Source organism: Myxine glutinosa, chromosome 2 (genome assembly GCF_964187855.1).
Source record: "Myxine glutinosa chromosome 2, kmMyxGlut1.1, whole genome shotgun sequence".
In the NCBI taxonomy this organism is placed as follows: Eukaryota; Metazoa; Chordata; class Myxini; order Myxiniformes; family Myxinidae; genus Myxine; species Myxine glutinosa.
Genome location: NC_136262.1, coordinates 166484076 through 167022483, shown reverse-complemented (window position 1 = coordinate 167022483; position 538408 = coordinate 166484076). Strand labels below are relative to the sequence as shown.

General features: G+C 43.1%; 3 protein-coding genes across 4 annotated transcripts in view; 1 reads left to right on the top strand and 2 right to left on the bottom strand.

Annotated features, from left to right (window-relative positions):
- Positions 1–97819: 97819 nt before the first annotated feature.
- LOC137421090 (zinc metalloproteinase-disintegrin-like jararhagin) lies at positions 97820–397595 on the bottom strand. Its single transcript, XM_068106802.2, has 22 exons — positions 397526–397595; positions 187983–188077; positions 186688–186764; positions 177839–177917; positions 174893–174969; positions 171341–171545; positions 169100–169168; positions 162796–162867; positions 158360–158529; positions 158062–158143; positions 157583–157731; positions 143459–143636; positions 139468–139557; positions 137717–137912; positions 135173–135278; positions 134707–134878; positions 128697–128774; positions 118448–118544; positions 108842–108941; positions 105156–105252; positions 101135–101344; positions 97820–98369 (listed from the first exon to the last, which is right to left on the bottom strand). The coding sequence occupies exons 1-22, from the start codon at positions 397566–397568 to the stop codon at positions 98310–98312; spliced, it is 2502 nt and encodes an 833-aa protein (XP_067962903.2). The 5' UTR covers positions 397569–397595; the 3' UTR covers positions 97820–98309.
- Positions 397596–404745: 7150 nt separating this feature from the next.
- Positions 404746–469378, bottom strand: LOC137421092 (uncharacterized). 2 transcript variants are annotated; one of them, XM_068106803.2, is made up of 11 exons: positions 469218–469378; positions 456656–459367; positions 432990–434048; positions 432618–432734; positions 432212–432355; positions 428920–428996; positions 425225–425399; positions 423378–423483; positions 414664–415938; positions 411260–411415; positions 404746–407856 (listed from the first exon to the last, which is right to left on the bottom strand). In XM_068106803.2, exons 2-11 carry the CDS (start codon positions 459240–459242, stop codon positions 407673–407675), a joined length of 5880 nt encoding a protein of 1959 aa, XP_067962904.2. In that variant the 5' UTR covers positions 459243–459367; positions 469218–469378; the 3' UTR covers positions 404746–407672. The 2 variants fall into 2 exon arrangements, with proteins under 2 accessions (XP_067962904.2, XP_067962905.2); XM_068106804.2 differs by lacking the exon at positions 432618–432734.
- A 28710-nt stretch (positions 469379–498088) lies between these two features.
- The window catches only part of CNTFR (ciliary neurotrophic factor receptor), an 88097-nt gene continuing 47777 nt past the window's right edge, over positions 498089–538408 (top strand). Inside the window, exons 1-4 of the mRNA XM_068106805.2 lie at positions 498089–498345; positions 513937–514000; positions 524527–524766; positions 526652–526769. Coding sequence (XP_067962906.1) covers positions 498325–498345; positions 513937–514000; positions 524527–524766; positions 526652–526769 — 443 coding nt within the window. The 5' untranslated portion in view covers positions 498089–498324. The remainder of the gene's footprint in view (positions 498346–513936; positions 514001–524526; positions 524767–526651; positions 526770–538408) is intronic.

Genomic DNA, 538408 nt, shown 5'->3' with positions numbered 1-538408 from the left:
ATCCTCTCCCATGTTTGTGATACTCTCCCCTGTTTGTGATCCTCTCCCCTGTTTGTGATCCTCTTCCCTGTGTATAATAATAATAATAATAATAATTCATTTATTTTGTATAGCGCTTTTCCAGAAGCCCAAAGGCGCTTTGACAGAGTGGAAAACATAATGCATAACAATACATGAAAACAACAATTGCAAAAAGACAAGAATCAATAGGGAAATACCTAAAGCAAAAGGAGGGAGAAGGAGAAGAGACAGTCAGGGGTTAAACGCTGTGGGCCGAATGCTGAATGCAGTGCTGAACAGGTGGGTCTCCAGTGATGCCCCGAATGTGGTGAGTGAGGAGGAGCCTCCGACGGCGCGAGGCAGTGAGCTCCAGAGGGTGGGAGCAGCGACGGAGAAGGCCCTGTCCCCCCAGGATCCGAACCCGGTCCGGATGGAGGTCCTCTTCGGTGTGGGTGATCCTCTCCCCTGTTTGGATCCTCCCCCTCTGCCGTGTGTGTGATCCTCTCCCCTGTGTATGATTTTTTTCCCCCCCCGTTTGGGATCCTCTCCCTTTCTTCCCTGTGTGTGATCCTCTTCCCCGTGCAGTGTGGGTGATATAGGGGCATGGGGAGGGGACGTTTTGAGCTGTTGAAGTCAAGTCTTACTCTTTTAGGTGTAATTACACATTAAAAACTATTTCCCACATGCACATGCATTGACCTGTTATCAGGAGTAAATAAATAGTGTAGATTACAGCACATCATTTCTGGATGTGATGAATTGGCAGCAACCATTTTGGAAAACTAAACGTGCATCATCTAACTCAAGATGTCCAAATGTCATACACCTCTATGCCTGTGGGTTTTCCACAGGTGAACAACTAGTCCTGTTCTGCTTCATGAGCTCACTGTCTGCTGTATGTATACCTTCATACCTGGCTTTTATACTTCCTCCACTCAGGCAGTCAACACTGCTCTCTCTTTTCTCCCAGTGGAGTGCCCCGAGGCATTGTTTACAAATTCAGTCTTGTCTTCCTGTACATAAACGATTTGTATGATGCTATGTCTAAGCAACTCTTCCTTTTTGTAGATAGCTCAACTATCTATATAGTAGATAGCTCAAGGTGTTGAACAGTCTCCTATCCCACTGACATGCAGACAGTAGTTGCCACTGTTTGCTGATATGCAATTCATTAGATACTCGTTTGACAAATGGAACATGTTCGGCAAACCTGGAAAAATTGATCTCACCATTTCGTACCTGAAGGATGATCAAAATTAAGCCACGTATCTACTTCCTTAATCAGCCATTGGAAGAGGTTCAGTTTCTTGAACTTCTAGGAACTTGCCCCCTCATGGGCTGATCATGTAGGAAAACCTATCCCAATGTAGGTGCAGATGGCCATTCCTTGTTATTCTTCAAGTCGAGGCTCTTGGAAGAGCTAGAGTTAGTACACTGAATGGATCAGGACACAACAGCAGAGTTGAAGGCCAAAATACAGGGAGACTTGGACAAGGAATGGGGGACAGGGGAGGATGCATAGTGTAGACATGTACAGAGAAGGGAAAACTGGAAATTTGGAAGGAGGGACTGGAGTAGAGTGGGTGTAAGGGGTGGAGGGTTAACGAGGGTAGACAATATGGTTTTGTCTTTAAGACCTCCAGAGAAGAATGAGATTGAAGAGGATGTGGAAGTTGGTTTCACAGGTGAGAAAAAAGAAGAACAAATGAGTGGAGGTGAGCAGTGATCCTGGATTTAGGTAGTATCATCAGAAAGGGGTTCATGGTGGACCGCGTGTGTTCCCTGCAGAAACCTGGGGGAACAAAGCACGGAAAAAGCAGAGGGTGCAAGAACAGAAAGGAGGCGGTAGAAGAACGAGAGACCACTGGTCTTTTGCCTATGCACCAGAATTGGCTTTAATTTTAATGAAAAAATGATTTAGGTAATGCATCAGCTTTAATTATGAAGTTTGTCTGCTGATTAGTTAATTAATTATAACCTCCATCTCAAGCCCTGATAGTCTGGTATTCTTCTGTAATTACATGTAGCAGAATGTTTGAGGATGTGATTATAGCACTTCATTATTTCATGAATTATGTGCAAGTGTTTATTGCTCCTCTGTGTTTATTGCTCCTCTGCCAGAGGCATTATTTGGGGCTGTCCATCCGTCCGTGCGTGATGCTTTTGTTACCACGATAACTCGGATAACTTGTGAACCACTGAAGGGATCTATTATTTCTTTTAACCAAACTTGGTAAAAAGGTGTATTTTGATGCAGAGATGAACTGATTTGATTTTGGGGTCAAAGTTCAACGGTCATGTGACCTTTATGTGAAAGTAGCACATTTTTGTTACTGCGATAATTTGTGGACCGCCGAAGGGGTTTTGACCAAACCTGGCATAACTATGGACTGTAATACGAAGATGAACTGATTAAATTTTGGGTTCAAAAGGTCAAATGCCGAAGGTAAAGTACCCTTTAATTCAAAATCGATGTCACCAATAACTTATGAAACACGAGAGATGTCAACCATACTCGACACATTTATTGACTAATGCAAAGACTAAGCAATTCAATTTTATATTGAACAATTCAAAGATCATGTTCCCTTTGAAAATCATTCTGCAGACCATTACTCGAGTTAGAAGCATCTGATGTTCTCTCTTTTCTCTCATGCTCTCACTCAAGGGCCCTCACATTTTTCATGTGACCATTGAGATCAAACATAACAATGAATTGACATCCAACACGGGCAGAGAGAGGAACATCGTGTCAAATCCTACTTTCTATTTTTGTCCCGCACCCCTCCACCATGGTAGGTGACAGGGGACATTAAAATGACCTCCGTCTGACCGACTCATCATCCATCCATGTACTTTTGTGTACGCGATATTTCAAAAACAGTTGAACATTTAGCTTTCATATTGCAGATATATATTCCTCATGGCATTATTTCAACCTGATTAGAACACTGCGGTGATTGGCTGAATTATGTTACCATGGCAACCATCTCGGTAACGTAGTACGCGATATTTAACCCTTGGATGCAGTGATTAGGCCTCGGAGGCCCACAAGGTTGTTTTTTTTGTTGCAAAAACTATGCTGTACAAATTTTTTTGGGGAATAAGGCTCATTTTCACCGACTTTCATATTGTTACACAAAATTAGGTGACACAAGTATGAAAATTAAAAAACTTTACACTAATACATTCGTGGGGCCTCCGAGGCCCAATGGCTGCATTGATGTAGGATTTTTTTTTTTTTTTTTTTTTTGTATACTGAATCGAGGCTTGTGAAAGAGCTAACATTTATTTCACAAACAAATCAACCAGACAAACGAAATATACAAAAAGAGGAAGCGGAGGACAAGATGGGGAGAGGGGGGGAAGCACACAACCACAACATTTGAGAGCAGGGAGAAGTGTGGGAGGGAGAGGGCTTGGGGGCAGGAGGCGTGGGAAGGGGAGGGGGGGGGGGGGGAGAGGTATAAAACACAAGGGGACCGAAATTAGCGGGGGTAGAAAAGATCAAGGTTTTGGATGGGGAGGATAAGAGATGGTGGTGAACAGCTGTTTTAAAGACCTGGAGGGTGTAGTGGGATTGAAGAGAGTGAGGGAGTTTGTTCCAGAGGCGGGAGAAAAGAGGAGTGAAGGTGAGCAGAAAGTCTTGATTTTGGCAGTTTAACCATAAGAGGGTTGCAGGCAGATCTTGTGCAACCTGTAGGAATATTTGGGGGACAGAGCCCAGAGAGGGCTGGGGGGGCAAGGCCAGAGAGGAGTCGGTAGAAGACGGAAAGACCACCAACCTGCCTGCGGTGAGTGAGTGAAAGGCCCTTGGAGTTAGCTTCATCGCGGGAGATTCCAATGATTCTGAACGCTTTGGTTTCAACAGCGTGAAGACGGGCTAGGTGTGAGGCAGGAGCACCAGACCAGAGGGAAGAGCAGTATTCCATAGAGCTGCGGATGAAAGCCTTGTATGTGGTGAGGAGCTCAGGTGTGCCAAGGAAGGACCGCACGACGGAGGATGCCCAGTCGGCGACTGGCTTTGGAGGCCAGATTTGAAATGTGGTTTTCCCAGGAAAGATCATGGCAAATAGTGAGACCCAAAAGCTTGAGTGACAGAACTTCTTGGAGAGGATTATTCAGAAAGTGGATGGGAGGGTTTTCCAGTCGGTCTTTTCGGAGAGACGTCGTAAGAGTGTGAGATTTATCAGGATTGAAAGACATGTTCCATTTGTTTGCCCAGTCTGTGATTTTGTCCAGGTCTGCAGAGAGTGAGGAGGCTGCAGACTGCCGATCTGAGGGATGAGGAATGGAGCGACAGAGAGTAGAGTCGTCAGCAAAGAGATAGAGAGGATTTTCAAGAGAGTCAGAGAGATCATTGATGAAGACCAGAAAAAGCACAGGGCCCAGAACACTACCTTGGGGAACTCCAGCCTGAACAGGAAGAGGAGATGAGAGAAACCCATTCAGGGCCACACGTTGACTATGACCAGAGAGGAAGTCCGCCAGCCATGCGTGGAGATTTCCATGGATACCAAAGGAGGAGAGTTTGGTGAGCAGAGCAGGGTGCCAGACCGTATCGAAGGCACGTGAAATGTCAAGGGAGACAGCTCTAATTTCCTGTTTGGCGTTGAGGACCTCCATCCATTGTTGAGAAAGCAGAAGCAGCATGTCCAGAGTAGAGTGACCAGGTCTGAAACCAAATTGATTATCAGAGATCAAGCCATTGGAGAAGAGGAAAGATTTCATATCCGAAGCAATGATGGATTCCATGACTTTGCTGATAATTGGGAGAAGGCTGATTGGTCTGTGGTTGCTGGGATCTGTTTTTGCACCTTTTTTGTGCAAAGCGGTGATGTTGGCTGATTTCCAAGCAGATGGCAGATGACCTTGAGCAAAAGAGAGGGTGAAGAGAACAGAAAGAGAGAGTGAAAGAGCGGAAGAACATGATTTTCGGACCCGTGTGCTGATGCCGTCAGGACCAGTTGCAGAATCAGAGTCGAGGGTTGACAGAAACTTTTCCACCTTGTCAGGAGGAAAGGACACAGAGTCCAGGAGCAGCTGGGTACGACTGGGTACGGTGGGTACAGAGAGGGATGGGTTTGGGACACAAGATTTAGAGGCAAACACAGAGTTGAGGCATTCAGCTTTTTCACGTGCGGAGTCAGCCGTTAAGCCGTTTGAGGTGAGGGAGGGGATGGAGGGGGAACAAACACCAGAAACAGATTTGACCAGACACCACCAGGATTTGGAAGAAGGAGACAGATAAGAGAGTTCGGTCTTGAGAACGGTGAGATATTGTTTCCTGGCTCTCCTGAGGGTGGACACACACTTGTTTCGGGCTTTGTGAAAGGAAATGAGATTTCCTTCCGTTGGATTTGCTTTCCAGGAGACGAAAGCAAGTTGTTTCAGGGCAACAGCCTCACCACAAGATTCCGTGTACCATGGACGGGAGGAAGGGTATGACAACTGAAGACGAGATGGGATAAATCTGTGCATGAGAGAGAGCAATTTACTTTGAAAGAATTCCCAGGATGAGTTGATGTCAGAGGCGGTAGAGATGGGAGACCAGTCCAGATGATTGATGGCTGCTTGAAGACCGTGCCAGTTGGCCTGAGTGAAATGCCAGACTCGTCGACGCTGAGGAGGCTCTCTGAGAATGGTCAGAGTGATGTCCACTTTGACAAGCACATGATCAGATGAGCCGATTGGAGCAGAAGAAGAGCAGCAGACATTTTCAGGGAAGTTTGTCATAACCAAATCCAGAAGAGAAGATGCTCCGTTGACTGAGATCCGGGTCGGGAAATTGACAGATTGTGTCAGTCCCAGTGAGTCGCAGAAGTCCTTTGCTGAAGAGTCATGGCTGGTGAGAGAGGTACCCACACCCAGCCAACTGGCATGGTGACAATTGAAATCACCACATATGAGGAAGAGAGAGTTGGGATGGGTAGATAGAAGTTGGTCCATATTATCAGACAGCGAGATGTAGATGGAGTCATCGCTGTTTGGTGGACGGTACAACACACATATGAACAAAAGGTGGGAGCGAAGGGGAAGCCGTAGCCAAAGGTATTCCTGGGGGTGAGGTGGAGAGAGGGCAGTGGAGGGCGAGTGAGGAAGAGAGTTTTTTTTATAAAGATAGCAACCCCACCTCCAGGACGAGGCTCAGGTCTATCATACCGGAGGAGGGAGTAACCTGGGAGAGATACCAAGGCATCAGAGACATCATGAAGGAGGAAAGTTTCTGTTAAGCAGATCACATCTGGTTTGTCAGAAGCAACCTGTATGGAGAGATCAGTCAAGTTTGAGCGAAGGCCCCGGATGTTTGAGGTCCATACCGTTAATGAAGAGGAAGGGGGAGCATCGGGTCCAGAACAGGGGGGGGGGGGTAGGGTAAGATGTGGAAGAGGAGGAAGAGGTAGGGAGAGCTGTTGAAGGTGTGTCAGAGATTTCAGAATAGCTTGGAGAAAGGGAAGAATGGGGCGGACAAAAGGTTTGATGGAGATTGGGTGAGGCACAGTGAGGTGTTATTTGAGGAGGGGGAAGAGCGAGGCAGAAGGTTGGGGGAGATGAAGGTGAAAGTTGGAAGGGGGAAGAAGCAGGGAGGATTCTTTGAGGAGGAGGGGTGAGAGGGAGAGTCTCGGAGGGGAGGGGTGTGGGGTGAGTTTAGGAGGGAGGGGAGGGAAGGGGCAAGGGGGGAGATTTGAAAGGGATGGGTGGTGGGGAGGATTTGGAGGGGAGGGGTGAGATTGGATTTTGAAAAGTGTACGATTCATGGGAAACTAACATTTTTTGCAAAATGAGTTTGAGACCTTCGAGTCAAAAATACGTTTGAGGACACTGAAGGAGGGGTGGAGTTCTGGATCGTTTAGGGAATGTAGAAAGGAGGAACTGTAAGAGATGGTATTATATATATTTTTTGGAATGAATAGATTTGGTGAGCAAGACGAAAGCATCCTTTTGTAGGAAAAGAAGAAAAGGGTGTTATAATATATGAGAGAAAATAGTTCAGGGGAGAGATTATACATTTCTAACCACGTGATCGCGTGATCGTGAACGAAGAACGAACGAACAAATAAGAACAACAAATAAACGAATAAGACCTGGGAAGGAAATATTTTTTGGGGTTTTTTTTTTTTTGAGTAGAGATATTAAACAAGGAGGTATGGGGTGAACGACTGGGACGAAACAGAGAACGAAAATAATTGCAGCGCATTCGACGAATCGCTGAGAGAAAAACAAAACCACAAGGTCGGAGACGGTACGGTCGCCTAAGCCTACAAGTACTAGGCCGCAGAATACTCGATACGCATTAACCGACGATTGTGTATACATGTACGAAAAATTAGCACAGAAAATTTTCCAAAAGATACGCTATAGGTACATACACCGAAAGATAGATACAGTCTCGAGAAAAACACAATTGTGAAAGATCACTTAGCTTCGAAAGCGTGAGCGCATGGAACAGCTTCGAAAAGACGTGACCTCGCCGTGATCTCAAATTTTTGACAGTTGTGGACATGTACATTCTAAATAAAAGGATGAGTGAATCATATTTTTTGAGCAAATACTCCGCCATGAGCCTCAACATTTTAGAGAAAAAAAGTTGAAAAACCATGAACAGAAAAAAATTTTTTGCAAAAAAAACCAAAAACATTCATTATTTGTATTGAATTCTTCCAACTAATAGGATCAATGATTCACATTTTCTGAGCAAATTCACATCCATGAGCATCGACTTTGATTGAAAAAGGATATGAAAGAAAAAAAATCTATAAAAAATATTTTAAAAACTACACGAATACAAGTCCCAATGGCTGCGTTTATGTAGGATTTTTGACGCCTGCATCTCAGAGTTTAAAAAAACCTTTCAAGGTTTCGCTTTGATATTACACAGATCTATTCCTCATACCACCCAAAAGGTGGGGGGCCTAGAGTTTCAGCTCCTTGGTTTTTATTTTAGTTAATGAAGTCCATCACCTTGCTTCCCTAATAAACCAAACTAAATCATACTTAACTTATCACCAATACCTTTATGTAATATGGGATCATTTTAAACGACGTGCATCATCCATGGACGTCACACGAGAAGACATATTTCTAATTAGCTGAGATAACATCATGGAATTCAATTTGTTGATACCAAGATTTTTAAAAAATTCTCCTTTATTTTGGAGCTACTGTTACTTTAATCATGCAATTATTATTTTGTGATATAAAAGTGTATTTATTATAAACTAGCTGAATGCACCCGGCGTTGCCCGGGTTCTTTTTGAATGAATTCAATCTTCTGTACATAGGTCTTACTACTATAATTCAGCTTTTACCCACGGCTGTAGAAGATTGACTACTATAATTCAGCTCAGCTTTTAATTGCGAAATGGGCCCAGCCCTGCCGAGGCGGCCTCGACCGGCCTCGCCACCGAGCCTATAACCTTCCCGGGCACCCTCCCGACATTTTTTGTTTCAGAGGTTTCCTCCTATCTTTCACCGTTCAGGAGATTAGCGTGTGCAGACAAACAAACAAACAAAAACTTTCTTTTATATATATACGAGCCGAAAGCACCCGGCGTTGCCTGGGTTCTTTTTGAATGAATTTACTACTATAATTCAGCTTTTACTCACGGCTGTAGAAGATTGACTACTACTGTATAATTCAGCTCAGCTTTTAATTGCGAAATGGGCCCAGCCTGGCCGAGGTGAGCCACGACCGGCCTCGCCACCTAGCCTATAACCTTCCCGGGGCCCATCCCGACATTTTTTGTATTGGAGGTTTCTTCCTATCTTTCACCGTTCAAGAGATTAGCTTACGCAAACAAACAAACAAAATCTTTCATATATATATAGAAACGTATTGGAGTTTACATATACATATATATACAGTGAAACCTTGACTTACGAGTTTAATTCGTTCTGTGACCGAGCTCGTAACTCAATTTGCTCGTTTCTCAAATTAAATTTCCCCATTAAAATGAATTGAAATGCTATTAATTCGTTCCAGCCCGCCAAAAACCACACCAATTTTTTTTGAAATATATATATATAAATATCTCGCGCTTTATATTTCACCTATATGCAGCATACAAGTTGGCAGGATGGCCTGGACTGGAGTACGCACACTTGACTCTAAACTGTCCAGCCTGGGTTTGAATCCCGACCCAGCTATAACCTGTCATGTCGGTGTTTCACAGGCAGGGTGATTCATCAATGTGTGTACCGCTAAACTGGGCGCCCCGTTTGCGTCCCATTAGTTGTTGGATGTTAAGGATCTGTGTAGTGTTCTGGGCCCTGTGCTATTTCTGGTCTTCATCAATGACCTCATCGAAATGAGGATCTGTGTAGTGTTCTGGTAGTGTTCTGGGCCCTGTGCTATTTCTGGTCTTCATCAATGACCTCATCGAAATGACCTCATCAATGACCCATCGAAAACCTTGATATTTTCTACCCCCGGTAATTCACCCCAGAGTCCTTGCAGTGTTCATATGTTTTATTCCTCTCCCACCTCCCCCCAAGTCCTCCCGATGTCCCTGCTCTCAAATGTTGTGTTTGTGTCCTTCCCCCTCTCTCCCCATCTTGTCTGCCGCTCCCCTTGTTTTTTGTGTTTTGTGTGTCGGTTTGTCTTTTGGTGTGATTAATGTTAGCTCTTTCACGAGCCTCGATCTTGTATACAAAAAAAATAAAATAAAAATAATCTCACCCTGTCTTCCACAAAGAGAAGGCGAGCTATCGCCGGCACTCTGAACAAGTTGTGGCCTGGCATGCTCTTCTCCTCTGCCGTTATATACGTCCTCCTCGGCATCTTTTTCCAGAAGAGCCCTGTCTCGTCACAGTTGAAGATTTGCTGGGGGATGTATCCTTCGGCTTCTATCAGTTCGGCAAAAGTTATAATAAAATCTTCAGCTGCCTTCACATCCGAGCTTGCTGCCTCACCATGCCTGACGACGGAGTGAATGCCGGTCCTCTTCTTAAAATTATCAAACCATCCCCGACTGGCTTTGAATGACTCTTCCGATGCCTCGTCCGTTGATGTTCCCGCCGTCTGCTGCACCAAATCCCCGTAAATGTCTCGTGCCTTCTCACAGATGATGCTCTCGGTCACGGTATCTCCTGCGAGCTGCTTCTCCGTCAACCACACAAACAACAACTTCTCCATCTCTTCATGGACAGAGGTCCGGAGCTTTGAAATAATCTTAACGCCCTTGGCTGGCGTTATAGCCTTTATCGACTCCTCCTGCTTCAAAATCGTACATATCGTAGAAGTACTACGATCGTACTGCCTCGCCAAGTCGACAACACGCACACCTCGCTCATGTTTTTCGACGATTGCGTGTTTTATATCCAAGCACATCATCCTCTTCTTCTTCTCAGTACTGCCCTTAGCACTCAATTTCTTAGGACCCATGGTTAAAACTAAGAAATTTTCCTAAATAACCAAAATGCGAAAACAAAGCAGCAGCGATATACGGCAGAGATGCTTGCACGGCAAGATAACCACGTGACCTGAACGCTCGTTGGGCCACCTAGTGGCGGGTGGCGTAAACTCGTAACTCAGATCTCGGCTCGCATCTCAAAGCAAAAAACCGCCCGAGCGACGGCTCGGATCTCGGAAAACTCGTAAGTTGGTGCACTCGTAAGTCAAGGTTTCACTGCATATATATATATATACACACACACACTAGCCGAAAGCACCCGGTGTTGCCCGTGTTCTTTTTGAATGAATTTTCTCCTATAATTCAGCTCAGCTTTTAATTGCGAAATGGGCTCAGCCTGGCCGAGGTGGGCCACGACCGGCCTTGCCACCTAGCCTATAACCTTTCCGAGGCCCGTCCCGACATTTTTTGTATTGGAGGTTTCCTCCTATCTTTCACCGTTCAGGAGATTAGCGCGTGCAGACAAACAAACAAACAAACAAAAACTTTCTTTTTTATGTATAGATAAATAGATAAGTAATAGAATAGAATAATAATAATAATAATAATTCATTTATTTTGTATAGCGTTTTTCAAGAAGCCCAAAGGCGCTTTGACAGAGTGGAAAACATAATGCATAACAAAACATGAAAACAACAATTGCAAAAAGACAAGAATCAATAGGGAAATATTTAAAGCAAAAGGAGGGAGAAGGAGAAGAGATAGTCAGGGGTTAAATGCTGTGGGTTGAACGTTGAATGCAGTGTTGAACAGGTGGGTCTTTAGTGATGTTTTGAATGTGGTGAGTGAGGAGGAGTCTCTGATGGTGTGAGGTAGTGAGTTCCAGAGGGTGGGAGCAGCGATGGAGAAGGCCCTGTCCCCCCAGGATCTGAATTTGGTCCGGATGGAGGGGGTCAGGAGGTTGGTACCAGCAGAGCGGAGGTTGCGGGTGGGAGTGTGTCTGGAGAGGAGGTCAGCGAGGTAGGATGGGGCCAGGTTATGGAGGGCTTTGTGTGTCAAGAGGAGGATTTTGTACTGGATTCTCTGGGTGATGGGGAGCCAGTGAAGCTTGTAAAGGACGGGGGTGATGTGGTCACGGGTCCGGGAATGGGTGAGTAGACGGGCAGCGGAGTTCTGAACGTATTGGACTTTATTGGTGATTTTTGAGGGTGAACCATAGAGGAGGCTATTGCAGTAGTCCAGACGGGAGGTGATGAAGGCATGGATGAGGGTTTCTGCAGCCATGGAGGAGAGGGATGAGCGGAGACGGGTAATGTTTTTCAGGTGAAAGAACGCTGACTTTGTGATCTGTTTAGTGTATTTGTCGAAGGAGAGGGTTTGGTCAAAGATGACGCCAAGATTCCGGATGTGAGGGGAGGTGGATACTGGGAAACCGTCGATGTTGAGGGCAAAGTTATGGGTGGATTTTGTGAGCGTTTTTGGGCCAATGATGATTATTTCAGATTTATCACAGTTAAGCTTGAGGAAGTTGATTTGAAGCCAGGATTTTATTTCAGTGATGCAGTTTGTCAGGATAGAGTGGGTGTCGGTGGAGACGGACTTGGTGGAGATGAAAAGCTGGATGTCATCGGCGAAGCAGTGGAATTGGAGACCATGACGGTGGATTAAGTGACCGAGGGGGGACAGGTAAAGGATGAAGAGGAGGGGGGCAAGAACTGAACCTTGGGGGACACCTTGGGGGAGGGGAGCAGTGGGGGATTTGCAGTTATTGATGGAGATGAACTGGCGGCTGTCAGAGAGGTATGATTTGATCCAAGAGAGGGCAGTGCCGGTAACGTTAAAGGTGGATTCAAGTCGGGTGAGGAGGATGGTGTGATCGATGGTGTCAAACGCAGCGCTGAGGTCGAGGAGGACGAGAATGTTGAGGTTGCCAGCGTCAGAGGAGAGGAGGTCGTTGGTGATTTTGAGGAGAGCAGTTTCAGTACTGTGGTTGGAGCGGAATCCAGATTGGAATGTTTCATACAGGTTATTGGCAGAGAGGTGATGTTTGGATTGAGTGGCTACAGCGCGTTCCAAAACTTTTGACAGAAAGGGTAGGTTGGAGATGGGTCTGAAGTTGTTTAGGGTGTCAGGGTTTAGACCAGGTTTTTTTAGAATGGGGGTAACAGCAGCAATTTTGAGGGAAGGTGGGACGATGCCTGTAGACAGGGAGGAGTTTATTGTTGCAATGATAAGTGGAGAGAGAGCAGGGAGGGAGGCCTTGACAAAGCTGGAGGGGATGGGGTCAAGAGTGCAGGTGGCAGTTTTCTTTCCTATGAGGAGTTCAGAGAGGTCAGTAGGGGAGATTGGGGAGAACCGAGACAGGGGATGGCAGGACAAGGGGGGGGCAGGTGGTTGGAGGGGGAGCGGGTGCGGCGGTGGTCAAGCTGTTGTAGATGTTGTCAATTTTGCGTTGGAAGAAAGAGAGGAAGGAGATGCAGTTGTCTACTGTGAATGACTGGGTGGTGGTGTTCAGGGGGCGGAGGAGTTTGTTTATTGTCGAGAAGAGTGCTTTTGGGTTTCCAGAGCCAGAGTGGATAATTTGAGAGTAGTAGGCGGAGGGGGCGCGGGAGAGGGCATCTTTGTCGTGTTGTAGGTGGTCCTTGTAGGCTTGGGAGTGAATTGTGAGACCTGTTTTATTGCGGAAATATATTGCGGAAATAGAAGAAGAAGAAGATAGAAGATAAATGCAGCAACGTGTGTTACTTTCTCGAATTTTGACAATTTAAGTATTGGAATATATTTAGTCCCCCTTTTTCACAGTCTCTGCCTCTGTCCTCCCATATTTTAATTCCAAGGATTTGTTCCTGATGAACTTTGTATCGTCTGTCTGCAGCAGAAATGATAAAAGCCAAATGGACCTCAGCAAAGAAAGTTTAATTGCTAATCTGAATGCAACCAAAAGATTTCAACAGTTTAACCCCAAAACACAAAGACTTAGTCTGCAGAGGCATAAAAACTGCTCGGTAGGATACAGGTGAAACAAATAGAAACTGGAAGATTCTGTGACAGCCATTAAAGACCATTTGGTTTGAATTCCAAAATCTTAAAGTGGGGCTTGTTGTCAGATGAGAATTATTATATGCAAAATCGAAGATTTTTCAAGTGTATATTGGTCGGTTCCGTTTGTGGTTCTGTCTGTTTGTCTGTCTGTCTGTTTGTCTGTCCGTTTGTTTGTCACCGGCCTACAGGTCACAATTCTAAACCGATCGTCACGAAACTTCAAAGTTGTATAAGTCGTCCCAATTGAGAAGCCTATTGATTTTGAGGTCAAAGGTCATCTGGAGGTCAAATTTCTAAAATCGCCATTTTAAATCCGATTGACTTGAAAATTGAATAGCATTTGTATATCAAGTCACTAAAGTGGGAAATGAACTATTAGAGGTCAAAAGGTCAAAGGTCAACTTAAGGTCAAGTTTTAAAAACCATCAATTTTCATCTAAAAAGCCATCAATTCTCAACAAATTGACTTGAAAATTGAACAGCATTTGCATATCGAGTCACTAAATTGGGAAACATACTATTTTAGGTCAAAAGGTCAAAGGTCAACTCAAGGTCAAACTTCCAAAATCATCTTTTTTTATCTGGAAAAAACCCGTCATTTTTCATCCGATTGACTTGAAAATTGAACAGCATTTGCACATTGAGTCACTAAATAGGGAAACCAACTATTTTTGAGGTCAAAAGGTCAAAGGTCATCTTAAGGTCAAATTTTAAAAATCATCAATTTTCATCTAAAAAGCCATCAATTCTCAACCGATTGACTTGAAAATTGAACAGCATTTGCATATCGAGTCACTAAATTAGGAAACGTACTATTTTTAGGTCAAAAGGTCAAAGGTCAACTCAAGGTCAAACTTCCAAAATCATCATTTTTTTATCTGAAAAACCCCGTCAATTTTCATCCGATTGACTTGAAAATTGAACAGCATTTGCACATTGAGTCACTAAATAGGGAAACCAACTATTTGAGGTCAAAAGGTCAAAGGTCAACTCAAGGTCAACCTTCCAAAATCATTTTCAACTGAAAAATCGTCAATTTTCTCCCTATTGACCCGAGCTTTGATCAAGATTGTCAATTTTAATCTTGATGAAATGGACAATTTGCTGTATCAATGGAATTTTTTTTCTTGGGGAGGAGGGGGGGCGGATTTTGCAAGTATCGTGCTCCGCATGACATCTTCTTGTTTTCTTTGTTTGCAATATTGAGATAAGTCACAATCACAGGTGACAAAGCTTACCGATTGAAGGATTATGTAGATGGTAATGAAAATTTAACATGAGAAGGTTTTGAACATCCTTTTTCGTCTAGATTTGATAATGCAATGAAATACACACATCTGACACAAATAAGATAAATATTACAATTACTCAAGATAAGCAATTTCAAATTTTTAATTGTTTCCAATCAAATATGTAGCTCTTCAGTGTGACCTGAGCATGTTGGAATGCATGGGCAGGAGTCTATAGTCACAGTGAAGAAGCATCTGTTGGTAAGAAAATGAATCTAGTCTGAAGGATCCCATCCAGCATGATGAAAACATCTTGTAGGATGGATTTTCACTGCGAAAGAATAATTGCTTCAAAAACTAGAACGGCACTCGGACGGAGGTTGTGTTTTCACCTGTGACCAGGATATCTCAAAAGGTAGATGGACTCGAACAGGTTGGGTGTGTGACTGTGACAAGGACGAATCGATTCGATTTTGGTGAAGATTCTGATGTAGATCTGAGAATTTTTAAAGTGATTTTTCACCATTGAGAGAGATGAGGGCAAAAATGATATACAGCACGATATCTCAAAACGTTATGGATGGATTCGGACGAAATTTGGTGGACGAGTTGGGTAGGTGACAAGAACAAGGTGATTGCAATTTGAAGGTACAGTTGCAGATCCGGCCTATCAGTGGGCTACAAAACGTAGACCGTTCAGCCTGGTGGAGGTATATGCTCTACTGAGTGCCGTTCCAGTCTGTGAATGTATTCCCTCGTATATTTTGAGAACCAGAACACCCACTACCTCTGGGAACAGACTGGGGGTGGGGATAGTGGGAGAGGTGGAGCAAACATATTTTGTGTCATGGCTAGTGATGCCGCTTGTCTCCAACAGGGGTCAGTAAAGCACTTGCATTGTGCCACATGCACAAGCAAAACTCGGGGAGGTGGTGCTCATGACCTGACCCTGGATACCCCGAGCACATACGCAAAGTTTGGGGAGATTGGTCCAACCTGGTTTTCTTTCCATGATTTTTCAGACGTACATACCCACAAATAATTGCCTTACTTAATACAGTTCTGAGAAAAAGACGTTCAAAAGTTCAGGTGCCCATTTAAATCCCCTTCCATCTATATCTATCTATAATTCCAGTAATCTCTGTGTGTATGTCTGTGTGTATGTCTGTGTGTCTGTGACCGCTGTTTCTCGACAACCACGGGTCCGATATACTTTAAACTTGCCAGGTATATTGCTGGGGACCCGAGGATGTGCCTTTTCAAGGTTTCATATTAATCGGAGAAGTAGTTACCGAGCTATGGCGATTTCTTTACCAAACTCCGCAAGCCGTTCGCTTTGGACCAAACCATTTCATGTAAATAGAGGGGGGGGGATTGTCACCGTACTCGCAAGCCGTTCGCTTTGGACCAAACCATTTCATGTAAATAGAGGGGGGGGGATTGTCACCGTACTCGCAAGCCGTTCGCTTTGGACCAAACCATTTCATGTAAATAGAGGGGGGGGATTGTCACCGTACTCGCAAGCCGTTCGCTTTGGCTTTGCGAATGGACCAAACCATTTCATGTAAATAGAGGGGGGGGATATAATTTTAGATATATATATAGTACGGGCATGCCCTAGTCTATCTATAATTCCAGTAATCTCTGTGTGTATGTCTGTGTGTATGTCTGTGTGTCTGTGACCGCTGTTTCTCGACAACCACGAGTCCGATATACTTTAAACTTGCCAGGTATATTGCTGGGGACCTGAGGATGTGCCTTTTCAAGGTTTCATATTAATCGGAGAAGTAGTTACCGAGCTATGTCCAAAAAACGATTCCACCAATCAGAGAGCAGCGAGCTATCACGTGTGCCGAACGTGGCGAACAGACTCTGCCTCGGACGGCACATTTGAGAGCGTATTCATTTATTTCACGTTGGCAAACTATGTTGCCGCTATGTTGGCGTTAAACTATGTTTTAAAACTAATTAAAACTAATTTGCGATTCTTTCGCTTTCCTGCGCGTTTGTGCACGCTATGGCGATTTCTTTACCAAACTCCGCAAGCCGTTCGCTTTGAACCAAACCATTTCATGTAAATAGAGGGGGGGGATTGTCACCGTACTCGCAAGCCGTTCGCTTTGGACCAAACCATTTCATGTAAATAGAGGGGGGGGGGATTGTCACCGTACTCGCAAGCCGTTCGCTTTGGACCAAACCATTTCATGTAAATAGAGGGGGGGGATTGTCACCGTACTCGCAAGCCGTTCGCTTTGGCTTTGCGAATGGACCAAACCATTTCATGTAAATAGAGGGGGGGGATATAATTTTAGATATATATATAGTACGGGCATGCCCTAGTCTATCTATAATTCCAGTAATCTCTGTGTGTCTGTGTGTCTGTGTGTTTGTTTGTTTGTCTGTGACCGCTGTTTCTCGACAACCACGGGTCCGATATACTTGAAACTTGCCAGGTATATTGCTGGGGACCCGAGGATGTGCCTTTTCAAGGTTTCATATTAATCGGAGAAGTAGTTACCGAGCTATGTCAAAAAAACGATTCAACCAATCAGAGAGCAGCGAGCTATCACGTGTGCCGAACGTGGCGAACAGACTCTGCCTCGGACGGCACATTTGAGAGCGTATTCATTTATTTCACGTTGGCAAACTATGTTGCCGCTATGTTGGCGTTAAACTATGTTTTAAAACTAATTAAAACTAATTTGCGATTCTTTCGCTTTCCTGCGCGTTTGTGCACGCTATGGCGATTTCTTTACCAAACTCCGCAAGCCGTTCGCTTTGGACCAAACCATTTCATGTAAATAGAGGGGGGGGGATTGTCACCGTACTCGCAAGCCGTTCGCTTTGGACCAAACCATTTCATGTAAATAGAGGGGGGGGATTGTCACCGTACTCGCAAGCCGTTCGCTTTGGACCAAACCATTTCATGTAAATAGAGGGGGGGGATTGTCACCGTACTCGCAAGCCGTTCGCTTTGGCTTTGCGAAGGGACCAAACCATTTCATGTAAATAGAGGGGGGGGGATATAATTTTAGATATATATATAGTACGGGCATGCCCTAGTATATAAAACACAGTTTGTGTGTGTGTGTGTGTGTGTGTGTGTGTTGTTACCGATAGACTCCTAAATGGAGAGGCTCACGTGCTTGATATTTGGCATAGACATGGCCATTGAGCCTGGGAAGAACATGACCGACCTAAAAAAAAAAAATTCATAATATTTTTTTTACCATATTTTTACCTCAGCGCATTTCAGCGAGGAATATTATGCACGGAATCTGAGGCGGTGGCAGAGCAGCGCGCTGATTCGCTCAGAACGATCACGTGATGTTCCTTGCCGCCATAAACTCACAGTTACGCGTTCGCACGTAATTCAGAGCGAAAAGCGATTGCGTTTTTTCACATTTCAGCGAGGAACATTGCCATTCACACCACATAGGTTTTTTTTTCTTTAATCTTTAGATCCATATTTTTTTTCAGCGAGGAATATTATACACGGATTCTGAGGTGGTGGCAGAGCAGCGCGCTGATTCGCTCAGAGCGATCACGTGATGTTCCTTGCCGCCATAAACTCACAGCAAGTAGCATAGATTTTAGCATGATTAGCATTTAGCATGATTTAGCATAGATAGTAGCATGTTTCACATAGATTTTTTTTCCATCCCCACCGCCAGACCATTGAACATAAAACACAGTTTGTGTGTGTGTAATGTAATGTAATGTTACCTCCCCTCCCCCCTCCATCCTCCCCTTCCCCCTCCACCCTACCCCCTCCACCCTACCCCCTCCCCTTTCCACCTCCACTTCCCCTTCCCCCCTCCATCTTCCCCTTCCCCCTCCCTTCCCCCTCCACCCTACCCCTCCCTTCCCCCTACACCCTCCCCTTCCCCCCTTACCCTCCCCCTTCCACCCTTACCCTCCCCCTTCCACCCTTACCCTCCCTCTCCCTCCCCTCCCATCCCATCCCGTCCCCTCCCTCCCCTCCCCCTCCTCTCCCCTCCCCCTCTTCTCCCCTCCCCTCTTCTCCCCTCCCCTCCTCTCCTCCCCTCCCCCCCTCTCCGTTCCCTTCCCCTCCCCCTCCCCTCCCCCGCCCGGCAATGCCGGGTACTTCTGCTAGTTCTCAATAAAGATCATCACAAGGTGCGTTCAGATATGCTCTCCTAATTCATAATTTCCGAATGGATGAATATCAACTGAATAACGATTGTTCACGTTGATGGAACTTTGCCCGCTACATTCAACATGTGGCAGCGGCGTACGTCACATGGTGTACATGCAGCGTGTACTTGTACACTGGAAAATGCCACCTTCAAGCTTCTATGAGATGCGTCTGAATGCGCAAACTCCTGTGGACATCAATCATCAGCTGGTTGTAGTGTGTGGAGTCTAACGATGGATTTGAACTTTCGGAGTTGGGTGGGACAATCTAAAGTTGTTTCGTATGCAGCCTGTGGCTGCTGGTTGCATCATTTCTGGAAGCGTAGCTGTGCCGCTGATGCAGTGCCCCTGTTACCAGTCAGCTGTTAACTGATTTTGCTGACCTCTGAAGAACGGGAGGATGAGTCAACCGGCCTGGCGTTATTTAACGGCACGACAGGAGCTCAAACTCAAGACCCGAAGATCTCAGGCCAGCCACCTTACCGTGAAGCCACCAGGCTTGACAGTTTAAAGAGGGGTGTAAAAAAAGCAGTAAAACAGCATCATTCCTGATAACAGAAACCAAAAAGCTAGTGTAAGCATCGAACCCAACTGCGGAGAAATGCTGTGTGCAGGTAGCAGCCGAAAGGATGATGGTGGCCATTTTGGGATACTCGGGGCATTGTCACCCATCGTGTCCCAAAAAGGACAACTGCTACTGGTAGCAGCTCCCATCAAGTGTTGGTAAAAGTTTGTCAGCCATGCAGAAGAGATGTCTGCATAGTCAGGGATTTGCTTCCATCACGACAATGCACCGCCACATTGAGATACTCGGGTGCAAGAATGATCCACAATGAGCGCATTGAATTGACGCCACATCCACAATTTCCACGGGACCTTACGTCTGGTGACTTTTGGTCATTTCCACAGATGAAAGACAGACAGCCGTTGTGGTCGCAACTTCTCCTCCTGATCAAGGTTGGCATTGGCAATTTTTCAGTCTGCTCCGCCTACCTTTGAAGACACTTTTTCTACAGCCTATACATCATGGGTGTGCAGTTCCAAAAATGATTTTTTAAAGGGGACTTTCACATTTGAATAAAGATATTGGACTCAAGAAATTTTTAGCTCACCTGGAACAAAAATTGTTCAGGTAAGGTTTTAGCATCGTGTGGTGTCTGTCAGTGTGTCAGGCTGTATGGAAACACACAGAACTTCTCCGAAATTACACACACAATTTCGATGAATCTTGATCGCAACCTTCATCATCCGTGATGTACGAAAGTTTGTTCACTGGCATTAAAAAAAAATATCAGGGGTTTCCTCCCCCCCTCCCCCCCCCAAAAAAAATTTCCCCAATTCTAGCTCTTACACGAGCCTCGATCTTGTATACAAAAAAATAAAAATAGGTATTTACCTGTTTTTTTTTTTTTTACCTATTTACCTATTTAAAAAGAAAAAAAAATAGGTATTCTCTGTTACATATTTTGGGGGTCATCCACGCCGACCATTGGTTTCCTGGTTCTACCAGGTGAGTTCAGAAGCATTACCCCTATTTTTTCATTGCCATGAACATCAAAGGTGTTGGAGCACCAAGAGTAAAAATAAGTTGGTAGTTTGGATTGTATCCACATCCAGGGTACTTCACCAAATATGGCTCTGGATGTGGGATAGCCCACTTTTCAGGGGCTTGTGAAAAGGATGTAACAACTTACTCCTTCATCTATTGTACCTCTTAGTAGTCCCATATATGACCAAAGGGGAGGGGATGACCCCCAAAACAAAGCGCCTTTGGGCTACTTGAAAAGCGCTATACAAAATAAATGAATTATTATTATTATTATTATTATATATGTACGTAGCTAATGATGCCGTGGGGGAAGGGGGAGGGGGAGGAGGGAAGGGGAGAGGGACACGATTTGCGATATTCACCTGTACACGTGCCACAGTGCAAGTGTTTTACTGACCCCTGCTGCAGACAGGGGATTATTAGCCACTGCACAAAATTAATTTAATCCACTACCCATTCCCCCAAACCCACCCCCATATCTTTCCAGGCTGCTTCCCAAGGGAGCGAGTGTTTGCAGTGGAACAAATAATCTGGTTTCAAGCAAAGAAAAAAAATTCTTAATGATGACTGAATCAACATATATTCATTTTATACAGCATTTGGTCAGATAATGCCTCTTACAAGCAATGGCTCAATGATGCCAGTGTGTTTATCATGATGATGATGATGGACGTCAGATAAAAGTTCACAATATTGCACAACCGAGGAGAAACAGACTGACACCTGTAGCTCCAGCACATACAGTCACGTGAAAAAGTAAGTACACCCCATGTAAAGTTTTAACTTTTTCAACATATTTCAACATACAGCTATTTGATCTTCATTTCAACAATATTGATAGATAAAGGTGATATAATATAACAAATATCATGAAACATTTACATTTTGTAGTCCATTGTATAATTTAAATAAACATAAATGCAAATTTCGCATGTGGAAAAAGTAAGTACACCCATACATTTATCACTACTTCAAATACCTAAAATTAGAATCAGGTGCACCAGCTCAGGTGAAAATGATTAGAACATCGTTAGAGAGGATCTTGGAGGAACCTGTCTTATTTAAACCTCAGACATTTAGTTTGGTTTGCTCTTTGTTGTTGAAGTGTGTGGCGTCAACATGCCGAGATCAAAAGAGCTCTCTGAGGCCTTCAGAAAGAAGGTTATAGATGCCTACGAGTCTGGGAAGGGATTTAAAAAGATCTCCAAACAATTTGAAATCAATCATTCGACTGTCCGGAAGATCATCGACAAGTGGAGAAGATTCTAAACAACTGCCAAATTGTTCAGGCCAGGCCGCCCCAGCAAGTTCAGCCCGAGAGCAGGCCGCAAGCTGCTGAAAGAAGTCTCGAAGAACCCCAGAATGTCATCATGGGACCTGCAGGTAGCTCTTGCCACTGTTGATGTCAAAGTGCACGAGTCTACCATTAGAAAGAGGCTGCACAAATTTGATCTACATGGGAGGTGTGCCAGGAGGAAACCTTTGCTGTCCAGAAAGAACATCAGGGCAAGACTAAAGTTTGCCAATGAACACCAAGGCAAAGACCAGCACTTCTGGAACAATGTGCTCTGGACAGATGAGTCAAAGGTAGAGCTATTTGGCCACAGCACCAGAAGACATGTTTGGCGAAATCCAAAGACAGCATGTGACCACAAGAACCTGATACCAACTGTAAAGCATGGTGGTGGATATATTATGGTTTGGGGCAGCTTTGCTGCATCAGGGCCTGGGCAGCTCACCATCATATAATCCACTATGAATTCTTCATTGTACCAGAGGGTGCTTGAGGATAATGTGAGGCCATCTGTCGGAAAGTTGAAGCTCAACCGAAGGTGGACCTTGCAACATGACAATGACCCTAAACATACCAGTAAATCCACCAAGGAATGGCTGAAAAGAAAGAAATGGAGGGTTCTGGAATGGCCAAGTCAAAGCCCGGATCTAAATCCCATCGAGATGTTGTGGGGGGATTTGAAACGAGCTGTGCATGCAAGAAACCCCTCAAACATCGCACAGCTGAAAGAATTCTGCATGGAGGAGTGGGCAAAAATTTCTCCCAGTCGATGTCAGAGACTGGTGGACAGTTATAAGAAACGCCTACTGGAGGTTGTTTCTGCCAAAGGGGACAATACCACCTATTAGAGCCAAGAGTGTACTTACTTTTTCCACATGCGAAAATTGCATTTATGTTTATTTAAATTATACAATGGACTACAAAATGTAAATGTTTCATGGTATTTGTTACATTATATCACCTTTATCTATCAATATTGTTGAAATGAAGATCAAATAGCTGTATGTTGAAATATGTTGAAAAAGTCAAAACTTTACATGGGGTGTACTTACTTTTTCACGTGACTGTACCTGTATCTGTTGCTTCTGCAGTCGTCTTGTAATATTCTATATCCTGCACACAGCACATTGGGTCAGGCTATTGTAAGGTGAAGTTTGCACACTTACTTGCTCATTTTGTTTAAACATGCTTTGACTTATTGCGATAATACCAATGGTTTTGGAAGCTGGAGTAAGGTGGAGCAAGATGTAAGGATGTATATTTAAAAGTTACAATACAATTTCCTTACAGTCTGAAAGACACAGAACTACCGACTACAGCATCAGCTGCTGCAATGAACTGCAACATAAATACATAGGCCGCGGCAGCCTTTTTTGTTTTTGGCAATGCCAGCGGCACCTCCCTGCCCCCGCCTGCCCCCCAAACCCCCTTCCCCCCACCCCCAAGTCAGAAAGGTATCAATCCATGGAAGCATTTCTGATTTATTGGCTGGCATCTCATACAAGATGACTTTTTAAGGAAAGAAAATGGGGGGAAAAAAACAATAATTGTATAACAAAGGTATGTATATGTATTTCAACCCCAAGAACAAAGTACATGGTCAAACAAAGCTTCTCAAACTAATATACATGTACATTATCCCTGAGGCCAAAACTCCATACAAAAACATCCTAGCCTAGAGGGTCATGCTATAAATGTTTTCTGTTTGGGGACTACTGGCTACCAACAGTGCAGAGTCGAATCCCCCCTAAGAGTTTAGCAGGAAAGCCGTATTTGCAGAGTTAATAAGTGTATTAAATTTAATGTGGGAGAGGTGATGTTTAAATGTGCTACTAATTACAGGGAATAACAGATCAACAAGAGGGAAAAGTCGGAAACGACGGAGATTTTTTTAGTTGACTTTACCACTCCCCTGCTCTGCCCCCTTCTCCCCCAACTCCCTCCCGAGGAGCTGTCCGTATAACATGAAATAGAATTGTGAGGAGGCATATATCTGGGGAAAGGTATAAAACAATTTCTAGAGTGTTTAAAGTTCCTAAGAGCATAGTGAGCTCCATCATTCGGAAATGGAAAGAATATTGAACTACCCAGACTCTTCCTAGATCTGGCCGTCCGACGTCCGTCCAAACTGCGCAACCGGGCAAGAAGGACCTTGGTCAGAGAGGTGACAAAGAACCCAATGACCACTATGACAAAACTACAGAGTTCCTTAGCTGAGATGGGAGAACCTGCCAAAAGGTCTATGCAGCACTTCACAAATCTAAGCTTTTTGGGAGAGTGGCCACATGAAAGACTGACAGCATGAGGCAATATATCCTGTGGTCTGATGAGACGAAAATTGAACTCTTTGGCCTGAATGCATAGCACTAGTCTGGCAGAAGCCGAGCACAACTCATCCCCCATCTTACACCATTCCTACCATAAAGCATGGTGATGGCAGCATCATGCTATGGGGATGCTTTTCAGCAGCAGGGACTGGGAGACTTGTTAGGATTGAGGGAACAATGAATGGAGCCAAATACACGTTGAGGAGAACTTGAGGAGAACCTGCTTCAGAGTGCAAAAGACCTTAGACTGCGGCGAAGATTTACGTTCCGACAGGACAATGGCCCCAAGCATACAGCCAAAGGAACACTAGAATAGCTTCAGCACAAGAACATGAAAAGTCCTTTAGTGGCCCAGCCAAAGCACAGACGAAGCCCATTCAGAATCTGTGGAAAGACTTGTACATTGCTGTTCACCGATGCTCTGGCCCCATTCAACTTGACAGAGCTTGAACAAACCTGCAAGAAAGAATGGGAGAAACTCCGCAAATCCAGATGTGCAAAGCTGCTACAAATATACCCAAGAAGACTCAAAGCTGTAATCGCTGCCAAAGGCGCTTTTACGAGGTATTTACTCAGGAGATGGGATACTTGTGAAAATTAAATATTTCTATATTTCATTTTTAATTGTCTTGTAAAAAAAAATAAAAAAATAAAAAATAATAATAATAATAATCCACTCTGACATTATGGGGTATTATGTGTAGATAAGTGACAAAGAAAATCTCAATTTAATCCATTTTAAATTCAGGCTGTAACATAAAATGTGAATACTTTCTGACAGCATTATATGTCTGTACAGGTTGGGCCAAAAGTCACTGAAAGTTTTTTGTTTTTTTTTACAACTTTTTTTTTAGTAAATATATACATATTTTTTTTACAGATAAAGAAGACCAGGGAGATACATTATGAATAAATTTACCAATGACCAGCACGTGAAAATTGTTGAATTTTATTACTCCAGTGGGAAATATCTGGTTTCAAAGTGGGAAATTCAAACAATATCTCTCCGTTCTCAAGACCGAACTCTCTTATCTGTCTCCCTCTTCCAAATCCTGGTGGCGTCTGGTCAAATCTGTTTCTGGTGTTTGTTCCTGCTCCATCCCCTCCCTTACCTCAAACGGCTACACAGCTGACTCCGCACGTGAAAAAGCTGAATGCCTCAACTCTGTGTTTGCCTCTAAATCTTGTGTCCCAAACTCATCCCTCTCTGTACCCACCGTACCCAGTCGTACCCAGCTGCTCCTGGACTCCGTGTCCTTTCCTCCTGACAAGGTGGAAAAGTTTCTGTCAACCCTCAACTCTGATTCTGCAACTGGACCTGACGGCATCAGCCCACGGGTCCTAAAATCCTGTTCTTCTGCTCTTTCACTCCCTCTCTCTGTTCTCTTCACCCTCTCTTTTGCTCAAGGTCAACTGCCATCTGCTTGGAAATCAGCCAACATCACCGCTTTGCATAAAAAGGTGCAAAAACAGATCCTAGCAACTACAGACCAATCGGCCTTCTCCCAATTATCAGCAAAGTCATGGAATCCATCATTGCTTCGGATATGAAATCTCTCCTCTTCTCCAATGGCTTGATCTCTGATCGTCAATTTGGTTTCAGACCAGGTCACTCTACTCTGGACAAGCTGCTTCTGCTGTCTCAACAATGGATGGAGGTCCTCAATGCCAAACAGGAAATTAGAGCTGTCTCCCTCGACATATCATGTGCCTTCGATACGGTCTGGCACCCCGCTCTGCTCACCAAACTCTCCTCCTTTGGTATCCATGGAAATCTCCACGCATGGCTGGCAGACCTTCTCTCTAGTCGTAGTCAACGTGTGGCCCTGAATGGGTTTCTCTCATCTCCTCTTCCTGTTCAGGCTGGAGTTCCCCAAGGCAGTGTTCTGGGCCCTGTGCTTTTTCTGGTCTTCATCAATGATCTCTCTGACTCTCTTGAAAATCCTCTCTATCTCTTTGCTGATGACTCCACTCTCTGCCGCTCCATTCCTCATCCCTCAGATCGGCAGTCTGCAGCCTCCTCACTCTCTGCAGACCTGGAAAAAATCACTGGGCAAACAAGTGGAACATGTCTTTCAATCCTGACAAATCTCACACTCTTACGATGTCTCTCTGAAAAGACCGACTGGACAATCCTCCCATCTACTTTCTGAATAATCCTCTCCAAGAAGTTCTGTCACTCAAGCTTTTGGGTCTCACTATCTGCCATGATCTTTCGTGGGACAACCACATTTCCAAGTTGGCCTCCAAAGCCAGTCACCGACTGGGCATCCTCCGTCGTGCGAAGTCCTTCCTTGGCACACCTGAGCTCCTCACCACATACAAGGCTTTCATCCGCAGCTCAATGGAGTACTGCTCTCCCCTCTGGGCTGGTGCTCCTGCCTCACACCTGGCTCGCCTTCACGCTGTTGAAACCAAAGCATTTAGAATCATTGGAATCTCCCGCGATGACGCTATCTCCGAGGGCCTTTCACTTACTCACCGCAGGCAGGTTGGTGGTCTTTCCGTCTTCTACCGACTCCTCTCCGGCCTTGCTCCCCCAGCTCTCTCTGGGCTCTATCCCCCAAATATTCCTACAGGTCGCACAAGATCTGCCTGCAACCCTCTTATGGTTAAACTGCCAAAATCAAGACTCTCTGCTCACCTTCACTCCTTCATTCCTCTTTTCTCCTGCCTCTGGAACAAACTCCCTCACTCTCTTCAATCCCACTCCTCCCTCCAGGTCTTTAAAACGGCTGTTCACCACCATCTCTTATCTTCCCCAATCCAAAACCTTGATCTTTTCTACCCCCGCTAATTTCACCCCAAATCCACTTTTTGAGGTGCCGTCTTCTTTCCTGGAACTCCTTGGTGTCCTTGCGTTTTATACCTATCCTGCCCCCCCCCCCCCCCCAGGCCCTCTTCCTCCCACACATCTCCCGATGTCCCTGCTCTCAAATGTTGTGTTTGTGTGCTTCCTCCCCTTCTCTCCCCATCTTGTCGACCGCTCCCCTTTTTTATATACTTCGTTTGCTTGTTTGTTTGATTTGTTTGTTTGATAAATGTTAGCTCTTTCATGAGCCTCGACTCTGTATACAAAAAAAAAAAAATCATTAAGTCAAACTCAAATAAAATTTCGCGATCATTTTAATGTTCGAGAACAACGATCACAAAACACGATTCGGAACTTGTTGTTCGTTTTGAGACAAATGGGTCTGTTCATGACTCAGCCCGCAGTGGAAGACCAAAAACAAGTCGTACTCCAGAAAACATTGACCGTGTTAGGGAGAGTGTAAACGAAAACCCAGAAACATCAACTCGTAAACGTGCAACTCAGTTCGGAATGGCAAGATCATCATTGCGAAGGATAATGAAGAAAGATTTGTTGCTGTTTCCTTACAAGATTCAAATGGTGCATGAAATGTCACCTCAAGATCCATCAAATCGACTAACGTTTGTAACGAAATTACAGCAACTCGTAAGGGACGATCCTGACTTTTCCGAGGAAATTGCAGCGATTGATCAAGGAGTTTTTCCCTCTGTAATGGATCACGTTTCGGAAAGAACAAGACTTTGCAAAGAAGCCAATGGGGGCCATTTGCAGGACATTATGTTTCACAATTAATCTAAAAAAAAAATAATCCCATGAATTAAACTACCATTTGCAATTTATTTCATTAATTTTTATTTAAAAATAAAAAAAGTTTTATATATATATATATATATATATATATATATATATATATATATATATATATATATATATATATATATATATACATATATATATATATATATATATATAAAGAAAACCTTCAGTGACTTTTGGCCAACCCTATATGTATATGTATATGCATGTATGTATGTTTGTATATGTATATATGTATGAATTATTCAATGGATGATATCTAAAACCAGGTAACATTTGAGTAGCCCAAAAACATGCATCTATCTGTTTGAATCGTGTTAAGCGGTGTGTGTGTCGTTGGTTGTTATCTCCATATGCGGGTGTCAGAAGGTAGAACAGAGTCCTCCCAGGTCTTGAAGTATCCACCTCCATTTCAATAAGGGATCATTATTCATGGACTAGATTGTGAAGTTTGCTTATTCTCAATATTTTGTTCTGAGGGCTCTTTTGAGGATTGTCACCGAGCCTTGGACAGCTTCCAACTGCAGTTTGTTTGTCATTGGTGTAGGTCCCATTGGTGTAGTGTCCTTGCTCTTTGGAATTTATAATGATTCATTATCCATCACTGTTGATCTGACCTCTTCTTAGCCATTCCAAAGAGCCTTCTTTGTCTACTCCCAATCTGTCCAACTCTTTTTTTTTTAATACCTCCTGCTATTTTATCATTTTCCCATTTGTCGGTGTATATTTGTTGATATTTCATTTTATAGTTTTCTTTCTTCTTTTTTTGCCATTAGTGGGCCTGTACTCGTTTGGGTTTCTTGTGTGACATCTTCCATTCACACCTGTCTTTGAATTTTTTTGCTACGTGGATATCTTCTTTGGTTTGTTGTCATTGTTTGCTTACAAATTAGATTTGGGATTCTGTTGCACTTTTTACATATTCGGCCAATCCTACAGCCGTTCAGTGCATTTGCTTGAGCTCCATCAGGCATATACATCCTTCTCGTCTCGGCAGGTACATACATTGATTTTGTAAAACATATCGTGGATTGTGAGGAGTTTCCTTGTTTTGATTTCTGATTGTGGCCAGTTTTTTTATTTTATTCCACAGCTGTACTGGAATACTGGTATTGCGAGTTGCTTTATGGCTTTAATTTTTTTTCCTTGCAGATAGGTATGTTTTCAAGATCAGCCTCGTTCTATGCAGGTAATTCTTTGGTAATTGTTTTGTGCATTTGTTTGTGACATTGACATATTTGGTGGCCCTCTTCCTTCTGCTCTCAGGTATTTGTATGATACTTTGCTGTCTAGCTCCTGTATTGTTGTATTTGTGTGTGTCTGTGTCTGTGTCTGTGTGTGTGTGTGTGTGTGTGTGTGTGTGTGTGTGTGTGTGTGTGTGTGTGTGTGTGTGTGTGTCTACTTGCAGCTCCTTGCTCTGATTCCGATTTTTGCTCTGTTGAGCAATCAGGCATTCACGCAGTGCATTCAGAAATGGCTCTATGGCACCAGGCATACATGCAACTATGCGATGAATCATATCCTCCGGTACTCTGAGCTGCAACTTGCCAAACACCATTCTGGGTACATTTGATAAAAATATGTCAAATATTTCATGACCATTACCACAAAAGTAGAATTTCAGATGCAGGAACTGATAACCTTATGAAGCTTTTCAACACAGTTAAGAAAACTTGGTGTAATACAAACATGTTGCTACTCCTCCAGCGATTTGAGGTGTCTCCTATACAAGACTCGTGTTTCAACTCTGTAAAGTATGTTGGGAATTCTGACTTTGTTAAACTATGAGCTTAGCGTCTGATGTCATGATCTTTGATTGCCCATTAACCCAGGCAACCAAAAGTTGCACTTGCTCATTTCAAACGATGTTGGAATTCTTCATCAATATCAATTTTCTGTGAGAGATCGGTCCCAAAACCAAAAGTTTCACCATACATTTGAATTGCTAGATACTGTAGGCATATTTGTCATGAAAAAAAAATTCGTGTATTTTTTTTGTTAAAAGCAAAAACTCACTTGATTTTGTAAGAAGGTATCATAAGCTTTAAAAAAAATTAGGGTGGCATTTTTTCTGAACATTCTAACGGCCTGAAATCCAAGATGGCCGCCACCGTAGCAAAACGCCCTAAATTTGACGCTAAAATCAACTTAATGTGGTTTAAATATTTTTGTTGTCAGCATGAACTGCTTGGAACTTGTATATAGTAGAGGTGACTATAATAACAATAACTTCCACCTGACTACTAATCTTTTTATTTTGCACAATTTCAGACAGAGGCTGCCTTTTGTATTTCAACATGGCGGCCGGAAAATTGACGTTCGAATCCAGTCACCGGCAGCAGTTTGTTCGCTTTATAGTGTTAAGGTTCCACTTGTCCATTTTATGGTGCACTAACATATTCCTTTCTTCTTTTGCAGGCTGCAAGTACCCACAGCAACCATCGCCCAGGATAACATAGCTTAGAGACCTTAGATTAACCAAAATGGCAGAGTCTTCATCTAACAAGAAGTCAAAAACGGTGGATTTTGAACTATGCTTTATTTGCCAGTTGAGCAGCAAGCAAACAGATTATACAAACTATGTGCTTCGTCCTTCTTTGCCTTCAGTAGAGAAAGTAATTATAACAACTGATGTTCGATGTTCATATGGGGAAACAGAATTCTCTACATTAAAGAATCGCATAAAAGGTTTGTCAGCCCATGAACTGTTACAGAATGGTTTTTCATACCACAAGACATGTTATGAGGATCTCACACATAAAACATGCATTGAACGAGCCAAGACCCGATATGAGAAAGGACAAGCGACAGGCAGCGTCAGTTATATAAAACAGAAGACAAAAGGACGACCGAAAAAATCTGATGCTGCATCTACAAGTGCTTCCACATCACAGCGATCTACCAGAAGTCAGGCTTTCGACAAGGAGATGTGTGTCATTTGTCAGGAAGACAAAGCAGACAAATTGCACGACGTCTCAACTGAAAACATGGGAGCTCAGCTCAAAGCCATTGGTCAACAAACAGACAGAAAACTTTTGAAAGTTAGACTGAGCAATGTTGTAGGCTCATCTGATCTTCTTACAGCAGTTGCTGAGGACATGCAAAACGAGACATAGAAAAAGCTAACAGACCTCCAAAACAGCATGTTCATTTTGCACAGTTAGTGTCTGACCTGGAGATGCTCGACATGGTGGAAACTGAAATCAATGACCCATCTAACAGTTCAGCCTTGAATATGAACGACATTGAACAATCATATGTTGGTTTGCTAGAAGCCAATGGGTTCCCTTTACCCGACAATCCGCGATACAAACCATACTTAAAGCAACTGATTTTGGACAACATCGCTGATGTGCACTTCACCAGGCCTCCAGACAAAACCAAACCTGAGACAAGAATGGGAGACAAGATGGTCAAAATCAAAGAAGTGCGAGGACTGTTGCAACGGTTCATTGTTATTTCAAGAAGTCGACCAGAGCTGAATCTCAAGGAATGCATCGGAACTTATGAGTTTGGTGTGGTGCCTCGATCACTATTTGCTTCAGATGGATCCCTCCTGCTGGCATACGATAAGGCATCAATACTTCATCATCTTGAGAAGCTGGACAGTAACACACAACATGTTCAAGCTGACAGAAATGAGGCAATCCAAGCAATCCAAGTACCCTTGCAGGTGGCAGACACAGCAGTGGAACATACAAATGTTGACCCAACAGATGAATCGTCAGCACACCGAGTGATCATTATTGATGGGATGGCTGTGGTAAATTCAGTTATCAAAACGGAACAAATGAAAACATGCCAAGACTTTGCAGATGCCTTTCTCCAGATAATCTGTAACATGGCAGCACAATATGATGAGGTCAGATTGGTGTTCGACCGGTACATCAAAACATCGCTCAAGGAACAGATGAGGACAAAGAGGACCAAGGGAAAGTCAACATATTACCACGTGAAGGACAACACTTTAATCCAACATATTTCCCTGAAGGACTTCTTATCAGATATCCGCGCCAAAGGACAACTGACCGAGTATTTGGCTGACAAAGTTGTATGTCACAGCAAGAGCTCTAACAACAGACTGAAACAACTTATGGTGACCTCAGGAACACAAACCAAGGGCAATGTTGATATCCCAGACTCGCTCCTCACTCACAGCCAAGAAGAGGCAGACACTTTGCTTGTACTGCATGCTCTAACTGTTCTCAATGAAGCAGAACTTGTTGTCAGTTCCCCAGACACAGACGTCTTTTTGTTGCTTGTCTACATGTATCCAAACTTACCAACGTCTACAACCTTCCTTACGGGAAAGGGCAGGCTGAAGAGGAATATTTCTGTGCGGAGCATATACAACAACTTAGGACCAAAGAACACCTCACTTCTGCACTGTTAGGTTTTCATGCTCTGACAGGTTCCGATATGTCTGGTAGATTTGCTGGCAGAACCAAAGACTCGTGCTTCAAGGCATTTATGTCTTGTGATGATGAGATCCTGGATGCACTAGCAATGCTCGGGAATGATGACATTGATCTGCCGCTGATGTATGCTCTCAGTTGGAACGCTTTGTCTGTATTTTGTATCGATCCAAAATCTACACAAAAGTGAATGAGCTCCGTTGGTTCCTCTACTCAAATCGTGCAGCCGAAGGAGAAAACCTACCACCAACTTCTGGTTCACTGGACTTACACATTCGTTGGGCACATTACATATCCATGATTTGGAGAAAAGCTTGTGAAACTCACCCATGCCTCCCAGCACCAGCTGCATTTGGTTGGACATTTGATGCAGTTTCAAGTCACTTCTCTCCAGTTCGCTGTTTGAATCCACCAGCTCCTGAAGCAGTATTGCACCTCATAAAGTGCGGGTGCAAACGTGGATGTGAAGGAAGGTGCAGCTGTCGCAAGAACAACATCCCATGTACGAAAGTTTGTGGATGCTGGGTTTTCAGCTGCAACAACAAAACTGTCCAACCAGGGATAAATGAAGACTGTGAAGATTGAGGTGTTTCTTTCTATGACATTCACAAAATTATAATTCACTTGATATCCATTGTTAAAAATACTAATAGTAAGGGAAACATATGAAAATCTGTTAACTAAATTGTTACCAAAAACTTTCTTCACCAATATGTTTGTAAAGGTGTGTAATAACATGTGTTAAAATGTTGAAGGTCAACTCCCGTGGGAAACCCAGAAAAAAAGCTGTTGAATGCGGGTACCGAAAAATTATTTTGGAGAATTTTTATTTTTTTAAATCGGCCCTTAAGTAACTTATGAGGGGTCAAAGAAGGGTTTTTCATGATTCTGAGTTGATTGTTAACATTTATATTTCACCACAGACACTCCTTTGTGGAAAAATAATTTCTAAATATATCTCATTTTCTACTTTGCAGGACATGGAGTCTAGCAATATGGATGAAAACGTTACTCCACCTGTGCTCAATTGCTTCATCTGTGCACGCTCGGATACACCAGCTGAAAGGCTCATACAGGCAACTCCAAAGGGATACTCAACTTTATTGAAACAAGCAGAAACTGTCGAAAATGTTACTGTTGTGGAACGTATGAAGGAGGCTCAAAAGGAAGGAAAACTGAGGTACCACCAGAAGTGTAAAAATGATCTGTACAACAACTTTGTTGCAACCACCAAAAAGTCAGCTCAAGCATCAAAGGCAGAGAAAGAGTCATCAAAGTTGAAGAGAAGACGCACTACTTGTGAGTTCAGTTCATCAACTGGCTGCAGTTCTAGAAGATCACAGTCAGTTGACCTCCTGTATAAGGATGTATGCATTCTTTGCAACCAACCAGCCCAGCTCTACAAAAATAATCCAGCACAAGCTAGAAAGAAATACAGAGTGCCAGATAATTTGACTGCAGATACACTGAAGGCAAGCTTGCTGAAGACAGCACGGAGTCGCGGGGATGACTGGGGCACTGAAGTCACTGGACGCTTGGAAGGGATCAACGACTTGGTAGCAGAAGAAACACTGTACCATTTGCGATGCAAACTTATGTTTGCGAGAGGTGACAGTTTGTCCAAGACTGATGAGGAAGGAAAAAGGAAGAGAGGACAGAGGAGTATTGATGAGGAGCGAGAGGCAGTTTTTTATTGAATTCTGCGAATGGTTAGACTCAGAATTAGAGCATGGGGTAATGAACATGGACCAAGTCCATGAAAAGCTGCAGGAGTTTGATCAGTCACCAGAGAAGAGCCTTTCTTATTCAAAGCATTGGCTAAAGATAAAACTTCTAGAGAAATACGAAGACACCTTGTATTTCACAACACAGGAAAGAAGGGCAGATGTACTCTGTCTCAAAGATGGCACCGACAATATTCTGCGAGCGCATCATGCTAATCTTGACCATGGAGATGAGAAGACTCAGATCATAAAGACGGCACTCAAGTTCATATCCAATGATATTGCCTTGATTGATTTAGGTCCAAAGTCATACCCCACCACACACAGTATGACTGACATCGATAGTCAGCTGACACTTGTTCCTGCAAGCCTTCAGATGTTCTTGAGACCGATTGTCAAGACAGACGAAAGAGTTGCCGTTTGGGGGCAGAATTTTATTAAGGCCTGTCGACCTCGGTCTGGAGTATTGCCACACCAAATGGGGCTTGCCATACAACTTGATCATAGATTTGGGTCAAAATGGATGCTCAACAAGTTCCACCGGCTGGGATACACCGAGTCTTACACGGAGACACAAAACTACAAATACTGCTTCCTTAATAGTAGGAGTGGAGATGATGTTCCAGATACTTCTGGCACTCTTGACACCATTGTGGAGGAAACCGATGAACAGATCAATGATGAGGTTGCGGTTGATGCTGCGCTTGAGGATCAATCAGTGATGACAGCCAAAGTGCCAGCCAGTGAAAGTGAATTGTCAAGTAATGATCAGGTGGTCTTTATGGAGGTTGGGGAAACAAACAATGCAGTCACTCAGTTTGTTGGAGACAATATAGATTTAAACATTGTCTCTATTCACGGAAACACTCCCTTTCACTCAATGGGTTGGATCGAAGTCACCTCTCCGGCATCACCTTTGCCAGATCCACAGACAACAGCAGCTTTCCCCCGGGTGAAGTTGAAGGCACTCGACAAAGCTAAGATCCTGAGAGGAACTGAAGTAAAGATTATTCCATTTACGAACAGGAAACAGATAGGAACGAACGCGATCATGTTTCTCCCCCTCGCTGAGCTTTCCTCCTCCCTGGCTCATGATCAGCCACTCCTCACTCCAGGTGACACACTCTGGGCAGCAGGGTGGGTGATCAAAGCCAACGATCCTGAGTTCCCACACTCCAACTGGAATGGCTGGATGAAGAGAATCCATGCTAATGATGCAAAGCAGAGCACACAGATCGAGTTCCTCCCCAGTTATTGAAGGAGACCCTAATGACCTCAACACCATCTTCACCACTCTGAAAGAGTGCATACGGCGCGCTGGGGTCGCTATAGTGACCTTTGATCTTCCGATTTGGCTTATTTTTCCACAAAGGAGTGTCTGTGGTGAAATATAAATGTTAACAATCAACTCAGAATCATGAAAAACCCTTATTTGACCCCTCATAAGTTACTTAAGGGCCGATTTTAAAAAATAAAAATTCTCGAAAATAATTTTTCGGTACCCGAATTCAACAGCTTTTTTCTGGGTTTCCCACGTGAGTTGATCTTCAACATTTTAACACATGTTATTACACACCTTTACAAACATATTGGTGAAGAAATTTTTTGGTAACAATTTAGTTCACAGATTTGTGAAATATCTCATAAAATGCCCTTACTATAAATGAAAGCCAGGCATTTAATCAGTATGACTTTTTGCATCTTCCTGTTTGAACGATTTAAGAGATTGAACAGTAATTCAAGTATTTCATTTTATTTAGATCTGTTTGTTGGCTTGTTAATTATGTATTCTTTGTGAAAAATACATGTCTTTAAATAGATACTTTGTTTGTAATTACATGCGAAGGGAGAAGGTATAGTTTACATTGCGGGTGCGCGGTGGCCATTTTGGAATTTGGCATATAGATCATACATATAACATAAATTTGATGATTCCATTCGATTCCTGGTCTCAGAAAACATATATTTAGACACTTTATTTGTAATTGTATCACATGTACTCGCGAAGATATCGCATTATTAGTGTTCGGCGTCCATTTTGGACGCCATCTTGGATTTCATAGTCTTAGAATGTTCAGAAAAAATGCCACCCTAATTTTTTTTTAAGCTTATGATACCTTCTTACAAAATCAATTGAGATTTTGCTTTTAACAAAAAAAATACACGAAATTCCAAATATGCCTATACTAAGAGCTAGAGATGTCTCATTGGGAGCTTCTTCATGGAGGACCTTGGTCTTCCGAATTTTAAGCGCCAGGCCCATTTTCTCGTATGCTGCGGTAAAGACGTCGATGAGTGATCTTGCTTTTGGATCGGAGTCGGCTGAGATTAAACAACTTACAATCTGACATTTGGTAGTCCAAGATGATCATCTAACGACTTACAGAAGAACAATATTGTTGCGGTTTTGGAATAAAGGAAAATCCCCCTCGTAGGTGGTGTGGAAGTGTAACTCAGTGTAACTTATCTCTTGGCACTGGTAACTTATTAATTAACACTGGTAACGAAGCAGATACATTTTACCTGCAAACTCTGTGAAAGACGAGTTCGTAAATGAGTGTCAGGAATGTGCCCGAACATGATAATCTCTTGTCCACCTGGTCACAGCCCCTGGCTGGAGCACCCCCCTATCGTTTGGTAAATTGAACTCACAGCAGGAGGGGAGCGAGCTGATGCCAGGACTTGGTGCATGCATAACCTCGGGGCATTAGCGGAGAAAGGATTAACGTTCAGCGGACAGGGGATTAAGTCCAGTTTGTCCATATAAACGAGAGCAAACGTTGAGTCGAAAGGACTTGCCACCAGGAGCTCTGACCGACGGAACGGACGAGCACTCCTCATCATCAGACCCTCTGCCCGACGGGAGTGGCGGAGGAACATCGGCCGAACGAGAAGGACCATGCGAAAAGAGTTAACCTGGTCCATTGAATTAAGCTGATATTTGGTAATTGGAATAAAGTGAATAACCAGTTAATAAACCAGACCTTTTGTAAAACCTGTGTCCGGTCATTGGAGTCTTGAGTCTCCCGAATACTTCCCCTACAATTTGGAGGCACCGCTGACATCAATTGTACAAACAAGTCTTTAAAAGGTGAGTGTGGCTTGTTTTTGTCCAATATGATTTACGAACTTGGAAATAGTTTTGTACATACATGGGGGAGAAGGTGGTTCTGGGGGTTCCGTGCGCACCGATGCCGCGATAGGTGGCGTGACCCATCACGAATGGTACTTCGATAAACGACTGTAGCTATTATTCGTGTTTTCCTAAATGATTTCTGTAAATACGTATTTTTTGCGCTGTCTAAATAAAATGCACAAGGTCGGCGCTGGTCATTAAAGGCCTTACTGTGACCTGGGAGCAAACGGAGCATGCGTGCACCATGCGACCATTTGCTTCCAAGACGTGTAAGGCCGGTAAAGTAGTTTTTTTTTTTTTTTTGCACTTGTTCAAAGCACGCGACTTGCTCGGCGTGCGACAGGGAACCGGGAAATGGAATTATATTTATATATATATATTTTTACCTCATTCCAATTTATGGTATTGCGACAAAACGGCTTATATCTTTGGAACGACTCTTTTGTGGAAGAGCAATGGCAGACCACCCATTGTCACCACTTTCATGAGCTCAGAGAAATAAAACAGCTAGTGGAAATCGGCAGCAGAGTGGGAATCGGCAGACAATGGAACAGCTAGCGACGAGTGTTTGTGAGTAACAACCACCCTCTGGTCGAGGCTCATAGGAGGGGTGATGCTTACTGATTCGGCACGCTTACAATAGGTGTTAATGGTGGGATGTCAGAGGTTTTGGTGTGGTTTAATGTTCACACTGTTTTGGAAAATAATGCTCGATGCAACATGATCCTAAAAAGAACCCATCCCTACATCGAAGGATCAGGAAGGGAAGGAATGGAAAATTTGAAGTATTAAAGTTACGGAACTCAAAATGTCTGGGTTTGGATGTAGTCATTAAAGGATTGAGTCATTCATTGGTGTGATGATGGTCCTAATATTTTGATAAATGTTTGATAATGGTCCTGGTAATTTTAGTCCTAGGAATAATATTGCTAGTGGTTTGTCTGAAGGTTTTAATGGGATCGGATTTTTATCTATCTATAATTCCAGTAATCTCGGTGTGTGTGTCGGTCTGTCTGTATGCGACCGCTGTTTCTCGACAAACTACCGGTCCGATATACTTGAAACTTGCCAGGTATATTGCTGGGGACCCGAGGATGTGCCTTTTCAAGGTTTGAAATTAATCGGACAAGTGGGTCCCAAGGTATGGTCACCGTACTCGCAAGCCGTTCGCTTTGGCTTTGCGAATGGACCAAACCATTTCATGTAAATAGAAGGGGGGGTTCTGTGGTCGTTACTGCCACGTGGTTTCAAAGTTTTTTGTTGTTGTTGTTCGCACGCATGTTTTTTGCAAGCACGTACGGGCAAGCACGTACGTGCGGGCACGCCCTAGTATATATAAATTGAGGTAATATTGAGTTATGGAATTAATTGCTTTCAACAATGCAAAGGGTGACAAGATATGGGATTTTAATGGTATTTTAATGGGATATTGGTTTAGGAATGTTTAGAGGTCATTGCAATGTGATAATTACTTGTGATCATTTGTTGTTGCAACGTTTTGTGAACATTTAAATGTTGGGGTTTGCTGACGTTTCCACAACGTCGCCACAACGTTTCACTTTCGTTGTTGCAACGTTTTGCTCCAACGTTTTGTGAACATTTAAATGTTGGGTTTTGCTGACGTTTCCACAACGTCACCACAACGTTTCACTTTCGTTGTTGCAACGTTTTGCTCCAACGTTTTGTGAACATTTAAATGTTGGGTTTTGCTGACGTTTCCACAACGTCGCCACAACGTTTCACTTTCGTTGTTGCAACGTTTTGCTCCAACGTTTTGTGAACATTTAAATGTTGGGTTTTGCTGACGTTTCCACAACGTCGCTACAACGTTTCACTTTCGTTGTTGCAACGTTTTGCTCCAACGTTTTGGGAACATTCAAATGTTGGGTTGTGCTAACGTTTCCACAACGTCGCTACAACGTTTCACTTTCGTTGTTGCAACGTTTTGCTCCAACGTTTTGGGAACATTCAAATGTTGAGTTTTGCTAACGTTTCCACAACGTCGCTACAACGTTTCACTTTCGTTGTTGCAACGTTTTGCTCCAACGTTTTGGGGACACTCAAATGTTAAGTAAATCGGATAAGAATTCACGAGTTATTTAATTATGAGCGATTAATGAAGCACTTATTTAATTAATTACATTTCTTATTAAATTACAGTAATTACATTACAGTAATTACCTGAGGTAATTACAGTAATTACAGTTCCGGTAATTACAGTAATTACAGTAATCATTACAGTAATTGCAGTAATCTTATTACAGTAATTACATTACATTAACTCAGGCACCTTTTGAGTAAGGAAGCTGATATTTGGACATGACACTGACCAAGTGATGTGGCTGTCAAGGAAAATATTGATTTATTGATTAATCATTTAATAAATTAACTCGTTGATTTATAAATGACTTATTTAATTAAAAGTCCTCAGAGATACATCTTCGGATGAAATACTTACAGATTGGTTATGCTATGAGCCAATTGATTAAGGAAAATATTTTGTCATATTGGCCATATTGGCAATTTCGTGGCCATATTCGTGGCAACTCAGTTAGTGCCACTGCACCTTTAAAATGCATCCCTGCGTTCATTTTTCGATCGATTGAGTTGAAATTTTGAACAATCGGATCTGGACTGTCGTTATTAACGACTCTAGCACGCACTCGTCCAATCAGGATGGAGCGGTATGGTCCCCGGATCATCACTGCCCGCAGTTTTTAATTAATTTTACTTTTTCTCTTGGTCATATAATTTTGAAGACATGCATGTCATGATAGAGGAAATGTTTGTTCTGTTAAACGGAATAAATGTTGTTTATTTGTGTGGGTGTGTATTCTTGTGTATTTGGGATATATTTTCACGACTAATTCCAGTTATCGTCCTGCAAAATGTCTGCTCGTTCTTTTCCTTTGAGTCGTAAATTCCTGTTGAATTCTCATTAAAATGCGGAATTAAGTACGCTGTGTGATGATGGAGATCCTTGATGACGAATCAGGAATAGTGAATGAGCAAACAAATATCATGGATGGTACACCGGATAAGGAAAATGTAGATGAAACCCCTTTTGCTCAGGTGCTGTGCAGCGCTGCACAAAGATCCATATGAGCGGGGCCTGGGTGCTGTGTAATTAGTACACAAAGAACCAATTACTAGGGTGCTGAATAAACACAAAGATCCATTTTTGGAGCTGGTTCTCCCGGTGCTGTGATTTATTCAAAGAACCAAATTTTGTAAGAATTAAGATATGATTTGTCGACATTATAAATACTTTAATATATGTAACGATTTTGTAACGATCGTCCTGCAAAAGGTCTGCTCGTTCTTTTTCCTTTGAGTCGTAAAATCCTGTTGAATTCTCATTAAAATGCGGAATTAAGTACGCTGTCTGATGATGGAGATCCTTGATGCGAATCAGGAAAAGTGAATGAGCGGACAAAATTTGGGAGAGGTCTTACACACGGTTTTATCTATTATTCGTGTTTTTTTTTCTCTAGCGATCTGTACATAGATGATATGATTGGATATTCTTCACACTCAGGAAGAAGTTGGATGATATGATTGGATATTCTTCACACTCAGGAAGAAGTTGAATGATATGATTGGATATTCTTCACACTTATGGAAGAAGTTGAATGATATGATTGGATATTCTTCACACTCAGGAAGAAGTTGAATGATATGATTAGATATTCTTCACACTCAGGAAGAAGTTGAATGATATGATTGGATATTCTTCACACTCAGGAAGAAGTTGAATGATATGATTGGATATTCTTCACACTCAGGAAGAAGTTGAATGATATGATTGGATATTCTTCACACTCAGGAAGAGGTTGAATGATATGATTGGATATTCTTCACACTCAGGAAGAAGTTGAATGATATGATTGGATATTCTTCACACTTATGGAAGAAGTTGAATGATATGATTGGATATTCTTCACACTCAGGAAGAGGTTGAATGATATGATTGGATATTCTTCACACTCAGGAAGAGGTTGAATGATATGATTGGATATTCTTCACACTTATGGAAGAAGTTGAATGATATGATTGGATATTCTTCACACTCAGGAAGAAGTTGAATGATATGATTGGATATTCTTCACACTTATGGAAGAGGTTGAAGGATATGATTGGATATTCTTCACACTCAGGAAGAAGTTGAATGATATGATTGGATATTCTTCACACTTATGGAAGAAGTTGAATGATATGATTGGATATTCTTCACACTCAGGAAGAAGTTGAATGATATGATTGGATATTCTTCACACTTATGAAAGAAGTTGAATGATATGATTAGATATTCTTCACACTCAGGAAGAAGTTGAATGATATGATTGGATATTCTTCACACTCAGGAAGAAGTTGAATGATATGATTGGATATTCTTCACACTCAGGAAGAAGTTGAATGATATGATTGGATATTCTTCACACTTATGGAAGAAGTTGAATGATATGATTAGATATTCTTCACACTCAGGAAGAAGTTGAATGATATGATTGGATATTCTTCACACTCAGGAAGAAGTTGAATGATATGATTGGATATTCTTCACACTCAGGAAGAGGTTGAATGATATGATTGGATATTCTTCACACTCAGGAAGAAGTTGAATGATATGATTGGATATTCTTCACACTTATGGAAGAAGTTGAATGATATGATTGGATATTCTTCACACTCAGGAAGAGGTTGAATGATATGATTGGATATTCTTCACACTCAGGAAGAGGTTGAATGATATGATTGGATATTCTTCACACTTATGGAAGAAGTTGAATGATATGATTGGATATTCTTCACACTCAGGAAGAAGTTGAATGATATGATTGGATATTCTTCACACTTATGGAAGAGGTTGAAGGATATGATTGGATATTCTTCACACTCAGGAAGAAGTTGAATGATATGATTGGATATTCTTCACACTTATGGAAGAAGTTGAATGATATGATTGGATATTCTTCACACTCACGAAGAGGTTGAATGATATGATTGGATATTCTTCACACTTATGGAAGAAGTTGAATGATATGATTGGATATTCTTCACACTCAGGAACAAGTTGAATGATATGATTGGATATTCTTCACACTCAGGAAGAGGTTGAATGATATGATTGGATATTCTTCACACTCAGGAAGAAGTTGAATGATATGATTGGATATTCTTGACAATCATGGAAGAAGTTGAATGATATGATTGGATATTCTTGATTGATTGAATCTAATTGATTGAATTTAATTGAATAAATTTAACTGAATAAATTGAACTGAATAAATTGAATTGAATATATTGATTGTTTGATTGATGAAAATGCGGTCTCAAGAAAGAAGCTTTGATATCTTTGCGAGATATTATCAATGTGGAGACAACCTGGGAAAATTGAGCAAGGTGGTGAGTTTATATACAGATATATATGTGCGGTTACCATTGTGTGATTTCCCCGTCAACAGAGCGGACACCTGAGGATTCACCCATTTCATACTGACCCTCCGGCTCATCTGTAAATACTGATCTGTCAGATTGGATTGTGCAAAAGCCACAACTGAGGGAGACTCTCTGGAAATCACCGTGTGAACAGGTGGAGAGATCCTTCCTGGAGGTACGAGTGAAGCTTTAGAGGAACCTGGAACAAGCTACAACACATCCAACGCTACTTTGATAAAAGGCAGAATGGGAAATGGAGCCTGCAAGAATACACAAGGACAACCAGAGATTCCACAAAAAGGTACTTGTACACATCATATGTACGACCGTTATGGTGCCGAAGCTATAAGGCAGGTCGAGAATTGGTATTTGTGGACAAAGGGACATGATGAGGAGTTTCCAAGAGATGGTACATTTGAGCGAAGTCGATTGGAAAGATTGGAACAAAGATTGAAAGCCAGGAAGAGACAGAATCTAACGGTAGACTGGCTTGCATTCCATCTTTGGGATGGTGAATCCAGACAACGGGAACAGCAAGAACGGATAACGGATCTAGAACTTAAAATAAAAAGGATACAGGATACAGTGGAGGAGACAAATGCACAACTGCCCTCGAAATTAGGAATGAAAGTGACAGTTGTCCCATCTGATTTCCAGTTGTCTCCCCAAAAAGGACGGTACAGAGAATTTTTTAGTGTTTCAGGAGACAACGAGAGATTTCAGTGGCAACCCAGGGATGTAGAGATGCAGCCCAGCAATACAAATGCACAGGTGCACAGACCAGGAAACGACAGAAACCGGTGTTTCGAGTGTGGAAAGATGGGACATTGGAGAAGAAGATGTCCGTATGTCAACAGGAGGACAAGGTCATGGGGCAAACCAAGATCAAGGGTACCAGTGCGTACCGGTACCTCAGACAATGATTAGGCCTTCATTGCTGCAAATCCCAAATGATGATTGGCCTCAACAGATTCGATTACTGGACAAACATGAATAACTGTCGATGATTCTTGGGTCTGAAAAGTTTTCGGAGCAAGAATTATTCATTTTTTCTTTTGCTTGTAAGCAAATTAGTAATTAATTGATCACATGCCGAAATTGGATCTTTTATGTTGGGCACACAATTTTAAATTTACAAAGTTGGAACAATTGCTTTGCAAATTTTAAACCAAGGGACAAGGGTCACATGATGATCAGGTGGGAATTTCGGACTATTGTTTCGCATGATTGATAGGTCAGTGGTCGACTGACATATAAATGGGTGTGTAGTCAAATTTGGATAAATTATTGTGGGACCTGAAAGGGTAATTTCAATGTGACATCATAGGGGTTTTCTAAGAATAAACTTTTTGGTCCATTTGTGTATTAGCATTTCTAAAATTGAAGGACAAATTTTATGAAATTGAAATAAAATTGACACCCATCTTGATCTGTAAATAATAGTTCCAACGCAAACAAATACGCATAATGCATGTGTGTGTGTATTTTTGTGTGTCAATGTTAGTGTTTTTTATTGTTTTGTGTATCAATCTTACAAGATTGTTGACACCGACAGTGTGCCTGTCTGGAAATGGATAGTTTTATGTGGATAGGATTGAATATGCAGAGAATCCGTAAAATAAAATAGAAATATAATTTGATTATGAACATTATCTCTTTTGTCAAGGGAGATGGAATATAAAGATTTGATGTGCTGGGTTATGAGCAGCCATTAATTAATAGTAAAATTGTGAGTAATTTGGGGATTCCATTTTTGATAGAATTTATATGAGAATAACAGCTATTTATGGATATGAGCTTCATAAAAAGAAATGAGGGAGTACAAAATTAGCCAAATTTGGGAGAGGTCTTACACTGACTTCCCAGAATACTCTGCTCATGGATTTATATATATATATATATATATATAAACTTGAATTTTATCAGCATATAAATTGTGCTGCATGTACGGTTGTGTATTAGGCATAGATGATATGGGAAAATAGTAAAGAATATCTTGCTGGTTGGAACTATTGTGAGTTTTAAAACGGAATGCATTGTGAATCTTAAACCAAGGGGCAGACATGAACGCGCTGTTACGTTATTTATACTCAGAACGCGATGTCACGTGTACCTGCAACATATTTGTTAAACTCGCACACCTATATTGGCATACTGGTGTCAGTAGTACTCACTGGGTGCATAGAAATGGATGAGCAACAGTTAAGGGGGTTTAAAATAAAAACACTTACTTGGATATTTTCTACAAAAGTATGGGTTTCACTAAGTGGTAGCTGTACACATGGGATTCATCAAATTAAGTTTTGGAGTTCAAACAAAGTCACTGGTTAACAGATGGGAATGGATAGTAAATAAATTCTTCGATGCTGGGTAAATGAAGTGAGATATTACAAAGACTTATTAGAGCTATTGTTCTTCCTTGCAGCAGTGGGAGAAAATTTAGATCCAACATAATGAATCTATAAATGAATGTGATAGGGATAATATCCTCAATTTGTACTAATTATTTGATTGTGGGTAAAGGAATTAATTTATCATAGTGGATTGTTAACAAGCAGCCTGAAATGTCCTGAGAGTGTGCATCCATGTAATCAGAAATCCCAGATTTGTTTTTTACAAACAACATTTTGGTAGAGATCTTATGTGGACGAATACTTGCTTGGTAGATAAAAACGGTACTGCATGTTGGCAGCCACTTCGGTGGCCATTTAGGCCGAACAAATAGGAAAAAACTGTAATTGAATATGTAATTTACAGATGAGTATTTGGGAAGTAAAAAGGGAATTTATTGATTTGGGAGACATTTTTCGAAGGTTTATTAAAGTGTTGCAATATGACATTTGGCAAGGAAAATTATTGGATGGGAAAATTAGATCTGTTTATAAAATGAGTTTGTTGACCCATTGAAGTTAATTCTTTGAATTGTTGTTATAATTAGCATTTTGAGTTCAAATTGGAAATAGTTTGGTAGAGCTTTGGTTAAAACCTTTGGTTGCAGTGTTTTGGAACAAATTGATAAACCGTAGGAGGTTGATAAGAATAGAAACAAATATGGACCTAAAATAGAAAGATTGTTATGATGATATGAATAATACCGAGATTAAAAGAATGAATCAAGTGATGTTGCAAATGAATAGTGAATACAGTAGAATTAAGATAATGGCATAACGACAATGTTATGAGTTGTGTCAATTACAATATCAGTGAACTCATATCACCACGAGTGACACACTGTTAGGAAAAAAAGAGGGAAAAGAAAAAGTGGAGAGGAATTATGGTAATAATACATTATGTTTAATTTGTTGGTTTGGGAAAATTGTTGTTGGGAATTAGGTATTCCCGTTTGTGATTGTAATCATATACAATGCTATTCTTAGTTTAGTAATAAAATACATACCTGATTGAATATTATTTGTGTGACGCATATAAATGAATATAACTTTTGTGTTAAGGAAAAACAACAAATTGTTGAATGTGAAACTGTCGGAAGATATACATGATTATGCTGATTTCATGGTAAGATGTACCCTATCTGATTCAGTGTGTGCGGAAAGCAGATTCAGATGTGACTGAGCATAAGGATAAGATGAGATCACATTTTGGAGGGATTGCTAACGGAATTGGGAAGAAGTTCGAGAAAGAAAATTTGTGGCTAAAAAATGAAGTTAATCATGGCATACACCCTCTTTCTCAAAGAATGATGAAGACATTCTCCCGTGTAACTTGGAGATGAATGCTTACCTTCACCAAGGAAATTTATGTGACCATTTGCCTGGATCACACTGCAACATATGAAAGAAAGGCGATCACTTACTCTTGTTCGAAGGCTTCGAACATTCACCACATCAGAAGTTGCAGGATAATGACATTTTACCTGCAACCTCTGTGAAATGCGGGGACATATGTTATTACTTCACCAACGTCCGGGGAACCAGCATGGAGCTGCAAAAAACGGCTGTGCCCTTGTCACAACAGCTGTGCACGATTCTGCTGGTTGCTCCTGGTAAGGACCATGAATGACCTGAACACCATGGTCCCAACATCATTGTGGATGCATCCGGCATCCCTGTTCCACATCTTGCTGGCCAATCAACGTCACACCAATACTTGCTGCCCACTCACAATGAGGGAGGAGGCAAGTCGACTACAACTGGGTGAAGGCCTTGTTCAGGAATTACTATGGTTTACAGCAAAAAGTGGCAAGAATGCTACAAGGAGAGCAGGGTCAGTCTATGACTCCGCAATGTTACCACAACAGCGAAATCCTACACGAAGTAGTGCAGGAGCTATGAAGACATTAGGAGAAAATGTTTCATACCAGGATTCAAACACAAGTGAACCAGCCCTTCCTTTCAAACAAAGTCAACATTTGTGTGGAGGCAAACGTTTTTGCCAGATGGTGCAGATGCTTTACAAAACTTGAAAATGAAGTGAAATTGTTGTATCTTGGTGATGGTGAAGTGTTGTTTTGAAAATATATTTGTGATGCAAATGCAATAGATTGAACGATATGGAAGGAGTCAATGACCAACGAAATGTTTTGTGATTCTTGCAGGATGACGGTGTATGCCCAAGGGAATTTGATTACCAAAGTTATGATTATTTACTTATACTTGTAATGATGTTTACTTGTAGTGATTGATTGTTTACTTATATTGATGTTTAGATTAATGGTTAATATAAACAAAAACAAAAAGATGAGGGAATTGTGGAAGTGTAACTCAGTGTAACTTATCTCTTGGCACTGGTAACTTATTAATTAACACTGGTAACGAAGCAGATACATTTTACCTGCAAACTCTGTGAAAGACGAGTTCGTAAATGAGTGTCATGAATGTGCCCGAACATGATAATCTCTTGTCCACCTAGTCACAGCCCCTGGCTGGAGCACCCCCCTATCGTTTGGTAAATGGAACTCACAGCAGGAGGGGAGCGAGCTGATGCCAGGACTTGGTGCATGCATGACCTCGGGGCATTAGCGGAGAAAGGATTAACGTTCAGCGGACAGGGGATTAAGTCCAGTTTGTCCATATAAACGAGAGCAAACGTTGAGTCGAAAGGACTTGTCACCAGGAGCTCTGACCGACGGAACGGACGAGCACTCCTCATCATCAGACCCTCTGCCCGACGGGAGTGGCGGAGGAACATCGGCCGAACGAGAAGGACCATGCGAAAAGAGTTAACCTGGTCCATTGAATTAAGCTGATATTTGGTAATTGGAATAAAGTGAATAACCAGTTAATAAACCAGACCTTTTGTAAAACCTGTGTCCGGTCATTGGAGTCTTGAGTCTCCCGAATACTTCCCCTACAGTGGACCCACCACAACATGAAGCCTCGCGATAGTTCAGTTATTTCTTAGTGAACGTAAGCATAGTCCTTTCCTATGTTAGTTTTGCGTTGAGCAGGCCCGTGAGTATGGCGGTCATTTGGCACTAGCATGCCACGGGGCATGCATTTTGACGAGAAAAAGTCAAAACTTTACATGGGGTGTACTTACTTTTTCACGTGACTGTATATATACAGTTACTGCATATAAAGCAGAATAACAAGTTTTTAGGAATAAGGCACCAATGATATTGGGTCAAGTTGATTAGGATTGTCCGAATTGGGGAGGAACTTTTTAAAGTTTGTGGCACAGATGCTCACGTGCTATGGGGAGCAGCCTGTCACAGAGATAGGTTTTGAAGAGGAAGGGAGCAATTGTCCTAGTCCTTTTCTTCTAAGATGGTGGAAAGGCAAGCAACTTATTATCAACAGAGTCAAAAACACAACTAAATCCTTTTACAAGTTAAGGGACAGAAGAGGAGTACGTTTCTGAGAGTCTTGGTCGGTTATGACCAGGCTTTGGAGCATGGCGAGAGGCTTGATAAGTCAGTGTCAGACGAGCTTGACAGTAAGCTCCGGCATGTTCAAGTATGGTTACGTTTCCAACCATCGTGTTAATTTAGCCTTTGTTTTAAACTTGAAATGCAAGCAATCTGAGCCGTCAATAGCATCAAATCACTGGGTTATTGATGAGCAGTACAGGTTGATAATTATTAGTCTAATAGCAGGAAATGGTTGAACGGCAGCTTACAAATCCACAATTTGTGAAAGACGTGCAAGAGGATATTTGAAAGGACACAGGGGAATGAGCAAGGAATCGATTACAAACGCAGTCACCTGTTCAGCATCATCCAATTACAGAGTTGGCTCGAACATAGTTGTGCATTTGCACCATCTGTGGGCAGAAGTATTTCACCAGCTCTGCCCCCAATACTGCAACAGAAAAAAAGGTGAACTAATCACCCACAAGTCATAACAAGTCTGTTAAAAAATTCGCTCCCACCTTTTGTATGGACATTTATGATTAAATCTAATTTTACTAATTTATTTATTTTTTGCACTACATATTCAACAGAATTCGTACCGTCAAAAGTTTAAAAAAAAATCGAATAACGGTCTCAATGAAGACGAGTGTCACTGTGCATCAGGCGGAAGATGGATGCCGGGGGGGAGTGGGGGGGGGGGGGGGATTACACACTCAACATGTCTAATACACCAACTAACCAAACACAATCTATATCAACTATTCATAAAATGAATTGAACAAGTACTGCACTCAAATTGATAGAGGAAAATGGCACCTTTTCGTAGCTAATGATCACATTCCTCTTTGGGAAAGGAAAATGCATGTCGAGATGCATGTCCTCATAGGAAAATGGCACATTCCTCTTTGGTGAATCATAAGTGAAGTAAACATGAAAAGGAAATTTCAAATATTAACAAGAAGAACAAGCGTTACGCCGAGGTCCCCCGTCGGTGAAGTGATGTGAGTTGACAAAGTGGAAGACGCAAGGCGGCCATCTTGGATTTTGAGGTGGCGACCCCATTTTCAATATTGTTCTTCCTTATGCCTAGATACACCCACACACCAGATTAGAAGTTGGTACTTCGCTTATTTTTCAAGATATTTCGCTCACAAGGTTCAGACATATATATGGTGGCGGCCATCTTGGCGTTTGACGTGGCGACACAATTTTCAATGGCGTTCTTCCTTATGCCTAGTTTCACCCACACACCAAATTAGAATTTGGTCCTTCGCTTATGCACGCACGGACAGACAGACGCACGATTTCTTTTGGTCAGATTAGCCTTCCAGGAAGAGAGGAAGTTGTTTTAAGGCAACTGCCTCACCACAGGATCAAGAGTGGGAGGATGGGTTGGGTATAATAATTGAAGAAATGTGATGAATCTATTCATGAGAGACAGAGAGCTAGAGCAGGTTTCTGTGGAAGAATTCCCTGGCTGAGTTACCATCAGGGGCAGTAGATTTGGGAGACCATCCTGAAGAGAGATGGCTGCTTGCAGTCCCCGTCAATCTGCTCGAGTGAAATGCCAGACTCGCCGGCATTGAGGCAGCTCTCTGAGAATAGCCAGAGAGATATTGATTTTCACAAACATATGATCAGATGAACCAATTGGATCAGAGGCAGAACAGGAGACATTTGCAGGAATGTTAGTCATCACCAAGACCAGAAGGGAGGATTTGCCATTGTGAAAAATCCGGATTTGGAAAGTGCACAAATCGAGTCAGTCCCATGGAGTCACAGAAGTCCTTTGCTGAAGTGCCATCATAGATGGTGAGAGATGTGCCAACATTTAGCCAAGTTGCATGGTGACAATTTAAATCGCCACATTTGAGGAAAAGAGAGTTGGGATCAGTGGTGTCGTGCCACATTTTGAGGTACCGGAGGAGCTCTGCAAAAATGTTGGCCGTGACATCATAGCCAGATTAACTACCCTCACATTAACTTTTCACATGGCACTATTCCATTTGAGTCCTAAAAATGAGTGTATTTCATCAAACATTTTACCATGATAAACAAAAGCTTAACACTCAGACCCAGTTGATCTAACAATTCAGAGTTCCATTGAAAAATAAAAATAGTCAGATGAGTTAGTCTCTACTCTCTCAGGAAATATGTATGAAATAAAGAAATAAAGAGGAAATATGAAATAAAAGAAGTTTTTTTTAAATTTCATACCATGTGGTAAGGGTTGGCAAAATGGCCTAGAGGTTGTTATGGCCTGAAGCACACCAAGCCAAGCCTTCACTCACACTGTCTTTATTTATGGATTATCACACGAAAATCTCTTCCTACACATAAAACCAAGAAGGGAGAAAAGAGGGAAAAACCTGAATAGGCCGGTCCAAGAGTAGGCCGGTCCAAGAGTAGGCCGGTCCAAGAGTAGGCCGGTCCAAGAGTAGGCCGGTCCAAGAGTAGGCCGGTCCAAGAGTAGGCCGGTCCAAGAGTAGGCCGGTCCAAGAGTAGGCCGGTCCAAGAGTAGGCCGGTCCAAGAGTAGGCCGGTCCAAGAGTAGGCAGGTCCAAGAGTAGGCAGGTCCAAGAGTAGGCAGGTCCAAGAGTAGGCAGGTCCAAGAGTAGGCCGGTCCAAGAGTAGGCCGGTCCAAGGGTAGGCCGGTCCAAGGGTAGGCCGGTCCAAGAGTAGGCCGGTCCAAGAGTAGGCCGGTCCAAGAGTAGGCCGGTCCAAGAGTAGGCCGGTCCAAGAGTAGGCCGGTCCAAGAGTAGGCTGGTCCAACAGTAGGCCCCAGGGCAGGCCCAACAGTAGGCCCCAAGGTAGGCCCAACAGTAGGCCCCAGTGCAGGCCCAGCACGAGAGGGTAGGAGTAGACAAGTCCATGAGTAGGCCCCAAGGCAGGCCCCACGGCAAGAGTTCGATCAACGTCACCCTTTAGGTAGAGAGATTGCAGCTGGACACTCTACAATCACCGAAAAAGCACTCTGCCATAAGCCCTCCTCCAAAATGGCCACTCACTCCTCTGAATCACCTTCCTGGCCACTCCCCTGTCCCACAGCCAATCATAGGCTTTATACACATGGACCAAAACACTTGGTCTAACTCACAGGGGGGTGTGGGGGAAGGAAGAAGAAAAAGGTCACAAACCGTAACACCTCCACCCCTTAAAGAAGAAAACTTTACCCCAAGAAAAGTTTTCTTTTACAAAGGCAGGATAAACAGTGCAAGCATAAACTTAACCCAGTATAAACAGTGCAATAAACAAACAGCCATCTCTCCTTGTGACATTTACAGGCATCATAGTTCATATGCAGGGGCACGAGAAAAAAAAAATCTCTTAAGCTCGAGATAGAGCATCTGCAATGACATTATCTCAACCCGAAATATGTACAATTTTCAAGGGGTACGGCTGTACTAAAAGCCCCCATCGGTTCCCTATCAGGTGCTTGTCGAGCAACGCTGTCTAATTCACTGGAGTCAATATCTTGATGCTTTATATGACCTACCAACTGGCCGGTCGAGGTCAGCCTCATGCTCATAGTACCTTTTAAGCCTATTAACGTGGCACACTCGGCGGGGTTTCTATCTGTCATGGGTCCGCACCACGTAGTTCACCTAACTCAGCTTTTTTTCCACCAAGTAGGGACCGCTAAACTTCACCAATAGTGGTTCCCCAGGCAGAGGTAGTGAAACTAGCACTTTGTCTCCGGGCCTAAAATTACGAGACGTCGTATTCAGGTCAAAACGGGCCTTCATTACTTGCTGAGATACTTTCAAATGTTCCTTGACGACATTGCAGGCGGTGGTAAGTCTTTCCCAGAAAGTACCTACATAGTCCCGAAGGTTAGGGTTCTCCGTCTCTTCGAGGAATCTCTCTTTCACTACTGGGGAAACACAAACCCTATTGCCAGCCAAATCATTTCCCAATACGAAACTAATACCCTCTATGGGGAGAGTGGGGACTATTCCTACCATCACAGGTCCTGTGACAAATCAGACTTCAAGTTCACCCGATGTAAGGGGACTGGGACATCACGACCTGCAATGCCCTGGATTAAGGCACTCGCTTTCCCCGAACTACTCAAAGTCAATGGTAAAAGTTAGACAACATCAACGACTGGGCAGCCCCAGTATCCCTCAGAATAACTACGGACTTGACTTTCCCGTCCCAAGACACTTGGCCCTTTGACACAAAGGGTTTATAATGGTCCTGTACGGGGCTCGTAAGGTCCGCAGTATCCTCAGCCTTAACTGTAAGGGCATGATCCCTGGGGCTGTCCACTTTGGTTCGAACCAATGCAATAGGTCTAACGGAGTCTCCCTGCTTCTCCTCCCTTTGCAATTTCCAACAATTCGACTTCAGATGTCCCCTCTGTTTACAGTAATAACACATGGGGCCGGTCCCCGGCGAGATGCCTGACTCGACAACTCAAACTGTCTACCCAGAGATGGCCGCACCAATGGACCCCTATGGTCTGTCCACTTCCCCTCTGACCGCCTCACTAACCCCCTTCTTGGTATCCCAGGTAGTACCGTAATGAGGAAAACCAAGGCCTCTCTTATGGGTAAGTTCTTAATCATCTGCACCAACAGCAGCTTTTTTCAACTCACCAACCTTATGATCCGTAAGGTGTGTCCTCCTGTCCAATGGGATACTGTTCCTGAACTCTTCCATCAAGAAAACCTCCCTTAGATTACCATAGGTCCTATCCACTTGAAGAGAACGATACCACCAATCAAAACTCATTTCCTTCTCTCTCGCAAATTCAACAAATGTCTGCCCAGCCTGTCTTTTTAAGGTTCGGAACTTCTGCTGGTATGCTTCTGGAACTTGCTCATAGGCTGACAACACAGCCTTTTTAACAGCCTCATAATTCTCTGACTGATCCTCCGACAGAGCTGAATACACTTCCTGGGCTCTCCCTATGAACCGACTTTGTAGTAGCAGGGTCCAGTATTGTACGGGCCACTGAAGACGTTTTGCTATCTTTTCAAAAGACAGAAAAAACGTTTCCACCTCCTCCTCGTGAAACTTGGGAACAAGCCTAATGTTCCGAGCCACATCAAAGGAATGGGGGAGATCATTTTGACCCCCACCTGAATCGATGGAAACCGGTTGGGCCTGTCCCACCTGAATTTCTAATTTTCTTAACTCAAACTCTCGTTGCCGTTCTTCTTTTTCTCTTTCAAACTCTCTTTCCATTTCTGCCTTTTCTCTTTCAAACTCTCTTTGCCGTTCCTTGTCTTCTAACTTTCGTCTGAGCTGTCTTTCTTCTGATTCTATCTGGGCCAATTCCAAGGCGTCACTCCTCAATCTTACCCATGGTTCTAAACCCATGCGACTGACAATAGCCGAAACAATCTCCGCCTTTTCATGCTAGATGTCCCACTAACCCCAAGATGATCAGCTACAGCTCGTAACTCTACCTTAGGTAACAGTTCTACATCTTGCACTGACAGTCCCTTCTTCTCCAAAAATTCCTTTACTACAAAATCCATCTCCTCAGCCATGGTGTACGACTGCAGTAGAAGTACCAGCACCGTAAACAAAACTCAAATTATCTGCCAATGAGAAAACTCACAAATGCGGAAAAAAAAACCCAAGACAGGTATCGTATAATCCAGACCCCGGACGAGCCCCCAATTTGTTACGGCCTGAAGCACACCACGCCAAGCCTTCACTCACAGTCTTTATTTATGGATTATCACACGAAAATCTCTTCCTACACATCAAACCAAGAAGGGAGAAAAGAGGGAAAAACCCGAATAGGCCAGTCCAAGAGTAGGCAGGTCCAAGAGTAGGCAGGTCCAAGAGTAGGCAGGTCCAAGAGTAGGCAGGTCCAAGAGTAGGCAGGTCCAAGAGTAGGCAGGTCCAAGAGTAGGCAGGTCCAAGAGTAGGCATGTCCAAGAGTAGGCCGGTCCAAGAGTAGGCCGGTCCAAGAGTAGGCCGGTCCAAGAGTAGGCCCCAGGGCAGGCCCCATAGTAGGCCCCAAGGCAGGCCCAGTAGTAGGCCCCATGGCAGGCCCAGCAGTAGGCCCCAAGGTACGCCCAACAGTAGGCCCCAGGGCAGGCCCAAGTGCAGGCCCAGCACGAGAGGGTAGGAGTAGGCAAGTCCACAAGTAGGCCCCAAGGCAGGCCCCACGGCAAGAGTTCGATCAACGTCACCCTTTAGGTAGAGAGATTGCAGCTGGACACGCTACAACCCCCGAAAAAGCACTCTGCCATAAGCCCTCCTCCAAAATGGCCACTCACTCCTCTGAATCACCTTCCTGGCCACTCCCCTGCCCCACAGCCAATCATAGGCTTTATACACATGGACCAAACCACTCGGTCTAACTCACAGGAGGGTGTGGGGGAAGGAAGAAGAAAAAGGTCACAAACCGTAACAAGGTACTGTTACGTGGTCCCCTCAGTGCATACCAGGTCTCGGTGACCCCCGGACCGTGAGAGGACCTTCGCCAGCAAATAGTATTATATAGGCGCCTTCGCCACGCAATCCATAGGAATTTCACCCAGGCGACAACTGATGTGCAAGTATATATTTCCAATGGTAATGATACCAAACACTTTCAAAGACACAACCACGGAGATTTTCCCCGAGCAATCAACAATACACAACCAGGCACAATCAATATTACAACCATGTGAACTCATCTACACAAACTCTAAGATGGCCATCTTAATCTTATACATTCCTCACGTGAGCCCCACTCCTGACTCCCTCCGTGGTCAATGTCTCTCCTCTCCGCACACGGGCGGTTGAACGAGCCCCGGGCGGACGTGCTCTAAACGTGCCGTCTCGGACTGGGGCCGCGGCTGCAGCGCACCTCCTTGCCAAGCCACGGGGCAAACCCAGCGCGGCGTCCAACGTGCGCGAGGCCCCAAGTGCGACTCTTACGCGTCCTTGTAGATGGGCAAAAACCCGGCGCGGCTTCCGACGCGAGCGAGGCCCAACGTGCGGACCCGTACGCGTCTTTGTAGACGGGGCAAACTGTCCCGGACGCTTGGTTTCGTGCACGAACTCACAGTGACTGGACGTGTCCAAAGGTATTTACCGCCCAGGTAACTCCTCTCGCCAGACGTTTCGCAACGGCGCGTTTTCCGCGCAGCGTAAGGTCGATTCCACCTTCTCGTCGTCGCGGGGCGAGGAAGAAGAAGCACCGTCCTTTTCTCTCCTCGTGTCTTTTTTTCTTCCGTTTTCCGTCACTTCCGCTTCCGGCCACTTCCGTTTCCTGCCACTCTTTCAGAAGGGCTCCTGACCCTCCAACCACAACAACTACACAACAACTTAATATACTACACACGGAAGCAAACACCTGCATGGTAATTTACATACATTCACCTAAATATGTAACACTCCCCCCCTTCAAGAAAGAAAGTTTGAACCCAGCGAAAACTTTCTTTGCCGGCCAATTTGGAGAAACAAACCAGATAACTCAACCCCCCCACATTATCAGTTCCCCCCGGGCACAGTTATCACTTAAAAATAAAGCCAGTTAAGCCACTCGATAGCACTTTTCCGGGAGGCCAAGCCGAGTATTCACTACATGGATGCCTTTAGGAACGCGGAGTTCACGGTTAGTCCGTGCAGGAAAGTTCTCTACATGGGCGCCTTGAGGAACGTGGAGTTCACGGTTAGTCCGTGCAGGAAAGTTCTCTACATGGGCGCCTTGAGGAACGTGGAGTTCACGGTTAGTCCGTGCAGGAAAGTTCCCTACATGGACGCCTTTAGGAACGGCGTTCACGGTTAATTCGTGTAGGAATCTTGGCTCGGCGGCTCCGCCGCCTTCAGTGCTTCAACTTCTCATAACGTCCCTAATAATTAGGGTGGGACCACTGGTCCCTGTAGTCCCCTGAATACCGGTCTTCTTCTCGGCCACTACTTTGCCAATTCTTCCTTCGGGAGCGGCCGTAACTCAGGGAGCCTCCATAATAATATTGACTGCGGCCACCACCAAAACTACCGCCCAGTTGTCCTCTCCTGTAGACCTCTCGACGCCTACGAAATGCCTTCCCTACTGTTATGGTCCGACCCTCCAAATCCTTGCCATTCCAATTCTTCTCTGCCTCTCTGGCGTCTTTTGTGCTGGCAAACGTGACAAAGCCGAACCCTCTTGACTGTTGCGTTTCCCAGTCTCTTACCAACCGCACTTCCACCAGCGGCCCATATCTGTTGAAGACAGAGGTCAGAACTTCTTCCTCTGTTTTGAAGTTCAGTCCCCCTACAAATAACTTGGCACTTTTGTCACCATCCCGAGCTGGTGTGGTGTTATTTTCCCTGCTGGGCTCTTTATCAACCCTCAGGTTACCATAAACTTGACCCCCGGCCAAATCATTCACGAGAACCACAGATACACCCTCTACAGGAAACGTGGCTTGTAAACCGACGGTGACCGGTCCTGACACCAAATCGGACTCCAACTGGATGACCTGAAGGGGAGCACTAACACCGCCCCCGATCCCCTGTAAACGAACACTATCCCTCGTTGCCGTCTCCTCGGACCATGGCAAAATGCCTTCAAGCATTAAAGATTGATGGGCCCCTGTGTCTCTCAATATCCTAACCGGTCTCCGGTGAGTCGAGGCTCCATCCAGTGACACAAACCCCTCGGAAATAAATGGTTGGTAACCCTCTTGATGGCGATTTCTTACGCTAGCCATCGCATTCGGAGTTGTAATAGTCGGACTCCGCTCTGGGTTGTCCCTTTTCATGAGGTAACAACTGGACATCAAGTGTCCAGGTTTTTTGCAAAACGCGCAAGTAGGCCCGGAGGAAAAACTCGGGGTCTGCCTCGGGCCCCCCGAACTATAAGTTTGTCTTGGGCCCGCATCCCTCTGATTTCGAACCGGTGGGGTATCATAGTTGTCCCCATAATCATCTCGAGGCCGCCGCCATGTATGGTCGTTCTCCGCACCTGCTGTTCCCCACCTCCCCTGCGGAGATCTAGGCGAGGAGTTAGGTTCGTGGACCCCTATTCGGTGGGTTAAGGCATAATCATCTGCCATGGTGGCTGCGTCCCACAACTTTGGTACTTTCTTTTCCTGCAGGTACACTTTGATGTCCTCGTGGACACACTGCTGGAATTCCTCCACCAGGATCAAGTCCCGCAATGTTTCGAAGTCTTTCCCGACTCCTTTTGACTCACACCACCGATCAAACATGTTTTCTTTCACTCTGGCAAACTCCACATGGGTCTCACTCTCCCTCTTCCTGGCATTCCTGAATTTTTGCCTGTAAGCTTCCGGAACCAACTCATAGGCTTTGAGGATGTGCTTCTTCAGTACCTCATAATCTGCACATTGGTCCATTGGTAGCGCCGAATAAATTTCCTGAGCTTTCCCCACCAGCACACTTTGTACGAGTATGGTCCAGGCCTCCTCCGGCCAGTTTAATTGTCGAGCCACTTTCTCAAAGTGTGGAAAAAATTTCGCGACTTCTTTTTCACTGAACGGTGGAACCAGCCTCACATGTCTGCCCACATCCCAGGTTTTCTGGTTAGGTGTCGACCCCGTCAGCAAGGGTGGTGCCTCTCCCCGTTCTCTCATTAACTCCAGCTCCTTGAATTTGATTTCTTGCTGAAGCTGCATGTCACGTTCCTTTAATTCCCTTTCCGCTTTTCTCTCCTCTGCTTCGAGGTCCCTTGCAGCTCTCCTTTCCTCTGCTTGTTCCTTTTCTCTTCTTTCCTGGAGTTCTCTTTCCACTCTCCTTTCCTCTGCTTGTTTCTCTTCTCTCCTCTCCTCTGCTTTCCTTTCTTCTTCTGCTCTTTCCTTTTCTGCTTTCCTTTCTTCTTCTGCTCTTTCCTTTTCTGCTTTCCTTTCTTCTTCTTTTAACCTTTCCTGGAGTTCTCGTTCCACTCTCCTTTCCTCTGCTTGTTTCTCTTCTCTCCTCTCCTCTGCTTTCCTTTCTTCTTCTGCTCTTTCCTTTTCTGCTTTCCTTTCTTCTTCTGCTCTTTCCTTTTCTGCTTTCCTTTCTTCTTCTTTGATCCGTTCCTGGCTCCGTAATTGCAACTCCAGTTTCCGGAGCTCCACGTCTTCTGGTTCTTCGGGTAGCCACTCCCAGGCCAACTCGTCCCATGTTCCTAATCCCACCATAGATTGTATCACCGTGGCCTGCAACTCTGCCTTCCTCAAATTAGTTCGGACCTCCAAGTTAAAATGTTTGGCCAATTTCAAGAGATCCGACTTTAGCAACGCTCGGAACTGTGCCTCACTCGGGGTTACCCCAAAGTTCTGTGCCACAAACGCCATGGTGCCTATCGTTAACACCTGTTAACCTTCACCCCAAGACTTTCCCCAATTTCTCAAAAAAAAAATATTACCAATTAATAATTAATTAATAAATTTTAATTACCAAAAATATTATTATTTTATTATTTTATACACTTTTAGATCCCGGACGTAGACCCAATTGCGAAACCGCAAATCGTAATTTGGACGAGCCCCCCAATTCTGTTACGTGGTCCCCTCAGTGCATACCAGGTCTCGGTGACCCCCGGACCGTGAGAGGACCTTCGCCAGCAAATAGTATTATATAGGCGCCTTCGCCACGCAATCCATAGGAATTTCACCCAGGCGACAACTGATGTGCAAGTATATATTTCCAATGGTAATGATACCAAACACTTTCAAAGACACAACCACGGAGATTTTCCCCGAGCAATCAACAATACACAACCAGGCACAATCAATATTACAACCATGTGAACTCATCTACACAAACTCTAAGATGGCCATCTTAATCTTATACATTCCTCACGTGAGCCCCACTCCTGACTCCCTCCGTGGTCAATGTCTCTCCTCTCCGCACACGGGCGGTTGAACGAGCCCCGGGCGGACGTGCTCTAAACGTGCCGTCTCGGACTGGGGCCGCGGCTGCAGCGCACCTCCTTGCCAAGCCACGGGGCAAACCCAGCGCGGCGTCCAACGTGCGCGAGGCCCCAAGTGCGACTCTTACGCGTCCTTGTAGATGGGCAAAAACCCGGCGCGGCTTCCGACGCGAGCGAGGCCCAACGTGCGGACCCGTACGCGTCTTTGTAGACGGGGCAAACTGTCCCGGACGCTTGGTTTCGTGCACGAACTCACAGTGACTGGACGTGTCCAAAGGTATTTACCGCCCAGGTAACTCCTCTCGCCAGACGTTTCGCAACGGCGCGTTTTCCGCGCAGCGTAAGGTCGATTCCACCTTCTCGTCGTCGCGGGGCGAGGAAGAAGAAGCACCGTCCTTTTCTCTCCTCGTGTCTTTTTTTCTTCCGTTTTCCGTCACTTCCGCTTCCGGCCACTTCCGTTTCCTGCCACTCTTTCAGAAGGGCTCCTGACCCTCCAACCACAACAACTACACAACAACTTAATATACTACACACGGAAGCAAACACCTGCATGGTAATTTACATACATTCACCTAAATATGTAACAGTACACACACTCACATCCAAGTTGTTCAGCCTGGGTTTGAATCTCGGCCCAGCTATAAATTGTCATTCCTGAGTTTCACAGGCAGGATGATTCATAAATATATGCCGTACACTCGGATGGATGGACGCTAAACTGGGCATCTGCCGGCCTTAGTCTATGGATGTTAAAGATCCCACATTGTCCTTCGTGAAGAGTGGTGAGTTATTGCTGGCACCCTGAACAAATTCCAAGTTCCTACCTCAACCTGAGTCAAACGTCATGCTGGGCCACTCAGTTCGTGAAAGACTTGGTCCAAGCTTCCCCTGGTCTGGTCAACCTCACAATAAGGTGGGAATAATTGCGGCTGTTAAAGAAGAAAAGAAGAAGACAACAGGTATGATAGGTGAAATGGCGTCCTTGTCCTCCTCCTCCTCCTCCTCCTCTTCCTCCTCCTCTTCCCCTTCCCCTTCCTCTTCCCCCTCCACCTTCTCCACCTTCTCCTCGTGTGCATTTTACAAAGGCACATGTTTGGAATGATTAATGACTGGTGTTCCCACAAGCCTGCCGTCAGAAAGCGAGAGTCCAGATAATGGGTGTAGCACCCGAGGATGCTTCTCCTCATCTGGTGCATGATCTCAGGTCCCATTTTCTGCCAGTGTAGGATTGGAGCCACACCGAGCATGGGATCGCAGCACGTCTTTTCCGGGAGGGGCCTGTTGGCTCCAAATGGAATGATCCTTGCTTGCCTGAAAGGTTACCTGAAACCTCTCAACCCCTCTTTATTTTATAGTCGGCCAATCAGGATGGGGGGGGGGGGGTGGAGGGTGCTTATTTTTGTGATCGGCTGGGAGAGCCAGAAGATTAGAGCCTGAAGAAGAAGAGCTAGAAGATTTAAAAGCCAGAATAACATTCAAAAGAAGAACAAGGTCATAAAAAACAGAAAATTATTGAGCCAGAAGAGGCAGAAGAAGATTCATGTGCGGCATTCTCATCCTGATATTTTCCCATATTTTTTCCTTTTTTTTTTTTTTTCCCCCCCCACCCACCCACTTTTTCCAATGTGGGGTTAATTATTTTTAATCACTTCTGAAGGAATCTTCCCAACCCTTAATGAAGTTTTATTTCTCGTTATTTCAAGGATATTGTGGCGGGCACAAGGGACAATAATTCCACGCACCAGTGGGTGGCGCGAGCATCCAGGCGGGGAACTGAAATGCATGCCCCGCCTTTCGACCGATCGGCCATGCCCGGGGGCAAGGCGTGGCCTCGGGACATATATGCGGGCTCCAGGCTCGAGCCCGCCCAGTGCTGAAGTGCGAGCTCTGAATAAAGACTCTTGTTGTATCAACGCGTTGTGGCCTACCTCTCTGGAAATCGAGTCGTGTGTGCGCAGCACCACACTGGTGACCCCGATTGGTTCAGCCGTTGCTGACCCCCGAACGCACCATGGCTACCAACGCCGTCGCAATCAAACTCCCGGAGTTTTGGGAAGCGCAAGCCGACGTTTGGTTTGTGCAGGCCGAAGCTCAATTTCAGCTCCGGGGCATCATGGCGGACGAGACCCGGTACTACCACGTGGTCGCCGCCCTCGGGCCCGGCACTGCCGCCCGAGTCGTGTCCATCCTTCGGCGCCCGCCGGGTGACCACAAGTATGAGGCGCTCAAACGTCTCCTCCTCACCACGTTCGGGCTCACAGAGATCGAACGTGCCGACCGCCTCCTGGACCTTCCCGCCCTCGGCGACACACGACCATCCGTCCGGATGGATTTCATGCTGTCCCTGCTTGGAGACCAGCGCTCGGATTTCTTGTTTCGCGCACTTTTCCTCCGCCAGCTACCGATACAGGTGCGCCTCGCGCTGGCCGGTTCCAACATCACGGAACCCCGCGCCCTGGCCGGAGAGGCCGACAAGTTTTTCGCGGCCTGCGACACGCGTTCTGTTTACGGTGCTGCCGTAGTGGATCCCGGTGCAGGGCTACAGTGCCCCCGGGTTCCCTCGTGGCCGCTGCTGCGCCCCGCCCACTACCGCCACCACCACCGCCGCCGGCACGGCCGCCGCGGCCGCCACTGCCGCAAACCTGGTGCTACTACCATGCCAGGTTCGGCTGCAAGGCTAAAACGTGCCGCCCGCCGTGTTCTTTTGACGGGTCGGGAAACGACCGGGCCGGCGCTCACTGGCGGCCCTGAGCGTCAGCCATTCCGGCAGCCTCCTGTTCATCACGGACACCTTGTCCGGGTGCCGTTTTCTTTGCGACACGGGAGCGCAGGTAAGCGTCCTCCCTGCCTCCACGTCCGACAAGCAAGCTGCGGGCCGGGGCCCCGCTTTGCTTGCCGCCAATGGTACACCCATCCGCACATTCGGGAAGCGTTGCCTCTCACTGCGGTTCGGAGGGCAGCGCTTTCAATGGTCGTTCGTTACCGCCAGCGTGCCAATGGCCCTGCTCGGCGTGGACTTCCTATGTGCACATGGGCTGTTGTTCGACGTTAAGCACAGACGTCTCGTCCAGGCCGAAACCTTCAGCTCGCTCGCTTGTTCGCTGAGCGGCTCACCGAGCGGCTTGCCAAGCGGCTTGCTGAAAGGTTCCCTCCCGGCGAGGTTAGTCTACACGCTTCCGGCAGCGGACGAGTTTACCCGCCTCCTCACCAGTTTCCCGGCCCTCACGCGGCCCACCTTCTCAGCGGTGGCCGTCAAACACGGGGTGGAGCACCATATCCCCACGGTTGGGCCGCCGGTCTACGCCCGGGCACGCCGACTCGACCCCACAAAGCTCGCCGTGGCGAAAGCGGAGTTCGCCACGCTGGAACGGCTGGGGATCGTACGGCGCTCCAACAGCGCTTGGGCTTCTCCTCTGCACATTGTGCCGAAGCCCGGCGGAGGATGGCTGCCGTGCGGTGACTACCGCCGGCTCAATGATGCCACCACCCCCGACCGCTACCCGGTCCCACATATCCAGGACTTTTCCGCCCGGTTGGCAAACACGACCGTGTTCTCCATGGTGGACCTCATCCGGGGCTACCACCAGGTCCCCATCCAACCGGACGATGTCCCAAAGACAGTCGTCATCACCCCTTTTGGCCTCTTTGAGTTCCTGCGAATGCCTTTTGGGTTGAAGAATGCGGCCCAGGCATTCCAACGGCTCATGGACAGCATCTTGCGCGACTTACCTTTCATCTATGTCTACCTGGACGACATCCTAGTCACGAGCGCGTCCCGGAAGGAGCACCTGCTCCACCTCCGCACGCTTTTCAAACGCCTGGGCCAGCATGGCCTGATCATCAACCCCGCAAAGTGCCGTTTCGGCGTCGCCGCCATCGACTTCTTGGGGCACCGCATCACCAGGCACGGGGCCGTCCCTTTACCGGCCAAGGTGGAGGCGGTCAGGGATTTCCCACGCCCCCGCACGATCAAGGGGCTCCAGGAGTTCCTGGGCATGGTAAATTTTTACCACCGCTTCGTGCCCCACGTCGCCCAGCTCCTCCGCCCCCTGCACGAGGCCCTCTGGTGCAAGCCGGGCAAAGGTGACATCGCCTGGTCGGAGCCGATGGCCGCGGCGTTTGCGGGCGCAAAGCTGGCCCTGGCCAACGCCACCATGCTGGCGCACCCGGCGCCCAATGCACCGATCGCCCTCACCACCGACGCGTCGGACTACACGGTGGGCGCGGTGCACGAGCAGTGGGTGCGTGGTGCTTGGCAGCCGCTGGCGTTTTTTATCCGGCAGCTTCGCCCGCACGAACGCCGCTATAGCACCTTCGACCGCGAGCTGCTCGGGCTCCACCTGGCGGTCCGACACTTCTGCCATCTGCTCGAGGGTCGCCCGTACACGGCTTTCGTCGACCACAAGCCCCTTGTGTTCGCGATGGCCAAGGTTGCCGAGCCATGGTCGGCACGGCAGCAGTGTCACCTCTCTGCCGTGTCCGAGTACACGACGGACATCCGTCACGTCGCGGGTAAAGACAACCCAGTGGCGGATTGCCTTTCCCGGCCCGTCGTGTACGCGGTCCACCTCGGGATCGACTATGCCCGGATGGCGGAGGACCAGACCACCGACCCCGGCGTCCAGGCCTTGCGGACCGCCGTCATGGGCCTCCGCGTCACTGAGGTGCCGTTCGACGTCGCGGGTGCGGCCCTCTTGTGTGATGTCTCCCTCGGCCGGCCTCGCCCCATCGTGCCCACTGGCTGGCAGCGCCCGGTTTTCGACGCCATCCACGGCCTGTCCCACCTGGGCCACGAAGGCCTCCCAGAAGCTCGTCTCGGCAAAGTTCGTCTGGCATGGCCTCAGGAAGGACGTCCGCGACTGGGCCAGGACATGCCTTGCGTGCCAGCGCGTAAAGGTCCACCGCCACACCCAGGCCCCGTTGGCCCCGTTTACGGTGCCCGAGCGTCGGTTCGACCATGTCCACGTCGACTTGGTGGGACCTCTGCCCCCCTCACGGGGGTTCACCCACCTCCTCACCATGGTGGACCGCACCACAAGGTGGCCGGAGGCCGTGCCATTGGTGGCGACGTCTGCGGCTGATGTGGCGCAAGCCTTAATCGCCACTTGGGTTGCCCGGTTCGGTGCCCCCTCGGACATCACGTCCGACCGTGGCCCCCAGTTCACCTCGGAGCTCTGGGGCGTGGTGGTGCAAGGGCTCGGTGTCAAACTGCCCGGCACCACGGCCTAACACCCCCAGGCCGATGGCCTGTGCGAGCGCTTTCATCGCTCGATGAAGGCCACGCTCCGGGCCAGCCTCCGCTACAGCAGCTGGGCCGACAGGCTCCCTGGGTCCTGCTGGGCCTCAGGACGGCGCCCAAGGACAACCTGCGCACGTCCTCGGCGGAGCTGGTCTTCGGGCAACCACTGCGGGTACCGGGCGAATTTATCCCCGACTCCACGGCTCCTTGGTCCGCGGCGCAACAGAGCTCCGCCCTTCAGAAGACCGCCCGGAGGTTCGCCCCGGTGCCGACGGCACACCACGGTTGCCCATCCTCCCACGTCGCCCCGGAGCTTCGCACGGCGGAGTACGTCTTCGTCCGGCACGACGCCCACCGGGCACCGCTACGGCTCCCGTACGACGGGCCCTTCCGCGTGCTGGAGACCGGGGACAAATATTTCACCGTCGACATCGGCGGTGCCCCGGATCGTATCTCAGTGGACCGCCTCAAGCCGGCCCACCTCGATCTGGACCACCCCCCGCAAGCAGCTCTGCCTCCGCGTCGAGGCCGCCCTCCGGCGGTCAGACCCCCCAGCCCCCCAGCCCTGCACGCATCGCCAGGGGGCGTTTCGGCCGGGTCATCCGGCTTCCACGCAAGCTCACCCTTCAGGTGCGCGGGAATTCTGGGGGGGCGCATGTGGCAGGCACAAGGGACAATAATTCCGCGCACCAGTGGGTGGCGCGAGCATCCAGGCGGGGAACTGAAATGCATGCCCCGCCTTTCGACCGATCGGCCACGCCCGGGGGCAAGGCGTGGCCTCGGGACATATATGCGGGCTCTAAGCTCGAGCCCGCCCAGTGCTGAAGTGCGAACTCTGAATAAAGACTTGTTGTATCAACACGTTGTGGCCTACCTCTCTGGCAATCGAGTCGTGTGTGCGCAGCACCACAATATGATTAGAATTTATAACTACTAGGGCATGCCCGTACTATATCTATATCTAAAATTATATCCCCCCCCCTCTATTTACATGAAATGGTTTGGTCCAAAGCGAACGGCTTGCGAGTGGTGACAATCCCCCCCCTCTATTTACATGCAATGGTTTGGTCCAAAGTGAACGGCTTCCGGAGTTTGGTAAAGAAATCGCCATCGCGTGCACAAACGCGCAGGAAAGCGAATGAATCGCAAATTCGTTTTTATTAGTTGTAAAACATAGTTTAACGCCAACATAGTTTGCAAACGTGAAATAAATGAATACGCTCTCAAATGTGCCATCCGAGGCAGAGTGTGCCCGCCACGTTCGGCACACGCGATAGTTCGCTGCTCTCTGATTGGTTGAATCGTTTTTTGGACATAGCTCGGTAAGTAATTGTCCGATTAATATGAAAACTTGAAAAGGCACATCCTCGGGTCCCCAGCAATATACCTGGCAAGTTAAAAGTATATCGGACCCGTGGTTGTCGAGAAACAGCGGTCACAGACAAACGTACAAACGTACAGACAGAGATTACTGGAATTATAGATAGATAAGCCAATAAGAGCCCGGAATTACGATGAGTACTATTCTTAAAAAAGTGACTAGCAACCGTCCAACCAAACTTAGATTTGCAACTAATATCGTAATAGATACTGAACAACATAGTGTTACCTCCATCGCTGAAGTCCCGACGAACGCTTCGCTTTGGCCTAGACAGCGGCACCGAATCGATCCATTGAAACAACTCCTGGAGCTCACAGTCTCCCAATGGGGGCCAAAATGGCCTCTTCCAAGCTCGGTCCCTCAGGGCCTCCGTCGGAACTTTCCGCTGTTGTCTCGCCAACTTGTCCCAGCATACAAATCGCGCCGGAGATGCTGAGGCTTACGGTATGAAGATGATGTCTTTCCAGCCGTTGATGTAAATCCACCTGCTGTTGATGACCCCCGGGCGAGGGGGCGTGGCTCCAAATAACCCCGCCCTCCGTGTGTACTCACGAATTCTCCTCAGGTTTGCACCACGTCGTCTTCACCAATCTGACTAAGTAAACATGTTTAATATTCACACCGAATAATTCCTTTTTCCGATTACTCGACGTTCTTAGCATGGATTTTTTTTTGTCAGCACTGGGTTTATATATTTTACATCATACTCCCGGTTTACCGCTTCCACAACTTCATTTTATCTAAGATAGCTATCTTCTCAAATTTCACCTGCTTGTACAGACGTCATTTGACGCGCGTTTTTTCCTTTCACAATACCTCGGTACTCCGATCTGACTAAAAAACACGTCGGATGTGCCGTTCGCATCTTTCAAAGAATATTTGTCTGTAATGTCTAATGTCCTTGAGCTATTAATATATACTTTAGAAAATTGAATTCAGTATGTATTTTAAATATTTCTTTTTTAAATAAGGCCATCCTCGGCATATTTTGAGTCCCCGGGGTCTTTTGCATCCTCGGGGTCTTTTCGGTCGTCGGGGTCCTCTGGTTCTTCATGGTATTTAAGGATCTTCGGGGTATTTTGGGTTATTGGTGGTCTTAAAGGTTTTGGGGGGTCTTAAAGGTTTGGGTGGAGGGGAGGGGGTCTTAAAGGTTCTTCAAAGGTCCAGTGGATCTCAGCGGTCTAAAGTGTCGAAACGTACATTCCAATAGTACATAATTAATAGACAGGATGCCACTGACTTGAAACAGCACATAATTAATAGATATATTGAAAACTCATATGGCTGGAGAAGATAATATAGTAGAGTTCTTCTTCAAACAATAACAACTTCTGGCTGCCAGACCATAAGACCAATCGTTGAAATTTTCAACACGTGTTCCGCTTTACGACGACTACATTACTTTGAAGTTTCACATCGATCAATGAAGCAGGTCAAGAGATATAAAAAACATAAAGTATTTTCAGTTCAATCCAATATGACTGCCAAACCATGTGACATATGAATTATTCAAGGACACCATGGCATCCCCAAGGCATGGGCAACATATGTGTGAAGTTTCCATTCGATCTGTTCAGCCGTCCTGGAAGGGTGGCCTTTTAAAGGTTTATTCTTCAAAAAATCATAACCTCTAAACCATGTGACCTATGACATCATGGTCAGGGAACTTTTTGTTCATCATGGGTCTGCGATCATGCATGTAATGTTTCGCCTCAATCTGTTCAGCCGTTTCGGGGAAAAAGGGTTATTAGTGGTTTTTAAGGCTTTTGTGTTTAAAAAAATAATATGGCGGCCGAACCACGTGACCGATGACGTAATTATTGTTTTTTTCTCTACTAATTTATCCTGAGATGATGCTCAATAAATTTCTTCCTAATTGGATGAAGTTTTGTACTTGTCGAATTATGACGTCATAATGGAGGCACCTATGACATCATCATTAACACGTGTTATTCCCCATGGAGAATTCTTTACAATGAGCCATGTCACTATTTTTTCTACGCAGCGCTTTCGGAGATATAGAGGTACAAAGCTTTTTGGTTTTTCCAAGATGGCGCCCATACCACGTGACCAAACACGTCATAATTATCATTAACAAAATTCTACAGGAGGACACGCACCTATGGTGAAAATTTCCTGTCAATCGGACCAACGGTTGCAGAGAAAAGCATACTTATTCTGTACGGACAAACAAACAGACAGAGAGACAAATAAAAAATCACTCATAGAGCGACACTTGGCAAAACAGAACAGTGGAATGGCACTCAGTAGAGCATCCTTTTAACCTCAAAAATAGTTGGTGGTTGAATTCAGTTGGCTGATATAAAAATCCTACTCAAATTTCAAGTTAATCGGATGAAAATTGAGGATTTTAGAAATTTGAAATTGTTGTTGACCTTTGGCCGATGTTGACCTTTTGGCCTATGCTGATCTCAAAAATAGTTGGTGGTTGAATTCAGTTCACTGAAATGTAAATCCTATTCAAATTTCAAGTCAATTGGATGAAAATTGAGGATTTTAAATATTTGAAATTGTCGTTGACCTTTTGCCTCTGTTGCTCTTTTGGCCGAAGGTGATCTTAAAAATAGTTTGTGGTTGAATTCAGTTGGCTGAAATGAAAATCCTTTTCAAATTTCAAGTCAATCGGATGAAAATTAAGGATTTTAGAAATTTGAAATTGTTGTTGACCTTGGGCCTATGTTGACCTTTTAGCCTATGCTGATCTCAAAAATAGTTGGTGGTTGAATTCAGTTTGCTGATATGTAAATCCCATTCAAATTTCAAGTGAATCCGATGAAAATTGAGGATTTTATAAAGAATAAAAGGGGGGGTTGACCTTTGGCCTACGTTGACCTTTTGGCCTATGCTGATCTCAAAAATAGTTGGTGGTTGAATTCAGTTTGCCGATATGTAAATCCTCTTCAAATGTCAAGTCAATTGGATGAAAATTGAGGATTTTAGAAATTCAAAAATGTGGTTGACCTTTGGCCTATGTTGACCTTTTGGCCAAAGCTGATCTCAAAAATAGTGGGTGGTTGAATTCAGTTCACTGAAATGTAAATCCTATTCAAATTTCAAGTCAATCGGATGAAAATTGAGGATTTTAGAAATTTGAAATTGTTGTTGACCTTTGGCCGATGTTGACCTTTTGGCCTATGCCGATCTCAAAAATAGTTGGTGGTTGAATTCAGTTCACTGAAATGTAAATCCTATTCAAATTTCAAGTCAATCGGATGAAAATTTAGGATTTTAGATATTTGAAATTGTCGTTGACCTTTTGCCTCTGTTGCTCTTTTGGCCGAAGGTGATCTTAAAAATAGTCTGTGGTTGAATTCAGTTGGCTGAAATGAAAATCCTTTTCAAATTTCAAGTCAATCGGATGAAAATTAAGGATTTTAGAAATTTGAAATTGTTGTTGACCTTGGGCCTATGTTGACCTTTTAGCCTATGCTGATCTCAAAAATAGTTGGTGGTTGAATTCAGTTCACTGAAATGTAAATCCTATTCAAATTTCAAGTCAATCGGATGAAAATTGAGGATTTTAGATATTTGAAATTGTCGTTGACCTTTTGCCTCTGTTGCTCTTTTGGCCGAAGGTGATCTTAAAAATAGTCTGTGGTTGAATTCAGTTGGCTGAAATGAAAATCCTTTTCAAATTTCAAGTCAATCGGATGAAAATTAAGGATTTTAGAAATTTGAAATTGTTGTTGACCTTGGGCCTATGTTGACCTTTTAGCCTATGCTGATCTCAAAAATAGTTGGTGGTTGAAATCAGTTCACTGAAATGTAAATCCTATTCAAATTTCAAGTCAATCGGATGAAAATTGAGGATTTTAGATATTTGAAATTGTCGTTGACCTTTTGCCTCTGTTGCTCTTTTGGCCGAAGGTGATCTTAAAAATAGTCTGTGGTTGAATTCAGTTGGCTGAAATGAAAATCCTTTTCAAATTTCAAGTCAATCGGATGAAAATTAAGGATTTTAGAAATTTGAAATTGTTGTTGACCTTGGGCCTATGTTGACCTTTTAGCCTATGCTGATCTCCAAAATAGTTGGTGGTTGAATTCAGTTTGCTGATATGTAAATCCCATTCAAATTTCAAGTGAATCGGATGAAAATTGAGGATTTTAGAAAGAAAAAAAGGGGGGTTGACCTTTGGCCTACGTTGACCTTTTGGCCTATGCTGATCTCAAAAATAGTTGGTGGTTGAATTCAGTTTGCCGATATGTAAAATCCTCTTCAAATGTCAAGTCAATTGGATGAAAATTGAGGATTTTAGAAATTCAAAAAAGTGGTTGACCTTTGGCCTATGTTGACCTTTTGGCCAAATCTGATCTCAAAAATAGTGGGTGGTCGAATTCAGTCCACCGATATGTAAATCCTTTTCAAATATCAAGTCAATCGGATGAAAATTGAGGATTTTAGAAATTTGAAATTGTTGTTGACCTTTGGTCGATGTTGACCTTTTGGCCGATGCCGATCTCAAAAATAGTTGGTGGTTGAATTCAGTTCACTGAAATGTAAATCCTATTCAAAGTTCAAGTCAATCGGATGAAAATTGAGGATTTTAGTTATTTGAAATTGTTGTTGACCTTTGGCCTCTGTTGCTCTTTTGGCCGAAGGTGATCTTAAAAATAGTCTGTGGTTGAATTCAGTTGGCTGAAATGAAAATCCTTTTCAAATTGCAAGTCAATCGGATGAAAATTAAGGATTTTAGAAATTTGAAATTGTTGTTGACCTTTGGCCGATGTTGACCTTTTGGCCTATGCCGATCTCAAAAATAGTTAGTGGTTGAATTCACTTTGCTGATCTGTAAATCCCATTCAAATGTCAAGTTAATCGGATGAAAATTGAGGATTTTAGACATTTTTAAAATAGTGGTTAACCTTTGGCCTACGTTGACCTTTTGGCCTGCGCTGATCTCAAAAATAGTGGGTGGTTGTATTGAGTAAGCCGATATGTAAATCCTAATCAAATTTCAAGTCAATCGGATGAAAATTGAGGATTTTAGAAAATTTAAAAAAGTTGTTGACCTTTCCCGAACAGCTGAAGGGATTTAAATGAAAACTTGGTACAGGTATGTATAATAATGTAAACATGAACTGATGAAATTTTGGGGGGTCAAGAGGTAAAAGGTCAGAGGTCATGTCGGGTAAAAATGTGGTACTTGAGAACAGCTGAATGGATTTAAATCAAACTTGGGACAAGTATTATTATAATGATGTAATAATGTGGGCGGAGGCATATCGGTCGATGTCATGACATCGAAGAGTGTCGTTCTAGTCGTGTACTAAGTTGAGGCTCGTGTAAAAGCTAACACATATAACATGGAGATAGGGAAGCCAACAACATCAGGGAACAGGGACATTGAGAGATCTGTGGAAGGGAGAGGGTGGGGCGGGGTACACGGGATGAACAAGACGGACACTACAGTGGAGTTTAGGAAAGAAAACGGAATTTGAAGGAGGAACCCTTGAGACTGTGGAGACCACTTCGACCTTTGCAGACCCTTTAAGACCACCAATATCCTTAAGACCCTAAAGACTCCTAAATATCCCGAAGACCAAGAGGATGCAAGAGACCCCGATGGCCTAAAAGACCCAGAGGACCTAAAGTACCCCGAGAACCCAAGAGACTTAAAAGTCCCCAAAGACCCAGATGACCCAAAAGTCTCTGAGGACCCAAAAGTCCCTGAAGACCCAAAAGACACCCGAGTCCAGCAGGCTGGTATGCTACAAGGTGGTGAAGAGTAATGAACATTTCGTACCATGGACCAACGGGCCCACTAGTCTTGGTAAACGATACAGAACGACGCACCACACGTGACATGGTGCAAGGCATGCCATGCCCCCCGCTAGGCCTCAACGTCCATCTCTCCACCTCCCCATGACGTCACGAGCATACCTCGTCCTCATCATCAATCATCTCCTTACGCTTGCAGCGTCGTTTGCTCGAAAGCAAATTGTCCTTTGCAGGACTGATATCAAGAGCGTTCTCTGTTTTTGAAAATTGTGACATGGCCAGTGTTGATTAATTTATTTATTTATTTTATCGAGGTAATTAATTAATGTGAGTGTGGTTTTTATTTGGAGGAATATGGTTGACTGTTTATTTGAGGTTGCCGGTTTTTTTTTAAACAAGTATGTTTGTTGTTCACTCCGGTTTTTAGATCGTGGGCCGGAGAGGCAAAATGTGTCTGGTTTTTTACTTTTGCGACCCACCTCTGGTATCTAGCTGAAATTTTGCATATATTTAATTTTAAAATCACTTATGAAGAATTCATAATTCGTCAGTGCAAATTGTTGCACATTAATTAGTTATGCTAATTAACAAAAACTATAGCGTCATCTTGTGCCATTATTACAGACTTGGCATTTAATATGGAATATTTTTTTTGTGGGGGTGAACTTACTTTTCAAGATGACTTAGAACCAAAGGTTCATTGGAATTATGTTGAAATTATTCTAGATTTTGTTAATGTGACCTTTAAAAGAAACAAAAACCACATTTGACATTTTGAAGCAAATAAATTGATCCTTGAAAGTGATGTAAACTGATATCGAACTCAATTCACGGACAGTACTGTGTTAAACCTCTGTACATTTTCCAGAAGTATATCTTTATTTTGCACATTAGCCAAAAAAGTTTTCAACAAAAACAAAAGCTAAATTATGACTGGGATTACGAACAGTAAAATTACAGTTCAGTACTTCGTGTAACTCCCACGAGCATTCAGGAGAGCACGTACATGATGAGGCATGCTGTTCACGAGATTTGCCAAGGTTTGAACAGGAATCGCTTGCCATGCAGTGACAATAGTCTGCTGCAATTCATGCACAGAGGTCGGCTGCTGGTCCAAGTTGTCGATTTGACGCGTTAATTCTGCCCACAAGTTCTCTATCGGATTCATATCCGGGGACATGGCAGGCCACTCCATATGCTCTACACCATGGTCAGCAAGAAAGTGTTGGATCATGCAAGCACGATGAGGCCGTGCATTGTCATCTTGGAAGACAAAGTTTCCTCGAAAGGCTGCACGAGCAAATGGAAGCAATGTTTCTTCCAGTATGGCCCTGGACTTGAACTGGTTCAGGTTTCCATTCAGAACAACCAGGTCAGTTTTGCCCCCTGCATGAAAAGCAGCCCAAACGGTCACCCCACCACCTCCAGCTTGGACTCTTGGCACTATACAATCTTCGTTGTGGGCTTCATGCACTAGTCTGCGCACTCGGACGCGGCCATCTTGACGATAGACCAGAAATCTAGACTCGTCACTGAAGGTCACGTGATTCCAGTGTCCTGGCTGCCATTGACGGTGCTCTCTGGCCCACTGCAATCGGTGCTGGCTGTATTGTCTGGTCAGGCGTGGCTTTCTCGGGGGACGCCTGGCACGATAGCCTGCTTGAACCAGTCGTTGGTTGACTAGCCTTCTGGATACAGGCACATTTGTCAGTTGCTGCCACTCAGCCCTAAGCCGATTAGCTGACTTGGTACGGCCATTGCAGACTAACCGCTGCAGCTGGCGATCATCTCTCCTTGTGGTTCTGTGTGGACGTCCTGGCCTCGGTATTGGAGTAGGGACACCCCTCTGAGCATTTCGTTTCAGGATCTTTGACACCTGACCTTGAGTGATGCCATACTGCCGAGCAATAGCACGCTGTTTCATGCCAGAATTTCGTAAAGCCACCACTCCATGACAAACAGCATTGTCAAGTTGACGGACCATCTCCAGAGGAAGCGGCAATAACTTTTGTAGACGTGCAGCAGTTGTTTTCCACTAATACAGAACGCAACAACCCTTATATACCCAATTGTGAAGCCAATCGTCAAATGTACCTGTCCTTACATTTTGTCACACCACCTGTGATATAATCCTGTTATTGACTTCTTGCTGCGAAAGACAATCAGTGACATGGTTCTTTCAACAAAGACATCACCGAAGGGTAAAAGAAACTCACCAGATTGATATACTGAGTTCAGAAAGTAAACCCAAGTCAAGAAAAAAAAAATATTCCATATTAAATGCCAAGTCTGTATATACAGTCGTGGCCAGTCATATTGGCACCCTTGCACTTTTTTCAAATAATGCACGATTTCTTCCAGAAAATATGGTGGAAATAAAAAAATATTTGGTATCCACATTTGTATTTCTTTGGTTTGCAGTGGAACAAAACAAAAAAAGCTGAAAAAATTACGAAATCTTAGCTTATTCCACACATAAATCCTAAAATTGCCTGGAAAATATTATTGGCACCTTTTAGAAGTTGTTAGAAATAATTAGATGTCAAGCAGGTGATTCTCCTTTACTTTGGAATTGAACTCACCTGTAGTGAGTTGCAAGTGCTTGCAATATAAAAATCACTTATTCAACCAGTTTGAATGGAGAAAAGGAGTCATTCTGCTGTTTTGTGTCACTGTGTGTACCGCAATGAGCATGGAGGAAAGAAAGAAAACCAGATAATTGTCTGAGGAGGTCAGACTCAAGATTGTAGGCAAGCATGGACAATCTCAAGGCTACAAGTCCATCTCCAGAGACCTTAATGTTCCTGTGTCCACCGTACGCAATGTTATCAGGAAGTTTAAGGCCCATGGCACTGTTGCCGACCTCCCTGGACGTGGCTGCAAGAGAAAACTTGATCGAAGATTGCAATGAAGGATTGTTCGAATGGTGGAGAAAGCACCTCAATCAACTGCCAAACAGATTCAAGCTGATCTTCAGACACAAGGTACGACAGTTTCAACTCGCACCATCTGTTGCCAACTCATTGGAAGGGGGTTCTATGGTAGGAGACCCAGGTTGAGAGAGGGACATAAAAAAGCCCGAATGGAGTTTTCCAAAACACAACTGAACAAGCCAAAATCCTTCTGGGAGAATGTCCTGTGGACAGATGAGACCAAATTAGAGCTTTTTGGTAAAACACATCATCTCTATGTTTACAGAAAACAAAATGAAGCCTTCAAAGAAAAGAACACCTTCCCAACAGTCAAACATGGAGGAGGTTCAGTGATGTTTTGGGGTTGCTGTGCTGCCTCTGGCACTGGGTGCCCTGAATGTGTGCATGGCATCATGAACTCAGGAGATTACCAAGGAATTTTGGAGCGCAATGTTCAACCCAGTGTCAGAAGGCTGGGTGTCCGTCGAAGGTCATGGGTCTTGCAACAGGACAATGACCCCCAAAACACTTGAAAACGCACCCAGGAATGGTTCAAGACAAAATGCTGACTGTTCTGAAGTGGCCAGCAATGAGTCCAGATCTAAATCCCATTGAACACCTGTGGGGAGATCTGAAAACAGCAGTTGGGAGAAGGCACCCTTCAAATCTGGGAGAACTGGAGCAGTTTGCACAAGAAGAGTGGGCCAAACTGTCAGTAGAGAGGTGTAGTAGAAAGCTCATTCATGGCTATATAGTGGGGCAACTTAGCATAACAATTGTGCATTTTGTGAGGAAAGCACCAAATTTGGCACACTAGTAGACTATCCTATTATGAAAAGATTTGGATATTGGGCCATCTCAAATTGGATTTTTTTTCTTTTTTTTTTTCAAGCCATTTTCCAAACTAGCCGCTAGCAGTTACTATAATTTCACAAACCCTTAGTGTACCAGTCGTTCAAAGGATAATACTAACACTAACATTGGTCTGAACATTTATTAAAAGCTGAATTAAGAAATACATAACCTGTAGCCACCTCAAGTTTAAAGATAGCCGCCATTTTTCAAGATGGCCGCTAATTATTTGTTGTACCGGACGACTATCTCACTCATAGAAATTGATCGAGTTGTCTGATTTAAATGATTTTAGTGTCAATTTGCCAATGTTAGATTATTCTAAAACACAATATTTAAAAACTTGCATGCCACTAGAAAATCAAAGATGGCCGTTTTTTTTTCAGAATGGCCGCCACTCATGGCATCGAGTTATTCACATACTAGTGAACATCTGTTTACTGTTTGGTATGATATCGAAATTGTTCTGAATCAGTGACACAGTCTGCTCTGGTTTTCTCCTGGACCTGACAGTCTGGACCTTTATTAGTAAATAAACCTTCACTGTCAACCTGAATTCCTCTCCAGTAAAGCAGATATGTATCATAACAGTAACCGCTGGCGGCCATTTTGAAAAATGGCTGCCATAGCCATCAGGGGCTGAATCTGAGATGGCCCAATATCCAGATCTTTTCATAATACTAGTACCCGACTGCAAAGCCGCAATGAGCCGGCGAAGCCAAAGCCTCTTGCCACTATTTTACCCATCACGATGACATCAGTAGGTTAGGTAGTTGATAGTAGGTCGGTGTAGGTACCGTAACTGGTAAGACTTGGTAAAAGAGAAGAGCAGACAGTCCTCCCCAATACCTACATACAATAAATGTCACAAGAAGCTTAAGGAAGTAACTATACGATGTGCTAGCTCAAGGCCTATTTTAAGAAATTTTAACTGGGCTTAACATACGTTTTCACAGTATGTGTGTCGTTATGATAGTCTACTAGTGTGCCAAATTTGGTGCTTTCCTCACAAAATGCACAATTGTTATGCTATATTTAGCTTAGCTGCCGGACTAACACACCATGACGGGGTGCATGGATAATACGGGTCCGTGGGCCAAAGCAGTGATGGGGGAGATACAATGACGGGGTGCATGGATAATACAGTTCCGTGGGCCAAAGCAGTGGTGGGACATAATAGGGTGCATGGATAATACGGGTCTATGGGCCATAATAGTCGTGGGACATAATAGGGTGCATGGATGATACGGGTCTATGGGCCATAATAGTCGTGGGACATAATAGGGTGCATGGATGATACGAGTCACATGATACGCAAACTGCTCGGACGTATTCGATTAGCGTGGCTTGTGTGAGGTCCAGTCCCCGTTCTCGTGGCAGCGTGGGTACCAAAGGTACGTGTGGACCCTACCCGATACCCTTCCGCACACTCGCTACGGGAGTGGCGACTCGGCCTCGTGGACTCGAAGACCCGAGGGGGAAAAGGGAATAACCCCCCCCCCCCCTCTGTACGTCGACGGGCTTCGAGAGATCCGCAACAATATATATGTCTCCATACGAGGGGTGGAGCTATGCTAATTAGGTAGGGCTTAAGGATAATCCCCAGTGTGTAATTTCCCCTGTGATTTCCCCTACGTTTTATTTCATCAGAACAGCCGCCATTACAACAACGGCCATCGCACCGTCATGCCAACAGAGACCCGAACATTTGCCCATAGGCAAGTAAACCCCACCAAGCCTAACATCCACGAAGGACGGCTAGACTCCGCCTCCAAGGACTCTTAACGGAGAAACCACGCCACGAGCTTCGTGACTGGTTTAAGGGGCCATGGGATGATGTAATGGGACATCAGGATTGGATGGGGAGTGACATCAGCAAGGGGCAAAGGAGGGTGAGTCCCTCCCCCCTCACTCTCTCTTGGTCCTGGCTGCGTGGCGAACGGTCGCATTGTTGCTTGTTGGCTCTCTCTTGGTCCTGGCTGTGTGGCGAATGGTTGCATTGTTGGCTCTCTCTGGTACTGGCAGCGAATCGAGCGGTAACATTCTTGGCTCGTGTGGGACTGTGGAGAGGAGGAGGAAGCGGACTCACTCTCTCTCTCTCTCTCTCTCTCTCTCTCTCTCTCTCTCTCTCTCTCTCTCTCTCTCTCTCTCTCTCTCTCTCTCTCTCTCTCTCTCTTGTGTTGGCGTTGTAGAGGGGTCAATATATGGTTGAACCCCCAAAAAATTGATACAAAAGGTTTTTCAATGGATTCTGGTACCATTGGGCATGCTAAATAACATACTAAAAACCTAGTAACATCTGACTTCCGCAAAGGGGTCATTTTCAAGATGGCGTCCAAGATGGCCACGGGGAGCTTAAAATGGCCATATCTCAATTATTATTCAACCTAGAAAGGTGGTTTTGGTGTCTAACCCTAGGTTTTAGGGCCCAAGGAATCCAATTGAATCAATACAATTACCATCAGTTAATTATTTATTGACAAGTTCAAGATGGCATCCCAAGGTGACATCCTGATCCACTAAAATGGCTCTGTCGAATAGTAGTCAACCTAGAGAGATATTTTCAGTGTGTATACCTAGGTTTAAGGCACCCAGGAAATCATCAAAATTACTTAAATAAGCACAAAGTAATCAGGTAATCCAGTAAGCCAGGTTTACCAGCCCATTAGGCATTTGTTGTCTTATACAGTTAGTCGCTATTCATCGTCATCCTGCGACTCACCAGCCTATGAACCAAGTGTGTGTTTCAGATTGGAGATAAGAGTGTAATGTGTCTACACCACTGCCACCTGTGACTCCAGTCCACAGTACTCAGTGATCATTACAGACAAAGGTTTGTACAAAGCTTGAGAGGTTATGGCAAGGGACAGACTATTTTATATTGAGGAGGGGGGGCGGGGGGTGGACTGAAAAATCGGACAAACAATTTATTTTCATCTCAAAAGGAATAAGTATATTATTTGGTACATGTATGCATGAACAAAATCCATATTTTTTAGACATTTCCAAAGGAAATGTACACAACTTTTCCCAGCTATAGCCTGGGGGGGGGGGGGGGGGGACGGCACTCCATGTGTTCAGGGTAGTAGGACTGTGCCACCCATAAGGGTGGCTTTTTGACAATTTGAGTATATTCAAGGGTGTGGAAAATTCCATGTGTTGTATATTCAAATTTTGTCACAGTTAACTCTCAGTTAACTGTCAGTGGCCATCTTCAGGAAACAAAAAGAATTTGGAAGTCAGAGGTTTGTACTAATTTTGGGGGGTTAGGTGGTTCCTTTCCATATATTGACCATTCTAGAGGCTATTTGCATTTCGTTATGATTTTGTAAAGGCACTAATCATACGTGTATTAATTTCTTCTTTTTTTCTTCAAGGTACAAGATGAGTGCATCCTGCAGTGACCAGATCTGTCCCATTTGTCAAAGCAAATGGAAGATGGAGGTGATGTCGGCAAGATTCGCAAAAAGGGTGCTGATGGGATCAATGAAGCTAGTGTTCGGAGAGGTGACACCATTGCTGTGACTGCTGGCTGTAAAATGCATTTGAACTGTCGCAAAATGTACACAAACAGTATAGAAATTGATCTTCATTTAAAGAGGAAACAGAGTGGTGAATCCAGTACCACTAAAAGGAGTACTAGGGTTTCTGAAGGTCCGTTCAATAGCAAAACTGATTGCCTTTTCTGCGGCACTAGTGTTCAGGAAGGAAGTGCAGACTATAGTTATGTGAAAACTGATATCTTTGCAAAGAAAATATTGCTATGCTGTGATAACCGGCAAGATGAGTGGTCTTTCAAGGTCAAAGGTAGAATTGAATACTATCATGGGGATCTACACGCTGCAGACTGCGTGTATCATCAAGATTGTAGCAGCCATTTCAGGTGTGGCCGTCATATACCCCTGCAATTTCAGACAGATCCTGATCCAAAGCGGAGGAAATCTGGAAGGCCAAAAGATGAGGACCAAGAACAAGCCTTCTCAAAGATGTGTGCATACCTTGCAGCGAATGATGAAGAACAGCTGACTGTTTCTGACCTTAGGTGTAAAATGAAAGAGTATTTGTCTAAGGCCGATTCCCTCCCCTATGGTAATCAATACCTAAAAAGACAGCTGAAGGAACGGTATGGGAACTGCATATATATTGCAGAAGGAGAAGGTTTAGATGACATAGTGACAATGAGAGAGAAAACGTCACACATCCTCAGATCATACTTCAACAGCACAAACTAAGAAGGTGATGAAGAGTCGCAGAAGAGAGCAATACTTGAGACAGCTGCAAGGCTCATAAAAAGTGACATCAAGACAAATGTGCCACCCGTTAACGATCAGTACCCGACTACAGAGACACTCAAACTACAGCCCGCTCTTGATTACATTCCAGAATCACTCCGCATTGTATTAAAGGCCTTATTTGTTGGGAAAGACACATGGCGAAAAGTTGCTAGCATTGGCCATGCAATCATACAGGCAGTCCGACCACGAGCTGTCCTTGCCGCTTTGCAAATTGGCCTTTCAGTGCAAATGCACCACTTAAATCGGTCTAGGTTTCTTGTGGATACCTTGTGTCAGATGGGGTTCTGCTCATCCTATGGCGAAATTCAGAGGTTTGAAAAGAATGCTGCAAATTGTGCTGCACCAAACATGCTTGGTAAGGATATTGATGTGTGACGACGATGAATAGCGACTAACTGTATAAGACAACAAATGCCTAATGGGCTGGTAAACCTGGCTTACTGGATTACCTGATTACTTTGTGCTTATTTAAGTAATTTTGATGATTTCCTGGGTGCCTTAAATCTAGGTATACACACTGAAAAAATCTCTCTAGGTTGACTACTATTTGACAGAGCCATTTTAGTGGATCAGGATGTCACCTTGGGATGTCATCTTGGACTTGTCAATAAATAATTAACTGATGGTAATTTTATTGATTCAATTGGATTCCTTGGGCCCTAAAACCTAGTGTTAGACACCAAAACCACCTTTCTAGGTTGAATAATAATTGAGATATGGCCATTTTAAGCTCCCGGCAGCCATCTTGGACGCCATCTTGAAAATGACCCCTTTCCGGAAGTCAGATGTTACTAGATTTTTAGTATGTTATTTAGCATGCCCAATGGTAGCAGAATCCATTGAAAAACCTTTTGTATCAATTTTTTGGGGGTTAGGTGAGTTTTTTTCGTATATTGACCCCGCTATTGGGATCGAACGGGGGGCGTGTGGCTGCCTGCTGCACAGCTGGGTGTGCTGGCACGATTGACTGGCGCCATTGTTCGGGCGTTTCAATGCGCGGTCCTCTCAGCGACCGGTCCCAACGAAGTATTCGTCGAGACCAGAGCTGAGTGCCAAATCAAAGTGGGGATTTTCTTTTTATTTTATTTTATTTCTCCCTGTGTTGTGTGATGGTGTCTGAATGGAGGGTCCCTCACCTTAGCCCTATAGTTTATACCTAACATTCATTTTTATTGCCTCACGTTATTTTAATAAATTCATTATTTGTTGCATTTTACTTTTGTGTCGGGTCCGTTTACTTGTTTGTGGGTTCGAGTAATAAACCCCGTGGCGGTCATCCGATCAGGTAAGGCTTCGGGCCTTTCCCGCGCGCGCAAAAAGATAATCCCGCCAAGTTTCGAAATACACCTCAGAGTTAAAACAACGTTCGGCTATCTGTCCAAGGCTGGTCTTCATCGGCTACGGACTTGACAGCACTATTGGACCATGAGTGCGTCTATTAATTATATACCATTGGAACATGAGGTACATTTAAAAATGAGTATGTCCATGAAGTAGGAACAATTACAATGTGAGCACCTCAAAAATGCGTACAATTAGAATGCGAGTATCTCCATGAACGATGTATTATTAAGAACGTGAGTACATCTATAAAATACATACTATTAAAAAAAGGTCTGTCACGAAAATATGTTTGTATAAAAATATTGGTCAGGGAGTGACGTACATAGATGGTATGTACATCTATAAAATACATACTGTTGCGGATCTGCCACCGGCCTTCTCCCCTTACCAAGGGGGGATTAGTCCCCTCGTCTGTGACTGACCAGCGCGACCCGGGACCTTTGACGTCCCTTCCGGACAGCGCGAAATAGGGTATTAGGACCAATTCGCTAGTACCTAAATACTCGCGCTGCCCTGAAGTGAGGAGATAAGCCCCGCACGAATCACGTGCTGATGGAAGACGCCAAGCGGTTTTGTGTACACGTGATCCGCGCCTTTATAGATGGTGGAATCCGATTCAAGCAACCTTATTCGTACCACGCTTAGTCAATGATGGAAAACACGAAGGCGATCGAATTGGACAAAGAAGGAACAAGATTTATTGACACTATTCACAATGATGAGAAAGCAGAGACACAGGGCAATCCTTAAACAGTCTTATACTTAATACCCAAGACTACGGGCCCGTTTCACCCACACACACTCACACGGGGATTGCAGATGAAGGTCAGCACGTCCAGGGATGGATGGCACGTCCAAGGATGGTCAGCTCCCTCCGGTTCCCACCTCGTCCCGTGCAGATGGATCCTTGGTAAGGCAGGAGCTCGTAACGTGCCGTTTGGACGCAAAGGTTATTACGGCGTACGGTAGGGTGTGGGCTCTGGTGGTTAATCACTCGCAGGCTATTACCGCGTTTACTCGCGTGGCTGAAGTCGGCGCTATTCACCACCGGCACGTCTGACTGCAGCCGTGTACTCAACTTCCTCTCCTCTCCTCTGGCGCGTACGTTATATGCGAGGTACAGTTCAAAGCCTCAAAGCGAGTGATGCGAGTCAAGTTCTCCTCAATCAGTCCTCTCACCAAGCCCTCTCCCAACGAGTCCTTTTCCACCAGTCGTTCAAGTCCTCACGAGTCCTTATCGCGTCAATCGTGCCAGTCCAGTCGAGGGCTGTTCGCATGGACTTATATAGCCCTGCCCAGCGAACTCTCTGGAACTCACCAGATCTCTCTTACCACGCCTTCTCATGCCATGCCGCTCAAGCCCTGGTTGGTTGGTGACCCCTACCGTCATCGCCTGTCGCTCCACCCTCGACTCCGCCCAGACCTTCCGAGGCCTACCTCGTGTTACTTGACTAGCGGGCAGCCAAATGCGTAACAAACTGGATTGTACCCACAGAGGTGGAATTGGAGGGTGGACGCAAAATGAACGGGACCTAATCTCATGTCTTTACACAACGCAGATATTAATAGGGGAAATGGCCTATACTTACACATACTAAGACATAACTAATACTACAAGTGGGCCTACGTGTTGCTCATGGACTAACTATTGGGGGGCAACCTTTAACCTTTAATGAGTCCAATGTGCAAATCTCAAAACCGTAGCAATACGATTGCAAGGTGAATCTATACAATAACACCAAAAAGGTCTGTTCTTTGTATGAACATAAACCTATGTTGTCAATGCATCGTCTACACATGACAAAAACACCTCCACACAAAACCACACAAACTACACCACACAAAACAAGTCTCTGATGTCTGATTGCTATTTTGAGTTGCTTTGTATGTTTTGCTTTCTCAACAAGAAGCACAAGAATGACATTGCTATGGTTTTGAGATTTGTACATATGACATCATTAAAGGCTAAAGGTTTGCCCCCCATAGTTAGTGCACGAGCAACACGTATGCCCACTTAGAGTATTAGTTATGTCATAGTATGTGTGAGTATAGGCCATTTCCCCTAGTAATATCTGCGTTGTGTAAAGACATGAGTTAGGTCCTTTCATTTTGCGTCCACCCTCCACGGGCATAACTGATCCCGCGCTCCATTTGGCTGATCCCTCAATTTGTTACACTTTGGGCTACCCGCAGCAGTTTGTTACACTTTGGCTGCCAGCAGCATTCGCTGCCCTTTGTTCGTTCGTGAGTCAAGTGACACGAGGTAGGCCTGAGAAGAGGGAGGAGCACGGGGTTGGGGTGGGGCGGTGTCAAGGAGCGCGTCAGAGTCGATGATGGTAAGGGCCACCAGCCAACCAGGGCTCTGAGGGCATGGCGTGATAGGGCGTGGTGAGGCACGTCTGGCAAGTGCTAGAAGGTTCGCGGGGCGTACTATTATAAGCCCACGTGCAAAGCCCTCAAAAGGACTCGCAGAGGGAGAGGACTACGCAGGACTCACACAATTGACGCGATAAGGGCTTCTGAGGACTTATGAGAACTTGCACGAGAGAACTTCAAAGAGTGGTGAACAGGACTCAACTGAAGCAGCGCTCGCTTTGGGGACATTGCGCTATATCTCGTTATTACGTACGCGCCATAGAAAAGGTAGCCAGACGCGCCGGTGGTGAATATCGCCTACTCAGCCACGCGAGTGAATGCGGTAATAGCGTGAGTGATAACCGTTAATCGCCAGAGCCCAGACCCTACCGTTCGCCCCGTATTATCCCATGTGCGCCAACGACACGCGGAGAGCTCCTGCCGTCTCTACTATCCATCTTCGCGGTACGAGCTGAGGACCGGAGAGAGAGCTGCACGGAAGCCATCCCTGGACGCGCTGGTGACCATCAACCTGACCTTCATCAGCAAGCCCCGTGTGAGTGTCTGTGTGTGAGACAGGCCCGTTTGTCCTGGGTATTAAGTAAGACTGTCTAAGCTGCCCTGTGTCTCTGCATCCGATCCTTGTAAATACGTGCAATAGTGTAAATAAACCATTTGTTCTTCCTGTCTTTCCTGATTCGATCGTACCTGTGATTTCTCCATTGACTAAGTGTGGTACGAATAACATCGCTCTAATCGGGTTCCACTATCTATAACGGCGCGGAGCACGTGTACGCATAACCGCTCGGCGTCCTCCATCAGCACGTGATTCGTGCAGGGCTTATTTCCTTGCTTCCTGGGCAGCGCTGTTACTCAGGTAACAGCGACTTGGTCCTGATACCCTACTCAGTGCTGTCCGGAAGGGACGTCATAGGTTCCGGGTCCCGCCGGCCAGTCAAAGACAGGGGGACTAACCCATCCCCCCCCCCCCCCCCCCCCTTGGTAAGGGGAGAAGGCCGGCGGACAGATCCGCAACAATATAAATGAGGCGAGGTTGCTGTTTAATTCTCCAAATCAACAACTTGCTTTGTAAACTCTGCTCACATTTGACATAAGTGTGTCAGCCCCTAAGAAAATTCAAATAAATGGTGTTGAACCCTGTGGAAAAACTCACGGCACAACTATACAAAGTCGGGGCTCATTTAAGAGCATGGCGATATAGGGTAGAAGGAAATGCATTGATAGGAGGGTAGTGAAGGAATATGCAGATGCAGCAAGAGGATGAACATACCTGAGAGGGAGAGAAAGGACTGGGAAGAAAACAAAGCAAACGGCATGAAGGTTTCAAATGATGTTGAATGTTTCTTCTTCATCGCAAATTGTGTATCTCGGAATAACCTGGTGAGAGTCACCACTGTGGAAGTGTAAATTTATGAAGCAAGTAATTTCTATGAGCCACAAACCTCCATTCCTAGTCTGCAAGTGTCTTTTTGTGGTTTCCATGCAAAATTTGGGATCCCCTGCAGTTGGCAAGTTGTCTCCGGCACTGACCAGAATCATGGCTCGAGAAGAGTAAAAATTCTTAGTGGAGGCAATGGTGAACCACATATTGTCAGCAATGACTGATGGAACATTATTACAAATAGCGGAATATGTAATACAGATGGGATGTGTTTTTGGAAAATAATGTGATGTTGGATCGAGTATGTCTCATTGAATTATATAAGCAAATTGGAGAAAAGATGGTTTTCTTGGTAAATAATTAAATAATACAACTGATGCCACAATGTCTAACCAGGTAATTGCTGGATTATCGAGGCTTGCTTACCAATGCGCTCGGTGAGCAAGCTTTCATTGTGACTGTGAATAATCGACTCAGCACGAAGTCTAAACTAGATATTGTCTTGATAAGTGAATGTAAAGTACTTGGTGATTATTTTGCAGAGTCAAGCAATGGGGATGAAAGGATCGCTCTCCGCTGACCATTGTTAAAATGGGCCCAGCGCACGCTTTTTTCTTTCTTACTTGGAGTTTATTTAATAAATAGTTTTATGAAATTGCCAGCGTTCTCAGGAATATCTCTCAGCAAGAACGATAATTAAACACTGAATCAAAATAGCTTATTAGTATTCGATAAGGCTTAGTCTGAAATATAAAAAATCCTATAGAAAATCCATGGAGGCTCTCTCTCTGGCTCTCTGCTTCTCAGTAAAATATTTTGTGAGATTGCAGTAGGATTTGCCTTATGAGGGAAAAGATGAGTTTGCAGATTGAAAAAGGATGGGATTGCCATAGCTATTGAGTGACTTTTAATAGTGAAAGAACTTTTCTTATTTAATTGCATGCCTATTTTGAAGTTTTAACATGACTTATCAAAACCCATGTTACTAGTGTGTTAATTCGTAATATGGTATAATAACCCTTGCATCAAACAATAAATGAATTGCAGATAAAACCACAAAATGGTAAAAAATGTGCTTTGAAATAAAGTAAGTGGTCTTTGTTCTTGTCGTGTCGAAAATGAGTAAAAGATACATCCACTTCGCTGAGAATGACCTTCAGATGTTCTTGAAGTCTTCATATGGGATTAGAGAGATGGGGCTCCGAGGTGTTTTGCAGGAGACAATGGAAAAGCAGAAAACCGCATTAAAGAATTTGAAATGCAAACCTGCTGTCAGCGGGGAGCAACCTCATCCCCCGACACTTGCTCCCTCCCACCCAAACTTTGCCCAACCAATCCTATTGCTCTCCTCCCCTCTCTTCGCTCCTCCCCCCTCCACTTGCTCCCTCCCACCCAAACTTTGCCCAACCAATCCTACTGCTCTCCTCCCCTCTCTTCGCTCCTCCCCCCTCCACTTGCTCCTCCCGCTTGAAAATGTATAAAAAATCAGAACGGAAGACCAAATAGCCAGGATACTTCACTTGGCTGGTCGATTCTGTATGTTAACTGTATACTGTGCATGCTGGTGTTTGGTATGATGTTTCTTTGTGCATCCCTACTGTACCAGGATTTTTACTTTGGACTTTGATCTAGGATTTGTTGTAAATCTTCCTTGTGTGTTTTTGTGAATTGTACCATGCTCTCCTTGGTTTGATGAGGGTCATTGTTTTCTTGCTGTGTATTTCTTGAAGACAGAAAGTGTTGTCCTCCTCGGGAATTAAAATTTGTGACCCTCTTCTGACAAGTTTATGGACATTGAATTTTTTGGTTCATCTATTACATACTACTGTTGGAAAATATGCCTAACACTACCATATTACAACAACAACACAACATGCATTTTAAAGGCCATTTTCCCTGCTAGAGCGGGGGTTAGCCTTGCGGTCCCCATGACAATCTTCTCCATTTTGCCCTATTTTCTGCATCTCTCCTTGTTAACCCCCTTGCCCGCATTTCTTCTTCCACCATCTTTAGCCAAGTCTTTCTCGGTCTTCCCCGTCTTCTACTTCCTTCTACATTCATTTCCATCACTCTTCTCAACCAGTCACTTTCATCCTTCCTCAACTCATGACCAAACCATCTCAACCTGTTCCTCTTTACAGCATCAATCACAGGCTCTATTTCCATCATCTTTCGCAATTCATCATTTGTCTTCCTCTCTCTCAACGATACTCCGCACATCCGTCGAACCATTCGCATTTCCACCCTTTCCAACCTTCGTTGCTGCTCTGCGTTCATTACCCATGTCTCGCTCCCATAAATCATAACACTTCTCACACATGCAGCAGACACCTTTCCCTTCAGCTTCAATGACACTCCCCTCATCATCAGCATGCCACTCAATTCCCGAAACTTCTTCCATGCACATCTCACTCGAGCAACCGTTGCCGAGTCTGATCCACCTTCTCCATTCAGCATGTCTCCGAGGTAGCAAAATGTTTTCACACCTTCCAGCTTCACGCCGTCTCCAAGATCCAACTCAACATTTCCTCCATCTGCAGCTCCCTCTGTGCACACCTTACATTTGAATGTAGCTGCCACTGGTTAAGACCCTCTCAGACCACTACATTTTTGATGAACCCACTCAGCTTACATTGTACACTGAATGGAGTTCACTCCGACACCCTTCCTACACACAGCACAGGGCCACTTCTCAGTTCTTTCCACCTCACCACATGCTTTACCACTTGCCATCACCTTCGTCTTTCCGATATTCACCTTCAGACCTTTTGTCTCCATACATTCCTTCCACATGTTCATCTTTTCCTTCAGTCCATCCATACTTTCCGCAATCAACACCAGATCATCTGCATACAACAACTCCCACGGTAAACCATCCTTTACGTTCTGAGCCAGCACCTCCATCACAGCTACAAATAGTAGTGGACTTAGTACCGACCCCTGATGCACTCCCACCTTCACCTCAAACTCACCACTGTTCCCGTCCTTCGTCCTTACAGCTGTGCGCGCTCTTTTGTATATTGCCATCACTACTCTGATCAACCATTCCTCCACTCCTAACTTCCTCAATGCCCATGTCAATACTTTGCGTGGAACCCGATCGAATGCTTTCTCCAGATCAACAAACCCAAGAAACAACTTCTTCCTCTTCTCCATGTACTTCTCCTGCAACTGCCTCACAATGAAAAGTGCGTCTGTCGTTCCTCTTCCTGGCATGAATCCAAACTGCATTTCGTCGATCTTCACTTTCTTCCTTATCCTCCTCTCAAACACCCTTTCCAATACCTTCATTCCATGCTCCAATAACTTTATCGCTCGGTACGAGCCACACTCCAGAGGGTCACCTTTCCCCTTGTATAGAGGGACGAGGGTACTCAGTTCCCAATCCACTGGAATGTGGCCTTCTTTCACCACTAGATTACAGATCTCTGTCATTCTCTTCACACCCCAACTTCCTGCTGCCTTCAGCATATCTCCCACAACTCCCGTCGGCCCTCCCGCTTTTCTACCCTTCATTGCTTTTATCGCTTCCTCAACTTCCTTCTCAGTTATCTTCTCTGCCGGTCCTAGAACTGGGTTACTCTCTATGTTGCCATCCCATTCATTCTCTGTATTCAACAGCATTTCCATATATCTTTTCCATCTTCCTTTAATTCCATCTGGGTCGACAACGATTTGTCCCACCTCATCCTTCAAGCAACTCACCGCCATCACATCACACCTCTCTTTCGCTATCTGCTTTGCAATCCTGAATACTTCTTTCTGACCCTCTTCCGAATCCAAGCGTTCTCCGAACATTTTCCTACATGCCTCCTGCGCCTTTGCTACCTCTTTCTTTGCAGCCTTCCTGGCTGCCTTATAACTTTCATGCTCTGCTGTTTCTGCTCCCGTACCCTTCGCCTTCTGCCACTCCTTGAACTTCTTCCTCTTCTCGTCAATCCTCTTTCCAACTTCATCATCCCACCACCATGTTTCCGAGTGCCTCGGTGGTCCTTTTGTCCATCCACATACCTCACCAACGGCTCCCAACAGACTAGCTTTCATTGACATCCAACCACTTTCAAGCTCAACCACATCATCCTCGACCCTACTCAGCCTCTCTTTTAATGCCTCCCTTACTGTCACCACTTTCAACCTCCACACCTTCATTCTCGGTTGGTACTTCACCCGCCGAGCTCTCCTTGCACCTTTCACCCTTACGTCACAGACAACCAAGTGGTGCTGTGAAACAGCCTCCTCCCCCGGGATCACCTTTGTGTCCCGGAAGTGCCCCCTATCTCGCCTACGCACCATCAGGTAGTCAACGGTTGTCGTCGACCCACCTGACGTGTATGTAACAAGCTTATTATCCTCTTTCTGGAACTGAGTATTACAAATCAGCAAATCAGCTCCATCAGCAAACTACAAAATCCTTTCACCTTCTCCATTTCTCACACCATATCCGTAACCCCCATGAACTCCGTCAAAACCATCCATACTCCTTCCCACATGTCCATTTAGGTCTCCTCCTACCACAACAACTTCCTCATCTTTCACGTTTTCCATCAGCTTCTCTATCGCACACCAGAACTTGTCCTTCTCTTCATCGCTTCGACCAACCTGCGGAGCATATCCCGGGATGACGTTCACCAAGAGCTTTCGAATCATCATTTTCACCATCATCAACCTATCACTCACTCTAGTCACACTCACCACACTGTCTACAAACTCCTCAGAAAACAGGACACCAACACCATTCACGCCCTCCAGGCACCCTCGCCACACAAACTTGCATTTCTGTCCCTGCCTACCCTTCACCATTCTCACACCACTTCCCTTCCATCTCGTCTCTTGCACACAACATATGTCCACTCTTCTTCTGACCAATACTTCCACCACTTCTCCTGATCTCCCTGTCATTGTCCCTACATTCCATGTCCCAAAGCTCAGAAACCGATCTCCACTTCGGGCTGTACCCTGCCTACATGTAGTTGTAATTGTCATGGTTCTCTTTTTGAGGCAATGTTTTTATGGCCGGATGCCCTTCCTGACGCCTAACACTACCATAATGCGTTTAATAAAATTATACATTTTTAATAAGGTACAGTCATGATGAGTCAAATGCCCTAAGCCATACGAGCATGTGACATGTTGTATTTGAAAGATGAACGGTCGTGACAAGTCTGCACTCTGCACGCTCAAATAAATTTGATACTCATCAAACAGACACTCGATATCACGTGATGTCAGTCAGCAGGCGAACTCAGCCCCCATTTCTCCCTAACTTTTTTATTTTGACATAAATCAAATACATATCTATTTTAATCAAATAATTGGAAATCCGCCAATTTGCATAAGCTTGGCTCATTCCTTACATATAGTGCTACATTCAAATTTGTCTACACTATACAACCATCTTTTTGGATTTGGTACCATCTTAAAAAAGCATTTGGTACCATATTTAAAAACAATGGCCAAATGTTTCAGACTTACATTCGGCAAGTTAAGACGAAATGAATAAAAAGGTACAAGCATCCATATTCATTTATCTTGTAAATAATCAAACAACATACCAACAGAAAAATTGTTTATTGTCGACAAAGCATGAGAAGTACCACAAACAGTTCATCACAGCGTTTTGTTTGTTTAATTAAAAAAGTAAGATTTCACTGCATAGTAGGTGAGATTTCATTGGATATGGAAAGTAGTTTATTATGAAATGTAAATATAAGTTGCATTAAAATAAAATTCACAAAGCTAGCACAAAGCCAGCACAAAGCTCACACAAGGCCAGCACAAAGCCAGCACAAAGCCAGCACAAAGCCAGCACAAAGCCAGCACAAAGCCAGCACAAAGCCGGCACAAAGCCAGCACAAAGCCAGCACAAAGCCAGCACAAGGCCAGTACAAAGCCAGCACAAAGCCAGCACAAACCTAGCACAAAGCCAGCACAAAGCCAGCACAAAGCCAGCACAAGGCCAGCACAAAGCCAGCACAAAGCCAGCACAAACCTAGCACAAAGCCGGCACAAAGCCAGCACAAAGCCAGCACAAAGCCAGCACAAGGCCAGTACAAAGCCAGCACAAAGCCAGCACAAACCTAGCACAAAGCCAGCACAAAGCCAACACAAAGCCAACACAAAGCCAACACAAAGCCAACACAAAGCCAGCACAAACCTAGCACAAAGCCAGCACAAAGCCAACACAAAGCCAACACAAACCTAGCACAAAGCCAGCACAAACCTAGCACAAAGCCAACACAAAGCCAGCACAAACCTAGCACAAAGCCAGCACAAAGCCAGCACAAACCTAGCACAAAGCCAGCACAAAGCCGGCACAAAGCCAGCACAAAGCCAGCACAAAGCCAGCACAAAGCCAGCACAAAGCCAGCACAAAGCCAGCACAAACCTAGCACAAAGCCGGCACAAAGCCAGCACAAAGCCAGCACAAAGCCAGCACAAACCTAGCACAAAGCCGGCACAAAGCCAGCACAAAGCCAGCACAAAGCCAGCACAAAGCCAGCACAAACCTAGCACAAAGCCGGCACAAAGCCGGCACAAAGCCAGCACAAAGCCAGCACAAAGCCAGCACAAAGCCAGCACAAGGCCAGCACAAAGCCAGCACAAAGCCAGCACAAACCTAGCACAAAGCCAACACAAAGCCAACACAAAGCCGGCACAAAGCCAGCACAAAGCCGGCACAAAGCCAGCACAAAGCCAGCACAAAGCCAACACAAAGCCGGCACAAAGCCAGCACAAAGCCGGCACAAAGCCAGCACAAAGCCAGCACAAAGCCAGCACAAGGCCAGTACAAAGCCAGCACAAAGCCAGCACAAACCTAGCACAAAGCCAGCACAAAGCCAGCACAAAGCCAGCACAAGGCCAGCACAAAGCCAGCACAAAGCCAGCACAAACCTAGCACAAAGCCGGCACAAAGCCAGCACAAAGCCAGCACAAAGCCAGCACAAGGCCAGTACAAAGCCAGCACAAAGCCAGCACAAACCTAGCACAAAGCCAGCACAAAGCCAACACAAAGCCAACACAAAGCCAACACAAAGCCAGCACAAACCTAGCACAAAGCCAGCACAAAGCCAACACAAAGCCAACACAAAGCCAACACAAACCTAGCACAAAGCCAGCACAAACCTAGCACAAAGCCAACACAAAGCCAGCACAAACCTAGCACAAAGCCAGCACAAAGCCAGCACAAACCTAGCACAAAGCCGGCACAAAGCCGGCACAAAGCCAGCACAAAGCCAGCACAAAGCCAGCACAAAGCCAGCACAAAGCCAGCACAAACCTAGCACAAAGCCGGCACAAAGCCAGCACAAAGCCAGCACAAAGCCAGCACAAACCTAGCACAAAGCCGGCACAAAGCCAGCACAAAGCCAGCACAAAGCCAGCACAAAGCCAGCACAAACCTAGCACAAAGCCGGCACAAAGCCGGCACAAAGCCAGCACAAAGCCAGCACAAAGCCAGCACAAAGCCAGCACAAGGCCAGCACAAAGCCAGCACAAAGCCAGCACAAACCTAGCACAAAGCCAACACAAAGCCAACACAAAGCCAACACAAAGCCAGCACAAACCTAGCACAAAGCCAGCACAAAGCCAACACAAAGCCAACACAAAGCCAACACAAAGCCAGCACAAACCTAGCACAAAGCCAGCACAAACCTAGCACAAAGCCAACACAAAGCCAACACAAAGCCAGCACAAACCTAGCACAAAGCCAGCACAAAGCCAACACAAAGCCAACACAAAGCCAGCACAAACCTAGCACAAACCTAGCACAAAGCCAGCACAAAGCCAACACAAAGCCAACACAAAGCCAACACAAAGCCAACACAAAGCCAGCACAAACCTAGCACAAAGCCAGCACAAACCTAGCACAAAGCCAACACAAAGCCAACACAAAGCCAGCACAAACCTAGCACAAAGCCAACACAAAGCCAACACAAAGCCAGCACAAACCTAGCACAAAGCCAGCACAAAGCCAACACAAAGCCAACACAAAGCCAACACAAAGCCAGCACAAACCTAGCACAAAGCCAGCACAAACCTAGCACAAAGCCAACACAAAGCCAACAGAAAGCCAGCACAAACCTAGCACAAAGCCAACACAAAGCCAACACAAAGCCAGCACAAACTTAGCACAAAGCCAGCACAAAGCCAACACAAAGCCAACACAAAACCAGCACAAAGCCAACACAAAGCCAGCACAAAGCCAACACAAAGCCAGCACAAAGCCAGCACAAAGCCAGCACAAGGCCAGCACAAAGCCAGCACAAAGCCAGCACAAAGCCAGCACAAAGCCAACAACACAAAGCCAACACAAAGCCAGCACAAAGCCAGCACAAAGCCAACACAAAGCCAGCACAAAGCCAACACAAAGCCAACACAAAGCCAGCACAAAGCCAACACAAAGCCAGCACAAACCTAGCACAAAGCCAGCACAAAGCCAACACAAAGCCAACACAAAGCCAACACAAAGCCAGCACAAACCTAGCACAAAGCCAGCACAAAGCCAACACAAAGCCAACACAAAGCCAACACAAAGCCAGCACAAACCTAGCACAAAGCCAGCACAAACCTAGCACAAAGCCAGCACAAACCTAGCACAAAGCCAACACAAAGCCAGCACAAAGCCAGCACAAAGCCAGCACAAGGCCAGCACAAAGCCAACACAAAGCCAGCACAAAGCCAGCACAAAGCCGGCACAAAGCCAGCACAAAGCCAGCACAAAGCCAGCACAAAGCCAGCACAAGGCCAGCACAAAGCCAGCACAAAGCCAGCACAAACCTAGCACAAAGCCAGCACAAAGCCAGCACAAAGCCAACACAAAGCCAGCACAAGGCCAGCACAAAGCCAGCACAAAGCCAGCACAAAGCCAGCACAAGGTCAGCACAAAGCCGGCACAAAGCCAGCACAAAGCCAGCACAAACCTAGCACAAAGCCAACACAAAGCCAACACAAAGCCAACACAAAGCCAGCACAAACCTAGCACAAAGCCAACACAAAGCCAACACAAAGCCAACACAAAGCCAGCACAAACCTAGCACAAAGCCAACACAAAGCCAACACAAAGCCAACACAAAGCCAGCACAAAGCCAGCACAAGGCCAGCACAAAGCCAGCACAAAGCCGGCACAAAGCCAGCACAAAGCCAGCACAAACCTAGCACAAAGCCAACACAAAGCCAACACAAAGCCAACACAAAGCCAGCACAAACCTAGCACAAAGCCAACACAAAGCCAACACAAAGCCAACACAAAGCCAGCACAAACCTAGCACAAAGCCAACACAAAGCCAACAGAAAGCCAACACAAAGCCAGCACAAACCTAGCACAAAGCCAGCACAAAGCCAACACAAAGCCAACACAAAGCCAACACAAAGCCAGCACAAACCTAGCACAAAGCCAGCACAAACCTAGCACAAAGCCGGCACAAAGCCGGCACAAAGCCAGCACAAAGCCAGCACAAAGCCAGCACAAAGCCAGCACAAGGCCAGCACAAAGCCAGCACAAAGCCAGCACAAACCTAGCACAAAGCCAGCACAAACCTAGCACAAAGCCGGCACAAAGCCAGCACAAAGCCAGCACAAAGCCAGCACAAAGCCAGCACAAACCTAGCACAAAGCCAGCACAAAGCCAACACAAAGCCAACACAAAGCCAACACAAAGCCAGCACAAACCTAGCACAAAGCCAGCACAAAGCCAACACAAAGCCAACACAAAGCCAACACAAAGCCAGCACAAACCTAGCACAAAGCCAGCACAAAGCCAACACAACACAAAGCCAACACAAAGCCAGCACAAACCTAGCACAAAGCCAGCACAAACCTAGCACAAAGCCAACACAAAGCCAACACAAAGCCAGCACAAACCTAGCACAAAGCCAGCACAAAGCCAACACAAAGCCAACACAAAGCCAACACAAAACCAGCACAAAGCCAACACAAAGCCAGCACAAAGCCAACACAAAGCCAGCACAAAGCCAACACAAAGCCAGCACAAAGCCAGCACAAAGCCAACACAAAGCCAACACAAAGCCAGCACAAGGCCAGCACAAAGCCAGCACAAAGCCAGCACAAAGCCAGCACAAAGCCAACACAAAGCCAACACAAAGCCAACACAAAGCCAGCACAAAGCCAACACAAAGCCAGCACAAAGCCAACACAAAGCCAACACAAAGCCAACACAAAGCCAACACAAAGCCAGCACAAAGCCAACACAAAGCCAGCACAAAGCCAGCACAAAGCCAACACAAAGCCAACACAAAGCCAGCACAAAGCCAGCACAAAGCCAACACAAAGCCAACACAAAGCCAGCACAAAGCTAGCACAAAGCCAACACAAAGCCAACACAAAGCCAGCACAAATCTAGCACAAAGCCAGCACAAAGCCAACACAAACCTAGCACAAAGCCAGCACAAAGCCAACACAAAGCCAACACAAAGCCAGCACAAAGCCAACACAAAGCCAGCACAAAGCCAACACAAAGCCAGCACAAAGCCAACACAAAGCCAGCACAAAGCCAACACAAAGCCAGCACAAAGCCAGCACAAAGCCAACACAAAGCCAACACAAAGCCAGCACAAAGCCAACACAAAGCCAGCACAAAGCCAACACAAAGCCAGCACAAAGCCAGCACAAAGCCAACACAAAGCCAGCACAAAGCCAACACAAAGCCAACACAAAGCCAGCACAAAGCCAACACAAAGCCAGCACAAACCTAGCACAAAGCCAGCACAAAGCCAACACATAGCCAGCACAAAGCCAGCACAAAGCCAGCACAAAGCCAGCACAAAGCCAACACAAAGCCAACACAAAGCCAGCACAAAGCCAGCACAAAGCCAGCACAAAGCCAGCACAAAGCCAGCACAAAGCCAACACAAAGCCAGCACAAAGCCAGCACAAGGCCAGCACAAAGTCCACACAAAGCCAGCACAAGGTCAGCACAAAGTCAGCACAAAGCCAACACAAAGCCAACACAAAGCCAGCACAAAGCCAGCACAAAGCCAGCACAAAGCCAACACAAAGCCAGCACAAAGCCAGCACAAAGCCAGCACAAAGCCAGCACAAAGCCAGCACAAAGTCCACACAAAGCCAGCACAAGGTCAGCACAAAGTCAGCACAAAGCCAACACAAGGCCAGCACAAAGCTAGCACAAAGCCAACACAAAGCCAACACAAAGCCAGCACAAAGCCAACACAAAGCCAGCACAAAGCCAGCACAAAGCCAGCACAAAGCCAGCACAAAGCCAGCACAAAGCCGGCACAGAGCCAACACAAAGCCAGCACAAACCTAGCACAAAGCCAGCCCAAAGCCGGCACAGAGCCAACACAAAGCCAGCACAAAGCCAGGACAAACCTAGCACAAAGCCAGCCCAAAGCCGGCACAAAGCCAGCACAAAGCCGGCACAAAGCCAGCACAAGGCCAGCACAAAGCCAGCACAAAGCCAGCACAAAGCCAGCCCAAAGCCGGCACAAGGCCAGCACAAAGCCAGCACAAAGCCAGCACAAAGCCAGCACAAGGCCAGCACAAAGCCAGCACAAGGCCAGCACAAAGCCAGCACAAAGCCAACACAAAGCCAGCACAAGGTCAGCACAACGCTAGCAGTGTATTATCTTAAGGCAAGGCTTAAGGTATTATCTTAATTTTAGCTCTTTCACGAGCCTCGATTCAGTATACAAAAAAAAAAAGAAAAAAAAAAAGGCAACGATCAGGTTAACGGTTTGCCTCACAATGCAAAAGTTTTCTCTCACAATCTTGGAAAACCAAACAATGTCACGTTTTATGAAGATACTACAAAGGCCACTTTTAATGAAGTTCGAATAAGAACCTTTGCAGAATGCTTGTAACAGAAAAAAATATATATATATAAAAGTCACAGTAAAGGTAATTTTAAAAAGTTGATGAGTTTTTCAAAAATGAATTGAGTAACGGCATTAATAAATATATTAGAAACAAGGACAGTAAATAAGGTTTCCAATATTTAAGACATTGACAACTTCCTGCAAAGATAATCTTCTGCCACAAGTCAATTTTCAAGTTTGTTGTGAGTTGTAAAACAGGAAATAAAGAAATTGCCTTAAATTGCAACAGCTGCAATAGCAGAATTATTCAGAAATTTCAGCAGCAGTGCACTTCTTTTGCATCACAGACAAAATTCAAAACGTCAGAAGTATCTTTTTTGTACCCAACATCACACCTGTACACATTACTTGTCAATCGTACGATACACATTACTTGAACACCAACGCGTTCTTTAAACTTTCCGTACAATCATTTTATTATTGCAGTAATTTATTATTTTTATTCCATTCTCTTGATAGCACATCAATATGGCCAGCCAAAATAATAAATTATTCCCCCATGTGAGAGGGATTTAAATTGCCTTCACATTGCAAGAGCTAATTCTCCATAAATACAAATTGATGTCTTTCACCGACCGCTTCAGAGAAGTGCAATTCAATTGTTTTAAAAACAAAACACCATACTTGTAATGAAAATTGCATAAAATATCACTAATTATTCAACAACTTATAGTCTGTGTTATTAAAACTGCTGCCTATTAACCCTTACGCACTTGTAGCACAAGCTGTGTTTCTGGTACTCGTTCAGCTTTATGAACGAGCTGCACTATACTAATATGGCACTGAGATTATGTTCTTTGTTGCACATGTGATTAGTTGGCGAATCAGTGGTTTCACTTCCGTACCTCTGCTGTCTGTGGCTAAACCAGGCAGGGTAAGTTAACCTGATGGACCTTTTATATAGAGAATGTGGATTTAATGTTTCAGATTATGTATTTGAAGCCTGATGTTGGCTTAACAGTTAAGGTGGCTGGCTTGAGACCTCAGGGTCCTGAGTTTGAGGCCCTGTCATGCCGTTGAATTAACACCTAGTGGGTTGGCTCAGCCTGTCATCCCACTGAGGTCGGCAAAATGAGTACCCCCTTATTGGTAATGGGGGGCATTGAATCAGCGGCACAGCCACACCTCCCAGAAAATGATGCAGCCAGCAGCCACAGGATGCATACAAACCTCCACCACCAGATATGTATTTCATGACTTGTTGATCACATCACCAAAAGAGGACAGACTATGGAAACGGAAATGACATGAAAACACAAGGTACTTTCACAACTACTTTAAAAATAGAAACAAGCGTTACGCCTAGGTCCCCCGTCGGTGAAGTGATGCGAGTTGACAAAGTGGAAGACGCAAGGCGGCCATCTTGGATTTTGACGTGGTGACCCAATTTTCAATAGCGTTCTTCCTTATGCGTAGATACACCCACACACCAGATTAGAAGTTAGTAGTTCGTTTATTTTTGAAGATATTCCGCTCACAAAGTTCAGACATATATATGGTGGCGGCCATCTTGGATTTTGACGTGGCGACCCAATTTTCAATAGCGTTCTTCCTTATGCCTAGATACACCCACACACCAGATTAGACGTTGGTACTTCGCTTATTTTTAAAGATATTCCGCTCACAAGGTTCAGACATACATGGCATCAGACATACACGGCGGCGGCCATCTTGGATTTTGACGTGGGTTGCACCCACACACCAAATTAGAATGCGGTCCTTCGCTTACGCACGAACGCACGCACATACATACGGACGCAAAAACCAAAGTCCCCTTTTCGCTCCGTGGTGCGACGGGGGACAATAACCCAAGAACGGAGGCTCCACTGCTGCCTTTGAAGTGATATGTGCCATTAGGGTCACTCTTGCCTAAATAAGCGCAATCCCGTCTTATCATTAACCTCCGTACTCAGATTTGGCAGTTATTTACTTGACAAAAAACTATGCTCCTTCATGATACTCATTCAACATGATGCTACCATTTTCAATTAATCTCTGCTTTCACTTGCACGTTCGCTTGTCATTCCCTGATGCCTCGTTTGGTGGTTGGAGGCATGAGAGTCACACGAGTAGAAGTGTTCTGTAAGAAAAGGGCTACAAGTCAGTCGAGCACTCAATTAAAGGTCTGGATTCGGTGCACTTAGTTATCTGGCTATTGTCCTATGAGAATTAGATCCTTCAGTGAATGTACAGTGCAAGACAAGATCACATCCTAAAAATGTGAAGCATGCATTGCGTGAAGTACCAGAGCTTTTATTTAAATAAATAAATTACTTGCACAGTGTACAAGTTGGCATTGTAATGTGCACAGTAAAAAGTTTAGCTTTGTGCTCATCGATCGAACCATAAAAATATCCTCACAAAAATAAATGAAGCAATGAGTTTTGCAGCTTGTATTGTTTTTAATGCTCTGTGCAAATGTGTTTATATTCTGGTTGAAAAGGACACTCCATAACAAACATGTCAGTATAACCTAATGTTAAGTCGTTAGGCAAAAACATCGCTGTCTGAAATGACCGTGCAAATTAGCAACATAAATCAGTCTACAAATAATCATAGACAGGTTTACATTGCCAGAAATGGTTTGAATAACGTGTGTGACCACATTGATTTTTTTGTTTTTGTTTTTGTTTACTGAATCGAGGCTCGTGAAAGAGCTAACATTTACTTCACAAACAAATCAACCAGACAAACAAAATATATAAAAAGAGGGAGCGGAAGACAACATGGGGAGAGAAGGGGAAGCACACAAACACAACATTTGAGAGCAGTGAGATGTGTGGGCGGGAGAGGGCTTGGGGGGAGGAGGTGTGGGAAAGGGGGGGGGGGGGGTGGGAGAAGTATAAAACACAAGGACACCAAGGACTTCCAGGACAGAAGTTGGTATTTTAAAAAAGTGGAATTGGGGTGAAATTAGCGGGGGTAGAAAAGATCAAGGTTTTGGATGGGGGAAGATAAGAGATGGTGGTGAACAGCTGTTTTAAAGACCTGGAGGGTGGAGTGGGATTGAAGAGAGTGAGGGAGTTTGTTCCAGAGGCGGGAGAAAAGAGGAATGAAGGAGTGAAGGTGAGCAGAGAGTCTCGATTTTGGCAGTTTAACTATAAGAGGGTTGCAGGCAGATCTTGTGCGACCTGTAGGAATATTTGGGAGACAGAGCCCAGAGAGAGCTGGGGGGGGGGGGGGGGGGGAAGGCCAGAGAGAAGTCGGTAGAAGACGGAGAGACCACCAACCTGCCTGCGGTGAGTGGTGAGTGAGTGAGAGGCCCTTGGAGTTAGCTTCATCGCGGGAGATTCCAATGATTCTGAAGACCGTGCAAGACCGTGTCTGAAATGGTCTTGCATTCAAAAGAGGCTTGCACATACATGCTTGTCCATGCTTGATTCAATAGAGGCTTGCACATACATGCTTGTCCTTAATGTACCAGGATTCAATTTCATTGTTACCACCTCTGAATGCAGCCCAAGGAAATTGCTGCATCGTCAATCTCAAGAATTGAACTTATCTTTATCAAGTGCTGTCAGACCCCGACATTTGCAGGGGATATGTTCCTGGAAAATGCCACGAATATCGATTCCGCGAATGTTGGGGCATTGTTTCAATGGGAGAAGGGGGGATAGGTTCCAGGCGGTTTGTGATTCATAAGGGAAAAAAAAATTCCATGAAAAACTGCGAATACGCCCACGAAAAACAGCAAATACATGAAGCACAGGGCCGTGAATGTCGAAGCAAGTCAGAAAAACTACGAATATGTGCTATTATGTGCACAGCTCATGTGAAATGGTTTATGCTGGCTGGAAGTCGTTTTATGCTTAACGTGTGGAAGACGCTCTTCGAAGTGTCATGTGTGAAGCACAAGGCCACAAATCTAGAAGCGGATCGCATTTTATCAACCGCGAACATGCGGGGTCCGTGAATGTTGGGACTGCGAATGTCGAGGTGCGACAAGTACACAAATAATTATAGAGCAGGAACTAAAATGTACTTGTATCGCATACAATGGAAGCAAACACTAACACGATGATAAACAACTTTGTGTGACTACGTGTGAATGGTTTGAGGGGAAAAAAATGCATAGGGACACAACTTTTCGGAGTAATGTGTCGTTTTTTTGATGAGGCCCCCTTTCTTTGAAGTGGTCATGTTAACTCTATAAACAATGTTTTTTGGGATGCTATTTCTCCTGATGAAGTTCTTGAAAGGCTGTTTAACAGCCAGAAATTCACTGCATGGGTTGCCATTGGTTTCTGCAAGATGGGTTTCAGCACACCTCACACTTCCAACAGATCGATACAGTGGCTGCAACAGAAATTTAGTGATCAAATAAACTCTTGGAAGAACAGACGTTGAATGGGCGCCCCATTCTCCGGACCTCAACCCACCTGACATATTTTTGGGGTTACCTGAAGGATAGCGTGTACCAGAGGAGACAGACCTCAAGCTATCGACGACCTGAAAAATGCAATTACCGCCAACATCAAAGCTATTCCAGTTCAGAAATGCAGCCGAGTTATGGACAACTTCACCAGGAAGATCTGTTTGTGCCTGCTGCAGCAGGGCAGCCATTTAGAACATATTTTGTGAGCTGTCTTCTAAAATCACAAGTTTCATTTTTGTGTTACCCTCTTCTACATATTACAAACATTCTTATATATAGATTTCATATTGTTTCAATGGAAAATTCAAAAAGTATAGAAAGAACATTGGGTTGCGTTTTTTATGAAACACCCTGTACATGAAACAGGTCAAGTTGATATTTGGCAAGCTAGAAAGACAATGAGATACGAATACCAGCAGTTTTGCAGGTTATACGGCTAATTCATTCCCCACATTGAAATTGATCCTCACCTGTAATAGAGTGCCTGTTGGAGCAGTGTTGGCAAGGCGTGCCTGCAGTGCTGCAGCGACCAGCGCCACACGTTGAGACGAACATGGAGGAGGCACTGCAGGCCTCACTGGTACAACATAGAACTTTGGCTTTGGATGAGTTGGTGGGGGTGGTGCTGGCCTCTGAGGGCAGGGGATGGTGCGATTACCTGCTTGTCTTACTGATTTTAACTGAAAAGGAGGGGGAGGGAGAGGGACACAGAATTGTGTAGAAGCCAAAAATATTTTAATGGACAACACATGGTATAAGACTACAGAGAAAAGCATGTAACTTGTTATTCTGTGGTAGTGTTGTGCTCTTGTAGACAATTATCTTGATATATTTCTATCCTCTGTCTATCTATCTATGTATATACTGATCTGTCTATCTAACTATCTATATGATATATATATATATAATCGGGAGGTTAAATCAGACGCAGACGTAGCTTCAGGACGTCGATCTTTAATTTGACAAGCTTTCGACCAACAAAGGTCTTCTTCTTAGTCGTCCCCAAGTCCAACGGAACCCTCAAGATCTTGACCAAAAAGTTTAAAAAGGTACATTCCAATACAACAACAACAACAACAACAACAGGCATTTTAAGGCCATTTTCCCTGCAAGAGCGGGGGTTAGCCTTTTCAATAGGACATTCCAATAGGACGTCATTAATAGATATATATAAAACCAAAAACCACGGTCCGTCCATAAAGCCGTCCGTGAAGCGGTGAGGCGGTGAAGCCGTGTGCCGACATATCTATTAATGACGTCCTATTGGAATGTCCTATTGAAAAGGCTAACCCCCGCTCTTGCAGGGAAAATGGCCTTAAAATGCCTGTTGTTGTTGTTGTTGTTGTATTGGAATGTACCTTTTTTAACTTTTTGACCCTTCAGACTGCTGAGACCTCTTTGACCTTTGAAGATCCTTTAAGACCCTCAAGATCTCTAATACCCTTAAGAACCCCAAAACCCTTAAGACCTTTTAAGTCCCCTAAGATCATTCAAACCCCAAATACACTTTAAGACACCAAAGATCCATAAGACCTTTAAGTTCCCAAAGACCCTCAAGACCCAGAGGACACTGAAGTCCAAAAGACCCCAAAGACCTCTTCAGATACAAAATACCCTTTAGACCTGTAAGACCTTTCTGCCCCCAAAGACCCTTAAGATCCCTAAGACCCAAAAATATCCCAAAGATCCCATAGACCTGACCCCAAAGTCCTGAAGACCCTTAATACCCCTAAGACCCAGAAGGTCCTTTAGACCCCAAGATCCTTAAGAACCTCAAGAACCCTTTTACTTTTAAGACCCTTTCAATACTATAGATACCTTTAGATTCCTTCACCCTTTCAACCTTTAGACCCCAAGAACATTTAGACTTTTACACCCTTTAAATCCCTTTAGACCTCTTTGACCTTAACACCATTCAGACCCCTTACACCCTTCAGAAAAATTCGACAGCTTGGACCCTTGACCATTTCGAGTTTTAGACCACTTGGGCGTTTTTAAGATTAAAAATAAATAATATCAGCATCACGAGCCGATCCACGCTAGTCTATTAGCTATCTATTAAATATATAAATGCAGGTTGCCTGATTGTGTTTGAAAAATAAATGGGATTTAACAAGGAACATATTTAGCATGGTTCCAGCAGTTGACAAGATTACTTTTGAAGTGATGAAAACATTGATAAAAATTTCATTTGAGAATAGGAGAGGTCTCTTGAAATGTTTAAATCTCGTTTTTAAATATCATTCAACTTTTGCATATTCGTAAATTACAGTTTAGTTATCAGAAGGCATGGTTTGAAGAGGAAGAGAATCGCAAAGAAATACTAATGCGTAGACATTTTAATTTAAAAAAAATTTTTTGGTGTGTTTAACAGTATTGCAAAAAGAGCAGTGGAAAGGAGAGCAGAATACTCAAAATGAAAAAAATTAATATTGCATGGGTATCTAAATTCAGGTGAATATGAAAAGCAGAATGGTTGGATCAGGTATGTAGGAGAAAGTTTACTGTCATTTTGTATAGTATTCAGATTATGAGGTTATCAGTTGGTCGTTTAACTTTTTAAAGAATATATTTGCTTGTTTTTGAACAACCAAAACCCATTTGGTACTCCATCTCCTTTCTGGCTTTTCCCTAATCAGTTTTCTTTCTTTTTTTATCCCCACATTCTTTTTTTTAGTGTGATGCACATGTGCCTGAGTGTCTGTTTTGTGGGAAAGCATGAGAGTTATACAAACATGCCGAAGTATAACAGGATAAATTGTATTTTTCTGTCTTTGGTTTGGGAGTGTTTTCCTCCAAAAAAAATTTTTTTTTTTTATTTGGATTTGAAAAAATTGCTCTATTGTGCCAGAGCCTTTGTAGCTATGTGAAAGGTGATATAAAATGATCCCCGATGAGTGTGTGTGTGTTTGTGTGTGTTATACAGGGTGTTCCAAAAAGACCTGGACAACTTTGGTTGTTAATCTATTGAGTACCACAAATGATGCAACGATACCCTTTGTTTAATATGATACAGAAACTCAATAGTTTTCTTCATTTTCAGGTCTGATGGTTTAATGTAAAAGAAAATGGCAACTTCACAGGAGAAAGCTCAATCCGTCAAATGGTTCATCGAGGCGAGTTCATCAAGACACGCAAGTTCAGCGTAATTTCCATACAAGGTATGAAACGAATCCACCATCATGGACTAATATCAGAGAGTGGGAAAAGAGATTTAAGGAGACTGGAAGTTGTTAGAAACAGAAAAGTACCGATCGACCAAGCACAAGTGCAGCAGACGTTGAACGAGTGCGTGAAACATTTCAAAAAAGTCCCAGAAAATCAAACCGACATGCATCCAGAGAACTGGGACTACCAATCACCACTGTGCACAGTATTTGCATCCAGAGAACTGGGACTAACAACTACCACTGTACACGATTTTACATAAAAGAACTGAAGCGTTATGCCGATAAGGTGCAAATTCTGCAGGAACTCCAACCAAATGACAGACCCAAACGCAAGGTGTTTGCCCTTGGAAATGCTCAGTCACAGAGAGGATGACGAAGATTACCTGAAAAAGGCCATGTTCACAGATGAAGCTTGCTTTCATGTATCAGGGAAGGTCAACTGGCACAATGTGAGGATCTGGGGCTCTGGAAACTCACACGTGGTTATTGAACACATACGTGACAGTCCAAAGGTCAATGTGTGATGTGGCCTTCTCCATGACCGCTCGGTGAGTCTGCTTTTTCTTTGTGAAGATTTATAAGACCTCAACAATTTCCATGAACATGTTGGAAGGATTTGCCTTCCCACAGATTGAAGGCATGCAACCCGATATCGTTTTTCAACAGGACGGCGCTCCCCCTCATTGGGCCTTAGTCTTTCGAGCTGGCCTGAATGAAAATTTTCCAGGTCGCTGGTTTGGCCAAGACGGACCAACCGCCTGACGCCCACAATCACCAGACATAACCCCACTTAATTTCTTTCTGTGGGGGTTTGTGAACGATGTTGTCTACAACACCAAGGTGGCAAACCTGCAGGATCTTCGTTCTCGGATCACATCTGCATGCACACCGGTGGACGCAAACATGCTGATCTGAACATGGCAATAACTCGTATACCTGAATTAGGCGACAAGCGAAGCTCACATTGAAGTGTTTTGATGGTTATTGATGGTTTTGATGGAGTTCCTGTGTCATATAAACCAAAGGGTATCATTGTATCATTTGTGGATCGAAATATATTAACAACCAAAGTTGTCCGGGTCTTTTTGGAACACCCTGCCATGTATTTTCCTTAGTGGGTATAGGGAAGTTTTTTAGGCACACACATAAAAATAGAAAAAAAGAACAAGTTGATTTCTTTAAAATGCCAACAGGAACATCATCGGGCAATGCCCGGTACTCCTCCTGGTATTAGATAACTCTTGAACTGTCCTCTTCACTTTCCTTGCCTATCCTGCCTCTCTTTCATCTATTGCCCTCCATGTTGTCTTTGTGACCTTACCTCTATGGCTTCTGCAGGCTTGTGGTGCTTCGTACTTGATTCAGATAATAGTGGACCCACATGTCCAATAACACCACACACTTCCTTTGTACTTGCACTGTACATACATCAGTAACAACAGAATGACGAGAGATCATGAGATGAGATATACCATATGTTTTACAGAGCGCACATGATGTTGATGCAGTTTCTTGGCAAGGGTTATGTTGAAAGGTTTGCCGTTGTCTTCCCAGCAGTCAATCAAGGTATGAATTTGGAACCATATGCTATTCACTTCAAACAGTATGTTCTCATGAGTACAAGCACTCAGCATGTTCTCCAACTAGTATAAACTCATAGCATTACACCACGTTTGGAGTGTAAGCATATAGCGTGCATGCACAGTATTGAATTGATGCGGATAGTAATAGACAAAGTACATGTGACATTCCCATGTAGCCTGTTATATGGTACCTCTTACCTCAGAAGACTCACAAGTAGTCCGTGGGCAGAGAGGCTCATAAGGCTTTAATGATTGAGTTACGTCATCCACATTGGGGATTTCCTCATTCTTGGCAGGTGTATTAATTATTTTCCCTTTTCTAATTTTAGTAATATTCCCATCCAGATATACAGGGTGAGTCAAAAGAAGCGCCCGATTTCTGTTTATTTGTGTGTGTATATATATATATATATATTTCTGTCAGTTGATTGTTTGTTTGCCATTTGTATTACAGTGTACAAGAAGGTATAAATAAATGAATGACATGTTTATCTAACCATTTATTCGGGGGAAAATTATTACGGAAGTGTACCAAGCTGTTTTACTTGCAATTTTCAAAGTGCCCTCCCTCGTGATCGATGCACAATTGCAGCTGAGCAGGCACAGAGTGGCACACACGCTTGCAGAGTTCGATATCAATTTCCTCAAACTTTGCAGTGATTTGAGCCTTCAATTCCTGAATGGTACGAGGCTTTTCACGATAAACAAGGTCTTTCAATTGCCCAAATCGGAAAACAGAAATCGGGCGCGGGCGCTACTTTTGATTGCAAGCAAAACAGCTTGGTACACTTCCGTAATAATTTTCCCCCGAATAAATGGTTAGATAAACATGTCGTTCATTTATTTCTACCTTCTTGTACACTGTAATACAAATGGCAAACAAACAATCAACTGACAGAAATATATATATATATATATATATATATATATATATATATATATATATATATATATATATATATATATATATATATATATATATATATATATATATATATATACATATATATATATATATATATATATATATATATATATATATATATATATATATATAAACAGAAATCGGGCACTACTTTTGACTCACCCTGCACATTTAATAATGGTAATTACTTGGTATTCATTATCCATTTGTTGAATCATAACCAGGAGTATTTTTTTGGAGAGCAATGAGACCTGTAACCACCTTTCCACATTACATTAAAAGTAAAAACGAAAGTACTTGCAGGAATTTGGATGACTGCAATAAAAGGAACCTCCTCCCCCCCCCTCCCCCCCTCCCAACCCCTTCCCCTACCCGACCCGAGTGGGCTGCCGGGAATCTCTATAGATTGTACGGGAACAACCCCTGGGTGCTCCTTGATCCAGAATCAAAAAATCTAAGACTGAGTGATCCTGTGGGCCATCGAATAGGCTGTATCGGCTTTCAGAGCAACCAGTTGGTGAGTAAGGGACGAGTAGGGATCCGAAGTTTCAGGTGATGACCCACACTCCCCACCTCCCTTCCCACCCCCGCTCTCTCCTCCTCTGGGAGCCTCCATGATCCAAAATGATCTAGCGAGTAGAAGGGCTGTTTCGGGTTTCAGAGCAATTGGTTGGTAAATAAAAGATGAGTAGGGTTCCAAAGTTTGAGGGTTAACCCCTACTGGGAGCCCCTATGATCCAGAATTAAAAGATTAATAAAACATTAAAAATATTGTCACCCGTCCAGGCCAATTAACACCGACGCTGGACAGATGGACCAAACTGGCTTTAACTCCCCTCAGACTGCGTCAATTATGTCACCTTTACGCGCTGCGGTTGTGAGGAGAAAGACGAAAACCTTAGTTCTTGTATATCCAATGGGTTTCTTCCCAAACACAAACGAAACAGTGAAGATTGACCCAGCAGAGGAATATGACGGTGGGTTGGGAGGGAAGGAAGGGAATGCAATCAATAAATAATTATATACAATGAACTAAACATCTATGGCACCACACACTGGATTCAAGCACATACAGGAGTGGGGGTGGGAGGTGGGGGAGGTTATGAGGTGGAAAAGAAAACCCGAGTGAGGCCTTAGCTGCTGGTGGACGAGCAGGTCCACAGGCAGGATAGACGAATAGGCAATGAGGCAGGCAACGAAATGGGTGAACAGACACGACAAAACGGGGAGCTGACGAGAAGCAGGCAAACGGGCCGGGAACAGGGAGAAGACAGGATGATGAACCAGTGCCAGGCAGGCACGAACAGGCCAGCCAACCACCAAGTCAGTTTTCCTCAGTCAAGCAAAACCTCCACATCCTCTTGCGCCAAACCCAACTCTCTTCTGAGGACCCAAAATTCCACCCTCTCGGAGACAACAAAAACTCTGCCCAACGCCACCCCTCTCTCAATACACCTCCTTCTTGCTCTTTCCAATAATGCCATTCCTCCAAACTCCTCCCACCTTTCTCAGGCCTCATACAGGTCCCTTCTCGGTGGGGGGGGGGGGGGGTTGGTGGGGGGTGATTTCAGGAGGTTTTACACACGTTTCCTTCACTTTAAACCATAGCAATGTAATACAATGCACCACCCTCCATATGATGCACGCTTAAACGGACAATCCTTAAGCTACATGTCTCTGCTTATTACATTGAGATTGGCTATCTACTCACACAAGGACCATACTACTCTATACACTTATACGTATCTGTCCTATAGCAATGTCTAAACCCTTCACCCCAACCCCCACAAATGTAACAATATGTGTGAACATCAATAAAAAATGAATTGCAGTCTCTCCTACTCTGCTCCTACTCCTCCAATATGGTAGTGGTGGAAGACAATGTGGTAGGAGGCACATCCTGCTGCAAAACGAATGTGGGGTAAACCATGCTGATTGGCTCACAGCCTGTGCGTACAGCATAAACAATGGTGGTGGGTGCGTTTACTCAGAGCGCTGCATGTTATGGATTTATTTATTTATTTTAAGTAAAAATTTTCTCCAGCCCAAAGAGCTCTATAACAAATCAGCATTTTATGTGGCAGCGTTGAGGTGTGCAGTCATCCTGGATTTTGGAAATTTAACCATCATAGGATTACAAGAAGACCATGTGTATCCTGGAGTCATTGGGGAGGGTCACAGGACTGGGAGATCATAGAGCGAGCTCGATCAGAGTAGATCCAGAAAAAAGCGGAGAGGCCACCAACCTGTCTGCGATGTGAGAGCAGCATCAATTGTGCTTTGGCCTCATCATGGGAGATTCCAATAATTTTGAGAGACTTAGATTGCACAGAATCCATTGCTTATAACTCTGAAAGATATGTGTGCTTTAATAAAAGTAATTTCCAAAGTTCTGTGAAGGTGTGAGGGTAGGGGGCATAAATAATAATAATAATAATGCATTTATTTTATATAGCGCTTTTCAGGAAGCCCAAAGACGCTTAAGGCAGAAGAACGTACATTTGAGATAGGGTGCCAATTCGCCGTCGCCAGTAGTGGAAGCAGATCACAGCGAGTAGAACTATCAATAAGGCTCCACATATGGCTCCGATGAACAGAGCTGCAGGTGTACAGACACAAAACGAATGATTAAAAAAACACACACACACACACACACACACACACACACACACACGTGCATGTATGTATGTATGTATATGTATAATTTATATATATATATATATATATATATATATATATATATATATATATATATATATATTACCAATAAAAGGCAGTGTGTATGTGTGTGTATGTGTGGCCTCACAGGCCTCCATAACTCCAAAGCCATGAAACCGAGCAGCCCCAAACTTTGCATGCATAGCCTACTAAGGGAACTCCAAGGTATTACATGAATGAAAACTGGATGTTTGGGTGTCTTTGTAAAAATCATCGATGCCATCAGGCTTACCTTTGGTCAGCCTGCATTCAGGTTGCTCTGTTTGGGGTCTTAGTTTAACAGGCTTACCTATGGCCAGTCTGCATTCGGTGTCCTTGGGGTTTTATTTCCATCATTTTATCTGCTCATCTCAAGTATGTATTGCCTCAGAACAGGTGAGTTTTTGTACAATAAAGCTTCATATCTACGAATGGTAATATAGCTGATCTTCATACCTACGAATCGCTGTATTCCTGCATACATCGCAATGCTTATAAACGCCAGTGTTTATGCCTTCCTTTAATTCCCGCAAAGATCGAGAATCATCTCTTTACCTGAACTGAATTTCAAAATTTTAACTCCGGAATTGACCTCAGCAGCCGTTCCGACTATTAAAAAGTGTTTATTTGACAAAATCAGACATTGTGGGACACTCCAGGAATCTCAACAGTATTGTGGGATTGTTTAGGCTGCTTGGCGAGCGCTCTACAAGCAGCTTTGTAATGGAACACCCTGCGAGATGGAATATCCCTGCTCCCTCTTCAGATTGAGTCTATTTCACTTATTAACATCCTTTAAAAAGTAAATAGTACATATATCAACTAACGAATGTCTCCATGTCTCTCGGTCCCTGCTCTCAAATGTTGTGTTTGTGTCCTTCCCCCTCTCTCCCCATCTTGTCTACCGCTCCCGATGTTATATGTTTTTGTGTCGGTTTGTCTTTCTGTGTGATTAATGTTCGCTCTTTCACGAGCCTCGATCTTGTATTTAAAAAAACAACAAAAAAAACAAAAACGAAGGCAGCCTCTTCCCCACCCCTCCTCCCAGCGGTTCTTCGCCTTTGTTGTGCTATTTTATTTTCTCCTTTGTTGTGAGATCTGCTTTCATTATATGGCCCGTCACTTCTACATGAATATACACATATAAATATGACGTCCCTCAACCTCGTGTTGGAATTCCAGCACGTTGGTTCGAGCTGTGAATTTCAAACTCAACAAGAAACTTTTTATTCAAACTCAGAAAACATTAAGGAGAAACAATTGCTTCTGTCTTTTTATTCTTCTTCAAACTTGGCCCCGATGTGCCTGTGTTGGAGTGACGTGCGGTGGTTCGGTGCCTCATCTGCCAAAAATGTTGTGCTATTTTATTTTCCCCTTTTTTGTGCGATCTGCTTTCATTATATGACCCGTCACTTTCACCTCAATACATACATAACAAGTACAAAAAGTTTTAATTAAAACAAAAGCCGCGTCGATGTTACACAATGCCTAGATGCAGCTGTGCCTATAACGTCGATGTTATAGGCACAGGACATTCCTATTGATTCGATTACTTGATGTTATTTTTGTGCAAAGTGAAAATATATCTCGGCAATTTCCCGTGTGTGGCGACGAATTTTTAATATATCTCGGCATTTTCCTGTCTGTTATTTCAGGCGGTGTATGACTGACCATGCCGCGATTTAAAAAAATATATATCTCGGCAATTTCCCGTATGTGGCGACACGTGAACGAAGCTATGCTCCTCTCTCCACATTATTGTGACGACGTATAAATTAAATATTTCATCGTGACGATTGTCATCAAATGGACGAATTTTTAATATATCTCGGCATTTTCCCGTCTGTTATTTCGGGCGGTGTATGACTGACCATGCCGCGATTAAAAAAATAAATATCTCAATGGACTTGAAGTTACAGGCCTTTGAGAATTCATTTCGTTCTATAAAGGGCAACTTTCATCGGATTTTCTTCAAGTTTTTTTTCAACCGAGTCTAAAACTATGTTAGCGACTGTGAAAAATGAAATGATATATCGAATTTGATTTGAAATAAAACTGTGTGAGAGAGGAAGACACCACGGGCCTACAAAACAGGCCTCAAAGCTATGCGAGTTAATAAAATGGTGGATATTTGTTTATATGAAGCCTCTCCCACAATGGGTGGAGCTATGGTTCCCAGAATGGGTGGAGCTTTGAGGTTTTGTCTTCTCTGCAAGAACAAGAAGAAGAAGAAGAAGAAGAAGAAGAACAGCAGAGGGCACTCTATGACCAGCGTCTTGCGACGCGGCTAAAAATGAACGTTCATCGACCTTGTGTTGGAGTTCTGCCATGTTGGTTTGAGATTTCAAATGGATCAACTGACATTTTGAGCTTCGTTTGACTTGATGATGTACAGTGCATTCAGAAAGTATTACAACACGCTGTTTTTCTTCCTATTTAAAAGGCTCCTTTCAATTTCAATTTCCAATTTCCTCTTCAACTCATTCCATTTCAAAAAAATATTCATTCTCTTATAATTATTTCTCACTACATGCTCTAAATTCTCATTTATTCCACCCCTCCTCCATCGTTCTTAAACAGATCACGAATTTGAAAATCACAATAAACCCAATTTGTCATAAATATTCATCTTTCATTAATCATCCACTATATAAACACCCCCCTTGCCCCTCCCCTCCAAATCTCCCCCTTGCCCCTCCCCTCCAAATCTCCCCCCTTGCCCCTCCCCTCCAAATCTCCCCCCTTGCCCCTCCCCTCCAAATCTCCCCCCTTGCCCCTCCCCTCCAAATCTCCCCCCTTGCCCCTCCACTCCTAAACTCCCCCCTTGCCCCTCCCCTCCTAAACTCCCCCCTTGCCCCTCCCCTCCTAAACTCCCCCCTTGCCCCTCCCCTCCAAATCTCCCCCCTTGCCCCTCCCCTCCTAAACTCCCCCTTGCCCCTCCCATTCGAAACTCCCCCCCCCCCCCAACCCCTCCCATTCAAATCTCCCTCCCAACCATCCCTCCCAAATGCTCCCTCCTCCCACCTCCTTCTTAAAGCTGCCTCCTCCCCACTTCGTCTCCCTTCTATCTCATACCTCCACCTCCCTCAACCTTCTACTTTCCTGTGACCCCCCCCCCCCCCCTCAAACAACTCCTCACCGTGCCTCATCCCATCACTATCAAACCTTTCATCCTCCTCATCCTTCCCTTTCTTGTAACTCTTCTGTAATCTCTGACGCACTATCAACTGCTCTCCCTACCCCCCCCCCTCATCCTTCATCTGACCCTACCCCTCCCGTCCCCTGTCCTGCACCTGATGCTCCCCCTCTCTCCTCATTAACGGTATGGACCTCAAACATCCGGGCCCTTCGCTCAATTCTGATTGATCTCTCCATTCAGGTTGCTTCTGACAATCCAGACTTGATCTGCTCAACAGAAACTTTCCTCCTTCAAGACGTCTCTGATTCCTTAATATCTCTTCCTGGTTACTCCCTCCTCCGGTATGATAGACCTGAGCCTCGTCCTGGTGGTGGGGTGGCTATCTTTATCAAAAACTCTCTTCCTCATTCTCCTTGCACTGCCCTCTCTCCACCCCACCCCCAGGAGTACCTCTGGCTACAGCTTCCTCTCCGCTCCCACCTTTTGTTCATATGTGTTCGGTACCATCCTCCAAACAGTGATGACTCCGTTTACATTTCGCTGTCGGACAACATGGACCAACTTCTATCAACTCATCCAAACACTCTTTTCCTCATATGTGGCGACTTCAACTGTCATCATGCCAGCTGGCTGGGTGTGGGTTCCTCTGTCACCAGCCATGGCACCTCAGCAAAGGACTTCCGCGACTCATTAGGACTGACACAATCTGTCAATTTCCCGACCCGAATCGCAGTCAATGGAGTATCTTCTCTTCTGGACTTGGTTATGACAAACTTCCCTGCAAAGGTCTGCTGCTCTTCTTCTGCTCCAATCGGTTCTTCTGATCATGTGCTTGTTAAAGTGGACATCTCTCTGGCCATTCTCAGAGAGCCTCCTCAGCGGCGACGAGTCTGGCATTTCACTCAGGCTGACTGGCACGGGCTGCAAGCAGCCATCAATCATCTGGATTGGTCTTCCATCTCCACTGCCTCTGACATCAATTCTTCCTGGGAATTCTTCCAAAGTAAACTGCCCTCTCTCATGCACAGATTTATCCCATCTCGTCTTCAGTTGTCTTACCCTTCTTCCCGTCGATAGTACACTGAATCTTGTGGTGAGGCAGTTACCCTGAAACAACTTGCCTTTGCCTCTTGGAAGGCAAATCCAACTGTAGGCAATCTCAGTTCCTTCCACCAAGCTCGGAACAAGTGTGTGTCTACCCTCAGGAGTGCCAGGAAGCACCATCTCTTCAGAATCAAGATTGAACTCTCAAACCTGTCTCCTTCCTCCAAATCCTGGTGGCGTCTCGTCAAATCCGTTTCTGGTGTTTATTCCCCCTCCATCCCCTCCCTTACCTCAAATGTCCACACAGTTGACACCGCAGGTGACAAAGCCGAATGCCTCAACTCTGTGTTTGCCTCCAAATCTTGTGTCCCAAACCCATCTCTCTGTTCCCACCTTTCCCAGTCGAACCCAAATGCTCCTGGACTCTGTGTCCTTCTCTCCTGACAAGGTGGAGAAGTTTTTGTCAAACCTCCACTCTGATTCTGCAACTGGACCAGATGGCATCAGCCCACGGGTCCTAAAATCCTGCTCTGCCGCTCTATGTCACCATCTCTCTGTTCTTTTCACCCTCTCTTTTGCTCAAGGTCATCTGCCAGCATCTTGGAAATCAGCAAACATTAACGCTTTACACAAAAAGGTGCAAAAACAGATCCTTGCAACTACAGACCAATCAGCCTGCTTCCAATTATCAGCAAAGTCATGGAATCCATCATTGCTTCGGATATCAAATCCTTCCTCTTCTCCAATGGCTTGATCTCTGATCATCAATTTGGATTCAGACCAGGTCATTCTACTCTGGACCAGGTCATCCTACTCTGGATATGTTGCTTCTGCTGTCTCAACAATGGATGGAGGTCCTCAATGCCAAACAGGAAATCAGAGCTGTCTCACTTGACATATCACGTGCCTTCGATACGGTCTGGCACCCAGCTCTGCTCACCAAACTCTCCTCCTATGGTATCCATGGAAATCTCCACTCATGGCTTGCGGACCTCCTCTCTGGTCGTAGGCAACGAGTAGCCCTGAATGGATTTCTCTCATCTCCCCTTCTTGTTCTGGCTGGAGTTCCCCAAGGTAGTGTTCTGGGCCCTGTGCTATTTCTGGTCTTCATCAATGATCTCTTCCACTCTCTGGAAAATCCTCTCTATCTCTTTGCTGATGACTCCACTATCTGCCGCTCCATTCCTCATCCCTCAGATCGGCAGTCTGCAGCCTCCTCGCTCTCTGCAGACCTGGACAAAATCACAGACTGGTCAAACAAGTGGAACATGTCTTTCAATCCTGACAAATCTCACACTCTCACTATGTCTCTCCGAAAAGATCGACTGGAAAACCCTCCCATCTACTTTCTCAACAATCCTCTCCAAGAAGTTCTGTCGCTGAAGCTTTTGGGTCTCACTATCTGCCATTATCTTTCTTGGGAAAACCATATTTCCAAGCTGGCCTCCAAAGGCAGTCGCCGACTGGGCATCCTCCGTCGTGTGAAGTCCTTCCTTGGCACACCTGAGCTCCTGACCACATACAAGGCTTTCATCTGCAGCTTAATGGAATACTGTTCTCCCCTCTGGGCCGGTGCTCCTGCCTCACGCCAAGCTCGGCTTCATGCTGTTGAAACCAAAGCTTTCAGAATCATTGGAATCTCCTGCGATGAAGCTAACTCCGAGGGCCTTTCACTCACTCACCGCAGGCAGGTTGGTGGTCTTTCTGTCTTCTACCGACTCCTCTCCGGCCTTGCTCCCCCAACTCTCTCTGTGCTCTGTCCCCCCCCCCCCCCCCCGAATATTCCTTCAGGTCGCACAAGATCTGCCTGCAACCCTCTTATGGTTAAACTGCCAAAATCTAGGCTCTCTGCTCACCTTCACCCTTTCATTCCCCTTTTCTCCCACCTCTGGAACAAACTCCCCCACTCCCTTCAATCCCACTCCTCCCTCCAGGTCTTTAAAACAGCTGTTCACCACCATCTCTTATCTTCCCCCATCCAAAACCTTGATCTTTTCTACCCCCGCTAAAGCCCCAGTCCCAATGTTCCTGGACTGGTCTCCCCAGCCTCCTCACGATTCGGCGATTTTTTAAGCGAACCACAAGGAAACAGCACGAAATTGTTACAACAATTTAGGCCACGAATAATTTCAAAAAATGCCACCGGGATTGCCAGATCTGGTTGAGGAACGAATCAACAAGACAATATTTGCGAATCAACTTGATTTGTAACGAATGTAGTAGAATAATTTCGACGCAGAAAGAACTAGAACGAGGCAGTGCGACGTGTGAGCCGAAGTAACACGAAGTAGGCGAAGACGTACAACGACGTGTTACGAAACACAACGGAACAGGTAGACGGAGAACGGAAGCGCAACCAACGAGAACGAACTGGAACGTGTCAGAACGATGCAGTACGAATTGTTCGGAGGCTATAAATACCACGCATTTCTGTGGCGCTTCGCCAGTCCTCGAGAACATTTCCTTCCACGTTGGACCAGGTGGGCGACACCATGGTTGTTCTGAACATTCTGCAACTGGATCTGCAACAAATATGTAGGTAGAGTGAATGATACTGCATGAAAGACCCAGCTGTCAATGATACAAAAGTACTGGGCTAGCATGATGTTATATATTATTTTTTAAAATTTCATGTAACTAATAACCTGCAGGAGGTCGTGTGCTAGTTGTAGTCTCTGAAGAGGGGTGAGGATGACAACCCACAGGAGGCACAGTGACTTTAAGAACCACATAGTGATGAGTCACAGTGATGTGAGCGACTCTGGAAACTGACTTCGAGGAGAATCGGGCCCTTCTTATATACCCCTCGTACCCAAAATCGTGCTGGGGCTACTTGCATCGTTATATATACCGTTCTACATCGTCATGGTCGTTCTGTATTCTTTCTTCATCTCATACAGCCGTTGTAACTCCTTGTGCCTCGTTGCTTTGTCGCATAGCTGTTCGTTCTTAATCTTCTCTGCTTTCTGCGATTACCAACGACCGTCGTTCTTCCTCATTGCGCATCGAGTCAGGTCGTCCTACCACCGTTCTGTGTCTTCTCTCCTCGCGGCAGAAATTGAACCAGAACCACAACGGAAAGCGGCGATCTTAACAACGAAGCGGTGAGAGTCATAAAGAATTGCAAAGTAGAGGAAGGATTACACGCGAATACACAACGACAATGGGCGAATGTGATTAAATCATTGCGGCGCAACGACCGTTTTGAGCATTTCAAAACTGTCGTAGCGCATCCGCGAATCGAGACGATCTGCCCGATGCGCAAGGAAAGTTTAACAGAACAAGAACGAACTAAAAAGAATCAGAATGTCCAAAGCGATTTTCTCCACGAATGCCAGATCGTTGTGGTTCGCTAAAAAAAATCGCCACAGTAGGACTGGGGCTTAATTCACCCCAGATACACTTTTTCTGAAATTCCAACTTCTTTCCTGGAAGTCCTTGCAGTGTCCATATGTTTTATACCTCTCCCACCTCCCCCCAAGCCCTCTCACTCCCACAGTTCTCTCGATGTCCCTGCTCTAAAATGTTGCGTTTGTGTCCTTCCGCCTCTCTCCCCATCTTGTCTACCGCTCCCCTTATTTTTTGTGTTTTATGTGTCGGTTTGACTTTTTGTGTGATTAATGTCAGCTCTTTCACGAGTCTCGATCTTGTATATAAAAAAAAATAGAAAAAAAGTATTCAGACCCCTTCACATTTTCACATTTTGTTATGTTGCAGCCTTATGCTGAAATCGTTTAAATTCATTTTCCCCTCATCAATCTACACTCAATACCCCATAATGACAAAGAGAAAACAGGATTTTAGAAAGTTTTGCAAATTTATTAAAAAGAAAAAACTGAAATATCACATCGAAATAAGTATTCAGACCCTTTGCTATGACACTTGAAATTTAGCTCAGGTGCCTCCCATTTCTCTTGATCATCTTTGAGATGTTTCTGCACCTTGATTAGAGTCCACCTGTGGTAAATTCAATTGAGTGGACATGATTTGAAAAGGCACACACCTGTCTATATAAGGTCTCACAGCTGACAATGCATGTCAGCGCAAAAACCAAGCCATGAGGTTGAAGGAACTGCTTGCAGAGCTCAGAGACAGGATTGTGTCGAGGCACAGATCTGGGGAAGCCTAAAAAATTTTTTCTGCTGCATTGAAGGTTCCCAAGAGCACAGTGGCCTCCATAATTCTTAAATGGAAGAAGTTTGGAACAACCAGGACTCTTCCGAGAGCTGGGGCCGCCCGGCCAACCTGAGCAATCGGTCAAGAAGGGCCTTGGTAAGAGACGTGACCAAGAACCCGATGGTCACTCTGGCTGAGCTTCAGAGATCCTGTGTGGAGATGGAAGAAACTTCCAGAAGGACAACCATCACTGCAACACTCCACCGATCTGGGCTTTATGGCAGAGTGGCCAGACGGAAGCCAAACAGTTCAATCTTGGTTTCATCAGACCACAGAATCTTGTTTTTCACAGTCTGAGAGTCCTTTAGGTGCGTTTTTGCAAACTTCAAGTGGGCTTTCATGTGTCTTTCACTGAGGAGAGGCTTCCGTCTGGCCACTCTGCCATAAAGCCCTTTCCAAATCATGTCCACTCAATTGAAGTTACCACAGGTGGACTCTAATCAAGGTGCAGAAACATCTCAAAGATGATCAAGAGAAATGGGATCATCTTCATATATATAATGTCTGTACGGGGTAAACGTCGTAACCATAGCATGTATAATGCTGAATTATATCTTATTTAAGAGCTCTTGGGTCCAAATATTGCATGTGGAGGTCTAAAAATAGTAATATTCACCATTACGACCATAGTACCTGCTAAAAGATTAAGTAGCATTTGAATGTTAAATATAATATAATAGATATCATATTTCATATCATGTCTGCCATACAATGAACATATGTTTGCGATGTGAATTGCTGCTATCCACTGTTAAGGTTTTAATCGAACAAATGAACAACCCCTCCTCCAACCCCTCCGAAATTCCCCCATACCAAAAAAAAGTTATTGCTTATTTCTTCATTACAACTCAAAAGAGTTTGAATTAAATGTCCTGTTAGTTTGCTTTCTCATTGTAGTCTTCATGGTGCTTGAATGGTACTTCGCTGATGAGGTAGTGATCAGTTTGTCTCCTGATCCAGCAGCAAATCAGAATTGGCATCGAGCTTATAAATAATGATCAATGGTTGTAATTTTGAGTTTACTTTTGCCTGCATACTCACTAACTCACACAGGTAGTCGCTATTCTGCATCCCAGGTGTACGTCGGTCACAGTATGGCGGTGCCCATCCTCTGTGGCAGTGGCAGTGGTGCTTGTTATTGCAGATCTGGAAATCATGAAAGATGTTCAGTCAATCAGATTGCACAAAAAAAAAATCCTGTCTACAGGAAGGCAGGATGAAAGATACCATATTGGAATCCTGTATCTAACAGTTTCAACATGTGTATTTCTATATGCAGTCACGTGAAAAAGGAAGAACACCCCATGTAAAGTTTTGCCTTTTTCAACATATTTCAACATACAGCTATTTGATCTTCATTTCAACAATATCGATAGATAAAGGTGATATAATATAACAAATATCATGAAACATTTACATCTTGTAGTCCATTGTATAATTTAAATAAACATAAATGCAAATTTCACATGTGGAAAAAGTAAGTACACCCCTACATTTATCACTACTTCAAATACCTAAAATTAGAATCAGGTGCACCAGCTCAGGTGCAAATGATTAGAACATCGTTAGAGAGGATCTTGGAGGAACCTGTCTTATTTAAACCTCAGACATTTAGTTTGGTTTGCTCTTTGTTGTTGAAGTGTGCAGCGTCACCATGCCGAGATCAAAAGAGCTCTATGAGGCCTTGAGAAAGAAGGTTATAGTTACCTACGAGTCTAGGAATGCATTTAAAAAGATCTCCAAACAATATGAAATCAATCATTCGACTGTCCGGAAGATCATCTACAAGTGCAGAAGATTCCAAACAACTGCCAACTTGTTCAGGCCAGGCCGCCCCAGCAAGTTCAGCCCGAAAGCAGACCGCAAGATGCTGAAAGAAGTCTCTAAGAACCCCAGAATGTCATCACGGGACCTACAGGTAGCTCTTGCCACTGTTGACGTCAAAGTGCACAAGTCTACCATTAGAAAGAGGCTGCACAAATTTGATTTACATGGGAGGTGTACCAGGAGGAAACCTTTTCTGTCCAGAAAGAACATCAGGGCAAGACTAAAGTTTGCCAATGAACCAATGCCAATCAATGCCAATCAGGGCAAAGACCAGCACTTCTGGAACAATATGCTCTGGACAGATGAGTCAAAGGTAGAGCTATTTGGCCACAGTACCAGAAGACATGTTTGGCAAAAACAAAAGACAGCATTTGACCACAAGAACCTGATACCAACTGTAAAGCATGGTGGTGGAAATATTATGGTTTGGGGCAGCTTTGCTGCATCAGGGCCTGGGCAGCTCACGATCATAGAATCCACTGTGAATTCTTCGTTGTACCAGAGGGTGCTTGAGGATAATGTGAGGCCATCTGTCGGAAAGTTGAAGCTCAACCGATGGTGGACCTTGCAACATGACAATGACCTGAAACATACAAAGTAAATCCACCAAGGAATGGCTGAAAAGAAAGAAATGGTGGGTTCTGGAATGGCCAAGTCAAAGCCTGGATCGAAATCCCATCGAGATGTTGTGGGAGGATTTGAAACGAGCTGTGCATGCAAGAAACCCCTCAAACATCGCACAGCTGAAAGAATTCTGCATGGAGGAGTGGGCAAAAATTTCTCCCAGTCAATGCCAGAGACTGGTAGACAGTAAAAAGAAACGCCTACTTGAGGTTGTTTCTGCCAAAGGGGGCAATACCACTTATGAGAGCCAAGGGTGTACTTACTTTTTCCACATGCGAAATTTGCATTCATGTTTATTTAAATTATACAATGGACTACAAAATGTAAATGTTTCATGATATTTGTTGTATTATATCACCTTTATCTATCAATATTGTTGAAATGAAGATCAAATAGCTGTATGTTGAAATATGTTGAAAAAGTCAAAACTTTACATGGGGTGTACTTACTTTTTCACGTGACTGTACATACACACAGGGTGTCCTATAAGTCTGGAACCATCCCATACGTCTGGAACCATCCCATACATCTGGAACCATAAGGCAAAATGATGAAAACGTCTTGTATTGTTTCTAACAACTTCTAAAAAGTGCCAATAATATTAAACGGGGCCATTTTCGGATTTTTGTGCGGGATAAGCGAAGATTTAGTAATTTTTTCAGCTTCTTTCGTTTTGTTCCAATGCAAACCAAAGAAATACATGTGTGGATATCAAAAGATTTTTTTATTTCAACAATTTTCTGGATGAAATTATGCATTATTTGAAAAAAGTGCAAGTGTGCCAATATTTTTGGCCATGACTGTACATACGGAAGGGGTAGGTTCAGACTGGAAGTTTGGGACGATTACACCTCACAACCATGTAATTAATATGAAAATACGCATTGCGTAGAGTGAGAGCTTCGTCGACAATGGTCAGTCGATCGACTACGCAGCCCTCGCAAACATCTGCAGGCCTCGGCGAGGTTGTTTGATCTTGGGCTTAGAATTATAAATGAAGTAGGTGTAGCTGGCGGAAAACTGAAGTCTGTGTAGATGGCGGAAAACTGAAATCGGTGTACCTGGCTTAAATGAAGTCGGTGGAACTGGCGGAAAAAAGAAGTCAGTGTAGCTGGCGTAAATGATGAGCGGTTTCGAATTCAAAATCCGTTCTGTGCAGTATTGTGTTGTAATTTATTGATTTTAATCACCAGGTGAAAATAATTAATCGGTCGCGCCAGACCAAAGCAAGATCACGTGAGCATAATGGCGGATCATGGAAGGGACAAGATGGCGGATCATGGAAGGGACAAGATGGCAGATCATGGAAGGGACAAGATGGCGGATCACGGAAGGGACAAGATGGCGGATCATGGAAGGGACATTTGAAATGACAACATGAAATTTTGTTCCCAAGGGAATGGGGAATGACAGTGAAATTTTGAATGGATTTACATATACATGCAATTGCCATAGAGGTTCGCTTACGAAGCTCTCTAAAAACACCTCACCACCACGAAATTAAAAACACCTCACCACCACGTAATTAAAAACACCTCACCACCACGTAATTAAAAATACCTCACCACCACGAAATTAAAAACACCTCACCACCACATAATTAAAAAAGCTCACCACCACATAAATAAAAACACCTCACCACCACATAATTAAAAACACCTCACCACCACATAATTAAAAACACCTCACCACCACATAATTAAAAACACCTCACCACCACATAATTTGAAATACCTCACAACCACGTAATTCAAAACACCTCACCACTACGTGATTCAAAACACCTCTCAGCCAAATTGTTAAAAACACATCACAACCACGGAAGCAATAGTTTGAGGGGAGTAGTTCAGTGACAACACAGACACTGCACAGATATGTAGATATATAGATATATGACTGTACCTGAGTTGCTGTTTTGTCTTGGTTTACATCAACCATAATACAAACAATTATTTTGCACATATGTAATCGTAATATATGCGATATTACATTTTATAAACAATTGAAGTTGAAGATTTCAGTTGAAATTTATATATATATATACTAGCAGAAGTACCCGGCATTGCCGGGCGGGGGCGGGGAGGGGGAAGGGGAGGGGAGGGGTATGGGGGGGAGGGGAGGAGAGGGGGGGGGAGGGGAGAAGAGGGGGGGGAGGGGAGAAGAGGGGGGAGGGGGAGGGGAAGGGGAGGGGGAGGGGGAGGGGGGAGGAGATGGGGGGAGGGGAGGGGGAGGGATGGGAGGGGGAGAGGGGTGGGAGGGGGGAGGGGGAGGGTGTGGGGGGGAGGAGGGGGAGGGGTAGGGGGGAGGGGGAGGGGGAGGGGGAGGGGGAGGGGGAGGTGGGAGGGGGAGGGGAGGGGAGGGGGAGGGGGAGAGGGAGGGGGAGGGGAAGGAGGAGGGGGAAAAGGGAGGGGGAGGGGGAAAGGGAGGGGGAGGGGGAAAAGGGAGGGGGAGGGGAGAAGGGGAGGGGGTAGGGTGGAGGGGGAAGGGAGGGGGAGGGGAGGACGGAGGGGGGAGGGGGAAGGGGGAGGGAAAGGGAGGGCCAGTCAATAATGACGTTGCAGTTCTCATGGTCGGAGAGCAGCACAACAATCGCGACATCGTCCTGCATCTTCCCAACAGCACGAAGCGGATTTTGGAGACTCACCGATCCTGTGACGCCCTCCAGTACCGGCGTTGCCGGGTGGGGGAAGGGAGACCCGTACATTCCCAACCCGTACATTCGCCCTCTCGACTCAAGCTCACTCGGACAAAAGCCTCGCACAAATTACACCATGAAGACCCAATGGCCATGTCTATGCCACAAATCAAGTACGTGAGCGAGTCGGGCGCACTGAATTGAAAATATATAGAATGCTCATACTCCGTGAAAAGTGAAGCCGCCATGTCGCCATCTTGGTTAGCACGACTCGACCAACTCGCTTCGCGGATCTCGTTTGTTTTGAACGTGTGAATTACGTGCGAACGCGTAACTGTGAGTTTATGGCAGCAAGGAACATCACGTGATCGCTCTGAGCGAATCAGCGCGCTGCTCTGCCACCTGCTCAGATTCCGTGTATAATATTCCTCGCTGAAATGCGCTGAGGTAAATATGAATAAAAAATATGGATCTCATAAAGATGAAAGAAAAAAAAACTTATGTGGTGTGAATGGCAATGTTCCTCGCTGAAATGTGAAAAAACGCAATCGCTTTTCGCTCTGAAATACGTGCGAACGCGTAACTGAGTTTATGGCGGCAAGGAACATCACGTGATCGCTCTGAGCGAATCAGCGCACTGCTCTGCCACCGCCCCAGATTCCGTGCATAATATTCCTCGCTGAAATGCACTGAGGTAAAAATATGGTAAAAAAAATGTTATGAAATAATTTTTTTTATGTCGGCCATGTTCTTCCCAGGCTCAATGGCCATGTCTATGCCAAATATAAAGCACGTGAGCCTCTCTGTTTAGGAGTCTATCGGTAACATTACACACACACACACACACACACACACAAACTGTGTTTTTATATATATATATATATATATATATATATATATATATATATATATATATATGTATATATATATATATATGTATATACATATATATATGTATATACATATATATATATATATATATATATATATATATATATATATATATATATATTGTTGCAGTGTTTTGAAGCCCGTTCCCTTACAAAGGGGAGATTAAGCCCCTTTTTCCCTCTGGGTCTTCAAAACCGCGAGACCGAGTCGCCACTTCCGGGCAGACATGGAAAAGGGTTTCGGGACAATTTCACACGTACCTTGAATACTCACGCCGCAGCGGAAGCGGGGATCGAGTCTCGCACGGAACACGCGTAATTGCGTACGCCCGAGCGGATGGCGTACCATGTAACTCGTGCTGTTATCTTCCTATAGAACCCAATCAGAGCGATCTAATTCATGCCATGCAAGACCAATGATGGAAGGGACAAAACGGTCGAATCAGAAGGAATAACAGATTTATTTACACTATTGACAGGGATTTGGTAGAAGAAAAGGGACATGGCCGAACTTAATCAGTCTTACTTATTTCCCCAGACACGGGCCCGATCACTCACATGGGGAAATGGAAGAAGAATGTTCGCGCGCCGAACGTGCCTGCTTCGGTTGCTCCACGAACAGCTCACCCGGTCGTGGCCCTCTGGCTGTCACAGCACGTGTCCCGGCGAAGGCAGGCAGGCGGGAAAAACCTCGCGGCGCGTATATCGGCAAAGGCAGGCAGAAAGAAATACGCGCGTCTGTGGCCCGGCACGGGTCGTCTTTTACAGCGCGATTAATACTGCGCAGAGCACGGGGAGCAGGGCAAGTTCATGTGCAACGGGGTTATGTTCAACTCAACTGAACTGCCGTATTCTCACAACTCTGATCTCGTAACTGGTCTGACTTGCCCTGCGCTCATCTCATAACCGAGAACTGAGGTGGGGGCTCTGGGCACAGGGTTATCACGCCCCGCCCAAGCCCGACTCGAATGTTCCAAACCCCGCCTTTTGCCGCAGTGGTAAGTCACTCCCCTCGAGCCATGTTCGGCGGCTCGCGCTTACCGTTGGCTCCTCCTCCGCCTTCCTTCGGCCTCAGTCGACTTGTTCAGGCCTGCCTCGTGGTATTTGGTGCCAACACCAAAAGCATCGAAGCATCGTAAGGGCACCTAATTCTCATTATCCTACTCAACGCAAAACTAACACAGGAAAGGACTACACTTACATTTACTAAGAAATAACTGAGCTTGAAACGAGGCTACGTGTTGTAGTGTAACTAACTAGGAGGGGAAATTAACCTTTATTATAAAACCACAAAACCGCAACAATATATATATTGCTTCGGTTTTGAGATTGACACATATTGGTCATTAAAGGTTAAAGGGTTGCCCCCCATAGTTAGTCCACAAGCAACACGTAGGCCACCTTGTAGTATTAGTTATGTCAAAGTATGTGTGAGTCTAGGCCATTTCCCCGAGTAATATCTGCGTTGTGGAAAGACATGAGTTTAGGTCCCCTTCATTTTGCGTCCACCCTCCAAGTTCCACCTCTATGGGCATAATTGATCCCGCGCACCATTTGGCTGACCCCCTCAGTTTGTTACGCTTTGGCTACCCACAGCATTTATTACGCTTTGGCTGCCGGCAGCGTTTGCTGCCCTTTGCTCACTCATGAGTCGAGTAACACGAAGTAGGCCTAACAGGGAGGAGCACGGGGTCGGGGTGGGGCGGCGTCAAGGCAGCGCGTCAGAGGCGATGACGGTAAGGGCCACCAGCCAACCAGGAATCGAACGGCATGGCGTGACAGGGCATGGTAAGGCGCATCTGGTAAGTGCGACAAGGTTCGCGGGGCGTGCCTATAAAAGTCTTTGCACAAAGCCCTTAAAGAGGACTTATGAGAAGACTTGCCAGGACTGACTCGCAGAGGACGGCAGGACTGATTTGCACGAGAGGACTCGCAAGGGGAGAGCGCACGCGAGAGGACTTTGAAGAACTTGATTCGCATCGCTCGCGTTGGAGGCATTGCACTATATCGAGTATAACGTACGCGCCAGAGGAAAGGCAGCCAGACGCGCCGGTGGCGAATATCGCCTCCTCAGCCACGCGAGTAAATGCAGCAATAGCCGCCAGTGATAACCACCAACCGCCAGAGCCCAGACCCTACCGTTCGCCCCGTATTAACTCTTGTGCGCCAAACGACACGCGGAGAGCTCCTGCCCCTCTACTTACCATCTGCACGGGACGAGCCGGAGGCCGGAGGGAGCTGCACGAGAGCCATCCCTGGACGTGGTGAACATCATCCTGCAGCTGCAAGCCCTGTGTGAGTGTGTCTGTGTGTGAGACGGGCCCGTTTGTCCTGGGGATTAAGTTAAGACTGTTTTTAAGGATGCACTGTGTCCTCTCTTTTCTGGAATCCCTGTGTAGTGTAAATAAATCTTGTTATTCCTTTCTTCCCAATTCGATCGCCTTTGTGATTTCTCCATTGGCTAAGCATGGTACGAACGAGATCGCTAGAACCGGGGTCACCATATAAATGCCATGGATCGCGTGTACGCACCGCTCAGCGTCTCAGCACGCGTGATTCGTGCAGGGCTTATTTCCTCGTTTCAAGGCAGCGCGAGTAATTAGGTAATAGTGATTCTAGCCCTACGACCCTATTTCGCGCTGTCCGGGAAGGACATCATAGGTCCCGGGTCCCGTCGGCCAGTCAAAGACAACGGGACTAATCCCCCCTTGGTAAGGGGAGAAGGCCGGCGGCGAGATCCGCAACAATATATATATATATATATCAGTCACTATGCGACCTTCATATCATCAGTGGAGAACCGCCAGCCAGGTGTCCCATACAGCTGCTGCTGCACCTTGCTGGGAGCGATAAGCCCCGCCTGCCACGCGGTAACGTTATCTCTGGTATCCACTCATCATATGGAGTCGACCTGGTTGCGGTTGGGAGTTACTAATAATGGTATCTGTAATCTGGTTCTCCAACCTAATGAGCGGACAACATGACGTCATCGCCATGCACGTCCGCCTTGCCTGCAAAGTTCCAGAGGAACCATCTAGCAGTGCGTCATTACGGATTATAAATACAGATACTGTCACAAGTGCATGCAAAACTCACAGTTACCGACCTGGTTTCGCCCTTGTTGGGGCTTCATCAGGGCAACGCAGTGAGGCTTTCCATACACTTGTAACTCTGTGACCCTTTCGGTTTTTATATCAGTCACTATGCGACCTTCATATCATCAGTGGAGAACCGCCAGCAAGGTGTCCCATACAGCTGCTGCTGCACCTTGCTGGGAGCGATAAGCCCCGCCTGCCACGCGGTAACGTTATCTCTGGTATCCACTCATCATATGGAGTCGACCTGGTTGCGGTTGGGAGTTACTAATAATGGTATCTGTAATCTGGTTCTCCAACCTAATGAGCGGACAACATGACGTCATCGCCATGCACGTCCGCCTTGTATTCAGGCGGACATGCAGGCAAGGCGGACGTGCATGGCGATGACGTCATGTTGTCCGCTCATTAGGTTGGAGAACCAGATTACAGATACCATTATATATATATATATATATATATATATATATATATATATATATATATATATAAAGAAAAACCTGCTGCCCTCTGCAAGAAAGCTCAAATTGGGACTGAACTTCACCTTTCAGCATGAAAACGACCCAAAGCACACAGCCAACACTACACTGGAGTGGCTAAGGAACAAGAAGATAAATGTCCTTAAGTAGCCCAGCCTGGTGTTGGCTTCGCGGTTAGGGTGCCGGCTTGGGATCCTAGGATCCTGGGTTCGAATCCCGGTCGATCGCTAAATTAACGCCAGGGGGGTTGACTCAGCCTGTCATCCTTCCGATGTCGGCAAATTGAGTACCAGCTTGCTGGGATGAATGATCCCGGTGTGTACCCCGGTTTAGAATATGTACACCGTATCCCCGCGCATCGTAAGAGGCGATTAAGGGTTGGCGCCAGGAAGGGCATCCGGCCATAAAAACATTGCCTCAAACAGGGAACCATGATTGTCATGGGGCCCGCAAGGCTAACCCCTGCTCTAGCGGGGAAAATGGCCTTAAAACGATCATTCATTCATATCGTACCCCAGTCAGAGCCCCGACCTAAATCCAATCGAAAATCTGTGGCATAACTTGAAGATTGCTGTCCATCAACGCTCCCCACACAACTTGACTGAGCTTGAACAGTTTTGTGCAGAACAATGGCCAAATATTGCCCAATCAAGGTGTGCAAAGTTGGTAGAAACCTATCCCAACAGACTCACAGCTGTAATTGCTGTCAAAGGTGCTTCCACCAAGTATTAACTCGGGGAGTGGACACTTAACTTATCCACCCAAGATATTCTAGTTTTGTATTTTAAATTAATTTTCTGAAATTTGTAGAATTTGTTTTTCATTTGGAAGTTGTAGGTTACGATGTGTACACAAGATATGCGGAAAGATATGTGACCATGAGCAGGCCTGTTGTGATTGAAGTGATACCAAGGAAATACTAGAATGCGGCTGTTGCATGCCTTTATACATATCTGGATGTGGGTCCACTGGGGGACTGCTTTGTGACTCCTCGGTCAGAGTCAAACCAATCAGACTGCCTGTCTTTGTCCATTATTATCTTAGTCACCTCAACACGTATCACTTCAAATTCACAATCCCATGAGATATGGAGAAAACATATGTGCCAATAAATGAACCGAAACCAATTATCTTCTTCCTGATGAATATACATGCACACCGTGAAATGTATATAATGACCGAGGACAAATTTATGTTGTCATGGGTTTGAGTTCTGCTTGAGTGAATGCCACATAGTTATTTGGGTGGTGTATAAATTAACAGACCGCTGCCTCGATTGCTGGGGCCGATCTTCACTTGGCCCGTGAAACATATCAGCTCAAAATCCTTTTAAATGTCATTTTGGTAGTTTTACAATGAAGAGAAAACTTATAGGGAGTGCCCGATTGTGAATATGACAGCTCTGAGATGTCGTTGGCTTTGCATAGCAATAATCACCAACATGGTGGTCGTAGAATAGAAATTGTGGGTGGAGTCAGGCAGACTGACCAAACCAATGGATGGAACAGACAGACACACACACATAGACGAGCAAGAGTATTATCATTAAGATGATGAGACTCAACTGGAGAATACACTCGACATTTTTACGCATTACTTCGTTGACAGATTTTCAACCGAAGAATAAATTGATGGTATGTGAGGTCATGAAACAAATGTTCTGCATTTTTTATATTTTTTGCATCATAGCTATTGGTATGGGTATGGCATACCTTGGATTTTCACTGACATGTGATCACCAGTCTTACCCCATTCCCATGGCACTTGGTTGAACAGTCCCGAGTCTGCAGAAATGATGCGTTCTTACAGCGTTTGTCGTAGCAGAGCTGTGAATCACACAGAATGCAGACATTACAACAGACGTCCATACTGTAGCATGACAGCTATATTTTGGATGCTGATAGCTCGTAATCCTACTCTATTAAACAAGGCAATTCTCTATATTATGTATGTATATTAGGGTGGTCCAAAAAACATCGATCTCTCCGATTTTGATGCTCTACTGGATTATTGTTAGAAATGGTCTAAAACATTCACCCACCAAATATTTTCGCTCAATTCCATCTAGAAACTCATACACACTTCAATTGAAATATGGCGTTTTTCACCAAATTTGGCTAAATGAGAACAATCCAATAGCAACCTAGGTGTTAAAAGTACATGCACTATTGTACTGAGCCATTTTGTGGTTCATGACTTTTTGCATGCGCTTGCGCCTGTGAGTGTGAAATCATCATGGTCGAAACATGTTTGACAATGCTTGAAACATGTTTGAAACATGTTCATACATGTCTGACTCATGTTTCGACCATGAGGACTTCACAGGGGTATGTACCATCAATGACATTATTTAGGAAAAAAATATTTCTAAAGTCTTTGTAAGTCATTAAAATTGACCAAAATGACAAATTTATATGTTGAGTGTGTATGAGTATATAGATGACTCAGATGCAAAATATTTTTTGGGTGAATGATTTAGACCATTTCTAACATAATCCAATAGAGCATCAAAATCCAGATAAAAAAGTGATTTTTTGGCATTTTTAGACCACCCTAATGTGTGTGTATATATGTGCATCTGAATAAATGTATGTATATCTGAAAATCATAGAAAAAACAGGGCTGACCCGATCTCCACCAAATTTTACATACAAGTTGGTAGTACGCAAGGTCAGGTCATGGGTAAATAAAAAATCCCTCCCCTTGTGAGGGGGTGGGGGGGATAACAATAATGAGTAACAATAGCTTGGAGAGGAACAGAAAAGAAAATAATCATCACATGTAGAAGAGATATTGTATGTGATGCAACATGCCTATGAAAGACTGAGGTGAGGAGGACGAGAGAACTGATGCAGGGAGATTATGCCATAATTGGCAGAATATGGGGGGAAGGGAGGGGCAAATGAATGCAGATAAGCAGGTAAGGGTTTCCTTACCAACGTATGTAACCTAGGGTGGCTTTGGGAGAGCAGAGGTGAGAGAGCACCACAAGTGAGACCGGATGTAAGCTTCTATAAAATAGAGAGCCCACCAACTTGCTGCCAGGCGTGATTAGCTAGGTGCAGCTGATGAATGCCTTAGCTCTAAGGAGAATGAATACACAGGCAGCAACTAGCTTTTGATGCTAGCTTGGTGATATGATCCTCCCTTGAAAGATTATCGCAGAGAATGAGGCCAAATAGTTCCAAGGACTACATCTCTTCCATTATCTGTCCAGAGAAGCATATTGGATCATGTGATTTCCGATCCTTAAGGGGAGACACTGTGAGAGCATGTGACTTGCTAGTTTTGAACATCATGCTCCAAGTTTCTGACGAGTTATTTAACCTGTTCAGCTCTGACAAAAGGGATTCGACAGAGGCCAGCCTTTTAAAGGGTGATACATCATTCTACATGGAGTGGAGTTATTGTCAAAATTTGTTTTCAAAAGAATCAGACAAATATTTTATACACATCATAACAATGTAGGTCCAGTTATGCTACCTTGTGGAACCCTCGTCCAACGGGAGAGGTCATAGAAAAGGACACCATCAACGGCCATTCACTTTCTGTTCGCACAATAATTCGGACAATCACTTGAGAAGGGGGATCCAAATACTAAAATAAGACAACTTACAAATTGAGGCTGGCTTCCTGACAGTATTAAAGTCCAGAGAGATGGCTCTAACCTCTTGTTTTTGATTCAGGGTATCCATCCAGTAATGTGTCAGAGGGCAGTTGAATGGCCAGTTCAGAAGTGCAACTGGTGGCCATAGATTAGCTAGTTGATGAGGAAATAGTGCGTAAAGTCGGCTTCAATGACAGACTCCATTACTTTGCTTATTATGGGGCGAAGGCTAATAGGTCTCCTGTTGAGAGAGTCAGTTTTGAAAACATTATATGGAAGGAAGTGATGTTTGCACTTTACAGGATGGAGAAAGTTTCCTCTCCAAGAAGGACCGATGAAAGAGATAGATTCTCTCAACTATTGGAAGCTCCTTTGACTGTTCTTATGTAACGGTTCAAGCAAAAAACTACCCATATTTTTCAGCCTACAAGTTGATGTGAAGTACAAGTCGAGTTGTCCAATTTCCTCATTTTTCTTTCCTTCATTACCTCCGCCACCGAAAGTGGATGAAGGTTATGTTTTCACCCGTTTGTATGTTATGATGAAAATTGAAAATTTTCATCATATGTCGGTATGTCTCGTTCGTTTGTTTGTTTGTGAGTACGATAACTCGCGAACGATTTCAGCTATCTTCATCAAACTTTACCAGAGGATTTCCAAGGAAAAAGTGAGGCTGTCAATGTTATTTGACGATATACAGTCACGTGAAAAAGAGAGCACACACACCCCATGTAAAGTTTTGCCTTTTTCAACATATTTCAACATACAGCTATTTGATCTTCATTTCAACAATATTGATAGATAAAGGTGATATAATATAACAAATATCATCAAACATTTACATTTTGTAGACCATTGTATAATTTAAATAAACATAAATGCAAATTTCGCATGTGGAAAAACTAAGTACACCCCGACATTTATCACGACTTCAAATACCTAAAATTAGAATCAGGTGCACCAGCTCAGGTGCAAATGATTAGAACATCGTTAGAGAGGATCTTGGAGGAACCTGTCTTATTTAAACCTCAGACATTTCGTTTGGTTTGCTCTTTGGTGTTGAAGTGTGCAGCGTCACCATGCCTAGATCAAAAGAGCTCTCTGAGGCCTTCAGAAAGAAGGTGATAGATGCCTACGAGTCTGGGAAGGGATTTTAAAAGATCTCCAAACAATTTGAAATCAATCATTCGACTGTCCAGAAGATCATCTACAAGTGGAGAAGATTCCAAACAACTGCCAACTTGTTCAGGCCAGGCCACCCCAGCAAGTTCAGCCCAAGAGCAGACTGCAAGATGCTGATAGAAGTCTCAAAGAACCCCAGAATGTCATCACGGGACCAACAGGTAGCTCTTGCCACTGTTGATGTCAAAGTGCACGAGTCTACCATAAGAAAGAGGCTGCACAAATTTGATCTACATGGGAGGTGTGCCAGGAGGAAAGCTTTGCTGTCCAGAAAGAACATCAGAGCGAGACTAAAGTTTGCCAATGAACTCCTCGGCAAAGACCAGCACTTCTGGAACAATGTGCTCTGGACAGATGAGTCAAAGGTAGAGCTATTTGGCCACAGTACCAGAAGACATGTTTGGCGAAAACCAAAGACAGCATTTGACCAAAAGAAACTGATACCAACTGTAAAGCATGGTGGTGGAAATATTATGGTTTGGGGCAGCTTTGCTGCATCAGGGCCTGGGCAGCTCACCCTCATAGAATCCACTATGAATTATTCATTGTACCAAAGGGTGCTTGAGGATAATGTGAGGCCATCTGTCGGTAAGTTGAAGCTCAACCGAAGGTGGACCTTGCAACATGACAATGACCCTAAACATACCAGTAAATCCACCAAGGAATGGCTGAAAAGAAAGAAATGGAGGGTTCTGGAATGGCTATGTCAAAGCCCGGATCTAAATCCCATCGAGATGTTGTGGGGGGATTGGAAACGAGCTGTGCATGAAAGAAACCCTCAAACATCGCACAGCTGAAAGAATTCTGCATGGAGGAGTGGGCAAAAATTTCTCCCAGTCGATGTCAGAGACTGGTAGACAGTTATAAGAAACGCCCACTTGAGGTTGTTTCTGCCAAAGGAGGCAATATCACCGATTGGAGCCATGGGTGTACTTACTTTTTCCATATGTGAAATTTGCATTTATGTTTATTTAAATTATACAATGGACTACAAAATGTAAATGTTTCATGATATTTGTTATATTATATCACCTTTATCTATCAATATTGTTGAAATGAAGATCAAATAGCTGTATGTTGAAATATGTTGAAAAAGTCAAAACTTTACATGTGGTGTACTTACTTTTTCACGTGACTGTATGCCAAAGGTGAAGGTGCCAGTGACGTCTGACCTTTTTCCCCACAGCGGAGTGAAAGAGACAATGCTAAGCCCCGCCCACTGATTGACTATTCCTGACTATCATCCCTGAACCTGAGCCACCATGGGAAAAATATCGTCAAAATGACCATGTTCAAAGGTCAAAAGTTATCTCGCTATTGCCTGACACCTTGTCTGTTTGTTATTTGCAAAATCGAAGATTTTTCAAGAATATGGGTCGGTCGACTTTGTTATTCTATCTGTTTGTCTGTCTATCAATCGCCAGCAGGTCATAATTCTAAACCGATCGTCATGAAACTTTACAAATTTGCAGAGGTAGTCACAACTGAGAAGTTTGATTTTGAGGTCAAAGGTCATCTTGAGGTCAAATTTTTAAAATCGTCATTTTTCGTCTGATTGACTTGAAAATTCCGATGAAATTCCAATGTCGTTTTTTTTCTTTTGTTTTTTTTGTATACAAGATCGAGGCTCGTGTAAGAGCTAATATTGATCACAAAAAGACAAACTGACACATCAAACATATGATAAAGGGAGCGGACAAGATGGGGAGAGAGAGGGAAGCACACAAGTTCAACATTTGAGGGCAGGGACATCAGGAGATCTGTGGGAGGAAGAGAGCTTGGGGGGGAGGAGGCATGGGAAGGGGGTGGAGGGGGGGGAGTGGGAGAGGTAAAAACACATGGACACTGCTAGGACTTCCAGGAAAGAAGTCGGTATTTCAAAAAAGTGGATCTGGGGTAGAAAAGATCAAGGTTTTGGATGGGGGAAGATAAGAGATGGTGGTGAACAGCTGTTTTAAAGACCTGGAGGGAGGAGTGGGATTGAAGAGTGAGGGAGTTTGTTCCAGAGGCGGGGGAAAAGAGGAATGATAGAGTGAAGGTGAATAGAGAGTCTTGATTTTGGCAGTTTAACCATAATAGGGTTGCTGGCAGATCTTGTGCGACCTGTAGGAATATTTGGGGGACAGAGCACAGAGAGAGCTGGGGGAGCAAGGCCGGAGAGGAGTCGGTAGAAGACAGAAAGACCACCAACCTGCCTGCGGTGAGTGAGTGAAAGGCCCTCGGAGTTAGCTTCATCGCAGGAGATTCCAATGATTCTGAAAGCTTTGGTTTCAACAGCGTGACGCCGAGCTAGGTGTGAGGCAGGAGCACCAGCCCAGAGGGGAGAACAGTATTCCATTGAGCTGCGGATGAAAGCCTTGTATGTGGTGAGGAGCTCAGGTGTGCCAAGGAAGGACTTCGCACGACGGAGAATGCCTACTGGGCGACTGGCTTTGGAGGCCAGATTTGAAATGTGGTTTTCCCAGGAGAGATCATGGCAGATAGCAAGACCCAAAAGCTTGAGTGACAGAACTTCTTGGAGAGGATTGTTGAGAAAGTAGATGGGAGGGTTCTTCAGTCGGTCTTTTTGGAGAGACATAGTAAGAGTGTGAAATTTGTCAGGATTGAAAGGCATGTTCCACTTGTTTGACCAGTCTGTGATTTTGTCCAAGTCTGCAGAGAGTGAGGAGGCTGCAGACTGCCGATATGAGGGATGAGGAATGGAGCGGCAGAGAGTGGAGTCATCAGCAAAGAGAAAGAGAGGATTTTCCAGAGAGTCGGAGAGATCATTGATGAAGACCAGAAAAAGCACAGGGTCCAGAACACTGCCTTGGGGAACTCTAGCCTGAACAGGAAGGGGAGATGAGAGAAAACCATTCAGGGCCACACGTTGACTACGACCAGAGAGGAAGTCCGCAAGCCGATGAAAACACTCAGTTCTTTATTGTTATTGCGGGTCTATGCCAAACCCCTCAACTCTTTTCACCAACCTTCCCCTCTGCACATTTTGTGCCTGGCAGAGTCAAGCCCAGGTCTGTATGCTCATCATGTCTACTACCAGCCGCTTTGCAGGTCACATCACCAAACGTGAGTGTGAAGGTCTGGCCAGTTATTGGGTGCTGGCTGCCACCAACGCAATGAGCCTGGCCACAAAGAACATCCCTGTAAAGAATCAATCATGCAAAAAAAAAAAAAAAATCAACTGGCAAACATGTACTCCTGGTTATAATTATTAATTTAATGTATTTTTATCCTGGTTTAGCTCCGATTAATCCACACAAATAAACCAACTTTATTGCTGTGTCTTTCACATAATCTAATTTAGCTTTAGTGGAGGCATACCAAGTTTAGCTGTCCCATTATTAATCTCAATCCCTTATTTCACCAGAAGAAAATACTACCCCCATGTTATCCCCCCACCCCCCCCCCCCCCCTTGATTTGCAAGAGACCCTCACTCTTTGGTGCATGGCACGTATTCCCCTGCCACGGTGCCACAATTTCCGTATTTGTCTCCACGCAGGTTGCCGTATTCGTAGCACATAGATGGAGCACGAGTCGCCCCTGTGTTCATTCACAAGAAAGATCATATGCAATATGCAGCAATAAATATAGATCATCAAGACTCATTTTTCTGAGGAATGACCTTTGTAATATAATAATAAGCATCCAAATGCCAGTGAAGCTGGCTGTTCTTTAGCCATATAATTATAAAAAGCAGAGCTATGATTTTCTAACCTGTGTTTGTTGGTGTGTTTGATTGACACCTATGGCTATGCATTCCTGAACTATTGGACGGAATGAGTTGAAAACTGGTAATTTTACTGTCATATGCACAGGGAAGTTTTAGGTGGTAATAAAAACTTTATAGTGCCAGGGGATCAGGGTGGGGGTGAGGGGAGCATTCCAATTCTCTCCATGTAAATATGTATGGTATAGCACTGGTGTCTGGTTAGCGGTTAGGGTGCTGGCTTGGGATCCTACGATTCCTTGGTTCGAATCCCGGTCGATCGCTGAATTAACGCCAGGGGGGTTGACTCAGCCTGTCATCCTTCCGAGGTCGGCAAATTGAGTACCAGCTTGCTGGGATGAATGATCACGGTGTGTACCCCGGTTTAGAATAGGTACACCGTATCCCTGTGCATTGCAAGAGCGTGACCAAGGGTTGGCGTCAGGAAGGGCATCCGGCCATAAAAACATTACCTCAAACAGGGAACCATGATTGTCATGGGGCCCGCAAGGCTAACCCCCGCTCTAGCGGGGAAAATGGCCTTAAAACGATCATCTATAAAATAATAGCGTAAGGACTCGACTTTGTTATCCCTTTTACGCCGCACCCAGTGACCCGATGCCCACGGCCACTAATGGATTTACGATCTACGAACAGATCTACGATCTGATAAACAAAACTCTTTGTTTATCACGTACAGACATACTCCAAAAATCTGAATTAGCCGACGTTGGGGCCCAAAAGCATCCGATTAACTGCCGATACGACACCATCTTACGACGCCATCGTATTGGCGTCTGCTGGGCGAAGGCGAAGCAAGCCGTCCGCTGATTGGACAGGCGAAGGCGAAAGCAAGCCGTCCACCGAGTGGACAATCCAGAGCATGCATTTGTGCCGGTGTCGGCGATCGTTGTTCATATACGCACTCTTCATTCTCATCTTTCTTCCTAACTCTTACTCGGACAAGCAAATCCCCTATGCCATCCATAATGGTACACTCTATCCATACACCACATCCTCCCTTCCGTGGATGTTCCACGGGTTTCGGCTAGTTTATATATATTCATATATAGCACTGTTCCCGGTGGGATGGGTTATTACAAGTCTTTCTAAAATATGCCAATTCCAAGAGAATTATCCCCTCTGTACTGCTTTGGGGATTATCCTGTCCATAGGCCTATGTGAATGAACCCACATTTCACTAGTGGTATTGAACCAAAATTGCCGCACGTTTCAACAGGCAACTCACAATGACAAGGCTGGAGAACTGTGGAAGGTCTTATTTGTAAAAGATTACCATTTTGTGCACTTGCTGTGAACTGGGTGATGCACAATACAACTCGGTATCAACAACACATGTTACACAAAATGACCTTATATAAAACCACCTTTAGAGGCCATTTTTCCCCGCAAGCGGGGGTTGGCCTTTTTCGGGAACCGTGGTTGTTGTTGTTTTTCGGTCCCCTTTTTGAAGCAATGTTTTACGGCCGGATGCCCTTCCTGACGCCAACCCTTTTTGCCGCCTTTAACGACAAACAGGGAATTACCAGTGAACTGGTACTCAATTTCATCCAGTGTGTTTCATCCATCCAATTTCATCCATCCAATTTCATCCAATTTCATCTTATATAATGATGAAAATATAATATAAAAATAATTACACATCAGGCAACGAAGATATCTCCACAATACATTATTGTGGCCCACGATGCAAAATGTGCAATGGTCACACCAAAGTAGCAATTTGTAGGGTTTTATGTTGTAACGCATTGTGACGTTTACAAATTCCGACAGGTTAATTCATTGTGACTGCTGAAATGCTGTGCTGCCTGTGGTCTGATATCATGGTCAAATATCTTGTCAAATTATTCAATTGGGTGTGGATATTAAGTGCAAGTTAAGTAAACGGAGTAAATGTTGCATTTTGAAAGGAAATTCGTCGACTTTACGTTGGTGTGCATATTCAAACAAAGGAATATGAATGAAACAACATAATTGCACATTCTCAAAGTTTTGTAGATATTTTTGTGGATTAGCGAAGGTAGGAGATTATATAATCCCCTTGATGTATTTTGCTGCTGAAAAAAAGTTTAATAAACTGAAATAAATATTATTTTTTGAAAATACATTACATTTTATTAGTTTTGATTATTTGAAACTCAATTTAGCTTAAAAAAATAATTTGGTAACAAAGCAGACACAATGTGACCGAGGAGGAAATAAAAATTAGACCAAAAAGGTAGGTTTCTAAAAAGCTAATAGTCTGGCATACCTTGTCCCCAAAGGCTGACACAGTGGTAATGAAGGTCAGGACAGGTACCATGGAAACAGAAAGCTTGGCCATCATGACAGGGCTGCCCATCAATGACATGCAGATCTTCAGGGCACGTGGGTAAACGGCCATCGCAATCCTCGGGAAGGTCGCAATCATGAAAAGCTGCTCGACACTGTATGCCTGCTCGACGAACCTACACAGGCATTATCACACAAAGCAGGCCTCACAGAGAGGCATTCACCAGGGAGAATGGGCTTGAAAGAAGTGAGAATCCTATTAGTGGGGCAACTTAGCATAACAATTGTGCATTTTGTGAGGAAAGCACCAAATTTGGCACACTAGTAGACTATCATATTATGAAAAGATCTGGATATTGGGCCATCTCAGATTCAGAGATTTGATTTTTGCAAGATTTCGATTCGATTGGGATCGAAGAGAACACCTTCTTCGTCTTCTGTACAGTGAAGTTGCCAGCCCTGAATTCTCTGGCTACATCTGGGTGCTTCATTGGGAGTGCAACCATGTCCCTCAGGTGAACAGGGACCCACCTGGCATAGTGTGTGTGGCCTAAGGCATGGAACCATGGGACCAGTTCCGTCAGGGCATCAAGGTACGTCGTGAATGAAGCCTGCCGCAGAGAACGCACGTAGACCAGTACCAACATCTCTAGTTCCAGCACAGTTGCCCAGTACTGAAAGTTGGGAATGTCTTCTCCTCTCTGGTGACACCGGTCTTCGAACTCAGGCAGGTCTTCTGCATCATCAGCACATGTCATACAGTGGCGTTCATACGCACGGTGTTGCAGGATGTGCAGTGCCGCTGCAGTGATTTGACGAGCTCTTCTTGTGCGGGTGACGTGGGCAGCTCGTAGGAAGGAGTCGGCCGTCCCTGGCGTTGCAATCTCAGCTTGCAAATCTGCAAAATCTGCAAATCTTGCAAAAATCAAATCTCTGAATCTGAGATGTCCCAATATCCAGATCTTTTCATAATATGATAGTCTACTAGTGTGCCAAATTTGGTGCTTTCCTCACAAAATGCACAATTGTTATGCTATATTTAGCTTAGCTGCCGGACTATATGGTACATGGGTGACTGAGATACTCACATTGAGCTGCAGCCAAAAGTTCTATGAATGAGATACTCACAGTCCAAGAAATGCGAAAAGAAAACAAAGGATGAGACGTAAAATGACTACTGTTATGGATCTGGTCTCGTGGATAAATGAGGACAGATTAGAAGTTATTTCCGAGTGAATGTTAGAATAAGAGTATTGTAATGGCTGTAATTAAAGAGGTAGTGTTAAAAAAGCTCTCGTCATCTCTGCCTGAGTGTTCCTGTCTAAAGCCCCTCTTCCACCCCTCTCGTCCCTCCCTCGGTGTGGAAAGTCCCCGGCGCTCCCTGCCAATCATCACGAGTCAGCAAGTCTCGCTTGATGTCTGCATTACCCAAACTACATGCGCTGCATGGGTCCTGGCCTACCCTGTGATAACTAATAAAAAGCAGGGACACAGCACTGGTGTCAGAGTGCTTTGGCTGGTTGTGATCGTGTCTGCTGGATGCATGCGCTGTTGCTGGTCTTGGCAGTATTGTATTTCATGCACAGAACATATTGAACACCCCCTTGTAAGATGAAGGTCAATGATACTCCCGACCCGACAGGCAAGCATTAATTTAACTGGATATTTATGATTCTTGTGTCTGGTTGTATAAAGGTTAATAGCACAGGCATGAAGGGCAACAAGACCTACCTTACATTGGTGACAGCAGGCTCCCTGCGCGCACTGAGCTTTAGGCTTCAGCCGGCACGTCGTGGCATCACAGCATAGGTTACTGCACTCCTACATAAGCCATACAAGGCGCCGGGTGCAGTAGCAATAATGAAGTTAGTCTTGCATCAAACTTGTTTTCACATCACCAAATTAATTTTTCATTGCAAACTGAAAAGTGAACAACAAACTATCCCCAGAAAGAATGCTGTGTAGTAAAGTAACATGCACACACACTCACATAAAACTTGAAAAGATAAATTCCTGAGAAGACAAGTGTCACGAACTACGCTACTCTGTTTAAGGAAGAATCGATAAGATAAAGCATTTGCATATTTATTTTCATGTGTTGTGTCAGATCGATTTCAACTGAATATCAATCAGACTTAACTACAGCCCCTGGCTGTGCCTTTTGCTCCAAATAATACGAGGTCGGCCATTTAGCTTGCCTCATGCTTTCTGCATCGTATCCATACCTAGATTTGTGCTTTACTTAATGTTTTGGAAATTGGAGTGGGACTAGCAGCCATTTGTGAATGGAAAAGGACGGAAGGCAAGCTACATGAGCGATATGACTAAACTAGTAAAAAGCACGTCAAATATGATGGGTTAGAACAGTTTATTCAACGATGCGATGCAGCCTCGTGAGTGTGCCAAAGTCTGAAGCCTCGGCCTAGTGTCAGGTGTGCTTATATTAATTATCTTTATTTATTAGTACATCCGATGGAGCCTGGTGTTGGCTTAGCGGTTAGGGTGCTGGCTTGGGATCCTAGGATCCTGGGTTCAAATCCCGGTCGATCGCTGAATTAACGCCAGGGGGCGCACTCACTCAGCCCGTCAGCCCGTCATTAACGCACTCAGCCCGTCATCCTTCTGAGGTTGGCAAATTGAGTACCAGTTCGCTTTGTAATTCCCTGTGTGTCGCAAGAGGCGACTAACAGGGTTGGTGGCAGGAGGGGCATCCGGTAAAACATTGCTTCAAAAAGGGGACCACGGTGCCTGAAAAAAGGCCAACCCTGCTCTGTGGGGAAAAATGGCCTCTAAAGATGGTTCCTTTTCCGTTCCTATGGATGTAAATGACACACAAGTTTTACTCTGCACGCATTGCGCATCACATGCAGCGAATTTCACCTCCCTGCACCTTGTATTTAATGTTATTTTAAAAAACCGCTTCTGTACGCTTCGAGCCCTCGGGGCTCGGTTTTGCAAGCCACCGTCGACAATTCCAATTGAAGAAACATAATTACTCTTTTATGAAAAATGTTTTTACAGTTTGTTTTGTCCTCAATAATAGTCCATAGTGAACACACATTCATGTTAAAAGACAGGCCTTTAAAACCTACCCTTTCGAAGGGGGACAGACATCTGTACAAACACACCAACTGACGTGTTTTATATGATAGATGGCAACATAACGACTTTCGTTTGTGCAAAAGAGCATATGAAAGAGGTTCTTCTAGTTTGCTTTCCACATCAGTTTCCCATTTATTGCCCAGATGCCATGGTGCCATATTCTGTGGGTAATGCATCGTTGCCAACATTGAGAGAAGAAAAAGCGATAGGATGGAAAGGATCCCATGGTGCGAGGTAATGAAGCAATCGAGAGGGGAAGGATCTTGGAGGGGGATGACACAACTCCCATGACAGGGAAATTTTGTAATTTTAACATTAAATTTGTACATTATGAGATACTCTGTGCAAAATAAAAACAGAATATTCATGTTTTCCTGATTAGTTAAAGTTGTCATTTTGCATGTAACTCCTCAATATGTTTTGGACTTTACTTTTTTATATACATAGTCGAGGCTCATGGAAGAGCTCGGACAATGAATGGATCAGGATTTAAAAGACAAAAACAGGATGCAAAACACATGCATGGAGTGGACAAGATGGATTCAGAAGGAAACTCCAAGGACAGAAAACTGCAAAATTGGAAGGAGGGATTTAGGTTGGGGGAAACAGGGTTAATGAGGGTAGAAAATACCATGGTCTAGGATTGGGGTTTGATCTGACAAGGTGGTGAACAGCTATCTTGAAAACCTGGAGAGAAGAATGAAATTGAAGAGAGTGTGAAAGTTGGTTTCACAGGTGGGAAAAAGAGGAATAAATGAGTGGAGGTGAGCTGTGATCCTAGATTTAGGTAGTTTCACCAGAAGGGGTTGATGGTGGACCTTGAGTGCCCTGCAAAAACCTGGGGAACGTGGAGGGGCCAAAGCACGGAAAGAGCAGAAGGTGCAAGACCATAAAGAGGCGGTAGAAGACAGAGAGACCACCGACCTGTCTGCGATGGCGAAATGAGAAGACCATAGACTCAGCTCCATCACAGGAGATTCCAATGATCTTGAAGGCCTTGGTTTCCACAGCATCAAGCTCAGCAGGATGTGAGGCAGTGGAGCCAGCATAGAGGGGAGGCACTCCATCAAGCTGTGGATGAAGGCCATGCAGGTGGATAGGGTGTGCCAAGGAAAGTCTTTCTATGACGGAGGATGTCTCGTCAGGGACTAACTTTGGAGGCCAACTTTGAAATATGGTTTAACCAAGAAATGTCATGGCTGATAGTAAGGCCCATGAGTTTGAATGATTGAACTTCGGCCTCAAGAGGATTGTAAAGATAGTACATAGGAGGGTTAGCCAGACGGTCCTCTTGGAAAGGTCATGAGAGTGAGATTTTTCAGGATTGAAAAACATATTCAAAGTGTCTGAGCAGCTTGTGATTTTTTTCAAGGTCTGATGAGAGGGAAGAGGCTGCAGCCTGCCTGTCTGAAGGATGATGGATGTCATGGCAGAGGTGGAGTCATCAGCAAATAGATGAGGATTTTCGAGAGAGTCAAAGAGATCATTAATGAAGATCAGCAAAATGACACTGCCTTGGGGCACTCCAGCTTTGACAGGAAGAGGAAATAAAAGGATTCCGTTGAGTGCCACACGTTGGCTACTGGAGTAGAGGAGGTCAGTTAGCCATGTGTGGAGTTGGCCTTGGATGCCATAGGCCATAGGCATATGGTTTGAAAAGTAAGGCAGGATGCCAGACTGTATCAAAAGCATGAGATATGTCCAGAGAGACAGCCCTGCACTCATCTCTGACATTGAGGGCCTCCATCCATTGTTAGGTGAGTAGAAGCAGCATGTCCAACATGAAGTCACCTGGTCTGAAACCAATTTGACGATCTGAGATGAGGTTGTTGGAGAAAATGAAGGATTTCATATCAACTGCGATGATGGATTCCATGACCTCGCTGATTGTAAGCTGATAGGTCTGTATAGAGTATAGGGGATCAGTTTTTGCACCTTTTACATAGTGCAGTGATGTTGGCAGATTTCCAAGCAGATGGAAGAGGACCTAGTGCAAATCACATGGTGAAAAGGGCGGAGAGAGGATGTGCAAGAGCAGTAGAGCAGGTTTTTAGGACACGTGAGCTTATGCTGTCTGGTCCAGTTGCAGAATCAATGTCGAGGGTTGAAGAAACTTCTCTACGTTCGCAGGTGCAAAATACATAGAGTGCAGGAGCAGTTGGGTACGACAGGAAAGGTGGGGAGAGGGTGGTGGTAATTGTGGCTATGGGGTGTGTCAGTGCGGTGTTTGGATGTGGTGTGAAGTGGAGGGGTATGCTGGGTTCAATAGTTCTCACGCCACTGTCTGCCCTGAGACCCTTGCGCTAGCTCTCTCGTCCAACTCACTCCCTCCCTCTTCTCCTCCCTCCCTCTTCGCTTCCTCTCCCACCCACCCCACTCACTACCTCTTTCCCTCTTGTCTTATTGTGTCACACTCTCCTCAATACATTAAAGACTGCTTTTCACAAAAATCACTCATTTCTCCACAAAAATCACTTAGACCATTATGAATTGCTTATTTGCCAAGAAAATCTGCTGTGTTTGATGAAGAACTGTTACATTTGCTTATGGAGATCAATCAAGTGTCCTTGGTTATGAGAAAGGAAACCTAAGAAGGGACCGTATGCAGTGTGACACGTACCTGTGGACTTCCACAATCACAATCTTCACCACGCTCCAGGAATGAATTTCCACAAACCGGCTCTCCATAGAACGATTCAGGATGAGGTCGATTAAGCAAGCATCTTCCACCTCCTGCCTCCAGGAAGACTTCAAGGTCTTGCTTGCTGCAGGTACTAAAACCTTTAGGGAAACCATGTCTATCCAAAAATGTGGGGGGGGGGGGGGGGTGAGGGGGGGGGGGGGAATCATTAGTGTTGCACAAGTGCAAGATTAATCATGGATAGAGTGAAAAGGTGGATCAAAGGATTTGCATTGTCACCAAACTTAAGTACATGATAATTAAGAAACTTTCCAACTCTTTACAACAAGAGATGTAAAGTTTACAAAACTAAAAAACACAGGGAAAGTGTAAAACAGGGAAAGTTTTGCAAAACTTTACAACTGTATTCTTTACAAAAAGACTTTACAAAACTTTACAACAGTATTCCTTACATCCTACCCTACGATATTAAACTTGGCGGAAGCACATGTTAAAAATACCACGATAGAATAAAACAAAAAAGGAAGCCTTTTATTCTTGTGCTGGCTGAAAGAGCTCGAAAATGGGAAGTTATACAAGGAACAGCTTGAGTTGTAATTGTATGCACTTGACGTTTAAAGAAAAGAAAAGAGAAAAATTAGTTCAACAACTATTGAATTATTCAAAGCATTTGATTGGAAGCCCGGTTCTAAATGTTGCACTATCTGCACTTTACACGCGTAAAGATGCAATCTCTTGGTGTAAAACGTCGTTTTTAAGATTATTTTTCCGTTAAGTTTTGATTAATTTGAAGCAAGTTTTACTAAATAATTCTTTCTCTCTGAGGAGCGTTTCTGTATTTCAGAGGGAAGACAGACAGATAGCATTAGCCGACTACCGGTATATATACCCAGCAGAGACCCACGGAAAATCCACACAACGTAAAATGTGACTTCAAGTCCTCAACTCCCGGCCCCCGCCCCACCCTCACAAACCTCAAGTCCTCAACTCCCGGCCCCTGCCCCACCCTCACAAACCTCAAGTCCTCAACCTTCCCCACCCCCAACCACAATTCAACACCCCACCCCCACCACAACCCCAACTCATAAAACTCCCCCCAACGACAACTCACCACCCTCCTTCCCCCCACCACCTACCTCAACCCCTTCCCAAACCACAACTCCTCAACCCATTTAGGTGGTAGGTGCGAGGGAGAACCAGCACATCACATAGCCGGCTTAGACATTCCACCGAAGCATGGTTGCGCCCACCTCAGTGACTTGCTTTATACGAATCGTTAAATGTAAGTAATAACGGGGGGGTTTTTTTACACATTGTTGCGAGATTCCTGGAGTTTCTCAGACAAAGACTGGTTTTCCATTGGTTTTCCTTATAATGACCGATTTTCTAGTGTGGTCCTTGGTCGAGTTTTTGAAGACAAAATAGTAGGAAACAGGCAGCTGAAGGTATGCATGTCTGTGAGTATGCGGTGTGTGAGTCCCACGCCTGAGCTGCTCGAACGCGTGAATCCGCAGCCATGGCATGGATTACATTGGTGGAGGTTACACAGCCGGTTTTCAAACCGTGTGCTTTGGCATATGGGGAGCAGCCGTGCAATCAAAACCCCACACCTCATGCATACTGGCACGGGTGTGGGGGAGGATCAACATGCGAGCAGGTCGAGCAGTATGGTGAGCATGAGTGAGGCACCTGTGAGCGAAGCATGTGGCATGGATGGAAAGGATGGAGGAAGGTCAACTGGGGAGCCACTGGCAGTGACAGAGGGTGTGGCGTTGGAGGCAGAGCGGTCCCCCCGGGAATTATTGAGCATAGCTCCCATAGCATAGATTAGTGAGGTCCCATAGGCTCAGGGTGGGCCCAGCAAGCACGAGGGGTGAGCAGGGGATGCCACATGATGGAGCATGCATGCGAGCAGTCCCTTGGAGATTAGACAAGGTCGTTTCTGTATTTCCTATATATATTTATATATAGTAGTACAAGTCCTATATATAGTACAAGTCCTATATATATATATATATAGCAGGATATCTCAAAAAGTTATGCACGGATTCAGACGAAACTTGGTGGAGAGATTGGGTTTGTGACTGAAGAATTGATTCGATTTTGGTGAAGATCCGAATCCGGATATGAGAATGCTAAAATTTTTAAAGTGATTTTATTCACCATTGAATGATCGGGCCAAAAACGACATACATGTAGCATGATATTTCAAAAATTGAAGACAAAATTTATGACATTATGACAAAAAATATGACAAAATTTGGTGGATTTGATGTTTCGATGACAAAAACAAACCGATTAGAATTTTGGGTCAGGTTCGAATCCAGATTCGGCCTATCAGTTGGATACAAAATCAAAATGTAACCTGTTCACCTCTTTACCGAGTACCGTTCTAGTTACCCTCTCCGGAGGAATGACATCCGGAGGAGAGGGTATTGCATTGAGTCAGTTTGTTTGTCTGTTTGTCCGCACAGAATAAATATGATTTTCTCTGCAACCGTTGGTCCGATTGACAGGAGATTTTCACCATAGGCGCAACTCCACCTGTATAATTTTCGTGACTGTGTGTGTGTGTGTGTGTGTGTGTGTGTGTGTGTATATATATATATATATATATATATATATATATATATATATATATATATATATATATATATATATATATATATATATATATATATATATATATAGTTGCGTGACTCCCCCTTGGCTAATACCAGGGAAATCACGGATAGCAAATCGAGCGTTAATTCGAGGCGTTCGGTTCAATAACGGATTTTATATCGACATGCGGGCGGAAAAAAGAAGAAGATGAAGAAGCTGGAAGCTTTTACCTGCCGCGATATCGACGGCAGTCTTCAAAGCCTGCAAAAAGTAACTCAAACGAAAACCGGATTTAAAATGTACAAATATGCCGGCTTTATTAAATGGAATGCAGGTAATGCAAAATATAGCGCACGATAATAAATAATGTCCTAAATTAGGACATCCCCACACCAGACTTAAACACAGATGCAGGGAGAATATATGAACATAAAAGTGCCGTGTGTGTGTGTGTGTGTGTCTGGGCTTAGCTCAACCAGCAGAGGTGGATGGCGTTCTCCTCGGGAGTGGCGCCATCCCAGGCTGTTGGCGGGAACGTCCGCATGTCCTTGGCGCGCGCGCACGCTATCCAGGCCCCACCGTCCGTCGTGAGCGGCATGCGTGCAGCTAGTCTACCAGCTGCTTCAATGAGACCTCGCTCTTCGCTCGTCAAAGGAACACCGCCATCAAGAGTCGAGGGCAGAGGTGAACGAGAGGGGCAAGAGGTCGAGGTAGAGGAATCAAGAGGTCGGGGTAGAGGAATCACGAGGGCAGTCGGGAACGAGGTCCGTCCACGAAGGGATCCAAAATGAGAGAGAAAATGCCGGCCAGCTGTGGTTTTTACGTCCTGTGTCCTTGACATCATCGGTCATCCCTTCCAATGCCCGCAGGCCACGCAGCCCAGGTTCAGCTTTCCACCAATGGCCACGTCCCCTCGCTCTCATACCATCAGTTGGTGGCCAATCAGTCCGTCACTTCCTTCTAGCAATCAGCAGATCGCTCCTTGCTCCGCCCCTGGCCAATCACAAGTCCTTCCTTACTCTGGCCTTTCATTGGTCAACTCCCGCCTAATAGCGAGTCCTTCTGGCCGTGGCTCTCGGCCTGCCTGAGCAATGTTTTATCGCCATGTTGGCGCAATGCGTGGGCGCTTCCTGCCTGCACTTCCGGTGAGTTTTATTGTGGGGGGAATTTAATTAGTATGTGTTGTGCTAATGGGCCTGCCGAGTGTCTATTGGTGTAGTGCCATAAGGGACGAAGGATAAATCAATATGTCTCACACACAGGGGAATTAGCATAATCCCTACGATAATTAGCACAAGGCCGTCCTCGTATGACCACGGATATACACTTACACGAACAAAGCGCCAAAACAAAATTATTACATCAAGGTTCCCCATCACGATAATCGGAGCACACTACCTATACAGATCTACCTGACTCTATATATCACTCCATCCCACCGACATAACATATATATATATATATATATATATATATATATATATATATATATATATATATATATATATATATATATATATGTTAGCTTATATATATATATATATATATATATATATTTACATACATATATATATATATATATATATATATATATATGCTAGCTTATATATATATATACATATATATATATATATATATATATATATATATATATATATATATATATATATATATGTATATATATACATATATATATATATATATATATATATATATATATATATATATAGTATATATATATATGTATATATATATATAAGCTAGCATATATATATATATATATGTATGTAAATATATATATATATATATATATATATATATATATATATATATATATATATATATTGCTGCGGTTTTGAGATTGGCACATTGAAATCATTAAAGGTTAAAGGGTTGCCCCCCCATAGTTAGTCACACAAACAACATAAAGGCCCATTTGTAGTATAGTTATGTCTTAGTAAGGTATAAGAATAGGCCATTTCCCCTCTTAGTGCCTGCGTTGTGTAAAGACAGGAAAATAGGCTTTACTTGCCACCGATTTCCCAGCCACCCTAGCCTCGATCCAGTTTGTTAAGCATTAGCTGCCCACTAGTCGAGTAACACGAGGTAGGCCTAAAAAGGGTGGGGGTGGCGTTGAGATCGGAGCGGCAGAGGCGATGACGGTAAAAGCCACCAGACAATCAGGGCTCTAGCGGCATGGCGTGAGAGGGCGTGGTGAGGCACGTCTGGTGAGTTCGAGAAGGTTCGCGGGGCGTGCCTATGTAACGCGCTGCACAAACCCCTCGAAGGGACTCGCACGCCAGGACTTGCAGAGGAGAGAGAGAGATAAAAGGACTTGAGGGGGTTTGCTCGTTGTGAAAGGACTCGCACGCCAGGACTCGCAGAGGAGAGAGGAAGGATTCGGACTCGCAAGATAAGCGCGTTGTTTGGAGAACTTCCGGAGGATACGCGCATTGTTTAAGGACTTGCGCAGAGAGAGAGAAGAAGAGGCGTTGAACTGTACCAAGTACGCGGGCGCAGCCAGGTGTGCCGGTAACACATATTGCGTTTTTCACCCACGCGAGTAAGCGCGGCCATAGCCGCAAGTGAATAACCGCCAGCCACGTCGAAGTCCGCTCCCTACCAATTCGCCCCATGATAACTCCCTCCGTTCAGACGACACGCGGAGAGCTCCTGCCTTCTCCTCATTCCATCTACAAAGGACGTGCCGGGGACCGGAGAGAGAGCTGCACGGAAGCCATCCCTGGACGCGCTGGTGAACATCAACCTGCTCATCAGCAAGCGCCGTGTGAGTGTGTGTGTGTGTGAGATGGGCCCGTTTGTCCTGGGTATTAAGTAAGACTGTATAAGGCTGCTCTGTGTCCCCTTTTTCTTGAACCATTGTATAGTGTAAATAAATTCTGTTCTTCCTTCCAATTCGATCGTCTTTGTGATTTCGCCATTGACTAAGCGTGGTATGAATAAGAACCGCTTCAATCGGGGTCTAGTAAGTGATAACGGCGCGGATCGCGTGTACGCAACCGCTCAGCGTATCAACACACGTGGTTCGTGCGGGGCTTATCTCCTCGCTTCAGGGCAGCGCGAGTATTTAGGTAATAGCGAATTTGGTCCTAATACCCTATTTCGCGCTGTCCGGAAGGGACGTCATTGGTCCCGGTTCGCGCCAGGTCAGTCAAAGACAAGGGGACTAATCCCCCCTTGATAAGGGGAGAAGGCCGGCGACAGATCCGCAACAATATATATACAGTCATGTGAAAAAGTAAGTACACCCCATGTAAAGTTTTGACTTTTTCAACATATTTCAACATACAGCTATTTGATCTTCATTTCAACAATATTGATAGATAAAGGTAATATAATATAACAAATATCATGAAACATTTACATTGTGTAGTCCATTGTATAATTTAAATAAACATAAATGCAAATTTTGCATGTGGAAAAAGTAAATACACCCCTACATTTATCACCACTTCAAATACCTAAAATTTGAATCAGGTGCACCAGCTCAGGCGCAAATGATTAGAACATCGTTGGAGAGGATCTTGGAGGAACCTATCTTATTTAAACCTCAGACATTTAGTTTGGTTTGCTCTTTGTTGTTGAAGTGTGCGGCGTCACCATGCCGAGATCAAAAGAGCCCTCTGAGGCCTTCAGAAAGAAGGTTATAGATGCCTACGAGTCTGGGAAGGGATTTAAAAAGATCTCCAAACAATTTGAAATCCATCATTCGACTGTCCGGAAGATCGTCTACAAGCGGAGAAGATTCCAAACAACTGCCACCTTGTTCAGGCCAGGCCGCCCCAGCAAGTTCAGCCCAAGAGCAGACCGCAAGATGCTGAAAGAAGTCTCTAAGAACCCCAGAATGTCATCAAGGGACCTACAGGTAGCTCTTGCCACTGTTGATGTCAAAGTGCACGAGTCTACCATTAGAAAGAGGCTGCAAATATTTGCTCTAAATGGGAGGTGTGCCAGGAGGAAACCTTTGCTGTCCAGAAAGAACATTAGGGCAAGACTAAAGTTTGCCAATGAACACCGAGGCAAAGACCAGCACTTCTGGAACAATGTGCTCTGGACAGATGAGTCAAAGGTATAGCTATTTGGCTACAGTACCAGAAGACATGTTTGGCGAAAACCAAAGACAGCATTTGACCACAAGAACCTGATACCAACTGTAAAGCATGGTGGTGGAAATATTATGGTTTGGGGCAGCTTTGCTGCATCAGGGCCTGGGCAGCTCACCATCATAAAATCCACTGTGAATTCTTCATTGTACCAGAGGGTGCTTGAGGATAATGTGAGGCCATCTGTCGGAAAGTTGAACCTCAACCGAAGGTGGACCTTGCAACATGACAATGACCCTAAACATACCAGTAAATCCACCAAGGAATGGCTGAAAAGAAAGAAATGGAGGGTTCTGGAATGGCCAAGTCAAAGTCAAGTCACTGATCTAAATCCCATCGAGATGTTGTGGGGGTTTTGAAATGTGCTGTGCATGCAAGAAACCCCTCAAACTTCTCACAGCTGAAAGAATTCTGCATGGAGGAGTGGGCAAAAATTTCTCCCAGTCGATGTCAGAGACTGGTAGACAGTTATAAGAAACGCCTAATTGAGGTTGTTTCTGCCAAAGGGGGCAATACCACCTATTAGAGCCAAGGGTGTACTTACTTTTTCCACATGCGAAATTTGCATTTATGTTTATATGAATTATACAATGGACGACAAAATGTAAATGTTTCATGATATTTGTTGTATTATATCACCTTTATCTATCAATATTGTTGAAATGAAGATCAAATAGCTGTATGTTGAAATATGTTGAAAAGGTCAAAACTTTACATGGGGTGTACTTACTTTTTCACGTGACTGTATATATATATACACGCGTCGTTACTGAGGAACGGGCTTATTTTAACTGAGGATAATGATGGTACCTGAGTTGCTGTGTTGTCATGATTTACACCAATCATAATACAAACAATTTTTTTTTGCACAAATGTGTTTGTTGTGTTTGTGATACTAGGGCATTGCCCGTACTATATCTATATCTAAAATTATATCCCCCCCCCTCTATTTACATGAAATGGTTTGGTCCAAAGCGAACGGCTTCCGTAAAATTATATCCCCCCCCTCTATTTACATGCAATGGTTTGGTCCAAAGCGAACGGCTTCCGGAGTTTGGTAAAGAAATCGCCATCGCGTGCACAAACGCGCAGGAAAGCGAATGAATCGCAAATTCGGTTTTATTAGTTTTAAAACATAGTTTAACGCCAACATAGTTTGCAAACGTGAAATAAATGAATACGCTCTCAAATGTGCCATCCGAGGCAGAGTGTGTCCTCCACGTTCGGCACACGCGATCGTTCGCTGCTCTCTGATTGGTTGAATCGTTTTTTGGACATAGCTCGGTAAGTAATTGTCCGATTAATATGAAACCTTGAAAAGGCACATCCTCGGGTCCCCAGCAATATACCTGGCAAGTTTCAAGTATATCGGACCGGTAGTTGTCGAGAAACAGCGGTCACAGACAAACAAACAAACGTACAAACGTACAGACGTACAGAGATTACTGGAATTATAGATAGATTACATTTTTATAGGCAATTTAGGTTGAATTTTTTTTTTTTCAGCAAAGAACCCCTCAGCACATACATAGGGGAGGGGTAGGCGCAGACTGAAAGTTTGGGATGATTACACCTCACCACCACATAATTTAAAACACCTCACCACCAAATAATTTAAAACACCTCGCCACCATGTAATTTAAAACACCTCACCACCAAGTAATTTCAAACATCGCACCCCCACGTAATTTAAAACACCTCACCCCAACCAAATTCAAAACACCTCACCACCACATAATCCAAAACACCTCACTCCCATGTAATTCAAAACACCTTACCATCATGTAATTCAAAACACCTCACAACCACATAATTTAAAACACCTCAGCACCACGTAATTCAAAACACCTCACCACCAAGTAATTCAAAACACCTCACCACCACATAATTTAAAACACCTCACCACCAAGTAATTCAAAACACCTCACCACCACGTAATTCTAAATACCTCATCACCAGCGAATTCAAACCACCTCACCACCACATAATTAAAAACACCTCACCACCAAGTAATTCAAAATACCTCACCACCACATAATTTAAAACACCTCACCACCAAGTAATTCAAAACACCTCATCACCAGCGAATTCAAAACACCTCACCACCACATAATTAAAAACACCTCACCACCAAGTAATTCAAAACACCTCACCACCACGTAATTCGAAATACCTCACCACCACGTGATTTAAAAACACCTCACTACCATGTCATTTAAAAACACCTCACCACCACATAATTCAAAATACCTCACCACCACGTGATTCAAAACCACCACCACGTTATTAAAAACACTTCACAACCACGGAAACAAAAGTTTGAGGGAGTAGTTCAGTGACAACACAGACACTGCCCAGATGTGTAGATATATAGATAAATGACTGTACCTGAGTTACTGTTTTGTCATGGTTTACACCAATCATAATTCAAACAATTATTTTGCACAAATGTATTTGTAATATACGTGATATTACCTTTTATAAACAATTGAAGTTGAAAATTTAAGTTGAAAAAAAAAATTCCCCCCCCCAAAAAAAAAATGGGAATTTTTTCAAAATAAATACCCTTCGGACATACCAACGGGAGAGGTATGGGCGTACCAGAAGTTTGGTACGATTTCACAAAAGTTTGAGGCAGTAGTTCAGTGACAAGACAAGACAAGACAACACAACACAGGACAGACACTGCACAGATATATATACAGACTTGGCATTTAATATGGAATATTTTTTTTGTGGGGGTGAACTTACTTTTCAAGATGTCTTAGAACCAAAAGTTCATTGGAATTATGTTGAAATTATTCTAGATTTTGTTAATGTAACCTTTAAAAGAAACAAAAACCACATTTGACATTTCGAAACAAATAAATTGATCCTTGAAAGTGATGGAAACTGATATCGAACTCAATTCATGGACAGTACTGTGTTAAACTTCTGTACGTTTTCCAGAAGTATCTCTTTATTTTGCACATTAGCCAAAAAAAATTTTGACAAAAACAAAAGTTAAATTACGACTGGGATTACGGACAGTAAAATTACAGTTCAGTACTTCGTGTAACCCCCACGAGCATTCAGGAGAGCATGTACACGTTGAGGCATGCTGTTCACGAGATTTTCCAAGGTCTGGACAGGAATCTCTTGCCATGCAGTGACAATAGCCTGCTGCAATTCATGCACAGAGGTCGGCTGCTGGTCCAAGTGGTCCATTTGACGCGTTAATTCTGCCCACAAGTTCTCTATCGGATTCATATCCGGGGACATGGCAGGCCACTCCATATGCTCTACACCACGGTCAGCAAGAAAGTGTTGGATCATGTGAGCACGACGAGGCCGTGCATTGTCATCTTGGAAGACAAAGTTTCCTTGAAAGGCTGCACGAGCAAATGGAAGCAATGTTTCTTCCAGAATGGCCCTGTACTTGAACTGGTTCAGGTTTCCATTCAGAACAACCAGGTCAGTTTTGCCCCCTGCATGAAAAGCAGCCCAAACGGTCACCCCACCACCTCCAGCTTGGACTCTTGGCACTAAACAATCTTTGTTGTAGGCTTCATGCACTTGTTTGCACACTCGGACGTGGCCATCTTGACGATAGACCAGAAATCTAGACTCGTCACTGAATATCACGTGATTCCAGTGCCCTGGCTGCCATTGACGGTGCTCTCGAGCCCACTGCATTAGGCGCTGGCAGTGTTGTCTGGTCAGGCGTGGCTTTCTCAGGGGACGCCTGGCACGATAGCCTGCTTGAACCAGTCGTTGGTTGACTAGCCTTCTGGATACAGGCACATTTGTCAGTTGCTGCCACTCAGCCCTAAGCCGATTAGCTGACTTGGTACGGCCATTGCGGACTAACCGGTGCAGCTGGCGATCATCCCTCCTTGTGGTTCTGCGGGGACGTCCTGGCCTCGGTATTGGAGTAGGGACACCCCTCTGAGCATTTTGTTTCAGGATCTTTGACACCTGACCTTGAGTGATGCCATACTGCCGAGCAATAGCACGCTGTTTCATGCCGTAATTTCGTAAAGCCACCACTCCATGACAAACAGCATTGTCGAGTTGACGGACCATCTCCAGAGGAAGCGGCAATAACTTTTGGAGACGTGCAGCAGTTGCTTTCTACTAATACAGAACGCAACAACCCTTATATACCCGACTGTGAAGCCAATCATCAAATGCACCTGTCCGTACATTTTGCCACGCCACCTGTGATATAATCCTGTTGTTGACTTCTTGCTGCGACAGACAATCAGTGACATGGTTCTTTTAACAAATAAATCACCAAAGTGTAAAAGAAACTCTCCAGATTGATATACTGAGTTAAGAAAGTAAACCCAAGTCAAGAAAAAATATATATTCCATATTAAATGCCAAGTCTGTATATATATATATATATATATATATATTTTTTTTTTTTTCAAAATACACCTGGTCACAAGTGTGCCACACTGACCGGGACCTCAGTGGAGGTCCTCAGCATCATCCCGTTTTGGCCCTTCAACCTCGATATAGTCAGCTAAGGGGGGCCAGCAAGGGCACATATGCCTCCACATGCAGCAGCTACACCTGGATGCGTACATACCTCCACCCCCAGCCATTGAGAACACAGACTCCAATAACAAAACCGCCTCCACTCCCAGAATCCACAGCCCCTCATCCACTCACTCACACACCAAAAACCCCCCCCAAAAACCGACCACCTACCCTTACAAAAACCACTCAAACAAAAACACATTCATGCAGAACCACACCCACTCCTGCAACACACACACACAAACACACACACACACACACACACACACACACACACACACCCTCCATTTCTCTTCCACGCTCAGTCACTACCCCTTTCGGCTGAAATGAACCACCACCCACAACCTCAACTGACACCGTTCGACGTGCCTCCATAAACTTCCTCAAAATACAAAGTGAGCATTTCAAGGCAACCTGGGCCACTCTGTCACACATCCTCCTTCTTTCTGTCTCATACACCAAGCTGAGCAAGACATGCAGAAAAGGAATTGCCATTATATCCTCTATGCCCCACCTCAAATGACTGACAAGAAACTCGCCAACCCTTCTCCCGACACACTACCTCCAGCTCACTGTACTTTCCTCTCTTCCTCTCGTGCACCTCCTCTATGTTCTCTTTGCAAGGTGCCTCCTCCTCCACCCTTCCCACATCATTCAACTCCACTGCATACTATCTTCCCAAACTCTACACAGGGGCCTCTGTCAATGATGGAACCACCTCCCCTCCCAGTTCAAACCTGTTTGACAATATATATATGACAAGGATGGATATCCGTTCATCTGTTCCCTGTTACACTGATTGGCTGTGTGAGGCTCGATGCATTGTGATTGGCTCCTGGCAAGATTATCGTGTAGGTTTATTTAAAGCTAATATTCGAAATTTGATTCAATATTTTTGCAATCAGAACTCATGGCTTACATAATTATGTCAAAATCTAGAGTGAAATCGGAAAAGAATTCGGAATTTTTAAAACCTCATATATAATTTAATAATATGCTCCAGAACGTGAGGTAATGGTGCTGCAAACCGCCAAACAGAAGTGTTCTATTCACAATTGCCGTGAGTTCCCTATAACTTTTCTCATCAGTGTGAAAAAGACCAATAGTGACTATTGACAGCATCATCAAATGTCGAAAGGTTGCAGCCCATCTGCATCACAGGCGTTCTGATGCACACCGTTTGTGTAGGCCTCAGGCTTTAAGCCTACCGGTTTATAGGATAATTCCTTTTTGGCCCAGTGGAATTGGAATCAATCCAAGCTATATAAATGCGATGTATTATATATGCACATAAGCAACAGCAATGCTTTGCTGTTCATTACATAACCCAAGTTGTTATTTGTTCAAGGCATCGAGCAATCAAACCAGCGTATTGTGCCCATGCACCACCCGTGGTAACCTTCCTCCTGATTGAGCAGCACTTATTTGAAAGGAAGGCATGAAGAAATAAATCCCGCCTAACGTTTTGACCCGTTCATGTTTAAAATCCTATTCGACCCATTCCCGTTTCCCATTCTCTTATTGCAAATAATAATTAATCAGACGTAATCCATAACTTTGTGTATAATCCTTTGTGTTGTGTTGAGTTTTGTGCACCCATCATGATTGTATCGTATAGGCTTATTAAAAGCTGATATATTTGATTTTTATTTTGCACCGTATTTTGATTTTATTTTATTACTGGCCAAGGACACCAGTAGCGATCTTTTTGCATTCGGATTCTACTTTTTGTGTCAACTTCTGACACTCCCGTGAACATCATTGTCTGTTCTGTGTTCTTGCTCTTCTATGAACCTGGATGAAACACAATTCTGATCGGCTAATTGGAATATATATATATATATCCTATCATTTCACCATTGCAGACATGTAGGTGGTCTCTCTGTCTTCTGCAGTCTCCTTTCTGGTTTTGCATGCCTCCCCCCACCCCCAGGTTTCTGCAGGGCACACACAGTCTGTCATCTCACCCCTTCTGGTGAAACTACCTAAATCCAGGATCATTGTTGAAATCCACTCGTTTGTTCCTCTTTTTTCCTGCTAACTTCCATCTTGAATGTCATTCTTCCCTTCAGGTCTTCAAGATAGCTTTTCACCATCTCAGATCGTCCCCAATCCAAAACCATGATCTTTTCCACCCTCATTAACCCCCCTCCTCTCCCACCACCACTATACCTCCTCCCTCCAAATTTAGTTTCCCCTCCTTCGAGTTTCCTTCTGTATCCATCTTGTCCACCCCATGCATCATCTCATGCCCCACATTTCTCCCCACACACATTTTGTCCAAGTCTCCCTCTATCTTGGCTTTCAACCCTGCCATTGGTGTTTCCCCCCCTCTCTACTGTTCCTTTTGCATGCATCTCCACTGTTCCTTTTGCATCCTGTTACTTCCTGACCCATTCAGTGTACTAGCTCTTCCATGAGCCTAGACTGTATCGTATATACAAAATAATAAAAATATAAAATAAAATTTAAATAGATATAGTTTGCCTTATTTTAAGACAAATCCAACCTCCGCCACCCAATGTTGCACCACCATATTGCGGTTGGTGGTATAAGTAGCTCAGAGCTTTGGCTCTAAGTGAAACCAAGAGTGCAACACAATTAACCTTTTTTTAAAGTCCATGAAATAATTTAAATTGATAGATTCACTTTTGACTTCGCATCACTGGTGATAGTACTTTTGCTGGTGTTACATAAATCAAAGACATGAGCATAACTGATGTTAATGCTAATGTGTTTCATTTATGTACAAGTTCCACCATGAGTCTTAAATCGGTGAAACCAACCTTTTCAAATTGGTCTAAATTCTGCACCTATCCTACCACCACCCCATGAATATTAGTCTTACTCAATCCGAGGAGTCAGCACACATCCACCTTCCTTCTCCAAAGTGTCACAGAAGCATCCACGATCTTCTGAGTCATGGCTTAAACCTAGGTTGTGGCCCATCTCATGTGCCATAGTTGAAGCAAGCCCCAAAGGACTAACACTATGATCCTGAAAAAAGACAATGAGTGAAGGGGAAAAGCAAAAAATAAAACAAGATAAAATAGGGGCAAGAGAACAAGGACTTCCATTTTTCATGGGAAAGTAGCTCTTTCCATATGTTTTTCTGAACACCACTTTTAACCTACTCTGTATCATCTCCACCACTTCGACTTCTCTCCCCTCCACCAAAAAGATAATTAGAAGATTTAAAAAATAAGGTTTAGACAAGTTTGTGGTGTAATTAAACGAGAATTACTTGGTCTTTGGCCATCAATTACGAATGCGCTAAAAACATAATTCAGAGCACCTCCATCTAGGATCACCTCTCCTGTTTCTCACCTGGCTCACACCTGCACTGTTGGTCCCACACATCCCTGCTACAGGTGCCAAGCCCACAGTTGCACCAGAAAATTTCACAGACCTTTGTTAGAAAAACAGAGAAGACAGCCATTTGTAATCAGAATACATGTGATGTAAAGCAAGGTCATCCACTATAGCTACGATCCTACAGTAAATCACTGTGAACTCTGCACGTCCTGTTTCCTAAGTTATTGGAAATACTTCCCAGCCTGGTCTTTTATCTTTGGAAACTTTTTCAAAGTGTAGCTGCCAGTCGATGTACGGCTGCATCTCTCACGTGACAAGCTGTGCATTGTCATGGACTTTCCGCTGATGCAAGTCTTGGCTGCGCCAGTCGATGAATGCCCGAAGTGTGGCGTTCACATCATCGGTCACGTTGATCTTGTCTGCGTCGCTCCATATTTCCAGTCCAACCAATGCCAAACGAATATTCAGTGATCGGTATAACTGAAAGACCATCAAACGGCTTCCATCAGCATCCAAGCAACATTCTCAAAAAGCGGATGATTTTTGACTTTAGCCAAGTATAACATGTCATAAATTAAGACATATAAATGCCGTCTTGCTCTCGTCTAAATGCATACGTCATGCTCTCGAGTTAGTCTCTCGTGCTGGTTGCAGTGGATCATTTTAATAAATGTGAAGCTGTAGCCATAGCAACTGTAAAACATAATATGAAACATTCATATTACTTTGCGGCTAATAAGCACCGTAATCAATAAGTCGATCTCTCTATATCTATAAGTACAGTTGTAGATAGGAAGTCTTTACCTGTGATTCATAACTAAGTGTGCTTTGTGAATTTCAAGACAAAATGGGCTGACTTTTAGTGAGCTGGGCTCATGAAGAGTTTAGGAAGGAGAAAGAAAGAAAGGAGCTCTGTTCACTCTCTGTAGATTTGGAATTGATTATGCTGGTCTGATAATTGGAACATATGTCTGTTGCCCATTCCAACTCACAATATTTTTTACCCCTTTTCACCCTATCTAACAAAACACAACCCTCATCCATGTAGGATTCTATATTTCATCCCCTCCACACTTTCCTCTGTTGCCGTTTGCGCATGGCCTTGCTTATTGGATCCAACTATTGCCCAACTATCAACTTGTTTGCTTCTTTGCTCTCTGTCACCACACCTTTGTGCGTCTAACTTTTTTTATATAAGGAAAGAAGTGTGGCAGGGCGAGGGGGGGGGGGGAGAGGGGTCTAAATTTGGTGCGCAATTCCGAAATTGACTTTAACGTTGACCAAATAGGGGTGCGGGGGGCGACTAAATTTGGTGCGCAATTCAGAAAGTGACTTTAGCGTTGAGCAAATGGGGTGGGGGAGAGAGAGGTCTAAATTTGGTGTGCAATTCCAAAAGTAACTTTAGCATTGAGTAAGTGGGGATATTGGAGGGGGAAACTAAATTTGGTGTGCAATTCCAAAAGTAACTTTAGCATTGAGCAAGTGGGGATATTGGAGGGGGGAACTAAGTTTGGTGTGCAATTCCGAAAGTGACTTTCGCGTTGAGCAAATGGAGATATTGGAGGGGGCAACTAAATTTGGTGTGCAATTCCAAAAGTAACTTTAGCATTGAGCAAGTGGGGATATTGGAGGGGGGAACTAAATTTGGTGTGTAATTCCAAAAGTAACTTTAGCATTGAGCAAGTGGGGATATTGGAGGGGGGAACTAAATTTGGTGTGTAATTCCAAAAGTAACTTTAGCATTGAGCAAGTGGGGATGTTGGAGAGGGGAACTAAATTTGGTGGGCAATTCCGAAAGTGACTTTAGCATTGAGCAAGTGGGGATATTGGAGGGGAGAACTAAGTTTGGTGTGCAATTCCAAAAGTAACTTTAGCGTTGAGCAAGTGGGGATATTGGAGGGGGCAACTAAATTTGGTGTGCAATTCCAAAAGTAACTTTAGCATTGAGCAAGTGGGGATATTGGAGGGGGGAACTAAATTTGGTGTGTAATTCCAAAAGTAACTTTAGCATTGAGCAAGTGGGGATATTGGAGGGGGGAACTAAATTTGGTGTGTAATTCCAAAAGTAACTTTAGCATTGAGCAAGTGGGGATGTTGGAGAGGGGAACTAAATTTGGTGGGCAATTCCGAAAGTGACTTTAGCATTGAGCAAGTGGGGATATTGGAGGGGGGAACTAAGTTTGGTGTGCAATTCCGAAAGTGACTTTAGCGTTGAGCAAGTGGGGATATTGGAGGGGCGAACTAAATTTGGTGTGCAATTCCAAAAGTAACTTTAGCATTGAGCAAGTGGGGATATTGGAGGGGGGAACTAAGTTTGGTGTGCAATTCCGAAAGTGACTTTCGCGTTGAGCAAATGGAGATATTGGAGGGGGAAACTAAATTTGGTGTGCAATTCCAAAAGTGACTTTAGCATTGAGCAAGTGGGGATAGTGGAGGGGGGAACTAAGTTTGGTGTGCAATTCCGAAAGTGACTTTCGCGTTGAGCAAATGGAGATATTGGAGGGGGAAACTAAATTTGGTGTGCAATTCCGAAAGTGACTTTCGCGTTGAGCAAATGGAGATATTGGAGGGGGAAACTAAATTTGGTGTGTAATTCCAAAAGTAACTTTAGCATTGAGCAAGTGGGGATATTGGAGGGGGGAACTAAATTTGGTGTGTAATTCCAAAAGTAACTTTAGCATTGAGCAAGTGGGGATGTTGGAGAGGGGAACTAAATTTGGTGGGCAATTCCGAAAGTGACTTTAGCATTGAGCAAGTGGGGATATTGGAGGGGGGAACTAAGTTTGGTGTGCAATTCCAAAAGTGACTTTAGCGTTGAGCAAGTGGGGATATTGGAGGGGCGAACTAAATTTGGTGTGCAATTCCAAAAGTAACTTTAGCATTGAGCAAGTGGGGATATTGGAGGGGGGAACTAAGTTTGGTGTGCAATTCCGAAAGTGACTTTCGCGTTGAGCAAATGGAGATATTGGAGGGGGAAACTAAATTTGGTGTGCAATTCCAAAAGTGACTTTAGCATTGAGCAAGTGGGGATAGTGGAGGGGGGAACTAAGTTTGGTGTGCAATTCCGAAAGTGACTTTCGCGTTGAGCAAATGGAGATATTGGAGGGGGAAACTAAATTTGGTGTGCAATTCCGAAAGTGACTTTCGCGTTGAGCAAATGGAGATATTGGAGGGGGAAACTAAATTTGGTGTGTAATTCCAAAAGTAACTTTAGCATTGAGCAAGTGGGGATATTGGAGGGGGGAACTAAATTTGGTGTGTAATTCCAAAAGTAACTTTAGCATTGAGCAAGTGGGGATGTTGGAGAGGGGAACTAAATTTGGTGGGCAATTCCGAAAGTGACTTTAGCATTGAGCAAGTGGGGATATTGGAGGGGGGAACTAAGTTTGGTGTGCAATTCCGAAAGTGACTTTAGCGTTGAGCAAGTGGGGATATTGGAGGGGCGAACTAAATTTGGTGTGCAATTCCAAAAGTAACTTTAGCATTGAGCAAGTGGGGATAGTGGAGGGGGGAACTAAGTTTGGTGTGCAATTCCGAAAGTGACTTTCGCGTTGAGCAAATGGAGATATTGGAGGGGGAAACTAAATTTGGTGTGCAATTCCAAAAGTAACTTTAGCATTGAGCAAGTGGGGATATTGGAGGGGGGAACTAAATTTGGTGTGTAATTCCAAAAGTAACTTTAGCATTGAGCAAGTGGGGATGTTGGAGAGGGGAACTAAATTTGGTGGGCAATTCCGAAAGTGACTTTAGCATTGAGCAAGTGGGGATATTGGAGGGGGGAACTAAGTTTGGTGTGCAATTCCGAAAGTGACTTTAGCGTTGAGCAAGTGGGGATATTGGAGGGGCGAACTAAATTTGGTGTGCAATTCCAAAAGTAACTTTAGCATTGAGCAAGTGGGGATAGTGGAGGGGGGAACTAAGTTTGGTGTGCAATTCCGAAAGTGACTTTCGCGTTGAGCAAATGGAGATATTGGAGGGGGAAACTAAATTTGGTGTGCAATTCCAAAAGTAACTTTAGCATTGAGCAAGTGGGGATAGTGGAGGGGGGAACTAAGTTTGGTGTGCAATTCCGAAAGTGACTTTCGCGTTGAGCAAATGGAGATATTGGAGGGGGAAACTAAATTTGGTGTGCAATTCCGAAAGTAACTTTAGCATTGAGCAAATGGGTGAGGGGGGTGGTGGGTGGATCTAAATTTGGTGCACAATTCCAAAATTGACTTCAACGTTGAGCAAATGGGGGTGGGGGAACTAAATTTGGTGTGCAATTCCGAAAGTGACTTATGATAGATAGGAGATCAGACCATGAACAACAGCATGGGTAAAGGGGAGGATTGTTAGCATTGTAGCAAGGCAGGGGTCTTTCACTCTAGAATGTGGTTAATGTGTCAAATGGTCTCCCTGCAAAGGTAGTGGCAGCACAAAAAGTAGATATAATTCTGCTTCAATTTGATAGATACCTAGAAGCATTGGGGATGGAGGGGTAAATGGATATTGGCTGGACTGGTAGGTAACTTAGGTGTAGATGGATAATTGTGAGGGGAGGGAGTAGGAGCTGTGAGGGCTGTGAAATTTATTTTTGTTTGGTTTCAGGACCACAAGATAAATTATACTAGATTTTTGCATTAATTGCTAAAAGAAGAAGTGTGTGTGTGTGATATTTCAAAATGTTTGTCAATGCAATTTGTATCGACTGCAGTGTGGAGGAAGGGAAGTGTCAAAATAAGTTATTTTCCTTGACCGACGAACCTTATCCACATGGTTGGCTACTTCCAGCATCCGTATCCTGATCTTGTCACAATTTCTGCCAAATCGTCGGTACTGAGGCATACAGAACCATTGAACAATAAATATACAACAGTTCACATGAAATGAGTAAAAATACAGTGAGGTTTGAATCCAAAGCATAATTTATGGCTCATTATTAGGCGAGTACCTATGAGGTGATGATCCACAAGCTGCACATAAATGTAGTATTTCTCAGATAAACAAGCAGCGAGTATGGCAGAGAATGGGTTGAACTCCGAACTCCAACTTGAGGGTTTTTACCATTTTCCCTTATTTAACCAGTGGGAAGACCTAAACTTCATACATTGGCTTACCTGTCCAAAACTAATCTAATCAACTAATCTAATCAACAAAACTAATCTAATCAACTAATAATCAATCAACATAAAATCAACTAATCCAAAACAGGTAAGCCAATGTATGAAGTTTAGGTCTTCCCACTGGTTAAATACAGGAAAATGGTAAAAACCCTCAAGTTGGAGTTCGGATTACTTTTCTTGAAACATAACAAAACATGAAAAGAAAGTTTCCTTGTACAGTTAAGTTCAAATATAAAATGTGCTTTTAAAACTATAGAACATATATAGAATAATGTAACTCAGTTAAGAAAATTTTTGGTTTGTGCAAGTGTTCATATTCATTACGACATCAAACAAAAATAAATACAAGATGGAAAATCTAAATGGCGTAGCCGAGCTTGTTTGATACTTTAGTTGAAGAGGATAGTATGACCTGGGTGGGGATGCCAGTTAGCAAATAATATCAATATTTAAAAATGACGTCAGGCATGGACAGCCGGTTCATGAATGACTTGGCCAAAAAACGGCGAATGGCAAACGATGAACCAATAAATTCCACATTCCTGTGCCACCTTCAGTCGAATGTCTTTTTGCAGAAACAACAAACTGCATTGATGGCAGGTTCGTGAAGGACTTGCACAAAAAACGTACCCAGTCTGAATGTTGTTATATCCAGTCAATGGCGAAACTGAAAATGGGGAATCCGCGAATGTCACGGATGGAAACACTTACGTCATTTCCTCATTCTGCTTTAAACTCAATGTCTACGTTTTAATTTCAAACATCATCATTCATCATTCCAATCACAAATTAATATTATCGTATTAATATATCAAAATAATATGACCCGACTGCAAAGCCGCAATGAGCCGGCGAAGCCAAAGCCTCTTGTCACTATTTTACCCATCACTATGGCACCAGTAGGTTAGGTAGTTGGTAGTAGGTAGGTGTAGTAGGTACCGTACCTAGTAAGACTTGGTAAAAGAGAAGAGCAGACAGTCCTCCCCAATACCTACATCTATCTATAATTCCAGTAATCTCTGTGTGAATGTCTGTGTGTCTGTGTGTTTGTCTGTGACCGCTGTTTCTCGACAACCACGGGTCCGATATACTTTAAACTTGCCAGGTATATTGCTGGGGACCCGAGGATGTGCCTTTTCAAGGTTTCATATTAATCGGACAAGTAGTTACCGAGCTATGGCGATTTATTTACCAAACTCCGCAAGCCGTTCGCTTTGGACCAAACCATTTCATGTAAATAGAGGGGGGGGATTGTCACCGTACTCGCAAGCCGTTCGCTTTGGACCAAACCATTTCATGTAAATAGAGGGGGGGGATTGTCACCGTACTCGCAAGCCGTTCGCTTTGGACCAAACCATTTCATGTAAATAGAGGGCGGGGGGATTGTCACCGTACTCGCAAGCCGTTCGCTTTGGCTTTGCGAATGGACCAAACCATTTCATGTAAATAGAGGGGGGGGATATAATTTTAGATATATATATAGTACGGGCATGCCCTAGTCTATCTATAATTCCAGTAATCTCTGTGTGTATGTCTGTGTGTATGTCTGTGTGTCTGTGACCGCTGTTTCTCGACAACCACGGGTCCGATATACTTTAAACTTGCCAGGTATATTGCTGGGGACCTGAGGATGTGCCTTTTCAAGGTTTCATATTAATCGGAGAAGTAGTTACCGAGCTATGTCCAAAAAACGATTCAACCAATCAGAGAGCAGCGAGCTATCACGTGTGCCGAACGTGCCGAACAGACTCTGCCTCGGACGGCACATTTGAGAGCGTATTCATTTATTTCACGTTGCCAAACTATGTTGCCGCTATGTTGGCGTTAAACTATGTTTTAAAACTAATTAAAACTAATTTGCGATTCTTTCGCTTTCCTGCGCGTTTGTGCACGCTATGGCGATTTCTTTACCAAACTCCGCAAGCCGTTCGCTTTGGACCAAACCATTTCATGTAAATAGAGGGGGGGGGGGGATTGTCACCGTACTCGCAAGCCGTTCGCTTTGGACCAAACCATTTCATGTAAATAGAGGGGGGGGATTGTCACCGTACTCGCAAGCCGTTCGCTTTGGACCAAACCATTTCATGTAAATAGAGGGGGGGGATTGTCACCGTACTCGCAAGCCGTTCGCTTTGGCTTTGCGAATGGACCAAACCATTTCATGTAAATAGAGGGGGGGGATATAATTTTAGATATATATATAGTACGGGCATGCATGCGGGCATGCGGGCATATATAGTACGGGCTGTGTGTCTGTGACCGCTGTTTCTCGACAACCACGGGTCCGATATACTTGAAACTTGCCAGGTATATTGCTGGGGACCCGAGGATGTGCCTTTTCAAGGTTTCATATTAATCGGAGAAGTAGTTACCGAGCTATGGCGATTTAGCCGTTCGCCGTTCGCTTTGGCTTTGCGAATGGACCAAACCATTTCATGTAAATAGAGGGGGGGTTCTGTGGTCGTTGCGAATGGACCAAACCATTCATGTAAATAGAGGGGGGGGTTCTGTGGTCGTTACTGCCACGTGGTTTCAAAGTTTTTTTTTGTTGTTGTTGTTTGCACGCATGTTTTTTTGCACCCACGTACGGGCACGCCCTAGGATGTTTACACACACACACCCCTACACAAATTTTTTTTTTTTTTTTTTTTTGGCAAGGAACGGGCACCCACGTACGGGCACGTCCTAGTACAATAAATGTCACAAGAAGCTTAAGGAAGTAACTATATGATGTGCTAGCTCAGGGCCTATTTTAAGAAATTTTATAAGCTTTTTTGAAATATTTTTTCAAATGCTCGAATCTCATTGGTTCCGGTGTTTGGTGAAGATTTTTGTTGAAGATAACCAGGGCCCGTGCGGGCCCAGGGAACGAGGCTGGTCTTAAAGTATTTTAATTACAAATTAGAGGTGCTTAAGATTGTGAATCAAACAAAGACGGGTTAAACAAACTCCTATTGAACTTTTTTGCAATTTTTTATGCATACTTCCGCATCCGCAAGATGGCGGCCTCCATGGAGCGATTTGGTGCGTCAAAGCTTCGAAATTCTCAAAGGATCCAGCAAAATCTGGCTTTTCAACATAATATGTACGCGTTCATTCACAACACCGGCTTCGCCGGCTATAATGTTAAATCACGATTGTATTAAGATTATCAAACCAGCGAACCGTTATCATCTGTTCACTTCCGGGTTCGGGAGCAAAGTCCGTGTCGATCGGATTTCAAAATCATAATTGTATTGAGGAATTTCTGAAGCCTCCTACTTACCTAATGACACCCGCTGGGTCCCCAAAGCATTCCACAGAAGGTTATTATATTTCCTTTTAGTAAAACATGCACTGCACGAGAATGGTTACTAAACGCGTCCACCTGTCACGTGACCAGATCCTCAGCTCTGATTGGTGTAGGTTTCTGAGGACATACGGGCAGACAAACGCTGTTCTACACGGTATTGCCCCATGGGATACACCCTAAAAATAGCTCTAGTATGGGCCCTGACAACATCCTAGCTATTATGCTTTTTAAATACCTGTGATCAATAGCTAGCTGCTTCTCTGGCCAAGCCTTTTCATTACAGCTACAAAATTGCATTTTCACCACCATATTCAAAACTACCCAGGCAGGACCTGTGAACAAAATTTATATGATAAAATCCAGCCAATTATCACCCAATAATTAACAACGTCATCGAATGTAGTCAGCAATGCCATCTGTAAACATGTGTGGATTGAGGAGAAGGAGGTGGAGAAACAACAAACTGCTCATGGTTGTTGAGTAGAGATTGCACAAAAATTCCTCTGCCCTATATCCAGTTACAATCAAAACCTACATTTGGATAATTAAAAGGTACATGACAATGTTTGTCAGCAGACAAAAGTCCTTGGTACTGGTACTTGTGAGACTATCATAGCCAGCTCGACAGGGTTTTGATGGAGTCTGTCTGCATTAAACAAAGGAGGTGAAGAAGAAGAAAAGAACCACCTTTAGAGGCCAGGTGAATCAGAGGTTAATTTTTTTCACAGAATGTGGCAATAAGAAAAACCAGGAAGAGGTAAGGAAAGATCCTCAGATCAAGCTGGTGGCCGAGGCATTGTAGGAAAATGAGTCATCGGCATTGCAGCCTCTTGCACATTCTGCAGGGCTGTACAAGGCCATGACTAGAACTACGTCTACTGTAGGATGACCTTGAAATGCAACGTTTCCTTCCCAACAAGTGAAGCACTGAGTTGTATGGCTTGGCATGAAAGGACTGGCACATGTACTCTGAGATGAGAAAAATTCACCACCGGGTGGTGGTCGATCAACTTGGAATGTGTGACATGCCTGCTGAGAAAAATTAAAAAAGAAGTAATGATGGAGAAATAAATATTAACAACTAAAAAAAAAAAATCTGGCTTCTGCGAAAGCACCAGGAAATGCATTTAGGAGAAAGTTCTGCTCAGCAGCTGAGTCAACAGTTCATACCACAGAGTACAAAACCACGCCACCTCATTCAATATGGAATGACTTAATCCAGACACTTTGCAGATGGTGCTTTAATGCATATCGGTAACCCAACACCAAAAACCACTGTTGAATTGTACAATGATCTGAGCTTCTAATTCTAGAAGGTTCTAAAAGTTAATTATAGTGGGTTCTAAAGGGTAATTGTAAAGGGTAATTCTAGAGGGTAATTCTAAGGGCTTCTAAAGGGTAATCTTAGAAGGTTCTAAAGGGTAATTCTAAACAGTGTAAAGGGTAATTCTAAAGGGTGTAAAGGGTAATTCTCAAGGGTTTTAAAGTGCAATTCTAAAAGGTGATTGTAAATGCTAATTCTAAATGGTTCTAAAGGGTAATTCTAAAGGGTTTTAAAGGGTAATTCTAAAGGGTTTTAAAGGGTAATTCTAAAGGGTTTTAAAGTGTAATTCTAAAAGGTAATTCTAAAGGGTAATTATAAAGGGTAATTATAAAGGGTTATAAAGGGTTCTAAAGGATCATTCTAAATGGTAATTCTAGAGTGTTCTAAAGGGCAATTATAAAGGGTTCTAAATCGTAATTATAGAGGGGTCTTAATGGTAATTCTAAAGGGTTCCAAATGGTAATTCTACAGGGTTCTAAAGGGTAATTCTGAAGGGTTCTAAATGGTAATTCTAAAAGGCAATTCTAAAGGATAATTCTGGAGGGTTCAAAAGGGTTTCGTTCGTTTCTAGCCTTTGCCTATTTCATACTAAAAATGCCAAAATGAACCGCTTCCTTCAGATATGGGTGCGATTTTAACGGCGTAGCCCATAGGGCAAAGCCGTCAAGAACAGTGTTTGTCTGTATGTCCCCTCAAACGTATACCAATCAGAGCTGAGGATCTGGTCACATGACATGGTGATGTCATTACGGCGTACAGCCGCTGACTCTCCACAACAACAACATGCATTTTAAGGCCATTTTCCCTGCTAGAGCGGGGGTTTGAAGGATTGAAGTGGTGTATGGTTCATGAATCAATGATGAGCGATGTACGGAACGAACAACCGCGGAAGTAAAAAATTCGCCTCAGTTTTTTGATAGCACGTTATTAACCCAATCCTTGTGGGGTATATAGATTACAGTAGATCTTCCCTCAGTTCTATAAGTAAAACCTACCTCACGGATGTCTGCATTCCTCCAAATTTCTTTGTTTAATGTTATAAACAGCATTGGTGAATGTTTAAAAAGCTAATCATATGTGTTTGTGGTTTATAATATTTTACTAGCCCGGCTACGCCACCGTTAGACTTTCGGTCTTGTTTAATACAATAACTGAAAAAATACTTGTTGTCACAGGTAATGTTTATTTAATGGAAATTTTAAAAATTATTCACAGCCATATTTACGAATAAAAGCTCAGCATGATCAAATGTTTTTAGTTGATCCTGAACATTTGCTCCAAGCTACATTCAAGGCTATATGTATTCCAATCCAAGTTAGTCCAACACACCTCTGAGTTGTCCACAACCAGCACCATTTCCACATACTTGGTTTGTGTCAGGGCAAGGTGAGAGTCTTTCTGTTGGATTGTAGGAATAAATCAGAAAGTGATATTGAATGTTTAAAACACTGCTTACCAGCAAACTGATATCGAGATGTTGGGGTACAATTTTATATTTTTTACATCCCTTTCAAAACAAATTTTGTTCAATCATGATCACTTTCGTGAAGTAACATTCCAGATAGCCGACAGAACAATAACTGATTTGCATATCCAATTAAAGGGATTCGATGGAGTAGCCTGAGAAAAATTAATTTTATGGCTGATATACTCATAATTTAACATCTGCAATAATTAGTTACATGACAGATCAAAAAATAATTGAAGACACAAGTAACCACCTTTAGAGGCCATTTTTCCCCGCAAGCGGGGGTTGGCCTTTTTCGGGAACCGTGGTTGTTGTTGTTTTTCGGTCCCCTTTTTGAAGCAATGTTTTACGGCCGGATGCCCTTCCTGATGCCAACCCTTTTTGCCGCCTTTAACGACAAGCAGGGAATTACCAGTGAACTGGTACTCAATTAGCCGACCTCGGAAGGTTATGTTACAGGCTGAGTCAACCCCCCTGGCGTTAATTCAGCGATCGACCGGGATTCGAACCCAGGATCCTAGTATCCTAAGCCAGCACCCTAGCCGCTAGCCCAACACCAGTGAAGACACAAGTGACGGAGATAATCTTGCAGAGGAAAACACAAAAGCAAGAGGAAAAATTCATAGGTGAATTCAAGGTTAACCTGCATTTTTAGTTCTCAAAATTTAAAGTCAAGTGAATGAAACATACGCTCTTTTTCAAGTTTGTACCTTTCACTACATGTACACATTCGTTCCATATGTGGTGGTACAGTATCCTAATGCAAGAAACAACAAATATATTGTTCGGTTTATGTAGAGGGGCTTATAACTAGATTGAAATGTTGGACACAATGTATGTTTGTTTAGCTTCAGAATTTAAATTCTGCATTAAAGTGTGTCTCAGGTAAAGTCTTTCATGTTTCCCCTCAAGAGGATGTTGGTTGTCTGATTTAAAGAGAGCTTTAATGTTTTGGTTTTATTTGTATACATAGTTGAGGCTCATGGAAGACAAACGCTGACACTCTCGTGGAACACTGAACGGACCAGGACGAAGCACACAAAAATAGGACGCAAAAGGAACAGGAGAGAGAGGACACCAACAGCAGGGTTGAAGACCAAGATAGAGGGAGACTTGAACAAACAATATGGTGTGGGGAGGAATTGAAGGCAGGAGAGGATGCACGGGGTGGATAAGATGGATAGAGAAGGAAACTGCAAGGAGGGAAAACTGGAAATTTGGAATGAGGAGAGATTAGGTGGGTTTAATGAGGGTCTAAAAGATCATGGTTTTGGATTGGGGACAATCTGAGATGGGGGTGAACAGCTGTCTTGTGGACAGGGAAAGAATAATGAGATTGAAGAGGATGTGGAAGTTGGTTCCACAGGCAGGGAAAAAGAGGAATGAATGAGTGAAGGTGAGCAGTGATCCTGGATTTAGGTAGTTTCACCAGAAGGGGGATGATGGAGCCCTGCAGAAACCTGGGTGTGCAGAGTGGAAGACAAAGCATGGAAACAGCAGAGGGTGTAAGACCAGACAGGAGGCGGCATTAGACAAAGAGACCATCGACTTGTCTGTGATGGCGAACTGATAGCCCTATTGACTCTGATTCATCTATGTTAACTGCTTACAAACAAAGACAACAACTTTCTCATATATATATATATATATATACACACACACACACACACACACACACACACAGGTGTAGTGATGGTTTGTGGCGCTCAGGGCGAAGGTCAAAAATATCGCCCCCTGCAGGCACTGGCAGTCAGAAATTCCAATTGACATAGTCAGACTATGGACTATGTTAACTGCTTACTGACCAAATGAGAGTTTTGCGCTTCCTTCATATAATTTTTAGATTTAAATGAATGATTTGCACAATTCCAATACCCATGCAAAACTCTGCTTGCTTACGTGGTTACAACACTTGGTTACGTGTGAGCATCCTCGTCACCCATTGCTGATTCACATACATTTTTAAACCATGATTGACATATCACCGAAATGTGCAGCTCATCTCCTATAACGCAAATTCATTACATATTTATACAACTTGTGATTTGTACCCTAACTTCCTGAAATTCAAATCAGATGCACAGGTGTTGTTCAGAACCTACCGGGTTGTGAAGAAAAAAGGTTATTTCGTTGTATGCAGGTTTATTGCCTTGAGTAACCTCCAATTCAGGAATATTGCAGTTAGTAGGCAGTGCCCGACGGTTCATTTGCCTCGGACTGGTCCAGCGATGCAAGACATGGCGGCCTCTGTCAATGCCATCAAGTGGTTCGAGAACAAACGTCTCGTTGCCCAAAAATAGCAAACCACTGCAGAAGAAATTGCAGAGTAAAACAAGCACCTTATAAAAGGTATGGTGTCACATCATAATATTATGATTGAAATGCTAATCTAAAAATGCCGTTTGTGAAAATCTGTCACCCTTCCTTGAGAACGGTGGTGACTCAGAAGACAAGAACGGAATACATCATGGAACCAATTTGCTGTTTTAATCCAACTTGCTAGGTTTTTGCATTTGAATGCTAGTTTGTTTCTCTCCGTAACTTACATAGTGTCACAGTTATGAGCTCCTGGGGAGAACAAAGTGCATCCACATAGATTAAAGCTCATGTGGATATAGATATGCATTGCAAATATTAGTTAGCTTTAGTACATGGTCTTTCCTTTCTACATCCTGGATTCAAACAATTTCACGGCCAAAACCACGCACACATCATGCCATTGGTGTCATTCCGTCTCACTTTAGCAGAGAATCATAGCTTCTCACTTCAGCATGACGGGCTCACCATCCCACTCAAAGGACATCACTAGGGCTTCCCTTCAACAGGAAGCCATCAATCACCAGATTGCCAGGTACGCACCAAATTCTCGCCTCTCCCCCTTCCTGAAAAACCCACTGCAGAGACCCCGTCCCACCAATCGGGCACCGTTACCAGATAGAAGATTGAGACCCGGCCATTCACTGGCGGTGAGGGTCAGTCCGCCCCCTCGTGGGATCTACACCAATAAGGGTCCCAGAGCCATGAGGAAGGGGAGCATGGGGGTGAAAATAAGTACAGAGAAGGAATTGGCAGTATTCACTTCGGGACTTGAGTTGGCACTTCAACTTCACCTTGGAGCTTGAGCTTTGTCCAGCCTTGACTCTGCTCTTTGGGCTGTTTTCTTTCCCTCGCAAAACCCCTACAATCACACTCATCTTACCTTTTCTCTCGCTCCTTTCCTTTATTTTTCCAGTTCCCTCACTTCACTGTGCTCGCTCTTGATGCACTCTTCATTTATTTTCACAACTTTCTTGCTCTTCACTCACATATCCGCACCAAGTCCTGCACACTTTCACCTCAGCCTGGTTATTCATCTCGCTACACAGCCACGTCGGAGCTGTCCACCTCACCTCACTGGCAGCCATTTGCTTCGCATATGTGGCAGAGGGCCCAGTGACAGAGCGATCGGACGTGGGTCAAAGGTACTTTGGACAGATGAGCCAGTTTTAGTTATTTGGATCTAATTTTGGATTTGGATTTAATATTTCGATCAGTTTCAGTTATTTGGATTTGGATCTAATCCTAACAACTGAAACTTTGACATGGTTAGAAAAGATCATCCAAAACCATGATATTTTCTAGCCATGTTAAACCATCCCCCAAATTTCCATTTCTCCCAATGTGAGAGTTTGCTTCTGTATTCATCTTGTCCACCACCCCTGCATCCTCCCCACCCCTCATTCTTACCCGCATCCCTTGTTTGTCTGTCTCTGTCTATTTTGTTCCTCGGCCCTGCTTTTGGTGTTTCCCTCCTTTTCTGCTCTTCCTTTTGTTTTGTTGCCTCCTGATCCGTTCTGTGTTCTGGCTCATCTACGAGCCTCGACTCCGTATACAAAAGAAAATTAATCGAAGACAGTATGTGAGAATACAAAACCTGAAACCTGTAAAGAGCCTTGCTTGAGGCCCATAATCAAGCGTGGATGAGGATCGATCAAGGTATGGGGTGCATATCCTCAAGTGCTGTTGGAAAATCGCTGGAAATTGATGGTAGATTGACTGCAGCAAGGTGCAAACAAACTTTAATTTATGTTATGTTATCCCCTGTGGTGCAATATATTTATTGGTCTAAACTTCATCTTACAGCAAGATAACGATCCAAAACACTGAGCTGGAATAATTAAAACTTATTTACAAAGGAAAGATAAATCTGGAATCCTTCAAAGCATTGAATGGCCCCCTCAAATCCTAGATCTCAATATGATTGAAGCTGTATGGGAGGATTCGGACATACAAAAAGTAAAAATAATCCAAACAACTTAGATGATCTTTGGGACCATCTTGGAAGAAGTGTGGAACACCATTCCATAATAGTTCACAACAAAATTATTTAATGTTATTTAGCTCAGGGATTATGTTAATTAATTCCTTGTATGTTGTTCCCTCTGTAATTTATCCATATGTCCCTTATGGCACCGCATTGGACACAAGTTAAAATTGCCCATTAACTTCACTAATTAATAATAAAACCACCGGAAGCCAGGCATGAACAATACTGCTGGCGCCGCAGCCACTACATCACCGCAAGGACAGGCAGGCTGAAGGCCACAACCTGGAGAGCTGTGATTGGTCGGGGCATTGAGTGACAGAGAGGATTGAAAAGATGGGACTGGCTGATTGGTGAAGAGGACGGATGACATCAGAGTGGCGCAGACAAAAGATTAGCGCGGCAGACATTTTCTCTCTTGGGTCCAGACTTTGGTGGAGACAGTTGTGCACCGACGATTCTCTCCCTTTCTTCACGTTCTGGACCTCGGTGCGGGCGACAGTGGGCCGAGACCTTGCTGGGGATTGTGAGGCTGATTTGCGAAACAAGAGCTGGGAACAAGGAGCTGCGCGACAACTCCTGTTCGCTTCGCGCTTGACGAGGCCAGGAGTGAGAGGACGCTCGCAGTGCGCGAACGAGCGGACTGCGGCCTTCTTCCTGCCAAGAACGGAGCCAGGTGCGGACTGCGCGTTCAGGGCCAACGATTCTTGACGAGACCCTCCACCAGTGATCAGAGCTTCGTGCACGAAATAACAACACAAAGTTTTTTTTATATATCGTTATCTTTCCCTGTGTCCGTGTTTGGGTCTGTTGCAGGAGCGCACCATATAAGAAATTTAGTTTCGCCATGTTTTATTTTGTACTGGCATTTCTTTGAATAAACCGGTTATTTTTGTACATTTTAAATCCGTTTTCGTTTGAGTTTTTTTTTTGCAGGTTTGAGGACTGCCGGTGGGATCCATGCAGGTAAGTGCTCTTCAGCATCAGCATCCTCCTCCTCCCCTCCCCCCCCCCCCCCCACCTCCCGCATGTATTAACTCCGCCACATTTTGAACCGAGTGCCTCGAAGTAAAGCTCGTTTGGCTATCCGTGCTACCCTAAGGTGATCACCAAGGGTAGTCACACGATAGTATTTTCCCTTTCAGCACATCAATGGCCCATTTTCAATTGTGACCTTATCTCATCCACATTGTATTTACATGTAACAGATAATTATTTACTGATCTGCATTTCATTTAATACAAGTTACACTTTTTGTTTTTATAATAACTGTTCTTGCAATTTAATAAAGTGCTATTATAATAATCTATCTATAAGAAAGGGAGTGGAGTATGTAGCTCATAATACTCACCTGAGACCAGAACATGTGGTGATAGAAGCAGTTGAGTTGGAAAACCCTTTAATATAACCATGATAGTAACAGTGATGCTGAAAGACAATAACAACACTTTAGCAACAGCACATGCATATATGTGTATGTATGTATATATATATATATATATATATATATATATATATATATATATATATATATATATATATATATATATATATATATATATATATATATATATATATATATACACACATCATTGTAGTGTATTTGTGCTTTGACTCAATATATTTGACAACCAATATAACTCAATTATCAAATAAAATCTTTCACCAGATCATCTTTCAGACCTAATGTTTCTATTTTCCATTTCCCTTCAATTAGCAGAAACAGTAAGCGTATTACTCTTGGCTGCAAGCAAATTACACTTCTATGCTAGTATTTTTAAAAGGGCTTGTTATTACCAAATAAGCATTTTTAGTTTGGGTCCTCAGAAATATGAAACCTTATAGCAACCAATATAGCTTGTTTTTCTTATCATATGAAGCTTCCTCTGCAGGTTGAAGTGGAGAAAAAGAAACAAAAAGCAGGGGATACTTGCTGCCAGTTTCCTTAATGTTACCGCAGGCAGATAAGTCAGACAGATTATAATATCAGAGAGTACGATATCATCCCTCTTTGTCGGGATGGCGCTGAAAAAAAATGTCGGTCCCATCTGCTACATACAAAACTAAAGTTTGAGTATCCTCTCTTAAAATTCGTTTAGGCTACATCTGCGAACCTACCTGGTATGTTCAACGGATTGTCTAGGTAGCGATCACTTTTCAGTACTCCAGACAATGGAAAAAGGAAAAAAAAAAGCAAATAAACGACATCGTTCAAACCTGGGAATTCATCTTGTCGTTCATAATAATAATAATAATAATAATAATAATAATAATAATAATAATAATAATAATAATCTTATTCAGACGGTATATTTCCAAGCTGCATCCATCAATAGCAATGATTCTGGTACCATCCGACAGAGTTTTACTTCGTGCAACATCCTTTGGTATCATAATTTTAATAACTTCAAAGGATTCCACGAAAAGTACAGAAAACTACATTCCCTTGTAAAAGAATAGGAAGGGATCCGACGGGTGGGCGGGATTAGTTTACCTTTCACCAAGCCCAGGTCTGCTTGGACCATATGGCAGGGATTATAATATGTTCATTTTATTATTGCCAAATGGTACGGATATTTATTATTGTTGTTAATATTATTAGTATTAATAAATGCTTTGTTACAATGTTAACATTGTTTTTCTTATTTATTTTGTAATAGGAATACCATCCCATGGAAGGACCTATTAAACTGCTCCATACACTTTGGAGCGTGGCGCGTGTTTAGAAACATCGGAATTTTTCTGGAGTATTTGTCGTTAATTAGCCCAATCATCTAAGGAGATCATATCTAAATTCTCAATTTGAACAGCTTCCGGGGCTCTGCTGCTGAGCCCGCTGGGGAAGCTTCGAGCTCTTTCATATGGCCCCCCAATAGGAATTTCTGACTATGTCAGTGCATGCAGGGGGCAATATTTTTGACCTTCGCCCCGAGCGCCACAAACCATCAATACGCCACTATGTGTGTGTATATATATATATATATATATATATTTATATATATATATATGGCTCACAATTGCTGAGTGCTTGGAACAAGAACATTCATTTGGACCGTTAAGGAACATGTACTGTATTGCAAAGGAATTCTCCCTCTTGTTATTTTTTGTTATTGCTATTGCTTTGTGGCTCAATGGTGAAGGCAGTGGGTTTGGGGTCTTGAGTTCAACCCCCAGCTGTGCCAAAATAACTCAGCCTGTTCATCCTTCTGAGGTTGGCAAACTGAGTACAAGCTTGCTGTAAGTGAGCCAGTCAAGTATCCAGTATGAGCCAGTATGAAACTGCCTTGACACTTGGTGGCCATGTGCACCTGAAGGTGCGAGAAGGATCATCACCCATTTTTATTGGCATCACTCTTCAAATTTGCTTTAGTTTATTTATCTACTCCTCTGTCACTTCTTGTTGTTGTTTTTTAAAATATTATTTCCACTTTTCTCCCAATCCCATTAACCTGGACTCTTAACTCCTGAACCCTGACCGTCCCTGTCAAAATTGTGTAAACTAGGACGTGCCCGTACGTGGGTGCCCGTACGTGCGTGCAAAAAAACATGCGTGCAAACAACAACAACAAAAAAAAACTTTGAAACCACGTGGCAGTAACGACCACAGAACCCCCCCCTCTATTTACATGAAATGGTTTGGTCCATTCGCAACGACCACAGAACCCCCCCCCCCCCCCCCTCTATTTACATGAAATGGTTTGGTCCATTCGCAAAGCCAAAGCGAACGGCGAACGGCTAAATCGCCATAGCTCGGTAACTACTTGTCCGATTAATATGAAACCTTGAAAAGGCACATCCTCGGGTCCCCAGCAATATACCTGGCAAGTTTCAAGTATATCGGACCCGTGGTTGTCGAGAAACAGCGGTCACAGACACACAGACACACATACACACAGAGATTACTGGAATTATAGATAGATTAGCTCCCTGATCCATGATCCTCGAAGACACATCCATCTCTAATTCAATTCGTCAATTCACTGCTATCCCTTCTCTTTTTCTCCAAAGAAAGGTTAACACCCAAAATGTCAGCTTCTACTTGCTTCCCCCGGTGGTTAGCATACCTCACTCAACTTCCTGTTAATTTCATCAATTGTTATACCTGTTCTACCTGTCTGCGGATGTAGATCAATATTGGCTTTCACCAGCAAGACGAGTCCTTCATTCTGGTATTTCAAAAAGATTGCATAACGTTTGGCTCAAAGAGCAAAAGAATACCTTCCAGTGGAAAATGTTTTTGAGAAAAAGAACAGAAAATAATCTTATCTTCCCGCACAACCAAGGGAAGGATACTGACCATAGGGCCTGGATGATAGGCCTCACGAGTACCATCTTTCAGGTAATATGATTCTTCGTACATCTCTCCGAAGAGTCCCCTATATTGGAATATAGTAAAGCAAGCATTACAGCTAAAATAAACATTTGTATATAACCCACTTATTGTATCGACATGACCAAGTGAGTATATACTTGCAACAACATTGTAGTTCAATGAATAAGGCAACATCCGCAAGCAAGTTTTATCCTTACATAACTTTTAATCACAATTTATTATTAAAGATTGTTTCTGACTGTAAGCGACCATATATTTATTGCATACACATTGAGGCAGGAATTCGGAGAAGGAAGAGATTGATGATGGGAGACAGAAAGAAGTGTAGAGAAGTGGGAAGATGGTGAGGGAAACCACACGGATATTAGCACGCACGAGGGAGGGAGTGGGGTAAGTTGGACGGAACAGGGGTAAGTGGACGGAAGGTAATTGGAGGAGGTATGGTCTGTTTTTGTACCCTTCTTGTGGATGGAGGTGATGTTTACTGACTTCTATGCAGAGTGGAGGTGGCCAAAGGAGAAAGGCAGACTGTATAGAACAGATAGAGGGGAAGCAAGAGTGACAGAGCAGGATTTCAGAACGTGGGCACTGATGCCATCAGGGCTTGTCTCCGAAGCAGGGTCAAGCCCCAGTGGGAAAGAAAGACACACAGTCCAGTAAATAATGGGTATGTTGGAGTTATATGGGGACAGAATGGGATGCGTTGAGCACACAACACTGCGAGGCAAAGAGAGAGTTTAGACATTTTGCTTTATCTCAGGCAGAGTCTGCAGTGTTGCTGTTGGAGGTAAGTGATGTGATGGAGGGGGAACCCACACCAGAGGCAGACACGACTAGGTGCCACCATCATTTTGAGCAAGGAGAGTTGAAGGCCTTGAGATTTCTCAGGTGATGTTTTCTGGTTTGCCTCAGGTTGGATGCACACTTCTTGCGAGCCTTATGACAATGAAATAATAAAGTTACCCTCAGTCGGGTTAACTTCCCATGCTGGTAAAGCTAGCTACTTGACTGCAACTGCCTCCCCACAGGATTCAGTGTACCAGAGTCTCGACTCTTGACAATGGATAGGGTAGCCGCAGAAGGGACGTGATATACCAGTACAGTATTCCCAGGGGGAATCAATGTCACGTGCTATGGAAATGGTAGCCCAATCCTTTTATGAGAGCACAATGAAGTTCCTTACAATTGGCATGTGACAACAACAACAACAACATGCATTTTAAAAGGCCATTTTCCCTGCTAGAGCGGGGGTTAGCCTTGCGGTCCCCATGACAATCTTCTCCATTTTGCCCTATTTTCTGCATCTCTCCTTGTTAACCCCCTTGCCCGCATTTCTTCTTCCACCATCTTTAGCCAAGTCTTTCTCGGTCTTCCCCGTCTTCTCCTTCCTTCTACATTCATTTCCATCACTCTTCTCAACCAGTCACTTTCATCCTTCCTCAACACATGACCAAACCATCTCAACCTGTTCCTCTTCACAGCATCAATCACAGGCTCTATTCCCATCATCTTTCGCAATTCATCATTTGTCTTCCTCTCTCTCAACGATACTCCGCACATCCGTCGAACCATTCGCATTTCCACCCTTTCCAACCTTCGTTGCTGCTCTACGTTCATTACCCATGTCTCGCTCCCATAAATCATAACACTTCTCACACATGCAGCATACACCTTTCCCTTCAGCTTCAACGACACTCCCCTCATCATCAGAACGCCACTCAATTCCCGAAACTTCTTCCATGCACATCTCACTCGAGCAACCGTTGCCGAGTCTGATCCACCTTCTCCATTCAGCATGTCTCCGAGGTAGCAAAATGTTTTCACACCTTCCAGCTTCACGCCGTCTCCAAGATCGAACTCAACATTTCCTCCATCTGCAGCTCCCTCTGTGCAAACCTTACATTTGAATGTAGCTCCCACACTGGTTAATGACCCTGTCAGACCACTACATTTTTGATGAACCCACTCAGCGCACATTGTACACTGAATGGAGTTCACTCCAATACCCTTCCTACACACAGCACAGGGCCACTTCCCAGTTCTTTCCACCTCACCACATGCTTTACCACTTGCCATCACCTTCGTCTTTCCGATATTCACCTTCAGACCTTTTGTCTCCATACATTCCTTCCACGTGTTCATCTTTTCCTTCAGTCCATCCATACTTTCCGCAATCAACACCAGATCATCTGCATACAACTCCCACGGTAAACCCTCCTTTACGTTCTGAGCCAGCACCTCCATCACAGCTACAAATAGTAGTGGACTTAGTACCGACCCCTGATTCACTCCCACCTTCACCTCAAACTCACCACTGTTCCCGTCCTTCGTCCTCACAGCTGTGCGTGCTCTTTTGTACATTGCCATCACTACTCTGATCAACCATTCCTCCACTCCTAACTTCCTCAATGCCCATGTCAATACTTTGCGTGGAACCCGATCATGTGAGAACAGCCATATTCTGTTATTGAGGTTGCTCCCTTACAACAGCAAGAGAAGGGCTGAAAATACACAGGGGCAGCAGGTGAATTCATACTCAGAAGCTCCAAAAAGCCCTCAAAATCTAAGTCGGGGGCGGAGGCGCAAATTTTCCAAATATTAAGAGATACTGCAAGTCGCCCCCGTAGATATCAGCCTCTTCCCATTCCCTTCTCTCCACAAATTATCACTTGTAATCTACTTGTGGGCACGGCCATGTTGTTTATCTACCATGCTTGGTGTAAACAATAAATTGTTGTCCAAGCACACGTCCACTTTGCTGTTTTGCCCTGGAAAAAGGCTATCTTGCTACGGTCTCTCACTGCATCGTCCCGGAATGCAGTGTGCTGGTTGTGGGTTACGATATGGTATCTCGCATATCAGATTACAGCATGGCACATGCTGGAATTGGTATAACTAGGGCATGCCCGTACTATATATATATCTAAAATTATATCCCCCCCCCTCTATTTACATGAAATGGTTTGGTCCATTCGCAAAGCCAAAGCGAACGGCTTGCGAGTACGGTGACAATCCCCCCCCCCCTCTATTTACATGAAATGGTTTGGTCCAAAGCGAACGGCTTGCGAGTACGGTGACAATCCCCCCCCTCTATTTACATGAAATGGTTTGGTCCAAAGCGAACGGCTTGCGGAGTTTGGTAAAGAAATCGCCATAGCTCGGTAACTACTTGTCCGATTAATATGAAACCTTGAAAAGGCACATCCTCGGGTCCCCAGCAATATACCTGGCAAGTTTAAAGTATATCGGACCCGTGGTTGTCGAGAAACAGCGGTCACAGACACACAGACAAACACACAGACAAACACACACACACACAGAGATTACTGGAATTATAGATAGACTAGGGCATGCCCGTACTATATATATATCTAAAATTATATCCCCCCCCCCTCTATTTACATGAAATGGTTTGGTCCATTCGCAAAGCCAAAGCGAACGGCTTGCGAGTACGGTGACAATCCCCCCCCTCTATTTACATGAAATGGTTTGGTCCAAAGCGAACGGCTTGCGGAATTTGGTAAAGAAATCGCCATAGCTCGGTAACTACTTCTCCGATTAATATGAAACCTTGAAAAGGCACATCCTCGGGTCCCCAGCAATATACCTGGCAAGTTTCAAGTATATCGGACCCGTGGTTGTCGAGAAACAGCGGTCACAGACAAACAAACAAACACACAGACACACAGACACACAGAGATTACTGGAATTATAGATAGACTAGGGCATGCCCGTACGTGGGTGCCCGTTCCTTGCCAAAAAAAAAAAAAAACGCTACCCGTACGCTCTACCCCGCCCGTACGCCCGTACGCCCGTAAACAAAAAAAACAACGCTCTTCGCTTCCGCCCTTCGCTCTGACTGAATTGGGAGAAATAATGCGCATAAGAAATCGAGAAATTATTATTTTCTCCGGAAGAAATCGAATTACGAACCGTAATGGCGCACGCGCTCGGCTCGGCTCGTTCTGTGATTGGCTGCCGGAAGTGAAGTCTTCACTGTCCGGAAGGTCGCAAATCGCAGTTACGATGAATCGCAAATTAGTTTTAATTAGTTTTAAAACATAGTTTAACGCCAACATAGTTTGCCAACGTGAAATAAATGAATACGCTCTCAAATGTGCCGTCCGAGGCAGAGTCTGTTCGCCACGTTCGGCACACGTGATAGCTCGCTGCTCTCTGATTGGTTGAATCGTTTTTTGGACATAGCTCGGTAACTACTTGTCCGATTAATTTCAAACCTTGAAAAGGCACATCCTCGGGTCCCCAGCAATATACCTGGCAAGTTTAAAGTATATCGGACCCGTGGTTGTCGAGAAACAGCGGTCACAGACAAACAAACACACACACAGACACACAGACACACACACACACACACACACACACACACAGAGATTGCTGGAATTATAGATAGACTAGGGCATGCCCGTACTATATATATATCTAAAATTATATCCCCCCCCCCCTCTATTTACATGAAATGGTTTGGTCCAAAGCGAACGGCTTGCGAGTACGGTGACAATCCCCCCCCTCTATTTACATGAAATGGTTTGGTCCAAAGCGAACGGCTTGCGAGTACGGTGACAATCCCCCCCCCCCCCCTCTATTTACATGAAATGGTTTGGTCCAAAGCGAACGGCTTGCGAGTTCGGTGACAATCCCCCCCCCCCTCTATTTACATGCAATGGTTTGGTCCAAAGCGAACGGCTTGCAGAGTTTGGTAAAGAAATCGCCATAGCTCGGTAACTACTTGTCCGATTAATATGAAACCTTGAAAAGGCACATCCTCGGGTCCCCAGCAATATACCTGGCAAGTTTCAAGTATATCGGACCGGTAGTTGTCGAGAAACAGCGGTCGCATACACACACACACACACACACAGAGATTACTGGAATTATAGGTAGATGATGCTGCACTTTGTGATTCGACGAAACGAGCTTAACTCACCGACACGACAGAAACTTCAAAAGCCCTTTGAGCGCATCTTCTGAAACAAAGATCAATACATCTACCGTTGCTAACAAGAGGAAGAAGAAGCCTGTTTCCATTGAAAGCATCGTAAATGTGTGCAAGCAGGGTTGGATTGGGAAACAACAAACCTTACTAATAATTTTACACTCGAACCAAACAAAGCCAATGGACATCTAACGCAACAAATACAGCAAAGGCCAATACAGGCGAATGTGTTTGGCTCACCAGGAAACAAGATGGCAGCCATATCATTTTGTCTCGGCAATATGGTGGGTGGAATCAATCAAAAGATGTGGGTGTGGTCCAGCAGTTGTCCATCCAATGGGTGCACATTTCAAAAATCGACCCACAACAATAACCCAAACAGCAACAACAATTCGAAGCTCTTGTAGATCTGCGACATGTCGCAGGTAAAATGGTGAAAAATGACCCCATCAACAAAAAGTACAGTGCATTCAGAAAGTATTCAGACCCCTTCACTTTTTTCACATTTTGTTATGTTGCAGCCTTATGCTGAAATCATTTAAATTCATTTTTCCCTCATCAATCTGCAATCAATACCCCATAATGACAAAGAGAAAACAGGATTTTAGAAAGTTTTGCAAATTTATTAAAAATAAAAAACTGAAATATCACATTGACATAAGTATTCAGACCCTTTGCTATGACACTTGAAATTTAGCTGTGCTTTCACGTGTTTTTCACTGAGAAGAGGCTTCCGTCTGGCCACTCTGCCATAAAGCCCAGATCGGTGGAGTGTTGCAGTGATGGTTGTCCTTCTGGAAGTTTCTCCCATCTCCACACAGGATCTCTGGAGCTCAGCCAGAGTGACCATCGGGTTCTTGGTCACCTCTCTTACCACGGCCCTTCTCTCCCGATTGCTCAGTTTGTTCGGGCGACCCCAGCTGTAGTAAGAGTCCCGGTTGTTCCAAACTTCTTCCATTTAAGAATTATGGAGGCCACTGTGCTCTTGGGAAACTTCAATGCAGCAGAAATGTTTTTCTAGGCTTCCCCAGATCTGTGCCTCGACACAATCCTGTCTCTGAGCTCTGCAGGCAGTTCCTTCGACCTCATGGCTTGGTTTTTGCTCTGATATGCATTGTCAGCTGTGAGACCTTATATAGACAGGTGTGTGCCTTTCCAAATCATGTCCAATCAATTGAATTTACCACAGGTGGACTCCAATCAAGGTGCAGAAACATCTCAAAGATGATCAAGAGAAATGGGAGGCACCTGAGCTAAATTTCAAGTGTCATAGCAAAGGGTCTGAATACTTATGTAAATGTGATATTTCAGTTTTTTCTTTTTAATAAATTTGCAAAACTTTCTAAAATCCTGTTTTCTCTTTGTCATTATGGGGTATTGAGTGGAGATTGATGAGGGAAAAATGCATTTCAACGATTTCAGCATAAGGCTGCAACATAACAAAATGTGAAAAAAGTGAAGGGGTCTGAATACTTTCTGAATGCACTGTAGCCATCGAAAGAAAAGTAGCCATTGAAAGGAGGTGGCGGGAGCGAGGTCAATAGGGCGAGGAAGGGGGAAGAGTGAGGAAAGTGGGGGAGAGTGAGGAAAGTGGGGGAGAGTGAGGAAGAGGGGGTAAGCAAGCAAGGAAGGGGGGAAGGGAGAGCGAGGAAGCTGTCCATGAGAGCAAGAGTGGAGACGTGTGTGTGTGTGTGTGTGCGTGTGCGTGTGTGTGTGTGTGTTTCACCGTTTTTCTCAGAGATGACTGAACGGATCTTCATAAAACTTTCAGAGGTTCATCAAGTAGTATCGGGAGTGTTTTACGGAAAAACAACATTTTGAAAAAAAATGTGTTTTGAATGTTGTTTTGAAAATTTTGAAGGAAAAGTTGAATTTTGGGGGATGTTTCCTTTATTTGCTCTATCATGTGTGTGGGTAATTGGGAGTGGAGACCAGGGGAGGTGTTCTTTTTTGTCATTTTTCTGTCAAAGAGTACCATGATAAACTCTCAGCTGTAAATTGAGACATTGAAGAAACTGAAAAGATTCATCCAGAGAGCCTGTTCCACAAGCAGGACATGTCTGAGGTACTGCTTCAGTATGAGAACACTCATACAGAGGTACTGCTTTTTTGCCAGGTGACACACCAGTCTGCACACCACTGAAGTAATCGCTTTGTTTTGGATGGAGCAGGGGGTGCAAGACCAGGTGAAAGATTGAGAGGTCACAGACTTGTCTGTAGTGGGAGAATTGTTGGCTCCATGACTCAAACTTTCAATTGATGCTGATTAACGCTTAAAGCTTTGGTAATATATTTGTATGTATGTTACTAACAGGGGTCGGTACCAAGTCCACTACTATTTGAAGCTGTGATGGACGTGCTGGCTCAGAACGATAAAGGAGGGTTTACCGTGGGAGTTGTTGTATGCAGATGATCTGGTGTTGATTGAGGAAAGTATGGATGGACTGAAGGAAAAGATGAACAAGTGGAAGGAATGTATGGAGACAAAAGGTCTGAAGGTGAATATCGGAAAGACGAAGGTGATGGCAAGTGGTAAAGCATGTGGTGAGGTGGAAAGAACTGGGAAGTGGCCCTGTGCTGTGTGTAGGAAGGGTGTCGGAGTGAACTCCATTCAGTGTACAATGTGCGCTGAGTGGGTTCATCAAAAATGTAGTGGTCTGAGAGGGTCATTAACCAGTGTGGCAGCTACATTCAAATGTAAGGTGTGCACAGAGGGAGCTGCAGATGGAGGAAATGTTGAGTTGGATCTTGGAGACGGCGTGAAGCTGGAAGGTGTGAAAACATTTTGCTACCTCGGAGATATGCTGAATGGAGAAGGTGGATCAGACTCGGCAACGGTTGCTAGAGTGAGATGTGCATGGAAGAAGTTTCGGGAACTGAGTGGCGTGCTGACGAGGAGGGGAGTGTCGTTGAAGCTGAAGGGAAAGGTGTATGCTGCATGTGTGAGAAGTGTTATGATTTATGGGAGTGAGACATGGGTAATGAACGTAGAGCAGCAACGAAGGCTGGAAAGGGTGCAAATGCGAATGCTTCAGTGGATGTGCGGAGTATCGTTGAGAGAGAGGAAGACAAATGATGAATTGCGAAAGATGATGGGAATAGAGCCTGTGATTGATGCTGTGAAGAGGAACAGGTTGAGATGGTTTGGTCATGTGTTGAGGAAGGATGAAAGTGAATGGTTGAGAAGAGTGATGGAAATGAATGTAGGGGGAAGTGGAGGACGTGGAAGACCGAGAAAGACCTGGCTAAAGATGGTGGAAGAAGAAATGCGGGCAAGGGGGTTAACAAGGAGAGATGCCGAAAATAGGGCAAAATGGAGAAGATTGTCATGCGGACCGCAAGGCTAACCCCCGCTCTAGCAGGGAAAATAGCCTTAGAATGCATGTTTTTGTTGTTTGTTGTTACTAACATAGGTAATCCCAAAATTATTGAAATAGCTAATCCCCAAAAAGGCTGTATTGGTGGATGGAGCTTCTGTTTTCAGCCCTGTTTGTCTGCTTGTTTGTCTGTGAGCAGGATACCTCAAAGAGTTATGGACGAATTTGGACGAACCTTGGTGGACAGCTTGGGTATGTTACAAGGACCAATTGATTCGATTTTGGTGAAGATTCGGTTCTGAATCCCGATACGAGAGTTTTTTAAAATTCACAAGTCAATCTTCAGCATTGAGAGATGCGGCCAAAACCGATACATAGTACGATATGCCAAAAAGTTATGGATGGATTAGGACGAAACTTGGTGGATGAGATGGGTAGGTGACAATAACAAGCTGATTAGATTTTGTTTAAGGTACGGATGCAAATCCAGCCCATCAGTAGGCTATTACCTGTTTTTGTACCTGTTTTTGTAATAGTAGTACCTGTTTTTGTGTAGGCTTAGCACTGCATGGTGTTTCCCAAGTTTAATCATATAATCCAGAAAGCTTGGAAAAGCTGTCTGCAAAACACAAACAAAAGGAAATGCAAAAAGTCATGTTAAAAAAGTCATTCTCAAATGGCCGTCGCTACATCAGTGATATGTCTGCAAATTTTGCCATTATAATTATTAGATGCAGATATCAGCTCTAAAATGAAGCGCTCAGGTCATTGAACATCAAAGTTGATAAATTGTGCATTTCAGATGAATCTGGGATCCTATTTCTCACAAGTTTCTGCTCTGGTTCAGAATACCTGAAACCTCTGTCCGTACTTAACCATAACTAAATCCACAATGGAAAGAAAACTCACCATTATTATGACAATGTTCACAGACATCAGACATAGGGAAGTACGTTTTGCAGAAGTACAAGGATTTTTGGGGAAAATATAGAGATAGAGGTAAAGCATTTCTTTTGTGACAATATTTGATATCTTCACAACTTTGGTAGGACTATTTTGTTTAGCTCACCTGGAACGAAGTTCGGGGGAGCGTATGCGATGGCGCGTTAGTCCGTCCATTGCGACCAAATTTATGTTGGGAATTTGGGATTGCGACCAAATTTGGCACAAATTATACTTGTTGTGTTGTGACTAAAGTTTGTTCACGGCATTCAAAAAAAATCGGGGTCTAAGGGGGTTTACCGGGGTCAAAGTGGATCCAGGTTTGACCCCCCAAAAATAGGTATTTGCTTTCTTTTCTGAAATTACACACACGATTTCGATGAAACTTGATCACAACCTTCATCCCCCATGATGTACCAAAATTGGCTCACGGCATTAAAAAAAACTTCCCCTTTGGGGGTCCACGGGAGGTTTCCCCCCAAAATAGGTATTTGCTTTCTTCTCAGAAACTACACACGCAATTTTAATGAAACGTTACCACAACCTTCATCACCCGTGAGGTACCAATGTTTGTTCAAGGCATTATAAAAATTGGGGTCTGAGGAGGTATATGGGGTTGGTGGAGGGCAGGGCAGGGTATTTTTAACCCCCAAAATAAGTATTTTTTTGTTTGTTTGTTTAAAGTCTTATGATTATGTTAATATGATTCTACATGCTGCCCTGTCTAGAAGGCTGCCCTGTCATGCTGCCCATTGAAATTGGTTTAAAATACCTTTAGTCAGTGCAGTATACTGTTTATACTACCAGGTGAGCACCAGGGGTATTGCCCCTATGTTTTTTTTTATTTCAAGTGATGAAAGCCAAATATTTTTCACATTAATCACAGACCGCTTACATTTTCAAACAAATCTTGGTTCCCCTCATTTCCCAGCTTCCTTGGTTTGAATGGAAGACCTTTCACATTAATGCCTTGCAATCCATTTGCAACACCTGCAAGACAGGAAGAAAAATGAATTAACCAAGCGAATGCAATGATAATCACATAACTCATGCATGACGGTATCTATTGACAATGACCTTCATTTATTGATCAGAACTGGGAATACAAATACAAAGGTTCCCTTACCGTTTAAATTTGGAGTAAGGTGAAAGATTTACATTGGGTTGCAGAGTTGTCTCAGAGTTGTGCTACCAGAGATTCCGCACCAACGCCAAGTAATCTGGCTCAGTGGTGTCACACTTATTGGGTACATTCGATCCATAGTCCAATCAAACATTAATACCCCAAAAATGCATCAAACACCAAAACTGGAAATCATACTAAAAAATGAACAGAATGTAAGAAATTTGTTAAGATGCATCTTTAAAAAGGTCCACATAATCAAAAATTAAAAAACTCTTTTTTGATGTGATAATAATGATTCATAAGTAATAAACAAAGAACTGAATGTGCTTTTTGATTCTAATTATTTTTTGAGCCAACCAAGCCAAAAAATAAGCCAACCTGGCTGGTAATGCCCCTAAAAATTCCAGAAAACCTACTTGGTCATGGCGTCATCTGTGATGTCATCACTGTAATGATTGTCTCAGCACGCAATGAATAATGGCCGCACAACACGCTACAGACTCGTCCGAAAGTGAATTTGACGAATAATTTTCTGGCCAAGAATCCCCAGATTACGACAATAGTCAAATTCATGATGTGGAACAACCGCTGGGGCAACAATATGTTCCCCCAGTCGATTTGCAGCAAGCAAAAATATGTTTTCCCTATTTTTTGGCTATTTTATTCTATTTTTTGATATTTCAGTGCTATTTTAAAACAATTTTTCTCCAAAAAATAGCATAAAATAGGTTATTCTTTCCCCCTTTTTTATACTATTTCGTGGATTTGATGGTTGCAGTGCTATTTTTTAAACTAGTTTTTCTATGCTTTGTTTTTTTCTCACAATTGGTGGCTAATTTTTTACTAATTTCCTAGTGGCTGGATGCCGAGAGCGGACGTGGAGTTCGGGAGTTTGTGCAGGAGAGAAAGTTAGAGCGCATGATGCAAGCGAGCGCAATAATTGCCATTGCAGCATCGTAGGTTAATTACCGTGAATCGTCCGCACCTTCCCGTCGGTGTCCTCGGCCATGAGTCTTCGTGAGATCATAGAGAACTTTTACTGGCACAGTACGAGCGGTTGGGTCGAAGCGAGTTGGGGTTGCTGGATGCCAAGAGTGGACGTGGGGTTCGGGAGTTTCTGCAGTCTGTGCATGGAGGTTCACGTACGGGTGCAAGCCTGAAATGACCCTATAATTACTGATTTCCAGACATTTACATCATTATTCAGCATTACCAAATTTTAAAGTTAAACGGATATTCCAAAGGAGTTGGAATTATACCTCCTGATTTGTACTTGTTTGCATTGTATTCTTACTCTATTATTTTGTCTTCATTGCCAAAGTGTATGCAGTGTAAAGGCTACACTGACATGTATTCATGTTACTAGAATGGACCGAATTTGTTAATACTTAGAACAAAAGACAATACAATATGGCATACAAAAGCAAATCACTTTGTTTCGCGATGCGTAACTAAACTCTGTAATGCCCTGGGAGCAGAATAACTATGAGAAAAGCTATGAAAATCAGGATAAAGTCTGTAATGCCCTGGGAGCAGAATAACTATGAGAATCAGGATAAAGTCTGTAATGCCCTGGGAGCAGAGTAACTATGAGATTCAGGATAAACAAAGCAAAAATCAGCATAAAAAGCATGATGATTTATCCTTATCTATATTTTCTCTCTCTCTCATGTAACTTTTGGTTGCCCATGTGACCTATAATTGAGTTCAAACACATTACAATCGGTTCACATTTATTGCAGGTGGAGGCATCTATGGACAGACACATGACATCACGTCAAATTATTATTTCTCATTATCTGCACAACCAAAGTTGGACGGAGATTTCGTCTGTCTGTTTATAAACAAGATATCTCAAAGAGTTGTGGACAGATTCAACGAAATTTGGCAAAGAGGTTGGGTATGTGAAAAAGACGAAATGTTTCGATTTTGTTGAAGATCTGAATATGGATTTGGATATGAGAATTTTTATTTTTTAAAAGTGATTCTTCACCATTGGGAGATGGGCCCAAAAACGATATATAGCAGGATATCTCAAAAAGTTGTGGATGGATTTGGGCAAAATTTGGTGGAGACCTTGGGTATGCGACAGGGACGAAGTTATTCGGTTTTTGTGAAGATTTGAATACAGCTCCGAGAATTATGTGTGATTCTTCAGCATTGAGAGATGGAGCCAAAAACGATATGTAGCAGGATATTTCGAAATGTTGTGGTCGAGTTATGGTAAAACTTGGTCGACGAGTTGGTTGGATGACGAGAACAAGGCGATTAGATTTTGGTTCAGGTCCGAATGGAATGTCCATTCGGACCGGAATTCGGAAAATTGATCGTTCAGGTCCAACGCATGTCACAAAGGCCGGTTAGCTCAGTTGGTTAGAGCATGGTCACGTGGTGCTAATAACGCCAAGGTTGCAGCTTCGATCCCCGTACGGGCCAAGAAGACCCAAAAACCCCGAAGACCGAAAAGATGGAAAACACCCAGAAGACCGAAAAGACCCCGAATAACCAAAATACCCCGTAGACCCTTAAAGACCCAAGCAAATTAAAAAAACCCAGAGCCCCTTAAAGACCCTGAGGACCCAGTGGACCGCAAATTACACAGAAGACACAAAATACTCTGAAAACCCTTAAATACCCCAGAGATCCAGATCAAGGTTCCAAAATACTCGAATTCCTCAAAAAACCTAGAGGACCCAAAAGACTCAAATGACCCAAAAGACACCGATGAACCAGAAGACCCAAAAGCCACAAAAGACGATGAAGACACTGAAGACCCAAATGACCCAAGATCTGCCAACAATCCTCTTATGGTGTAACTGCCAAAATCAAGACTCTCGGCTCACCTTCACTCCTTCATTCCTCTTTACTCACACCTCTGGAACAAACTCCCTCACTCTCTTCAATCCCACTCCTCCCTCCAGGTCTTTAAAACAGCTGTTCACCACCATCTGTTATCTTCCCCCATCCAAAACCTTGATCTTTTCTACCCCCGTTAAAACGCCTCAAATCCGCCTCTTTCAATCTCCGACTTCATTCCTGAAATTCCGAGAAGTTCATTTGCTTTATACCGTGTACCCCTCCCTCTTCCCCCAGCCCTCCTCCTCCCACAGATCTATCGATGTCCCTGTTCTCTTCTGCTGTGCTTGTGTGTTTCCCTCTCTCCCCATCTTGTCTCCCGCTCCCTTCATTGCATGTTTTATGTGTCTGTGCATGTTTTCATATCCAATGTGTTATCTCTCACACAAGCCTCGATTCTGTATACAAAAAAAAGAAAGGGTTTCACAAACCAGCTGGGCAGACCTGAGTTTTCTTTTTACGGCGTAGCCCATCGAGCCATCTAGAAGAGTGTTTGTCCGTATGTATGTGTGTATGTATGTATGTATGTGTATATGTATGTCCCCTCAAACATACACCAATCAGAGCTGAGAATCTGGTCACATGACAGGGTGATGTGATTTCGTCTGATGTCATTACGGCGGTACGGCGGCTGACTCTCCACACACCGCCATTTTGATTTATATGCCATTCATGCCGAACATATTGTCGAACCTGTCATACATCACAATTGCCATGCACTACTTTACGTTTTTCATTCAGTGTGAAACACAAACAAACAGATTGTTAAAATAACCATGAACTATCGAAAGCATCGACGTTACGTCTCTTCCAACTATACGGTACATATAGGCCTTAGGCGTTATGACTCACCATCCGCTTCGGACAAATTAAGCCCAGGTATCTTAATACAGTGGTATCGTTTTCGTAGTAATAATAATATTATGGTAAATATAACCATAACACTTTAATCCCAATGTCGTGAATGGAAAGTTGATGGATTGAAGCGGTGTAAAAGCGGAAGTAAGGAATTCACCTCGGTTTTTAAAAAATAATATAATTTTCGTAATAATAACGTAACGTTATTATTTAATCAATCAATCATGGTTTTATTATCAATTCGTCACAGCCAAGGCTGAATTGTGAGCGATTTACAACATAACATAAAATACGAGATCATGAAATAAATAAGTCAATAATTTGCAATCACGATAAACATACAAATAATTAAAATGAATAAAAAATTTTCTACACCACAACTCCATATTCAGGCATTAATAACATGAAAAATAAGCATCGTTTAAGGTACACACATTATTGTGAAATACATCCATTGTCATAAAATACACACGTATAAAATACACACTATTAAAGTAGCTGCAATAATAAGTACCACGTTCCAAGATAAAAAATTTCCTTGAAATATAAAACTAGGAAAAGAAAAGGTAAATCTGTTATGAATCTCACTTGGAGAATATGTGTTAAGAGATTAATCTTACTGAGAACACATTCATGGTATTTAAAAGTCTAACTATATAAGGCATGGCACTCTTTCTGTAACGTTCAGTCCTGCACCTAATTTCTATAAGCTTATTGCTGTGACGTAATTGTCTAAGTGACGATTGTTTGTTTGGTAACCAGTCTGGGAATCTACTATACAAAGAAGATGCAAAGTTACTACAAAGTTGTTCACGAAGTTCGTGCAGTAAATTCAGCTGGCAGGTACTCAAAGCATTGTAGTAGGAATCATAATCGCCAGCAAAAATAATTCTCAATGCTCTTCTTTGTATCGATTCAATCAATGCATGCTGTTGTGTCAAAGAGGAATGCCATATGGGACAGCAATATTCTAACATAGGTCTGATGTAAGAAATGTACACAGTGATAAAATCTTCTATCGGAATATGGAACTTCCTCAAAGATCGAAGCGTATACAACTTTCTCGACGCTTTCAAAACGATGAGGTTTACATGATCTGCCCACTTGAGATCATTGCTGACAACAACTCCCAACAGCTTGACCTGCTGACTTTCCTCCAGTCTAACGTTGTTAAGTTGGATTAGCAGTGGTGGCAGCTGGCGGTGAATAAACGACACTCGCATTATCTGGCACTTAACTGGGTCGAGCTTCATCTTGGAATCTGTACACCACTGTTCAAATTCTGAAAGGGCTGTTGATAGGGTAGATGGAGAGTCCATTTGACGCGACTCTGCCAAAGTTAAGTCATCCACATATTGCATCATTGATGAGGGCCAAGAAGATGAGTGGGCCCAATCGCATTCCTTGTGGGACTCCACCAGTTGTTGAGAGGCATAGAAAGTTCTCCCTTATAACGAACTTGCTGGATGCGGTTTGCGAGGAAGCTGCAGACCCACTGAATTAAGGAAGGTCTTGCTCCCATCACGTATAGTTTATTGATGGCTATGGTGTGATCCACTGAATCAAAAGCCTTCGAAAAGGCAGTCAAAACAATAGTCGAAATTTAACCAGGTCTGTCAGCTCTACCATACAGGAAATCCATCAGTTGTACGAGGTAGTGAGTGGAGGACATACCTGCACGGTTCCCAAACTGTTGAGGGTCGATGTTAGCAGAAATGTCGGACATGAGCCATCGATACACGAATAGCTCCGCAAGTTTCGCGAAATGATCAGTTAATGCGATCTGTCTCAGCTTGTCCAGTGTCGGTGATGATTGTTTAGGTAGAGGAACAACTATTGATTTCTTCCATTGACTGGGAACAACACCTTGTTTATATGAGGCATTGATAATGTCACAGAGAGGGATGCTTAGTTCCAAGGCGAACTCTCATATAAGTCTAGGAGAGATGCCATCTGGCCCACAACCCTTCCCCACTTTGGTCTTTAATAGTTCTTTATAGACCATTGTAGGTTGCACCATGGGAACACTATTTGGTGGAAAAGGAAAAAAAGCTGGAATATTGTCCTTGTGTAATGGGGATGTACTCCTCATAATTGAAACAAAGTAAGAATTAATGGCGTTTGAAATTGCTAAGGAGTCGCTGCTCGGAATGCCTGGCAAGTTGATAAATCAGCTCCTGTTTTGTGTTGGACGTCATGAGTTTAATGTAACGATACCATGAGCTTGGGTTGTCACGCTTCAATCGTTGAACTCGGTTACTATCAGAAGTCTTGCTTTGCTTCATTGATTTTCCGTTGAACCTTATTTCGGAGGTTTTTCCAGCTGGGGGATCCTCTATGGAATGCTGCTTGACGTTTATGAATCAGCACTTTCACTTCCGATGGTATCCATGGTTTATCTGCCACATGGAGTCTAATGATCTTAGACGGGAAGTGAATGTTAATTTCAGAATTCAACTCCATATAGAATTGTGTGCACTTGTCTTCAACGTCACATTTGCTAACTAGAACGGGCACTCGGTAGAGCGCATACCTTCGCCGCAGCTACTGTTCTGTACTTGGTAAAAATACGATTTTGACCTTTTCGTGACCTTGACCTTGACCTTTGACCCGATTGCTCCCAAAATCTAATCAAATGTGTCCCGTATAATAACCAATCATCCCACCAAATTTCATGCAATTCGGTTGAATACTTTTTGAGTTATGCGAATAACATACACACACACACACAGACATACAAATAAATACACAGCGATCAAAACATAACCTTCCGCTTTTGCGAAGGTAATAACATCTGTCCAGTCATGATGCGTTATCCATTCACCGAAAGCACGGATGTCTGATTTACGCATTGGGCGGATTACTTTGCGCTTCGTATCATTATTGGAAGAGAAATGTTGTTTCGGGTACCACATTACCCCGCCGTGATCGCTTTGCCCGATTGGAGCAGCAAGTTGAACAGAGATGTAGAGGTTTTTCATATTTGTCACAATTTTGTCCAGTATTACATTATTTCTTGTCGACTGGTCTACAACCTGCTCAAGATTGTGGCCGATAAGAAGTGCAGTCAGATCGAGGTGATTGACATCTCCCATTATTATAATACCGGCACCTGGATGGCGAGAGAGGATGTCATCAACTGCGAACGTAAGGTATTGAACAAACGAGATGGCGTTGTTGTTGTTTGGAGGCGAGTAGACAGAGGCAACAAATATGGAGGATACCACTCTTGGTAGTCTGTTCGGACGTAATTGAGCCCAAACAATCTCATGTTCTTCCGGCACTGCAATGTCAATAGAGGAAGCATTCATGATAGATTTGACATATAGGGCAACGCCACCTCCGCGACGATTATTTCTATTCTTTGTCAACAACGAGTCATTTGGTATGCTATGTACGTTTTCTGGAACAATGTCCTTAAACCAGGTCTCACTGACAGCCACTATGTCCAGATCGTAATCTTGTACAATGCAGCAAAATTCGTCAAACTTGTTGTTCGGTGACGTAGCATTCACCATGTACACCGACGGCAGCATGACTTGAGTTGGACGAGATATCAACCTTATATTGCGATAACATCTCCTTCTTTGTGGTTGTTGTATTGTTTCACAATTTGGTAAAGAGATCCTCACCTGTATTGGGCGAGAATTACGTTTTCTCCCACCCCGTTTTCCCCGCTTCCTCCGTCGCTTTCGTTTTCTATTATTCCAGGAAGAAGCTGAAATGGTGATACTTTTATACTGCCTCTGGTGAACAGGACATGACTTACGGAGCAAGAGTAAATATTCAATGTGAAGACATTGTCAAATTGCACAAAGTCACGTGTAATGGAGTAAAGCACACACGGCCCGTGGTGGTGAACCAAACGTTGCACAAAGTCACCTGTAATGGAGTGAACCACTCACGGCCCGTGGTAGTGAACGAAGTGTTGCCCAAAGTCATGTGTAGTTGAGTGAACCACTCACGGCCCGTGGTCGTGAACGGTCCTTAAGATTGCGGAAGTAGCACCAGCGCATCCAACTACTCGTCGAAGTTGAACTTGAAGGGCTCTATTATTAGAGTAAATCTAATCGTAACACCAATCCCTCTGTAGTGACTGCAACGTTACTGGAGGTTAAATATTGTTACGGTTTTTAGAAGCTTCACTAGTAAATTTTAGTAAATGCATCCCTTATAAATGTCCCTCTGTAAATATTCCCATCAATTGGGTTGTTAAAGATCACACCCTAGTTAGTCCATGAACAACACGTAGCGAACCACAGGACCTCTCCGTAGTTATCTCATTATTATGTGTTTCAGTTAAGGATCTGTTCCCAATAGTTGAATCTGCGTTGCATTAATCAAATAAGATAGGTCCCTTTCATTTTCCCCAAATCGCCTCACCCACGCTTCAAAGTGACAGTCAGGCAGCGTTCGCTGCCCCTTGGTTTGGCTCATTTGATTGCCCCAAGCCACCATTGGCCATGCGGTCAAGCCGAGAAAGAAGGGGGCGTAGCCACCAGAACGAGGTGGGGCACGTCTACTCGTCATCTCGGAGGTGGTGTCGGAGGGGGAGGTGGAATGTCGGAGCCTGGTGAGCCAACCGGTAGGCGTGTTATCAGAGCCGACGGCTTGATTTCCAACACAGCAATAAAAGCGGCTGCAAGGGACTGCTTGGCCAGTTGAGTGAGAGGGTTCCGAAGAAGGAGAGAGGAAAAAAGGTACGAGCTGTGTGAGAAGGTGCAACCTGAATAAGAGAGTCGGTGAGAAGGCACGAGAGAGACGAAGCTGTGCGGAGCTGCTTCGGAAAGCCCCTACCGTGTGAAACCGAGTACGTGGAGCTGCCGTTGGCTGTTCGCTGCCAGCCCGGAGCGTGGACCTGGAGCGGACCTCCTTGCTGTGCCTGCCCCCCCAAACCTTCCAGCCCTGCTGTCCCACACGGACCCTTCTCCTTCTTCCAGTGATTCCTGCCTGCTATTCCCTTGTCGTGTAAGTCTGTTGTCTGTCCTGTTTATTGTCTGGGGTATAATATAAGACTGTTTTAAGGCTTGCCCTGTGTCTTCTTCTTCTTCACTGTATATTGCTTTCGTTCCTCCTCTTCTTTGGTTTTGGATATAATTAATAAATTCCACCTGTTCCTTCTTATTCTTTGGTTTCATTCTCCCCCGATCGCTTTAGTCCTTTCTTTTGATTGAATACCTGTGGCACGATTTGGCCAACGCTTTATAATCAGGTTTAGTCTCTTGATAACGCCCCGAGTCGTAGCTCGCTTCGCTCGGCGCAATCCAATCAGGCTGTGGCCCAGGTGGGAGTATTTCCTTGCTTATGGCCGGTGGTAGTACTTAGGTATAAAGACAAATTGGGCTTACAACCCTACTTACCATCGACCGGAGGTGACATCATACCCCCAGGACCGGTCGGACGGCCAGCTTAACAGGACAAGGGGATTAACCCCCCCCCCTCTTGCTAACGGGAGTGCCGTCCCCTGGATCCGTAACAATATATATTAAAGTAGCGGAAGTTTTGTGTCCGGCCGTCATGTTACGTCATTACGTATATGATGTCATTACGGCGTAAACACCCACTCACTTCAAGAGCGGCAGGAAAGGTCATTTCTCTTTGGGGTAAATAGATTACAGTCGATCTATGGTCTGGTCTCAAGAACATTGGGTGTGTGTTCATTTACCAAGGTTCTTGTGGAGAGATCGCCAAGTGGTTTAAACATTTGAGCAAGCACCACATTCAAAACCCTTAAGGAACGGCTGGCTTTGCAAGCGCTAGCTAGCTGCTTGGTAAATGAGCACACCTACAACCCTTGTGGGATATATAGATTACAGTAGATCTTCGCTCAGTTCTGTAAGTAAAACTTACCTCACGGATGTCTGGATTCCTCCAAATTTCATTGTTTAATGCTATAAACAGCATTAGCGACTGTTTAAAAAGCTAATAATATGTGTTTGTGGTTTATAATATCTTACAAGCGTGGCTACGCCGCTGTTAGACTTTCGGTCTTGTTTTTAATATAATCTTTACAGGAGTAAGGCTCATGGAAGAGCGAGGAAGAACTGACAATGGGACAAAATCACAGGAATGAATGAACAGCAAAGAGGAGATGGAGGAGGGGAGGAAGCACTGGAGTAGCAAGTAAAATGGTCGAGTTAGGAAAGGCTAATGGGGTAATAAAAATGGGTCAGAATTGGTGATTACAGGAGATGGTGGTGAGGGTGAGAGTACGGTGAGCAGGGCGAGCAATACCAGAGAATAGAAGGTGGAAAACAGAGGGACCATGGCTACCAACCTGCTTGCTTGTACTTCGGCCTAATCAAGGGAGACTCCAATAGTATTGCGAGCTTCATAGTTAGGTCGAGAATCGAGCCCATACTCGACAACTCGACAAAGTTAAATGTATGACCCCCTGCACCATCCCTTCAGATAAATGTGACTGTCGGTCATATTTAGCCTGGATGCTGCCAAGGCCCAATCATTGATGCAGAAAACATCTGTCCGTGGGCAATCTGCCACAATCTGCCAAGAAAGCGGAGCAGGCACAAACTCCTTCACGCTTGGGTCATTCTTCCCCTCTGCCCCGGGTGCTGACGTAGCATGGGGTGTTAAGGCCCAATGATGGACGCTGCAGGGTCCGTCCATGGACAAAGGTGCTGTTCACCTATTGTGTAACACACAAATGTCGGAGCAACTGACTTACAATACCCAACTGCCTTTGCGAATTAATCCTTTGTCTACTTGTGTCAACGCAGGCATTGTGATTTTGTTGCAGATGACAAGTACTTGTTAAAAAAAAATCGCTAGATAATGCAGGAATACATTCAATAACACAGGTTAACAAAGCTGGTTAAAGCATAAACAAAGCAAAGGTCATTAACTACCCCAAGGATCCAGGGCATGCAGCACGAAGCTACAGCCCGAGGAGAAGACCCTTACGGGAAGCCAAATGCATCTGCTACCCAGGACAAAAGTTAACAGAAAGGAGGTGAACAACACCAGCACTTTAAACGATTAGGTAGGTAAGAAATGCCCGATTGTTGGGGACACACGTGGCTCATGGGGGAAATCACATGGCTGTTCTATGGCAGTGATGGAGTGCCTTCTCGAAAGTTCCCCAATGATGATGAAGAAAGTTCCTCGTCAAGCATGTTACAAGATTGCACCAGAATAAAAAATAAATAAATAACAGGAACAGTAAAAACTTTTGGTTCAACAAGCAAGGTGTAATCAAGATGTCATGTAAAATAAGCCAGGATGAGGAAGCACAAAAATAAAGAACATTATCAAATCTACTGAAGTGCGGTGCTATGCGCACGACTTATTTGCCAAGAAGATAAGCAACAACGCGGGTAACCAAAAAGAGTCTTTATTCCAAAGCTCAACTATAGCACTGAAGTGCTCGGGGCTGCGCGCCCCGTGTATATCCCGAGGCCACGCCTACCCCTCGGGCGTGGGCCGACACCCTCTTGGTGCGCGGAATGATGTCACCGCGCCAGCGAGCCATCGTGTCTGCCACACGCGCCCCCCCCCCCCCCCAGAATTCCCGCGCACCTGAAGGGTCAGTTTGCGGGGCAAACGGATGACCCGGCCGAAGCGCCCTCTGGCGGCTGGCGGCGTCTGGGATGCCGGGATGTCATCTGGGATGCCCCCGGCGGCACTTGGGATGGGTGCAGGACCCGGGGGGGGGGGGCGTGCCGGCGGGGCTGAGAGGTGCCAGAGGTCCGCCCGCCGGGGGGCGGCCCCGACGCGGGGGCCAAGCCACTGGCGGGGGGTGGTCCACGTCAAGGTGGGCCGGCTTGAGGCGGTCCACGGAAACGCGGTCAGGAGTACCGCCGATGTCGAGGGTGAAGTGGCGCCCGGACAAGGTGTCCGTGACAAAAAGGAGGCTGCCGGAAAGGCCGACACTCAAAGCCGCTACCGAGCACCGGCCCGGGCGTTTCCCGACTTGCCAAACGAGCACGGCGGGCAACAATTATTCCTAGCCTTGTGGCCAAACCTGGCGTGGGAACGGCACCAGGTTTGCGGCGGAGGCGGAGGCCGTGGCTTTCGCGGTGGTGGTGGGCGGGGCGTGGCGGCGGCCACGAGGTGTGCATCGGCATCAGCTTCGGGATCCACGAGGTGTGCAGCAGCATCAGCCTCGGGATCCGCGACGGCCGCACCGACTCTCGCCCGCGTGTCACAAGCCGCGAAAAACTTGTCGGCCTGGACGGCCAGAGCGCGGGGTTCCTTTATTTTGGAACTGGCCAACGCGAGACGTACCTGTGCCGGTAGCTGGCGTAGAAAGAGCGCCCGGAATAAAAAATCCGGGGCTTTGTCACCCAGCAACGACAGCATGTAATCCATCCGCACCGATGGTCGTGTGTCGCCGAGTTCGGGAGTGTCTAGGAGGCGGTCGGCCCGTTCGCACTCCGTGAGGCCGAACGTGGCGATGAGGAGACGCTTGAGCGCCTCATACCTGTGGTCGGCCGGTGGGTTCCGCAGGACGGACATGACTCCGGCGGCTGTGCCGGGCCCGAGGGCGGCGATGACGTGGTAATAACGCGTCTCATCCGCCGTTACGCCTCGAAGTTGGAACTGTGCCTCGGCCTGCACGAACCATACCTCGGCCTGAGCTTCCCAAAACTCAGGGAGCTTCACCGCGACCGCGTTGTTTGACATTGGCGCGTTCTGTTGGTCAGCGGCGGCTGAACCAGCGTCGAGGTCACCAGTGAAGTGCGGTGCTATGCGCACGACTTGTTTGCCAAGAAGATAAGCAACAACACGGGTAACCAAAAAGAGTCTTTATTCCAAAGCTCAACTATAGCACTGAAGTGCTCAGGGCTGCGCACCCCGTGTATATCCCGAGGCCACGCCTACCCCTCGGGCGTGGCCGACACCCTCTTGGTGCACGGAATGATGTCACCGCGCCAGCGAGCCATCGTGTCTGCCACACTAGACTAATTATACAAATAAACTTTACTGAAAACTTACTTTACATTAAAGAGAAAAATGTGACTATGTTTTTTTTTTTAGCAACAATGTGAATGTATTAGTGTGTGTGTGTGTGTGTGTGTGTGTGTGTGTGTGTGTGTGTGTGTGTGTGTGTGTAGGTGTGTGTGTGTGTGTGTGTGTGTGTGTCGGTGTGTGTGTTTGCGTCGCCTCGGCCTAGTGTCATTGTGCTTATATCTTCTTTATTTATGAGCCTCGGCCTAGTGTCATTGTGCTTATATCTTCTTTATTTATGAGCCTCGGCCTAGTGTCATTGTGCTTATATTGTGGTGCGGGAGCACACACGTTGAACGAAGGTAGGCCACAATGCTTTGGTTATTATCGAGCTCTTTATTCATTGCTCACTCATCCGCACTAACGTGCGCACGGCAGCGAGCCTGCGTATATATCTCCAGGCCACGCCCTACTTGGGGCGTGGCCGCCACCCGCTGGTGCGCGGAATTATGTCTCTGCGCCAGCGAGCCATCGTGTCCGCCACACGCGCCCCCCCAGAATTCCCGCGCACCTGAAGGGTCAGCTTGCGGGGCAACCGGATGACCCGGCCGAAGCGCCCACGGGCGGATGGCGGCGTCTGGGATGCCGGGATGCCATCGGGGATGCCTCCGGCGGCATCTGGGATGGGTGCAGGACAGGGGGGTGGCGTGACAGCGGGGTTGGGCGGAGCCGGGGGTCCGCCCGCCAGGGGGCGGCCCCGACGTGGGGGCAGAGCCGCTGGCGGGGGGTGGTCCAAGTCGAGGTGGGCCGGCTTGAGGCGGTCCACGGAGACGCGGTCCGGAGCACCGCCGATGTCCAGGGTGAAATGCTTTGCCCCGGTCTCCAGCACGCGGAAGGGCCCGTCGTACGGGGGCCGGAGCGGTGTCCGGTGGGCGTCGTGGCGGACGAACACGTACTCCGCCGTGCGAAACTCTGGGGCGACGTGCGTTGGCGGGCAACCGTGGTGCGCCGTCGGCACCGGGGCGAACCTCCGGGCAGTCTCCTGCAGGGCGGAGCGCTGCTGCGCTGCGGACCATGGTGCTGTGGAGTCGGGGAGGAACTCGCCCGGCACCCGCAGCGGTTGTCCGAAGACCAGCTCCGCCGCGGATGCGCGCAGGTCATCCTTGGGCACCGTCCTGAGGCCAAGCAGGACCCAGGGGAGCCTTTTTTTTTTTTTTTTTTTTTTTGTATACAAGATCGAGGCTCGTGAAAGAGCGAACATTAATCACACAGAAAGACAAACCGACACATAAAACATATAACATCGGGAGCGGTAGACAAGATGGGGAGAGAGGGGGAAGGACACAAACACAACATTTGAGAGCAGGGACCGAGAGACATGGAGACATCGAGAGATCTGAGAGAGGGCGAGGGCTTTGGGGGGGGGGGGGCATGGGAAGGGGGCGGTGGGAGAGGTATAAAACATATGGACACTGCCAGGACTTCCAGGAAAGAAGTTGGAATTTCAAACAAGGTGGATCTGGGGTGAATTAGCGGGGGTAGAAAAGATCAAGGTTTTGGATGGGGGAAGATAAGAGATGGTGGTGAACAGCTGTTTTAAAGACCTGGAGGGAGGAGTGGGATTGAAGGGAGTGAGGGAGTTTGTTCCAGAGGCGGGAGAAAAGAGGCATGAAAGAGTGAAGGTGAGCAGAGAGCCGAGATTTCGGCAGTTTAACCATCAGAGGGTTGCTGGCAGATCTTGTGCGACCTGTAGGAATATTTGGGGGACAGAGCACAGAGAGAGCTGGGGGTGCAAGGCCGGAGAGGAGTCGGTAGAAGACAGAAAGACCACCTACCTGCCTGCGGTGAGTGAGTGAAAGGCCCTCAGAGATAGCTTCATCGCGGGAGATTCCAATAATTCTGAAAGCTTTGGTTTCAACAGCGTGAAGCCGAGCTAGGTGTGAGGCAGGAGCACCGGCCCATAGGGGAGAACAGTATTCCATTGAGCTGCGGATGAAAGCCTTGTATGTGGTGAGGAGCTCAGGTGTGCCGAGGAAGGACTTCGCACGACGGAGGATGCCCAGTCGGCGACTGGCTTTGGAGGCCAGCTTGGAAATGTGGTTTTCCCAAGAAAGATCATGGCAGATAGTGAGACCCAAAATCTTGAGCGACAGAACTTCTTGGAGAGGATTGTTGAGAAAGTAGATGGGAGGGTTGTCCAGTCGATCTTTTCGGAGAGAGAGACATAGTAAGAGTGTGAGATTTGTCAGGATTGAAAGACATGTTCCACTTGTTTGACCAGTCTGTGATTTTGTCCAGGTCTTCAGAGAGTGAGGAGGCAGCAGACTGCCGATCTGAGGGAAGAGGAATGGAGCGGCAGAGAGTGGAGTCATCAGCAAAGAGATAGAGAGGATTTTCGAGAGAGTCAGAGAGATCATTGATGAAGACCAGAAAAAGCACGGGGCCCAGAACACTGCCTTGGGGAACTCCAGCCTGAACAGGAAGAGGAGATGAGAGAAACCCATTCAGGGCCACACGTTGACGACGACTAGAGAGGAAGTCCGCCAGCCATGCGTGGAGATTTCCATGGATACCAAAGGAGGAGAGTTTGGTGAGCAGAGCGGGGTGCCAGACCGTGTCGAAGGCACGTGATATGTCGAGGGAGACAGCTCTAATTTCCTGTTTGGCATTGAGGACCTCCATCCATTGTTGAGACAGCAGAAGCAGCATGTCCAGAGTAGAGTGACCTGGTCTGAAACCAAATTGATGATCAGAGATCAAGCCTTTGGAGAAGAGGAAAGATTTCATATCCGAAGCAATGATGGATTCCATGACTTTGCTGATAATTGGGAGAAGGCTGATTGGTCTGTAGTTGCTAGGATCTGTTTTTGCACCTTTTTTGTGCAAAGCGGTGATGTTGGCTGATTTCCAAGCAGATGGCAGTTGACCTTGAGCAAAAGAGTGGGTGAAGAGAACAGAGAGAGGGTGACATAGAGCAGCAGAGCAGGATTTTAGGACCCGTGGGCTGATGCCGTCGGGTCCAGTTGCAGAATCAGAGTCGAGGGTTGACAGAAACTTTTCCACCTTGTCAGGAGGAAAGGACACCGAGTCCAGGAGCAGCAGGGTACGACTGGGTATGGTGGGTACAGAGAGGGATGGGTTTGGGACACAAGATTTAGAGGCAAACACAGAGTTGAGGCATTCAGCTTTTTCACGTGCGGAGTCAGCTGTGTAGCCATTTGAGGTAAGGGAGGGGATGGAGGGGGAACAAACACCAGAAACGGATTTGACCAGACGCCACCAGGATTTGGAAGAGGGAGACAGATAAGAGAGTTCGGTCTTGAGAACGGAGAGATATTGTTTCCTGGCTCTCCTGAGGGTGGACACACACTTGTTTCGGGCTTTGTGAAAGGAAATGAGATTTCCTTCCGTTGGATTTGCTTTCCAGGAGACGAAGGCAAGTTGTTTCTGGGCAACAGCCTCACCACAAGATTCCGTGTACCATGGACGGGAGGAAGGGTATGACAACTGAAGACGAGATGGGATAAATCTGTGCATGAGAGAGAGCAATTTACTTTGGAAGAATTCCCAGGATGAGTTGATGTCAGAGGTGGTAGAGATGGGAGACCAGTCCAGATGATTGATGGCTGCTTGAAGACCGTGCCAGTTGGCCTGAGTGAAATGCCAGACTCGTCGACGCTGAGCTGAGCTGTCGACCCAGCCGCCGTCGCGGACGCTGGCCCGGAGCGTGGCCTTCATGGCGCGATGGAAACGCTCGCACAGGCCATTGGCCTGTGGGTGGTAGGCCGTGGTGCGATGCAGCTGGACGCCGAGCCCCCGCGCCACCACCCCCCAGAGCTCCGAGGTGAACTGGGGGCCGCGGTCGGACGAGATGTCTGAGGGGGCGCCTAAATGGGCAACCCAAGTGGCGATGAACGCCTGCGCGACGTCCGCCGCCGTCGTTGCTGCCAAAGGCACGGCCTCCGGCCACTGGGTGGTGCGGTCCACCATGGTGAGGACGTGGGTGAAACCCCGCTAGGGGGGCAGAGGTCCCACCAAGTCCACGTGAACGTGGTCGAACCGACGTTCGGGCACCGTAAACGGGGCCAGCGGGGCCCGGTTGTGGCGGTGGACCTTCGCGCGCTGGCACGCGAGGCACGTCCTGGCCCAATCGCGGACGGCCTTCCGGAGGCCATGCCAGACGAACTTGTCGGCGACCAGCTTTTGGGAGGCCTTCGTGCCCGGGTGGGACAGGCCGTGGATGGCGTAAAAAACCCGGCGCTGCCAGCCAGCGGGCACGATGGGGCGAGGCCGGCCGAGGGAGACGTCGCACAAGAGGGCCGCGCCCGCACCGTCGAACGGTACCTCGGCGACGCGGAGGCCCGTGACGGCGGTCTGAAAAGCCTGGACGGCGGGGTCGGCGGACTGGTCCGCTGCCATCCGGGCATAGTCGATCCCGAGGTGGACCGCATGGGCGAGGGCCCGGGAAAGGCAATCCGCCACTGGGTTGTCCTTCCCCGCGACATGCCGGATGTCCGTCGTGTACTCGGACACGGCCGAGAGGTGACGCTGCTGCCGGGCCGACCACAGCTCAGCGACCTTGGCCATCGCGAAAACCAGGGGCATATGGTCGACGAAGGCCGCGAACGGGCGGCCCTCGAGCAGATGGCGGAAGTGCCGGACCGCCAGGTGGAGCCCGAGCAGCTCGCGGTCGAAAGTACTGTACCGCCGTTCGTGCAGGCGGAGCTGCCGGCTAAAGAACGCCATCGGCTGCCAAGCCCCCTTCACCCATTGCTCGTGCACAGCGCCCACCGCGTAGACCGACGAGTCGGTGGTGAGGGCGATCGGTGCATCGGGCGCCGGGTGCGCGAGCGTGGTGGCGTTAGCCAAGGCGAGCTTCGCGCCCACGAACGCCGCGTCCATCGGCTCAGTCCAGGCAACGTCGCCTTTGCCCAGCTTCCCCCGGAGGGCCTCGTGCAGGGGGCGCAGGAGCTGGGCGATGCGGAGCAGGAAACGGTGGTAGAAGTTCACCATGCCCAGGAACTCCTGGAGCCCCTTGATGGTGCGGGGGCGTGGAAAACCCCTGACCACCTCCACCTTGGCCGGCAACGGGATGGCTGGTGACGCGGTGCCCCAAAAATTCGATCTCGGTGACGCCGAACCGGCACTTGGCGGGGTTGACGATCAGGCCATGCCGGTCCAGGCGTTCGAAGAGCGTGCGGAGATGGCGGAGGTGCTCCTCACGGGACGCGCTTGCGACGAGGATGTCATCCAGGTAGACGTAAACGAAATCCAAGTCGCGCAAGACGCTGTCCATCAGCCGCTGGAACGCCTGGGCCGCATTCTTCAACCCGAAGGGCATCCGCAGAAACTCGAAGAGGCCGAATGGTGTAATGACGGCCGTCTTCGGTATGTCCTCCGGCCTGACGGGGACCTGGTGGTATCCGCGGATGAGGTCCACCTTGGAAAAGAGGGACATGTTCGCCAACCGGGCGGAAAAGTCTTGGATGTGAGGGACCGGGTAGCGGTCGGGGGTGGTAGCATCGTTGAGGCGGCGGTAGTTGCCGCACGGCCGCCACCCGCCGCCGGGCTTGGGCACGATGTGCAGCGGTGATGCCCACGCGCTGTTGGAGCGCCGGACGATGCCCAGTCGCTCCAGCGTGGCGAACTCCCCCTGCGCCACGGCGAGCTTCGCCGGGTCGAGGCGGCTCGCCCGGGCGTAGACCGGTGGCCCGACGGTGGGGATGTGATGCTCCACCCCATGCTTGGCGGCCACCGCCAAGAAAGTGGGCCACGTGAGGGCCGGGAAACTGGCGAGGAGGCGGGTGACCTCGTCCGCTGCCGGAAGCGTGCAGACCAACCTTGCCAGAACCGAACCGCTCAGCAAGCCGCTTGGCGAGCCGCTCGGTGAGCCGCCCAGGGAGCAGCTCAACGAACTGCTCAGCGTGCAAGCGAGCGAGCTGAAGGTTTCGGCCTGGACAAGGCGTCTGTGCCTCACGTCCACCAGCAGCCCATGCGCACAGAGGAAGTCCGCTCCGAGTAGGCCCATGGGGACACTAGCGGTAACGAACGACCTCTGAAAGCGCTGCCCCCCGAACCGCAGCGAGAGGCAATGCTTCCCAAATGTGCGGATGGGCATGCCGTTGGCGGCAAGCAAAGCGGGGCCCCGGCCCACAGCTTGCCGGTCGGACGCGGAAGCAGGGAGGATGCTCATCTGCGCTCCAATGTCGCACAGGAAGCGACGACCTGAGGAGGTGTCCGTTATGAACAACAGGCTGCCAGTATGGCCGACGCTCATGGCAGGAAGCGAGCGCCGGCCTGGTCATTTCCCGACCTGCCAAAAGTCCAAGGCGGGTGACAGGATCTGGCCTTGTGGCCGAACCTGGCATGGAAATGGCACCAGGTCTGGCCCGGTGGTGGTCGCCGCGCCGGTTGCGACGACAGTGGTGGGCGGGGCATGGCGGCGGCCACGCACGGATCCGCCAAACCTACGCCGCGCTCGGAAGGAACCGAACGCCATGCCACGCGGCGATCCGCCAAACCTACGCCGTGCTCGGAAGGATCCGAACCACACGTGCCGTGCGCGGCGCCGGGACCCATGACGGCCGTGCAATATGCCGGCCGCGCGTCGTGGGCTGCGAAGTACTTGTCCGCCTCCCTGGCCAGGGCCCGCGGTTCCGTAATGGTCGACCCGGCCAACGCGAGCCGTACCTGTACAGGCAGCACGTGGAGGAAGAGAGCATGGACAAGGAAATCCGTGCGGCCGTCGCCGAGCAGGGATAGCATGTAATCCATGCGGGCGGACGGGCATGTGTCGCCGAGGGCGGGAAGGTCCAAAAGACGGTCGGCACGGTCGGCCTCTGGGAGGCCAAACGTATCGAGGAGCAGCTGCTTGAGCGCCGCGTACTTGCCCTCATCCGGCGGGTGCTGGAGGAAGGACACGACGCGCGCGGCCGTGCCGGAGCCAAGGGCAGCGACCACGTAGAAGTACCTCGTGTCATCCGCCGTGACGCCCCGGAGCTGGAATTGGGCCTCGGCTTGAAGAAACCAGGTGTCGGCCTGCGCTTCCCAGAACTCTGGTAGCTTGATCGCGTTGATGGCCATTGCATGTTCGGGGGTTCAACTACGGTTGAACCAGTCGGAGGTCACCAATGTGGTGCGGGAGCACACACGTTGAACAAAGGTAGGCCACAACGCTTTGGTTATTATCGAGCTCTTTATTCATTGCTCACTCATCCGCACTAACGTGCGCGCGGCAGCGAGCCTGCATATATATCTCCAGGCCACGCCCTACCTGGGGCGTGGCCGCCACCCGCTGGTGCGCGGAATTATGTCTCTGCACCAGCGAGCCATCGTGTCCGCCACAATATCTTCTTTATTTATGAGCCTCGGCCTAGTGTCATTGTGCTTATATCTTCTTTATTTATGAGCCTCGGCCTAGTGTCATTGTGCTTATATCTTCTTTATTTATGAGCCTCGGCCTCGTGTCATTGTGCTTACATCTTCTTTATTTATGAGACATCATATGGATGTAAATGGACACTAGTTTTACTCTACGCACGTTGCACATCCCGTGCAGCGAATTTCACCTCCCTACACCTTGTATTTATTGTTATTGAAAAAAAAACACTTCTGTAACTTACACCGCCTTCAGGCTCAGTTTGCAAGCCACCATCTACAATTGCAATATAAGAGATGTAATAACTCTTCTTTTGGGCCCACTTGGTCTTTTGGGTCCTCCTGGTCTTATGGGTCCTCAGAGTCCTCGAGGTTGTTGGGGTACATTGGGTCCTCAAGGTATTTTGAGTCTTCAGGGTCCTCAGGGTTTTTTGCGTCCTCTGGGTCTTTTGGTCCCTCGCGTATTTTGAGTACTTGGTGAGTTTTGGGTATTTTAGGTCTTCAGGGATCTTTTGGGTCTTTTAGGTCTTTAGGGTATTTTAGGTCTTCAGGGACTTCTGGGTCTTTTGAGTCCTCAGGGTCTTTTGGGTCCTCGAGGTCGTTTTGGTCCTCTGGATCTTTTGGATCTTCGGGATATTTAAGAGTCTTCGGGGTATTTTGGGTATTTTGAGAATTTAAGAGCTTTGTGGTATTTTTGGTATTCAGGGTATTCAGGGTATTTTGAGTATTTGTGGTTCTTTAGATATTTAGGGTCTTCGGTGCCTTTTGGGTATTTAAGCGGGTTCGGGGTCTTTAAGGATCTTCAGGGTCTTTTGAGTTTTTGGGGTCATTTGGGTATTTGGGGTCTTTTGGGTCTTCAGACTCCAAACCTCAAAAGAACCTGAAGAAGATTAAATACCCCGAAGGCCCAAAAGGCCCATAGGCCTCAAAATACCCTGAGGATCTCTAAAGATTCTGAAGACCCTTAAAGACCCCGAAGACCCAAAAGACCCTTAAAAACCCAAAAAACCCTTAAAAACCCAAAATACCCCAAAGATCCTGAAGACCCAAATGATCCCAGAGGACCCAATCGACCCTTAAAGACCCTAAGACTAAAAGACCTTGAAGACCCTTAAGACCATGAATACTCTTAAGACCGCAAAGACCCTTTGGACCCTAAGATCCTTATGACCCCTTTTATGCTTAAGACCATTTCAATACTTTTGACACCTTTAGATCCCTTCACCCTTTTGATATTTTATACCCTTTAGACCCCGAGAACCTTTAGACCTTCACCACAAGTCCCTTTCGAACCCATCGACCTTAACACCATTTTGACCGCTTCCACCCTTCAGACAGATTAGACAGCTTGAACCGTTGACCATTTAAATTTTTTGACCACTTGGACCTTTTTAGATTGCAAATAAATGACAAATAAATAATATCACCAATATTACAAATACATTTGTGCAAAATAAATGTTTGTATTACGATTGGTGGAAATAATGACAACACAGCAACTCAGGAACAGTCATTATCCTTAGTTAAAACCCGTTGCTCTGTCCTGATGTATGGTGAGGCGCGCGTCGTGAAACAATCCACACTAATATAGTGTGTTTGTATCTACATATATATATATATATATATATATATATATATATATATATATATATATATATATATACATACATATATATATAGTTACGGATCTCGGATGTCAGCGCTCCCCTTATCAAGGGGGGGTTAATCCCCTTGTCTTGTTATCTGGCCGACCTGAGTCCTGGGGGTTATAACTTATAACGTTCCTTCCGGTCGGTGGTAAGTAGGGTTGTTGTCGAGTCTTAGTCCAATAATTACCTAAGTACTACCACCGGCCGTAAAGCAAGGAGATAACTCCTGCTCGAACCACGGATATGATGGAAAATGCCGAGCGGATAGCAATCCACGATCCGAGCCGTTAACAGTGACTAGACCCGATTATAGCGGTTCCGATCGTGCCACATTTGCCCAATGGAAGAAAAGACGGATGCGATCGGATAAGAGGAAACCAAGAAAGAACAAGGCAATTTATTACAAATATACAGAAAGCAGAGGAAACAAAAGAATGTACAGGATAAGAAGAGGAAGAAGCAGAACACAGGGCAGTCTTATGGCAGTCTTAACTTAATACCCAGGACAAACATACACACTCACACGGGGATTGTAGATGGTAGGGTGGAACAGGTAGAGGGTCCGGCGATGGGGTCCAGGCTCCGGTCCAGCGGGCGAAACCCGGCAGGCAGCTCCGCGTATAGTTGAACGCGCCGGGAAAATTATATAGTGGGGGGAAGCTGGTGTCCTATCGCGTATGTAATATGTGCACCCTCGTGCCAAACGCTCCCTCTCCAAAGTCCTCTTAATCAGCACGCCGTATATCTCATGAGTCCTTCTCAATGCGTTCTCTCCCAGAAGTCCTTTGTACTGCACGCTGCCGCTGGGAGTCCTCTTTCAATAGCGCTCTCCCAATTAGTTCTCTCCGACAAGCGCGCCTCCGACAAGTCCCGCGAAAGGGCTTTGCGCTTGCTTATATATCTCCACCAGCAAAACGCTCCGCGAGCCCAAAACCACGCCTGTCGGCGATGTCACTTCAGCCCTGGTTGGCTGGTGAGGGCTTACCGGCTCCGCCTTTGACGGCTGGATGACGTGGCCACACCCTCTTCCTGGCGTTCCGCCCCCTTTCTCGGGCCTCACCGTGTGGCTTATGGCGGCATTTGGACGGAAAACGAGCCCGTTTGGATGAGCCCGCGGTGCCAGCGGACTGGGGCCTATTTATGGCGCAAATGAGGGCCTTTATGGTCAAGACGGGTGAAGACGTGAAAATGGAGGGGGACAAATCAAGAAGGGAAATGAAAGAAATGGGGGACAAATCAAGAAGGGAAATGAAAGAAATGGGGGACAAGTCCACCCGGGAAATGAAAGGTTTAGAAAACAAACTGGACACCCAGAGGGACGAAGCCAGGTGCGAAATGGAAAAGATGAGGGCAGCGTCGAAGAAAGAAATAAAAAAAATGGGGGAGGCCATTGGGCGCAAGTTGAACGAGGAAGTAGCGGTGGTACGCGACAAGGTGACACGGTGTGGAGGACGTGTGGGGAGCGAGGTAGAGCGAAGGACAGCCAAGTTGACTGGGGCTATGGGAATCGTGACGCGTGGTGTAGAGGAGCCGACGATCGTCAAATTGAGAAATAAAATTTCGGGGGCGCCGAGGAAGGTCGAGTTGGAAGACGAAATTTTGGGGGCGCCGACGATCGTCGAGTTAGAGGAGACAACCTGGGTAGAAAAAGAAATAATTGGGGCTGAAGAGACAAGAGAAACAGAAAATAAATCACGGAGGGAGGTTATGGAGCCTGAACAAAGTCTGTATTTGCACCATGATGCCAGGCTTGCTAACCCAATAAAAGGTTTGCAGGTGCTGGCGCGGAAGGAGAGCCCTGAGGTGAGTAGAGAAAATGGCGCGAATGTGTTTGGCGCGAACGGGTGTTCGGCACACTTGGGAGAAAGGCAAGACCCGGGCGTTCACGATGGGTCCATTGTGCGGTGTACGAGTGAGGGTGGCACGATTTGCGAAGGGCCCATTATGCGGTATGAGAGGGCGTGCGTGGAGTGCGAGTGTGTTACGGAATGTGAGCACGAGTGTGCACCGGAGTGCGCGAGGGCCGAGTTTGCACCGGAGTGTGCGAGGGCCGAGTGTGTGAGAGACGAGTGTGCACCGGAGTGTACGAGTACGAAGTGTGAGGGAGAATGCATACCGGAGAGTGTGTGGGTAGAGTGTGTGATGGCCGAGTGTGCACCAGAGTGTGCGAGGGACGAGTGCGTGGAAGAAAGGTGTGCACCGGAGTGTGCACTGACAGAGTGTGTGGAAGGTGCATGTGCGCCAGGGTGGTGTGTGCCGGAGTGTGTGACACCAGAGTGTGTGGAAGGTGCATGTGCGCCAGGGTGGTGTGCGCCGGAGTGTACGACACCGGAGTGTGTGGAAGTTGCGAGTGTGCCTGGGTGGTGTGCACCAGAGTGTGCAATAACAGAGTGTGAGGGAGAATGCACACCGGACTGTGTGTGGGAAGAGTGTGTAATGGAGTGTGTGGAAGGCACGTGGGTGCCTGGGTGTGCGAATGTGGAGTGGGTCGCGAGGTGTGAGGACGCGGCTCAAGCATCGACACCGACTGGGGGGAGGGTGGGTAGAGCTTAGCGGGACGAGCAGCGTACGTGAGCCCCCGGTGAGTTGTGTGCTGCAGGGACCGGAGGGGATCGGTGCAGCGGCGGTCTCACATGGACCGGCGTGCAAGATTCGTGCCTCCGGCCCCCACACTGTATGGTTGGTGCCGTGCCGTGGCGGCAAAGGCGATAGGCGAGGTTCAAAGGGAGGTAGGAGTTTTCGGAGCCACGCACTTTGTCGGGTGCGGTGCTCCGACCGTGGCCGGTCGCGCGCAGGGATGGAGCCCTGAACCTGGGCCCATCAATCCCTCCCCCCTTGGATTGAAAATGCCGGATGGACACCCCATGCAGGCGACCAACCACCCTAATGGATCGCCTTGGCCTTAGAGGCCGAGGCAGGACCCAGTACCTCCAATAACGGGGGCTCATAGTTCAGAGGACTGGGGGGAGTAGTGTTGGGGAGTAGTGTCCCCCACGTGGGGGAATGGTAGTGTCACCATTCCTCACATGGGGGGGCCCATGAGCATTAGTTTAGGGGGATGGCAATGTTAGGCCCATGGGGGGGGGGGGGCAGCAATGGTTGCCTCCATGGGGCACAGAAGCTAGCCGAGGGAGGGCTAGGATAATTGTTAGGGATTTTGAAGACCTTAGGGACACAAGATTTAAGTAGGACACCTGAACTATAGAGGGGACGTAGAGAGTTTAGATGGATGTTAATAAAGGGTGTGCGTTGTTTAAAGGGACGACGGGGAAGCACGAGTTTTAGGGGAAATCAGTTAGGTTGATGATGCTGTGTGTTTGAGGAATTGTGAGTGAGACAAATGGAATTGTGTAATGGTGTGTGAAAGTAGTGGTGTGAGAAATAAGTGGTGTGCGAGATAAGTGGTGTGGAATGCTTGGTGTGGAAGTAAAAGGTGTGGAATGCATGGTGCGAAGGATTGAATGGGGGGAGAGTGGAACCCATTCACGAAAGCCTGGGGGGTAGTGTAAAGCCAGGTAGAGGGCATAGGTAAATTACATGGATAATGCTTTGATTATTTACCTATTGATTTTTGTCTTTTTGCACTTGTTTTTTTGTACTGTCAAAGCGTCTTTGGGCTTCTTGAAAAGCGCTATATAAAATAAATGTATTATTATTATTATTATTATTATTATTATAATGACACCTGTGGTGCGGACAGTGGAAAGTTGTGTTTTGTAGGGTGCAGGAGACTGTGGAATGGCTGGGCGTGTGGCTGAATTGGTGCGTATGGTTATTGAGGCACTCCGCCACTGGTAGTTTGTCGGCCAGTTGAGGCCGCAGGTAGGCTCTGGGAGCCGGTTAGGGTAGTTGTTGAGTGGGGCCCGAGGATCCCAGGAGAGGACCCGGGTTGCCCGATGCCAAGGTGGGCACAGAGGGGGTAAGAGCCAGGGAGGGCCTTCCCCAGTTAGGTAGTCGCGGGACCAGGTAAGCTCGGGTGGCGGCTTCAGTGGCGGAGGTGCGCAGGTAGTTAGACCTGCTGGTAGGGCCACACGACCCAGCCCCGAAATTGTGCGAGCGCACAGTATGAAAATTTGTGGGAGTGAGACGCAAATTCGGAGGGCAACACAGAGTGGGCAATGGGAATTCGGGTTCTTAGAACCACATAGTTTAAAGAGGCCGATTGGCAGGGTACGACCCCGGGCAGTTTAAATGAGTAAATGTTAGTGGAGTAGTTAGGAAGAGAAATCCCTTCGCACCATCCACAGCCATTCACCAAGGAGGACGAGCTCCACACCGAGGCTCTGTGAACTGTTTGAGTGGTAAGACGCATCACAACATAAGAGTGACATTGTGGTTGTTCCATCCCTCCCTTCTTGGGAGGGATTGGGAGACAGATTTGGTATAGAGGGGGATATGGGAGACAAGACGTAGAGACGGATTGAAAATACAAGGGGGGCTAGGGTAGTGTAGCCAACGGTGGAGGGTACGGACGGCTATGGACGAGTTTGGTCTGCTCACTCAACCGCATCCCTCGCACCGCACCAGGCATGGTGGTGCCTGGTCACCTTGTTTTTCTATGTGCCACTGCGTCTTTTCCGCTTGCTTGTTATCTTGCCAAAACGAAGTTTTTGCAAGATGTATCAGTCAGCTTGTTACTTGCCGGAAAAATTTTTCCGGCAAGTATGTTGATCTGTTCGTTTGTTACTTGCCGGAAAAAAATTTCCGGCAAGTATGTTGATCTGTTCGTTACTTGCCGGAAAAATTTTCCGGCAAGTATGTTGATCTGTTCGTTTGTTACTTTCCGGAAAATTTTTTCCGGCAAGTATGTTGATCTGTTCGTTTGTCTGTTTGTCTGTCTGTTTGTCTGTTTGTCTGTCTGTCTGTCTGTTTGCAGCACTGCGTCTACACCGTTGCACGTAGAATCGCCAAACTTTGCACACTTATTGGTCTTGCCCTGGAATAGACTGTGCCCAATTGATGACGTCATCGATGACGTGGTTCGGCCGCCATCTTGGAAAAACCGAAAAACTTTGCACCTCTATATCTCCGAAAGTACTGAACAGAAAAAATTGAGACATGGCTCATTGTAAAGAACTCTCCATGGGGAATAAAATATGTTAATGATGACGTCATATGTCACGTGGTCGGCCGCCATCTTGGAAAAACGGCAAAACTTTGCACCACGAAATCTCCAAAAGTGCTGAACAGAAAAAATTGAGACATGGCTCATTGTAAAGAACTCTCCATGGGGAATAAAATATGTTAATGATGATGTCATATGTCACGTGGTCGGCCGCCATCTTGGAAAAACGGCAAAACTTTGCACCACTATATCTCCAAAAGTGCTGAACAGAAAAAATTGAGACATGGCTCATTGTAAAGAACTCTCCATGGGGAATAAAATATGTTAATGATGATATCATCGGTCACGTGGTTCGGCCGCCATATTTGTTCTAAATGGCCGATAAAAAGTACATTCCGGCAAGTCCTCGGTCTCTGACCGATTTTTCATCTGTCTGTTTGTCTGTTTGTCTGTTTGTCTGTCTGTCTGTCTGTTTGCAGCACTGCGTCTACACCGTTGCACGTAGAATCGCCAAACTTTGCACACATATTGGTCTTGCCCTGGAATAGACTGTGCCCAATTGATGACGTCATCGGTGACGTGGTTCGGCCGCCATCTTGGAAAAACCGAAAAACTTTGCACCTCTATATCTCCGAAAGTACTGAACAGAAAAAATTGAGACATGGCTCGTTGTAAAGAACTCTCCATGGGGAATAAAATACGTAAATGATGACGTCATATGTCACGTGGTCGGCCGCCATCTTGGAAAAACGGCAAAAATTTTCACCACTATATCTCCAAAAGTGCTGAACAGAAAAAATTGAGACATGGCTCATTGTAAAGAACTCTCCATGGGGAATAAAATATGTTAATGATGACGTCATCAGTCACGTGGTCGGCCGCCATCTTGGAAAAACCGAAAAACTCTGCACCTTCACATCTCCAAAAGTCCTGAACAGAAAAAATTGAGGTATGGCTCATTGTAAAGAACTCTCCATGGTGAATAAAATATGTTAATGATGACGTCATCGGTCACGTGGTTCGGCCGCCATATTTGTCCTAAATGGCCGATAAAAAAGTACATTCCGGCAAGTCCCCGGTCTCTGACCGATTTTTCATTACTTGCCGGAAAAATTTTTCCGGCAAGTATGTTGATCTGTTCGTTTGTCTGTCTGTTTGTCTGTTTGTCTGTCTGTCTGTCTGTTTGCAGCACTGCGTCTACACCGTTGCACGTAGAATCGCCAAACTTTGCACACATATTGGTCTTGCCCTGGAATAGACTGTGCCCAATTGATGACGTCATCGGTCACGTGGTTCGGCCGCCATCTTGGAGAAACCGAAAAAAATTGTACCTCTATACCTCCGAAAGTACACAACAGAAAAAATTGAGACATGGCTCATTGTAAAGAACTCTCCATGGGGAATAAAATATGTTAATGATGATGTCATCGGTCACGTGGTTCGGCCGCCATCTTGGAAAAACGGCAAAAATTTGCACCACGGTATCTCCGAAAGTACTCAACAGAAAAAATTGAGACATGGCTCGTTGTAAAGAACTCTCCATGGGGCATAAAATCTGTTAATGATGACGTCATCGGACACGTGGTTCGGCCGCCATCTTGGAAAAACCGAAAAACTTTGCACCTCTATACCTCCGAAAGTACACAACAGAAAAAATTGAGACATGGCTCATTGTAAAGAACTCTCGATGGGGAATAAAATATGTTAATGATCACGTCATCGGTCACGTGATTCGGCCGCCATCTTGGAAAAACCGAATAAACTAGCACCTCCATATCTCCGAAAGTGCTGAATAGAAAAAATTGAGACATGGCTCATTGTAAAGAACTCTCCATGGGGAATAAAATATGTTAATGATGACGTCATTGGTCACGTGGTTCGGTCGCCATCTTGGAAAAACCGAAAAACTTTGCACCTCCACATCTCCAAAAGTCCTGAATAAAACAAATTGAGACATGGCTCATTGTAAAGAACTCTCCATGGGGAATAAAATATGTTAATGATGACCTCATCGGTCACGTGGTTCGGCCGCCATATTTGTCCTAAATGGCCGATAAAAAAGTACATTCCGGCAAGTCCTCGGTCTCTGACCGATTTTTCATTACTTGCCGGAAAAAATTTTCCGGCAAGTATGTTGATCTGTTCGTTTGTCTGTCTGTTTGTCTGTCTGTCTGTCTGTCTGTCTGTCTGTCTGTCTGTTTGCAGCACTGCGTCTACACCGTTGCACGTAGAATCGCCAAACTTTGCACACATATTGGTCTTGCCCTGGAATAGACTGTGCCCAATTGATGACGTCATCGGTGACGTGGTTCGGCCGCCATCTTGGAAAAACCGAAAAACTTTGCACCTCTATATCTCCGAAAGTACTGAACAGAAAAAATTGAGACATGGCTCATTGTAAAGAACTCTCCATGGGGAATAAAATATGTTAATGATGACGTCATATGTCACGTGGTCGGCCGCCATCTTGGAAAAACGGCAAAAATTTTCACCACTATAACTCCAAAAGTGCTGAACAGAAAAAATTGAGACATGGCTCATTGTAAAGAACTCTCCATGGGGAATAAAATATGTTAATGATGACGTCATCAGTCACGTGGTCGGCCGCCATCTTGGAAAAACCGAAAAACTCTGCACCTCCACATCTCCAAAAGTCCTGAACAGAAAAAATTGAGGTATGGCTCATTGTAAAGAACTCTCCATGGGGAATAAAATATGTTAATGATGACGTCATGTATCACATAGTTCGGCCGCCATATTTGTTCTAAATGGCCGATAAAAAAGTACATTCCGGCAAGTCCTCGGTCTCTGACCGATTTTTCATTACTTGCCGGAAAAGATTCCGGCAAGTATGTTGATCTGTTCGTTTGTTTGTCTGTCTGTTTGTCTGTCTGTCTGTCTGTTTGCAGCACTGCGTCTACACCGTTGCACGTAGAATCGCCAAACTTTGCACACATATTGGTCTTGCCCTGGAATAGACTGTGCCCAATTGATGACGTCATCGGTGACGTGGTTCGGCCGCCATCTTGGAAAAACCGAAAAACTTTGCACCTCTATATCTCCGAAAGTACTGAACAGAAAAAATTGAGACATGGCTCATTGTAAAGAACTCTCCATGGGGAATAAAATATGTAAATGATGACGTAATCAGTCACGTGGTTCGGTCGCCATCTTGGAAAAACGGCAAAACGTTGCGCCACTATATCTCCAAAAGTGCTGAACAGAAAAAATTGAGACATGGCTCATTGTAAAGAACTCTCCATGGGGAATAAAATATGTTAATGATGACGTCATCAGTCACGTGGTCGGCCGCCATCTTGGAAAAACCGAAAAACTCTGCACCTCCACATCTCCAAAAGTCCTGAACAGAAAAAATTGAGACATGGCTCATTGTAAAGAACTCTCCATGGGGAATAAAATGTGTTAATGATGACGTCATCGGTCACGTGGTTCGGCCGCCATATTTGTCCTAAATGGCCGATAAAAAAGTACATTCCGGCAAGTCCTCGGTCTCTGACCGATTTTTCATTACTTGCCGGAAAAATTTTCCGGCAAGTATGTTGATCTGTTCGTTTGTTACTTGCCGGAAAAATTTTCCGGCAAGTATGTTGATCTGTTCGTTTGTTTGTCTGTTTGTCTGTTTGTCTGTTTGTTACTTGCCGGAAAAGATTCCGGCAAGTATGTTGATCTGTTCGTTTGTCTGTCTGTCTGTCTGTTTGTCTGTCTGTCTGTTTGCAGCACTGCATCTACACCGTTGCATGGAGAATCGCCAAACTTTGCACACGTATTCGTCTTGCCCTGGAATAGACTGTGCCCAATTTATGACGTAATCGGTCGCGTGGTTCGGCCGCCATCTTGGAAAAACGGCAAAAAGTTGCACCACGATATCTCCGAAAGTACTCAACAGAAAAAATTGAGACATCGCTCATTGTAAAGAACTCTCCATGGGGCATAAAATCTGTTAATGATGACGTCATCGGACACGTAGTTCGGCCGCCATCTTGGAAAAACCGAAAAAATTTGCACCTCTTTCCCTCCGAAAGTACACAACAGAAAAAATTGAGACATGGCTCATTGTAAAGAACTCTCGATGGGGAATAAAATATGTTAATGATGACGTCATCGGTCACGTGGTTCGGCCGCCATCTTGGAAACACCGAAAAAACTAGCACCTCCATTTCTCCGAAAGTGCTGAATAGAAAAAATTGAGACATGGCTCATTGTAAAGAACTCTCCATGCGGAATAAAATATGTGAATGATGACGTCATCAGTCACGTGGTCGGCCGCCATCTTGGAAAAACCAAAAAACGTAGCACCTCCATATCTCCAAAAGTGCTGAATAGAAAAAATTGAGACATGGCTCATTGTAAAGAACTCTCCATGCAGAATAAAATATGTTAATGATGACGTCATCAGTCACGTGGTTCGGCCGCCATCTTGGAAAAACCGAAAAATTTTGCACCTCTATATCTCCGAAAGTGCTGAATAGAAAAAATTGATACACGGCTCATTATAAACAACACTCCATGGAGAATAAAATTTGTTAATGATGACGTCATAGGTAACGTGGTTCGGCCGCCATTTTGGAAAAACCGAAAAACGTAGCACCTCCATATCTCCGAAAGTCCTGAATAGAAAAATTTGAGACATGGCCCATTGTAAAGAACTCTCCATGGGGAATAAAATTTGTTAATGATGACGTCATAGGTCACGTGGTTCGGCCGCCATCGTGGAAAAACCGAAAAACTTTGCACCTCTATATCTCCGAAAGTACTGAACAGAAAAAATTGAGACATGACTCATTGTAAAGAACTCTCCATGGGGAATAAAATTTGTTAATGATGACGTCATATGTCACGTGGTCGACCGCCATCTTGGAAAAACCGAAAAATGTTGCACCACTATATCTCCAAAAGTGCTTAACAGAAAAATTGAGACATGGTTCATTGTAAAGAACTCTCCATGGGGAATAAAATATGTTAATGATGATGCCATTGGTCACGTGGTTCGGCAGCCATCTTGGAAAAACGGGAAAACTTTGCACCACTATATCTCCAAAAGTGCAGAATGGAAAAAATTGAGAGATGGCTCATTGTAAAGAACTCTCTATGGGGAATAAAATATGTTAATGATGACGTCATCTATCACGTAGTTCGGCCGCCATATTTGTTCTAAATGGCCAATAAAAAAGTACATTCCGGCAAGTCCTCGGTCTCTGACCGATTTTTCATTACTTGCCGGAAAAAATTTTCCGGCAAGTATGTTGATCTGTTCGTTTGTCTGTTTGTCTGTCTGTCTGTCTGTCTGTTTGCAGCACTGCGTCTACACCGTTGCACGTAGAATCGCCAAACTTTGCACACATATTGGTCTTGCCCTGGAATAGACTGTGCCCAATTGATGACGTCATCGGTGACGTGGTTCGGCCGCCATCTTGGAAAAACCGAAAAACTTTGCACCTCTATATCTCCGAAAGTACTGAACAGAAAAAATTGAGACATGGCTCATTGTAAAGAACTCTCCATGGGGAATAAAATATGTAAATGATGACGTCATCAGTCACGTGGTTCGGTCGCCATCTTGGAAAAACGGCAAAACGTTGCGCCACTATATCTCCAAAAGTGCTGAACAGAAAAAATTGAGACATGGCTCATTGTAAAGAACTCTCCATGGGGAAAACAATATGTTAATGATGACGTCATATGTCACGTGGTCGGCCGCCATCTTGGAAAAACGGCAAAACTTTGCACCACTATATCTCCAAAAGTGCAGAACAGAAAAAATTGAGACATGGCTCATTGTAAAGAACTCTCCATGGGGAATAAAATATGTTAATGATGACGTCATCAGTCACGTGGTCGGCCGCCATCTTGGAAAAACGGCAAAACTTTGTACCACGAAAGCTCCAAAAGTGCTGAACAGAAAAAATTGAGACATGGCTCATTGTAAAGAACTCTCCATGGGGAATAAAATATGTTAATGATGATGTCATATGTCACGTGGTTCGGCCGCCATCTTGGAAAAACCGAAAAACCTCACACCTCCATATCTCCGAAAGTGCTGAATAGAAAAAATTGAGAAATGGCTCATTGTAAAGAACTCTCCATGTGGAATAAAATATGTTAATGATGACGTCATCTGTCACGTGGTTCGCCCGCCATCTTGGAAAAACCGAAAAACTTTGCAATTCCACATCTCCAAAAGTCCTGAATAGAGAAAATTGAGACATGGCTCATTGTAAACAACTCTCCATGGGGAATAAACTATGTTAATGATGACATCATCGGTCACGTGGTTCGGCCGCCGTATTTGTCCTAAATGGCCAATAAAAAAGTACATTCCGGCAAGTCCTCGGTCTCTGACCGATTTTTCATCTGTCTGTTTGTCTGTCTGTTTGTCTGTTTGCAGCACTACGTCTACACCGTTGCACGTAGAATCGCCAAACTTTGCACACGTATTTGTCTTGCCCTCTAATATATTGTGCCCAATTGATGACGTCATCGGTGACGTGGTTCGGCCGCCATCTTGGAAAAACCGAAAAACGTTGCACCTCCATATCTCCGAAAGTGCTCAACAGAAAAAATTGAGACATGGCTCATTGTAAAGAACTCTCCATGGGGAATAAAATATATAAATGATGACGTCATCAGTCACGTGGTTCGGTCGCCATCTTGGAAAAACGGCAAAACGTTGCGCCACTATAACTCCAAAAGTGCTGAACAGAAAAAATTGAGACATGGCTCATTGTGAAGAACTCTCCATGGGGAATAAAATATGTTAATGATGACGTCATATGTCACGTGGTCGGCCGCCATCTTGGAAAAACGGCAAAACTTTGCACCACTATAACTCCAAAAGTGCTGAACAGAAAAAATTGAGACATGGCTCATTGTAAAGAACTCTCCATGGGGAATAAAATATGTTAATGATGATGTCATCGGTCACGTGGTTCGGCCGCCATCTTGGAAAAACCGAAAAACTCTGCACCTCCACATCTCCAAAAGTCCTGAATAGAAAAAATTGAGGCATGGCTCATTGTAAAGAACTCTCCATGGGGAATAAAATATGTTAATGATGACGTCATCGGTCACGTGGTTCGGCCGCCATATTTGTCCTAAATGGCCGATAAAAAAGTACATTCCGGCAAGTCCTCGGTCTCTGACCGATTTTTCATTTGTCTGTCTGTCTGTCTGTCTGTTTGTCTGTTTGCAGCACTACGTCTACACCGTTGCACGTAGAATCGCCAAACTTGGCACACATATTGGTCTTGGCCTCTAATATACTGTGCCCAAATGATGACGTCATCGTTGACGTGGTTCGGCCGCCATCTTGGAAAAACCGAAAAACTTTACACCTCCATATCTCCGAAAGTGCTGAACAGAAAAAATTGAGACATGGCTCATTGTAAATAACTCTCCATGGGGAATAAAATATGTTACTGATGAAGTCATCAGTCACGTGGTTCGGCCGCCATCTTGGAAAAACCGAAAAACTTTGCACCTCCATATCTCCGAAAGTGCTGAACAGAAAAAATTGAGACATGGCTCATTGTAAAGAACTCTCCATGGGGAATAAAATATGTTAATGATGACGTCATCAGTCACGTGGTCGGCCGCCATCTTGGAAAAACGGCAAAACTTTGCACCACGATATCTCCAAAAGTGCTGAACAGAAAAAATTGAGACATGGCTCATTGTAAAGAACTCTCCATGGCGAATAAAATATGTTAATGATGACGTCATATGTCACGTGGTCGGCCGCCATCTTGGAAAAACCGAAAAACTTTGCACCTCCATATCTCCGGAAGTGCTGAACAGAAAAAATTGAGACATGGCTCATTGGTAAGAACTCTCCATGGGGAATAAAATATGTTAATGATGACGTCATATGTCACGTGGTCGGTCGCCATCTTGGAAAAACCGAAAAACTTTGCACCTCCATATCTCCGAAAGTGCTGAATAGAAAAAATTGAGACATGGCTCATTGTAAAGAACTCTCCATGGGGAATAAAATATGTTAATGATGATATCATCGGTCACGTGGTTCGGCCGCCATATTTGTTCTAAATGGCCGATAAAAAGTACATTCCGGCAAGTCCTCGGTCTCTGACCGATTTTTCATCTGTCTGTCTGTCTGTCTGTTTGTCTGTTTGTCTGTCTGTCTGTTTGCAGCACTGCGTCTACACCGTTGCACGTAGAATCGCCAAACTTTGCACACATATTGGTCTTGCCCTGGAATAGACTGTGCCCAATTGATGACGTCATCGGTGACGTGGTTCGGCCGCCATCTTGGAAAAACCGAAAAATTTTGCACCTCTATATCTCTGAAAGTACTGAACAGAAAAAATTGAGACATGGCTCATTGTAAAGAACTCTCCATGGGGAATAAAATATGTTAATGATGACGTCATATGTCACGTGGTCGGCCGCCATCTTGGAAAAACGGCAAAACTTTGCACCACTATATCTCCAAAAGTGCTGAACAGAAAAAATTGAGACATGGCTCATTGTAAAGAACTCTCCATGGGGAATAAAATATGTTAATGATGACGTCATATGTCACGTGGTCGGCCGCCATCTTGGAAAAACGGCAAAACTATGCACCACTATATCTCCAAAAGTGCTGAACAGAAAAAATTGAGACATGGCTCATTGTAAAGAACTCTCCATGGGGAATAAAATATGTTAATGATGACGTCATCAGTCACGTGGTCGGCCGCCATCTTGGGAAAACGGCAAAACTTTGCACCACGAAATCTCCAAAAGTGCTGAACAGAAAAAATTGAGACATGGCTCATTGTAAAGAACTCTCCATGGGGAATAAAATATGTTAATAATGACGTCATCGGTCACGTGGGTTAGCCGCCATCTTGGAAAAACCTAGCACCTCCATATCTCCGAAAGTGCTGAATAGAAAAAATTGAGACATGACTCATTGTAAAGAACTCTCCATGGGGAATAATATATGTTGATGACGTCATCGGTCACATGGTTCGGCCGCCATATTTGTCCTAAATGGCCGATAAAAAAGTACATTCCGGCAAGTCCTCGGTCTCTGACCGATTTTTTGTCTGTTTGTCTGTCTGTTTGTCTGTTTGTCTGTCTGTCTGTTTGCAGCACTGCGTCTAGACCGTTGCACGGAGAATCGCCAAACTTTGCACACATATTCGTCTTGGCCTGGAATAGACTGTGCCCAATTGATGACGTCATCGGTGACGTGGTTCGGCCGCCATCTTGGAAAAACCGAAAAACTTTGCACCTCCATATCTCCGGAAGTGCTGAATAGAAAAAATTGAGACATGGCTCATTGGAAAGAACTCTCCATGGGGAATAAAACATGTTAATGATGATGTCATCAGTCACGTGGTTCGGCCGCCATCTTGGAAAAAACGAAAAACTTTGCACCTCCATATCTCTGAAAGTGCTGAATAGAAAAAATTGAGACATGGCTCATTGTAAAGAACTCCATGGGGAATAAAATATGTTAATGATGACGTCATATGTCACGTGGTCGGCCACCATCTTGGAAAATCCGAAAAACGTTGCACCTCTATCTCCAAAAGTGCTGAACAGAAAAAATTGAGACATGGCTCATTGTAAAGAACTCTCCGTGGGGAATAAAATATGTTAATGATGTCATCGGTCAGGTGTTTCAGCCGCCATATTTGTCCTAAATGGCCGATAAAAAAGTACATTCCGGCAAGTCCTCGGTCTCTGACCGATTTTTCATTTGTCTGTCTGTCTGTCTGTCTGTCTGTTTGTCTGTCTGTTTGCAGCACTGCGTCTACACCGTTGCACGGAGAATCGCCAAACTTTGCACACATATTGGTCTTGCCCTGGAATAGACTGTGCCCAATTGATGACGTCATCGGTGACGTGGTTCGGCCGCCATCTTGGAAAAACCGAAAAACTTTGCACTTCTATATCTCCGAAAGTACTGAACAGAAAAAATTGAGACATGGCTCATTGTAAAGAACTCTCCATGGGGAATAAAATATGTTAATGATGACATCATCAGTCACGTGGTCGGCCGCCATCTTGGAAAAACGGCAAAACTTTGCACCACGAAATCTCCAAAAGTGCTGAACAGAAAAAATTGAGACATGGCTCATTGTAAAGAACTCTCCATGGGGAATAGAAGATGTTAATGATGACGTCATCAGTCACGTGGTCGGCCGCCATCTTGGAAAAACGGCAAAACTTTGCACCTCCATATCTCTGAAAGTACTGAATAGAAAAAATTGAGACATGGCTCATTGTAAAGAACTCTCCATGGGGAATAAAATATGTGAATGATGACGTCATCAGTCACGTGGTCGGCCGCCATCTTGGAAAAACGGCAAAACTTTGCACCACGATATCTCCAAAAGTGCTGAACAGAAAAAATTGAGACATGGCTCATTGTAAAGAACTCTCCATGGGGAATAGAATATGTTAATGATGACGTCATATGTCATGTGGTCGGCCGCCATCTTGGAAAAACGGCAAAACTTTGCACCACTATATCTCCAAAAGTGCTGAACAGAAAAAATTGAAACATGGCTCATTGTAAAGAACTCTCCATGGGGAATAAAATATGTTAATGATGACGTCATATGTCACGTGGTTCGGCCGCCATCTTGGAAAAACCGAAAAATTTTGCACCTCCATATCTCTGAAAGTGCTGAATATAAAAAATTGAGACATGGCTCATTGTAAAGAACTCTCCATGGGGAATAAAATATGTAAATGATGACGTCATAGGTCACGTGGTTGGGCCGCCATCTTGGAAAAACCGAAAAACCTAGTACCTCCATATCTGCGGAAGTGCTGAACAGAAAAAATTGAGACATGGCTCATTGTAAAGAACTCTCCATGGGGAATAAAATGTGTTAATGATGACGTCATATGTCACGTGGTCGGCCGCCATCTTGGAAAAACGGCAAAACTTTGCACCACTATATCTCCAAAAGTGCGAAACAGAAAAAATTGAGACATGGCTCATTGGAAAGAACTCTCCATGGGGAATAAAATATGTTAATGATGACATCATATGTCACGTGGTTCGGCCGCCATCTTGGAACAACCGAAAAATTTTGCACCTCCATATCTCTGAAAGTGCTGAATAGAAAAAATTGAGACATGGCTCATTGTAAAGAACTCTCCATGGGGAATAAAATATGTTAATGATGACATCATAGGTCACGTGGTTCGGCCGCCATCTTGGAAAAACCGAAAAACGTAGCACCTCCATATCTCCAAAAGTGCTGAATAGAAAAAGTTGAGACATGGCTCTTTGTAAAGAACTCTCCATGGGGAATAATATATGTATGTTAATGATGACGTCATCGGTCACGTGGTTCGGCCGCCATATTTGTCCAAAATGGCCGACAAAAAAGTACATTCCGGCAAGTCCTCGGTCTCTGACCGATTTTTCATCTGTCTGTCTGTCTGTCTGTTTGCAGCACTGCGTCTACACCGTTGCACGGAGAATCGCCAAACTTTGCACACATATTGGTCTTGCCCTGGAATAGACTGTGCCCAATTGATGACGTCATCGGTGACGTGGTTCGGCCGCCATCTTGGAAAAACCGAAAAACTTTGCACCTCTATATCTCCGAAAGTACTGAACAGAAAAAATTGAGACATGGCTCATTGTAAAGAACTCTCCATGGGGAATAAAATATGTAAATGATGACGTCATCAGTCACGTGGTTCGGGCGCCATCTTGGAAAAACGGCAAAACGTTGCGCCACTATATCTCCAAAAGTGCTGAACAGAAAAAATTGAGACATGGCTCATTGTAAAGAACTCTCCATGGGGAATAAAATATGTTAATGATGACGTCATATGTCACGTGGTCGGCCGCCATCTTGGAAAAACGGCAAAAATTTGCAACACTATATCTCCAAAAGTGCTGAACAGAAAAATTGAGACATGGCTCATTGTAAAGAACTCTCCATGGGGAATAAAATATGTTGATGACGTCATCAGTCACGTGGTCGGCCGCCATCTTGGAAAAACCGAAAAATTAGCACCTCCATATCTCCAAAAGTGCTGAACAGAAAAAATTGAGACATGGCTCATTGTAAAGACCTCTCCATGGGGAATAAAATATGTTAATGATGATGCCATCGGTCACGTGGTTCGGCCGCCATCTTGGAAAAACGGCAAAAACTTTGCACCACTATATCTCCAAAAGTGCAGAATGGAAAAAATTGAGACATGGCTCATTGTAAAGACCTCTCCATGGGGAATAAAATTTGTTAATGATGACATCATATGTCACGTGGTTCGGCCGCCATCTTGGAAAAACCGAAACCTCCACATCTCCGAAAGTGCTGAATAGAAAAAATTGAGACATGGCTCATTGAAAAGAACTCTCCATGGGGAATAAAATATGTTAATGATGACGTCATTGGTCACGTGGTTCGGCCGCCATATTTGTCCTAAATGGCCAATAAAAAAGTACATTCCGGCAAGTCCTCGGTCTCTGACCGATTTTTCATCTGTTTGTCTGTTTGTCTGTCTGTTTGCAGCACTGCGTCTACACCGTTGAACGGAGAATCGCCAAACTTTGCACACATATTCGTCTTGCCCTGGAATAGACTGTGCCCAATTTATGACGTCATCGGTCACGTGTTTCGGCCGCCATCTTGGAAAAACCGAAAAACTTTGCACCTCCATATCTCTGGAAGTGCTGAATAGAAAAAATTGAGACATGGGTCATTGTAAAGAACTCTCCATGGGGAATAAAATATGTTAATGATGACGTCATATGTCACGTGGTCGGCCGCCATCTTGGAAAAACGGCAAAACTTTGCTCCACTATATCTCCAAAAGTACTGAACAGAAAAAATTGAGACATGGCTCATTGTAAAGAACTCTCCATGGGGACTAAAACATGTTAATGATGACGTCATCGTTCACGTGGTGCGGCCGCCATCTTGGGAAAACGGAAAAAAAATTCACCTCCATATCTCCGAAAGTGCTGAATAGAAAAAATTGAGACATGGCTCATTGGAAAGAACTCTCCAGGGGGAATAAAATATGTTAATGATGACGTCATCAGTCACGTGGTTCTGCCGCCATCTTGGAAAATCCGAAAAACTTTGCACCTCCATATCTCCGAAGGTGCTGAATAGAAAAAATTGAGACATGGCTCATTGGAAAGAACTCTCCATGGGGAATAAAATATGTTAATGATGACGTCATCGGTCACGTGGTTCGGCCACCATCTTGGAAAATCCGAAAAACGTTACACCTCTATCTCCAAAAGTGCTGAACAGAAAAAATTGAGACATGGCTCATTGTAAAGAACTCTCCGTGGGGAATAAAATATGTTAATGATGACGTCATATGTCACGTGGTTCGGCCGCCATCTTGGAAAAAAATTGCACCTCCATATCTCTGAAAGTGCTGAACAGAAAAAATTGAGACATGGCTCATTGAAAAGAACTCTCCATGGGGAATAAAACATGTTAATGATGACGTCATAGGTCACGTGGTTCGGCCGCCATCTTGGAAAAACGGCAAAACTTTGCACCACTATATCTCTGAATGTACTGAACAGAAAAAATTGAGACATGGCTCATTGTAAAGAACTCTCCATGGGGAATAAAATATGTTAATGATGATGTCATTGGTCACGTGGTTCGGCCGCCATATTTGTCCTAAATGGCCGATAAAAAAGTACATTCCGGCAAGTCCTCGGTCTCTGACCGATTTTTCATTACTTGCCGGAAAAAATTTTCCGGCAAGTATGTTGATCTGTTCGTTTGTCTGTCTGTTTGTCTGTTTGTCTGTTTGTCTGTCTGTTTGCAGCACTGCGTCTACACCGTTGCACGGAGAATCGCCAAACTTTGCACACATATTCGTCTTGCCCTGGAATAGACTGTGCCCAATTGATGACGTCATCGGTGACGTGGTTCGGCCGCCATCTTGGAAAAACCGAAAAATTTTGCACCTCGATATCTCAAAGTGCTGAACAGAAAAAATTGAGACATGGCTCATTGTAAAGAACTCTCCATGGGGAATAGAATATGTTAATGATGACGTCATCAGTCACGTGGTTCGGTCGCCATCTTGGAAAAACGGCAAAACGTTGCGCCACTATATCTCCAAAAGTGCTGAACAGAAAAAATTGAGACATGGCTCATTGTAAAGAACTCTCCATGGGGAATAAAATATGTTAATGATGACGTCATATGTCACGTGGTCGGCCGCCATCTTGGAAAAACGGCAAAACTTTGCACCACTATATCTCCAAAAGTGCTGAACAGAAAAAATTGAGACATGGCTCATTGTAAAGAACTCTCCATGGGGAATAAAATATGTTAATGATGACGTCATCAGTCGCGTGGTCGGCCGCCATCTTGGAAAAACCGAAAAACCTAGCACCTCCATATCTCCGAAAGTGCTGAATAGAAAAAATTGAGACATGGCTCATTGTCAAGAACTCTCCATGTGGAATAAAATATGTTAATGATGACGTCATCGGTCACGTGGTGCGGCCGCCATCTTGGAAAAACGGGAAAAAAAATCACCTCCATATCTCCGAAAGTGCTGAATAGAAAAAATTGAGACATGGCTCATTGGAAAGAACTCTCCAGGGGGAATAAAATATGTTAATGATGACGTCATCGGTCACGTGGTTCGGCCGCCATCTTGGAAAATCCGAAAAACGTTGCACCTCTATCTCCAAAAGTGCTGAACAGAAAAAATTGAGACATGGCTCATTGTAAAGAACTCTCCATGGGGAATAAAATATGTTAATGATGATGTCATCAGTCACGTGGTCGGTCGCCATCTTGGAAAAACGGCAAAACTTTGCACCACTATATCTCCAAAAGTGCTGAACAGAAAAAATTGAGACATGGCTCATTGTAAAGAACTCTCCATGGGGAATAAAATATGTTAATAATGACGTCATATGTCACGTGGTCGGCCGCCATCTTGGAAAAACGGCAAAAATTTGCACCACTATATCTCCAAAAGTGCTGAACAGAAAAAATTGAGACATGGCTCATTGTAAAGAACTCTCCATGGCGAATAAAATGTGTTAATGATGACGTCATCAGTCACGTGGTTCGGCCGCCATCTTGGAAAAACGGCAAAACGTTGCGCCACTATATCTCCAAAAGTGCTGAACAGAAAAAATTGAGACATGGCTCATTGTAAAGAACTCCCGATGGGGAATAAAATATGTTAATGATGATGTCATCAGTCACGTGGTCGGCCGCCATCTTGGAAAAACGGCAAAACTTTGCACCACTATATCTCCAAAAGTGCTGAACAGAAAAAATTAAGACATGCCGCATTGTAAAGAACTCCCCATGGGGAATAAAATATGTTAATGATGACGTCATCTATCACGTGGTTCGGCCGCCATATTTGTTCTAAATGGCCGATAAAAAAGTACATTCCGGCAAGTCCTCGGTCTCTGACCGATTTTTCATTTGTCTGTCTGTCTGTCTGTCTGTCTGTCTGTTTGCAGCACTGCGTCTACACCGTTGCACGGAGAATCGCCAAACTTTGCACACATATTGGTCTTGCCCTGGAATAGACTGTGCCCAATTGATGACGTCATCGGTGACGTGGTTCGGCCGCCATCTTGGAAAAACCGAAAAACTTTGCACCTCTATATCTCCGAAAGTACTGAACAGAAAAAATTGAGACATGGCTCATTGTAAAGAACTCTCCATGGGGAATAAAATATGTAAATGATGACGTCATCAGTCACGTGGTTCGGGCGCCATCTTGGAAAAACGGCAAAACGTTGCGCCACTATATCTCCAAAAGTGCTGAACAGAAAAAATTGAGACATGGCTCATTGTAAAGAACTCTCCATGGGGAATAAAATATGTTAATGATGACGTCATATGTCACGTGGTCGGCCGCCATCTTGGAAAAACAGCAAAAATTTGCACCACTATATCTCCAAAAGTGCTGAACAGAAAAATTGAGACATGGCTCATTGTAAAGAACTCTCCATGGGGAATAAAATATGTTGATGACGTCATCAGTCACGTGGTCGGCCGCCATCTTGGAAAAACCGAAAAATTAGCACCTCCATATCTCCGAAAGTGCTGAATAGAAAAAATTGAGACATGGCTCATTGTAAAGAACTCTCCATGGGGAATAAAATATGTTAATGATGATGTCATCGGTCACGTGGTTCGGCCGCCATCTTGGAAAAACCGAAAAACTCTGCACCTCCACATCTCCAAAAGTCCTGAATAGAAAAAATTGAGGTATGGCTCATTGTAAAGAACTCTCCATGGGGAATAAAATATGTTAATGATGACGTCATCAGTCACGTGGTTCGGCCGCCATCTTGTAAAAACCGAAAATTTTTGCACCTCCATATCTCCAAAAGCACTTAATAGAAAAAATTGAGACATGGCTCATTGTAAAGAACTCTCCATGGGGAATAAAATATGTTAATGATGACGTCATATGTCACGTGGTCGGCCGCCATCTTGGAAAAACGGCAAAACTTTGCACCACTATATCTCCGAAAGTGCTGAACAGAAAAAATTGAGACATGGCTCATTGTAAAGAACTCTCCATGGGGAATAAAATATGTTAATGATGATGTCATCAGTCACGTGGTTCGGCCGCCATCTTGGAAAAACAGAAAAATTTTGCACCTCCATATCTCCGGAAGTGCTGAATAGAACAAATTGAGACATGGCTCATTGTAAAGAACTCTCCACGGGGAATAAAATATGTTAATGATGACATCATCGGTCACGTGGTTCGGCCGCCATATTTGTCCTAAATGGCCGATAATAAAGTAAATTCCGGCAAGTCCTCGGTCTCTGACCGATTTTTCATCTGTTTGTCTGTCTGTTTGTCTGTTTGTCTGTCTGTCTGTTTGCAGCACTGCGTCTACACCGTTGCACGGAGAATCGCCAAACTTTGCACACATATTGGTCTTGCCCTGGAATAGACTGTGCCCAATTGATGACGTCATCGGTGACGTGGTTCGGCCGCCATCTTGGAAAAACGGCAAAACTTTGCACCGCTATATCTCCAAAAGTGCTGAACAGAAAAAATTGAGACATGGCTCATTGTAAAGAACTCTCCATGGGTAATAAAATTTGTTAATGATGATGTCATATGTCACGTGGTTCGGCCGCCATCTTGGAAAAACCGAAAAATTTTGCACCTCCATATCTCTGAATGTGCTGAATAGAAAAAATTGGGACATGGCTCATTGTAAAGAACTCTCCATGGGGAATAAAATATGTTAATGATGATGCCATCGGTCACGTGGTTCGGCCGCCATCTTGGAAAAACGGCAAAAACTTTGCACCACTATATCTCCAAAAGTGCAGAATGGAAAAAATTGAGACATGGCTCATTGTCAAGAACTCTCCATGCAGAATAAAATATGTTAATGATGACGTCATCGGTCAGGTGGTTCGGCCGCCATATTTGTTCTAAATGGCCGATAAAAAAGTACATTCCGGCAAGTCCTAGGTCTCTGACCGATTTTTCATATGTTTGTTTGTTTGTTTGTTTTTATCTTGCCAAAACGAAGTTTTTGCAAGATGTATTAGTCAGCTTGTATGTTTGTTTTTTTGTTTGTTTTTTTGTTTTTTTGTTTTTTTGTTTGTGGTTAATCATTTTTTTTCACGTTTAGATCACTCTGTAGACCACAGTTATTATTGGAAACTCCTGTAACTTCGCATATCAGAGTCCTATAGAGATACCCTTCAGCACACAAAATTTTGAAGGTCAAGGTCAAAGGTCAAGGTCACTTTGTGGTCAATCATGGAGGTCGACGAAACCCTTATTTTTTGAGTAACTTTGATCGGATCGTCTCCAAACTTCATGGGAATCTAGTACATGGTCCGGCGCTCAGCTGATTAGTTTTTGGTGGCGATCGGCCTTGACCTTCATGGTTAGCGCTGGAGGTCGAAAATTATTGACCCCAAGGTCAAATTACGAAACCCTTATTTTTTGAGTAACTTTGATCTTATGATCTCCAAACTTGGTGGGTATATAGGGTGTGGTATGGCGCTCAGTTGATTAATTTTTGGTGTCGATCGGCCTTGACCTTCAAGGTCATTTTGAAGGTCATTCAATTTTGACCAAAAGGTAAAATTTTCAAGTTTCAGTTACCATATCGAGTCATTGGAAACTCCTGTAACTTCGCATATCAGAGTCCTATAGAGATACCCTTCAGCACACAAAATTTTGAAGGTCAAGGTCAAAGGTCAAGGTCACTTTGTGGTCAATCATGGTGGTCGACGAAACACTAATTTTTTGAGTAACTTTGATCGGATCGTCTCCAAACTTCATGGGAATCTAGTATATGGTCCGGCGCTCAGCTGATTAGTTTTTGGTGGCGATCGGCCTTGACCTTCATGGTTAGCGCTGGAGGTCGAAAATTATTGACCCCAAGGTCAAATTTTGAAATCGTAGGTACCATATCGAGTAATACCTCATATGAATGCCCTTGATGAGTGCTTCCCAGATCTGTAAACAGTTTGACGCTATGACGTCATTTGATGACGTCATGACGAAAAAACGGAATTTTCACATTTTGGCAAGATACGGTTCACCCTGTGGGTGACATATGTTTATTATCTTGCCAAAACGAAGTTTTTGCAAGATGTATTAGTCAGCTTGTATGTTTGTTATCTTGCCAAAACGAAGTTTTTGCAAGATGTATTAGTCAGCTTGTATGTTTGTTTTTATCTTGCCAAAACGAAGTTTTTGCAAGATGTATTAGTCAGCTTGTATGTTTGTTTTTTTGTTTGTTTTTTTGTTTTTTTGTTTTTTTGTTTGTGGTTAATCATTTTTTTTCACGTTTAGATCACTCTGTAGACCACAGTTATTATTGGAAACTCCTGTAACTTCGCATATCAGAGTCCTATAGAGATACCCTTCAGCACACAAAATTTTGAAGGTCAAGGTCAAAGGTCAAGGTCACTTTGTGGTCAATCATGGAGGTCGACGAAACCCTTATTTTTTGAGTAACTTTGATCGGATCGTCTCCAAACTTCATGGGAATCTAGTATATGGTCCGGCGCTCAGCTGATTAGTTTTTGGTGGCGATCGGCCTTGACCTTCATGGTTAGCGCTGGAGGTCGAAAATTATTGACCCCAAGGTCAAATTACGAAACCCTTATTTTTTGAGTAACTTTGATCTTATGATCTCCAAACTTGGTGGGTATATAGGGTGTGGTATGGCGCTCAGTTGATTAATTTTTGGTGTCGATCGGCCTTGACCTTCAAGGTCATTTTGAAGGTCATTCAATTTTGACCAAAAGGTAAAATTTTCAAGTTTCAGTTACCATATCGAGTCATTGGAAACTCCTGTAACTTCGCATATCAGAGTCCTATAGAGATACCCTTCAGCACACAAAATTTTGAAGGTCAAGGTCAAAGGTCAAGGTCACTTTGTGGTCAATCATGGTGGTCGACGAAACACTAATTTTTTGAGTAACTTTGATCGGATCGTCTCCAAACTTCATGGGAATCTAGTATATGGTCCGGCGCTCAGCTGATTAGTTTTTGGTGGCGATCGGCCTTGACCTTCATGGTTAGCGCTGGAGGTCGAAAATTATTGACCCCAAGGTCAAATTTTGAAATCGTAGGTACCATATCGAGTAATACCTCATATGAATGCCCTTGATGAGTGCTTCCCAGATCTGTAAACAGTTTGACGCTATGACGTCATTTGATGACGTCATGACGAAAAAACGGAATTTTCACATTTTGGCAAGATACGGTTCACCCTGTGGGTGACATATGTTTATTATCTTGCCAAAACGAAGTTTTTGCAAGATGTATTAGTCAGCTTGTATGTTTGTTATCTTGCCAAAACGAAGTTTTTGCAAGATGTATTAGTCAGCTTGTATGTTTGTTTTTATCTTGCCAAAACGAAGTTTTTGCAAGATGTATTAGTCAGCTTGTATGTTTGTTTTTTTGTTTGTTTTTTTGTTTTTTTGTTTTTTTGTTTGTGGTTAATCATTTTTTTTCACGTTTAGATCACTCTGTAGACCACAGTTATTATTGGAAACTCCTGTAACTTCGCATATCAGAGTCCTATAGAGATACCCTTCAGCACACAAAATTTTGAAGGTCAAGGTCAAAGGTCAAGGTCACTTTGTGGTCAATCATGGAGGTCGACGAAACCCTTATTTTTTGAGTAACTTTGATCGGATCGTCTCCAAACTTCATGGGAATCTAGTATATGGTCCGGCGCTCAGCTGATTAGTTTTTGGTGGCGATCGGCCTTGACCTTCATGGTTAGCGCTGGAGGTCGAAAATTATTGACCCCAAGGTCAAATGTTGAAACCCTTATTTTTTGAGTAACTTTGATCGGATCGTCTCCAAACTTCATGGGAATCTAGTATATGGTCCGGCGCTCAGCTGATTAGTTTTTGGTGGCGATCGGCCTTGACCTTCATGGTTAGCGCTGGAGGTCGAAAATTATTGACCCCAAGGTCAAATGTTGAAATCGTAGGTACCATATCTTCGCATATCTTCGCATGTAACTTCGCATATCAGAGTCCTATAGAGATACCCTTCAGCACACAAAATTTTGAAGGTCAAGGTCAAAGGTCAAGGTCACTTTGTGGTCAATCATGGAGGTCGACGAAACCCTTATTTTTTGAGTAACTTTGATCGGATCGTCTCCAAACTTCATGGGAATCTAGTATATGGTCCGGCGCTCAGCTGATTAGTTTTTGGTGGCGATCGGCCTTGACCTTCATGGTTAGCGCTGGAGGTCGAAAATTATTGACCCCAAGGTCAAATGTTGAAATCCTTATTTTTTGAGTAACTTTGATCGGATCGTCTCCAAACTTCATGGGAATCTAGTATATGGTCCGGCGCTCAGCTGATTAGTTTTTGGTGGCGATCGGCCTTGACCTTCATGGTTAGCGCTGGAGGTCGAAAATTATTGACCCCAAGGTCAAATTTTGAAATCGTAGGTACCATATCGAGTAATACCTCATATGAATGCCCTTGATGAGTGCTTCCCAGATCTGTAAACAGTTTGACGCTATGACGTCATTTGATGACGTCATGACGAAAAAACGGAATTTTCATGAAAAAATTATTTCCTGTTCTCATCAAAATCTTTCAATATTTCATGTGCGTTGGTCATGAAGACATACTATTCACCATACGAAATTATTAAGGTCAAGGTCAAATGGCAAGATACGGTTCACCCTGTGGGTGACATATGTTCATTTTGTTTGTTTTTTTGTTTTTTTGTTTGTGGTTAATCATTTTTTTTCACGTTTAGATCACTCTGTAGACCACAGTTATTATTGGAAACTCCTGTAACTTCGCATATCAGAGTCCTATAGAGATACCCTTCAGCACACAAAATTTTGAAGGTCAAGGTCAAAGGTCAAGGTCACTTTGCGGTCAATCATGGAGGTCAACGAAACCCTTATTTTTTGAGTAACTTTGATCAGATCGTCTCCAAACTTCATGGGAATCTAGTATATGGTCCGGCGCTCAGCTGATTAGTTTTTGGTGGCGATCGGCCTTGACCTTCATGGTTAGCGCTGGAGGTCGAAAATTATTGACCCCAAGGTCAAATTACGAAACCCTTATTTTTTGAGTAACTTTGATCTTATGATCTCCAAACTTGGTGGGTATATAGGGTGTGGTATGGCGCTCAGTTGATTAGTTTTTGGTGTCGATCGGCCTTGACCTTCAAGGTCATTTTGAAGGTCATTCAATTTCATTTTTTTTCACGTTTAGATCACTCTGTAGACCACAGTTATTATTGGAAACTCCTGTAACTTCGCATATCAGAGTCCTATAGAGATACCCTTCAGCACACAAAATTTTGAAGGTCAAGGTCAAAGGTCAAGGTCACTTTGTGGTCAATCATGGAGGTCGACGAAACCCTTATTTTTTGAGTAACTTTGATCAGATCGTCTCCAAACTTCATGGGAATCTAGTATATGGTCCGGCGCTCAGCTGATTAGTTTTTGGTGGCGATCGGCCTTGACCTTCATGGTTAGCGCTGGAGGTCGAAAATTATTGACCCCAAGGTCAAATTACGAAACCCTTATTTTTTGAGTAACTTTGATCTTATGATCTCCAAACTTGGTGGCTATATAGGGTGTGGTATGGCGCTCAGTTGATTAGTTTTTGGTGTCGATCGGCCTTGACCTTCAAGGTCATTTTGAAGGTCATTCAATTTTGACCAAAAGGTAAAATTTTCAAGTTTCAGTTACCATATCGAGTAGTACCTCAAATTGAAGCCCTTGTTGAGTGCTTTCCAAACATATAACTAGTTTGACAATGTGACGTCATTTGACGGCGTTATGACGAAAAAACTGCACTTTTCATGTATATTGTATTGCTTTAGTTCGCATTGTTTAGGTCACTCTGTAGAGCACAGTTCCCTTTGGAAACTCTTGTAAGTTCGCATATCAGAGTCTTTTAGAGATACCCTTTAGCACACAAAATTATGAAGGTCAAGGTCAAAGGTCAACGTCACTTTGGCAAGATACGGTTCACCCTATGGGTGATGTTTTATTTTTTTGTTTTTTTGTTTTTTTGTTTGTGGTTAATCATTTTTTTTCCACGTTTAGATCACTCTGTAGACCACAGTTATTATTGGAAACTCCTGTAACTTCGCATATCAGAGTCCTATAGAGATACCCTTCAGCACACAAAATTTTGAAGGTCAAGGTCAAAGGTCAAGGTCACTTTGTGGTCAATCATGGAGGTCGACGAAACCCTTATTTTTTGAGTAACTTTGATCGGATCGTCTCCAAACTTCATGGGAATCTAGTATATGGTCCGGCGCTCAGCTGATTAGTTTTTGGTGGCGATCGGCCTTGACCTTCATGGTTAGCGCTGGAGGTCGAAAATTATTGACCCCAAGGTCAAATGTTGAAACCCTTATTTTTTGAGTAACTTTGATCGGATCGTCTCCAAACTTCATGGGAATCTAATATATGGTCCGGCGCTCAGCTGATTAGTTTTTGGTGGCGATCGGCCTTGACCTTCATGGTTAGCGCTGGAGGTCGAAAATTATTGACCCCAAGGTCAAATGTTGAAATCGTAGGTACCATATCTTCGCATATCTTCGCATGTAACTTCGCATATCAGAGTCCTATAGAGATACCCTTCAGCACACAAAATTTTGAAGGTCAAGGTCAAAGGTCAAGGTCACTTTGTGGTCAATCATGGAGGTCGACGAAACCCTTATTTTTTGAGTAACTTTGATCGGATCGTCTCCAAACTTCATGGGAATCTAGTATATGGTCCGGCGCTCAGCTGATTAGTTTTTGGTGGCGATCGGCCTTGACCTTCATGGTTAGCGCTGGAGGTCGAAAATTATTGACCCCAAGGTCAAATGTTGAAATCGTAGGTACCATATCGAGTAATACCTCATATGAATGCCCTTGATGAGTGCTTCCCAGATCTGTAAATAGTTTGACGCTATGACGTCATTTGATGACGTCATGACGAAAAAACGGAATTTTCATGAAACAATTATTTCCTCAGTTCTCATCAAAATCTTTCAATATCTCGTGGGCAGACATTCCTCAAAGAGTCGCTTCTAGTGGATAGCAGTTCTGTTCACCTCAGTGTGACCTGAAGCAAGTCACTCATGTTCACATTTTGGCAAGATACGGTTCACCCTGTGGGTGACATATGTTTTTATTTGTTTTTTTGTTTGTGGTTAATCTTTTTTTTTCACGTTTAGATCACTCTGTAGACCACAGTTATTATTGGAAACTCCTGTAACTTCGCATATCAGAGTCCTATAGAGATACCCTTCAGCACACAAAATTTTGAAGGTCAAGGTCAAAGGTCAAGGTCACTTTGTGGTCAATCATGGAGGTCGACGAAACCCTTATTTTTTGAGTAACTTTGATCGGATCGTCTCCAAACTTCATGGGAATCTAGTATATGGTCCGGCGCTCAGCTGATTAGTTTTTGGTGGCGATCGGCCTTGACCTTCATGGTTAGCGCTGGAGGTCGAAAATTATTGACCCCAAGGTCAAATGTTGAAACCCTTATTTTTTGAGTAACTTTGATCGGATCGTCTCCAAACTTCATGGGAATCTAATATATGGTCCGGCGCTCAGCTGATTAGTTTTTGGTGGCGATCGGCCTTGACCTTCATGGTTAGCGCTGGAGGTCGAAAATTATTGACCCCAAGGTCAAATGTTGAAATCGTAGGTACCATATCTTCGCATATCTTCGCATGTAACTTCGCATATCAGAGTCCTATAGAGATACCCTTCAGCACACAAAATTTTGAAGGTCAAGGTCAAAGGTCAAGGTCACTTTGTGGTCAATCATGGAGGTCGACGAAACCCTTATTTTTTGAGTAACTTTGATCGGATCGTCTCCAAACTTCATGGGAATCTAGTATATGGTCCGGCGCTCAGCTGATTAGTTTTTGGTGGCGATCGGCCTTGACCTTCATGGTTAGCGCTGGAGGTCGAAAATTATTGACCCCAAGGTCAAATGTTGAAATCGTAGGTACCATATCGAGTAATACCTCATATGAATGCCCTTGATGAGTGCTTCCCAGATCTGTAAACAGTTTGACGCTATGACGTCATTTGATGACGTCATGACGAAAAAACGGAATTTTCATGAAACAATTATTTCCTCAGTTCTCATCAAAATCTTTCAATATCTCGTGGGCAGACATTCCTCAAAGAGTCGCTTCTAGTGGATAGCAGTTCTGTTCACCTCAGTGTGACCTGAAGCAAGTCACTCATGTTCACATTTTGGCAAGATACGGTTCACCCTGTGGGTGACATATGTTTTTATTTGTTTTTTTGTTTGTGGTTAATCTTTTTTTTTCACGTTTAGATCACTCTGTAGACCACAGTTATTATTGGAAACTCCTGTAACTTCGCATATCAGAGTCCTATAGAGATACCCTTCAGCACACAAAATTTTGAAGGTCAAGGTCAAAGGTCAAGGTCACTTTGTGGTCAATCATGGAGGTCGACGAAACCCTTATTTTTTGAGTAACTTTGATCGGATCGTCTCCAAACTTCATGGGAATCTAGTATATGGTCCGGCGCTCAGCTGATTAGTTTTTGGTGGCGATCGGCCTTGACCTTCATGGTTAGCGCTGGAGGTCGAAAATTATTGACCCCAAGGTCAAATGTTGAAACCCTTATTTTTTGAGTAACTTTGATCGGATCGTCTCCAAACTTCATGGGAATCTAATATATGGTCCGGCGCTCAGCTGATTAGTTTTTGGTGGCGATCGGCCTTGACCTTCATGGTTAGCGCTGGAGGTCGAAAATTATTGACCCCAAGGTCAAATGTTGAAATCGTAGGTACCATATCTTCGCATATCTTCGCATGTAACTTCGCATATCAGAGTCCTATAGAGATACCCTTCAGCACACAAAATGTTGAAGGTCAAGGTCAAAGGTCAAGGTCACTTTGTGGTCAATCATGGAGGTCGACGAAACCCTTATTTTTTGAGTAACTTTGATCGGATCGTCTCCAAACTTCATGGGAATCTAGTATATGGTCCGGCGCTCAGCTGATTAGTTTTTGGTGGCGATCGGCCTTGACCTTCATGGTTAGCGCTGGAGGTCGAAAATTATTGACCCCAAGGTCAAATGTTGAAATCCTTATTTTTTGAGTAACTTTGATCGGATCGTCTCCAAACTTCATGGGAATCTAGTATATGGTCCGGCGCTCAGCTGATTATTTTTTGGTGGCGATCGGCCTTGACCTTCATGGTTAGCGCTGGAGGTCGAAAATTATTGACCCCAAGGTCAAATTTTGAAATCGTAGGTACCATATCGAGTAATACCTCATATGAATGCCCTTGATGAGTGCTTCCCAGATATGTAAACAGTTTGACGCTATGACGTCATTTGATGACGTCATGACGAAAAAACGGAATTTTCATGAAAAAATTATTTCCTCAGTTCTCATCAAAATCTTTCAATATTTCATGTGCGTTGGTCATGAAGACATACTATTCACCATACGAAATTATTAAGGTCAAGGTCAAAGGTCAAGGTCACTTTGCGGTCGCTTTAGACATTATATAAATGACGTCATTTGGTGACGTTATAAGGCAAACACGTATTTTTCAAGGTCACTCTCTAGAACGATTATAATCTAGAACGATTATAATGATAATTATCATCGGAATATCTCCTGGGCAGACATTCCTCAAAGAGTCGCTTCTAGTGGATAGCAGTTCTGTTCACCTCAGTGTGACCTGAAGCAAGTCACTCATGTTCACATTTTGGCAAGATACGGTTCACCCTGTGGGTGACATATGTTCATTGTTATCTTGCCAAAACGAAGTTTTTGCTAGATGTATCAGTCAGCTTGTATGTTTGTTTGTTTGTTTGTTTTTTTGTTTGTGGTTAATCATTTTTTTTTCACGTTTAGATCACTCTGTAGACCACAGTTATTATTGGAAACTCCTGTAACTTCGCATATCAGAGTCCTATAGAGATACCCTTCAGCACACAAAATTTTGAAGGTCAAGGTCAAAGGTCAAGGTCACTTTGCGGTCAATCATGGAGGTCAACGAAACCCTTATTTTTTGAGTAACTTTGATCGGATCGTCTCCAAACTTCATGGGAATCTAGTATATGGTCCGGCGCTCAGCTGATTAGTTTTTGGTGGCGATCGGCCTTGACCTTCATGGTTAGCGCTGGAGGTCGAAAATTATTGACCCCAAGGTCAAATTTTGAAATCGTAGGTACCATATCGAGTAATACCTCATATGAATGCCCTTGATGAGTGCTTCCCAGATCTGTAAACAGTTTGACGCTATGACGTCATTTGATGACGTCATGACGAAAAAACGGAATTTTCATGAAAAAATTATTTCCTCAGTTCTCATCAAAATCTTTCAATATTTCATGTGCGTTGGTCATGTAGACATACTATTCACCATACGAAATTATTAAGGTCAAGGTCAAATGGCAAGATACGGTTCACCCTGTGGGTGACATATGTTCATTTTTATCTTGCCAAAACGAAGTTTTTGCAAGATGTATTAGTCAGCTTGTATGTTTGTTTTTTTGTTTGTTTTTTTGTTTTTTTGTTTTTTTGTTTGTGGTTAATCATTTTTTTTCACGTTTAGATCACTCTGTAGACCACAGTTATTATTGGAAACTCCTGTAACTTCGCATATCAGAGTCCTATAGAGATACCCTTCAGCACACAAAATTTTGAAGGTCAAGGTCAAAGGTCAAGGTCACTTTGTGGTCAATCATGGAGGTCGACGAAACCCTTATTTTTTGAGTAACTTTGATCGGATCGTCTCCAAACTTCATGGGAATCTAGTATATGGTCCGGCGCTCAGCTGATTAGTTTTTGGTGGCGATCGGCCTTGACCTTCATGGTTAGCGCTGGAGGTCGAAAATTATTGACCCCAAGGTCAAATGTTGAAACCCTTATTTTTTGAGTAACTTTGATCGGATCGTCTCCAAACTTCATGGGAATCTAGTATATGGTCCGGCGCTCAGCTGATTAGTTTTTGGTGGCGATCGGCCTTGACCTTCATGGTTAGCGCTGGAGGTCGAAAATTATTGACCCCAAGGTCAAATGTTGAAATCGTAGGTACCATATCTTCGCATATCTTCGCATGTAACTTCGCATATCAGAGTCCTATAGAGATACCCTTCAGCACACAAAATTTTGAAGGTCAAGGTCAAAGGTCAAGGTCACTTTGTGGTCAATCATGGAGGTCGACGAAACCCTTATTTTTTGAGTAACTTTGATCGGATCGTCTCCAAACTTCATGGGAATCTAGTATATGGTCCGGCGCTCAGCTGATTAGTTTTTGGTGGCGATCGGCCTTGACCTTCATGGTTAGCGCTGGAGGTCGAAAATTATTGACCCCAAGGTCAAATGTTGAAATCCTTATTTTTTGAATAACTTTGATCGGATCGTCTCCAAACTTCATGGGAATCTAGTATATGGTCCGGCGCTCAGCTGATTAGTTTTTGGTGGCGATCGGCCTTGACCTTCATGGTTAGCGCTGGAGGTCGAAAATTATTGACCCCAAGGTCAAATTTTGAAATCGTAGGTACCATATCGAGTAATACCTCATATGAATGCCCTTGATGAGTGCTTCCCAGATCTGTAAACAGTTTGACGCTATGACGTCATTTGATGACGTCATGACGAAAAAACGGAATTTTCATGAAAAAATTATTTCCTCAGTTCTCATCAAAATCTTTCAATATTTCATGTGCGTTGGTCATGAAGACATACTATTCACCATACGAAATTATTAAGGTCAAGGTCAAATGGCAAGATACGGTTCACCCTGTGGGTGACATATGTTCATTTTGTTTTTTTGTTTGTGGTTAATCATTTTTTTTCACGTTTAGATCACTCTGTAGACCACAGTTATTATTGGAAACTCCTGTAACTTCGCATATCAGAGTCCTATAGAGATACCCTTCAGCACACAAAATTTTGAAGGTCAAGGTCAAAGGTCAAGGTCACTTTGTGGTCAATCATGGAGGTCGACGAAACCCTTATTTTTTGAGTAACTTTGATCGGATCGTCTCCAAACTTCATGGGAATCTAGTATATGGTCCGGCGCTCAGCTGATTAGTTTTTGGTGGCGATCGGCCTTGACCTTCATGGTTAGCACTGGAGGTCGAAAATTATTGACCCCAAGGTCAAATGTTGAAACCCTTATTTTTTGAGTAACTTTGATCGGATCGTCTCCAAACTTCATGGGAATCTAGTATATGGTCCGGCGCTCAGCTGATTAGTTTTTGGTGGCGATCGGCCTTGACCTTCATGGTTAGCGCTGGAGGTCGAAAATTATTGACCCCAAGGTCAAATGTTGAAATCGTAGGTACCATATCTTCGCATATGTTCGCATGTAACTTCGCATATCAGAGTCCTATAGAGATACCCTTCAGCACACAAAATTTTGAAGGTCAAGGTCAAAGGTCAAGGTCACTTTGTGGTCAATCATGGAGGTCGACGAAACCCTTATTTTTTGAGTAACTTTGATCGGATCGTCTCCAAACTTCATGGGAATCTAGTATATGGTCCGGCGCTCAGCTGATTAGTTTTTGGTGGCGATCGGCCTTGACCTTCATGGTTAGCGCTGGAGGTCGAAAATTATTGACCCCAAGGTCAAATTACGAAACCCTTATTTTTTGAGTAACTTTGATCTTATGATCTCCAAACTTGGTGGGTATATAGGGTGTGGTATGGCGCTCAGTTGATTAGTTTTTGGTGTCGATCGGCCTTGACCTTCAAGGTCATTTTGAAGGTCATTCAATTTCATTTTTTTTCACGTTTAGATCACTCTGTAGACCACAGTTATTATTGGAAACTCCTGTAACTTCGCATATCAGAGTCCTATAGAGATACCCTTCAGCACACAAAATTTTGAAGGTCAAGGTCAAAGGTCAAGGTCACTTTGCGGTCAATCATGGAGGTCAACGAAACCCTTATTTTTTGAGTAACTTTGATCGGATCGTCTCCAAACTTCATGGGAATCTAGTATATGGTCCGGCGCTCAGCTGATTAGTTTTTGGTGGCGATCGGCCTTGACCTTCATGGTTAGCGCTGGAGGTCGAAAATTATTGACCCCAAGGTCAAATTACGAAACCCTTATTTTTTGAGTAACTTTGATCTTATGATCTCCAAACTTGGTGGGTATATAGGGTGTGGTATGGCGCTCAGTTGATTAGTTTTTGGTGTCGATCGGCCTTGACCTTCAAGGTCATTTTGAAGGTCATTCAATTTTGACCAAAAGGTAAAATTTTCAAGTTTCAGTTACCATATCGAGTAATACCTCATATGAATGCCCTTGATGAGTGCTTCCCAGATCTGTAAACAGTTTGACGCTATGACGTCATTTGATGACGTCATGACGAAAAAACGGAATTTTCATGAAAAAATTATTTCCTCAGTTCTCATCAAAATCTTTCAATATTTCATGTGCGTTGGTCATGAAGACATACTATTTCACCATACGAAATTATTAAGGTCAAGGTCAAAGGTCAAGGTCACTTTACGGTCAATCATGGAGGTCAACGAAACCCTGGCAAGATACGGTTCACCCTGTGGGTGAGTTTTATTTTGTTTTTTTGTTTGTGGTTAATCATTTTTTTTTCACGTTTAGATCACTCTGTAGACCACAGTTATTATTGGAAACTCCTGTAACTTCGCATATCAGAGTCCTATAGAGATACCCTTCAGCACACAAAATTTTGAAGGTCAAGGTCAAAGGTCAAGGTCACTTTGCGGTCAATCATGGAGGTCAACGAAACCCTTATTTTTTGAGTAACTTTGATCGGATCGTCTCCAAACTTCATGGGAATCTAGTATATGGTCCGGCGCTCAGCTGATTAGTTTTTGGTGGCGATCGGCCTTGACCTTCATGGTTAGCACTGGAGGTCGAAAATTATTGACCCCAAGGTCAAATTACGAAACCCTTATTTTTTGAGTAACTTTGATCTTATGATCTCCAAACTTGGTGGGTATATAGGGTGTGGTATGGCGCTCAGTTGATTAGTTTTTGGTGTCGATCGGCCTTGACCTTCAAGGTCATTTTGAAGGTCATTCAATTTTGACCAAAAGGTAAAATTTTCAAGTTTCAGTTACCATATCGAGTAGTACCTCAAATTGAAGCCCTTGTTGAGTGCTTTCCAAACATATAACTAGTTTGACAATGTGACGTCATTTGACGGCGTTATGACGAAAAAACTGCACTTTTCATGTATATTGTATTGCTTTAGTTCGCATTGTTTAGGTCACTCTGTAGAGCACAGTTCCCTTTGGAAACTCTTGTAAGTTCGCATATCAGAGTCTTTTAGAGATACCCTTTAGCACACAAAATTATGAAGGTCAAGGTCAAAGGTCAAGGTCACTTTGCGGCCAATCATGGAGGTGTTCACCTCAGTGTGACCTGAAGCAAGTCACTCATGTTCACATTTTGGCAAGATACGGTTCACCCTGTGGGTGATTTTTTATTTTGTTTTTTTGTTTGTGGTTAATCATTTTTTTTTCACGTTTAGATCACTCTGTAGACCACAGTTATTATTGGAAACTCCTGTAACTTCGCATATCAGAGTCCTATAGAGATACCCTTCAGCACACAAAATTTTGAAGGTCAAGGTCAAAGGTCAAGGTCACTTTGCGGTCAATCATGGAGGTCAACGAAACCCTTATTTTTTGAGTAACTTTGATCGGATCGTCTCCAAACTTCATGGGAATCTAGTATATGGTCCGGCGCTCAGCTGATTAGTTTTTGGTGGCGATCGGCCTTGACCTTCATGGTTAGCGCTGGAGGTCGAAAATTATTGACCCCAAGGTCAAATTACGAAACCCTTATTTTTTGAGTAACTTTGATCTTATGATCTCCAAACTTGGTGGGTATATAGGGTGTGTTATGGCGCTCAGTTGATTAGTTTTTGGTGTCGATCGGCCTTGACCTTCAAGGTAATTTTGAAGGTCATTCAATTTTGACCAAAAGGTAAAATTTTCAAGTTTCAGTTACCATATCGAGTAGTACCTCAAATTGAAGCCCTTGTTGAGTGCTTTCCAAACATATAACTAGTTTGACAATGTGACGTCATTTGACGGCGTTATGACGAAAAAACTGCACTTTTCATGTATATTGTATTGCTTTAGTTCGCATTGTTTAGGTCACTCTGTAGAGCACAGTTCCCTTTGGAAACTCTTGTAAGTTCGCATATCAGAGTCTTTTAGAGATACCCTTTAGCACACAAAATTATGAAGGTCAAGGTCAAAGGTCAAGGTCACTTTGCGGCCAATCATGGAGGTCGACGAAACACTAATTTTTTGAGTAACTTTGATCGGATCGTCTCCAAACTTCATGGGAATCTAGTATATGGTCCGGCGCTCAGCTGATTAGTTTTTGGTGGCGATCGGCCTTGACCTTCATGGTTAGCGCTGGAGGTCGAAAATTATTGACCCCAAGGTCAAATTTTGAAATCGTAGGTACCATATCGAGTAATACCTCATATGAATGCCCTTGATGAGTGCTTCCCAGATCTGTAAACAGTTTGACGCTATGACGTCATTTGATGACGTCATGACGAAAAAACGGAATTTTCATGAAAAAATTATTTCCTCAGTTCTCATCAAAATCTTTCAATATTTCATGTGCGTTGGTCATGAAGACATACTATTCACCATACGAAATTATTAAGGTCAAGGTCAAATGGCAAGATACGGTTCACCCTGTGGGTGACATATGTTCTTTTTTTGTTTTTTTATCTTGCCAAAACGAAGTTTTTGCAAGATGTATTAGTCAGCTTGTATGTTTGTTATCTTGCCAAAACGAAGTTTTTGCAAGATGTATTAGTCAGCTTGTATGTTTGTTTTTTTGTTTGTTTTTTTGTTTTTTTGTTTGTGGTTAATCATTTTTTTTCACGTTTAGATCACTCTGTAGACCACAGTTATTATTGGAAACTCCTGTAACTTCGCAAATCAGAGTCCTATAGAGATACCCTTCAGCACACAAAATTTTGAAGGTCAAGGTCAAAGGTCAAGGTCACTTTGTGGTCAATCATGGAGGTCGACGAAACCCTTATTTTTTGAGTAACTTTGATCGGATCGTCTCCAAACTTCATGGGAATCTAGTATATGGTCCGGCGCTCAGATGATTAGTTTTTGGTGGCGATCGGCCTTGACCTTCATGGTTAGCGCTGGAGGTCGAAAATTATTGACCCCAAGGTCAAATGTTGAAACCCTTATTTTTTGAGTAACTTTGATCGGATCGTCTCCAAACTTCATGGGAATCTAGTATATGGTCCGGCGCTCAGCTGATTAGTTTTTGGTGGCGATCGGCCTTGACCTTCATGGTTAGCGCTGGAGGTCGAAAATTATTGACCCCAAGGTCAAATGTTGAAATCGTAGGTACCATATCTTCGCATATCTTCGCATGTAACTTCGCATATCAGAGTCCTATAGAGATACCCTTCAGCACACAAAATTTTGAAGGTCAAGGTCAAAGGTCAAGGTCACTTTGTGGTCAATCATGGAGGTCGACGAAACCCTTATTTTTTGAGTAACTTTGATCGGATCGTCTCCAAACTTCATGGGAATCTAGTATATGGTCCGGCGCTCAGCTGATTAGTTTTTGGTGGCGATCGGCCTTGACCTTCATGGTTAGCGCTGGAGGTCGAAAATTATTGACCCCAAGGTCAAATGTTGAAATCCTTATTTTTTGAGTAACTTTGATCGGATCGTCTCCAAACTTCATGGGAATCTAGTATATGGTCCGGCGCTCAGCTGATTATTTTTTGGTGGCGATCGGCCTTGACCTTCATGGTTAGCGCTGGAGGTCGAAAATTATTGACCCCAAGGTCAAATTTTGAAATCGTAGGTACCATATCGAGTAATACCTCATATGAATGCCCTTGATGAGTGCTTCCCAGATCTGTAAACAGTTTGACGCTATGACGTCATTTGATGACGTCATGACGAAAAAACGGAATTTTCATGAAAAAATTATTTCCTCAGTTCTCATCAAAATCTTTCAATATTTCATGTGCGTTGGTCATGAAGACATACTATTCCCCATACGAAATTATTAAGGTCAAGGTCAAAGGTCAAGGTCACTTTGCGCTTCTAGTGGATAGCAGTTCTGTTCACCTCACTGTGACCTGAAGCAAGTCACTCATGTTCACATTTTGGCAAGATACGGTTCACCCTGTGGGTGACATATGTTCATTTTTTATCTTGCCAAAACGAAGTTTTTGCTAGATGTATCAGTCAGCTTGTATGTTTGTTTGTTATCTTGCCAAAACGAAGTTTTTGCAAGATGTATTAGTCAGCTTGTATGTTTGTTTTTTTGTTTGTTTTTTTTTTTGTTTTTTTGTTTGTGGTTAATCATTTTTTTTCCACGTTTAGATCACTCTGTAGACCACAGTTATTATTGGAAACTCCTGTAACTTCGCATATCAGAGTCCTATAGAGATACCCTTCAGCACCCAAAATTTTGAAGGTCAAGGTCAAAGGTCAAGGTCACTTTGTGGTCAATCATGGAGGTCGACGAAACCCTTATTTTTTGAGTAACTTTGATCGGATCGTCTCCAAACTTCATGGGAATCTAGTATATGGTCCGGCGCTCAGCTGATTAGTTTTTGGTGGCGATCGGCCTTGACCTTCATGGTTAGCGCTGGAGGTCGAAAATTATTGACCCCAAGGTCAAATGTTGAAATCGTTATTTTTTGAGTAACTTTGATCGGATCGTCTCCAAACTTCATGGGAATCTAGTATATGGTCCGGCGCTCAGCTGATTAGTTTTTTGTGGCGATCGGCCTTGACCTTCATGGTTAGCGCTGGAGGTCGACCTTGACCTTTGACCTTGACCTTCAGATCACTCTGTAGACCACAGTTATTATTGGAAACTCCTGTAACTTCGCATATCAGAGTCCTATAGAGATACCCTTCAGCACACAAAATTTTGAAGGTCAAGGTCAAAGGTCAAGGTCACTTTGTGGTCAATCATGGAGGTCGACGAAACCCTTATTTTTTGAGTAACTTTGATCGGATCGTCTCCAAACTTCATGGGAATCTAGTATATGGTCCGGCGCTCAGCTGATTAGTTTTTGGTGGCGATCGGCCTTGACCTTCATGGTTAGCGCTGGAGGTCGAAAATTATTGACCCCAAGGTCAAATGTTGAAATCGTTATTTTTTGAGTAACTTTGATCGGATCGTCTCCAAACTTCATGGGAATCTAGTATATGGTCCGGCGCTCAGCTGATTAGTTTTTGGTGGCGATCGGCCTTGACCTTCATGGTTAGCGCTGGAGGTCGAAAATTATTGACCCCAAGGTCAAATTTTGAAATCGTAGGTACCATATCGAGTAATACCTCATATGAATGCCCTTGATGAGTGCTTCCCAGATCTGTAAACAGTTTGACGCTATGACGTCATTTGATGACGTCATGACGAAAAAACGGAATTTTCATGAAAAAATTATTTCCTCAGTTCTCATCAAAATCTTTCAATATCTCGTGGGCAGACATTCCTCAAAGAGTCGCTTCTAGTGGATAGCAGTTCTGTTCACCTCAGTGTGACCTGAAGCAAGTCACTCATGTTCACATTTTGGCAAGATACGGTTCACCCTGTGGGTGACATAGGTTTATTTGTTTGTTTTTTTGTTTGTGGTTAATCATTTTTTTTTCACGTTTAGATCACTCTGTAGACCACAGTTATTATTGGAAACTCCTGTAACTTCGCATATCAGAGTCCTATAGAGATACCCTTCAGCACACAAAATTTTGAAGGTCAAGGTCAAAGGTCAAGGTCACTTTGCGGTCAATCATGGAGGTCAACGGAACCCTTATTTTTTGAGTAACTTTGATCGGATCGTCTCCAAACTTCATGGGAATCTAGTATATGGTCCGGCGCTCAGCTGATTAGTTTTTGGTGGCGATCGGCCTTGACCTTCAAGGTCATTTTGAAGGTCATTCAATTGGGTCAATCATGGAGGTCAACGAAACCCTTATTTTTTGAGTAACTTTGATCTTATGATCTCCAAACTTGGTGGGTATATAGGGTGTGGTATGGCGCTCAGCTGATTAGTTTTTGGTGTCGATCGGCCTTGACCTTCAAGGTCATTTTGAAGGTCATTCAATTTTGACCAAAAGGTAAAATCTTCAAGTTTCAGTTACCATATTTACCACAGTTATTATTGGAAACTCCTGTAACTTCGCCTATCAGAGTCCTATAGAGATACCCTTCAGCACACAAAATTTTGAAGGTCAAGGTCAAAGGTCAAGGTCACTTTGCGGTCAATCATGGAGGTCAACGAAACCCTTATTTTTTGAGTAACTTTGATCTTATGATCTCCAAACTTGGTGGGTATATAGGGTGTGGTATGGCGCTCAGCTGATTAGTTTTTGGTGTCGATCGGCCTTGACCTTCAAGGTCATTTTGAAGGTCATTCAATTGGGTCAATCATGGAGGTCAACGAAACCCTTATTTTTTGAGTAACTTTGATCTTATGATCTCCAAACTTGGTGGGTATATAGGGTGTGGTATGGCGCTCAGCTGATTAGTTTTTGGTGTCGATCGGCCTTGACCTTCAAGGTCATTTTGAAGGTCATTCAATTTTGACCAAAAGGTAAAATTTTCAAGTTTCAGTTACCATATCGAGTAGTACCTCAAATTGAAGCCCTTGTTGAGTGCTTTCCAAACATATAACTAGTTTGACAATGTGACGTCATTTGACGGCGTTATGACGAAAAAACTGCACTTTTCATGTATATTGTATTGCTTTAGTTCGCATTGTTTAGGTCACTCTGTAGAGCACAGTTCCCTTTGGAAACTCTTGTAAGTTCGCATATCAGAGTCTTTTAGAGATACCCTTTAGCACAAAAAATTATGAAGGTCAAGGTCAAAGGTCAAGGTCACTTTGCGGCCAATCATGGAGGTGTTCACCTCAGTGTGACCTGAAGCAAGTCACTCATGTTCACATTTTGGCAAGATACGGTTCACCCTGTGGGTGATTTTTTATTTTGTTTTTTTGTTTGTGGTTAATCATTTTTTTTTCACGTTTAGATCACTCTGTAGACCACAGTTATTATTGGAAACTCCTGTAACTTCGCATATCAGAGTCCTATAGAGATACCCTTCAGCACACAAAATTTTGAAGGTCAAGGTCAAAGGTCAAGGTCACTTTGCGGTCAATCATGGAGATCAACGAAACCCTTATTTTTTGAGTAACTTTGATCGGATCGTCTCCAAACTTCATGGGAATCTAGTATATGGTCCGGCGCTCAGCTGATTAGTTTTTGGTGGCGATCGGCCTTGACCTTCATGGTTAGCGCTGGAGGTCGAAAATTATTGACCCCAAGGTCAAATTACGAAACCCTTATTTTTTGAGTAACTTTGATCTTATGATCTCCAAACTTGGTGGGTATATAGGGTGTGGTATGGCGCTCAGTTGATTAGTTTTTGGTGTCGATCGGCCTTGACCTTCAAGGTCAATTTGAAGGTCATTCAATTTTGACCAAAAGGTAAAATTTTCAAGTTTCAGTTACCATATCGAGTAGTACCTCAAATTGAAGCCCTTGTTGAGTGCTTTCCAAACATATAACTAGTTTGACAATGTGACGTCATTTGACGGCGTTATGACGAAAAAACTGCACTTTTCATGTATATTGTATTGCTTTAGTTCGCATTGTTTAGGTCACTCTGTAGAGCACAGTTCCCTTTGGAAACTCTTGTAAGTTCGCATATCAGAGTCTTTTAGAGATACCCTTTAGCACACAAAATTATGAAGGTCAAGGTCAAAGGTCAAGGTCACTTTGCGGCCAATCATGGAGGTCGACGAAACACTAATTTTTTGAGTAACTTTGATCGGATCGTCTCCAAACTTCATGGGAATCTAGTATATGGTCCGGCGCTCAGCTGATTTGTTTTTGGTGGCGATCGGCCTTGACCTTCATGGTTAGCGCTGGAGGTCGAAAATTATTGACCCCAAGGTCAAATTTTGAAATCGTAGGTACCATATCGAGTAATACCTCATATGAATGCCCTTGATGAGTGCTTCCCAGATCTGTAAACAGTTTGACGCTATGACGTCATTTGATGACGTCATGACGAAAAAACGGAATTTTCATGAAAAAATTATTTCCTCAGTTCTCATCAAAATCTTTCAATATTTCATGTGCGTTGGTCATGAAGACATACTATTCACCATACGAAATTATTAAGGTCAAGGTCAAATGGCAAGATACGGTTCACCCTGTGGGTGACATATGTTCTTTTTTTGTTTTTTTATCTTGCCAAAACGAAGTTTTTGCAAGATGTATTAGTCAGCTTGTATGTTTGTTATCTTGCCAAAACGAAGTTTTTGCAAGATGTATTAGTCAGCTTGTATGTTTGTTTTTTTGTTTGTTATCTTGCCAAAACGAAGTTTTTGCAAGATGTATTAGTCAGCTTGTATGTTTGTTTTTTTGTTTGTTTTTTTTTTTGTTTTTTTGTTTGTGGTTAATCATTTTTTTTCCACGTTTAGATCACTCTGTAGACCACAGTTATTATTGGAAACTCCTGTAACTTCGCATATCAGAGTCCTATAGAGATACCCTTCAGCACCCAAAATTTTGAAGGTCAAGGTCAAAGGTCAAGGTCACTTTGTGGTCAATCATGGAGGTCGATGAAACCCTTATTTTTTGAGTAACTTTGATCGGATCGTCTCCAAACTTCATGGGAATCTAGTATATGGTCCGGCGCTCAGCTGATTAGTTTTTGGTGGCGATCGGCCTTGACCTTCATGGTTAGCGCTGGAGGTCGAAAATTATTGACCCCAAGGTCAAATGTTGAAATCGTTATTTTTTGAGTAACTTTGATCGGATCGTCTCCAAACTTCATGGGAATCTAGTATATGGTCCGGCGCTCAGCTGATTAGTTTTTTGTGGCGATCGGCCTTGACCTTCATGGTTAGCGCTGGAGGTCGACCTTGACCTTTGACCTTGACCTTCAGATCACTCTGTAGACCACAGTTATTATTGGAAACTCCTGTAACTTCGCATATCAGAGTCCTATAGAGATACCCTTCAGCACACAAAATTTTGAAGGTCAAGGTCAAAGGTCAAGGTCACTTTGTGGTCAATCATGGAGGTCGACGAAACCCTTATTTTTTGAGTAACTTTGATCGGATCGTCTCCAAACTTCATGGGAATCTAGTATATGGTCCGGCGCTCAGCTGATTAGTTTTTGGTGGCGATCGGCCTTGACCTTCATGGTTAGCGCTGGAGGTCGAAAATTATTGACCCCAAGGTCAAATGTTGAAATCGTTATTTTTTGAGTAACTTTGATCGGATCGTCTCCAAACTTCATGGGAATCTAGTATATGGTCCGGCGCTCAGCTGATTAGTTTTTGGTGGCGATCGGCCTTGACCTTCATGGTTAGCGCTGGAGGTCGAAAATTATTGACCCCAAGGTCAAATTTTGAAATCGTAGGTACCATATCGAGTAATACCTCATATGAATGCCCTTGATGAGTGCTTCCCAGATCTGTAAACAGTTTGACGCTATGACGTCATTTGATGACGTCATGACGAAAAAACGGAATTTTCATGAAAAAATTATTTCCTCAGTTCTCATCAAAATCTTTCAATATCTCGTGGGCAGACATTCCTCAAAGAGTCGCTTCTAGTGGATAGCAGTTCTGTTCACCTCAGTGTGACCTGAAGCAAGTCACTCATGTTCACATTTTGGCAAGATATGGTTCACCCTGTGGGTGACATAGGTTTATTTTTTTGTTTTTTTGTTTGTGGTTAATCATTTTTTTTCACGTTTAGATCACTCTGTAGACCACAGTTATTATTGGAAACTCCTGTAACTTCGCAAATCAGAGTCCTATAGAGATACCCTTCAGCACACAAAATGTTGAAGGTCAAGGTCAAAGGTCAAGGTCACTTTGTGGTCAATCATGGAGGTCGACGAAACCCTTATTTTTTGAGTAACTTTGATCGGATCGTCTCCAAACTTCATGGGAATCTAGTATATGGTCCGGCGCTCAGATGATTAGTTTTTGGTGGCGATCGGCCTTGACCTTCATGGTTAGCGCTGGAGGTCGAAAATTATTGACCCCAAGGTCAAATGTTGAAACCCTTATTTTTTGAGTAACTTTGATCGGATCGTCTCCAAACTTCATGGGAATCTAGTATATGGTCCGGCGCTCAGCTGATTAGTTTTTGGTGGCGATCGGCCTTGACCTTCATGGTTAGCGCTGGAGGTCGAAAATTATTGACCCCAAGGTCAAATGTTGAAATCGTAGGTACCATATCTTCGCATATCTTCGCATGTAACTTCGCATATCAAAGTCCTATAGAGATACCCTTCAGCACACAAAATTTTGAAGGTCAAGGTCAAAGGTCAAGGTCACTTTGTGGTCAATCATGGAGGTCGACGAAACCCTTATTTTTTGAGTAACTTTGATCGGATCGTCTCCAAACTTCATGGGAATCTAGTATATGGTCCGGCGCTCAGCTGATTAGTTTTTGGTGGCGATCGGCCTTGACCTTCATGGTTAGCGCTGGAGGTCGAAAATTATTGACCCCAAGGTCAAATGTTGAAATCCTTATTTTTTGAGTAACTTTGATCGGATCGTCTCCAAACTTCATGGGAATCTAGTATATGGTCCGGCGCTCAGCTGATTATTTTTTGGTGGCGATCGGCCTTGACCTTCATGGTTAGCGCTGGAGGTCGAAAATTATTGACCCCAAGGTCAAATTTTGAAATCGTAGGTACCATATCGAGTAATACCTCATATGAATGCCCTTGATGAGTGCTTCCCAGATCTGTAAACAGTTTGACGCTATGACGTCATTTGATGACGTCATGACGAAAAAACGGAATTTTCATGAAAAAATTATTTCCTCAGTTCTCATCAAAATCTTTCAATATTTCATGTGCGTTGGTCATGAAGACATACTATTCCCCATACGAAATTATTACGGTCAAGGTCAAAGGTCAAGGTCACTTTGCGCTTCTAGTGGATAGCAGTTCTGTTCACCTCACTGTGACCTGAAGCAAGTCACTCATGTTCACATTTTGGCAAGATACGGTTCACCCTGTGGGTGACATATGTTCATTTTTTATCTTGCCAAAACGAAGTTTTTGCTAGATGTATCAGTCAGCTTGTATGTTTGTTTGTTTGTTTGTTTTTTTGTTTGTGGTTAATCTTTTTTTTTTCACGTTTAGATCACTCTGTAGACCACAGTTATTATTGGAAACTCCTGTAACTTCGCATATCAGAGTCCTATAGAGATACCCTTCAGCACACAAAATTTTGAAGGTCAAGGTCAAAGGTCAAGGTCACTTTGCGGTCAATCATGGAGGTCAACGAAACCCTTATTTTTTGAGTAACTTTGATCGGATCGTCTCCAAACTTCATGGGAATCTAGTATATGGTCCGGCGCTCAGCTGATTAGTTTTTGGTGGCGATCGGCCTTGACCTTCAAGGTCATTTTGAAGGTCATTCAATTGGGTCAATCATGGAGGTCAACGAAACCCTTATTTTTTGAGTAACTTTGAACTTATGATCTCCAAACTTGGTGGGTATATAGGGTGTGGTATGGCGCTCAGCTGATTAGTTTTTGGTGTCGATCGGCCTTGACCTTCAAGGTCATTTTGAAGGTCATTCAATTTTGACCAAAAGGTAAAATCTTCAAGTTTCAGTTACCATATTTACCACAGTTATTATTGGAAACTCCTGTAACTTCGCCTATCAGAGTCCTATAGAGATACCCTTCAGCACACAAAATTTTGAAGGTCAAGGTCAAAGGTCAAGGTCACTTTGCGGTCAATCATGGAGGTCAACGAAACCCTTATTTTTTGAGTAACTTTGATCTTATGATCTCCAAACTTGGTGGGTATATAGGGTGTGGTATGGCGCTCAGCTGATTAGTTTTTGGTGTCGATCGGCCTTGACCTTCAAGGTCATTTTGAAGGTCATTCAATTGGGTCAATCATGGAGGTCAACGAAACCCTTATTTTTTGAGTAACTTTGATCTTATGATCTCCAAACTTGGTGGGTATATAGGGTGTGGTATGGCGCTCAGCTGATTAGTTTTTGGTGTCGATCGGCCTTGACCTTCAAGGTCATTTTGAAGGTCATTCAATTTTGACCAAAAGGTAAAATTTTCAAGTTTCAGTTACCATATCGAGTAGTACCTCAAATTGAAGCCCTTGTTGAGTGCTTTCCAAACATATAACTAGTTTGACAATGTGACGTCATTTGACGGCGTTATGACGAAAAAACTGCACTTTTCATGTATATTGTATTGCTTTAGTTCGCATTGTTTAGGTCACTCTGTAGAGCACAGTTCCCTTTGGAAACTCTTGTAAGTTCGCATATCAGAGTCTTTTAGAGATACCCTTTAGCACACAAAATTATGAAGGTCAAGGTCAAAGGTCAAGGTCACTTGGCAAGATACGGTTCACCCTGTGGGTGACATATGTTTATTTGTTTGTTTTTTTGTTTTTTTGTTTGTGGTTAATCATTTTTTTTCACGTTTAGATCACTCTGTAGACCACAGTTATTATTGGAAACTCCTGTAACTTCGCATATCAGAGTCCTATAGAGATACCCTTCAGCACACAAAATTTTGAAGGTCAAGGTCAAAGGTCAAGGTCACTTTGCGGTCAATCATGGAGGTCAACGAAACCCTTATTTTTTGAGTAACTTTGATCGGATCGTCTCCAAACTTCATGGGAATCTAGTATATGGTCCGGCGCTCAGCTGATTAGTTTTTGGTGGCGATCGGCCTTGACCTTCATGGTTAGCGCTGGAGGTCGAAAATTATTGACCCCAAGGTCAAATTACGAAACCCTTATTTTTTGAGTAACTTTGATCTTATGATCTCCAAACTTGGTGGGTATATAGGGTGTGGTATGGCGCTCAGTTGATTAGTTTTTGGTGTCGATCGGCCTTGACCTTCAAGGTCATTTTGAAGGTCATTCAATTTCATTTTTTTTCACGTTTAGATCACTCTGTAGACCACAGTTATTATTGGAAACTCCTGTAACTTCGCATATCAGAGTCCTATAGAGATACCCTTCAGCACACAAAATTTTGAAGGTCAAGGTCAAAGGTCAAGGTCACTTTGTGGTCAATCATGGAGGTCGACGAAACCCTTATTTTTTGAGTAACTTTGATCGGATCGTCTCCAACCTTCATGGGAATCTAGTATATGGTCCGGCGCTCAGCTGATTAGTTTTTGGTGGCGATCGGCCTTGACCTTCATGGTTAGCGCTGGAGGTCGAAAATTATTGACCCCAAGGTCAAATTACGAAACCCTTATTTTTTGAGTAACTTTGATCTTATGATCTCCAAACTTGGTGGGTATATAGGGTGTGGTATGGCGCTCAGTTGATTAGTTTTTGGTGTCGATCGGCCTTGACCTTCAAGGTCATTTTGAAGGTCATTCAATTTTGACCAAAAGGTAAAATTTTCAAGTTTCAGTTATCATATCGAGTAGTACCTCAAATTGAAGCCCTTGTTGAGTGCTTTCCAAATACATAACTAGTTTGACAATGTGACGTCATTTGACGGCGTTATGACGAAAAAACTGCACTTTTCATGTATATTGTATTGCTTTAGTTCGCATTGTTTAGGTCACTCTGTAGAGCACAGTTCCCTTTGGAAACTCTTGTAAGTTCGCATATAAGAGTCTTTTAGAGATACCCTTTAGCACACAAAATTATGAAGGTCAAGGTCAAAGGTCAAGGTCACTTTGGCAAGATACGGTTCACCCTGTGGGTGATGTTTTATTTTTTTGTTTTTTTGTTTTTTTGTTTGTGGTTAATCATTTTTTTTTCACGTTTAGATCACTCTGCAGACCACAGTTATTATTGGAAACTCCTGTAACTTCGCATATCAGAGTCCTATAGAGATACCCTTCAGCACACAAAATTTTGAAGGTCAAGGTCAAAGGTCAAGGTCACTTTGCGGTCAATCATGGAGGTCAACGAAACCCTTATTTTTTGAGTAACTTTGATCGGATCGTCTCCAAACTTCATGGGAATCTAGTATATGGTCCGGCGCTCAGCTGATTAGTTTTTGGTGGCGATCGGCCTTGACCTTCATGGTTAGCGCTGGAGGTCGAAAATTATTGACCCCAAGGTCAAATTTTGAAATCGTAGGTACCATATCGAGTAATACCTCATATGAATGCCCTTGATGAGTGCTTCCCAGATCTGTAAACAGTTTGACGCTATGACGTCATTTGATGACGTCATGACGAAAAAACGGAATTTTCATGAAAAAATTATTTCCTCAGTTCTCATCAAAATCTTTCAATATTTCATGTGCGTTGGTCATGAAGACATACTATTCACCATACGAAATTATTAAGGTCAAGGTCAAAGGTCAAGGTCACTTTGCGGTCAATCATGGAGGTCAACGAAACCCTTATTTTTTGAGTCTTCTGTTCACCTCAGTGTGACCTGAAGCAAGTCACTCATGTTCACATTTTGGCAAGATACGGTTCACCCTGTGGGTGACATATGTTCATTTTTTTATCTTGCCAAAACGAAGTTTTTGCAAGATGTATTAGTCAGCTTGTATGTTTGTTTTTTTGTTTTTTTTTTGTTTTTTTGTTTTTTTGTTTGTGGTTAATCATTTTTTTTCACGTTTAGATCACTCTGTAGACCACAGTTATTATTGGAAACTCCTGTAACTTCGCATATCAGAGTCCTATAGAGATACCCTTCAGCACACAAAATTTTGAAGGTAAAGGTCAAAGGTCAAGGTCACTTTGTGGTCAATCATGGAGGTCGACGAAACCCTTATTTTTTGAGTAACTTTGATCGGATCGTCTCCAAACTTCATGGGAATCTAGTATATGGTCCGGCGCTCAGCTGATTAGTTTTTGGTGGCGATCGGCCTTGACCTTCATGGTTAGCGCTGGAGGTCGAAAATTATTGACCCCAAGGTCAAATTACGAAACCCTTATTTTTTGAGTAACTTTGATCTTATGATCTCCAAACTTGGTGGGTATATAGGGTGTGGTATGGCGCTCAGTTGATTATTTTTTGGTGTCGATCGGCCTTGACCTTCAAGGTCATTTTGAAGGTCATTCAATTTTGACCAAAAGGTAAAATTTTCAAGTTTCAGTTACCATATCGAGTCATTGGAAACTCCTGTAACTTCGCATATCAGAGTCCTATAGAGATACCCTTCAGCACACAAAATTTTGAAGGTCAAGGTCAAAGGTCAAGGTCACTTTGTGGTCAATCATGGAGGTCGACGAAACACTAATTTTTTGAGTAACTTTGATCGGATCGTCTCCAAACTTCATGGGAATCTAGTATATGGTCCGGCGCTCAGCTGATTAGTTTTTGGTGGCGATCGGCCTTGACCTTCATGGTTAGCGCTGGAGGTCGAAAATTATTGACCCCAAGGTCAAATTACGAAACCCTTATTTTTTGAGTAACTTTGATCTTATGATCTCCAAACTTGGTGGGTATATAGGGTGTGGTATGGCGCTCAGTTGATTAGTTTTTGGTGTCGATCGGCCTTGACCTTCAAGGTCATTTTGAAGGTCATTCAATTTTGACCAAAAGGTAAAATTTTCAAGTTTCAGTTACCATATCGAGTAGTACCTCAAATTGAAGCCCTTGTTGAGTGCTTTCCAAACATATAACTAGTTTGACAATGTGACGTCATTTGACGGCGTTATGACGAAAAAACTGCACTTTTCATGTATATTGTATTGCTTTAGTTCGCATTGTTTAGGTCACTCTGTAGAGCACAGTTCCCTTCTGGAAACTCTTGTAAGTTCGCATATCAGTCTTTTAGAGATACCCTTTAGCACACAAAATTTTGAAGGTCAAGGTCACTTTGCGGTCAATTTGTCAAGGCAAGATACGGTTCACCCTGTGGGTGAGTTTTATTATCTTGCCAAAACGAAGTTTTTGCTAGATGTATCAGTCAGCTTGTATGTTTGTTTGTTTGTTTGTTTTTTTGTTTGTGGTTAATCATTTTTTTTTCACGTTTAGATCACTCTGTAGACCACAGTTATTATTGGAAACTCCTGTAACTTCGCATATCAGAGTCCTATAGAGATACCCTTCAGCACACAAAATTTTGAAGGTCAAGGTCAAAGGTCAAGGTCACTTTGCGGTCAATCATGGAGGTCAACGAAACCCTTATTTTTTGAGTAACTTTGATCGGATCGTCTCCAAACTTCATGGGAATCTAGTATATGGTCCGGCGCTCAGCTGATTAGTTTTTGGTGGCGATCGGCCTTGACCTTCAAGGTCATTTTGAAGGTCATTCAATTGGGTCAATCATGGAGGTCAATGAAACCCTTATTTGTTGAGTAACTTTGATCTTATGATCTCCAAACTTGGTGGTTATATAGGGTGTGGTATGGCGCTCAGCTGATTAGTTTTTGGTGTCGATCGGCCTTGACCTTCAAGGTCATTTTGAAGGTCATTCAATTTTGACCAAAAGGTAAAATTTTCAAGTTTCAGTTACCATATTTACCACAGTTATTATTGGAAACTCCTGTAACTTCGCATATCAGAGTCCTATAGAGATACCCTTCAGCACACAAAATTTTGAAGGTCAAGGTCAAAGGTCAAGGTCACTTTGCGGTCAATCATGGAGGTCAACGAAACCCTTATTTTTTGAGTAACTTTGATCTTATGATCTCCAAACTTGGTGGGTATATAGTGTGTGGTATGGCGCTCAGCTGATTAGTTTTTGGTGTCGATCGGCCTTGACCTTCAAGGTCATTTTGAAGGTCATTCAATTGGGTCAATCATGGAGGTCAACGAAACCCTTATTTTTTGAGTAACTTTGATCTTATGATCTCCAAACTTGGTGGGTATATAGGGTGTGGTATGGCGCTCAGCTGATTAGTTTTTGGTGTCGATCGGCCTTGACCTTCAAGGTCATTTTGAAGGTCATTCAATTTTGACCAAAAGGTAAAATTTTCAAGTTTCAGTTACCATATCGAGTAGTACCTCAAATTGAAGCCCTTGTTGAGTGCTTTCCAAACATATAACTAGTTTGACAATGTGACGTCATTTGACGGCGTTATGACGAAAAAACTGCACTTTTCATGTATATTGTATTGCTTTAGTTCGCATTGTTTCGGTCACTCTGTAGAGCACAGTTCCCTTTGGAAACTCTTGTAAGTTCGCATATCAGAGTCTTTTAGAGATACCCTTTAGCACACAAAATTATGAAGGTCAAGGTCAAAGGTCAAGGTCACTTGGCAAGATACGGTTCACCCTGTGGGTGACATATGTTTATTTTGTTTGTTTTTTTGTTTTTTTGTTTGTGGTTAATCATTTTTTTTCACGTTTAGATCACTCTGTAGACCACAGTTATTATTGGAAACTCCTGTAACTTCGCATATCAGAGTCCTATAGAGATACCCTTCAGCACACAAAATTTTGAAGGTCAAGGTCAAAGGTCAAGGTCACTTTGCGGTCAATCATGGAGGTCAACGAAACCCTTATTTTTTGAGTAACTTTGATCGGATCGTCTCCAAACTTCATGGGAATCTAGTATATGGTCCGGCGCTCAGCTGATTAGTTTTTGGTGGCGATCGGCCTTGACCTTCATGGTTAGCGCTGGAGGTCGAAAATTATTGACCCCAAGGTCAAATTACGAAACCCTTATTTTTTGAGTAACTTTGATCTTATGATCTCCAAACTTGGTGGGTATATAGGGTGTGGTATGGCGCTCAGTTGATTAGTTTTTGGTGTCGATCGGCCTTGACCTTCAAGGTCATTTTGAAGGTCATTCAATTTCATTTTTTTTCACGTTTAGATCACTCTGTAGACCACAGTTATTATTGGAAACTCCTGTAACTTCGCATATCAGAGTCCTATAGAGATACCCTTCAGCACACAAAATTTTGAAGGTCAAGGTCAAAGGTCAAGGTCACTTTGTGGTCAATCATGGAGGTCGACGAAACCCTTATTTTTTGAGTAACTTTGATCGGATCGTCTCCAAACTTCATGGGAATCTAGTATATGGTCCGGCGCTCAGCTGATTAGTTTTTGGTGGCGATCGGCCTTGACCTTCATGGTTAGCGCTGGAGGTCGAAAATTATTGACCCCAAGGTCAAATTACGAAACCCTTATTTTTTGAGTAACTTTGATCTTATGATCTCCAAACTTGGTGGGTATATAGGGTGTGGTATGGCGCTCAGTTGATTAGTTTTTGGTGTCGATCGGCCTTGACCTTCAAGGTCATTTTGAAGGTCATTCAATTTTGACCAAAAGGTAAAATTTTCAAGTTTCAGTTACCATGTCGAGTAGTACCTCAAATTGAAGCCCTTGTTGAGTGCTTTCCAAACATATAACTAGTTTGACAATGTGACGTCATTTGACGGCGTTATGACGAAAAAACTGCACTTTTCATGTATATTGTATTGCTTTAGTTCGCATTGTTTAGGTCACTCTGTAGAGCACAGTTCCCTTTGGAAACTCTTGTAAGTTCGCATATCAGAGTCTTTTAGAGATACCCTTTAGCACACAAAATTATGAAGGTCAAGGTCAAAGGTCAAGGTCACTTTGGCAAGATACGGTTCACCCTATCTCGCGAGAATCTCGCGAGATCTTGGAGACGGCGGCAGGGATTTTCGAAGCTCCACACGGTCTCCACGTTTTTCGAAGTTAAGTCTGTTCACAATTGTATTTTGTCGAAACTGTATTTATCTTTCGGTGTGTGAAGATATTGTGTGCAACTTTGGTTGTTTCTCGGTGTTTATCTTTCATAAATTGATCGTCTGTTTGCCGTGTCGCGAGCAAGGCCTTGTACAGTGTGCACTGTACAACCTTGAGGCTTTGTTTTTCTCTCAGTGGTCCGTCGTTTGTGATCCAATAACTTTCGTTCTCTGTATTCCCAGTCTTTTCACCCATAGCCTACTTCCTTGTGTAAATCTCAACTCAAAAAAAAAAAAAAAAAAAACATTTCCTTCTCTGTTCTCATTCGTTTATTCATTCTTATTCGTTCGTTCGTTCTTCGACCACGTGTTTCTCCCCCATTTCCCCAGATAGTTTTCACTCATTAACCTTCAATGTTTACACTTTCCCCTCAAGTTATGTATTCCGTCATATTTTATAACACCTTTTTCTTCTTCTTCTTTAAAAGGCTGCTTTCGACTTGCTCACCAAATCAATTCATCCCAAAAAAAATATCCATCTCCTATAGTGCCTTTGTTCTACATTCCCTAAACTCTCCTGCACTCCATCCTCCATCCAGCGTCCTTAAACGTATTTTTAACTCGAAGGTCACAAGAAACTCATTTTGCAATAAATGTTCGTTTCCCATAAATCGTACACTTTCAAAAATCCAATCTCACCCCTCCCCTCCAAATCTTCCCCATAACCCCTCCCCTCCAAATCTTCCCCATCACCCCTCCCCTCCAAATCTTCCCCATCACCCATCCCTTTCAAATCTCCCCCCTTGCCCCCTCCCTCCTAAACTACCCCCTCACCCCTCCCCGCCAAGACGCCCCCTCGCCCCTCCCCTCCTAGAATCCTGCCTCACCCCTCCCCTCCAAATCTCCCCCATATCCCATCCCTTTCAAATCCCTCCCCTTGTCCCTTCCCTCCCAAACTCCCCCCTCACCCCTCCCCTTCAAATCTCCCCACCCTCATTGCTTCTCAATTTCCCCCCGCTCACTCCCCCTCCTCAAAGCGTCCTCCCCGCTTCTTCCCCCTTCAAACTCTCACCTCCATCTCCCCCAACCTTCTGCCTCGCTCTTCCCCCTCCTCAAATAACACCTCATTGTGGCTCACCCAATCACCATCAAACCTTTTGTCCGCCCCATCCTTCCCTTTCTCCGAGCTATTCTGAAATCTCTGACACACCTTCAACAGCTCTCCCTACCTCTTCCACCTCTTCCACATCTTACCCTACCCCTCCTCCCCCCTGTTCTGTATCTGATGCTCCCCCTTCCTCTTCATTAACGGTATGGACCTCAAACATCCGGGGCCTTCGTTCAAACTTAACCGATCTCTCCATACAGGTTGCTTCTGTCAAACCAGACGTGATCTGCTTAACAGAAACTTTCCTCCTTTATGATGTCTCTGATTCCATAGTATCTCTCCCGGGCTACTCCCTCCTCCGGTATGATAGACCTGAGCCTCGTCCTGGAGGCGGGGTTGCTATCTTTATCAAAAACTCTCTTCCTCACTCGCCCTGCACTGCACTCTCTCCACCTCACCCCCAGGAATACCTCTGGCTACGGCTTCCCCTTCGCTCCCACCTCTTGTTCATATGTGTGTTGTACCGTCCACCAAACAGTGATGACTCCATCTACATCTCGCTGTCTGATGATATGGACCAACTTCTATCTACTCATCCCAACTCTCTCTTCCTCATATGTGGTGATTTCAACTGTCATCATGCCAGTTGGCTGGGTGTGGGTACCTCTCTCACCAGCCATGGCTCCTCAGCAAAGGACTTCTGCGACTCACTGGGACTGACACAATCTGTCAATTTCCCGACCCGGATCTCAGTCAACGGAACATCTTCTCTTCTGGACTTGGTTATGACTAACTTCCCTGAAAATGTCTGCTGCTCTTCTTCTGCTCCGATCGGAACATCTGATCATGTCCTTGTTAAAGTGGACATCTCTCTGACCATCCTCAGGGAGCCTGCTCAGCGTCGACGAGTCTGGCATTTCACTCAGGCCAACTGGCACGGTCTTCAAGCAGCCATCAATCATCTGGACTGGTCTCCCATCTCTACCACCTCTGACATCAACTCATCCTGGGAATTCTTCCAAAGTAAATTGCTCTCTCTCATGCACAGATTTATCCCATCTCGTCTTCAGTTGTCATACCCTTCCTCCCGTCCATGGTACACGGAATCTTGTGGTGAGGCTGTTGCCCAGAAACAACTTGCCTTCGTCTCCTGGAAAGCAAATCCAACGGAAGGAAATCTCATTTCCTTTCACAAAGCCCGAAACAAGTGTGTGTCCACCCTCAGGAGAGCCAGGAAACAATATCTCTCCGTTCTCAAGACCGAACTCTCTTATCTGTCTCCCTCTTCCAAATCCTGGTGGCGTCTGGTCAAATCCGTTTCTGGTGTTTGTTCCCCCTCCATCCCCTCCCTTACCTCAAACGGCTACACAGCTGACTCCGCACGTGAAAAAGCTGAATGCCTCAACTCTGTGTTTGCCTCTAAATCTTGTGTCCCAAACCCATCCCTCTCTGTACCCACCATACCCAGTCGTACCCTGCTGCTCCTGGACTCCGTGTCCTTTCCTCCTGACAAGGTGGAAAAGTTTCTGTCAACCCTCGACTCTGATTCTGCAACTGGACCCGACGGCATCAGCCCACGGGTCCTAAAATCCTGCTCTGCTGCTCTATCTCGCCCTCTCTCTGTTCTCTTCACCCTCTCTTTTGCTCAAGGTCAACTGCCATCTGCTTGGAAATCAGCCAACATCACCGCTTTGCACAAAAAAGGTGCAAAAACAGATCCTAGCAACTACAGACCAATCAGCCTTCTCCCAATTATCAGCAAAGTCATGGAATCCATCATTGCTTCTGATATGAAATCTTTCCTCTTCTCCAATGGCTTGATCTCTGATCATCAATTTGGTTTCAGACCAGGTCACTCTACTCTGGACATGCTGCTTCTGCTGTCTCAACAATGGATGGAGGTCCTCAATGCCAAACAGGAAATTAGAGCTGTCTCCCTCGACATATCACGTGCCTTCGACACGGTCTGGCACCCCGCTCTGCTCACCAAACTCTCCTCCTTTGGTATCCATGGAAATCTCCACGCATGGCTGGCGGACTTCCTCTCTAGTCGTCGTCAACGTGTGGCCCTGAATGGGTTTCTCTCATCTCCTCTTCCTGTTCAGGCTGGAGTTCCCCAAGGCAGTGTTCTGGGTCCCGTGCTTTTTCTGGTCTTCATCAATGATCTCTCTGACTCTCTCGAAAATCCTCTCTATCTCTTTGCTGATGACTCCACTCTCTGCCGCTCCATTCCTCTTCCCTCAGATCGGCAGTCTGCTGCCTCCTCACTCTCTGAAGACCTGGACAAAATCACAGACTGGTCAAACAAGTGGAACATGTCTTTCAATCCTGACAAATCTCACACTCTTACTATGTCTCTCCGAAAAGATCGACTGGACAACCCTCCCATCTACTTTCTCAACAATCCTCTCCAAGAAGTTCTGTCGCTCAAGATTTTGGGTCTCACTATCTGCCATGATCTTTCTTGGGAAAACCACATTTCCAAGCTGGCCTCCAAAGCCAGTCGCCGACTGGGCATCCTCCGTCGTGCGAAGTCCTTCCTCGGCACACCTGAGCTCCTCACCACATACAAGGCTTTCATCCGCAGCTCAATGGAATACTGTTCTCCCCTATGGGCCGGTGCTCCTGCCTCACACCTAGCTCGGCTTCACGCTGTTGAAACCAAAGCTTTCAGAATTATTGGAATCTCCCGCGATGAAGCTATCTCTGAGGGCCTTTCACTCACTCACCGCAGGCAGGTAGGTGGTCTTTCTGTCTTCTACCGACTCCTCTCCGGCCTTGCACCCCCAGCTCTCTCTGTGCTCTGTCCCCCAAATATTCCTACAGGTCGCACAAGATCTGCCAGCAACCCTCTGATGGTTAAACTGCCGAAATCTCGGCTCTCCGCTCACCTTCACTCTTTCATTCCTCTTTTCTCCCGCCTCTGGAACAAACTCCCTCACTCCCTTCAATCCCACTCCTCCCTCCAGGTCTTTAAAACAGCTGTTCACCACCATCTCTTATCTTCCCCCATCCAAAACCTTGATCTTTTCTACCCCCGCTAATTCACCCCAGATCCACCTTGTTTGAAATTCCAACTTCTTTCCTGGAAGTCCTGGCAGTGTCCATATGTTTTATACCCCTCCCACTGCCCCCTTCCCACGCCCCCCCCCCCCAAAGCCCTCGCCCTCTCTCAGATCTCTCGATGTCTCCATGTCTCTCGGTCCCTGCTCTCAAATGTTGTGTTTGTGTCCTTCCCCCTCTCTCCCCATCTTGTCTACCGCTCCCTATGTTATATGTTTTATGTGTCGGTTTGTCTTTCTGTGTGATTAATGTTCGCTCTTTCACGAGCCTCGATATTGTATACAAAAAAAAAAAAAAAAAACAAAAAAAAAAAAAAAAAACCCTGTGGGTGATGTTTTATTATCTTGCCAAAACGAAGTTTTTGCAAGATGTATTAGTCAGCTTGTATGTTTGTTTTTTTGTTTGTTTTTTTGTTTGTTTTTTTGTTTTTTTGTTTGTGGTTAATCATTTTTTTTCCACGTTTAGATCACTCTGTAGACCACAGTTATTATTGGAAACTCCTGTAACTTCGCATATCAGAGTCCTATAGAGATACCCTTCAGCACACAAAATTTTGAAGGTCAAGGTCAAAGGTCAAGGTCACTTTGTGGTCAATCATGGAGGTCGACGAAACCCTTATTTTTTGAGTAACTTTGATCGGATCGTCTCCAAACTTCATGGGAATCTAGTATATGGTCCGGCGCTCAGCTGATTAGTTTTTGGTGGCGATCGGCCTTGACCTTCATGGTTAGCGCTGGAGGTCGAAAATTATTGACCCCAAGGTCAAATGTTGAAACCCTTATTTTTTGAGTAACTTTGATCGAATCGTCTCCAAACTTCATGGGAATCTAGTATATGGTCCGGCGCTCAGCTGATTAGTTTTTGGTGGCGATCGACCTTGACCTTCATGGTTAGCGCTGGAGGTCGAAAATTATTGACCCCAAGGTCAAATGTTGAAATCGTAGGTACCATATCTTCGCATATCTTCGCATGTAACTTCGCATATCAGAGTCCTATAGAGATACCCTTCAGCACACAAAATTTTGAAGGTCAAGGTCAAAGGTCAAGGTCACTTTGTGGTCAATCATTGAGGTCGACGAAACCCTTATTTTTTGAGTAACTTTCATCGGATCGTCTCCAAACTTCATGGGAATCTAGTATATGGTCCGGCGCTCAGCTGATTAGTTTTTGGTGGCGATCGGCCTTGACCTTCATGGTTAGCGCTGGAGGTCGAAAATTATTGACCCCAAGGTCAAATTACGAAACCCTTATTTTTTGAGTAACTTTGATCTTATGATCTCCAAACTTGGTGGGTATATAGGGTGTGGTATGGCGCTCAGTTGATTAGTTTTTGGTGTCGATCGGCCTTGACCTTCAAGGTCATTTTGAAGGTCATTCAATTTTGACCAAAAGGTAAAATTTTCAAGTTTCAGTTACCATATCGAGTAATACCTCATATGAATGCCCTTGATGAGTGCTTCCCAGATCTGTAAACAGTTTGACGCTATGACGTCATTTGATGACGTCATGACGAAAAAACGGAATTTTCATGAAAAAATTATTTCCTCAGTTCTCATCAAAATCTTTCAATATTTCATGTGCGTTGGTCATGAAGACATACTATTCACCATACGAAATTATTAAGGTCAAGGTCAAAGGTCAAGGTCACTTTGCGGTCAATCATGGAGGTCAACGAAACCCTGGCAAGATACGGTTCACCCTGTGGGTGATGTTTTTTTTTTTGTTTTTATCTTGCCAAAACGAAGTTTTTGCAAGATGTATTAGTCAGCTTGTATGTTTGTTTTTTTGTTTGTTTTTTTGTTTTTTTGTTTTTTTGTTTGTGGTTAATCATTTTTTTTCACGTTTAGATCACTCTGCAGACCACAGTTATTATTGGAAACTCCTGTAACTTCGCATATCAGAGTCCTATAGAGATACCCTTCAGCACACAAAATTTTGAAGGTCAAGGTCAAAGGTCAAGGTCACTTTGTGGTCAATCATGGAGGTCGACAAAACCCTTATTTTTTGAGTAACTTTGATCGGATCGTCTCCAAACTTCATGGGAATCTAGTATATGGTCCGGCGCTCAGCTGATTAGTTTTTGGTGGCGATCGGCCTTGACCTTCATGGTTAGCGCTGGAGGTCGAAAATTATTGACCCCAAGGTCAAATGTTGAAACCCTTATTTTTTGAGTAACTTTGATCGGATCGTCTCCAAACTTCATGGGAATCTAGTATATGGTCCGGCGCTCAGCTGATTAGTTTTTGGTGGCGATCGGCCTTGACCTTCATGGTTAGCGCTGGAGGTCGAAAATTATTGACCCCAAGGTCAAATGTTGAAATCGTAGGTACCATATCTTCGCATATCTTCGCATGTAACTTCGCATATCAGAGTCCTATAGAGATACCCTTCAGCACACAAAATTTTGAAGGTCAAGGTCAAAGGTCAAGGTCACTTTGTGGTCAATCATGGAGGTCGACGAAACCCTTATTTTTTGAGTAACTTTGATCGGATCGTCTCCAAACTTCATGGGAATCTAGTATATGGTCCGGCGCTCAGCTGATTAGTTTTTGGTGGCGATCGGCCTTGACCTTCATGGTTAGCGCTGGAGGTCGAAAATTATTGACCCCAAGGTCAAATGTTGAAATTCTTATTTTTTGAGTAACTTTGATCGGATCGTCTCCAAACTTCATGGGAATCTAGTATATGGTCCGGCGCTCAGCTGATTAGTTTTTGGTGGCGATCGGCCTTGACCTTCATGGTTAGCGCTGGAGGTCGAAAATTATTGACCCCAAGGTCAAATTTTGAAATCGTAGGTACCATATCGAGTAATACCTCATATGAATGCCCTTGATGAGTGCTTCCCAGATCTGTAAACAGTTTGACGCTATGACGTCATTTGATGACGTCATGACGAAAAAACGGAATTTTCATGAAAAAATTATTTCCTCAGTTCTCATCAAAATCTTTCAATATTTCATGTGCGTTGGTCATGAAGACATACTATTCACCATACGAAATTATTAAGGTCAAGGTCAAATGGCAAGATACGGTTCACCCTGTGGGTGACATATGTTCATTTTGTTTTTTTGTTTGTGGTTAATCATTTTTTTTCACGTTTAGATCACTCTGTAGACCACAGTTATTATTGGAAACTCCTGTAACTTCGCATATCAGAGTCCTATAGAGATACCCTTCAGCACACAAAATTTTGAAGGTCAAGGTCAAAGGTCAAGGTCACTTTGTGGTCAATCATGGAGGTCGACGAAACCCTTATTTTTTGAGTAACTTTGATCGGATCGTCTCCAAACTTCATGGGAATCTAGTATATGGTCCGGCGCTCAGCTGATTAGTTTTTGGTGGCGATCGGCCTTGACCTTCATGGTTAGCACTGGAGGTCGAAAATTATTGACCCCAAGGTCAAATGTTGAAACCCTTATTTTTTGAGTAACTTTGATCGGATCGTCTCCAAACTTCATGGGAATCTAGTATATGGTCCGGCGCTCAGCTGATTAGTTTTTGGTGGCGATCGGCCTTGACCTTCATGGTTAGCGCTGGAGGTCGAAAATTATTGACCCCAAGGTCAAATGTTGAAATCGTAGGTACCATATCTTCGCATATGTTCGCATGTAACTTCGCATATCAGAGTCCTATAGAGATACCCTTCAGCACACAAAATTTTGAAGGTCAAGGTCAAAGGTCAAGGTCACTTTGTGGTCAATCATGGAGGTCGACGAAACCCTTATTTTTTGAGTAACTTTGATCGGATCGTCTCCAAACTTCATGGGAATCTAGTATATGGTCCGGCGCTCAGCTGATTAGTTTTTGGTGGCGATCGGCCTTGACCTTCATGGTTAGCGCTGGAGGTCGAAAATTATTGACCCCAAGGTCAAATTACGAAACCCTTATTTTTTGAGTAACTTTGATCTTATGATCTCCAAACTTGGTGGGTATATAGGGTGTGGTATGGCGCTCAGTTGATTAGTTTTTGGTGTCGATCGGCCTTGACCTTCAAGGTCATTTTGAAGGTCATTCAATTTCATTTTTTTTCACGTTTAGATCACTCTGTAGACCACAGTTATTATTGGAAACTCCTGTAACTTCGCATATCAGAGTCCTATAGAGATACCCTTCAGCACACAAAATTTTGAAGGTCAAGGTCAAAGGTCAAGGTCACTTTGCGGTCAATCATGGAGGTCAACAAAACCCTTATTTTTTGAGTAACTTTGATCGGATCGTCTCCAAACTTCATGGGAATCTAGTATATGGTCCGGCGCTCAGCTGATTAGTTTTTGGTGGCGATCGGCCTTGACCTTCATGGTTAGCGCTGGAGGTCGAAAATTATTGACCCCAAGGTCAAATTACGAAACCCTTATTTTTTGAGTAACTTTGATCTTATGATCTCCAAACTTGGTGGGTATATAGGGTGTGGTATGGCGCTCAGTTGATTAGTTTTTGGTGTCGATCGGCCTTGACCTTCAAGGTCATTTTGAAGGTCATTCAATTTTGACCAAAAGGTAAAATTTTCAAGTTTCAGTTACCATATCGAGTAATACCTCATATGAATGCCCTTGATGAGTGCTTCCCAGATCTGTAAACAGTTTGACGCTATGACGTCATTTGATGACGTCATGACGAAAAAACGGAATTTTCATGAAAAAATTATTTCCTCAGTTCTCATCAAAATCTTTCAATATTTCATGTGCGTTGGTCATGAAGACATACTATTCACCATACGAAATTATTAAGGTCAAGGTCAAAGGTCAAGGTCACTTTACGGTCAATCATGGAGGTCAACGAAACCCTGGCAAGATACGGTTCACCCTGTGGGTGAGTTTTATTATCTTGCCAAAACGAAGTTTTTGCAAGATGTATTAGTCAGCTTGTATGTTTGTTTTTTTGTTTGTTATCTTGCCAAAACGAAGTTTTTGCAAGATGTATTAGTCAGCTTGTATGTTTGTTTTTTTGTTTGTTATCTTGCCAAAACGAAGTTTTTATCTTGCCAAAACGAAGTTTTTGCTAGATGTATCAGTCAGCTTGTATGTTTGTTTGTTTGTTTGTTTTTTTGTTTGTGGTTAATCATTTTTTTTTCACGTTTAGATCACTCTGTAGACCACAGTTATTATTGGAAACTCCTGTAACTTCGCATATCAGAGTCCTATAGAGATACCCTTCAGCACACAAAATTTTGAAGGTCAAGGTCAAAGGTCAAGGTCACTTTGTGGTCAATCATGGAGGTCGACGAAACCCTTATTTTTTGAGTAACTTTGATCGGATCGTCTCCAAACTTCATGGGAATCTAGTATATGGTCCGGCGCTCAGCTGATTAGTTTTTGGTGGCGATCGGCCTTGACCTTCATGGTTAGCGCTGGAGGTCGAAAATTATTGACCCCAAGGTCAAATGTTGAAACCCTTATTTTTTGAGTAACTTTGATCGAATCGTCTCCAAACTTCATGGGAATCTAGTATATGGTCCGGCGCTCAGCTGATTAGTTTTTGGTGGCGATCGACCTTGACCTTCATGGTTAGCGCTGGAGGTCGAAAATTATTGACCCCAAGGTCAAATGTTGAAATCGTAGGTACCATATCTTCGCATATCTTCGCATGTAACTTCGCATATCAGAGTCCTATAGAGATACCCTTCAGCACACAAAATTTTGAAGGTCAAGGTCAAAGGTCAAGGTCACTTTGTGGTCAATCATTGAGGTCGACGAAACCCTTATTTTTTGAGTAACTTTCATCGGATCGTCTCCAAACTTCATGGGAATCTAGTATATGGTCCGGCGCTCAGCTGATTAGTTTTTGGTGGCGATCGGCCTTGACCTTCATGGTTAGCGCTGGAGGTCGAAAATTATTGACCCCAAGGTCAAATTACGAAACCCTTATTTTTTGAGTAACTTTGATCTTATGATCTCCAAACTTGGTGGGTATATAGGGTGTGGTATGGCGCTCAGTTGATTAGTTTTTGGTGTCGATCGGCCTTGACCTTCAAGGTCATTTTGAAGGTCATTCAATTTTGACCAAAAGGTAAAATTTTCAAGTTTCAGTTACCATATCGAGTAATACCTCATATGAATGCCCTTGATGAGTGCTTCCCAGATCTGTAAACAGTTTGACGCTATGACGTCATTTGATGACGTCATGACGAAAAAACGGAATTTTCATGAAAAAATTATTTCCTCAGTTCTCATCAAAATCTTTCAATATTTCATGTGCGTTGGTCATGAAGAGATACTATTCACCATACGAAATTATTAAGGTCAAGGTCAAAGGTCAAGGTCACTTTGCGGTCAATCATGGAGGTCAACGAAACCCTGGCAAGATACGGTTCACCCTGTGGGTGATGTTTTATTTTTTTGTTTTTATCTTGCCAAAACGAAGTTTTTGCAAGATGTATTAGTCAGCTTGTATGTTTGTTTTTTTGTTTGTTTTTTTGTTTTTTTGTTTTTTTGTTTGTGGTTAATCATTTTTTTTCACGTTTAGATCACTCTGTAGACCACAGTTATTATTGGAAACTCCTGTAACTTCGCATATCAGAGTCCTATAGAGATACCCTTCAGCACACAAAATTTTGAAGGTCAAGGTCAAAGGTCAAGGTCACTTTGTGGTCAATCATGGAGGTCGACGAAACCCTTATTTTTTGAGTAACTTTGATCGGATCGTCTCCAAACTTCATGGGAATCTAGTATATGTTCCGGCGCTCAGCTGATTAGTTTTTGGTGGCGATCGGCCCTAACCTTCATGGTTAGCACTGGAGGTCGAAAATTATTGACCCCAAGGTCAAATGTTGAAACCCTTATTTTTTGAGTAACTTTGATCGGATCGTCTCCAACCTTCATGGGAATCTAGTATATGGTTCGGCGCTCAGCTGATAAGTTTTTGGTGGCGATCGGCCTTGACCTTCATGGTTAGCGCTGGAGGTCGAAAATTATTGACCCCAAGGTCAAATGTTGAAATCGTAGGTACCATATCTTCGCATATGTTCGCATGTAACTTCGCATATCAGAGTCCTATAGAGATACCCTTCAGCACACAAAATTTTGAAGGTCAAGGTCAAAGGTCAAGGTCACTTTGTGGTCAATCATGGAGGTCGACGAAACCCTTATTTTTTGAGTAACTTTGATCGGATCGTCTCCAAACTTCATGGGAATCTAGTATATGGTCCGGCGCTCAGCTGATTAGTTTTTGGTGGCGATCGGCCTTGACCTTCATGGTTAGCGCTGGAGGTCGAAAATTATTGACCCCAAGGTCAAATTACGAAACCCTTATTTTTTGAGTAACTTTGATCTTATGATCTCCAAACTTGGTGGGTATATAGTGTGTGGTATGGCGCTCAGTTGATTAGTTTTTGGTGTCGATCGGCCTTGACCTTCAAGGTCATTTTGAAGGTCATTCAATTTCATTTTTTTTCACGTTTAGATCACTCTGTAGACCACAGTTATTATTGGAAACTCCTGTAACTTCGCATATCAGAGTCCTATAGAGATACCCTTCAGCACACAAAATTTTGAAGGTCAAGGTCAAAGGTCAAGGTCACTTTGCGGTCAATCATGGAGGTCAACGAAACCCTTATTTTTTGAGTAACTTTGATCGGATCGTCTCCAAACTTCATGGGAATCTAGTATATGGTCCGGCGCTCAGCTGATTAGTTTTTGGTGGCGATCGGCCTTGACCTTCATGGTTAGCGCTGGAGGTCGAAAATTATTGACCCCAAGGTCAAATTACGAAACCCTTATTTTTTGAGTAACTTTGATCTTATGATCTCCAAACTTGGTGGGTATATAGGGTGTGGTATGGCGCTCAGTTGATTAGTTTTTGGTGTCGATCGGCCTTGACCTTCAAGGTCATTTTGAAGGTCATTCAATTTTGACCAAAAGGTAAAATTTTCAAGTTTCAGTTACCATATCGAGTAGTACCTCATATGAATGCCCTTGATGAGTGCTTCCCAGATCTGTAAACAGTTTGACGCTATGACGTCATTTGATGACGTCATGACGAAAAAACGGAATTTTCATGAAAAAATTATTTCCTCAGTTCTCATCAAAATCTTTCAATATTTCATGTGCGTTGGTCATGAAGACATACTATTCACCATACGAAATTATTAAGGTCAAGGTCAAAGGTCAAGGTCACTTTACGGTCAATCATGGAGGTCAACGAAACCCTGGCAAGATACGGTTCACCCTGTGGGTGAGTTTTATTATCTTGCCAAAACGAAGTTTTTGCAAGATGTATTAGTCAGCTTGTATGTTTGTTTTTTATCTTGCCAAAACGAAGTTTTTGCAAGATGTATTAGTCAGCTTGTATGTTTGTTTTTTTGTTTGTTTTTTGTTTTGTTTTTTTGTTTGTGGTTAATCATTTTTTTTCCACGTTTAGATCACTCTGTAGACCACAGTTATTATTGGAAACTCCTGTAACTTCGCATATCAGAGTCCTATAGAGATACCCTTCAGCACCCAAAATTTTGAAGGTCAAGGTCAAAGGTCAAGGTCACTTTGTGGTCAATCATGGAGGTCGACGAAACCCTTATTTTTTGAGTAACTTTGATCGGATCGTCTCCAAACTTCATGGGAATCTAGTATATGGTCCGGCGCTCAGCTGATTAGTTTTTGGTGGCGATCGGCCTTGACCTTCATGGTTAGCGCTGGAGGTCGAAAATTATTGACCCCAAGGTCAAATGTTGAAATCGTTATTTTTTGAGTAACTTTGATCGGATCGTCTCCAAACTTCATGGGAATCTAGTATGTGGTCCGGCGCTCAGCTGATTAGTTTTTTGTGGCGATCGGCCTTGACCTTCATGGTTAGCGCTGGAGGTCGACCTTGACCTTTGACCTTGACCTTCAGATCACTCTGTAGACCACAGTTATTATTGGAAACTCCTGTAACTTCGCATATCAGAGTCCTATAGAGATACCCTTCAGCACACAAAATTTTGAAGGTCAAGGTCAAAGGTCAAGGTCACTTTGTGGTCAATCATGGAGGTCGACGAAACCCTTATTTTTTGAGTAACTTTGATCGGATCGTCTCCAAACTTCATGGGAATCTAGTATATGGTCCGGCGCTCAGCTGATTAGTTTTTGGTGGCGATCGGCCTTGACCTTCATGGTTAGCGCTGGAGGTCGAAAATTATTGACCCCAAGGTCAAATGTTGAAATCGTTATTTTTTGAGTAACTTTGATCGGATCGTCTCCAAACTTCATGGGAATCTAGTATATGGTCCGGCGCTCAGCTGATTAGTTTTTGGTGGCGATCGGCCTTGACCTTCATGGTTAGCGCTGGAGGTCGAAAATTATTGACCCCAAGGTCAAATGTTGAAATCGTAGGTACCATATCTTCGCATATGTTCGCATGTAACTTCGCATATCAGAGTCCTATAGAGATACCCTTCAGCACACAAAATTTTGAAGGTCAAGGTCAAAGGTCAAGGTCACTTTGTGGTCAATCATGGAGGTCGACGAAACCCTTATTTTTTGAGTAACTTTGATCGGATCGTCTCCAAACTTCATGGGAATCTAGTATATGGTCCGGCGCTCAGCTGATTAGTTTTTGGTGGCGATCGGTCTTGACCTTCATGGTTAGCGCTGGAGGTCGAAAATTATTGACCCCAAGGTCAAATTACGAAACCCTTATTTTTTGAGTAACTTTGATCTTATGATCTCCAAACTTGGTGGGTATATAGTGTGTGGTATGGCGCTCAGTTGATTAGTTTTTGGTGTCGATCGGCCTTGACCTTCAAGGTCATTTTGAAGGTCATTCAATTTCATTTTTTTTCACGTTTAGATCACTCTGTAGACCACAGTTATTATTGGAAACTCCTGTAACTTCGCATATCAGAGTCCTATAGAGATACCCTTCAGCACACAAAATTTTGAAGGTCAAGGTCAAAGGTCAAGGTCACTTTGCGGTCAATCATGGAGGTCAACGAAACCCTTATTTTTTGAGTAACTTTGATCGGATCGTCTCCAAACTTCATGGGAATCTAGTATATGGTCCGGCGCTCAGCTGATTAGTTTTTGGTGGCGATCGGCCTTGACCTTCATGGTTAGCGCTGGAGGTCGAAAATTATTGACCCCAAGGTCAAATTACGAAACCCTTATTTTTTGAGTAACTTTGATCTTATGATCTCCAAACTTGGTGGGTATATAGGGTGTGGTATGGCGCTCAGTTGATTAGTTTTTGGTGTCGATCGGCCTTGACCTTCAAGGTCATTTTGAAGGTCATTCAATTTTGACCAAAAGGTAAAATTTTCAAGTTTCAGTTACCATATCGAGTAGTACCTCATATGAATGCCCTTGATGAGTGCTTCCCAGATCTGTAAACAGTTTGACGCTATGACGTCATTTGATGACGTCATGACGAAAAAACGGAATTTTCATGAAAAAATTATTTCCTCAGTTCTCATCAAAATCTTTCAATATTTCATGTGCGTTGGTCATGAAGACATACTATTCACCATACGAAATTATTAAGGTCAAGGTCAAAGGTCAAGGTCACTTTACGGTCAATCATGGAGGTCAACGAAACCCTGGCAAGATACGGTTCACCCTGTGGGTGAGTTTTATTATCTTGCCAAAACGAAGTTTTTGCAAGATGTATTAGTCAGCTTGTATGTTTGTTTTTTATCTTGCCAAAACGAAGTTTTTGCAAGATGTATTAGTCAGCTTGTATGTTTGTTTTTTTGTTTGTTTTTTGTTTTGTTTTTTTGTTTGTGGTTAATCATTTTTTTTCCACGTTTAGATCACTCTGTAGACCACAGTTATTATTGGAAACTCCTGTAACTTCGCATATCAGAGTCCTATAGAGATACCCTTCAGCACCCAAAATTTTGAAGGTCAAGGTCAAAGGTCAAGGTCACTTTGTGGTCAATCATGGAGGTCGACGAAACCCTTATTTTTTGAGTAACTTTGATCGGATCGTCTCCAAACTTCATGGGAATCTAGTATATGGTCCGGCGCTCAGCTGATTAGTTTTTGGTGGCGATCGGCCTTGACCTTCATGGTTAGCGCTGGAGGTCGAAAATTATTGACCCCAAGGTCAAATGTTGAAATCGTTATTTTTTGAGTAACTTTGATCGGATCGTCTCCAAACTTCATGGGAATCTAGTATGTGGTCCGGCGCTCAGCTGATTAGTTTTTTGTGGCGATCGGCCTTGACCTTCATGGTTAGCGCTGGAGGTCGACCTTGACCTTTGACCTTGACCTTCAGATCACTCTGTAGACCACAGTTATTATTGGAAACTCCTGTAACTTCGCATATCAGAGTCCTATAGAGATACCCTTCAGCACACAAAATTTTGAAGGTCAAGGTCAAAGGTCAAGGTCACTTTGTGGTCAATCATGGAGGTCGACGAAACCCTTATTTTTTGAGTAACTTTGATCGGATCGTCTCCAAACTTCATGGGAATCTAGTATATGGTCCGGCGCTCAGCTGATTAGTTTTTGGTGGCGATCGGCCTTGACCTTCATGGTTAGCGCTGGAGGTCGAAAATTATTGACCCCAAGGTCAAATGTTGAAATCGTTATTTTTTGAGTAACTTTGATCGGATCGTCTCCAAACTTCATGGGAATCTAGTATATGGTCCGGCGCTCAGCTGATTAGTTTTTGGTGGCGATCGGCCTTGACCTTCATGGTTAGCGCTGGAGGTCGAAAATTATTGACCCCAAGGTCAAATTTTGAAATCGTAGGTACCATATCGAGTAATACCTCATATGAATGCCCTTGATGAGTGCTTCCCAGATCTGTAAACAGTTTGACGCTATGACGTCATTTGATGACGTCATGACGAAAAAACGGAATTTTCATGAAAAAATTATTTCCTCAGTTCTCATCAAAATCTTTCAATATCTCGTGGGCAGACATTCCTCAAAGAGTCGCTTCTAGTGGATAGCAGTTCTGTTCACCTCAGTGTGACCTGAAGCAAGTCACTCATGTTCACATTTTGGCAAGATACGGTTCACCCTGTGGGTGACATAGGTTTATTTTTTGTTTGTTATCTTGCCAAAACGAAGTTTTTGCAAGATGTATTAGTCAGCTTGTATGTTTGTTTTTTTGTTTGTTATCTTGCCAAAACGAAGTTTTTATCTTGCCAAAACGAAGTTTTTGCTAGATGTATCAGTCAGCTTGTATGTTTGTTTGTTTGTTTGTTTTTTTGTTTGTGGTTAATCATTTTTTTTTCACGTTTAGATCACTCTGTAGACCACAGTTATTATTGGAAACTCCTGTAACTTCGCATATCAGAGTCCTATAGAGATACCCTTCAGCACACAAAATTTTGAAGGTCAAGGTCAAAGGTCAAGGTCACTTTGCGGTCAATCATGGAGGTCAACGAAACCCTTATTTTTTGAGTAACTTTGATCGGATCGTCTCCAAACTTCATGGGAATCTAGTATATGGTCCGGCGCTCAGCTGATTAGTTTTTGGTGGCGATCGGCCTTGACCTTCAAGGTCATTTTGAAGGTCATTCAATTGGGTCAATCATGGAGGTCAACGAAACCCTTATTTTTTGAGTAACTTTGATCTTATGATCTCCAAACTTGGTGGGTATATAGGGTGTGGTATGGCGCTCAGCTGATTAGTTTTTGGTGTCGATCGGCCTTGACCTTCAAGGTCATTTTGAAGGTCATTCAATTTTGACCAAAAGGTAAAATTTTCAAGTTTCAGTTACCATATTTACCACAGTTATTATTGGAAACTCCTGTAACTTCGCATATCAGAGTCCTATAGAGATACCCTTCAGCACACAAAATTTTGAAGGTCAAGGTCAAAGGTCAAGGTCACTTTGCGGTCAATCATGGAGGTCAACGAAACCCTTATTTTTTGAGTAACTTTGATCTTATGATCTCCAAACTTGGTGGGTATATAGGGTGTGGTATGGCGCTCAGCTGATTAGTTTTTGGTGTCGATCGGCCTTGACCTTCAAGGTCATTTTGAAGGTCATTCAATTGGGTCAATCATGGAGGTCAACGAAACCCTTATTTTTTGAGTAACTTTGATCTTATGATCTCCAAACTTGGTGGGTATATAGGGTGTGGTATGGCGCTCAGCTGATTAGTTTTTGGTGTCGATCGGCCTTGACCTTCAAGGTCATTTTGAAGGTCATTCAATTTTGACCAAAAGGTAAAATTTTCAAGTTTCAGTTACCATATCGAGTAGTACCTCAAATTGAAGCCCTTGTTGAGTGCTTTCCAAACATATAACTAGTTTGACAATGTGACGTCATTTGACGGCGTTATGACGAAAAAACTGCACTTTTCATGTATATTGTATTGCTTTAGTTCGCATTGTTTAGGTCACTCTGTAGAGCACAGTTCCCTTTGGAAACTCTTGTAAGTTCGCATATCAGAGTCTTTTAGAGATACCCTTTAGCACACAAAATTATGAAGGTCAAGGTCAAAGGTCAAGGTCACTTGGCAAGATACGGTTCACCCTGTGGGTGACATATGTTTGTTTTGTTTGTTATCTTGCCAAAACGAAGTTTTTGCAAGATGTATTAGTCAGCTTGTATGTTTGTTTTTTTGTTTGTTTTTTTTTTTGTTTTTTTGTTTGTGGTTAATCATTTTTTTTCCACGTTTAGATCACTCTGTAGACCACAGTTATTATTGGAAACTCCTGTAACTTCGCATATCAGAGTCCTATAGAGATACCCTTCAGCACCCAAAATTTTGAAGGTCAAGGTCAAAGGTCAAGGTCACTTTGTGGTCAATCATGGAGGTCGACGAAACCCTTATTTTTTGAGTAACTTTGATCGGATCGTCTCCAAACTTCATGGGAATCTAGTATATGGTCCGGCGCTCAGCTGATTAGTTTTTGGTGGCGATCGGCCTTGACCTTCATGGTTAGCGCTGGAGGTCGAAAATTATTGACCCCAAGGTCAAATGTTGAAATCGTTATTTTTTGAGTAACTTTGATCGGATCGTCTCCAAACTTCATGGGAATCTAGTATATGGTCCGGCGCTCAGCTGATTAGTTTTTTGTGGCGATCGGCCTTGACCTTCATGGTTAGCGCTGGAGGTCGACCTTGACCTTTGACCTTGACCTTCAGATCACTCTGTAGACCACAGTTATTATTGGAAACTCCTGTAACTTCGCATATCAGAGTCCTATAGAGATACCCTTCAGCACACAAAATTTTGAAGGTCAAGGTCAAAGGTCAAGGTCACTTTGTGGTCAATCATGGAGGTCGACGAAACCCTTATTTTTTGAGTAACTTTGATCGGATCGTCTCCAAACTTCATGGGAATCTAGTATATGGTCCGGCGCTCAGCTGATTAGTTTTTGGTGGCGATCGGCCTTGACCTTCATGGTTAGCGCTGGAGGTCGAAAATTATTGACCCCAAGGTCAAATGTTGAAATCGTTATTTTTTGAGTAACTTTGATCGGATCGTCTCCAAACTTCATGGGAATCTAGTATATGGTCCGGCGCTCAGCTGATTAGTTTTTGGTGGCGATCGGCCTTGACCTTCATGGTTAGCGCTGGAGGTCGAAAATTATTGACCCCAAGGTCAAATTTTGAAATCGTAGGTACCATATCGAGTAATACCTCATATGAATGCCCTTGATGAGTGCTTCCCAGATCTGTAAACAGTTTGACGCTATGACGTCATTTGATGACGTCATGACGAAAAAACGGAATTTTCATGAAAAAATTATTTCCTCAGTTCTCATCAAAATCTTTCAATATCTCGTGGGCAGACATTCCTCAAAGAGTCGCTTCTAGTGGATAGCAGTTCTGTTCACCTCAGTGTGACCTGAAGCAAGTCACTCATGTTCACATTTTGGCAAGATACGGTTCACCCTGTGGGTGACATAGGTTTATTATCTTGCCAAAACGAAGTTTTTGCAAGATGTATTAGTCAGCTTGTATGTTTGTTTTTTTGTTTGTTTGTTTTTTTGTTTTTTTGTTTGTGGTTAATCATTTTTTTTCCACGTTTAGATCACTCTGTAGACCACAGTTATTATTGGAAACTCCTGTAACTTCGCATATCAGAGTCCTATAGAGATACCCTTCAGCACACAAAATTTTGAAGGTCAAGGTCAAAGGTCAAGGTCACTTTGTGGTCAATCATGGAGGTCGACGAAACCCTTATTTTTTGAGTAACTTTGATCGGATCGTCTCCAAACTTGGTGGGTATCTAGTATATGGTCCCGCGCTCAGCTGATTAGTTTTTGGTGGCGATCGGCCTTGACCTTCCAAGGTCAAAGGTCAAGGTCACTTTGCGGTCAATCATGGAGGTCAACGAAACCCTTATTTTTTGAGTAACTTTGATCGGATCGTCTCCAAACTTGGTGGGTATCTAGTATATGGTCCGGCGCTCAGCTGATTAGTTTTTGGTGGCGATCGGCCATGACCTTCATTTTGTTTTTTTGTTTGTGGTTAATCATTTTTTTTTCACGTTTAGATCACTCTGTAGACCACAGTTATTATTGGAAACTCCTGTAACTTCGCATATCAGAGTCCTATAGAGATACCCTTCAGCACACAAAATTTTGAAGGTCAAGGTCAAAGGTCAAGGTCACTTTGCGGTCAATCATGGAGGTCAACGAAACCCTTATTTTTTGAGTAACTTTGATCTTATGATCTCCAAACTTGGTGGGTATATAGGGTGTGGTATGGCGCTCAGCTGATTAGTTTTTGGTGTCGATCGGCCTTGACCTTCAAGGTCATTTTGAAGGTCATTCAATTTTGACCAAAAGGTAAAATTTTCAAGTTTCAGTTACCATATTTACCACAGTTATTATTGGAAACTCCTGTAACTTCGCATATCAGAGTCCTATAGAGATACCCTTCAGCACACAAAATTTTGAAGGTCAAGGTCAAAGGTCAAGGTCACTTTGCGGTCAATCATGGAGGTCAACGAAACCCTTATTTTTTGAGTAACTTTGATCTTATGATCTCCAAACTTGGTGGGTATATAGGGTGTGGTATGGCGCTCAGCTGATTAGTTTTTGGTGTCGATCGGCCTTGACCTTCAAGGTCATTTTGAAGGTCATTAAATTTTGACCAAAAGGTAAAATTTTCAAGTTTCAGTTACCATATTTACCACAGTTATTATTGGAAACTCCTGTAACTTCGCATATCAGAGTCCTATAGAGATACCCTTCAGCACACAAAATTTTGAAGGTCAAGGTCAAAGGTCAAGGTCACTTTGCGGTCAATCATGGAGGTCAACGAAACCCTTATTTTTTGAGTAACTTTGATCTTATGATCTCCAAACTTGGTGGGTATATAGGGTGTGGTATGGCGCTCAGCTGATTAGTTTTTGGTGTCGATCGGCCTTGACCTTCAAGGTCATTTTGAAGGTCATTCAATTGGGTCAATCATGGAGGTCAACGAAACCCTTATTTTTTGAGTAACTTTGATCTTATGATCTCCAAACTTGGTGGGTATATAGGGTGTGGTATGGCGCTCAGCTGATTAGTTTTTGGTGTCGATCGGCCTTGACCTTCAAGGTCATTTTGAAGGTCATTCAATTTTGACCAAAAGGTAAAATTTTCAAGTTTCAGTTACCATATCGAGTAGTACCTCAAATTGAAGCCCTTGTTGAGTGCTTTCCAAACATATAACTAGTTTGACAATGTGACGTCATTTGACGGCGTTATGACGAAAAAACTGCACTTTTCATGTATATTGTATTGCTTTAGTTCGCATTGTTTAGGTCACTCTGTAGAGCACAGTTCCCTTTGGAAACTCTTGTAAGTTCGCATATCAGAGTCTTTTAGAGATACCCTTTAGCACACAAAATTATGAAGGTCAAGGTCAAAGGTCAAGGTCACTTGGCAAGATACGGTTCACCCTGTGGGTGACATATGTTTGTTTTGTTTGTTATCTTGCCAAAACGAAGTTTTTGCAAGATGTATTAGTCAGCTTGTATGTTTGTTTTTTTGTTTGTTATCTTGCCAAAACGAAGTTTTTGCAAGATGTATTAGTCAGCTTGTATGTTTGTTTTTTTGTTTGTTTTTTTTTTTGTTTTTTTGTTTGTGGTTAATCATTTTTTTTCCACGTTTAGATCACTCTGTAGACCACAGTTATTATTGGAAACTCCTGTAACTTCGCATATCAGAGTCCTATAGAGATACCCTTCAGCACCCAAAATTTTGAAGGTCAAGGTCAAAGGTCAAGGTCACTTTGTGGTCAATCATGGAGGTCGACGAAACCCTTATTTTTTGAGTAACTTTGATCGGATCGTCTCCAAACTTCATGGGAATCTAGTATATGGTCCGGCGCTCAGCTGATTAGTTTTTGGTGGCGATCGGCCTTGACCTTCATGGTTAGCGCTGGAGGTCGAAAATTATTGACCCCAAGGTCAAATGTTGAAATCGTTATTTTTTGAGTAACTTTGATCGGATCGTCTCCAAACTTCATGGGAATCTAGTATATGGTCCGGCGCTCAGCTGATTAGTTTTTTGTGGCGATCGGCCTTGACCTTCATGGTTAGCGCTGGAGGTCGACCTTGACCTTTGACCTTGACCTTCAGATCACTCTGTAGACCACAGTTATTATTGGAAACTCCTGTAACTTCGCATATCAGAGTCCTATAGAGATACCCTTCAGCACACAAAATTTTGAAGGTCAAGGTCAAAGGTCAAGGTCACTTTGTGGTCAATCATGGAGGTCGACGAAACCCTTATTTTTTGAGTAACTTTGATCGGATCGTCTCCAAACTTCATGGGAATCTAGTATATGGTCCGGCGCTCAGCTGATTAGTTTTTGGTGGCGATCGGCCTTGACCTTCAAGGTCATTTTGAAGGTCATTCAATTGGGTCAATCATGGAGGTCAACGAAACCCTTATTTTTTGAGTAACTTTGATCTTATGATCTCCAAACTTGGTGGGTATATAGGGTGTGGTATGGCGCTCAGCTGATTAGTTTTTGGTGTCGATCGGCCTTGACCTTCAAGGTCATTTTGAAGGTCATTCAATTTTGACCAAAAGGTAAAATTTTCAAGTTTCAGTTACCATATTTACCACAGTTATTATTGGAAACTCCTGTAACTTCGCATATCAGAGTCCTATAGAGATACCCTTCAGCACACAAAATTTTGAAGGTCAAGGTCAAAGGTCAAGGTCACTTTGTGGTCAATCATGGAGGTCGACGAAACCCTTATTTTTTGAGTAACTTTGATCGGATCGTCTCCAAACTTCATGGGAATCTAGTATATGGTCCGGCGCTCAGCTGATTAGTTTTTGGTGGCGATCGGCCTTGACCTTCATGGTTAGCGCTGGAGGTCGAAAATTATTGACCCCAAGGTCAAATTACGAAACCCTTATTTTTTGAGTAACTTTGATCTTATGATCTCCAAACTTGGTGGGTATATAGGGTGTGGTATGGCGCTCAGTTGATTAGTTTTTGGTGTCGATCGGCCTTGACCTTCAAGGTCATTTTGAAGGTCATTCAATTTCATTTTTTTTCACGTTTAGATCACTCTGTAGACCACAGTTATTATTGGAAACTCCTGTAACTTCGCATATCAGAGTCCTATAGAGATACCCTTCAGCACACAAAATTTTGAAGGTCAAGGTCAAAGGTCAAGGTCACTTTGCGGTCAATCATGGAGGTCAACGAAACCCTTATTTTTTGAGTAACTTTGATCGGATCGTCTCCAAACTTCATGGGAATCTAGTATATGGTCCGGCGCTCAGCTGATTAGTTTTTGGTGGCGATCGGCCTTGACCTTCATGGTTAGCGCTGGAGGTCGAAAATTATTGACCCCAAGGTCAAATTACGAAACCCTTATTTTTTGAGTAACTTTGATCTTATGATCTCCAAACTTGGTGGGTATATAGGGTGTGGTATGGCGCTCAGTTGATTAGTTTTTGGTGTCGATCGGCCTTGACCTTCAAGGTCATTTTGAAGGTCATTCAATTTTGACCAAAAGGTAAAATTTTCAAGTTTCAGTTACCATATCGAGTAATACCTCATATGAATGCCCTTGATGAGTGCTTCCCAGATCTGTAAACAGTTTGACGCTATGACGTCATTTGATGACGTCATGACGAAAAAACGGAATTTTCATGAAAAAATTATTTCCTCAGTTCTCATCAAAATCTTTCAATATTTCATGTGCGTTGGTCATGAAGACATACTATTCACCATACGAAATTATTAAGGTCAAGGTCAAAGGTCAAGGTCACTTTACGGTCAATCATGGAGGTCAACGAAACCCTGGCAAGATACGGTTCACCCTGTGGGTGAGTTTTATTTTTTTGTTTTTTTGTTTGTGGTTAATCATTTTTTTTCACGTTTAGATCACTCTGTAGACCACAGTTATTATTGGAAACTCCTGTAACTTCGCAAATCAGAGTCCTATAGAGATACCCTTCAGCACACAAAATGTTGAAGGTCAAGGTCAAAGGTCAAGGTCACTTTGTGGTCAATCATGGAGGTCGACGAAACCCTTATTTTTTGAGTAACTTTGATCGGATCGTCTCCAAACTTCATGGGAATCTAGTATATGGTCCGGCGCTCAGATGATTAGTTTTTGGTGGCGATCGGCCTTGACCTTCATGGTTAGCGCTGGAGGTCGAAAATTATTGACCCCAAGGTCAAATGTTGAAACCCTTATTTTTTGAGTAACTTTGATCGGATCGTCTCCAAACTTCATGGGAATCTAGTATATGGTCCGGCGCTCAGCTGATTAGTTTTTGGTGGCGATCGGCCTTGACCTTCATGGTTAGCGCTGGAGGTCGAAAATTATTGACCCCAAGGTCAAATGTTGAAATCGTAGGTACCATATCTTCGCATATCTTCGCATGTAACTTCGCATATCAAAGTCCTATAGAGATACCCTTCAGCACACAAAATTTTGAAGGTCAAGGTCAAAGGTCAAGGTCACTTTGTGGTCAATCATGGAGGTCGACGAAACCCTTATTTTTTGAGTAACTTTGATCGGATCGTCTCCAAACTTCATGGGAATCTAGTATATGGTCCGGCGCTCAGCTGATTAGTTTTTGGTGGCGATCGGCCTTGACCTTCATGGTTAGCGCTGGAGGTCGAAAATTATTGACCCCAAGGTCAAATGTTGAAATCCTTATTTTTTGAGTAACTTTGATCGGATCGTCTCCAAACTTCATGGGAATCTAGTATATGGTCCGGCGCTCAGCTGATTATTTTTTGGTGGCGATCGGCCTTGACCTTCATGGTTAGCGCTGGAGGTCGAAAATTATTGACCCCAAGGTCAAATTTTGAAATCGTAGGTACCATATCGAGTAATACCTCATATGAATGCCCTTGATGAGTGCTTCCCAGATCTGTAAACAGTTTGACGCTATGACGTCATTTGATGACGTCATGACGAAAAAACGGAATTTTCATGAAAAAATTATTTCCTCAGTTCTCATCAAAATCTTTCAATATTTCATGTGCGTTGGTCATGAAGACATACTATTCCCCATACGAAATTATTAAGGTCAAGGTCAAAGGTCAAGGTCACTTTGCGCTTCTAGTGGATAGCAGTTCTGTTCACCTCACTGTGACCTGAAGCAAGTCACTCATGTTCACATTTTGGCAAGATACGGTTCACCCTGTGGGTGACATATGTTCATTTTTTATCTTGCCAAAACGAAGTTTTTGCTAGATGTATCAGTCAGCTTGTATGTTTGTTTGTTTGTTTGTTTTTTTGTTTGTGGTTAATCTTTTTTTTTTCACGTTTAGATCACTCTGTAGACCACAGTTATTATTGGAAACTCCTGTAACTTCGCATATCAGAGTCCTATAGAGATACCCTTCAGCACACAAAATTTTGAAGGTCAAGGTCAAAGGTCAAGGTCACTTTGCGGTCAATCATGGAGGTCAACGAAACCCTTATTTTTTGAGTAACTTTGATCGGATCGTCTCCAAACTTCATGGGAATCTAGTATATGGTCCGGCGCTCAGCTGATTAGTTTTTGGTGGCGATCGGCCTTGACCTTCAAGGTCATTTTGAAGGTCATTCAATTGGGTCAATCATGGAGGTCAACGAAACCCTTATTTTTTGAGTAACTTTGATCTTATGATCTCCAAACTTGGTGGGTATATAGGGTGTGGTATGGCGCTCAGCTGATTAGTTTTTGGTGTCGATCGGCCTTGACCTTCAAGGTCATTTTGAAGGTCATTCAATTTTGACCAAAAGGTAAAATCTTCAAGTTTCAGTTACCATATTTACCACAGTTATTATTGGAAACTCCTGTAACTTCGCCTATCAGAGTCCTATAGAGATACCCTTCAGCACACAAAATTTTGAAGGTCAAGGTCAAAGGTCAAGGTCACTTTGCGGTCAATCATGGAGGTCAACGAAACCCTTATTTTTTGAGTAACTTTGATCTTATGATCTCCAAACTTGGTGGGTATATAGGGTGTGGTATGGCGCTCAGCTGATTAGTTTTTGGTGTCGATCGGCCTTGACCTTCAAGGTCATTTTGAAGGTCATTCAATTGGGTCAATCATGGAGGTCAACGAAACCCTTATTTTTTGAGTAACTTTGATCTTATGATCTCCAAACTTGGTGGGTATATAGGGTGTGGTATGGCGCTCAGCTGATTAGTTTTTGGTGTCGATCGGCCTTGACCTTCAAGGTCATTTTGAAGGTCATTCAATTTTGACCAAAAGGTAAAATTTTCAAGTTTCAGTTACCATATCGAGTAGTACCTCAAATTGAAGCCCTTGTTGAGTGCTTTCCAAACATATAACTAGTTTGACAATGTGACGTCATTTGACGGCGTTATGACGAAAAAACTGCACTTTTCATGTATATTGTATTGCTTTAGTTCGCATTGTTTAGGTCACTCTGTAGAGCACAGTTCCCTTTGGAAACTCTTGTAAGTTCGCATATCAGAGTCTTTTAGAGATACCCTTTAGCACACAAAATTATGAAGGTCAAGGTCAAAGGTCAAGGTCACTTGGCAAGATACGGTTCACCCTGTGGGTGACATATGTTTATTATCTTGCCAAAACGAAGTTTTTGCAAGATGTATTAGTCAGCTTGTATGTTTGTTTTTTTTTTTGTTTTTTTTTTTGTTTTTTTGTTTGTGGTTAATCATTTTTTTTCCACGTTTAGATCACTCTGTAGACCACAGTTATTATTGGAAACTCCTGTAACTTCGCATATCAGAGTCCTATAGAGATACCCTTCAGCACCCAAAATTTTGAAGGTCAAGGTCAAAGGTCAAGGTCACTTTGTGGTCAATCATGGAGGTCGACGAAACCCTTATTTTTTGAGTATTGTTAGTCGAATCAGCTCGAAACTTTACAATATTGTAGTATATGGTCTAGTGCACAGCTGATCAGTTTTTGGTGGCGAACGGCCTTGACGTTCATGGTTAGCGCTGAGGTCGAAAATTATTGACCCCAAGGTCAAATTTTGAAATCGTAGGTACCATATCGAGTAATACCTCATATGAATGCCCTTGATGAGTGCTTCCCAGATCTGTAAACAGTTTGACGCTATGACGTCATTTGATGACGTCATGACGAAAAAACGGAATTTTCATGAAAAAATTATTTCCTCAGTTCTCATCAAAATCTTTCAATATTTCATGTGCGTTGGTCATGAAGACATACTATTCACCATACGAAATTATTAAGGTCAAGGTCAAATGGCAAGATACGGTTCACCCTGTGGGTGACATATGTTCTTTTTTTGTTTTTTTATCTTGCCAAAACGAAGTTTTTGCAAGATGTATTAGTCAGCTTGTATGTTTGTTATCTTGCCAAAACGAAGTTTTTGCAAGATGTATTAGTCAGCTTGTATGTTTGTTTTTTTTTTTATTGGAAACTCCTGTAACTTCGCATATCAGAGTCCTATAGAGATACCCTTCAGCACACAAAATTTTGAAGGTCAAGGTCAAAGGTCAAGGTCACTTTGTGGTCAATCATGGAGGTCGACGAAACCCTTATTTTTTGAGTAACTTTGATCGGATCGTCTCCAAACTTCATGGGAATCTAGTATATGGTCCGGCGCTCAGCTGATTAGTTTTTGGTGGCGATCGGCCTTGACCTTCATGGTTAGCGCTGGAGGTCGAAAATTATTGACCCCAAGGTCAAATGTTGAAATCGTTATTTTTTGAGTAACTTTGATCGGATCGTCTCCAAACTTCATGGGAATCTAATATATGGTCCGGCGCTCAGCTGATTAGTTTTTGGTGGCGATCGGCCTTGACCTTCATGGTTAGCGCTGGAGGTCGAAAATTATTGACCCCAAGGTCAAATTTTGAAATCGTAGGTACCATATCGAGTAATACCTCATATGAATGCCCTTGATGAGTGCTTCCCAGATCTGTAAACAGTTTGACGCTATGACGTCATTTGATGACGTCATGACGAAAAAACGGAATTTTCATGAAAAAATTATTTCCTCAGTTCTCATCAAAATCTTTCAATATCTCGTGGGCAGACATTCCTCAAAGAGTCGCTTCTAGTGGATAGCAGTTCTGTTCACCTCAGTGTGACCTGAAGCAAGTCACTCATGTTCACATTTTGGCAAGATACGGTTCACCCTGTGGGTGACATAGGTTTATTTTTTTGTTTTTTTGTTTGTGGTTAATCATTTTTTTTCACGTTTAGATCACTCTGTAGACCACAGTTATTATTGGAAACTCCTGTAACTTCGCATATCAGAGTCCTATAGAGATACCCTTCAGCACACAAAATTTTGAAGGTCAAGGTCAAAGGTCAAGGTCACTTTGTGGTCAATCATGGAGGTCGACGAAACCCTTATTTTTTGAGTAACTTTGATCGGATCGTCTCCAAACTTCATGGGAATCTAGTATATGGTCCGGCGCTCAGCTGATTAGTTTTTGGTGGCGATCGGCCTTGACCTTCATGGTTAGCGCTGGAGGTCGAAAATTATTGACCCCAAGGTCAAATTACAAAACCCTTATTTTTTGAGTAACTTTGATCTTATGATCTCCAAACTTGGTGGGTATATAGGGTGTGGTATGGCGCTCAGTTGATTAGTTTTTGGTGTCGATCGGCCTTGACCTTCAAGGTCATTTTGAAGGTCATTCAATTTCATTTTTTTTCACGTTTAGATCACTCTGTAGACCACAGTTATTATTGGAAACTCCTGTAACTTCGCATATCAGAGTCCTATAGAGATACCCTTCAGCACACAAAATTTTGAAGGTCAAGGTCAAAGGTCAAGGTCACTTTGCGGTCAATCATGGAGGTCAACGAAACCCTTATTTTTTGAGTAACTTTGATCGGATCGTCTCCAAACTTCATGGGAATCTAGTATATGGTCCGGCGCTCAGCTGATTAGTTTTTGGTGGCGATCGGCCTTGACCTTCATGGTTAGCGCTGGAGGTCGAAAATTATTGACCCCAAGGTCAAATTACGAAACCCTTATTTTTTGAGTAACTTTGATCTTATGATCTCCAAACTTGGTGGGTATATAGGGTGTGGTATGGCGCTCAGTTGATTAGTTTTTGGTGTCGATCGGCCTTGACCTTCAAGGTCATTTTGAAGGTCATTCAATTTTGACCAAAAGGTAAAATTTTCAAGTTTCAGTTACCATATCGAGTAATACCTCATATGAATGCCCTTGATGAGTGCTTCCCAGATCTGTAAACAGTTTGACGCTATGACGTCATTTGATGACGTCATGACGAAAAAACGGAATTTTCATGAAAAAATTATTTCCTCAGTTCTCATCAAAATCTTTCAATATTTCATGTGCGTTGGTCATGAAGACATACTATTCACCATACGAAATTATTAAGGTCAAGGTCAAAGGTCAAGGTCACTTTACGGTCAATCATGGAGGTCAACGAAACCCTGGCAAGATACGGTTCACCCTGTGGGTGAGTTTTATTATCTTGCCAAAACGAAGTTTTTGCAAGATGTATTAGTCAGCTTGTATGTTTGTTTTTTTGTTTGTTATCTTGCCAAAACGAAGTTTTTGCAAGATGTATTAGTCAGCTTGTATGTTTGTTTTTTTGTTTGTTATCTTGCCAAAACGAAGTTTTTATCTTGCCAAAACGAAGTTTTTGCTAGATGTATCAGTCAGCTTGTATGTTTGTTTGTTTGTTTGTTTTTTTGTTTGTGGTTAATCATTTTTTTTTCACGTTTAGATCACTCTGTAGACCACAGTTATTATTGGAAACTCCTGTAACTTCGCATATCAGAGTCCTATAGAGATACCCTTCAGCACACAAAATTTTGAAGGTCAAGGTCAAAGGTCAAGGTCACTTTGCGGTCAATCATGGAGGTCAACGAAACCCTTATTTTTTGAGTAACTTTGATCGGATCGTCTCCAAACTTCATGGGAATCTAGTATATGGTCCGGCGCTCAGCTGATTAGTTTTTGGTGGCGATCGGCCTTGACCTTCAAGGTCATTTTGAAGGTCATTCAATTGGGTCAATCATGGAGGTCAACGAAACCCTTATTTTTTGAGTAACTTTGATCTTATGATCTCCAAACTTGGTGGGTATATAGGGTGTGGTATGGCGCTCAGCTGATTAGTTTTTGGTGTCGATCGGCCTTGACCTTCAAGGTCATTTTGAAGGTCATTCAATTTTGACCAAAAGGTAAAATTTTCAAGTTTCAGTTACCATATTTACCACAGTTATTATTGGAAACTCCTGTAACTTCGCATATCAGAGTCCTATAGAGATACCCTTCAGCACACAAAATTTTGAAGGTCAAGGTCAAAGGTCAAGGTCACTTTGTGGTCAATCATGGAGGTCGACGAAACCCTTATTTTTTGAGTAACTTTGATCGGATCGTCTCCAAACTTCATGGGAATCTAGTATATGGTCCGGCGCTCAGCTGATTAGTTTTTGGTGGCGATCGGCCTTGACCTTCATGGTTAGCGCTGGAGGTCGAAAATTATTGACCCCAAGGTCAAATTACAAAACCCTTATTTTTTGAGTAACTTTGATCTTATGATCTCCAAACTTGGTGGGTATATAGGGTGTGGTATGGCGCTCAGTTGATTAGTTTTTGGTGTCGATCGGCCTTGACCTTCAAGGTCATTTTGAAGGTCATTCAATTTCATTTTTTTTCACGTTTAGATCACTCTGTAGACCACAGTTATTATTGGAAACTCCTGTAACTTCGCATATCAGAGTCCTATAGAGATACCCTTCAGCACACAAAATTTTGAAGGTCAAGGTCAAAGGTCAAGGTCACTTTGCGGTCAATCATGGAGGTCAACGAAACCCTTATTTTTTGAGTAACTTTGATCGGATCGTCTCCAAACTTCATGGGAATCTAGTATATGGTCCGGCGCTCAGCTGATTAGTTTTTGGTGGCGATCGGCCTTGACCTTCATGGTTAGCGCTGGAGGTCGAAAATTATTGACCCCAAGGTCAAATTACGAAACCCTTATTTTTTGAGTAACTTTGATCTTATGATCTCCAAACTTGGTGGGTATATAGGGTGTGGTATGGCGCTCAGTTGATTAGTTTTTGGTGTCGATCGGCCTTGACCTTCAAGGTCATTTTGAAGGTCATTCAATTTTGACCAAAAGGTAAAATTTTCAAGTTTCAGTTACCATATCGAGTAATACCTCATATGAATGCCCTTGATGAGTGCTTCCCAGATCTGTAAACAGTTTGACGCTATGACGTCATTTGATGACGTCATGACGAAAAAACGGAATTTTCATGAAAAAATTATTTCCTCAGTTCTCATCAAAATCTTTCAATATTTCATGTGCGTTGGTCATGAAGACATACTATTCACCATACGAAATTATTAAGGTCAAGGTCAAAGGTCAAGGTCACTTTACGGTCAATCATGGAGGTCAACGAAACCCTGGCAAGATACGGTTCACCCTGTGGGTGAGTTTTATTATCTTGCCAAAACGAAGTTTTTGCAAGATGTATTAGTCAGCTTGTATGTTTGTTTTTTTGTTTGTTATCTTGCCAAAACGAAGTTTTTGCAAGATGTATTAGTCAGCTTGTATGTTTGTTTTTTTGTTTGTTATCTTGCCAAAACGAAGTTTTTATCTTGCCAAAACGAAGTTTTTGCTAGATGTATCAGTCAGCTTGTATGTTTGTTTGTTTGTTATCTTGCCAAAACGAAGTTTTTGCAAGATGTATTAGTCAGCTTGTATGTTTGTTTTTTTGTTTGTTTTTTTTTTTGTTTTTTTGTTTGTGGTTAATCATTTTTTTTCCACGTTTAGATCACTCTGTAGACCACAGTTATTATTGGAAACTCCTGTAACTTCGCATATCAGAGTCCTATAGAGATACCCTTCAGCACCCAAAATTTTGAAGGTCAAGGTCAAAGGTCAAGGTCACTTTGTGGTCAATCATGGAGGTCGACGAAACCCTTATTTTTTGAGTAACTTTGATCGGATCGTCTCCAAACTTCATGGGAATCTAGTATATGGTCCGGCGCTCAGCTGATTAGTTTTTGGTGGCGATCGGCCTTGACCTTCATGGTTAGCGCTGGAGGTCGAAAATTATTGACCCCAAGGTCAAATGTTGAAATCGTTATTTTTTGAGTAACTTTGATCGGATCGTCTCCAAACTTCATGGGAATCTAGTATATGGTCCGGCGCTCAGCTGATTAGTTTTTTGTGGCGATCGGCCTTGACCTTCATGGTTAGCGCTGGAGGTCGACCTTGACCTTTGACCTTGACCTTCAGATCACTCTGTAGACCACAGTTATTATTGGAAACTCCTGTAACTTCGCATATCAGAGTCCTATAGAGATACCCTTCAGCACACAAAATTTTGAAGGTCAAGGTCAAAGGTCAAGGTCACTTTGTGGTCAATCATGGAGGTCGACGAAACCCTTATTTTTTGAGTAACTTTGATCGGATCGTCTCCAAACTTCATGGGAATCTAGTATATGGTCCGGCGCTCAGCTGATTAGTTTTTGGTGGCGATCGGCCTTGACCTTCATGGTTAGCGCTGGAGGTCGAAAATTATTGACCCCAAGGTCAAATGTTGAAATCGTTATTTTTTGAGTAACTTTGATCGGATCGTCTCCAAACTTCATGGGAATCTAGTATATGGTCCGGCGCTCAGCTGATTAGTTTTTGGTGGCGATCGGCCTTGACCTTCATGGTTAGCGCTGGAGGTCGAAAATTATTGACCCCAAGGTCAAATTTTGAAATCGTAGGTACCATATCGAGTAATACCTCATATGAATGCCCTTGATGAGTGCTTCCCAGATCTGTAAACAGTTTGACGCTATGACGTCATTTGATGACGTCATGACGAAAAAACGGAATTTTCATGAAAAAATTATTTCCTCAGTTCTCATCAAAATCTTTCAATATCTCGTGGGCAGACATTCCTCAAAGAGTCGCTTCTAGTGGATAGCAGTTCTGTTCACCTCAGTGTGACCTGAAGCAAGTCACTCATGTTCACATTTTGGCAAGATACGGTTCACCCTGTGGGTGACATAGGTTTATTTGTTTGTTTTCTTGGTTGTCCGGACGATATCTCAGCCATCCTTTGAGCTAGGAAGCTGAAATTTCGGCACAGTAGTGAGCAAGTCCTTTGTCAAATACGGTATTTTTTGTTTTTTGAATAATCAATTAATTGAGGAGTTATTTAATTATTAGCGTTTAATTAAGTACTTATTTAATTAATTAAATTTCATTTCTCTTCTGACCATTATTAACTCAGGCACCTTTTGAGTTAGGAAGCTGATATTTGGACATGCCAATGACCAGGTGATTTGGCTGCAAAGGATATTTTTGATTTATTAATTAATCAATTAATCGATTAATTATTTAATTATTCGATTAATGACAAAAAAATTTTTTTTTTTTAAGTTACAGATTCTGATGAAATAGTGGTAGTTTATGTGTTCTCTGACCAAATTGATTAATAATTTAATTTTTTTATGATTATTATTTATTTATTTTCATTATTAATCATTTATTTATTTTCTTTCTCATTTGGCCAATATCTCAGGCACCTTTTGAGCTGGGAAGCTAATATTTGGACATGAGTGACCAAGTGATGTGGCTATCAAGGATATTTTTGATTTATTGATTAATCATTTCATCTATTAATTATTTATTGATTAATCGATTAATTATTTATTGAGTAATCAATTAATTATTTAATTTTTTATAAATGACTTATTTAATTAAATTTCTAAAAGATACATCTTCGGATGAAGCACTAGTGGTTTAGTTATGCGATTAGCCAATTGATTATGAAAATATTTTGTGATAATCTTTTATTGATTTTAATTATACAATTAATCAATCAATTAGTGTACACCCCTCCCTCCCAATGCAGCCTTAATGAGCTGCACTGCGGTATTGCCGGGCGCCAGAGGCGCCCCGGCAATGCCGCGCTGCAGCATATTTAATTATTTGGCATGGGGCGGTGTACTTTGAATGTATTTGTACTTGTTTGTTTTTTTGTTTGTTATCTTGCCAAAACGAAGTTTTTGCAAGATGTATTAGTCAGCTTGTATGTTTGTTTTTTTGTTTGTTATCTTGCCAAAACGAAGTTTTTATCTTGCCAAAACGAAGTTTTTGCTAGATGTATCAGTCAGCTTGTATGTTTGTTTGTTTGTTTGTTTTTTTGTTTGTGGTTAATCATTTTTTTTTCACGTTTAGATCACTCTGTAGACCACAGTTATTATTGGAAACTCCTGTAACTTCGCATATCAGAGTCCTATAGAGATACCCTTCAGCACACAAAATTTTGAAGGTCAAGGTCAAAGGTCAAGGTCACTTTGTGGTCAATCATGGAGGTCGACGAAACCCTTATTTTTTGAGTAACTTTGATCGGATCGTCTCCAAACTTCATGGGAATCTAGTATATGGTCCGGCGCTCAGCTGATTAGTTTTTGGTGGCGATCGGCCTTGACCTTCATGGTTAGCGCTGGAGGTCGAAAATTATTGACCCCAAGGTCAAATGTTGAAACCCTTATTTTTTGAGTAACTTTGATCGAATCGTCTCCAAACTTCATGGGAATCTAGTATATGGTCCGGCGCTCAGCTGATTAGTTTTTGGTGGCGATCGACCTTGACCTTCATGGTTAGCGCTGGAGGTCGAAAATTATTGACCCCAAGGTCAAATGTTGAAATCGTAGGTACCATATCTTCGCATATCTTCGCATGTAACTTCGCATATCAGAGTCCTATAGAGATACCCTTCAGCACACAAAATTTTGAAGGTCAAGGTCAAAGGTCAAGGTCACTTTGTGGTCAATCATTGAGGTCGACGAAACCCTTATTTTTTGAGTAACTTTCATCGGATCGTCTCCAAACTTCATGGGAATCTAGTATATGGTCCGGCGCTCAGCTGATTAGTTTTTGGTGGCGATCGGCCTTGACCTTCATGGTTAGCGCTGGAGGTCGAAAATTATTGACCCCAAGGTCAAATTACGAAACCCTTATTTTTTGAGTAACTTTGATCTTATGATCTCCAAACTTGGTGGGTATATAGGGTGTGGTATGGCGCTCAGTTGATTAGTTTTTGGTGTCGATCGGCCTTGACCTTCAAGGTCATTTTGAAGGTCATTCAATTTTGACCAAAAGGTAAAATTTTCAAGTTTCAGTTACCATATCGAGTAATACCTCATATGAATGCCCTTGATGAGTGCTTCCCAGATCTGTAAACAGTTTGACGCTATGACGTCATTTGATGACGTCATGACGAAAAAACGGAATTTTCATGAAAAAATTATTTCCTCAGTTCTCATCAAAATCTTTCAATATTTCATGTGCGTTGGTCATGAAGACATACTATTCACCATACGAAATTATTAAGGTCAAGGTCAAAGGTCAAGGTCACTTTGCGGTCAATCATGGAGGTCAACGAAACCCTGGCAAGATACGGTTCACCCTGTGGGTGATGTTTTATTTTTTTGTTTTTATCTTGCCAAAACGAAGTTTTTGCAAGATGTATTAGTCAGCTTGTATGTTTGTTTTTTTGTTTGTTTTTTTGTTTTTTTGTTTTTTTGTTTGTGGTTAATCATTTTTTTTCACGTTTAGATCACTCTGTAGACCACAGTTATTATTGGAAACTCCTGTAACTTCGCATATCAGAGTCCTATAGAGATACCCTTCAGCACACAAAATTTTGAAGGTCAAGGTCAAAGGTCAAGGTCACTTTGTGGTCAATCATGGAGGTCGACGAAACCCTTATTTTTTGAGTAACTTTGATCGGATCGTCTCCAAACTTCATGGGAATCTAGTATATGGTCCGGCGCTCAGCTGATTAGTTTTTGGTGGCGATCGGCCTTGACCTTCATGGTTAGCGCTGGAGGTCGAAAATTATTGACCCCAAGGTCAAATGTTGAAACCCTTATTTTTTGAGTAACTTTGATCGGATCGTCTCCAAACTTCATGGGAATCTAGTATATGGTCCGGCGCTCAGCTGATTAGTTTTTGGTGGCGATCGGCCTTGACCTTCATGGTTAGCGCTGGAGGTCGAAAATTATTGACCCCAAGGTCAAATGTTGAAATCGTAGGTACCATATCTTCGCATATCTTCGCATGTAACTTCGCATATCAGAGTCCTATAGAGATACCCTTCAGCACACAAAATTTTGAAGGTCAAGGTCAAAGGTCAAGGTCACTTTGTGGTCAATCATGGAGGTCGACGAAACCCTTATTTTTTGAGTAACTTTGATCGGATCGTCTCCAAACTTCATGGGAATCTAGTATATGGTCCGGCGCTCAGCTGATTAGTTTTTGGTGGCGATCGGCCTTGACCTTCATGGTTAGCGCTGGAGGTCGAAAATTATTGACCCCAAGGTCAAATGTTGAAATCCTTATTTTTTGAGTAACTTTGATCGGATCGTCTCCAAACTTCATGGGAATCTAGTATATGGTCCGGCGCTCAGCTGATTAGTTTTTGGTGGCGATCGGCCTTGACCTTCATGGTTAGCGCTGGAGGTCGAAAATTATTGACCCCAAGGTCAAATTTTGAAATCGTAGGTACCATATCGAGTAATACCTCATATGAATGCCCTTGATGAGTGCTTCCCAGATCTGTAAACAGTTTGACGCTATGACGTCATTTGATGACGTCATGACGAAAAAACGGAATTTTCATGAAAAAATTATTTCCTCAGTTCTCATCAAAATCTTTCAATATTTCATGTGCGTTGGTCATGAAGACATACTATTCACCATACGAAATTATTAAGGTCAAGGTCAAATGGCAAGATACGGTTCACCCTGTGGGTGACATATGTTCATTTTGTTTTTTTGTTTGTGGTTAATCATTTTTTTTCACGTTTAGATCACTCTGTAGACCACAGTTATTATTGGAAACTCCTGTAACTTCGCATATCAGAGTCCTATAGAGATACCCTTCAGCACACAAAATTTTGAAGGTCAAGGTCAAAGGTCAAGGTCACTTTGTGGTCAATCATGGAGGTCGACGAAACCCTTATTTTTTGAGTAACTTTGATCGGATCGTCTCCAAACTTCATGGGAATCTAGTATATGGTCCGGCGCTCAGCTGATTAGTTTTTGGTGGCGATCGGCCTTGACCTTCATGGTTAGCACTGGAGGTCGAAAATTATTGACCCCAAGGTCAAATGTTGAAACCCTTATTTTTTGAGTAACTTTGATCGGATCGTCTCCAAACTTCATGGGAATCTAGTATATGGTCCGGCGCTCAGCTGATTAGTTTTTGGTGGCGATCGGCCTTGACCTTCATGGTTAGCGCTGGAGGTCGAAAATTATTGACCCCAAGGTCAAATGTTGAAATCGTAGGTACCATATCTTCGCATATGTTCGCATGTAACTTCGCATATCAGAGTCCTATAGAGATACCCTTCAGCACACAAAATTTTGAAGGTCAAGGTCAAAGGTCAAGGTCACTTTGTGGTCAATCATGGAGGTCGATGAAACCCTTATTTTTTGAGTAACTTTGATCGGATCGTCTCCAAACTTCATGGGAATCTAGTATATGGTCCGGCGCTCAGCTGATTAGTTTTTGGTGGCGATCGGCCTTGACCTTCATGGTTAGCGCTGGAGGTCGAAAATTATTGACCCCAAGGTCAAATTACGAAACCCTTATTTTTTGAGTAACTTTGATCTTATGATCTCCAAACTTGGTGGGTATATAGGGTGTGGTATGGCGCTCAGTTGATTAGTTTTTGGTGTCGATCGGCCTTGACCTTCAAGGTCATTTTGAAGGTCATTCAATTTCATTTTTTTTCACGTTTAGATCACTCTGTAGACCACAGTTATTATTGGAAACTCCTGTAACTTCGCATATCAGAGTCCTATAGAGATACCCTTCAGCACACAAAATTTTGAAGGTCAAGGTCAAAGGTCAAGGTCACTTTGCGGTCAATCATGGAGGTCAACGAAACCCTTATTTTTTGAGTAACTTTGATCGGATCGTCTCCAAACTTCATGGGAATCTAGTATATGGTCCGGCGCTCAGCTGATTAGTTTTTGGTGGCGATCGGCCTTGACCTTCATGGTTAGCGCTGGAGGTCGAAAATTATTGACCCCAAGGTCAAATTACGAAACCCTTATTTTTTGAGTAACTTTGATCTTATGATCTCCAAACTTGGTGGGTATATAGGGTGTGGTATGGCGCTCAGTTGATTAGTTTTTGGTGTCGATCGGCCTTGACCTTCAAGGTCATTTTGAAGGTCATTCAATTTCATTTTTTTTCACGTTTAGATCACTCTGTAGACCACAGTTATTATTGGAAACTCCTGTAACTTCGCATATCAGAGTCCTATAGAGATACCCTTCAGCACACAAAATTTTGAAGGTCAAGGTCAAAGGTCAAGGTCACTTTGCGGTCAATCATGGAGGTCAACGAAACCCTTATTTTTTGAGTAACTTTGATCGGATCGTCTCCAAACTTCATGGGAATCTAGTATATGGTCCGGCGCTCAGCTGATTAGTTTTTGGTGGCGATCGGCCTTGACCTTCATGGTTAGCGCTGGAGGTCGAAAATTATTGACCCCAAGGTCAAATTACGAAACCCTTATTTTTTGAGTAACTTTGATCTTATGATCTCCAAACTTGGTGGGTATATAGGGTGTGGTATGGCGCTCAGTTGATTAGTTTTTGGTGTCGATCGGCCTTGACCTTCAAGGTCATTTTGAAGGTCATTCAATTTTGACCAAAAGGTAAAATTTTCAAGTTTCAGTTACCATATCGAGTAATACCTCATATGAATGCCCTTGATGAGTGCTTCCCAGATCTGTAAACAGTTTGACGCTATGACGTCATTTGATGACGTCATGACGAAAAAACGGAATTTTCATGAAAAAATTATTTCCTCAGTTCTCATCAAAATCTTTCAATATTTCATGTGCGTTGGTCATGAAGACATACTATTTCACCATACGAAATTATTAAGGTCAAGGTCAAAGGTCAAGGTCACTTTACGGTCAATCATGGAGGTCAACGAAACCCTGGCAAGATACGGTTCACCCTGTGGGTGAGTTTTATTATCTTGCCAAAACGAAGTTTTTGCAAGATGTATTAGTCAGCTTGTATGTTTGTTTTTTTGTTTGTTATCTTGCCAAAACGAAGTTTTTGCAAGATGTATTAGTCAGCTTGTATGTTTGTTTTTTTGTTTGTTATCTTGCCAAAACGAAGTTTTTATCTTGCCAAAACGAAGTTTTTGCTAGATGTATCAGTCAGCTTGTATGTTTGTTTGTTTGTTTGTTTTTTTGTTTGTGGTTAATCATTTTTTTTTCACGTTTAGATCACTCTGTAGACCACAGTTATTATTGGAAACTCCTGTAACTTCGCATATCAGAGTCCTATAGAGATACCCTTCAGCACACAAAATTTTGAAGGTCAAGGTCAAAGGTCAAGGTCACTTTGTGGTCAATCATGGAGGTCGACGAAACCCTTATTTTTTGAGTAACTTTGATCGGATCGTCTCCAAACTTCATGGGAATCTAGTATATGGTCCGGCGCTCAGCTGATTAGTTTTTGGTGGCGATCGGCCTTGACCTTCATGGTTAGCGCTGGAGGTCGAAAATTATTGACCCCAAGGTCAAATGTTGAAACCCTTATTTTTTGAGTAACTTTGATCGAATCGTCTCCAAACTTCATGGGAATCTAGTATATGGTCCGGCGCTCAGCTGATTAGTTTTTGGTGGCGATCGACCTTGACCTTCATGGTTAGCGCTGGAGGTCGAAAATTATTGACCCCAAGGTCAAATGTTGAAATCGTAGGTACCATATCTTCGCATATCTTCGCATGTAACTTCGCATATCAGAGTCCTATAGAGATACCCTTCAGCACACAAAATTTTGAAGGTCAAGGTCAAAGGTCAAGGTCACTTTGTGGTCAATCATTGAGGTCGATGAAACCCTTATTTTTTGAGTAACTTTCATCGGATCGTCTCCAAACTTCATGGGAATCTAGTATATGGTCCGGCGCTCAGCTGATTAGTTTTTGGTGGCGATCGGCCTTGACCTTCATGGTTAGCGCTGGAGGTCGAAAATTATTGACCCCAAGGTCAAATTACGAAACCCTTATTTTTTGAGTAACTTTGATCTTATGATCTCCAAACTTGGTGGGTATATAGGGTGTGGTATGGCGCTCAGTTGATTAGTTTTTGGTGTCGATCGGCCTTGACCTTCAAGGTCATTTTGAAGGTCATTCAATTTTGACCAAAAGGTAAAATTTTCAAGTTTCAGTTACCATATCGAGTAATACCTCATATGAATGCCCTTGATGAGTGCTTCCCAGATCTGTAAACAGTTTGACGCTATGACGTCATTTGATGACGTCATGACGAAAAAACGGAATTTTCATGAAAAAATTATTTCCTCAGTTCTCATCAAAATCTTTCAATATTTCATGTGCGTTGGTCATGAAGACATACTATTCACCATACGAAATTATTAAGGTCAAGGTCAAAGGTCAAGGTCACTTTGCGGTCAATCATGGAGGTCAACGAAACCCTGGCAAGATACGGTTCACCCTGTGGGTGATGTTTTATTTTTTTGTTTTTATCTTGCCAAAACGAAGTTTTTGCAAGATGTATTAGTCAGCTTGTATGTTTGTTTTTTTGTTTGTTTTTTTGTTTTTTTGTTTTTTTGTTTGTGGTTAATCATTTTTTTTCACGTTTAGATCACTCTGTAGACCACAGTTATTATTGGAAACTCCTGTAACTTCGCATATCAGAGTCCTATAGAGATACCCTTCAGCACACAAAATTTTGAAGGTCAAGGTCAAAGGTCAAGGTCACTTTGTGGTCAATCATGGAGGTCGACGAAACCCTTATTTTTTGAGTAACTTTGATCGGATCGTCTCCAAACTTCATGGGAATCTAGTATATGGTCCGGCGCTCAGCTGATTAGTTTTTGGTGGCGATCGGCCTTGACCTTCATGGTTAGCGCTGGAGGTCGAAAATTATTGACCCCAAGGTCAAATGTTGAAACCCTTATTTTTTGAGTAACTTTGATCGGATCGTCTCCAAACTTCATGGGAATCTAGTATATGGTCCGGCGCTCAGCTGATTAGTTTTTGGTGGCGATCGGCCTTGACCTTCATGGTTAGCGCTGGAGGTCGAAAATTATTGACCCCAAGGTCAAATGTTGAAATCGTAGGTACCATATCTTCGCATATCTTCGCATGTAACTTCGCATATCAGAGTCCTATAGAGATACCCTTCAGCACACAAAATTTTGAAGGTCAAGGTCAAAGGTCAAGGTCACTTTGTGGTCAATCATGGAGGTCGACGAAACCCTTATTTTTTGAGTAACTTTGATCGGATCGTCTCCAAACTTCATGGGAATCTAGTATATGGTCCGGCGCTCAGCTGATTAGTTTTTGGTGGCGATCGGCCTTGACCTTCATGGTTAGCGCTGGAGGTCGAAAATTATTGACCCCAAGGTCAAATGTTGAAATCCTTATTTTTTGAGTAACTTTGATCGGATCGTCTCCAAACTTCATGGGAATCTAGTATATGGTCCGGCGCTCAGCTGATTAGTTTTTGGTGGCGATCGGCCTTGACCTTCATGGTTAGCGCTGGAGGTCGAAAATTATTGACCCCAAGGTCAAATTTTGAAATCGTAGGTACCATATCGAGTAATACCTCATATGAATGCCCTTGATGAGTGCTTCCCAGATCTGTAAACAGTTTGACGCTATGACGTCATTTGATGACGTCATGACGAAAAAACGGAATTTTCATGAAAAAATTATTTCCTCAGTTCTCATCAAAATCTTTCAATATTTCATGTGCGTTGGTCATGAAGACATACTATTCACCATACGAAATTATTAAGGTCAAGGTCAAATGGCAAGATACGGTTCACCCTGTGGGTGACATATGTTCATTTTGTTTTTTTGTTTGTGGTTAATCATTTTTTTTCACGTTTAGATCACTCTGTAGACCACAGTTATTATTGGAAACTCCTGTAACTTCGCATATCAGAGTCCTATAGAGATACCCTTCAGCACACAAAATTTTGAAGGTCAAGGTCAAAGGTCAAGGTCACTTTGTGGTCAATCATGGAGGTCGACGAAACCCTTATTTTTTGAGTAACTTTGATCGGATCGTCTCCAAACTTCATGGGAATCTAGTATATGGTCCGGCGCTCAGCTGATTAGTTTTTGGTGGCGATCGGCCTTGACCTTCATGGTTAGCACTGGAGGTCGAAAATTATTGACCCCAAGGTCAAATGTTGAAACCCTTATTTTTTGAGTAACTTTGATCGGATCGTCTCCAAACTTCATGGGAATCTAGTATATGGTCCGGCGCTCAGCTGATTAGTTTTTGGTGGCGATCGGCCTTGACCTTCATGGTTAGCGCTGGAGGTCGAAAATTATTGACCCCAAGGTCAAATGTTGAAATCGTAGGTACCATATCTTCGCATATGTTCGCATGTAACTTCGCATATCAGAGTCCTATAGAGATACCCTTCAGCACACAAAATTTTGAAGGTCAAGGTCAAAGGTCAAGGTCACTTTGTGGTCAATCATGGAGGTCGACGAAACCCTTATTTTTTGAGTAACTTTGATCGGATCGTCTCCAAACTTCATGGGAATCTAGTATATGGTCCGGCGCTCAGCTGATTAGTTTTTGGTGGCGATCGGCCTTGACCTTCATGGTTAGCACTGGAGGTCGAAAATTATTGACCCCAAGGTCAAATTACGAAACCCTTATTTTTTGAGTAACTTTGATCTTATGATCTCCAAACTTGGTGGGTATATAGGGTGTGGTATGGCGCTCAGTTGATTAGTTTTTGGTGTCGATCGGCCTTGACCTTCAAGGTCATTTTGAAGGTCATTCAATTTCATTTTTTTTCACGTTTAGATCACTCTGTAGACCACAGTTATTATTGGAAACTCCTGTAACTTCGCATATCAGAGTCCTATAGAGATACCCTTCAGCACACAAAATTTTGAAGGTCAAGGTCAAAGGTCAAGGTCACTTTGCGGTCAATCATGGAGGTCAACGAAACCCTTATTTTTTTAGTAACTTTGATCGGATCGTCTCCAAACTTCATGGGAATCTAGTATATGGTCCGGCGCTCAGCTGATTAGTTTTTGGTGGCGATCGGCCTTGACCTTCATGGTTAGCGCTGGAGGTCGAAAATTATTGACCCCAAGGTCAAATTACGAAACCCTTATTTTTTGAGTAACTTTGATCTTATGATCTCCAAACTTGGTGGGTATATAGGGTGTGGTATGGCGCTCAGTTGATTAGTTTTTGGTGTCGATCGGCCTTGACCTTCAAGGTCATTTTGAAGGTCATTCAATTTTGACCAAAAGGTAAAATTTTCAAGTTTCAGTTACCATATCGAGTAATACCTCATATGAATGCCCTTGATGAGTGCTTCCCAGATCTGTAAACAGTTTGACGCTATGACGTCATTTGATGACGTCATGACGAAAAAACGGAATTTTCATGAAAAAATTATTTCCTCAGTTCTCATCAAAATCTTTCAATATTTCATGTGCGTTGGTCATGAAGACATACTATTCACCATACGAAATTATTAAGGTCAAGGTCAAATGGCAAGATACGGTTCACCCTGTGGGTGACATATGTTCTTTTTTTGTTTTTTTATCTTGCCAAAACGAAGTTTTTGCAAGATGTATTAGTCAGCTTGTATGTTTGTTATCTTGCCAAAACGAAGTTTTTGCAAGATGTATTAGTCAGCTTGTATGTTTTTTTTTTTTTTATTGGAAACTCCTGTAACTTCGCATATCAGAGTCCTATAGAGATACCCTTCAGCACACAAAATTTTGAAGGTCAAGGTCAAAGGTCAAGGTCACTTTGTGGTCAATCATGGAGGTCGACGAAACCCTTATTTTTTGAGTAACTTTGATCGGATCGTCTCCAAACTTCATGGGAATCTAGTATATGGTCCGGCGCTCAGCTGATTAGTTTTTGGTGGCGATCGGCCTTGACCTTCATGGTTAGCGCTGGAGGTCGAAAATTATTGACCCCAAGGTCAAATGTTGAAATCGTTATTTTTTGAGTAACTTTGATCGGATCGTCTCCAAACTTCATGGGAATCTAATATATGGTCCGGCGCTCAGCTGATTAGTTTTTGGTGGCGATCGGCCTTGACCTTCATGGTTAGCGCTGGAGGTCGAAAATTATTGACCCCAAGGTCAAATTTTGAAATCGTAGGTACCATATCGAGTAATACCTCATATGAATGCCCTTGATGAGTGCTTCCCAGATCTGTAAACAGTTTGACGCTATGACGTCATTTGATGACGTCATGACGAAAAAACGGAATTTTCATGAAAAAATTATTTCCTCAGTTCTCATCAAAATCTTTCAATATCTCGTGGGCAGACATTCCTCAAAGAGTCGCTTCTAGTGGATAGCAGTTCTGTTCACCTCAGTGTGACCTGAAGCAAGTCACTCATGTTCACATTTTGGCAAGATACGGTTCACCCTGTGGGTGACATAGGTTTATTTTTTTGTTTTTTTGTTTGTGGTTAATCATTTTTTTTCACGTTTAGATCACTCTGTAGACCACAGTTATTATTGGAAACTCCTGTAACTTCGCATATCAGAGTCCTATAGAGATACCCTTCAGCACACAAAATTTTGAAGGTCAAGGTCAAAGGTCAAGGTCACTTTGTGGTCAATCATGGAGGTCGACGAAACCCTTATTTTTTGAGTAACTTTGATCGGATCGTCTCCAAACTTCATGGGAATCTAGTATATGGTCCGGCGCTCAGCTGATTAGTTTTTGGTGGCGATCGGCCTTGACCTTCATGGTTAGCGCTGGAGGTCGAAAATTATTGACCCCAAGGTCAAATTACAAAACCCTTATTTTTTGAGTAACTTTGATCTTATGATCTCCAAACTTGGTGGGTATATAGGGTGTGGTATGGCGCTCAGTTGATTAGTTTTTGGTGTCGATCGGCCTTGACCTTCAAGGTCATTTTGAAGGTCATTCAATTTCATTTTTTTTCACGTTTAGATCACTCTGTAGACCACAGTTATTATTGGAAACTCCTGTAACTTCGCATATCAGAGTCCTATAGAGATACCCTTCAGCACACAAAATTTTGAAGGTCAAGGTCAAAGGTCAAGGTCACTTTGCGGTCAATCATGGAGGTCAACGAAACCCTTATTTTTTGAGTAACTTTGATCGGATCGTCTCCAAACTTCATGGGAATCTAGTATATGGTCCGGCGCTCAGCTGATTAGTTTTTGGTGGCGATCGGCCTTGACCTTCATGGTTAGCGCTGGAGGTCGAAAATTATTGACCCCAAGGTCAAATTACGAAACCCTTATTTTTTGAGTAACTTTGATCTTATGATCTCCAAACTTGGTGGGTATATAGGGTGTGGTATGGCGCTCAGTTGATTAGTTTTTGGTGTCGATCGGCCTTGACCTTCAAGGTCATTTTGAAGGTCATTCAATTTTGACCAAAAGGTAAAATTTTCAAGTTTCAGTTACCATATCGAGTAATACCTCATATGAATGCCCTTGATGAGTGCTTCCCAGATCTGTAAACAGTTTGACGCTATGACGTCATTTGATGACGTCATGACGAAAAAACGGAATTTTCATGAAAAAATTATTTCCTCAGTTCTCATCAAAATCTTTCAATATTTCATGTGCGTTGGTCATGAAGACATACTATTCACCATACGAAATTATTAAGGTCAAGGTCAAAGGTCAAGGTCACTTTACGGTCAATCATGGAGGTCAACGAAACCCTGGCAAGATACGGTTCACCCTGTGGGTGAGTTTTATTTTTTTGTTTTTTTGTTTGTGGTTAATCATTTTTTTTCACGTTTAGATCACTCTGTAGACCACAGTTATTATTGGAAACTCCTGTAACTTCGCAAATCAGAGTCCTATAGAGATACCCTTCAGCACACAAAATGTTGAAGGTCAAGGTCAAAGGTCAAGGTCACTTTGTGGTCAATCATGGAGGTCGACGAAACCCTTATTTTTTGAGTAACTTTGATCGGATCGTCTCCAAACTTCATGGGAATCTAGTATATGGTCCGGCGCTCAGATGATTAGTTTTTGGCGGCGATCGGCCTTGACCTTCATGGTTAGCGCTGGAGGTCGAAAATTATTGACCCCAAGGTCAAATGTTGAAACCCTTATTTTTTGAGTAACTTTGATCGGATCGTCTCCAAACTTCATGGGAATCTAGTATATGGTCCGGCGCTCAGCTGATTAGTTTTTGGTGGCGATCGGCCTTGACCTTCATGGTTAGCGCTGGAGGTCGAAAATTATTGACCCCAAGGTCAAATGTTGAAATCGTAGGTACCATATCTTCGCATATCTTCGCATGTAACTTCGCATATCAAAGTCCTATAGAGATACCCTTCAGCACACAAAATTTTGAAGGTCAAGGTCAAAGGTCAAGGTCACTTTGTGGTCAATCATGGAGGTCGACGAAACCCTTATTTTTTGAGTAACTTTGATCGGATCGTCTCCAAACTTCATGGGAATCTAGTATATGGTCCGGCGCTCAGCTGATTAGTTTTTGGTGGCGATCGGCCTTGACCTTCATGGTTAGCGCTGGAGGTCGAAAATTATTGACCCCAAGGTCAAATGTTGAAATCCTTATTTTTTGAGTAACTTTGATCGGATCGTCTCCAAACTTCATGGGAATCTAGTATATGGTCCGGCGCTCAGCTGATTATTTTTTGGTGGCGATCGGCCTTGACCTTCATGGTTAGCGCTGGAGGTCGAAAATTATTGACCCCAAGGTCAAATTTTGAAATCGTAGGTACCATATCGAGTAATACCTCATATGAATGCCCTTGATGAGTGCTTCCCAGATCTGTAAACAGTTTGACGCTATGACGTCATTTGATGACGTCATGACGAAAAAACGGAATTTTCATGAAAAAATTATTTCCTCAGTTCTCATCAAAATCTTTCAATATTTCATGTGCGTTGGTCATGAAGACATACTATTCCCCATACGAAATTATTAAGGTCAAGGTCAAAGGTCAAGGTCACTTTGCGCTTCTAGTGGATAGCAGTTCTGTTCACCTCACTGTGACCTGAAGCAAGTCACTCATATTCACATTTTGGCAAGATACGGTTCACCCTGTGGGTGACATATGTTCATTTTTTATCTTGCCAAAACGAAGTTTTTGCTAGATGTATCAGTCAGCTTGTATGTTTGTTTGTTTGTTTGTTTTTTTGTTTGTGGTTAATCTTTTTTTTTTCACGTTTAGATCACTCTGTAGACCACAGTTATTATTGGAAACTCCTGTAACTTCGCATATCAGAGTCCTATAGAGATACCCTTCAGCACACAAAATTTTGAAGGTCAAGGTCAAAGGTCAAGGTCACTTTGCGGTCAATCATGGAGGTCAACGAAACCCTTATTTTTTGAGTAACTTTGATCGGATCGTCTCCAAACTTCATGGGAATCTAGTATATGGTCCGGCGCTCAGCTGATTAGTTTTTGGTGGCGATCGGCCTTGACCTTCAAGGTCATTTTGAAGGTCATTCAATTGGGTCAATCATGGAGGTCAACGAAACCCTTATTTTTTGAGTAACTTTGATCTTATGATCTCCAAACTTGGTGGGTATATAGGGTGTGGTATGGCGCTCAGCTGATTAGTTTTTGGTGTCGATCGGCCTTGACCTTCAAGGTCATTTTGAAGGTCATTCAATTTTGACCAAAAGGTAAAATCTTCAAGTTTCAGTTACCATATTTACCACAGTTATTATTGGAAACTCCTGTAACTTCGCCTATCAGAGTCCTATAGAGATACCCTTCAGCACACAAAATTTTGAAGGTCAAGGTCAAAGGTCAAGGTCACTTTGCGGTCAATCATGGAGGTCAACGAAACCCTTATTTTTTGAGTAACTTTGATCTTATGATCTCCAAACTTGGTGGGTATATAGGGTGTGGTATGGCGCTCAGCTGATTAGTTTTTGGTGTCGATCGGCCTTGACCTTCAAGGTCATTTTGAAGGTCATTCAATTGGGTCAATCATGGAGGTCAACGAAACCCTTATTTTTTGAGTAACTTTGATCTTATGATCTCCAAACTTGGTGGGTATATAGGGTGTGGTATGGCGCTCAGCTGATTAGTTTTTGGTGTCGATCGGCCTTGACCTTCAAGGTCATTTTGAAGGTCATTCAATTTTGACCAAAAGGTAAAATTTTCAAGTTTCAGTTACCATATCGAGTAGTACCTCAAATTGAAGCCCTTGTTGAGTGCTTTCCAAACATATAACTAGTTTGACAATGTGACGTCATTTGACGGCGTTATGACGAAAAAACTGCACTTTTCATGTATATTGTATTGCTTTAGTTCGCATTGTTTAGGTCACTCTGTAGAGCACAGTTCCCTTTGGAAACTCTTGTAAGTTCGCATATCAGAGTCTTTTAGAGATACCCTTTAGCACACAAAATTATGAAGGTCAAGGTCAAAGGTCAAGGTCACTTGGCAAGATACGGTTCACCCTGTGGGTGACATATGTTTATTATCTTGCCAAAACGAAGTTTTTGCAAGATGTATTAGTCAGCTTGTATGTTTGTTTTTTTGTTTGTTTTTTTTTTTGTTTTTTTGTTTGTGGTTAATCATTTTTTTTCCACGTTTAGATCACTCTGTAGACCACAGTTATTATTGGAAACTCCTGTAACTTCGCATATCAGAGTCCTATAGAGATACCCTTCAGCACCCAAAATTTTGAAGGTCAAGGTCAAAGGTCAAGGTCACTTTGTGGTCAATCATGGAGGTCGACGAAACCCTTATTTTTTGAGTATTGTTAGTCGAATCAGCTCGAAACTTTACAATATTGTAGTATATGGTCTAGTGCACAGCTGATCAGTTTTTGGTGGCGAACGGCCTTGACGTTCATGGTTAGCGCTGAGGTCGAAAATTATTGACCCCAAGGTCAAATTTTGAAATCGTAGGTACCATATCGAGTAATACCTCATATGAATGCCCTTGATGAGTGCTTCCCAGATCTGTAAACAGTTTGACGCTATGACGTCATTTGATGACGTCATGACGAAAAAACGGAATTTTCATGAAAAAATTATTTCCTCAGTTCTCATCAAAATCTTTCAATATTTCATGTGCGTTGGTCATGAAGACATACTATTCACCATACGAAATTATTAAGGTCAAGGTCAAATGGCAAGATACGGTTCACCCTGTGGGTGACATATGTTCTTTTTTTGTTTTTTTATCTTGCCAAAACGAAGTTTTTGCAAGATGTATTAGTCAGCTTGTATGTTTGTTATCTTGCCAAAACGAAGTTTTTGCAAGATGTATTAGTCAGCTTGTATGTTTGTTTTTTTTTTTATTGGAAACTCCTGTAACTTCGCATATCAGAGTCCTATAGAGATACCCTTCAGCACACAAAATTTTGAAGGTCAAGGTCAAAGGTCAAGGTCACTTTGTGGTCAATCATGGAGGTCGACGAAACCCTTATTTTTTGAGTAACTTTGATCGGATCGTCTCCAAACTTCATGGGAATCTAGTATATGGTCCGGCGCTCAGCTGATTAGTTTTTGGTGGCGATCGGCCTTGACCTTCATGGTTAGCGCTGGAGGTCGAAAATTATTGACCCCAAGGTCAAATGTTGAAATCGTTATTTTTTGAGTAACTTTGATCGGATCGTCTCCAAACTTCATGGGAATCTAATATATGGTCCGGCGCTCAGCTGATTAGTTTTTGGTGGCGATCGGCCTTGACCTTCATGGTTAGCGCTGGAGGTCGAAAATTATTGACCCCAAGGTCAAATTTTGAAATCGTAGGTACCATATCGAGTAATACCTCATATGAATGCCCTTGATGAGTGCTTCCCAGATCTGTAAACAGTTTGACGCTATGACGTCATTTGATGACGTCATGACGAAAAAACGGAATTTTCATGAAAAAATTATTTCCTCAGTTCTCATCAAAATCTTTCAATATCTCGTGGGCAGACATTCCTCAAAGAGTCGCTTCTAGTGGATAGCAGTTCTGTTCACCTCAGTGTGACCTGAAGCAAGTCACTCATGTTCACATTTTGGCAAGATACGGTTCACCCTGTGGGTGACATAGGTTTATTTTTTTGTTTTTTTGTTTGTGGTTAATCATTTTTTTTCACGTTTAGATCACTCTGTAGACCACAGTTATTATTGGAAACTCCTGTAACTTCGCATATCAGAGTCCTATAGAGATACCCTTCAGCACACAAAATTTTGAAGGTCAAGGTCAAAGGTCAAGGTCACTTTGTGGTCAATCATGGAGGTCGACGAAACCCTTATTTTTTGAGTAACTTTGATCGGATCGTCTCCAAACTTCATGGGAATCTAGTATATGGTCCGGCGCTCAGCTGATTAGTTTTTGGTGGCGATCGGCCTTGACCTTCATGGTTAGCGCTGGAGGTCGAAAATTATTGACCCCAAGGTCAAATTACAAAACCCTTATTTTTTGAGTAACTTTGATCTTATGATCTCCAAACTTGGTGGGTATATAGGGTGTGGTATGGCGCTCAGTTGATTAGTTTTTGGTGTCGATCGGCCTTGACCTTCAAGGTCATTTTGAAGGTCATTCAATTTCATTTTTTTTCACGTTTAGATCACTCTGTAGACCACAGTTATTATTGGAAACTCCTGTAACTTCGCATATCAGAGTCCTATAGAGATACCCTTCAGCACACAAAATTTTGAAGGTCAAGGTCAAAGGTCAAGGTCACTTTGCGGTCAATCATGGAGGTCAACGAAACCCTTATTTTTTGAGTAACTTTGATCGGATCGTCTCCAAACTTCATGGGAATCTAGTATATGGTCCGGCGCTCAGCTGATTAGTTTTTGGTGGCGATCGGCCTTGACCTTCATGGTTAGCGCTGGAGGTCGAAAATTATTGACCCCAAGGTCAAATTACGAAACCCTTATTTTTTGAGTAACTTTGATCTTATGATCTCCAAACTTGGTGGGTATATAGGGTGTGGTATGGCGCTCAGTTGATTAGTTTTTGGTGTCGATCGGCCTTGACCTTCAAGGTCATTTTGAAGGTCATTCAATTTTGACCAAAAGGTAAAATTTTCAAGTTTCAGTTACCATATCGAGTAATACCTCATATGAATGCCCTTGATGAGTGCTTCCCAGATCTGTAAACAGTTTGACGCTATGACGTCATTTGATGACGTCATGACGAAAAAACGGAATTTTCATGAAAAAATTATTTCCTCAGTTCTCATCAAAATCTTTCAATATTTCATGTGCGTTGGTCATGAAGACATACTATTCACCATACGAAATTATTAAGGTCAAGGTCAAAGGTCAAGGTCACTTTACGGTCAATCATGGAGGTCAACGAAACCCTGGCAAGATACGGTTCACCCTGTGGGTGAGTTTTATTATCTTGCCAAAACGAAGTTTTTGCAAGATGTATTAGTCAGCTTGTATGTTTGTTTTTTTGTTTGTTATCTTGCCAAAACGAAGTTTTTGCAAGATGTATTAGTCAGCTTGTATGTTTGTTTTTTTGTTTGTTATCTTGCCAAAACGAAGTTTTTATCTTGCCAAAACGAAGTTTTTGCTAGATGTATCAGTCAGCTTGTATGTTTGTTTGTTTGTTTGTTTTTTTGTTTGTGGTTAATCATTTTTTTTTCACGTTTAGATCACTCTGTAGACCACAGTTATTATTGGAAACTCCTGTAACTTCGCATATCAGAGTCCTATAGAGATACCCTTCAGCACACAAAATTTTGAAGGTCAAGGTCAAAGGTCAAGGTCACTTTGCGGTCAATCATGGAGGTCAACGAAACCCTTATTTTTTGAGTAACTTTGATCGGATCGTCTCCAAACTTCATGGGAATCTAGTATATGGTCCGGCGCTCAGCTGATTAGTTTTTGGTGGCGATCGGCCTTGACCTTCAAGGTCATTTTGAAGGTCATTCAATTGGGTCAATCATGGAGGTCAACGAAACCCTTATTTTTTGAGTAACTTTGATCTTATGATCTCCAAACTTGGTGGGTATATAGGGTGTGGTATGGCGCTCAGCTGATTAGTTTTTGGTGTCGATCGGCCTTGACCTTCAAGGTCATTTTGAAGGTCATTCAATTTTGACCAAAAGGTAAAATTTTCAAGTTTCAGTTACCATATTTACCACAGTTATTATTGGAAACTCCTGTAACTTCGCATATCAGAGTCCTATAGAGATACCCTTCAGCACACAAAATTTTGAAGGTCAAGGTCAAAGGTCAAGGTCACTTTGTGGTCAATCATGGAGGTCGACGAAACCCTTATTTTTTGAGTAACTTTGATCGGATCGTCTCCAAACTTCATGGGAATCTAGTATATGGTCCGGCGCTCAGCTGATTAGTTTTTGGTGGCGATCGGCCTTGACCTTCATGGTTAGCGCTGGAGGTCGAAAATTATTGACCCCAAGGTCAAATTACAAAACCCTTATTTTTTGAGTAACTTTGATCTTATGATCTCCAAACTTGGTGGGTATATAGGGTGTGGTATGGCGCTCAGTTGATTAGTTTTTGGTGTCGATCGGCCTTGACCTTCAAGGTCATTTTGAAGGTCATTCAATTTCATTTTTTTTCACGTTTAGATCACTCTGTAGACCACAGTTATTATTGGAAACTCCTGTAACTTCGCATATCAGAGTCCTATAGAGATACCCTTCAGCACACAAAATTTTGAAGGTCAAGGTCAAAGGTCAAGGTCACTTTGCGGTCAATCATGGAGGTCAACGAAACCCTTATTTTTTGAGTAACTTTGATCGGATCGTCTCCAAACTTCATGGGAATCTAGTATATGGTCCGGCGCTCAGCTGATTAGTTTTTGGTGGCGATCGGCCTTGACCTTCATGGTTAGCGCTGGAGGTCGAAAATTATTGACCCCAAGGTCAAATTACGAAACCCTTATTTTTTGAGTAACTTTGATCTTATGATCTCCAAACTTGGTGGGTATATAGGGTGTGGTATGGCGCTCAGTTGATTAGTTTTTGGTGTCGATCGGCCTTGACCTTCAAGGTCATTTTGAAGGTCATTCAATTTTGACCAAAAGGTAAAATTTTCAAGTTTCAGTTACCATATCGAGTAATACCTCATATGAATGCCCTTGATGAGTGCTTCCCAGATCTGTAAACAGTTTGACGCTATGACGTCATTTGATGACGTCATGACGAAAAAACGGAATTTTCATGAAAAAATTATTTCCTCAGTTCTCATCAAAATCTTTCAATATTTCATGTGCGTTGGTCATGAAGACATACTATTCACCATACGAAATTATTAAGGTCAAGGTCAAAGGTCAAGGTCACTTTACGGTCAATCATGGAGGTCAACGAAACCCTGGCAAGATACGGTTCACCCTGTGGGTGAGTTTTATTATCTTGCCAAAACGAAGTTTTTGCAAGATGTATTAGTCAGCTTGTATGTTTGTTTTTTTGTTTGTTATCTTGCCAAAACGAAGTTTTTGCAAGATGTATTAGTCAGCTTGTATGTTTGTTTTTTTGTTTGTTATCTTGCCAAAACGAAGTTTTTATCTTGCCAAAACGAAGTTTTTGCTAGATGTATCAGTCAGCTTGTATGTTTGTTTGTTTGTTATCTTGCCAAAACGAAGTTTTTGCAAGATGTATTAGTCAGCTTGTATGTTTGTTTTTTTGTTTGTTTTTTTTTTTGTTTTTTTGTTTGTGGTTAATCATTTTTTTTCCACGTTTAGATCACTCTGTAGACCACAGTTATTATTGGAAACTCCTGTAACTTCGCATATCAGAGTCCTATAGAGATACCCTTCAGCACCCAAAATTTTGAAGGTCAAGGTCAAAGGTCAAGGTCACTTTGTGGTCAATCATGGAGGTCGACGAAACCCTTATTTTTTGAGTAACTTTGATCGGATCGTCTCCAAACTTCATGGGAATCTAGTATATGGTCCGGCGCTCAGCTGATTAGTTTTTGGTGGCGATCGGCCTTGACCTTCATGGTTAGCGCTGGAGGTCGAAAATTATTGACCCCAAGGTCAAATGTTGAAATCGTTATTTTTTGAGTAACTTTGATCGGATCGTCTCCAAACTTCATGGGAATCTAGTATATGGTCCGGCGCTCAGCTGATTAGTTTTTTGTGGCGATCGGCCTTGACCTTCAAGGTTAGCGCTGGAGGTCGACCTTGACCTTTGACCTTGACCTTCAGATCACTCTGTAGACCACAGTTATTATTGGAAACTCCTGTAACTTCGCATATCAGAGTCCTATAGAGATACCCTTCAGCACACAAAATTTTGAAGGTCAAGGTCAAAGGTCAAGGTCACTTTGTGGTCAATCATGGAGGTCGACGAAACCCTTATTTTTTGAGTAACTTTGATCGGATCGTCTCCAAACTTCATGGGAATCTAGTATATGGTCCGGCGCTCAGCTGATTAGTTTTTGGTGGCGATCGGCCTTGACCTTCATGGTTAGCGCTGGAGGTCGAAAATTATTGACCCCAAGGTCAAATGTTGAAATCGTTATTTTTTGAGTAACTTTGATCGGATCGTCTCCAAACTTCATGGGAATCTAGTATATGGTCCGGCGCTCAGCTGATTAGTTTTTGGTGGCGATCGGCCTTGACCTTCATGGTTAGCGCTGGAGGTCGAAAATTATTGACCCCAAGGTCAAATTTTGAAATCGTAGGTACCATATCGAGTAATACCTCATATGAATGCCCTTGATGAGTGCTTCCCAGATCTGTAAACAGTTTGACGCTATGACGTCATTTGATGACGTCATGACGAAAAAACGGAATTTTCATGAAAAAATTATTTCCTCAGTTCTCATCAAAATCTTTCAATATCTCGTGGGCAGACATTCCTCAAAGAGTCGCTTCTAGTGGATAGCAGTTCTGTTCACCTCAGTGTGACCTGAAGCAAGTCACTCATGTTCACATTTTGGCAAGATACGGTTCACCCTGTGGGTGACATAGGTTTATTTGTTTGTTTTCTTGGTTGTCCGGACGATATCTCAGCCATCCTTTGAGCTAGGAAGCTGAAATTTCGGCACAGTAGTGAGCAAGTCCTTTGTCAAATACGGTATTTTTTGTTTTTTGAATAATCAATTAATTGAGGAGTTATTTAATTATTAGCGTTTAATTAAGTACTTATTTAATTAATTAAATTTCATTTCTCTTCTGACCATTATTAACTCAGGCACCTTTTGAGTTAGGAAGCTGATATTTGGACATGCCAATGACCAGGTGATTTGGCTGCAAAGGATATTTTTGATTTATTAATTAATCAATTAATCGATTAATTATTTAATTATTCGATTAATGACAAAAAAATTTTTTTTTTTTAAGTTACAGATTCTGATGAAATAGTGGTAGTTTATGTGTTCTCTGACCAAATTGATTAATAATTTAATTTTTTTATGATTATTATTTATTTATTTTCATTATTAATCATTTATTTATTTTCTTTCTCATTTGGCCAATATCTCAGGCACCTTTTGAGCTGGGAAGCTAATATTTGGACATGAGTGACCAAGTGATGTGGCTATCAAGGATATTTTTGATTTATTGATTAATCATTTCATCTATTAATTATTTATTGATTAATCGATTAATTATTTATTGAGTAATCAATTAATTATTTAATTTTTTATAAATGACTTATTTAATTAAATTTCTAAAAGATACATCTTCGGATGAAGCACTAGTGGTTTAGTTATGCGATTAGCCAATTGATTATGAAAATATTTTGTGATAATCTTTTATTGATTTTAATTATACAATTAATCAATCAATTAGTGTACACCCCTCCCTCCCAATGCAGCCTTAATGAGCTGCACTGCGGTATTGCCGGGCGCCAGAGGCGCCCCGGCAATGCCGCGCTGCAGCATATTTAATTATTTGGCATGGGGCGGTGTACTTTGAATGTATTTGTACTTGTTTGTTTTTTTGTTTGTTATCTTGCCAAAACGAAGTTTTTGCAAGATGTATTAGTCAGCTTGTATGTTTGTTTTTTTGTTTGTTATCTTGCCAAAACGAAGTTTTTATCTTGCCAAAACGAAGTTTTTGCTAGATGTATCAGTCAGCTTGTATGTTTGTTTGTTTGTTTGTTTTTTTGTTTGTGGTTAATCATTTTTTTTTCACGTTTAGATCACTCTGTAGACCACAGTTATTATTGGAAACTCCTGTAACTTCGCATATCAGAGTCCTATAGAGATACCCTTCAGCACACAAAATTTTGAAGGTCAAGGTCAAAGGTCAAGGTCACTTTGTGGTCAATCATGGAGGTCGACGAAACCCTTATTTTTTGAGTAACTTTGATCGGATCGTCTCCAAACTTCATGGGAATCTAGTATATGGTCCGGCGCTCAGCTGATTAGTTTTTGGTGGCGATCGGCCTTGACCTTCATGGTTAGCGCTGGAGGTCGAAAATTATTGACCCCAAGGTCAAATGTTGAAACCCTTATTTTTTGAGTAACTTTGATCGAATCGTCTCCAAACTTCATGGGAATCTAGTATATGGTCCGGCGCTCAGCTGATTAGTTTTTGGTGGCGATCGACCTTGACCTTCATGGTTAGCGCTGGAGGTCGAAAATTATTGACCCCAAGGTCAAATGTTGAAATCGTAGGTACCATATCTTCGCATATCTTCGCATGTAACTTCGCATATCAGAGTCCTATAGAGATACCCTTCAGCACACAAAATTTTGAAGGTCAAGGTCAAAGGTCAAGGTCACTTTGTGGTCAATCATTGAGGTCGACGAAACCCTTATTTTTTGAGTAACTTTCATCGGATCGTCTCCAAACTTCATGGGAATCTAGTATATGGTCCGGCGCTCAGCTGATTAGTTTTTGGTGGCGATCGGCCTTGACCTTCATGGTTAGCGCTGGAGGTCGAAAATTATTGACCCCAAGGTCAAATTACGAAACCCTTATTTTTTGAGTAACTTTGATCTTATGATCTCCAAACTTGGTGGGTATATAGGGTGTGGTATGGCGCTCAGTTGATTAGTTTTTGGTGTCGATCGGCCTTGACCTTCAAGGTCATTTTGAAGGTCATTCAATTTTGACCAAAAGGTAAAATTTTCAAGTTTCAGTTACCATATCGAGTAATACCTCATATGAATGCCCTTGATGAGTGCTTCCCAGATCTGTAAACAGTTTGACGCTATGACGTCATTTGATGACGTCATGACGAAAAAACGGAATTTTCATGAAAAAATTATTTCCTCAGTTCTCATCAAAATCTTTCAATATTTCATGTGCGTTGGTCATGAAGACATACTATTCACCATACGAAATTATTAAGGTCAAGGTCAAAGGTCAAGGTCACTTTGCGGTCAATCATGGAGGTCAACGAAACCCTGGCAAGATACGGTTCACCCTGTGGGTGATGTTTTATTTTTTTGTTTTTATCTTGCCAAAACGAAGTTTTTGCAAGATGTATTAGTCAGCTTGTATGTTTGTTTTTTTGTTTGTTTTTTTGTTTTTTTGTTTTTTTGTTTGTGGTTAATCATTTTTTTTCACGTTTAGATCACTCTGTAGACCACAGTTATTATTGGAAACTCCTGTAACTTCGCATATCAGAGTCCTATAGAGATACCCTTCAGCACACAAAATTTTGAAGGTCAAGGTCAAAGGTCAAGGTCACTTTGTGGTCAATCATGGAGGTCGACGAAACCCTTATTTTTTGAGTAACTTTGATCGGATCGTCTCCAAACTTCATGGGAATCTAGTATATGGTCCGGCGCTCAGCTGATTAGTTTTTGGTGGCGATCGGCCTTGACCTTCATGGTTAGCGCTGGAGGTCGAAAATTATTGACCCCAAGGTCAAATGTTGAAACCCTTATTTTTTGAGTAACTTTGATCGGATCGTCTCCAAACTTCATGGGAATCTAGTATATGGTCCGGCGCTCAGCTGATTAGTTTTTGGTGGCGATCGGCCTTGACCTTCATGGTTAGCGCTGGAGGTCGAAAATTATTGACCCCAAGGTCAAATGTTGAAATCGTAGGTACCATATCTTCGCATATCTTCGCATGTAACTTCGCATATCAGAGTCCTATAGAGATACCCTTCAGCACACAAAATTTTGAAGGTCAAGGTCAAAGGTCAAGGTCACTTTGTGGTCAATCATGGAGGTCGACGAAACCCTTATTTTTTGAGTAACTTTGATCGGATCGTCTCCAAACTTCATGGGAATCTAGTATATGGTCCGGCGCTCAGCTGATTAGTTTTTGGTGGCGATCGGCCTTGACCTTCATGGTTAGCGCTGGAGGTCGAAAATTATTGACCCCAAGGTCAAATGTTGAAATCCTTATTTTTTGAGTAACTTTGATCGGATCGTCTCCAAACTTCATGGGAATCTAGTATATGGTCCGGCGCTCAGCTGATTAGTTTTTGGTGGCGATCGGCCTTGACCTTCATGGTTAGCGCTGGAGGTCGAAAATTATTGACCCCAAGGTCAAATTTTGAAATCGTAGGTACCATATCGAGTAATACCTCATATGAATGCCCTTGATGAGTGCTTCCCAGATCTGTAAACAGTTTGACGCTATGACGTCATTTGATGACGTCATGACGAAAAAACGGAATTTTCATGAAAAAATTATTTCCTCAGTTCTCATCAAAATCTTTCAATATTTCATGTGCGTTGGTCATGAAGACATACTATTCACCATACGAAATTATTAAGGTCAAGGTCAAATGGCAAGATACGGTTCACCCTGTGGGTGACATATGTTCATTTTGTTTTTTTGTTTGTGGTTAATCATTTTTTTTCACGTTTAGATCACTCTGTAGACCACAGTTATTATTGGAAACTCCTGTAACTTCGCATATCAGAGTCCTATAGAGATACCCTTCAGCACACAAAATTTTGAAGGTCAAGGTCAAAGGTCAAGGTCACTTTGTGGTCAATCATGGAGGTCGACGAAACCCTTATTTTTTGAGTAACTTTGATCGGATCGTCTCCAAACTTCATGGGAATCTAGTATATGGTCCGGCGCTCAGCTGATTAGTTTTTGGTGGCGATCGGCCTTGACCTTCATGGTTAGCACTGGAGGTCGAAAATTATTGACCCCAAGGTCAAATGTTGAAACCCTTATTTTTTGAGTAACTTTGATCGGATCGTCTCCAACCTTCATGGGAATCTAGTATATGGTCCGGCGCTCAGCTGATTAGTTTTTGGTGGCGATCGGCCTTGACCTTCATGGTTAGCGCTGGAGGTCGAAAATTATTGACCCCAAGGTCAAATGTTGAAATCGTAGGTACCATATCTTCGCATATGTTCGCATGTAACTTCGCATATCAGAGTCCTATAGAGATACCCTTCAGCACACAAAATTTTGAAGGTCAAGGTCAAAGGTCAAGGTCACTTTGTGGTCAATCATGGAGGTCGACGAAACCCTTATTTTTTGAGTAACTTTGATCGGATCGTCTCCAAACTTCATGGGAATCTAGTATATGGTCCGGCGCTCAGCTGATTAGTTTTTGGTGGCGATCGGCCTTGACCTTCATGGTTAGCGCTGGAGGTCGAAAATTATTGACCCCAAGGTCAAATTACGAAACCCTTATTTTTTGAGTAACTTTGATCTTATGATCTCCAAACTTGGTGGGTATATAGGGTGTGGTATGGCGCTCAGTTGATTAGTTTTTGGTGTCGATCGGCCTTGACCTTCAAGGTCATTTTGAAGGTCATTCAATTTCATTTTTTTTCACGTTTAGATCACTCTGTAGACCACAGTTATTATTGGAAACTCCTGTAACTTCGCATATCAGAGTCCTATAGAGATACCCTTCAGCACACAAAATTTTGAAGGTCAAGGTCAAAGGTCAAGGTCACTTTGCGGTCAATCATGGAGGTCAACGAAACCCTTATTTTTTGAGTAACTTTGATCGGATCGTCTCCAAACTTCATGGGAATCTAGTATATGGTCCGGCGCTCAGCTGATTAGTTTTTGGTGGCGATCGGCCTTGACCTTCATGGTTAGCGCTGGAGGTCGAAAATTATTGACCCCAAGGTCAAATTACGAAACCCTTATTTTTTGAGTAACTTTGATCTTATGATCTCCAAACTTGGTGGGTATATAGGGTGTGGTATGGCGCTCAGTTGATTAGTTTTTGGTGTCGATCGGCCTTGACCTTCAAGGTCATTTTGAAGGTCATTCAATTTCATTTTTTTTCACGTTTAGATCACTCTGTAGACCACAGTTATTATTGGAAACTCCTGTAACTTCGCATATCAGAGTCCTATAGAGATACCCTTCAGCACACAAAATTTTGAAGGTCAAGGTCAAAGGTCAAGGTCACTTTGCGGTCAATCATGGAGGTCAACGAAACCCTTATTTTTTGAGTAACTTTGATCGGATCGTCTCCAAACTTCATGGGAATCTAGTATATGGTCCGGCGCTCAGCTGATTAGTTTTTGGTGGCGATCGGCCTTGACCTTCATGGTTAGCGCTGGAGGTCGAAAATTATTGACCCCAAGGTCAAATTACGAAACCCTTATTTTTTGAGTAACTTTGATCTTATGATCTCCAAACTTGGTGGGTATATAGGGTGTGGTATGGCGCTCAGTTGATTAGTTTTTGGTGTCGATCGGCCTTGACCTTCAAGGTCATTTTGAAGGTCATTCAATTTTGACCAAAAGGTAAAATTTTCAAGTTTCAGTTACCATATCGAGTAATACCTCATATGAATGCCCTTGATGAGTGCTTCCCAGATCTGTAAACAGTTTGACGCTATGACGTCATTTGATGACGTCATGACGAAAAAACGGAATTTTCATGAAAAAATTATTTCCTCAGTTCTCATCAAAATCTTTCAATATTTCATGTGCGTTGGTCATGAAGACATACTATTTCACCATACGAAATTATTAAGGTCAAGGTCAAAGGTCAAGGTCACTTTACGGTCAATCATGGAGGTCAACGAAACCCTGGCAAGATACGGTTCACCCTGTGGGTGAGTTTTATTATCTTGCCAAAACGAAGTTTTTGCAAGATGTATTAGTCAGCTTGTATGTTTGTTTTTTTGTTTGTTATCTTGCCAAAACGAAGTTTTTGCAAGATGTATTAGTCAGCTTGTATGTTTGTTTTTTTGTTTGTTATCTTGCCAAAACGAAGTTTTTATCTTGCCAAAACGAAGTTTTTGCTAGATGTATCAGTCAGCTTGTATGTTTGTTTGTTTGTTTGTTTTTTTGTTTGTGGTTAATCATTTTTTTTTCACGTTTAGATCACTCTGTAGACCACAGTTATTATTGGAAACTCCTGTAACTTCGCATATCAGAGTCCTATAGAGATACCCTTCAGCACACAAAATTTTGAAGGTCAAGGTCAAAGGTCAAGGTCACTTTGTGGTCAATCATGGAGGTCGACGAAACCCTTATTTTTTGAGTAACTTTGATCGGATCGTCTCCAAACTTCATGGGAATCTAGTATATGGTCCGGCGCTCAGCTGATTAGTTTTTGGTGGCGATCGGCCTTGACCTTCATGGTTAGCGCTGGAGGTCGAAAATTATTGACCCCAAGGTCAAATGTTGAAACCCTTATTTTTTGAGTAACTTTGATCGAATCGTCTCCAAACTTCATGGGAATCTAGTATATGGTCCGGCGCTCAGCTGATTAGTTTTTGGTGGCGATCGACCTTGACCTTCATGGTTAGCGCTGGAGGTCGAAAATTATTGACCCCAAGGTCAAATGTTGAAATCGTAGGTACCATATCTTCGCATATCTTCGCATGTAACTTCGCATATCAGAGTCCTATAGAGATACCCTTCAGCACACAAAATTTTGAAGGTCAAGGTCAAAGGTCAAGGTCACTTTGTGGTCAATCATTGAGGTCGATGAAACCCTTATTTTTTGAGTAACTTTCATCGGATCGTCTCCAAACTTCATGGGAATCTAGTATATGGTCCGGCGCTCAGCTGATTAGTTTTTGGTGGCGATCGGCCTTGACCTTCATGGTTAGCGCTGGAGGTCGAAAATTATTGACCCCAAGGTCAAATTACGAAACCCTTATTTTTTGAGTAACTTTGATCTTATGATCTCCAAACTTGGTGGGTATATAGGGTGTGGTATGGCGCTCAGTTGATTAGTTTTTGGTGTCGATCGGCCTTGACCTTCAAGGTCATTTTGAAGGTCATTCAATTTTGACCAAAAGGTAAAATTTTCAAGTTTCAGTTACCATATCGAGTAATACCTCATATGAATGCCCTTGATGAGTGCTTCCCAGATCTGTAAACAGTTTGACGCTATGACGTCATTTGATGACGTCATGACGAAAAAACGGAATTTTCATGAAAAAATTATTTCCTCAGTTCTCATCAAAATCTTTCAATATTTCATGTGCGTTGGTCATGAAGACATACTATTCACCATACGAAATTATTAAGGTCAAGGTCAAAGGTCAAGGTCACTTTGCGGTCAATCATGGAGGTCAACGAAACCCTGGCAAGATACGGTTCACCCTGTGGGTGATGTTTTATTTTTTTGTTTTTATCTTGCCAAAACGAAGTTTTTGCAAGATGTATTAGTCAGCTTGTATGTTTGTTTTTTTGTTTGTTTTTTTGTTTTTTTGTTTTTTTGTTTGTGGTTAATCATTTTTTTTCACGTTTAGATCACTCTGTAGACCACAGTTATTATTGGAAACTCCTGTAACTTCGCATATCAGAGTCCTATAGAGATACCCTTCAGCACACAAAATTTTGAAGGTCAAGGTCAAAGGTCAAGGTCACTTTGTGGTCAATCATGGAGGTCGACGAAACCCTTATTTTTTGAGTAACTTTGATCGGATCGTCTCCAAACTTCATGGGAATCTAGTATATGGTCCGGCGCTCAGCTGATTAGTTTTTGGTGGCGATCGGCCTTGACCTTCATGGTTAGCGCTGGAGGTCGAAAATTATTGACCCCAAGGTCAAATGTTGAAACCCTTATTTTTTGAGTAACTTTGATCGGATCGTCTCCAAACTTCATGGGAATCTAGTATATGGTCCGGCGCTCAGCTGATTAGTTTTTGGTGGCGATCGGCCTTGACCTTCATGGTTAGCGCTGGAGGTCGAAAATTATTGACCCCAAGGTCAAATGTTGAAATCGTAGGTACCATATCTTCGCATATCTTCGCATGTAACTTCGCATATCAGAGTCCTATAGAGATACCCTTCAGCACACAAAATTTTGAAGGTCAAGGTCAAAGGTCAAGGTCACTTTGTGGTCAATCATGGAGGTCGACGAAACCCTTATTTTTTGAGTAACTTTGATCGGATCGTCTCCAAACTTCATGGGAATCTAGTATATGGTCCGGCGCTCAGCTGATTAGTTTTTGGTGGCGATCGGCCTTGACCTTCATGGTTAGCGCTGGAGGTCGAAAATTATTGACCCCAAGGTCAAATGTTGAAATCCTTATTTTTTGAGTAACTTTGATCGGATCGTCTCCAAACTTCATGGGAATCTAGTATATGGTCCGGCGCTCAGCTGATTAGTTTTTGGTGGCGATCGGCCTTGACCTTCATGGTTAGCGCTGGAGGTCGAAAATTATTGACCCCAAGGTCAAATTTTGAAATCGTAGGTACCATATCGAGTAATACCTCATATGAATGCCCTTGATGAGTGCTTCCCAGATCTGTAAACAGTTTGACGCTATGACGTCATTTGATGACGTCATGACGAAAAAACGGAATTTTCATGAAAAAATTATTTCCTCAGTTCTCATCAAAATCTTTCAATATTTCATGTGCGTTGGTCATGAAGACATACTATTCACCATACGAAATTATTAAGGTCAAGGTCAAATGGCAAGATACGGTTCACCCTGTGGGTGACATATGTTCATTTTGTTTTTTTGTTTGTGGTTAATCATTTTTTTTCACGTTTAGATCACTCTGTAGACCACAGTTATTATTGGAAACTCCTGTAACTTCGCATATCAGAGTCCTATAGAGATACCCTTCAGCACACAAAATTTTGAAGGTCAAGGTCAAAGGTCAAGGTCACTTTGTGGTCAATCATGGAGGTCGACGAAACCCTTATTTTTTGAGTAACTTTGATCGGATCGTCTCCAAACTTCATGGGAATCTAGTATATGGTCCGGCGCTCAGCTGATTAGTTTTTGGTGGCGATCGGCCTTGACCTTCATGGTTAGCACTGGAGGTCGAAAATTATTGACCCCAAGGTCAAATGTTGAAACCCTTATTTTTTGAGTAACTTTGATCGGATCGTCTCCAAACTTCATGGGAATCTAGTATATGGTCCGGCGCTCAGCTGATTAGTTTTTGGTGGCGATCGGCCTTGACCTTCATGGTTAGCGCTGGAGGTCGAAAATTATTGACCCCAAGGTCAAATGTTGAAATCGTAGGTACCATATCTTCGCATATGTTCGCATGTAACTTCGCATATCAGAGTCCTATAGAGATACCCTTCAGCACACAAAATTTTGAAGGTCAAGGTCAAAGGTCAAGGTCACTTTGTGGTCAATCATGGAGGTCGACGAAACCCTTATTTTTTGAGTAACTTTGATCGGATCGTCTCCAAACTTCATGGGAATCTAGTATATGGTCCGGCGCTCAGCTGATTAGTTTTTGGTGGCGATCGGCCTTGACCTTCATGGTTAGCGCTGGAGGTCGAAAATTATTGACCCCAAGGTCAAATTACGAAACCCTTATTTTTTGAGTAACTTTGATCTTATGATCTCCAAACTTGGTGGGTATATAGGGTGTGGTATGGCGCTCAGTTGATTAGTTTTTGGTGTCGATCGGCCTTGACCTTCAAGGTCATTTTGAAGGTCATTCAATTTCATTTTTTTTCACGTTTAGATCACTCTGTAGACCACAGTTATTATTGGAAACTCCTGTAACTTCGCATATCAGAGTCCTATAGAGATACCCTTCAGCACACAAAATTTTGAAGGTCAAGGTCAAAGGTCAAGGTCACTTTGCGGTCAATCATGGAGGTCAACGAAACCCTTATTTTTTTAGTAACTTTGATCGGATCGTCTCCAAACTTCATGGGAATCTAGTATATGGTCCGGCGCTCAGCTGATTAGTTTTTGGTGGCGATCGGCCTTGACCTTCATGGTTAGCGCTGGAGGTCGAAAATTATTGACCCCAAGGTCAAATTACGAAACCCTTATTTTTTGAGTAACTTTGATCTTATGATCTCCAAACTTGGTGGGTATATAGGGTGTGGTATGGCGCTCAGTTGATTAGTTTTTGGTGTCGATCGGCCTTGACCTTCAAGGTCATTTTGAAGGTCATTCAATTTTGACCAAAAGGTAAAATTTTCAAGTTTCAGTTACCATATCGAGTAATACCTCATATGAATGCCCTTGATGAGTGCTTCCCAGATCTGTAAACAGTTTGACGCTATGACGTCATTTGATGACGTCATGACGAAAAAACGGAATTTTCATGAAAAAATTATTTCCTCAGTTCTCATCAAAATCTTTCAATATTTCATGTGCGTTGGTCATGAAGACATACTATTCACCATACGAAATTATTAAGGTCAAGGTCAAAGGTCAAGGTCACTTTACGGTCAATCATGGAGGTCAACGAAACCCTGGCAAGATACGGTTCACCCTGTGGGTGAGTTTTATTATCTTGCCAAAACGAAGTTTTTGCAAGATGTATTAGTCAGCTTGTATGTTGTACACCGCTCCTTTCCTATGCCATCTCCAGGCATTGCAAATCGTCATTGCCGGGCACCAAAGGGGGCTCGGCAGTGACGCACGCTGAAAGAGAGTACTCAGTTTTCACTCTGGTTTCTTGTTTGTTTTCTTGTTTGTTTTCTTGCTTGTTATCTTGCCAAAACGAAGTTTTTGCAAGATGTATTAGTCAGCTTGTATGTTTGTTTTTTTTTTTGTTTTTTTTTTTGTTTTTTTGTTTGTGGTTAATCATTTTTTTTCCACGTTTAGATCACTCTGTAGACCACAGTTATTATTGGAAACTCCTGTAACTTCGCATATCAGAGTCCTATAGAGATACCCTTCAGCACCCAAAATTTTGAAGGTCAAGGTCAAAGGTCAAGGTCACTTTGTGGTCAATCATGGAGGTCGACGAAACCCTTATTTTTTGAGTAACTTTGATCGGATCGTCTCCAAACTTCATGGGAATCTAGTATATGGTCCGGCGCTCAGCTGATTAGTTTTTGGTGGCGATCGGCCTTGACCTTCATGGTTAGCGCTGGAGGTCGAAAATTATTGACCCCAAGGTCAAATGTTGAAATCGTTATTTTTTGAGTAACTTTGATCGGATCGTCTCCAAACTTCATGGGAATCTAGTATATGGTCCGGCGCTCAGCTGATTAGTTTTTTGTGGCGATCGGCCTTGACCTTCATGGTTAGCGCTGGAGGTCGACCTTGACCTTTGACCTTGACCTTCAGATCACTCTGTAGACCACAGTTATTATTGGAAACTCCTGTAACTTCGCATATCAGAGTCCTATAGAGATACCCTTCAGCACACAAAATTTTGAAGGTCAAGGTCAAAGGTCAAGGTCACTTTGTGGTCAATCATGGAGGTCGACGAAACCCTTATTTTTTGAGTAACTTTGATCGGATCGTCTCCAAACTTCATGGGAATCTAGTATATGGTCCGGCGCTCAGCTGATTAGTTTTTGGTGGCGATCGGCCTTGACCTTCATGGTTAGCGCTGGAGGTCGAAAATTATTGACCCCAAGGTCAAATGTTGAAATCGTTATTTTTTGAGTAACTTTGATCGGATCGTCTCCAAACTTCATGGGAATCTAGTATATGGTCCGGCGCTCAGCTGATTAGTTTTTGGTGGCGATCGGCCTTGACCTTCATGGTTAGCGCTGGAGGTCGAAAATTATTGACCCCAAGGTCAAATTTTGAAATCGTAGGTACCATATCGAGTAATACCTCATATGAATGCCCTTGATGAGTGCTTCCCAGATCTGTAAACAGTTTGACGCTATGACGTCATTTGATGACGTCATGACGAAAAAACGGAATTTTCATGAAAAAATTATTTCCTCAGTTCTCATCAAAATCTTTCAATATCTCGTGGGCAGACATTCCTCAAAGAGTCGCTTCTAGTGGATAGCAGTTCTGTTCACCTCAGTGTGACCTGAAGCAAGTCACTCATGTTCACATTTTGGCAAGATACGGTTCACCCTGTGGGTGACATAGGTTTATTTTGTTTGTTTTTTTGTTTTTTTGTTTGTGGTTAATCATTTTTTTTCACGTTTAGATCACTCTGTAGACCACAGTTATTATTGGAAACTCCTGTAACTTCGCATATCAGAGTCCTATAGAGATACCCTTCAGCACACAAAATTTTGAAGGTCAAGGTCAAAGGTCAAGGTCACTTTGTGGTCAATCATGGAGGTCGACGAAACCCTTATTTTTTGAGTAACTTTGATCGGATCGTCTCCAAACTTCATGGGAATCTAGTATATGGTCCGGCGCTCAGCTGATTAGTTTTTGGTGGCGATCGGCCTTGACCTTCATGGTTAGCGCTGGAGGTCGAAAATTATTGACCCCAAGGTCAAATGTTGAAACCCTTATTTTTTGAGTAACTTTGATCGGATCGTCTCCAAACTTCATGGGAATCTAGTATATGGTCCGGCGCTCAGCTGATTAGTTTTGGTGGCGATCGGCCTTGACCTTCATGGTTAGCGCTGGAGGTCGAAAATTATTGACCCCAAGGTCAAATGTTGAAATCGTAGGTACCATATCTTCGCATATCTTCGCATGTAACTTCGCATATCAGAGTCCTATAGAGATACCCTTCAGCACACAAAATTTTGAAGGTCAAGGTCAAAGGTCAAGGTCACTTTGTGGTCAATCATGGAGGTCGACGAAACCCTTATTTTTTGAGTAACTTTGATCGGATCGTCTCCAAACTTCATGGGAATCTAGTATATGGTCCGGCGCTCAGCTGATTAGTTTTTGGTGGCGATCGGCCTTGACCTTCATGGTTAGCGCTGGAGGTCGAAAATTATTGACCCCAAGGTCAAATGTTGAAATCCTTATTTTTTGAGTAACTTTGATCGGATCGTCTCCAAACTTCATGGGAATCTAGTATATGGTCCGGCGCTCAGCTGATTATTTTTTGGTGGCGATCGGCCTTGACCTTCATGGTTAGCGCTGGAGGTCGAAAATTATTGACCCCAACGTCAAATTTTGAAATCGTAGGTACCATATCGAGTAATACCTCATATGAATGCCCTTGATGAGTGCTTCCCAGATCTGTAAACAGTTTGACGCTATGACGTCATTTGATGACGTCATGACGAAAAAACGGAATTTTCATGAAAAAATTATTTCCTCAGTTCTCATCAAAATCTTTCAATATTTCATGTGCGTTGGTCATGAAGACATACTATTCACCATACGAAATTATTAAGGTCAAGGTCAAATGGCAAGATACGGTTCACCCTGTGGGTGACATATGTTCATTTTTTTGTTTTTTTGTTTGTGGTTAATCATTTTTTTTTCACGTTTAGATCACTCTGTAGACCACAGTTATTATTGGAAACTCCTGTAACTTCGCATATCAGAGTCCTATAGAGATACCCTTCAGCACACAAAATTTTGAAGGTCAAGGTCAAAGGTCAAGGTCACTTTGTGGTCAATCATGGAGGTCGACGAAACCCTTATTTTTTGAGTAACTTTGATCGGATCGTCTCCAAACTTCATGGGAATCTAGTATATGGTCCGGCGCTCAGCTGATTAGTTTTTGGTGGCGATCGGCCTTGACCTTCATGGTTAGCGCTGGAGGTCGAAAATTATTGACCCCAAGGTCAAATTTTGAAATCGTAGGTACCATATCGAGTAATACCTCATATGAATGCCCTTGATGAGTGCTTCCCAGATCTGTAAACAGTTTGACGCTATGACGTCATTTGATGACGTCATGACGAAAAAACGGAATTTTCATGAAAAAATTATTTCCTCAGTTCTCATCAAAATCTTTCAATATTTCATGTGCGTTGGTCATGAAGACATACTATTCACCATACGAAATTATTAAGGTCAAGGTCAAAGGTCAAGGTCACTTTGCGGTCGCTTTAGACATTATATAAATGACGTCATTTGGTGACGTTATAAGGCAAACACGTATTTTTCAAGGTCACTCTCTAGAACGATTATCATCGGAATATCTCGTGGGCAGACATTCCTCAAAGAGTCGCTTCTAGTGGATAGCAGTTCTGTTCACCTCAGTGTGACCTGAAGCAAGTCACTCATGTTCACATTTTGGCAAGATACGGTTCACCCTGTGGGTGACATATGTTCATTTTTATCTTGCCAAAACGAAGTTTTTGCAAGATGTATTAGTCAGCTTGTATGTTTGTTTTTATCTTGCCAAAACGAAGTTTTTGCTAGATGTATTAGTCAGCTTGTATGTTTGTTTTTTTGTTTGTTTTTTTTTTTGTTTTTTTGTTTGTGGTTAATCATTTTTTTTCCACGTTTAGATCACTCTGTAGACCACAGTTATTATTGGAAACTCCTGTAACTTCGCATATCAGAGTCCTATAGAGATACCCTTCAGCACCCAAAATTTTGAAGGTCAAGGTCAAAGGTCAAGGTCACTTTGTGGTCAATCATGGAGGTCGACGAAACCCTTATTTTTTGAGTAACTTTGATCGGATCGTCTCCAAACTTCATGGGAATCTAGTATATGGTCCGGCGCTCAGCTGATTAGTTTTTGGTGGCGATCGGCCTTGACCTTCATGGTTAGCGCTGGAGGTCGAAAATTATTGACCCCAAGGTCAAATGTTGAAATCGTTATTTTTTGAGTAACTTTGATCGGATCGTCTCCAAACTTCATGGGAATCTAGTATATGGTCCGGCGCTCAGCTGATTAGTTTTTTGTGGCGATCGGCCTTGACCTTCATGGTTAGCGCTGGAGGTCGACCTTGACCTTTGACCTTGACCTTCAGATCACTCTGTAGACCACAGTTATTATTGGAAACTCCTGTAACTTCGCATATCAGAGTCCTATAGAGATACCCTTCAGCACACAAAATTTTGAAGGTCAAGGTCAAAGGTCAAGGTCACTTTGTGGTCAATCATGGAGGTCGACGAAACCCTTATTTTTTGAGTAACTTTGATCGGATCGTCTCCAAACTTCATGGGAATCTAGTATATGGTCCGGCGCTCAGCTGATTAGTTTTTGGTGGCGATCGGCCTTGACCTTCATGGTTAGCGCTGGAGGTCGAAAATTATTGACCCCAAGGTCAAATGTTGAAATCGTTATTTTTTGAGTAACTTTGATCGGATCGTCTCCAAACTTCATGGGAATCTAGTATATGGTCCGGCGCTCAGCTGATTAGTTTTTGGTGGCGATCGGCCTTGACCTTCATGGTTAGCGCTGGAGGTCGAAAATTATTGACCCCAAGGTCAAATTTTGAAATCGTAGGTACCATATCGAGTAATACCTCATATGAATGCCCTTGATGAGTGCTTCCCAGATCTGTAAACAGTTTGACGCTATGACGTCATTTGATGACGTCATGACGAAAAAACGGAATTTTCATGAAAAAATTATTTCCTCAGTTCTCATCAAAATCTTTCAATATCTCGTGGGCAGACATTCCTCAAAGAGTCGCTTCTAGTGGATAGCAGTTCTGTTCACCTCAGTGTGACCTGAAGCAAGTCACTCATGTTCACTTTTTTTTTTTGTTTGTGGTTAATCATTTTTTTTTCACGTTTAGATCACTCTGTAGACCACAGTTATTATTGAAAACTCCTGTAACTTCGCATATCAGAGTCCTATAGAGATACCCTTCAGCACACAAAATTTTGAAGGTCAAGGTCAAAGGTCAAGGTCACTTTGCGGTCAATCATGGAGGTCAACGAAACCCTTATTTTTTGAGTAACTTTGATCGGATCGTCTCCAAACTTCATGGGAATCTAGTATATGGTCCGGCGCTCAGCTGATTAGTTTTTGGTGGCGATCGGCCTTGACCTTCAAGGTCATTTTGAAGGTCATTCAATTGGGTCAATCATGGAGGTCAACGAAACCCTTATTTTTTGAGTAACTTTGATCTTATGATCTCCAAACTTGGTGGGTATATAGGGTGTGGTATGGCGCTCAGCTGATTAGTTTTTGGTGTCGATCAGCCTTGACCTTCAAGGTCATTTTGAAGGTCATTCAATTTTGACCAAAAGGTAAAATTTTCAAGTTTCAGTTACCATATTTACCACAGTTATTATTGGAAACTCCTGTAACTTCGCATATCAGAGTCCTATAGAGATACCCTTCAGTACACAAAATTTTGAAGGTCAAGGTCAAAGGTCAAGGTCACTTTGCGGTCAATCATGGAGGTCAACGAAACCCTTATTTTTTGAGTAACTTTGATCTTATGACCTCCAAACTTGGTGGGTATATAGGGTGTGGTATGGCGCTCAGCTGATTAGTTTTTGGTGTCGATCGGCCTTGACCTTCAAGGTCATTTTGAAGGTCATTCAATTGGGTCAATCATGGAGGTCAACGAAACCCTTATTTTTTGAGTAACTTTGATCTTATGATCTCCAAACTTGGTGGGTATATAGGGTGTGGTATGGCGCTCAGCTGATTAGTTTTTGGTGTCGATCGGCCTTGACCTTCAAGGTCATTTTGAAGGTCATTCAATTTTGACCAAAAGGTAAAATTTTCAAGTTTCAGTTACCATATCGAGTAGTACCTCAAATTGAAGCCCTTGTTGAGTGCTTTCCAAACATATAACTAGTTTGACAATGTGACGTCATTTGACGGCGTTATGACGAAAAAACTGCACTTTTCATGTATATTGTATTGCTTTAGTTCGCATTGTTTAGGTCACTCTGTAGAGCACAGTTCCCTTTGGAAACTCTTGTAAGTTCGCATATCAGAGTCTTTTAGAGATACCCTTTAGCACACAAAATTATGAAGGTCAAGGTCAAAGGTCAAGGTCACTTGGCAAGATACGGTTCACCCTGTGGGTGACATATGTTTATTTTGTTTGTTTTTTTGTTTTTTTGTTTTTTTGTTTGTGGTTAATCATTTTTTTTCCACGTTTAGATCACTCTGTAGACCACAGTTATTATTGGAAACTCCTGTAACTTCGCATATCAGAGTCCTATAGAGATACCCTTCAGCACACAAAATTTTGAAGGTCAAGGTCAAAGGTCAAGGTCACTTTGTGGTCAATCATGGAGGTCGACGAAACCCTTATTTTTTGAGTAACTTTGATCGGATCGTCTCCAAACTTCATGGGAATCTAGTATATGGTCCGGCGCTCAGCTGATTAGTTTTTGGTGGCGATCGGCCTTGACCTTCATGGTTAGCGCTGGAGGTCGAATATTATTGACCCCAAGGTCAAATGTTGAAACCCTTATTTTTTGAGTAACTTTGATCGGATCGTCTCCAAACTTCATGGGAATCTAGCATATGGTCCGGCGCTCAGCTGATTAGTTTTTGGTGGCGATCGGCCTTGACCTTCATGGTTAGCGCTGGAGGTCGAAAATTATTGACCCCAAGGTCAAATGTTGAAATCGTAGGTACCATATCTTCGCATATTTTCGCATGTAACTTCGCATATCAGAGTCCTATAGAGATACCCTTCAGCACACAAAATTTTGAAGGTCAAGGTCAAAGGTCAAGGTCACTTTGTGGTCAATCATGGAGGTCGACGAAACCCTTATTTTTTTAGTAACTTTGATCGGATCGTCTCCAAACTTCATGGGAATCTAATATATGGTCCGGCGCTCAGCTGATTAGTTTTTGGTGGCGATCGGCCTTGACCTTCATGGTTAGCGCTGGAGGTCGAAAATTATTGACCCCAAGGTCAAATGTTGAAATCCTTATTTTTTGAGTAACTTTGATCGGATCGTCTCCAACCTTCATGGGAATCTAGTATATGGTCCGGCGCTCAGCTGATTAGTTTTTGGTGGCGATCGGCCTTGACCTTCATGGTTAGCGCTGGAGGTCGAAAATTATTGACCCCAAGGTCAAATGTTGAAATCGTAGGTACCATATCTTCGCATATGTTCGCATGTAACTTCGCATATCAGAGTCCTATAGAGATACCCTTCAGCACACAAAATTTTGAAGGTCAAGGTCAAAGGTCAAGGTCACTTTGTGGTCAATCATGGAGGTCGACGAAACCCTTATTTTTTGAGTAACTTTGATCGGATCGTCTCCAAACTTCATGGGAATCTAGTATATGGTCCGGCGCTCAGCTGATTAGTTTTTGGTGGCGATCGGCCTTGACCTTCATGGTTAGCGCTGGAGGTCGAAAATTATTGACCCCAAGGTTAAATTACGAAACCCTTATTTTTTGAGTAACTTTGATCTTATGATCTCCAAACTTGGTGGGTATATAGGGTGTGGTATGGCGCTCAGTTGATTTGTTTTTGGTGTCGATCGGCCTTGACCTTCAAGGTCATTTTGAAGGTCATTCAATTTTGACCAAAAGGTAAAATTTTCAAGTTTCAGTTACCATATCGAGTAGTACCTCAAATTCAAGCCCTTGTTGAGTGCTTTCCAAACATATAATTGGCAAGATACGGTTCACCCTGTGGGTGATGTTTTTGTTTGTTATCTTGCCAAAACGAAGTTTTTGCAAGATGTATTAGTCAGCTTGTATGTTTGTTTTTTTGTTTGTTATCTTGCCAAAACGAAGTTTTTATCTTGCCAAAACGAAGTTTTTGCTAGATGTATCAGTCAGCTTGTATGTTTGTTTGTTTGTTTGTTTTTTTGTTTGTGGTTAATCATTTTTTTTTCACGTTTAGATCACTCTGTAGACCACAGTTATTATTGGAAACTCCTGTAACTTCGCATATCAGAGTCCTATAGAGATACCCTTCAGCACACAAAATTTTGAAGGTCAAGGTCAAAGGTCAAGGTCACTTTGTGGTCAATCATGGAGGTCGACGAAACCCTTATTTTTTGAGTAACTTTGATCGGATCGTCTCCAAACTTCATGGGAATCTAGTATATGGTCCGGCGCTCAGCTGATTAGTTTTTGGTGGCGATCGGCCTTGACCTTCATGGTTAGCGCTGGAGGTCGAAAATTATTGACCCCAAGGTCAAATGTTGAAACCCTTATTTTTTGAGTAACTTTGATCGAATCGTCTCCAAACTTCATGGGAATCTAGTATATGGTCCGGCGCTCAGCTGATTAGTTTTTGGTGGCGATCGACCTTGACCTTCATGGTTAGCGCTGGAGGTCGAAAATTATTGACCCCAAGGTCAAATGTTGAAATCGTAGGTACCATATCTTCGCATATCTTCGCATGTAACTTCGCATATCAGAGTCCTATAGAGATACCCTTCAGCACACAAAATTTTGAAGGTCAAGGTCAAAGGTCAAGGTCACTTTGTGGTCAATCATTGAGGTCGACGAAACCCTTATTTTTTGAGTAACTTTCATCGGATCGTCTCCAAACTTCAAGGGAATCTAGTATATGGTCCGGCGCTCAGCTGATTAGTTTTTGGTGGCGATCGGCCTTGACCTTCATGGTTAGCGCTGGAGGTCGAAAATTATTGACCCCAAGGTCAAATTACGAAACCCTTATTTTTTGAGTAACTTTGATCTTATGATCTCCAAACTTGGTGGGTATATAGGGTGTGGTATGGCGCTCAGTTGATTAGTTTTTGGTGTCGATCGGCCTTGACCTTCAAGGTCATTTTGAAGGTCATTCAATTTTGACCAAAAGGTAAAATTTTCAAGTTTCAGTTACCATATCGAGTAATACCTCATATGAATGCCCTTGATGAGTGCTTCCCAGATCTGTAAACAGTTTGACGCTATGACGTCATTTGATGACGTCATGACGAAAAAACGGAATTTTCATGAAAAAATTATTTCCTCAGTTCTCATCAAAATCTTTCAATATTTCATGTGCGTTGGTCATGAAGACATACTATTCACCATACGAAATTATTAAGGTCAAGGTCAAAGGTCAAGGTCACTTTGCGGTCAATCATGGAGGTCAACGAAACCCTGGCAAGATACGGTTCACCCTGTGGGTGATGTTTTATTTTTTTGTTTTTATCTTGCCAAAACGAAGTTTTTGCAAGATGTATTAGTCAGCTTGTATGTTTGTTTTTTTGTTTGTTTTTTTGTTTTTTTGTTTTTTTGTTTGTGGTTAATCATTTTTTTTCACGTTTAGATCACTCTGTAGACCACAGTTATTATTGGAAACTCCTGTAACTTCGCATATCAGAGTCCTATAGAGATACCCTTCAGCACACAAAATTTTGAAGGTCAAGGTCAAAGGTCAAGGTCACTTTGTGGTCAATCATGGAGGTCGACGAAACCCTTATTTTTTGAGTAACTTTGATCGGATCGTCTCCAAACTTCATGGGAATCTAGTATATGGTCCGGCGCTCAGCTGATTAGTTTTTGGTGGCGATCGGCCTTGACCTTCATGGTTAGCGCTGGAGGTCGAAAATTATTGACCCCAAGGTCAAATTTTGAAATCGTAGGTACCATATCGAGTAATACCTCATATGAATGCCCTTGATGAGTGCTTCCCAGATCTGTAAACAGTTTGACGCTATGACGTCATTTGATGACGTCATGACGAAAAAACGGAATTTTCATGAAAAAATTATTTCCTCAGTTCTCATCAAAATCTTTCAATATTTCATGTGCGTTGGTCATGAAGACATACTATTCACCATACGAAATTATTAAGGTCAAGGTCAAAGGTCAAGGTCACTTTACGGTCAATCATGGAGGTCAACGAAACCCTGGCAAGATACGGTTCACCCTGTGGGTGAGTTTTATTATCTTGCCAAAACGAAGTTTTTGCAAGATGTATTAGTCAGCTTGTATGTTTGTTTTTTTGTTTGTTATCTTGCCAAAACGAAGTTTTTGCAAGATGTATTAGTCAGCTTGTATGTTTGTTTTTTTGTTTGTTATCTTGCCAAAACGAAGTTTTTATCTTGCCAAAACGAAGTTTTTGCTAGATGTATCAGTCAGCTTGTATGTTTGTTTGTTTGTTTGTTTTTTTGTTTGTGGTTAATCATTTTTTTTTCACGTTTAGATCACTCTGTAGACCACAGTTATTATTGGAAACTCCTGTAACTTCGCATATCAGAGTCCTATAGAGATACCCTTCAGCACACAAAATTTTGAAGGTCAAGGTCAAAGGTCAAGGTCACTTTGCGGTCAATCATGGAGGTCAACGAAACCCTTATTTTTTGAGTAACTTTGATCGGATCGTCTCCAAACTTCATGGGAATCTAGTATATGGTCCGGCGCTCAGCTGATTAGTTTTTGGTGGCGATCGGCCTTGACCTTCAAGGTCATTTTGAAGGTCATTCAATTGGGTCAATCATGGAGGTCAACGAAACCCTTATTTTTTGAGTAACTTTGATCTTATGATCTCCAAACTTGGTGGGTATATAGGGTGTGGTATGGCGCTCAGCGGATTAGTTTTTGGTGTCGATCGGCCTTGACCTTCAAGGTCATTTTGAAGGTCATTCAATTTTGACCAAAAGGTAAAATTTTCAAGTTTCAGTTACCATATTTACCACAGTTATTATTGGAAACTCCTGTAACTTCGCATATCAGAGTCCTATAGAGATACCCTTCAGCACACAAAATTTTGAAGGTCAAGGTCAAAAGTCAAGGTCACTTTGTGGTCAATCATGGAGGTCGACGAAACCCTTATTTTTTGAGTAACTTTAATCGGATCGTCTCCAAACTTCATGGGAATCTAGTATATGGTCCGGCGCTCAGCTGATTAGTTTTTGGTGGCGATCGGCCTTGACCTTCATGGTTAGCGCTGGAGGTCGAAAATTATTGACCCCAAGGTCAAATTACGAAACCCTTATTTTTTGAGTAACTTTGATCTTATGATCTCCAAACTTGGTGGGTATATAGGGTGTGGTATGGCGCTCAGTTGATTAGTTTTTGGTGTCGATCGGCCTTGACCTTCAAGGTCATTTTGAAGGTCATTCAATTTCATTTTTTTTCACGTTTAGATCACTCTGTAGACCACAGTTATTATTGGAAACTCCTGTAACTTCGCATATCAGAGTCCTATAGAGATACCCTTCAGCACACAAAATTTTGAAGGTCAAGGTCAAAGGTCAAGGTCACTTTGCGGTCAATCATGGAGGTCAACGAAACCCTTATTTTTTGAGTAACTTTGATCGGATCGTCTCCAAACTTCATGGGAATCTAGTATATGGTCCGGCGCTCAGCTGATTAGTTTTTGGTGGCGATCGGCCTTGACCTTCATGGTTAGCGCTGGAGGTCGAAAATTATTGACCCCAAGGTCAAATTACGAAACCCTTATTTTTTGAGTAACTTTGATCTTATGATCTCCAAACTTGGTGGGTATATAGGGTGTGGTATGGCGCTCAGTTGATTAGTTTTTGGTGTCGATCGGCCTTGACCTTCAAGGTCATTTTGAAGGTCATTCAATTTTGACCAAAAGGTAAAATTTTCAAGTTTCAGTTACCATATCGAGTAATACCTCATATGAATGCCCTTGATGAGTGCTTCCCAGATCTGTAAACAGTTTGACGCTATGACGTCATTTGATGACGTCATGACGAAAAAACGGAATTTTCATGAAAAAATTATTTCCTCAGTTCTCATCAAAATCTTTCAATATTTCATGTGCGTTGGTCATGAAGACATACTATTCACCATACGAAATTATTAAGGTCAAGGTCAAAGGTCAAGGTCACTTTACGGTCAATCATGGAGGTCAACGAAACCCTGGCAAGATACGGTTCACCCTGTGGGTGAGTTTTATTATCTTGCCAAAACGAAGTTTTTGCAAGATGTATTAGTCAGCTTGTATGTTTGTTTTTTTGTTTGTTATCTTGCCAAAACGAAGTTTTTGCAAGATGTATTAGTCAGCTTGTATGTTTGTTTTTTTGTTTGTTATCTTGCCAAAACGAAGTTTTTATCTTGCCAAAACGAAGTTTTTGCTAGATGTATCAGTCAGCTTGTATGTTTGTTTGTTATCTTGCCAAAACGAAGTTTTTCCAAGATGTATTAGTCAGCTTGTATGTTTGTTTTTTTGTTTGTTTTTTTTTTTGTTTTTTTGTTTGTGGTTAATCATTTTTTTTCCACGTTTAGATCACTCTGTAGACCACAGTTATTATTGGAAACTCCTGTAACTTCGCATATCAGAGTCCTATAGAGATACCCTTCAGCACCCAAAATTTTGAAGGTCAAGGTCAAAGGTCAAGGTCACTTTGTGGTCAATCATGGAGGTCGACGAAACCCTTATTTTTTGAGTAACTTTGATCGGATCGTCTCCAAACTTCATGGGAATCTAGTATATGGTCCGGCGCTCAGCTGATTAGTTTTTGGTGGCGATCGGCCTTGACCTTCATGGTTAGCGCTGGAGGTCGAAAATTATTGACCCCAAGGTCAAATGTTGAAATCGTTATTTTTTGAGTAACTTTGATCGGATCGTCTCCAAACTTCATGGGAATCTAGTATATGGTCCGGCGCTCAGCTGATTAGTTTTTTGTGGCGATCGGCCTTGACCTTCATGGTTAGCGCTGGAGGTCGACCTTGACCTTTGACCTTGACCTTCAGATCACTCTGTAGACCACAGTTATTATTGGAAACTCCTGTAACTTCGCATATCAGAGTCCTATAGAGATACCCTTCAGCACACAAAATTTTGAAGGTCAAGGTCAAAGGTCAAGGTCACTTTGTGGTCAATCATGGAGGTCGACGAAACCCTTATTTTTTGAGTAACTTTGATCGGATCGTCTCCAAACTTCATGGGAATCTAGTATATGGTCCGGCGCTCAGCTGATTAGTTTTTGGTGGCGATCGGCCTTGACCTTCATGGTTAGCGCTGGAGGTCGAAAATTATTGACCCCAAGGTCAAATGTTGAAATCGTTATTTTTTGAGTAACTTTGATCGGATCGTCTCCAAACTTCATGGGAATCTAGTATATGGTCCGGCGCTCAGCTGATTAGTTTTTTGTGGCGATCGGCCTTGACCTTCATGGTTAGCGCTGGAGGTCGACCTTGACCTTTGACCTTGACCTTCAGATCACTCTGTAGACCACAGTTATTATTGGAAACTCCTGTAACTTCGCATATCAGAGTCCTATAGAGATACCCTTCAGCACACAAAATTTTGAAGGTCAAGGTCAAAGGTCAAGGTCACTTTGTGGTCAATCATGGAGGTCGACGAAACCCTTATTTTTTGAGTAACTTTGATCGGATCGTCTCCAAACTTCATGGGAATCTAGTATATGGTCCGGCGCTCAGCTGATTAGTTTTTGGTGGCGATCGGCCTTGACCTTCATGGTTAGCGCTGGAGGTCGAAAATTATTGACCCCAAGGTCAAATGTTGAAACCCTTATTTTTTGAGTAACTTTGATCGAATCGTCTCCAAACTTCATGGGAATCTAGTATATGGTCCGGCGCTCAGCTGATTAGTTTTTGGTGGCGATCGACCTTGACCTTCATGGTTAGCGCTGGAGGTCGAAAATTATTGACCCCAAGGTCAAATGTTGAAATCGTAGGTACCATATCTTCGCATATCTTCGCATGTAACTTCGCATATCAGAGTCCTATAGAGATACCCTTCAGCACACAAAATTTTGAAGGTCAAGGTCAAAGGTCAAGGTCACTTTGTGGTCAATCATTGAGGTCGACGAAACCCTTATTTTTTGAGTAACTTTCATCGGATCGTCTCCAAACTTCATGGGAATCTAGTATATGGTCCGGCGCTCAGCTGATTAGTTTTTGGTGGCGATCGGCCTTGACCTTCATGGTTAGCGCTGGAGGTCGAAAATTATTGACCCCAAGGTCAAATTACGAAACCCTTATTTTTTGAGTAACTTTGATCTTATGATCTCCAAACTTGGTGGGTATATAGGGTGTGGTATGGCGCTCAGTTGATTAGTTTTTGGTGTCGATCGGCCTTGACCTTCAAGGTCATTTTGAAGGTCATTCAATTTTGACCAAAAGGTAAAATTTTCAAGTTTCAGTTACCATATCGAGTAATACCTCATATGAATGCCCTTGATGAGTGCTTCCCAGATCTGTAAACAGTTTGACGCTATGACGTCATTTGATGACGTCATGACGAAAAAACGGAATTTTCATGAAAAAATTATTTCCTCAGTTCTCATCAAAATCTTTCAATATTTCATGTGCGTTGGTCATGAAGACATACTATTCACCATACGAAATTATTAAGGTCAAGGTCAAAGGTCAAGGTCACTTTGCGGTCAATCATGGAGGTCAACGAAACCCTGGCAAGATACGGTTCACCCTGTGGGTGATGTTTTATTTTTTTGTTTTTATCTTGCCAAAACGAAGTTTTTGCAAGATGTATTAGTCAGCTTGTATGTTTGTTTTTTTGTTTGTTTTTTTGTTTTTTTGTTTTTTTGTTTGTGGTTAATCATTTTTTTTCACGTTTAGATCACTCTGTAGACCACAGTTATTATTGGAAACTCCTGTAACTTCGCATATCAGAGTCCTATAGAGATACCCTTCAGCACACAAAATTTTGAAGGTCAAGGTCAAAGGTCAAGGTCACTTTGTGGTCAATCATGGAGGTCGACGAAACCCTTATTTTTTGAGTAACTTTGATCGGATCGTCTCCAAACTTCATGGGAATCTAGTATATGGTCCGGCGCTCAGCTGATTAGTTTTTGGTGGCGATCGGCCTTGACCTTCATGGTTAGCGCTGGAGGTCGAAAATTATTGACCCCAAGGTCAAATGTTGAAACCCTTATTTTTTGAGTAACTTTGATCGGATCGTCTCCAAACTTCATGGGAATCTAGTATATGGTCCGGCGCTCAGCTGATTAGTTTTTGGTGGCGATCGGCCTTGACCTTCATGGTTAGCGCTGGAGGTCGAAAATTATTGACCCCAAGGTCAAATGTTGAAATCGTAGGTACCATATCTTCGCATATCTTCGCATGTAACTTCGCATATCAGAGTCCTATAGAGATACCCTTCAGCACACAAAATTTTGAAGGTCAAGGTCAAAGGTCAAGGTCACTTTGTGGTCAATCATGGAGGTCGACGAAACCCTTATTTTTTGAGTAACTTTGATCGGATCGTCTCCAAACTTCATGGGAATCTAGTATATGGTCCGGCGCTCAGCTGATTAGTTTTTGGTGGCGATCGGCCTTGACCTTCATGGTTAGCGCTGGAGGTCGAAAATTATTGACCCCAAGGTCAAATGTTGAAATCCTTATTTTTTGAGTAACTTTGATCGGATCGTCTCCAAACTTCATGGGAATCTAGTATATGGTCCGGCGCTCAGCTGATTAGTTTTTGGTGGCGATCGGCCTTGACCTTCATGGTTAGCGCTGGAGGTCGAAAATTATTGACCCCAAGGTCAAATTTTGAAATCGTAGGTACCATATCGAGTAATACCTCATATGAATGCCCTTGATGAGTGCTTCCCAGATCTGTAAACAGTTTGACGCTATGACGTCATTTGATGACGTCATGACGAAAAAACGGAATTTTCATGAAAAAATTATTTCCTCAGTTCTCATCAAAATCTTTCAATATTTCATGTGCGTTGGTCATGAAGACATACTATTCACCATACGAAATTATTAAGGTCAAGGTCAAATGGCAAGATACGGTTCACCCTGTGGGTGACATATGTTCATTTTGTTTTTTTGTTTGTGGTTAATCATTTTTTTTCACGTTTAGATCACTCTGTAGACCACAGTTATTATTGGAAACTCCTGTAACTTCGCATATCAGAGTCCTATAGAGATACCCTTCAGCACACAAAATTTTGAAGGTCAAGGTCAAAGGTCAAGGTCACTTTGTGGTCAATCATGGAGGTCGACGAAACCCTTATTTTTTGAGTAACTTTGATCGGATCGTCTCCAAACTTCATGGGAATCTAGTATATGGTCCGGCGCTCAGCTGATTAGTTTTTGGTGGCGATCGGCCTTGACCTTCATGGTTAGCACTGGAGGTCGAAAATTATTGACCCCAAGGTCAAATGTTGAAACCCTTATTTTTTGAGTAACTTTGATCGGATCGTCTCCAAACTTCATGGGAATCTAGTATATGGTCCGGCGCTCAGCTGATTAGTTTTTGGTGGCGATCGGCCTTGACCTTCATGGTTAGCGCTGGAGGTCGAAAATTATTGACCCCAAGGTCAAATGTTGAAATCGTAGGTACCATATCTTCGCATATGTTCGCATGTAACTTCGCATATCAGAGTCCTATAGAGATACCCTTCAGCACACAAAATTTTGAAGGTCAAGGTCAAAGGTCAAGGTCACTTTGTGGTCAATCATGGAGGTCGACGAAACCCTTATTTTTTGAGTAACTTTGATCGGATCGTCTCCAAACTTCATGGGAATCTAGTATATGGTCCGGCGCTCAGCTGATTAGTTTTTGGTGGCGATCGGCCTTGACCTTCATGGTTAGCGCTGGAGGTCGAATATTATTGACCCCAAGGTCAAATTACGAAACCCTTATTTTTTGAGTAACTTTGATCTTATGATCTCCAAACTTGGTGGGTATATAGGGTGTGGTATGGCGCTCAGTTGATTAGTTTTTGGTGTCGATCGGCCTTGACCTTCAAGGTCATTTTGAAGGTCATTCAATTTCATTTTTTTTCACGTTTAGATCACTCTGTAGACCACAGTTATTATTGGAAACTCCTGTAACTTCGCATATCAGAGTCCTATAGAGATACCCTTCAGCACACAAAATTTTGAAGGTCAAGGTCAAAGGTCAAGGTCACTTTGCGGTCAATCATGGAGGTCAACGAAACCCTTATTTTTTGAGTAACTTTGATCGGATCGTCTCCAAACTTCATGGGAATCTAGTATATGGTCCGGCGCTCAGCTGATTAGTTTTTGGTGGCGATCGGCCTTGACCTTCATGGTTAGCGCTGGAGGTCGAAAATTATTGACCCCAAGGTCAAATTACGAAACCCTTATTTTTTGAGTAACTTTGATCTTATGATCTCCAAACTTGGTGGGTATATAGGGTGTGGTATGGCGCTCAGTTGATTAGTTTTTGGTGTCGATCGGCCTTGACCTTCAAGGTCATTTTGAAGGTCATTCAATTTCATTTTTTTTCACGTTTAGATCACTCTGTAGACCACAGTTATTATTGGAAACTCCTGTAACTTCGCATATCAGAGTCCTATAGAGATACCCTTCAGCACACAAAATTTTGAAGGTCAAGGTCAAAGGTCAAGGTCACTTTGCGGTCAATCATGGAGGTCAACGAAACCCTTATTTTTTGAGTAACTTTGATCGGATCGTCTCCAAACTTCATGGGAATCTAGTATATGGTCCGGCGCTCAGCTGATTAGTTTTTGGTGGCGATCGGCCTTGACCTTCATGGTTAGCGCTGGAGGTCGAAAATTATTGACCCCAAGGTCAAATTACGAAACCCTTATTTTTTGAGTAACTTTGATCTTATGATCTCCAAACTTGGTGGGTATATAGGGTGTGGTATGGCGCTCAGTTGATTAGTTTTTGGTGTCGATCGGCCTTGACCTTCAAGGTCATTTTGAAGGTCATTCAATTTTGACCAAAAGGTAAAATTTTCAAGTTTCAGTTACCATATCGAGTAATACCTCATATGAATGCCCTTGATGAGTGCTTCCCAGATCTGTAAACAGTTTGACGCTATGACGTCATTTGATGACGTCATGACGAAAAAACGGAATTTTCATGAAAAAATTATTTCCTCAGTTCTCATCAAAATCTTTCAATATTTCATGTGCGTTGGTCATGAAGACATACTATTTCACCATACGAAATTATTAAGGTCAAGGTCAAAGGTCAAGGTCACTTTACGGTCAATCATGGAGGTCAACGAAACCCTGGCAAGATACGGTTCACCCTGTGGGTGAGTTTTATTATCTTGCCAAAACGAAGTTTTTGCAAGATGTATTAGTCAGCTTGTATGTTTGTTTTTTTGTTTGTTATCTTGCCAAAACGAAGTTTTTGCAAGATGTATCAGTCAGCTTGTATGTTTGTTTGTTTGTTTGTTTTTTTGTTTGTGGTTAATCATTTTTTTTTCACGTTTAGATCACTCTGTAGACCACAGTTATTATTGGAAACTCCTGTAACTTCGCATATCAGAGTCCTATAGAGATACCCTTCAGCACACAAAATTTTGAAGGTCAAGGTCAAAGGTCAAGGTCACTTTGTGGTCAATCATGGAGGTCGACGAAACCCTTATTTTTTGAGTAACTTTGATCGGATCGTCTCCAAACTTCATGGGAATCTAGTATATGGTCCGGCGCTCAGCTGATTAGTTTTTGGTGGCGATCGGCCTTGACCTTCATGGTTAGCGCTGGAGGTCGAAAATTATTGACCCCAAGGTCAAATGTTGAAACCCTTATTTTTTGAGTAACTTTGATCGAATCGTCTCCAAACTTCATGGGAATCTAGTATATGGTCCGGCGTTCAGCTGATTAGTTTTTGGTGGCGATCGACCTTGACCTTCATGGTTAGCGCTGGAGGTCGAAAATTATTGACCCCAAGGTAAAATGTTGAAATCGTAGGTACCATATCTTCGCATATCTTCGCATGTAACTTCGCATATCAGAGTCCTATAGAGATACCCTTCAGCACACAAAATTTTGAAGGTCAAGGTCAAAGGTCAAGGTCACTTTGTGGTCAATCATTGAGGTCGATGAAACCCTTATTTTTTGAGTAACTTTCATCGGATCGTCTCCAAACTTCATGGGAATCTAGTATATGGTCCGGCGCTCAGCTGATTAGTTTTTGGTGGCGATCGGCCTTGACCTTCATGGTTAGCGCTGGAGGTCGAAAATTATTGACCCCAAGGTCAAATTACGAAACCCTTATTTTTTGAGTAACTTTGATCTTATGATCTCCAAACTTGGTGGGTATATAGGGTGTGGTATGGCGCTCAGTTGATTAGTTTTTGGTGTCGATCGGCCTTGACCTTCAAGGTCATTTTGAAGGTCATTCAATTTTGACCAAAAGGTAAAATTTTCAAGTTTCAGTTACCATATCGAGTAATACCTCATATGAATGCCCTTGATGAGTGCTTCCCAGATCTGTAAACAGTTTGACGCTATGACGTCATTTGATGACGTCATGACGAAAAAACGGAATTTTCATGAAAAAATTATTTCCTCAGTTCTCATCAAAATCTTTCAATATTTCATGTGCGTTGGTCATGAAGACATACTATTCACCATACGAAATTATTAAGGTCAAGGTCAAAGGTCAAGGTCACTTTGCGGTCAATCATGGAGGTCAACGAAACCCTGGCAAGATACGGTTCACCCTGTGGGTGATGTTTTATTTTTTTGTTTTTATCTTGCCAAAACGAAGTTTTTGCAAGATGTATTAGTCAGCTTGTATGTTTGTTTTTATCTTGCCAAAACGAAGTTTTTGCAAGATGTATTAGTCAGCTTGTATGTTTGTTTTTTTGTTTGTTTTTTTTTTTGTTTTTTTGTTTGTGGTTAATCATTTTTTTTCCACGTTTAGATCACTCTGTAGACCACAGTTATTATTGGAAACTCCTGTAACTTCGCATATCAGAGTCCTATAGAGATACCCTTCAGCACACAAAATTTTGAAGGTCAAGGTCAAAGGTCAAGGTCACTTTGTGGTCAATCATGGAGGTCGACGAAACCCTTATTTTTTGAGTAACTTTGATCGGATCGTCTCCAAACTTCATGGGAATCTAGTATATGGTCCGGCGCTCAGCTGATTAGTTTTTGGTGGCGATCGGCCTTGACCTTCATGGTTAGCGCTGGAGGTCGAAAATTATTGACCCCAAGGTCAAATGTTGAAACCCTTATCTTTTGAGTAACTTTGATCGGATCGTCTCCAAACTTCATGGGAATCTAGTATATGGTCCGGCGCTCAGCTGATTAGTTTTTGGTGGCGATCGGCCTTGACCTTCATGGTTAGCGCTGGAGGTCGAAAATTATTGACCCCAAGGTCAAATGTTGAAATCGTAGGTACCATATCTTCGCATATCTTCGCATGTAACTTCGCATATCAGAGTCCTATAGAGATACCCTTCAGCACACAAAATTTTGAAGGTCAAGGTCAAAGGTCAAGGTCACTTTGTGGTCAATCATGGAGGTCGACGAAACCCTTATTTTTTGAGTAACTTTGATCGGATCGTCTCCAAACTTCATGGGAATCTAGTATATGGTCCGGCGCTCAGCTGATTAGTTTTTGGTGGCGATCGGCCTTGACCTTCATGGTTAGCGCTGGAGGTCGAAAATTATTGACCCCAAGGTCAAATGTTGAAATCCTTATTTTTTGAGTAACTTTGATCGGATCGTCTCCAAACTTCATGGGAATCTAATATATGGTCCGGCGCTCAGCTGATTAGTTTTTGGTGGCGATCGGCCTTGACCTTCATGGTTAGCGCTGGAGGTCGAAAATTATTGACCCCAAGGTCAAATTTTGAAATCGTAGGTACCATATCGAGTAATACCTCATATGAATGCCCTTGATGAGTGCTTCCCAGATCTGTAAACAGTTTGACGCTATGACGTCATTTGATGACGTCATGACGAAAAAACGGAATTTTCATGAAAAAATTATTTCCTCAGTTCTCATCAAAATCTTTCAATATTTCATGTGCGTTGGTCATGAAGACATACTATTCACGATACGAAATTATTAAGGTCAAGGTCAAAGGTCAAGGTCACTTTGCGGTCAATCATGGAGGTCAACGAAACCCTGGCAAGATATGGTTCACCCTGTGGGTGACATATGTTTATTTTGTTTGTTTTTTTGTTTTTTTGTTTTTTTGTTTGTGGTTAATCATTTTTTTTCACGTTTAGATCACTCTGTAGACCACAGTTATTATTGGAAACTCCTGTAACTTCGCATATCAGAGTCCTATAGAGATACCCTTCAGCACACAAAATTTTGAAGGTCAAGGTCAAAGGTCAAGGTCACTTTGTGGTCAATCATGGAGGTCGACGAAACCCTTATTTTTTGAGTAACTTTGATCGGATCGTCTCCAAACTTCATGGGAATCTAGTATATGGTCCGGCGCTCAGCTGATTAGTTTTTGGTGGCGATCGGCCTTGACCTTCATGGTTAGCGCTGGAGGTCGAAAATTATTGACCCCAAGGTCAAATGTTGAAACCCTTATTTTTTGAGTAACTTTGATCGGATCGTCTCCAAACTTCATGGGAATCTAGTATATGGTCCGGCGCTCAGCTGATTAGTTTTTGGTGGCGATCGGCCTTGACCTTCATGGTTAGCGCTGGAGGTCGAAAATTATTGACCCCAAGGTCAAATGTTGAAATCGTAGGTACCATATCTTCGCATATCTTCGCATGTAACTTCGCATATCAGAGTCCTATAGAGATACCCTTCAGCACACAAAATTTTGAAGGTCAAGGTCAAAGGTCAAGGTCACTTTGTGGTCAATCATGGAGGTCGACGAAACCCTTATTTTTTGAGTAACTTTGATCGGATCGTCTCCAAACTTCATGGGAATCTAGTATATGGTCCGGCGCTCAGCTGATTAGTTTTTGGTGGCGATCGGCCTTGACCTTCATGGTTAGCGCTGGAGGTCGAAAATTATTGACCCCAAGGTCAAATGTTGAAATCCTTATTTTTTGAGTAACTTTGATCGGATCGTCTCCAAACTTCATGGGAATCTAGTATATGGTCCGGCGCTCAGCTGATTAGTTTTTGGTGGCGATCGGCCTTGACCTTCATGGTTAGCGCTGGAGGTCGAAAATTATTGACCCCAAGGTCAAATTTTGAAATCGTAGGTACCATATCGAGTAATACCTCATATGAATGCCCTTGATGAGTGCTTCCCAGATCTGTAAACAGTTTGACGCTATGACGTCATTTGATGACGTCATGACGAAAAAACGGAATTTTCATGAAAAAATTATTTCCTCAGTTCTCATCAAAATCTTTCAATATTTCATGTGCGTTGGTCATGAAGACATACTATTCACCATACGAAATTATTAAGGTCAAGGTCAAATGGCAAGATACGGTTCACCCTGTGGGTGACATATGTTCATTTTGTTTTTTTGTTTGTGGTTAATCATTTTTTTTCACGTTTAGATCACTCTGTAGACCACAGTTATTATTGGAAACTCCTGTAACTTCGCATATCAGAGTCCTATAGAGATACCCTTCAGCACACAAAATTTTGAAGGTCAAGGTCAAAGGTCAAGGTCACTTTGTGGTCAATCATGGAGGTCGACGAAACCCTTATTTTTTGAGTAACTTTGATCGGATCGTCTCCAAACTTCATGGGAATCTAGTATATGGTCCGGCGCTCAGCTGATTAGTTTTTGGTGGCGATCGGCCTTGACCTTCATGGTTAGCACTGGAGGTCGAAAATTATTGACCCCAAGGTCAAATGTTGAAACCCTTATTTTTTGAGTAACTTTGATCGGATCGTCTCCAAACTTCATGGGAATCTAGTATATGGTCCGGCGCTCAGCTGATTAGTTTTTGGTGGCGATCGGCCTTGACCTTCATGGTTAGCGCTGGAGGTCGAAAATTATTGACCCCAAGGTCAAATGTTGAAATCGTAGGTACCATATCTTCGCATATGTTCGCATGTAACTTCGCATATCAGAGTCCTATAGAGATACCCTTCAGCACACAAAATTTTGAAGGTCAAGGTCAAAGGTCAAGGTCACTTTGTGGTCAATCATGGAGGTCGACGAAACCCTTATTTTTTGAGTAACTTTGATCGGATCGTCTCCAAACTTCATGGGAATCTAGTATATGGTCCGGCGCTCAGCTGATTAGTTTTTGGTGGCGATCGGCCTTGACCTTCATGGTTAGCGCTGGAGGTCGAAAATTATTGACCCCAAGGTCAAATTACGAAACCCTTATTTTTTGAGTAACTTTGATCTTATGATCTCCAAACTTGGTGGGTATATAGGGTGTGGTATGGCGCTCAGTTGATTAGTTTTTGGTGTCGATCGGCCTTGACCTTCAAGGTCATTTTGAAGGTCATTCAATTTCATTTTTTTTCACGTTTAGATCACTCTGTAGACCACACTTATTATTGGAAACTCCTGTAACTTCGCATATCAGAGTCCTATAGAGATACCCTTCAGCACACAAAATTTTGAAGGTCAAGGTCAAAGGTCAAGGTCACTTTGCGGTCAATCATGGAGGTCAACGAAACCCTTATTTTTTGAGTAACTTTGATCGGATCGTCTCCAAACTTCATGGGAATCTAGTATATGGTCCGGCGCTCAGCTGATTAGTTTTTGGTGGCGATCGGCCTTGACCTTCATGGTTAGCGCTGGAGGTCGAAAATTATTGACCCCAAGGTCAAATTACGAAACCCTTATTTTTTGAGTAACTTTGATCTTATGATCTCCAAACTTGGTGGGTATATAGGGTGTGGTATGGCGCTCAGTTGATTAGTTTTTGGTGTCGATCGGCCTTGACCTTCAAGGTCATTTTGAAGGTCATTCAATTTTGACCAAAAGGTAAAATTTTCAAGTTTCAGTTACCATATCGAGTAATACCTCATATGAATGCCCTTGATGAGTGCTTCCCAGATCTGTAAACAGTTTGACGCTATGACGTCATTTGATGACGTCATGACGAAAAAACGGAATTTTCATGAAAAAATTATTTCCTCAGTTCTCATCAAAATCTTTCAATATTTCATGTGCGTTGGTCATGAAGACATACTATTCACCATACGAAATTATTAAGGTCAAGGTCAAAGGTCAAGGTCACTTTACGGTCAATCATGGAGGTCAACGAAACCCTGGCAAGATACGGTTCACCCTGTGGGTGAGTTTTATTATCTTGCCAAAACGAAGTTTTTGCAAGATGTATTAGTCAGCTTGTATGTTTGTTTTTTTGTTTGTTATCTTGCCAAAACGAAGTTTTTGCAAGATGTATTAGTCAGCTTGTATGTTTGTTTTTTTGTTTGTTATCTTGCCAAAACGAAGTTTTTATCTTGCCAAAACGAAGTTTTTGCTAGATGTATCAGTCAGCTTGTATGTTTGTTTGTTTGTTTGTTTTTTTGTTTGTGGTTAATCATTTTTTTTTCACGTTTAGATCACTCTGTAGACCACAGTTATTATTGGAAACTCCTGTAACTTCGCATATCAGAGTCCTATAGAGATACCCTTCAGCACACAAAATTTTGAAGGTCAAGGTCAAAGGTCAAGGTCACTTTGCGGTCAATCATGGAGGTCAACGAAACCCTTATTTTTTGAGTAACTTTGATCGGATCGTCTCCAAACTTCATGGGAATCTAGTATATGGTCCGGCGCTCAGCTGATTAGTTTTTGGTGGCGATCGGCCTTGACCTTCAAGGTCATTTTGAAGGTCATTCAATTGGGTCAATCATGGAGGTCAACGAAACCCTTATTTTTTGAGTAACTTTGATCTTATGATCTCCAAACTTGGTGGGTATATAGGGTGTGGTATGGCGCTCAGCTGATTAGTTTTTGGTGTCGATCGGCCTTGACCTTCAAGGTCATTTTGAAGGTCATTCAATTTTGACCAAAAGGTAAAATTTTCAAGTTTCAGTTACCATATTTACCACAGTTATTATTGGAAACTCCTGTAACTTCGCATATCAGAGTCCTATAGAGATACCCTTCAGCACACAAAATTTTGAAGGTCAAGGTCAAAGGTCAAGGTCACTTTGCGGTCAATCATGGAGGTCAACGAAACCCTTATTTTTTGAGTAACTTTGATCTTATGATCTCCAAACTTGGTGGGTATATAGGGTGTGGTATGGCGCTCAGCTGATTAGTTTTTGGTGTCGATCGGCCTTGACCTTCAAGGTCATTTTGAAGGTCATTCAATTGGGTCAATCATGGAGGTCAATGAAACCCTTATTTTTTGAGTAACTTTGATCTTATGATCTCCAAACTTGGTGGGTATATAGGGTGTGGTATGGCGCTCAGCTGATTAGTTTTTGGTGTCGATCGGCCTTGACCTTCAAGGTCATTTTGAAGGTCATTCAATTTTGACCAAAAGGTAAAATTTTCAAGTTTCAGTTACCATATCGAGTAGTACCTCAAATTGAAGCCCTTGTTGAGTGCTTTCCAAACATATAACTAGTTTGACAATGTGACGTCATTTGACGGCGTTATGACGAAAAAACTGCACTTTTCATGTATATTGTATTGCTTTAGTTCGCATTGTTTAGGTCACTCTGTAGAGCACAGTTCCCTTTGGAAACTCTTGTAAGTTCGCATATCAGAGTCTTTTAGAGATACCCTTTAGCACACAAAATTATGAAGGTCAAGGTCAAAGGTCAAGGTCACTTGGCAAGATACGGTTCACCCTGTGGGTGACATATGTTTGTTTTGTTTGTTATCTTGCCAAAACGAAGTTTTTGCAAGATGTATTAGTCAGCTTGTATGTTTGTTTTTTTGTTTGTTTTTTTGTTTGTTTTTTTGTTTTTTTGTTTGTGGTTAATCATTTTTAGATCACTCTGTAGACCACAGTTATTATTGGAAACTCCTGTAACTTCGCATATCAGAGTCCTATAGAGATACCCTTCAGCACACAAAATTTTGAAGGTCAAGGTCAAAGGTCAAGGTCACTTTGTGGTCAATCATGGAGTTCGACGAAACCCTTATTTTTTGAGTAACTTTGATCGGATCGTCTCCAAACTTCATGGGAATCTAGTATATGGTCCGGCGCTCAGCTGATTAGTTTTTGGTGGCGATCGGCCTTGACCTTCATGGTTAGCGCTGGAGGTCGAAAATTATTGACCCCAAGGTCAAATGTTGAAACCCTTATTTTTTGAGTAACTTTGATCGGATCGTCTCCAAACTTCATGGGAATCTAGTATATGGTCCGGCGCTCAGCTGATTAGTTTTTGGTGGCGATCGTCCTTGACCTTCATGGTTAGCGCTGGAGGTCGAAAATTATTGACCCCAAGGTCAAATGTTGAAATCGTAGGTACCATATCTTCGCATATCTTCGCATGTAACTTCGCATATCAGAGTCCTATAGAGATACCCTTCAGCACACAAAATTTTGAAGGTCAAGGTCAAAGGTCAAGGTCACTTTGTGGTCAATCATGGAGGTCGACGAAACCCTTATTTTTTGAGTAACTTTGATCGGATCGTCTCCAAACTTCATGGGAATCTAGTATATGGTCCGGCGCTCAGCTGATTAGTTTTTGGTGGCGATCGGCCTTGACCTTCATGGTTAGCGCTGGAGGTCGAAAATTATTGACCCCAAGGTCAAATGTTGAAATCCTTATTTTTTGAGTAACTTTGATCGGATCGTCTCCAAACTTCATGGGAATCTAGTATATGGTCCGGCGCTCAGCTGATTAGTTTTTGGTGGCGATCGGCCTTGACCTTCATGGTTAGCGCTGGAGGTCGAAAATTATTGACCCCAAGGTCAAATTTTGAAATCGTAGGTACCATATCGAGTAATACCTCATATGAATGCCCTTGATGAGTGCTTCCCAGATCTGTAAACAGTTTGACGCTATGACGTCATTTGATGACGTCATGACGAAAAAACGGAATTTTCATGAAAAAATTATTTCCTCAGTTCTCATCAAAATCTTTCAATATTTCATGTGCGTTGGTCATGAAGACATACTATTCACCATACGAAATTATTAAGGTCAAGGTCAAAGGTCAAGGTCACTTTGCGGTCAATCATGGAGGTCAACGAAACCCTGGCAAGATACGGTTCACCCTGTGGGTGATGTTTTATTATCTTGCCAAAACGAAGTTTTTGCAAGATGTATTAGTCAGCTTGTATGTTTGTTTGTTTTTTTGTTTTTTTGTTTTTTTGTTTGTGGTTAATCATTTTTAGATCACTCTGTAGACCACAGTTATTATTGGAAACTCCTGTAACTTCGCATATCAGAGTCCTATAGAGATACCCTTCAGCACACAAAATTTTGAAGGTCAAGGTCAAAGGTCAAGGTCACTTTGTGGTCAATCATGGAGTTCGACGAAACCCTTATTTTTTGAGTAACTTTGATCGGATCGTCTCCAAACTTCATGGGAATCTAGTATATGGTCCGGCGCTCAGCTGATTAGTTTTTGGTGGCGATCGGCCTTGACCTTCATGGTTAGCGCTGGAGGTCGAAAATTATTGACCCCAAGGTCAAATGTTGAAACCCTTATTTTTTGAGTAACTTTGATCGGATCGTCTCCAAACTTCATGGGAATCTAGTATATGGTCCGGCGCTCAGCTGATTAGTTTTTGGTGGCGATCGGCCTTGACCTTCATGGTTAGCGCTGGAGGTCGAAAATTATTGACCCCAAGGTCAAATTTTGAAATCGTAGGTACCATATCTTCGCATATCTTCGCATGTACCTTCGCATATCAGAGTCCTATAGAGATACCCTTCAGCACACAAAATTTTGAAGGTCAAGGTCAAAGGTCAAGGTCACTTTGTGGTCAATCATGGAGGTCGACGAAACCCTTATTTTTTGAGTAACTTTGATCGGATCGTCTCCAAACTTCATGGGAATCTAGTATATGGTCCGGCGCTCAGCTGATTAGTTTTTGGTGGCGATCGGCCTTGACCTTCATGGTTAGCGCTGGAGGTCGAAAATTATTGACCCCAAGGTCAAATGTTGAAATCCTTATTTTTTGAGTAACTTTGATCGGATCGTCTCCAAACTTCATGGGAATCTAGTATATGGTCCGGCGCTCAGCTGATTAGTTTTTGGTGGCGATCGGCCTTGACCTTCATGGTTAGCGCTGGAGGTCGAAAATTATTGACCCCAAGGTCAAATTTTGAAATCGTAGGTACCATATCGAGTAATACCTCATATGAATGCCCTTGATGAGTGCTTCCCAGATCTGTAAACAGTTTGACGCTATGACGTCATTTGATGACGTCATGACGAAAAAACGGAATTTTCATGAAAAAATTATTTCCTCAGTTCTCATCAAAATCTTTCAATATTTCATGTGCGTTGGTCATGAAGACATACTATTCACCATACGAAATTATTAAGGTCAAGGTCAAAGGTCAAGGTCACTTTGCGGTCAATCATGGAGGTCAACGAAACCCTGGCAAGATACGGTTCACCCTGTGGGTGATGTTTTATTTTTTTGTTTTTTTGTTTGTGGTTAATCATTTTTTTTCACGTTTAGATCACTCTGTAGACCACAGTTATCATTGGAAACTCCTGTAACTTCGCATATCAGAGTCCTATAGAGATACCCTTCAGCACACAAAATTTTGAAGGTCAAGGTCAAAGGTCAAGGTCACTTTGTGGTCAATCATGGAGGTCGACGAAACCCTTATTTTTTGAGTAACTTTGATCGGATCGTCTCCAAACTTCATGGGAATCTAGTATATGGTCCGGCGCTCAGCTGATTAGTTTTTGGTGGCGATCGGCCTTGACCTTCATGGTTAGCGCTGGAGGTCGAAAATTATTGACCCCAAGGTCAAATTACGAAACCCTTATTTTTTGAGTAACTTTGATCTTATGATCTCCAAACTTGGTGGGTATATAGGGTGTGGTATGGCGCTCAGTTGATTAGTTTTTGGTGTCGATCGCCCTTGACCTTCAAGGTCATTTTGAAGGTCATTCAATTTCATTTTTTTTCACGTTTAGATCACTCTGTAGACCACAGTTATTATTGGAAACTCCTGTAACTTCGCATATCAGAGTCCTATAGAGATACCCTTCAGCACACAAAATTTTGAAGGTCAAGGTCAAAGGTCAAGGTCACTTTGCGGTCAATCATGGAGGTCAACGAAACCCTTATTTTTTGAGTAACTTTGATCGGATCGTCTCCAAACTTCATGGGAATCTAGTATATGGTCCGGCGCTCAGCTGATTAGTTTTTGGTGGCGATCGGCCTTGACCTTCATGGTTAGCGCTGGAGGTCGAAAATTATTGACCCCAAGGTCAAATTACGAAACCCTTATTTTTTGAGTAACTTTGATCTTATGATCTCCAAACTTGGTGGGTATATAGGGTGTGGTATGGCGCTCAGCTGATTCGTTTTTGGTGTCGATCGGCCTTGACCTTCAAGGTCATTTTGAAGGTCATTCAATTGGGTCAATCATGGAGGTCAACGAAACCCTTATTTTTTGAGTAACTTTGATCTTATGATCTCCAAACTTGGTGGGTATATAGGGTGTGGTATGGCGCTCAGCTGATTAGTTTTTGGTGTCGATCGGCCTTGACCTTCAAGGTCATTTTGAAGGTCATTCAATTTTGACCAAAAGGTAAAATTTTCAAGTTTCAGTTACCATATCGAGTAGTACCTCAAATTGAAGCCCTTGTTGAGTGCTTTCCAAACATATAACTAGTTTGACAATGTGACGTCATTTGACGGCGTTATGACGAAAAAACTGCACTTTTCATGTATATTGTATTGCTTTAGTTCGCATTGTTTAGGTCACTCTGTAGAGCACAGTTCCCTTTGGAAACTCTTGTAAGTTCGCATATCAGAGTCTTTTAGAGATACCCTTTAGCACACAAAATTATGAAGGTCAAGGTCAAAGGTCAAGGTCACTTGGCAAGATACGGTTCACCCTGTGGGTGACATATGTTTGTTTTGTTTGTTATCTTGCCAAAACGAAGTTTTTGCAAGATGTATTAGTCAGCTTGTATGTTTGTTTTTTTGTTTGTTTTTTTGTTTGTTTTTTTGTTTTTTTGTTTGTGGTTAATCATTTTTAGATCACTCTGTAGACCACAGTTATTATTGGAAACTCCTGTAACTTCGCATATCAGAGTCCTATAGAGATACCCTTCAGCACACAAAATTTTGAAGGTCAAGGTCAAAGGTCAAGGTCACTTTGTGGTCAATCATGGAGTTCGACGAAACCCTTATTTTTTGAGTAACTTTGATCGGATCGTCTCCAAACTTCATGGGAATCTAGTATATGGTCCGGCGCTCAGCTGATTAGTTTTTGGTGGCGATCGGCCTTGACCTTCATGGTTAGCGCTGGAGGTCGAAAATTATTGACCCCAAGGTCAAATGTTGAAACCCTTATTTTTTGAGTAACTTTGATCGGATCGTCTCCAAACTTCATGGGAATCTAGTATATGGTCCGGCGCTCAGCTGATTAGTTTTTGGTGGCGATCGGCCTTGACCTTCATGGTTAGCGCTGGAGGTCGAAAATTATTGACCCCAAGGTCAAATTTTGAAATCGTAGGTACCATATCTTCGCATATCTTCGCATGTACCTTCGCATATCAGAGTCCTATAGAGATACCCTTCAGCACACAAAATTTTGAAGGTCAAGGTCAAAGGTCAAGGTCACTTTGTGGTCAATCATGGAGGTCGACGAAACCCTTATTTTTTGAGTAACTTTGATCGGATCGTCTCCAAACTTCATGGGAATCTAGTATATGGTCCGGCGCTCAGCTGATTAGTTTTTGGTGGCGATCGGCCTTGACCTTCATGGTTAGCGCTGGAGGTCGAAAATTATTGACCCCAAGGTCAAATGTTGAAATCCTTATTTTTTGAGTAACTTTGATCGGATCGTCTCCAAACTTCATGGGAATCTAGTATATGGTCCGGCGCTCAGCTGATTAGTTTTTGGTGGCGATCGGCCTTGACCTTCATGGTTAGCGCTGGAGGTCGAAAATTATTGACCCCAAGGTCAAATTTTGAAATCGTAGGTACCATATCGAGTAATACCTCATATGAATGCCCTTGATGAGTGCTTCCCAGATCTGTAAACAGTTTGACGCTATGACGTCATTTGATGACGTCATGACGAAAAAACGGAATTTTCATGAAAAAATTATTTCCTCAGTTCTCATCAAAATCTTTCAATATTTCATGTGCGTTGGTCATGAAGACATACTATTCACCATACGAAATTATTAAGGTCAAGGTCAAAGGTCAAGGTCACTTTGCGGTCAATCATGGAGGTCAACGAAACCCTGGCAAGATACGGTTCACCCTGTGGGTGATGTTTTATTTTTTTGTTTTTTTGTTTGTGGTTAATCATTTTTTTTCACGTTTAGATCACTCTGTAGACCACAGTTATCATTGGAAACTCCTGTAACTTCGCATATCAGAGTCCTATAGAGATACCCTTCAGCACACAAAATTTTGAAGGTCAAGGTCAAAGGTCAAGGTCACTTTGTGGTCAATCATGGAGGTCGACGAAACCCTTATTTTTTGAGTAACTTTGATCGGATCGTCTCCAAACTTCATGGGAATCTAGTATATGGTCCGGCGCTCAGCTGATTAGTTTTTGGTGGCGATCGGCCTTGACCTTCATGGTTAGCGCTGGAGGTCGAAAATTATTGACCCCAAGGTCAAATTACGAAACCCTTATTTTTTGAGTAACTTTGATCTTATGATCTCCAAACTTGGTGGGTATATAGGGTGTGGTATGGCGCTCAGTTGATTAGTTTTTGGTGTCGATCGCCCTTGACCTTCAAGGTCATTTTGAAGGTCATTCAATTTCATTTTTTTTCACGTTTAGATCACTCTGTAGACCACAGTTATTATTGGAAACTCCTGTAACTTCGCATATCAGAGTCCTATAGAGATACCCTTCAGCACACAAAATTTTGAAGGTCAAGGTCAAAGGTCAAGGTCACTTTGCGGTCAATCATGGAGGTCAACGAAACCCTTATTTTTTGAGTAACTTTGATCGGATCGTCTCCAAACTTCATGGGAATCTAGTATATGGTCCGGCGCTCAGCTGATTAGTTTTTGGTGGCGATCGGCCTTGACCTTCATGGTTAGCGCTGGAGGTCGAAAATTATTGACCCCAAGGTCAAATTACGAAACCCTTATTTTTTGAGTAACTTTGATCTTATGATCTCCAAACTTGGTGGGTATATAGGGTGTGGTATGGCGCTCAGCTGATTAGTTTTTGGTGTCGATCGGCCTTGACCTTCAAGGTCATTTTGAAGGTCATTCAATTGGGTCAATCATGGAGGTCAACGAAACCCTTATTTTTTGAGTAACTTTGATCTTATGATCTCCAAACTTGGTGGGTATATAGGGTGTGGTATGGCGCTCAGCTGATTAGTTTTTGGTGTCGATCGGCCTTGACCTTCAAGGTCATTTTGAAGGTCATTCAATTTTGACCAAAAGGTAAAATTTTCAAGTTTCAGTTACCATATCGAGTAGTACCTCAAATTGAAGCCCTTGTTGAGTGCTTTCCAAACATATAACTAGTTTGACAATGTGACGTCATTTGACGGCGTTATGACGAAAAAACTGCACTTTTCATGTATATTGTATTGCTTTAGTTCGCATTGTTTAGGTCACTCTGTAGAGCACAGTTCCCTTTGGAAACTCTTGTAAGTTCGCATATCAGAGTCTTTTAGAGATACCCTTTAGCACACAAAATTATGAAGGTCAAGGTCAAAGGTCAAGGTCACTTGGCAAGATACGGTTCACCCTGTGGGTGACATATGTTTGTTTTGTTTGTTATCTTGCCAAAACGAAGTTTTTGCAAGATGTATTAGTCAGCTTGTATGTTTGTTTTTTTGTTTGTTTTTTTGTTTGTTTTTTTGTTTTTTTGTTTGTGGTTAATCATTTTTAGATCACTCTGTAGACCACAGTTATTATTGGAAACTCCTGTAACTTCGCATATCAGAGTCCTATAGAGATACCCTTCAGCACACAAAATTTTGAAGGTCAAGGTCAAAGGTCAAGGTCACTTTGTGGTCAATCATGGAGTTCGACGAAACCCTTATTTTTTGAGTAACTTTGATCGGATCGTCTCCAAACTTCATGGGAATCTAGTATATGGTCCGGCGCTCAGCTGATTAGTTTTTGGTGGCGATCGGCCTTGACCTTCATGGTTAGCGCTGGAGGTCGAAAATTATTGACCCCAAGGTCAAATGTTGAAACCCTTATTTTTTGAGTAACTTTGATCGGATCGTCTCCAAACTTCATGGGAATCTAGTATATGGTCCGGCGCTCAGCTGATTAGTTTTTGGTGGCGATCGGCCTTGACCTTCATGGTTAGCGCTGGAGGTCGAAAATTATTGACCCCAAGGTCAAATTTTGAAATCGTAGGTACCATATCTTCGCATATCTTCGCATGTACCTTCGCATATCAGAGTCCTATAGAGATACCCTTCAGCACACAAAATTTTGAAGGTCAAGGTCAAAGGTCAAGGTCACTTTGTGGTCAATCATGGAGGTCGACGAAACCCTTATTTTTTGAGTAACTTTGATCGGATCGTCTCCAAACTTCATGGGAATCTAGTATATGGTCCGGCGCTCAGCTGATTAGTTTTTGGTGGCGATCGGCCTTGACCTTCATGGTTAGCGCTGGAGGTCGAAAATTATTGACCCCAAGGTCAAATGTTGAAATCCTTATTTTTTGAGTAACTTTGATCGGATCGTCTCCAAACTTCATGGGAATCTAGTATATGGTCCGGCGCTCAGCTGATTAGTTTTTGGTGGCGATCGGCCTTGACCTTCATGGTTAGCGCTGGAGGTCGAAAATTATTGACCCCAAGGTCAAATTTTGAAATCGTAGGTACCATATCGAGTAATACCTCATATGAATGCCCTTGATGAGTGCTTCCCAGATCTGTAAACAGTTTGACGCTATGACGTCATTTGATGACGTCATGACGAAAAAACGGAATTTTCATGAAAAAATTATTTCCTCAGTTCTCATCAAAATCTTTCAATATTTCATGTGCGTTGGTCATGAAGACATACTATTCACCATACGAAATTATTAAGGTCAAGGTCAAAGGTCAAGGTCACTTTGCGGTCAATCATGGAGGTCAACGAAACCCTGGCAAGATACGGTTCACCCTGTGGGTGATGTTTTATTTTTTTGTTTTTTTGTTTGTGGTTAATCATTTTTTTTCACGTTTAGATCACTCTGTAGACCACAGTTATTATTGGAAACTCCTGTAACTTCGCATATCAGAGTCCTATAGAGATACCCTTCAGCACACAAAATTTTGAAGGTCAAGGTCAAAGGTCAAGGTCACTTTGTGGTCAATCATGGAGGTCGACGAAACCCTTATTTTTTGAGTAACTTTGATCGGATCGTCTCCAAACTTCATGGGAATCTAGTATATGGTCCGGCGCTCAGCTGATTAGTTTTTGGTGGCGATCGGCCTTGACCTTCATGGTTAGCGCTGGAGGTCGAAAATTATTGACCCCAAGGTCAAATTACGAAACCCTTATTTTTTGAGTAACTTTGATCTTATGATCTCCAAACTTGGTGGGTATATAGGGTGTGGTATGGCGCTCAGTTGATTAGTTTTTGGTGTCGATCGGCCTTGACCTTCAAGGTCATTTTGAAGGTCATTCAATTTCATTTTTTTTCACGTTTAGATCACTCTGTAGACCACAGTTATTATTGGAAACTCCTGTAACTTCGCATATCAGAGTCCTATAGAGATACCCTTCAGCACACAAAATTTTGAAGGTCAAGGTCAAAGGTCAAGGTCACTTTGCGGTCAATCATGGAGGTCAACGAAACCCTTATTTTTTGAGTAACTTTGATCGGATCGTCTCCAAACTTCATGGGAATCTAGTATATGGTCCGGCGCTCAGCTGATTAGTTTTTGGTGGCGATCGGCCTTGACCTTCATGGTTAGCGCTGGAGGTCGAAAATTATTGACCCCAAGGTCAAATTACGAAACCCTTATTTTTTGAGTAACTTTGATCTTATGATCTCCAAACTTGGTGGGTATATAGGGTGTGGTATGGCGCTCAGTTGATTAGTTTTTGGTGTCGATCGGCCTTGACCTTCAAGGTCATTTTGAAGGTCATTCAATTTTGACCAAAAGGTAAAATTTTCAAGTTTCAGTTACCATATCGAGTAATACCTCATATGAATGCCCTTGATGAGTGCTTCCCAGATCTGTAAACAGTTTGACGCTATGACGTCATTTGATGACGTCATGACGAAAAAACGGAATTTTCATGAAAAAATTATTTCCTCAGTTCTCATCAAAATCTTTCAATATTTCATGTGCGTTGGTCATGAAGACATACTATTCACCATACGAAATTATTAAGGTCAAGGTCAAAGGTCAAGGTCACTTTACGGTCAATCATGGAGGTCAACGAAACCCTGGCAAGATACGGTTCACCCTGTGGGTGAGTTTTATTATCTTGCCAAAACGAAGTTTTTGCAAGATGTATTAGTCAGCTTGTATGTTTGTTTTTTTGTTTGTTATCTTGCCAAAACGAAGTTTTTGCAAGATGTATTAGTCAGCTTGTATGTTTGTTTTTTTGTTTGTTATCTTGCCAAAACGAAGTTTTTATCTTGCCAAAACGAAGTTTTTGCTAGATGTATCAGTCAGCTTGTATGTTTGTTTGTTTGTTTGTTTTTTTGTTTGTGGTTAATCATTTTTTTTTCACGTTTAGATCACTCTGTAGACCACAGTTATTATTGGAAACTCCTGTAACTTCGCATATCAGAGTCCTATAGAGATACCCTTCAGCACACAAAATTTTGAAGGTCAAGGTCAAAGGTCAAGGTCACTTTGCGGTCAATCATGGAGGTCGACGAAACCCTTATTTTTTGAGTAACTTTGATCGGATCGTCTCCAAACTTCATGGGAATCTAGTATATGGTCCGGCGCTCAGCTGATTAGTTTTTGGTGGCGATCGGCCTTGACCTTCAAGGTCATTTTGAAGGTCATTCAATTGGGTCAATCATGGAGGTCAACGAAACCCTTATTTTTTGAGTAACTTTGATCTTATGATCTCCAAACTTGGTGGGTATATAGGGTGTGGTATGGCGCTCAGCTGATTAGTTTTTGGTGTCGATCGGCCTTGACCTTCAAGGTCATTTTGAAGGTCATTCAATTTTGACCAAAAGGTAAAATTTTCAAGTTTCAGTTACCATATTTACCACAGTTATTATTGGAAACTCCTGTAACTTCGCATATCAGAGTCCTATAGAGATACCCTTCAGCACACAAAATTTTGAAGGTCAAGGTCAAAGGTCAAGGTCACTTTGTGGTCAATCATGGAGGTCGACGAAACCCTTATTTTTTGAGTAACTTTGATCGGATCGTCTCCAAACTTCATGGGAATCTAGTATATGGTCCGGCGCTCAGCTGATTAGTTTTTGGTGGCGATCGGCCTTGACCTTCATGGTTAGCGCTGGAGGTCGAAAATTATTGACCCCAAGGTCAAATTACGAAACCCTTATTTTTTGAGTAACTTTGATCTTATGATCTCCAAACTTGGTGGGTATATAGGGTGTGGTATGGCGCTCAGTTGATTAGTTTTTGGTGTCGATCGGCCTTGACCTTCAAAGTCATTTTGAAGGTCATTCAATTTCATTTTTTTCCACGTTTAGATCACTCTGTAGACCACAGTTATTATTGGAAACTCCTGTAACTTCGCATATCAGAGTCCTATAGAGATACCCTTCAGCACACAAAATTTTGAAGGTCAAGGTCAAAGGTCAAGGTCACTTTGCGGTCAATCATGGAGGTCAACGAAACCCTTATTTTTTGAGTAACTTTGATCGGATCGTCTCCAAACTTCATGGGAATCTAGTATATGGTCCGGCGCTCAGCTGATTAGTTTTTGGTGGCGATCGGCCTTGACCTTCATGGTTAGCGCTGGAGGTCGAAAATTATTGACCCCAAGGTCAAATTACGAAACCCTTATTTTTTGAGTAACTTTGATCTTATGATCTCCAAACTTGGTGGGTATATAGGGTGTGGTATGGCGCTCAGTTGATTAGTTTTTGGTGTCGATCGGCCTTGACCTTCAAGGTCATTTTGAAGGTCATTCAATTTTGACCAAAAGGTAAAATTTTCAAGTTTCAGTTACCATATCGAGTAATACCTCATATGAATGCCCTTGATGAGTGCTTCCCAGATCTGTAAACAGTTTGACGCTATGACGTCATTTGATGACGTCATGACGAAAAAACGGAATTTTCATGAAAAAATTATTTCCTCAGTTCTCATCAAAATCTTTCAATATTTCATGTGCGTTGGTCATGAAGACATACTATTCACCATACGAAATTATTAAGGTCAAGGTCAAAGGTCAAGGTCACTTTACGGTCAATCATGGAGGTCAACGAAACCCTGGCAAGATACGGTTCACCCTGTGGGTGAGTTTTATTATCTTGCCAAAACGAAGTTTTTGCAAGATGTATTAGTCAGCTTGTATGTTTGTTTTTTATCTTGCCAAAACGAAGTTTTTGCAAGATGTATTAGTCAGCTTGTATGTTTGTTTTTTTGTTTGTTTCTTATCTTGCCAAAACGAAGTTTTTGCAAGATGTATTAGTCAGCTTGTATGTTTGTTTTTTTGTTTGTTTTTTTTTTTGTTTTTTTGTTTGTGGTTAATCATTTTTTTTCCACGTTTAGATCACTCTGTAGACCACAGTTATTATTGGAAACTCCTGTAACTTCGCATATCAGAGTCCTATAGAGATACCCTTCAGCACCCAAAATTTTGAAGGTCAAGGTCAAAGGTCAAGGTCACTTTGTGGTCAATCATGGAGGTCGACGAAACCCTTATTTTTTGAGTAACTTTGATCGGATCGTCTCCAAACTTCATGGGAATCTAGTATATGGTCCGGCGCTCAGCTGATTAGTTTTTGGTGGCGATCGGCCTTGACCTTCATGGTTAGCGCTGGAGGTCGAAAATTATTGACCCCAAGGTCAAATGTTGAAATCGTTATTTTTTGAGTAACTTTGATCGGATCGTCTCCAAACTTCATGGGAATCTAGTATATGGTCCGGCGCTCAGCTGATTAGTTTTTTGTGGCGATCGGCCTTGACCTTCATGGTTAGCGCTGGAGGTCGACCTTGACCTTTGACCTTGACCTTCAGATCACTCTGTAGACCACAGTTATTATTGGAAACTCCTGTAACTTCGCATATCAGAGTCCTATAGAGATACCCTTCAGCACACAAAATTTTGAAGGTCAAGGTCAAAGGTCAAGGTCACTTTGTGGTCAATCATGGAGGTCGACGAAACCCTTATTTTTTGAGTAACTTTGATCGGATCGTCTCCAAACTTCATGGGAATCTAGTATATGGTCCGGCGCTCAGCTGATTAGTTTTTGGTGGCGATCGGCCTTGACCTTCATGGTTAGCGCTGGAGGTCGAAAATTATTGACCCCAAGGTCAAATGTTGAAATCGTTATTTTTTGAGTAACTTTGATCGGATCGTCTCCAAACTTCATGGGAATCTAGTATATGGTCCGGCGCTCAGCTGATTAGTTTTTGGTGGCGATCGGCCTTGACCTTCATGGTTAGCGCTGGAGGTCGAAAATTATTGACCCCAAGGTCAAATTTTGAAATCGTAGGTACCATATCGAGTAATACCTCATATGAATGCCCTTGATGAGTGCTTCCCAGATCTGTAAACAGTTTGACGCTATGACGTCATTTGATGACGTCATGACGAAAAAACGGAATTTTCATGAAAAAATTATTTCCTCAGTTCTCATCAAAATCTTTCAATATCTCGTGGGCAGACATTCCTCAAAGAGTCACTTCTAGTGGATAGCAGTTCTGTTCACCTCAGTGTGACCTGAAGCAAGTCACTCATGTTCACATTTTGGCAAGATACGGTTCACCCTGTGGGTGACATAGGTTTATTTTTTTGTTTTTTTGTTTGTGGTTAATCATTTTTTTTCCACGTTTAGATCACTCTGTAGACCACAGTTATTATTGGAAACTCCTGTAACTTCGCATATCAGAGTCCTATAGAGATACCCTTCAGCACCCAAAATTTTGAAGGTCAAGGTCAAAGGTCAAGGTCACTTTGTGGTCAATCATGGAGGTCGACGAAACCCTTATTTTTTGAGTATTGTTAGTCGAATCAGCTCGAAACTTTACAATATTGTAGTATATGGTCTAGTGCACAGCTGATCAGTTTTTGGTGGCGAACGGCCTTGACGTTCATGGTTAGCGCTGAGGTCGAAAATTATTGACCCCAAGGTCAAATTTTGAAATCGTAGGTACCATATCAAGTAATACCTCATATGAATGCCCTTGATGAGTGCTTCCCAGATCTGTAAACAGTTTGACGCTATGACGTCATTTGATGACGTCATGACGAAAAAACGGAATTTTCATGAAAAAATTATTTCCTCAGTTCTCATCAAAATCTTTCAATATTTCATGTGCGTTGGTCATGAAGACATACTATTCACCATACGAAATTATTAAGGTCAAGGTCAAATGGCAAGATACGGTTCACCCTGTGGGTGACATATGTTCTTTTTTTGTTTTTTTATCTTGCCAAAACGAAGTTTTTGCAAGATGTATTAGTCAGCTTGTATGTTTGTTATCTTGCCAAAACGAAGTTTTTGCAAGATGTATTAGTCAGCTTGTATGTTTGTTTTTTTTTTTATTGGAAACTCCTGTAACTTCGCATATCAGAGTCCTATAGAGATACCCTTCAGCACACAAAATTTTGAAGGTCAAGGTCAAAGGTCAAGGTCACTTTGTGGTCAATCATGGAGGTCGACGAAACCCTTATTTTTTGAGTAACTTTGATCGGATCGTCTCCAAACTTCATGGGAATCTAGTATATGGTCCGGCGCTCAGCTGATTAGTTTTTGGTGGCGATCGGCCTTGACCTTCATGGTTAGCGCTGGAGGTCGAAAATTATTGACCCCAAGGTCAAATGTTGAAATCGTTATTTTTTGAGTAACTTTGATCGGATCGTCTCCAAACTTCATGGGAATCTAGTATATGGTCCGGCGCTCAGCTGATTAGTTTTTGGTGGCGATCGGCCTTGACCTTCATGGTTAGCGCTGGAGGTCGAAAATTATTGACCCCAAGGTCAAATTTTGAAATCGTAGGTACCATATCGAGTAATACCTCATATGAATGCCCTTGATGAGTGCTTCCCAGATCTGTAAACAGTTTGACGCTATGACGTCATTTGATGACGTCATGACGAAAAAACGGAATTTTCATGAAAAAATTATTTCCTCAGTTCTCATCAAAATCTTTCAATATCTCGTGGGCAGACATTCCTCAAAGAGTCGCTTCTAGTGGATAGCAGTTCTGTTCACCTCAGTGTGACCTGAAGCAAGTCACTCATGTTCACATTTTGGCAAGATACGGTTCACCCTGTGGGTGACATAGGTTTATTTGTTTGTTTTCTTGGTTGTCCGGACGATATCTCAGCCATCCTTTGAGCTAGGAAGCTGAAATTTCGGCACAGTAGTGAGCAAGTCCTTTGTCAAATACGGTATTTTTTGTTTTTTGAATAATCAATTAATTGAGGAGTTATTTAATTATTAGCGTTTAATTAAGTACTTATTTAATTAATTAAATTTCATTTCTCTTCTGACCATTATTAACTCAGGCACCTTTTGAGTTAGGAAGCTGATATTTGGACATGCCAATGACCAGGTGATTTGGCTGCAAAGGATATTTTTGATTTATTAATTAATCAATTAATCGATTAATTATTTAATTATTCGATTAATGACAAAAAAATTTTTTTTTTTAAAGTTACAGATTCTGATGAAATAGTGGTAGTTTATGTGTTCTCTGACCAAATTGATTAATAATTTAATTTTTTTATGATTATTATTTATTTATTTTCATTATTAATCATTTATTTATTTTCTTTCTCATTTGGCCAATATCTCAGGCACCTTTTGAGCTGGGAAGCTAATATTTGGACATGAGTGACCAAGTGATGTGGCTATCAAGGATATTTTTGATTTATTGATTAATCATTTCATCTATTAATTATTTATTGATTAATCGATTAATTATTTATTGAGTAATCAATTAATTATTTAATTTTTTATAAATGACTTATTTAATTAAATTTCTAAAAGATACATCTTCGGATGAAGCACTAGTGGTTTAGTTATGCGATTAGCCAATTGATTATGAAAATATTTTGTGATAATCTTTTATTGATTTTAATTATACAATTAATCAATCAATTAGTGTACACCCCTCCCTCCCAATGCAGCCTTAATGAGCTGCACTGCGGTATTGCCGGGCGCCAGAGGCGCCCCGGCAATGCCGCGCTGCAGCATATTTAATTATTTGGCATGGGGCGGTGTACTTTGAATGTATTTGTACTTGTTTGTTTTTTTGTTTGTTATCTTGCCAAAACGAAGTTTTTGCAAGATGTATTAGTCAGCTTGTATGTTTGTTTTTTTGTTTGTTATCTTGCCAAAACGAAGTTTTTATCTTGCCAAAACGAAGTTTTTGCTAGATGTATCAGTCAGCTTGTATGTTTGTTTGTTTGTTTGTTTTTTTGTTTGTGGTTAATCATTTTTTTTTCACGTTTAGATCACTCTGTAGACCACAGTTATTATTGGAAACTCCTGTAACTTCGCATATCAGAGTCCTATAGAGATACCCTTCAGCACACAAAATTTTGAAGGTCAAGGTCAAAGGTCAAGGTCACTTTGTGGTCAATCATGGAGGTCGACGAAACCCTTATTTTTTGAGTAACTTTGATCGGATCGTCTCCAAACTTCATGGGAATCTAGTATATGGTCCGGCGCTCAGCTGATTAGTTTTTGGTGGCGATCGGCCTTGACCTTCATGGTTAGCGCTGGAGGTCGAAAATTATTGACCCCAAGGTCAAATGTTGAAACCCTTATTTTTTGAGTAACTTTGATCGAATCGTCTCCAAACTTCATGGGAATCTAGTATATGGTCCGGCGCTCAGCTGATTAGTTTTTGGTGGCGATCGACCTTGACCTTCATGGTTAGCGCTGGAGGTCGAAAATTATTGACCCCAAGGTCAAATGTTGAAATCGTAGGTACCATATCTTCGCATATCTTCGCATGTAACTTCGCATATCAGAGTCCTATAGAGATACCCTTCAGCACACAAAATTTTGAAGGTCAAGGTCAAAGGTCAAGGTCACTTTGTGGTCAATCATTGAGGTCGACGAAACCCTTATTTTTTGAGTAACTTTCATCGGATCGTCTCCAAACTTCATGGGAATCTAGTATATGGTCCGGCGCTCAGCTGATTAGTTTTTGGTGGCGATCGGCCTTGACCTTCATGGTTAGCGCTGGAGGTCGAAAATTATTGACCCCAAGGTCAAATTACGAAACCCTTATTTTTTGAGTAACTTTGATCTTATGATCTCCAAACTTGGTGGGTATATAGGGTGTGGTATGGCGCTCAGTTGATTAGTTTTTGGTGTCGATCGGCCTTGACCTTCAAGGTCATTTTGAAGGTCATTCAATTTTGACCAAAAGGTAAAATTTTCAAGTTTCAGTTACCATATCGAGTAATACCTCATATGAATGCCCTTGATGAGTGCTTCCCAGATCTGTAAACAGTTTGACGCTATGACGTCATTTGATGACGTCATGACGAAAAAACGGAATTTTCATGAAAAAATTATTTCCTCAGTTCTCATCAAAATCTTTCAATATTTCATGTGCGTTGGTCATGAAGACATACTATTCACCATACGAAATTATTAAGGTCAAGGTCAAAGGTCAAGGTCACTTTGCGGTCAATCATGGAGGTCAACGAAACCCTGGCAAGATACGGTTCACCCTGTGGGTGATGTTTTATTTTTTTGTTTTTATCTTGCCAAAACGAAGTTTTTGCAAGATGTATTAGTCAGCTTGTATGTTTGTTTTTTATCTTGCCAAAACGAAGTTTTTGCAAGATGTATTAGTCAGCTTGTATGTTTGTTTTTTTGTTTGTTTGTTTTTTTGTTTTTTTGTTTGTGGTTAATCATTTTTTTTCCACGTTTAGATCACTCTGTAGACCACAGTTATTATTGGAAACTCCTGTAACTTCGCATATCAGAGTCCTATAGAGATACCCTTCAGCACACAAAATTCTGAAGGTCAAGGTCAAAGGTCAAGGTCACTTTGTGGTCAATCATGGAGGTCGACGAAACCCTTATTTTTTGAGTAACTTTGATCGGATCGTCTCCAAACTTGGTGGGTATCTAGTATATGGTCCCGCGCTCAGCTGATTAGTTTTTGGTGGCGATCGCCTTGACCTTCCAAGGTCAAAGGTCAAGGTCACTTTGCGGTCAATCATGGAGGTCAACGAAACCCTTATTTTTTGAGTAACTTTGATCGGATCGTCTCCAAACTTGGTGGGTATCTAGTATATGGTCCGGCGCTCAGCTGATTAGTTTTTGGTGGCGATCGGCCATGACCTTCATTTTGTTTTTTTGTTTGTGGTTAATCATTTTTTTTTCACGTTTAGATCACTCTGTAGACCACAGTTATTATTGGAAACTCCTGTAACTTCGCATATCAGAGTCCTATAGAGATACCCTTCAGCACACAAAATTTTGAAGGTCAAGGTCAAAGGTCAAGGTCACTTTGCGGTCAATCATGGAGGTCAACGAAACCCTTATTTTTTGAGTAACTTTGATCTTATGATCTCCAAACTTGGTGGGTATATAGGGTGTGGTATGGCGCTCAGCTGATTAGTTTTTGGTGTCGATCGGCCTTGACCTTCAAGGTCATTTTGAAGGTCATTCAATTTTGACCAAAAGGTAAAATTTTCAAGTTTCAGTTACCATATTTACCACAGTTATTATTGGAAACTCCTGTAACTTCGCATATCAGAGTCCTATAGAGATACCCTTCAGCACACAAAATTTTGAAGGTCAAGGTCAAAGGTCAAGGTCACTTTGCGGTCAATCATGGAGGTCAACGAAACCCTTATTTTTTGAGTAACTTTGATCTTATGATCTCCAAACTTGGTGGGTATATAGGGTGTGGTATGGCGCTCAGCTGATTAGTTTTTGGTGTCGATCGGCCTTGACCTTCAAGGTCATTTTGAAGGTCATTCAATTTTGACCAAAAGGTAAAATTTTCAAGTTTCAGTTACTATATTTACCACAGTTATTATTGGAAACTCCTGTAACTTCGCATATCAGAGTCCTATAGAGATACCCTTCAGCACACAAAATTTTGAAGGTCAAGGTCAAAGGTCAAGGTCACTTTGCGGTCAATCATCGAGGTCAACGAAACCCTTATTTTTTGAGTAACTTTGATCTTATGATCTCCAAACTTGGTGGGTATATAGGGTGTGGTATGGCGCTCAGCTGATTAGTTTTTGGTGTCGATCGGCCTTGACCTTCAAGGTCATTTTGAAGGTCATTCAATTGGGTCAATCATGGAGGTCAACGAAACCCTTATTTTTTGAGTAACTTTGATCTTATGATCTCCAAACTTGGTGGGTATATAGGGTGTGGTATGGCGCTCAGCTGATTAGTTTTTGGTGTCGATCGGCCTTGACCTTCAAGGTCATTTTGAAGGTCATTCAATTTTGACCAAAAGGTAAAATTTTCAAGTTTCAGTTACCATATCGAGTAGTACCTCAAATTGAAGCCCTTGTTGAGTGCTTTCCAAACATATAACTAGTTTGACAATGTGACGTCATTTGACGGCGTTATGACGAAAAAACTGCACTTTTCATGTATATTGTATTGCTTTAGTTCGCATTGTTTAGGTCACTCTGTAGAGCACAGTTCCCTTTGGAAACTCTTGTAAGTTCGCATATCAGAGTCTTTTAGAGATACCCTTTAGCACACAAAATTATGAAGGTCAAGGTCAAAGGTCAAGGTCACTTGGCAAGATACGGTTCACCCTGTGGGTGACATATGTTTGTTTTGTTTGTTATCTTGCCAAAACGAAGTTTTTGCAAGATGTATTAGTCAGCTTGTATGTTTGTTTTTTTGTTTGTTATCTTGCCAAAACGAAGTTTTTGCAAGATGTATTAGTCAGCTTGTATGTTTGTTTTTTTGTTTGTTTTTTTTTTTGTTTTTTTGTTTGTGGTTAATCATTTTTTTTCCACGTTTAGATCACTCTGTAGACCACAGTTATTATTGGAAACTCCTGTAACTTCGCATATCAGAGTCCTATAGAGATACCCTTCAGCACCCAAAATTTTGAAGGTCAAGGTCAAAGGTCAAGGTCACTTTGTGGTCAATCATGGAGGTCGACGAAACCCTTATTTTTTGAGTAACTTTGATCGGATCGTCTCCAAACTTCATGGGAATCTAGTATATGGTCCGGCGCTCAGCTGATTAGTTTTTGGTGGCGATCGGCCTTGACCTTCATGGTTAGCGCTGGAGGTCGAAAATTATTGACCCCAAGGTCAAATGTTGAAATCGTTATTTTTTGAGTAACTTTGATCGGATCGTCTCCAAACTTCATGGGAATCTAGTATATGGTCCGGCGCTCAGCTGATTAGTTTTTTGTGGCGATCGGCCTTGACCTTCATGGTTAGCGCTGGAGGTCGACCTTGACCTTTGACCTTGACCTTCAGATCACTCTGTAGACCACAGTTATTATTGGAAACTCCTGTAACTTCGCATATCAGAGTCCTATAGAGATACCCTTCAGCACACAAAATTTTGAAGGTCAAGGTCAAAGGTCAAGGTCACTTTGTGGTCAATCATGGAGGTCGACGAAACCCTTATTTTTTGAGTAACTTTGATCGGATCGTCTCCAAACTTCATGGGAATCTAGTATATGGTCCGGCGCTCAGCTGATTAGTTTTTGGTGGCGATCGGCCTTGACCTTCAAGGTCATTTTGAAGGTCATTCAATTGGGTCAATCATGGAGGTCAACGAAACCCTTATTTTTTGAGTAACTTTGATCTTATGATCTCCAAACTTGGTGGGTATATAGGGTGTGGTATGGCGCTCAGCTGATTAGTTTTTGGTGTCGATCGGCCTTGACCTTCAAGGTCATTTTGAAGGTCATTCAATTTTGACCAAAAGGTAAAATTTTCAAGTTTCAGTTACCATATTTACCACAGTTATTATTGGAAACTCCTGTAACTTCGCATATCAGAGTCCTATAGAGATACCCTTCAGCACACAAAATTTTGAAGGTCAAGGTCAAAGGTCAAGGTCACTTTGTGGTCAATCATGGAGGGCGACGAAACCCTTATTTTTTGAGTAACTTTGATCGGATCGTCTCCAAACTTCATGGGAATCTAGTATATGGTCCGGCGCTCAGCTGATTAGTTTTTGGTGGCGATCGGCCTTGACCTTCATGGTTAGCGCTGGAGGTCGAAAATTATTGACCCCAAGGTCAAATTACGAAACCCTTATTTTTTGAGTAACTTTGATCTTATGATCTCCAAACTTGGTGGGTATATAGGGTGTGGTATGGCGCTCAGTTGATTAGTTTTTGGTGTCGATCGGCCTTGACCTTCAAGGTCATTTTGAAGGTCATTCAATTTCATTTTTTTTCACGTTTAGATCACTCTGTAGACCACAGTTATTATTGGAAACTCCTGTAACTTCGCATATCAGAGTCCTATAGAGATACCCTTCAGCACACAAAATTTTGAAGGTCAAGGTCAAAGGTCAAGGTCACTTTGCGGTCAATCATGGAGGTCAACGAAACCCTTATTTTTTGAGTAACTTTGATCGGATCGTCTCCAAACTTCATGGGAATCTAGTATATGGTCCGGCGCTCAGCTGATTAGTTTTTGGTGGCGATCGGCCTTGACCTTCATGGTTAGCGCTGGAGGTCGAAAATTATTGACCCCAAGGTCAAATTACGAAACCCTTATTTTTTGAGTAACTTTGATCTTATGATCTCCAAACTTGGTGGGTATATAGGGTGTGGTATGGCGCTCAGTTGATTAGTTTTTGGTGTCGATCGGCCTTGACCTTCAAGGTCATTTTGAAGGTCATTCAATTTTGACCAAAAGGTAAAATTTTCAAGTTTCAGTTACCATATCGAGTAATACCTCATATGAATGCCCTTGATGAGTGCTTCCCAGATCTGTAAACAGTTTGACGCTATGACGTCATTTGATGACGTCATGACGAAAAAACGGAATTTTCATGAAAAAATTATTTCCTCAGTTCTCATCAAAATCTTTCAATATTTCATGTGCGTTGGTCATGAAGACATACTATTCACCATACGAAATTATTAAGGTCAAGGTCAAAGGTCAAGGTCACTTTACGGTCAATCATGGAGGTCAACGAAACCCTGGCAAGATATGGTTCACCCTGTGGGTGAGTTTTATTATCTTGCCAAAACGAAGTTTTTGCAAGATGTATTAGTCAGCTTGTATGTTTGTTTTTTATCTTGCCAAAACGAAGTTTTTGCAAGATGTATTAGTCAGCTTGTATGTTTGTTTTTTTGTTTGTTTTTTTTTTTTTTTTTTTGTTTGTGGTTAATCATTTTTTTTCCACGTTTAGATCACTCTGTAGACCACAGTTATTATTGGAAACTCCTGTAACTTCGCATATCAGAGTCCTATAGAGATACCCTTCAGCACCCAAAATTTTGAAGGTCAAGGTCAAAGGTCAAGGTCACTTTGTGGTCAATCATGGAGGTCGACGAAACCCTTATTTTTTGAGTATTGTTAGTCGAATCAGCTCGAAACTTTACAATATTGTAGTATATGGTCTAGTGCACAGCTGATCAGTTTTTGGTGGCGAACGGCCTTGACGTTCATGGTTAGCGCTGAGGTCGAAAATTATTGACCCCAAGGTCAAATTTTGAAATCGTAGGTACCATATCGAGTAATACCTCATATGAATGCCCTTGATGAGTGCTTCCCAGATCTGTAAACAGTTTGACGCTATGACGTCATTTGATGACGTCATGACGAAAAAACGGAATTTTCATGAAAAAATTATTTCCTCAGTTCTCATCAAAATCTTTCAATATTTCATGTGCGTTGGTCATGAAGACATACTATTCACCATACGAAATTATTAAGGTCAAGGTCAAATGGCAAGATACGGTTCACCCTGTGGGTGACATATGTTCTTTTTTTGTTTTTTTATCTTGCCAAAACGAAGTTTTTGCAAGATGTATTAGTCAGCTTGTATGTTTGTTATCTTGCCAAAACGAAGTTTTTGCAAGATGTATTAGTCAGCTTGTATGTTTGTTTTTTTTTTATTGGAAACTCCTGTAACTTCGCATATCAGAGTCCTATAGAGATACCCTTCAGCACACAAAATTTTGAAGGTCAAGGTCAAAGGTCAAGGTCACTTTGTGGTCAATCATGGAGGTCGACGAAACCCTTATTTTTTGAGTAACTTTGATCGGATCGTCTCCAAACTTCATGGGAATCTAGTATATGGTCCGGCGCTCAGCTGATTAGTTTTTGGTGGCGATCGGCCTTGACCTTCATGGTTAGCGCTGGAGGTCGAAAATTATTGACCCCAAGGTCAAATGTTGAAATCGTTATTTTTTGAGTAACTTTGATCGGATCGTCTCCAAACTTCATGGGAATCTAGTATATGGTCCGGCGCTCAGCTGATTAGTTTTTGGTGGCGATCGGCCTTGACCTTCATGGTTAGCGCTGGAGGTCGAAAATTATTGACCCCAAGGTCAAATTTTGAAATCGTAGGTACCATATCGAGTAATACCTCATATGAATGCCCTTGATGAGTGCTTCCCAGATCTGTAAACAGTTTGACGCTATGACGTCATTTGATGACGTCATGACGAAAAAACGGAATTTTCATGAAAAAATTATTTCCTCAGTTCTCATCAAAATCTTTCAATATCTCGTGGGCAGACATTCCTCAAAGAGTCGCTTCTAGTGGATAGCAGTTCTGTTCACCTCAGTGTGACCTGAAGCAAGTCACTCATGTTCACATTTTGGCAAGATACGGTTCACCCTGTGGGTGACATAGGTTTATTTGTTTGTTTTCTTGGTTGTCCGGACGATATCTCAGCCATCCTTTGAGCTAGGAAGCTGAAATTTCGGCACAGTAGTGAGCAAGTCCTCTGTCAAATACGGTATTTTTTGTTTTTTGAATAATCAATTAATTGAGGAGTTATTTAATTATTAGCGTTTAATTAAGTACTTATTTAATTAATTAAATTTCATTTCTCTTCTGACCATTATTAACTCAGGCACCTTTTGAGTTAGGAAGCTGATATTTGGACATGCCAATGACCAGGTGATTTGGCTGCAAAGGATATTTTTGATTTATTAATTAATCAATTAATCGATTAATTATTTAATTATTCGATTAATGACAAAAATTTTTTTTTTTTTAAAGTTACAGATTCTGATGAAATAGTGGTAGTTTATGTGTTCTCTGACCAAATTGATTAATAATTTAATTTTTTTATGATTATTATTTATTTATTTTCATTATTAATCATTTATTTATTTTCTTTCTCATTTGGCCAATATCTCAGGCACCTTTTGAGCTGGGAAGCTAATATTTGGACATGAGTGACCAAGTGATGTGGCTATCAAGGATATTTTTGATTTATTGATTAATCATTTCATCTATTAATTATTTATTGATTAATCGATTAATTATTTATTGAGTAATCAATTAATTATTTAATTTTTTATAAATGACTTATTTAATTAAATTTCTAAAAGATACATCTTCGGATGAAGCACTAGTGGTTTAGTTATGCGATTAGCCAATTGATTATGAAAATATTTTGTGATAATCTTTTATTGATTTTAATTATACAATTAATCAATCAATTAGTGTACACCCCTCCCTCCCAATGCAGCCTTAATGAGCTGCACTGCGGTATTGCCGGGCGCCAGAGGCGCCCCGGCAATGCCGCGCTGCAGCATATTTAATTATTTGGCATGGGGCGGTGTACTTTGAATGTATTTGTACTTGTTTGTTTTTTTGTTTGTTATCTTGCCAAAACGAAGTTTTTGCAAGATGTATTAGTCAGCTTGTATGTTTGTTTTTTTGTTTGTTATCTTGCCAAAACGAAGTTTTTATCTTGCCAAAACGAAGTTTTTGCTAGATGTATCAGTCAGCTTGTATGTTTGTTTGTTTGTTTGTTTTTTTGTTTGTGGTTAATCATTTTTTTTTCACGTTTAGATCACTCTGTAGACCACAGTTATTATTGGAAACTCCTGTAACTTCGCATATCAGAGTCCTATAGAGATACCCTTCAGCACACAAAATTTTGAAGGTCAAGGTCAAAGGTCAAGGTCACTTTGTGGTCAATCATGGAGGTCGACGAAACCCTTATTTTTTGAGTAACTTTGATCGGATCGTCTCCAAACTTCATGGGAATCTAGTATATGGTCCGGCGCTCAGCTGATTAGTTTTTGGTGGCGATCGGCCTTGACCTTCATGGTTAGCGCTGGAGGTCGAAAATTATTGACCCCAAGGTCAAATGTTGAAACCCTTATTTTTTGAGTAACTTTGATCGAATCGTCTCCAAACTTCATGGGAATCTAGTATATGGTCCGGCGCTCAGCTGATTAGTTTTTGGTGGCGATCGACCTTGACCTTCATGGTTAGCGCTGGAGGTCGAAAATTATTGACCCCAAGGTCAAATGTTGAAATCGTAGGTACCATATCTTCGCATATCTTCGCATGTAACTTCGCATATCAGAGTCCTATAGAGATACCCTTCAGCACACAAAATTTTGAAGGTCAAGGTCAAAGGTCAAGGTCACTTTGTGGTCAATCATTGAGGTCGACGAAACCCTTATTTTTTGAGTAACTTTCATCGGATCGTCTCCAAACTTCATGGGAATCTAGTATATGGTCCGGCGCTCAGCTCATTAGTTTTTGGTGGCGATCGGCCTTGACCTTCATGGTTAGCGCTGGAGGTCGAAAATTATTGACCCCAAGGTCAAATTACGAAACCCTTATTTTTTGAGTAACTTTGATCTTATGATCTCCAAACTTGGTGGGTATATAGGGTGTGGTATGGCGCTCAGTTGATTAGTTTTTGGTGTCGGTCGGCCTTGACCTTCAAGGTCATTTTGAAGGTCATTCAATTTTGACCAAAAGGTAAAATTTTCAAGTTTCAGTTACCATATCGAGTAATACCTCATATGAATGCCCTTGATGAGTGCTTCCCAGATCTGTAAACAGTTTGACGCTATGACGTCATTTGATGACGTCATGACGAAAAAACGGAATTTTCATGAAAAAATTATTTCCTCAGTTCTCATCAAAATCTTTCAATATTTCATGTGCGTTGGTCATGAAGACATACTATTCACCATACGAAATTATTAAGGTCAAGGTCAAAGGTCAAGGTCACTTTGCGGTCAATCATGGAGGTCAACGAAACCCTGGCAAGATACGGTTCACCCTGTGGGTGATGTTTTATTTTTTTGTTTTTATCTTGCCAAAACGAAGTTTTTGCCAGATGTATTAGTCAGCTTGTATGTTTGTTTTTTTGTTTGTTTTTTTGTTTTTTTGTTTTTTTGTTTGTGGTTAATCATTTTTTTTCACGTTTAGATCACTCTGTAGACCACAGTTATTATTGGAAACTCCTGTAACTTCGCATATCAGAGTCCTATAGAGATACCCTTCAGCACACAAAATTTTGAAGGTCAAGGTCAAAGGTCAAGGTCACTTTGTGGTCAATCATGGAGGTCGACGAAACCCTTATTTTTTGAGTAACTTTGATCGGATCGTCTCCAAACTTCATGGGAATCTAGTATATGGTCCGGCGCTCAGCTGATTAGTTTTTGGTGGCGATCGGCCTTGACCTTCATGGTTAGCGCTGGAGGTCGAAAATTATTGACCCCAAGGTCAAATTTTGAAATCGTAGGTACCATATCGAGTAATACCTCATATGAATGCCCTTGATGAGTGCTTCCCAGATCTGTAAACAGTTTGACGCTATGACGTCATTTGATGACGTCATGACGAAAAAACGGAATTTTCATGAAAAAATTATTTCCTCAGTTCTCATCAAAATCTTTCAATATTTCATGTGCGTTGGTCATGAAGACATACTATTCACCATACGAAATTATTAAGGTCAAGGTCAAAGGTCAAGGTCACTTTACGGTCAATCATGGAGGTCAACGAAACCCTGGCAAGATACGGTTCACCCTGTGGGTGAGTTTTATTATTTGTTTTTTTGTTTGTGGTTAATCATTTTTTTTCACGTTTAGATCACTCTGTAGACCACAGTTATTATTGGAAACTCCTGTAACTTCGCATATCAGAGTCCTATAGAGATACCCTTCAGCACACAAAATTTTGAAGGTCAAGGTCAAAGGTCAAGGTCACTTTGTGGTCAATCATGGAGGTCGACGAAACCCTTATTTTTTGAGTAACTTTGATCGGATCGTCTCCAAACTTCATGGGAATCTAGTATATGGTCCGGCGCTCAGCTGATTAGTTTTTGGTGGCGATCGGCCTTGACCTTCATGGTTAGCGCTGGAGGTCGAAAATTATTGACCCCAAGGTCAAATGTTGAAACCCTTATTTTTTGAGTAACTTTGATCGGATCGTCTCCAAACTTCATGGGAATCTAGTATATGGTCCGGCGCTCAGCTGATTAGTTTTTGGTGGCGATCGGCCTTGACCTTCATGGTTAGCGCTGGAGGTCGAAAATTATTGACCCCAAGGTCAAATGTTGAAATCGTAGGTACCATATCTTCGCATATCTTCGCATGTAACTTCGCATATCAGAGTCCTATAGAGATACCCTTCAGCACACAAAATTTTGAAGGTCAAGGTCAAAGGTCAAGGTCACTTTGTGGTCAATCATGGAGGTCGACGAAACCCTTATTTTTTGAGTAACTTTGATCGGATCGTCTCCAAACTTCATGGGAATCTAGTATATGGTCCGGCGCTCAGCTGATTAGTTTTTGGTGGCGATCGGCCTTGACCTTCATGGTTAGCGCTGGAGGTCGAAAATTATTGACCCCAAGGTCAAATGTTGAAATCCTTATTTTTTGAGTAACTTTGATCGGATCGTCTCCAAACTTCATGGGAATCTAGTATATGGTCCGGCGCTCAGCTGATTAGTTTTTGGTGGCGATCGGCCTTGACCTTCATGGTTAGCGCTGGAGGTCGAAAATTATTGACCCCAAGGTCAAATTTTGAAATCGTAGGTACCATATCGAGTAATACCTCATATGAATGCCCTTGATGAGTGCTTCCCAGATCTGTAAACAGTTTGACGCTATGACGTCATTTGATGACGTCATGACGAAAAAACGGAATTTTCATGAAAAAATTATTTCCTCAGTTCTCATCAAAATCTTTCAATATTTCATGTGCGTTGGTCATGAAGACATACTATTCACCATACGAAATTATTAAGGTCAAGGTCAAATGGCAAGATACGGTTCACCCTGTGGGTGACATATGTTCATTTTGTTTTTTTGTTTGTGGTTAATCATTTTTTTTCACGTTTAGATCACTCTGTAGACCACAGTTATTATTGGAAACTCCTGTAACTTCGCATATCAGAGTCCTATAGAGATACCCTTCAGCACACAAAATTTTGAAGGTCAAGGTCAAAGGTCAAGGTCACTTTGTGGTCAATCATGGAGGTCGACGAAACCCTTATTTTTTGAGTAACTTTGATCGGATCGTCTCCAAACTTCATGGGAATCTAGTATATGGTCCGGCGCTCAGCTGATTAGTTTTTGGTGGCGATCGGCCTTGACCTTCATGGTTAGCACTGGAGGTCGAAAATTATTGACCCCAAGGTCAAATGTTGAAACCCTTATTTTTTGAGTAACTTTGATCGGATCGTCTCCAACCTTCATGGGAATCTAGTATATGGTCCGGCGCTCAGCTGATTAGTTTTTGGTGGCGATCGGCCTTGACCTTCATGGTTAGCGCTGGAGGTCGAAAATTATTGACCCCAAGGTCAAATGTTGAAATCGTAGGTACCATATCTTCGCATATGTTCGCATGTAACTTCGCATATCAGAGTCCTATAGAGATACCCTTCAGCACACAAAATTTTGAAGGTCAAGGTCAAAGGTCAAGGTCACTTTGTGGTCAATCATGGAGGTCGACGAAACCCTTATTTTTTGAGTAACTTTGATCGGATCGTCTCCAAACTTCATGGGAATCTAGTATATGGTCCGGCGCTCAGCTGATTAGTTTTTGGTGGCGATCGGCCTTGACCTTCATGGTTAGCGCTGGAGGTCGAAAATTATTGACCCCAAGGTCAAATTACGAAACCCTTATTTTTTGAGTAACTTTGATCTTATGATCTCCAAACTTGGTGGGTATATAGGGTGTGGTATGGCGCTCAGTTGATTAGTTTTTGGTGTCGATCGGCCTTGACCTTCAAGGTCATTTTGAAGGTCATTCAATTTCATTTTTTTTCACGTTTAGATCACTCTGTAGACCACAGTTATTATTGGAAACTCCTGTAACTTCGCATATCAGAGTCCTATAGAGATACCCTTCAGCACACAAAATTTTGAAGGTCAAGGTCAAAGGTCAAGGTCACTTTGCGGTCAATCATGGAGGTCAACGAAACCCTTATTTTTTGAGTAACTTTGATCGGATCGTCTCCAAACTTCATGGGAATCTAGTATATGGTCCGGCGCTCAGCTGATTAGTTTTTGGTGGCGATCGGCCTTGACCTTCATGGTTAGCGCTGGAGGTCGAAAATTATTGACCCCAAGGTCAAATTACGAAACCCTTATTTTTTGAGTAACTTTGATCTTATGATCTCCAAACTTGGTGGGTATATAGGGTGTGGTATGGCGCTCAGTTGATTAGTTTTTGGTGTCGATCGGCCTTGACCTTCAAGGTCATTTTGAAGGTCATTCAATTTTGACCAAAAGGTAAAATTTTCAAGTTTCAGTTACCATATCGAGTAATACCTCATATGAATGCCCTTGATGAGTGCTTCCCAGATCTGTAAACAGTTTGACGCTATGACGTCATTTGATGACGTCATGACGAAAAAACGGAATTTTCATGAAAAAATTATTTCCTCAGTTCTCATCAAAATCTTTCAATATTTCATGTGCGTTGGTCATGAAGACATACTATTCACCATACGAAATTATTAAGGTCAAGGTCAAAGGTCAAGGTCACTTTACGGTCAATCATGGAGGTCAACGAAACCCTGGCAAGATACGGTTCACCCTGTGGGTGAGTTTTATTATCTTGCCAAAACGAAGTTTTTGCAAGATGTATTAGTCAGCTTGTATGTTTGTTTTTTTGTTTGTTATCTTGCCAAAACGAAGTTTTTGCAAGATGTATTAGTCAGCTTGTATGTTTGTTTTTTTGTTTGTTATCTTGCCAAAACGAAGTTTTTATCTTGCCAAAACGAAGTTTTTGCTAGATGTATCAGTCAGCTTGTATGTTTGTTTGTTTGTTTGTTTTTTTGTTTGTGGTTAATCATTTTTTTTTCACGTTTAGATCACTCTGTAGACCACAGTTATTATTGGAAACTCCTGTAACTTCGCATATCAGAGTCCTATAGAGATACCCTTCAGCACACAAAATTTTGAAGGTCAAGGTCAAAGGTCAAGGTCACTTTGCGGTCAATCATGGAGGTCAACGAAACCCTTATTTTTTGAGTAACTTTGATCGGATCGTCTCCAAACTTCATGGGAATCTAGTATATGGTCCGGCGCTCAGCTGATTAGTTTTTGGTGGCGATCGGCCTTGACCTTCAAGGTCATTTTGAAGGTCATTCAATTGGGTCAATCATGGAGGTCAACGAAACCCTTATTTTTTGAGTAACTTTGATCTTATGATCTCCAAACTTGGTGGGTATATAGGGTGTGGTATGGCGCTCAGCTGATTAGTTTTTGGTGTCGATCGGCCTTGACCTTCAAGGTCATTTTGAAGGTCATTCAATTTTGACCAAAAGGTAAAATTTTCAAGTTTCAGTTACCATATTTACCACAGTTATTATTGGAAACTCCTGTAACTTCGCATATCAGAGTCCTATAGAGATACCCTTCAGCACACAAAATTTTGAAGGTCAAGGTCAAAGGTCAAGGTCACTTTGCGGTCAATCATGGAGGTCAACGAAACCCTTATTTTTTGAGTAACTTTGATCTTATGATCTCCAAACTTGGTGGGTATATAGGGTGTGGTATGGCGCTCAGCTGATTAGTTTTTGGTGTCGATCGGCCTTGACCTTCAAGGTCATTTTGAAGGTCATTCAATTGGGTCAATCATGGAGGTCAACGAAACCCTTATTTTTTGAGTAACTTTGATCTTATGATCTCCAAACTTGGTGGGTATATAGGGTGTGGTATGGCGCTCAGCTGATTAGTTTTTGGTGTCGATCGGCCTTGACCTTCAAGGTCATTTTGAAGGTCATTCAATTTTGACCAAAAGGTAAAATTTTCAAATTTCAGTTACCATATCGAGTAGTACCTCAAATTGAAGCCCTTGTTGAGTGCTTTCCAAACATATAACTAGTTTGACAATGTGACGTCATTTGACGGCGTTATGACGAAAAAACTGCACTTTTCATGTATATTGTATTGCTTTAGTTCGCATTGTTTAGGTCACTCTGTAGAGCACAGTTCCCTTTGGAAACTCTTGTAAGTTCGCATATCAGAGTCTTTTAGAGATACCCTTTAGCACACAAAATTATGAAGGTCAAGGTCAAAGGTCAAGGTCACTTGGCAAGATACGGTTCACCCTGTGGGTGACATATGTTTGTTTTGTTTGTTTTTATCTTGCCAAAACGAAGTTTTTGCTAGATGTATTAGTCAGCTTGTATGTTTGTTTTTTTGTTTGTTTTTTTTTTTGTTTTTTTGTTTGTGGTTAATCATTTTTTTTCCACGTTTAGATCACTCTGTAGACCACAGTTATTATTGGAAACTCCTGTAACTTCGCAAATCAGAGTCCTATAGAGATACCCTTCAGCACCCAAAATTTTGAAGGTCAAGGTCAAAGGTCAAGGTCACTTTGTGGTCAATCATGGAGGTCGACGAAACCCTTATTTTTTGAGTAACTTTGATCGGATCGTCTCCAAACTTCATGGGAATCTAGTATATGGTCCGGCGCTCAGCTGATTAGTTTTTGGTGGCGATCGGCCTTGACCTTCATGGTTAGCGCTGGAGGTCGAAAATTATTGACCCCAAGGTCAAATGTTGAAATCGTTATTTTTTGAGTAACTTTGATCGGATCGTCTCCAAACTTCATGGGAATCTAGTATATGGTCCGGCGCTCAGCTGATTAGTTTTTTGTGGCGATCGGCCTTGACCTTCATGGTTAGCGCTGGAGGTCGACCTTGACCTTTGACCTTGACCTTCAGATCACTCTGTAGACCACAGTTATTATTGGAAACTCCTGTAACTTCGCATATCAGAGTCCTATAGAGATACCCTTCAGCACACAAAATTTTGAAGGTCAAGGTCAAAGGTCAAGGTCACTTTGTGGTCAATCATGGAGGTCGACGAAACCCTTATTTTTTGAGTAACTTTGATCGGATCGTCTCCAAACTTCATGGGAATCTAGTATATGGTCCGGCGCTCAGCTGATTAGTTTTTGGTGGCGATCGGCCTTGACCTTCATGGTTAGCGCTGGAGGTCGAAAATTATTGACCCCAAGGTCAAATGTTGAAATCGTTATTTTTTGAGTAACTTTGATCGGATCGTCTCCAAACTTCATGGGAATCTAGTATATGGTCCGGCGCTCAGCTGATTAGTTTTTGGTGGCGATCGGCCTTGACCTTCATGGTTAGCGCTGGAGGTCGAAAATTATTGACCCCAAGGTCAAATTTTGAAATCGTAGGTACCATATCGAGTAATACCTCATATGAATGCCCTTGATGAGTGCTTCCCAGATCTGTAAACAGTTTGACGCTATGACGTCATTTGATGACGTCATGACGAAAAAACGGAATTTTCATGAAAAAATTATTTCCTCAGTTCTCATCAAAATCTTTCAATATCTCGTGGGCAGACATTCCTCAAAGAGTCGCTTCTAGTGGATAGCAGTTCTGTTCACCTCAGTGTGACCTGAAGCAAGTCACTCATGTTCACATTTTTTTTTTTTTGTGGTTAATCATTTTTTTTTCACGTTTAGATCACTCTGTAGACCACAGTTATTATTGAAAACTCCTGTAACTTCGCATATCAGAGTCCTATAGAGATACCCTTCAGCACACAAAATTTTGAAGGTCAAGGTCAAAGGTCAAGGTCACTTTGCGGTCAATCATGGAGGTCAACGAAACCCTTATTTTTTGAGTAACTTTGATCGGATCGTCTCCAAACTTCATGGGAATCTAGTATATGGTCCGGCGCTCAGCTGATTAGTTTTTGGTGGCGATCGGCCTTGACCTTCAAGGTCATTTTGAAGGTCATTCAATTGGGTCAATCATGGAGGTCAACGAAACCCTTATTTTTTGAGTAACTTTGATCTTATGATCTCCAAACTTGGTGGGTATATAGGGTGTGGTATGGCGCTCAGCTGATTAGTTTTTGGTGTCGATCGGCCTTGACCTTCAAGGTCATTTTGAAGGTCATTCAATTTTGACCAAAAGGTAAAATTTTCAAGTTTCAGTTACCATATTTACCACAGTTATTATTGGAAACTCCTGTAACTTCGCATATCAGAGTCCTATAGAGATACCCTTCAGTACACAAAATTTTGAAGGTCAAGGTCAAAGGTCAAGGTCACTTTGCGGTCAATCATGGAGGTCAACGAAACCCTTATTTTTTGAGTAACTTTGATCTTATGACCTCCAAACTTGGTGGGTATATAGGGTGTGGTATGGCGCTCAGCTGATTAGTTTTTGGTGTCGATCGGCCTTGACCTTCAAGGTCATTTTGAAGGTCATTCAATTGGGTCAATCATGGAGGTCAACGAAACCCTTATTTTTTGAGTAACTTTGATCTTATGATCTCCAAACTTGGTGGGTATATAGGGTGTGGTATGGCGCTCAGCTGATTAGTTTTTGGTGTCGATCGGCCTTGACCTTCAAGGTCATTTTGAAGGTCATTCAATTTTGACCAAAAGGTAAAATTTTCAAGTTTCAGTTACCATATCGAGTAGTACCTCAAATTGAAGCCCTTGTTGAGTGCTTTCCAAACATATAACTAGTTTGACAATGTGACGTCATTTGACGGCGTTATGACGAAAAAACTGCACTTTTCATGTATATTGTATTGCTTTAGTTCGCATTGTTTAGGTCACTCTGTAGAGCACAGTTCCCTTTGGAAACTCTTGTAAGTTCGCATATCAGAGTCTTTTAGAGATACCCTTTAGCACACAAAATTATGAAGGTCAAGGTCAAAGGTCAAGGTCACTTGGCAAGATACGGTTCACCCTGTGGGTGACATATGTTTATTATCTTGCCAAAACGAAGTTTTTGCAAGATGTATTAGTCAGCTTGTATGTTTGTTTGTTTTTATCTTGCCAAAACGAAGTTTTTGCAAGATGTATTAGTCAGCTTGTATGTTTGTTTGTTTTTTTGTTTTTTTGTTTTTTTGTTTGTGGTTAATCATTTTTAGATCACTCTGTAGACCACAGTTATTATTGGAAACTCCTGTAACTTCGCCTATCAGAGTCCTATAGAGATACCCTTCAGCACACAAAATTTTGAAGGTCAAGGTCAAAGGTCAAGGTCACTTTGTGGTCAATCATGGAGGTCGACGAAACCCTTATTTTTTGAGTAACTTTGATCGGATCGTCTCCAAACTTCATGGGAATCTAGTATATGGTCCGGCGCTCAGCTGATTAGTTTTTGGTGGCGATCGGCCTTGACCTTCATGGTTAGCGCTGGAGGTCGAAAATTATTGACCCCAAAGTCAAATGTTGAAACCCTTATTTTTTGAGTAACTTTGATCGGATCGTCTCCAAACTTCATGGGAATCTAGTATATGGTCCGGCGCTCAGCTGATTAGTTTTTGGTGGCGATCGGCCTTGACCTTCATGGTTAGCGCTGGAGGTCGAAAATTATTGACCCCAAGGTCAAATGTTGAAATCGTAGGTACCATATCTTCGCATATCTTCGCATGTAACTTCGCATATCAGAGTCCTATAGAGATACCCTTCAGCACACAAAATTTTGAAGGTCAAGGTCAAAGGTCAAGGTCACTTTGTGGTCAATCATGGAGGTCGACGAAACCCTTATTTTTTGAGTAACTTTGATCGGATCGTCTCCAAACTTCATGGGAATCTAGTTTATGGTCCGGCGCTCAGCTGATTAGTTTTTGGTGGCGATCGGCCTTGACCTTCATGGTTAGCGCTGGAGGTCGAAAATTATTGACCCCAAGGTCAAATGTTGAAATCCTTATTTTTTGAGTAACTTTGATCGGATCGTCTCCAAACTTCATGGGAATCTAGTATATGGTCCGGCGCTCAGCTGATTAGTTTTTGGTGGCGATCGGCCTTGACCTTCATGGTTAGCGCTGGAGGTCGAAAATTATTGACCCCAAGGTCAAATTTTGAAATCGTAGGTACCATATCGAGTAATACCTCATATGAATGCCCTTGATGAGTGCTTCCCAGATCTGTAAACAGTTTGACGCTATGACGTCATTTGATGACGTCATGACGAAAAAACGGAATTTTCATGAAAAAATTATTTCCTCAGTTCTCATCAAAATCTTTCAATATTTCATGTGCGTTGGTCATGAAGACATACTATTCACCATACGAAATTATTAAGGTCAAGGTCAAAGGTCAAGGTCACTTTGCGGTCAATCATGGAGGTCAACGAAACCCTGGCAAGATACGGTTCACCCTGTGGGTGACATATGTTTATTTTGTTTGTTTTTTTGTTTTTTTGTTTGTGGTTAATCATTTTTTTTCCACGTTTAGATCACTCTGTAGACCACAGTTATTATTGGAAACTCCTGTAACTTCGCATATCAGAGTCCTATAGAGATACCCTTCAGCACACAAAATTTTGAAGGTCAAGGTCAAAGGTCAAGGTCACTTTGTGGTCAATCATGGAGGTCGACGAAACCCTTATTTTTTGAGTAACTTTGATCGGATCGTCTCCAAACTTCATGGGAATCTAGTATATGGTCCGGCGCTCAGCTGATTAGTTTTTGGTGGCGATCGGCCTTGACCTTCATGGTTAGCGCTGGAGGTCGAAAATTATTGACCCCAAGGTCAAATGTTGAAACCCTTATTTTTTGAGTAACTTTGATCGGATCGTCTCCAAACTTCATGGGAATCTAGTATATGGTCCGGCGCTCAGCTGATTAGTTTTTGGTGGCGATCGGCCTTGACCTTCATGGTTAGCGCTGGAGGTCGAAAATTATTGACCCCAAGGTCAAATGTTGAAATCGTAGGTACCATATCTTCGCATATCTTCGCATGTAACTTCGCATATCAGAGTCCTATAGAGATACCCTTCAGCACACAAAATTTTGAAGGTCAAGGTCAAAGGTCAAGGTCACTTTGTGGTCAATCATGGAGGTCGACGAAACCCTTATTTTTTGAGTAACTTTGATCGGATCGTCTCCAAACTTCATGGGAATCTAGTATATGGTCCGGCGCTCAGCTGAATAGTTTTTGGTGGCGATCGGCCTTGACCTTCATGGTTAGCGCTGGAGGTCGAAAATTATTGACCCCAAGGTCAAATGTTGAAATCCTTATTTTTTGAGTAACTTTGATCGGATCGTCTCCAAACTTCATGGGAATCTAGTATATGGTCCGGCGCTCAGCTGATTAGTTTTTGGTGGCGATCGGCCTTGACCTTCATGGTTAGCGCTGGAGGTCGAAAATTATTGACCCCAAGGTCAAATTTTGAAATCGTAGGTACCATATCGAGTAATACCTCATATGAATGCCCTTGATGAGTGCTTCCCAGATCTGTAAACAGTTTGACGCTATGACGTCATTTGATGACGTCATGACGAAAAAACGGAATTTTCATGAAAAAATTATTTCCTCAGTTCTCATCAAAATCTTTCAATATTTCATGTGCGTTGGTCATGAAGACATACTATTCACCATACGAAATTATTAAGGTCAAGGTCAAAGGTCAAGGTCACTTTGCGGTCAATCATGGAGGTCAACGAAACCCTGGCAAGATACGGTTCACCCTGTGGGTGATGTTTTATTTTGTTTTTTTGTTTGTGGTTAATCATTTTTTTTCACGTTTAGATCACTCTGTAGACCACAGTTATTATTGGAAACTCCTGTAACTTCGCATATCAGAGTCCTATAGAGATACCCTTCAGCACACAAAATTTTGAAGGTCAAGGTCAAAGGTCAAGGTCACTTTGTGGTCAATCATGGAGGTCGACGAAACCCTTATTTTTTGAGTAACTTTGATCGGATCGTCTCCAAACTTCATGGGAATCTAGTATATGGTCCGGCGCTCAGCTGATTAGTTTTTGGTGGCGATCGGCCTTGACCTTCATGGTTAGCGCTGGAGGTCGAAAATTATTGACCCCAAGGTCAAATGTTGAAATCCTTATTTTTTGAGTAACTTTGATCGGATCGTCTCCAAACTTCATGGGAATCTAGTATATGGTCCGGCGCTCAGCTGATTATTTTTTGGTGGCGATCGGCCTTGACCTTCATGGTTAGCGCTGGAGGTCGAAAATTATTGACCCCAAGGTCAAATTTTGAAATCGTAGGTACCATATCGAGTAATACCTCATATGAATGCCCTTGATGAGTGCTTCCCAGATCTGTAAACAGTTTGACGCTATGACGTCATTTGATGACGTCATGACGAAAAAACGGAATTTTCATGAAAAAATTATTTCCTCAGTTCTCATCAAAATCTTTCAATATTTCATGTGCGTTGGTCATGAAGACATACTATTCACCATACGAAATTATTAAGGTCAAGGTCAAAGGTCAAGGTCACTTTGCGGTCGCTTTAGACATTATATAAATGACGTCATTTGGTGACGTTATAAGGCAAACACGTATTTTTCAAGGTCACTCTCTAGAACGATTATCATCGGAATATCTCGTGGGCAGACATTCCTCAAAGAGTCGCTTCTAGTGGATAGCAGTTCTGTTCACCTCAGTGTGACCTGAAGCAAGTCACTCATGTTCACATTTTGGCAAGATACGGTTCACCCTGTGGGTGACATATGTTCATTGTTTTTTTGTTTGTGGTTAATCTTTTTTTTTTCACGTTTAGATCACTCTGTAGACCACAGTTATTATTGGAAACTCCTGTAACTTCGCATATCAGAGTCCTATAGAGATACCCTTCAGCACACAAAATTTTGAAGGTCAAGGTCAAAGGTCAAGGTCACTTTGCGGTCAATCATGGAGGTCAACGAAACCCTTATTTTTTGAGTAACTTTGATCTTATGATCTCCAAACTTGGTGGGTATATAGGGTGTGGTATGGCGCTCAGCTGATTAGTTTTTGGTGTCGATCGGCCTTGACCTTCAAGGTCATTTTGAAGGTCATTCAATTTTGACCAAAAGGTAAAATTTTCAAGTTTCAGTTACCATATCGAGTAGTACCTCAAATTGAAGCCCTTGTTGAGTGCTTTCCAAACATATAACTAGTTTGACAATGTGACGTCATTTGACGGCGTTATGACGAAAAAACTGCACTTTTCATGTATATTGTATTGCTTTAGTTCGCATTGTTTAGGTCACTCTGTAGACCACAGTTATTATTGGAAACTCCTGTAACTTCGCATATCAGAGTCCTATAGAGATACCCTTCAGCACACAAAAGTTTGAAGGTCAAGGTCAAAGGTCAAGGTCACTTTGCGGTCAATCATGGAGGTCAATGAAACCCTTATTTTTTGAGTAACTTTGATCTTATGATCTCCAAACTTGGTGGGTATATAGGGTGTGGTATGGCGCTCAGCTGATTAGTTTTTGGTGTCGATCGGCCTTGACCTTCAAGGTCATTTTGAAGGTCATTCAATTTTGACCAAAAGGTAAAATTTTCAAGTTTCAGTTACCATATCGAGTAGTACCTCAAATTGAAGCCCTTGTTGAGTGCTTTCCAAACATATAACTAGTTTGACAATGTGACGTCATTTGACGGCGTTATGACGAAAAAACTGCACTTTTCATGTATATTGTATTGCTTTAGTTCGCATTGTTTCGGTCACTCTGTAGACCACAGTTATTATTGGAAACTCCTGTAACTTCGCATATCAGAGTCCTATAGAGATACCCTTCAGCACACAAAAGTTTGAAGGTCAAGGTCAAAGGTCAAGGTCACTTTGCGGTCAATCATGGAGGTCAATGAAACCCTTATTTTTTGAGTAACTTTGATCTTATGATCTCCAAACTTGGTGGGTATATAGGGTGTGGTATGGCGCTCAGCTGATTAGTTTTTGGTGTCGATCGGCCTTGACCTTCAAGGTCATTTTGAAGGTCATTCAATTTTGACCAAAAGGTAAAATTTTCAAGTTTCAGTTACCATATCGAGTAGTACCTCAAATTGAAGCCCTTGTTGAGTGCTTTCCAAACATATAACTAGTTTGACAATGTGACGTCATTTGACGGCGTTATGACGAAAAAACTGCACTTTTCATGTATATTGTATTGCTTTAGTTCGCATTGTTTAGGTCACTCTGTAGAGCACAGTTCCCCTTGGAAACTCTTGTAAGTTCGCATATCAGAGTCTTTTAGAGATACCCTTTAGCACACAAAAGTATGAAGGTCAAGGTCAAAGGTCAAGGTCACTTTGCGGCCAATCATGGAGGTCGACGAAACACTAATATTTTGAGTAACTTTGATCGGATCGTCTCCAAACTTCATGGGAATCTAGTATATGGTCCGGCGCTCAGCTGATTAGTTTTTGGTGGCGATCGGCCTTGACCTTCATGGTTAGCGCTGGAGGTCGAAAATTATTGACCCCAAGGTCAAATTTTGAAATCGTAGGTACCATATCGAGTAATACCTCATATGAATGCCCTTGATGAGTGCTTCCCAGATCTGTAAACAGTTTGACGCTATGACGTCATTTGATGACGTCATGACGAAAAAACGGAATTTTCATGAAAAAATTATTTCCTCAGTTCTCATCAAAATCTTTCAATATTTCATGTGCGTTGGTCATGAAGACATACTATTCACCATACGAAATTATTAAGGTCAAGGTCAAATGGCAAGATACGGTTCACCCTGTGGGTGACATATGTTCATTGTGCTTTGTCTCTCCTCCCCGCCCCAGGACCATTTTGGAAGCCGAACTGTGCAGCACTTTGCTGCCATGTCCTTTTGCTGCACCTTTGTTCCACCTGTGCATCTGAACTGTGCAGCACTTTGCTGCCAAACCACTTTTGCGGTACACTTGCTTCATCAGTGCAGACGACCTGTGCAGCACTTTGCTGCCAAACACCTCTTGCTGCACCTTGTCACACTTAAGGACCACAAGCCTTGTGGCCTTGCACCTCTGCTGTGCAGCATCTTGCTGCAAAATCATCTTGCACCTTCGGACCACTTGTTGAGTGGCATTGATGCCATGCAGTTGGACCACGTGAGAATGGCCCTGCTGGCCAATGAAAAGCAAATAAAAGCATTTTTATTATTGTGTGCTAGGGATAAGGAAGTTCTGCAAGTTTAGATGGCCCTGATGCTTCAAATGGCCTGTATGCCGGTCAGGGTCAGCCTGTTTGTTAGCCGCACACGGAAGAAGCAAGATGCAAGCAGCAAGTGCCATTTATGAGTGTTTTGTTGTGTTTCTCTTCCCTCCATTCTTCTCTTCCTAAAGTACAGGTCCTGGGTCATAGAATTGTAAATATACGTGCATGTAAATATAAGAATGTGCCCACCGGCTGTGTGTTTAGTTTGAAAATTCAGGAAATACTCAGGTAGTTGTGGGTGTGAAACTGTTAGATAGCTGCTCAACGCAATAGGAGGGACATATCTAGTGTTAAAACTGTCGCACACATGGGTCAGAGTACATGCTAGGGGAACCACACCTATGTGTCACATTTAAATGTAATGTTAATTTTGCATGCCAGGCTCGACCGGTCGTTCCATTGGTGGGTTCGCCTCGGGCCGAGTCTGGTGAGAGAGGGGTGTAGTGTTGCGGTTATGAGAATAAAGGATAACCCCGCTCATAGGTAGACGCACCACAACATGTAGCCTCGCTGTAGTATAGTTATTTCTTAGTAAATGTAAGGCAGTCTCCTTTCCTGTGTTAGTTTTGCGTTGAGTAGGCCAGTGAGCTTAGGTGTTCTTTTGCACTGGAATGCCACGTGCTCGGCCTGAACAAGTCGGCAAGGCCGAAGGGAGGAGCTGCAGGAGGGAGTGGCCCGTAAGCAACGAGCCGCCAATCAGAGCTCGAGCAGAGTGGCTAACCACGGCAATGGGAGGCGGAGCATGGAACATTCGGGTAGGGCCAGGGTGGAGCCATAAAACCCTACTCCGAGCCCCCCCGCCTCAGTCGAGGTGAGAGTTCAGCCCATGAGTCAGTCGCCCAGCCCATGAGTCGAATCGAGGCATTGAGTTGAGTTGAGTTGAACCGCAGCAGAACAAGTGGATTGAACCGTTGCAATAGTCTCGTTGTACACAAACTTCCCCTGTGCCCTGTAACCTGCGCTCTGCTGTCTGTATTAAATCGCGCTTGTGAAGATGACCCGTTCCGGGCCACAGACGCGCGATCCCCTCCTGCCTGCATTTCCCTGCGCATGTGCCGTGACCACCAGAGGGCCACGCCGGGCGAGCTGTCCGGGAGCGACCGACGGCAAGGCGCGTTTGGCGCGCGAACTTTCTTCCTTCATTTCCCCGTGTGAGTGAGTGGGCCCTGTGTCTGGGCCCTGATACGTGTGGCGTCGACCTGATACCCTTTTTCACGCTCGCTGCGGAAGTGGCGATTCAGCCTCGTGGACATGAAGACCCAAGGGGAAAAGGGGGTTTAATCCCCCCTTTATAACGTGGACAGGCTTCGGGAGATCCGCAACAATATATTAGTGCTGTGTCGATATCAGAACCGGCAATCGGAACAAGCCAATATCGGCTATTTTTTGGTAATCTGTACGGGCAGATTACAATTAGTGTACAGTGCCGATGATCGATTAAAGTTGTACTGTACTCAATACAACCCAAAACCTTGAGTAGCTTTCACCCTTGTTTTGAGCGAATTTCAAGAAACAAATTGAGAAAACAATGTTGCACCTATTGCTTTAGAAACAGCTGCGAGTACAAAGAAAACCGCGACGATTAGTACCATGTGAAACACGATCCTACTGTACCGTACTATGCGAAACACGATCCAACTGTACTATGCGAAACACGATCCGACTGTACCATGTGAAACACGATGCTACTGTACCATGCGAAACACGATGATACTGCACCATGTGAAACACGATGATACTGTACCATGTGAAGCACGATGATACTGTACCATGTGAAACACGATGCTACTGTACCATGCAAAACACGATGATACTGTAGGCCTACCATGCGAAACACGATCCTACTGTACCATGCGAAACACTATCATACTGTACCATGCGAAACACGATCCTACTGTACCATGTGAAGCACGATTCTACTGTACCATGCGAAACACGATCCTACTGTACCATGCGAAGCACGATCCTACTGTACCATGTGAAGCACGATGCTACTGTACCACGCGAAACACAATGCTAACTGTACCATGTGAAGCATGATGCTACTGTACCATGTGAAACACGATCCTACTGTACCTTGCGAAACACGATCCTACTGTACCATGCTAAACAGGATGCCACTGTACCATGTGAAGCATGATCCTACTGTACCACGTGAAGTACGATGCTACTGTACCATGCGAAACACGATGCTACTGTACCATGTGAAGCATGATGCTACTGTACTATGCAAAACACGATCATACTGTACCTTGCGGAACACGATCCTACTGTGCCATGCGAAACAGGATGCCACTGTACCATGTGAAGCATGATCATACTGTACCATGTGAAACACAATGCTACTGTACCATGTGAAGCACGATCCTACTGTACCATGCGAAGCACGATCCTACTGTACCATGTGAAACACGATCCTACCGTACTATGTGAAACACGATGCTACTGCACCATGTGAAGCACAATCCTACTGTACCATGTGAAGCACGATGATACTGTACCATACGAAACACGATGTTACTGTACCATGTGAAGCATGATCCTACTGTACCATGCGAACCACGATCCTACTATACCATGCGAAATGTGCTGTCGCTTCCTGACTTCCTGGCAGAGTTCGGCTTGACGTCATACGTTCCAGGCAGACATAAAAGTGTCCGATAAACTATTTTTTTCGCGCTTCAAAGGTGGACTCACAGTATTGTGGCTTCCCGAGGATAATGAGGCACATTTTACATGCAGTTTGTAAAATTACTGCTTCATTCGTTAGACCGTATGCTGTGACGTGCTATCGCGCAATCTCAAGTGATTTCGCCTCTTTATAGCCTCCAGTTCCCGCTTGGTTCCGCTCTACGTATTTTTATGCCTCTGCCCCTGAAGGTGGCCAGAGGCATGACGTTTTCGGGTTGTTCGTCCGTCCTTCCCTACAGGCTAAACCTCGTTTTTCTCAGCAACCACATGTTCAATTGAGACAAAACTTTCAGAGTGACATCCATGCAGAATATTTTTATGATAATTGTGATGTCATAGGTCACGTGGTATGGCAGCCATCTTGGATTAATCTCAAATAATTAAATTATTTCTCGGAAACCGCTGAATGGAAAAAATTGAAACGTGTGACATTGTCAAGTACTCCCAATAGGGAACACAAGCATGACCATGATGCCATCATAGGGAAAGTGGTATACCAGGCCAAAAATGTTTTAATCAAATTCCTTATCCTAAACATTTGAAATTGCATACACATGATCGAAGACCCATTTGTATTGAAATATTAAATTTATGACATCAAAGGTCACATGATTTGGCAGCCATATTGGATTTAATCTAAAACGTTTAAAAAAACATCTTCTCCCAAACCACCAAATCAATTGGCTCAAAACGTTACGTGTGTCATTGACTAGGCATGGCGATTAAAATATGATCACGAAAACATCATTGATCACATTGTGTGGCAGCCATATTCGATTGAAGGAAAATATTAAATAATTATATCTCTGAAACCGCTTACCCTATCAATGCGAAATTTTACGAATATCATCTAACACCAGTGTTGCATATAGTTTGAAAATGATGATGTCGTAGGTCACTTGGTTTGGCAGCCATCTTGGATAGAAAAATGAACCTTATCCAATCAACACGAAACTTCACAAACGTGATCCCCGACCCATACATATGCAGAGTATACATTTTTAAAAGTCATATGTCACGTGGTGTGGCAGCTTATATATATATATATATATATATATCTATATATATATATCTATATATATATATATATATATATATATATATATATATATATATATATATATATATATATACATATATATATATATATATATATATATATATAATTTTATATATATACATATATATGTATGTATATATATATATATATATATATATATATATATATGATATGTATTTATCTATAAATGTATATGTATGGGTATATACGTGTACACTGTACAGCCACATCAACTAATGTCAAATTATTTTGTCAAATGATCTGGCTACAAGTTCAAATACAGCACCAAAACTGGCTTAAAGTATGTTCTTGTCTGGCTCACCAAAACCTCCAAGGTCCTCCAGCATGATGGTAACAAAACTAAGCACCCAACATCAAGCGCAATTTGTTTCAAACGGACAATCTCGCCGGGTGAAGTTACCGGCAGATAGTAAATTACCAGTCATCACGATGATGAAGCATGCGACCAGTACGGTGACCATAATGGACTGCTAGAAGGGTCGTCTTCAGCTTGCGATCCACCATCACTGAAGTGCAGAGCTGATCCCTTGAGTGGGGATTAGAAAGACAAAGGCGGAAAGCGAGAGAAGGGCGAGAAGAAATGGAGAGCCAAAAAAGTGGGTGGGGAGGGAGGAGAAAAGAAATCCAGATGGAGATGGGAAGAGAACGAAGCACAACACGTTGCCCAGTTTGAGCGTTTCCGCTTTGCTTGAGAAACCGGTCGCAATGCTTTTGCAGCTGGTCATTGTGAATAGGAAAACAGAGCGAGTCTTTGACTCCCCCTGGTGCTTTAATGTCTAAAGTACATTGTCTTGCTAGCCTGAGTGGACAGCTCATCTTTAAAAATGTCTCCTCTTTAAGATGTCTCATCTGGATTTGATTCCTGGCACCATTACAAAGTATCATGCTGATGCCTCACAGACAAGTTACTGTGTAAATGACGTCATCTTAAGAAGGGATCACATTCAGCCTTTTTCTCTTTTCTGGCATTCAATTGGGGACAGTAAAAATAGAACCATAATGCAAACCAGCTTCCGGGTGCAGTGCAAACATGAATTGTCTCGGCAACAATAAGGGAAGAGTAGAGCAGATTAGTTCTGCTGCACTTATTGAATAACTCCATGAACTGGAAGTAGATGCAGAACACTTTCTTGAAACATTCTTGATTGTAGATTGTAAAAATGTTTTTTTAACTTCGTACGTCTGTATAAATTAAAATTATGCCAATGTTTATGCCAGTTTTGCCTGAGTAAGAAGAGGAAGATTGATACAACTCTTGCAAGTGTCCCATACATGGCCCTACTTTTACACTGCCTCCATGAAATGCTACTTCCCTTCTCCTAACTCTCCCTTCTCCTATTTAGTGATCTCAATTTACTTCCTTCCTCAAAGATAGAAGAGCTGTTTGGTCGATTGGTTCAGAACTTTTTTCCTCTTCAACTGACTCGTGTGGTTTTGATTCCCATTGATGTTTACTTTTCCGAGGTGTGGTGAGGAGGCCAAACACCCCTCAATATTAGTTTGTGGGGGCGATCATATTGTAATGGACTTAAATAGTCTGGTTCACAGCTTTCATTTTCTCCTTTTTGACAGGCTTGCACATGAAGCAGGGCCAGAAATCGCCAGGACATCTGGAACACCTACATCTCCTCTTCATTTGTTTGCAGGACTTCGGCGTCAATCCCGCAAAGTGCGTATTCGGCGTTCCAGAATTGAATTTCCTCGGCCACTTGCAATTCAAGCACTTCCGCTCACGTTCACTCTTTCATTCCTCTTTTCTCCCGCCTCTGGAAAAACTCCCTCACTCTCTTCAATCCCACTCCTCCCTCCAGGTCTTCAAAACAGCTGTTCACCACCATCTCTTATCTTCCCCCATCCAAAATCTTGATCTTTTTTTCACCTCCGTTAATCCACCCCAAACCCACCTCCTTCAAATTCCCCGTTTTCTTTTTCTGAAAGCCCCTGTAGTGTCCATCTTGTTTTTCCCGTGTATCCCACTCCAGCCCTCTCCCTTCCACAGATCTCCCGATGTTCCTGTTCCCTACTGCTGTTGTGCTTCCTCCTCTCTCCCCTTCTTGTGTCCCACTCCCTTTGTTACATGTTATTTGTGTTTGTTAGCTCTTATAAGCCTCGACTTAGTGTACAAAAAAATAAATAAATAATAAAACACTGCAGCCGCTGAACGAGTTGGCCGAACCAAGCTGTCAGGGTTAGGGCTGGTACCTAAGCTAAGAACCAAGCTGTTAAGGTTAGGATTAAGCACCTAAGCTAAGCAAGCACTAAACACTCACAACTAACTTAACCAAAGCACTTGCAACTGCTAAGCATCCTGAAGTATTCCGATGCACGGAGACAACCTTGTCAGCCTTCCACACCATCTAAAACGCACTGGCCAAGGCCTCACTCCTGATTCATCCAAAGCCAGAGGTGCAAACATGCCTGATGGCAGACACGGTCATGGTGTGTGCGGCCCTTCACCAGTCCATCGATCCTAGCTGGCATCCATTGGCCTTTTTCTCTCAAATGTTGAAACCACCAGAGCACAATTTCAGCGCCTTCGACAACGTACTACGTCTGGTCACGCATCAATGCTGACTACGCCGTTGGGCCAAGCAATGTCTTCAATGCTAGTGGTCCAAGATCCACTGTCAAATCGCCGCATCACTTGAGAGCTTTTCAACACCAGACAGGCGTTTCCACAGGGTCCATGTGGATCTTGCCGGTCCCCAACCAACAACTAAAGGGCACCGCTATTTACTGACCTGCATTGACCTCTTCACCCATTGGCCAGAGGCTACACCGACAGCTGACATCACCGTGCCTACCATCGCCAAAGCTTTTGTCCACACCTGGATCACACATTTTGGTGTTCCAACAACCTTCACTGCGGGTCCTGTTAGCCAGTTTGAATCGGCTCTATTTCGCGAATTGATTAGACTCCTGCGTACAGAACGTGTGCGAACCACCACTTACCATCCAGCAGCAAATGGTATGGTGTTTCCACCACTAACTCAAGTCTTACCTGAAAGTGCATGACACCTCCAAGCGCTGGATGGACGTCATATCTATCGATGGTCCTGCTCAGGACGCATGCAGGACCATTCCCAAAGTGGATGTAATAAGGTGGCGTGACGAGTGTTTCTAGGTTACAGAACTGGAAATAAACATAACCTTTTCCCAACTTCAAAGTACGACTTGGGTTTGACCAGGATAACGGAGTGGACATTCCGGACATAAATATTTTTTTCAGTTGTCTGAGTAATCTCACCGAGAACCACCTTTGGAGGCCATTTTTCCCCGCAGAGCAGGGGTTGGCCTTTTTCGGGCACCGTGGTCCCATTTTTGAAGCAATGTTTTATGGCAGGATGCCCTTCCTGCCTCCAACCCTGTTAGTCGCCTCTTGCAACACACAGGGAATTACCATTGAGCTGGTGCTCAATTTGCCGACCTCGGAAGGATGACAGGCTGAGTCAACCCCCCTGGTGTTAATTCAGCGATCGACCGGGATTCGAACCCAGGATCATAGGATCCCAAGCCGAACCCTAACCGCGAAGCCAACACCAGGCTAATCCCAACAAAGACTCGAACAATTTTTCGCAGCCATGACAAAGGCAGGCTATACGTCTCTGGCACCAAACACCTTACAGCAGATACCAAAACCAGCTTGGTGAGGAAACCTAACCGGAGCTTGGTCTGAAGTAGAAAATTATCGGAGCTATCAGCTCGGTAAATAACTAAATAAGCCTGGACATTATTTACCGTTATTTGTGCCCCTATGGTGAAAATGGGGCACATTTGTTGGCGTAGCCTGGTGTTGGCGTAGCGGTTTAATTCACTAAAATCGAATCGATTCGTCCTTGTGATGCCCCAAACCTGTTCATCAAGTTGTGTCCGAATCCGTCCGTAACTTTTTGAGATATCGTGCTATATATCGTTTTAGCCCAATCACTCAATGGAGAAGAATCTCTAAAAAAAATTCTCCGATCCAGATCCGCATCTGGATCTTCACCAAAATCGAATCATTTCGTCCTTGTCACATACCCAAACTCCAAGAAATTTCGTCCAAATTTTTGAGATATCCTGTTCACAAACAGACAAAAAGGAAGACGTCATGCAGAGCACGACACTTGCAAAATCCACCCTCCCCCCAAAAAGGTTGCAATTGATCCAGCAAATTTTCCATTTCATCAAGATTAAAATTGACAATCTTGATCAAAGCTCGGGTCAATAGGATGAAAAGTGACGATTTTTCAGATGAATAATGATTTTAGTAGTTTTACCTGGAGTTGACCTTTGACATTTTGACCTTAAAAATAGTTGGTTTCCCAATTCAGTGAGGTGCTATGCAAATGCTGTTCAACTTTCAAGTCAATTGGATGGAAAAAGGCGATTTTAGAAATTCGACCTCCAGATTATCTTTGACCTCAAAATCAATACAACAAACAACAGGCATTTTAAGGCCATTTTCCCTGCAAGAGCGGGGGTTAGCCTTGCAGTCCCCATGACAATCTTCTCCATTTTGCCCTATTTTCTGCATCTCCCCTTGTTAACCCCCTTGCCCGCATTTCTTCTTCGACCATCTTTAGCCAAGTCTTTCTCAGTCTTCCCCGTCCTCCACTTCCTTCTACATTCATTTCCATCACTCTTCTCAACCAGTCACTTTCATCCTTCCTCAACACATGACCAAACCATCTCAACCTGTTTCTCTTCACAGCATCCATCACAGGCTCTATTCCCATCATCTTTCGAAATTCATCATTTGTCTTCCTCTCTCTCAACGATACTCCACACATCCACCAAACCATTCGCATTTCCACCCTTTCCAGCCTTCGTTGCTGCTCTACGTTCATTACCCATGTCTCGCTCCCATAAATCATAACACTTCTCACACATGCAGCATACACCTTTCCCTTCAGCTTCAACGACACTCCCCTCCTCGTCAACATGCCACTCAGTTCCCGAAACTTCTTCCATGCACATCTCACTCCAGCAACCGTTGCCGAGTCGGATCCACCTTCTCCATTCAGCATGTCTCCTAGGTAACAAAATGTTTTCACACCTTCCAGCTTCACGCTGTCTCCAAGATCCAACTCAACATTTCCTCCATCTGCAGCTCCCTCTGTGCACACCTTACACTTGAATGTAGCTGCCACACTGGCTAATGACCCTCTCAAATCACTTCATTTTTGATGAACCCACTCAGTGCACATTGTACATTGAATGGAATTCACTCCGACACCCTCCCTGCACACAGCACATGGCCACTTCCCAGTTCTTTGCACCTCACCACATGCTTTACCACTTGCCATCACCTTCGTTTTTCCGATATTCACCTTCAGACCTTTTGTCTCCATACATTCCTTCCACTTGTTCATCTTCTTCAGTCCATCCATACGTTCTGCAATCAACACCAGATCATCCGCATACAACAACTTCCACGGTAAACCCTCCTTTACGTTCCGAGCCAGCACCTCCATCACAGCTACAAATAGTAGTGGACTTAGTACCGACCCCTGATGCACTCCCACCTTCACCTCAAAGTCACCACTGTTCCCGTCCTTCATCCTTACAGCTGTGCGCGCTCTTTTGTACATTGCCATCACTACTCTGATCAACTATTCCTCCACTCCTAACTTCCTCAATGCCCATGTCACTACTTCACGTGGAATCCTATCTAATGCTTTCTCCAGATCAACAAACCCAAGAAACAACTTCTTCCTCTTCTCCATGTACTTCTCCTGCAACTGACTCACAATAAAAAGCACGTCTGTCGTTCCTCTTCCTGGCATAAATCCAAACTGCATTTCGACAATCATTACCTCAAAATAGCTCAAAATTACCTCAAAATCAATAGGCTTCTCAATTGTGACGACCTCTACAACTTGGTGAAGTTTCATGACGATCGGTTTAGAATTGTGACCTGTTGTTGACTGACAAACAAAGAACAAGAAGACGTCATGCAGAGCACGATACTTGCAAAATCCGCCCCCCACCCAAGAAAAAAATTCCATTGATACAGCAAATTGTCCATTTCATCAAGATTAAAATTGGCAATCTTGATCAAAGCTCGGGTCAATAGGAAGAAAAGTGACGATTTTTCAGATGAAAAATGATGATTTTGGTAGGTTGACCTTGAGTTGACCTTTGACGTTTTGACCTCAAAAATAGTTCGTTTCCCTATTTAGTGACTCAATGTGCAAATGCTGTTCAATTTTCAAGTCAATTGGATGAAAATTGAAGATTTTTGAAACTTGGCCTATGTTGACCTTTTGGCCCATGTTGACCTCAAAAATAGTTGGTGGTTGAATTCAGTGACCATATATGCAAATCCTCTTAGAATTTCAAGTCAATCGGATGAAAATTTATGATTTTAGAAATTTGGTTGTTGACTTTTTGACCTATGTTGACCTATGTTGACCTTTTGGCCTATGTTCACCTAAAATATAATTTGGTGGTTAAATTCAGTGACCAGGTATGCAAGTCCTCTTCAGATTTCAAGTCAATTGGATGAAAATTGAGGATTTTAGAAATATAGCCGATGTTGACCTTTTGGCCGAAGTTGACCTCAAAAATACTTGGTGGTTGAATTCAGTGACCAGTTATGCAAGTCCTCTTCAAATTTCAAGTCAATCGGATGAAAATTGAGGATTTTAGAAATTTGGCCTATGTTGACCTTTTGGCCTATATTGACCTCAAAAATACTTGGTGGTTGAATTCAGTGACCAGTTATGCAAGTCCTCTTCAAATTTCAAGTCAAATGGATGAAAATTGAGGATTTTAGAAATTTGGCCTATGTTGACCTTTTGGCCTATATTGACCTCAAAAATACTTGGTGGTTGAATTCAGTGACCAGTTATGCAAGTCCTCTTCAAATTTCAAGTCAATCGGATGAAAATTGAGGATTTTAGAAATATAGCCTATGTTGACCTTTTGGCCTATGTTGACCTCAAAAATACTTGGTGGTTGAATTCAGTGACCAGATATGCAAGTCCTCTTCAAATTTCAAGTCAATCGGATGAAAATTGAGGATTTTAGAAATTCGGCAAAGTTGGTGACCTTTGGCCTAGGTTGACCTTTTGACCCCAAAAACAATAGGCTTCTTGCTTCTGACCAACTCTACCATTTGGTGAAGTTTCGTGAAGATCGGTTGAAAATTGTGACCTGTAGGCCAGTGACAAACAAACAGACAGACAAACAAAAAGACAGACAAACAGACAGACAGACAAACAGACAGAACCACAAATGCAACCGACCAATATACTTGAAAAATCTTCGATTTTGCAAGTAACAAACAAAAGAAACAGACAGGGGTGAAAACATAACCTCTCTCTACCTTTGGTGGCAGAGGTAAAAATGAAAACCACAAAGTTGATCGTGTAAATCGATTTTTTAAACACCAAATCCCCTTGTAGGGTCATTTTGCAATTACGATCAAGAAATATATATAAAAAAACAATCTACTTTGTTGCTCAGTTCTTCGACGTTTTTTTTTTTTTTTTTTTTTTTTTTTTTTGTATACTGAATCGAGGCTCGTGTAAGTTCAATATATGAAGAAGAATACAAATCTGCAGCAATCGTAGCATTTCTTGCGATGCTACATGAAAAACCGAAATGTATTCTACAATTCAAAGCACCAAATAAAAAGCTATAAAGACAGGGTATTTCGGTATGATTTATTTGCATATCATATTTCCAAATGTATACTGGAAAAGAATGCCAGTTTCAAATAACTTTTCATTATGATTTATTCAATTGTTCGGTGGATATCATTTACCATGTTATGGTACTATTCCCAATACTCTGCGACATTCACACAAATTCCAAGGGTTTATCGTAACATTGTCACTTGAGCGTGTCAGCGAATTGCATTTAGTCATTAAATATATGAACATCGTCGAGATAAATACTGAAAAGCAAGTCATATTTACACTTTGCAAACATATACAAACAATAGCGTTTTCAATTAAACTTTTTCCTTCTGAAATAAAAGTGTAGAGGAAGGAAGTTAAGCATGCATACGATTATGGATTTAGCAACATGTATAAAAAGACTCTTAGTCATATCGCATGCAACTTGCAGTAATGGACACCTGCGATTCAAGGTAGTGCATCAAAATTGTTCGCATGATTGTTCATATGGTTTTATTGTATTGCCAAAGGAAAGTGAAATCTGTAGATGTTTACCCGAGCGAAATATCAATGACCAAGTGCTCTTTTGAAAACGGGACGACAAAGTATGCTTTGCAGCAAAATTCTCATTTTCGAGCAATTATTATATTCAAATGTTGATGGCTTCAAAAGCTATCGGGAGAAACCAATCAGTCTAAATGTTCTCCTATCGTTTTGTAAGTGAGACAGTTTGCTTTGTAGGTGATGTCAGGTACTCGGTGGCCAAAAGCAGATTTAGAGGCATCAATAGGCCGGGACTATTAGAGAGTTTCACATGTTTAAAAAGACTTGGAAAATGAACCTCAGTGAATGTGGCGACCTCGAGGAATCCCAAATTCACTTTTGTTTCTCTTTCCACTTGTGAAATGTTTAAGTTTGGCAGAGTTCGAATTTTCTTTAATTTTTATATCGATGGATAAAACCGATGTTTTAATTTTGAGCATTTCTTTGAGATTTTTATCAATTTGAGTTTTCAAAATTAAGTACGTGCGAAGCAGAGTAAATAACTAGCTTGAACCACAGGCTACATTCATTGGAATTGCCTCAAAACATAATGCACATATGAGATCAAGCGGAAAAATTAACCACTACTTCTTTTATTTCGTTCTTCCCAAGCAGGCTTCCGTCGAAGCCTGTATTGCATTTATTTGACTTTCTTCTAATTTTAAATATACGTTACAATTTAAATATCCAGAAATATGATTTGCATGAACAGTGATTTCTGTCTTACAAACTTTGCTGCGCAAAATGTCCTCATCTTCCTTGGTAGTCTTTTTTGCCATTTGAAATTCAAGGTTAGGGTATTCCTCCGACATTTGTGCCTCCGGTGATGAAGTCACTGGAGGAATTGTCCTTTTTTTTGACCCATTATTGAAATTAGACAAAAAATAAATCCCCACTGGTATTAGTACAGCACCGTTTAACCATTAGTGAAACATGTAACTATGTATGATCTTTCTCATGTTTAACCCACGCACACTGTGCTAAATGCTCCGCTCTGGAGCCGGCCCTTTTCCCAGAGATGTAAACACCTCCTTCAACTCATTGCATTTTTATACCTTAATGGAACTCCAAGAAGTTTTTAGCCATCATTGGTTAAACCACAAACATTTGTGTTTAACGTTTGTTAAACGGTTAAACGGTTAAACGTTTGTGTTTAACCACAAACAAATCCATCTCCCCTTTCAATACATTTTGCCTACCAACGATGGACATAGTTTTTCATCACTCTGGGAGTGTGATCTGAAATCGACGTTTATCGAATCCTGCCAAGTCTAGTTATGTTCCCGTTATTCAGGAGGACGTGGGTGATCGACGTATCATCCTTTGCTTTTGAAAAATGTGACATCATTTCATCCATAAAATATCCACTGGAAATTATAGCAAAATATCAGATATTACGTTTGAAGGGGTGAACAAAAAAACTTATACAAATGAGATAGTTATAGTAACACCAGGACCTAATCCTAACCCTAACAACTCACGATAGTCCAAGACAGGTGAGTCGTTTACATTTTGTTGTTGAAAAACTGCAAACTAGGCTTTTTTTTCAATGCACTTGTAAAATGTACGCCTAGTGTGGGATAGCCAATGATGTGTGGGATAGCCAATGATGTGTGGGATAGCCAGAGTGAGCAACCGTAGGAATTGAACTCCAGTGAGCCAATACAGAAAAACACTAGTCTTCAACTATTTGACCAAAGAGCCAAATTTTTTCAAAAGGCAAGGCTACATATTTAGTCGGCTCTTCTTCTTCTCACTATTTATTGATGTAAATAAAATGACAGTCTGTGTCTCATCCCTTTTAACATGTCTTCCTCACTGCTTTGCAAATCGTCACTAAACTTCATCTTACAATTCTGCTGACACCATATAAATTCACTTCCAGCTCCTTATATTCCATTCGATCCAGTCTGAAGTCGACTTTTCTGAAAGAGTTCACCATGCTTGAAAACTTCACGGCATTCCAACGGGTAGCGTCAAATTCATAGAACGTATTATTTTGTCCGTGAAGGAAAAGAAAAGAATGGCCTGGACAATAGAAATACTGGCCTTCCTTCCAGTGAATATAAACAGAATGTAATGATGTGACGTATTTGTACAATTAAAAAATGTTTTCAGTTTGTTTTGTACATGTTGCTCATTTTGCGAATTTGTACATTTTTCTCATAAAAAAAAAACTCCCCAATCCATGGGTCATTATTTTACTCAATTATAAGAATTCGGAAAGAGCAGAGCATTATGGGTAGGAGAAACAAGCTAAAGTATAAAATAGCATTTCATCCTAACCACAAAAATGAAGTTAAATGCATTGCATTGCACCCGCATAACGTGTAGCTACCTGTACAACACCTGCATTTTGGCATAATGATGCATTGGTAGTTTCTCCTTAAATACTCACTCATCTGTACTGTTTGGTTAATAATCAGCATCATCAAAATGTGTAATATAGGCGACAGGAACCAATCCACTTTTTCCTTCAAAAGTGCACATGATCCAGTTGGAGTCGATGTTGGATATGACTTTCAGAATGGCTCCCTTAGGAAAGCACAGATGATCTGGATCAGTGGTGGGCTGATCGCAAACCGCCTTCACTTCACCACTGCACAACCAGGTGACATTTTGAAAAAGAATCTTAAAACAAATCCACCCAAAAACATCAAACTAAGCACATTCATCTTACTTCCAATATATCTAGCCATGGAATGTTTACATGTGTCATCACTATTTATACTACTACTACTACTACTACTACTACTACTACTACTACTACTACTACTACTACTACTACTACTACTTTAACAATCCAGATTTTTTCCATCTTGTGTGATTTATCTGGGAATTTTTTTAACCAACGCTTTCATGAACTGGCTGGCCAGGTCCGACGTTCGACTGAAGGTTATTTGGACAGAAATTGGTAATTTATTCAGGGCTTGATTTATTGTAATTAATTGCTTAATTAAAATCAATTATCAATTAATTGTAATTAATTGCATTTAATTTAATTGTATTTATTGTAATCTATTCAGAATTAGCCTGTCGTTAGTTACTATTAATTAATAATTAATTAATAACAATAATTTATTTATTAAACATTTAATTTATTTATAATATATTATTTATTAAACACAATTAATTTATTTATTATTAAACAGTATTAATTAATTAATTCGTATTAGAAATAGCCTGTCGGCCTTCCGAGGTCAGCAAATCGAGTACCAATTCACTGGTAATCCCTTGTGTGTCACAAGAGGCGACTAACAGGGTTGGCGGCAGGAAGAGCATCAAAAGTAAAACATTGCTTCAAAAAGGGGACCAAGGTGCCCGAAAAAAAGGCCAACCCCTGCTCTTTGGAGGAAAATGGCCTCTAAAGGCGGTTCTTTAACCTATCCAGAAGCTTGCCTATTCTTTACGAAGGACAGTGAAGGATAGTTAACATCCATCAAAGACTGCCAGCAGATGGGACTCTTCACGTCCTTCCAAGGGACAGTGCAAACATTGATGCGTCGTCCTGCAGGCGAAACATCAACAATTTAGAGATGGGTCAAAAATTGATCCCAGGCTAGACAGCCTAACAGCAAGTGTGCATACCTCTAAGGCCTAAGCTATCTTGCCACACTATTTATAGGAAAGTGCAATACATGTGAAACATCAACAAATCAGTGTGCACTGTCTGCAATACACATCAACATTCACGCATTACACATATAGCAACTATTTCAGCAACAATTTAAAATTGCATTTCAACATCCTATAACTGTATACGCCGGCTTAGGGTTGTGCAATTGCAAAAGGTTTTTATGCTGCCTAAACAAGTGAAATAAACAGCTGAGAAGTCACTGAGACATTCAATGCCACAACGATAAAGCAACAACATCTCATTTGCAATTGACAGGGTATATTAACTTGGTCGTCAAATGAAACCGAATTATTTCCTGCTTTGTTAACAAGTTCTTTATTCTCATTACCTCCGCCACCTAAGGTGGGAGGAGGTCACGTTTTCACCCCTGTCTGTTTGTTTGTGATCAGGACGGATTTGAACAGAAGTTCTGGACGGATTTGGGTGAAACTTGCTGGATAGGCTGGGTACTGGACAATGAAGAAACGATTAGATTTTGGTGAAGATCCGAATTCGTGAATTTTGTAATTTTTGAAGTGAATCTTAACCATTGAGAGATGGGGACAAAAACGATAAATAGCAAGAAATTTCAAAAAGTCGTGGACGAGTTCTGACCAAACTAGGTGGATGAGTTGTTTAGGTGACAAGAACAAGAGTCCAGATCCGGCCCATCAGTGGGATACAAAAGGCAAAGTATCCAGCCTGGCGGAGGTGTTTTATACCGAGTGTCGTTCTCGTTATTCTCATGCATTCATTCACATTTGGTTTCTTTATTTTCAGGATCTTTCACACTATGTATCATTTTTACCATGTTTCACAAGCGTATAAGCAAGTGTAGCACATTTATAATCCATCGGAGGGATTTGAGGTAGTGGTGGAGAAGGAAACATCCATTTTTAATAGGATGAATATGAGGAAATGAAGAAGAATTTTTCACTGAATAAAATGCAACAAACCTCATGATGTAGACAATATTCCTTGGGAAAAGTGTATGAATTACTCATTCTGTTAAAAAGATGTAATGGCACAACTAACACATCCATGCATTTGTTTTGATAAGAAACACTTCCTGTTACTTTGTTCATGATGAAGTTACATTTTCACACATTCTCAGTGTATGAGAAGTAAGCCAGCAGATCAGACTAGAACCTCCACCTAGGTTTACAGATTACGATTGTTTTTAATTTGCTTGTTCACAACAGGTCGTACTGTTCATTATAATTAATTGAAGCACAGCCATGAAAAAAATGCTAGCAATCAAAAAGGGGGATGGAACACTCACACATGACCAGAGCCATCCCTCGAGTGCGAACATTGAAAACAAGGGTTTGTGACCAGATATTGTACTCAGAAAGAAAAAGGAAAGGATGGAAAAGGAAAGGCCTCATTCAACTTTCGATATCCGCTTTTGGAGATTGCAATATATATATATATATTTTGAAATACCAACTTCTTTCCTGGAAGTCCTTGCAGTGTCCATGTGTTTTATACTTCTCCCATCCACCCCTCAGCCTGGTGTTGGCTTAGCGGTTAGGGTGCCGGCTTGGGATCCTAGGATCCTGGGTTCAAATCCTGGTCGATCGCTGAATTAACGCCAGGGGGGTTGACTCAGCCTGTCATCCTTCTGAGGTCGGCAAATTGAGTACCAGCTTGCTGGGATGAATGATCATGGTGTGTACCCCGATTTAGAATATGTGCACCGTATCCCTACGCATCGTAAGAGCATGACCAAGGGTTGGCGCCAGGAAGGGCCGGATGCCCTTTTATGGCCGGATGCCCTTCCTGACGCCAACATACCAAGGGTTGGCGTCAGGAAGGGCATCCGGCCATAAAAACATTGCCTCAAACAGGGAACCATGATTGTCATGGGGCCCGCAAGGCTAACCCCTGCTCTAGTGGGGAAAATGGCCTTAAAACGATCATTCATTCATTCACCCACCTCCGCCCCCCCCCCCCCACCCACTTCCCACGCCTCCTCCCCTCAAGCCCTCTCCCTCCCACAGATCTTCCGATGTCCCTGCTCACAAATGTTGTACTTGTGTGCTTCCCCCTCTCTCCCCATCTTGTCTACCGCTCCCCTTATTATATGTTTTATGCGCCCATTTGTTTTTTTGTGATTAACGTTAGCTCTTTCACGAGCCTCGATCTTGTATACAAAAAATCAATAAATAAATAAAGAAATTAATTGGCAGTATTAATTTATTTATTTATTTACTCTTTTTTTTGTTTTGTTACAGTTTATACTTCTTTTGAGCCGCAGCTGGAGTAAGCATCAGGTCACATTAACAAAATATTCAACATACGGTACAGCATCGGGTTAACGCATTGGCCAATTCAACTCTTAGTGCATCAAATGTTAACTTTCAACACGATTTTGAATGCATACCATGGTAACTTAGAATCTGGAAGGCTTTCCTGTGATTTCTCTTCTTCTCGTGCTTCAACATTGTTGTTGATATTTGGGGTGGACCCAAATGTCCACAGACGTTCACGCGCCAGGCCTATCTTAGTGATACTCAAGCCCAACCACCTGGAAGGGGCCCTGTGAAAATGGATATGGCATTGATCAATATCGCAAAGCTTCTCACTTAATATGAAATATTCTTATTCAATATACTGTTATACACAATTGTAAGATGATTAAGGTTCATTTACATAAGTAGCAAATAACCTATCCGTCAATTCCCACACTTTAACGATGTATATGGCATATTTTATTATCGTCATGCTTTTTGAAAAACAAGTGGGGATATTGTAATCGGCTCCATCGTCTGTCTGTCCGTCCGTCACGCTATCTCCTAAACAGCTGGGGAGAAATTCACCAAACTTGGTCGTTATGATCACCACATGGCATGAAGGTTTGAGAGCAATATAATTTTTGGCCCCGCTCCCTGGGGTGGGGTCAAAAGGTCAAAGCAAAAAAAATGCAATTATGGGTACCTTTTTAAACATTTATATGAAAACAATTTTTGTATGTAGATGCAAACATTGGGGGACGCATTCAATATGTAACAATTTTTTTTCATCCGATTAACTTGAAATTTGAAGAGTATTAGCACATCTGGTCAACAATTTTAACCAAAAATTCCTTTTGAGTTCAACATATGCCAAAAGGTCAAAATAGGCCAAATTTCCAAAATTGTCAATTAATTATAATCCGATTGACGTGAAATTTGAAGAGTATTTGCATATTTGGTCTTTGGATTGAACTGCCAATGATTTTTAAGGTCAAATTTTTTGTAGGGATTTCGCAAGTATCGTGCCCTGCATGACATCTTTCTTGTTTGTTTGTTTGTCCTCACAAAACGTGAGTATCCATTAAGACCATGAAGACCCGAAGGACCATGAAGACACACAAAGGCCCTAAGACCCCTGAAATTCTGAGGACCTCTAAGACCCTGTATTTCAAAACACTTTATTAAAACACTTTAGAGCCTTTAGAACCCGATGCTTATTTGAGACCCCAATTACCTCCTTGACCCTTTATAACCCTAAGACCATTTCAGACCCCATAAAATCCCAAGGTACCCTTTAGAACCCTAACACCCTATAAGACCGTAAAACCCTCTAAGACACAACAGTCCCAGAGGTGTGTGTGTGTGTGTATGTGTGTGTGTGTGTCTTCCATAACCCCAAAACCATGAAATGTAGCGTCCCAAAACTTTGCATGCATACTAAGGAAACTGCACCAATGAAAACTGCTTGTTTGGGTAAATTTAAACACCCCTATTGAAGATAATTAACTCATCTCATTATGAAAAAACAAAAAACGAACTTGTCCTTGGTCAGCCCGCTTTCCCCCACAGTGGATTTAATCCGCCATTTTGCTTCGGCCTCTTGCCTTGGAATATGCTCACAGGCCTCTGGTGTACATTTGAAGATGGAACAACGCTTCTTCTAAAATTAAATGAAGGTACCGTTTTGAGGAAATGAAGGTACCGTTTTGAGGAAACAAAGGCACATTTTGATTAGGACCCGTGCAGAGGAAACGAGGTAATGCATGGTTTGTTCGCAGAGATCGTGGCAGCGGTCTAATATACACCGCCCAATGAAGGTACATTCTCATAATTCAAAGGAATATTCGCACGACTTTTCAAGACTTATAAACATTCTGACTTCTTTCGGCCATATCGACGATTTTGTCTCTTGGGGGAAGGGGGGGGGGGGAGATGGTCATGCTAAACACTGCCCAGAGAGTTGTATGGGGGTGGAGGTGGGAGGGGGTTTGGGAGGGGGTAAGCGTGAGGGGAGGAGTAGGGAAGGAGGGGTGTTTTCCTTCAATCATCAAAAAATTTCCAGTGTTCGTGTTCATCTGTCAAAAAGGCCATGCCAGTGTTTGTGCCTTTATTTAACTAGTACGTACACCCACTCCCTACGGGAGTGGCAGGAAGGCTCATTCTTCTCTGGGGTATATAGATTACAGTAGATCTAGGGCTGCATCTCAAGAACATTAGGGGTGTGGTAATTTACCAAGTTTCTTGTCGAGCACTCTAAGTGGTTTAAGCATTCGAGCAAGTACTCCATTCGAAACATTTGATAAGGAACAGCTGGCTTGACAAGTGCTAGCTGGCTGCTTAGTCACTAAACATACCCCGGGTTTCCTCCTTTTCAGTTTTGGATTAAACAGCATTAGCGACTGTTTAAAAAGGTAATCATACGTGTTTGTGGTTTATAATATTTTTACTTCTGGTAGGGTGCTACCACAAAAACGGCGCGATAAAATGTTTATACATGTTAACATGGTGTTTGTTCAAGGAAGAAAAACCCCTTGGGGAGGGGGATATTATTCGTGTTAATATAGTTTTGTAATAACATTAATATTTTGCTATTATATTCAGTGTTGTTGTTACTTTTGTTATTAGAAGCGACCTTGGAAAAAATGCCACGATAAAGCTACCTTAACACAGATATACACCTCAACAAACAACCCCCTTGGTGGAGCAAACCCCCTTGGGGTGGAGGTGAAGTTAAATGGCTACAACTTCCATCGTGCGACCTTTAGTCTCCCTGTCAAGTTTGGTTGAGATTGGATAAGTAACGACGGATTGTATTGCGGTCAAGAATCGTCAGACATACAGGCAGACAGACAGACACCAAATTGCGTATTTTAGTATGATTTCTGCACATGTTTTTACAACTTAAATGCGTTAAGCTCTAGAATCTCTTAACCTGAGCCAAGCTGGGTGAGGTGGAAGTCCGGAGGGAGGGGTTGGGGTGGGAGGATGTGGGAGGAGAGAAGGGGCGAGGTGTGAGTCTGGAGGGAAAGGGTGGGATGTGAGGAGGGACCTGGCGTTGCCCAACAACTCCAGATACCTTTGCTAGTAGAGAATATAATGAGAAGGAAACCACCACCATCGGGAAAAACAGTGACATTGGTCAGAAACTACATAATACAGGACTCACATCAATTCCATGTTTCACTGGTACAAGACTGCTGCATCACTTAAACGAGGAGGGATAAAAAACCTGCCAGTGGTTTGAGGACTAATATACATGTGGAATACCTTTTAATTACCGACCGCAGTGTAACTACTCTAAAAATAAAATTGAAGATGAGCACCTGAAATTTTCCAAGATTTCTCAACTTTATGTTGATCATTACATGTCTCTTCTTAACACAATAAATTGCATCAAATTATCAGGAAATCTAGCTGCCTTGGTAAATGTGTCTCAATTTTCCAAGATCTTTGTAAATTTCCCAAGCAGTGGTAACACTGACCGGAAGTTATTTTCCACTCTTTCCTGAAATGTTTACTCCTGTTCGAAGCATGAAACCGAGTAGTGACTTACATTGTATTCAGCTGAGGATGCACTCGTTCAGGTTGTAGAGATGTCCCTTTTACAGCCTTTGGGCCAGCGCCGAACAAGTGCTTCAGCCATAGACCTTTATCTTCAACATTCAAAACATCAATACCATCGGCACCAGAGCTGTGAAACTCTGAGACTGGTGGGCTGTCTACCAGGTTGCTAACATGTGCAACATTTCCGCAGTCCACTGACGTTACATTTTGAAGTTGATCATCACAAGGTGATTTTGAACCCTGCACGTTTCTGCTCAGTTCCTCGCTTTTGTTATTGTTCTGTGACTGTTCTGTGACGTTCCGCTCTGCTTTATAGTTGTTTGTAACTTCATTGCTTTGCCATTTTGTCTCTACTGTCTTGTATACCTTCCTGTAAAGATCAAGATATTTGCTCCAAACTGCTTGTAATGGTTCATTTCCCTGACTGGCTGATGTCAGGTACATCTGCGAACTCTCCTTTAACTGTTCCCACCAGTCAACATCTCGGCCTGGTGTTTCTGGCATGTAGATTGTGTTTGTGTTGCAGAGAATTTTATCACTCTGAACACTAATGTGAGACGACAGAGAATTTGTTCCATTATCAAAGGAACCATCATTTTCTATGCTTCTGCCATCACATGGACAAGTCTTAGCATTTCCAATGATTGAAAGTTCCTTGTGTTTTACTGCTTTATCAAAAGCAGGGTTAATGTGTTTTCTTTCACCTAGCACTGCTTTACCATCATTGCTTTCATCATATTCCACATTTTTTACACCACAAGGAAGTTGATTTTCATCCTCTTCCTTGGAGTGATTTCCGACTCCATCCTTAAGCCTGCTGTGATTTGAAATAGTTCTCAAATTATTTGCAGGATCATTTTCAGAAGCACTGACTTTCTGCTTCTTTTCAACATTCTGATCTTCCATCTGATGAGCAATGTCACCAATGTTGGTGGGAGGAAGGCTACTTTCGCTGCTGCTGTTGGTACCCCAGTTGAGCATGAGTTGTAGTGTTGAGTGTAAGGAACGTTGGAGCCCAAATTGGCTGTGCAGGCGCTCCCGTTGAGCGATCTGCTCTTGTCGACGTTGCTTTGTGCAAAACTCGAAGACCAGGTCAAGTTTGAAAGGCAGCAGCACAAGCGGTTGCAGCAGCAATAGGATCTCCTCAAAAAGCGGCACACAAGGTGGGTGGGACCTGTCCAACAAGCTTCCTGTCTGGTAGTAAGCATTCACCACACCTTCCTGTTCATGCAGGTGGCTCAACCACGTGTCCAAACAGCACAAGCTGTAGAAAGTTAAGGGCAATTCAAAATGAGATCAAAAATGCCAAAAAAAACAACACAACATCCATGGAAAAGTAGATACTCATCATTAGTGTTTCTCTTTTACATCAGTGGTGAGCAAAGATTCAAAATGCAATTGGCAGGGAACTAAATATTGGGAGATGATAAAACAGCAAAGCTTTCCCAGATTAAATAATGAAAATAATAGTTTTATGTTTTATCTAAAGCTTTTACACAAATAAAAGACAAGGTAATTTGGAGGGAGCCAAAAAGATGGAGAGTTGGTCCAAGGGAGTTCCAAAAAGTTATCGTCGTAAAATAATCTAATGTCGCTGATAATGACGCAATACATATGTCCTTAACAAGTTATAATATAATTATAATGCTTGATAATTAGTTCCACATATTTTTAAAATACTACTTTAAAACTTGTGATGATGGTCATTTGATTTGGAGAATACTAGGGCATGCCCGTTCTTTATCTATATCTAAAATTATATCCCCCCCCCTCTATTTACATGAAATGGTTTGGTCCAAAGCGGACGGCTTGCGAGTACGGTGACAATCCCCCCCCTCTATTTACATGAAATGGTTTGGTCCAAAGCGAACGGCTTCGGAGTTTGGTAAAGAAATCGCCATAGCGTGCCCAAACGCGCAGGAAAGCGAAAGAATCGCAAATTTAAGGAAATGCCCGTACTTCCGTAAGGAAGAGAAAAGAAATGAAAAGGAAAAACATTCCAAACCGCGAGGGAAAACAACACGGCACGTCGACACAACAACGTGTCCTGTGATTGGCCGTACGTCGCTGCCAGTAGCTGCCCCCCAAAAAAAGCTTTCACCGTCCGGCGACTGAATTTAAGGGGAAAAATAAAACGCTCTTCGCTTAAAACAACGCCCTTCGCTCTGACTGAATTGGGACAATGTTTTTATGTTTTTAATTGAATTACTATCCGTAATGGCGCACGCTCTCACGGGAGCTCCGGAAGGTCGTATATCGCAGTTACGATGAATCGCAAATTAGTTTTTATTAGTTTTAAAACATAGTTTAACGCCAACATAGCGCCAACATAGTTTGCAAACGTGAAATAAATGAATACGCTCTCAAATGTGCCGTCCGAGGCAGAGTCTGTTCGCAACGTTCGGCACACGTGATAGCTCGCTGCTCTCTGATTGGTTGAATCGTTTTTTGGACATAGCTCGGTAACTGCTTGTCCGATTAATTTCAAACCTTGAAAAGGCACATCCTCGGGTCCCCAGCAATATACCTGGCAAGTTTCAAGTATATCGGACCGGTAGTTGTCGAGAAACAGCGGTCACAGACAAACATACATACAAACATACAAACATACAAACATACAAACATACAAACATACAAACATACACACAGAGATTGCTGGAATTATAGATAGATTAAGCAGTTTACCTCACTTTGACCCGGAAAGCCAACAATGAAACCAAGCAGCTGATCTAAGCCTACACACCTCCCAAAAGCATTTCAAGATATGGAAATGAGGTCTTCTTCCTCAGAACAATGCATCTGATTACATCTCCAAAGTTGGAAAGGGTTCTTGACTAGATGCAGATTTGCACTTATGGAAATTTTATTTTAACTCGAAACACCCACTCGTCGTCTCCCAATGAAAGTCGTCTCCTCCCCGTCCCACGTCCCCCCTCTGAGAAGGTAGAGGATTTTTTTGTGCCCATGACCTAACCCTGGGTATGAGCAACACATATGAAAAATTTGGTGGACATCGGGCCAGCCCCGTTCTTAGCTTACCTGGAACAAAAATTGTTCAGGGGAGGTATTAACGCCGTGCGGTCGGTGTCTGGCAGTCAGGCAGTCAGGCAGTCAGTGAGCCTGTATGTAAACACTCGGATCTTCTTCTCCGAAACTACACACACGATTTTGATGAAACGTGACTACGACCTTCAGCACCCGTGATTTACCAAAGTTTGTTCATAGCATTAAATAGATCAGAATCTAGCAAATAATGAAAAAACATTATTTTAAGAAAAGAGAGCCAACACTGTGGGGAAAACATAAAGGGACAAGAGTAAAGATACTTCAGAGAAGAATGTAAATGCAACAGCTCATTAAAACTAGAGAGTTCATCGAAGACCTTGCTCTGTACAGTCTTGAGAAAATGGCATGGGCGGGATCTGGAGCAGCAAATTTGATTGGGCGAGATGACTAAAATGACGTAATATTTTGTCCAAGTACCATTAAACGGAAGGATTTATAAAGTGCTAAAAAGACGATTTGTGTTCTACAGTGTTCAATTATATAATTCAATTGAAATAAAATAAAGATTTTAAAGGTTGTAGAAAATTTTTTTGGGAGGTTTACCGCCGTTGATGCACCATTTTTTACAACACATTATTTTACATGTTACATTAGTTATTCATGCCTGTTGTTTGTGTCCTTTATGACGTGACTAAAACAGTTAGTTTCCGGGTTGGAATGATTATCAATTTTGTTTGACTGTGAGACAGAAAAACAGAGTCAAAAAAATCTCACTCCTCTGCGCATGCACAATCGGGATGAGATTCCGAAAAAAATCGCACTCCTCTGCGCATGCTCAATCGGGACAAGATTCGGAAAAATCTCACTCCTCTGCGCATGCTCAATCGGGACAAGATTCGGGAAAAAATCGCACTCCTCTGCGCATGCGCAATCGGGACAAGATTCGGAAAAAAATCTCACTCCTCTGCGCATGCTCAATCGGGACAAGATTCGGAAAAAAATCTCACTCCTCTGCGCATGCACAATCGGGATGAGATTCGGAAAAAATCTCACTCCTCTGCGCATGCACAATCGGGACGAGATTCCGAAAAAAATCGCACTCCTCTGCGCATGCTCAATCGGGACAAGATTCGGAAAAAATCTCACTCCTCTGCGCATGCACAATCGAGACGAGATTCCGAAAAAAATCGCACTCCTCTGCGCATGCTCAATCGGGACAAGATTCGGAAAAAATCTCACTCCTCTGCGCATGCACAATCGGGACAAGATTCGGAAAAAATCTCACTCCTCTGCGCATGCACAATCGGGATGAGATTCGGAAAAAATCTCACTCCTCTGCGCATGCACAATCGGGACGAGATTCCGAAAAAAATCGCACTCCTCTGCGCATGCTCAATCGGGACAAGATTCGGAAAAAATCTCACTCCTCTGCGCATGCACAATCGGGACAAGATTCGGAAAAAATCTCACTCCTCTGCGCATGCACAATCGGGATGAGATTCGGAAAAAATCGCACTCCTCTGCGCATGCTCAATCGGGACAAGATTCGGAAAAAATCTCACTCCTCTGCGCATGCACAATCGGGACAAGATTCGGAAAAAATCTCACTCCTCTGCGCATGCACAATCGGGATGAGATTCGGAAAAAAATCTCACTCCTCTGCACATGCGCAATCGGGACAAGATTCGGAAAAAATCGCACTCCTCTGCGCATGCACAATCGGGACAAGATTCGGAAAAAATCTCACTCCTCTGCGCATGCACAATCGGGATGAGATTCCCGAAAAAAATCGCACTCCTCTGCACATGCTCAATCGGGACAAGATTCGGAAAAAAATCTCACTCCTCTGCGCATGCTCAATCGGGACAAGATTCGGAAAAAATCTCACTCCTCTGCACATGCTCAATTGGGACAAGATTCGGAAAAAATCTCACTCCTCTGCACATGCGCAATCGGGACAAGATTCGGAAAAAAATCGCACTCCTCTGCGCATGCTCAATCGGGACAAGATTCGGAAAAAATCTCACTCCTCTGCACATGCGCAATCGGGACAAGATTCGGAAAAAAAGTCGCACTCCTCTGCGCATGCTCAATCGGGACAAGATTCGGAAAAAAATCTCACTCCTCTGCGCATGCACAATCGGGACGAGATTCCGAAAAAAATCGCACTCCTCTGTGCATGCTCAATCAGGACAAGATTCGGAAAAAATCTCACTCCTCTGCGCATGCTCAATCGGGACAAGATTCGGAAAAAATCTCACTCCTCTGCGCATGCACAATCGGGACAAGATTCGGAAAAAATCTCACTCCTCTGCGCATGCACAATCGGGATGAGATTCCCGAAAAAAATCGCACTCCTCTGCGCATGCTCAATCGGGACAAGATTCGGAAAAAATCTCACTCCTCTGCACATGCTCAATTGGGACAAGATTCGGAAAAAAATCGCACTCCTCTGCGCATGCTCAATCGGGACAAGATTCGGAAAAAATCTCACTCCTCTGCACATGCGCAATCGGGACAAGATTCGGAAAAAAAGTCGCACTCCTCTGCGCATGCTCAATCGGAACAAGATTCGGAAAAAATCTCATTCCTCTGCACATGCGCAATCGGGACAAGACTCGGAAAAAAAAATCTCACTACTCTGCGCATGCTCAATCGGGACAAGATTCGGAAAAAATCTCACTCCTCTGCACATGCGCAATCGGGACGAGATTCGAAAAAAAATCTCACTCGTCTGTGCATGCTCAATCGGGATGAGATTCCGAAAAAAATCTCACTCCTCTGCGCATGCTCAATCGGGACAATATTCGGAAAAAATCTCACTCCCCTGCACATGCGCAATCGGGACAAGATTCGGAAAAAATCTCACTCCTCTGCGCATGCACAATCGGGACGAGATTCCGAAAAAAATCGCACTCCTCTGCACATGCGCAATCGGGACAACATTCGGAAAAAATCGCACTCCTCTGCGCATGCTCAATCGGGACAAGATTCGGAAAAAATCTCACTCCTCTGCGCATGCACAATCGGGACAAGATTCGGAAAAAATCTCACTCCTCTGCGCATGCACAATCGGGATGAGATTCCCGAAAAAAATCGCACTCCTCTGCGTATGCTCAATCGGGACAAGATTCGGAAAAAAATCTCACTCCTCTGCGCATGCTCAATCGGGACAAGATTCGGAAAAAATCTCACTCCTCTGCACATGCTCAATTGGGACAAGATTCGGAAAAAATCTCACTCCTCTGCACATGCGCAATCGGGACAAGATTCGGAAAAAAATCGCACTCCTCTGCGCATGCTCAATCGGGACAAGATTCGGAAAAAATCTCACTCCTCTGCACATGCGCAATCGGGACAAGATTCGGAAAAAAAGTCGCACTCCTCTGCGCATGCTCAATCGGGACAAGATTCGGAAAAAATCTCATTCCTCTGCACATGCGCAATCGGGACAAGACTCGGAAAAAAAATCTCACTCCTCTGCGCATGCTCAATCGGGACAAGATTCGGAAAAAATCTCACTCCTCTGCACATGCGCAATCGGGACGAGATTCGAAAAAAAATCTCACTCGTCTGTGCATGCTCAATCGGGATGAGATTCTGAAAAAAATCTCACTCCTCTGCGCATGCTCAATCGGGACAATATTCGGAAAAAATCTCACTCCCCTGCACATGCGCAATCGGGACAACATTCGGTAAAAAATTTCACTCCTCTGCACATGCGCAATCGGGACAAGATTCGGAAAAAAATCTCACTCCTCTGCGCATGCTCAATCGGGACAAGATTCGGAAAAAATCTCACTCCTCTGCACATGCGCAATCGGGACAAGATTCGGTAAAAAATTTCACTCCTCTGCGCATGCTTAATCGGGACAAGATTCGGAAAAAATCTCACTCCTCTGCACATGCGCAATCGGGACGAGATTCGAAAAAAAATCTCACTCGTCTGTGCATGCTCAATCGGGACAGATTCGGAAAAAAATCTCACTCCTCTGCGCATGCTCAATCGGGACAATATTCGGTAAAAAATTTCACTCCTCTGCGCATGCTTAATCGGGACAAGATTCGGAAAAAATCTCACTCCTCTGCACATGCACAATCGGGACAGATTCGGAAAAAAATCTCACTCCTCTGCGCATGCTCAATCGGGACAATATTCGGAAAAAATCTCACTCCTCTGCGCATGCTCAATCGGGACAAGATTCGGAAAAAAATCTCACTCCTCTGCAGATGCGCATTCCCTCCAAGATTCGGAAAAAAATCTCACTCCTCTGCACATGTGCAATCGGGACAAGATTCGGAAAAAATCTCACTCCTCTGTGCATGCTCAATCGGGACAAGATTCGGAAAAAAATCTCACTCCTCTGCGCATGCTCAATCGGGACAAGATTCGGAAAAAAATCTCACTCCTCTGCACAAGTGCAATCGGGACGAGATTCGGAAAAAAAAAATGTCACTCCTCTGCACAAGTGCAATCGGGACGAGATTCGGAAAAAAAAATGTCCATCGTCTGCGCATGCACAATCGGGACGAGATTCAGAAAAAAATGTCACTCCTCTGCACATGCGCAATCGGGATGAGATTCGGAAAAAAATCTCACTCCTCTGCACATGCTCAATCGGGACAAGATTCAGAAAAAAATCTCACTCCTCTGCACATGCTCAATCGGGACAAGATTCGGAAAAAAATCTCACTCCTCTGCACATGCTCAATCGGGACAAGATTCAGAAAAAAATGTCACTCCTCTGCACATGTGCAATCGGGACGAGATTCGGAAAAAAAAATGTCACTCGTCTGCGCATGCACAATCGGGACGAGATTCAGAAAAAAATGTCACTCCTCTGCACATGCACAATCAGGATGAGATTCGGAAAAAATGTCACTCCTCTGCACATGCACAATCAGGATGAGATTCGGAAAAAATGTCACTCCTCTGCGCATGCTCAATCGGGACAAGATTCGGAAAAAAATCTCACTCCTCTGCGCATGCTCAATCGGGACAAGATTCGGAAAAAAATCGCCCTCCTCTGCACATGCGCAATCGGGACGAGATTCGGGAAAAAAAATGTCACTCGTCTGCGCATGCACAATCGGGACGAGATTCAGAAAAAAATGTCACTCCTCTGCGCATGCACAATCGGGACGAGATTCAGAAAAAAATCTCACTCCTCTGCGCATGCTCAATCGGGACAAGATTCGGAAAAAAATCTCACTCCTCTGCACATGCTCAATCGGGACAAGATTCAGAAAAAAATGTCACTCCTCTGCACATGTGCAATCGGGACGAGATTCAGAAAAAAATGTCACTCCTCTGCACATGCACAATCAGGATGAGATTCGGAAAGAATGTCACTCCTCTGCGCATGCGCAATCGGGATGAGATTCGGAAAAAAAATCTCACTCCTCTGCACATGCACAATCGGGACGAGATTCGGGAAAAATCTCACTCCTCTGCACATGCATAATCGGGACGAGATTCCATACAATTTGACTAATTCAGAGCTAAAGTAATGCTAAACTGCAGGTTTGTGGTCTGATTCGTGTTCAAAGTATAAAATTCAATTGTAATCAAGTAGCTCCGAGATCATAAATAGACAGACAATGTGAACCAAATGCTTAACCCCGCTTTTTGCTTCATGCATGTGGGGCAAAAATTGTTGGTATGATGTCTCTCGTTTTTACTATGACTGTACTTACTTGAGCAAGCCAAAGATGAATGCATTGAATCGCATAGTGTTCGTTGACAACTCCAACATCTGGCTCAACTGGGAATACAGGGCATTCAGAGCTTTGGTGGAAGTACCTTGGAAGACATTTGGGGATAAAGTGTGGATGAGGATCAATAACATATAATGTCTAGCACAAGGGATGTACAAAATACCAGTTATTGTACCCCCATCATCTTATAGAATGCACAAAGACCAGAATTATATAGCATCACCATTAGGGTGGTCCAAAAAACATCGATCTCTCCGATTTTGATGCTCTACTGGATTATTGGGGTTAGAAATGGTCTAAAACATTCACCCACCAAATATTTTCGCTCAATTCCATCTAGAAACTCATACACACTTCAATTGAAATATGGCGTTTTTCACCAAATTTGGCTAAATGAGAACAATCCAATAGCAACCTAGGGTGGAAAAAGTACATGCACTTTAGTACAAAAAGTACAAAAAGTACAAAAAGTACATGTACTAAGCCATTTTGTGGTTCATGACTTTTTGCATGCGAATTGCGCCTGTGAGTGTGAAATCATCATGGTCGAAACATGTTTGACAATGCTTGAAACATGTTTGAAACGTTCATACATGTCTGACTCGTGTTTCGACCATGAGGACTTCACAGGGGTATGTACCATCAATGACATTATTTAGGAAAAAAATATTTCTAAAGTCTTTGTAAGCCTCTCAACATGGACGATTTTCATTAAAATTGACCAAAATGACAAATTTATATGTTGAGTGTGTATGAGTTTATAGATGACTCAGATGCAAAATATTTTTTGGGTGAATGATTTAGACCATTTCTAACAATAATCCAATAGAGCATCAAAATCCAGATAAAAAAGTGTTTTTTTTTGCATTTTTGGACCACCCTAATCACCATCTTCATACTATTCTCAAAGATTCAAAACCAGGGAATCAGAATGCTTCGTACAATATTAATTCAAAGCGACGCCTGTATTTGTATGATCAAAATACTATTAATAAATGAATGCATGCGTCTGCAATTAAAATGCAACTTCAGTCCCTTCGTGCACTGTCCGTAATGTATATGCGAATTGTGCTGGAATTTTGGAGGGATGGGCAAAGCCAAAACGTGATGCAAATTTATTTTTGGGAGTGTTTGAGGCAGTGGTCTGGCCAATACACCGTCCAAATAACGGAAAGAGCAATTTGTATGATAAATGAAGGTTTTTGTATGTAATTTCGGTTTTAGCCAGAGTTGTCAAGGCAAATCGTGTGAAAATACAGAAGGGCCACCCATCATCATCAATGAACGACTATGGCAGGCACCAATTGCAGGATAACACAACACGGTACTTAATTCCCATCATTACAACACGCCCCACTGACGAGTCCTTCCCATTTGTTTGGCAATAACGTGAGTTCACAGTACAGCTCACATTTGGCATAAAAATAAATAAATAAATAAATAAATAAATAAATAAATCTCAAAATCAAACTTTGCAAAGAGTGATCCAGTTTTCACACAATATTCCAAATACATGTTACTTTCCACATTTGGCATCTACAAAATATTTGGTTATCAGTAGCAGAAGATACATTCAACAAAACCAAAAACGTATATAATAAGTGCCTTTAATTTTTTGTTGAGATAAAAAAAAAACCTGGCCATAAAACTCTTCAAATCTTTTTGCAAGCAACACCACAATGAGCATATAGATTTATATAATTATATAGTATAGTTCAATATAATTGTAAAAAATATAGTTCTGTATAATTACAAAAAAATGAACAATTACTGGAGGGAGTGAAATGTAGAATCAGTCAATTTAGATTCCACACTTGCAGCATTACCTGGCTGTGTTGAGGCTTCCACCACATGCCACAAACTATTCTTCCTGCGGCCCACAATGAAGTCGAGTTGAAAGGGCCGCAGTCCATCACCAAGTGCCCCAGCTATCGCTGGGCACAAGTACTTCAGCAACAGATGTCCCACGTTAGGGCAAATGGCAGAGTCGCCCATCTTGGCCTGCATTGCAATCCCACACGTGACAAGAGGCAGTGTGTAAGAGGGTGCCATTTATTTTGCAGATGTTTTGTCATTTATTTATGATTACAGCATTTTTCGTACTGTGACACCAACTACCACTGTACGAAGTGCTATTGTGAATGTCTTGAGAATTACGAGTCTGAAAATGAAATACATGAACAAAACCATAGAATGAAGACACACACACAAGTTAGTGGATGAAAACACGGCATTACAACCTGCTACAAAAATATTAGACATAGAAGGGATCTTGAGAGACATCTGTCTGCAGATGTCCGAGATGGATCTGTCTTTTACCGACTCATATCCGGCCTAAGTCCCCCAGCTCTACCTGGGCTCTGTCCCCCAAATATTCCTACAGGTCGCACAAGATCTGCCAGCAACACTCTTATGGTTAAACTGCCAAAATCAAGACTCTCTGCTCACCTTCACTCCTTCATTCCCCTTTTCTCCCACCTCTGGAACAAACTCCCTCACTCTCTTCAATCCCACTCCTCCCTCCAGGTCTTTAAAACAGCTGTTCACCACCATCTCTTATCTTCCCCCATCCAAAACCTTGATCTTTTCTACCCCCGTTAATTCACCCCAAATCCACTTTTTTTGAAATAGCGACCTCTTTCCTGGAAGTTCTATCAGTTTCCATGTGTTTTGTACCTCTCCCACCCTCCCTCCCCCCTTCCCATGCCTCCTCCCCCCGAGCCCTCTCCCTCCCACGGATCTCCCGATGTCCCTGTTCTCTGCTATTGTACTTGTGTGCTTCCCTCTCTCTCCCCATCTTGTCTCCCGCTCCCTTTATTGTATGTTTTATGTGTCCGTTTGTTTTTTTTGTGATTGAGGTTAGCTCTTACATGAGCCTCGATCTTGTATACAAATTTTTTTTTTTAAATCTATGTGTTTTGTCCTTGACAGACAGAATAAACAGACAGAATGAGTGAGAACACAATAAAGGTTGTTATCTCAATCCTATGGTCCGGATCATTGGCTAACTAAGCAACACAACACCTTGGTTAATTTCCATCCAATTTTGTATATGTACTCAGGGTACCCATGGGCAGGTCATGAGCACAAAATAAACCCCTCACTCTGCCCCACCCCTCACGAGGATGTGGAGTGGAGCCTAAGTTAGGGTGTACATTCATATTTGTTCAGGTTTGTTGATATATTTTTAAACTATTACCTATTGCTTCCAAGCCCGGTGTTGGCTTAACGGTTAAGGTGAATGGCTTGAGACCTCAGGGTCCTCAGTTAGAGCCCCTGTCATCCTGTTGAATTAACACCAGGTGGGTTGATCCTTCCGAGGTTATCAAAATGAGTAACAATGAATGAATGAATGAATGAAGGATCTCCGAGGTTAGCAAAATGAGTAACAGTTGACTGGTAATGGGGGGCATTGCATCAGCGGCACAGCTGCACCACCAGGATATGATGCAGCCAAGCAGCCATAGGCTGCAAATGAACCACCACCATCACCACCACCTATTGCTCTCCAGTCGTCTCATATACCCCAGCTTCTGACTTTGACTTTCGATCCCTGGTGAGTTCAGCTATTTTTGCTCCTTCGTCACGGCTGCTGTTGATATGAATAGAGATCGCCTGACCTGTGAAAGTCACCTCTCTCTAGAGTCTCTTGAGCTTTTTGTGCCTGCTTACTCTTTCATTGTGCTCAGCTCAGTTTAATTGTGCTTACTCTTTCATTTCTGATTCTGCTCATCTTGAGTATTGCAATCAACACGTCTGTGTGTTTGTACCTGTTGCTTTTTTCAACTTTTTTACATTTCTCTTTATTTATTCTAAATTTTGCTTTTTCGTTTTGTTTATTTTCCTCTCTTTTATCCCTCTTTTACTCTTAATTTCTCTCTTTATTTATCTATCAGGTAGAAGTAAATTCTTACATTTTCTTTTCTTTTTTGTAAGGCTGACTTCGTTGCCTGGATTGGTTTGAGGGTAGAGGAGGAGTAGCAGCTGAAACCCTAATCCTATCCAAGTTCCACCTGATGACTCTGTCTTTTCTTGTTGCTTATTCAGGTTCCTTCTGATGACTGAATGAATGAATGAATGATCGTTTTTAAGGCCATTTTCCCCGCTAGAGCGGGGGTTAGCCTTGCGGGCCCCATGACAATCATGGTTCCCTATTTGAGGCAATGTTTTTATGGCCGGATGCCCTTCCTGCCGCCAACCCTTAATCGCCTCTTCGATGCGCAGGGATACGGTGTACCTATTCTAAACCGGGATACACACCGTGATCATTCATCCCAGCAAGCTGGTACTCAATTTGCCGACCTCGGAAGGATGACAGGCTGAGTCAACCCCCCTGGCGTTAATTCAGCGATCGACCGGGATTCGAACCCAGGATCCTAGGATCCCAAGCCGGCACCCTAACCGCTCAGCCAACACCAGGCTTATTGTTGGCTGATGTCACAGTCACCGACTGTGACTTATTGGCTGATGACTCCGATGCATTATTTGGTCTTTCATTTGATTTGTCTGTGAGTCGGAAGAATAACTCGATAACATGTACAGCTTGAATCACCAAAATTGGTTTGTGCGTTTCTCAAACTTCATCACCAGGAGAGGGTCATGCACCATGTATGCTCAAGTTGTCTGTGAGAAGGATTCCTGTCATGTGCAACCGGAATTGGAACAGCCGACTGTGCTTGCATGTGGAATGAAGGTTGAGGAGCTGGAAGCATTTCCCGAGATTCTGCAGATAAAAATAGAGGATGTGAGCTCCTTTGGTCTGGCGGAAGAGCAAAGTGACCAGCCCAATGGTTTATTTGTGAAAGTGGAAGTGAAAACTGAGCATGACATTGTCCACCTGGAGCGACCTGAACCAAATGATGCTGAAGCTTCTCACCTCAAAAACTCTCTCCATGAAGGTTTCTGTCGACGTCTACACATTTTGATTTGAATAGTTTGATGACGAACTCTGGTGTTAAGAAAAACAACACCACGTTATGATTTAATTGCTTTAAGAAATAACCACGTCTTTAAAAAATGTCTCCATGTCTCTCGGTCCCTGCTCTCAAATGTTGTGTTTGTGTCCTTCCCCCTCTCTCCCCATCTTGTCTACCGCTCCCGATGTTATTTGTTTTGTGTGTCTGTTTGTCTTTCTGTGTGATTAATGTTCGCTCTTTCACGAGCCTTGATCTTGTATACAAAAAAAAAAAAAAAAAAAAAAAAAAAAAAAAGAGCTTCTTATTGTACAGACAGACATGATTATCGTAATACTTATCTGCAGGCCTTTGGCCGTGTGAGTGAATATAGTCCTGCAGCAAATCAAATATCATATATTTTTCCTTGTGAGCTCAAAGATGAACTTGTCCCAAGACATTCACAAAATGAAGTGGTGTGATCAATTTTGCGATTCCAGCTGCTCTTACTGTCCAGTTATTCGGCCAAAAAAAGAAATCCAGACACAAACATGGATGGGACCATCACAATCTTCAAGCACCCCGCCTATGGCGGTGGTGTTAGTAGTAGTGATGCAATCACCCCTCACCTTTAGGCCCGGATCACGCGTGGTCCCAAAGTGTGCCACGATAAGGTCAACAGCAGAGTTCACTGCCTGGACCAAGCCTAAGAAAGAAAACAACAAAAAGAATGCAAATAAGTCAACAATTTATTAATCCAAATTTTTTTATTAAGTAGGATATGAACATTAATTGACAGTAAAGGCTGGTGATAACTAACAAACATTTTGTGCAATGGTTTCATTCTACTGTGACTGCCGTTCACATCCAGAGTAAACGAAACGAAATGTAATCCTGAGAATTTCGGGTGGAACCAATGTTTGGTTTTTTCAGCTTTTCCTCCACACAGTGGCACTTTGCAGTTTCACACGCTTCACGTGGAAACCCAAATTTGCAATTGGTAATGAAAGTGCTGCCACGCTTGCGCCTAACTTTGCGGTCGGCACTACACTTGTGTAGCTGGTATGTAGTGACCAGGGCGTGGAGGTCAGGATTGTTTTCCTGGTCTGGAATGTGACAGGTAATCCTTTGCTGGATCCAGTCCAGGACTTTGCTCGGATCGTCCACACCGATGAAGGGTGCATCATGTATCCACAAGAAAACGTGATAGTGAGGAGCTCCACGTGCCTGGTATTCTTTCTTCCAGTAGAAATGGTCTACGCTGCCCAGAACTTCACCTTTGACAATTACCCTCTGAAAGAAATTGTGAAACTTGAGAGAGATTACTACTGAGACACTGATATGCGATATGGGGTCTTCGGTGCACAGCTTCCCTATGCTGTAATTCTTAGGGACATCGTTCACAGTTTTGGGGTAATTGATGATGTCGGGTGACTTGTACTCTGCACAGCTGAAGGTGAGGAACAGTGTTGGGGTACCCACCTTACGTACCATGCGTTTAAGCTCACCCTTTCTCATAGACCAGTACTGTTTCGTGCCACGCACAGAATAAATCATCGTAGAGAGATTGGTTTTGAGCTGTTGATCACTGGTCTCTACATTGTGCAAGATGCTGCTGACAGACATAGGCACGGTCTTGGTGGACTTAGTCACGTTGTACACACGTTATGCATCTGTCTCATTTCTTTCTGCCAGAGTAGAGAGAAGACATATTGTGGATCCTTTCTGAAACGCGAGTCCTTGTTCAGGAGGCGAGACTTTTCATGCTCAGAGTGAGAGAGCTTCTCCTCGCGTGGATGATACTTTCCAAAGTTACCATCAGGAAACAGTCCTGGAAAGCACATGACATCCAGGTACTTTTGACGATTGTCCAGTGGATCTTTGCCTTTGTCAACAAACATCAATAAAACAGTGCTGGAATCTTTGACATAGCCTGAGATACTCATGTGGAGTTTCTTCTTCTTTACACAATAACAACCTCTAGCTTTCAGACCGTAGAACCAATCATCTTGAATTTTTTCACACCTTTTCCACTTCAGAACTTATACTTCACTATAAAGTTTCACATCGATCAATGAAGCGGTAATGTAATTTTCAAGAGATATAATTTTTTTTAATATTTACGTTTAATTATTCAGTGGTGCCATTCCATGTGAGCTATCGCAAATTTCAAAAGGGCATTTTAGCATGCCGACATGGGGAACATAATTGTGAAGTTTCCATTCGATATGATCAAAAATGAGGGAGGAGCTAGGTTTTAAAGGTTTATGCTTCAAAACGTCATTGCTCCTAAACCATGTGACTTATGACGTCAAGCTCGCTGAACTTTTTGTTCGTCATGGGTATGCGATCATACATGTAAAGTTTGGGCTCGATCTGTTCAGCCGTTTCGGAGAAAAAGGGTTTTAGTGTTTTTCACGAAAAAAAAAATGGTGGCTGAACCACATGACCTATGGGGTCAAAAATAATTTAAACCCAAATTAGTTTTTTTACTTAGGTCATGCAAAAATAATTCTATTCGTGGGACCAAGGGTTCTATTTGTCGAATTCTAACCTCATAATGTTAGCACTTTTGATATCCTAGATTAATATATTTTTGGTCCCAATGCAGAGTTCTTTAGAATGAGCCATTATTCAATTTCTTTCCATTGAGCCGTTTCGGAGATATCAAGGGGCAAAGTTGAAGGTTTTTTCCAAGATGGCGCCCATACCACGTGACCTATCACATCATAATTAGCAGGAAAAAATCTACACCTCTCGCCAATCACTTTGTGAAAATTTAGTGTCAATCGGACCAACGGTTGCTGAGAACGTTGATTATAAATTTTTGGACGTGGAAAATAGTGGTGGAAGAATACTAAGAAGATGAATAATAATCTGCACAGTTTTAATAGGTATTCCTCCACATTGTATGTAGCGGAAACCTAAATAGGCAAAGCCTACAAAGAAAATAAATCCTTTAGAATTACCCTTTATAACCCTTTAGTATTACCCTTTAGAACCCTTTAGAATTACCCTTTAGAATTACCATTTAGAATTACCATTTAGAATGACTCATTAGAATTACCCGTTCGAATTACCCTTTGGAATTACCCTTTAGAATTACCCTTTGGAATTACCCTTTAGAATTACCATTTAGATTACCCATTAGAATTACCCTTTTGAATTAATTTCTAGAATTACCCTTTAGAATTACCCTTTAGAATTACCATTTAGAATTACCCTTTAGAATTACCCTTTGGAATTACCCTCTAGATCTAGAATTACCCTTTAGAATTACCCTTTAGAATTACTATTTAGATTACCCATTAGGCTTACCCTTTAGAATGCTTCATTAGAATTAACCTTTAGAATTACCCTTTAGAATTACCATTTAGATTACCCATTAGAATTACCCTTTATAATTACCCTTTATAATTACCCTTTAGAATGAATCATTAGAATTACCCTTTAGAATTACCATTTAGAATTACTCTTTAGAACCCTCTAGAATTACCCTTTAGAATGCTCATTTAGAATTACCCTTTAGAACCCTCTAGAGTTACCCTTTAGAATGCTCATTTAGAATTACCCTTTAGAATTACCCTTTAGAATTAAAATTTAGATTACCCATTATAATTACCCATTTTGAATTACCCTATAGAATTACCCTCTAGAATTACCCTTTAGAATTACCCTTTAGAATTACCATTTCAAACCCTTTAGAATTACCCATTAGAACTCTTTAGAATTACACTTTAGAGCCCTCTAGAATTAAACACAGTAGGTTAGAAATGTCCTTTTGGTTCATTTTTGACGGATGGACGGATGGAAGGAAGGACAGAGGCAAACATTGAAGTGGCTTCACCGCTTAAAATAGGTGGTCCCATCAGGGTGGTTTATGTCATGCGCAAGCTAGATACTGATAGCATAAAAACTGACCTCTCTTTTCAGAGACGTCCATGGAGAGGGACATTGTGGAGGCTTCTGGTGAGAGGCAGAACTCCTCAGGTGGTTTTTCAACCATGGAAAAATATTCAGGGTTAAAATCCTTCAAAAAAGAATGCAGCTGAGGTATAGAAAGGCCTGTAAGAGACAAAACAAATAATTTAAAAAGTACCCAATTAATTTCTGTGTTAGAGTTGTAACTGAAAGATGAAAATTACAACAACAATTATGGTGCATTGAAACGAAGACCAAACAAAAAAGTAATCAAATTATGAAGAGGCAGGTGAGTTTCTCAAGCATGAAAATGAACTGGCAACTCAAAAAAGAGCGTTAGGCGATGAACTGCAGGTGCTTTGGTTAACATTAAAAACATGCACTGAAGAAGTCATGTCAAGTATACCCTCACTGAGGGCCTGTGAAGCAGGTCTGCTCAGTCTGCCTTGATGTGGGGGATCTGGGCCCCGTGTGGACCCAAATCCAAACCCCATTCGTGCACGCCGCATTGCAGACCATGAAGCTAGGAACCCAGCCATGTCAGAACAAAGAGTCAGCACAAAGAGAGGGCAAGAGGACATGCATGAGTCATCTTACAGCTTTGGAAAAAGTAGTTCACAAAATGAACTATAGAAATCTCAGTAATTCTGAAATTGAACATGTACCACATACATTTAAGTACGAGTATGTCACTTATTCTGAATGAAAAAAATGTCTCCTTTATTTTTTTAAGAACAAAACAGTCCATAAAAGTGAAAAGACAATCCATAAAAGGTACCGTGATCGGCCTCTTGGCAGTTGTAACTTCGCACAGATGTTGCTTTATAATTTTTTGACACCTCCCTCTCCGGCCATCGAAGCGGTGTGTGCTGCACAGTTCCACAGCTACACTCCTTCAGGAAGGCTGTGCACTCTTCTCTATTCCTAACACGAACATCTGAATGATTAGTGGTGGTACACTGGCACAGTGGGTCTTCGCTGGCTGCTTGGGAAGGCTGTGAGGACCAGCTGCTGCCAACTCGAATTGCCAGCAGTTCAGCTGGACTCCGAAGCTTGACTATACGTTTATCTGTAGAACGGGGTTCTGCTGCACTATTACTGCATTTTGCTGCATCTTGTTGAATTGTTGAAGAGGAGCCTCTATCGACACAAAGAGGATGCTGAGTGTGATTATTAGTTGTAGGCCTTGAAGTTTCCAAAAGGGTGGTGAAAACCTTTGTTTCTTCAATGGCACCTGCTGGGGATGCGCAGTGTTTTGGGGAGTACGAGGAACTGTGTGGTGGAGGCAAGAGTTGTTCAGGCCACTTAGTTTTCTGGGGAGACACTAAACTGAATGAATCTCCATTGATGGGTGACAAGCTACCGAGAAGTGACGGTGGACGCCCTCGTGGAGGTGATGGCCAACGAAGCTGATGTTGCTGCTGAGGTGATCTATTGAAGGGGTTCCCTCCAACTCCAATGCAATTTTCACAACTGCATCCTTGGACGTGTCTTGTTAACAATGCGCCATCTCCCTTACCAGGCATGTGCTGCAAATTGTTACTACTTTCTTCATTACTCCGATAACTATCTGGTGACGAAGAATGTTCACTCTTCTCTTTAACAGGCACTCTATCACAGTGTTCAAAAGTGGCAACTTTCGCCCCATGTGGCTGACCATCTACAAGTCTGACTGGAAGGTCTGAGGCCAGAGTTGCCGACTGCTGGAAACACTGTCTTGGCACTTGCGTAGGACAGGATGATCGAGAGCGGCTGAAGTTGTGGTGCAGAATGAACGGTTGGATTGGTAGGGTGGTTGGCCGATGGCTCTTGGAGAAGACCTCTGGCAGGGTGTGGTCTGCATTTTGCAGTCGTGTCGAGAAGCATAGAGAAAAGGAAAAAGAAACAACATGAATATTCGAAAAACAAACATTATATTTTTATTTTTGAAAAAGTTACAAAGGGTGACATTACCCAAACTGTACTGAAAACAAACATGTGAAGAATGTACAAAAATTATTAAACATTAGGTACATCCACAGTAATGCCTTCATATATTTTTCCTTCATTGTATTCTGAATACAATCTCCATCTCTTTCAATGCATTTCTGCCAGAGTTTGACAAAAGTAATTTTAGGATAACAGCAAACAACTATTTACCCTGCGCTCACGAAGCGAAAAGCACAAAGCACGGTTAGGCATTCGGTTGCGTACATGCGTGTGATGTCTGCATTTTTAAAAATTCATTTTCACGGCAACCGTTGGTCCGATTGACATGAAATTTGTACCATAGGAGCGCCTCCTCCTGTATAATTTTTTAATGATAATTATGACGTCATAGGTCATGTGGTACCTGAGCCATCTTGGAAAAAATCGAAAAACGTTGCACCATTAAATTTCTGAAACTGCTGCATGGAAAAAATTGAAACATGGTTCATTGTCAAATACTCCCCATGGGGAATAAGATATGTTTATGATGTTATCATCGGTACCTTAATGATGACGTCATAATTCGACAAGTGCAATGCTTGATTCGCTCAGTATGAATTTTTTTTCTCTGCAATTCTTGGTCGGATTGACAGCTAGGTGTTGCTTTGAGATGAATGGACAAAGTGAAAAAATAAACACATAAGTAACTAGAACGGCACTCGTAGAGCGCATCCCTCCACCAGGCTGACCGGTTTACCTTTTGTATTCCACTGATAGGCTGGATCTGCTGACTTGAACCAAAATCGACTTGTCTTGTTCTTGTCATCTAACCAACTTGTCCACCTAGTTTTGTCATAAGTTATCCACAACTTTTTGAGATATCATGTTATACATCGTTTTTGGCCCCATTTCTCAATGGTGAAGAATTACTCGAGAAATTTAAAAAATTCTCGTATTTTTGTGTTCGGATCCGGATTGGGATCTTTTACAAAATTGAATCAATTCGTCCTTGTCAGTTGTCACACACCCAACCTGACTACCAATTTTCATCCAAATTAGCCCATAACCTTTTGAGATATTGTGCTATATATAGTTTTAGCCCTATCACTCAATGGTGAAGAATCACTTTTTAAAATTATCGGATTCAGATTCGGATCTTCACCAAAATCAAATCACGTCTTCCTCATCCTACAGCCAACCTGTCCACCAAGTTTCGTCTGAAACTTTGCTTTTTGAAATTTTTGCAATCCACAACATTTTGAGATATCCTACTCAGACAGACAGACAAACAGACAGACAGGTGTGAAAACAAAACCTCCGTCCACCTTTGGAAGGTAGCTGGAGAGTTCATAGAACATGATGCCTCATGGAGTGTTACTTCAATTTTAATAAAATAACGATTTTAACGATCGGTAAAAAAAATCCGAATGTCCAGTGCTATTGAAGTGGTCCAGAAGCAGTCCTGAATATGACCCTGATACACCACTGCCTTGAACCTGTATTGAAATTGAAGTACTGCAAAACTGAAGTTTTTTGGAAGTATTATTATAGGAGATTTGTATTCTACAGCCTTCAAGTATATAATTCAATTTAACTAAAATAAAGATTATAAAACTAGTTTAAAAAAAATTAATTCCTGTTTTACCGCCATTTTCCGCAGTGTTGATTACATCACCTTATCTAACACATTACATTACAGTTATTTGTGCCTATTGCTTGTGTGCTTTATAACGTCCTTAAAGTAGTAATTTTCCTGTTTGGAATGATTTTCAATTTTGCTTGAATACCAGGCAGCCAGACAAAGTAAAAAATTTTTATCTTACTCCTCTCTGCGCATGTGTGACCGGGACAAATTCCGAGCCAACGTATGTTAAAATGAAAGATTTGTCTTCCTATTCACGTTCCGATTTGTGTTCAAAATATAGCATTAAATTTGAACAAGTTGTTCCTCGATTATAAACTGATAAGACACAGACGGATGGACATCACACAATTGCTTAACCCCACTTTTCACTCCGCGTGTGTGGGTTAATGAATATATCATAAAAGGCCTTCTACAATAGCAATCCAGTTTAGACAAACTGATCTAAAAATAAAAGTTGCCTCACTCACATTATCAAACATGCGGTTGATTGAAGAATATACTTTTAAAGTTATCACACAATGCCATGAAACAAGAAGTGGTTCGACATAATCAGTCGTTGTTTATGACATCACACATATATATATATATATATATATATATATATATATATATATATATATATATATATATATATATATATATATATATATATATACACAGTCACGTGAAAAAGTAAGTACACCCCATGTAAAGTTTTGACTTTTTCAACATATTTCAACACACAGCTATTTGATATTCATTTCAACAATATTGATAGAAAAAGGTGATATAATATAACAAATATCATGAAACATTTACATTTTGTAGTCCATTGTATAATTTAAATAAACATAAATGCAAATTTCGCATGTGGAAAAAGTAAGTACACCCTTATAATAATAATAATAATAATAATAATGCATTTATTTTATATAGCGCTTTTCAGGAAGCCCAAAGACGCTTTGACAGAGTGCAAAACATAATGCATAGCAAAATTTTTGCCTAATACCCTTGGCTCTAATAGGTGGTATTGCACCCTTTGGCAGAAACAACCTCAAGTAGGCGTTTCTTATAACTGTCTACCAGTCTCTGACATCGACTGGGAGAAATTTTTGCCCACTCCTCCATGCAGAATTCTTTCAGCTGTGCGATGTTTGAGGGTTTCTTGCATGCACAGCTCGTTTCAAATCCCCCCACTACATCTCGATGTGATTTAGATCCAGGCTTTGACTTGGCCATTCCAGAACCCTCCATTTCTTTCTTTTCAGCCATTCCTTGGTGGATTTACTGGTATATTTAGGGTCATTGTCATGTTGCAAGGTCCACCTTCGGTTGAGCTTCAACTTTCCGACAGACGGCCTCACATTATCCTCAAGCACCCTCTGGTACAATGAAGAATTCATAGTGGATTATATGATGGTGAGCTGCCCAGGCCCTGATGCAGCAAAGCTGACCCAAACCATAATATTTCCACCACCATGCTTTATAGTTGGTATCAGGTTCTTGTGGTCAAATGCTGTCTTTGGTTTTCGCCAAACATGTCTTCTGGTACTGTGGGCAAATAGCTCTACCTTTGACACATCTGTCCAGAGCACATTGTTCCAGAAGTGCTGGTCTTTGCCTAGGTGTTCATTGGCAAAATTTAGTCTTGCCCTGATGTTCTTCCTGGGCAGCAAAGGTTTCCTCCTCGCACACCTCCCATGTAGATCAAATTTGTGTAGCCTCATTCTAATGGTAGACTCGTGCACTTTGACATCAACAGTGGCAAGAGCTACCTGTAGGTCCCGTGATGACATTCTGGGGTTCTTAGAGACTTCTTTCAGCATCTTGCGGTCTGCTCTCGGGCTGAACTTGCTGGGGCGGCCTGGCCTGAACAAGTTGGTAGTTGTTTGGAATCTTCTCCACTTGTAGATGATCTTCTGGACAGTCGAATGATTGATTTCAAATTGTTTGGAGATCTTCTTTAATCCCTTCCCAGACTCATAGGCATCTACAACCTTCTTTCTGAAGGCCTCAGAGAGCTCTTTTGATCGAGGCATGGTGACGCTGCACACTTCAACAACAAAGAGCAAACCAAACTAAACGTCTGAGGTTTAAATAAGACAGGTTCCTCCAAGATCCTCTCTAACGATGTTCTAATCATTTGCACCTGAGCTGGTGCACCTGATTCTAATTTTAGGTATTTGAAGTAGTGATAAATGTAGGGGTGTACTTACTTTTTCCACATGCGAAATTTGCATTTATGTTTATTTAAATTATACAATGAACTACAAAATGTAAATGTTTCATGATATTTGTTATATTATATCACCCTTATCTATCAATATTGTTGAAATGAAGATCAAATAGCTGTATGTTGAAAGATGTTGAAAAAGTCAAAACTTTACATGGGATGTACTTACTTTTTCACGTGACTGTATATATACATATATATATATACAGTATATATAACTGGACTTTGTGTTGAAATTACAACAACCAACTCACTTCCTATTAACATGCAGTATAAGTAAAATGAACCAGTGAATAGGCAAATGGAGACATGTTAAGCATTCACACTTCAATTACGGTACCGAAAGCAGTATGAAAAGAAAACTTTTAAACTTCGTCGTTCCAATACAAAAGTGTGAAGTTTAAAAAAAAGACTTTCACCAAGGAAGCATTATGTAAATAAAATCACACCTGTTTACTCTACAATGCTTTGTCATTATTCATTAATAAATATGCATAGCGATAACGGATTGCTTGAGCTTTGTTGGGAGGTCACAGGAGTAAATTTAAAGGGTGACCCGGAAACAAGGAAACTGTAAGTGTTTTGTTACATTCGGTAAATGGTTTGTTACATCTAAAGGGCTTCAATTTGTCGGTGTCATCCTTGTAACAGTGTAATGACGAAATGAGAAATCGACTGGTTGGCAAGGGTGGCGCACTGTGCCGGCAGTGCTTGGAGGGGAAGGAAACAAAGCCAAGACAGGATGGTGAGTCACTCGAGGGAATCATCCGAGTGGGCCTGAGTGGGGCTTGGGGACATGCCGAGGCCCTACAGTCGCAAGTAGCCATTCAGTACGTACATCCAGCAAAGCACTGAAAGGGACAGGAAGTGAATCATTTCAATTCCTACCTTAGGATTATGAAACCCATAACAACTCATCGACATGTGAATGACATGCCAATTTCGGATTCACTTCGCTTGCTGTCGGAGGCGTGGAAAATGCACTTTCCTATGTCGCACTTCCTGAATATACGTCATGGGTCAGTGGGGTGGGAGTAACAACTGGCCCACCATGCACGCAGACACTGCTCTGAGGGCCTCATCTGTCCAGGGTATAGAATGACGTGGGAATTGCCTCGTACAGACGATTGCGGACAAAGTACAACAAAACGTTGTATGTACGAGTTATAGGCCGGAACGGTGCTTTGAGCTTTGGCATGTGGCAGCAACCAAATAATATCAAATAATAATAAATAAATAACTCTTTCTAATCATATGTTTTGACCTGTCTGTCAACTTTGGTATATTAAGGGTGTAGTATTGGTGAACAGGTGATTTATTTTTATTTTTTTTTAGTTTTTTTTTAGCTGAACAGTTTCCTTATAGTCTTATAAACAAGAATCATGCTATTAGAGGTCATAGAAGTACCCCTAATTATTGAAAAATTTCCAAATTTTCTAACATCATACATGCCCCTCAATAACCGGAAGTATAATTATTTGTTATAACTTTAATTTGCATCATTCTTTTGGGCTGAAATTTGAACAGGATATTCAGAATATCACTTCCTTTAAAATGATGAAGGCTTTTCTTTATAGGAGTAGCCATTGTGGATTTATTGAAGGACAACCAAGTTTTATCTGGTAATTGGCATAATTAGCTAATTAGTGAACATTTGACATAATTTCACAAAATCCTCTCATCAGGTAGTAGAGTAACACATGTATAATACATGTACCAAGTTTTGTGTGAAAAGAATGATAGGTGACGTAGAAGATAGAAGTAGAAATGTGTTCTTTGTTTTTCCTTGTTTTTTATTGACGGTCTAATTTATGCAAATTATATGCATGTAATATGACAAAGAAGCGTTGAAACTGGTCTGAGTTAAAGCCAAGATTATATCTTTCAAGAAAAACTGAAAATTAGATATTAACTTGACTTTGTTTTTGTGTAAAGGCCTCTCAAAGGTACCTATGTAGTTTTCTCAATTTTTCACCAGTACTACACCCTTAAGTGCAGTTTGGGGTAGTGCACCATGGAACTCTCATATTGAAAGTATAATTTATGTCCGGAGAAGTCCTCGTGATATACGTGTGCGGATGAAGGATTCTCAAGGTCCGGAAGTGCCACTCTTGTCTGCAAAAGGATCTCATTTTGAGCTTTTTGTATCCACCTTTATCTTTCGTCCAATAGACAAATAGAGCACCACCTTTCTTTGTTTTACTCTCTCTGCTTCTTTCCTTCCATCCTACCTTTGTTCACCTATTTCAGCAATCTCTTTTTTTTTTAAATTTGACCAAGCCAGTCTTTTCTCAAGGTCCATTTTTCATGTCTATGTAGTAACTCAGTCCTAGAGCTGACATGATAGCCTCGCCTCGAAGCTGTCTAGACTGTGTTCGAATCCCAACCCAGCTATAAAGTGTTATCCCAGGTAAGGTGATTCATCAATGTGTGTGCCGTCCCTAGGATGGACGCTAAACATGCATCCCGCCTGCCAGCATGCGTTGGTGCATGTTAAAGATCCCATGGGATCCTTCGCAAAGTGTAGGCGAGTCATCGCCGGCACCTTGAACAAATTACAAATTCCTTCCCTAAACAGCAGAGGGCGCTGCCCCACGCCCTCAGCCAATGATGCTACCCTGCAGCCTATTGCTGCATATGGATGAAGAAGAAGCACAATCCTAATCAAGGATTTCATGAACATTTCAGGTCTTTGTTGAATCTCTTTCTCCAAAACTGCTTTCTTTTGTCAAGTTTTCTTTGGCTATGGCAATTTTCTTTCTAATCTCGTTATGACATTTAGAACCCTGAGTCACCTAGCCACCCAGAAACTGAAAACCTCCGCCCTGCTGCGGTTTATGTCCATTGATGGTAAGCGTCAAGCTTTTACCTGCATCTCTCATCATCTTGTTCTTCTTCATATTGGTTCTCATTCCATATTATTTAGATGTTTGAAGAAGGGTCTCCATAAGCCATGGTAATCCTTATTCTCCGTTTGCTATATTGGCCTGATTGTGACCCTCACTGACTTCATCAGCTGACCTCCAACCTTTATTCCATCATCATTATCTTCCATTGTTCCTTCCAGAAATACCTCTGTGTGGAGGTTGAAGAGGATGGACAGTGACAACTGAAGTACAGTGAAAACTATGGTAACAGATACATTATATCTACAGCTGCAGAAAAAATTACAGTAAAACTGCAGGGAAAACTACAGTGAAAATAATGGTGAAAATAACGGTGAAAATGTCACAGGTTGTCCTTCTTTATAGTATTGGTCTCATGGCTGCCTCAAGCCAACCAGTTACTATCGTATTTTGGCCAGTCCTGCAATATTTATACTGTATATAATATGAATACGCATTGCGTAGAGTGAGAGCTTCGTCGACAATGGTCAGTCGATCGAGTACGCAGCCCTCGCAAACATCTGTAGGCCTAGGCCTAGCTAGGCTAGGTTGTTTGATCTTGGGCTTAGAATTAAAATTCAAATTAATTTTATTGAATGGATAGATTTGGATAGAATGCAGGACTTACATACTGTAGGCTATATAGTCTAGACTTCTAGTCGACTGGACCAGGTACGTAGGTCCAACTGGCAGGTACGTACTGAAATCGGTGTACCTGGCTTAAATGAAGTCGGTGTAGCTGGCGTAAATGATGAGCAGTTTCGAATTCAAATTCCGTTCTGCACAGTACTGTATTGTAATTTATTGATTTTAATCACCAGGTGAAAATAATTTATCGGTCGTGCCGGACCAAAGCAAGATCACGTGAGCAAGATGGCGTATCATGGAAGGGACAAGATGGCGGATCATGGAAGGGACAAGATGGTGGATCATGGAAGGGACAAGATGGCAGATCATGGAAGAGACATTTCAAATGACAACATGAAATTTTGTTCCCAAGGGAATGGGGAAAAATTTGACTTTTGTTTTTTTGTGAAATTTGAAATGAAAGTGAAATTTTGAATGGATTTACATAAAATTTTGAATTGATTTACATATACATGCAATTGGCATAGAGGTTCGCTTACGAAGCTCTCTATAAAAACAAAAAGCACAGTCCGTCTGTCCGACCTCCGGCGTGAAGCCGTCCACCTGTATCTATTAATTAGGTTACAAATCAAAATTAGGTTACAAATCAAATAATAGATTACAAATCTATTAATTAGGTACCGGTACTATTGGAATGTACCTTTTAAACCTTTCCACATTTTAGACTGCCAAGATTCCTTTGACCTTTAAAGACCCTTTAAGACCCTGAAGACTTTTAAGGCCCTTAAAACCCTAAAGCCTCCAAAAAACCCACAAGACCCTGAAGACCCCTTAAGACCCTGAAGATCCTTTAATACCCTGAAGACCCATAAAACCTATACGACCCCTAAAACCCACAACTCAGAAGACCCTTTAAGACCCTTAAGCCCTCGACCCCTAAGACCCAGAAATCCCCCTGACACTCAAGACCCTAAGATCATTAAGATCCCAAAACCCCTAAACCTTTAAGACCCCTTTAACTTTGAGACACTTTCAAAAACTTTAGGACATCTTTAGATCCCTTCACCCTTTAGACATTTTATCCCCTTTAAACCCCTAAAACCCTTAATCCTTTACACCACTTAAGTCCCTTCAGACCCTTTAACCCCATCAGACAGATTAGACCATTTGGACCCTTGACCATTTGGAGCTTTAGATACCTTGTACTTTTTTAGATCTTGAGAGCTTTTTACATGCTTGAGAGATGAGACCCTTTTGACCCCTTAGACACTAACTACTATTGGAACATAATCTTTAGACATTTAAACCATCTAGAACCTTTCAAGCGCCCATGACACAAACATCCTTGGTGTCCTTGCATTTTATACCTATCCTGCCTCCCCCCAGGCCCTCTCCCTCCCACACATCTCCCGATGTCCCTGCTCTCAAATGTTGTGTTTGTGTGCTTCCTCCCCTTCTCTCCCCATCTTGTCGACCGCTCCCCTTTTTATATACTTTGTTTGCTTGTTTGTTTGATTTGTTTGTTTGATAAATGTTAGCTCTTTCACGAGCCTCGACTCTGTATACAAAAAAAAAAAAAAAAATCTACAGTCTTCTCGCAAAACACAAACTATACTTTTTTAAGCAGGTGAGGCACAAACTCTACCCACCAAGAGGGTGGGTACTCCGCTAGTCATCAATAAAGCTTGTTGGAATCACAGTATTTTTTTTTTCTTTTTTTTTTTTTTTAAATACAAGATCGAGGCTCGTGAAAGAGCGAACATTAATCACACAGAAAGACAAACCGACACATGAAACATATAACATCGGGAGCGGTAGACAAGATGGGGAGAGAGGGGGAAAGACACAAACACAACATTTGAGAGCAGGGACCGAGAGACATGGAGACATCGAGATCTGAGAGACGGCGAGGGCTTTGGGGGGGTGGGATTTGGGGGCATGGGAAGGGGGCGGTGGGAGAGGTATAAAACATATGGACACTGCCAGGACCTTCCAGGAAAGAAGTTGGAATTTCAAACAAGGTGGATCTGGGGTGAATTAGCGGGGGTAGAAAAGATCAAGGTTTTGGATGGGGGAAGATAAGAGATGGTGGTGAACAGCTGTTTTAAAGACCTGGAGGGAGGAGTGGGATTGAAGGGAGTGAGGGAGTTTGTTCCAGAGGCGGAAAAAAAGAGGAATTAAAGAGTGAAGGTGAGCAGAGAGCCGAGATTTCGGCAGTTTAACCATCAGAGGGTTGCTGGCAGATCTTGTGCGACCTGTAGGAATATTTGGGGGACAGAGCACAGAGAGAGCTGTGGGTGCAAGGCCGGAGAGGAGTCGGTAGAAGACAGAAAGACCACCTACCTGCCTGCGGTGAGTGAGTGAAAGGCCCTCAGAGATAGCTTCATCGCGGGAGATTCCAATAATTCTGAAAGCTTTGGTTTCAACAGCGTGAAGCCGAGCTAGGTGTGAGGCAGGAGCACCGGCCCATAGGGGAGAACAGTATTCCATTGAGCTGCGGATGAAAGCCTTGTATGTGGTGAGGAGCTCAGGTGTGCCGAGGAAGGACTTCGCACGACGGAGGATGCCCAGTCGGCGACTGGCTTTGGAGGCCAGCTTGGAAATGTGGTTTTCCCAAGAAAGATCATGGCAGATTGTGAGACCCAAAAGCTTGAGCGACAGAACTTCTTGGAGAGGATTGTTGAGAAAGTAGATGGGAGGGTTGTCCAGTCGATCTTTTTGGAGAGACATAGTAAGAGTGTGAGATTTGTCAGGATTGAAAGACATGTTCCACTTGTTTGACCAGTCTGTGATTTTGTCCAAGTCTTCAGAGAGTGAGGAGGCTGCAGACTGCCGATCTGAGGGAAGAGGAATGGAGCGGCAGAGAGTGGAGTCATCAGCAAAGAGATAGAGAGGATTTTCAAGAGAGTCAGAGAGATCATTGATGAAGACCAGAAAAAGCACGGGGCCCAGAACACTGCCTTGGGGAACTCCAGCCTGAACAGGAAGAGGAGATGAGAGAAACCCATTCAGGGCCACACGTTGACGACGACTAGAGAGGAAGTCCGCAAGCCATGCGTGGAGATTTCCATGGATACCAAAGGAGGAGAGTTTGGTGAGCAGAGCGGGGTGCCAGACCGTGTCGAAGGCACGTGATATGTCGAGGGAGACAGCTCTAATTTCCTGTTTGGCATTGAAGACCTCCATCCATTGTTGAGACAGCAGAAGCAGCATGTCCAGAGTAGAGTGACCTGGTCTGAAACCAAATTGATGATCAGAGATCAAGCCATTGGAGAAGGGGAAAGATTTCATATCCGAAGCAATGATGGATTCCATGACTTTGCTGATAATTGGGTGAAGGCTGATTGGTCTGTAGTTGCTAGGATCTGTTTTTGCACCTTTTTTGTGCAAAGCGGTGATGTTGGCTGATTTCCAAGCAGATGGCAGTTGACCTTGAGCAAAAGAGAGGGTGAAGAGAACAGAGAGAGGGTGAGATAGAGCGGCAGAGCAGGATTTTAGGACCCGTGGGCTGATGCCGTCGGGTCCAGTTGCAGAATCAGAGTCGAGGGTTGACAGAAACTTTTCCACCTTGTCAAGAGGAAAGGACACGGAGTCCAGGAGTAGCAGGGTACGACTGGGTATGGTGGGTACAGAGAGGGATGGGTTTGGGACACAAGATTTAGAGGCAAACACAGAGTTGAGGCATTCAGCTTTTTCACGTGCGGAGTCAGCTGTGTAGCCGTTTGAGGTAAGGGAGGGGATGGAGGGGGAACAAACACCAGAAACGGATTTGACCAGACGCCACCAGGATTTGGACGAGGGAGACAGATAAGAGAGTTCGGTCTTGAGAACGGAGAGATATTGTTTCCTGGCTCTCCTGAGGGCGGACACACACTTGTTTCGGGCTTTGTGAAAGGAAATGAGATTTCCTTCCGTTGGATTTGCTTTCCAGGAGACGAAGGCAAGTTGTTTCTGGGCAACAGCCTCACCACAAGATTCCGTGTACCATGGACGGGAGGAAGGGTATGACAACTGAAGACGAGATGGGATAAATCTGTGCATAAGAGAGAGCAATTTACTTTGGAAGAATTCCCAGGATGAGTTGATGTCAGAGGTGGTAGAGATGGGAGACCAGTCCAGATGATTGATGGCTGCTTGAAGACCGTGCCAGTTGGCCTGAGTGAAATGCCAGACTCGTCGACGCTGAGCAGGCTCCCTGAGGATGGTCAGAGAGATGTCCACTTTAACAAGGACATGATCAGATGATCCGATTGTAGCAGAAGAAAAGCAGCAGCCATTTTCAGGGAAGTTGGTCATAACCAAGTCCAGAAGAGAAGATGTTCCGTTGACTGAGATCCGGGTCGGGAAATTGACAGATTGTGTCAGTCCCAGTGAGTCGCAGAAGTCCTTTGCTGAGGAGCCATGGCTGGTGAGAGAGGTACCCACACCCAGCCAACTGGCATGATGACAGTTGAAATCACCACATATGAGGAAGAGAGAGTTGGGATGAGTAGATAGAAGTTGGTCCATATTATCAGACAGCGAGATGTAGATGGAGTCATCACTGTTTGGTGGACGGTACAACACACATATGAACAAGAGGTGGGAGCGAAGGGGAAGCCGTAGCCAGAGGTATTCCTGGGGGTGAGGTGGAGAGAGTGCAGTGCAGGGCGAGTGAGGAAGAGAGTTTTTGATAAAGATAGCAACCCCACCTCCAGGACGAGGCTCTGGTCTATCATACCGGAGGAGGGATTAGCCCGGGAGAGATACTAAGGAATCAGAGACATCATAAAGGAGGAAGGTTTCTGTTAAGCAGATCACGTCTGGTTTGACAGAAGCAACCTGTATGGAGAGATCAGTTAAGTTTGAACGAAGGCCCCGGATGTTTGAGGTCCATACCGTTAATGAAGAGGAAGGGGGAGCATCAGATACAGAACAGGGGAGAGGATGGGTAGGGTAAGATGTGGAAGAGGTGGAAGAGGTAGGGAGAGCTGTTGAAGGTGTGTCAGAGAGTTCAGAATAGCTCGGAGAAAGGGAAGGATGGGGCGGACAAAAGGTTTGATGGTGATTGGGTGAGGCACAATGAGGTGTTATTTGAGGAGGGGGAAGAGCGAGGCAGAAGGTTGGGGGAGATGGAGGTGAGAGTTGGAAGGGGGAAGAAGCGGGGAGGACGCTTTGAGGAGGGGGAGTGAGAGGGGGGAAATTGAGAAGCAATGAAGGTGGGGAGATTTGAAGGGGAGGGGCGAGGGGGGAGTTTGGGAGGGAAGGGACAAGGGGAGGGATTTGAAAGGGATGGGATATGGGGGAGATTTGGAGGGGAGGGGTGAGGGAGGAGTCTAGGAGGGGAGGGGCGAGGGGGTAGTTTAGGATGGAGGGGGCAAGGGGGGAGATTTGAAAGGGATGGGTGATGGGGAAGATTTTGAGGGGAGGGGTGATGGGGAAGATTTGGAGGGGAGGGGTTATGGGGAAGATTTGGAGGGGAGGGGTGAGATTGGATTTTAGAAAGTGTACGATTTATGGGAAACGAACATTTATTGCAAAATGAGTTTCTTGTGACCTTCGAGTTAAAAATACGTTTAAGGACGCTGGATGGAGGATGGAGTGCAGGAGAGTTTAGGGAATGTAGAAAAAAGGCACTATAGGAGATGGATATTTTTTTGGGGATGAATTGATTTGGTGAGCAAGTCGAAAGCAGCCTTTTAAAGAAGAAGAAAATGGTGTTTTAATATATGACGGAATACATAACTTGAGGGGAAAGTGTAAACATTGAAGGTTAATAACAGTGAAAACTATCTGGGGAAATGGGGGAGAAACACGTGGTCGAAGAACGAACGAACGAATAAGAATGAATAAACGAATGAGAACAGAGAAGGGAATTATTATTATTTTTTTTTTTTTTTTTGAGTTGAGATTTACACAAGGAAGTAGGCTATGGGTGAAAAGACTGGGAATACAGAGAACGAAAGTTATTGGATCACAAACGATGGACCGCTGAGAGAAAAACAAAGCCTCAAGGTTGTACAGTGTACACTGTACAAGGCCTCAAGACACGGCACGAATTAACACGATTTTCAATACAGGTATGAAAGATTTGCACCGAAAAATCTTCGTCGGGACACAATATACGTACAACACCATAAATAAATACAGTTTTAACGAAAATACAAATGGGAACAATCACTTAACTTCGATTTCAAATCGTTCGCGACGCGGCAAAGGCCTTGCTCGCGACACGGCAAACAGACGATCAATTTATGAAAGATAAACACCGAGAAACAACCAAAGTTGCACACAATAACTTCACACGCCGAAAGATAAATACAGTTTCGACAAAATACAATTGTGAACAGACTTAACTTCGAAAAACGTGGAGACCGTGTGGAGCTTCGAAAATCCCTCCCACAGTCTCCGAGATCTCGCGAGATCTGAATCTCGCGAGTAATCTCACGAGTAATCCGTAATCTTGTTCGATTATCAAGCATTTGCACAGAAATGCATCATGGAAATAGTTGTTTGGAACTAACAATGGGATGTAAAACCATTTTTGTATCCCACTGAGTGAATCAGTTGCTTTAAGGAAATAATGTGAAATCCACCAGTATGAGAAAAATGTATCACGTTATAACGTTTCCTCTGGTTAGTGGTATTTATCAAGTGCTCTGTTTCTCTGCAAATGCACCTCAATCCATATATACAGCACATCGTCATATGCACCAAAACAAGACAGAGGTTGGAAACCTGTCTCAAGACAGGTACTACTGGATCTCCATCGTGGATTGGCATGTCTGCTTTAAAAAGGCCCAATGACTCTCCTTCGGCTAACAGAAAGAGGTACTGTTTCCATAAGTGCTGATGAAACCGAAGAATAAAATTGAAACTGACTTTTAATATCATGAGGTTTCAAAATTATTGGTGGAAATGATGAGCGTGGGGGCTTTATTGGTGTGGAGAACAAAAATAAGCAATGCCATTGTTGCAATGGAAACAATTAGGTGTTCCCAAACTTCCCATCATGGCTTTGGATCCTCAACAGTGTACACACTAATGTCCAAAAATATCCGCAATGACGAATACTGCAATGAGTCACGGACAGTTGTCAAAATGAGATGTTGGTTCCTGATACCAATATGCTGAAAAATGCCTCTGATTGCAGATTGCTTATTTATCGCTAATTTCAGCACACAAATAGCAATGTACGTGGGTGGCAATGGAAAGAAGAATATCTATAAATTACCTCAAATGGTGGTTGATCCGCCTTGAGTAAAAGGAAAAACTGACGTTTCCGGCTGTACCATTCGTTGCGAGAACACAATGGGGGGGGAGAGGTTCAAACAGGAGGAATTCCGCAATTATGTTATCACTTAAATGAGATGGAAAACCACTTTGTATTCCACCGAGTGAAGCAGTTTGGTGCCTCTGCCTTATTCTACGTGGACAGGAAGAATTCCCCAGCACATCAATGATGACTAAATTGCGGAAGTCCTGCTTGAACCTCAGCGTTGAGTTGAGGTGTGCAGTCAGTCTTGATTTTGGAAGTTTAAACAGGATGGGGGTTTACTGGAAGAAGACATGCTTCATGGGGTTGCTGGAAAGCATCAGAGGAATGAGAGAGCGGAGGGAGAAATTTTTCAGAATAGACAGTAGGAAAACAGACAGCAACAACCTGCTTGCGATTTGAGAGCAACAGACCTTGTACTTCAGACTCACCGTGGACGATTGCAATAGTTTTTAGAGCTTTAGATTCTACTGAATCCAAGAGAGACAGATGTGATGCTGGAGTACCAACCCATAGCAGAGAGAAGTACTCCATTGAGCTAAGCACAAAGGTCTTGCAGACTGTAAGTAGCTCTGATTTTTCAAGAAAGACTTGGATTGACGGAGGATGCCCAATCTGCAGCTGGCTTTGGAGGTCATCTTTGCTATGTGGTTGGCCCAGGAAAGGTCATGCCTGATGGTGTGGCCTAGAAGTTCAAGAGATTAAACCCATTACAGTGGACGACCAAATAAATATATATGTGGGTTTGTTTTATGATCATTCTTAATTGATAGAGTGAGACAGTAGGGATTTTTAGGATTGAAGGACGTGCTTCATATTTCCAGACCAGAGTCCAATCAGTTCTAGAAGAGCAGAGAAAGGTGCAGCTGCTGCCTGCATAGCAGAAGGATGGGGGTACTGTAGGACATAATGTGGATTCGTCTGCAAAAAGCAAGAGAGGATTATCCAGAGCATTTGATAGGTCATTAATAGAGATGAGGAACAAGACTGGGCCAAACACACTGCCTTGGGGAAATCCAGTTTCGATTTGGAGAGGGTAGGAGAGGCTTCAATTGATGGCAACACGTTGTCTGTGTGAGTGGAGGAAGTCAGAAATCCAGAAATGATGGTGGCCTTGTATACTACAGTCAGAGAGTTTGGAGATCACAGCAGGATACCAAACCTGCTGGTCTGGAGTCTTTCTGTCTTCTACCGATTCCTTTCCGGCCTAGCTCTCCCTGCTCTGTTCCCCAAATATTCCTGCAGGTCGCACAAGATCTGCCAGCAACCCTCTTCTGGTGAAATTGCCAAAATCAAGACTCTCTGCTCACCTTCACTCCGTCATTCCTCTTTTCTCCCGCCTCTGGAACAAACTCCCTCACTCCCTTCAATCCCACTCCTCCCTCCAGGTCTTTAAAACAGCTGTTCCCCATCATCTCTTATCTCCCCCCATCCAAAACCTTGATCTTTTCTACCCCCGTTAATTCACCCCAGATCCACTTTTTTGAAATACCGACTTCTTTCCTGGAGTCCTTGCAGTGTCCATGTGTTTTATACTTCTCCCACACCCCCCCCTCTCCCTCCCACAGATCTCCCAATGTCCCTGCTCTCAAATGTTGTGCTTGTGTGCTTCCCCCTCTCTCCCCATTTTGTATACCGCTCCCCTTATTATATGTTTTATGTATCCGTTTTTTTTTCTGATTGATGTTAGCTCTTTCACGAGCCTTGATCTTGTATACAAAAAAACCAAAAAAAAACAACAACATGTGGCATGCCTAAGATATGTCCAGGGAATTGCCCTAACCTCGTTAAGACTTAGGACCTCCATTCATTGATGAGAGAGAGGAGCAGAAACATGTCCAGAATTGAAAAACCGGGACAGGAACCAAACTGACGTTCATAGGTCAGGTTGTTTTAAAACAGGAAAGACTTGACAATTTAAGCAATGTTGGACTCCATTATTTGCTTGAAAATGCAAGCAAACTCACTGGCCTATAGTTGGTAAGGTTTGTTTATGCACCCTTCTTGTGGATGGGAGTGACGTTTGCTGACTTTCATGCAGAGCGTAGGTGGCCATAAGAGAAGGACAGATGGAATAGGGCAGATAGAGGGGTAGCAAAAACAACAGAGCAGGATTTGAGAACAAGGGCAATGATGCTATCTGGGCTCGGTCGCCAAAGCAAGGTCACAGGGTCTGGTAGAGAGTGGGTACAACATTGCGAGATGAGGATAGAGTGGCATTGGTTGGATACATGAGATTTGAAGGCAAAAAGAGAGTTTAGACATTCTTTTCTTATCTCAGGCAGAGTTTGCAGTATAACTGTTTGAGATAAGGGACAGGATGGAGGGGGAGCAAACTTAAGAGACAGGCTTGACAAAGCGCACCATGACCTGGAGGAATGAGACTGGTTGGAGAGTTCGGCCTTGAGATTTGTAAGATGATGTACATTCTGGCTTGTCTCAGGAAGGACACACACCTGTTGTGAGCCTTACAGAATTCAAGAAAGTTATCCTGTCGGGTTGACCTAGTGACAGTTGACATCACTGCAGATGAGAAATAGAGGGTTAGGATGGGTGATTATGAGTTAACCTATGTTGGAGGAAATTCAGGTATATAGATCAAGTCGTCATTATCAAGTGGACGGTAAACCAGAAAGACAAACATCAGGTGGTTGTGGAGAGGTATACGCAGCCAGTGGTATTCCAGAGAGCTTGCAGGAGTTCGTGAGGATACTGGACAATAAGCATTGGGTTTTTTTGACAAACACAGCAACAATGCCTCTGGAGCAGGGGTGGGGCAGGTCAAAGTGCAACAGTTAATATTCAGGGAGAGACACAGAGGAATCCAATTCATCGTGTGAGGAGGTCCTGACATAATGTCCAGAGCAGAAGCGGCAATCGGATTATAAAAGTTTTGTCATTTACACCCCGTTCCGTTTGCAATTGGAAAACTATAGATTTATTTGTGGCCAAAATAGTGGCCAAAATAATTGACCCTCTTAATTGCGTTAAGATTGCTGAGACCCCTCAGACCTTTGACGACCCTTTAATTCCCCCAAGACCCTTCAGACCACCAAGACCCCTGAAGACCCTGAATAGCCAAAAACCCAAAAGACCCCAAAGACCCAAAACACTCCGAAGACCCAAAACACCCCGAAGACCCAAAACACCCCGAAGACCCAAAACACCCCGAAGAACCAAAACACCCCGAAGAACCAAAACACCCCAAAGACTCAAAACGCCCCGAAGACCCAAAACACCCCGAAGACCGAAAACACCCCGAAGACCCAAAACACCCTGAAGACCTAAAACACCCCGAAGACCCAAAACACCCCGAAGACCCAAAACACCCCGAAGACCCAAAATACCCCGAAGACCCAAAACATCCAAAGACCTAAAACACCCCAAAGACCCAAAACACCCCGAAGACCCAAAACACCCCAAAGACCCAAAACACCCTGAAGACCCAAAACACCCCGAATACCCAAAACACCCTGAAGACCCGAAACACCATGAAGACCAAAAACATGCCGAAGACCCAAAACACCCCGAAGACCCAAAAGCCCCTGAAGATCCCCAAGACCCAAAAGCCCCTGAAGACCCAAACGCCTCCGAAGACACCAAAGACCCAAAACACCTCAAAGACCCAAAACACCCCGAAGACCCAAAACACCCCGAATACCCAAAAACACCCCGAATACCCAAAAACACCCCGAAGACCCAAAACACCCCAAAGACCCAAAACATCCCGAAGACCCAAAACATCCCGAAGACCCAAAACATCCCGAAGACCCAAAACATCCCAAAGACCCAAAACACCCTGAAGACCCAAAATACCCCGAATACCCAAAACACCCCGAAGACCCAAAACACCCGAAGACCCAAAACATCCCGAAGACCCAAAACATCCCGAAGACCCAAAACACCCCGAAGACCCAAAACACCCCGAAGACCCAAAACACCCTGAAGACCCAAAACACCCCAAATACCCAAAACACCCTGAATACCCAAAACACCCCGAAGACCTAAAACATCCCGAATACCCAAAACATCCTGAAGATCCAAAACACCCAGAAGACCCAAAACACCCTGAAGACCCAAAACACCCCGAATACCCAAAACACCCCGAAGACCCAAAACACCCCGAAGACCCAAAAGCCCCTGAAGACCCAAAGCCCCTGAAGACCCAAACGCCTCTGAAGACACCAAAGACACAAAAGGCCCTGAAGACCCAAAACACCTCAAAGACCCGAAATACCCCGAATACCCAAAAACACCCTGAATACCCAAAACACTCCGAAGACCCAAAACATCCCGAAGACCCAAAACACCCCGAAGACCCAAAACACCCCGAAGACCCAAAACACCACAAAGACCCAAAACATGACGAAGACCCAAAACATGCCGAAGACCCAAAACACCCTGAAGACCCAAAAGCCCCTGAAGACCCCGAAGATGCAAAAGCCCCTGAAGACCCCGAAGACCCAAATGCCTCTGAAGACGCCAAAGACCCAAAAGACCCTGAAGACCCAAAACACCTCAAAGACCCAAAATACCCTTAAAGGCCCAGAGGATCCAAAAGACCCTGAAGACCCAAATGGCCCTAAAGACCCAAAACACCATGAAGACCCAAAAGACACCGAAATGGTCAAAGATGCCTATCCCTCTGAAATGACGTGTGGTGAGGTGCACGGAGCGCACTGAGTCACGCTAGTATGCAGACAATGTATCTCTTTCATTTAAATTTTTGGAAACTAATCCTAGCAAAAATCTGGCACAGTCATATATTTTTTAAATACAGAATACAAATATGTTATGGATTGAAAACTTTGCCATCGCAGACAGGTCGGTGGTCTCTCTGTCTTCTACTTCCTACTTTCTCGTTTTGCACCCTCTGCTATTTCCATGCTTTGTCCCCCTGCCCCCCCCCCCCCCTCCCCAGGTTTCTGCAGGGCTCCCATAGTCCACCGTCAACCCCCTTCTGGTAAAACTCCAAAAATCCAGGATCACTACTCACATCCACTCATTTTTTCCTCTTTTTCCCACCTGTGGAATCAGCTTCCACATTGTCTTCAATCTCATTCTTCCCTCCAGGTCTTCAAGACAGCTGTTCACCACAATCTCAGATTGTCCTCAATCATAAACCTTGATCTTTTCTACCGTTGTTAACTCTACCAAAATTCCTCCTCCTTCCAATTTTCCCGTTGCCCTCGTTGGAGTTTATTTCTGTATTCATCTTGTCCACCCTATGCATGCATGTTTTGCATCCTGGTTTTGTCTGTTACGTCCTGATCCGTTCCATGCACTAGGTCTTTCAAGAGCCTGGATTATGTCTACATACATATATCTATCTTCTATATACAGACTTGGCATTTAATATGGAATATTTTTTTTGTGGGGGTGAACTTACTTTTCAAGGTGACTTAGAACCAAAAGTTCATTGGAATTATGTTGAAATTATTCTAGATTTTGTTAATGTGACGTTTAAAAGAAACAAAAACCACATTTGACATTTCGAAACAAATAAATTGATCCTTTAAAGTGATGTAAACTGACATCGAACTCAATTCATGAACAGTACTGTTAAACTTCTGTACGTTTTCCAGAAGTATCTCTTTATTTTGCACATTAGGCAAAAAATTTTTTAACAAAAACAAAAGTTAAATTACGACTGGGATTACGGACAGTAAAATTACAGTTCAGTACTTCGTGTAACCCCCACGAGCATTCAGGAGAGCATGTACACATTGAGGCATGCTGTTCACGAGATTTGCCAAGGTTTGGACAGGAATCGCTTGCCATGCAGTGACAATAGCCTGCTGCAATTCACGCACAGAGGTCGGCTGCTGGTCCAAGTGGTCGATTTGACGCGTTAATTCTGCCCACGAGTTCTCCATCGGATTCATATCCGGGGACATGGCAGACCACTCCATATGCTCTACACCACGGTCAGCAAGAAAGTGTTGGATCATGCGAGCACGATGAGGCCGTGCATTGTCATCTTGGAAGACAAAGTTTCCTCGAAAGGCTGCACGAGCAAATGGAAGCAATGTTTCTTCCTGAATGGCCCTGTACTTGAACTGGTTCAGGTTTCCATTCAGAACAACCAGGTCAGTTTTGCCCCCTGCATGAAAAGCAGCCCAAACGGTCACCCCACCACCTCCAGCTTGGACTCTTGGCACTATACAATCTTTGTTGTAGGCTTCATGCACTTGTCTGCGCACTCAGACGCGGCCATCTTGACGATGGACCAGAAATCTAGACTCGCCACTGAAGATCACGTAATTCCTAGTATCCTGGCTGCCATTGACGGTGCTCTCTGGCCCACTGCAATCGGCGCTGGCGGTGTTGTCTGGTCAGGCGTGGCTTTCTCAGGGGATGATAGCCTGCTTGAACCAGTCGTTGGTTGACTAGCCTTCTGGATACAGGCACATTTGTCAGTTGCTGCCACTCAGCCCTAAGCCAATTAGCTGACTTGGTACGTCCATTGCGGACTAACCGGTGCAGCTGGCGATCATCCCTCCTTGTGGTTCTGCGGGGACGTCCTGGCCTCGGTATTGGAGGAGGGACACCCCTCTGAGCATTTCGTTTCAGGGTCTTTGACACCTGACCTTGAGTGATGCCATACTGCCGAGCAATAGCACGCTGTTTCATGCCGTAATTTCGTAAAGCCACCACTCCATGACAAACAGCATTGTCGAGTTGACAGACCATCTCCAGAGGAAGCGGCAATAACTTTTGGAGACGTGCAGCAGTTGTTTTCCACTAATACAGAACGCAACAACCCTTGTATACCCGACTGTGAAGCCAATCATCAAATGCACCTGTCCGTACATTTTGCCACGCCACCTGTGATATAATCCTGTTGTTGACTTCTTGCTGCGACAGACAATCAGTGACATGGTTCTTTTAACAAATAAATCACCAAAGTGTAAAAGAAACTCACCAGATTGATATACTGAGTTAAGAAAGTAAACCCAAGTCAAGAAAAAAAAAAATCCATATTAAATGCCAAGTCTGTATATATATAAAAGAAATTTTTGTTTGTTTGCTTGTCTGCACGTGCTAATCTCCTGAACGGTGAAAGATAGGAGGAAACCTCTGACACAAAAAAAGTCGGGACGGGCCCCGGGAAGGTTATAGGCTAGGTGGCGAGGCCGGTTGAGGCCACTTTGGCCGGGCTGGGCCCATTTTGCAATTAAAAGCTGAGCTGAATTATCGTAGTCAATCTTCTACAGCCGCGAGCAAAAGCTGAATTATAGTAGTAAATTCATTCAAAAAGAAGCCGGGCAACGCCGGGTGCTTTCGGGTAGTATATATATAATTAAAATATACATATAATAAATAAATAAATATATATATATATATGCATATATACATACATAAAATTTAACAATCATGAGCTATACGGTTTAACGCTGGACTGCTGAGACTGTTCATGGTTTCAATCCAACCCATCTGTCAGCACTAGTTAATGGCGGACATTGAAGACCCCACGGTGTCATTCCTCAAGATTAGTCAAGTTTTCATCAGCACCATAAACAAATTGCAAATTCCTACAACCTATAATCAAACATCAGATCTGGCCAGGTGGTGCATGAAATATTTCAACCCAAACCGTTACCTGGCCAACTCTACAAGAAGGTGGGAACAATTTAGACCATTAAAAGAAGAAGAAAATGCATAATGTAGATCTTTCCCTGGCAACAAATGTTTTCGTCTGCAATTGACGAATGCACTGTAAGTTATCTTTCACCTTGAGTAATAGGTTTATCAAAGCTATATTACTTTCATTCATATCAGAACCTATGCATATGATTATATAAAGAAATAATTTGCAATGTTTACTCTAAATCAATCAGTCTTGCTGTGAGACCATTTCATTGATGTATATAATCCCTTGTATGGAAGGTGGTAAATTTGATATACGACCAAGCAAGCAATATTCATAGCAAATTGTAGGCCATTTTACCTGTGAGCAGCTGATGTTCTTCAGAGAGATTTTCAGAAGCATCTTCCAGTTGTTGCCTTCTTGTCTTATCCACTGCAGATTTTTCGTTAAACCAAAAGTTCTGCTTTTTATTCATACTGTTGCTGTCACCTTGAACTGGAACTTTAACCTTAGATTTGTGTGTCGAACTCAGCTCATCCTGCAATGAATGTTGCTTGCATGCACCACCTGTCACTGGCATATTCTGACACGGACTACATTGATTTGTGGTGTTGAAAACGTCTTCTGTTCCTTTTGCGACTTCCCTTTGCAAACCTTCAAAAACACAACAGTCCCCACCAAGAGAGCTGTGCGACCCAGTGCTCGCATGCTGAAGACCCGGAGAACCATGTGACACTGGTGGAGCCTCCTCTACTGGTGATATTTGTAAAGAAGCAAGTTCATTGTGTTTGGATACAGGCGGTGAAGTTCCAAGTCCCATTTTCTTTGCTCTAGCAATTTTTGCAAATGAAGTGACACATTTTTGAGGCGTTGACTCCCGTGACGCCAGCTCACTACTCAGATGACTTGGGCAACTCAGGAGCCGCTCAAATGATACAACACCTTGTAAGGGCTTTTTGCATAGACTCTGATCATAGCTTCTTGAGCGCTGCCTATGAGATGTTGAAACTTCTCCTGGTTTACAGGTCGGGGTGTTTAGAATGCTTGATGCCTCCTTTATTTGATCTATCCAATTTGGTGTTGGCTCACTTTGCAGCTGGCTTAGCGCAAAACTTGAAGCTTCTTTCTTCACATCTCCTAAGGCTTTACTTCTTGCAAACCATGTAGTCAGGTCTGGTGTTTTTGCACCTTTTGCTTCAGAAGTCGTAGTTTCTTTTGTTTTGGAAAGCTTATTCATTGAACATTGGCATACAACCTTTCCATCCATTGGTTCCTTCCACTGAGCAACATCCAATGCATGAAAATCAGGATCTTCATCATTAACAGAATGGTTTTTAGCAACAGAGAAATTAATTTGTTTAATAACTGCATTTGCAGATTCATGTATGCTCTCCACAATGTTGTCGTCCTCCAAATTTACATGGTTATCAGTTTTGTCTCCATCGTCATGATGGTTGACATTTCCACTGGGTGTGGGGTGCTCAAACAGGTAATACTCTGACACAGGGGTGACAGAGGGCAAGTAGAGCTCTTCAGACGAGGCACTGCTTTCAGCAGAGGAGCACGGAGCTGTCCCAATTGGTGTTGAATGTGCAGACAAGTCTACAGTCACGAGCCTGTAGTAGTTTTGCATGGCCTGCACCAAGCGAGCATCTCCACGTAAATCATTTGGAGGCGGTAGTACCTCTTCAACTTCACTTCCCAAGTCTACTTCTTCATGATATAAACCTTGTACATTGCAGTTGCTATCTTTCCCGTCATTCTCTGCAGGTGATGTTAATTGAGGACAAGAGGTGAAGGACTCAGCCTCACTACTGCTTAACAAAGGTTGTGAATCACATGGAGAACTTTGAAGGTCCAGGTAGAAGGATTCACTTTCAAGAGGGCTCCATTGCATGGAGCTACTGGAACAAATGGCTGCTCTCTGCTGTTCATACAAATTACTCTTTTCTTCCCCAAAACAATCAAATTCCTCAGCCACAAGGTCCTCCTGGGAGCTGATGTCTCTCTCGTGGGTGCTACAAATGCAACAACTGATGTCACTGCAGGTAATGTAACAACTGTCTAATCTTCTATCACACTGTTGAGAGTTTTTGTCCTCGAATTGGCTCTTGCTGGCAGACGAGAAGCTCAACCAAACAGAAGAGCTGATGTCATTGTCCTCTGTACAAAGATTCTTTGAAACACTCTCTGTGGATTGACCATCAAAATCAACGGAATTCTTACTCGGACAAGGATATCCTTCTGGCATTGGCATTTGCTTTGTATCACACAGATGGCTGTCAGTTTCTTTATCTGTCAAAAGGTACTTATCATTCTGCTCATTGTCCAACTCTTCTTCAGTCTCCTCCAGCGACTCATGTGTGAAATGCAAACTATGTCTTTCAGTCTCACCATCCAGGCTGTTCACATATCTCATGACTGGATGATCAGTGCGGTGATGCTGCAAAGAATGTCTTTTTAATCTCACATCATTATCATTTTGTCCAGTAGGACAGGATGACGCTCTAAACGGTCGCCTCCTGGCCTTGCCATGACCAACATGGTCTGCCCTTGATCTGCGATTGGTATTCGAGCACCCAACTTCTGTACCGGGGGTTGAACCCTGACCAAAGCATGGTGAATTGATGTTTTCATTGTCATGTGACATCAATGGATCGCATCCCTCTTGCAAATCTTTACTTTTGAGTTTGTTGAGGCTGTGATTGTCCCTAGCATTCAAGGTGTTGTTGCCAACGGAGCAATCTCTGCTTGGAAGGGAATGCGATCGATCCCTTCGTCTGCCCGGCCACGATATGGTTCCACTGGAACTCAGGTCAGGCAAGCCATACAATGAAGGTCGTTTGCCCATGTTTAAGGTGTTGTGATTTGTGGAAATTGCCCTATGGACAAGTGGAATGTGATGGACAATCAATGTTTCATAGGTCCGCGTTAGAGAATGGTCCATTGCAGCCTCAAGATGTTCAGCAGGACGGGCTTCACACTGTCCTGCCTCTGCCCAGGCCTACACCTTAGAAAAGGCAATGCCCGAGCTCCTGCTTCAGGGCTGTGGCACATCGTGCAGTCTACTGTCTGAAAACGAAAGAGAAGGGAAAATAAACACAATGCATAAATAAACTTGAAACATTGCAAAAAACAGACATACTGAACTCGTGATACAAAGAAAGTCTTTATCACAAAATTTATGGCTCACGCTCATTTTAAATCACAAACATTTCAGAAAACATCACACTCACCTAAAATATTATATTAGACGACCAAAAAATTTAGGATTTCTGATTATTATTCTCATAACATTCTGGTTCATGCATGACAATCTGACCACATAAGACAGGTGTTAAGTATTTAGATGAAATGCATGTCATTCTAATTCAGCATTTTATCATTGTAATAATTATTTTCATTTCAGTGAGCAGCACATCATGAGTTGAGCACCGACCTTGTACATATTCCATCACCTCCTCCCGTATTTCTCTCTTAGTTTCTGTCCGTCTCTTCTTAATTTCACTCACCCCTTCTTCCACCTCCTCTAATTTTTCCTTTACCTCCTTCATCTCCCTGTGCGCCCTGGTGTTGGGCTAGCGGCTAGGGTGTCAGCTTAGGATCCTAGGATCCTGGGTTCGAATCCCGGTCGATCGCTGAATTAACGCCAGGGGGGTTGACTCAGCCTGTCATCCTTCCGAGGTCGGCTAATTGAGTACCAGTTCACTGGTAATTCCCTGTTTGTCGTTAAAGGCGGCAAAAAGGGTTGGCGTCAGGAAGGGCATCCGGCCGTAAAACATTGCTTCAAAAAGGGGACCGAAAAACAACAACAACCACGGTTCCCGAAAAAGGCCAACCCCCGCTTGCGGGGAAAAATGGCCTCTAAAGGTGGTTATTTATATATATTATAAAGTCACAAAATATCAAAAAGAATTATATTGAAAAAAACCCCCAAAGGTCTCTTGCACAAAAGTGTTATTTCATAAACAAGATTTATTACTAACGAAAATCGAAATTTTTCAAGTATTCGAGGTGATTAGTTGGTTGGTCATTAGTTGGTCATTAGTTGGGCATTAGCACATTAGTTGGTCTTGTGCGTTATTACCTCCGCCACCAAAGGTGGATGGAGGTTATGTTTGGACCCGTCTGCCTGTCTGACTGTTTGTCCGTTTGTTTGTCCGTTTGTTTGTGAACAAGATATCTCAACAAGTTGTGGACGGATTCGAACGAAATTTGGCAGAGAATTTGGGTGTCTGACAAGGACGATTCGATTCGATTTTGGTGAAGATCTGAATATGGATTGGCATATGAGAATTATTTAAATTTTTAAGTGATTCTTCACCATTGGGAGATCGGGCCAAAAACGATACATAGCAAGATATCTCAAAAAGTTATGGATGGATTTGGACGAAACATTCTGGACAGGTTGTGTGTGTGACAAGGAAGAAACGATTCAAATTTGGTGAAGATCCGGATCTGGATCGAGCTAGCAAATTTTTAAAGTAATTCTTCACCATTGAGTGATATGGCCAACCAGGCGGAGGTATGCTCTCTAGTACAACAACAACAACATGCATTTTAAGGCCATTTTCCCTGCTAGAGCGGGGGTTAGCCTTGCGGTCCCCATGACAATCTTCTCCATTTTGCCCTATTTTCTGCATCTCTCCTTGTTAACCCCCTTGCCCACATTTCTTCTTCCACCATCTTTAGCCAAGTCTTTCTCGGTCTTCCCCGTCCTCTACTTCCTTCTACATTAATTTCCATCACTCTTCTCAACCAGTCACTTTGATCCTTCCTCAACACATGACCAAACCATCTCAACCTGTTCCTCTTCACAGCATCAATCACAGGCAATATTCCCATCATCTTTCGCAATTCATCATTTGTCTTCCTCTCTCTCAACGATACTCCGCACATCCATCGAACCATTCGCATTTCCACCCTTTCCAGCCTTCGTTGCTGCTCTACGTTCATTACCCATGTCTCGCTCCCATAAATCATAACACTTCTCACACATGCAGCATACACCTTTCCCTTCAGCTTCAGCGACACTCTCCTCCTTATCAGCACGCCACTCAGTTCCCGAAACTTCTTCCATGCACATCTCACTCGAGCAACCGTTGCCGAGTCTGATCCACCTTCTCCATTCAGCATGTCTCCGAGGTAGCAAAATGTTTTCACACCTTCCAGCTTCACGCCGTCTCCAAGATCCAACTCAACATTTCCTCCATCTGCAGCTCCCTCTGTGCACACCTTACATTTGAATGTAGCTGCCACACTGGTAAATGACCCTCTCAGACCACTACATTTTTGATGAACCCACTCAGCGCACATAGTACATTGAATGGAGTTCACTCCGACACCCTTCCTGCACACAGCACACGGCCACTTCCTAGTTCTTTCCACTTCACCACATGCTTTACCACTTGCCATCACCTTCGTCTTTCCGATATTCACCTTCAGACCTTTTGTCTCAATACATTCCTTCCACTTGTTCATCTTTTCCTTCAGTCCATCCATACTTTCCGCAATCAACACCAGATCATCTGCATACAACAACTCCCACGGTAAACCCTCCTTTACGTTCTGAGCCAGCACCTCCATCACAGCTACAAATAGTAGTGGACTTAGTACCGACCCCTGATGCACTCCCACCTTCACCTCAAACTCACCACTGTTCCCGTCCTTCGTCCTTACAGCTGTGCGCGCTCTTTTGTACATTGCCATCACTACTCTGATCAACCATTCCTCCACTCCTAACTTCCTCAATGCCCATGTCAATACTTTGCGTGGAACCCTATCGAATGCTTTCTCCAGATGAACAAACCCAAAAGCAACTTCTTCCTCTTCTCCATGTACTTCTCCTGCAACTGCCTCACAATGAAAAGCGCATCTGTCATTCCTCTTCCTGGCATAAATCCAAACTGCATTTCGTCGATCTTCACTTTCTTCCTTATCCTCCTCTCCAACACCCTTTCCAATACCTTCATTCCATGCTCCAATAACTTTATCGCTCGGTACGAGCCACACTCCAGAGGGTCACCTTTCCCCTTGTATAGAGGGACGAGGGTACTCAGTTCCCAAACCACTGGAATGCGGCCTTCTTTCACCACCAGATTACAGATCTCTGTCATTCTCTTCACACCCCAACTTCCTGCTGCCTTCAACATATCTCCCACAACTCCCGTCGGCCCTCCCGCTTTTCCACTCTTCATTGCTTTTATCGCTTCCTCAATTTCCTTCTCAGTTAACTTCTCTGCCGGTCCTAAAACTGGGTTACTCTCTGTGTTGCCATCCCATTCATTCTCTGTATTCAACAGCATTTCCATATATCTTTTCCATCTTCCTTTAATACCATCTGGGTCGACAACGATTTGTCCCACTTCATCCTTCAAGCAACTCACCCCCATCACATCACACCTCTCTTTCGCTATGTGCTTTGCAATCCTGAATACTGCTTTCTGACCCTCTTCCGAATCCAAGCGTTCTCCGAACATTTTCCTACATGCCTCCTGCGCCTTTGCTACCTCTTTCTTTGCAGCCTTCCTGGCTGCCTTATAACTTTCATGCTCTGCTGTTTCTGCTCCCGTACCCTTCGCCTTCTGCCACTCCTTGAACTTCCTCCTCTTCTCGTCAATCCTCTTTCCAACTTCATCATCCCACCACCATGTTTCCGAGTGCCTCGGTGGTCATTTTGTCCATCCACATATCTCACCAATGGCTCCCAACAGACTAGCTTTCATTGACATCCAACCACTTTCAAGCTCAACCACATCATCCTCTACCCTACTCAGCCTCTCTTTTAATGCCTCCCTTACTGTCACCTCTTTCAACCTCCACACCTTCATTCTTGGTTGGTACTTCACCCGCCGAGCTCTCCTCGCACCTTTCACCCTTATGTCGCAGACAACCAAGTGGTGCTGTGAAACAACCTCCTCCCCCGGGATCACCTTTGTGTCCCGGAGGTGCCCCCTATCTCACCTACGCACCATCAGGTAGTCAACGGTTGTCGTCGACCCACCTGACGTGTATGTAACAAGCTTATTATCCTCTTTCTGGAACTGAGTATTACAAATCAGCTCCATCAGCAAACTCCAAAATCCTTTCACCTTCTCCATTTCTCACACCATATCCGTAACCCCCATGAACTCCCTCAAAACCATCCATACTCCTTCCCACATGTCCATTCAGGTCTCCTCCCACCACAACAACTTCCTCATCTTTCACGTTTTCCATCAGCTTCTCTATCGCACACCAGAACTTGTCCTTCTCTTCATTGCTTCGACCAACCTGCGGAGCATATCCCGAGATGACGTTCACCAAGAGCTTTCCAATCATCATTTTCACCATCATCAACCTATCACTCACTCTAGTCACACTCACCACACTGTCTACAAACTCCTCAGAAAACAGGACACCAACGCCATGCACGCCCTCCGGGCACCCTTGCCGCACAAACTTGTATTTCTGTCCCTGCCTACCCTTCACCATTCTCACACCACTTCCCTTCCATCTCGAATCTTGCACACAACATATGTCCACTCTTCTTCTGACCAATACTTCCACCAATTCTCCTGATCTCCCTGTCATTGTCCCTACATTCCATGTCCCAAACCTCAGAAACCGATCTCCACTTCGGGCTGAACCCTGCCAATATGTACTTGTAATTGTCATGGTTATCTTTTTGAGGCAATGTTTTTATGGCCGGATGCCCTTCCTGACGCCAACCCTCTTAGTCGTCTCTTACAACACGCAGGGATACGGTGTACCTATTCTAACCAGGGTACACACCGGGAAACATTTAAAACATGGAAATTCGGGGGGGGGGGAGGAGGGGCGGCGTCAGCATCACGGCTGCGGTTTAAACATATTCCAACAATATCCAAACAGAACCATGAAAACCATGAAAAATAATCTGGGAAAAGTCTCCAAGCGAGAACGTGGATTTGAGAAAGGAGCAAAGGCGGAAGAAAAACGAGATAAAGGGGGCGGGGCACAAGTCGAGACGAGGAGGAGAGCGAACAAGCACGTGTCCGGGAGGAGAGAAAGAATCAATATAGAATTCTTTGTCTCGGGAGGTGAGGTGAGGGGGAGAAAACAAAATAAAAGAAACAAGCAATACAGCGAAGGAAATAACCCAAACCGAAAAAACACCGACGGGGGGAGGGAAGCCCTAAGTTACCAGGCCGCGCACGAGGTACGACCCAGAAAACGATTAACTACACACAAGTTTGTACGAATTACAAACCAATACCAACCAGAAACACACAATAACACGTACACAGCAAAATAACCAGTGGAAATTTGACAAAGACAAGAATGGGAAAACACTCAAACTTCGATGCCGTGGAGAGCTCGAAGTACGCTTCACTCGCCCGAGGAACCGGAAGTCGGAAAACCTCGAGTGAGTGCTGTTATAGTTCTGTCTGTTTGTCTGTTTGTCAATCACCTACAGGTCACAATTTTAAACTGGTCTTTATCAAACCTCATCAAATGGTGGAGTTGGTCATAAGGACGAAGCCTATTGATTCTGAGGTCAAAAGGTCAACATAGGCCAAAGGTAGAATTTCAACAACTTATGGTAGAATTTCCAAAATCCTCACAAGGACACTTTCGATATATACACCACAGCAAGGTGTGGTTAATCACGGAAAATTGGACAAAAATACAACCAGCAACACAGGGATGAAAATATAAAAGAACCACAGGACAGATCTGATCTGGAAAACTTAGCTTTGATGAATTGGAATGAGGTACTAGAGGTGTTGTGTTGTTTGAAAGTGATGCGTGATAAGCACTAAAGTGGCTTAAAACCTGGATAAAAGGGCCATATTACTCGGTGAGAGGATGATCCCTTCTCCAGGAAAGTATTACCACCAAGACATTCCGAGATCCGATACACTTCCGTTGAGGTATTACATTGGGTCTCTACATCAAATGTGTTCCAGGTTTACTTCACACATACAGACACAGACAAACAACCTTTATTAAGGAGTAAAACATCGATGTACTTTTATATGAATCGCAAGGACATCAGTGGACAATGGACAAACATATTGTTATGGGATTCAAACCCAGGTTCACCTTCATCTTGAGCTTGGGGGTTCAGATGGGAACACCAGTAACAGGTTGCAAGGAATGAATCTTTAATAAATCTTGTCGATGCAATATTTTAAACAAGAAATGTGTCGTGCATAGCACGATACTTGCGTAATCCCTAAATTAAGTTCCTGACCTTTTGCCTATTTGACCTTTTGGCCTATGTTGACCTCAAAATAATTGTTGGTTGAATTCAGTGATCTGATATGCAAATCCTCTTCAAATTTCAGGTCAATCAGATGACAATAGAGGATTTTTAAAATTCCACCTTAAGTTGTTGACATTTGGCCTATGTTGACCTTTTGGCCTATGCTGACCTCAAATATAATTGGTTGTTGAATTCAGTGATGTGATATGCAAATCCACTTCAAATTTCAAGTCAATCAGATGAAAATTGAGGATTCTGGAAATTCCACCTTAAGTTGTTGACCTTTGGCCTATGTTGACTTTTTTTATCACTGATAGCGTGATGGGAATACACATTTCTACTGAAGTGCTGTGTTGCTTCAAATTCTCTTCTAAAGGAGCTTCCTTGCTCACCAAAACGGAATTTTCAGGTAAGAAAAGTTTATTTGATGATTAATATATTAGTGTCAAGGGTCCTCAAATGGTGGACCTAGGTCCAAATTCAGACCACATGCATCATCTGTTTGGACCACAAGCTAACCAAAACGCCACACCTCCCCCCCCCCCCCCCCCCTTCCCCAAATACCGGTACACCACCCCCATTAAAAGGCCTCTGGTGTTTATCCATACAAACCAACTTGATAAATGATAAACACCAGAAGGGATAAATGCAAGAGGTGATTTGTGTTTAGATTTAGGTCATTTAGCAAGGAAATCCAATGCAGGAGGAGGCTATTCGACCCAACTTGCCTTCCGTTAGAAAGCAGGTTGCTACGCTTGCCGAGCAGCTTACTTGATTCAAAACGCTCAAACAAGCACTCCAATGCAACAGAGTGCTCGGCACCACTTAACAACATGGTGGCCTCCATGTAAACAATGCTATCATGGTACTCATGCAAATGCTGTTCGGGCTGTCATTTCAGTTTTACTCCATCTTCTTGTGACAACTTCCCTAAACAAATTTATTGTGTTATCAGTGGCTACAGAATACGAGTAAGACGAAGAGAAAGATAAATACATGGGGAGTCAGAAGGAGGAGCCCCCCATCAAGCTTATATATGGAACTACCACTGTGTGTTTTAGAGGGTGGGGGACATGTTTGTAGATCTTTTTAGAGTTGGGATGAAAAGTAGAAGTAACAATAAAGGTATGAATGCACATTTACATCTGGTTTTTGTGCGCAATAATAAACTTTGGCAACAAGAAAAAGCTCAAAATTAAAAGTGCTCCGTTATATTAGTTCAATTACTCCAAAGGTCTGATTAAATGCTCAGAATGCACCACAGCAAAGAGCATCTAAAATCAACTTCCAAAAAAATTGAAGGGGATAGTCCTCCCAAATGTCCTGGGGAATATTTGGTTGAATTTTAAAGGTGGGGCAAATATGGTGAAATTCAATGTGAATATAATGTGATTCATTGTGTCATTAGCAAATAGCAACTTTCAAAATGACGTAATCCACCCCCAGAATGCTCAGCATGTATGCACAGAAACCCTGAGCAACAATGGTAATCGGAGCAGGGAACGTATATAGTGTGTCCCAGATAATGATTGTTACCTAAAACAGCTCACCAAGCTTCTAAAATAAGCCGGAAATATTTGGAAAAGTACATGAGATAAAGGGGTGTGCATCTGCACAACAAAGGAATTGGAGAACATTCTGATCAACCAACCCAAAAGGTTGATATTTTACAGCCCGTACTGCCAATAACTCCCAACGATGTGCGTCCATGCAAGGCCAGTGGACAGGCTGTGGACCGGTATGTTCTATGCGACCTCCCCAATCATCCTCGTCAGTGAGTGGACTTTGAACCAACATTGAGGCAAGCTTCACAGAGGGAGACTGGTTTGGGTGCTTCTTAACACTGATTGGAAGCATAACAGCAGTGCAAGCTCCGCCCCCTGTCAATCATTTTCGTATTGTACATGAGTAAAATGAGTAATTTTTTTATTTTGTCCCTCACCCTTCGACGAGGTTGAAGACGGGGACATTAAAATGAGGTCTTATGGGTCTTTTCTCTCAAGCATGTAAAAAGACATTAAAATGAGTTCCGTCCCACTGACCAATCGTCCGTCTACGTACTTTTGCATATGCGATATTTCAAAAACCGTTTAACATTTACCTTTCATATTGCGGATATCTATTCCTTGTGACATTATCTCAACCTGATTCGATCTCGGCAGTGATTGGCTAAATTATGTTACCATGGCAACCATTTCGGCAACTCTGATTGTGTATGTGATATTTCAAAAACCGTTTAACATTTACCTTTCATATTGTGGATATCTATTCCTTGTGACATTATCTCAACCTGATTCGATCTCGGCAGTGATTGGCTAAATTATGTTACCATGGCAACCATTTCGGCAACTCTGATTGTGTATGTGATATTTCAAAAACCGTTTAACATTTACCTTTCATATTGCGGATATCTATTCCTTGTGACATTATCTCAACCTGATTCGATCTCGGCAGTGATTGGCTAAATTATGTTACCATGGCAACCATTTCGGCAACTCTGATTGTGTATGTGATATTTCAAAAACCGTTTAACATTTACCTTTCATATTGCGGATATCTATTCCTTGTGACATTATCTCAACCTGATTCGATCACGGCGGTGATTGGCTACATTTTGTTACCATGGCAACCATTTCGGTAACTCTGTGTATGTGATATTTAAAAAACCGTTTAACATTTACCTTTCATATTGCGGATATCTATTCCTTGTGACATTATCTCAACCTGATTCGATCTCGGCAATGATTGGCTAAATTATGTTACCATGGCAACCATTTCGGTAACTCTGATTGTGTATGTGATATTTCAAAAATCGTTTAACATTTACCTTTCATATTGCGGATATCTATTATTTGTGACATTATCTCAACCTGATTCGATCACGGCGGTGATTGGCTAAATTTTGTTACCATGGCAACCATTTCGGTAACTCTGTGTATGTGATATTTAAAAAACCGTTTAACATTTACCTTTCATATTGCGGATTTCTATTCCTTGTGACATTATCTCAACCTGATTCGATCACGGCGGTGATTGGCTGAATTATGTTGCCATGGCAACCATTGCCTCATACCACTTAAAAGGCAGGGGACCAAGAGTATCATGTCCTTGTTCTATTGAAAATATGGTCAACCAATCGCATGACTGTCGAACCATTATTAACCAATCAAACTACGTGTTAAATGTAATCTTTTTTTTAGTAGTGGATTCTGGGACACCAGGTAGATGATAACAACTTACTCATTACACATGCACAAGCTCCTTCTTCTATGAGCCTCGATTACTGTAGAAATGAAAGCCAGCCAGGGTGACCTCGCGGCCATGTAAAATGATGTGGTGCTGACGGACACCTTGCTCATTGATCCGCTATTCCGATCCCTTGGCATTGATCCTGAAAGTGATCGCAATGACCACGATTGGTGCGTCATTTCCATCACATCGAGCCCACCAGTAATTAATTAAATCGATTTTATTCGCGTTTTTAAACCGGTGAATTATTTATATAATTAATGATGCAAATACAGAATGTGTATCGTGACGTTATGGGGATTGCTTATTATGGAGTCAAACAATATGTCGGCCTATATACAGACGTACATACATATACGTGCACGTTTTCTGGGGATAACATCGCCGCGAATAAATCACGTCCCTCATGAATACAGTGCTGGCACAAAGACGTCGGAATCTCACCGAGCCTACGCAGACATCTCGCAGGTATCGGCGCAATTGACGCCGACCTTTACATCCCCGGATCTTCTTGGCCGACCCGATATGTCCTCTCGGAAAACGCGCAGCGAACGTTAGGGTCGTGATGAGGAGGTACGGGGCGGCCCCTGACAAAGGAGCGCACTGTGTGTGCAGGCTCGCCCAGCCGAGCACAGGGTAGTGACGTCATGCCCTCGAGAGGACCGTCCCACCCATCCCCGGTCCTCTCGGTAGCTCCGACTGCCGAGCGCGCATGCTGGCGCTGAGAGCGCAAGATGGCCGCGAGAGGCGAGGAAGACGGGCGGCGGTCGTTGCGATGCAGGGCACGCCATTCGAGGAACGACAAGCAGCACGGCTCTCTCACACCGAGCATGTTCCCGTGTTTTCATACACAAACACTATTATGCTGATGGAGTCATTTATTCCCTCAAAATAAGGCGAGATGTTCGCGCCAATTTTGACATGAAGTCACCTGCGGACTAAATTCCGAAATTGTGTTCAGAACGCACACACACTTGGTTTTAACTCTTAGATGCAAGCGTCATAAATCCTAAATAAAACGCAGCCATTGGGCCTGAGGCCCAACGGATGTATTCGTGTTTTTTTTTGTTTTTTTTTAGATTTTTTTTCTTTCATATCCTTTTTCAATCCAGGTCGATGCTCATGGATGTGTATTTGCTCAGAAAATGTGAATCATTGATCCTAATAGTTAGAAGAATCCCATACAAGTAATGAATCTTTTCCTTTTTTTTTGCAAAAAAAAAAATTTTGGTCTTGGTTTTTGAACCTTTTTTTCTCTAAAAAGTTGAGGCTCATGGAGGTGTATTTGCTCAAAAAATATGATTCACTAATCCTTTTATTTAGAATGTATATGTCCACAAGTGTGAAAAATCCTACACCTATGCAGCCATTGGGCGTCAGAGGCCCCACAAATGTATTCGTGTAAAGTTTTTAAATTTTCATATTTTTGTCACTGAATTATTTGTAACCAAGTTATAGGAGCATATAATGAGGCTCATATCAAGAAACTAATGAAATAACATCATAGTACAACAACATTTTTGCGGGGCCCCTAAGGCCCCAGGCCTGCATTCGTGTCGGATTTCGGGTTATAAGTGAAGAATGAAGATTTTCCCACGAGCCTGAATGAATTTTTTTTTTTTTTATGTCACTGAATTTTGTGTAACAATATGAAAGTCGGTGAAAATGAGGCTCATTCCAAAAAAAAAATAGTACAACCGTTTTTGCAACAAAAAAACCTTGTAGGCCTCCGAGGCCCAATCACTGCATCCAAGGGTTAAACACACGGTGAACGAACACGGCTCGGACTGACGATGACATTTATTGGTTGTGTTGATGTAAAACCATCGCACTTGGTGACGTAATCATGGTTGGAGAGCGTCCGCTCCGAGTCTGGGATGTACTCGGTGGTTCAAACCCCGGCTGAGTCCGTACAGTAGGTGCATGCGTCCCTGCTTGATGCTCAGCATTTGAAAAGGACAGAGCACGGACAAACAACAATACGGACAAACAACAATATGAAGGCAACGATAATTAACGACCCAGTTTAACCCTTGCCAAGAAACTGCTTCACAAAATGTAGAGGATGGTTCATCAAAATCAAAACATCCACAACAATGGTCCTCAGATACAAATTTGCAAAGGCAATCCAGATTTTAAAATCTCAAAATGCAAAACCAATCCTCGTCCACTTTGTAACTTTGTATTCAAACTAAATTTGACAAAAACAACAGCGACAAAAAAAATGTACATTTTATTAATCAGTGTTCTCCATCTACTCATAACAGAGGTATTTTGAAAATTGGATACCAAAAGCTCATATACTAAAAAAAAAAAAACGTTATGCCCTGGACACACACACACACACACACACACACACACACACACACACACACACACACACACACACACACACACACACACACACACACACACACACACACACACAGACACACATAGAGAAACACACACACACACATACAGAAACACACACACACACACACATACAGAAACACACACATACAGAAACACACACACACACACACACACACACACACACACACACACACACACACACATACATAAACAAGAAAGAGCAATCAGAGATTGCAGACCCTCACCAGGACGTGTTTTTAGTGGTTTTTAAGGCTTTTGTGTTAAAACAAATATGGCGGGCGAACCATGTGACCAATGACGTCATTTAAAAAATTTCACCACCAATTTATCCTTAGATGATGCTCAACAAATTTTTATCTTGATTGGATGAAGTTTTGTACCTGTCGAATTATGACGTCATAATGGAGGCACTTATGACATCATCATTAACATGTTATTCCACATGAAGAGTTCTTTACAATGTGCCTCGTCTCAATTGTTTCTACGCAGCGCTTTAGGAAATACACTACATGACCAAAAGTATGTGGACACCCAAACATCGAACATCTCATCCCAAAATCATGGGCATTAATATTGAGTTGGTCCCCCCCCCCCCCCCCCCCCTTTGCTGCTATAACAGCCTCCAATCTTCTGGGAAGGCTTTCCACAAGATGTTGGAACATTGCTGTGGGGATTTGCTTCCATTCAGCCACAAGAGCATTAGTGAGGTCGGGCACTGATGTTTGGCGATTAGGCCTGGCTTGCAGTCAGCGTTCCAATTCATCCCAAAGGTGTTTGATGGGGATAACGTCAGGGCTCTGTGCAGGCCAGACAGGTTCTTCCACACCAATCTCAACAAACCATTTCGGTATCGACCTCACTTTGTGCATGGCAGCATTGTCATGCTGAAACAGGAAAGGGCCTTCCCTAAACTGTTGCCACAAAGTTGGAAGCACACAATCGTCTAGAATATCATTGTATGCTGTAGCGTTAAGATTTCCTATCACTGGAACTAAGGGGCCCAGCCCCAACCATGAAAAGCAGCCCCACACCATTATTCCTCCTCCACCAAACATTACAGTTGGCACTATGCATTCGGGCAGTTGTGTTCTCCTTGCATCCGCCAAAGCCAGATTAGTCCATCAGTCTTCCAGATGGTAAAGCGTGATTCATCACTCCAGAGAACGCATTTCCACTGCTCCAGAGTCCAATGGTGGCGAGCTTTACACCACTCGAGCCGACACTTGGCATTGCACATGGTGATCTTAGGCTTGTGTGCGGCTGCTCGGCCATGGAAACGCATTTCATGAAGCTCCCGACGAACAGTTGTTGTGCTGACGTTGCTTCTAGAGGCAGTTTGGAACTCAGTAGTGAGTGTTGCAACCGAGGACAGCCGAATTTTTACATGCTACGTGCTTCAGCACTCGGAGGTCCTGTTCTGTAAGCTTGTGTGGCCTACCACTTTGCGGCTGAGCTCTTGTTGCTCCTAGACGTTTCCACTTCACAATAACAGCACTTACAGTTGACTGGGGCAGCTCTAGCAAGGCAGAAATTTGATGAACTGACTTGTTGGAAAGGTGGCATCCCATGACGGTGCCATGTCGAAAGTCGTTGAACTCTTCAGTACGGCCCATTCTACTGCCAGTGTTTGTCTATGGAGATTGCATGGCTGTGTGCTTGATTATATATACCTGTCAGCAATGGGTGTGGCTGAAACAGCCAAATCCAATAATTAGAAGGGGTGTCCACTTACTTTTGGTCATTTGTGTATAGAGGTGCAAAGTTTTACAGTTTTTCCAAGATGGCACCCATTACACCTGACCTATGACGTCATGATTATTATTACAAATTCTACAGGAGGAGTTGCACCTATGGTGAAAATTTCCTGTCAATCGGACCAACGGTTGCAGAGAAAATTATATTTATTCTGTGCGGACAAACAGACAGACAGACAAACAAACAGACAAATGAAAAATCACTCCTAGAGCGACACTTGGGAAAAGAGAAGAAAGAAGAATGGCACTCGGTAGAGCATCCTTTTGACCTCACAAATAATTGGTGGTTGAATTATGTGATCTGATATGCAAATCGCCTTCAAATTAAGTTAATCGGATGAAAATTGAGGTTTTAAGATTTTTTTTTTAATGTGGTTGGCCTTTGGCCTATTTTGACCTTTTGGTGTATGTTGATCTCAAAATTAGTTGGTGGTTGAATTCAGTTCGCAGATATGAAATTCCTATTCAAATTTCAAGTCAATCGGATGTAAATTGAAGATTTTAGAAATTTGAAAAAAAGTGGTTGACCTTTGGTCAATGTTGAACTTTTGGCCTATGTTGATCTCAAAAATAGTTGGTGGTGGAATTCAGTTCACCAATATGAAAATCCTTTTCAAATTTCAAGTCAATCGGATGAAAATTGAGGATTATAGAAATTTGAAAAAAAGGGGTTGACCTTTGGCCTATGTTGACCTTTTGACCTATTTACTTCAAAAATATATACCATTTTGTCGGACCATGAACCCCATTTGGTGAAATTTTGTGAAGATCAGTTTATAATTGTGACCTGCAGGGAAGTATAAGTGAGCACACACACACACACACACACACACACACACACACACACACACACACACACACACACACACACACACACACACACACACACACACACACACACACACACACACACACACACACACACACACACAACCGGAGTGATCAACATGCGGTACTTGTCAAAAAAATTTTTTTGGGCCAAGTAACAAACGGTCTCAAATGGAATCACTAAAATACACCACTTGTGTCTGTCTGATGAATTTTTGACGCCAATACATTCTGTCGTTACTTATCCAATCTCAACCAAACTTGACAGGATGATGAAGGGTTACACAATGAAGGTTGAAGCGCATTCATTTCCCCCCCCCCCCTCCCCAAGGGGGTTTCTCCCCCCCGAGCGAGTTTGCCCGCCATTGCCATCAATGGGGTTGCACGTTGAGGTGTATATAAATGTTAAATTAGCTTTATCGTGGCGTATTTCCAAAGAAGATTAATCGTGGCGTTTTTCCAAAGATGCTTTTAATAACAAAATTAATGATAATCGCATATTGTTAATGTTATTACAAAACAATATTAATACTAATAATGTCCCACTTCCCCAAGGCGTTTTTCCTGCAGTGATAACGTGCATAAATTTAATAAATAGCTTATAGTTAATATAATGGCGTTTCTGTGGCACGGACGTATATAAAAAAAACCTGGACCCGCAATGCGTCTATCGCTCCCACATGAGCTAATGAAGTCACCGGAAGCAGTCTGGTGGCCATGTTTGTGTGACACTCCCGCCGACCCGCAAAACTTGAAACGAGTCAGTTCGTTCATCAGGTGTTCAACGTGCTTTGACATATTTTATGCCATCTTTTCGCCAGAAGTGTGATTTTTTTCAAGGATGCCACTGTGTGCAGCATTTGGTTGCACCAATATTGCGGAAAAAGGATCAAAATTTACATTTCATCGGTAAGTAGTTTGGCTGAACTCAAGTTCATGATAGGCCCCTGTTTGATTTTTATTTCAATACCTGCACCGGCATAAAAGATGCGGAATAGAAAAAAAATGTCAAAATAAGTACTCTCTCTTGGTCATAACCGATAACTGTTTAAACACATGGCACAGCCTCTTGATCTTGGATCAGATCGGGATGGACATGTTCATTTGTTCATCATGTGAAGGTACTCTATATTGTCTCTTTCATCCTTAGACGGGAGTGGGACAACTTTTTGGTTCCGGAAGACTGTCCAGGATGTTGTATTCCTCAAGGTTGGGTCACCTCATGTGCTCCGAGCAGTGTGATTTGGGCATCGGCGTTGTCTACGTAATCGTTGGACGGATTTTTCGTTTGTCCTGGAAGCCTGGATTTTGGAAGAGCATGTGTTGGGATTGTGCATGCGGTGAAACTATCCCAATGTTGAATATCCTTGATTCTAGATCCCATTTTTTATGTTGTGAATGATTACCTGATTATCCAGAGTTGTTGTGCTCTGCATTAACATATGAACTTTGCTTTATGCTGAGTAAATGTCATTGCAGCAAAAGGCTCACTTTGTCTCGCTTCCTTTCCACTTCCTTTTTGGCTCACTTCCTTTCCACTTTTGATATTCCATTTGTCAACATGTGCATGTTGTAAAGATCCGTTCTGATACAGGGTAGACCTCCACTCCACAGCAAAAGGCATCAAAAGGCATGGGCCCTCCTTTCCACTTTTGATATTCCATTTGTCAACATGTGCATGTTTCATCGGTGTAGTTAACGTGCTGTGTGACATGGCATTGGACAAAGAGCGGATGTCCTTGGCCGACGTTCAAATATGATGGCAGTGTCTGGGTTTGGAGAAACTACAAGAACATGGACTCTCTAATCATCAGTCATTAGCAGTTCTCATCCACAAAAGATGATCAGCCGATGCTTAGCGGACCTAGCTGTTCTCGTGGATGGTTGTGAAGATCCGTTCTTCGCACACTGCCACAGTGTTCACAATGTAGTGTAGGTATGTGTGTTCTCTGTCAGTGTTTATGTTGTTTTTAACTGTCTTTACTGTATTGTCCTGACTGACCTACTGGCTTGCTACAGAACCACCTTGCTATAGGAGGAAACCTCCACTGTTGGCGATTACCTTGATACAGGGTAGACCTCCACTGATAGCAATTACCTTGGTGTAGGTTAGACCTCCACTGATTGTGATTACCTTGGTGTAGGGTGGACCTCCCCTGATAGTGATTACCTTGGTGTTGGGTAGACCTCCACTGATATCTATTACCTTGGTGTAGGGTAGACCTCCACTGATATCTATTACCTTGGTGTAGGGTAGACCTCCACTGATATCTATTACCTTGGTGTAGGGCAAACCTCCACTGTTGGTGATTACCTTGATACAGGGTAGACCTCCACTGATAGCCATTACCTTGGTGTAGGTTAGACCTGCACTGATTGTGATTACCTTGGTGTAGGGTGGACCTCCCCTGATAGTGATTACCTTGGTGTTGGGTAGACCTCCACTGATATCTATTACCTTGGTGTAGGGTAGACCTCCATTGATATCTATTACCTTGGTGTAGGGTACACCGCCACTGATATCTATTACCTTGGTGTAGGGCAAACCTCCACTGTTGGTGATTACCTTGATACAGGGTAGACCTCCACTGATAGCAATTACCTTGGTGTAGGTTAGACCTGCACTGATTGTGATTACCTTGGTGTTGGGTAGACCTCCACTGATATCTATTACCTTGGTGTAGGGTAGACCTCCCCTGATTGTGATTACCTTGGTGTAGGGTGGACCTCCCCTGATAGTGATTACTGATTACCTTGGTGTTGGGTAGACCTCCACTGATATATATTACCTTGGTGTAGGGTAGACCTCCACTGATATCTATTACCTTGGTGTAGGGTAGACCTCCACTGATATCTATTACCTTGGTGTAGGGTAGACCTCCACTGATATCTATTACCTTGGTGTTGGGTAGACCTCCACTGATATCTATTACCTTGGTGTCGGGTAGACCTCCACTGATATCTATTACCTTGGTGTAGGGTAGACCTCCACTGATATCTATTACCTTGGTGTTGGGTAGACCTCCACTGATATCTATTACCTTGGTGTAGGGTAGACCTCCACTGATATCTATTACCTTGGTGTCGGGTAGACCTCCACTGATATCTATTACCTTGGTGTAGGGTAGACCTCCACTGATATCTATTACCTTGGTGTACAGCAAACCTCCACTGTTGGTGATTACCTTGATACAGGGTAGACCTCCACTGATAGCAATTACCTTGGTGTAGGGTAGACCTCCACTGATATCTATTACCTTGGTGTACAGCAAACCTCCACTGTTGGTGATTACCTTGATACAGGGTAGACCTCCACTGATAGCAATTACCTTGGTGTAGGGTCGACCTCCACTGATATCTATTACCTTGGTGTCGGGTAGACCTCCACTGATATCTATTACCTTGGTGTAGGGTAGACCTCCCCTGATAGTGATTACCTTGGTGTAGGGTAGACCTCCACTGATAGCAATTACCTTGGTGTAGGGTCGACCTCCACTGATATCTATTACCTTGGTGTTGGGTAGACCTCCACTGATATCTATTACCTTGGTGTCGGGTAGACCTCCACTGATATCTATTACCTTGGTGTCGGGTAGACCTCCACTGATATCTATTACCTTGGTGTAGGGTAGACCTCCCCTGATAGTGATTACCTTGGTGTTGGGTAGACCTCCACTGATATCTATTACCTTGGTGTAGGGTAGACCTCCACTGATATCTATTACCTTGGTGTAGGGTAGACCTCCACTGATATCTATTACCTTGGTGTAGGGTAGTCCTCCACTGATATCTATTACCTTGGTGTACAGCAAACCTCCACTGTTGGTGATTACCTTGATACAGGGTAGACCTCCACTGATAGCAATTACCTTGGTGTAGGGTCGACCTCCACTGATATCTATTACCTTGGTGTACAGCAAACCTCCACTGTTGGTGATTACCTTGATACAGGGTAGACCTCCACTGATAGTGATTACCCTTGGTGTAGGGTAGACCTCAACGTTTGGATGTCTGAATGAGCATATGTTTGATATGGAGGCAGAAAACAACCACATCTTCAGTTTAATATGCAGCATATCGGAATGTTACAGCAAAGGGCGCCTGCATCATGTAGTAGCAGAGCAGTTAAGAGGAAGCATCGTTCATTTTTTCAGGAAAGCACCAAATTTGGCAAAGATGTAGTATGGACCTATACAATTGTTTTCCTGAGGGGCGCCCAAAAATTCAAAACCCCTGGTGGCCGCCATATTGAATTTCAACATGACCGCCCTCTGTGACCTATTTCCCTCAATAACGTCGATACTATGAGTGGTCTTGGTCTTGTATTGTGGTCTTGGCAATAGCACACTACTTTACCTACCAGTCACACGGTGTGGAGGAACTCTGGATTGCCATTGGCACTGGTAAAAGCTACCGCTACCTTGCCATCCATAAAATTGCCACCGGCCTTGGCCGCAGGAAGTCCGAGTCTTTGCCATTATTTCATGCCTTCACTGGCTGCGACACAGTGTCATTTTTTGCCCAAATTGGGAAAAAGACAGCCTGGAAGGCTTGGGAGGCATACCCCAGCATCACGCAGACCTTTCATGCTCTCGCTTATAGGCCATCTGTGGACGCTATTACTATGGAACTACAGAGCATAGAAAGATATGTTGCCATCCTCTATGACCGGACTACCGAGATGAAGACAGTGAATGACATGCGCCGACACTTGTTCACGAAGAAGACAAGAACAATTGATCACATTCCCCCAACAGCAGACGCCTTCGAACAACACCTAAACGTGCATGTTTTCAGGCTGGACACGTATGGAGTCACGCACTTGTGCCCTACCCAGAACTTCCATCACCAGCTGATTGGGGCTGGATGAAAACAGGGACTTCTTGGACACCAATTTGGACCACAATACCACTGATACAGGAGGCATGTTCAGAGCTTACAAGCTGCCATTGTAAGTCGGCCTGTAAAGGCAACTGTAAATGCTCCAGGGCAAATCTGCCCTGCACATCACTGTGTGACTGCGATGGACAGTGCTTGTAGTACTACGCGTCTGTGCGAGAGCCTCCACCTTTCAAGTGCCCACAATATTTTAAGTTAAAACTGCAACTGTGTGTAACTTTGATTAATTAATACCATTCCATTGTTATCAGAGACCAATAAAACAATGTGTATCACTTGGAATTGAAATTTTACCTAAAATACTATGAGAGATTCAAGGAAAATGGAAACACCATGGCGGCCATCTTGAAATTAAAGATGATGGATGCCAATCTTTATGCAATTGATCCCATTGGATTCAGAGACCATGAAAACATGGGGTAAGACACTGGAACTGTGGTGTTATCGCTCATAGTATAGAAGTTATTGAGGGAAATAGGTCACAGCGGGCGGTCATGTTGAAATTCAATATGGCCGCCACCAGGGGTTCTGAATTTTTGGGCGCCCCTCAGGAAAACAATTGTATAGGTCCATACTACATCTGTGCCAAATTTGGTGCTTTCCTGGAAAAATGAACGATACGCCCTATGTTTCGGTCTTAACTGCCTAAGTATAGTCAGATTTAGGAATGATGACCTCAGAAGCAACCCAATCTGGAAAAAACCTGAGCAAAGTAATCTTATTTTCAAGTCAGTAGTGCTACCATACCTTGACTCAGCCTCACGGACTGGCCTCAACACCGATCTGGACAGGTGGAGCTGGAGTGTACGTACAGTATCGGTAAATATGATTCAGGTTCTGTTAGTTTTGTTGTTTCGTTCAGGTTTTGTTGGATGTTAAAGATTATCTCTTTATAACCACTCTTTGGTCGGTCCCAGGCCCAGATGAGGCAGCAGGAGTGGAGACCTGATTCACCTGCAGGCTGCAAACATACATCAGAGCCCACTAGTCATATTTTGTATGTTTTTTAAAGCTTAATGTTTTATTCTAACAACTGACACTAACACAGTGACAGAGCATTATAATTATCTTGACTTCAAAATTCCCTCAAAATGTCCATTCACAGAATGAATTTCATATCTCGTCTCCACTTCTTTTTCTTAATATGACCACAACTGAACTACCAGGTATAAATCTGATGAACAAACACTACGTTAGGAGAGAGAAAATGTTCTGATTATTCTTTGCACATAACCTTATAAATGAAAAATTAAGGGACAGCACAAAAATAATGCAATAGGCTTATAATAATCAGAGGAAACCAAAATAAAGTGAGTGTCAGTGATACAAATTGGGTGCAATAATTAATTAGATTATAATTTATTCAGCCAACTCATATGATTCGAGAACCAAACCATTTAAAATGAGAGAGGAGCAGTATCTGCCAACATACATGTACTTTTAAAGTCCACGAGGTCAAGTTCAAGTTCGACCTGTGTCAGATCAGCACTCGGTTCGAGCGTAATCATCCACACAATCACCGTTTTTTTCAATATTTCACTTGGAAATGGAATAAATCTCACCTCATCGATTTTGCATTACTCACGATGTCTGACTCCCGGGCAGGAAACTGATTAATTTGCTCGAAATCGTCGAATATTTTGAAGAAAATATGCTTCCCTGACCTATGCATCCACGTTATCACGTTGGTTTGTTTACAAGCGAGTGTCACACAAACATGGCCGCCGACCGACTCGCTCTGACTTCAGCCAATCAGGCGCATTGCGGGTCCAGGTTTTTTTTTTATATACGTCCGTGTTCTGTGGGAGCAACGGCTTCTACAGGAAGTAAAAAAGTATTATACACCACAAACACGTATGCTTAGCTTTTTTAACAATCGCTAATGCTCTTTATAACACTAAATGAAGAAATTTGGAGGAATCCCGACATGCGTGAGGTAAGTTTTACTTACAGAACTGAGAGAAGATCTACTGTACTCTATATAACCCACAAATGTTGGGCTAATAACATGGCCCTTTCTGCCGCTGCCGTGGCATTTTTCGTAGCGAACTTTTGAAACTCGCTCCTGCTGTTTCATACGAAACTGAAAGGGAGAAGCTCGGGTTGTGCTCCTTTGCCAAGCAGCTAGCTAGCGCTTGCCAAGCCAGCCGTTCCTTAACGGTTTTGAATGGAGTGCTTGCTCGAATGCTTAAACCACTTGGCGATCTCTTCACAAGAAACTTGGTAAATGAACACACACTCAATGTTCTTGAGACCCGACCATAGATCGACTGTAATCTATATACCCCAAAAAGGAATGACCCTTCCTGCCCCTCCCGGAGTCTACGGGTGTACTAGTAGTAACAAACGTAACTTTGTAGCAAACGTAAACGTAACAAGCGTAAATGCAATAGGAACAAAAAGTAACAAACGGACTCAAAGGTGACAACGGCCGACCAAAGGCCCATGCGTCGAAGCACCCCAAAATGGTGGCAGCGCCGTGCGTCAAAAAAGCCCAGGCATGAGGCAAGTAGCCAACAAGAAAGAGCAATCAGAGATTGCAGACCCTTGCTGGGATGTGTCTGGTTTTGTCCTTTGGGTCCTCAGGGTCTTTGAGGCCTGTCATGTTTTTTGGGTCCTCCGGGTTTCATGGGTCTTTTGGGAGCTTTGGATCCTCATGGTCTTGGGTCTTTTGGGGGCTCTGGCTACTCTGAGTTTTTTCAGTCTTTGGCAGGGTCTTTTCAGGGTTTTTGGGGTCTTCAGTGGTCTTTGGGGTTTTCAAGGATCTTTGGGGTCTTTTTGGTCCTCTGTGTCTTTTTGGTCTTCAGTGTCTTTATGGGTCTTTTGAGTATTTTGGGTCCTTTGTGTCTTTTGGGTATTGGGGGTCATTTTGGGTCTTTAAAGGTTTGGGGTCCTCTGGATCCTCCAAGTATTTTGGGTCTTCAGGGTCTTTTGTGTCATCTGGGTCTTTAAGGGTCTTTTGAGTCCTATGTGTCTTTTAGGTCTTTGGGATCTTTAAAGGTTTTCTGGGTATTTTGGGTCTTCTGGATCTTTAAAACCGCTACCCCTTTATACTGTTATGTCGGTGGGGTAGTGGGATATATAGATTTAGGTAGATCTGCATAGGTAGGTGCTCCGATGTCGCGAAGAAGAAGAATCATCTCGATGTACGTAAGTCAGGGACCTGTCGAGCTCGGTTTGTCGGATTAAGGTGTATCTTCATCCCCATTACGAGGAATGGGGCATGTTAAGTAGTTCTAGGGTTTATGCTAATTCCCCGGTGTGTCGTCCTCTCTGTGATCATTCCGGTGTCCCTTATGGCAATACAGCACATACATTAGCTAGGCCCATTAGCGCACACATTAATTAATCCCCCTGCCGCCACAATGACTTACGGAAGAACAGACCGGAAGCGGCCGCATACAACGCCGGCATGAAGACAAACATCGAAGAGGCAGACCGAGAGCCACGCCCAGGAGAACTCGTGATTGACAGGGGGGAGGGGCGAGTTGGAAGCAGGTTGCTGATTGGAGAGTAGGGAAGAGGAAGGATGTGCCACACTGATTGGCCACTGACCAGGATGTGCCACACAATGATGTAACGCCAAAGGCGCGAGACGCTCGGCCAATCACTGCGGAGGGTGCGAAACATTACCACAAAAAAAACGACACACTGGTTGGAGGGGGAGAGAGCTGACGTAAAAGGATGAGTGACAAAACGACGGGCGAGCCGACATTTCCCTCTTCTCGTTTTGCCTTCCTTCCTGCGTGGACCTCCCTTCTACCCCTTGCCTTCCTCTTGATTGCCTTGCTTGGTGGACATTGGAAAGACGGTGGGGCACCGACGATCATCCTTGCCTGGTGCCTGCGTGCTGGTGCTGTGCTGTGTGGCGTGGGACAGACCGTGTCATTGAGGCCTGGTCGCGCCGACGGCCGAGCAGTTCCCGAGGATCGGAGCCGTCCCCGGACTGCACGCTTGGGGCCTGAATGACGAGCCTGAACGGACCTGATGCTTCCAGACTGAGATAAGCTCACACACACAAACACAATGTTTTATTTTATTCATTCTCCCATTTGTTGTGTAGTTCGAAGTCTGTGTGTAAGAGCGCTCACTAGGGGGTTTAGTTATTACCGTCGCGTTCTTTGTTCTCGGAGTCTGGCATTTACTTTTTGTACATCAACTCCGTTTTTGGTTTGATTTATTGATTTTCAGGTTGGAGACGCCTGCGCGCATGAAGGTAAGCCGGCATTCTCCCCCAATACAAACCCACCCTGCTCGCGTATCGTCCGCCATCAATTGGAAATGCCTCAAAGTAAGCTTGATTAGCCATCCGTGGACGCTCTGTCTTAATAGAGTCATCCACACGACAATACTCTTTTTAATGTTCTTCCCTTCGTAATCTGTTTTATGTCCTTTAAAAGGGTCAGATGGGCCATTAAGCACCAAGTTCAGGCAGGAATGCCACCATACCGTAAAAGCATGCCATACAAACTGGGTGAATGGTCAATGAAAGGGCTATGGACCAATATCAGTGGAGCAGGGAGGGACTAGTCGCATCAGAGCTGTGAGGTGGGAGCTGCAGCTATAAAAGGGTGAGATCAAACAGTGAGGGAGGGGTGGCAGATACACGCAGTGCTTGCCATGAAGCCTGCATGTGGATACCTGGGGTTTCTCCACAAACGAGCATTTGTATACTGTTGAGCCTCCAGGCATGCCCCCACATCAGGCTACACCCACATCCCCCTCAAGCCAGTTTCGGGTCCATGGGACGAACAGATCCTTGAAGGCCATTTCCAAAGTAGGGAGTCCCCCGTCACAAATGAATGGATCAAGCTGCATCCTGCCAATACGTAGTCTGCAGTATTTCTGTCCTGTCCAATCTTGTTTGCTTCTCTACTGAGGTGTGGCTGAGGCCTAAAGACATAGATAAATTAAAGAAATTCTGAAATTCTGGTTTGAATACAGCTCCTGACACCAGATGCCATGTCGCCCGGCGGTCAAGATCACACAGGGACAGATAGTCGAACCAGCTTTAATTCCGAAGCGACCTCCCGATGATGACGGTTATTTTTGGTGCACGCGGGAATGAAGGGATGCAATATGTTTAATTAAATGGAACACAGGTTTATTACGAAACCAATGCCATGCAAACACGACAGTAAAATGTACACAAATGATTTAATAACAAAATAAATCGCGGACGGAAGGAAATGTTGAGGTAAAAACGAATTATATTGTTGCGGATTTGAGAATTGTTGTAAATATCACCTTCTGTAAAATGTAATGATTTCTTGTAAATACCTCAGCTTTGTGTGTAAAGGTCAACGGTCGTCCCCCTAGTTAGTCCATATACATGCACGTAGGCCACCATATACCCTTCTAAATAGTTATTTCCTTATTATGTGTATTAGTTTAAGGCTGTGTTTCCCATTAGTTGACTCTGCATTGCATCGAATCGAAATAAGGTAGAATCCCCTTTCAATTGCATTGCCTGCATTACCAACTGCATTCGCCGCCATTGCCATGTGGTCAAGCCTCGGAGAAGAAAGGCGTGTCTCCACCTTGTCATAAGAAGGAGGAGTGAACCAGCCCCGATCAACCAACCAAGCACGAGGGGTTTGGCTTGAGAGGGCGGAGAAAGAACGATCGGGCAGTTTCGCGAACGTTCCAGGGTGTGGCGCTATAAAACCCGTCACGCGGTGCCCCCCCACCCCAGTTCAGTGGAGGAGGAGCAGCAGAGTTGAGTTCAGTGGAGGAGGAGCTGTGTTGTTGAGTCCAGTGGAGGAGTGAGCACTGAGAGAGTTGAGTGAACAAACCGCAGCTTTGAGTCCACCGCAGCTGAACCAACTGCAACTTTGAGACCACCGTAGTCCGGCCCCCCCGTGACACGCAGCTTCGACCCGCTGCTACGCGGGAACCAGATTGCTGTGGGATCGGTGGCATCGATGGCCGTCGAGGTCGAGCCCGACGTCCCGGGCGGGAGCAAAACTCCAGCTGAACCTTCCTCCCCTTCCAGCCATTCGTTCCTGTCATTCCTATCATCATTCCCCGTGTAAGTCTGACTGTCGTCCGTCTTTTGTGTTGTCCTGGGGTTTAAGTAAGACTGCATAGGTAAGCTAAAATTGCTCTGTGTCCTTCTGATCCTTCCATAAATTATTTTCGTTTCTTTCCTTCTCCTTGGTTCCTTTGATTGTGTAAATATTAGTAATAAATTATATTTGTTCTTCCTTACCTTCTGGTTTCCTCACATCCGTTCGTCCTTGTCTTTTCCCAATTGAATACCTGTGGCACGATTTGACCAACGTTCAAAAATCGGGTCTAGTACTTGCTAATGGTTCGTGCCGTGGCTGCTAATCCGCTCGGCAATTAACATCTTGTCCGCGGTCGCGAACGAGGTTGCTCACCTGCCTCTCCGGAGGGAGCTGGGCAACTTCAGGACTCACGTCGGTCAGTCGCACACAAGGGGATTAATCCCCCCTTCTTAAGGGGAAAAAAGGCTGACGTTGAGATCCGCAACAATATATTAGTTGAGTAGCCAGATAGGCTTCCCATGCACCCTCTGGAATAATTAACGGCACCTTGTTTTTTAAATGCATAAAGGTGTCCTTTAAAATATTTAAGATGTTCCCATTGCGAATTATTGTCCCATGGGCTTTTTATGGCGGCCATCTTGGATTTCGTCCCGTATAGGCAAAAAATTTATAACTTTTGAACTATGCATCAGAGAAAGATGTGTGACACCACTTTTCTATACAATTTTCACATGAGAAAACGTTTAGAAGCATCAAATTAAGGATAAAATGATGTTTTATGAACAAAAACACACATTTCAAGGCGATGGGCAGTGAGCGTGTTTTCGGGGGCTCATACCCGGCAGCTGTCTCCTGGATCATAATTCCTCCGGCAGAGTTGACCACGTTAGATCCGTGTACGTTAGTGAGGACCTTGTTAAGATTGTCCCACTCGGAATGGAAGAGAACATTTCCATCACCTTTTACTATCTGGTGAGTGAGCAAGGTAGACGTCTGATCAAGCGCTTTCCCCATGGCGGTTTCCAACTCTAGTCCGTAGTCATATGACTCACAGTGGCCGAGTCTGTTCAACATGGATACTAGCTGCTTACTTCTGTAAAGGTGGCGGATGGTCATACACAGTACAATGTGTTTAGGGAGCTTCCACTCTCCCTCAGTTACTGAACGACAACGGTCCTGTCCAATTGATAGAACAAGGCGATGAGTTTTTTCACTCGAAACTTCTGGTATGGTTTCCCTGCAATGACAAAGGTCAAGAACGTGACAACATCTTCAGGGAGGTCAGCAGAGGAGATGTTCAGTTTATCCGGGGTTGGGGGCCAAGGTAGAGCTTTAGTTTTGCCAAAGGCTCTTCTTATTACTCCACGAAGTAAGAGTGCGATATCCTTGATCTTATGAACACTCGCCAAATTGTAAGCACATGCAACTGCATCAGCAACAGTTATGCGCACGCTGTACACTAGATCGAACGACAAGCAGCCTCTGTCACCAGGTTCAACCTTGCTGAAGACAATTTATGAACTGACAGGTGGATGATTTTGTAGCCGTTTCATCAGACTCTCACTTCGATAACCATCATTCGGATGGCCACACTCATCCAACCTATCAATGTAGATCAGTCTCAGCGAGGACAGTTGTATAACTTTGTTCTTATGGATGATTTTCTCCTCAATAAACTGAAGAGCTGCCTTGAATGCTTCATTGTGCGCTGCAATGATTTGGGCCTGCTCCGTGTCAGCTTTACTGGCGTTTGCTCTCTCTTGTGCACGGATGAAGTTGTGGTGTTCATTTTTAAAGGTCCGATGGCATGATGCATGGTACTTCACCTCCACAGAGCACAGGTCAAAACCCCTCACTTTACGCACTAGGCTTGTTTTCCCCAGCTTCTCAGCTTGCGATTCAATGGGTTGCCAAGCACGAGCCAGTGTGAATCTAGTAGGTCTTTCAGTTTTCCCAGCAGTTTTTATCTCAATCTTTTCACAGTAAATGCACTCAAGCGGGAATAGCGTTCTAGCGACGTTGGACCCTGCTGCTTTGCGAGGAGAATGATGAGATGTTGAGCTTGACTCTGGACTGCTCAGTTGAATCAGCCTATCTTGGTTTTTAGTGAAATGCTGATAGCATTGTCTGTGATAGCCAACTGCGTCAAGGTCTGCACCTGCGAGTGTCTCAGGGATCAAGCCACACACTTGTTCCATACGATAAGGTGAATCATGAGGTTGAGCTAGTCTCTTATCACGAATCTGTTGTAAGAAAGATAGTTTTTCAGTAGGTTCTATTTTGATGTCTCTAAAAGAGGTAAACTTGCCATGATCAATTCCACTAACGTGCAATATACAGACCGGAAGCTTCGCTTTCTTTGATGACCCGGGGGTTTCATTAGGTTTCTGTTGCATGCTCATGATTGTTAGTGTTTGCCTATCATGCCTCCCACCACCGAATGTTGATATAAAGCATGCACAAGTTCATACATGGTATCTATTACCTTCACTCCTTCACCATATATATGGGTTTTCTTCAGCCATAACCTGAATGCAGAATAGCAGAGATTAGTTTTAGTAAAGCAAAGCACATATAATCTAATATCACTGAGATGACTGTAAATGTTCCTCAAGTCATAACCTGAAAGTAGAATGACGTACATCAATTGTCAATAAGCAAAGCACATCTAATCTAACTGTAACCTGTACCTCCACCCAAACAGATGAACATGAAGTAGCACAGAAAAAGAAGAAAGACCCAAGAGCCAGGTGTGGTGATTTGTAGAGTTTACCCAACCACACCCATTGGACCCAGTAGCTCCTGAAAGTGCAGAGGCGACCAGTAATTGAAGGCAGCTGATCAGAGATGATGATCTAGTGCCTACAACTGAATAATTTATGTTTTAGTTGCCTCTCAATCCACCTGACGCCCCTTTTCGTCGCCTTTCACGACAAGTAGGGATAGTAAAGGCCAATTTTAACCCGAGCCTCAATGGGGTCATTTACTTTGTGTCTTTCCTCTAATTTTGCCGTTTTAAATATATATGTTTCCACGAAATGTGTGTTTTTGTCCATAAAACATCATTTAATCCTTAATTTGATGCTTCTAAACGTTTTCTCATGTGAAAATTGTGTGGAAAAGTGGGGTCACACATCTTTCTATGATATGATGCATCGTTCAAAAGTTATAAATTTTTCGCCTACTCGGGACGAAATCCAAGATGGCCGCCATAAAAAGCCCATGGGACAATATTTCGCAATGGGAACATCTTAAATATTTTATAGGACACCTTTATGCATTTAAAAAACAAGGTGCCGTTAATTATTCCAGAAGGTGCATGGGAGGCTGATCTGGTTACTCAACTATATCTGACTATGACGCGCCTCCACGCAGTTACAACACACACACACGCAGGGTACGGCAATAAAAATAAAATCCCACCTCCCCCCCCCCCCCCCCCCCCCATTGCCAGCACTTAGCTCTGCCAAAAATGGGCCCTTTTAGGTGGTGGGTGGCTGTTGGAGCTCGATGCCACACAGGTGGGAACTTGGCAAGGTGATGACGGCCGACAAAAAGCCCATGCGTCCAAGCAAGCGTCGAAAAATCCCAGGCGTGAGGCAAGTAGCCAAGACGGCCCTCTTCAGGCTCCTTTGGTGTCTGGGGAAGCACAACAGGGCTCCAACTCCTTGTTGAGTCCAACAATCACATGCCTCCCTAAAATGCTGCACAAAACATTCCCCTCACAAGTGCACAAAAATGGCGAGCTTCTTGTTCGTCTCGACCACCAAGCGCACTCTTCTTCCTCCCACCACAAAAACAAATCGCGTCCCTCAGGGCGTGGCCTGCCGGCCTCTCTCTCCGCCCCCTGATTCTCCACCTCTCGTGGGCAGGGCCTTTTCCTGATAAGGTCCATGGGGCGGGAGTCCGACCGGCTCGTCCTTGGCTTTTGTCAGCGGTAATTGTAATTTAAAGGTTGGGCACAAAAACGCCTGGGAAAATTACAGACGGAAGGCACGCACTCGGGAAAATTATCCTTAAACCCTACCACTAATTAGCACTGCATCACCCTTCATATGACACACAAATAAACAACCTTAAGCTACAGTCTCCCTACTTAATACATTGAAATGCTGCTACCCATCACACAGTTCATGCTACTTCCTATACAGTTCTACCTCTCCTACGGTATTCTTTTATCTACCCCCCATAAATGTAACAATATATATTTATATACATATATATATATATATATATATATATATATATATATATATATATATATACTAGTGGGGTCACCCATGGGAATCCTACGGGCATGGGTGTGTGTGACATTTTGACATCTTCATTTAGTTGCTGCACATTCAGTTTTACAACATGGTCACTGGCAATTCATCAGATCCACAAATAATGTAATCTACGCAATTTATTTACTTCTGATAACATGTGAATGCATGTGCATGCACATGGGAAATACAGTTTGAAATGTGTAATTACATCTCATGTAAAATGTGACTTCAAGAGCTCAAATCCTCTCCTTCTTCGCCCCGATCCCTCCCACATCACGCACACTGCACCGGGGAGTGGATCACCCACACACACACGTGGGGGTGGGTCACACACACACGGGGGAGTGGGTCACACACACATGGGGGAGTGAGTGTGACACACACACACATACACACACACATAGAGGGGGGGCTGGGTCACACACACACACACGGGGGACTAGGTCTCACACACACACACACAGCAGAGTAACAGTCATTGCCTGGTTTCCTTTTCTTGAGTTGTAATCAAAATGTACCTTTGTTTCTTCAAAAAGTAATTTATGATCGAAGACCTGTTGATTCAGTCTTAAAATGAACATCATAGGCCTATCATAGGCCTATGGAGCCTTGACTCTTTTTCATTTTAAAACTTGAATGTATCGAAAACTTTTCGCTTTACAAAGTAAAAATAGATTGAAACCAAACTTTATTAATAAATATCGTATTCCATAGTTAGTTTAAATTTACATTATTTTACATTTTTCAAGTGTATTGGTCGGTTGCGGTTGTTATTCTGTCTGTTTGTTTGTCTGTTCTTTTTTTTTTGCATACAAGATCGAGGCTCATGTAAGAGCTAACATTAATCACAAAAAAAAAAACGTACACACAAAACATACAATAAAGGGAGCGGGAGACAAGATGGGGAGAGAGAGGGCAGTTGTTGTTGTTGTCTTACCCTGCGCATCGTAAGAGGCAACCAAGGGTTGGCGTCAGGAAGGGCATCCGGCCATAAAAACATTGCCTCAAACAGGGAACCATGATTGTCATGGGGCCCGCAAGGCTTACCCCCGCTTTAGCGGGGAAAAATGGCCTCAAAACGATCATTCATTCATTCATTTTCATTCATAGTTAGTTTACATTATTATGTACATTTTTGAAGTACTGTATTGTTTAATTCCATGGTTGGAAAAGAGTGGACTCGCTTTAAACAAACTCTGTATATACACCCCAAGAATATGTAAATATATAATTAGACTTTGGTTTGATCCCGAACTTCAGTATTCAGTCACTGTACTTTTACGAAGTAATAATATAAATAACGAAGTCCTAGGAACGTTCTCTCCTCTCCTTCCCATCTCTCATTTCTCTCTCTCATTCCCCTCTCTCCTTCCCCATGCCCACATCTCATCCAACCAGTCGACACATTCAAAACGGCTGTTGGAATACATTTCGCCGATTTTCTCAACTTCAGCTGAAACTGAGACTTGAATTATCACAGCGACTATGATAGTGAATTACAGTCGAGATAAAGCCTGAATGAACTTTATGTTACAGACCTTCAAAAATGCATTTCGTTCCATAAACGTACATATAGATATCTCGGCATTTTCCCGTCTGTATCATCTTGGGCGGTGTAAGATATATCGAGTCGTGAAAAGCTACGATTATTTAATACATCTCGGCATTTTCCTGTCTGTGTCATCTTGGGCGGTATAAGCTTTATCGAGTCGTAAAAAGCCACGATTATTCAATATGTTGGCATTTTCCCGTCTGTGTCATCTTGGGTGGTGGAAGATATATCGAGTCGTGAAAAGCCGCGATGATTTAATATATCTCGGCAATTTCCCGATTCCTGTGTGTGCATTTATTTTCTCAATTATTGAGGAAACCGAGTTTAAAACCATCGATAAAAACGAAATCAGATGGTGAATTCGAGTTGAGATAAAATCGTGAGGGTGACTCAATGAATGGCCTTTATGTTACAGGCCTTTGAAAATGCATTTTGTTCTATAAACGGTAACTTTCATCGAATTTTATTCCCATTTTATTTTCAACCGAGTCTAAAACCATGTTAGCGACTGTGAAAAATGAAATGAGATATCGAATTAGAATTGAAATAAAACTGTGAGAGAGAGCAAGACACCGCTGGCCTAACAAAAGAGGCCTCAAAGCTATGCGAGTCAACAAAATGGTGGACATTTGTTTTTGAAGCCCCACCCAGACCGGGTGTAGCCACTCCCCTGGCCAGACAGACAGACAGAATCACCTAAAAGTATGCGGACACTCCTAGTTAGTGGATTTGGCTGTTTCAGCCACACCCATTGCTGACAGGTATATATGATCAAACACACAGCCATGCAGTCTCCATAGACAAACATTGGCAGTAGAATGGGCCATACTGAAGAGCTCAGTGACTTTCAACGTGGCACCGACATAGGATGCCACCTTTCCAACAAGTCAGTTTGTCAAATTTCTGCCCTGCTAGAGCTGCCTCAGTCAACTGTAAGTGCTGTTATTGTGAAGTGGAAATGTCTAGGATCAACAACAGCTCTGCCACGAAGTGGTAGGCCACACAAGCTCACAGAACGGGAACGCCGAGTGCTGAAGCACGTAGCTCGTAAAAATCGTCTGTCCGCGGTTGCAACACTCACTACAAAGTTCCAAACTGCCTCTGGAAGCAACGTCAGCACAACAAATGTTCGTCGGCAGCTTCATGAAATGGGTTTCCATGGCCAAGCAGTCGCACACAATAGGGTGTTTCAATTTTCCGAAGTTGCTATTTTCGTGTCACTTTTCTCGTCCCCTTGGTTCTATTCATCTAAGTGACCCGTATGCCAAATTTTAGACAAATTGAATAATATTTAGAGGTTGCACACTTATAGTCTGCACTGCTTATATTCATTGCATTGCACACACATTGCACACACACTGCATTGCACACACTGCTTATATTCATTTCATTGTGTTATGTTCAATGTTTTACAATTCTTTCGATGTCTTATTAATTTTATTTTGCAAAAAATCTTCTTCTTTTTCTTAAATGAACTGGACTAAAATTTCAAAAGTGTGCAGACTGTGCAACCTCTAAATATTACCTGATCTTTCTCAAAATTGGCAGACAACCTTCGCATATAAATAGGAATGAGGGCATGAGCAAAGTCAACAAAAATGTCATATTTTAATTTTAAACCTATAATATTGTTGCGGATATGGGATTTACTAGAGTAGCTCATGGTGGTTGAGTATGCACTTTATTGTACAGACCTAAACTCTTCAGGAATCCACTAATTGAAGGTCCAGGAACAATATTTGGTTGGTAACACATTTGCCACTGACGGCGAAATAGCTGAAATGGCCACACCCCTTTTTGGGCCACGCCCCCTTTTTTGCCGTGACTGTATCTACAGAACCGTTGGACCTAGGAGGTTGCCCGACCACTCAAAATTTGCGCAATGGCCACATTATGGGGGGTCAGTAATACATTTTCATATCCAAAAGTCAATGGTTTTTAAGATAATTGCCAAAAACCGATTTCAACATGTTACGAACTACAATATTATTCGTAATTGTTCCTGTTCCTGTTCCTATTGTTCAATTACTTGATTCCTGAAGAGTCTAGACTAGACTAGAGTCTAGACTAGAGTCAAGACTAGAGTCTAGACTAGAGTCTAGACTAGAATTTAGTCTAGAGTCTAGACTAGAGTCTAGACATGGCTAGAAATTCCGGTCATGGGTGTTTTGTCGTTTCAGCTGTGCGGAGGTGCATGCCTTTGTTCTTCGGGTTTGGCCGGACAAACTATAGCAGATGGGGTACGCTGTTCCTTGAAGATTGCCTGGACCTACAAAGGAAGTTCCCGGGTATCTACAGATGCTTTACAGATGGTGGATGGGTGATGTACCACACTACCCGACAAGGCAGTGCAGTAGGATTTGACATGGCACTCGAGAAGTGTTACAATAAACCCGCCAAGGTTGCTGGAGGTATCATTGGGATGACCAGACAGAAAGAAGCAGTAGCCTTATGGAATCTCCTAAAGCATGAGAAAGATCTTCATGTGGCACAGCTGCTGGAATGGTGCAACTTGGGAGACAAAGATGACAGTGAGCTGAGCCTACACCATGAGTTCAATCCAAGTTCTACGAAGATTGGCCATGTTCGTGCAAAGGCCCTTCTGGATTACATAAAATCCATCAACAATCCGTTCGACGCTGGAATCAGACTTCAGAACATCTCTACTGGAGCTGACATTCCCCAGGAGGTTGTCGACGGATTACTTGAATGCCTGGAAATTGGTGAGAAGAGTTATGAAGAGTTTGTTGAGACCAGATTTCAGGATAAGGAGAAGCACCTACATGATACAATCCCTACCAACCGCAAGACTGTTTTCGTGAAACGTACTTCTACTCCGTTCACAGCGAAGAAATCGATGGCGAAAAAGGATGCAGCGGAAACGGTTAGGTACATTGACTATGCTAGAGAAAGAGGGTACAGCATGCTAGAACTCCTGAAGTATGAATTGACCAGCACATCCCAGTTCCTCACCACTGAATGTAAAGATGGCATCAAATTGAAGAAGCCCGATAAAGCCTCCTTAGCCAGGGAACTTGTCAGTCGCCTTCCACAGGAGACGAGGAATGTAAAGAGTGACGCTCAGATGACAATAGTGGACTTCATGGCACTTGTGCGTAAACTACCGATGAAAAAGATGGGCCTTCACACATTCGGGGAATTGGCTGAGAGTCTTTCCAACAGGATTTTTGCTACAGGCTCCGTGTCCACAAGAATAGACATTATTTTTGATGTTTATCAAAAATCATCAATCAAGCAAATGGAACGGGCACAGCGAAGTTCCTCAGAACAAATCACAATCACCATTGGGTCTGACAATCAGAAACTCCCTGTCGATCTTGATATGTTCTGGAGCTCAATGTTGAACAAAGTTCGGTTGCAGGAGTATGTCTTCAAGTGGATGCTGCAGAATGTCGAGTCGGACAAGGAAATATTCTTTGGAGGAGTATATGGGGGTGAATGCAGGAAACTGTTAGCTGGCACTGAAACACAGATCGCAGAGCTCTCAAGCAACCAAGAAGAAGCCGACGACAGAATCATGTTCCATATTAATGATGGTGTTGTGAAACACGGGGTTCAATCAGTCTTGGTCGACTCGCCTGACACAGATGTCTTTGTCAACCTCATCTTCCACTTCAACACAACCTGGCAACTACAAAAGCTGTACGTGAAGCTTGGTAACCGGAAAACAAAGAAAACTGTACCAGTCCACATGTTGGTTGATCAACTGGACAACGGTTTGGTGTCGTGTCTCCCAGCCATTCATGCTCTCAGCGGTTGCGACAGTACCAGCAAGGTGGGTCCAAAGCTGTCTGGCCTGAAAGCATCCATCGATCTCTCCCTACTGGAAGGGTTTGGTGTAGAAGAACTGTCACCACAGATAACAAGCAATGCTGAAAAGTTCCTTGTGTCTGGATTAAAGAAGACCGACTGTTCCACTTTCGATGAATATCGATGGGAGCAGTACCACAACTCCAAGAAAGAACTGGACTTCAACCAGCTTGTGTGCTGTTCATCAACGCTACGAGAACACATAAAGCGAGCATTTCTTCAGTGTAAGATGTGGTTGCAAGCCCCAACTCCTGCCGTCACCAAACCAGATCCACTCCAGTATGGGTATGAAGCAACGGACGTTGGCATAACACCAGTGATACTGCCAGTATCGTGCAGGCCCGATGACCTGCCTCCTCCATGCAAATGCCCAAGAGCATGTATGAGTACCAAAACGTGCACTTGCAGAGACAGGAATATTAAATGTGTCACGTTTTGTGGCTGTAGTAAAGGCGAAAAGTGTAGAAATCCAAATAAGTAAATTCCAAAATAGGATGATGCAAAAGGTATAAGTGTCATATAATGTTGTGGCCTTGGTGGTATCATACAATTGTAGTTCGTAACATGTTGAAATCGGTTTTTGGCAATTATCTTAAAAACCATTGACTTTTGGATATGAAAATGTATTACTGACCCCCCATAATGTGGCCATTGCGCAAATTTTGAGTGGTCGGGCAACCTCCTAGGTCCAACGGTTCTGTAGATACAGTCACGGCAAAAAAGGGGGCGTGGCCCAAAAAGGGGTATGGCCATTTCAGCTATTTCGCCGTCAGTGGCAAATGTGTTACCAACCAAATATTGTTCCTGGACCTTCAATTAGTGGATTCCTGAAGAGTTTAGGTCTGTACAATAAAGTGCATACTCAACCACCATGAGCTACTAGAGTAATTTACATCCATCCATATCCGCTTGTAAATATTCCCCTATTTCCTCAATACTTCCCAACTATCCCCAATCCCCCATTCCCTAGTCCCATTTTCTGTAAACAACACTCTGTAGACCCGACCTCCCCCTATTTCCCCCATTAAATGTCGTGCCCAGGTTCACCGCATCTCATGTAAGACAACTATAGGACATCTTGCTAGTTATTCTTAGTCTATGTCAGTTAAGGACTCGTTTCCATTAATTCTGACCCTTCGTTGCACCAGAATGTGATTGTATGGCACCGTTAGGAAGTTTAGGACCTCCCAATACCTCCCCGCAGCTCTTCCTCACAGTTCAGCAACAACAACAACAACAACAGCAATGGCAGCGGCGTGCACAGGGAGTGCGCGTCCTCACTCCGGCTTGGTTGGTAGGGGGTGTTGGGAGGGCACGAGGCCTTCCCAACGAGCCGCCATCGAACATGTGCTCGACGGGGTTACCAAATAGGGGCTCCCTGTCAGCTCCTCGTCAAGGGCGGAGCCTGGTAACCCCCGCACCCAATGGAAGCGGCGGACCGGCCCCAGGGCGGCGGAGCCAACCAGCCGAGGGCGTGTCACTCCCCGCTGAGCATGCGCAGGAAGAGGGAGGTGACGTCAGATGCGCGCTGAGCTTGAAGCAAGAGAGACGTCCCTTCCGAGCGCTGTGACACCTCCCTGCATCTCTTGGACCGTGCTTGATCCTGTCCCCGAGCCAAGGTGCACCTTGTGCTATCGACTGCCTGTCCCTTCCTGCCATCAATCCCTGTGTAAGTCAGCCTTGTTCTGTTTGTCTGTGGTCTGTCTGGGATAAGATAAGATTGTATCTAAGTGCCTATCTCTTCTGTGTCTTTTACCTCACTCTACCGTGTAATCTATCCCCTTTTCTCCACCACTGTAATTATACCCTCCTCCGGAGGTCTTGAGAACTGTACCCTTGCGTCGTTTCATCTATCCCAGTCCTTTCCATCATTGATTTAGCATAGCCCGATTTGGTCAACGTCTGGGTGGAATCGGGGTCTAGTCGGGGAATAACTGTTCGGTTGCGGTCATACCAACCGCTCGGTCAAAAATAACATCCAAACCGCGTCCGTAACAATATGAAACACCCAAGCACACATGCCGAAGATCACCATGCTCAAATCCAAGCGTCGGCTGGAGTAGTGTAAAGCTCGCCACCATTGGACTCTGGAGCAGTGGAAACACTTTCTCTGGAGTGATGAATCACGCTTCACCATCTGGCAGTCTGACAGACTAATTTGGGTTTGGCGGGTGCCAGGATAATGCTACATGCCCGAATGCATAGTGCCAACTGTAAAGTTTGGTGGAGGAGGAATAATGGTCTGGGGCTGTTTTTCATGGTTCGGGCTAGGCCCCTTGGTTCCAGTGAAATGATATCTTTATGCTGCAGCATACAATGACATTCTAGACGATTGTGTGCTTCCAACATTGTGGCAACAGTTTGGGGAAGGCCCTTTCCTGTTTCAGCATGACAATTGTCCCATGCACAAAGTGAGGTCGATACAGAAATAGTTTGTCAAGATCGGTGTGGAAGAACTTGACTGGCCTGCACAGAGCCCTGACCTCAACCCCTTCGAACACCTTTGGGATCAATTGGAACTCCGACTGCGAGCCGGGCCTAATCGCCCAACATCAGTGCCCAAACTCACTAATGCTCTTGTGGCTGAATGGAAGCAAATCCCCGCAGCAATGTTTCAACATCTAGTGGAAAGCCTTCCCAGAAGAGTGGAGTCTGTTACAACAGCAAGGGAGGGGGACTAACTCTATGTTAATGCCCATGATTTTGGAGTGAGATGTTCGGGTGTCCACATTATTTTGGTCACGTAGTTTATATATAAATACAGCCAAAGAGATTATGGGCTGGCACTCCAACATCACGGTCTGTCTCTCCTGGATTCTGTGAAATATAAAGCTCACAATATTATTAGAATTTCCCATGATGAGGCTGAAGCACAAGGTCTATTGCTCTCTCACATCGCAGACAGGTCAGTTGTCTGTTTTTTACAGCCTTTCCTCCAATATTGCTCCCTCTCTTCTCTCAATCCACCGACCATCCCCAGCAACACCATCACCATGATGCTTGATGCGATCACACCTCAATTCCTTTGTTCCTTGCTTCTTCCATCGATGGAACCACTTTCCAGAGGCCATTCCTTCTCACTCTTCCATCTAGGGCTTCAAGCAGGGAATGCACACCACCTCGTGTCGTATCATGTCCCATCCTTACCCATGATATTTATTACCTCCAATAACCCTTTTAACTAACCCAACCATCTTACTTGCTAGTTTCAGTATTTATTAGTTTTGTTCAATTATTTCCACACTCAATTTCACCTTATTTTCATCTAGCCAATGTGAACCGATCACTCTTGTATTGAAAGACAATCAATATTCCAGATCGACATGGTTACAACAGACCCACTGGACTAATGTTGCGAAAAATAGCAGTGGACACGTTTGCATCCAAAGGATTGCAGCAGGCAGACTTTTGACTAAATGATAGCTGGAATTTTAGGCTTCGGCAAGAATAATAATTATCATGTTGCAAACTCCCAGCAGTTGAGCACACAGGAGAAAAATGTCATGGGGATGTTGGGATAAAAAAATAGGAAAAGCTAAAGGGTCTATTTGGTATTTTTAAATAAAGGTCTCTGCTCACTCTTCACTCATTTGAGCTCAAACAACATTTTTTAATTGCAGTAAATCACCTAATTGCAGCAAAGTCTAAAGAGCTGTCACGTTCTGGTGAGCGAGGGAAACGACACAGTACAGGGTGTTTATAAAGTCTCTATCTATTTCAGAGAAATAACGGATAACTAAATAGATAGGGAGTTTCTAAATACACTGTATATGACAACACACACATGTTATCAGCTGGATGCAGAAATTCAGATAAATGATAATCTGATTGCTGAAGGATGTGGCTCCTGCCATTGCTTTGTGCTTGGAGGCTGTGTTGTGTTCGCGACCCTAACAGTAACTTTCCCTGGAACTTTCACTCTCCTCCTCTTCCTCCTCCCTTTTACCTCTTCCTGTCGAAGTTGCGTTATTTCCTCGGTTCATCCCAGCTTGGTGACTGGGAGCACTGCGCGAGCTGTATCCCTGCCTGGAAATGGGAGTCTTGCGTGGAATGGTGAGACCGATAGCCTGTCTGTGTGCTTTTGGAATGCTGAGAGCGATGTGGCGCCCCGAGTTTAATAAAAGCGCTCCCAACAAAGTGACATCGATGTACGTGCTTGTTTAACGGTGTGGTTCGCGCTCAGGGCAAACTCATTTTTCAATAGGAAGCCACATCTCCATCCAAACGGGCTGTGCGTCGATTCCGAAGTTTAATATGGTATTGAATGTTGTTGAGACCACTATGGTGTACGGTATTTATTTTTAAGATTTGATGGGATGGCCACTTCCGCTGGATGATTTCACCATTCTGCGGCTATCCGAGCATCCTCGGCTTTGGCGGCGCATTGTATACAGGGGTTGCATTCTTTCCCTGGTTCATCCCAGCCATTGATAGCCATTGTTGGAAGTGCTGCATGAGCCTCATGCTTTGTGCATTCCGAATTATAAACGAGCTTGGTCTTCCCTTACCCCGTAAAGCCACCACCCATATAACCTCCATGGTCCTGGACCTGGTTATATGTTCAGTATCCTCAATGTCCACACTAGGGGGCTCTCTGGCTGATTGCCTACCACTACTATTACATCTTGGCCACTATTAATCTCACCTATTTGTGAAGTCAACCAGGAAAGGTTTTCTGGGCCTAAGTCTTTGACTAACGATATGGCCAGGCCTGGCGTTCGACTGAAGGTGGCAGGAATTTCAAAAAAAAATTCCGGCTCTCCTATACAATAGCTCTCCTATTCTTTATGAATGTTGCCGTGGAATCTTAGACATCCACCATACTAATACCAACAGATGTCACAGCCATGATTTAAGAAATAGTTGTCGAAAATGTCATGGTTTACTCCGCATCAATGGAAGATGGATAGCCATGCGGTCCATCTGAATTCTGGGAAAACAAATCATTTAAGCAGAATGAATCTGTAGGAACCAAACAACATCATGCAAACATGCATGTTTGGTGGAGTCATCATGCAAACAACATCATGCAAACATGCATGTTTGGTGGGGTCAGCTATGTGAGGTGGAGTAATATTGAGAATGTCCAACCTGAATGTTTTACATTTGAATGCTTGGGTTATGTTCAAGGAATATGTATCAAGGGGTTGTCGAAGTCGAGGTTTGTGCAGCTCTTTTAAGCAGATGATGATGAAATACCTTTAGCTCAGAATGATAATACCTTCTGAGGAACAAAACATGTACTTCACATGTGTGTTGACCATCACAGTATCAGACATCAATATGATTGATGAACTTTGTGACGTGTTAAATATCAAACCCATCAGTTAAAAATATTACAAAGTTCCTCAATTAGGATCCTCAGTGATAGGTCAGTTTTTCCACATCCATCCCCTGGTTAGTGTCACAACAGGCAATACAGGTAACAAGTATCACATCGCTGGGAATACATGCCGAATGTATGTTGGTACCAGGTCCCTCCCCTTGCAAGAAATTGCCGAAACCTCCCTCGACCGATGCAGTATTTCCGAATTTGGTCATGGTACCAATGCACAATTGCCTATCATTTTCAAAAGGCACTGCGGCACAGTCTTTAATGTCCCAAGTCAGGCCAAGTCAGCAATTAAAATATCCACCTGCTTCCGGTAACGTGTATCCGGTACTGCCTGTTCATGGTCGGGTCATTGGCAACATCCTCTGCCTAAGGGAGGAGGGTGCCTAGACACCCAGTAGGACTAAAAACAAACCTACTACTTAAGGGCGGCTCCTGGGATGGGAAAACCGGCCATCTAGGATGTTTTAGTTAGAAGGTTCTAGACAGGAACTGCCCAGGACTTAGGAGCATGAAAGTGGTGCCCGGAACCATCCTACACTCCCCGTGCACGTCAGGATTGCTGGTCTTGTTTTCTGTCTCACACAAACTAAGCTACTGGACTTGCTTTAATTTATCTTTCCATTTACACCACACACTTATCCTACTCATTTTCACTCCATATCTTTACATTGTTTCTCTTTCCTTTAAACCACTAAGTACAAATATGGAAAAGTCCAACAAGTTTGTGGCCTCTAGTTCCCCACATTATGGGGTGCGAAGAATCTCCAAAGGAAGAGTAACAACCCCTCCTCTTCTTTCACTTATCGGTCTTTATGGTCTTTCGCTAAAAGTATCTCCGACAACTTCTGTTGCTCTTCCTTTCCTTCACTTTTCTGTTCCGATGTTACTATAGCTGTCTCTCTGTCTGATAAAGCAACTCTTTTGATTCCCTTTTCTCCTATAATTACACATTGGATGACACTAACATTCCAACACCCCCTGATGCACCCATTAGCAATCATACGCCTCTCCCTATTTCCATGCAGTCAAAAAAGTAGTTCTCTCTCTGGACACAAGCAAAGTTTACAGACAAGATGGCATTCCTCCTCATATCTTGAAGGAGTGTGCCTCTGTACTGGCACCTGTGATTGGTCTTTTATTTCTCTTCTGTTTTAAAAATCAAGAGTTTCCCTTTCCCAGGAAACAGGCATTGTTACATCCAATTCTAAAAAGGGTGATTGTTGATTGTTCAAACCCTTCCAACTACCGTCCTATTGCTCAGACTTTGACTGTTTCCAAAGTCTTTGAACATCTTCTCAATTGTCCTTTCCTCGAGCATCTTGAATCTCAGTCTTCTCTCTGACAATCAGTATGGCTTTCACAAGGCGACATCTACTGGTGATGGCCTTTCTTATATTAGGAATATCTGGTCTTCTTCTCTGAGACTTCAGGGAATCTTTTGTTGTCGCCTTTCATACCTCAATATATTTTGACAGTGTTTGGCATCAGGGCCATCCAAGCTCATCTCTTTTAGCTTTCCTTCTTCACTCTGCTCTCTCATAGCCAACTTTATTTTCCACCATTCTATCTCAACAATTGCTGATGGTTCAACATCTCCCTCCTTTCCTACCAACAGCTGTGTCCCTCAGGGTTCTGTCCTGTCTTATACGCTCTTTCTTCTTTTTATCAATGATCTTGGAGGATTGGAGGTCACGTCTCTTCAAAGATGTTCATGCGCGCACGCTTTCGAAGTTAAGTAACTTTTCACAATTGTGTTTTGTTTTTGTCGAAACAGTATCTTTCATTCGGTGTGTGTAACTATTGGTGTGTCTTTAATAGTATTCTTGGTGTTGGTTTTTCATACCTGTGTACAGAATCGTCGGTTAGTTCGTGTCGCGTATTCTGAGGCCTAGTGTAGTACTAGTAGGCTACCGTGTCTGACCTTAGCTCGAGGCTTTGTTTCTGTCTCAGCGGTTCTTTGATTGTGCTCACAATTACTTTCGGTCTCTATTTTTCACGTTCACGTTCGGTCTGTTTCTGTTTTCATCTCAACTCAAAAAAAAAAAAAAAAATTCCCTTCTCTGTTCTTATCCGTTAATCGTTCTTATTTGTTCGTTCGTTCTTCGACCACATTGTTCGTGATTATGTGTTCACGTCGTTAAAAAATGTTTCAACTGTCCCCTGAAGAACTGTATTCTGTCATATACTATAACACCTTTTTCTTCTTCTTCGATAAAAGGATGCTTTTGACTTGCTCACCAAATCAATTCATTCCAAAAATTTTTTTCCATCTCTTACAGTTATAGTGCCTCTTTCATACATTCCCTAAACTCTCCAGAACTCCACCCATCCTTCAGCGTCCTCAAACGTATTTTTGACTCGAAGGTCTCAAGAAACTCATTTTGCAATAAATGTTCGTTTCCCATTAATCATACATTTTTCAAAATCCAATCTCACCCCTCCCCTCCAAATCTTCCCCATCACCCCTTCCCTCCAAAACTTCCCCATCACCCCTTCCCTCAAAAACTTCCCCATCACCCCTCCCATTCAAAACTTCCCCATCACCCCTCCACTCCAAATCCACCCCCTTGCCCCTCCCCTCCAAATCTTCCCCATCACCCATCTCTTTCAAATATTCCCCCTTGCCCCTCCCCTCCAAATATTCCCCATCACCCATCCCTTTCAAATCTTCCCCCTTGCCCCTCCCCTCCAAATCTTCCCCATCACCCCTTCCCTCCAAAACTTCCCCATCACCCCTCCTCTCCAAAACTTCCCCATCACCCCTCCCCTCTAAATCTACCCCCTTGCCCCTCCCCTCCAAATCATCCCCATCACCCATCTCTTTCAAATCTTCCCCCTTGACCCTCCCCTCCTAATCTTCCCCATCACCCATCCCTTTCAGATCTCCCCCCTTGCCCCTTCCCTCCTAAACTCCCCCCACACCCCTCCCCTCCGAGACTCTACCTCACTCCTCCCCTCCGAGACTCCCCTCTCACCCCTCCTCCTCAAAGCGTCCTCCCCACTTCTTCCCCCTTCCAACTTTCACCTTCATCTCCCTCAACCTTCTGCCTCACTCTTCCCCCTCCTCAAATAACACCTCACTGCGCCTCACCCAATCACCATCAAACCTTTTGTCCGCCCCATTCTTCCCTTTCTCCAAGCTATTCTGAAATCTCTGACACACCTTCAACAACTCTCCCTACCTCTTCCTCCTCTTCCACATCTTACCCTACCGCTCCCCCCCCACCCCTGTTCTGTATCCGATGCTCCCCCTTCCTCTTCTTTAACAGTATGGACCTCAAACATCCGGGGCCTTCGCTCAAACTTGACTGATCTCTCCATACAGGTTGCTTCTGACAAACCAGACGTGATCTGCTTAACAGAAACTTTCCTCCTTCATGATGTCTCTGATTCCATAGTATCTCTCCCAGGTTACTCCCTCCTCCGGTATGATAGACCTGAGCCTCGTTCTGGAGGGGGGGTTGCTATCTTTATAAAAAAACCTCTCTTCCTCACTCGCCCTGCACTGCCCTCTCTCCACCTCACCCCCAGGAATACCTTTGGCTACGGCTTCCCCTTCGCTCCCACCTTTTGTTCATATGTGTGTTGTGCCGTCCACCAAACAGTGATGACTCCATCTACATCTCACTGTCTGATAATATGGACCAACTTCTATCTACCCATCCCAACTCTCTCTTCCTCATATGTGGTGATTTCAATTGTCACCATGCCAGTTGGCTGGGTGTGGGTACCTCTCTCACCAGCCATGGCTCTTCAGCAAAGGACTTCTGTGATTCACTGGGACTGACACAATCTGTCAATTTCCCGACCCGGATCTCAGTCAATGGAGCATCTTCTCTTCTGGACTTGGTTATGACTAATTTCCCTGAAAATGTCTGCTGCTCTTCTGCTCCAATCGGCTCATCTGATCATGTGCTTGTTAAAGTGGACATCTCTCTGACCATTCTCAAAGAGCCTCCTCAGCGTCGACGAGTCTGGCATTTCACTCAGGCCAACTGGCACAGTCTTCAAGCAGCCATCAATCATCTGGACTGGTCTCCCATCTCTACCGCCTCTGACATCAACTCATCCTGGGAATTCTTCCAAAGTAAATTGCTTTCTCTCATGCACAGATTTATCCCATCTCGTCTTCAGTTGTCATACCCTTCCTCCCATCCATGGTACACGGAATCTTGTGGTGAGGCTATTTCCCAGAAACAACTTGCTTTCGTCTCCTGGAAAGCAAATCCAAATGAAGAAAATCTCATTTCCTTTCACAAAGCCCGAAGCAAGAGTGTGTCCACCCTCAGGAGAGCCAGGAAACAATATCTCTCCGTTCTCAGGACAGAACTCTCTTATCTGTCTCCCTCTTCCAAATCCTGGTGGCGTCTGGTCAAATCTGTTTCTGGTGTTTGTTCCCCCTCCATCCCCTCCCTCACCTCAAACGGCCACACGGCTGACTCCGCACGTGAAAAAGCTGAATGCCTCAACTCTGTGTTTGCCTCTAAATCTTGTGTCCAAAACCCATCCCTCTCTGTACCCACCGTACCCAGTCATACCCAGCTACTCGTGGATTCTGTGTCCTTTCCTCCTGACAAGGTGGAAAAGTTTCTGTCAACCCTCGACTCTGATTCTGCAACTGGACCTGACGGCATCAGCCCACGGGTCCTAAAATCCTGTTCTTCCGCTCTTTCACTCCCTCTCTCTGTTCTCTTCACCCTCTCTTTTGCTCAAGGTCATCTGCCATCTGCTTGGAAATCTGCCAACATCACCGCTTTGCACAAAAAAGGTGCAAAAACAGATCCCAGCAACTACAGACCAATCAGCCTTCTCCCAATTATCAGCAAAGTCATGGAATCCATCATTGCTTTAGATATGAAATCTTTCCTCTTCTCCAATGGCTTGATCTCTGATCATCAATTTGGTTTCAGACCTGGTCACTCTACTCTGGACATGCTGCTTCTGCTTTCTCAACAATGGATGGAGGTCCTCAATGCCAAACAGGAAATTAGACCTGTCTCCCTTGACATATCACGTGCCTTCGATACGGTCTGGCACCCAGCTCTGCTCACCAAACTCTCCTCTTTTGGTATCCATGGAAATCTCCACGCATGGCTGGCGGACTTCCTCTCTAGTCGTAGTCAATGTGTGGCCCTGAATGGGTTTCTCTCATCTCCTCTTCCTGTTCAGGCTGGAGTTCCCCAAGGCAGTGTTCTGGGCCCTATGCTTTTTCTGGTCTTCATCAATGATCTCTCTGACTCTCTTGAAAATCCTCTCTATCTCTTTGCTGATGACTCTACTCTCTGTCGCTCCATTCTTCGTCCCTCAGATCGGCAGTCTGCAGCCTCCTCACTCTCTGCAGACCTGGACAAAATCACAGACTGGGCAAACAAGTGGAACATGTCTTTCAATCCTGACAAATCTCACACTGTTACGATGTCTCTCCGAAAAGACCGACTGGAAAACCCTCCAATCTACTTTCTCAACAATCGTCTCCAAGAAGTTCTGTCCCTCAAGCTTTTGGGTCTCACTATCTGCCGTGATCTTTCTTGGGAAAACCACATTTCCAAGCTGGCCACCAAAGCCAGTCGCCGACTGGGCATCCTCCGTCGTGCGAAGTCCTTCCTTGGCACACCTGAGCTCCTCACCACATACAAGGCTTTCATCCGCAGCTCAATGGAATACTGCTCTCCCCTCTGGGCTGGTGCTCCTGCCTCACACCTAGCTCGTCTTCAAGCTGTTGAAACCAAAGCATTCAGAATCATTGGAATCTCCCGCGATGAAGCTAACTCCAAGGGCCTCTCACTCACTCACCGCAGGCAGGTTGGTGGTCTTTCCGTCTTCTACCGACTCCTCTCTGGCCTTGCCCCCCCAGCGCTTTCTAGGCTCTGTCCTGCAAATATTCCTACAGGTCGCACAAGATCTGCCTGCAACACTCTTATGGTTAAACTGCCAAAATCAAGACTCTCTGCTCACCTTCACTCCTTCATTCCTCTTTTCTCCCACCTCTGGAACAAACTCCCTCACTCTCTTCAATCCCACTCCACCCTCCAGGTCTTTAAAACAGCTGTTCACCACCATCTCTTATCTTCCCCCATCCAAAACCTTAATCTTTTCTACCCCCGCTAATTTCACCCCAATTCCACTTTTTTGAAATACCAACTTCTGTCCTGGAAGTCCTTGGTGTCCTTGTGTTCTATACTTCTCCTACCCCCCAACCCCCTTCCCACGCCTCCTCCCCCCCAAGCCTTCTCCCTCCCACACATCTCCCTGCTCTCAAATGTTGTGTGCTCTCAAGTGTTTGTGTGCTTCTCCTTCTCTCCCCATCTTGTCTTCCGCTCCCTCTTTTTATATATTTTGTTTGTCTGGTTGATTTGTTTGTGAAGTAAATCTTAGCTCTTTCACGAGCCTCGATTCAGTATACAAAAAAAAAAAAAAAAAATCTGCTTTCTTCAACAAGTAACCAAATGCATTTCTATGCTGATTACTCAACATTATATTCTTCGACCTTTTTCACATCCGCTTCATCTCTTGCTCAAACTACATCTCGTTTTATCACAAGTACTCGATAAATTCAGATTTGGACAAGATTTCTCAGTTGGGCAAATGTCATCAACTTACATTTAATGCTTCTAAAACTCAATTTCTTCCCATTTCTCTTTTTAAAACTCCTCTCAACTTTCCCATAGGTCATTGCGTCAGCGGTACAGCCGCTCCCTCAGCCAATGATGCTACCCCGCAGCCTTGTGTTGCACACGAATGAAGACAAACTTTCCCATCTCCTCTGAAGGCTCCACAATTTTACCACTCACTACGATAAACATACTTAGTCTAACTGTAATATAATTACGCCGCAATAGTGGCTCTCTTTCCTATTTCTGGAGCTATTACTTCGGTTTCTGCTCCTGAGAGCAGGCTGCTTGTATACCTCCACCATTAGCTAGACCACAAAATACTCAGCAAGCCACTACGTCACGTGATTATTGAGTGGCTGTTGGCAATTCAAGGATGGGCCATTATGTTTGTTTCTTTCCCTTCATCGATAAGATCTGGAATTATTGTCCCCCGTCGCACCGTGGAGAGAAAGGGGGACTATGGTTTTCCCCTCCGTCCGTGCATGCGGGCGTGCGTGCGAACGTGGGTGCGTGCGTGCGTAAGCGAAGGACTGAATTCTAATTTGGTGTGTGGGTACAACCCACGTCAAAATCCAAGATGGCCGCCGCCAAGTATGTCTGACGCCATGTATGTCTGAACCTTGTGAGCGGAATATCTTTTAAAAATAAACGAACTACTTACTTATAATCTGGTGTGTGGGTGTATCCAGGAATAAGGAAGAATGCTATTGAAAATTGGGTCGCCACGTCCAAATCCAAGATGGCCGCCACCATATATATGTATGAACATTGTGAGTGGAATATCTTTTAAAAATAAACGAACTACTAACTTATAATCTGGTGTGTGGGTGTATCCAGGAATAAGGAAGAACGCCATTGAAAATTGGGTCGCCACGTCCAAATCCAAGATGGCCGGCACCATATATATGTATGAACATTGTGAGTGGAATATCTTGAAAAATAAACGAACTAATAACTTCTAATCTGGTGTGTGGGTGTATCTACGCATAAGGAAGAACGCTATTGAAAATTGGGTCGCCACGTCAAAATCCAAGATGGCCGCCTTGCGTCTTCCACTTTGTCAACTCACATCACTTCACCGACGGGGGAGCTAGGCGTAACGCTTGTTTACCTTCTAATACCTTTCCCAACAGTTATAACCGGCTCCTTTTCAAAATGCAAATTTCCAGTTCCTCAAAAACTCTTGCAGTATTTTTCCTTCTCTTCATTTCTCTATTTCTTCAGTTCTTTTTTTTTTGTTGTTTCATCTAAGGCCTGGTATTCTGATGCTACATCCTCCATGCGCAACATCAGGTCAACACTTTTCATCAGCATCTCAGATCATCCCCCATCCAAAACTATGGTATTTTCTATCCCTGTTAACTTCCCCCCCCCCCCTCCCTTCCCCCCAACCCCAATCTCACCTCCTTCCAAATTTCCAGTTTATCCTTCCTGAGAATTTGCTTCTGTATCAATCTTGCCAACCCCATGCATCATCTCCTACCCGGTTTTCCTCCCCACGTCACTTATTTATCCAAGTCTCCCTCTATCTTGTCCTTCAACTCTGCTGTTGGTGTTTCTTCCCCCTCATTTTAATACTGTTCCGTTTTTTTCTCCGTACACAAGGTATCGACTCACTGCGCACTGAGGGTATTCCGTATTCCTGCTCTAACCTACAGGGGGCACTGCATCAGTGGCACAGCCACACACCCAGCAATGATGCAACTAGCATCCACAGGCTGCATACGAAATGAATGAACACACATCGTTAACTGTGTATTACACAGCATCAGACAGGAAGCAGGACAAAAAAACAGCCAAATTAAACTGAACAAAATAAACAACCTTTAGGCCCATTGCATCACATCAACGGTGGCGTCCATTAATTTTACCTGTGCAGTAGATTGGAAATATTTAAATAATTTATTAAGCCAAAGTTATCGCCCCATACAAATCCTTTACCCCTACAACATTACCCCCCCCCCCCCCCCCCCCGTAAGTGAAAGAGGGACAATTCCTGCCAATATCCATTTATATCCTCCATAAATGCCTAATTTTGAGGATGTTGAACTTGTTATACAAACTCTGTAAGGAACCTCAACAACTGTAATTAAAAACAATTTCACACCATTATCATTGCAATTATGTGGGTGGAAGTGGATTACCTAAAACTTTAATGAAGTCGTTTCTAAACCCTCCACTGTAGTATTCCAACAAAGTACACGTTATAATGAATCTTGATATGCAGGAGAATTTCCTTGATGTACTGTATTGGGATCTTGTTTGGTGACCCCATAAGTGTGAAACTGTCATTTAATATGCGATGGTAGCTCGGCCACCACCTTTAAATACTTAGGTACTTTGTGGTTTTCTTTACCATTTTCATTAGATACTTCGTGCGTATGCACAACATAATGATGTTTCTTAATTCAATCACTTTTCATGTCATCCCCCATCCATACCCGTAATATTTTCTACTCCCATTAACCCAACATTGCAGATTACTGTCTTTATTCCCCAGGTCCTGCCCTAACCTACCCTACCCTAACCTACCCTACCCTGTCCTGCTCTGCCCTACCCTACACTGCCCTACACTGCCCTACCTTGCCCTACTCTGCCCTACCCTTCCCTTCCCTGCCCTACACTGCCCTACCCTTCCCTACCCTACACTGCCCTACACTGCCCTTCCCTGCACTGCCCTTCCCTGCACTGTCCTTCCTTGCCCTTCCCTTCTCTTCCCTACTCTGCGCTGCCATTCCCTGCCTTACCCTACCTTGCACTGCCCTTCCCTACCCTACCCTACCTTGCACTGCCCTTCCCTACCCTAGCTATCCTAACCTTTCCTCACATCCCCATTCTTCCCCTTCTTCCCTTTGCTCTCTTTGCCCTTGCGTGTTTTTTTTTTGTTTTTTTTGTTTTTTGTATACTGAATCGAGGCTCGTGAAAGAGCTAACATTTACTTCACAAACAAATCAACCAGACAAACAAAATATATAAAAAGAGGGAGCGGAAAACAAGATGGGGAGAGAAGGGGAAGCACACAAACACAACATTTGAGAGCAGGGAGATGTGTGGGAGGGAGAGGGCTTGGGGGGAGGAGGCGTGGGAAGGGGGGGGGGGGGGTGTTATGTCCAACTGTGGCTCCACTGCCCAACTATATATATACCTGTATGTTTCCTTCTTACTCGAGGCTTTCACCTTTGTTTTCCATAAGCCGAGATTTTGGTATACAGTATTTGTTCTGATATAAATGAAAGGAGTGACGTAAAAATCGCTCTGATGACGTGGAACCACAAAATAACATTTTTGGATTTTAACACCAACGCTCAGATCCATTTGATTTGACGAACTTGGATTTCACAAAATTAGTTGTGGCCGCTATGATAACCACAACTAGTTTGTCAACTTATATACACCTACACCATTGTTCCACTCGCCATGGTTGTTATCTCCAGATTGATCAATATCTAATGAGCACGAGAGATGCTCGTGAAAGGAATTCAGGTTGTTGTTGTTGTTGTTGTTGTTGTAGTATAGCCACAGACAGTTCTCTAGAAAAAGCCCATCGCACGGAGACAGTCGATCGACGGCAGCAGGGAAGAATGGTGAAGATTTCGCCCCCGATTTGTATTGGGGGGTGGGGGGGGCGATACAACCACCCCGAAGAGGCCTCCGGTAGTTGTCCTGATATAGTAGGTGCCCAAATTGGTTCAGTGTGTGATCTTCCCGACATCTTCGATCTTTGTTCCTTTCTCTTTCACGTCTCTCTTTAGTCTTTCACACTTCTTTCTACTTTTACACATTTCTTTTCATTCGCACTAAATCTTACTTTTTCTTTTCTAACATTTTCCGCTCTTTTATTTCTCTTACTCTTAAATTTTCTCTTTCTTTATACATCTGTCTACACAGAATTTAATCCTTGTAAATTGTTTTTTGGAAGTCTCACTCGGCTGCGCCTGGATGGGTTTGAGGGTTGCAGAGTTGCGGATGAAACCCGAATCAATCAATCAACCTATTCAGGTTCCTCCTGATGACTCCATCTTTGTTATTTCCTTATTCAGGTTCCTCCTGATGACTCCATCCTTGTTATTTCCTTATCCAGGTTCCTCCTGATTGACTCCATCTTTGTTATTTCCTTATCCACATTCCTCCTGATTGACTCAATCTTTGTTATTTCCTTATCCAGGTTCCTCCTGATTGACTCCATCTTTGTTATTTCCTTATCCACGTTCCTCCTGATTGACTCAATCTTTGTTATTTCCTTATCCAGGTTCCTCCTGATTGACTCCATCTTTGTTATTTCCTTATCCAGGTTCCTCCTGATTGACTCCATCTTTGTTATTTCCTTATTCAGGTTCCTCCTGATGACTCCATCTTTGTTATTTCCTTATCCACGTTCCTCCTGATTGACTCCATCTTTGTTATTTCCTTATCCAGGTTCATCCTGATTGACTCCATCTTTGTTATTTCCTTATTCAGGTTCCTCCTGATGACTCCATCTTTGTTATTTCCTTATCCAGGTTCCTCCTGATTGACTCCATCTTTGTTATTTCCTTATCCACGTTCCTCCTGATTGACTCAATCTTTGTTATTTCCTTATCCAGGTTCCTCCTGATTGACTCCATCTTTGTTATTTCCTTATCCACGTTCCTCCTGATTGACTCCATCTTTGTTATTTCCTTATCCAGGTTCCTCCTGATTGACTCCATTGCAGTATTTGGTCCTTCATTTGATTATATTGTTATATCGGGGGTGGGGGGGGGGGGGGGGTGGATAAAGGAATATCTAGAGTGAGGTAGGTCTGTATAGGTAGGTATTCGACTGTCGCGATAGGGAATCTACCTGTAATAAGTTCCATGTTTTTAGGCGGTTTGTCGGGGTAAGTGTATACCTGTGAACATACAAGGATGTTTGTGTGTTAAATAGTTGTAGGGACTAAGATAAACCCCTGTGTGTCAGAACTGGTAATCATTCCTTTGTCCCTTATGGCAATGCACACATATAAACACTTAGATAGGTCCTTAGTGCACACATAATTAATTCCCTTCCCTTACAATGACCTTGGAAGAAGACCGGCAGGAAGCCAGATCGGGGCACCGCCGGATGGCCGCCGCCAGCCGCACCACCACCTGGCCTAGCAACATTGCGTGAGACGAGCTGTAACCACGCCACAGGGAACGTGTGATTGGTTGGCGCGGAAGGCGCGAGCCTGGAGCCAATCAGTGCGGAAGGCGTGAGAAGGTTCGGCAAACGGCGGGAAGCTACGAGGCTCCGGTTGGTGGTGCGCCAGGACTGACGTCACATGGCAAAGTTACAAAAGGGCTCGCTGGACGACATTTTGGGCTCTTCGCGCTGGACCCCTTCGATTGGAGATCTCTCTCTCTCTCTGTGCTTGTAGCTCATGGCTTCTTGTCTCTGGTCTCTGCACTTCTCTTCTTCGTGCTGGTCCTTCATTCTTCGTTGTTCATTCTTGGCTCTTGGCTCTTCGGATTGAGAGGTCCTGGTGGTCGTTGGTTCGCCATCTTCATGGTGCTTGGAGCGGTGCTCGGTGCTGGAGCGAGGCATGCCGTGGAGCGAACGGACCTCATGGGCGGTCAAAAGGAGCCTGGAGTGGGGCGTTGACTCGGGCCCGAGCAGAGCGTGGGTGAAGCGGACGGGGGGCTTCCTCGCGCCGGGGCTTGGAGCCGGACGGGGCTGCGTTGGACGACAGACCGATAAGCTCACACTACATTACACAAACCCACAACAAACGTGTTCTTTTGTCAATTCATTTTCCCCTGTCTCGTATTTGGAAGTCGGTATGTGGGATCCCAATTTAGGATCATTATTTAGTCATCGTCGCTTTCATTGTTTCGGGGTCGGAATAAATCATTATTTTTGTACATTCAATTGGGTTGTCGTTTGTGAGTTAATTCCCCTGCAGGATCGGAGCTGCGGTTGGATCGCTATCGGTAAGCGCTTCCGATTCTTCTTCTTCACTTCCTCCTCCCGCGTTTTATAGTCGAATTCGAGTTGGTCGTCGCCTCATTTAAGCCGTTCTGGTCATTCGCGGTCCCTGGTGTTAACCTTGAGGGATTCGCACAACAATATCATTCATTAACCATGAAAATAGAAAGCGACAGTAACATTTTCCTATTGTGTGCTTTTCAGACGACTTTATCAACATTGAAGGAAAAATGGAAATACTTATTATTGCTAATTCCAAATTAGTCATTTGTATTCGTCACCAAATTAGTCACAAGTATTATAATATGCTATTTACTTTGCAAAAACGGAATATATATATATATATATATATATATATATGTATGTGTATATATATATATATTACACTGACCAGGAGGGGGTGACTACTGAAAAGAGGCAACTACTTGTTAAATGTTTTGTGAGTTGTTTCTGAGTTGGAGATCATGACAAGGCCAGATGCCACTTTTGATTTTAACTGGAAGGTCATCCAGAGGTCATAGAGTTCTTTATAATGTCAAAAACAACAATATTTATTTAAAAATGAAAAAATATTCAATGCTGGGTATTTTAAGAATTCTTTATTTACATAATTTGGAACACTGCACTCAGAGAAAAAAAACAAGTTTTGATAAGGTAATACAATTTACAACCACAACGAGCAATCAGAAAATGCAGATTCTCACCCAGACTTGTTTTGTGTGATGTGTTTTGTGTGGCAAATACATGGAAGGATGCACTAAATGAGAGGTCATTGGTTGCATTTGAAAGGACTAAACTCTAAATGGTCTCGTTGTAAATGTATAAAGGTCAAAGGTCTGAAAAGTTGCAACGGGTCTTAAAGTCTTCGGGTTCTTAAAGAGTGTTAGGGGTCTAAAAGAACTACTGTCTAAAGGGTATAAAGGGTATTAGAGGTCATCAGGGGCTTAAAGGGTGATTGGGGTCTAAAGGGTCTACAAGGTCTTAGAGGTCTTCGGGATTTTAAAGGGTGTTTGGAGTCTAAAGGGGTTTATGTTTAAAGGGTCTAAAATGTCTTAGAGGTCTTCAGGGTCTTAAAGGGCGTTTGGGGTCTAAAGGGGCTTATGTATAAAGGGTCTAAAATGTCTAAGAGGTCTTCAGGGTCTTAAAGGGTGTTTGGGGTCTAAAGGGTCTTATATCTAAAGGGTCTAAAATGTCTTAAAGGTCTTCAGGGTCTTAAAGGGTGTAAAGGTTCGAGGGGGTATTAGGGGTCTGAATCGTCTTCGGGGTCTTATGGGTCTTAAATGGTCTTAGGGTTTGAAGGGTCTTAATAGTCTTAAAGAGTCTTAGGGTTCTAATCTAAAGGGGGTCTAAAGGAATATTGGGGTGTAATGCAATTTATACACATACTCACGTTCCACGCGTACAAATACACAAACAAACCGGCCTTAATGTGATACGCTCTCCTTTGGCGAGAGTAATAAGGTTTTATTCATTTGCAAAATAACATATGCAAAATTTGGTGGAGACTGCCACAGCCATGTTTTTTTCCCTATGATTTCCAGACCTACACACACACACACACACACACACACACACACACACACACACGCGCGCACACATACACACACACACACACACACACACACACACACACACACATACACACACACACACACACACACACACCTTTTTATGTAGTAGGTTTGTGAATTTAATCACATTATCTGAACTTGCAATCATCAATGACCCACATCTTATCAATAATTATTTTAATCGATTTGTTTTCATCAGGTGGATCACAGGGATGTTCTGGGGCTGTTTATCAGTGTTGCAGCTATTTTGAATACCAATGGAGGTGAGAACTGAAAGCATTTTTTCATAGCTATTGTATTCCTATTACCACTACTCTGGCACTCAACCGGTGACATAATGTGCTACTTTGGTTTGTGTAGTACAATCGTCCGCTGCTGTTTCACACTTATTCACTTTTAAATTTGTTTTCTCTGCAACCGCTTGTCCGACTGATGACAAACTTTCAACATAGGAGTGAATACACATGGATAATTTTTATATTGATAACTCTGACACTGTTGGTGACGTGGTATGACAGCCATATTGGATGAAAGGAAAAACTTTGGATGTCTCCGAAATCACTCAACAAAACAAATCGAAACATGGCACATATCAGGTACTTCCTATGACAAATAAAGCTTGATAACGATGATGTCATCGGTGAAGTGGTATGCCAGCCAAAATTGGTTGAATCGTGACCCAAAAGTGCCTGTTCGCCATTCTTCTTACTACAAGTTCTAAAAACATTTTAAACTAGAAAGAGCTTTTTTTTAGTGGTTTTTAAGGCTTTTGTGTTAAAGCAAATGTGGCGGCCGAACAACGTGACCGATGTCGTCATCATTATTGTTTTTCTCCACCAATTTATCCCTCGATGATGCTCAAGAAATTTCATCTTGATAGTATGAAGTTTTGTACTTGTCGAATTATGACATCATCATCAACATATTTTATTCCACATGGAGAGTTCTTTACAATGAGCGATGTCTCAATTTTTTTTTCTATGCAACGCTTTCGGAGATTATAGAGGTGCAATTTTTTTCGGTTTTTCCAAGATTGTGGCCGAACCACGTGACCTACAGGTGGAGTTGAACATATGGTGAAAATTTCCTGTCAATCGGACCAACAGTTGCAGAGAAAATCATATTTATTCTGTGCGGACAAACAAACAAGAAGACGTCACGCGGAGCACGATACTTGCAAAATCGCCCCCCCCCCCCCCCAAGAAAAAAAATCCATTTATACAGCAAATTGTCCATTTCATCAAGATTAAAATTGACAATCTTGAACAAAGCTCGGGTCAATAGGCAGAAAAGTGACGATTTTTCAGATGAAAAATGATTTTGGAAGGTTGACCTTGAGTTGACCTTTGACCTCAAAAATACTTAGCTTCCCTATTTAGTGACTCAATGTGCAAATGCTGTTCAATTTTCAAGTCAATCGGATGAAAATTGAGGATTTTTGAAACTTGGCCTATGTTGACCTTTTGGCCTATGTTGATCTCAAAAATACTTGGTGGTTGAATTCAATGACCAGATATGCAGGTCCTCTTCAAATTTCAAGTCAATTGGATGAAAATTGAGGATTTTAGAAATTTGGCCTATGTTGACCTCAAGAATACTTGGTGGTTGAATTCAATGACCAGATATGCAGGTCCTCTTCAAATTTCAAGTCAATTGGATGAAAATTGAGGATTGTAGAAATTTGGCCTATGTTGACCTCAAGAATACTTGGTGGTTGAATTCAGTGACCAGATATGCAAGTCCTCTGCAAATTTCAAGTTAATTGGATGAAAATTGAGCATTTTAGAAATTTAGCAAAGTTGGTAACCTTTGGCCTATGTTGACCTTTTGACCTTTTGACCCCAAAAACAATAGGCTTCTTGCTTTTGACCAACTCTACCATTTGGTGAAGTTTCGTGAAGATCGGTTGAAAATTGTGACCTGTCGGCCGGTGACAAACAAACAGACAAACAGACAGACAGACAGAACCACAAACGCAACCGAACAATATACTTGAAAAATCTTCGATTTTGCAAGTAACAAACAGAGAGACAAACGGACTCAAATGCAATGCCCTCTCTTCAGGCGAGGGTAACTAGATCGACACTCTTCGACGTCACGACATCCACCGCTATGCCTCCACCCACATTATTACATCATTATCATACTTGCACCAACTTTGCTTTAAATCCATTCAGCTGTTCTCAAGTTATCGCATTTTTACCTGACATGACCTCTGACCTTTGACCTCTTGACACCAACATTTAATCAGTTCATGTTTACATTATTATACATACCTGTACCAAATTTTAATTTATATCCCTTCAGCTGTTCAAAAGTTACCACATTTTTACCTGACATGACCTCCGACCTTTGACCTCGAGACCCCAAAATTTAATCAGTTAATCTTTACCTCATTATACATACTTGCACCGAGTTTGACTAAGATCCCTTCAGCCGTTCTCAAGTTACCGCGGTAACGAAAACCTATCATGGACTGACGGATGGACAGACTGACAAACGGACAACATGCAAACACAGTGCCTACGGCGACTTAGTCGGCGGAGGCATAATTATCCAATCCGCATCCAGATCTTCAACAAAATTAAATCCATTTTCCCTAGTCACATACCCGGCCTGTCCACCAAGTTTTGTCCAATCTATCCATAACTGTATGAGATATCCTTCTCAGAGCCAAACAGACCGCCAAACAGGTGTGAAAATATAACCTAGGTCCACCTTTGGTGGCGGAGGTAATAATCAATGGGGTAACAGCCAGAATGGCTTCGTCTCCTAATAATAACGAGAGGGATGAGACCCTGAAGGTTCCCAGTAGATCCAACCCATCATATTAGCCATTTGGTAACACTTGAAATTCTGCCGTAAAATGAAAACAAACGTTTTTAGCTCATTTACGACAAAGTCAAGAGGAGCTGTTATCGCCATAACAATGTCCTTCAGTCAGTAGGTCAGTCCTTCCTCCCCAAGCCCTCTCCCTCCCACAGATCTCCCGATGTCCCTGCTCTCAAATGTTGTTCTTGTGTGCTTCCCTCTCTCTCCCCATCTTGTCTCCCGCTCCCTTTATCTTATGTTTTATGTGTCAGTTTGTCTTTTTGTGATTAATGTCAGCTCTTACACGAGCCTCGATGTTGTATACAAAAAAAATTAAAAAGTCGGTTCAACAGATCGTTTTGAAACTCGGCATTACGAATCATGGCGTCAATACACAAAAACAAATGTAGCCCTTTTTAAAATGTCCATCCAGATGGTTCGATAATCCGCTAATTAACTCAAAATATAATCTATGTTTGTACAGTATGTCCATCACATATCGCGACATTCCCTGATCACAATAGATGTTTCGTTGTTTAATATAAACCTCTTACTTTAACTTCATAATTTAATTTGATGTTAATCATAATTTTAATTTGACCTCTTCATTAAATGTTAACCTCTTAATGTCATTCATATCCTCTTGCTTTGAAGAATGGGAAAAGGTCTAAACTGGTCTAAATGGTCTCAGACGTCTAAATGGTGGAAGGAAGGACTGACTGAAGGAAATTGTTATGGCTTTGACATCTCACCTCGACTTTGTCGGAGACAAGCTATTAATGGAGCCAGTGTTTGTATGTATGTATGTACATATGTATGTCCACTCTATACCCATTGGTTGAACAGCTGGTCTGATGCCACCCACAATTGTAAAATAAAAAAAATCATACGTCCGCCATTTTGGTAAGCCCAATAAATCTTTGGAAATGTCATATCCACAATCGCTTTGCCTTCCCAATAAGTTCTCGGTTCAGTGTAAAACAACGTATTTGATGATCCTTTTATCAGTCGCTTATCCAGACGTTAGAGCCAATAGGTAGGGGTGTTGTGAAGTCAACAGTACGTATAGGTTTCAGGCTTCAGGCCTCTGGTGTCAGCCTATGGGCCAGAGCAATTCAAATTATCCAATCTATCTAACCACAATGTAATATACAGTGCCTTCTGAAAGTATTCACACCCCTTGACGTTTTTCACATTTTGTTGTGTCACAGCCTGATTTTAAAATGGATTAAATTACGATTTCTTGTAGTCCGGCAGAAGTATGACTGAACCTGGAAATTTTATGCAAAGTTTTTTTTTTGATTGATTTTGGTAGCCTAGGATCTACTCTTTCAGAATCTGCCGGGTGCACTCCGTGCACCCTTGATGGTTTTGAGAAATTCAAGATGGCGTCCAAGAAAAGTCCGGCAGAAGTATGACTGAACCTGGAAATTTTATGCAAAGTTTTTTTTTTGATTGATTTTGGTAGCCTAGGATCTACTCTTTCAGAATCTTCCGGGTGCACTCCGTGCACCCTTGAGCGTTTTGAGAAATTCAAGATGGCGTCCAAGATGGCTGTCGTTTCAGATAACTCCCTATAACTCAGTTAGTATTTGACGTAGGATGATAATTTTGGTGTCTAACCGTATGTTTTGAGGGGCAAGGCTGTCAAGAACAACCCAACGGCACTGCAGATAGCACTAGGTTCAAAATTGGGCAGATCAAAAAATATCATCACAACCATGCAGTCATTCGGTGTGACATGTTCTTATGACGAGGTATTACGCTTTAAGCGTTCAGCTGCGAAAGCTGCAACAATGGAACGATCCTGTCTTGGCATATCTGCTGCATCAGAAGGTTTGGTACAAGTAGTTGTCGATAATTTTGATGCTGAAATCTCGTCGCAAAATGGAAAACTTTCCACCCACTCGTTAGCTGTTCTGGTTACACAACCTGAATCAACATCTGATGCTGATCGATGCCATAGAGAAACAATCCCACGAATTTCAAAGGAGGAGATGTCGGAGCCAATAGAATATGATGTCACCATACAGAGATACAATGGTCCCAAGAAACCAAAAATGCCCGAGAGTGCTGCTGTTAGCACAGCTCTCCCACTCAAGTTACTTGCGCAACAGTCTACTGTAAAACAAAGAGCGGACGAAACTGACTTTGCCTTCTTTCAGGATGTTCAGAAACAGAATTGTCCCGAGTACAATGGCTACAACACAGCTCTTACACGCAATCAAGGCCAAACAGAACAACCTAAGACTAAGACGGCATACCTACCTTTGATTGATCTTGTGCCATTCCACCCAGATACAATAATGACAGCAATGGTGGAAGCTCAAAAGGTGACACATAATGCTGACCAAAAGTTTGTGTTATTTACCTGTGACTTACAACTGTATAAAGTTGCATTACATGTGAAGTGGGCTTACCCAGAAAAGTTTTCAGATGTCATCCCGCGCTTGGGTGGCATGCACTTTTTGATGAGTTTCATAGGCTGCATCGGGACTCTGATGGAAAACAGTGGACTGGAGGAAGTTCTGAGTGATGTGTTTGGAGGAGTCGCAAAAATGTTGACTGGAAAGAAATTTCCGCAGAACGTTCGAGCATTGAGAATGCTGGCTGAGGAAGTTCTTCGAGGAGTACTTGATTGCAATACACTTGAGTCAAAGGAGGACTTCATGGAGGTCTTGGAGAACATAGCCAAAAGGAGTAAGACTGCCAAACTGTGGGTGGACATGTTAATCAAACCAGTGTTCCTTATGATGAGGTGATGCTGTCCAATATCATTGTCCAACAGGTGATACTGTCTGCTCGAAATAATGAAGAGAGTGATATAACTGTGATATCCGATGACACTGACGTTTTCATTCTCTTGCTTCATTATTATCACGCTGGAAGCATGAAAAATCGTATCACCATGGAATCACCAATTAAGGAACGAACAGTCATTGACATTGGAAAAACCGTAGAGAAGCATGTGTCTTTTGTGAATGAACTCCTGCCAGCCCATGCTCTTACTGGGTGTGATACGGTAGCATGCTGCTATGGGGTTGGCAAAGGTACTGCATTGAAGGTTCTGAAAGATGGTCACTCACTGTCACTTTTAGGGGTCATTGATTCTCCCATAGAATCAGTGATTGCGCAGGCAACCACATTCATGTCAGCCTGTTACGGTCAATATTCTATGAGTAAATCAATGTCCGAAACACGCTGGAAGATGTGGGCATCCAAAACGGGTCGGGCCTCCGCGGTACCACCAAAACTTTGTTCCCTTCCTCCTACAAGTGAGGCATTTAAAGAGAATGTAAGAAGGGCCCATCACCAAGCCATTGTGTGGCGTTCACTGGAAGACAGCAATCCGCCTGAACTTGATGCAGAAATGTACGGATGGGTAAAACACTCGAAACTGAAAACGCTACAACCGGTCCTCCTTCCCGCAAATGTTGAACTCGCCCCAGAAACTGTCATGCGTATGATCAGATGTGGATGCAAGAGTGACAACCCCTGCAGAACGCTTTCTTGCAGCTGCAAGAAGGATGGTTTGAAATGTACAATATTCTGTGCTTGTTATGCTGCAGGTTGCAGCCAGACTCTTACTTAGCATTTTAATTCAATTGAACAATGTCACAGATTCTTGTGATGTAATTCATATGCATCTGTTTTAATCACTTAAATGGATTCTTTGTCCACGAAACATATGGATAGACACCAAAATTATCATTCTAGACCAAGTGAATTTATTTGAATAAAAGTGAATACAAGTGAATTTGTTTGTTTTTGTTTGAAATTTGTAATATGGCAGCCATATTGGCGGCCATATTGCATTTCTATATGATGCAATCCCCAACCAGTCAAATAAATGGTTTCAATGGATTCCTTGCCCCTCAAAACATACGGTTAGACACCAATATTATCATCCTAGGTCAAATACTACCGGAGTTATAGGGAGTTATCTGAAACGACAGCCATCTTGGACGCCATCTTGAATTTCTCAAAACGCTCAAGGGTGCACGGAGTGCACCCGGCAGATTCTCAGTGAAAGAGTAGATCCTAGGCTACCAAAATCAATCAAAAAAAAAACTTTGCATAACATTTCCAGGTTCAGTCATACTTCTGCCGGACTTTTCTTGGACGCCATCTTGAATTTCTCAAAATGCTCAAGGGTGCACGGAGTGCACCCGGCAGATTCTGAAAGAGTAGATCCTAGGCTACCAAAATCAATCAAAAAAAAAACTTTGCATAAAATTTCCAGGTTCAGTCATACTTCTGCCGGACTTTTCTTGGACGCCATCTTGAATTTCTCCAAACCCCCAAGGGTGAACGGAGTGCACCCGGCAGATTCTGAAAGAGTAGACCCTAGGCTACCAAAATCAATCAAAAAAAAAACTTTGCATAACATTTCCAGGTTCAGCCAAAAAATTGGATTTGGCAACCGGACTATTGGCACTGATCTACACATCCTTGCAACTACAGACCAATCACCCTGCTCTCAATTATCAGCAAAGTCATGGAATCCATCATTGCTTCGGATCTCAAATCCTTCCTCTTCTCCAATGGCTTGATCTTTGATCATCAATTTGGATTCAGACCAGGCCATTCTACTCTGGACATGCTGCTTCTGCTTTCTCAACAATGCATGGAGGTCCTCAATGCCAAACAGGAAATCAGAGCTGTCTCCCTTGACATATCACATGCCTTCGATACGGTCTGGCACCCAGCTCTGCTCACCAAACTCTCCTCCTATGGTATCCATGGAAATCTCCACTCATGGCTTGCGGACTTCCTCTCTGGTCATACGCAACGTGTGGCCCTGAATGGATTTCTCTCATCTCCCCTAACTGTTCAGGCTGGAGTTCCCCAAGGCAGTGTTCTGGGCCCTGTGCTATTTCTGGTCTTCATCAATGATCTCTCCGACTCTCTGGAAAATCCTCTCTATCTCTTTGCTGATGACTCCACTATCTGCCGCTCCATTCCTCATCCCTCAGATCGGCAGTCTGCAGTCTCCTCACTCCCTGCAGACCTGGACAAAATCACAGACTGGTCAAACAAGTGGAACATGTCTTTCAATCCTGACAAATCCGACACTCTTACTATGTCTCTCCGAAAAGACCGACTGGAAAACCCTCCCTCCCATCTACTTTCTCCATAATCCTCTCCAAGAAGTTCTGTCGCTCAAGCTTTTGGGTCTCACTATCTGCCATGATCTTTCTTGGGATAACCACATTTCCAAGCTGGCCTCCAAAGCCAGTCCCCGACTGGGCATCCTCCGTCATGCGAAGTCCTTCCTTGGCACACCTGAGCTCCTCACCACATACAAGGCTTTCATCCGGAGCTCAATGGAATACTGTTCCCCCCTCTGGGCCGGTGCTCCTGCCTCACACCTAGCTTGGCTTCACGCTGTTGAAACCAAAGCTTTCAGAATCATTGGAATCTCCTGCGATGAAACTAACTCCGAGGGTCTTTCACTCACTCACCACAGGTAGGTTGGTGGTCTTTCTGTCTTTTACCGACTCCTCTCTGGCTTTGCCCCCCCAGCTCTCTCTGGGCTCTGTCCCCCTAATATTCCTACAGGTCGCACAAGATCTGCCAGCAACCCTCTTATGGTTAAACTGCCAAAATCTAGGCTCTCTGCTCACCTTCACTCTTTCATTCCCCTTTTCTCCCGCCTCTGGAACAAACTCCCCTACTCCCTTCAATCACACTCCTCCCTCCAGGTCTTTAAAACAGCTGTTCACCACCATCTCTTATCTTCCCCCATCCAAAACCTTGATCTTTTCTACACCCGCTCGCTAATTCACCCCAGATACACTTTTTTGAAATTCCAACTTCTTTCCGGGAAGTCCTTGCAGTGTTGATATGTTTTATACATCTCCCACCTCCCCCCAAGCCCTCCCCCTCCCACATTTCTCTCGATGTCCTTGCTCTCAAATGTTGTGTTTGTGTCCTTCCCCCTCTCTCCCCATCTTGTGTTCCGCTCCCCTTATTTTGTGTTTTATGTGTAGGTTGACTTTTTGCGTGATTAATGTTAGCTCTTTCACGAGCCTCGATCTTGTATACAAAAAAAACAAAAAAACATGAATGAATGAATGAATGATCGTTTTAAGGCCATTTTCCCCCACTAGGGCAAGTGTTAGCCTTGTGGGCCCCATGACAATCATGGTTCCCTGTTTGAGGCAATGTTTTTATGGCTGGATGCCCTTCCTGATGCCAACCCTTAGTCGCCTCTTACGATGCGCAGGGAAACGGTGTACCTAATCTAATTAGGGGTACACACCGGGATACTGATCTACATATAATACCACGTAATGTCAAAGTGGATTTGTTTTTTTTTATTGAAAATTTTATAAATTGATTAAAAAATGAAACACAGAAATATCTAATTGACATAAGTATTAAACCCCCTGTGTCTTCGTAGAAGCCCCTTTGGCAGTGATTACAACTTCTAGTCATCTTGGTCTGTTTCAGCTTTGTACATCAAGATTTGGGAGAGTTTCTTCCATTCTTCCTTGCAGATTTAATCAAGCTCTGTCAAGTTGGATGGGGAGCGTGTCCGTGAACAGCAATCTTCAAGTCTTTCTACAGATTCTCAATGGGATTCAAGTCTGGGTTTTGGCTGGGCCACTCAAGAACTTTCAGGTTCTTGTTCTGAAGCCATTCCAGTGTTGCTTTGGCTGTATTCTTGGGGTCATTGTCCTGTTGAAACATAAATCTTTGCTGCAGTCAAAGGTCTTTTCCACTCTGAAGCAGGTTCTCTTCAAGGATTTGCCTGTATTTGGCTACATTAATTGTTGCCTCTATCCTAAAAAGTCTCCCAGTCCCTGCTGCTGAAAAGCATCACCATAGAATGATGCTGCCTCCACCATGCTTCACTGTAGAGGTGGTGTTAGATGGGAGATGAGCTGTGCTCGGTTTCCACCAGATGTAGAGGTTTGCATTCAGACCAAAGAGTTCAATTTTCGTCTCATCAGACCACAGAATATTTTGCCTCATGCTCCCAGTCTATCACGTTGCTTTTTGCAAACTCCAGGTGTGCTGTCATGTGCCTTTTTCTCGGGAGTTGCTTCTCTCTGGCCACTCTCCCATAAAGGCTGGATTTGCGAAGTGTTGCAGAGAATATTTTCCTTCCGGAAGGTTCTCCCATCGCATCCAAGGAACTCTGTAGTTCTGTCAGAGTGGTCATTGGGTTCTTGATCACCTCTCTGCCCAAGGTACTTCTTGCCCAGTTGCTCAGTTTGGTTGGATGGTTTGGTTTGGTCTAGGAAGAGTCTGGATAGTTGCATATTCTTTCCATTTCCTAATGATGGAGCTCACTGTGCTCTTCGGAACTGTCAACACTCAAGAAATTGTTTAATACCCTTCCCCAGATCTAAGCCTCCTCACAATTCTATCTTGGAGTTCTATGACAGTACCTTGGACTTCATGGTAGAGTTCCTGCTCTGACATGGACTGTCAGCTGTGGGTCCTTGTATAGAAAAGTGTTTCTTTGAAAATCATGTCCAATCAATTGAATTGGCCACAGGTGGACTCCAATCAAGATTGCCTATAGGGTGGTATTTATTTTAAAATGCTGTCCAAATCAAATGCAAGTATTTTTTTGTTACTGTCATTCTTTATCTTCATGTGGCTCCATCCAATAGATGAATGTAGGTTTGTTCACTTTTAGTTTTAATCGATGAGAGAATTCGTTTCTGTAATGTCATCGACCAATTGGGGCACTTTCTCTGAGATGGCTAAATTAACCATGTGATAAATAGTTTATTTACAGAATAAAAATGGCCTTTCTATGAAAGCAAATTTGAAAAACTTCCAAAAAGCATGAATAGATTTATTAGATGTGTTATTGAAATGGTGAGTGTTCTTTCATGAATATATGAGTAGCAATCTTTGATTTATCAATCACAAGACTCATTTTCATATTTTGCACAGAAAATTGTTTTGAACAAGTCTTCAGTGAAATGTGCAAATGTTTTCTTTTATTTCTTTTCAGTGACTTCAAGGTTACTTTTTGCTACTATTGATAGCTCAGTGAATATCACGTGCAATACAACGCAACATGAGAACCAGATCGTATGGAAGCGGAATGCAACTTTATTAACAACTGCCGATGGGGTTCTGCAAGACGGGACATTTTCTATCAAGAATGTCTCGTTGTCCCATCGGGGCAGTTATACTTGCCAAATTGGCGGAGACGGAAAAGTTCTAGAGTTCACAACTTTAACACCTGGGTGTGAGTTTTAGTCAATACTTTCTGCATTTTTCACATGGACACATCACTTGTTTGGCATCATTCCATTGCCATCAAATGTTACAGTAAACTTGCAAAAGTACCTGTCGCTTTGCTGGCGGGTTTAATCAAAAGACAACATGGACTTCAAAAACATTCTGCCCTATTCACTTTATAATTTGCCTGAGGTCATCTTCCGTCTGCTTGGAAGTCAGCAAACATCACCTTCATCAACCATCGTTGCTGCTTATATATGGCATGAGCAAAAGTCACTTCCACTTCGATGCGAAACTCAGTGTTGGATGCTTTGGTTTGAACCTCTGCTTAAAATGAGTGAAATGAAACATTTTGAAAATTGTGAATTATTCTTGGTCAGATTTCAACATCACTGCAATGTATATTATCAAGTTGTTTAAACCTTCTTCATACAAGATGATTTGTAATACCGGATACCGCCAGGTGGTGCTACAGTCACATGAAAAAGTAAGTACACCCCATGCAAAGTTTTGACTTTTTCAACATATTTCAACATACAGCTATTTGATCTTCATTTTTTTTTTTTTTTTTGTATACAGAGTCGAGGCTCGTGAAAGAGCTAACATTTATCAAACAAACAAATCAAACAAACAAGCAAACAAAGTATATAAAAAGGGGAGCAGTCGACAAGATGGGGAGAGAAGGGGAGGAAGCACACAAACACAACATTTGAGAGCAGGGACATCGGGAGATGTTTTTGGAGGGAGAGGGCCTGGGGGGAGGCAGGATAGGTATAAAACGCAAGGACACCAAGGACTTCCAGGAAAGAAGACAAAAGTCACCTCAAAAAAGTGGATTTGGGGTGAAATTAGCGGGGGTAGAAGAGATAAAGGCTTTGGATTGGGGAAGATAAGAGATGGTGGTGAACAGCCGTTTTAAAGACCTGGAGGGAGGAGTGAGATTGAAGAGAGTGAGGGAGTTTGTTCCATAGGCGGAAGAAAAGAGGAATGAAGGAGTGAAGGTGAGCAGATAGTCTTGATTTTGGCAGTTTAACCATAAGAGGGTTGCAGACCGATCTTGTGCGACCTGCAGGAATATTTGGGGGACAGAGCACAGAGAGAGCTGGGCCGGAGAGGAGTCGGTCGAAGACGGAAAGACCACCAACCTGCCTGCGGTGATTAAGTGAAAGGCCCTCGGAGATAGCATCATCGCGGGAGATTCCAATGATTCTGAAACTTTTTACTTACTTTTACTTACGTACTTACTTTTTCCACATGCGAAATTTGCATTTATGTTTATGTAAATTATACAATGGACTAAAAAATGTAAATGTTTCATGATATTTGTTATATTATATCACCTTTATCTATCAATATTGTTGAAATGAAGATCAAATAGCTGTATGTTGAAATATGTTGAGAAAGTCAAAACTTTACATGGGGTGTACTTACTTTTTCACATGACTGTATATGATGCACATTTACATAGAGACACTTGAGGTCTTCTCCCCACCCTGAACCCCCTCCCTCAGATATGGTACCCGGACAGAAACCATACTCAGGGTACCGTGAGGCAGCATGCAAAATTGGGTTGGGTTTGGTTCAATATTTTTTAAAGTTTTTGAAGCATATATGAACAAACAAACAGACACTAATTGTGCTTTACATATTAGATTATGTCATACAAGCAGAAGCAAACATTATTTCAAGAAACTACTTCGGATTAAAATGTAAACTGCAGTCAAGCAATATTTACAAATCTTAATCTGATTTATTTGTTTATACTTTTCAAGATTAATCCATGAGGCTGGCAGGTTCGGCTCGCAGTATGTGCGCTCACCTTTGAGCTATCTCACTTGGGTTCAAATCTCGAATAATTTTGGACTCTTCTTCTGGCTGCCTCGGTAAATCAGATCCTCCAGGAAAGCCGATCATCAGTTGCAGGGTTGTCTGCTTCAGCAAACCGGTACAATGTTCATGGAGGCTCACCCAGGAAACCTTTCTGACCACAACCTACAATGTAACATATACGTGAGTGACACCTTTTGCTTTGTATATGACATACACTGTCCTAGTTATTATTTTTCTCATTCAATCACTTGCATTTCTCTGTACAGATATCCCTGTAAAATGGCATCTCATTGGATATTACGTCGTTCCATGCAAACCATGCAGGAAGCTCCTTAAACGCTCACAAGCTGGTTTAGGATGCCCATAAATTGTAACATTAAGATGTGTTCTGGTCAAACAGCAAAATTGGTGCTGAGATGATTTCTAGAGTACAGTCAAAATTAGTTTTTGACTTTGTTTACAACTTAATTATGCTTGCATTATTTAATTATGTCAAGCTACTTGTCAAACCGAAATGTATAAATATTTGCATACATATATATCGTATATCTTTTAGCTCTAAAAAGCCATTACCTTTGAGCACTGAAGATAGTATTCTTCTGAAAGGTCAAGATTTTAAACAAATAATTTTATTCTTTTTACGGCTCAGTGTGCGTTTACATTCCGCATAATATATATATATATATATATATATATATATATTGTTGCGAATATGGAATTTGGCCTCCATATCCGCTTGTAAATATTCCCCTATTTTCTCCGATACTCCCCAACTCTCCCTTACCCCATTCCCTAGTCCCATTGTCTGTAAACAACACCCATTAGAGCCGATCTTCCCCTTCATCCCCCCATTAAATGTCGTGCCCAGGTCCCCCGCACCACACGTAGACAATTATAGGACATCTTGCTAGTTATTCTTAATCTATGTCAGTTAAGGACTTGTTTCCATTAATTATGACTCTTCGTTGCACCAGAATGTGATTATATGGCACCTGTTAGGAAGTTTAGGACCTCCCCATACCTCTCCGCATCTCTTCCCCATGAAGAAGCGCCAACTACAACAACAACAACAAAAGAGGGGGGCGGCGCGGTGACGGCATGGGGAGTGGGCGTCCTCCTTCCGGCTCGGTTAGCCGCCATTGACCACGCGCTCCACGGGGTTACCACGAAGGGGCTCCCTGTCGGCCCCTCGTCAAGGGCGGAGCCGGTAACCCCCGCACCCAATGAGAAGCCATGGGCCGAGGCCATCTGGGGCGGCGCTAACGAGCCGAGGGCGTGTCACTCCCCGCCGGATATACGCGGCCCCGCGCCGGACGTGACGTAAGATGCGCCCCGAGCTTGGAAGGACAAGACGCCACCCTCCCGAGCGCTGAGCGACCTCCCCGGCATCTCCACCAAAGTCGCGACCCACGAGCGCTGAGCGACCTCCCCGCATCTGCTGGACACCACCGTACGTGATTCTGTCCCTGAGCCAGGTGCACCTGAGCCATCGACTGCCGCTTTCCTTGCCATCAAATCCCGTGTGAGTCAGCGTTGTCCCGTTTATCTGTGGTCTGTCTAGGGTTAATATAAGAGTGTGTCTAAGTGCCTGTCTTCCTATGCTGTCCCTCTTGTAGTTGTAATCTAACCTTTTTCCGTACGAATATACTTGAGAACTGAACCCCTGGTGTCGTATTGTGTCATTATAATCCAGCCGGGTGTCTTCTTTTTCTTATTGAGCCAGCATAGCGCGATTAGTCAACCCCGGGTGCAATCGGGGTAACTTGTACGGATACGGCGGCCATCCCGCTCGGCCCACCATACCATCAAAGTCGTATCTGTAACAATTGGTGTCGAGGAGTGGAATTCGAACCCGGGACTAAATTAGTTAGGCCCAAATTTTGGGAGGGAAAATCGATTCGGAGCGCGTTTCCCGCGCGAAATTATAACGGCGAAATTTCAATTTGTTTTACGAAAATAAAAAATAAAAACCGAATTTTGAAAGTCGCGCTATGGCGGATCAAGACGGCTGGGGTCCGGTAGGGGAGAGTGAAGCAGGGTCGGTCCAGGACCAAATTGAGGGACATGAGGGACATGAGGAGAGCGAAACAGCGGGGGTAGCAGACGCGCGAAATTGCGCCTCGCACATAGCTACGGCGGCCGCACCCGCTGCACAAGTGGGAGGGATGGCCCAGATGCAGGTCCTCATGGAGCAATTTATGGCGCAAATGCAGGCGTCCCTCAAACTGCAGAGTAACCAATTGGGGAACCGGATGGATGCTCAGAGTGAGCAAATGAGGGTTGATAGTGGGCGAATGGAGGGCCAAATGGGGGTAATGGGAAACCAAATGGGGGTAATGAGGGACGAAGCGAGGGGTACCAGTGAGAAGTTAGACAATAATTTTGAGGAGTTAGACAAGAAAATTGAGAAGTTAGACAATAATTTTGAGGAGTTAGACAAGAAAATTGCGAAGTTAGACAATAATTTTGAGGAGTTAGACAACGGGATAAAAGAAGTAAAGAATGGGTTAACGGGGGTAGAAAATAGAATGGCTGCCCAGGAGAATCAGATAGAGGGAGTGAAAAATGGGTTAGAGGGGTTAGAAAACAGTATGGAAGGCAAATTGAGGGACATGAGGGACCAAGCGGAAAGGGAAGTTAAACAAATGGAGCAGCAGATAGAGGGGGTCAGAATGGGGGTAGAAACCAAACTGGATGCTCACAGGGAGGAAATGGAGCAGATGAGGGTGGCATCTGGGCAGGAGATGCAAGTGATGGGAGAGGAGATCAGAAGAGGAGTGAGTGAGGAGGTCGGAGGAGTGCGCGAGGAGGTGAGGCACTGTAAGGAGCGCATGGAGAAAGAGGTGAGAAAGGGGACTGTAAAATTGCAAGGTGGTATAGAGGAGTTGACGCTGGGAGTAGAGCAGCTGACGGTGGGACAAACGGAGTTAGTGGACCAGGTAAAGAAGAACACAGCGGTAATAGAGGGTTTAAAATCGACACAGAAGGAGATGAAAAAGGACGTAGGGGTAATTAAAAAAGAGTGCCAGACGGTACATGAGGACCTGACGAGGAAAATGGACAAGGTGGTAGAGGTAATGGAGGTTAAAGAGCGGGAGGTGCGGGAGCACATAGAAAAAAATAAAGTGGAGTTAGAGGAAGAACTTAAAGGGGCGCACGAAGAGATGAAGGAGATGAAGCAAAAATTAGAAGAAGTGGAAGAAGGGGTGAGCGAAATTAAGAAGCGACGGAGAGAGGATAAGAAAGAGATAAAGGAGGAAGTAAAAGAATTGGTCCAAAGTCTGTGTTCGGATCGTGATGATGTGCTCATTAACCGGATGAGGGATTCGCAGGTGATGGAGGAGAAGCGAAGAGGAAGAGGACCCGGTGTAAGTGGTGACCAATATGGTCGTGCGTATGATGCGCCAGGGGATTTAAGGAGCTTGGGGGTCGAGATGGACCCGGGTGTTCGTGAGAGGCCGTTGGTGAAGTGTGCGACAGGTCTGGTGTGCGAAAGAGGAGGTGTGCGAGAAAGTCCGACTCTGGGGTGTGTGAGGAAAAAGTGCGTGCCAAGGAGTAGTGAGGGTGCTGGCGAGAGTGAGTCGGTCGTAGCGCGTGTGCGAGGGAGCACATGGAAGCGTGGTGTGGTGAGTGTTACAGAGGGTGTGACGGGAGAGTGTGCGCAGGAGTGTGCGCGAGAAAGGTGTGTGACGGGCAGGTGCATGGGGAAAGAGTGCGCTGTCAAGAGTAAGGGTGAGTGCGCTGTCAGGAATGGAGGTGAAAGTAGTGAGAGTGACATGGAGCGTGAGTTAGTTGTGACAGGTGAGCGAGGATGTACACCTGGGATGGAAGGATGCACACCTGGAATGGTAGAGCGTGAGTGGGAATGCACGCTGGAATTGGTGGTGAGGCACGTGGTTGGGTGTGCGAATGAGGGCACACCTGTGATTGTCACAGAGGAGGTGACCGAGGAGGGGGTGCGAAGCGGTGTATTGGTGAGGTGTGCGAGCAACGAATGTGTGCCAAAGTGTTCGGTGGTCAGGTGTGTGACCAAGGCTGTGAGTGGAATGAGTGTGCCTGGGTGTGTAAGGAACGGTACGAGGAGCATGGAAACGGCTGGATGTGTGAGCAAGGAACGGGCTGCGGGATGTAAGCATGCAGGTGAAGCATCGACGTTAGACGGGGTAGAGTTTAGAACGACTTATAGTCGAATCGGGCCCTCGGTGCGTGTTGGGCCTCGCTTTGAACGGCCGCGTCCAGGCTCCACTAGGCGGAGCTGGCAGCCCGATAGGAAGGGTCGTTATGGCGACCACGTTTTGTTGAGACGTGCCGGCAGGTCGAGATCGGGACATTGGATGGCTCCACGCCGAGGTGATGCGTGGGATCTCGGCCCGGGTACGCCCCCGTCCCTGCCCCGAATGCCGGACGCATCCAGCCGCAGGCACAAAACAACCAGCATCCATTGCTTGGCTTTACGAAGCCGGGCTTTGGACAGGGATTGGCGCACCGAGAGGTATTAGTGAGTAGACTGGGTGATGAGGTTAGTGTTTTGGCCCCAAAATTAGAGAAAAACAAAATTTGATGATTGGCAAGGGATTGGCAGTAGTGATTGGCAGATGATGAGTAGTGATTGGCAAATTTTTGATTTGTTGAAATTTGATGTGCAAAATTGGTAGTGAGAGACCCCCGATGTGGTGGGATGGCAAATCCACCATCCTTCCCATGCGGGGGGGCAAAGGAGCAATAGCTTATGGGGTGTATGGCAGTGAAAACTAGCCCGGGTGGGTTAGGATATGGTGTGTAGGGATCTAGCGAAGAGTGACATTAGGTAACGTTAAGATTAGTTAGTGACTGATACCTGTAGTGGGGACGCAGGTAGATTAGTATGGATGATAATGACGAGGGAGCGCAATAGTTTAAAGGGACGACTGGGAAGCGCAAGTTTCAGAAGGGAGTAGTTAGCTGAGATGATGCCGTGTGTGTGAGAATTGAACAGGTGTGATTGCACAGGTGTGCAACTGGACAGGTGTGTGGAGCAGTGTGTGAGTAGTGAGTGTGTGGATCAGCGCGAATGCGCTTGGGGAGAGAAGGGTGCAGGTGGCACCAGGTGTGAGAGCACAGGGTGCAAGTACAGGTGTGTGGAGAGAGTTGGAGTAAGTGGTATGGAGTGGTGTGCATGGTGCGAAGGTGTGGATGGGGGAAGAGTGGACCCCTTTCACGAGCACCCGGGGCGGGTAGTGTAAGTGTTAGGTAGAGGGTGCAGGTAAATTGTGGTTGGATATTGGCATTTGTGGTGCGGTTGCAGAATGGTGTTGTGAATGGGTGCATTAGTGTTGTGGAAATGGCTGGGCGTGTAGCCTGTTAGTGTGTGTAGTTGGTTGGGCACTCCACCACTGTGAGGATGTCGGCCAGGTGAGGCCGCAGGTGGGCTCTGGGAGCCGGTAGTTGTGAGTGGGTGCCTGAGGATCCCGGGTGTGGATCGGGCAGCCCAGTGCCAGAGAGGGCACCGAGTGGGGAGAGTGCCAGAGGGCCTTCCCCAGGTAGTTAGGTTAGGGCAAGGAGCAGGTAAGCTCGGAGGCAACTGCAGTGGTGGAGGTGTGCAGGTGGGTAGACCCACTGGGAGAGGTACACGCCGCAGCCCAGAAATTGTGCGAGGGCACCGGGAGATGAATCGGGGGAGTGAGACCCCAAATTGAAGAGCACCACAGTTTGGCCAATGGGAATTGGTTTTTAAAACCCATAGTGTAAGAGGGCCAATGGTTTGGCCGGAGAGAGACCCCGGGTAGTGTAAAGTTGTTAAAGTCATTTAGGAGATAGTTAGGATTGATGAACCTGTCGCACCATACGCAGCCACTTACCTGTGGTGATGATGATGACTCCACACCTGTGTTTTCTTTGTTTGTGTTGCAGAAATGAGAATTGCTGTTGGATTTGTGAGACGCATCACGACGTGGATGAGACATTGGGGTGATTCCATCTCTCCCTCCCTAGGAGGGACTGATGATGAATTGGTGATGGCAAATTTTGATGTTGAGTTGAAAATGGCAAATTTTGATGAGAGTTGGAAATGGCAAATTTGATTGGTTAGGAGGGAGAGAAGACGAATTTGGTTTATGGGAGGAACGGGGAAGACAGTAGGGATGTTTGTTGATTTGTAAAGTAGATGTTTATGGGTAGTGTTGTGTTGTGTGGATACAGTAAGGGGTAAGGGAGGGGCCATGTAGGTTACCTGGTGGGGGGGGGGGCGTACGATAGGAACGTACCTGTCTCACCTGGTTCCCATGTGCCCCCAGTGTGCATTACCTTATATTGCGTGCACTTTTGCGCCCTTACCACCTTACTCACTTGTTTCTTCTTTTGTCTCCCACCTCCGAGGATCTGGCTTTGGGGTAGAGAGAGAGGAGAGAGAGGTGCTGGCTACGCAGTTGTGGGCCTGCACTTTCGCTGTTGGCTGCCTGGATCGATACACCATATGGACCGCAATGTTTGTGGCCACCCACAATGGACCGCAGTTCGTTTGCGGCCAAGCACCACCCGGGGATGGACCTATGGATCAACGTGGCACCTATGCCATACAGGTGAACCACTAATAGTTAACACCACCAAGTGCACCACAAGAAGAGCAAGAGACACCTGCAGGGTTAGGGGTTGTTGAAGTTATTTTTATTCCAATGAACAATGGTGACTGCACCGATTGGTGGTGGGGTGGTGCTTTTGATGCTGGGAAAGGGTGCTCTGCACGTTATTAAAGGCCGTCGGCCACAGAGCACTCGTGGGTTGGTGTATCGATGTTGGCAAGCGCGCTCTCTCTCTATGCATAACATCTGCATGTGTTCCTCCAAAAACAGGTCCTGGATCGTAGTGTAAATAGCAGCGTAGTCTTGTAAATAATGCTCCCTACCGGCTGTATGTTTAGTTTGAGAATTCTTTCCGGATTCGGTTATCCTGTGGGTGTGTTTCTGTGAGGAGAAGGGTGCAACGTCGCAGGGGGACATATTTACTCATTTGTGAATATCTGTAAAACTGTCGCACTCAGGGTAGAGTTAATAGTAGAGGGAACTACATTGCGTGCCACACTAAAGTAGGTAAAAATTTATCGGGTCGGGACGCCCCGAGGGTAGAGAAGGGTGCAATGTTGCGAATATGGAATTTGGCCTCCATATCCGCTTGTAAATATTCCCCTATTTTCTCCGATACTCCCCAACTCTCCCTTACCCCATTCCCTAGTCCCATTGTCTGTAAACAACACCCATTAGAGCCGATCTTCCCCTTCATCCCCCCATTAAATGTCGTGCCCAGGTCCCCCGCACCACACGTAGACAATTATAGGACATCTTGCTAGTTATTCTTAATCTATGTCAGTTAAGGACTTGTTTCCATTAATTATGACTCTTCGTTGCACCAGAATGTGATTATATGGCACCTGTTAGGAAGTTTAGGACCTCCCCATACCTCTCCGCATCTCTTCCCCATGAAGAAGCGCCAACTACAACAACAACAACAAAAGAGGGGGGCGGCGCGGTGACGGCATGGGGAGTGGGCGTCCTCCTTCCGGCTCGGTTAGCCGCCATTGACCACGCGCTCCACGGGGTTACCACGAAGGGGCTCCCTGTCGGCCCCTCGTCAAGGGCGGAGCCGGTAACCCCCGCACCCAATGAGAAGCCATGGGCCGAGGCCATCTGGGGCGGCGCTAACGAGCCGAGGGCGTGTCACTCCCCGCCGGATATACGCGGCCCCGCGCCGGACGTGGACGTAAGATGCGCCCCGAGCTTGGAAGGACAAGACGCCACCCTCCCGAGCGCTGAGCGACCTCCCCGGCATCTCCACCAAAGTCGCGACCCACGAGCGCTGAGCGACCTCCCCGCATCTGCTGGACACCACCGTACGTGATTCTGTCCCTGAGCCAGGTGCACCTGAGCCATCGACTGCCGCTTTCCTTGCCATCAAATCCCGTGTGAGTCAGCGTTGTCCCGTTTATCTGTGGTCTGTCTAGGGTTAATATAAGAGTGTGTCTAAGTGCCTGTCTTCCTATGCTGTCCCTCTTGTAGTTGTAATCTAACCTTTTTCCGTACGAATATACTTGAGAACTGAACCCCTGGTGTCGTATTGTGTCATTATAATCCAGCCGGGTGTCTTCTTTTTCTTATTGAGCCAGCATAGCGCGATTAGTCAACCCCGGGTGCAATCGGGGTAACTTGTACGGATACGGCGGCCATCCCGCTCGGCCCACCATACCATCAAAGTCGTATCTGTAACAATATATATATATATATATATATATATATATATATATATATATATATATATATATATATATATATATATATATCGTATATATATATATATATATATATATATATATATATATATATATATATATATATATATGTATATATATATATATATATATATATATATGTATATATATATGTGTATATATATATATATATATATATATATATATATATATATATATATGTATATATATATATATATATATATATGTATATATATATGTGTATATATATATATATATATATATATATATATATATATATATATATATATATATATATATATATATATATATATACAGACTTGGCATTTAATATGGAATTTTTTTTTTTTCTTTACTTGGGTTTACTTTCTTAACTCAGTGTATCAATGTGGTGAGTTTCTTTTACACTTTGGTGATGTCTTTGTTAAAAGAACCATGTCACTGATTGTCTGTCGCAGCAAGAAGTCGACAACAGGATTATATCACAGGTGGCGTGGCAAAATGTACGGACAGGTGCATTTGATGATTGGCTTCACAGTCGGGTATACAAGGGTTGTTGCGTTCTGCATTTGTGGAAAACAACTGCTGCACGTCTCCAAAAGTTATTGCCGCTTCCTCTGGAGATGGTCCGTCAACTCGACAATGCTGTTTGTCATGGAGTGGTGGCTTTACGAAATTACGGCATGAAACAGCGTGCTATTGCTCGGCAGTATGGCATCACTCAAGGTCAGGTGTCAAAGATCCTGAAACGAAATGCTCAGAGGGTTGTCCCTACTCCAATACCGAGGCCAGGACGTCCCCGCAGAACCACAAGGAGGGATGATCGCCAGCTGCACCGGTTAGTCCGCAATGGCCGTACCAAGTCAGCTAATCGGCTTAGGGCTGAGTGGCAACAACTGACAAATGTGCCTGTATCCAGAAGGCTAGTCAACCAACGACTGGCTCAAGCAGGCTATCATGCCAGGCGTCCCCTGAGGAAGCCACGCCTGACCAGACAACACCGCCAGCGCCGATTGCAGTGGGCCAGAGAGCACCGTCAATGGCAGCCAGGACACTGGAATCACGTGATCTTCAGTGACGAGTCTAGATTTCTGGTCTATCGTCAAGATGGCCGCATACGAGTGTGCAGACAAGTGCATGAAGCCTACAACAAAGATTGTATAGTGCCAAGAGTCCAAGCTGGAGGTGGTGGGGTGACCGTTTGGGCTGCTTTTCATGCAGGGGGCAAAACTGACCTGGTTGTTCTGAATGGAAACCTGAACCTGTTCAAGTTCAGGGCCATTCTGGAAGAAACATTGCTTCCATTTGCTCGTGCAGCCTTTCGAGGAAACGTTGTCTTCCAAGATGACAATGCACGGTCTCATCGTGCTCGCATGATCCAACACTTTCTTGCTGACCGTGGTGTAGAGCATATGGAGTGGCCTGCCATGTCCCCGGATATGAATCCAATAGAGAACTTATGGGCAGAATTAACGTGTCAAATCGACCACTTGGAACAGCAGCCGACCTCTGTGAGTGAATTGCAGCAGGTTATTGTCACTGCATGGCAAGCGATTCCTGTCCAAACCTTGGCAAATCTCGTGAACAGCATGCCTCAACGTTTACGTGCTCTCCTGAATGCTCGTGGGGGTTACACGAAGTACTGAACTGTAATTTTACTGTCCGTAATTCCAGTCGTAATTTAGCTTTTGTTTTTGTTAAAAAAAAATTTGGCGAATGTGCAAAATAAAGAGCTACTTCTGGAAAACGTACAGAAGTTTAACACAGTACTGTCCATGAATTGAGTTCGATATCAGTTTACATCACTTTCAAGGATCAATTTATTTGTTTTGAAATGTCAAATGTGGTTTTTGTTTCTTTTAAAGGTCACATTAACAAAATCTAGAATAATTTCAACATAATTCCAATGAAGTTTTGGTTCTAAGACATCTTGAAAAGTAAGTTCACCCCCACAAAAAAAATATTCCATATTAAATGCCAAGTCTGTACATATATATATCAATAGAGTCACGTGAAAAAGTAAGTACACCCCATGTAAAGTTTTGACTTTTTCAACATATTTCAACATACAGCTATTTGATCTTCATTTCAACAATATTGATAGATAAAGGTGATATAATTTAACAAATACCATGAAACATTTACATTTTGTAGTCCATTGTATAATTTAAATAAACATAAATGCAAATTTCGCATGTTGAAAAAGTAAGTACACCCTTGGCTCTAATAGGTGGTGTTGCCCCCTTTGGCAGAAACAACCTGCAGTAGGCGTTTCTTATAACTGTCTACCAGTCTCTGACATTGACTGGGAGAAATTTTTCCCACTCCTCCATGCAGAATTCTTTCAGCTGTGCGATGTTTGAGGGGTTTCTTGCATGCACAGCTCGTTTCAAATCCCTCCACAACATCTCGATGGGATTTAGATCCGGGCTTTGACTTGGCCATTCCAGAACCCTCCATTTCTTTCTTTTCAGCCATGCCTTGGTGGATTTACTGGTATGTGTAGGGTCATTGTCATGTTGCAAGGTCCACCTTCGGTTGAGCTTCAACTTCCAACAGATGGCCTCACATTATCCTCAAGCACTGTCTGGTACAATGAAGAATTCCTAGTGGATTCTATGATGGTGAGCTGCCCAGGCCCTGATGCAGCAAAGCTGCCCCAAACCATAATATTTCCACCACCATGCTTTACAGTTGGTATCAGGTTATTGTGGTCAAATGCTGTCTTTGGTTTTCGCCAAACATGTCTTCTGGTACTGTGGCCAAATAGCTCTACCTTTGACTCATCTGTCCAGAGCACATTGTTCCAGAAGTGCTGGTCTTTGCCGAGGTGTTCATTGGCACACTTTAGTCTTGCCGTGATGTTCTTTCTGGACAGCAAAGGTTTCCTCCTGGCACACCTCCCATGTAGATCAAATTTGTGCAGCCTCTTTCTCATGGTAGACTCGTGCACTTTGACATCAACAGTGGCAAGAGCTACCTGTAGGTCCCGTGATGACATTCTGGGATTCTTAGAGACTTATTTCAGCATCTTGCAGTCTGCTCTCGGGCTGAACTTGCTGGGGCGGCCTGGCCTGAACAAGTTGGCAGTTGTTTGGAATCTTCTCCACTTGTAGATGATCTTCCGGACAGTTGAATGATTGATTTCAAATTATTTGGAGATCTTTTTTGGAGATGGGTAATCCCTTCCCAGACTTGTAGGTATCTATAACCTTCTTTCTGAATGCCTCAGAGAGCTCTTTTGATCTCGGCATGGTGACACCGCACACTTCAACAACAAAGAGCGAACCAAACTAAATGTCTGAGGTTTAAATGAGACAGGTTCCTCCAAGATCCTCTCCAACGATGTTCTAATCACTTGCACCTGAGCTGGTTCACCTGATTCTAATTTTAGGTGTTTGAAGTGGTGATAAATGTATGGGTGTACTTACTTTTTCCACATGCGAAATTTGCATTTATGTTTATTTAAATTATACAATGGACTACAAAATGTGAATGTTTCATCATATTTGTTATATTATATCACCTTTATCTATCAATATTGTTGAAATGAAGATCAAAT

What these genes read in the sequence shown, in the direction of transcription:
- LOC137421092 (XM_068106803.2), bottom strand. Translation starts at nt 459,242, where the DNA reads ATGGACCATTCTCTAACGCGGACCTATGAAACATTGATTGTCCATCAC. An exon ending in GGAAGCCTCAACACAGCCAG is followed by an intron (nt 423,484 to 425,224) that starts GTAATGCTGCAA and finishes ATGTCTTCCAAG; the next exon opens with GTACTTCCACCAAAGCTCTG. An exon ending in TTCATCTTTGGCTTGCTCAA is followed by an intron (nt 415,939 to 423,377) that starts GTAAGTACAGTC and finishes AACTTTCTACAG; the next exon opens with CTTGTGCTGTTTGGACACGT.
- LOC137421090 (XM_068106802.2), bottom strand. Translation starts at nt 397,568, where the DNA reads ATGGTCACCGTACTGGTCGCATGCTTCATCATCGTGATGACTG. An exon ending in TGGTTGTGGACAACTCAGAG is followed by an intron (nt 162,868 to 169,099) that starts GTGTGTTGGACT and finishes TGTATGCCTCAG; the next exon opens with TACCGACGATTTGGCAGAAA. An exon ending in ACAGTGCAGGTGTGAGCCAG is followed by an intron (nt 157,732 to 158,061) that starts GTGAGAAACAGG and finishes GTCTTTTTTCAG; the next exon opens with GATCATAGTGTTAGTCCTTT.